This window comes from Sorex fumeus, unplaced genomic scaffold (genome assembly GCF_029834395.1).
Source record: "Sorex fumeus unplaced genomic scaffold, SorFum_2.1 ptg000226l, whole genome shotgun sequence".
NCBI classification, from domain to species: domain Eukaryota; kingdom Metazoa; phylum Chordata; class Mammalia; order Eulipotyphla; family Soricidae; genus Sorex; species Sorex fumeus.
The window spans coordinates 141,227-689,418 of NW_026606283.1; the positions used below are offsets into that span (position 1 = coordinate 141,227).

The 548,192-nt window shown below is 46.1% G+C and overlaps 5 protein-coding genes and 1 non-coding gene across 10 annotated transcripts; 2 read left to right on the plus strand and 4 right to left on the minus strand.

Annotated features, from left to right (window-relative positions):
• Nucleotides 1-400: 400 nt before the first annotated feature.
• CACYBP (calcyclin binding protein) lies at nucleotides 401-8,642 on the minus strand. The gene is made up of 6 exons (XM_056108581.1): nucleotides 8,531-8,642; nucleotides 4,633-4,852; nucleotides 3,300-3,396; nucleotides 3,099-3,198; nucleotides 2,317-2,414; nucleotides 401-813 (listed from the first exon to the last, which is right to left on the minus strand). The coding sequence occupies exons 1-6, from the start codon at nucleotides 8,549-8,551 to the stop codon at nucleotides 657-659; spliced, it is 693 nt and encodes a 230-aa protein (XP_055964556.1). The 5' UTR covers nucleotides 8,552-8,642; the 3' UTR covers nucleotides 401-656.
• A 12,017-nt stretch (nucleotides 8,643-20,659) lies between these two features.
• Nucleotides 20,660-413,743, minus strand: RABGAP1L (RAB GTPase activating protein 1 like). Of its 4 annotated transcripts, XM_056108612.1 has the most exons (26): nucleotides 413,571-413,737; nucleotides 385,012-385,182; nucleotides 382,344-382,536; nucleotides 381,221-381,431; nucleotides 379,576-379,750; nucleotides 372,049-372,206; nucleotides 370,755-370,865; nucleotides 363,331-363,397; nucleotides 360,183-360,285; nucleotides 351,274-351,440; nucleotides 336,491-336,632; nucleotides 318,236-318,329; nucleotides 317,024-317,174; nucleotides 212,866-212,979; nucleotides 191,894-191,968; nucleotides 183,146-183,271; nucleotides 178,535-178,678; nucleotides 157,466-157,507; nucleotides 114,230-114,358; nucleotides 45,043-45,135; nucleotides 36,388-36,498; nucleotides 34,861-34,965; nucleotides 31,241-31,324; nucleotides 26,921-26,992; nucleotides 22,503-22,700; nucleotides 20,660-21,200 (listed from the first exon to the last, which is right to left on the minus strand). In XM_056108612.1, exons 2-26 carry the CDS (start codon nucleotides 385,147-385,149, stop codon nucleotides 21,048-21,050), a joined length of 3,156 nt encoding a protein of 1,051 aa, XP_055964587.1. In that variant the 5' UTR covers nucleotides 385,150-385,182; nucleotides 413,571-413,737; the 3' UTR covers nucleotides 20,660-21,047. The 4 variants fall into 4 exon arrangements, with proteins under 4 accessions (XP_055964587.1, XP_055964589.1, XP_055964590.1 ...); XM_056108613.1 differs by lacking the exons at nucleotides 20,660-21,200; nucleotides 22,503-22,700; nucleotides 26,921-26,992; ... (1 more) ...; nucleotides 34,861-34,965; nucleotides 36,388-36,498 and adding an exon at nucleotides 44,630-44,906 and having other exon boundaries at nucleotides 413,571-413,743; XM_056108614.1 differs by lacking the exons at nucleotides 157,466-157,507; nucleotides 178,535-178,678; nucleotides 183,146-183,271; ... (13 more) ...; nucleotides 385,012-385,182; nucleotides 413,571-413,737 and adding an exon at nucleotides 125,831-126,023 and having other exon boundaries at nucleotides 20,887-21,200.
• GPR52 (G protein-coupled receptor 52) lies at nucleotides 284,759-285,854 on the minus strand. Its single transcript, XM_056108618.1, has one exon. The coding sequence runs from the start codon at nucleotides 285,847-285,849 to the stop codon at nucleotides 284,764-284,766; it is 1,086 nt and encodes a 361-aa protein (XP_055964593.1). The 5' UTR covers nucleotides 285,850-285,854; the 3' UTR covers nucleotides 284,759-284,763.
• Nucleotides 413,744-469,069: 55,326 nt separating the features above from the next.
• RC3H1 (ring finger and CCCH-type domains 1) lies at nucleotides 469,070-508,606 on the plus strand. Its single transcript, XM_056108611.1, has 20 exons — nucleotides 469,070-469,141; nucleotides 483,286-483,696; nucleotides 485,147-485,267; nucleotides 487,841-488,080; nucleotides 490,152-490,327; nucleotides 491,787-491,987; nucleotides 493,042-493,174; nucleotides 494,203-494,321; nucleotides 495,063-495,175; nucleotides 496,431-496,712; nucleotides 497,775-497,992; nucleotides 499,901-500,268; nucleotides 501,470-501,637; nucleotides 501,970-502,122; nucleotides 503,963-504,143; nucleotides 504,860-504,950; nucleotides 505,059-505,191; nucleotides 506,470-506,598; nucleotides 507,134-507,249; nucleotides 508,456-508,606. Exons 2-20 carry the CDS (start codon nucleotides 483,466-483,468, stop codon nucleotides 508,604-508,606), a joined length of 3,324 nt encoding a protein of 1,107 aa, XP_055964586.1. The 5' UTR covers nucleotides 469,070-469,141; nucleotides 483,286-483,465.
• TRNAT-AGU (transfer RNA threonine (anticodon AGU)) lies at nucleotides 480,539-480,612 on the minus strand. Its single transcript has one exon. It is a non-coding gene; the product is annotated as a tRNA-Thr (tRNA).
• Nucleotides 508,607-520,675: 12,069 nt separating the features above from the next.
• On the plus strand, nucleotides 520,676-537,668 carry SERPINC1 (serpin family C member 1). Of its 2 annotated transcripts, none has more exons than XM_056108617.1 (8): nucleotides 520,676-520,771; nucleotides 522,833-522,945; nucleotides 528,531-528,897; nucleotides 529,073-529,288; nucleotides 532,786-532,923; nucleotides 534,083-534,473; nucleotides 536,422-536,486; nucleotides 537,333-537,668. In XM_056108617.1, exons 2-8 carry the CDS (start codon nucleotides 522,899-522,901, stop codon nucleotides 537,507-537,509), a joined length of 1,401 nt encoding a protein of 466 aa, XP_055964592.1. In that variant the 5' UTR covers nucleotides 520,676-520,771; nucleotides 522,833-522,898; the 3' UTR covers nucleotides 537,510-537,668. The 2 variants fall into 2 exon arrangements, with proteins under 2 accessions (XP_055964592.1, XP_055964591.1); XM_056108616.1 differs by having other exon boundaries at nucleotides 520,755-520,775.
• The last annotated feature ends 10,524 nt before the right edge of the window (nucleotides 537,669-548,192 follow it).

Sequence of the window (548,192 nt, forward strand, 5' to 3'; positions counted from 1 at the left end):
CGAGGTCACTCACCGCTCACCCATTCAGAACCATTCCCTCTCCAATGCCTCCCCACATGGCAAGCTATTTCGCTGACCGTAAAATTAAAATTTTATGAAGGTAGAATCACATAATTTCATGCTTATTTTTGCGTTATGGTTCTTGGAGGCCTTGGATTTCTGACAATGTCCTAGCCATGTACAGAGACAAAATTTTCAATGTATTCACCTACTCATGGAGAAAGAAATGCTTGTGGATTAACTGAGGGCTGGGTATGTTATTTAAGCGGCTAACAGACCCACCCTGCTCTACAACACCCATCTCATTTTATGCAGGAATTCAGGTTTTATTTTTCTCTTACACTGGGAACGTGTAAAGAAAGAGCAACTTGCTAACTTAAATAAAAATACACATAGCGTGGCCTTTTCCTTAGGTAAGACTTATTTATTTACATTTCCCACAAGAATGCAGTATTATCTTTTCTTGAACAAAACCGGGGACTATGGAAACCATCTTTGTAGGAAGTTTTCAATAAGCTTATTACTTAAATAAACTCTTGAGTAGTTAAGAACAGGCTGTGAGCCGTTGGCGAACATACTGGTGCGGTTCTGCACCATCTCCTCACCGGCAATACATATACCGCGGTGCCAGAGCCCCCCAACTCGGACCCGAAGCCTCAAAACTCTGTGTCCCCTTTGGCTTGCTTCTCTCTCGACTCCACCCAGGCCTTATTGATGGTTCGCTTCATGTCGTCATCTCCGTCTTCATAGATTTTCTTCAGGACATTCATCAGGCCCTCGCTCGGGTCTGTCTCTGTGTCATAGGAGGGTTTTCTGACAGAGAAGACAAGAATGGAAGATTTCAGTTAAGTGAGATATTTTAAGAGACATTCATGCACCATTTCTAGGTAGGAGAAAAAAAAATCAGAGGAGTATTCAGATATTGAATCAACCTACACAAATCCATCCATACACACGACTGCATTGGGGCTTCAGGCCGTTTTTAGGACAATCCCACTGACCTTTCTGATCACCGTCTGTCCCAAGTATTACGTCACGACACACAGGAAGCCCATTAGAATTGAAATAGCCCTCAGGCCCAGGTGAACCAAGAGGTGAGCTGGAAGTGCCTGGACAGAGGTTCTGAGCAGAGCCAGAATCCTGCACCCAGGGGCCGAGCCTTAGGTCGCCCCACAGTGGGTGGCGGGTGGGAGCCTGCAGGGAAGGGTCTCTGAATCCATGTCCTTTAGAGGAGCAAATACTGACTCCCCCGATACAGTTCTTTTTCCCCCTTTGGGAAGAAAAGAACTCTTAGGGAGTAAAACTCACTTCTTAGGTCTGGAGCGATAGCACAGCGGTAGGGCGTTTGCCTTGCACGCAGCCAACACGGCCGACCCGAGTTCGATTCCTCCGCCCCTCTCGGAGAGCCCGGCAAGCTACCGAGAGTATTGGATATGCCAGACACAGTAACAACAAAGTCTCCAATGGAGACGTTACTGGGCCCGCTCGAGCAAATCGACGAACAATGGGAGGGCCTAACAGAATCTTCAGTGGAAACCCAAACCCCTGCAGTACGGAAACACACACACACACTCACACACAGACTGTACCCACTACCGCACTGGGCCCGCGCGCAAATCGACAAACAATGGGAGGGCCTAAGAGAGTCTTGAAATCGACGAACAATGGGAGGGAGGGCCTAACTGAAGCCACGGACGGACGGACGGACGCTCTACCCACTGTGCTATAGCTCTGGACACACACACACACACACACACACACACACGCTCTACCGACTGTGCTATAGCTCTGGGCGCACACACACACACACACACACACACACACACACACACACACACACACACACACACACACACACACACACACACGCTCTACCGACTGTGCTATAGCTCTGGGCCCACAAAAGCATCTTTAAAGCATGGACCTTAAAGCAGTCCTGACAGTAAACACACACACACACACACACACACACACACACACACACACACACACACACACACACACACACACACGCTCTACCGACTGTGCTATAGCTCTGGGCCCACAAAAGCATCTTTAAAGCATGGACCTTAAAGCAGTCCTGACAGTAAAGCCTGTCAGACGGGTACAGATATAAAGGGTCAAGGCACGCAACACAACCCTGCTTGTTCTGGGGTCACACTGGCAGTGCTCAGGGCACCAGATGGGGTTCCGGGGATCGAACCCCAGCTGGCCGTGTGCCAGGGAAGTGCCCTCCCTGCTGTACTATCTGTCCAAGAGGAAAGCAGTAGCCATCAGTGACCCCCCCAGGAACGGCGTGGAGGACGGTGCACCCACTCTTTCTCCTTGCAATCCTTCTCGACCTGAGTCAGGTATTCCCACCGCGTGTTCTCGGCTTTCTTCCTACACAAGATCAGAACTGTATCGGTCTTGACCTGAAGAGAGAAGTGGAGAAAAGCTGAAACGGGGCTGAAGAACGAGTCCTTCAAGAGACAATTATTGACTCTCATCACAAACCCCTTCTGGTCCCAGTCTTTCACGAACTGTCCCCGAGACCCCCCCGCCCCGCCCTGAAGCTGAAAACCCCAGCCACATGCTGGAGTGCTTCTGCGGTGCCCAGGGCTGCCAAGACCCGCGTGGACTGGGGTGCTCACAGAATGCCATCCTCCTGGCACCTGCAACGCAGAGGGAAAGCTCCGAGGGGCGTCTGGGGGACAGTAAGAGGCTTGGAGAATAACTGAATTAGGGAAGATACAGGTTTTTAAAAAAGACCACTTGTTTGGTAGCTGCTGAGGCCAAACCAAGTGCTTAAAATCTCTTTTTTTAGCTATCAAAATCACAGCCTCCCTTTTGCATCTTAACTCTGTGACCTGATTCCGCTGTAAGAGGAACAGGCCGAGCCGTGGCGAGGGAACAGCCAGATGCCACGACGATGAGCGTCCAGAGCCAGTGTCATTCCCTTCCTGGGAGTCACCGCGGCCCTGCCGGGCTGCCCCGCCCCCACGCGCTGGCCAAGGACCAGGAGTCCGTCGGCTGCAGCTGCCCTGCCTGGTCACTGTCACACTCAGGGCATGACCGAGCTCCGCTACGAAACCGGCCCTGGACCTAGAGCCGCTTACCTTTTTGGAACTGCCTTCCACGGAGATGGGTTTCAGGAGATTGTTCACGATCATCGAGTGGTTCTTCCCGTTCAGGTTCTTGACCAGGAGATCGAATGACCTACAACACAACCGCAAAGATGGAAGGGCGCGCACTGTGCCCCCGACGACAGCCCCTCCCCAGCAGCGGCGCTGACAGACCCGTGGTGGAGGGCAGCTCACCTGTCCGTGAAGCGCACCTGCACGCTCTCGGGGGGCACCTGGTGCACCCCAGCCAGGGTGACGTAGATCTTCACGAACTTGTCGGACTGGTCCCATCCTATGAGGGAGGCAAAGGCACACGGGGCAGAAACCCGTGAAATGGAAGCCGGTGGGAGACAAAGGGCCCGAGAGAAACGGCCACGACGCCAAGAAGTGACTACTTTGAGCGATTCCAGCCCAACTCATAGCATGGGTACGTTTTCGCCTGAGGGTAAGATGTGTGAACAGGAGCAGCTCACTTCCTGCTCTGACGGCAACGACTCGTTTTATTTCTAAACATGAGCTCTGCTTTCGCCCAGTATCTTCTAACCCGTGTTCTCTCCTCCTCCTCCTCTAAGGGCAATCCCAACCTTTCGGTTCCTCCCCTGACAAGGCCCCACAGAGATTCCATTGTTTCAGATTGGGGACCACACCTCAGGCGGGTCAGGGGGCTAGACAGGTGCCAGGGGCCAAACCCAGGTCAGCCACAAGGCAGGCAAGGGCCTCACCTGCGACCCTCTCTCCAGGCCCTTCGTCTATTAGTGCTACCATATCTACTAAATGTCACTCCCGCGCGGAGTCAAAACTAACTTTCTATGAATTATCAATAAAAATAGCATGCAACATAAAAGACACAACACACCAAGTCGAGCATGGCTCTGAGTAGCCTCTGCGTAGAAAGAAAACGCATGATACAACAGAAATCTATTATGCGCATGTTCCTCACTCAGGCCGGGAGAGTCTAGTATCCATCTAAGAGGGGTCTGGAGCATTTGTTTCTTCCGCTCTCTCACTCCATCCTCACAATCAAAGCTCCCTACATGCAGACACTGTCTGGTCTCTCCATATCCCGGGCCCACTCACGGCCACGCTCTCCTCCCCGCCTCCAGCCCTCCCCGACAGCTCCCCCCGCTCCAGCCCTGCTCCTGAATGACTTTAGAAGCATCAGTGAATTATTAAGGGGTTCTCGATGTGCTGGACACGGTCCTGGTGAGAGGCCAGCCACCCGCCCGTGTACCCAGCCGCTGGCCCAGACCGCGGTGCCATTTCTCTCTAAGCTCAGACTGGCATTCAGCAGCTGAAACACAGAACAGCGAGGTCACGCCGGGTCCGACAGGGCCTGGGCACATTCAGGGCAGGCTCCCCTTGCTCTGTGCCATCAGCGACACACCGTCCTCTTACTAAACGGGGCAAGAATGTCGTCACCCTGCTCCCTTTCCTGAAGAACAGATTCCCCCTCAAAACCCACAACACCCGATTCTCAATAAGCCTGTCGGCGGGTCCCGCAAGGCTGTACCATAATTACTGATCTTACCGTAATTACTGATCTTCACCGTGTAGCCCGTGGTCACCGGCGCCACCAGGGCCGCGGGCTTCTCACTGTTGACAGCATCTGCTTTCTTCTGTGCCTGCGGCTGTGTCTTGTTCTTGATCTCAATTTCCAGCCTGGACTTCTCCGCTGTCAGGGCATCGCGGACTCTCTTCCTGGAAGTCTTTCCCAGGAGTGTCTTCACCTCTTCCAGATCTTTCTGTAGCTGCAGAGGAAACACCGAAACAACAAGTCTCACGATGGGACGTTACTGGGCCCACTCGAGCAAATCGATGAACAATGGGAGGACCGCGACCATGACCGTGACCTACTGTGGTTTCTGGTGTTTCACCAAATCAAAGAGATTTGAATGTTTCTTCTTCCCACCCTGCCCAGGAAGTTTTCAATGTTTAATGAAAAAATGGGCTGGAGCGATAGCACAGTGGGTAGGGCGTCTGCCTTGCACGCAGCCAACATGGCCGACCCGAGTTCGATTCCTCCGCCCCTCTCGGAGAGCCCGGCAAGCTACCGAGAGTATTCGATATGCCAGACACAGTAACAACAAAGTCTCCAATGGAGACGTTACTGGGCCCGCTCGAGCAAATCGATGTCAACGGGAGGGCCTTTACCTTTATATTTCGAGTGGGCTGGAGCGATAGCACAGCGGGTAGGGCGTCTGCCTTGCACGCGGCCAACGTGGCCGACCCGAGTTCGATTCCTCCGCCCCTCTCGGAGAGCCCGGCAAGCTACCGAGAGTATCTCGCCCGCACGGCAGAGCCTGGCAAGCTCCCCGTGACGTATTCGATATGCCAGACACATAACAACAAAGTCTCCAATGGAGACGGTTACTGGGCCCGCTCGAGCAAATCGATGATCAACGGGAGGGCCTTTATTTATGTATTTTAATGAAAAAAATGCAGTGCGACACTATTTCCACAGGTGCTGGGGACCAGCCCTGGGCGAACAGGCCTGAAGCAGGGCGAGGACTGAGAGACAGAAATAGAGGATCCACAGACCCCTCCAGAGTTCCAAAGCACACAGACAGCAGTTGAGATCAGCGACATCCGTGGGCACATGGCCATCGGGGTGGAGCAGTCCTGCTCGCGTCCCTGAGGATGCCGAGGAGTCCAGCCCCGAAGGACCGGAACACTGAAGTGGCGGTTCTGCATCCTGATGACCTGTGTACAGCGCATCCCCAAGTCCACTATGACTACGGCTTCCTCTCCCTTGGCGCCAGACCTGAGGCTGCCATCGTCCCACTATCTGAGTCAGCTGCGAGACCCAATTTAAATTTTCTTGGGTTGGTTTCAATTTGGGTTCCTTCCCCTAGCCCACTGAAGTGAAAAAAAAAAAAAACAGCCAGAGCCCCTCTTCCCTTAAAAAACGGAAAAACAAAACATAACCAAGCCCAGGGACAGAACAACAGTACACAGGGGAGAGTGCCTGCCTTGCAGGCCTGTTCTCTTTCCTACTTGAGTTGATTTAAATAATCACTGTATCACTGTCTTCCCGTTGTTCACGGATTTACTCGAGCAAGCGCCAGTAGCGTCTCCACTGATCCCAGACCTGAGACTTCAGGAGCCTCTCTGTACTCGTCCTTCCCAACGCTGCTGGATTGGAGGCTCTTTCAGGGTCAGGGAAATGAGACTCGTTCTTGTTACTGTGTTTGGCATCTCGAAGACACCACGGGGAGCTTGCCAGGCTCTGCCGTGCGGGCGGGATACTCTCGGAAGCTTGCTGGGCTCTCTGAGAGTCATACATATACACACATGTGTGTATTTCCCTCTGTGGTTTGTTGTCTACTGTCTCGATTTAAATAATAAGCTTATTAAATAGTTTTCCAAAGATGGTTTTCACAGTACCCAGCCCCCCCCCCACCTGGGATCCATCCCTGGTCTCCTATATGGTCCCCCAGCCAGCTAAGTAACTGCAGAGGACTGCTGGGTGTGGCCCCAAAACAGGAAGAAAAAAATGGTGGGTGGAGCAAGAGTGACAGTATAGTGTATAGCGGGGAGGCCACGTGCCTTGCAAGTGATGGGCCTGGGACAGATCCCAGCACCCCGTAAGGCCCCTGAGCACTGCCTGGTGGTGTCCAAACTGAGTGCAGAGCCAGGAGTAAATCCCAAAGTGTGGTCCCAAGACAAAACAAAACACAAAAAGGCTACGTGTTCTACTTTGGCAGATGTTGCCCTTGTTTTACCAACAAAATACCCTTTTTTTGGGGGGGGGGCCACCCCCGGCGATGCTCAGGGTTGACTCCTGGTTCTGCACTCAGGAATTAATCCTGGTGGTGCTCGAGGGACACTATGGGATGCCAGGGATCGAACCCGGGTTGGTCGCGCGCAAGGCAAACGCCCTCCCTGCTGTACTACGACTGCGGCCCCAAGTTTTACCAACAAAATTACTTGAGATGGACAAGGTGACAATTTTGTCTTTAGGATCCTTAAACCAGAAAGTTAACAGTTACAGAAAAGTCAAAACACAGTCCAGAGTCTGACTGAACCAAGCAGCGGGCCCTAATCTGCAGTTCCCGACGTTGACCCAAGGACCTCCGGGAACCAACAAAGGCGCTCATTTTCACAACTGCCTCAAAAATCCCCAACTGATTAAAAAAATATATATATCAAAATGCCGAGTCCTGGACGAAGCCCCCTCCGCCGGGGAGCGGCTACTTTGCCATCAACTTTTTCTGTTCCCAAACATAGATGCCAACACGCAAGTTCCTTAAGAATTAAGAGATCTGTCTGAGGGGCTGGGGCGTTTGCCTTGCACGTGGCTGACATGGGTTCAATTCCCAGCATCCCATAGGGTCCCCTGAGCACCGCCAGGAGTGATTCCTGAGTGCAGAACCAGGCGTCAGCCCTGAGCATCGCCGGGTGGGAGTCCCAAAGTGCAAAAAAATAAACAAATAAAAAGCAAACTAGGGGCTGGAGTGACAGCAGTGTGGGGAGGGCGTTTGCCCAGCACGCGGCCTACCCGGGTTCGATCCCCGGCATCCCATAGGGTCCCCCGAGCCCCGCCAGGAGTGATTCCTGAGTGCAGAGCCAGGAGGAACCCCGGTGCATCGCCGGGTGTGACCCAAAAAGCAAAAAAAAAAAAAAAAAAAAAGAGATCCATTTGAAAGACAAGCGTGATGGTTGGCTTCATGCCCCGTTCATCCAGCTTAATCAACGGCTAAATAAATAGCAGTGCCCCTACATTATAAATAATAATAATAATAAAGAGACAAGCGTGATTGAGCGATTCCCGCCTGCACCCAAAATCCTTCCAGCAGGGAACCCGGGGAATGAATGGACTTAAGAGCCTTCACCCAAGCGACCCAAGGGCCTCGGGTCCCCCCTCTGCAGGACCAAGGGGGGCATCAGAGAACCCCCAGCAAGGCGGGTCTGGGAGGGGGAGGTCCTCAACCCCGACCCCTCCCCGAGATTCCCAGGGCTGGACCGTGCATGCCCGGCGCTGCCGGGGAGCCCGGGGCTTGGGCGGGGGTCTCACCCTTGGGCCCTCCGCACCGTCCCAGCCTGGCTCGGGGGTGCTGGGCCGCGCAGTGGACAGGACCGAGGACACCCACGGGGGCCCCGGGCCCACGAGGCTGGGGCGGGCGTCCGGGCTGGGGTCCTGGGGTCTCGTTGGCCGGCTCCCCGTCCCTCCCCGATATTGCATTTGCTTTTCGGTTGTGTTTATTGGGCTTTTTTTGCTGGATTTCGGGGGTGGGCGGGGCCGAACCGGACCGTTTTCCCCGCCCCCCCCCACCCCGGGGTGGGCCCCGGGGTCGCCCCCCGAGGCCGGGCGGGGCCTCCGCGGCGCCCACGCGCGAGCGAGGCCGGCCCGAGGGTCCCGGCGGGCGCCCCCCAGACCCGCGCCCCCCGCCGCCCGCGACCCCGGACCCCCGCCCCCCGCGCCTCACCTCCTCCACGACGGACGCCATGGCGGGCCGCGCCGGGGACGGGACGGGACGGGCGGGCTGGCGCCGCAGCCGGCGCGGAGCGAGGCGGCCGTGCGCACGCGCGCACGCACGCGGGGCGTCTGGAAGCTTCGCGAGCCCCCGCCGCCGGCCCCGCCCCCTGCGCCGCCGGGCCCCGCCCACCCCCGGCGCCGCCGCGCAAGTCTCGCGAGCCCAGCCGGGAGCGCGCCGCCGCCGCTGCGCAGGCGCAGGTGCACGCGCAGGCGCAGACGCGGCTCCCGCGCCCCTTGTTTAGTTTCATTTCTCCGCCCTCCCCGGAAGCGACGGAAGCCGGGCGGGGTCCGGACCGGAAGTTCGGCCATCTTTCCCGCGTGCGGGCGGGAGGAGCCGGCGCGGCCGCCCGTGCGTCCGGCCGGGAGAGGACGTGGAGGGGCGGGGGGTTGGGGGGGTTGGGGGGTCTCCCCGGCCCGTGGGAATGTCCACGGGAAAGAAACTGCCCAGTGGGCTCCTCCCGGGTGCAGGGGTCGGGGCTGGGGAGGGGGTCCGGTCAGAGGACACATCCCCCTCCCCCCCACCCTGCAAGGTGTCAATCAAGGGGCAGTCCCCAGGGCGTGGGCGGGTTTGGGGAAACGGGAAATTAATCCGGGGTGGGGTTGCTCGGCGGGATGTCCAGGGTGATGAATGATTGTGATTATAGAAATAAAATAAGGGGTCTGGAGCCATAGCACAGCGGGGAGGGCGTTGGCCTGGCACGTGGCCGACTGGGGTTCGATTCCCAGCATCCCATAGGGTCCCCCAGAGCACCGCCAGAAGTGATTTCTGAGTGCATGGGCCAGGAGTGACCTCTGTGCATTGCTGGGTGTGATCCAAAAAGCAAAAAATAAAATAAAAAATAAAAAGATAGCCCCTCCCATGGGATATGTGTGCTGAAAGTAGGTAGCACTGTTGCACTGTCTTCCCGTTGTGCATCAATTTGCTGGGGCGGGCACCGCGTCCCCATGGTGAGATTTGCTGTGACTGTTTTTGGCATCTCGGATACACCGCAGGGAGCTTGCCAGGCTCTCCGAGAGGGATGGAGGAATCAAACCTGGTTCGGCTGCGTGCAAGGCAAACGTCCTCGCCGCTGTGCTATCGCTCCAGCCCATAATATAATAAAAAGTAGATAAAAGGGTCTCGCGATATCTGTATTGCAAAGCGTGACGCTCCAAGGTAGAGAGAGAGGGAAATTGTCTGCCATGGGGGGTTGGTGGGGTGCAGGGAACATCGGTGGTGGAGAATGTGCACTGGTGGGGGTTCCATCATTGGATGACCGAAACTCAAACATGGAAGTTTTGTAACCAGCTCATGGTGATTACAAAAAAATGTTTTTTTTAAATAAAAAGATGGGCTGGAGTGATAGCACAGCGGGTAGGGCGTTTGCCTTGCACGCGGCTGATCTGGCAGACCTGGGTTCGATTCTTCTGCCTCTCTCAGAGAGCCCGGCAAGCTACCAAGCTACCGAGAGTATCCTGCCCACCCGGCAGAGCCTGGCAAGTTCCCGGTGACTATTTGGTATGCCAAACACAGTCACAACAAGTCTCACAATGGAGACATTACTGGGTAGGCTTGAGCAAATTGATGAACAATGGGAGGACAGTGACAATAAAATAAAACAGCCCTTCCTGAAACGAGGTATCAAACACTGCCTCTAGCCGGGTCTGGCCACCTCTACTCTCCCCAGACTTTTTGTCTGGGTCTTGGGCCTCCCTGATGATTTCTCTGCTTCTCCGTGCCATTGACAGTTCGCTTCTGGGTCGGGAAATCTTCCCCCCTTTACCTGAAAACCTCCAGGAGCTTCCTAAAGGCTTGGGACAAAGCCATCGCTCCTCCCCACCTGGGAACATGACATTTTTTGTCATTTATTTTGCCTGCTGGATAACTTTTCCTGCAGAGGATCACCGGTTCTGCTTCCACTTGCTTCTGCTCTTGGAAGTCACCCTAGGGAGGCCCAGCCCAGTTCTGCTGGGGTTGGATGAGAGTCACAGGACTCGCAGGGGGCACAGATGGATACGCACCGTGAGGGGCTGGCTCAGATGTGGCCCCTGCAAGTCTGCGGTGCCCGACAAGCCCCTTGAACCCAGCCGAAGTGATAGGGGTTTGGAGTGTGTCCTATGGTGGCGCATACACCATCCTGCCCCGCTTTGCTTCATAAAGTCACCGCCTGAAATGGGTCTTTGAGCACCCACCGGGATGGCCTGGTAGGGTGGGAAACACGTTTGGAGATTTGGGGGCGGGAGGGGAGAAACATTCCGACCAACCCAGCAGAGCTCAGGGGCTACTCCGGTAGGGTCAGTGCTTGGGAGAACCATATGTGATGCCGGGGATCGAACTGGGGTCTGCTGCATGCAAAGCAGGTACCTTTGCTGAATCTTGGGGCCCAGAGATATTTTAATTGTTAAAAACTGGGAAAGTACTAGGAGAGAATAGGACAGCGGATTACAGTGCACAAAGGAGCGCCCCCCTGCCCCTGCCCAAATCTTCTGGCCTCTGAAGCCAGTAATGAGTCACAATCTTGTTCATTTAGAGATGGGCACCTTTTTTGTTTTGGTTTGGTTTTTTGGTTTGTTTGTTTTTGGGGTCACACCCGGGGCTGACTCAGGGCTGACTCCTGGCTCTGCACTCAGGAATGATTCCTGGCGGTGCTCAGGAGACCCTATGGGATGCTGGGAACCGAACCCGGGTTGGCCGCGTGCAAGGCAAATGCTTACCCGCTGTGCTATCGCTCCAGCCCCCCTATATCTGTATTCTTAATATACGTAATGATGAATGTTAGCTGACCCAGGAGGCAGCTGCGGAGTAAAATCATTCTCGCAGGAGTTGACACTAGCTGCCTTACATCAAACGTTGGTTTCCTTCTGCCTAAATGGAGCCTTGAACAAGGCAGGTTGGGAGGCAGTCAGGTATCTATTATAGAAGCACTTACCGGGGCTGGAGCGATAGCACAGCGGGTAGGGCGTTTGCCTGGCACGCATCCGACCCGGGTTCGATTCCCAGCATCCCAAAGGTCCCCTGAGCACTGCCAGGAGTAATTCCTGAGTGCATGAATGAGCCAGGAGTAACCCCTGTGCATCGCTGGGTGTGACCCCAAAAGCAAAAAAAAAAAATCACTTACCACAGGACCTAAAGCGTGGCAGAGAGAACTCAGAGGTGACTGTTTTACACGTTTGCAGGCAGGAGTTCCAGTTCTGTCACTGGCGCCGCAAGGGTTCCCCCAGTCACCACCAGGTGTCGCCAAGAAAACCAAAAGTCAATAGGATTTCGGCTTTCTCCCACCTCCCTGGGGAGACAGCAGCCGACTTCGGGGTGTCTGGGTCAGTCTCCATACACGTTAGCTTCCCTTTCTTCCAGCAGGGGAAAACATCTTTCATCTTTCGCCCTGAAGTCTATAAAGCAAACGCAATTCAGCTTTTTCTCGAAAATCTCAGTGCTGGGACGAATGGAAACGTTACTTGCGCCTGCTTGAGCAAATTGATGAACAACGTGATAACAGTGATACAGTAACACTGTCAGTGTGAGTGACACAAGATGCCAAAGCCAGGATGGTATCCCCAGGGGAACCAGACAGAGAACAGCAGGACATCACCTCAGGGTGACTGTATGCGGGTTTAGTCCCTAAAATCTGGAGACAGTTTCCTTGGAAAATTGGACTCCCTAAAAAATCACCAAAAACCACCTTTCCTGAATCTTGCATATGATATACTCCAGGTAACAAGAAATTTGTGATTATTTCCAAATACACCATTTGCCATTGGAAGCTAATTTGCTTAAAGCAAGTTTGCTGTCCTAGAGCCTGCACTTGTTGGCAGTCTTTTCATGATAAGAGTAATCAAGTTTTGTTTGAGTATAGTTTCAAAAAAGGTGAAGTTGGGGCTGGAGCGATAGCACAGCGAGGCGGGCATTTGCCTTGCATGCAGCCGACCCAGGTTCAATTCCCAGAATCCCATAGGGTCCCCCGAGCACCGCCAGGAGTGATTCCTGAGTGCAGAGCCAGGAGGAACCCCTGAGCATCGCCATAAAAAAAAAGTGAAATTTGAGACTCATCAACTATAAAAGGGACATGTGACTATTTTGAAGGGAGGGGCTTCCTGAGGGTGTTAAGGGGGTCTTGGCCACTCCCAGTAATTTTTATTTTTGGCTTTTTGGGTCACACCCGGCAATGCACAGGGGTCACTTCTGGCTCTGCACTCAGGAATCACTCCTGGCAGTACTCAGGGGACCATATGGGATGCTGGGAATCGAACCCGGGTTGGCCTCGTGCAAGGCAAACGCCCTCCCTGCTGTACTATCGCTCCAGCCCCACTCCCAGTAATTCTTGGCCAATCCGGCTGGCAGTTCAGTGTGAGGCCACGGTGCTGCTTGGGTTATAGGGCTGCAGCCCCAGGCCTGAGGGCTGAATCCAGTCATGTTGGCGGCATGGTTTGGATTTTGTGTTTTAGGCTACACCCGGTGGTGCTCAGGACTCACACCGTATGAGATGCTGGAGATGGCACTTTGGTCAGCCGTGTGCAAGGCCAGGGTCCTGCCTGCTGGACTCTTGTTCTGGCCCTGCATGTGCTGTTTTCTGGCCCTCAAATATGATTTATTTTTTTCTATTTAACAACTTGGCAGGCCACCGAATGTAGCCTGCCCACGCGGCAGAGTCTGGCAAACTCCCCGTGGCGTCCCCAATATGCCAAATACCAGTAACAATGATGGGTCTCATTTTCCTGACCCTGAAAGAGCCTTGAATGTGGTACTTTTTACAATCTCAGGGCTAGGGCGAAGGAGACATTACTGGGGCCTGCTCCAGGCAATCGACAAACAGGATGATCGTGAACGTGATTGTGAACATGTAAATGGTGGGCCAGCAACTGGTGCTCACACCCAAGTGTGAGCCTCGGAGGTCCGCAAGCTGGAATTTCATAGTGGACTTGTTAGTGCAAGGCTGCCAAGTTTTGGGGGAACTGGTGCCCTACAGGGAAATGACAGAACCCGAATTCAGGGTTACCCTTGGGAGATCTGCATCCCCACTGGCCATTTCTGGCTGCCTGCAGGTCACCCAGGAGAACCCCCTATATTGAGATCAGTAGGTCTTTTTTTGTTTTTATGTTTTTGGGTCACACCCGGTGATGCACAGGGGTTCCTCCTGGCTCTGCACTCAGGAATTAACTCCTGGCGGGGCTCAGGGGACCCTATGGGATGCTGGGAATTGGACCCGGGTCGGCCACGTGCAAGGCAAACGCCCTTATTGCTGTGCTATCGCTTCAGCCCTCTCCTTTGGTTTGTTTTTGAGCCATACCCAGCGATGCTCAGGGGTTCCTCCTAGCTCTGTACTCAGGAATCATTCCTGGTGGTGCTCGGGAATCGAACCCAAGTCGGTCACATGCAAGGCAAACGCCCCACCCGCTGTGGTATGGCTCCAGCCCCCAGTAGGTCTTTTTTGAACATGACCTTATGTAAAAATTATCAGTATTTAAAGGTACCACATGGGGACTGGAGCGATAGTACAGTGGGGAGGGCATTTGCCTTGCATGCGTCTGACTGACTCGAGTGAAATCCCCAGCATCCTATATGGTCCCCCAAGCACCACCAGGAGTAATTCCTGAGTGCAGAGCCAGGAGGAATCCCTGAGCATTGCCAGGTGTGACCCAAAAAGCAATAATAATAATAATAATAATAATAATAATAATAAATATACCACATGGGTCAAACAAGATGTCTGGATTGAGGACCCCAATTTCTCCAGAGTAGTTGCTGAATTCTAAGCTGAGCCTTCCCTTTTACACAATCTGCGGACTCCCAGAACAAAATGAAAATTTGGGGGGTATAGCAAATGAGGGCCAGGAAATAGCTCAAAGGGTTTGAACATGTGCTTTACATACAGGAGGGGTCAGGTTTAATGTCCAGCACTCACTCCAGAGGGCTAGCCCTGAGTAAGGCACTGGGGTGCAGTGGAGGGCAGGAAGCAAACTGGTACCTCTGCACCCTGCCTCCACGCCCAGAAAAGCCAGCCTCTGGGGGCTAGCTGAATCTCTGGTACCCCCTACCCCATCTCTGAGAGAGCAGCAAACCCCTAATTGCATACATGGAGACGCTGGTTGTAGGATAACATTGGTTTGTTCTTTCTGCCTGCCACAGGGCGCTTAGGTTTATTGGGTTACTCCCATCACAGTGCTCCTATTCCTCAGTGTTTATTTGTAACCTCTTTCTTTGTGCTCTGCTTCCCCCAACCGGTCAATTACCTTTATCTATTAATCGGGCTCTGTTAACTTGTAAATATTGCTTTTCTCTTCTCCGTAAGTCCTTTGCATAGTTAATTCAGAGCAATGTCCTTTTTGTATAGACACAGAAGTCAGTTAATGCTTTTGTAACTTGGGAGTTAATTGGCTCCAAATAATATTCACCCCTAGTCGGCATCTATTCTCTGGATTTAAGCCTCAGTTGCCCTTAGTTCCTGGCACCCCCAAAGCAGGGTCCCGACAAGGGACTGGATGGACCCAGGGCAAGCTATGAGCTACCCTGGCATCGAAATGGGCCAAAGCTCCACAATACTTAACTATAAGAAGATGGTCATGGACAAATTCTGTCATGATCCAAAAACTAACAGCTGGATTAGGACCCTGCTAGGGTTAGGAAAGACTAATCTGGCCTGTAGTCTGAGATCTGTAGGGAGATGTCTCCAGGAGAGCCACCCTACAAGCTCAATGTATCTCTTACTGTGTCCATACAAAATAACTAATAGTAAGAAGCAGAATTAAGACGTTAAGAGGAGCAAGAGCAATAGCACAGTGGGTAGGGTGATTGATTTGCACGCGGCCGACCCAGGTTCGATTCCCAGCATCCCATTATGGTTCCCTGAGCACCACCAGGGGTAATTCCTGAGTGCAGAGCCAGGAGTAACCCCTGTGCTTCGCCGGGTGTGACCCAAAAAGCAAAAAAAAAAAAAAAAGATGTTCATTAAGATAAGTTATTGGACTAAGGAGAGGAGAAACACCCCTAAGTGGTATTTTGCCCTTGAACGGAAGAAGGGATTTCATATGCTGACTGTGGTACTGGACAGGGTATGGTGGCTACCCCCAATGTGGAAAGACGGAGAGGCTAGAGAGAATAAGGTGTGAGTCGGAGCACGGAGAGATGAGCGGGAGAGATAGGAGGAGACAGGAATCAGGGGCTTAGTGAGACTGGAACAGGCACCTAGGGAGAATGGAATAAATGGCAACTGGTCACCAATCAGCCTGGCCCTCATTTCCTCCTTCGGCTGCTGATGGCATTGGCCGTCCCGGGTGGGGAAGTGGTTCGAGATCACTCAACGCAGGTGGCAAGAGAGAGCCACAAGATTTCTCCTAGCTGCTTGGAGATCACACACCGGTTCATCTGTTGGTGGCTTGACATTTCTCCGGCATAGGGTGGCGCCAACTAATGCCTTTGTGTTTTCTCTTGCTAAGTTGGCCCGAGTCTAGAGTCAGAGAAGCTAAGTGTCCCATAAGCACGATGTTTGAGATTAAAGCTGTTATCTGTGGGGTTTTGGCACAAATGTTCCTCACAGTGCAGCAGGGACCACTCAGAAGCAACCCCATGGGGTCCGGAGCGATAGCACAGTGGGAAGGGCGTTTGCCTGGCACGCGGCTGACCTGGGTTCGATTCCCAGCATTCCATGGGGTCCCCCGAGCACTGCCAGGAGTGATTCCTAAGTGCATGAGCCAGGAGGAACCTCTGTGCATCGCCAGGTGTGACCCCAAAAGCAAATAAATAAATAAATAAATAAATAAAAAGAAGCAACATCATGAAACATCACTGGCTCACAGAACAGGCCCCGTTACCTTCCTGACTGCATCTGTTTATTTCACAAGGCTTCATTCACACAGGAAAAACGAGATACTAATCCAATTCAAGTTCAAAACAATTAGAAAAGTAAACATCTGTTGAGACAATATACAATAAATTGCACTTCTCTTAACAAGCATTACATTACATGAAAGAGTGTACTATACATAACATAGAATTACGGAAACGCCTACTTGGCCAGTGTGTACAGAGGAGAAGGGTTCTCACTGCTGTGTTGCCAGCACAGTTTGGGGGGGGGGGGGCTCATCGACTTTATTCCAGAACTAGTTCCATTCAAGAAGTCATGGGCAGAAACAAGATTAATAAAAATAAATGTGCAGATTATCTGCTACCTCCCCAGCAAAGAAAGGAGGAGTTGCAAGAAAGGAAGTCAGAAACTTGAGAAACTTTCCCCCTCGCTTGAACTCAAGCATCCTTACATTTTGCAATAATACCAAAAATAGAGAAAACGGAAGCAAAAGGCTATTGGGACATCTTGGATTCTGGGACCGACTCCAGCTTTTTTTTATTCTTGTGCTTTCACGACGCCAGCGAGTCGATGCATTTCTGTCCCTCCAATTTCTTTCATTTTATTTCCTATCTAGCTCCCCATGGCGTCTTCGATATGCCAAAAATAGTCACAACAAGTCTCACCATGGAGACGTTACTGGAGCCCGCTCGAGCAAATCGATGAACAACGGGAGAACAGTGCAACAGTGCATTTCCTATCTAATACAGCTATAGAAGTTTGCATTTTTCATGAAAAGACTGTTAGATATCCTTTAGCCACTGAATTATTTCTTAAGCTTTTCCAGAATAGCTCTAGTGCACACCCAGGGCTGGGAGGAACTGTGTTTAGAGCAGAGAGAGACTTCAATCAAAATCAGACTGACGTGGTCTTTCTGGCAGAAGCAGAGAGAGGAAAGTTTGGCACCCCAGTCTTGAACTTCCAATTCCAGATCCTTGTCACCTCTGCGACTCCAGGCATGCACCTGGGTTTCTCGAACACGGGCCCCCTTAAGAGTCTTGCTAGCGGACACACGCCAGTGTTCAGATTCGGAGGGTGTTCATTCTCTCTGGGGACTTGGAGCCCTTGCTAAAGCCATGCCATAGAATCAACCTGCTCATTAAAAGTGCTCTTTCCAGGGAGGACAAAGGTTATTTTCAGATGTTCCTTATTTTACCTTGAAATGAGTCAGTCACCTTGTTAGCAGAAGTGGGTGGACTGTCCGGCTAAAGATAAAAAGAGATGGGGCTGGAGCGATAGTACAGTGGGGAGGGCGTTTGCCTTATACGCAGCTGACCTGGGTTCAATCCCCGGCATCCCATAGGGTCCCCGGAGAACTGCCAGGAGTAATTTCCTGAGTGCAGAGCCAGGAGTAACCAACCCATGAGCATCGCCAGGTTTGAGCAAAAATTCCAAAAAGAAAAGAAAAGAAAAGAAAAAGAGAACCCCTGACTTCATTACAGTGGCTTCATTCCTTTAAGGGTCTCACTCTGACGCCCTAAACTCTATCCGTTTGGTCTTCTTACTTCAGCAAGGAAATGAAGCCACTAGTTATTAACTAGGAAATACTTTAAGAAAAATGGAAACGTTTGAGGAAAAATAAATATTGATACATGGTATGAAAGTGATTTTTTAAAAAATGAAACAGCTCAACATGCACGCAAAGACTGCTTTCCTACTTCACTCGGGAAGTTTTAAGAAAGGCCGAAAGAAATAACTTCACAGATGGGAGAGAAAAAGGTTGGATGGAAGGAAAGACAGGCCAGTGGGACCATTAGGGCTTCTGATAGACACTCACACCCAACGCTCGGGAAGTAAGAACTTCTTTGCCTTGAATTCTAATGTATCTAAATAAAACCACTTTGGCCACGGCTCAAGCTGTGGGCCTCGCAAACATATGCACTGCAAACTCAGTCGCTTTTGTTTTTAAAGAATGTATTAAGCCACCGTCTCAGAATAGAAAAGGTAATGAACTGAATCATCAGGTTAAATTTCACCCCTTAAATCATTCCGAAGAATTTAGTGAAAAGAAAAAATCGTTACTTTTCAGAATGTTGAATTTCTGGAGGACTGTTCTATACAATGAATTGTAGGAAAAGATGGAAAACTTGACTATTTCATTTCCTGGATATCTAAACTGGCTGATCTCTTTCTGAAAAAAAAAATATATATATATATATATGACTTCTCAAGCAATATATGATGAAAGAGATGTGTTTTGGAATAGTGGTATTGGTACATATGGTGACTATATTTGGTATAATCACCATAGATACCAAGTTTTGAGTTTTCTTTTTATTTTGGAGCCAGAGAGATGGTGTAGTGGGGAGGGCACTTGCCTTGCATGCAGCCAACCCAGGTTTGGTCCTCTGCTCCCAATACGGTCCCCCAAACTTGCCAGGAGTGATCCCTGAGTGCAGAGCCAGGGGTAAGCCCTGAGCACTGCTGGGTGTGGCCCCCAAAGCAAAACAAAATAAAACCTTTTCTTTTTCTCTCTCGACTTTAGCTACTGACTCAGAAGGGGAGTATTCCCTCACTGGGAATGGGACCCATACATTTGCCTGAAAAAAGAAACCGGGCAGAAAGGAAAGGTTGGCATTAATGTATTTCCAAAGAGTTAAGAGAAACTTCAAGACAGCTTGGAATGTAAGTGCCTGGGAATTTTGTTTAAAGAAAAAAAAAAGGAAGGGATTAGGAAGGCGAGGGGTCCCCACAAGCTTGCAGGCAGGCAGCCCTTGTTTCTCCTCGGTTACAGAGGGCCAGGGTGCGGGCGAGGCATTCTGGCACATGAACTGGTTTGGGGGAGATGACGGGAGCTCTGGAGAACTCAGGGAGAGTCACAGAACACAAAAGAACATTTGAATTTGACTGGCCCTTTGCACGAGGTCGCTGGTGCAAGTTTTCTTGGAACAAACGCATCCAGTACCAGCGAAGCTAACACGGTCTACTAAATGATTTCCCTTACATATTAAAGAAAAGAAATCAGATAGTAGGGTGGGGGTGGGGAGGGGAGGCATGGGATCAAACTGAGCCCAAGGCCTCACACACATGAAGGATCTGCTCAATCACCGTGTGACATCACAGCATCAATTTTCCTCACCCCGACATGGGGAATGGCCGCGTAAGAGCATATTAGTATTCCAGTTAAAAGATGTTGCACAAAAAATGAAAGCCATTAAGAAAAATATCTGATGACTGGGACAATGGGCTAAGGCTAACCAACGCCCATATCCGGTTACAGGGACCCTAACCTCCACTGCAGCACACGCTCCAGGCCACCAAGACTCCACACTGATTTCTACTGTGAATATGTCGCTTTTAATTTTGCAACATATTTCACAGATGAATTTTCTGCAGAGGATAGGTTCAGTGAAGGAAGGAGAATGACTAATGAAAGCTCCTATTCCTAACTGACAGTAGTTTGATTGGAATTAAAAAACCAAAGGCCTCCAAAATAGCTTAGAAAATGGGTCTCTCAGTTTTTGCCCTTAACAAAGGATTTCCTGCAAGGACTATTTAAACAGACAGACACGTTAAATAGAGTCGAAAAAAACATTTCCATCAACTTGTAAACAATTCTTTTAACCTTTCCATGAGATGAGTATGCCTATAAAAGTTTTACTATTTGATCAAAAAATGTTACAAACGCACTTATACCTCTCCATCAAGGAGGACACAGAATACAGTTTTAAGGAGCTACAGAAATCGGGCGAAACTGCCTAACGTTGAACTGGGATGTGAAGTGGGTCTCTGTTTCTTATTTCATCACTTCAGTGAAGTCACAGAATATTAGTGTTTTGTTTTTTTTTAGCAAATATATGTCAACAAAAAATGAAAAACACCCCCTGGTTTTGTTTTCTATGGTAGCACAGGCACTGGGCAGGGCCCCTGCGGGCTCTCTGCTTCCAGAATCCTCTGTGACACCATTCACAGGAAGTCAAATCTCTGACACTCAGGAATTCGCAATTCCTGGGTCAGGTTCTTCATGGTCTGTTAGGAGGCGAGGGCCAGTGATTCCTTCTATTCTGTGTGGGTCGGAACCTCGGTTCCTGTTCTCTAGTGTCTATTCTCACCCTCACCTCACAGAAAAGAATTCTCTTTGGGGACTGTTGAATCCCAGGGCTGTTCTCTGTGGACAGGATGGCCTCTGTCCAGGGCCTAGTTTTTCAAGAAGAACCTGACAGCAGGCTGGGCTGACCTCCACCCCCAGCCCCAGTGTGGTCTATCGGAATTAAATCCTGAAAATGAAGAGGATTCGGTTACAATCTCGGGTATCTCTTTTTTTCTTTCCCTTTTGGCTGTGATAGTTTCCTATCACTTTGGAATTGGAATGATTCTTAAGGGGCGATAAAAAAGAATTAAGGATCATTCTAAGCCCATAGTACTTAGTTCTGAAATGACTTCTTTCTAACACAACATCAGGCAGAGAAAATAATGTGCAAACACTGATGCTCTGGCAGGACCCTCCACCCGGGGACTCGAACACACACGCAACGGAAATTGGGTGCTGTGCGCACGGCCTCCGGGAAGGTCGTGGGTGGAGAGGGAGCTACTGAAATGTGCTGGCTGGCTTCGGGCCTCTGTGACCTCCTCTCAGAGGGACGCAGGGAGAGGCCTCATGGGTTTCCGTCGCTTTGATCGTTTGTGCTCTTGTGCGGGAACGGGCAGGAACTAGGTGCTCTCTTTGGGGGGCTGGCTAGCCGGCGGGGACGGTAGGGGCTGGGTGCCCGTGGCCGTTTTGATAGAGTTCAGGGTTTTGCTAAACCAAGAGTTCTTGGCCGCTTGGATTTCGTTCATGAGGGTTCCTCTCTGGTGTTCAAGTTCCTGATTAACAGAGAGAATCGGAGTTAGACAAACGTGTTTATTGTTCAACGCCCCCAATACGGCCTCTTGGGTTCTCCAGCTCCCTGGGGCCATCACTTTCCTCTCACAAGACCCAGAAAAAGGTTTGCCTAAAGTAAGAAAAACCTTTAGAGCAAAATGAGCTGTTTCTAGAACTCAGAATTCTATTTTCTCAAAACAGTGGAACAAAACTTTCTGTTGGTGGGGCTAAAGCGATAGCACAGTGGGTAGGGCAGTTGCCTTGCACACAGCCCACCCGGGTTCGATTCCCAGCATCCCACAGGGTCCCCCGAGCACCGCTAGGAGTGATCCCTGAGTGCAGAGCCAGGAGTAAGCCCTGAGCATCGCTGGGTGTGACCCGAAAAGCAATCAATCAATCAATCAATCAATCAATAAACAAACTTCCCTTTGGCCAGAGAGGGACTTGCCTTAGGAGGGAAGGGACTTAATTCCTTGTATCCCACAAAGCCAGGCACTGCATCTGGTTTGAGTACCACCAGGGTCCCCCTGAGCATCTCTGAAATGCGATTCCCCCACTCCAGCTTCCTCAAAATAATAAAAAAAAAAGGGGGGGCTGGAGCAACAGAACAGCCTGTAGGGTGCTTGAGTGGATGACCCAGGTTCAACCTCTCTGGCATCCTGCATGGTTCCCTGAGCACAGTGCCAGGAGTAAGCCCCAAGCCCTGCCAAGTGTAGCCTGAAAACAAACCAAACAATAACGATAAACACATCTTGAATTTCAAGTTTGAATTGCACCCTGAGGTAAAAACATTTATTTGGGGGAGGGGGGTTGCTCCCAAGCAGTGCTCAGGGGAGCCCTGGGCAGTCCATGGCTAACCGGCCTGGATACAATGTTGGAGCCCCACGATGTGGGGACACCTGGGCCACTCAGGTGGTGCTCAGGGGACCATGCGGTGGCAGGAATCGAACCCCCATCTTGCTAGGCATGTACCTTAACCGCTGGATTATCTCAAGTTTTAAGAGGATGGCTTCAGTTCCATTCACCTGGCAGATGGTCCCCTCCCTGCTTCCACAATAAAAAAGATAACATGTTTAGGGGCTGGAGTGATAGCACTGCGGGGAGGGCATTGGCCTTTCACGCAGTTGACCCGGGTTCGATTCCCAGCATCCCATAGGGGGCCCTGAGCACCGCCAGGAGTGATTCCTGAGTGCAGAGCCGGGAGTCAGCCCTGAGCTTCGCCGGGTGGGACCCAAGAAGCTAATAAATGAATGAATGAATGAATGAAGGACTCTCCCTGGCCAACCCTCCCTCGAGCCTCCGACCTGGATCTTGCACTTGGCCTCCACCAGCTGCAGCTTGGTCTGCGCCAGCTCCAGCTCCATCTCCCGCAACTGCTTCTTCAGCGAATCCTTCTCGTCGTCGGATTCCATCCCCCGGTCCTCCCTGCTTCCGGCGGCGGGTTTCAAAGTGCCTTCCTTGCTGAAAATGTCACTGCAGTGTTTACATGCCATCATTTTACCCTGAAATCACCGAGAGAACCGCTATCAGATTATTTCAGAACTCAAATCACTTCTGGAAAAAAAAATTTTTTTGGGGGGGGGGTCACACCTGGCGGTGCTCAGGGGTTCCTCCCAGCTCATGCACTCAGGAATCACTCCTGGTGCTGCTCGGGGGACCCTAGGGGATGCCGGGGATTGAACCCGGGTCGGCCACGTGCGAGGCCAATGCCCTCCTTGCTTTGCCATCGCTCCAGCTCCTATTTTTTTTTATTACTATTATTTTTCTGCTTTTTGGGTCACACCCGGCGATGCTCAGGGGTTCCTCCTGGCTCTGCACTCAGGAATCACTCCTGGCGGTGCTCAGGGAACCCTAAAGGATGCCGGGGATTGAACCTGGGTCGATCCCAGAAGGCAAATGTCCTTTCCTCTGTGCTCTTGCTCTGCCCAAATCACCAATGTTGATGGGTGGTATTTGGCTTTTCTCCCTCCTGGTTCTTAAATCTTTTCCTGTTTATTTTTGTTTGTTTCCTACAGGAGAAAATGATGCTCAAGAATTTTTTTTTTTGGGGGGGGGAGGTACTGTGCCTACCAGTGCTGAGGACTGAACGAACACGAGGCCCTAAGCACTGCCCCTCCCCCGCCACCAGCCCCAATGAGAGTCATTTTACGTCATCCAATAATTGCTATTTCCTCTCTGCCCCTTGTGCCCACGTTCCAGCCTCTCTCCTCAGGTGAAAATTCCTCGGCCCCACCTAGACGCTTACCCACCTGCTTTGATCAATGGCGGGGTATTCAAAGAAAAATCTGAACACCACATTCTTTTTTTTTTTTCTGCTTTTGGGTCACACCCGGCTATGCTTAGGGGGTTCCTCCTGGCTCTGCACTCAGGAATCACTCCTGGCGGTGCTCAGGAGACCCTATGGGATGCCAGGGATCGAACCCAGGTTGGCCATGTGCGAGGCCAATGCCCTCCTTGCTTTGCTATTGCTCCAGCCCCTATTTTTTTTATTACTAATATTTTTCTGCTTTTGGGGTCAGACCCAGCGATGCTCAGGGGTTACTCCTGGCTCATGCACTCAGGGAATCACTCCTGGCGGTGCTCGGGGGACCCTATGGGATGCCGGGGATTGAACCCAGTCAGTCGCGTGCAAGGCAAACATTCTACCCATTTTGCTATCCCTCCGGCCCCCCACTTCTGAAAATATTGTGCTTCTCTAAATACTGCTCGTCATCAAACGTGGATCCACATCTAAAGGTGATTCTTCTCGGTGCTGTAGCCCTCACAGTTCGAGTTGGCACAGCCAACTCCCCAAGGCAGGTCCACAGCATCACATTGTCTCTTTGAAAGCTCTTCCATAATCTTTATCTGCTGATCTACCATTTCGTCACTACTATCCAAACTGAGCCTTTACATATGATTTTGGATCATTTCCTCAATTTCACATTCAAATGTAGTAACTCATTCTAGTTTTTATTTTTATTTTTTTGCTTTTTGGGTCCCACCCGGCAATTAGCACAGGGGCTAATTCCTGCCTCTCCACTCAGGGATTACTCCTGGCGGTGCTCGGTGGACCCGCTGGGATGCTGGGAATTGAACCCGGGTTGGCTGTGTGCAAGGCTAATGCCCTACCCGCTGTGCTATCACTCCAGCCCTGAAGTAACTCACTCTTGCAGGAAAATTCTAAGTACTCATGTACAGTTTCTGTGAAAAACACAGATCTAACAGCTGTGCACATTGGTACACGCTCGTGGGCCAAAGAGATCGTACAGAGAGTAGGGCTGTGTCGTGAGTGCGTCCAACCTGGGTTCGATCCCTGGCACCCCCATAGGGTCTCTGAGCCTGCCAGGAATGACCCTGAGCACCCTCGGGTGTGGCCCACCCCCCAAAAAGAGAACATGCTCAGTATAAATCCCTGGCTTTGTTCAAGACACCAACTACAAATGATTATGGTCAGAGTTAACATACAGCAGTTAAGGCCCCGGCCTTGCACGCAACCATCCCCAGCTTTGCCACCCCGTGTGGCCCAAGTCCCTCTCTCCAAAGAGAGGATGAAAAAGGCAGGGTAGAGCCTGCTTTAAAATTGGGATCCCATAGACACAGAAAGATTGCATTCATTTGGGTAACATAAAGTAACAAACTAGGAGACTAATACCCAAGAATAGCCGAGATAAGTACCAGGAGGTTTATTCCATGGCCTGGAGGCCAGCCTCACACTCTAGGGGTAAAGGCAGCTCAGATGGAGAAGGGAGCACCCAATAAACGGTGCTGGGAGGATCCTCCCAGGATGGGAGATGTATGCTGAAAGTAGACTCTAGACCGAACATGACTGCCACCCAATGCCTCTTCTGCAAACCACAGCACCCAAAAGGAGAGAACAAAAGGGAGTACCCTGCCACAGAGGCAGGGTGAGATGGGGAGGATGGAGGGTGGGAGGGATACTGGAATTGGTGGGGGTGGAGAATGGGCACTGGTGGAGGGATGGGTACTTGATCATTGTATAACTGAAACCCAAGCACAAAAACTTGTAAGTCTACAACTGTACCTCATGGTGTTTCATTATTAAAAAAATAAATTAAAAAAAAATAGAGATCCCAGGGGCTGGAGCAATAACACAGTGGGTAGGGTGTTTTGCCTTGCACACGGTCGAGCCGGGTTCGATTCCTAGCATCCCATATGGTCCCCTGAGCACCATCAGGGGTAATTCCTGAGCGCAGAGCCAGGAGTAACCCCTGTGCATCGCTGGGTGTGACCCAAAAAGCAAAAAAAAAAGGGGGGGGGGGGATCCCAGGCTGGAGTGATAACACAACGGGTAGGGCGTTTGCCTTGCATGCAGCCAACCTGGGATCGATTCCCAGCATCCCATAGGGTCCCCCCAGCATTGCCAGGAGTGATTCCTGAGTAAAGAGCCAGGAGGAACCTCTGAGCATCGCTGGGTGTGACCCAAAAAGAAAAAAATAAAATAAAATAAATAGGTATCCCATAGTTTTATCAGACACAGGGATGAAGACAACTAAATTCTAAGCAATCTCAGGTTAATGGGTACATTTTCAATTTACAACTTGCAATTTTCCTGTTGTAAGAAATGTATCGAGAGAGCATAGAAGGACACAAGCCAACAGACCAGAGCCATGCTGCTGGACCCCGCACTGGGCTGTTTCATTCGGGGCACCCTGGAGGGGGGTGGGTGAGGCCCTTCCCCAACCCTCAGGACCCAGCCCTGGCAAACCGAAAACCTCCAGAATTCAACCACCACCACGCTCACGGCCGCTCTCCACACGCTCAGGCCATGCCTCACCCATGAGGGAACCTATTCCTGGAACATCCACCCATATGCCAAGTACCACATTTGATGGGGTTTAAAGTAGAAGGCAATCGATCTTAGAGGGAAGTATATTTTTACACACATACACACGCACGCACACACATACACACATACACACACACAAGTCTCAACCTTCAACAACATAACAACATGTTAACAGTTTCTTATAGACAGGCTTAATGGACCCTGGGTGAGACACAACAATCTTCACACTCCTCTAAGAAAACTTTTTTTGGATCAATCTCAGCAGTTTATTCATAACGAACAACACAAAATGAATTATTTTGGTTCTGCTTTGGGGCAGGGGTTGGGGTTTGGGACGGAAACATATCAAATATAGTGGTGGGAAGGTGTCATGGTGGTGGGACTTGGTGTTCGAATATTAAATATAATCAAATATTGGTAACCACTTTATAAAAAAAAAAAAAGAAAGAAATGTGTCTGTAGCACACTGACCTGTGCTGAGTACTAAGCTAAACACTAAGCCTCCTCTGACTTTCCAGATGACCTGGGGAGGTGGGGAATGTTTTCTCTGACAGAATATAAAATATAGCTTAGAGAGGTGAACAACTCGTCCCACTTAGGTACCTGGAAATGCAATGAAACGGGACGACATTCTAGTATGATAACTGTGATTTCTGTAATGTGGCCCCAAGATGCTGGGTGGACCAGCCTTACTTCTTCACGCGAGTCCGTCTGATTGAGCGTGTAGGTTTCTAGAGAATAGAGGAACTGCTTTTTCACCCAGTATCAACAGTTTTGCCACCAGGGGGCATAGCATTGAAATGGATGCTACAACTTTGTCTTTTAAATCCCTCTAAACACTTGGGTGAAGAACCAACAGGTGCTTTGAGCCCAGCTCTGATGCCCCCAGCGTCTGCCTCCCGGTCCCCACGTCACCACCCACGCCGTGCTTACCTTCACCACTTCCAGCTCCTCCTTGCTGGCCGCTTGCTGCTTCTCTAGCCTGGTGCTCAACTGGGAACAGATCTAAGGGAGAGGAAAGAGCTTGACTAGAAAAAATGCCACAGGCAAGCGTGGTTTGGCCCCTCCATCACTGGTGGGTCCCTGGTGCTGCAAGTTGCGGAGGCCATTGGCAGAGCCAGGGGACAGGCGCGGGGGGGGGGGAGGGGGGAGAGTCCACGTCCCTGACACCGGCCTTTGGCCTCAGTGCAGAGGCACTGTCTGTCCCACCGAATGGAACTGCAGAGTCTTGGGGAGTCGCTGCTCTGTGTGGGGCACTGATGCTGGGGATCTAAAGGGACAACTCTCAGCCAGGAAGTTTCTGTTTTCCCAAATCATGAACAGCTTTGTCAAGGTCAATCTCACAGCGATTCAACTCAAAAAATTCTTTACAAATAGATGAGTTATATGTATTAAAAAATTATGTATTATGACAAGAAGAGAGAAAAGTTTCTGTTTTCAACTAAAGGTAAAGGTAAAGGTAAAGGCCCTCCCGTTGATCGTCGATTTGCTCGAGCGGGCCCAGTAACGTCTCCATTGGAGACTTTGTTGTTACTGTGTCTGGCATATCCAATACTCTCGGTAGCTTGCCGGGCTCTCCGAGAGGGGCGGAGGAATCGAACTCGGGTCGGCCATGTTGGCCGCCTGCAAGGCAAACGCCCTACCAGCTGTGCTATCAACTAGGAGAATTTTCTTATGAAGAGGTAAAACCTTCAAAATGATTAGAAGAGAATAAAAACCACAGCATCGGGCTGGAGCGATAGCACAGCGGGGAGGGCATTTGCCTTGCACGCGGCCGACCCGGGTTCGATTCCCAGCATCCCATAGGGTCCCCCCAGCACTGCCAGGAATGATTCCTGAGTGCAGAGCCAGGAGGAACTCCCGAGCATCACCAGATGTGACTCAAAAAGCAAAAAATAAATAAATAAATAAAAATTAAAAAACAAAAACAAAAACAACAACAACAAAAACAAAACCCAAAAAACCAAAAACCAAAAAACAACACCACGGAATCAAGTGGCCTGGAAACAGCTTAACAGAAAGCCTGGGAGTCTGGGTGCTTCTGGGCTGTGCTCTGGTCTGTGAGAGAGCTTTGTGAGCCTCTCGACTTGACAGGGATGTGCTGGGAGTCTGCCCGGAAGTGTCCTGTTCGAGAAGGGTCTCAGATCGTGGGCCGACAGTCAGGACTCTCTTGGCAATAACATCTGGGACCACTGACTGGGGGACATGGTGCTAAGGAACAGAGAGAAGCGCAAGCTTTCAAAGCCCAAGTTCCACTCTCTTCTGAATGAAGATGTTTGCTCAGTAAAATGGAACAGAAGAGCCAGTGGACGTCAAATTTAACAGTGCATCTTGGGCTAAAAATAAAGGGTCTGTTCTGTTATCAAAACACATGAAGCGCAGATGCTGGCCCAGTCCATGTGCTGCTTGCACCCACGTGGCCGAGCACACGTGGTACCTGAGCTCACGTGTCGCCCGCATCTCCCCTCTTGAGATGGGGATTTTCATACTTTCCTGTCTGATGCTGGGGTGTGTGCAGGGCTCTCTCTGCCCTCGGAGAAGCCCGGGCTCTCTCTTGAGTGTGTTACTCTCCCCCTCCACGCCTTCGAAAACCCTCCAAATAAAATCTATTTGTTTTAAAAAGGAAAAAATAACGCATTAAAACCCCGAGTGTGTGTGTTTGGGATGGAGGTTATCAAGAGAGAGAAGGGTCAGGGCTGGAGTGATAGCACAGCATGGAGGGCGTTTGCCTGACATGTGGCTGATCCAGGTTCAATCCCCGGCATCCCATAGGGTCCCCCGAGCACCGCCAGGAGTTAATTCCTGAGCGCAGAGCCAGGAGGAACCATCGCCAGGTCTGACTGAAAAAGCAAAATAAAATAAAATAAAAATAGAGAAGGGTCTAGTATAACAATAATGGTTGGAAATGATCACCTCGGACGACAAGAACTGAGTGTTCAAAGTAGGTAAAGAGATATGCAGGATAACCTTTCAGTATCTGTATTGCCCAAAAGGTGAGAGAGAGACATAGAGAGACAGCGACAGAGACACAGAAAGACATACAGAGAGAGATGCCTGCCACAGAGACAGGCTGGGGGTGGGGGGAGTTGGGGGATGATGGGAGGGACCCCGGGGACCCTGGTGCTGGGAAATGTGCCCTGGTGGAGGGACGGGTGTTGGAACACTGTGTGACTGAAACCCGATCATGAACAGCTCTGCAATGTTCTATCTCACGGTGATTCAATTTTTAAAACTTTTTTTTAAAAATTAAAGAAATTCTAGCCTGCTCAAAAATTGTTCTAGACACCATGTCTGCTTGTTCAGTTTCCACTTTCTACAGGAGAATTTGTTTCCAAGCCTGCAAACAATCCAGCTGAACTGCCTGATGTTAAAAAACAAGCATCTTCCTGCTTTGGGCCAACCGTAAAACTACCCTTGAAATAAACCAACGCCTGAGAAATACAGTCAGTTCCGACCTACAGTTTCCGTGTAGATGATGTCTTATAATGTCACGGTCTCCAACCAGCTGGGTCCACTGCCTGTTACATTTCGTGGAGAGCTGGGGGTCACGCCTCTGAGTTTTAAAGAGACCCTTCCTAGAGGCACACAAACAAATCTCGGAACGGGGTGGCTCTCGGCAGACATGCCTCTGGACTGTGCATTAGGCCACCTTCGCCAGGCCGCCCAGTTGGGAACGGGCGCTGTCCTTTCGCCTGTTCCCTAGGAAGCCTGGTGGCTGCCAAATTCCAGAACTCATTGAAAAAGTCAGAAATGATGACACACACTGGGCCTCATGGGACAGGGGAGGAGACGGTCCTGGTCCTTCTCCTTCCCGACCCTGATGGAATCCTGGGACACCGCCCACGAACAGCCCCCAGCTACGTATTTATTTATTTTCTTTTTGGGTCACACCTGGCGATGCACAGGGGTTACTCCTGGCTCTGCACTCAGGAATCACCCCTGGTGGTGCTCAGGGGACCATATGGGATGCTGGGAATCAAACCCGGGTCGGCCATGTGCAAGGCAAACGCCCTACCCACTGTGCTATCGCTCCAGTCCTCCCCCCCCCCCCCACAGCTACTTATTAAGCTCCTTAAGGGCCACGATCCTAGAGATACACAAATAAATCTCAGAACCCAGTAACTCTTGACAGAAATCTCTCCAGACCTAATTATTAAAAATTAAAAAATTCCAAGACGATGTGGCTGCAAGCAGACACATAACATCATATGCTATTCATAACCAGCAATAGAAAACAAGTTGTCTAATGTTGCCTCTTTGGCAGGTCATTGGGGGGAAATTCCAAATAATAATGTTGGGTCTGGTGTCAAAATATTGAATGTAATCAAAGCAGAGAGAGAGAGAGAGTAATGTGGAAATTATTTGCCACACAGGCTGGGGTAGGGGTGGGAGAGGGTGTATACTGGGGTTGGTGGTGGTGGAGAATGGGCACTGGTGAAGGGATGGGTGTTTGATCATTGTATGACCGAGACTCAAACAGGAAAGCTTTGTAACTGTTCTCACGGTGATTCAATAAATTTAAAAATAACCAATAAAGGCCATCTTTACAGCACACAGCCGCAGAGAAGAAAGGCCGCTGGGAGGCTCCACAGCTCCCGGAGAATGCACCAGGTCCCCAAAAGAGCCAAGATCACCGGGAAGTCCCAGATGGGGTAGGTGCCGCATCCCGCCTCCTCCAGATGGAACCCCGGTGACCATGAGCCTCTACAAGCATAGCTCGAGAATGCGAGAACCAGGACTCTCAGTCCAAACCTCGTGGCCGCTTACGCGGCTGCGTGACATCTCCCTATATACAAAGTGATCGATGGAAAGTAAATCATCCAACGTTTCTCCCTGAAAATCAGGCTTAACTCTTATACAAACCACAACACCCAATAGGAGAGAGAGAACAAAAGGGAACGCCCTGCCACAGAGGCAGTGTGGGATGGGGGGGATGGGGGGGTGGGAGGGATACTGGGATCCGTGGTGGTGGGAAATGGTCACTGGTGGAGGGATGGGTATTCAAAATAAATTAATTAATTAATAAAATAAAATAAAACAGATCTTCCTCCCCCCCCAAAAAATAACCAATAAAAATAAATAGAGATCCCTCCTGTTCCACTATACTGACAACTGTCAGTCACCAACAGAACACCTTGCGCCATCAGACCTCTCAAGTTCACAGCCAGCACCGCCACGGAGGCAAGTCACCAGATCTGATGGCTGAGGTGGTGTCACTGTGCTAGACAGAGTGTCTGTCTGCAACCCCCTTACCTGCTTGTACTCGGCGATGATAGCTGTCGTCTTCTTGATCTCGTACTCGGCCTTCTCCAGCTGTTTCCTGAAGACTTCTTTCAGCTGGAAAGGAGCCAGCAAGAAACATGCAGGCTCAGGACGATGGGAAGCGTCTCTAAACATCATCTAAGCTCAGGTCTGCCCGACCCACAGCAAGGGTCGTCACTGTCACACTTTCCTGCCTGAAGTCGCATCCTGATGGCCGCCAAACAGAAGCCCCTCAGAGACACGGTGTATGCGCTAGACACGGCGACCCATTCTGCACCACTGACTTCAAACATGCCTAGCGACATGGGTGGTCGTTTGGGGGCTCTCTGTCCTAGAGCGGGAATCTAGCCATGGGAGCACGATGGTCTCCTGAAGAAAATGCCCCCTACTCCTCCCCTCTGGAGGAAGGTGAGAGCTTCCAAGGTCAGGAGATGCAGGGACAAAGCCAGTCACACTAGAAGCAGCTACATGGGCCCCTAATGCAGTTATCTGCTTCAGTCCCTAGAATACTAGCGCATGAAAGCTAAGCTGAAACCATGGCGACTGTTTTAAACCAAGAGCAAAAACCATGGCTGTTGTTGGTTTCAAACCATGATTATTTTTGTAGCCTGCCAGCTCTATAGATAGTTATAGTCATGTAAAAATTGATGGATTTTAACCCTAAGTGTTTTAGGCTTCGTCAGTGAATGGCCCCTTTTCCTTCTCCCAGACAAGTTTGCAGTGGTCTTATGAGTACTGCCAATCCCCTGAATTTATCTTCTTTTTTTTTCTTTTTGGGTCATACCCCATGATGCTCAGGGTTCCTCCTGGCTCTGCACTCAGGAATTACTCCTGGCGGTGCTCGGGAGACCCTGTGGATGCTGGGAATCGAACCCGGGTCGGCCACATGCTGGGCAAACGCCCTCCCCACACTGCTATCACTTCAGCCACTAGTCTGCATTTTATTTATTTTTTTGCTTTTTGGGACTCCCACCCGGCGATGCTCAGGGCTGACTCCTGGCTCTGCAGTCAAGAATCACTCCTGGCGGTGCTCGAGGGACCCTATGGGATGCTGGGGAACCGGGGTCAGCTGCGTGCAAGGCAAACGCCCTCCCCTATTGTTCCAGCACCCCTGGGTTTACCTTTAACCTTTCTCTTTGTGCTTTACAATTCCCCAAGTCAAGCTTGGTGACTTAGGTGATTCTGGACTTTGTATTTGTAGTAAATGACTCACTTTCCTATTTCCCCTGTAACTTTTCCATATTTTGCTATAGAAGAATGTTCTTTGCTTAAACACAGAAGGACCATTAATGCGGTGCTCTGAATACTTGGGAGTTGATTGACTCTGAAATATATCTACCCCTGGGCATTCGTCATAATTACTTGACTTCAGGCTTCGGTTGCCATAGTTTCTAACACCACACAGACAGGTCCCGCTGTGGGACTGGGATGGACCCGGGGCAAGCAGCAAAGCTACCCCAGCATGGAAATGGGACAGTCTAGAAAGCAGAAAAGCACGGTCTTGCTGCAAGCTGCTATGACTTAAGAGACAGGACCCCCAAGGGGAAGGAAAAGCTGAACCGGCCTGAGCACTTAGTCTGGGATTTATGGTAAAGGCCTTGCTTGCCCTCAGAGCCCAGGGAACTCGGTTTGGGGTTCTATATCTTATCTGTATCTCTTACTGTGTATCTGAATAACTGCAAGAATTAATAGGAAGCAAGCTTAATTGTTTCGTATGTACAACTAAAGGGAAAGAGAAAAAGAGAAAAGCATCTAGATGTTTCTGGGAGCCAGACCGTCTCCTTGAGTCAATCCACCCAAGAGAAAGGCCTCCACCAAAACGCTTTCCCTCTGTAAGTCACACCTACATACAGCCCCGTACCTTGAACCCCCTCAGAAGTGCTATAAGCATGCTAACAGTTCTGCCTTAAATGGGCTTTTAAAATTTTTTTTTGCTTTTTGGGTCACACCTAGGGATGCTCAGGGGTTCCTCCTGGCTCTGCACTCAGGAATCACTCCTGGCCTGGTGGTGCTCGGGGACCCTATGGGATGCTGGGAATCGAACCCAGGTCGACTACTGCATGCAAGGCAAATGCCCCCCCCAAGCTGTACTATTGCTCCAGCCCCTAAACAGGCCATTTTATCAGTCTGGTTCCGTCTCTTTGCTCCTCTCCTGGGGAGGTGGCTCTTGGTCACTGAACCCACGCGTTGCGCACCCCACCATTCTGAACTCACAAAAACGAACAATTGCGTGGCATACGCCAAAAAGGTAAAGGCAGGCATGACGAAACAAGCTCTGGGGAAAAGGAAGGAAGTTGTTCTTCCAAGTGAAGACCTAGCTGGACAGAAGCAGCCCCGGAGGACACGGCAGCGGGGGAAGACAGTCGGGTCAGGCGGCGCTGAGAGGGACGCGCTCAGCCACCAGCGCCAGCACCTGATGGTGGCGCCAAGGCCTCCCCAAGTGTATTTCTGTGTCATTCTAAGGCCCCTGCAGGCTTGAGGGACTCAGGATCAGCTGCATCTGCGCCTCACAGAGGTGCCTTGGTGACAGGACAGAAACGCACACGGCTGCCTGGCACATTCTCTGCCCACTTTCAGCCGGGATCAAGCGAAATGACCCGAGGCCAGAGAGGCGGGGTGGGCAATTCGGTGACCTGGTGGGACCCTCTGCATAGCCTGCAGTGCCCCTGGGACCCCCCAGGGCTCACTCCTGAGCATCACTGCGTGTGTCTTTACCCCAAGCCCACCCCAATAAAAGCCCAAGTTCATTAACTACCAAGAGTCATTGTATCATTTTCCCATTTTCCAAAAATCACATTAATACTTTCTATGGATTCTGGAGGGTGCTACAGGATGTCAGGGATATGTTTTCCTGGCAGGTCGCGAGGCCGTGTGTTGGTGCTTGGTGTCCTGATACCTCAAGGTCCTGAGTGGAGAGGCTGAGGATGACACCCCTGGCAGCATCTCCTCTCTCAGCCCTATGGGGTGGGTGTCCTTCACTCCAGGTGTAGGGTGCTCCAGCAGGGCAGAGCACTCAGTAATGAGCCTGGAGGGCCCAAGAGATAGCACAGTGGGGAGGGTGTTTGCCTTGCATGTGGTTGACCCGGGTTCGATCCCCAGCATCCCATAGGGTGCCCTGAGCACCGCCAGGAGTGATTCCTGAGTGCAGAGCCAGGAGTCAGCCCTGAGCACCGGCAGGTGTGACCAGAAAAGCAAAAGAAGGAAAAAACAAAGAAATGATAGGGGCTGAAGGATAGCACAGCGGGGAGGGTGTTTGCCTTGCACGTGGCTGACCCGCATCCCATAGGGTTCGATTCCCAGCATCCCATAGGGTCCCCTGAGCACTGCCAGGAGTAATTCCTGAGTGCAGAGCCAGGAGGAAACCCTGAGCATCACTGGGTGTGACTAAAAAAAAAAAGCAAAAACAAAAACAAACCAACAAACCAACCAAACAAATAAAAAGCAAAGACATGAGCCTGGCCTGTGATGCGACTCTGCCTACTGGCTGGGCTCTGAGAAAACGCAATCCTCTCCGATGGCAGAGGCAAATTCCCAGCACTGTGCTCTCCCTCTTGACACCCTCCCACAGTCTGGGGCTCGGCCTGATGACTCCCACCCTGGCTGCCCCCTACCTGGGCCGTCTCTTCCTCCTGCTTCCGCTTCTCTTCCTCTGTCTCCACCAACCTCTGCTTGGTCAGGAGCAGCTCCTTGTTCAGCACGTCTGCCTTGTCCTCCGCCTGCTCGTCAGAGCACAGGGAAGCCCCCAGGTGAGGAGAGGAAGAGGGGGTCTCCCCCTGCAAAGCCCCATCACCGCCTCTTCCTGTTTCCGGCACGGCACGCCTTGGGGACAACCCTCCCAACCAGCCCTTCGGGGTGGAACATTTCCAGAAACTGGCTCGTACTACGGAGGAGCAGCGAGGAGGGCGCTTGCCTGGCACCTGGCCAACCTGGGTTCGATCCCCGGCATCCCATAGGTTCCCTCGAGCACCGCCAGGAGTGATTCCTGAGTGCTGAGCCAGGAGTCAGCCCTGAGCATCGTCAGGTGTGGCCCCCAAACAAACCCCCCCCAAAAAAAACAAGACAAAAATTAAAAATTAGGGCCAGAGCAATAGCACTTTGCCTTGTGTGCCGCTGACCCGGGTTCAACCTCCCAGTTATCTTATAGGGTCCCCGGGGCACTAGTTCCTGAGTGCAGAGCCAGGAGTAACCCCTGAGCACTGCTGGGTGTGACCCCAAAAGCAAAAGAAAGAAAGATAGAAAGAAAGAAAGAAAGAAAGAAAGAAAGAAAGAAAAACTCCGGGACTGGGGCCGGAGCGATAGCACAGTAGGGAGGGCGTTTGCCTTACATGTGGTCGACCTGGGTTCGATCCCCAGCATCCCATAGGGTCCCCTGAGCACCGCCAGGAGTGATTCCTGAGTGCAGAGCCAGGAGTCAGCCCTGAGCATCGCCAGGTGGGACCCAAAAAGCAAAAACAACAACACTGCACTGTAGCACTGTGTTGTTCATCCATTTGCCCGAGCGGGCCCAGTAATGTCTCCATGGTGAGACTTTGTTGTGACTGTGTCTGGCATATCGAATACATCACGGGGAGCTTGCCAGGCTCTGCCGTGCGGGCGAGATACTCTCGGTAGCTTGCCGGGCTCTCTGAGAGGGGTGGAGGAATCAACTCAGGTCGGCCAAGTCGGCCGCGTGCAAGGCAAACGCCCTACCTGCTGTGCAACAACAATAAATAATAAAAAAAAAACCAACCTAACAGTTGGTTCCAGTAATCAGATTTAGGGAGTGGGCTAAGAACATGCTAAATCACGGGCAACCTCAAAAATGGCAACAGACATGACCGGGTGGGTCTTGTCAAAAGCAGATATTGGTCATGGGACCCAAAGGGAAGATTCTGCAGTCGGAACAGGCAACCCACCCCCCAAAGGAGCAGAGTGGGGGCTGCCATTGGCAACGTTCTCACAACTCACCGAGTCTCCCCATCACTGCAGTTGCCCTGAGTTTAGGGAAACTACGATGACGAGAAGGGACACAGGCCTTGACCACACCGTTGTCCAGGGCCTGCACCCGCTAGCCGGCCAGGGAGTGCCAGCCGCCCCCTCCCCGCTCCAATCCACTACCACTGTGACCTCCAAGAGGACATCGTGGCCGGACACGTCACCTGGTCCAGGTCATTCCGCAGAGCGATCTTGCTGGTGACGAGCTCATGGGCGAGGTCATCGTTCTCCTGCTCCAGCCGCATGCTGGCCTCCTGCAGCCGCCGGTTCTCCCTCTGCAGAGAAAGAGCAAGGCCCGGAACGGCGTGAGCGCGGTCACCACGGCCAGACCCCGAGAGGGAGCCCAGGGCGCCAAGCAACGGCCAGTGAGCTGTGGAGGGGGCCACGGAAGCAGGTGACAGAGGCGAGCTGCTGTCTGGAGACAACAGCGATGGAGCTGGCGGTGCGGGGTACGGCTGGCCCCCGCCCCCAACACCCTCGACTGAAGACGTGCCACAAAGCAGACGTGCCACACGGGTGAGTGGTGCTCGTGTCGTGCAGACCCTGCACACGGGCGTGGCCGTTCTCGGGCAGCTCCTGTCTGAAGCGCGAGAATAGTCCCACCCTCGGTCTCACGGGAAACTGAGGCAGAGCAGGGGTGACCCCGGCCCAGGGGACAGTTTTCCCCAGTGCTCCCGGAGTCAGGACTGAGGTTACTGGCTCTGAGAGCTCGGAATCAAGGGACTGATTCAGAACTTGGCTGACGTTTTCTTTTCTTTTTTTGTTTTTTGTTTTGTTTTGGGCCACACCCGGCGATGCCCAGGGGCTCCTCCTGGCTCTGCACTCAGGAATCACTCCTGGTGGTGCTCAGGGGACCATGGGATATTGGGGATCGAACCCGGCTCGGCCGCGTGCCAGGCCAACGCCCTCCCCGCTGTGCTATCGCTCCAGCCCCTGATGGTTTCCTTCGTTCAGTAAAAATATCTCTGCTCTTCAAATGCCCAGGCCCGTGTGAGCGGAGCCAGTTCCTTCTTGGGGTCCTGCTGCTTTGGGGACGGGGACCCAGTGGGCGTGCAGATGTTCCCATTGCTGCAGTGAGACCGGGAGACTGCACACACGCTTGCCGCGGGAACTATACTGTATTGTCGCGGAAATTCAGCAGGCTGTGGGCACCTGGGAGACGTTCAGTGTCCAGGCGAGCTGTGTTATGTGACCGTGTCCTTCTCCAGAAGCTCCCAGCGCTGGACACGGGAAGAAGAGAAACCTGTCTCTGTCTCTCTGCTTCTATCTCTGTCTCTCTGCTTCTATCTCTGTCTCTCTGCCTCTGTGTCTCTGTCTCTCCGCCTCCGTCTCTGTCTCTTGCTGCTTTCAGGGACGGGAGCCCTCGCTCCATGCCACAAGCAGGCCCCTTTGTCGGCAAACTGGAGTAGAGAGAACAATCCCCGGCCACTTCCACCCTCTCTTCTCCGTCCACGGAATCCCAGAGCACGAGAACATCCAGGCGCCAGAGAAGCAAGCTCTTGCCCCCGCGTGGGTGAGCCCACCAAGGAACTAGGAAACTCCGCTTGCTAATGTACGAAACAGGCATGAAACTGTGGGGAGGGGCTGGAGCGATAGCACAGCGGGTAGGGCGTTTGCCTTGCACGCGGCTGACCCGGGTTCGATTCCCAGCATCCCATAGGGTCCCCTGAGCACCGCCAGGGGTAATACCTGAGCTCAGAGACAGGTGTAACCCCTGTGCATTGCTGGGTGTGACCCAAAAAGCAAAAAAGCAAAAAAATCTGTGGGGATTGGGCCATTTTTGGGTGGTCTTTGTGCTATTCAAAGGTTCTCAGGTTTTCTGCAAAGGATATTTGAACAGATGGGTTTGGAAAACTGTTTTAAAAAGTTAAAAGGTAAGTTGAACTTTGTGTGTGTGTGTGTGTGTGTGTGTGTGTGTGTGTGTGTGTGTATTTTCTTTTTGGGTCCCACCTGGCGATGCTCAGGGTTACTCCTGGCTCTGCATTCAGGAATCACTCCTGGTGATGCTCAGGGGACCACATGGGATGCTGAGAATAGAACACGGGTCGGCCGTGTGCAAGGTGAACGCCCTCCCCGCTGTGCTATTGCTCCAGCCCTAAGGGTCCCAAATTCTAGCGGGAGCTGGTGTGTCCTGCCCCTTGCCCAGAAACGAGTTCCATCCTGGAGGAGTCATCACCCCCCGGGTCACGCCGAGACCCCTTTTCCTGGCTGCCCCATCCAGGATGGCCCCCACCCGGCCTCCATGCTTGAATTCACACCTCCTCCCCCTTCTCCCGAGTTCTCTCTGCAGAGTGCCAGGCTCAAGTGCTCCCACAGTCACGCTAATTCATCACAAGGGAGAACATGGTGGCCACCAGCTTTCTCGGGTGATAGCTACAGATACTCAGTACTCAGTACTGAGTTCACCTCTACCTCCTAAAGGCAAGCAGTACCATGGGAAAGGACTTGGGTCAAAGTGTTTGAAGACATACCAAGTGGGCTGGGGCATCCGAGAAGCTGTGCTACCCAGACCTAAGCCTCTCACCTGCCCCCTCAATGAACCCTAGCTTCCTTCTCTACTGAGCAAAGGCTTGTGTCATGCAGGACCAGGGGAACTCGGCCAAACTCACACTCCTCAGGACCATGGCCCTCAAAGTTTTCCTTACAGACACAGAGACGGGGACCCTAAGTGGAAGAGGGTGTCTAGAAAGCCCCCCTACACCCCTCCCGCCAGGGGCCTCCCTGCTGGCGTTTGCTTTAGCAGGAAGCTTCAGTCCAGCTCGCAAAGCAAGCAGCTGGGTGGGAGGGTCGCCCTGCCCTCCTGCTCGAACTCAGACACAGAGAAGCCAGCCACAGGCCAAAATGCAGTATCGTCCTCCAAAGCCGGGGCTTCAGGCTAACAGGACCCCTTAGCACAACCCCCAACCCACACACACACAGGGGAAAGTCCGAGAACCACTTCCCCACCCTGCCCAAGGGTTAAGACACTGGCTTGGCTCTTTTCCAGCCTTTCCAGAGGAGCAGAAGTTTCCCAAACGAATGGTCTCAAGCAAGTTTGCTTTTCTGCTAGAACGGGGTGAGAGGGTTTTGATGGGGGGCTGGAGAAATGCAGATAACTAGGTTGGGGCCATTGAGAAATTACAGTAAGGGCTGCCCAGAGAGAGGTCAGTCCTGAACCTCAGCGAGGGGGAGGGGATAGTCACTTATCCTAAGCCGGGAGAGGCAAACACTTCCCCTTCAGGCAAAGACTCCACGACATCAGCCTTAAAACTCAATGGTCACTTTGAAAAAAAAAACCCCATGGCACCCAAGTGACACACGGCCTGAACCAGAATCACGGGGAACTCCACCCGGGGAAGTGAGCTAAGTCGCTTTGGGAGGAGGATACTGCATTTTCAGAGACAGACGCAGATACACACACAGACACAGATTCAAAACTTACCTCCTCAAAAGTCACAGACTCAATCATAGCGTTCTCAATCATAGATACAACCTTTTTTTTTTTAAAAAAAAAAAAAAAAAAAGAACATCCAACGACACCGCACACCTCCTAAAACATTCAGGCGATAACAGGAACAGACACTTGTTAATGCTAGTTCAGTTTTCCTGGGACTTCTGGGACACACTGACTTCTCTCCGGGGACACACTGGGACACACTGACCTCTCTCGGGGACGGGCACTTTCCTTTCAGCAAGCCAGAGGGCATGTCTCAACTCAGGAGCACCCAGCCCCCTCCCCGCAGCGGGCTGGGTGTGGACAGCCAGCAACGCTCTGAGCTGTTTGTAGGGCATTACTAACACTGGTGCAAGGAACTTCCTTCCATGAGAGGCCAGGGGCCTGGCAGGCCAGCTCTGTTTAGGCACCAGAATAACCCCATAAAGGATGGAGAACGTCATTTGTTCCAAGACGAGGGAGCCGAGAATTAAGAACTGGCAGTCTATAGAGAAGACACAAAGTCTTGAAGTAAACAGTGACAGGGGAGGGTTGGTCTAGAAACTCAGTATTTTGGCTGTGTCGGAGGCTACAGTGTTTTTAAACCTTGGCGCAGGCTTTTTTAAAGGATCAGGAGGAAAAATTTTCTTAAAGACCCAGAACCGTTTTGCCAGCAAAGGTGTCCTCTCGTTCATACTTTCTGTCGGATACCTCTTCCGAAAGGTTCATTACTCATCATGATCTCAACCATTTCTCGACATCCAGACACAGGAAATGTTTAAACATCTACATGAAAACTTGAACAAGAAAATGTGGGTGGTTGAAATCTCTGTCTTCTTTTACACCAGATAATCAATTTTCTCTTTCTGGGGAAATTTTTGAAAATTTCAAATGTTAAAAAAAAAAAATCTTGCTGGTCCTGATTGGTGACTGGCATACCAAACTGCATTTCTTCCACAATTTTAAAAAGCTTCCGGGACCAAGGGTGTGGTTCTGCATAGCTGCCACATGATTCCATGTTTGAGGCCACAGGCCCTATCCCAGCACCAAAAACAAAAAATGCAAACACAATTTTAGCTTATTTTCCAGCACAGGGAGCAGCAAAAAATTTTTTTCTTTCTCTTTTTGGGTCACACCCGGTGATGCACAGGGGCTATTCCTGGTTAACACACTCAGGAATTACTCTGGACAGTGCTTGGGGGATCCTATGGGATGCTGGGAATCGAACCTGGGTCAGCCATGTGCCAGGCAAACGCCCTCCCTGCTGTGCTATCGCTCCAGCCCTTGTTTGTTTTGGGGCCACACCTGGTGATTCTCAGGGATCTCTCCTGGTGGGGCTCAGGCCATCCTGGGTACTCTGGGAAACCAGGCGTCCCCAGCAAACTTTCAGTCAAGGGCCATTGAGCAAATATTTTCGGCCTTGAGGCCGTGGTTAAAATAACTTAGTTCTGCCACTGTCATTGCAAAAGAGTAAAAACTTTGGTTTGCCAAATGTCTGTAAAGAAGCAAACGTGTGCGTGGCCAAGTGCCACCAAAACCTTCTACCCTGGGCCCACGAGCCAGAGTCTGCTGGACTGTGAGAAGCAAGTGGTGATGGGCAACAGAGATACGGGTGAGCAAGGTACTTAATTCGCTCAGGTACAATGCAGTGACCAGAAACATTACTCACAATCGAAGACAATTTGGGGGGAGCTAATTTTGAAGACATTAGACATCCTTAGAAACTCTTAGTGGGTGTCAAACGCGCCCTGGCGTGTTAAGTAGAACCAATCCTACAAGCACCATGGAAACCAACCGTCATCATCTCAAACCAGCTCCACCAGCTGCCACTTGCCACCACTTGCCCATTGACGGCCTGTCCATGATTCGACTCTTGCTCGTCACTAAAAACACATTGTTTCATGATGCAGTTATTTCCAGAAGCCAGCAACAGCCTTTGTTGTTATGGAAGAACAATAAAACGTAAGTCTGTTCTCTTGACTTTAGAAAAACATTTTCAGAGGTGGATTCACTTCTTGACTTCGATGGGGAAGGAAGGGTCCCAAACTGAAGGGTCAAAGGGGAACTTTCTCTTTTCCAGGTAAGAAGCTCGGCATGATTTAAACATCGTTCACATGTCACGTTACAAACAAAATGAGATCATCTGACTTACTCCATTACATATGGAAAGACGGCAATATAGCGCAAGTATGAATAAGCTTTACTGTAAGTATTTCTCTTGAATTGTTTTTACTCTAGATAGAGCTGGGTTTTAAATTCGATGTTGGGGCACCGGGTTTACAAAAATTAGTCTGTGCCAAAAGAACTCTAAACTTAGAAAAAAATCATTTTCTTCCTACTTGAATTACATTTGTGAAAAATACGTCTAACCTCAAGAAAAAAAGTTCAACATTCTAAATTTAATTATTCTGAACACGGACAAGATACTTCAATTAGAAATTACGTATATAATACTGTCTGTGTCCCAAACCCAAGAGAATTTATGCATTTCTGATTCCATCGTGGAGTTTCCCTCTAGAACAGATATTAACACAACCTTCGTTATGCTTTGGGACTTAATTAACTGTACTCGGTAAGCCTTAACCCACATTTGTGCAAGTGATTCTTTAATTAAACGAGATCAGCATATCACCTTCTAGAAGTAGGTGAAGGCTGCAATTCTCTAAAAAGGTGACTCAATAAATTACACATTGCAGACAACTAAATGTCTCCAAAAGGAAGTAATTTCTTCTTTAAACAGAAAATACTGTTTTTTGTTAATTTGGGGGGCCACCCCCTGAGGTGCTCAGGGCTCCCCCTTGTCTGGCTGAGGGACCATCAGTTGCTGGGGATCAGAACTGGACCCCACATGGGAAGCAAATGCCCTGACTAGCTTTGGAAGTATTACTATCTATCAACTGGTAAATGATGAATAAGAATTGGCTACTACTTTTTTTTTCTTTTGGGGTCACACCCGGCGATGCTCAGGGGTTCCTCCTGGCTCTGCACTCAGGAATCACTCCTACCTATGCTCAGGGGACCCTATGGGATGCTGGGAATCGAACCTGGGTTGGCCACGTGCAAGGCAAACACCCTACCCGCTGTGCTATTGCTCCAGCCCCTATAAAGGTTTTTCAAAAGACACTCTCCTGCCTTCAGGTAATTACAGTCACCTTCTTAAATCAGACAGCGAAAGGCTAAATTCATGGACGGCTGGGAACCATGCTGGCAAATGCCACTTTGAAAATGTAAGTTTTATGTGACGATGTAATTTTACCAAGTTGACCACCGGTCCGAATGCCTGATACTATTGAAAAGGTATGATGCAATTAGTGAAATAATGCATTGATACATTATAACACAATTCACAGAAATAACAAGACGGTACCTGATAGGTATAAACAAGAGGTCACAACAACCAAATTTTAAATTGTGTGTTCTCAAAACAAAACAGTTTAATTCTAGTTTGATCCCTCCTCCAAAAAAATAACTATATATATATCCATAGTTTTTTGTGTGATAAGTACTTGAAAAAAATGATCTGCACTAGGACCAGAGAAAAAGTACAATGGGTAAGACACATGCCTTGCATGCAGCTAACCCAGGTTCAATCTCTGGCACCATGTATGGTCCCTACCAGGAGTTGATCCCTGAGTGCAGACTGACTCATTTAGCCTTGAGCACCACCAGGTGTGGCTCAAAAACAAAAATGATTAACATTATTCTACATACATGCATGTTTGCTTTGACACAAAAAGACTTAAAAAAAAAAGATATCAAGTTCAATCTGTCTGATTTTAAAGGTACTTCACTTCTCTCTCTCATGAATGCTATTTTCTCAGATGTTATTCATAACAACAGCAGCCATACCAAAGATAGGGATACAAGTTATGAAAAGGGCTTCAGGGTCAGGGAGATAGGTCTGGGGGCAAGGTGCTTGCCTTGCACGCAGCTGGTTCGATCCCTGGCATCTCCTATGGCCCCAAACATCTCGGGGTATGGCTTAAAAAACAAACAAAACGGGTGGGAACTTCACTTGACATCATTAATATTTCAAGATTGCTACTGCAAACTTTATTCAAACTACATGAGTTCCGTGCTATTGGGCTATTGGGCTGGAGCGATAGCACAGCGGGTAGGGCATTCGCCTTACACGCGGCCAACATGGCCGACCCGAGTTCGATTCCTCCGCCCCTCTCGGAGAGCCCGGCAAGCTACCGAGAGTATTCGATATGCCAGACACAGTAACAACAAAGTCTCCAATGGAGACGTTACTGGGCCCGCTCGAGCAAATCGACGATCAACGGGAGGGCCTTTACCTTTTTACCTTTACATGAGTTCCGTTAAAATTAGTTTTCCTGGGAAGTGAGGGGAAATTGCTCCCCCCCCGCCTTTTTTGGGTCACACTTGGCGATGCTCAGGGGTCACTCCTGGCCCTACACTCAGGAATTACTCCTGGCCATGCTTGGGGGGACCCTATAGGATGCCAGGGATCGAATCTGGGTTGGCTGCATGCAAAGCAAATACCCTACCTGCTATGCTATCGCTCTGGCCCCGGGAAATTGCTTTTATTAAGAGAATGATAGTGGAGAAATTAGCTTCAAAAGAAAAGCAAAAACAAAATAAAGAAATTTGCTTCAAACCTTGTTTTGTGCCCATAGGGAATGAACGCAGTAGTCTGGGGGACCTCCTATTCTTTAGCTAGTTTTATTAAGGCAGAGAAGGAAGTACTAACGCTGCAGTATTATTGCGGGCAGGGCCTCGAGTAGGAAGGAAATCAGTGAAGAATGATCTGGGGGGAACAACCACAGAAGAGGACACGTCCCCTAGCACTGTGCCACGGGAATAATATCGCTAATTCCCAGCCCATCCATCTTTCTGAATGCAGTGAACTGATGACCGCTCACGAGATCACAGTACACAGGGGTCATCTGAAACTGCAGATCAGTCAAGTACCTCTGGAGACTGGTGGGAAGGAGAGTTAGGACAAACACCATCGTTGTGCTCCACAGAACTTTGCGCTTTTTTATTTTTCTTTCAGAACGAGTTTGTACTGTTAACAGGTGCCACAGACACGGGTAAGTCTGGAACATTCTTGTGCCCGTCTTGCAAAAAAAGTCCTTTTAAAAGTCTCTGGCTGGGCCTGTGGACCGCTAAAACAGTACTTTGCCTTTTTCCCGTTTTCCTCATTTTTGAAAGTAGTCGAGAGCCACTTTCGTTTTTTCCCCTCTCTGAGCGTCTGATGAAGAGTTTCAGTATAAATGCAACAGGAGTGACCTACAAATATACAAACTGGAAGAAGAGAGATATTATGGTTTACGGCTGGCCGCCGGGAGCACACACCTGAACGCTCAGCACGGACACAGGGGGACACACCAGACAAGGAGGCGCCGAGGGGGGTATAGGGGACCCGAGCCGCCCTACCCACCTTGTATCTGTCCATGGGGTCTTCCTGCTGCAGCTGACTCTCCCGCAGGGCCTGGTACTCTTTCTCATATTTCTTGAGCTTCTTGGTTGGGACCTGTAAGGGATTGGAGGGAAAGCGTCAGACAAGGAAAGACCGCCCGCTTCCCACAGGATCCCCTGAGCACCGCCAGGAGTAATTCCTGAGTGCAGAACCAGGAGGAACCCCTGTGCATCACCGGGTAGGACCCTAAAAGGAAAAAAAACAAAAAACAAAAAAACAAAAACCCAATCTATTTAACAGTGCTACTAATGTGGGCTGGAGCAATAGCACAGCGGTAGGGTGTTTGCCTTACAAGCGGCCAACATGGCCAACCCGAGTTCGATTCCTCCGCCCCTCTTGGAGAGCCCAGCAAGCTACTGAGGGTATCTCGCCCGCACGGCAGAGCCTGGCAAGCTACCCGTGACGTATTCAATAGGCCAAACACAGAAACAACAAGTCTCATGATGGAGACGTTACTGGGCCCGCTCGAGCAAATCGATGAACAACGGGAGGACCGTGACCGTGACTAATGTGGTTAATTAAACTTAAACTTCACTAGTGCATTTCACCATTATGAAAATGAAAACAACTCATTTCTAAAAATGAACTGGACAGCAAGGTCGGAGCGGTAGCCAGGGGGAGGGTTTGCCTTGCAGGCAGCCATCCTGCCGTTGCTCCCCGGCACCCCATAGGGTTCCCTGAACCCCAGCGGGAGTGACCCCTGAGTGCAGAGCCAGGACTAAGCTTGGAGCATCACCGGGTGTGCTGCAAAATCCAAAAGAAAGACAAACCAATAAGCCGGAGAGATAGTCCAGTGGGGAGGGCGTTTACCTTGCATGCAGCCGACATGGGTTCGATCCCTGGCATCCCATATGGTCTCCTGAGCACCACCAGGAGTAATTCCTGAGTGCAGAGCCAGGAGTAACCCCTGAACATCACCAGGTGTAAAGCCCCCCTCCCCACAAAAAGATAAACAAACCAAAACCAAGCAACAAATATTCTGAATAGCATTAATATGCCAGAGAGGAAAAAAGAATTTAAAGTTTGCCACTGAAAACTCAAGTATTGAATCACTGTCTAGAGGTAAGTCATCCAAACAACTTATCTATTTCTTACTAAAAAAAAAAGTCCTCTTGAAATAGAGCGGTTTTCTGATTTTTTGAAAAGGTACTTGAATCTTATGGAAACTTGGAATTCTAAAGCTATATAAGCAAAAAAAAAAAAATAACAGCATTTAGGTCACAGGATCAGGTACTAGGGCTGTGGTTTGAATATCTACTAGTGCTATTTATTGATTGTGTAATGCCTTGGTAATCAGGTTTTTTTTTTCTTTTTAGTTTTTGGGTCACACCCAGCAACACTCAGGGGTCATTCCTGGCTCTGTGCTTAGGAATCTCTCCTGGTGGTACTTGGGGGACCAGATGGGATGCGGGGGTGTAAGATAACATTGGTTTGTCCTTTCTCCCTTGCCACAGGGAGTTTAGATTTATTGGGCTACACCTGTCACAGTGCTCGCAAGTCACTCCCATTCCTCTGTGCTTATCTGTAACTTCTCTGTGCTCTCTTCCCCAACCTGTCTATCACCTTCCCCCCCCAATCAGACTCTGTTAACTTGTAAGGTCAGCTCCTTCTGAGGACACTTGACTTGTATTCTGAGTGAAATATTGCCTTTCTCCTTCTCTTATGTCCTTTTGCATAATTTAAAGTAATGTCCTTTTTGTGTAGACACAAGAAGACAGCTAATATTATGCTTTTGTAACTTGGGAGTCAATTGACTCCGAATAATATTCTCTCCCAGTCATCTGCTTTCTTGACTTCAGCCTCAGTTGCCCTCGGTTCCTAGCACCCCAAAAAGTAACAACGAAATTAGGACCCTGCTAGGATTAGGAAGACTAAACTGGCCTGAGCACTGTAGTCTGAGATCTATAGTGAGATGGTCCCAGGAGAGCAATTCTATAAGCTTAATGTGTCTATGTCCATACAAAATGACTAATATTATGAATGTTTACATGCCCCTGTGCCTGGCTGTCCTCATCGGGGTCGCTTGGAGGGGGGCGGTGGGTTGAGCTTCCCTCCCTGCCCCGAGCAGAGCCCCGGCAGCCGAAGACCTCTGGAACCAGCCACATCCATGCTGAGACCACTCTCTACACATTCGGACGAGCCTCACGCATGAAGGAACCAGCAGAGGAACCCAGGCATGTGGGACCTGGGGCTGAGATCTCCAAGCCTGCTCGGATCAGGACTTGGCTTCCTCCACCCAGATCCCCCATCTTCCAGTATGTCGGCATTACACCCACCAACTGCCCCCGGCGCCGTGTAATCCCATCAATGCATCAACGGCCAAGACCCAGAGACTATAAGACCCAGCTCCCAGAAGAGAACAGAATGCATTCGCGGCCACGATATCTTATTATCTAGTTCTTACTCTGGAGAACCCGGCAGGCTACCAAAAGTATCCTGCCCACATGGCAGAGTCTGGCAAACTCCCCGTGGCGCATTCAATATGCCAAAACCCAGTAACAATGAGTAACAATGATGGGTCTCATTCTCCTGACCCTGAAAGTGCCTCGAATGTGGCACTTTCTAAAATCTCAGGGCTAGGATGAAGGAGACGTTACTGGTGCCTGCTCCAGGAAATCGATGAACAACAGGATGACAGTGACAGTGATGTTTGCACGACTAAGGAGAGGAGAAACACACCCATATTTGCCCTTAGGCCAGTCGTCTTGTTGGCTATAAGAATCTGTCCTGGAAGAAGCGTCCCCTGGGAAAGGACCTTACATCCTCTGATTGTAAGGTGACACTATGTGTAACTGTTACCCCCAGGGGTTCCTCATGAGGAGGATTTAACTAGGCGGGAAGAGTGGGCAGGGGGAGGAAGAAGCAGGAGGAGAATGAGAAGTGAATGGAGATGAGACTGAAACAAACAGCAACTGACACCAACCAGCCTGGTCCTCCTCTACCCATTCATCGGCCTCTCCGGGGTTGGGGAAGCGGCCCGAGACCGCCGAACACGGGTGGGGAGAGATAAAGCGCCACAGCCCATTAGTAAATATACACTGGGGATTGAACCCAGGTCAGCTACATGCAAGGTAAACGCCCTACCTGCTGTGCAATAGCTTTGGCCCCAGTAAACAGGTATTTTGTGTTTGGGGGCCACACCCCACAGTGCTCAGGGCTTATTTGGGGCTCAGCACTCAGGTATAACTCCGGGCATGCTCAGGGATCACAGGGAGAGCCTAGGATCAAACCTGGGTTGGCTGTGTGCAAGGTAAGCACCCTCTCCACTGTACTATCTGCCTGACCCTTCACCTTGAGTGTCTTTATCTGTCAAATGACGAACAACTTTCTCCTTGGCTGTCAGGAGAATTAAGTGATGTAACATAGGTGAAGTGTCCAGACTAATTTTTTTTTTTTTGCTTTTTGGGTCACATCCGGCAATGTACAGGGGTTACTCCTGGCTCTGTACTCAGGAATTACTCCTGGCGGTGCTCGGGGAACCCTAGGGGATGCTGGGAATCGAACTCAGGTCGGCCGCGTGCAAGGCAAACGCCCACCCGCTGTGCTACTGCTCCAGCCCCCAGAGTAATTTCTTTAGGCATAAAAAGTTTATCTTTAAAAAGTACCTTGTAAGTGCAGAACTATGTGACCTTGGACTCTGGGCTCAACGGGACCAGCCCTCTCTGCCCCAAGAGACCCAGCCCCAGCAGCCAAACACTTCCAGAACCCAACGGCCGCCATGCTTAAGGCCGCTTCCCCACATGCTCGGGTCAACACGAGGGAACATATTCTTGGACTGCATGGCTGCAAATGTGGCCGCGCAACACATCATAATACACTTCCTACCCATTCTCCGTAAGTACCACACCACATATCATGGGGTTCAGATAGTAGGCAACAGAGCATTGAGGGAAATATATATATATACATGTGCATATATACATATTTTCATGTACATATACAAAAGCTCACATCATTCAACCTTCAACAATATGTTAGTGATATCCTAAAGAGTGTCTTAATGGCCGCTGCCAAAATAGAATGATCGTCACACTGTTTCCTAAATCAACACTTTTTTGTAAGCATTTTCAGAGGTTCTTCATAACAGACAATCACTCTCACTGTCACTGTCCTCCTGTCGTTCATTGATTTTGCTCGGGCGGGCCCAGTAACATTGTGAGACTTGTTACTGTGTTTGGCATATCGAATACGTCACGGGGAGCTTGCCAGGCTTTGCCGTGCGGGTGAGACAATACAAAATATATTATTTTGGTTGTGCTTTGGGACAGATTAGGGCTTGAGATGGAAACATCCCAAATTTGGTGGTGGGATTGGTGTTTGAATATTGTAATACTGTCCTCCCATTGTTCATCAATTTCTCGAGCGGGCCCAGTAACATCTCCATTGTGGGACTTGTTGTTACTATGTTTGGCATATTGAATACTTCACGGGGAGCTTACCAGGCTTTGCCGTGCGGGTGCAATACTCTCGGTAGCTTGCCGGGCTCTCCAAGAGGGGCAGAGGAATTGAACCTGGCTTGTCTGGGCCGACGGCTTGCAAGGGAAATGCCCTACCACTGTACTATCGCTCAAATGTAATACAATATTGTGAACTACCTTGTAAAATAAAATTTTAAAAAAAGTACCTTCTAATGAAAACAAAAATTTTCAAAGATGGCAAGTGTGCTGGTTTTGCTGAATTTCCCGAGGCAAGAATGTGTTGAAGACCCTTGAAAACCGTCATGATGCAGCCAAAGTCGCGCTGGGCCACAGACAGCCGGGAACAGACTGGCCCCCAAAACGTGGTATTTGGAAAGGACGCGAATGCACAGGAAAGAGAAAACAAAAGGCAGTCAGAGGGACCGATAGCGCACGCTGAGACATGGGTCCAGTTTGCATGTCTGGGGCCCTGGTTTGATGCTGTTGCGGGGTGAAGGGAGTCTGGGAGGCTTTGGGAGACAGGAGAGAGCTGGAATCCTCAGGAAGATGGAGATCCTGCTTAGCCCCAAGGCGGAAGGCTGGTCCCCATCTCAGGCTAATGGTCCGCACGGCCCACCCTCCTGGGTGGGCTCAGGGCTGGGCTACTCCATTCTTGTGCTCAGCTGTCCGCAGTAGCAGTTACCTGGATGTGGACTCTCTCCCTCCCTGGACAGAAGTCAGGTTGCTTTCCAGGTGGAACCGATTTGCAACCACTGCCCAATAGTGTCCTGAGAAGGTCACTCCTGCCCTTTCCTCCCAGGCCTGCAGAGGGGGGACAGAAGCCCCGCCCCCACCCCCGGGAAATCAGGAGGCAGATGCAGTATATGCGGACGCAACAGCAGCCCACTACTCTCAGCTTTGCTGGGGGCTCACACCCACCAGCTTGACTCTGCAAGCAGTTGCCAGTTGACTCGATGGGTCGCCACCCACTGGGGCTGCCCTAGAGATGAGAGAAGGGGAGTAAAGTGGCCGGCCAGAGAGGGGGCAAGCCACCCAGAGGCTCCAGCCCAAAGCTACGGGGAAGAATTTTCCAGATGGTTCTGAGATGGATCCATTTACCAATTACATACTGTATGGTGATTTTGGAGAATTTCTTTTAAAACTTTATATATTTGGGGCTGGAGCAATAGCATAGCGGGTAGGGAGTTTGCCTTGCATGCGACCAACCTGGGTTCAATTCCCAGCATTCCATATGGTCCCCCGAGCATCACCAGGGGTGATTCCTGAGTGCAGAACCAGGAGTAACCCCTGTGCATCTCCAGGTGTGACCCGAAAAGAAAAAAAGAAACCTGTGTATATACATATTCAATATGCCAGACACAGTAACAACAAAGTCTCCAATGGAGACGTTACTGGGCCCGCTCGAGCATATATATATATATATATACACATATATATATATGAAATATATATGGGGCTGGAGTGATAGCACAGCGGTAGGGCGTTTGCCTTGCATGCAGCCAACATGGCCGACCCGAGTTCGATTCCTCCGCCCCTCTCGGAGAGTCCGGCAAGAGAGCCCGGCAAGCTACCGAGAGTATCTCGCCCGCATGGCAGAGCCTGGCAAGCTCCCCGTGACGTATTCGATATGCCAAACACAGTAACAACAAAGTCTCCAATGGAGACGTTACTGGGCCCGCTTGAGCAAATCGACGATCAACGGGAGGGCCTTTTATATAAAATATATTTACTTTATTCAAGTGCACGCTTACATAAAGTTGTTTAGCACAGGGAAAAGGGCTAAGCTGCTCTTGAAGTAATAGGTCATTTCTATTCTAATAAACTGTTATTTTAATTAAAACTACGAGCTAAAGAGGTTAATTTCTTTTTCTGGTAAGAAAAAGCCCAGTATTACAGTCCCTCAAATGAAATCAGTTTTGTCCAGAAATATATATGGCTTTATATATACATAATATACGTATCACTTAAAATCACTTAACTTCCCGTTAGTCGTAGATTTGCTCAAGTGGGCGCCAGTAATGTCTCCATTTGTCCCTGTCGCGTGCTAGTGTAGCCCAATGGCATCTGTTCGCTATGGGAATATGAAGAGCCTCAAACCGATCGTTCATGGTCTTGATGAAGAAGTCTGCCCATCTGGTAGGTGGGCAGCCACGCGGTCTTTTGACATCCCGTGGAATCCAGTCAGTAACAGCTCTAGTCCAGCGGTCATCTTTAAATCTCATTACATGACCAGCCCATCTGATTTTTGACACCTTGGCAAATGAGACAGCGTCCCTGATTCTTGATCGTCGACGGATGTCGGAACTCTGGATTCTTTCTCTCATTTGAGTGAAACGTGATATTCCAAGCATAGCTCTTTCTATTCTTCTTTGGGAGACCTGAATGGCGTTCTCATCTTGTTTGCGTAGGGCCCAGGTCTCTGAGGCATATGTTAATGCAGGAAGAACAGTGGAATCAAAGAGATGTGCCCGGAGCCGGAGGTTCTTCGTCCTCTTAGCTACTTCTTTGATGTTCTTGAAGGCGTTCCAAGCCGCCCTCTTCCTCCTGCGCAGCTCGGGTGCCAGGTCATTTGTCATGTTGACTTCTCGACCTAGGTACACATAGCTGTTGCATTCGGAGATGGTCGTTCCATTGAGAGTGAATGGGGCATCAGGAACGAGGCTGTTTCTCATAAACATTGTCTTCGTGAGATTCAGCTGTAGTCCTACCTTTCCACACTCACGGTCAAAGTCGGCCAGCATTTGTGCCGCTTGGCTGATGTTTGGTGTTATTAAAACAATGTCATCAGCAAAGCGGAGGTGGTGTAATTGCCGACCATCTATCTTCACTCCCATTCCTTCCCATTCCAGTTGTCGCATGATGTTCTTGAGGGTGGCACTGAAGAGTTTCAGTGATACCATTTCAATATACATATATGAAATCTTATATATATTACGTATACGTACATGACTAGTAATGAGACTATCTTTTTAAAAAAAACATTAAGAATATAAAGCCAATCTTGTTGCTTATGTTAAGAGATGATTTCAAAGTGAATTTTTCAGAAAATGCATTAAACACCCCCATAAGCGCGTCCTCCCCATCTGGCTGAGATTCCGGGATGCTGGCTTCATCTTGTTCGGTTCCAGAACAATGTGTTGCTAGGAAACCTCCCAGGCTTATTTAACCTGTGTTGTGGGGGGGACGCGGGCGCCCACCTGTGATGGGTCCAACAGGCATGGGGGGGCAGGGAGTCGCTCTTTATGGGCTGATCGAAGGAAGCAGACGATACGAAGTTTAATACATTCTGGACAAAATGGATTTCCTTTGAGGAGCTGTAAGACTGGATTTTTTTCTTTTCTTTTCTTTTTTTTTTTTTTTTTTTTTTGCTTTTTGGGTCATACCCGGCGATGCACAGGGGTTACTCATGGCTCTGCACTCAGGAGTTACTCCTGGCGGTGCTCAGGGGACCGTATGGGATGCTGGGAATCGAACCTGGGTCAGCCACGTGCAAGGCAAACGCCCTACAGGCTGTCTTATCTCTCCAGCCCAAGACTGGATTTTTTCTTATCAGTGAAAGAAATTCGCACTGTAGCACTGTCCTCCCGTTGTTCATCGATTTGCTTTAGCAGGCCCAGTAACGTCTCCATTATGAGATTTGTTGTTACTGTGTTTGGCATATCGAATACATCACGGGGAGCTTGCCAGGCTCTCCGAGAGGGGCAGAGGAATCGAACCTGGGTCGGTCCCGTCAGCCGCGTGCAAGGCAAATGCCCTACTGCTGTGCTATCGCTCCAGCCCTGAAAGAGATTAACCTCTTTTTTTTGTTTTTTTTTGCTTTTGCTTTTTGGGTCATACCCGGTGATGCTCAGGGGTAACTCCTGGCTCTACACTCAGGAATCACTCCTGGTGGTGCTCGGGGAACCACATAGGATGCTGGGAATCGAACCCGGGTCAGCTGCGTGCAAGGCAAACACCTTCCCTGCTGTGATATGGCTCCAGCCCCGAAATTAACCTCTTTAGTTTGTAGTTTTAATTAAAAGAAGAAAAAAAGATCATCGCGAATTATTAGAATAGAAACAACATATTACTTCAAAAGCAGCCTGCCCCATCTGCCTCGTGCCGAGCAGCTTTCTGTAAGAGCACTTGAATAAAGTGCTAAGGCTCAGTGGTTAGGGCCAGAGAGAGAGCCTTGGAGGTTAGGGGCTTGTTCGCGAGTGGGTCCCCTGAGCACCCACCTTTTCTGCTACATTGTCACTGGCATCCAGTTGGGGTACTAAGTTCTTGCTAAGGATCCACTAGCATGCTTTATCAGATTCCACTTAGAAAATGTTGGACTAGAGCGATAGCACAGCGGGTAAGGCACTTGCCTTGCACGCGGCTAACCTGGGTTTGATCCCCAGCATCCCATAGGGTCCCCTGAGCACCACCAGGAGTGATCCCTGAGCACTGCCGGGTGTGGCATCAGGGGCTGGAGCTATAGCACAGTGGGGAGGGCGTTGGCCTTGCACGCAGCAGACCCAGGTTCGATCCTCAGCATCCTAGAGGTTCGATCCCCGGCATCCCACAGGGTCCCCCGAGCACCACCAGGAGTGATCCCTGAGTGCAGAGCCAGAAGCAACCCCTGAGCATTGCTGGGTGCTACCCAAAAAGAAATAATAATAACAATAATAATAATAATAATAATAAAACCAACACAAATGAATAAACCAGAGGAGGGAAATTGGGGGCTGAGGCCACCTGAAGCCCTGGGAAGGGAGGAAGGGGGGGACACAGGCCCTGAGGAAGGCAGGACCCCCAGGGGTCAACCTCAGACAGCTGCTTTCTCTTTGTCTTCCCGGAGTCAGGAGGAGGATATCATCCTTCTCCAGGCTGTGAGGAGACCAAGTATGCACAAACCGTCCCCCAGAGCTCCGGGGTCTAACGGGAGCAGAAAGACAGACAGAGAAACGCGCTCGCTCCGCCGAGGGTATTTCTGTTACCTAAATGAGAAGCGGGTGGGAGCCAATTAAAGGTGGCAGCTTTTCTGTGATGTGTTTGACAGAGCCAACAATTACCTCTGCTCTGTGGGGCAATTTCAAAAACTAGTGCGGGAGAACGAGTCTATTTGAGGCGACGCTGTCTGCTCTGCAGCTGGTGCTGGGCTAAACCCCAGCCCGGGGCGGGATGGGGGTCCGGAGAGAGTCGGGGCGCCCAGCGCCACCCGCTGCCCTCAGCGCCTCCCCCACAAGGAACAGACACCCTCGATGCCGTCAGGGAGCAGGTGGCGGAGAGAAGAGCGAAGAGGGAACTGACTCTGCAAAATGAACCGAACCCCTTCATGGGCCGGGGCCTGGGTCCACAGACAGAGGGGAGGCCCCGATGAGTTTCTGGGGGGGGGGGGGCTGAGACGGGCCAAGTCCCACATTCCCGCAGGGGCGGCTGCTCACCAGAGTGGGGCCAAGGGGTACTCACCATCCCTTTCCCTGGGAACTGTGAAAGGGGCAAGAGGAATAAAGCGCCAAGAACTGTGGGTGCTGCCCTCCCTTTCCCTCCGCGGGAACAGGAATGGAGGGCCCGAGAGGGAAGACTGCCTGAACGTCAGCTGAGCTCACCATGTTCAAGTGGGGTTCCCCTCTTAGACCCCTGCTGCAATGAGGGTCTGGGGGGAACTGTCGCCCACCAGGAAGCAGAAGCTCAGTCGCCGTTCGAGGTCGGGCCTGGATGGTCTTTCCTAATTCTGCTCCCCAGATTAATTTTACAGTTCCTGAGTCACTGTGTGGCAAAGGAAGGGGCATCGAGGAGGGGGACCAGGAGGGTGGAGGGGCCTCGATTCACGTGAAAATGCTGAGATTGCAAGACAAGAAACCACACAACGAGTGGGCAGTCCCTGGATTCAGGACAGAGTCCAGTGACCGAGTACACAGTACTGCTCCCCGGATCTTTCTGGCTCCTGACTCCTGGCTGAAGGATGCTTCCCTTTCTTTATGGTGATTGGACAGGCCAGAATGTGCTAAAGGGAACCCTGTTCTTTTTTTTTTTTCTTTTTGGGTCACACCGGCGATGCTCAGGGTTCCTCCTGGCTCTGCACCCAGGAATTACTCCTGGCGGTGCTCAGGGGACCATATGGGACACTGGGAATCAAACCCGGGTCGGCCGTGTGCAAGGCAAACGCCCTCCCCGCTGTGCTATCGCTCCAACCCCAACCCTGTTCCTTCTGATGCGAGCTATTAGAATACACGTGAGTGATAGAATTTATTCAGAGAAGCCTGTGAGGAGCTTTTCGTCTCAGGAGAAATATTTTCCCAATCAATAACCTGACACTGGGCTGGAGCGATAGCACAGCGGGTAGGGCGCTCGCCTTACAAGCGGCCAACATGGCCGACCCGAGTTCGATTCCTCCGCCCCTCTCGGAGAGCCCGGCAAGCTACCGAGAGTATTCGATATGCCAGACACAGTAACAACAAAGTCTCCAATGGAGACGTTACTGGGCCCGCTCGAGCAAATCGACGATCAACGGGAGGGCCTTTTTTTTTAAACCTGACACTAATGCCATTATCAAAGTGCACTCAAAGGCCGAAGTGGGAATGGAAAAAAATTAAAAAGCCGCCATCCTTTTTAATAAGTCCATAACCCAGTGTATTCGCTAAGGTAACTATGTTGCGCGTTTTGGAGAGTTATTCCGAACAGCTCCCTATTTCTTGGCTTCTACTCACACTGATTTCAGGAAATGTAAAGCCTGAATATTATCACATCAAATCTTCAGCAGAAATGGTGTCAGGACATTCCAGGTATTGGCCAGCAGTGACGAGACATGCAGGGCCTCGCAGGATAGGGGAGGAGCCGGTTCTTCTCCTTCCCTGCCCTGAATGAGACCCCGAGATGATGCCACTCACGAACAGCCCCCCGGCCACTTATCAAGCTCCTTAACAGCCACGATCCCAGAGACAAACAAATGAATCTCGGAACCCAGCGGCTTTTGGCAGAAATCTCTCCAGACTTAATTATTAAAATTTCAGAATTTCAAGATCGTGTGGCTGCAACAGCGGCCGTACAACATCATCACTTGATCACTTGACATCCCGTTATTCATCGATTCACTCGAGCAAGCTCCAGCAACGTCTCCATTCATCCCTGTCGCGTGCTAATGAAGCCCAACGGCAAGGAACACGAAGAGCCTCAAATCGATCGTTCAGGGTCTTGACGAAGAAGCCTGACCATCTCATAGGTGGGCGGCCACTTGATCTTTTGACGTCCCATGGAATCCAGTCGGTAATGGCTCTAGTTCAGCGGTCATCTCCAAATCTCATTACATGTCCAACCCATGTGGTTTTCGATGCCTTGGCAAATGAGACAGCGTCCCTGATTCTTGATCGTCGACAAAGGTCAGAACTTTGGATTCTTTCTCTCATTTGAGTGAAGCATGACATCATATGCTATCCATAATCAGCGACAGAAAATAAATTGGCTGATAATGTTCCCTTTTCGGCAGGTTTGAGTGCTGGGGGGGGGAAATTCCAAATAATAATGGTGGGACTCGTGTTGAAATACTGAATGTAATCAAAGTAGAGAGAGAGTCATGTGGAAATCATCTGCCACACAGGTAGGGGGAGGGGTGGGATGGGGGGGTATACAGGGGTTTTTGGTGGTGGAAAATGTGCACTGGAGAAGGGATGGGTATTTGATCACTGTATGCCCGAGACTTAACCCTGAAAGCTTTGTAATTGTTTTCATGGTGATTCAATAAATAAATTTATAAAAAAAAAAGGGAAAAAGAAATGGTGTCAGAAGCATTAACCAATGCGGTAAGGACGGCCCTTTTATATTGCGATGGCCTTTTGGGGGGGTCTACATGGTGTTTTCACCCTAGACGGTTATTCCAAAACAAGGTGTGAGGATAAATGAATGGTGCTCAGAGCAGGACAACCGGCCCACTCGGATTCTGCTGGCATGGAGAAGCAAGCACTGGGACTGATTATCACCTAGTGCAAAGTACCTGTGACCCAGACACAACCCAGACAAACCCAGCAGTTTCTAACTTCCAGACAGCTAGTATTTTTTTTGGGGGGGGGGCTCATTTATTTTGGGTCACACCTGGGGATGCTCAGGGGTTACTCCTCTCTTTGCGTTCAGGAATCACTTCCGAAGGGGCTTGGGGGACCCTGTGGGATGCCGGGGATCAAACCCAGCTTGGCCGGGTGTGGCAGGGAGGCAAACGCCCTCCCTGCTACACTATTGCTCCAGTCCCACATTTAGTATTTTAAAGAGGTGCTGCTGCTATTTTAGGATTAAATTTATAGAGGCTGGAGAGATAAGAAGAGCAGGTAGGGTGTCTGCCTTGCATGCAGCAGAACCAGGTTTGATCCCCTGCATCCTATAGGGTCCCCAGAGCACCACCAGGAGTAATTCCTGAGTGCAGAGCCAGGAGTAATTCCAGAGCATCACCGGGCATGTTGTTTTGCAAAAAGCAAAACAAACAAACAAACAAACAGAAAAACAAAACCCAAAAACCCAAACAAGATTAAATTTACAAGAAATTTAAAAGAAAACAAGGTAGTGAAGGACAGACATAAAATATCTGTACTCATTTGTGTAATATAGAAAAAAAATAGTATAAGACTAACACCCAAGGACAGTGGAAACAAGGATTAGGGCGAATGGTCCATGGCTGGAAGCCTGCAGAAAGGGCCATTATGATAATGATAGTTGGAAGGGATCGCTCTGGATGGGATATGAGTGCGGAAAGTGGGCAAAGGACCAAACATGATGGTCTCTCAGTATCTGTATGGCAAACCATAATGCCCATAAGAAGAGAGAGAGAGAGAGAGAGAGAGAGAGAGAGAGAGAGAGAGAGAGAGAGAAAGGAGAGAAGAGAGACAAAGGGAGACAGACAATGGGAGAGAGAGGAATATAGAGGGGGAGAGAGAAGAGAGAGAGAGAGAGAGAGACAGAGAGACAGAGAGAGAGAGGCAAAGAAAAGTGCCTTTCATAGAGGCATGCTGGGGGGGTGTTGGGGGTGGCGGGAGGGATATGGGAAATATTGGTGGTGGGAAATGTGAACTGGGGGAGGGATGGGTGTTGGAGCACTGTATGACTGAAACCTGACCACGAGAGCTTGTAACTGTATCAGTGATTCAATAAAAAACAATAAATAAAGAAAACAGGGTAACTCTGCTTTTACACTCTTCACCACTAACCTTTACTACACAAGGGTTATGTCACTTATCCTGTAACGGCTCATTTTAGTTGTAAACATAAATCAATCATTGAAAAAGTAACCGTGACATCTCACGACCTAAGGTGAGTCTCAGCGCCACAAATACAGGACAGATATAATAAATTCTGCAGGTTTCCAGTTCTTTGGATAGACTTTCTTTCCTCTCTTGACAAGCACATTTTTTTCTGGCAAACATAATCAAGGTAGTTTTATGAAACACTGTCTCTATAAAGTATACAGTGACTCAGGCTTATAAAAGAAGCTTCTGCACACTTCACAAGGGAAACCAAGTCTTCACTTAACTCCGGTTCCTCTTTTCTTGCTTAAAGCCATCAATTCTTTTTTTTTTCAACTTTAAGATTTTGAATGAATTTTTTTTTTATTAGTGAAACACCACGAGGTACAGTTATAGACTTACAAATTTTTGTGCTTGGGTTTCAGTTATACAATGATCAAGTACCCATTCCTCCATCAGCACCCATCCTCCACCACCACGGGTCCCAGCATCCCTCCCACCCCCCATCCCCCCATCCCCCCCTGACCATCAATTCTTTTTTGATGCTAATTTTTTTTTTTTGATGCAGTGCCCAGGACTTACTACTGGCTCTGTGCTCAGAGATCACTTATTGCAGTGTTCGGGGACCATATGTGATGCAAGGGATTGGTGGTTTTCTTTTTCTTTCTGGGTCACACCTGGCAATGCTCAGGGGTTACTACTCCTGGCTCTGCACTCAGGAATTACCCCTGGCGGTGCTCGGAGGACCCTATTGGATGCTGGGGATCAAACCCACGTCAGCCGTGTGCAAGGCCAACGCCCTACCGGCTGTGCTAGTGCTCTAGCCCCTGATGTGAGAGATTGAACTGGGGGTCTGCAGCATAAAAGACAAGCGCCGCAACCCCTGTACATCTCTCCAGACCCAAGAACACATATCTTTAAACTTGAGTGGACAAGCAATCATCTACACAAACGCCAAACGCCAACCCACATGGTCGGTCGGTCTAAGGAAGGTGGTTCCTTTTTAACTGTAACTTGTATCTAGAAAATTCCATGATGAATATAAACCCAGACATGGAGGGGAAGGCAGCGTCTTCGACCCAAGACCGGCTGGTTCCCACAGTTACTCTTTCACATAGTATTTCTTCCATTGAATTTTAGGCTCACCTAGAAAGCCACAGCAACGGATTTAAATGATTTTTTTCCAGTTAAATATATTTAATAATGCCCTCTGGTATAAGTTAAACATCATCTTTTTGCTCCCTTGAGTGACTAAGAGACCAAGTAGAAAATGGATGGCTAAGGTATATCTGTTTATTTCTAACTAAACTAGGGATATCTCTTGTGGAGAAGCTAACCAGGGTCTTTTCCAACCCTTTTTTTTCCCTTTTTGGGTCACACTCAGCAATGCACAGGTGTTACTCCTGGCTCTGCACTTAGGTATCACTCCTGGAGGTGCTCAGGGGACCCTATGGGATGCTGGGACTCAAACCTGGGTCAGCTGTGTGCAAGGCAAACGCCCTCCCCACTGTGCTATCGCTCCAGCCCCTCTTTCCCACTTTTAGGCAAAGAGAAGAACAGAACTCAGACAGGCCTGTCAATACAAAAACTCCTCCTCCCTTCATAAATATTCCGGTTAGCTGCAACAACTAATTCTGGATTGGTCTAGGTGGGTAAAACCTGTAACAGGAACTGTCGTCCGAATCTCTTTTTTGAAAAAAAGCACATGTCTTGCCAGGACAGAAGCAGGCTTTGATCTGGCTTCTGTTCAGCTCAAAAAGCCTCACAAAGAAAATCCTAGAAAGAGGCTCAGTGGCAAAGCCTGATCCATAAGACCCCAGAAGATCTGTGTTCCTTCGTCAAAGAACTCAAAAGTGGGCTTAGAACTAGGGTATTGGAATATCAATCTTGCCATTAGCTCCTGGCATTTTAATTTTTTTTTTTCTTTCTGGGTCACACCCAGAAAGCGATGCACAGGGCTGACTCCTGGCTCTGCACTCAGGAATTACTCCTGGCAGTGCTCGGGGGACTATATGAGATGCTGGGAATCAAACCCGGGTTGGCCATGTGCAAGGCAAATGCCCTACCCACTGTGTTATTGCTCCAGCCCCAGCATTTTAATTCTTTTCCCCCTCTCTCTCTCCCTTTTTGGTTTTTGGGTCACAAAAGAATCACTCCTGGCAGTGCTCAAGGCTTACTCCAGGCTCTGTGTGCAGGGATCACTCCTGGTGGTGCTCGGGGTGGGGCGGGGGGGCCCTATGGGGTGCCCGGGTCATGCCCGGGTGGGTCCCATGCAAGGGAAGCGTCCTCCCCACTGAACTATGGCTCAAGACTTTTATTCTTTTTTTGTTGTTGTTGTTTTTTGTTTTTTGGGTCACACCTGGTGATGCACAGAGGTTACTCCTGGCTCTGCACTCAGGAGTTACTCCTGGTGGTGCTCAGGGGACCATATGGGATGCTGGGAATTGAACCCGGGTCGGCCGTGTGCAAGGCAAACGCCCTACCCGCTGTGCTATCTCTCAAGCTCCCCAGGACTTTTATTCTTACAAGGTATGGCAAGAACATCCCCATCAGTTTCTCTTAGGATGATTGCAACACTCCAGAACTGGACATTGTAGGGGCTGGGGCTGGAGCAATAGCACAGCGGGGAGGGTGTTTGTCTTGCACTCTGCCAACCTGAGTTCGATTCCCAGCATCCCATAGGGTCCCCCAAGCACCGCCAGGAGTGATTCCTGAGTGCATGAGCCAGGAGTAACCCCTGTGCATCAGCGGGTGTGACCCAAAAAGCAAAAAGAAAAAAAAAGAATTGGCCAAGGTAATGTCTACTCAGCTCTGTTCCTTGCCCTCCTGGATTTCGGCTAGGCATCTGGTTACACCACAAATCAGCTCCCCAGCGTGGGACACACGGGAAGTATCAGTTTCCCATTCTCCTACTGACAGAAGCTCCAAGAGCTTCTTGGATCCCCGGGTGAAGGCGGTGAGTACACGCGGTGGGCCTTCTTGGCAACCCCCGATGGGCGGAGAAAACCACTGAATTTTATTTTCTCACGGTTTCTCACGGTCCTCCCGTTGTTCATCGATTTGCTCGAGCGGGCCCAGTAACGTCTCCATCATGAGACTTGTTTATGTGTTTGGCATATCGAATACGTCAAGGGTAGCTTGCCAGGCTCTGCCATGCGGGAGAGATAGTCTCGGTAGCTTGCCAGGCTCTCCGAGAGGGGCGGAGGAATCGAACACAATCGGCCATGTTGTCTGCCTGCAAGGCAAATGCCCTAATCCCGGCAAAGGAGAAGGGTGTCACTGCTGTTCCACATCTGTCAGCTGTGAAGCACCTGAGACAACAGCTGTCACTAGGAACTGTTTGCAGACCAGCAGTAAGAATGTTCAGAAGGGCTGGAGCGATAGCACAGCGGGGAGGGCGTTTGCCTTGCACCGGCCGACCCGGGTTCGATCCCCAGCATCCCATAGGGTCCCCCGAGCACTGCCAGGAGTGATTCCTGAGTGCAGAGCGAGAGGAAACCCTGAACATCGCTAGGTGAGATCCAAAAAGGAGAATGTCCAGTTTCAAGACTCACCAATAAATCTTGGAAGAGAGCAACATGCAGGGATGTCTCCTCACCCCGCGCCAGGCTAACTTCGTCAGGGCCTCGGAGCGGGCAGGTGTGTCCCTCCGCCTGCTCCCCCAAAAATCCCGGCAGCTGCAAACTCCAGAACCCATCGCTGCCATGCTCACGGCGGACCTTCACAGGCTGGTGTGAGCCCCCCACCCATGAGAATGAATCTGCTGAAAAACCCAGGCATGCGGGACTTGTGACTGAAATCTCCAGGCTCGCACAGAGTCGGGAATGGGTCCCTCTCCAGCTCCCCATACTTTTGGGTTCCTGGCAGTCACGCCTCTGGGCGCCATATCAATGCATTAACAGCCATGATCCAGAGACTCACAAATAAATCCCCAAAGAGAGCAACATGCTGCAGAGACGCCTCCGAACCCTAAAATCACCATCCGGTGAAAAATTTAACTTCAGCTCTAGCACCTAATTAAAATTTTAGAATTCCTGGAGCACACGGTCATGTGACATCTCATACTTTATGCAGAAGGCAACCAATGTTGATCAAATATAAACAAACAAACACTGTCTTCCCGTTGTTCATCGATTTGCTCGAGCGGGCGCAGTAACGTCCCCATTTTGAGACCTGTCCTTACTGTGTTTGGCATATTGAATACTCTCGGTAGCTTGCCGGGCTCACCGAGAGATTGATCAAATGTATATAATATAATACAATATAATATATATATATATAAGCATACAAGGCTCAATCTCTAACGTGTTAGTGATCTCTTAATCAGGGGCTTAATCGCTCCAAAGTGAGATACAATTTTCACACACTGTCCTCTAAGGAAACCTTTTGGATCATTTTTATTCGATTATTCATAACAAGCAATACAAAATAAATTATTTAGCATCTGCCTTTGGGACAGGGTTGGGTGGTGGTGGAAAATTTCAAAATAACGGTGGTAGGATTGGGGTTGAAATACTGAATTTAATAAATTATTCAGAACAACTTTATGAAGATAAAATTTTAAAAAATTAAAAAAGAATATTCAGTATCTATATTGCAAGCCATAATGCCCAAAAGGAGGGGGGGAGAGAGAGAGAGAGAGAGAGAGAGAGAGAGAGAGAGAGAGAGAGAGAGAGAAGAGAGAGAGAGAGAATAAAAGCACCTGTCATACATCTCCCCTCAAACATATGATCACCTAATCTTTGATAAAGGAGCAAGAAATGTGAAGTGGAGTAAGGAAAGTGGTCAGTCTGCGCGAACACCTTCCTCTCGAGGGGCACAGGGGGTGCTGTTCCCTTGCTTGCTGGCTCTCATGAGATTAATGAGCCAAAGCGAGAGAGGGGAGAGGGGGAAAGAGGAAGAGAGAAAGAGAGAGAGAGAGAGAGAGAGAGAGAGAGAGAGAGAGAGAGGAGAGGGAGGGAGAGAGGGAGAGTGGAAGAGAGAGGGAGAGAGGGAGAGGGAGAGGGAGAGAGGGAGGGAGAGAGGAGAGAGGGAGAGAGAGGGAGAGGGAGAGGAGGGAGGAGAGAGGGAGAGGGAGAGAGAGAGAGAGAGAGAGAGAGAGAGAGAACTGAACCACCCTGTTTTTATTGTAGTGTCTTTCCTTTGAGAAACTGTCCAAAAATAGTTTCTTTCCTTTTTTTTTTTTTTTTTTTTGCATCTTACCTGGAGCTCAGGGGTTACTCCTGGCTCTGCACTCAGGAATCACTCCCAGGAGACCATATGGGATGCCAGAGATCGAACCCGGGTTGGCCACAAGCAAGGCAAACATCCTACCCCCTGTACTATCGCTCTGCCCCCCCACCCCCCAATGAATCTTAACATGGTCACATCTTTGGATCTGTGCCTTTTTACCTCCTAAACTGCCCCTTTTAGGGAGGGTGCACAGTGCTTGGGGCTTACTCCTGGATCTGTGCTCAGGGACGACTCGTGGTGGGCTCAGGGGTGCCGGGCATCGAACCTGGGTAGGCTGCACTCAAGGTAAATGCCCTCCCCGCTGTGCTATGGCTGCATTCCACTTTCTGGGCAGTTTTTCTTTTTTTTTTTTTCCATGACACCAGTCAGTACTCTAAACTTTGCTCACACACTCATTTGAATAAACAGGCCAGAAAGAAAGAAAGGAAAAAAAAGGATTCAAATCAGATGGCAGCCTTTCCAGTCAGATGAGGGCCGCATTAGCACACGTCCTCTTCTCTGAGCCAGAGACATCCAGACAGAACAACTGACTGGCTCCCGATTCACTGGAAAGTTGCTTGCAGAGAGACTTTCCAAGACAGCACCCACAGGCCGACAGGGGCCTTGGGGCTTCAGACGAGCGTTCTTATTTTAAGATCCAAGTCACTGGCACTGGGAAAGATCCGACTGAAGTGCCACCAGTCATTCTAAGGGCTGGGGGGGGGGGGGGGGGAGGTGGCCCAAGGGCTGGAGCGCTGGCTTGGCAGACAGGGGTCCCGGGTTTGCTCCCCAGGCCTGCACTATCCCCTGGGCATGACCAGGAGTGCCCCTGAGCTCCAAGCTGGGAGCAGCCCCTGAGCACTGCTGGGTGGGGCTAAAAAAGATCATTATAAGGGGTTGGAGCGATAGCTCAGCGGGGAGGGCGTTTGCCTTGCATGCGGCTGACCCGGGTTCGATCCCTGGCATCCCATAGGGTCCCCCGAGCACCGCCAGGAGTGATTCCTGAGTGCAGAGCCAGGAGTAACCCCAATGCATTGCCGGGTGTGACCCAAAAAGCAAAATAATAATAATAATAATGGAGCGATAGCACAGCGGGTAGGGCGTTTGCCTTTCAAGTGGCCAACATGGCCGACCCGAGTTCGATTCCTCCGCCCCTCTCGGGGAGCCCGGCAAGCTACCGAGAGTATTGGATATGCCAGACACAGTAACAACAAAGTCTCCAATGGAGACGTTACTGGGCCCCGCTCGAGCAAATCGACGATCAACGGGAGGGCCTTTATCTTATCTTTATCTTAATAATAATAAACATCATTATAAGCCACAAGTAACCCCTGTGCATCGCCAGGTGTGACCCAAAAAAAGAAAAAAAAAGATTACAAAGCCATAATAAAAGAATGATCTTACCATCTGAGGCCACCTGGAAAGACTCTGGGGCATTTTGCTAAATGAAACAAGTCCAAGAAATAAATACAATATAATTTCACTTCTATGTGGTATATGTGCTTTTTTTTTTTTTTTGGTGGTGGTGGTGGGGAAGGGTCTACACCCAGTGGTGCTCAGGGCTTACTCCTGGCAGGTCCCAGGAGACCATATGGGGTGTAGGAGATCAAACCTGGGTCAGCCGCGTGCAAGGGCAAATGCCCTTCCCGCCGTACTACTGCTCCAGTCCCTACCTGTGGATTCTTTTTTTTCCCTGCTTTTTGGGTCACCACCTGCAATGCATAGGGGTTACTGGTGGCTCATGCACTCAGGACTCACTCCTGGAAGTGCTCAGGGGACCTATGGGATGCCGGGGATCAAACCCGGGTCGGCCTCATGCAAGGCAAACACCCTACCTGCTGTGCTATCACTCCAACCCCAACCTGTGGATTCTTTTAAGAAAATGAGCACGTGGGGACTGGAGCGATAACACAGCGGGTAGGTTTGCTTTGCATGCGGCCGACCTGGGTTCGATCCCCCGCATCCCATAGGGTCCCCTGAGCACCACCAGGAGTGATTCCTGAGTGCAGAGCAAGGAGTCAGCCCTGAGCATCGCTTGTGAACTGAGAACAAAATGCGGCCGTGCGCGGTGAAGGGCAGAGACAGGTGACACGTGTGAAGCATTGAGAGGCAGGTGCTTCCAGTGACAAAACAAGTCCAGGGGTGTCATGTCAAACCGGGGGGTGGTGGTTGCTGAGAATAATATTTACTGCACAGCACAATTAAGAGTTGTGAAGGGGGAAAAAACTTCAAGAGCCTTCATCACAAGGGAAAATCTTGTTAAGTCCTCAAAGATGCTGGTGAGATCCTCCCCGCACCAGGCTCTCATCCCACCCGGAAGGAAGGTGTTCAGGAGGATTTCAAGTCCGACAGGCCCTCCCCTCCCCCATCCCATCCCCCGTGCAAGGCCCAAGGGGCTGTATTCAAGTCCCGTCTCTGACCTCCCCGCAGTGGGCCCTGGACATAAGTCACTCAATCTGGGCATCAGTTCTGCCAACTTTAAAATCACTGTATCATTGTCATCCCGTTGTTCATCAAGCTACTAGAGCAGGCGCCAGTAACGTCTCCATTCGTCCCAGCCCTGAGATTTTAGCAGCCTCTCCTTACTTGTCTTTCCCAACGCTGCCATATTGGAGGCTCTCTCAGGGTCGGGGGAATGAGAGTTACTGTCACTGTGTTTGGCATACTGAATATGCCACGGGGAGCTCGCCAGGCTCTCTGAGATATATAATATAATATATATATTTCCCTCTGTGATTTGTTGCCTGCTGTCTGAACCTACTCTCTGATAGTTTTTTCACTGACCCTGTGTGTGGGGGGGGTTGAGCCCCAAGGGGCTCTCGCTTCTGGCCAACTTAAAAATAATCCTAAAAATGCACCAACCTCACAGAAGCTGCCATGAAGATGAGTTAAAAAAAAAGAATATGTAAATATATTAGAATTTAAAAGTGCTACGATATCCTTTACATTCATGTCACTATGTTTAGTAAATATTATACTATGATATAATTATAAATAAAAGGCCCTCCTGTTGATCAATTTGCTCGAGCGGGCCCAGTAACGTCTCCATTGGAGACTTTGTTGTTACTGTGTCTGGCATATCGAATACATCACAGGTGGCTTGCCAGGCTCTGCCGTGCGGGCGAGATACTCTCGGTAGCTTGCCGGGCTCTCCGAGAGGGGCGGAGGAATCGAACTCGGGTCGGCCATGTTGGCTGCGTGCAAGGCAGACGCCCTACCCGCTGTGCTATCGCTCCGGCTGGAGCAACAGCACAGCGGGTAGGGCGTCTGCCTTGCACGCAGCCAACATGATATAATTAAATATTATTAATTACATTATTAATCATACTCAATAGTAATAATTCTATGAGGACCAGGGCACTGGAAAGACTGTGCAGTAGTGAGGCGCTTGCCTTGAACGTGGCAGATGAAGGATGGGTCCCTGACACCCCCTAAGGCCCCCTGAGCAGTCAGGTGTGGCCCCCAAACCAGAACAACAGCTGAGAGAACAGGGGCACAGCTTTGCATGCGGGGGGCTCAGGTCAGACCCCTGGCACTGCACAGTCCCCAGATCACCACCTGCCAGTGACCCTCAAGCCAGATGCTAGGGTAGCCCTGAGCACCCCTAGGCGCGCCCCAGAAACACAGAGGAAAATGCATGCTATGCATGCATTGTATATCACACTCCCTTAGAGACACAGAATCTAAATCATGGAGATTATGGTCAGCCTACCAGCCTACCACAGAAGAAGTGCGGGCAACAATGACGCAGGATCCCTGGCCCAGCGTTTCTTTTCCATGTGACTATCAGTTCTCATTCATCCCTATTCTTCCTCTTACCTAATGCGAGCCAGGGTGGAGCTGGCCAGGCAACGCCCTCCTGCCCTCCTGCCCGTTCCTGCGGTCACATTTCCCTGCTGCCTGGAGCTGCTGCCAGGACCAGCATGGAGCTGGGGACCTCAGGCCCGCTGAAGCGAGCGAGCGGTGCTCACATAGCCAGGGTGTGTGTGAGTCTGTGTGTGTGTGTGTGTGTGTGTGTGTGTGTGTGTGTTTGGAGTGGTAATTTGATGCAGTGGTGTGTGTGTGTGTGTATGTGTGTGTGTGCGCGTGTGTGCGTGAGGTGGTAATTTGATGCAGTGCGTGTGTGTGGTGGTAATTTGATGCAGTGATGTGTGTGCGTGTGTGTGTGTGTGTGTGTGTGTGTGTATGTTGGTAATCTGATCCAAATAGGTCACATGCGACGATTTTTCAGCACAAATTTCCAATCATTTTAGTTTGGGGGGGCCACACCCAGTGTTGCTCAAGGCTTACCCCCCTGGCTCTGCACTCAGGCATTCCACCCCACCCCACCCCAGTGAGCTTGAAGGACCACATGGGATGCATGCAGGCAAACACCCTCCCCACTGGACTCGCTTTCTGGCCCCCCAAGTTCTAATCATTTTATGTTACATTCATCTCTGCTTATTACACAAAAATGACCAAGTCCATTAAAAGCCTGAGTAGCCTGGAGCTATCTCATATAACACTACTACGTACAATATAGCTAACATTCACCCCTGAGTGCATCAGAATTTGGCTGTCCCCTTGAAGATTGCGAAAAGGAGACGACAAGCGACATGTATTTTTGCTTTTTGGCTCACGCCGGTGATGCTCAGGGCTGACTCCCGGCTCTGCACTCAGGAGTCACTCCTGGCGGTGCTCGGGGGACCCTAGGGGATGCCGGGGATTGAACCCGGGTCGGCCGCGTTGCTAAGGCAAAAGCCCTCCCCACTGTGCTATCGCCCTGGCCCTGACAAGTGACAAATTTTTATGGGATACTATCACCACTATAGACTTGGGTGGCCTTTCAATATTTTCAACACTTTCAAACCTGCTGAGAGAACAGGAAGTGGATTTGCTATTTCCCGCCCACATTCCCTGTTCCTACCCTGCCAGTCTGGGCCCCATGTTCGGCTGTGATGGGTCAAGGCAAGGCCCTGGATCCTACCAGACCTGGTTTCTGCTCTAGGTCCAGCCCTGAGAACCATCTCGCCCCAAATGCAGCTCAGCAGTCGGCCACTAGCCTGGCATGTGTGAAGGCCCTGGGTTGGATCCCCAAACCTCAACCATAAAGAGCCAAGAGTGCTCATTGCCTGGAAATCCCTCCAGGAAGGCAAGGGGGACCTGTGTGGAAACCACCTCAGCCCTGCTCTTCTGAGAGAAAATCCATTCGGGTACATTCCACCCTCCAGTCAGCACCGACCCATCATGGGAAAAGCGGCCAGGAAGTTTGCCTTGCACACGGCCGACCTGGGTTCGATTCCTCTGTCCCTCTCGGAGAGCCCGGCAAGCTACTGAGAGTATCCGCCTGCACGGCAGACCCTGGCAAGCTCCCAGTGGCGTATTTGATATGCCAAAAACTGTAACAAGTCTCACAATGGAGACCTTACTGGTGCCCGCTTGAGCAAATCGATGAACAACGGGAGGACAGTGCTACGGTGCCACAGTAACAGGCTTGCTCTTTGTTTTCTGACTCTGTGAAGGCTTCACGTCAATGACGGATTAGATTGCATATGCAGAGGACACTGACACTTTCATTAGAAGATGCATTTCCTGTCTGTTGGGTAAGAAGGAAGCCGAGCCGCCAACTCCCAGGAGAGAAGGCCATTTGCGATAAAAGGATGTTTCTCCAGAGGCATGGAGTTCACGTAAGCGCGCGGGTGAGCTGGAGAGCACAGCGGAACTTCCGCACTGCTGACCCGAGGTCAGACTTCAGTAAGGAGAGAAATTATGCTGATCCCCTCACTGTGTGTCTATATTGTGATATACAATGCACGTGCTATGCATGCATTGTATATCACACTCCCTTAGAGACACAGAATCTAAATCATGGAATCTAAATCTGGTCAGCCTGCCAGCTTGGAGCACTTTAACAGAGAGCCGGTCCTTCCCCATGCCTCCCATTCCAATTCTAGGATGCAATCAGTGAGGAAAAATACATTTGATTTTTTTTTTCTTTTTGGGTCACACAGACGATGCTCAGGGCTGACTCCTGGCTCTGCATTCAGGGATCACTCCTGGCGGTGCTTGGGGGACCCTATGGGATGATGCCAGGGATCGAACCCGGGTCGGCTGTGTGCAAGGCAAACACCACACCCACTGTGCTATCACTCCAGCCCCCTGATTTTGGTTTTTGAGCTGCACCCGGTGGTGTTCTGGGCTTAATCCTGACTGTGCTCAGGGATCACTCCTGGGGATTTGGAGGGACCGTGAGGTGTTAGGAATCGAACCCGGGCTGGGCACATGCAAGGCAAGCTCCCAGCCCGCTGCACTATTGCTCTAGCAACCACCCTCCCACCCTCCAAACACACACACACACAACACACACACACACACACACACACATCAGAATTTTGGATTGTTGAGAATCTCTGCTTATTCTAAAGACGGATCAGATTGGGTTAGCCATACTAGCATGCCAGAAAATTTCAGTGGCAGGAGATTTCTGCTTTTATTACCTTTGGAAGGGAGAGGAAAAACAAGTGCCAATAAACTTCAGAATTCTAAGTGAAGGGAAAAAAAGGGGAATAGAGAGCTTTGGCAAGTTTAACTTACTTTCTAATCAGGTTTTACTCTATTTTCAATTAGCATGCCGTTTTCTGGTGAGAAATCTGACTATCATGGTTTGTTTTTGTTTTAAACATTTTTTTTACATTTATTTTTTGCTTTTTTGGGTCACCACCCTGATACTCAGGGATTATTCTTGGTCCTGTGCTCAGGAATTACTCCTCATGGTACTTGGGGGACCCTATAGGATGCTGGGGATCGAACCCGGGTTGGCCGCGTGCAAGGCAAACGCCCTCCCCGCTGTGCTATTGCTCCGGCTCAATTATACGGTTTTATTAATACAAACTATATGTGCTGTGGAGAAACAGTGTATCTCTGCAAGCTAACCTATATAATCTCTTACAAAGATTAAAAGCAATTTTTTAAACTCTTAGTTTGCTTCGTAAGTTGACCAATTTCTTGGCTCTCTGAAGGAAACTTAAACCAAGCAAGAACTCTGTAGTTCAGAATTCCCATTCCAAGAAAGGACAGGCATATTTAGCAATAAGTACGGATGTCTTAAGTTACAACACATCTAATGAAATGCCAGTCTGTCTTTTTCATGCCTCTTCTGAATCACCTTTCTCTCCTGGCCCAAGCACATGCAGAGACCTGAATATCAGGACGGAGGCCTGGTCAATCTCCCCCACTCCAAAAACCCTGCCAAGGCAGGACAATAATTAGGGTGCTGGTACTATTTTTGCTCTTGTGCAAGTCCTGTTTGTAAGCCGGGTGGAAGGCCTTTAAATTGAGTCTAATGGTACAATTTTATTTCATACAGAGCTGGGGCTTGGTAGTGAGTCGCTGATGTCAAAACGGCTTCTCGGATAATTCTCTTACATGTGCGGGAGCCAAGCCTAAAGCCTGATTACCAAATTTTCCAAACAGGAGAACACGTCAGGAGTAACACGGGAACACCTCCTCTGGGCTGATCAAGTTCTAACGTCATAACATCTCCTGTGCCCTCTCTCCCGCCCTCCCTGCCTACCCCAGGGGTCCTGTCGTCCAGGAGGCCTTCCTCCCCGTGGTCTTGGCTGCCCACAAGACCCCTCTCGATTTTCTCAGGATTATCCAGATAGCACAGCAGGTAGGGTGTCTGCCTTGCACGCAGCCAACATGGCCGACCCGAGTTCGATTCCTCCGCCCCTCTCGGAGAGCCCGGCAAGCTACCAAGAATATTCGATATGCCAGACACAGTAACAACAAAGTCTCCAGTGGAGACGTTACTGGGCCCGCTCAAGCAAATCGATGATCAACGGGAGGGCCTTTACTTTACTTTACTTATCCAGATCTCAAAGACACCGGCGGAGCCATCACTGCCCACCCCAGCAAGAGCCTCCAGGGAATCCCTTTTGGTTACAAGGTCACAGTTTATACCCCCACGTGCCACACCACTAGCGGGCAAGCGCTACCAGAAGCAAATAGCGGGTAGGGCGTTAGCCTTGCACGGGACTGACTGGGTCGACATGGGTTCGATTCCTCGTCCCTCTCGGAGAGCCCGGCAAGCTACCGAGAGTATCTCGCCCGCGCGGCAGAGCCTGGCAGGCTCCCCATGGCATATTCCATATGCCAAAAACAGTAATAACAAGTCTCACAATTTATTGTGAGACGTTACTGGTGCCCACTCGAGCAAATCGATGAACAACGGGAGGACAGTGCTACAGTCCTCATCAGTTGAGGATTTGTGATGCGCACCCACTTTCCTGGTTCACGCCTATATTCCCAGAGCTAAAAAGCAGCTCAACACATCGCTGCACATCAGTGAACAAAGACGTTAGCTTATTTACTTGGATATGAACATCACATGATCACTTGACATCCCGTTTCTCATTGATTTGCTTGAGCAAGTGCCAGTAATGTCTCCATTCGTCCCTGTCATGTGCTAGAGTAGCCCAATGGCGTCTGCTCGTTCTAAGAATATGAACACCCTTAAACCAATCATTCAGAGTCTTGACAAAGAAGACTGACCATCTCATAGGTGGGCGGCCATGCGATCTTTTGACGTCAGATGGGCTGGACACGTAATGAGATTTGGAAATGACCGGTGGGCTAGAGCTATTACCGACTGGATTCCACGGATATGAACATAGGTGCTAAAAAAACAATTTTTGGGGGGGAGGGTAGTTTTTGGATACCCATCCGGCGATGCTCAGGGGTTACTCTTGGATCTGTGCCTGAGGATCCCATAGGATGCCAGGGGTCAAACCCGGCTGCCGACAAGGCAAGTACCCTTCCCTCTGTACTATCTTTCTAGTCCCCAAACTCTTTTTTTTTTTTTTTAAATATTCTGGACTAGCTCTTGTTTCATTAACATCAAAATAAATATAAGTCAACAGTTCCTAGAGAACATCTTCATTAAAAACTTTTCTGGGGGACTTGAGTCATAGCACAGCTGGGAGGGAGTTTGCCTTGCATGCAGCCGAACTGGGTTCGATTCCCAGCATCCCATAGGGTCCCCCGAACACCACCAGGAGTGATTCCTGAGTGCATGAGCCAGGAGGAACCCCTGAGCGTCGCTGGGTGTAACCCAAAAAGAAAAAAAAAATCCACCCTTTTTTTTGACCTTCTCTTTAAGTTGCCCCCTATCCAATTATGAAGTACAGAAAGATCATTTCTCGATGCCTGAAACAGGGTTAAATGGAAAGAAGGAAAAACCATTAGTGTGGAAGCTGGCTGGATAATTTCCTGTTTATTAGCAAGGCTCATTTCTTAGGGGGGTGCTTCCAAGAGGACCTTAGGGGGCTCAGGGACCTCTTCCAGCTGTTCAGTGCTCTGTCTGGGAGGAGAGGCAGCTTGGGTTCTGAGTCCTGGGTCTTGCCTGGGTCAGCTCCTGAGGGCAATTGGGGGTGGGGGGACGACACTCCAGGACCTTAACCCTATATTAACCCTCCCACTCCAAGGTGAAATCATTTCGAAACGGTCAATTTATGTTTACAGGCCTGCTAACAGTCATTTTACTTCAAGATTTTGAAGACTCCATCGGAAACGCCTAATCTCTGCCTCTGATGATGCGTGTTCGGCTTGACGTAGCGGATTTTATTCTCACAGCAATCCAGAGAAGGGGCGTTAATTCACAGCCGAGGAAAGCCAAGCTCCAAATCTCTCCAAATCAGCTGGGGAGACCAGCGAGAGCCGGAGGGGAGCGGGGTAGGGGACACAGGCTCAGGGCTTCCGTCTGAGCTGTCCCGGGGCTGGGGCACTCCACACTGTGACTCACTGGTGGCAGCTCCTCTGTGGGGGACAGTCCACCTGTATGCAGGTGGCCGACCACCAGGGCAGTGAAACAGGAGGGAATACGGGGTGAAAGTGGGGGAATCAAGTGGGTGAAAAGTGACCAATTGGGGCGCCGAGCTCCATCCCGGCCTGTGCGCTGGACACACACACAAACTTCCCCTTCCGGATTGAGACAGTTCATGAGTGACTTGGAAGCAGAGGAAGAGAACGGTCGCTCCTCTCAGCACTGACAGACCCGGGAGGGAGCTTTGGCTCATGGCCTGCGCTGAGACGGATGAAACACAGCCAAAGGACGTGCATGCTAAACAGGCAGGAGACGCAAAAAACAGTTCCGATAACGGTTCTTAGACATATGGCTGAGTTGTAATTGGTTCTGTGGCGTTTGATTCTGATTGGTATCTGAAATGCAGATCCAGCGAAGATTCTGAAGGAGATGCATTTCATTGTTTTTCCCCCATCTGATTTTCTCTTGAATTGGCATACTGGGCGCAACGCCTGTGCCAACACAGTCCAGCTCTCTGCACGCTTTCCTCTCCTCACCTCGTGTCATCGCCTCAGCCCCAGCCCTTCGCGGCTCACAGCTGCCATTTTGCTCCCTGTCAACTAAGAACATCCATCCGGGGCCTGGATACACACTGTGTCAGTCTCACCAATGGTCACGTCTACCCACTGGCCAGCCAAGTGCTTTCCAGCGATAACCTAGGAGAGCTACAGCATGACAACAGTGGACACTTTTTTTTTTTTTTGCTTTTTGGGTCACACCTGGTGATGCACAAGAGTTACTCCTAGCTCATACACTCAGGAATTATTCCTGGTGGTGCTCAAGAGACCCTATGGGATGCTGGGAATCGAACCTGGGTTGGCTGTGTGCAAGGCAAACGCCATCTCCGCTGTGCTATTGCTCCAGCCCTAGAAGTGGGCACTTGCCTGACCTGACCCCATCTCTGGCACCCCAGAGGGTCCCCTGAGCACGCCAGGAGTGGTCCCTGAGCACGGACCCAGAAGTAAGCCCTGAGCACCACCAGAGTGGGGGAAGGGAACGGAGGGGGGGGAAAGAGGAGGAGGAGGAGGAAGAGGAGGCAGAGGAGGAGGAGGAGGAGGAGGAGGAGGAGGAAGAGGAGGAGGAGGAGGAAGAGGAAAAGGAAGAAGGCCAGAAGGCATTATGTTGACTCCATTACTTTCAAGGGGTTTGTTCGACACCCAGCAATGCTCAGGGACCGTATGAGGTGCCGGGGATCGAGCCCAGAGAGGTGGCAGCAAAGCTAGCGCCTCTTCCAGTGCGTCTCCACAGCCAACCCTCCCAGCCGGGTCTTTCCAATCCCCAGAGCGGGAAGCGAGTCATTCCCAGCTCACTTGTATTTTGCGTTCTTGTAAGTCCGTTGCTGCTTGTTTTCTGCCTGTGTCCCTGGACAGACTGAGGGACGTGTGACTTGGCTGCGTCACTCACATCATCGCCACGGTCCCTGCACTGTGCCCTCCCACCCCCAGACACGGTCCACTATTGCCAGATCTCTGCTGGAGGGACCAGAGCATCTAGTGAAATCCACACAGCCTGCCCCCATCCTGAGTCTCAGAGCCAAATCAGCCTGTAGCAGCTTCAGAACAAAGACATCAAATTTCCCCAGGTCTGATGTCTGGGGCCACCCCTAATCTGAGCAGCCCTCCCTGGCTTTTACTCCTTTAGGAATAGACCTTTCCGTGCCAGAGGGGAGAAAACTTGCAAGTATGTTCACTGCTAAATTCCATATTAAATTATTCCAATTGTTCCAATTAAACATTACAAATCATCCAGTGAGGGGCTGGAGCGATAGCATAGTGGGAAGGGCGTTTGCCTTGCACGCGGCCGACCCAGGTTCGATTCCTAGCATCCCATATGGTCCCCCAAGCACCGCCAGGAGTGATTCTTGAGTGCAGAGCTAGGAGGGACCCCTGAGCATCACTGGGTGTGACGCAAAAAGCGAAAAAAAAAAAAAAACCACCAAACAACAACAACAAAAAAACACCCAAACATCCAGTGATGTTGTTTTTATTCTGCTTCATTTTTTTTTCAGACAAAAATATAAGGACTAGAGAAATCAACAGGAAGGAATGAGGGAACAGGGACGGGCGGCCTCATTCTCCCAGTGAGGGGGGAGAGCTACATACCCAAAGCACAGACTCAGCAACGCCGAAAACACGAGATCTAGGCTCCAGCCACAGAACTAGGAAATGTGCCCGTCCCAGCAGTGGTGGCAGGTGAGGGACGGAAGGGAGGGAACCCGGGACACTGGTACAGGGAGCCCACACTGGGGGCAGGCTAACACCAATACTGTGCGCCTGAAACCCAGCAGTCAATAACTCTGTAAATCACAGTTCTTTGGTTAAATTTTAAAAAAAAAATTTTTTTTTGTTAATTAATTTTTTTGCTCGAGGTAAAAAAATTTGGTTAAATAAAAAAAAATTTTAAAGTCACTTCCAAGTAAGGTGCAGGTGTAAAGTAAACTTTAAAATATGTGTGTCCTCCCCCCCTCCCCCGGCTGGAGCGATAGCACAGCGGGGAGGGCGTTTACCTTGCAAGTGGCCCTCCTGGGTTAGATTCCCAGCATCCCGTATGGTCCTCTGAGCACAGCCAGGAGTAACTCCTGAGTGCAGAGCAAGGAGTAACCCCCAGTGCATTGTCGGGTGTGACCCAAAAAGCAAATAAATAAATAAAGTATGTCCCTCAAAGGACCCACCTCTGAGTCCTCCCCCCTTCTCCCCCTGGGGCAGCCGTCAAGGCCTAACTTGGACCCCCCTCTTCCAATCAGTAGGCACCTCTCCACTTCCTTCGACCCAATGACAGCAAATGTTACCCCAAATCTTCCCCCTCCCCAGTTTTTTGGCCATACCTGGTGGTGCTTAGGGGCCCATATGGAATGCCAAGGATCAAACCCAGGTCGACTGCATGCAAGGCAAATACCCTACCTACTTTTGCTCTGCTATCCCATCCCCAATCTTTTTTTTTTCTTTTTGGGTCACACTTGGCAATGCTCAGGGGTTACTCCTGGCTCATGCACTCAGGAATTAACTCCTGGTGGTGCTTGGGGAGACCATATGGGATGCTGGGAATTGGACCCTGGTCGGCCAAGTGCAAGGCAAACGCCTTCCCCACTATGCCAGCACTCCAGCCCCCATCCCCAATCTTTTAATTTTGATTTTTTAACTCAACTATGAGGTCTTTGGGAAAACACACTCCGTTTCCACCAGGCTGCACTGCAGTTAACTCATGTTAACTCATAAAAGCTTGTAACATAAAACTGGCCTCTCCTAACAGTATGTAGGAAAGCAATAATCCCCTCAGTCACTTTACGAATGAAAAAGAGGAAATAATTCAACAGGATGTAAATTAACGTTTAACCCAAAACATTCGAGCTTGCCAGGGCAAACCCTGGTGTTTGGCTTGTTCACTTTTTGAACTTTCCACCAGACACTCTGAATTTGAATACATATTCAAAGCTTCCTCTGGAATGAAGAGTGTTACTGATACTAGACAGGCACTAAAATATTGGAAGGGCTCTGGAGAAAAGACAGAGCTGCCAAAGCTATTTCCTTGCACGCAGCCGACCTGGGTTCCGTCCCTGGCACCCCATATAGTCCTCTGAGCCTGGCCAGGAGTGATCCCTGAATTACACCATAGAGCCAGGTGTAACCCCAAAGCAAATAATCTATCTAGATATATATACAAACACATACACACACACACACACTTGGTTTTGGGGCCACACCTATCAATCCTATGCTTGGTTCTGCACTCAGGGATCACTCCTGGTGCACTCAGGGGACCCTATGGGGTGCTGGGAATCCAACTGAACTCAGCTGCATGCAAGGCAAGCACCCTACCCGCCAGCCACCCCCAAATATTTGAAGGGGGAGACAGCTGCACCAAAATGCAAACTATTTTGCAAACTATTTTGCCAGTGACTAACCAAAGAAAGAATCTCATATTTCAACAGAAGTGGGGAGTGAGGGGGGAAGAGATGGTACCAGGGATAAGGTGCTTGCCTGGCATGTAGATGCCAAACAATCTACACATTTTTTGAGGGGAGTCACACCCGGCGATGCACAGGGGTTACTCCTGGCTCTGCACTCAGGAATTACTCCTGGCGGTGCTCAGGGGACCTGTGGGATGCTGGGACTCGAACCCGGGTCAGCCGCGTGCAAGGCAAACACCCTACCCGTTGTGCTATTGCTCTAGCCCCCCAGTCTACACCTTTAACTCTCTCCTGCTCTGTCTCCCAGCTCGTGAGCACACGCGCAGAAGCCCACACAGGTGCAGAGACACCCGTTCCTCAGTAAATTCTTTGGGCTAACCAAGCGGACAGGAGCTCGGGGTGACCTGGTCACTGCTGACCTCCTCCGTCCGCTCTGCCTTCTGCAAGATGCTGCTTTGCTTTCCTTTCTTCATCCCTTTGGCCAAGAAAATTCCTACAAGTTTCTGAAGACTCCACTCAGATCACTGAGAGAACCTAGACCAGACAGCCGAAGGATTTGAGACAGAATTCCTTGCATCAGTTCCCATAGGGGGTCACGGATAGTAGGAACTGGCTAACAGGAAATGCAAAGACTGTACATAACCCTGGGCTACTCTGAGTTCGGGCTGGAGCGATAGCACAGCAGTAGGGCGTTTGCCTTGCGCGCAGCAGGCCCAGCGGAGCCGGGCTCGATTTCTCCGCCCCTCTCGGAGAGCCCGGCAAGGTACTGAGGGTATCTCACCCGCAGGGCAAAGCCTGGCAAGCTCCCCGTGATGTATTCGATATGCCAAACACAGTAACAAGTCTCATGATGGAGATGTTACTGGGCCCGCTCGAGCAAATCGATGAACAGTGACAGTGACTCTGAGTTCAAGTATAGATGCAGTGTGTAGAGGCTTATGCTGGGATTGTGTGTGTATTAAGTAGAATATGAGTGTGATAGCTTGGTGTTTCTATCCTGAAAAACAAAAACACTTATAGGAGCACATTAGAGCTTTGCAGTTTTTGCTTTTCATATAATATATATATGAGCCTGGCAAGCTACCGAGAATATCTCGCCCGCACAGCAAAGCCTGGCAAGCTCCCCGTGACGTATTCGAGATGCCAGACACAGTAACAACAAGTCTCACGATGGAGACATTACTGAGACCGCTTGAACAAATCGATGAACAATGGGAGGACAGTGCTACAGTGCTACATATACACATATATGTACACACACACACACACACACACACACACACACACACACACCCCATATATATGGTCCAGCAGGTTATTTTCAACTGCATTAGCAGGACACCCAAAGCTGAATAATGAGTTTCTCTGCATCCATCAGCCAGGTTTAACAGTTATCAGCCCATACATGACTAGATCCATCCACAAGACCAACAATTTCTTTACTGGATTGTTCTGAAGCTTTGCAGACATCTGAAACTATTTCAGTGATCTATCTCGAAATCATTTATTGTGACAATCCCAAGATTAATATTTAGCAAGATAATTGAGTAATTATCTCAATATCAACAACTATTAAGTGGCCAAATTCCCCAATCTTACCCTGATTTTGTTTGTTTCTTTGCACAGCGGGTAGGGCATTCGCCTTGCACCCAGCTGGCCTGGACGGCCTAGGTTCGATTCTTCCACCCCTCTCAGAGAGGCCCGCAAGCTACCGAGAGTATCTCGCCGCACGGCAAAGCCCGGCAAGCTCCCCATGGTGTATTCGAGATGCCAAACACAGTCACAACAAGTCTCTCAATGGAGACGTTACTGGGACCGCTCGAGCAAATCGGTGAACAACGGGAGGACAGAGACAATGACAGTTTAAATCAGCTTCTGAGGGGCTGGAGTGATCGCTAAGTGCAGAGTTAGGAGTAGGCCTGTGCACTGCCAGTTGTGGTCGAAAAACAAACAAAAACCCAAAAATCAGCATCTGAACAAGGTTAGTACACTGTATGTGGCTGATAAGGAGCCCCCGTTTTAATTCTTAAATTCAGAATGGTCATTTCTCCCTGATTTTTTTTCTTTTCTTTTTGGAGCACACATGGCGATGCTCAGGGGTTCCTCCTGGCTCTGCATTCAGGAATTACTCCTGGCAGTGCTCGGGGGATCCTACGGGATGTTAGGGATCGAACCCGGGTTGGCTGAGTGCAAGGCAAAAGCCCTCCTTGCTGTACTATCACCCCCAATTTTTAAAAAATGCTTACTATTTTGGAAACACCATATTCTGGGTTTTGTTTTGCTTTGTTTTTTTGCTTTTGTTTTCTTTTGGCTTCGGGGGCCACACCTGGCAGTGCTCAGGGATCCCTGCTGGTACTGCTGTGGGCACAACATGTGGTGCCAGGGATCAATCTGGGGCCAAGTACGCGCACTTTAACCCCTGCACTCTCTTTTTCATACTACGTCTTTAAGGTTCTTATGATGTAAGATTGAAAAGCAGGTTTCTCCTGAGTGCCCGAGAACAGATGATTGGTTAAAGAAACTTTGGTACATCTACACAATGGAGCACTATGCAACTGTTAGAAAAGATGAAGTCATGAAATTTACATACAAGTGGTATGATATGGAAAGTATCATGCTAAGCAAAATGAGTCAGAAAGAGAGGGTCAGACATAGAAAGATTGCATTCATCTGGGGAACATAAAGTAACAAATTGGGAGACTAACACCCAAGAATAGCCGAGATAAGTACCAGGAGGTTCACTCCATGGCTTGGAGGCCAGCCACACATTCTAGGGGGAAAGGGAGCTCAGATAGAGAAGGGAGCACCAAGTAAAGGGTGTTGGGTGGATCCTCCCAGGATGGGAGATGCATGCTGAAAGTAGACTACAGACCAAACATGATTGCCACTCAATGCCTCTTTTGTAAACTACAACACCCAAAAGCAGAGAGAGAACAAAAGGGAATGCCCTGCCACAGAGGCAGGATGAGATGGGGGGGGGGGGGGGTTGGGGGAAAGCAGAAAGCATACTGGGATCATTGGTGGTGGAAAATGGGCACTGGTGGAGGGATGGGTACTCGATCATTGTATAACTGAAACCCAAGCACAAAAATTTGTAAGTCTACAACTGTACCTCATGCTGTTTCACTAATAAAATTAAAAAAAAAAAAAAGGAAAAGCAGGTTTCATTGAGGAAGGCAGAGGGGGCGCAGGGAGTCTTTTTATTCTGCCAAAGACTGTTTGAATAGTTACAAAATCACTTGCAAGGCATACAATACAGCAGAGAGCGGCAGACGCCAAGAAGCAGCACACGTGTACGTCCCGTCATGTACCAGAGCAAACCCACATGATTTTGTGGGCTTTCCACAGTTCCCAGCAGGGGCTGCACACTCCCATCCCTTTAGTACGGTGATACTCACACAGTGACGACAAGCTCCCCACAATAATTAGGCAAGTTGATTAAAACATACGGATCACGGATGTCTGAAACCCGTAGTCATAACAGAAGAAAAAGCAAATACTGGTGAGAACTTCAATTTTTTCTACTCCGCCAAAACATGGATGTAAAGCCCTTGGGGTACTCATTTAAGAATTTACAAATCACTGCATCACTGTCATCCCGTTGTTCATCGATTTGATCAAGGGGGCGCCAGTAATGTCTCCACTCATCCCAGCCCTGAGATTTTAGCAGCCTCTCCTTACTCATCCTTCCCAACGCTGCCGTACTGGAGGCTCTTTCAGGGTCGGGGGAATGAGACCCGTTATGGTGATTGTGTTTGGCATATTGAATACGCCACGGGCAGCTTGCCAGGCTCTGTCGTGCAGGTGGGATACTCTCGGGAGCTCGCCAGGCTCTCCGAGAGGGATGGAGGCTTTTGGGGCGACCTCTAGTCGCTCTTACAGAAATTTACAAATACAAAATCCAAATGAGCTCCTTTTCTACCAGTTCCTCTTCGCGATGAAGACAGACGCTGACAGTTATTTGCATTTTGGCCAGTCCTCAGTGCTGCCCTTAGGGCCCCGGGGTAAACCCTGTCTCCTTCCAAAGAGACTGAGTCCTTAGTAGCTCCGGCTAGCCCTGACCCAGCAACCACAGACAGGGACAGCAAGTGTGTGCAACAGGTGACACTGGCCTGGTGGCTCTCTTCTGTCCACGCTTCCTCCAAAAGCGGTCCCCTGCCTCCCTCCTCACATACTCGCAGCCTGACCCACACTGCACCACCAGCCACACGTCAGGAATTCCGGACAGGCCGGGCCCCAGAAGGGCAAAGCCCGCCACGGGGAGAATGAGCAAGGCGGCACCTACCAGAGGCCGGGGCTTGCTGATGGCCACCAGGCTGGCAAGGAGATCTTCGTCCTGAAGCTGGCTGAACACATGGGCGTCATAGGCCACCATAATGGAGATCTCTTCCATCATCTTGCCAGCTGACTTCCCCCAAGCTGCAACTCCAGGCCAACTGTCGGGGGCCAAAGAAGCCTGTGGCCACCCAGAGCCAGTACGCACCCACCTGGGGGTGAGAGACCGCAGTGGCAGCTCAGCCACTCACCCGACAGGAGACTAACAGGAGACTAAGCTGGTCCCTTATCTGTGGAGGAAGTATAGGCGGTAAACAGCTCCCGCACGCTCACCCCACGGCTGGAAACGGCTGTTTCGTTTGGGGTAATCTTCTTGAAACTTCAAAAAAGAAGTTCCCTTAAAAAAAAAAAAGAATATCCTAGAAGAAAAACAAAACTCAAAAGCACCGGTGAGGGGGGAAACTGGCTTTCTAGTACGTTCTTGGTAATGAGAAAACTCGAACGTTTTAATCTTCTTTAATATTATTTATATGGAGATTCTTCTTGGAAAAAAAATAAAAAGATTACTTATTTATTTTTCCATAACCACAGAGAATAGATGGGAACCTTTGGTTTTCCAGAGTTTTTAGAATTCCTGGTGCAGTCAGAAATTATCTCCTGAAGTATGAAAAACAGTTTCTTTTTCCCCCACTGAGTATTTCTGTTAAAAAAAAAAAGAAAAGGTGCCACAATATACAATGAAACAGGGAATTTGTTATCAGTAATAATCAATCTCCCTCTCTCCCACCGAAAAATACACAAATATTTTAAACAATTTTGAGATTTAGTTTTCTGTTGTTCATCAGAAAGCAACGTTAAAAATAATTTTAAAAAAAGCAACAGAAGGATCTCACCTCTAAACTGACTGTTTTCCCACACAGATAACACTCCTCTTCCTCTTTTTATTTTAAAACTTAGAGATTTCTCTTAATTACCCAAATCAGCAAGTAGCCATTTGCTGCGGCTGGTCCCCCAAGTTTTTTTCCTGCACCCCGTGAATGAAACTGTACCAATGAAAGCGGAATCCCCCAATACAAGCAAATTAAAAACAGGGGGAGGACAGTTTTTTAAGACTTCTCCAAACAGTCTTCCAATTAAACTGCTCTCTTTTACAGATTATAACACTCCCGTTCCCTGAGAAATATTTGTTGGAATGAGAAATCAATCTGGCAGTGTTTGTCTACAAACAAATACCAGTTGGAATGTTTAGTCCTAATTACCAATCCTGGTATTAAGATTTCTTTGATCACTTCTCAGAAAACCTCAGGATGAGGTTATCATCTATTTTCCCTTTTACCCTAAAGTATAAAGAACACAGCCACTTAACTAATGCCCTATTTCACTGAAAAAAAATTTTTTTTGAAGAATTCTGCAGTTGCTATCGCTTTCTAGATTAAACACACACACACACACACACACACACACACACACACACGGAATACCTATTGCCAGGAAACGCCAGTAGGTCTAATAGGCTTATTTGAACGGTTTCCCGTTCAAATGCAATCCTTCAAGTAAATCCTCTAGCTTAAAACAGCTTCCAACTGACCAGAGTGGAAACTGGTAAGGTACTTGACTTCCTTTTCCCCCATACAATGCAGCCTTGTTTTATATGCATTTTTTTTTTTTTTTGCTAAAAAATTCCAGCACATTTATCTTAAGGCTGACTGACTAACTGAGCAAAAATGAAGTGATTAGCAGGAGGCAAGGCAGTGGAAGGCTCCCAGCCGACAGCGCCTACCTTTTGCATTCCTGGTTAGCGTTTCAGAGGTACTTTACCAGGGGGCTGGCAGGCTCCTGCACCTGAAGGCAGTCGATTTATCTGGAAATACCATTTTCTGGTGGGGCACGCCAGCTTTCACCGTTTGCTCTGTGACGGGACTCCGGGCTGCCCCAATCAGGAGCCCGGACAAAGACACCTGTTGTGGGAGGTAGGGAACCTGCTTCCCACAATGCCTCGGGCCACTGGCGAGCGCCCAGGGGCAAACAAGAATGACAACAGTTGCCTCTGCCCCCCAGGAGAGCTTCCGTGTAACAATAGGTGATCGGCTGAGGCTAGCACACTCCCAGCCCCAGGGGAATAAGGGGGTGGGGCTGGGAGGGGGGGGGGGGGGTTGCAGAGGCTGGGTGCTGTGTATTCAGCTCACAAAACAGCCTGGCAGAAACGAATCGGGAGACTGCAAAGATAGTTTTATTTAATTAGGTGAGCAAACAGGCTGACAACTCCCGGGTCATTCTCATGCGGTGCTTTTAGAATTCCACACGGTTTCTTAGGTACACACCAGGCGCTTTTTTTTTTTAAGTTTCTGATTACTATATTTCTTCAATAGGGGTTTGAGTTTGTCGTGGGGACTAGATAATTATTAGTCCCTCTACAGTCCTAAAGCCAAGGTTTCTCCCTCAGGCGTGTGTTTCCCAGCTCGATCTGTTCCTGATTTATGTGTCACCGTTGAAATTTCCCCTTCATCACTTCCATCACTTCCCCTCCATCAAATCACTTTCAGAGTCTAGGAAGAGGGAAAGTGGTTCTTCTCTCAGGCAATTACACCCAAAGGCTTCCTTTTTTCTTTTTCTTTTTCTTTTTTTCCTTTTTGGGTCATACCCAGCGAAGCTCAGAGGTTACTCCTGGCTTTGCGCTCAGAAATTACTCCGGGCGGTGCTTGAGGGACCCTATGGGATGCCGGGGATCGAACCTGGGTCTGCCCGTGTGTGCAAAGCAAATGCCCTCCCTGCTGTGCTATGGGTCCAGCCCCTTGTATAAAGGAGCAAGCAAGGAAGAAACTAGTCCTGTGGTTTGTACGCTCGTTTCCTAAGGCATTTTCTCCCACTCAGAAATCATGGGCGCAGTAATATCTGCCGAAAGTGTAGATGGCTGGTTCATAGGCCTTTCTGTGCCCAGGACAGGGTTGTCATAGCTTTCTGGCCCTGTGGCCCTACCACAGGTTCCCACATGCACCCTGGCAGCCGCCCCCTTGCCAGACACAGTGAGAAGGGCATGGCTGGGGCACAGGGATGGTGACACCACTGCTGGCCAATGTTCGCTGGCAAAGATCTGAGCAGCAAACTGGCAGCAGAAAATTAGTGACAATCACTAGCCGGGCCCAGTTGAGGGGGGAAGTGGCTGGCCTAGGGCTGCTCAGTGACCAGCGCTGGGTCTCAGCTCCCCCCTCCTGGGCATGTAAACTGAGCCCGGATGAAACAGATAGGAGACTTTCTCGGGCAGCTCCCGAAGGATGGAAAGTGAAGGGTTCTATTTCCACCACTCAAGAGACCTACTGGGGGAGGTCGGAAGGTGGAAACGCTTCAGCCTCTATCAGATTGCGAAACCCAGGAGCAGGAATCCCAGATGGCAAGAAAACCCCCAGCTCACTCCCACCCGGGCTGCTAGGGCTCTCCCCGCAAAACACAGCCTGTACTGGGTCCCCCAAGGGCTCGCCGAGCACCAACGCTTTGGCTGATAAGAGTTGATACTTGTTAGGCTCTGTGACTCCAAGGTTCAAAAATTTCTGCTCCAAATTCAAGCTGGTGACAACTTCCAGGGGGCTGGAGAGACAGTACAGTTGGGCGTTTGTTACCAAACCAACAGCACCCAGAGGAGGATCTGAGGGCAAACTGGGAGTAAGAAACTGAAGTCAGCCCCATAAGAAACAGTTCCTGGGAAATTCAGGATTCACAGCGAGCTTGTTCTTACTTGCTGTTAGTTGGAGGGAAAAAAAGGAAAAGATTAAATCTTATGTATTTATTTATGGTTTTAATTGAATCACCGTGAGCTGCAGTTACAAAGCTTCCATGTTTGAGTTTCAGTCATACAAGGATCGAACACTCATCCCTCCACCAGGGCACATTCCCCACCACCAATGTCCCCAGTATCCCCCCCATCCCAACCCTCTCCCTGCCTCTATGGCAGATAATTTTTCTCTTGCTCTGTCTCTACACGAAAGATTAAATCTTAGTTCTCTTTCAAATCATGAAAAGCTAGCACTGTAGCACTGTCCACTCACTGTTCACTGATTTTCTCGAGCGGGCACCAGTAACGTATCCATTGTGAGACTTGTTACTGTTTTTGGCATATCGAATACATCAAGGGGAGCTTGCCAGGCTCTGCTGTGAGGGCGGGATACTCTCAGTAGCTTGCCGGCTCTCCAAGAGGGGCGGAGGAATCGAACCCAGGTCCACCGCATGCAAGGCAAACGCCCTACCCGAAAAGGTCAGTAAAGAAAACCATTATTCTTGCATCAAATTCTGGATATCAAGCTCATGATCTTTCCTAGAAATTACTCAGCAAATTCAAAACTTCAGAAAACACAGATTATTAAAAAAAAAAATCCCTAGAGTTGAACTAAGAAAAGCAAAGCGACAAGACACAAATGCCAGCTTGGCAATCACTGCGGATTGGGTATTTTACTGAACCCTTTATATTCTCACTCCCAAGAGTGATGCTGAGATTCCAGATGCCGAAAGAGCAGCTGCAATTCTAGTCATCTAGTTACCTGCCTGGTATAAAACTCTTAACTCCACAACCACACTCTATAAACAGTTTGATGAGCCCCAAACGGCCCAAGCCAGCCTGAGACTTCATGCCAACTCTAGATCTCAGTCAGGAATGGCATGGCAGAACTAGCTCATGACAGATCCCGGCCACTCTGCAAAGTCCACCCTCCACCATCAAAGGGCTTTTTGTTTGCTTTTGCTTTTTGGGTCACACCCGGTGATGCTCAGGGGTTCCTTCTGACTCTGCACTCAGGAATTACTCCTGGCAGTGCTTGGGGGACCCTATGGGATGCTGGGACTCAAACCTGGGTCGGCCACGTGCAAGGCAAATGTCCTACCCACTGTGCCATTGCTCCAACCCCTGGTTTTGTTTTGTTTTGACATTTTTGGGTCACACCCGGCAATGCTGGGGTGTTTCCCTGGCTCTGCACTCAGGAATGACTCCTGGCGGTGCTTGGTGGACCCTATGGGTAGCCGGGGATCGAACCTGGGTGTGCCGCATGCAAGGCCAATGCCCTCTCCGCTGTGCTATCGCTCCAGCCCTGCTTTTTGTTTGGAACCAAGTACCCTTCCCTGTTCCTGCTCCTTTCTACCTATGAAGGTCATTCTGTCCTTGGAGCTCCAATCTGGAAGCTACATCCTGTCAGGACATGAAGGACAATTTTCCCATTTCTTTAGGATCAAGTGCAGGAGCCAACAACACACACACACACACACACGCACACACACAGAAACTTTGACAAATGTGACAGCAAGTGAATTACAGGTATTGCAAGTGACAGCACTTATATGAGGTGGGCTACAGAGTTTGTCGTGTAAAAAGGTATGCTCTGGTAAGAAATACCACTATTGGGGCTGGAGCGATAGTACAGCGGGGAGGGCGTTTGCCTTGCACGTGGCCGACCCAGGTTCGATTCCCAGCATCTCATATGGTACCCTGAGCACCGCCAGGAATGATTCCTGAGTGCAGAGCCAGGAGTGACCCCTGAGCATCCCCAGGTGTTACCCAAAAAGGAAAATAAAAAGAAAAAAAGAAAACGAAATACCACTATTTACCCAAAAACTCTTTGCTGAGCAATTGCTAGGAAAGACTATGAGCCTAACATCTGGAATTTGATGCAGGAATAATGGTTTTCTTTATTTACCTTTCCATGATTTGAAAGTGAACTAAGATTTCACCTTTTGTGTGGAGAGAGAGAATGAGAGAAACTATGCTAGCAGCCAACGTTCAGTAGAGACCCACTTTGTCTAGACTCCTGCTTTCTCTTCATAAGAAGTCAATGAACTAGGTATTGCTGTTACCCGTTTTAGAAATGAGGTAAATGGCGTGTGAAGGGGTTTGCAGATTTCACACCGTTCTCACAGTTAGGAGCTGAGAGGATTCAAAGCAGGCGTCCCAGCTCCAACGTTTGTGCCCTTCCTCTGTCCCACATAAGGCAGTCTGCATGGCCAGCTGTCAGCTCACACTCACGCACACGCACAGATCAAAGAACTCCTTACACGCGCACCAGTAACCCTGGGGAGGAAGTAGGATGCAGTCCTTCTGCGGATAGGAATGTTTTTTGTTTGCTTGAGGACCACACCCGGCAATGTTCAGGGATTGTTCTTGACTCTGAATTCAGGAATCACACCTGGCAGTGCTCGAGGGATCATATGGGATGCTGGGGCTCGAACCCGGGTCAGCCACGTGTAAGGCAATGCCCTACCACTAGGTATGCTGTTACTACCTCTCGAGTCCCACGGACAGGAAAGTCTTGATGCAAATGATGAACTGCATGGGGACAGGCAGAGTCAAATCTTAAAAAAAAGAAAACGAGTGTGACTGGACTGTTGAACTGATGTTAGCACAGAAGGACCGATGGTTTCAGGAGTGATCCCTGAGTGCAGTTCTGAACGTGCCCGTGGAAAGTTCCAGTTATCATGGCATGCTATAGACTGTAGGACATGGCCAGTCACTGAAGACAATAGCTGCCACTAGCCTCCATTTTTGTCCATTTTGTCCACAGCCTCCATTTTTGTCCATTTTGTCCACAGCCTCCATTTTTGTCCATTTTGTCCATTTGTCCATTTTGTCCATTTTTGTCACTCGAGGGAGGAGGAACAGGAGGAAGAGGAACATGGAATGGGAGGACTGGGCTCCAGGGTTCAGAAAAGCCTGGTTCGATACTTGGGTCCACAGACTAGCGTCCGACCATGAGCACATTATACATGTTGTCTTATCTTTGATTTTTCTCATTCACAAAATGAGAAAATAGTAACAATATATTGCAGAATAATAAAGTAAATATATCCCAAAGCCCTTAACAGGCTGCTCAGCTTGAGAAATGTTTAATTTCATTGTTATCAATATTAATAAAAAGGGTATCTGGAGAGGCAAGGTTATCTTCCTCAAACTGAAAGATAGAACGTGACATCTGGGGGCTGAAAGAGGTAGCAGAGCGGAGAGGGCTCTTGCCTCGCTGTCTGCTGACTCGGGTTTGATGACAATCCCTCTACAGGGTCCTCGAACCCTCCGGAAGCAATCCCTGATGCAGCTGGCCCCAAAACCAAAACAAATGAATATAAACAAAAATTTTAAAAAAAGTGCAACCTTTAAAAATGAAGGCCTGAGGGTTGGAGCAATAGCACAGCGGGTCAGGCATTTGCCTTGCACGCAGCTAACCAGGGTTTGATTCCCGGCATCCCATAAGGGTTCCCCGAGCACCGCCAGGAGTGATCCCTGAGTGCAGAGCCAGTAAGAACCCATGAGGCATCTCCGGTACCCAAAAAGCAAATAAATAAATAAATAAATATAAATAAAAATGAAGGCCTGGAACTGAAGCAATAGCTCTGGGAGTTGGGCATTTGCCTTGTAGGCAGACAACCTGGATTTGATTCCCAGAAACCCACAGGGTCCCCTGAGCACTTTCGGGAGTGGTCTCTAAGAGCAGAGGCAGGAGTAAGCCCTGAGTATCACCCCGTGTGGCCCCCAAACCAAAAACAATAACAAGAGAGAGAGAGAGAGAGAGAGAGAGAGAGAAAAGAAGGAAGAAGGCAAGGAGAAAGAGAGGGAGAGAAATGAAGGGAGAAGGAAGGAAGGAGGGAGAGAGAGAGGGAGGGAGGGAGGTACGAAGAGAGGGGGAGGGGGGAGAGAGAGAAAGAGAGAGAGAGAGAGAGAGAGAGAGAGAGAGAGAGAGAGAGAGAGTGAGAGGTCAGAGCAGGTAAAAGGGTGATCGTGCCTGGGAGAAGTTTCCCAGAGTTGAGCAGCTCTCTCCAGTTTCCTGACTAGAATACAGAGTTTAATCAATTACCTCTTATTAAATTGAGCAATTGTGACAAGAACAGGGAACAAAGAGCACTGGGCTATACAGTGATAGTCACATTGTAACCTGATCAACAAGACACAGTTACCGTGGGCGATCATGTGAAAATACATAATCCCTCTTTATAATTGTACTCTAATCAGATTTTCCACTGTTCATTTATACCCTAGAGCCAAAATAAATATCCAGGCAAGGGCTTAGGGTGGCAGCTGTGCCTGAAGCTTAGGACAGACCGAAAATCTCTACCTCACTTCATTTCAAAGGTACATGAGTTGAGCCAGAGTGACCAGGTGATGTTTTGGATCTGCATCAGGAGTGGCGTTTTCAGTACAATGCCTCTGCTCGTTGCTAAGACCACACCATATCGTGTTTTTGTTTTTGTTTTTAATTTTTATTAGTGAAACACCATGAGGTACAGTTGTAGACTTACAAATTTTGTGCTTGGGTTTCAGTTATACAATGCTCCAGTACCCATCCCTCCACCAGTGCCCATTCTCATCATCACACCATATAGTTTTAACATCCCATTATATAGAAGAGGAAACCCTTGCCTCAGGACTTTCATTTCAGGCCACACTACTCATAAATCAGTCATGGTTAAAGCAGGCAGAAAGATGGAGGGAAGGGCTGGAGCGATTGCACAGCACGGAGGGCATTTGCCTTGCACGCAGCCAACACGGGCTTGATTCCCAGCATCCCATAGGGTCCTCCGAGCACCGCCAGGAGTGATTCCCGAGTGCATGAGCCAGGAGGAACCCCTGTGCATGGCCGGGTGAGACCCAAAAAGGAAAAACAAAAGATAGAGGCCAGATAGAAATATGGGTGTCCCTGGGCTGAAATGTGACTGAGCAAATTCCTTGGGCATTAATAACTGGTTTCTTTGATTAACATTTTACTGGTTGTAATGAGCTCGTAGATTTCTTTGTGCTCTGAAAAAACTGAGTAGTAATCTGGTCCTAATGGTAAAAATGTTTGTTGTCTTTTGTTTCTGTGGGAGAGAATGGGAGGGAAGAATCCACTAAGAGGTGGCCGGGAGGTCCAGGGGTCCCTCCCTATGGCTGGCTCCCTCCCTCCCTCCTTCCTTCCTTCCTTCCTGTTTTTTTTTTGGAGGGGGGGCAATCACACACACCTGGTGATGCTCAGGGGTTCCTCCTGGCTCTGCACTCAGGAATTGCTCCTGGTGGTGCTCAGGGGACCCTATGGGATGCCGGGGATTGAACCTGGGCTGGCCGTGTGCAAGGCAAACGCCCTGCCCGCTGGGCTATCAATCCGGCCCCTCCTGGTTTCCTGCTAACCAGACTGCAACTCAAAGCAAGGGCCCATGGCTGCAGGGCTGTGCTTGGGGGCTTTCAGCCCACAGTGCTGGGGAGCTACGAGGTGCCCAGGGGTGCCAAGGATCAGAGCGAGGTTGGCTGCAGGTGCCTGAACCCAAGGCCGATCTCTCCAGCCCTCTACTGCTGGCGTATTAATGCTTGTGTGCAAAAGTTTAATCTCCAGGAGCCGGAGAGTACACTGGGCAGAATATTTGTCTCACATGTGTCCAACCCAGCTGTGCTCCCTGGCACCACGTATGTTCCCCTGAGCACTGCCGGGGGCCACTCCTGAGCACAGAACCAGGAAGATTGGAGTCCCTGAGCAGTACCAGATATTGTCCAAAATTCCCTTTTTTTTTTTTGTGGTAAAGGCTGAAAGCTGACGTGTGAACGTGCCAAGGCCAAGTGCCAAGGCTGGAGAGATGACAGCGCCCCAGCTTGACACTCATTGGACCTGTAACCCCATTGCTGAGTTTCTTCTGGGTCAGAGGATCAAACACAAGAGGCTCTAGGCAACGGCAACAGTTTCTCCTTAACCTTCGAGTGTTTCCAGCTCCTAAAATCATGTTGTTTCCTCTAAAAAATAAGCCTCTTGGCACTAAAAGCGAATCGTGCAGGGTGGATTAGAAAAATGCCCCTTTTCAAGCGTGTCACTGACAAGGCATTGAGCAGCGGAAAGCAAATGAACTTTCCCAAGAAGAGAAACATCGTTCACACGAATCGCTGCTACGTTCTGAGGCAGTGCCAGCCGGGTAAGCTGGACCCCATGGCACTGGGGCACTGGGCTCTGGTCCTCCGCATTATCTTTTTTTCTTCCTTCTTGGGTCACACCCAGTGATGTGCAAGGGGTTACTCCTGGTGGCGCTCGGGGGACCAGATGGGATGCTGGGAATCAAACCTGGGTCGGCCGCGTGCCAGGCAAATACCCTCCCCGCTGTATTATTGCTCCAGCCCCCTTTTGCGTTATATTTGTCTTTTGCTCCAAACATTCTGAAGTAGGCAGGTGAGAAAAGGCAGGAACGGTGGCCCAAGACTCTCCGGCCACAGCTGGGGGGACCCGCTCCTCCCAGACAGTCCCCGCACGAAGGGAGAGGAGGGGAGACGCCACCAGGACCCCTAGAATCCTGCCCCACAACCAGCACTGGCCAGTTAAGTCCCACCTAATGCCCACACAACCTGCAATCACCGGACGGGACCTGCCAAGAGTTCCCAGCCCTCAACATGACCCGTGGATGCCATCCTGGTCACCCCTTCAGATCTCACAAAAAGGTCCTGAAATATGTCCGCGGGGCCCATGCCAGTCTCGGCTTCGGCATCTGCTTCCTACTGGCAAACAAACTCGCTCTCCTCTCTCTCTCCCCCCGGCCCCCTCTCAGGGTTCTCCCTCAATTGTTTGGTCAAGAGACTAAGAACCGGAAGGGACCAAGCTCCACGCCTCCCAACAAGCTAACTTCAAAGGGCAGGTAGAAGAAATCCAAAGTGAAACAACTTTCTATTAATTTGAATGGTTTATCAAGAAAGATGTGTATTTAAAATAAGTCCTTAAAACCTTTACTAGATAGAGGCTCACTTGTTACTCTGGTTTTCAAAAAAAATTACAAAAAAAGAGAGATCAGCTGATTACAAAATCAGGGGACAGCACTCAAAAAGAAAAAAGGAAAAAGCATTAACTTGGTAAGTAGACTTGAAACGGTTGAGTGACTTTCTGCATCAGTATAGCTAAGCATTCTGTGTTCTTGAAGCACCCAGTGAGACGGTACTTCGGTACTTTAATATTTTAACTTTATTTAAATGGCATTCATAAGACTCATATCTACACTTGGAGGCTTATTTTGAATATCATAAATAAATTAGATCAGGAAACCCCAATCACTAGTATGGAAAACAGGGATCTTTACAAATCTCCACTAGTATTTCCCGCCAATTCCCCATGGCAATGCTCAGGGGATACTCCTGGCTGTGCGGTCAAGAATGAGCCCTGTTTGAGACGCGAACTTTCTCGGTGTCCCAAGGAACAGAAGGAAGCTCTTAGCACTCAATGAGGCAAGACTGCAGCACCAACTAGACGGGAGAAGCTCTTGAGAGGAACAAAACGAACGAAACTGGCCATGGTGGCCAGTTCAGACTGACTATGGACTCTCAAAAAAAGCCAGAAGGGGCTGGAGCGATAGCACAGTGGGGTGGGCGTTTGCCTTGCATGCGGCTGATCTGGGTTCAATCCCTGATATCCCATAGGGTTCCCTGAGCACCGCCAAGAGAGATTCTTGAGCGCAAAGCCAGGAGTAACCCCTGAGCATCACCGGATGTGACCCCCTAAAACAAAAACAAACCAATAAAAAAGGCAGAGGAAATTTGTCCCTACCACTAAAACACAGGACTTAGGCTTATGGGAACTTGACTTCTCCACTGAAGGTAAACTGAAGACGGGCAAGATAATGTGTGAAGCAGATTTTGACACCTGTAAAGGAAACAATGAAGATCCAGCAGAGTGGATTTTACTTATGGCCTCCACAGACTCACACCACCTTGACTGGGGTCCGTATGCTGTGGCTGCAGAGTCAACCAGGCACATCCAACAAGCAGGAATACGGTTCCCACCTCCAGATCCTCAGAAACCCTACATAGACAGAACTTTTAAAGTGCCATTTCATTCTAGAAGCTGCTCACTGCTGTCTAACAAGCTGCCATATACTAACAACTGGCCCCTAACACCCTGGCAATATTCTCCCTTTGGTCTAGAATGGGCTTTGCTCAGTGTCATCTGTGGCCACACTCAAGATGGTGCTCGGAGTTCTCCATGGCCACACTCAACATGATGCGCAGAGTCCTTCAACGGCCACGCTCAAGATGGTCTCAGAGTCCTCCATAGTCACACTCAAGATGGTGCTGGGCTAGGCTCTTGCAGGCTCTGTGGGCAGAAGGCAGTCCCGCGCAGGTGGAGGCACAGGGTTCTGTCCTTGGCTCCTTGCCAGCTGGGGACTGCCCTGGCTCCTCAGAGCTGCCTGCCTGCCGTCTCTCCCTCTTCCAAGCAGCAGCCCTGCCTGGAACCCTCACACCCCCCTCAGCAGCAGCCCGAGAAAGCCCTTCTGCTTTTTAGGCTTATATGATTAGATAAGACACACAAGGATAATCCGGGATAAGCTCTGATTTTCAGGTCAACGGTGCCACACAAGATAATCCTAGGAATCATTTCTCACCACATTCACAGACTTGTGGGACTGGGGACGACATGGTGGTGGTGGTGGTGGGAGGGACTTTAAAAATGCGGCCGACCTGCAAAGTCTGCATAGAGCAAGCAGCAGTAACAGGCTGGTCATCCTCTTCCCCTTCTAGTATTTCTTAAAAGTTCTGCATCTACACACATTAGGGCTGGAGTGATAGCACAGCGGGTAGAGCGTTTGCCTTGCACACAGCTGACCCCGGTTCGATTCCTCCGTCCCTCTCAGAGAGTCCGGCAAGCTACTGAGAGTATCCCGCCCACAGGAAGAGCCTGGTAACCTCCCTGTGGCGTATTCGAGATGCCAAAAACAGTCACAACTACTCTCACCATGGAGATGTTACTGGTGCCTGCCTGAGCAAATTGATGAACAATAGGACGACAGTGTTACAGTGCTACACATCTTAATTTTTTGGCGGGAGGGAGGTGGGGGTCTCTGTGCCATGCCCAACTGTACTTAGAACTTATTCCTGACTGGGCTCAGGGATCACTATTGGTGGGGCGTGGGAGACCTTGTCTAGAGCCAGGGTGCGAAACTGGGTCAGCTGCGTGCAAAATAAACGACTGACCCGCTGTCCTAGCTCTCCAGCGCCCAGATACACACATTTTAATTTTACTGATATATTTTGGTTTGGGAGGTCACATCCAGAGATGCTCAGGGGTTACTCCTGGCTCTGCCCTCAGGAAATTACTCCTGGCATTACTCAGGGATGCTGGGATCAAACCTTGGTCAGCTGGGTTAGCTTGTGTGCAAGGCAAACCCCCTACCTGCTGCAGTAGTACTCTGGCCCCGAGACAAACAATTTTACTTATTTATTTTTTAATGTAGGAGTACTGCTATTTATTCAGCCACCGATTAGCTGATTGAATTGTGCATGAACTCCACATTACTTTTTTTTTCATTTTTTATAATTTTATTTATTGAATCGCCGTGAGAGCAGTTACAAAGCTTTCAGGTCTATGTCTCAGTCATACAATGAAATGCCCGTACCTTCACCAGTGCCCATTCTCCACCACCAAAAACCCCAGTATACCCCCATCCCACACCCTCCTCCTACCTGTGGGGCAGATGATTTCCACATTCCTCTCTCTCTACTTTGATCACATTCAATGTTTCGACACCAGACCCACCATTATTATTTGAGATTTTACCCCAACACTCAGATCTGCTGAAAAGGCAACAGTAGACAATTTGTTTCTTATTGCTGGTTATGAATAACATATGATGTTGTGTGGCTGCAGTAGTGGCTGTGCGATTTTGAAATTCCAAAATTTTAACACTTAAATCTGGAGGGATTTCTGCCAAAACCTGCTGGATTCCAAGATTTGCTCCTGAGTCTCTGGGATCATGGCAATTAAGCAGCTTGATCAGGAGCCAGAGAGGCCGTTCGTGAGCAATGACTTGGGGTCTCGTTGGGGTGGGGAGGACAGGACCAGCTCCACCTCCATCCCGTGAGGCCCAAAATGTCTCGTCACTGCAGGCCCAAACCTGACTGTCCAATGGCCTCTGGAGGATGACGGCCACCGAGCCACCAGGGGGAAGCAGGCCTAGAGGGATAACACCCTTTCCCCCTGGGGTGGCCCGGCGACAGTAACGTACTGTGGGGTCCGGACGCATTTCTGCCAAAAGCCGCTGGGTTTCGAGAGAGACACACACTTTTAAAAGCATGACGCTGGAGCGATAGCACAGCGGGTAGGGCGTCTGCCTTGCACGCAGCCGAGTTCGATTCCTCCGCCCCTCTCGGAAAGCCCGGCAAGCTACCGAGAGTATTCGATATGCCAGACACAGTAACAACAAAGTCTCCAATGGAGACGTTACTGGGCCCGCTCGAGCAAATCGATGATCAACGGGAGGGCCTTTACTTTACTTTTCCTTTACTCAGCATCCCACCTGTTACTCATGGCTTCTATTCAAGGGCTGTTGTCTGCTTTTTCTCAGGGTTAGGAGGGAAAGAGGGAAGGGACGAAGGGAGAGATCTGATCGGTCTAATCTGTCAGCAGCAGGAAGACAAACGATCCTGCCAGGTTCCCTAACAGGCTTGCTGCTGTTTGTTCCTCTCTCCACATAGCTGTGCTTTAGGCCCAGAGAAGACGACGGGGCTGGAGCGATAGCACAGCGGGGAGGGCGTTGGCCTTGCATGTGGCCAACCCAGGTTCGATTCCCGGCATCCCATAGGATCCCCCGAGCACTGCCAGGAGTGATTCCTGAGTGCAGAGCCAGGAGGAACCCCTGAGCATCACCGGGTGGGACCCAAAAAGCAAAAAAAAAAAAAAAAAGAAAAGACGATGATCAGGCTGGACTGGAGTGATAGCACAGCGGTAGGGCATTTGCCTTGCATGCAGCCAGCCTGGCCGAGTCGGGTTCGATTCCTCTGCCCCTCTCGGAGAACCCGGCAAGCTACTGAGAGTATCCTGCCCGCATGGCAAAGCCTGGCAAACTATCCATGATGTATTCAATATGCCAAACACAGTAACAACAAAGTCTCACAATGGAGATGTTACTGGGCCCGCTTGAGCAAATCGATGAACAACGGAAGGACAGATCAGGCTAGTCAAGGCATATGGGCAACGGCCACATCTGACAATGGCTTGGGAGAGGTTCCGGCAGGCCTTCTCAGAACACGGGACCAACATTAGAAATGCGGGGTTAGCGCTGAAATTTGGCAAAGCAACCCTAGTTCTGATCACCAACCTCACACAGCATCCCCCTCCCCCTCCCAGCTCTCTTTAGTTCCCAGGAAGGATTAGTTGTAGGCCAGAGATAGTCTGACATGGTTGCATTTCAAGCTTTTCTTCTTATAGCTAAATGTTATCACTCTCAAGATAAAATTTTGTTCACATGCTATATTCCAAAGGCAGGGGTCTAGCCAGCTGGAAATTCCTTTGAAAGACATATCGAATATCCCCGGCCGCTTGCCTTCCGAGGGGTCAGGGTAATTACCGTATCTCTATCTCTAAGGAACCGACACTGCGTTCACTGCAGTTAGCTGAGTGTGCAGAGGAGAAACTGGAGTTCGCTCTAAGGACGGGTTTGCCCCGCTAAGACCTACCAGACAAAAGCTTTTCTTATTCCACTTCTGACAATTTAGAACTAAATTTCACTGTGAGAGGAGGATTTTGCAGACTGACCAAGGAAACAATTCCCCAAGTGAAGGTCCTATTCCAGATTAGGAGTATACTGGATTCCGAGGAGAAACTATTGTCGCTTTAGAATTTCAACTAGGGCACAGCTGTAAACCCGCCTGACTTAACACCTACACAGAGGAAAAAAATGAGTCTGTTAGACATGAAACCCTATCACGGAAATAGTATAAAGCACGGTGCCTGAGAAAGTACTCCAGAGCAGGCTGTGTGATCTCGTGAACACGGACGTCTTTCCCCATTCACATCCTTCTCAATACATTTCAATAAAGCCAAATTTGCTTCAGCGAAACAATAAATTCTTGGGGCTGGAGCAATAGCACAGCGGGGAGGGCGTTTGCCTTGCATGCAGCCGACCCGGGTTCAATTCCCAGCATCCCATATGGTCCCCCGAGCACCGCCAGGAGTAATTCCTGAGTGAAGAGCCAGGAGTAACCCCTATGCATCGCCAGGTGTGACCCAAAAAGAAAAAACAAACAAACAAACAAAGAAACAAAAAAACAATAAATTCTTTTTTTAGTTCCCGGGCGGATGATTCACATTTTATTTATTTATTTATTTATTTTATTGGAGAGCCCAGCAAGCTACCGAGAGTATCTCACCCTCACGGCAAAGCCTGGCAAGCTCCCCATGACGTATTCGGTATGCCAAACAAGCAACAAGTGTCACAATGGAGACGTTACTGGGCCCGCTCGAGCAAATCGATGAACAATGGGAGATCAGTGACAGTGACAGGGTCACACCTGGCGATGCACAAGGGTTGCTCCTGGCTCTGCACTCAAGAATTATTCCTGGAAGTGTTTGGGGGACCCTATGGGATGCCAGGGATCGAACTTGGGTTGGCCGCATACAAAGCAAACACCCTACCCGCTATACTATCACTCTAGCCCCCTGACTCACATCATAAAGGCACATTATTGACATGATCGAAAAAAAGTTCTCTGGGGAAGCCTATGGCAGATTTCATGTGATCATCACCTCTGGCTTTGAGAAAAACACACCTCTGGCTTTGAGAAAAAACAGAGTGTACAGTTCAAGCATACAACATGCTAATTTTTTCACTCAGTTTCTCCACAAGTCAGAATGATTCCTTGCTGCTTGATTGCCATTGAACTTTTGGACTTTGTAACCTTCTAATGTATTTTATTATTTTAAACAAAAAATCTCCTTAAGCCCCAAATCCAACCAGTCCTGTCCCTGTCACCCCAATAGTCTGGAACCTCCTCACTTAGCTCTGGAACTCAGCCCTCTTAAATTCTAATTTTGGTCTGAAATCGCCCCCATCACATACACACACCCTTAGAGAACTTTATTATCTGTGCTATAGTACCTCTCAAATCTTTCTTTCTTTCTTTCTTTCTTTCTTTTCTTTCTTTGTCACACCCGGTGATGCACAGGGGTTACTCCTGGCTCATGTACTCAGGAATTACTCCTGGTGGTGCTCGGGAGACCCTATGGGATGCTGGGAATCGAACCTGGGTCGGCCACGTACAAGGCAATCACTCTAGCTCCTACTGCTCAAATATTTTTTTCCCTTTTTCTTTTCTTCCTTTTTGGGTCATACCCGGCGATGCACAGGGCTGACTCCTGGGTCTGCACTCAGGAATTATCCCTGGCGGTGCTCAGGGAACCCTATGGGATGCTAGGAATCAAACCCGGGTAGGCCATGTGTAAGGCAAACGCCCTACCTGCTGTGCTATCACTCCAGCCCCACTCTCAAATCTTAACATGCTCTTATTTCATATTAAAGATGATCATTTGAGAGAAAAAAAAAAGAAAGTTTCTATAACTCCAAAAAACACAGACAACGTGAGTTTCTGATCTAGCACATACCGTACTGCCCTCGGCTTGCAACGCAGAGCAGCTGAGCACTGATGGTGCCATAACCCAGGCATCACCTAATACTTAGCAAATAAAATGGAATTTGCATCTAACCCTCCTGCAAGGAAAGGAGTCGGGAACACTCCACCTGGCCGACTGACAAACAAACCAGGAGGAAGCACCCTCAGATTGCTTCTCACTGGCTGGCCCCTGGTCAGAGATTAAGGAGGGAATGTTCTGATTCCAACCTGCCCTCGCGAGCTATGCACGCCTCCTGACACATTTTGCAATTCTCTCCGGAGTGTTTTCTATGAGAAGTCTTTTTTTTTTTTTTTTTTTGCTTTTTGGGTCACACCCGGCAATGCACAGGGGTTACTCCTGGCTTTGCACTCAGGAATTACTCCTGGCGATGCTCAGGGGACCATATGGGATGCTGGGGACCGAACCTGGTTTGGCTACGTGCAAGGCAAACGCCCTACCCGCTGTGCTATTGCTCCAGCCCCTCTATGAGAAGTCTTACTCTAACCACACCCCCCATCCCATTTATCAGCGAGTTAGTAACATGTACTACCAGATACATCCGAGGAAAGAAAAGGTATTCAAAACCCCTTCTATTGTGTTGAATAGTGTCATTATCTTGACTTGCAATACAATTTTCAAAAATTGGATCACTGCTAATTCCAAAGTTAGAAGGTTATTCATGATTAAGTTTTACAGTATTCCAATACCAATCCCTTCACCAGTGTCCACTTTCCTCCACCCAAGTCCTCAGTTTCCCTCCTGCCCGCCAATTTGCCTCTGTGCAGGCACATTTTTCTCCCCCCCCCCCCTTGAGGCACTGTGGTTTACAATAATGTCACCAACAGCGCATCATGTTCAGCACTTTATCTCTTCCGGCACCCAGTCCTCTATCCGAGTGACCACTTCCCTGCATCAATGTCACAATCACTTGCATTTCTCGTCAACTTTAATATTTCTAAACCTCAACACTTCTAAAATTGAACTTGGAATTTTCTCCTATCTGACTATTTCTCCTATTTGACTTCCTGCTCAAATAAAGACTTCCGGACAGCTAGTAGTCAAGCCAGAGAGTTAGGAATAACCTTTCATGTCTTCCTCTAACCACCCACCCCCATCCCATTTATTAGCGAGTTAGATATTGTTTACATTCAGAATCTATCTCTTTTTTTTGGGGGGGGGGGAGGGAGGTTCCCACCTGGTGATGTGCAGGGATTACTCCTGGCTCATGCACTCAGGAATTACTCCTGGCGGTGCTCGGGGGAAATATATGGGATGCTGGGAATAAAACCCGGGTCAGCAACGTGCAAGGCAAACACCCTCCCCGCGGTGCTATTGCTCCAGCCCCAGAATCTATCTTGAACCCATGGATTCCTTCGAATTTCTTCTTCTCCAGGTCAATCCCTCTTCTCCCTCTTCTGACCTGAATTACTGGTGTACTTTTATCTTTCCTTCTACCTTCTCTGTGTTTACCTTTTCCCCATCTATTCTTTCTCATATATAAAAATCATCTTTGAAAATCCTTCAAAGAAAATCGCCGTCCAGGGGCTGGAGTGATAGCACAGCGGGTAGGGCGTTTGCCTTGCATACGGTCTACCCGGGTTCGATTCCCAGCATCCCATAGGGTCTCCTGAGCGCCGCCAGGAGTAATTCCTGAGTGCATGAGCCAGGAGGAACACCTGTGCACCGCCGGATGTGACCCAAAAAGGAAAAAAAGAAAAGAAAATCGCCGTCCAAAACTCTAATCAAGGCATCCGAGGCCCCTTGGATTCATCTTTAGCCAGTCTGCGTTTCTTTTGCTCCGTCTGAACCAACCTTTCAGTTCCCTGCAAAGGTCAAACATCTTTCTGCCTAAGGCCCTTCCTACACATTTCCTTCTCTGTGGTTTTCTTTTTTGACCGTGAAATATGTTTTCATAGAAAGGCTATGGTTGGAGCATTCGACTCCTCCACTCAAGTGCCCAGACCCGGCTCCCCTGCTCGCTCCCTCTGGGAAAAAAATGAGATGCGGGGGAGCAAAGGTGGGGGTCCTTTCTAGCCTGCAGACTGACAGTGCCTTGAAGTCCTTCTGGAGCCATGCTTGACTCCTCCACAAAGTCTGTCGAAAAGCTTCAGGTCACTAGGGACTAGCATATGCCCAAAGAACAAAATACAAGTTTCAGAGGCACTTCCTGCTCAGGCTGGCACAGAAGTTCTGGCTCCAGGGACTTTCCCTCTATTCCCAGTCCTCAGACACACGGAAGCCCGACGTTTCATGATTCCATCCTGAGGGCACAGGGGCTCTACCCTGGGGGACAGCTGCTGACACCCTGGCTACTGCTTGGTCAGAAACAAAAGATCCAGGGGCTGGAGTGACAGCACAGTGGGGAGGGCATTTGCCTTGCACGCGGCCAACCCAGGTTCAATGCCCGGCATTCCATAGGGTCCCCCGAGCACCTCCAGGAATGATTCTTGAGTGCAGAGCCAGGAGCAACCCCTGAGCATCACCGAGTGTGACCCTAAAAAGGCACTACACTGTACTGTCCTTCCGTTGTTCATCGATTTGCTCGAGCGGGCCCAGTAACGTCTCCATTGTGACAACTGTTACTGTGTTTGGCATACTGAATACGTCACGGGTGGCTTGCAGGCTTTGCTGTGCGGGCGAGATACTCTGGGTAGCTTGCCGGGCTCTCTGGGAGGGGTGGAGGAATCGAACTCGGGTTGGCGTGGTTGGCTGCGTGCAGGGCAAATGCCCTACCCACTGACCCACTGTGTTACTGCTCCAAAAAGCAAAAAAAAAAAAAAAAAAAAAGAGATCCAGACCACATTCTCTTCCTTCTCCTCAGTTGCTCGCCTCTGCCCAGCTCAGAGCAACTTCGCTGAAAAGGCCTTTTCTCTGGGAACTTTTCCGTGGGTCTTCACTCCCCAATCTAAAGTGGGACTTTAGAAGAAGAACTTTCCCTATCGTGACAAACTTTGCCTTCCCTCTGCAAGTTGCATCACAACTTCCCGTTAGACTGCGCCTTATCTGTCCCTTACATTCTCCTCTGTCTCCCGAGACAGGGATTTGTCAGCTGTGTCACTGAGCCCAAGGTAGGTCAGCTCAGGTGCACGAGAGCTCCTGAACAGTCACGAAGGCAAAGAATGGGTGGGTGCAGTTTAGTGGCATCTGCCAAGCCTAGACTCTGTAAATGACTAATAGGTTAAATAACATAAAAATATCGACTGCCCTCCCAAACCAGGCAATGGAGCTCAAGATGAATATCAAGATAAATACAAGTCAGCGAAGAGAACCGGGAAGGCACAGATTCCAGGAGGATGGGGACGAGAGTCACGTTCTGACTGTCGCGTGATAGCCGAGGCGACTTTGTGGACAAAGACCTCAAAATGCCGTGCCCAGTTCCTGCTCTTTAAAAACAGGAGTGGGGCTGGCGTGACAGCACAGCAGGTAGGGCTTTTGCCTGGCACTCGACCGACCCGGGTTTGATTCCCAGCATCCCATAGGGTTCCCTGAGCACCGGCAGGGGTAGTTCCTGAGTGCAGAGCCAGGAGGAACCCCTGAGCATTGCCGGGTGTGACTCAAAAAGAAAAAAAAACCCACATAATAAAACGGGAGTAGAATATGATGATGCTGAAGTGATGTCTCGATGATGACACTGCAGACCAACAAGGAAGCAAGGACTCAGCGGTGGCTGTCACTGTGATGCAGTTAACACTCGCCCTTGGTGCCTTCTAACAAAAACCGGCAGATGGCACAGAATGCCAAGAGGAACAGCAAGCTGCAGAGCTGGACAAGAGGTACAGATGCCCCAGCAGGAGGCGGGGTACAGAGACCTCAGGCAGGACCGATCTGGGCCGAGACTGCTGACCTAGTGGGGGGCTGGAGGGCTGCGGCCGAAGCGCCCACCCTGCAGGAGGCTCTTCAGGAGCCTGAGCTCAGGAGATCCATCAGCGGCCCTGTGGCGAGGACGTCTTTGGGCTCGGCTTCAGCCTCTGCGTGGAGAATCGTTTGGAACGTCAGCCAAGTGGGCAAGATTAAGCCGTGTGCCTTCTGACAGCAGGAAGTGTCCCTGGACACAGAGGCAAGTTCTGCCTAACGCAGCAGTTTCCCCGGCAAATGCAGGACTCTGCTCACACCACCTACCTTTCAGGGGACAAGCGAGTAGGCCGTCATGCCCTTTCTCTTATCTGCTTGCTTTTTTCCCCATTGCATTTCCCCAGACTGAGATTGTGGGATCTAATCGTGTGGACATCCCCCAGGCCTTAGAATGGGTCCATCTGAAAGGTGTAAGAGGCGGGGGTTGTAACGACATTGCACCAGGTTTATGGAGGTTTATGGCCCCATCATTGGAAAGAACTGGAGTTTGGAAAGAGAGAGATGGCTCATAGGACAGAGGCACAGGCTCTGCGTTCAGGCTTTGTGAAAACGTGTTTTGTTTGGGGGTTAGCCAATAGCCAACAATGTTCAGATATTTCTCCTCGCAGTGCTCAGGGGACTGTATGCAGTGCTCAGGATCAAACCCAGGTTGGCCGCTGGTAAGGCAAGTGCTTTATCCCTGTGCCATCTCTCTGGTCTGATAAAGTGGTGGCTTTTCTGTTGTTGTATGGAAAGTGAAACAAAGCAAAAAGAACCCAGTATCAGCTCATGGTAAAAAAAAAACTAAATATATATACACACACACATATATATATATATATATATTCAACCAAAAGTTTTTAATAAGTAAAAATATCATGTTTAAATCTGGAAAAAACCTGAGTGCCCGAGAACAGATGACTGGTTAAAGAAGCTTTGGTACATTTACACAATGGAGTACTACGTAGCTGTTAGAAAAGATGAAGTTATGAAATTTACATACAAGTGGTACTACATGGAAAGTATCATGTTAAGCGAAATGAGTCAGAAAGAGCGGGATAGACACAGAAAGATTGCATTCATCTGGGGAACATAAAGCAACAAAACGGGAGACTAACACCCAGGAAGGGCTCAGATTAGTACCAGGAATTTAGCTCCATGACTTGAAGGCCAGCCACATGTGCTAGGTGAGAAGGAAGCTCAGATAGAGAAGAGAGCACCAAATAAAGGGTGTTGTGAAGACCCTCCCAGGGTGGGAGAGACATGCTAAAAGTGGTCTATAGACCAAACATGACTGCCACTCAATGCCTCTCTGGCAAAACACAGTACCCAAAAGAAGAGAGAGAGAACAGGGAGGAATGCCCTGCCACAGCGGCAGGGTGGGACGGGGGGGTGGGGGGGAGGATGGGGGGTGGGAGGGATGCTAGGACCCGTGGTGGGGGAGGATGGGCACTGGTGGAGGGATGGGTACTTGATCATTGTATAACTGAAACCCAAGCACAAAAATTTATTAGTCTATAAGTGTACTTCATGGTGTTTCACTAATAAAAAAAAATGATAAAAAAAAAGTTCAAAAAAAAAATCATGTCTTCTTTCCAACCAAAAACTAAGCAGATGTTGCTAAGTGAAATGAGTCAGAAAGAGAGGGACAGACATAGAAAGATTGCATTCATCTGGGGAACATAAAGTAACAAACTAGGAGACTAACACCCAAGAATAGCCGAGATAAGTACCAGGAGGATTACTCCATGGCTTTGAAGCCAGTCACACATGCGAAGGGAAAAGACAGCTCAGATAGAGGAGGGAGCACCAAATAAAGGGTGTTGGGAGGATCCTCTCAGGATGGGAGAAGCACGCTGAAAGTAGACTATAGACCGAACATGATGGCCACTCGATGCCTCTTTTGAGAACCACAACACCCAATAAGAGAGAGAGAACAAAAGGGAATGCCCTGCCACAGAGGCAGGGTGGGATGGGGGGTGGGTGGGGGGGTGGGAGGGATACTGGGATCCGTGGTGGTGGGAAATGGGCACTGGTGGAGGGATGGGTACTTGGTCATTGTATAACGGAAACCCAAGCACAAAAATTTGTAAGTCTACAACTGTACCTCATGGTGTTTCACTAATAAGGTAAAGGTAAAGGCCCTCCCGTTGATCGTCGATTTGCTCGAGCGGGCCCAGTAACGTCTCCATTGGAGACTTTGTTGTTACTGTGTCTGGCATATCGAATACTCTCGGTAGCTTGCCGGTTTCACTAATAAAAATTAAAAAAAAAAACTAAGCAGATATCATTGTCACTGTCCTCCCATTGTTCATCGATTTGCTTGGACTAGTCCAGTAACATCTTCATCGTGAGACTTGTTGTGACTGTGCTTGGCATATTGAATTCGTCATGGGTAGCTTGCCAGGCTTTGCCATGCGGGCGAGATACTCTCAGTAGCTTGTCGGGCTCTCCGAGGGTACTGACACATAAATTTGCTGTGCATATAGGGGGCAGACACTCCAGTACACACTTTCCAACCCCCATGTTTCCTCACAGTCTGTTTGTGTGATCTCCAACAATGACCTCTCCATAATTCGAATGCAAGTGGTTTGGGTGCAAATTTCATCCTAATTCAATATGGTAGATGGGTCCTAATACTTTAGGACTTGGTGGGGGGGGGGGGTGTTAGCGTCCTTCTGCACAGATACAGAGAGTGGGTGACAGACTGCGGAAGGACACAGCATGCCACCCACCAGAAAGATGAGAGAGATCTGTGAAGAGAGAGACATCGGGGGGCACCTAGGATCTGGCCTGCGAGCTACCAGAAGCCCATTTCCACTGCTTAAGACACATGAATTGTGGCGTTTTGTTACTGCGGCTCTAGCAAGCTGATACGGGCATGAGGTCGAGGACAGATGTGGGGCGCATGCAATGAACACACCAGCCAGTGGGCACTGGCCGCCCCAGAGCACGAGTGAGGTACTAAGGAACAGGGACCCCCAAGGAAAATGGAACCCCTGGAAAAGAGGGAATAAATAAAGGGAAGGTTCATAAATGCACTGATGCTGTTTAAAACGAGTCACTGTGGGAAAAGCACAGTGGGGAGGGTGCTGGCCTTGCATACAGCTGAGTTCAATCCCTGGCACCTTGTATGTGGTTTCCCAGTCCCGCCAGGAAGGACCCCCGAGCACAGAGTTAGCCCCGAGCACTGCCAGGTGTGACCCCCAAACCAAACTAAAATGAGTCACTGAAACTCTCAAGGCAGAGCGAAGTCACAGAACACTGTTTTACCACCACTTCCTGTACTGTGAGATCCGCTCAAATGAGAAATAAAAGCATCTGAGAGGGCTGCTACCGCCCTTACAGGGTTCTAGGAACTACTCTGATTACACTAAGGAGTTCAGCAGCAGAGAAAGGGAAGAGGTGACATATTTCGGGTCGAGGTGCTACCTTTTCTCCCCGTCCCCCTCCTGGTACCAACAGAGACCCCGGGCCAGGAAGGATGCGGGTCCCAGCCCCACCATTTACCACTGCACAGAGCACCTTTCCCTCTGCGGGGCCATAGAACCCTACAAGCAACAGCAGAGATATGTGAATGTCACTGCATTTCAAAGTGGTGTGGCTCCTGTTACCTGGGGCGGGGAAGGGGGGTCCTTTCCCTATTTACAAGTTATCACCCCCATTTTAAAAACAGTTTTTTACAGAGGGAGGAGGGGGGAAAGGTCCAATGGTGAAATACGTAACACTGCACCGTGTAGCACTGTCCTCCCGTTGTTCATTGATTTGTTCGAGTGGGCACCAGTAATGTCTCCATTGTGAGACTTGTTTTAACTGTTTTTTGGCATATCGAATATGCCACGGGGAGCTTGCCAGGCTCTGCCATGTGGGCAGGATAGTCTCAGTAGCTTGCCAGGCTCTTTGAGCGGGACGAAGGAATCGAACCCGGGTCGGCTGCGTGCAAGGCAAACGCCTTACCCGCTGTGCTATCGCTCCGCCCCAGTGAAATACATTAAGCTGTCTAAAATCCTGCTTCTCAACAGGAAGCCATGTGAACTCCTGGGGCCTCCAGGATATGCTTAGGGAGCCCCAGTGCCAGACTGGGGGGCCAATCCATGGGAGTGAAGGACAGAGGGAAAACCATGCCAGAAGGGTGTCGCGGCCAGAGGAAGACTGAGACACGCTGGTCTAGGAAGGAAACTCAGCTGCCTGCCAGTGAAATGCTAAATGGGTCTACGAGCTGGAGAAACAAAAATATCAATAAGCAAATGTAACATTATTCTGCTTCTACTCCCAGAGAAGAGGAGGACGGCTGAAAGGGCTGCGGTTGGCGTGTTTGGCTCGCTAGCCCCTGGTCTAGCCTTCCCGATCGAATCTACTCTAAAAGTCAAAGACATATTAATTATTTATATTGCTACCTCCAGTGAGCCACAAAACGGGCACAGAGGACCAACATCGGATCTATTTCCTTATTTAAATCATGTCCCCAAACACAGACTGTGAAGCATGATTTAAATATACCCTTACTATGAATCAACTAATTGAAACAAAAACCAAAGAAATGTAGATCACATTGTAAATCATTGCGGGAAAAATTATATATTGCTTTTTTCCAGGGAAGATGAATACTAGCTTTAAATATAAATAAATATATAGGGGCCGGGGTGATAGTACAGCAGATAGGGCATTTGCCTTGCATGCAGCTGACCCAGGTTCAATCCCTGGCATCCCATATGGTACCATGAGCACTGCCAGGATTATCTCCTGAGTGCAGAGCCAGGAGTAACCCCTGAGCATTGCCAGATGTGACCCCAAAAGCAATATATATATATATATGTGTGTGTGTGTGTGTGTGTGTGTGTGTGTGTGTGTATGTAGCACTGTCCTCCCCTTGTTCATCAATTTACTCGAGCAGGCGCCAGTAACATCTCCTCCACCGGAGTCGTGTACACACACACACACACACACACACACAAACACACATATAATTTTTTAGATTTTGGACCATACCCAGCTGTGCTTAGGGCTTACTACTGGCTCTGCAGGGACCCTATGGGAGGCCTGGGATGGAACCAGGGTCAGCCGTGTGCAAGGTCAGTGCCCACCTGATGGACCATCACTCAGGTCCCTGAAATCAATTTTTATACCATTTTGTGTTTCCTTGAGATGGAGAATTTAATGATTCACATGCATTAATTCATGATATCATACTCAGGTTTCACCAACGAGGTGAAATGTCTCTATAGCTTTTTCTTTTTTTTAATTAAACGTAAAAGAACTGGCAGAAGTAGGTATAACGGAGGACTGAAATGGCAGAAGAAACTCTAAGAGGTCAGTGCAGTCCGGATCATTGGAGGCGGCCAGAAAAGCTCAATTTTCTAGTAAAATACGCCAAATACGTAGACTATGTAAAGTATATGTCTAAAGTGCGCACGCTGCGCCCCCTGGAGCTGTGCGCTGGACTGCCCGCCCCCGTTCCCCACTGCGCCAGGGCATGACCCATGTTTGATGGGTCCCTGCCTGCCACAACATGTGGCTTTTTGTTGCTGCTGTTTGTGTCTTTTGCTGTTTGGTTATGGGGAGGCCACACCCAGTGGTGCTCTGAGGCTATTCCTGGTTTTCTGTTCAGGGGGGACAGAACACAGAGGTGGGGCTCAAACCAGGTGCAGAGCAAGTGCCTTAACCCGCGTGCTCTCTCTCAGGCTGGAGAGTACAAGACGTTTGGGACAAGATCAAGTGACAGTCATTCTCCCTTGGAGGTGGGGGTGCAAACCAACGGCCCACATCTGAGGGGAACTGAGGATTGTGCTTATTTTTTTTCTGGGGGGGGTCACACCCAGCGATGCACAGGGGTTCCTCCTGGCTATGCACTCAGGAATCCCTCCTGGCGGTGCTCAGGGGACCCTATGAGATGCCAGGGATTGAACCCAGGTCGGCCGCGTGCAAGGCAAACGCCCTCCCTGCTGTGCTATCGCTCCAGCCCGGCATTGAGGATTATGAATACTCACAGAATCCTCAAAGGGAAGGAAGAGGCGACCGTTTTGATACAGCAACGACCTCCTTATCAACATGTTGTGTTAATCATCACATCTCTGCACCCTATGACGTAATCAAATTTCCCCAGCAGAAGATTATGATACTTTAAGCTAATATTTCCAGCTAGGAAAAAGTTCCACTAAAAATGAACCTTTTGGGGGCTGGAGCGATAGCACAGAGGGGAGGGTGTTTGCCTTGCACGCGGCTGACCCGAGTTAAATTCCCAGCATCCCATATGTTCCCCCGAAGGCTGACAGGAGTAATTCCTGAGTGCAGAGCCAGGAGGAATCCCTGTGCATCGCTGGGTGTGACCCAAAAAGAAAAACAAACAAACAAAAAAAACCAACCTTTGTCCACCGTGCCCAAAAGGTTTCACATTTTTATATCCATGGAGTCAACAAAAGCCTCTGTGTGGCCAACTCAGAGAAAGCCTCTTTGGGGGAGATGGCATTCTGACATAACAGGCCGAGATAAACAGCAAACAGCAGAAGAAATCAGAGGCCAAGTAAGTGTTTTTAATACAAATGTTCTTTTATAGTTTTGCTCCATTGTGAAAGGTATCTTCCAACAGTTAAAATCAAATCCAGGGTTACATATATGAAGGTCCTCAAGGGGAAAATATTACATTTCTGGATGAGTGACTTTACCACTATAAAATCATGCTCTGTACGAGGCAAGATCGAATTGTATTAATCCACTCTGGGAGAGTGGATAATTGTCCATCACAGTATAGAGATAGCTGAGTGGAGCAGAGGGCAGTTTTCTGAGGTGAGTAGTTGCCACGGCAACATCTGGTCACTGATGGCTAACTCTGCAGCGTGGGGCAGGGGACAATTGTGAAAGATGCCAGGACAGGACTTGGTTTGGGGCCAGGAGGAGCCCCTGACCCTTAGATCTCCCTTGTCCCTTCTGTCTGTGCCCATCTTTCTTTATTCCTCCGAGGATGCATTTCAGACCTTTATGGTCTGTGTAAAATGGCAATGATTACCAGCACTATTGCTGGGACAGAGACTCGAAGAGCAGAGCTGGCCATAGATGGCCAGGGTTTTGCTGCCACTGATCAACAAGTCATAGAGGGAAAAAAATACACACACACACACACATATATACACATACACACACATACATATATATGCCTCTGGGAGAGCCTGGCAAGCTACTGAGAGCATCCTGCCCGCACGGGCAGAGCCTGGCAAGCTCCCCTTGGTGTATTCTAAATGCCAAAACCAGTCACTTTAACAGGTCTCATTTCCCTGACCCTGAAAGAGCCTCCAATCGTTGGGAAAGACGAGTAAGGAGAGGCTGCTAAAATCTCAGGGCTGGGAGGAATAGAAACATTACTGGTGCCCGCTCGAGTACGAACAATGGGATGACAGGGATACAGTGAATCATCCTGGACAAACAGGAGAAAATCTGAGCATGGGTCAGTTATTTTCTTTGCAGATGAAGCACCTTTTGAAATGTTAGTTTTTGAAGAATGGGTGCTTTTTTTCCCTCCTTGGGTAGCCACCAACAAAGAGTTCAATGTCCTCCAGCACCACTGTCCCGGTCATGGAGTTAGTTCCAAGTTCTCTCCAATTCTCCCCGACTCCTTTTTCTTGCAGTACCCCGGGCCCAGCAGCCTTCCACTTCTCTTCCACTGCCGACTCCATCATCCTTCCCACCCACCCCTCTCCTCCGAGCTCATCCCTGTGACATGCTGGCCGTGTCTGCCAGCTCAGAAGTGATGGGTGGTCCAGAAACCAACCATTAAATCATTGGTACCTTGAAATGGTCCACGGTGGGAATATTCCCATGATGGGAAAGGGTGAAAACTACCAACCAGGATTTCTCATTTTTCATCCTTGCTATCCCGCCTCAATGTCCCACTGCCTGGCTGTTCCATGCTTCTGTTAGCCTCTTGTTGGCAAACTTCAACTCTGCGGCCAAAGAATGATCTGCTCATTCTCAAACTGGGATTCACGGAACAGGGCTGACTTTTATTATGGCTATCAACTCAGAATCCCCAACAAGGCGGCCGGACACTTCCTTTGCGTTTCCCCAGTTAGTCCTTGCATTCTTGAAGATGTTCTTCATGCTTTCGAAACCTCTCCTTTCACTAGATTCATGCCAGGCGAGACACCAGTGGGGAGTATGGGCAAGGGGTTGAGGTAAAGAGATGCCAAGGGGCTGGAGCGATAGCACAGGAGGGAGGGCGTTTGCCTTGCACACGGCCCACCTAGGTTGGATCCCCGGCATCCCATAGGGTCCCCAGAGCACCTCCAGGAGTGATTCCTAAGTGAGGTGCCAGGAGTAACCGTGAGCATTGGTGGGTGTTACCAAAAAGCAAAAAAAATGTGGGTCTGGGGGATTTCAGGAGAAATAGCACAATGGGCAAAGCATGTGCACTATGGACCTAGATTCACTCCCATCCAACCAACCAATCAATCAACGATGACCTCGTGATTACTAAGTGTAGAGCCAGGCATAAGCCCTGAGAAATATATGGTGTGGTCCAAAAACCAAACAAACAAAAAAGAGTGTGTCAACATTTAAAAACAATCTTTTGGGCTGGAGCTATAGTACAGCGGGTAGGGCTTACACGCAGCTGACACGGGTTCGATTCCCAGCATCCCATAGGGTCCCCCGAGCACTGCCAGGAGTAATTCCTGTGTGCAGAGCCGGGAGGAACCCCTGAACACTGCTGGATATGACCCAAAAGCAAAAAATATAAAATTAAATTAAAAAAATAAAATAAAAACAATCTTTCAACCTTCAGTTGGACACTTAAGCTCTATCCCTAGGACAAACCCCGGATACAGGACTTGCCCAGTTTCACCTGACACCCGCTCAGGACCAGGTGTGAGAAATTAGAATGCTATCCAGATATCACGGGTTTGAACATCTCCCCTTTGATGAGGCAGAAATAAAAACAAAGCAAGCCTATGATTATTTAAAAACAAAGCTCCCCAGCTGGGTGTTCCCGTTCTAATAAACCTCTTCAGCTGCCCAAGACATCCTCATTCCAGAAGGTCTATTCGTACATCTGAGCGTATTTCTTTTCACATTTCACGCTCTGCATTTCTTAGCGCCCATGTCTCTGGTTTGATAACAGTTACCTTCATCTTCTGAGGAACTTTATAGGTAATACTGGGGGCGGGGGGGGCATCTTCGTGTGCATTTCATATTGTTGCATCGTTTTCCTTTGCACTTTGCCCATACTGCTTAACTTTTCTTTTTTTCTTTTCTTTTTGGGTCTTACCTGGCGATGCTCAGGGCTGACTCCTGGCTCTACAAAGGAATCACTCCTGGCGGTACTTGGGGGACACTATGGGATGCCAGGGATCGAATCTGGGTCGGTCACATGAAAGGCAAACACCCTCCCCACTATTGCTCCAGAACCAAATTTTCTATTTGTAACTTATTAAATACTAGATCTTAATTTCTGCAACATGCCCCCAGTACACAAAACAACTCCTTCACAGTTTGGGAACAGCTAGTGGCTGAAGCTGGCCTTCACACGACAGTCACAAAATTCAGTAAGAGGCACGATGGCCACTGGGAAGGATTCTCAAGCTACAGGTAGATACAGCTCACTCTCCACAGGCTCTGATGAAGGAACAGTAACGTCTGTATGCCTTCTACTTTTGCATGTGAGGGGTCAGGGAGATGGTCTGACTGGCTAAGTGCACGCTCACTGTATACTGTCTACTTTCTCCTGCAAAAATATATGGTCCTGAAGACACGGGATCTTTGATCAGAAAACAAATTTATACACATACAAACACACACATTATATTTTTGGTTTTTGGCCCACACCTGGCAGTGTTCAGAGCTGACTCCTGGACCTACTACACTCAGGACTCACTCCTGGTAGGCTTAGGAGACTATACGGGGTGCCAGGGATTGAATTCGGGTCGGCTGTGTGCAAGGCAAATGCCCTACCCACTGTACTGTTGCTCTGGCCCCAATAAATTTATATTATTGCCATGGCTAGGGAAGAAAATATATTCCAGAAGTGTAAGAACCAAGTCCAATTAACCAAGTGAATGCTGTCTTCATTTTTTTTTTTTTTTGGCTTTTTGGATCACGCCCGGCATTGCACAGGGGTTCCTCCTGGCTCTGCACTCAGGAATCACTCCTGGCGGTGCTTGGGGGACCATATGGGATGCTGGGAATCAAATTCGGGTTGGCTGTATGCAAAGCGAATACCCTAACTGCTGTGCTATTGAACCAGCCCCTGGCTCCATTTTTTAAATTATTTATTTTTATGAAGTTGTTCATGATCAATTACATTCAACACTCCAACACCATCTCTTCACCAGTGCACCTTTTCACGACCATGATTTCCAATTTATCCCTTAAACCATTCCCCTCCCCACCCCCCACACCCCAATTATGTGTGTTTCTCCCCTTGATGCCACAGCTTTCTGAGCAGAGTTTCAACTTCAAATTGACTTAGGAAATGTGTTTTGCTTTCTTAGATACCTAATATCTGTGGGAGGGGGGCGTCTTCGCGTACATCTCATATTGCTGTATCGTTTTCCTATGCCGCTTTATCTTCCGAAGAAACGCTCAACTTTGCATTTGACCCATACCATTTGACTTCTCTATTTATAACTTACTAAACACTTGAATGTCTGCAACTTGCCCCCAGTACACAAAACAACTCCTTCACAGCCATGTACCCACAGGCGCGGGGCAGGTACGAGACCCGAGAGGCCTTCCATGCCCTCCCCCCCCACCGTGAGGGGAAAGCACAGACGTCCACTGGCCCTTCTAGCTCTGTCCCGATTACTCCGAAAACAGATGGCAAAAGCGAAGTACCACGTCTGCTGCCATGGAAACCACGAACACAGCAGCCTGCTCACAGCCCCGCCCTACCTCCAAGACAAATGTCTCTCTTCCTTTTGTTACAACTGGAACCTCGAGCCTTCCACAGGGTCCCTCCCACAGGTACGGCGACAGACACAGACCCTTCGGGCATGCAAGTGTGGGAGAGGCACGTTTGTCAGAGGCACGTTTGTCATCCAAAGACAGAATCCTCAGAAGCCAAGGAAGGATTTTAAGGGTTCTGCCACCTTCCTCTGCAGCCGAGTCTGCCTTCACCGCGGATAGAGGTTCTGGGCTCTTACCTTGATGTTGCACGCCTGCTCCATCAGTCTTCTGGCATTTTCCTCGGCCCTGTATCTCTTTGGGAGCTGGACTCTGAAAAACTTTAAAGCACCTTCAAAATCAGCCTGCAGAAGATCTTCCTTGGAGGTCTGCAAAAGAAACATCAGGGGCCATCACGACGTTGTCATTCGCCTTCCGAACACATCCATAGCAAAAAAAAAAAAAAAAAAAAAAAAGAATCTCTATTTCCCCCGGAGATGAGATTTGGGTTAGTTCCCAAATTTTTTTTTCTTTTTGGGTCAAACCTGGCAATGGACAGGGGTTACTCCTGGGTCTGGACTCAGGACCTACTCCTGGCAGTCCTCAGGGGACCATATGGGATGCTGGGAATTGAACCTGTGTTGGCTGCTTGCAAGGCAAACGCCCTACCTGCTGTGCTATGAGTCCAGCCCCTCCCAAAATTTTTTTTGGGAAGACATTTCCTGACCTCTTTCCTGGAAGTGGAAAGAAGTCATCATCGAAGCTAACAGCCACATCAGAGAATCGCCAGGCTCACGCCTTAGTTTCCATGACCTGAAGACCAGAATGGTGGGGAGTCTGGCCAAGCTAACCAAAATACAATGGTGAGGAAACAGAAATACCAGGAAAGGCTGAGGTTGGCCTGTGATGTGAGCTTGCTGGGTATTTTGAGAGTACGACTCCAAACTGGCTGCAGGCACACAGTGCAATCAAAGCACCCTGAGTCACAGAAGTGGCAGCGGAGGGGGGGTCTCGGCTTCTCACTAACAGCAGGGGCAGAGGGCAAAGGGGTGGCGAGCTCTGAGGAACGAATGATCGAGTCCTCGCAGACCTGCTTGAAAGGACAGCTCGCACAACTGACTTCTTTAACGCACAAACACTGAGGGACCAGAGACAGTACGGGGGGCGTGGTGCTTGCAGCTTTCGAGGCTGTCCATGTGGTTCGCGCTCTGGAACCCGAACAGGGTCCCCTGAGCACCACTGGGGGTGACCTGCTGCTCCCAATCATAAATACTTGGGAAGACATATATCCATACACTGTCACTGTCACCGTCCTCCCGTTGTTCATCAATTTGCTCGAGCGGGCCCAGTAATGTCTCCATTTTGAGACTTGTTACTGTGTTTGGCATATCGAAGACGTCATACACAGAGGGGAAAAAGACAGAAAGGAAATCAAATGTTTCTCTGACTTGTGGGAATCAAGTGATCAAGTGGGATTAATGGGGAATTTCATTCTGTTTTTATTCTGGGGTCACACTTGCCTGTGCTCGGGGCTTACTCTTGGCTCTGAGCTTAGGGATCACTCCTGGTGGGGCCCAGGGAACCACTATGGGTACCAGAGATCACACTTAGGGCAGCCACATGCTGTACTAGCTCCTTAACCCAGTCTTTTCATTCTTTGTTTCATTTTATATAGTAAATAGCTTGTAATTAAAAACAACAACAAAAAATCATTTCATGGACATCTATAAGTAATCTTTGGCAAACATGATAGATTCTGGGTGCGCAGAAGTAAACAAATCAGACAATTAGATATATTAAGAGCCAGTATTCAGCAGTCAAAAACTACAGTAATGAAATATTTAGATCCTGAAGGCTAGAAACCACCACAGGGGTGCAGCTCGGTGGTAGAAACCTTGCCTCATCTGTGAGAGGTCCTGGGTGTGATCCTGTATCATACACAAAAAAGCATATACATGGTTTGAGTGTGTGTGTGCGTGTGCATGTGTGTGTGTGTGTGTGTACACATATCCCCTGTCCTATCTCTCTGGTCCCATGAGTCCTACTTTCGTCTCTCCTTACAAATACAACCCTCCCTCCGCTCTGCTCCTTTAAACAGAAACACAAATTAATTCACATACCAGGCATTTTTACAAAGGATCTGATTGACCCAGATTTAGATCCACATCAGTCAGAAGCAAATAGAGGCTGAAAGACAGTCGGGAGAAAGAAAGCCTCGATGAACTCACCACTTTCTTCCCTCCTGCATCCTTAACCAAGAGGGCAGCGGGCAGAGAGCATGCCCGAGGGGAGGCGAGTACTAGCAACTCACCTTCACATGTGGTGCTGCAAACCACCACGGTGTTTGCCGACTGAAAATGTGCTCTGGGCCAGGAAGCCGCATTTCTACATTCCTGCCACCCCCCCCCCCCCCCGCCTCCCCGTTCACCCCCTTCACTTGCCGCCCCAGTTCATCAATTGCAGCACCGGTTCTGGTCCCTGCTGGGGAAACGCACTCCAGCCTGCTTCTCGTTTGTAGGGCAAAGCCGTAGCCTGCCGACTCAAAGGTGTCGCCCGTTTCAGTTTAGTGACCCTTGAGTAACAGGTGCTCCCAGACAATGAGGAGCAGTTACCTCGATTCCTAAGACGGCCCGAGGCCCGACTTCAAGTCTAGCCTCTGAGTTCCTGAGGACGAATCATGGTGTGTCTCCGGTGAAGTGCGTGCTTTGCATAGGAGAGGCCCTGGACCTGATTCCCGACATCACGTGTTCTCGGACCCGGGGCCTGGAAGTGAACCCAGGTTCCCTAGCACTGCTGAATGTGGTCCCTCTGAAAAAAAAATAGTCATCTGAGGCTGGGAGTGACAGCACAGCAGGGAGGGCGTTTGCCTTGCACGCAGCCAACCCGGGTTCGAGTCCCAGCATCCCATAGGGTCCCCCGAGCACTGCCAGGAATGATTCCTGAGTGCAGAGCCAGGAGGAACCCCTGAGCATCACTGAGTGTGACAAAAAAAATTTTAAAAAAATAGTCATCTATTCTGTGTCATTTACCCTCAGCTTGGCAGGCGTGGGCCGGTGCGTTGAGTGGCTGCCTTTGAAGGGGTCATCTGGGGAGAGACCCTGCAGGAGCCCCTGTGTGATGAAGCCCAGCGAGTGCCCTGTCACTGTCCTTTCCCATGCACCTAAGGAGTCGTGATGGTCCTAATCACACAGCTTGCCCACATTGGGGGAGTCCCTCAAATGAGGAGGAGGGTCTCAGGGCCTGCGAGCAGGAGGTAACGGGAGGAAATGTGAAGGGCCTTCTTCACTGCCCCTGCCTCCACTTCCTGAAAGAGCTCAACAAGGCAAAGGCTGGGGTGTGATAAAGCCCTTCCTTAAAGGTGGGGACATGGGGCCCAACCCGGGTTCGATTCCCAGCATCCCATAGGGCCCCCTGTGCACCGCCAGGAGTGATTCCTGAGTGCATGAGCCAGGAGGAAACCCTGTGCATTGCCAGGTGTGACCCAAAAAGAAAAAAAAATGGTGGGGACATCTTCACTTACAAGTATCTGAGGAGGAAATGAGTTCAGGGGGGAAAGACGTGTCTTTACTTAGTCAAAATAAACTCCCAGGGAGGAGAGTTTGGATACTCTGCTGCTCAAGTGTACTTCGATATTAATATTTTACTAGCTAAAAGTGTATCCTGCACTCACATACTTAATGCCGTAAAACCAGCCGTCAGAGTTGTGAGAACGTGCTGTCGTCTCAAAGACGGGAATAGAATTTCTCTGTGAATGAAAATGTGCCAGTAAAAGACATGAACCTTTCTTGCCCTTGTTCGGGAAGACACTCCGACTTCCCTTTTGGTTCTCACTCCCCCCGCCCCCAGAACTTCCTATCTTTAAGAAGCACTGGAATTGTTCCAGAGCAGCTCAAAGGCTCTGTATGCCATAGACGAATCATAAACTTGCAGGACTGACTCTCCTGTTTATAACAACAAAGATCTGTGAAATTTCTTCTTCCTATGATTGGGAAAAGAGCCTCCTGCTCTGCCAATATTTGACCACCTTGCTAAGAACTTATCAGAAAGTTGTGAAGTAGAGCATACAGTAGCAGGCACAAGGCCCTGAGTTTGACCCCCAACACCAAATGTCTCCTCAAAACACAGCCAAGATGAAACTCAGGTGCACAATTTGGGTGCGATGCCTATAAACGAGTGAGATTAAAACAAAAATAATAAGTACACAAAAAAAATTATCCTCTTCAAAAGGAGATCAGCTAATAATAAGCAGAGGCAGAAATAGGAGATACACTCTCCTCTCTGCTCTTGCATTCCCTGTTTAAAATTAATACTATAAGAAAGTCACAAGTTGTTGGATAACACTGGTTTGTCCTTCCTCCTCCCCCCCCAGAGGGAGCGTAGGTTTACTGAGTAACTCCAGTCACAGTGCTCCTGAGGCACACCCAATTCCATCAGCACTTCCAATTCTCTGTGTTTATCTTTAATTTCTCCTTTGTGTTCTGCTTCCCCTATTGGTTAATCACTAACATCCCCAAATCAGACCCAGTGACTTGTAAAGTAAAATTCTTCTGAGGACTCTGGATTTTGCATACATAAGTGAAATATTGCTTTTATCTTTCCTTTATGTCCTTTGAATAGTTTACTTTGGAGCAATGTCCTTTTTGTATAGACATGGGGAGACGGTTTAATGCTGTGCTTTTGTAATGTGGGAGTTAATTGACCAATTAATATTTACTCCTGGTCATCTGTCTTATTTACTCATCTCTTTTTAGAATTACATAATTTTCAAAAATTTTATTTATTTATTTATTTTGAATACTCCTCCCTCCACCAGTGACCATTTCCCACCACCACGGATCCCAGTATCCCTCCCACCCCCCATCCCCCCATCCCACCCTGCCTCTGTGGCAGGGCATTCCCTTTTGTTCTCTCTCTCCTATTGGGTGTTGTGGTTTGTAAAAGAATTAATATTTACTCATCTTAAGCCTCAGTTAACCTTAGTTCCTAACACCCCCAAAAGGAGGGTCCCAGTGAAGGACAAGGATGGACCCAGGGAAAGCCCCAAGCTAGCCAGGTATTGAAAAGGGACAAGCTACAAGCTATCCTGGAATCAAAAGGGACAGGCCAAACACCATAAAATGTATAATAAGTTAAGAGCATGGTCATGGACCCAAAAAGAAGTTACTGAATAAGGACCTTGCTGGGGTTAGAAAAGACTAACCTGGCCTGAGGACCATAGTCTGGGATCTATAGTGAGATGTCCCCAGGAAAAGTCACCCTTCAAACTTAAAATATCTCTTACTGTGTCCATACAAAATGACCAGAAATAGTTGGGGGTGTGGTGCCGCCTGTATCTTTGGGGCGAGTGCATCAGCAGCCTGAAGGTGCCTTCAGACTTCCTGATACCCCAAAATCGCCCTGTGCCTTTGGCCGGATCCTCAACAACTTGGGACCAAGTTACCAAGAAATTAAAGAGCCTAAAGTAAGGTATGTGGGAGCCACACCCACAAACCACCTCCAACTCAGGTATACAAGCTCATTTAAGGTAAAGGTAAAAGGTAAAGGCCCTCCCGTTGATCGTCGATTTGCTCGAGCGGGCCCAGTAACGTCTCCATTGGAGACTTTGTTGTTACTGTGTCTGGCATATCGAATACTCTCGGTAGCTTGCCGGGCTCTCCGAGAGGGGCGGAGGAATCGAACTCGGGTCGGCCATGTTGGCCGCTTGTAAGGCGAACGCCCTACCCGCTGTGCTATCGCTCCAGCCCACAAGCTCATTTATCAGCCTTATTTCAGAGATCCATTGATAAATCTTGAAAGAGGTCAAAAAGCCACAGTTAATCGCGGGCCCATGCATGGCTGAAGAGACTGTGGCAAATCGGAGGGGGGTGGGTTGGCCTAGTGCCCACCCAAGCAGAGCCCCCAGCAGCCACTTGCTCCCACAATCCAAAATCACCACCATGCTCCCAGCCTGACTCCACCGTCTCAGGACGGACCTCACCAAGATATAATTTGTTGAAAATTTGGGTATGTGGATTTTGTGACTGAAATCTCCAGGTGTTCTCAGAGCTGGGACGGGCTACCTCCCCCCACTTCCCAATACTCACGGAAGCACTGGCAGTCACCCCCGTGAACCAACTCCTGCGCCACCCTGGAAGCTCTACTACAGGCCTTGCTTCAGAGACCCCCAAATAAATCTCAAAAGAGATCAAAAGCCACAGTTAAGCTTGGACACACGCATGGCTGAACAGACTGGGGTGAATCAGAGCAGGGCGGGTTGGCCTGTCCAAGCAGGGATCCCGGCAGCCGCTTGCTTCCACAATCCAAAATCACTGCCATAACCCCGGCCTGACTCCATCGTCTCAGGATGGACTTCACCAAGATATAATCGACTGAAAATTTTGGTAGGCAGTTTTTGTGACTGAAATCTTCAGGCTTTCTTGGGGGCGGGGGGGTCAAGCTGGGCTACCTTCCCCCACCTCCCTGTACATACAGAAGCCTCGGCAGTCACATCCACACCCCAAAGCGGCCACTCAATTGAAAAGCTACTCCAGCCTTACTGTCCTGATAAAAATACCGAATGCCCTGAACAAACACCATGACCTCTTATCACCTGTATTGCAAACTCTAAGCACAGCGACAGGGCGTCTGCCTTGCACGCAGCCAACATGGCCGACCCGGGTTCGATTCCTCTGCCCCTCTCGGAGAGCCCGGCAAGCTACCGAGAGTATCTCGCCCGCACGGCAGAGCCTGGCAAGCTCCCCGTGATGTATTCGATATGCCAAACACAGTAACAGCAAAGTCTCCAATGGAGATGGTACTGGGCCCGCTCGAGCAAATGCACAAAAGGAAAAGGAGAGAGAAAGTGAGAGAGAGAGAGAGAGAGAGAGAGAGAGAGAGAGAGAGAGAGAGCAAGAAAGAAAGTGCTTCCCAAAGAAGGAGGCTGGGGGTAGGGGGTCGGAGGCTGGGGGATCGTGGTGGGGAAACAGAGGACAATGGTGGTGGGAAATGGACACTGGTGGAAGGATGGGTGCTGGATCACTGCATGACTGAAACCTAATCATGAAGAGCTTTGTAATGGTCTGTCTCATGGACATCAAATTTAAAAAATTGAAAAAAAAGTAACGTGGAGTTCATGTTCAGTTCAATCAGCTTAATCAATGGCTGAATAAATAGCAGTACTCCTACATTCAAAAAATGACTAGAAATATTATTCAGAAGTGAAGATGACTGTTTAAATGGATACTGGCTAAAGAAAGGGGAGAAAGCAAGGCACCCTTAGATGGAATTCTGCCCCGGGCGGATCTCCTAGCAGGTTGAGATTTTTTTTTTTTTAAATTACAGTTTTTATTTGGAGGTTTTATTTGGAGGGAAGGCGGGAGAGAAAGTGGGAGAGAGTGGAGAGGAACCTGCTCAAGAGAGAGCCCGGGCTTCTCCAAGGGTGGAGAGAGCCCTACACACACCCCAGCATTAGACAGGAAAGCATGAAAGTCCCCGTCTCAAGAGGGGAGATGCGGGCGATACGTGTGCTCAGGTACCACATGTGCTCGGCCATGTGGGCGCAAGCAGCACATGGGCTTGGGCAGCATATGCGCCACAGGTTGAGATTTTTACCCTTGAGTTTCTTCTAGAAGAACTTTCCCCCGAAGGAAGGACTTTGCATCTGTTCATTGTTTCTGATAGTGTAGTGCTAAATAAGACCTATGTGTAACTGCTACCCCCAACCCTTCACGGTTTCTCTACAACTGTGGTGAGACTGGTGAGACTTGAATAAACAGCAACTGATTAACAAGCAGCCTGGCAGCCCCTGGCCACAGAACTCATGAATAGCACAGCCACAGTTTGAACTTACAACAAATTAAAAAAAAAAAAACCAACTAGGACGCAATTTGACACAGTGTAATAAATTCGATCAAACTTAAACCTTAAAATGGCCACTGACGGGCTGGAGTGATAGTACAGCAGGTAGGGTGTTTGCCTTGCACGCAGCCAACCCTGGTTCGATTCCCGGCATTCCATACGGTCCCCTGAGCACTGCCAGGAGTAATTCCTGAGTTGAAGAGCCAGGAGGAACCCCTGTGCATCGCCTGGTGTGACCCAAAAAGTCCAAAAAAAATGGCCACTGATCATACAGCAGGTAGGGCATTTGCCTTGCACATGGCCGACCCAGGGTTCGATCCCTGGCATCCCATAGGGTCCCCTGAGCACCACCAGGAGTGATTCCTGTGCAGAGCCAGGAGGAACCCCCGAGCCTCACCAGGTGTGAACCCCCCCCCCTCCAAAAAAAAATTGGCCACTGAAGAACTGTTGGAGTGTTTGCCTTAAAATTCCAACCATTAGAGCCCCAGAGCTGCCAATGACCTGTGCGGTATCTATGGTGAATGTGCTGGAACTACAGCCAATACTAGTATTTGGAGATAATGATCTGTTAATAACTTCCATTATCATAGCAAGAGAAAAAAAAATCTCCAGGGGAAAAGGAGATTTCTGACACTCGCTGAAGTTTCCCTCTCCCGAAATTTCACACTCTTGCGGAGTTCAGCCTCTGCCCAGGTGCCACCGCTGACACCGTTTGACTGCTTTTCCCACTGAAAAATTCAGTGGCAGAGGATGACATCGGAAAGTGACTTTTTTAAAGTGGGAGGTGCAGGGAGTGGGTGCGAACAGTTCTAACATCACCCTGGCTGTTTCTCTCCCAAATCTCTCACTATGCTTAAAGGCAGATTAAATCTTGGAGGGCCCGCTGATAAAAAGCTTACAACTGGATTCTTCCAGGGGATTACGGGGAAAGTTCTGGCTCATTCTCCCGCCCTCGCGATTCTCACCACAAATGGCTTTTCTTCATTTGGTCATGGTGACTAAGAGAACTTCCTTTCATCTGAGAAATAATTCTGGAGGTCTGGGAATCACTTGGGAGCATGGACTTGGGGCGAGGGGGACGTTGTTTAGCTGGTGCCTAGGATACCTGGATTTCCTGCATTGATATTTTAATTTGACCAAAAAAAAACGTGTTTGTTAAGTGTTCATGGAATTTGTGCCTGGTGGTTATTTGCGCTGGATTTGTTACAGGGAAGCTGCTTTCTCCTAGGTATTCCCTTGAAAGGCAATTAGCAAAAACACCAAAAGCCCAATGTTGTGGGGAGAGGCCTCGAGTCCAGACTGTCACTCCAACAAAGGGGTGCTATACCAGCCACTGTTCACCCCTGGCCTCATAGTTCCATCATCTCTCTGCGAATCAGGGAACAGTAAATCGAGTTCAGAGGCGTTACTGTGGTCAAATTAAAATATCAATGCAGGAAATCAAATTAAAAATCAAATTAAAATATCGGTGCAGGAAATCCTAGGCCTCTGCTAAGCACTGCCTCTCTAGCCCAAGGTCCATGCTCCCAAGTGAGTCTCAGACCTCCGGAACATTCTCTTACTAAGTCTTCAGGGCTGGAGTGATAGCACAGCGGTAGGGCGTTCGCCTTACAAGCGGCCAACATGGCCGACCCGAGTTCGATTCCTCCGCCCCTCTCGGAGAGCCCGGCAAGCTACCGAGAGTATTTGATATGCCAGACACAGTAACAACAAAGTCTCCAATGGAGACATTACTGGGCCCGCTCGAGCAAATCGACGATCAACGGGAGGGCCTTTTTAAGTCTTCAGGCATTGGATTATTTTACAAAGTTAGGTTGGTTTATATGACGAAAATGCACCTGTATGCATTTAACCCACAAGCGTCTGTGTTTAAAATGTGAAACTAAAATGGCCCAGAGACACCTGAGCTTCACCTGAGCCCCGGGGCAGGTGACGGAAAGTCTACACCATCACAGAGGCAGGATTCCTCTGATGGGTGCCCGTGCCGAGCAGCCCCGACCCCCTGGCATTAGCCAGTGAAACAATACCAGTCTGGGTAATGGACTAGCCCTGGTACATGCACTGGAGAAGTAACTCAGCCATCCTGGCTAATTAAAGGGCGCTCGCTGCCCCTGACACGGAGCACATCCTATTCGCATCAAGAATTGTTGCAGTTCCAGCCAGCCCTACCCAAAGGGCCCTGGAGGAAGCTCAGCACAGATGCCTGCCTGGCATGCAGGGGAGATCTGCACGGGGATACTGGGAGAACTGGGCAACCCCCAGTGACTGCCCGCGACGTCTCCAACCTCCCCCGTCTCAACTGTGAGCACACGTCACTGTGGGTTGCATCGGAGATTTTTTTTTTTTAAAAAACTCGAGGCAGCTTAAAGTCATTCTCAACAGGGCATTTCTAAATTTGAATAGAAGAAATACTCTTCATGACGGTTCTGCACAAAACTGAAAATGCTGGGGGGTTCCCAGAGGCAGCCTGGGGGCACGAAGTTGTCTTTAAGAGCATGGAAACAGGGAATCCTGCTTTGGGGGATCCCTTCCATAATCTACGGGATCCCTTCTGTAATCTACGTGATTTCTGCCCCTCCTTTTCCTTCTCCTAAATAAAATATTTTCTGAAGTAAAGAAGAGAAATTATATGGAAATATAATAGCTGGAGAGAATTCTTCAAAGGGAAGCAGAGAATTTGTTGAAATGCATTTTAACGCTTCTTAATGTCAAAACTCCTGACTAAAATGCTTTTTCCTTCACTTAAAAAACATCTCTCTAATAGGATCATGAGTCTTCAGTTTTCTCCTTTATTAAGAAAAATGTGACTTAAGTGAAAACCAATGACCTCATGTGGGCATTAAGACATATGCGCTGAGTGCTCCACATTTTTTTCTTAAATGACAAAGGAACTGCATCTCTCAGACTGTTCCCCTCTCTGTAACTGTTTATTGGTCACTGCATCTAAGTTCATCCTGCAATGATAAATAGACTTTCTTCAGGGCCAGAAATCCCTTTAGACATGGCTTCCTAGTATGTTTACGACGATTATACAGGAAAGTCCACATGTGCTCACAAATATATACCTAAAGCCTGAGTGAGTGATTGTACTGATAACTAGAAATGGAGACGAACGATTCTGGAGGGCAAGATGCAGGAGAGAAGAGCCAAATGCAGTGAAGTAAATATTGTACTTCTGAAAAGACTCACATCTGAGAGAACCGTAATGAGGGGAACATCTCAAATGGCATCCAACTCCACTGCAGAATAGACAAAGCGAAATTCTTCTTGCCCAATTACCAAATAATGGTACAGGACTACTGCAGACCAATGACATTATAGAACAGTTGCTAGGTATACTTCCCAAACCACTGAAAAGAAACCCTGCACTGGTAATTGTGGGTATTTAATTTTAACCCTTGGTAGGAAATGAGGAAAGGTGCTTTTTCTCTTGTTCCGGAAATTAAAACACAAGCCAGCCCGACTTCCCAGATTCATAGCACTGACCCAATACCTTAAGATACACAGATTAAATATTCAAGGAGACAAATCTCTAAATTCCTACCTTAGGATTTGGGAACGGGGGGTAAATATCCTCTTAGAACAACAACAAACACCCCCCCCCCACACACACACACCCAACAAAGCAACAGTCATCAAATTGGCAATAAACTACAGAGGTTAGAAAGCATGGCACATCATCCAGATACACAGAGCCCGGTGTCCGGTGTGACATTTAACCCCTTGGAGACACGAGCAGCAGAACACTGATGTCGAATACTTGGGTATTCCGCTCCCTGGCTGCACCTGCTGGCCAGAACACCTCCCGTCCATGGCCACTAATTGGCCGCAGGCTCAAAGAACCGAGCACACCTTGGGGAGCCAAGGAAGGAGTGGCCAGGTCCAGGCTTGGACAGGGCCCAGGGCGGGCTGGTGGGGAGAAGGTGCAGGAAACAGGAGACCGCAAGCCTCTTCCAGGGACCCAAGGGACGCTCGCCGAGGGTGGCAGCCCCCCTCCAAATGAAGTGGAATGAAACCAGGCTCACCGCAAGCAGACGAGGCACAAACAGCCGATGCCCCATGCCCAGGAGTTCCAGCACCCGGCACGCATACTCATTCACCAGCTTGCTCCTTTCGTCGTGCATGTCCTGGGACTTTTTCACAGGAGGTGGGAGCTTAGCAGCTGGGGCTGGGCAGGGCACCCCTTCTTCCATGAGCAGTAGGTAGGAATCCAGACTGAGCCACGATTTGACCAAGTGCAGAGGGAGGGGAGCCGGGCTTGGGTCTGTGGTGGGAACTGTCAGCTTAGTGTCGCCCCAGGAAGAACATTTTTTTTTTTTTTGCCAACCGATATCCACAGAGCGTGCAAGCCTCAGATTCCCCTGGGAAGCAGGAAGTCAGACCCCGGTCTCCAACGGAACCGGCGCGAGTCACTGCCGGCGAGAAAATGGTCAAGAGTGATGCAGGAGAGAGTGTTCGCCTACAAGTGCAGGAACGGAAACGCGGCGACGCGGCTCAGCGGGAGCACGCCCCGGGGCCAGTGTCTGCGTGTGTGCGTGCGTGTGTGTGTGTGTGTGTGTGTGTGTGTGTGTGTGTGGTGGGGGGGGGTGCAGGGCTGTGTCTGATGGAGAAGCTGTGCGCGTGAGTAGCAGCGGGAGCAGTCGGGCAGTTGCGGAGCTGCAGGGAGAAAAAGGGATGAGCTCATTGCAATCCCTGCTTCATGACAAGCAAGGAAGACGACAACGACGGCGATGAGCCCGGCTGGTGGCTGCTGCCGCCTCTCGCTGTGAATCAGTAATGAAGGGGCAGGGAAGGGAGGAGGCGGCGGGGAGGTGAATGAGTATGCAGAAGTGTGTGTCTCGGGGGAGAATGCAGTAAGAGGAAGCCAATGGCGAGCGGGAGGGGGGACAGAGGGGCGCCCCCCCACCCCCGCCCGTCCAGCTTCAATCAGTGTTAGCCTGACAGCTTCTGCCGGGGGATGCCAAGCCTGCAGACGGCTTCTCCCGGCACATGACGCTCAGACAGACACCAAGCCCGCCTGTCAGATCCAGAGCTGACCTTTATTCACGCTTGCTTTCTAATAATAGCGCTGGATGGCACTGTTCTCCATCGATTTTGCTCGAGTGGGCACCAGTAATGTCTCACAACAATTTGTGAGACTTGTTGTGACTGTGTTTGGCATATTGAAGACGTCACGGGGAGCTTGCCAGGCTTTGCCGTGCGGGCGAGATATTCTGGGAGCTTGCCGGGCTCTCCGAGAGGAGTGGAGGAATCGAACCCGGGTCAGCCACATGCAAGGCAAACGGCCCTACCCGCTGTGCTATCGCTCCAGGCCTTTCTAATATCGAGAACAGGAATCAAAGTCTGATTTTCATCCTGCTTCGATAGAAAGTGGGCTTCCCTGGTCCTAATTAGATGACTGAAATTCCTCCAGGAGAGGTAGAGGGCAAGGTGGTACCCAGAATGACAAAAAGAGGAAGGACCCAGTATCTCAGACACGACCCATTGCCAAATTCAAGGTCTGATGCGTGCCACGGTAACTTTTTGCAAGCCTAGGATGTGCAGAAATTATTTTAACATTCTGGGAAAGTCAGCCACAACTCAAGACTTTTTTATAAAGATGAAATATGATAAAGCATAAAGGGCGCTGGAGCGATAGCACAGCGGGTAGGGCGTCCGCCTTACAAGTGGCCAACATGGCCGACCCGAGTTCGATTCCTCCGCCCCTCTCGGAGAGCCCGGCAAGCTACCGAGAGTATTCGATATGCCAGACACAGTAACAACAAAGTCTCCAATGGAGACGTTATTGGGCCCGCTCGAGCAAAAAGAAACCTACAACATTAAAATAGGAGCGTAGGGACCTGAGCGCTGTACAGGGGGTTAAAGTGCTGCCTTTCACAGGGCCAATCTGGGTGCAATCCCTGGCATCCTATATAGTTCTCTGAGCTGGCCAACTCCTGGGTGCAGAGCTAGGAGTAAGCCCTGAGCACCACTAAGAGTGGCCCCCAAACCAAAATAGACAAAAGCTGAAACATTAACTTGCTTAAATTATAGATCTAAACTCTGATTAACTCTATTAGTTCAAAACATTGTGGGGCTGGAGTGATAGCATAGTGGGTAGGGCATTTGCCTTGCACACAGCTGACCCGGGTTCAATTCCCAGCATCCCATATGGTTCCCTGAGCACCGCCAGGAGTAATTCCTGGGTGCAGAGCCAGGAGTAACCCCTGTGCATCACCGGGTGTGACCCAAAAAGCAAAAAACAAACAAACAAACAAAAAAAAAAACCAAAAAAATTGTTTGGTAACTGGTAGATCTGCTTCAAATAGCTGATAATTATCCATAATTTTAAAAATTTACAATCTTAGTGTTAAAGTATTATGTTAATTGCTCATTTCCTTGGTCTGCTGTGACCAAATAAAGGCAACAGAACAAGATGACCTCAGGGCAGTTCTTAGCCTTCTTCTACCACACCTTATGTCTGTTCAGAATCTTGTTACTATACTCTGTCGAGATCTCATCAACATGACAACGTTTCTCAATAACGAATAATGAGGCAAAGAGGTCCGGATCCAGATTTGAGTCCTGTTTCCCTATTCTGAGAAGATCTACAAATATCCCCACAGACTAAAATAAAAATATTTATCTGTGAATATGGGTTGGAGCGATAGCATAGCGGTAGGGTGTTTGCCTTGCGCGCAGCCGGCCTGGCCGAGCCGGGTTCGATTCCTCTGCCCCTCTCAGAGAGCCTGGCAAGCTACTGAGAGTATCTCGCCCACATGGCAAAGCCTGGCAAGCTCCCCATGATGTATTCAATATGCCAAACACAGTAACAACAAGTCTCATAATGGAGATGTTACTGGGTCCACTCGAGCAAATCAATGAATAATGGGAGGACCGTGACTATGATCCGTGTATATGTGATCTTGGTTAAAATCATGTTCCTTGGTTCCAAGGAAATACTGTCTCCCCAGACAGAACACTGCTTCTTGACTGTGTTTTCCCGACTTCAGAAAATAATGCTTGTTTTCATTAAACATTTCAAGTATGATTGCATAAAATATCTTCAACGACATTTAGATACTGATGTCAAGTTCTTTATTTTCAAAAATATTTTTCAAAAAATATATGATTTTAAAGTAAAAAGATAAAAAGGCATTAGAATTCAATTTTTTTGTATATATATGTATATACACACACATACACACACATATTTTTTGTGGAGTGATAGCACAGCGGGTAGGATGTGTGCCTAGCATGAGGCCAACCCCGGTTCGATTCCTCTGTCCCTCTCAGAGAGCCTGACAAGCTACCGAGAGTATCCCACCCACATGGCAGAGCCTGGCAAGCTCCCCGTGGCGTATCCGATATGCCAAAAACAGTCACGAGTCTCACAATGGAGGCATTACTGGTACCCACTTGAGCAAATCAATGAACAACGGGAGGACAGTGCTATATATACATATGCAATTTTTAGGTACGATGATTTTTAAAAAGATCAAATGGTGGGGGCTGGAGTGGGTAGGGTGTTTGCCTTGTGCACGGCCAACCTGGGTTCGATTCCCAGCATCCCATTTGGTCCCCTGAACACTGCCAGGAGTAATTCCTGTACATTGCTGTGTGTGACCCCCCCCCCCCAAAAAAAGATTAAAAGGTGTTAGAATGAGATGTGGTGTGTGTGTGTGTGTGTGTGTGTGTGTGTGTGTGTGTGTGTGTGCGTGTGCGTGTGTGTGTGTACTTACACATATGAAATGTTCAGGTCCCTAAGCTTTGGAAGAAATGTTGGTGGGTTACCTAGATCAGGGAGTTGGTTTGGCTAGAAAGGGGAGATGGTATGAAAGAAAAAGAGGCTCTGGAACTAAGGGAGGCTAGAACACAGCTGGGGGTAGCCCAAGAAACAAAAACCAATATACATAAGATTCTCTATTGCTCGCTGAGTGTTGGTTCTTTTGTCCCTGATTCTAGGCCTTCACCTATAGTTCCAAAGGCTCCAAAATATTTATTGGTTTTATCCACCAGGTGGAAGGATGGGTCATAACCAGTGGCGCTGGGAATTCAATGAGAGCCGCAGCATGCAAGGCCAAAGCCTCAGCCCCCGTAATATCAGTCCAAAGCGAGAAAATATTTGAAGACTATCATTTTCCCCCTCCAGGCCCGTGACCTTGTTGCCAGCGGGACGTCCTATGAGCTGGTTTCTGAACCACTCAAATCTGCCTCTTTCCACCCTAAAGATGTGCACTTTTGGGGGCTGGAGCGATAGTACAGTGGGGAGGGCATTTGCCTTGCACGTGGCCAACCTGGGTTCGATTCCCAGCATCCCATAGGGTCCCTGAGCACTGCCAGGGGTGAATCCTGAATGCATGAGCCAGGAGGAACCCCTGTGCATCGCCAGGTATGACCCAAAAAGAAAAAAAAAAGATGTGCACTTTTGTACAGTGTCCCTCAACCCGAGCTGGAGATTCTAGATATGAAAGCTGAATCATAAAATGGCATGTTGTCAGACACCAGGAAAAAAAAGCCTAACATTACCAGTAATGATCTCCGAGTGCAGAGACAGGAGGAAGCCCGGAGCATTGCTGGGTGTAGGCTCAAAGCCAACCCAAACAAAAACAGCAACAAAAAATTAAGAGTCTAACGCATGTATCTCAGTGATCAAAACGCTGAGGGAACAGGTATCTGACTTGCTCCTAATCACCAGACTCCGAGGCAAGGACTGGAAGCCAAGACCCCCACACCCACCATCCCCCACCCAGGGCGGCCGCTGAGAATCTCACACAGCTCCATTTCCGGTACTGCCTTTTGCTATCATTCAATTAAAATGGCCAATTTAAAATACGTTTTACAGTAAGATCTTATTAGGAAGACTTTATAGGTCTAGTTTATTCCACATGAAACTGGTCCAGAGCCATGTGGTAAGAAAGAAGCAAAGATTCTAGGTTGGGAGGAGGGATCCCCAAGTCGTGAGAAGTGTTCTTCTCAACACACTTGTGACAGTAAAGCACATCTGTCTTCTCGATTTTTTTTTCTTTTTAGGTCACACCTGGTGATACACAGGGTTGCTCCTGGCTCATACACTCAGGAATTACCCCTGGCGGTGCTCGGGGGACCCTATGGGATGCTGGGATTCAAACCCGGGTCAGCTGCGTGCAAGGCGCTGTGCTATTGCCCCAGCCCCCTTGATTTGTTTTAAGCTGAGAAATAGCCCTTGTTCATCAGAGAGGTACATTCTTGGCAGCTCAGCCCCAGTGTTCACAGAAGAGCCGCGTTCTTGAAGCCATGGCAGGCCTGAACTCGAATGCCATATGGGGTCACTCATCCTGTTCTATGAGCAGGCTGTGTACAGCTTGTATTGGCAAGCTTAGGCAGAAGGTATAAATAAATGGGAGGAGAGGTCCACTTTTTTTATGTTGAATGGATTAGATTTTCACAATGACCTATAGAATCTAGTTGATTCCTTAAGTGTCTTCAATTAGCTCAGTATTTAAAAAAAAAATTCATGCCTACGTGTTTTCTTTTTGTGAGGTCTTGCATTCACCTTGAAAAGTTCATGGTGAATCTACCTTCTTTCCTGTGGCCCAGCCCCAGTTCTGTATTAAATTTGCTATCACCGCATCTTCATGTCACACGGAATGCTAGGCGGAGCTTAACAGCTGTCACCATGAGAAATAACATTTTCAGTGGAGGAGTTATACGGGTCGCCCCTTGCGTTTTAAAATGAATTTGTGTTCACAAGATGAGTATGTCAAGACGGGCCATTCCATTTTCGTGGAAGAGCCAAACCCGTGTTTCAGAATGAAGATGGGAATGGATTTCTCACTGTGCTTTAGCCCTGCGTCCCTCTGTCCCCAACCACCCCCCCACCTTCAAATGGACTCAGCAGAATTTCAGCGGCAGGAAAAGAGTCAAAGTGGAAATAATTGTTCCTTATTTTCGTCAGAGGTGAGCTGCTTCCTCTCTACTTTGCCCGTGAGTTCAGCAGTGAGAGAGACAAGCAAGTCAGAGCTATCTGAATCTTTTCTGCTTGCCAGGCTCCTTAACCTTCTTCATCTTCATATTTCTTCTTTCATTTTTTTTAAATTTATTTATTGAATCACCGTGAGAACAGTTACAAAGCTTTCGTGTTTGAGTCTCGGTTGTACAATGATCAAACACCCATCCCTTCGCCAGTGCAACATTCTCCACCACCAAAACCCCCAGTGTACCCCCATCCCACCCCCCACCCCCACCTCCCGCCTGTGTGGCAGACAATTTCCAGACACTGTGGCAGACAATCTCTGACTCTCTCTCCCCTTTGATGGCATTCAATATTTCTACTCCAATCGCACCATTATTATTTGGAATTTTCCCCCAACACGCAGACCAGCCGAAAAGGCAACATTAGACGAATCATTTTCATTGCTGGTTATGAATAGCATATGATGTTGTGCATTCTAAAATTTTAATAATTAGGTCTGGAGAGATTTCTGGTTTTTTTGTTTTGTTTTGTTTTGTTTTGCTTTTTTTGGGTCACACCCAGCAATGCACAGGGATTACTCCTGGCTCTGCACTCAGGAGTTACTCTTGGCGGTGCTCAGGGGACAACATGGGATGCTGGGAATCGAACCCGGGTCGGCCGTGTGCAAGACAAACGCCCTCCCCACTGTGTTCTCTCTCCAGCCCCATGGAGAGATTTCTATCAAGAGCCGCTTGGTTTGTGTGTCGCTGGGATCATGGCCGTTAAGGAACTTAATAAGTAGCTGGGGGCCATTCGTGGGCAGCATCTCAGGGTCCCATCAGGGCGGGGAGGAGAAGGACTGGCTTCTTCCCTATCCCGTGAGGACCAGAGTGTGTCATCACTGCTGGCCCGTACCTGGATTTCCAATGAATTCTGGAAGATGGCGGCTGCCGGGATCCCAAGGGAACAGGCAGAGGGACAGCACCCGCTCCCATCTGGCATGGTCCGAAGAAGGTGGCTTAATGCAAAGCCCAGAGGCATTTCTGCCAAGAGCAACTCAGTTCCGAGATTCGAGATTTGTTTGTGTCTCTGGGATCATGGCCATTAAGAAGCTTAATAAGTAGCTGGGGGCCATTCATGGGCAGCACCTCAGGGTCCAGTCACGGCAGGGGAGCTCTCCTATTTATTTATTTATTTTTTTTAAAATTTATTTATTTATTTATTGAATCACCATGGTAAAGGTTACAAAGCTTTCAGGTTTAGGTCTCAGTCATGCAAATATCAAGCACATTTCCCTTTACCAAAACTTATTTTTTACCATGAAGAACCCCAATAAAACCCCACCCCCACCCCTCCCAGTCCCTGTAGGGCAGATGAATTCTAATTAACACTCTATCTGCTTTGATTAGATTCATTGTTTCAATAAAAGATTCACCACTATTATTTAGAGTTTACCCCCCCCCCCCAAATCAGACATGCTGACAAAGCATTGTGAAGTGATTTGCTTTCTACAGCTTCTCCTATTTATTCTTAACAAGAACCAACTATGCCTCACAGACTTGGGGGTGGGGGATTGGGGCCAGGGCTTACTCCTGGTGGTGCTTAGGGACCCTACATAGTACGTGGTATTGCGAACGGAACCAAGGTCAGCTGTATGCAAGGCCTTGACCACTGTCCTGTCTCTCTGGCCCAAACACTCTTGCCAACTAGTCAAGTCACCATTTATTCAGTATCTGCCAGTGTCATAAACTATGCTAAGCCTTTAATAGTATACATTACTGCATTAAATCTTATCAACCAATTATGTTCATTGTACATAGGAGGTTCAGAACAATTACGTGGCTTGCCTACAATCATGTAGCTGAGAAAGTAACCACGACTGTTGTGTTTGGATCCCTATATATCGGCTACATAAGTGTTTTAAGACTGAGTTATTTGAGGGGCTGGAGTGATAGCACAGCGGGGAGGGCATTTGCCTTGCACGCGGCCAACGCGGGTTCGATTCCCAGCATCCCATAGGGTCCCCTGAGCATACCAGGAGTGACTCCTGAGTGCAGAGCCAGGAGTAAAACCTGTGCATCGCCGGGTGTGACCCAAAAAGCAAAAAACAAACAAACAAACAAACAAACAAAAAAAAAAACTGAGTTATTTGAGCAATAAAGGAGTAAAAGATAACCAAGCAAGATCCTAGAGGCTTATCAAGTTTTGTCTCTGGGTTCTACAGAACTGGTGTCAGATAATTTTGTCATTGGCCATGATCCAGAGTCACATGTCCTTCACTCCGGGAGAGAGACCCATAACATGACCCACGCCAGAACCATGCTGCTGGACCCCGCCCCAGGCTGTTTCATTCGAGGTGCCCGGGAGGGAGGCGGGTGAGACCCCTTCCCACCCCAACGGACCCAGCCCTGGCAGCCGAAAACCTCCAGAACTCAACTGTTTCCAGGATCACGGCCACTCTCCACACACTCAGGCTGAGCCTCACCCACAAGTGAACCTATTCGTGGACCGCATGGCCACAAATGCGGCTGTGCTATCACACCACCACTCATACCTCACACCACCCATACGCCAAGAGTACCGCACCACATTTGGTAGGCTTAAAGTAGGAGGCAACCAATCTTAGAGGGAAATGTTTTTTTACAGATATATATATATATATATATATATAGAGAGAGAGAGAGAGAGAGAGCATCTCACCTGCACGGCAAAGCCTGGCAAGCTACTCATGACGTATTCGATATGCCAAACACAGTAACAAGTCTCACAATGTTACTGGGCCCGCTCGAGCAAATCGATGAACAACAGGAGGACAGAGGACAGTGACAGTGATTATATATATATATATATGTATATATATATATGTATACACACACACACACAAGGCCCAAGCTTTAACACCATATTAGTGATCTCTTATAGAAGGAGTTAATGGCTCCTGGGTAAAATAAAACAATCTTCACACTCTTTCCTCTAAGGAAATTTTCAGTGGTTTTTCATAACAAACAATACAAAATAATTTTGATTTTGCTTTGGGGCAGGGGTTGGGGTTCAGGATGGAAACATCCAAAATATGGTGGTGGGAAGGTGTCATGGTGGGAGGGATTGGTGTTCGAATATTAAATGTAATCAAACATTGTGAACTACTTTATAAAATTAAAAAAAAAGAAATTTTCCCTACAGTAATTTAAATGCTGTATTTACGTAATGATTACCAAAAATTCTTAGCTGTGCATTGAAAGGCATCCAACCAAATGTCTAGATGACCAGTTGAAATAAAAATAGTTTTGTCCAGTGTAAACAACATTTACACAGTGATTAATAATCTCATAGTCATAGTTTACTGTCGACTAATGAATTAAAGGGACCAGGTAAGAAATTACAGGGACCAGGTAAGGAGCTTACGGGGGTCAGGCAAAAACTCAATGGTCAAGTGTTTTGCAGGTATCAGGACCTGAGTTCAACCCCCACATCACAAGTTTCCTTAAGCACCCACCAGATGTAGCCCTGGAGACCCTGAGCGCCATGAGCAGGCCTGGGGGTCTTTAGCACATCCTCAGAACCTAGCATCAAACCATCTGGACCCAGGGACAGAAATCACCTGGGCCAGGCCCCCGGAACACTGTTTGGCAGCCCCCCAAGGCCTTCCCCACCCCAAAAGAGTAAGAAAACCAAAGTTATCCTCCAAAGCAGCATCTACGTCCTGGCGCTCAGTTCTGGCTTCTCTCCAGAGCTCCCAGACAGATGCAGAAATCGCCGACTTTCAGATACATGATGAAATACGGGACTGAATGAAGGCAGCTAGGAAAACTACGACAGCCATGAAAAGATGTTTCAGAGGCTAATGATGCTTCCATCTTCTTCTAAATTACGCCAACTAGAGTTTAGCACCCAGTTGCCTAATTTCATTACTAGGTAAGCAGTTTACCCTACCAGACAGTCATTTCCTTATGGAAGGAGTATGTTCTCTTCATTCACAAGTATGTCCCAGCACCACTAGATGTGCTGGGGTACTTCTATAGGAAAAACAAATTTAAATGCAACTTAGGAACTGATTGTCAGATGACTGAATCTCAAGTAACACTCACCAATGGGTTTTCTGATCACTGGCTTAAAATCTGGGAACCTAAATATTAAAAAATGTGAAAAGAAAAATGCTGAGAGAAAATGTTCTGTGGTGAGAATAAGGATGAAATTCTTACCAGCCACGTATGAGCTCCTCTCATGGGCTGTAGTAAAACCACAGCTCACACAGATAACAGGCTCACATTTTGCAAAGCCAGTTGCCTTACCTCAGCAACATCTCTGATTTCTCACTTTCCTGGAGTCTGACTATTCCCAATCCAATTTACCTTCTAGTCCTGCCAGCCGTGGTTACAAAATGATCTTGAAACCACCTTCTTTCCCTAACTGTCGATATCTTAGCCCACAATATCATGTCTTGCGTGGCCTACTGAAATAAAATGATAATTTCCACTCTTTGATTCCTATCTCAACTCTCATTCCACATACAAGAATCCCTCAATCAAAATGATATCCTGAAACTATAATCCCGATTGAATTTCTTCCTCCTCCAACTTATACTGGCTTCCCATTTAATCAAATGACAATAGGATTTTATTGTTCATCTGCCTCCAAGGATCTGGCCATATTATTTTCATCTCTCATCTGTTTACTACACTCCAGTCACACTGGCTTCCTTTCTGTTCTAAAGCAACTGTCAACGCAGGGCCTTTGCACATGCTCTTGCCTCTGATCTTCAGAGATTGGCTTCACTTATCATTCAAATCTAATATTGTTTAGATCGGAGAAAGTTTCGTGCTGCAGGCAATGACAAACTAGACAGCCCCGTATTCTTTTTCCCCCCCAATTTTTATACATTTTATTTTCATAAAGTAGTTCATTATGGATAATATTCAAACACCCACCCAACCAGGGAGCATCTTCCCACCACAATAAGGGGGAAGTGTGTGAAGGTTGTTGTATTTCATTCTAGGGCCATTGAAGCCCGTATCTGAGAGAATACAAGTCAAGTAAGTTAAAACCAAACACGTGTGTGCTGCTCTAGGTACATCAATGGGCTAGAGTGTAAGAGGCCACATGGTTGGACAGCCGCTCTACGAAATACTGCGTCACTCTCTTCCCGGAGCTTTGTTTTATAGTCTCTGAATCTTGATGAGATTGCATGGCACTGAGGGCAGCTTGTGGGTGTGACTGCCAAGCTACTGGAAGATGGGGGATCTGGGTGGAGGGGGCCTGTCCCGATCCGAGCAGGCTTGGAGATCTCAGCCACGGGTCCCGCACACCCTGTATTCTTTCTTTCATGATGTTTATCACTACTTAAGATTGTTTAATTTTCTTTAAGTATTTCTCTAGCCAAATAGAAAACAAAATGGCTAGACCCAGAGAGAAGAGAAAATTCTTGAGACGATTTCACTGGGTCGGGGAGGTGGCTGAATGGTGACGCACAAGCCTCGTGTGTGTAAGATCCTGGGTTCAACTCTCACATGACAGAAAGCAAACCAAAAAGCCTTACTGAGAAGTTCTTAGAGAACAACAAAGACTCCTAACTCAGCCTCCTCACTCATTTGTTCCTTTTTCACTTTCAAAGACATTATTATTATTATTAATTATTCCCTCTCGGAGAGCCCGCAAGCTACCGAGAGTATCTCGCCCGCACGGCAGAGCCTGGCAAGCTACCCGTGACGTACTCGATGTGCCAAACACAGTAACAAGTCTCCTGATGGAGACGTTACTGGGCCCGCTCGAGTAAACCAATGAACAACGGGAGGACCGTGATTAATTATTATTAGTATTTTTATTTTGCTTTTTGGGTCACACCCGGCAATGCTCAGGGGTTACTCCTGGCTCTGTACTCAGGAATTACTCCTGGCGGTGATCAGGGGACCCTATGGGATGCTGGGAATCGAACCTGGATCGGCCGCGTGCAAGGCAAATGCCCTACCCGCTGTGCTATTGCTCCGGCCCCCAAAAGACATTATTTTATAGGGCCCTTCCTTATCTCTTTTTTCTTATCCACCCCACCCCCACCCCCTTTCTATCTCTTTTATTATTTATTTTGGGCTTCAGGCCATACCCAGTGGTGCTCGGGGCTTTCTCCCAACTCTGAGCTCAGGGGTCACTCCTGGAGAGGCGCTGGGACTGTACGAGATGCCTGGGATCGAACCCCAGTTGGCCAAGTGCAGGACAAGTGCGCTATACACTGTACTAACTCTTCAAGCCGGAATCTCTTTCCTGCAGCAACCAGGAGTCAACTAGACGGGCCCCTGGGCCTGTACAGATTTCGTATGTGTTGCGCTCCTCTCCCTAAAGGACCCCACAGGACCTCAGCAAACAGCTGTGACTTTGCTGTGGGCTGATGCCAAACAGCAAGTGCAAAACTCAGCTCTAGACTCTTTGCGCTTCGGTCTCCGTTCCAAGACCACGGCAGTAGTTTTATTTCAATTTTATAAATAAAGGAACTGAATAAACAACATTACAGCGGCATGAGGAAAGTTTCTAAGAACATCTTAAATTATATCCTTCTTAAATGTCAACCTAGGTAATAAAAACAAAACAAAACAAAACAAAAAACCCCCAACAGACTACACCAGCTGAAGCGGCCTCGCCGGTGAAGTACAGCAAGACCGTGATGAATGTCCCCTGACATGCTTCGCCAAATGCTCCCATTAATCTGCAACCATCATAAAGACGGGCCACAGGAGAGCGCAGACGTCCCAGGGCTGAGTCAGTGCCTGGCTAACGGAGAGGCCTCTAGACTCAAGAACAAAGATACGACAACGCTGGCTATAGGCAGGTGCCCTGACCACTTTGGAACTGAATACATGCCACCTCACTGTCCACTGCTTTAGTACGGAGACTGACATAAACACCAGCAAAGACCCCAGACCAGCTCTCAGACCCAAGAGGTGGGGAGGAAGAAGTGGATTCAGTGGAGCAAAAGGCTGAGAGAAAGCATTCGAGTCCCCACATGCACACGCCCGCCCAGTGCTGCGCTGGCACTGGGTGGGTCGCAAACCTGGGCAGCGGGCAGTGCCCTGCCCTTCAGGGCGTTGCAGAGTTTACGGCAGACACAGAGCCACGACTGAGCCAGTCAGGGCGCCTGCGTGACCGGGTGGACAAAGATGCCCCATAGGTCCACTGAAGGCCAGCAGAGACCCTGAGACCAGAGTCTGCTGGGAAGGGAACACGGGAAGAAGAGGCATTTCGGCGGGACAGCACACACGTGACGAATGCAGTGAAGAGGCTGTGTTTCTTCCTCCCCCTCCAGACTCACCCGCCAGCAGAGGGCTCAGGGTTTCACAGAGAGACCGAAGCCATAAAGCTCCTGCGGCAAACCAAATGTGAGGGAAGGAGAGCCTGCCCGCTGTGGTTGCCATGGAGACCCAGCCAGGCGGGAGTCTGAGCCGCATCAGGGAGGCAGACCGCTCTTCAGGATCCGTGTGCGACTCTCCCAGGCCACGGCACTGCAGACCCCCCTGACCGGGGCAGGGCAGGCCACGGGCGGGGGCAACACCCCCTCCTAGGAACACCAGGTGCTCTGCAAGTCCCTGATGTGGAGGCGCCAGGTTTGGCGGGAAGGTGACTGTGGTTGTCATGTCTGAACGTCAGGTTAACAAACAGCAGAACCAAGCGGGACCTGAGCAGGGAGTTCCAGTGATGCGACGCTCAGCACCGAATGAGCAGGACGCAAGGGTGTGTGAGTGCCTGGGACACCGCGGCCCCTCTCATCGAACTGACAACAGCAGGGAGGGTTTTAAGAGGACCAGGACAGAGGGACGCACATGGAGGCCATCCTGATTCCGTTTTGGATCCACACCTGGCAGTGCTCAGGGACTACTCCTGGCACAGTGCTCGGGGGACTGTGCGGTTCTGGGGTTCAAATCCGAAGCAGCACCCGCGTGCCAGCACTTTTTTTTTTTAATTATTTTATACGGTAGTCCACAAACAATAGGGCTGGAGCGATAGCACAGCGGTAGGGCGTTTGTCTTGCATGCAGCCAGCCTGGCCGAGCCTGGTTCAATTCCTCCGCCCCTCTCGGAGAGCCTGGCAAACTACCGAGAGTATCTCGCCCACCTGTGACGTATTCAATATGCCAAACACAGTAACAACAAGTCTCATGATGGAGACGTTACTGGGCCCGCTCGAGCAAATCGATGAACAACGGGAGGACAGTCCACAATATTTGATGACATTTAATATTCAAATGGGCTGGAGCGGTAGCACAGCAGGAGGGTGTTTGCCTTGCACGCAGCCAACACGGCTGACCCGAGTTCGATTCCTCCGCCCCGGCAAGCTACCGAGAGTATCTCGCCGGCACGGCAGAGCCTGGCAAGCTTCCCGTGACGTATTCGATATGCCAGACACAGTAACAACAACGCTCATGACGAGACGTTACTGGGCCCACTCGAGCAAATCGATGAACAACGGGAGGACTGTGACCGTGATTAATATTCAAACACCAATCCCACCACCATAACACCTTCCCACCGCCATATTTCGTATGTTTCCATCCCAAGCTCCAATCCCTGTCCCAAAACACAACTGAAATACTATATATTTTTTGTATTGTCTGTTATGAAAAACTGCTGAGAATGCTACAAAAACGTACCATAGAGGAAAGAGTGTGAAGACTGTTCTATTTTGGCAGGGGCCATTAAGACCTTCCTCAGGATAACACTGTCACTGTCACTGTCCTCCTGTTGTTCGTCAATTTTCTCGAGTGGGCCCAGTAACGTCTCCATTGGAGACTTTGTTGTTACTGTGTCTGGTATATCGAATACATCACAGGGAGCTTGCCAGGCTTTGCTGTGCGGGCGAGATACTCTCTAGCTTGCCCGGCTCTCCAAGAGGGGCGGAGGAATCGAACTCGGTTAGGCCAGGCAAGGCAAATGCCCGACCCATTGTGCTAATCTTTCAAAATACGGAGAACTTGTTTTGCAACAGAAAGCAGGAGTCCAGCCAAGAGAAAGAGCTGTATCTGATCACTGAAACAACTCTGGAGTTCCAAATCTCTGGAAGTGGGAAGCAAGCATTGAAAACACTACAATAGGCTGGAGCGATAGTATAGCAGGTAGGGCGTTTGCCTTGCAATGTGGCCGATCTGGGTTCGATCCCCGGCATCACCTATGGTCCTCCAAGCATCGCCAGGAGTAATTCCTGAGTACAGAGTCAGGAATCAGCTCTGAGCATCACCAGGTGTGATCCACCCCCGCCCCCCCCCCCCCCACACACACACCAAAAAAAAAAAGAAAAGAAAAGAAAAGAAAAGAAAACTCCCCAGTGTTCAAAGAGGATGGACTCTCACTAAGTAACTTTAGTTCTTTTGGTTTGCTTTTTGTGTGTGTGTGCCTTTTTGGGTCACACCTGGCGATGATCAGGGGTTACTCCTGGCTCTGCATTCAGAAATCACCCCTGGCGGTGCTCAGGGGACCACATGGGATGCTGGGAACCGAACCCGGTTCGACTGCGTGCAAGGCAAATGCCCTACTCACTGTGCTATAGCTCCAGCCCCCATCACTAACTAGATGTGGCCACAAGAACTACAGGAAACCACGTCCTGGTGATGCCACGGCCCAGGGCTGCCGGATGTGCTGAGGAAATGTCTCTAGTGCCAGAGTGGGACCCGGGAAATGTGGCTGAATGTCTGATTTGGTTGCTGTCTTGCCTGCATCCCGCCTGCTCAGGAAAGGTGCTCCGACAGCAGGGACCCATCCCTGACTCTGGCACTGGGCAGGGACTGAGCAACAGTCGGGTTAGGCGCTGCCTTTCCACACCACAAAAACACACTCGGCTGTGATGAGGTGACTGAGTGATGGCTCCCCTGGGTGGGAGACCGTCCATCCCAGGGATCTTCAGTAACAAAGTGGCCTGAGATGCAGAGTCCCCTGACTGTGCTCTAAGCAACTGCCCCTTCCTTCGTACACATAGGGTTGTTTTGCTGTTGTTGTGTTTGGAGGGGGGCACGCTTGGCACGCACTCAGGAATCACTCCTGCTGGGCTCGGGGGCACCAGGGATTGCACTCGGGGCACCAGGGGCGAGGCAAGTGCCCCATCACTGGACTATCTCTCCACTTTTAATTGGACCGTGGGAGTGGCGTGATTGAACTTCAGCCAAACACAGGAGGACGACACTGCTGGAGATGATGGGGTCAAATCAAAGATGAAGAGGCTGGAGTGATAGCACAGTGGGGAGGTTGTTAGCCTTGCACGCAGCCGACCGGGGTTCAATTCCCAGCATTCCATAGGGTCCCCCGAGAACTGCCAGGAGTAGTTCCTGAGTGCATGAGCCAGAAGTAACCCCTGTGCATCGCCGGGTATGACCCCCAAAAAAACAAAACAAACAAAAAAAAGATGGAGCTGAAGTCCCCAAGTTCCCTCACAGAGCAGAACCTCAGCCTTCAGGCCCAGCTCCCTGTCTCTGGGGATATGGGAAATAAACACACTATTTCATTTCATTTCTTTTTTTTTTTTTGCCTTTTGGGTCACACCTAACGATACTCAGGGGTCACTCCTGGATCTGCACTCAGGAATCACTTGTGGCAGTGCTTGGGGAACCCTATGGGATGCCGAGGATCGAACCCGGGTCGGCTGCATGCAAGGCAAACGCCCTCCTCGCTGTGCTATATCGTTCCGGCCCCAACACACTATTTCGGCCACTTTAATCTCTGTGATTTGGCTCTCATGCCCCTCCCCCCCACGCCTCGTTCATCCTGAGTGGAAGCTTAGTTCGATGCTCTGACTAATCAAGATCACGTACAGCACACAAAATCAAAACGCCAGAGCCAAAGAAAAACACTGAAGGAACAAAAAGAGCAAGTTTCTGGGGATTTTGATTATTGCATTTTCTATAAAGGGAGCATATTTCAACCTGCACAAACCCAGCATCAAATAAAATTTTATAGGCCTCAGTCGAATTTCCTGACTGGTTATGCTATTGTGATCACCTCAATCGATTGCCACAGTGAGTCACCAACCCTGTCAGCACTTTAATGAGCAAAATTAGTCCAATTCACGCCGAAAAGCAATACCAGCTACTCTTGCAGATAGGAAGGGTCATAAAAACTTACTGGGCAGTGACAGCCTCTGACAAAAGTCTCCCGAGACTATTTCCCTATGATCTGCTCACCTGTGGTGATTGGCTGGGGAGAAACGGAGTTTGGGTAGAGAATGAGAGAGGTTTCTGGGATGACGTCATGCCTTTTAAAGGCTCTGAAGGAAGGAAGGGGGAGGCAGAACCCAGAAACCAAGTATTACTTTGGCCAATCAAGAGCAGAGCACATTTGAATTTTACAATCATTTCTAATAGTGAATTTGTTTCTATTAGCCTAAATTCAATGATGTGGTGATATAACAATGGCCTGCAGTTGGCTGGATCCTGCTTTTGTCCAATGTCTCCAGGGAAAATTTTTTTTTTTTCCTTTTTGGGTCACACCCGGAGATACACAGGGGATACTCCTGGCTCTGCACTCAGGAATTACCCCGGCGGTGCTCAGGGGGACCATATGGGATGCTGAGAATCGAACCCGAGCCGGTCGCGTGTAAGGCAAATGCCCTCCCCGCTGTGCTATTGCTCCAACCCCATCCAGGGAAAATTCTTAACTGGGATGACATTCTGGGTGTGGGGAATTGGGGTGTACCCAGAAGTGCTCAGTGCTTTGGGCTCTGTGCTCAGGGATCACTCCTGGGGGGACGTGGGGGAATCACGTGGGGTGCTGGGGATCGAACCCGACTGGCTGCGTGCAGGACAAGCACCCTAACTACCACACTATCGCTCTGGTTCCCTTTAAACCCCAGAGCCTGAGCGACAACAGTGGCGACCTCTCCTGGGAACTCAGGACGGCTGAGGACACGCACTGTCGTCTAAGTAATACTTGGTTTCCGGGTTCTGCCTCCCCCTTAAAAGGTCTGATGTTGGGGCTGGAGCAACAGCATAGCGGGTTTGCCTTGCACGCGGCCAACCCGGGTTCGATTCCCAGCATCCCGTATGGTCCCCTGAGCACCGCCAGGGGTGATTCCTGAGTGCAGAACCAGGAGTCACCCTTGTGCATTGCCGGGTGGTCATCCCTGAAACCTCTCTTGTTCTCTACCCAAACTCCATTTCACTCCAGCCAATCACCACAGGTGAGCAGATCAGAGGGAAATATTCTCCGGAGACTTTGTCAAGAGGATGTCATGCCCAGTTAAGTTTTTAACTGCCCACAACATCACAAAGAGCAGCAGGCACGTACTCCCTGTCTGTGGGATAAAGAAACTGACAATCACTGCAGGTTTTTCCAAAGCAGGACGGGGTAGATGGACTCTGATGAGAAGCGGGGCCCCTTGCTTAAGCGCAGGGCCACCGTAGAGGAGAACGAATGGTGAGCGCATTTTTTTAAAGGACGAGAGCTTGAGTGCATCGGTGCTGAGAGTACTTCATTTCCTCATAGAACTAGGATGAGAAGGACCTTGCATTTTATTATTATTCCTGGCAACTGACTCCTACTTCTCAGGGTACTTTATGTTCATATTAATTACCCGCTACTTGGAACAGAGCAAGCTGCTAGCTGCCTATCCGTCCTCCCTGGCTTTTCTGAATTGTCTCATGAAAAAGCAACTGTTCCACAGATTTATGCAACTAGATATTTGATCCTGTGAAGACATATGTTTATTTATTTATTGGCTTTTTGGGTCACACCCGGCGATGCACAGCAGTTCCTCCTGGCTCTGCGCTCAGGAATCACTCCTGGTGCCTGGGGGACAATATGAGATGCTGAGGATTGAACCCGGGTCGGCTATGTGCAAGGCAAACTCCCTCCCCGCTGTGCTATCACTCCAGCTCCATATGCTTATTTCTGAGAAAACGAGACCCTTTCATCCACCAAATGCACAGCTCAGGGGACTGTGCAGTTCTGGGGATGGAACCCTGTGCTCCTGCATGCAGAGGGTGTGCATAAAGTGTTCTCCACAGCCCTGGAATCTGCACACTTTATTTATTTATTATTTTATTATTATTATTATTTTTGCTTTTTGGGTGACACCTGGCGATGCGCAGGGGCTACTCCTGGCTCTGCGCTCAGGAATTACCCCTGGTGGTGCTCAGGGGACCATATGGGATGCTGTGAATCGAACCCCGGTCGGCCGCGTGCAAGGCCAACGCCCTCCCCGCTGTGCTATTGCTCCAGCCCCGAACCCACACATTTTAACTTCTGGAGTACCTCACACTAGTTAGAAGCCCGCACTGATGTGGTTGGTTGGTTGGTTAATGACATACAGCTGAAAACTAACCTGTCACCCGCTGAAGATGCCAACCAGACAACCAACAACCAACAGTCATACTGTCCTGGCTGGGGAGCAACTGCAGAGAAATAATCGATGTCGGCCTCAGCTGGGCAGGGCCGGAGGGGCGGCAGCGAGTCTCTGAGCTCTAGGCGGCGTTTTGCTGCCACCGTGCGGACAATGGGAGCAAAGTCCCTGCAAGGCCAAAAGAATGCTTCCGGTCGCTCTATTCTCGACGCTTCTACTTTTGTCTTCTCAACAGTATCTACAGAAGCTCTGCTCCTAATTTTACTCCATCATTATTTTCACACACCTGTCCTATCCTGTCCTGTCCTCCCGTTGTTCATCGATTTTCTCGAGCGGGCCCAGTAACGTCTCCATTGTGAGACTTGTTGTGACTGTGTTTGGCATACTGAATCCATCACGGGGAGCTTGCCAGGCTTTGCTGTTAGGGCGAGATACTCTCGGTAGCTTGCCGGGCTCCGAGAGGGGTGGAGGAATCGAACCCGGGTCGGCCATGTTGGCTGCGTGCAAGGCAAACGCCCTACCCGCTGTGCTATCGCTCCAGCCCATCTTCACGCACAGGAACAAGAATTTTTCTTCTGTTCTGGGGGGGGGGGGGGGGGGGATGAGGGTAAATACCACTGGTGCTCAGGGAATCAGGTGGTGCCAGGGATGAGCCAGGGGTTCCTGCAAAGGGCACATGTACCAGCCCTGTCACGACTCTCTGGTCGAGAAGCAAGAACTTTTAGAGGAGCTTCCCAGTGCTCAGGGGCATGGGACTGCTCCCTGCAATGCTCGGACAACTGGGCAAGGCAGCTCACTGCTCAGGCCAAGGGACACAGCAGTTCTCAGAGGCCACAAGGGTTATACCTCAGGATATTGGGGGTGGGGTGGAGGAAACGCAGCGCCAGGGATTAAATGGGGGTCCTGTAGATGGAAGGCTTGTGCCCTGACTCCTGAACTATTCTCCAGCCCCTAAACAAGTGGTGAATTTAGGAGATACAGGGGTCTCCATTCCTCCCACTTTAATGCACTTCGCTCTGCATCCCTTTAGCTCTGGTATCACTGTATCACTGTCGTCCCACTGTTGATTGATTTACTCGAGAGGGTGCCATAATGTCTCCATTCGTCCCTGCGAGCCCTGAGATTTTAGCAGCCTCTCTCCTTACTCGTCTTTCCCAACGCTGCCGTATTGGAGACTCTTTCAGGGTCAGGGGAATGAAGCCCGTTATCCCTGGTACAGGACTTAAAAGAAGCCCAGCAGTGTGAGTTTCAAAGGAAGAAGCCTGGGCATGCGGGACTCAAGTGTTCGGTGGCCGACCCACAGCAGCAGATGGACAAAGGACTGAGGAACGAAGAAACAGGGCCCCAAGCTGGTCCCTGGCTGCCCCCAGGCTGGCCAGTCATCAATTTATTTCTCTCTCCTCCCCTGCGCCCTGCGTAGTCCAATCTCTCCCCTTACAGCACAATCGTAGTTGTAGTTTTGGTCATAGTCCCAGTCATCATAGTTCTCTCATCCTAGTCTCCTCAAAGATCCCAAAGTCCTCTTCCCCTCGAACCCCTTACAGCATAGTTATATAGAAATCATGAAGTGTGTGTGTGTGGGGGGTCACATAGATGGGGTTGAACATTGTGACAACAACAGAGTGTAAAGCCACTCCTTCAGAGGAAGTTCTAGAGGATTAACTCAAGGACAAGATCTCATCCGGGTGTTCAGCACTCCAGATTACTAGCAGATCTACTCAAGGGCAGGATTCCACCCAGGGTGTATTGCTTTCTCCTTTCCTCAGCTAGTAATCCATTTAAACAATCATAGTTAATTTATTTCTTATAATATTTCTAGTTGGGCTGGAGTGATGGCACGGCGAGTAGGGCACCTGCCTTGCACACGGCCTACACAGTTGACTCGAGTTTGATTCCTCCGCCCCGCCCTCTCGGAGAGCCTGGCAAGCTACCAAGAGTATCCCACCCACACGGCAAAGCCTGGCAAGCTCTCCGCGATGTATTCGATATGCCAAACACAGTAACAACGTCTCACAATGTTACCTGGCCCACTCGAGCAAATCGATGAACAATGGGAGGACAGTGACAGTGACAATATTTCTAGTCATTTTGTATGAACAAAGTAAGAGAGCTTAAAGTTATCTCTTCCTGGGGACATCTCGCTCGCTATATATTCCAGACCACAGTTCTCAGGCCAGGTTCCTCTTTATTAATCCCAGCAGGGTCCTTATTCAGTTACTTCTTTTTGGGTCATGACAGAGTTTGTCCCATGACCATGATCTTAACTTACTAAACTTATGGTACTTAGCTTGTCCCCTTTTGATGCCAGGATTGCTCACAACTCGCCCTGGATCCATCCAGTCCTTTCATCAGGACCCTCCTTTTGGGAGTGTTAGGAAGTACATCATATTTACTTGACGTTTAAGGCAAGTAAATATGATGGATGCCCAGGAGTGAATATTATTTGGAGTCAATTAACTCCCATGTTACAAATGCACAGCATCAACTAACATCCTGTGTCTATACAAGATGGACATTGCTAAACCATGCAAATGACATGAAGGAAAGAGAAAAGCAATGTAGGATTATTAGTGCCTGATGGAGATGGGTATGCCTCAGGGGCACTCCTTTGGGAGTGACTCGATAAATGTAAGCTCCCCTTGGGAGGAGCAAGGACAACCCAATGTTACCCAAGACAGCAGGGGCAGTGGCTGGTAGATTCCAGATTGGAAATTGATCCTTCTTTCCAGAGCCAACATAAACGGAAGGGAGAGTTGTTCTTTGAAAGGTCAAAGGCATCATGAGAAAGATGCCAAACAATAATTTTATACTCTTCAAATAAAAACTCCCAAATAGTGGGATTTTTTAAAATTTTTTTCTTTTTGGGTCATACCCGGCGATGCTAAGGGGTTACTCCTGGCTCTTGCATTCAGGAATTACTCCTGGCGGTGCTCGGGGGACCAAATGGGATGCTGGGAATCGAACCTGGGTCGGCCATGTTGGCTGCGTTCAAGGCAAACGCCCTACCCGCTGTGCTATCGCTCCAGCCCCAGGAATTTTTTAATTTTTTAAAATTTTTTGGTCCTCCATTATTCCCATTCCTCCTCTGCTTCATTTGGGTGGGTGATGGGCACCTTATAAATCAGCTTTATGCTTCAAGCAACCCATGGGGACCTGGCAGGAATCAGTAGGCACACAGTGCCCACCCCAGGCTAGCGCTCTCTCTCTTTGCTCTCTTCTCTTCTCTCTCTCTCTCTCTCTCTCTCTCTCTCTCTCTCTGCTTTCTGGGTCACACCCAGCAATGCTCAAGGCTGACTCCTGGCTCTGCACTCAGCAATCACTCTTAGTGGTGCTCGGGGACCCTATGGGATGCCAGAGATGGAACCCCGGTTGGCCATGTGCAAGGCCAACGCCCTCCCTGCTGTGCTATGGCTCTGGCCCTAGCTTGCTCTTTAATCTCTGTTTTCAAGACCTTCCCAAGAATCCTCAGGAATGGTGATTCTCAGAGACCTCACTAAGCAACTAGGACCGAGGATGGGGCACACAGAGACAATAAATGAGCATTTGTGAAGGGAGTGAGGAGACGGCTGTGTCTGCGGGGGTCTGCTTCTCCACCTGCCATGTGTTCTCCTCTCCTCTCCTCAGCAACTCACTGCGCTGCTGGGAGGCTTCATCTAGTCTCCTGCTTTTTTAAATTACGTTTTCACGGAGGTATCATAGTTTCACAATTAGAGTAAAATGACTATGCGGGTCCCGGGGCTGAGATCTCCAAGCCTGCTCGGACCGGGGCCGAGCATCCTCCACCCAGATCCTCCATCTTCCAGTAGGCAGGGGTCACACCCACCAACTGGCCCCCTGGCGCTGTGTAATCCCATCAACGGCCAAGACCCAGAGACTATAAAACCCAGCTCCTGGAAGTGAGCGGCTGCATTTGCAGCCGGGCGACATCTAATTATCTCATTCTTACTTTGGACAACCTGGCAGGCTACCGGATGTAACCTGCCCGCATGGCAGAGTCTGGAAAACTCCCCGTGGCATACCCAATATGCCAAATACCAGTAACAATGATGGGTCTCATTCTCCTAACCCTGAAAGAGCCTTGAATATGGCACTTTTTAAAATCTCAGGGCTAGGGCAAAGGAGACGTTACTGGTGCCTGCTCGAGGCAATCGAGGAACAACAGGATGATCGTGATTGTGACTATCTTAATGTTCAGTGCTGCTGCATGACGCCTGTGCCCTTTATCGTTCCACTACTCTCCACCGGACCCCTTGGCCTTCTCATTTCCATCAGCCCTCAGGCTCTGTTGCCCTGGGGACTGACTAGTCCTTTCCTTTGTCCCTTTAGACTCTGGACATGAGCCAGATCGCTGGTTCTGAATGCTCAAAAGACGTGCAGTAGGTAACCTGGTGGACCCGGGAGCACCTAGGGAGTTCTGGCCAACAACGACGCTTGGTGCCCACCTAGAACTGAAGATAAAGCTGGCCTGTGCTAGAACTCAGAATTACAAAATCTTCAGAGACGACTCTGACCCGCAGTTAAGACAAAGACACCCAACTCTAAGTAAGGCCCAGGATGCCTGCCCTCTGGGTTCTGGAGCTGTCTGCTTCAGCCCAGGGGTGGGCATGTGCTGGACGGAGATCCCACTCAGGAATAATCAATTTGCATAAATTCCTCAGGACTTGAGAATGCGAAAATGAATTCCACAAGTTCCACTGCTCTAGGGACTCACAAGAAGGCGCTGACCCGGAAACAAACTGGTACCATCTCTCTGTCTCTCTCTCTCTCTCTCTCTCTCTCTCTGCAGCTCAGTGTGGGGATAAACCGTTACCGTCTCTTCATCTCTCTCTCTGTCTCTCTCTGTAGCTCAGTGTGGGGATAAACTGGTACAGTCTCTTCCCCCCCCCCCACCTGCAGCTCAATGTGGGGATAAACGGGTACTGTCTCTCTGTCTCTGTCTCTCTCTGTCTCCCTCTCTCTCTGTAGCTCAGTGTGGGGATATACTGGTACAATCTGTTTTTCTCTGTAGCTCATTGTGGAAATAAACCAGTACAGTTTCTCTCTGTAGCTTAGTGTACAGATTTTTATTTTATTATTTATTTTTTTAGAGAGGAAGAAATGAGAGGCAGATTTCTTTACTCCCTGCCAGTACCAGGAGGACTGTTACATATTAAACAAGGTGAATTTCTTCTAATATATTCCCATCATTAAGCTCGGAGCCTGGCTAATAACTGGTGCTCAAAAGTCATTTGCCGAATGAGCTGACATGAAGCCACGTTATTAGTATGCGACGTACTTCATGGGTCCTAGGAGAGCTGTTCAAGGGTGGAGGGCGAGTGGGTGAATGACACACAGATTACGAATGACAAGGTCAGGAAAGAGGATGAGGGAGAGGAGTCCACGGGGGGAGGGTCACTCTGACCCTCTGGAGGGGAGCAGAGAAGGCGGCAGAGCGCCCAGAGCATGGCTTACGGGGGTGGGGGGGATGGAGGGGTTTCTGGCCACCACAGCAGGTGAGGGGAAGGTTTTGCCGGGCACCCTGGTGAGGAAATCCAAAGCTCCCTGGCCTTTGGGTGTCCTGGCAGATTCCTGCAAAGAAGATGCAGTGACAAAAGCGAGACCTGAAGTTCAGGCTGCTGCCACAAGGTCAAGGTTTACCAATGGGCAAGGAGACAGGCCGAAGTAGAGGTTAGAGCTACACGCTCTGACAAGGAAAGGGAAATGAAGTCAGTATGAGCTTTCGGGCTCTCAGGTAACATCGCGTTCTTCCTGGAGGCCGAACACTGACCTCAAAGGAGAAGGCAAGGGCAGGCGCATTGCCGAGAGCAATGCCAACCTCGAGCAAATGTATTCCACGACCCAAACACACACGTCTTTTTTTTTTTTTGCTTTTTTTTCTTGAGGGGGGTGGTCACACTCAGCGATGCTCAGGGGTTCTTCCTGGCTCTGGACTCAGAATCACTCCTGGAGGTGCTCGGGGGACCCTATGAGATGCCGGGAGTCGAACCCGGACTAGCTGTGTGCAAGGCAAACACCCCACCCGCTGTGCTATGGCTCCAGCCCAGGGGCGTTTGCCTTACAAGCGGCCAACATGGCCGACCCGAGTTCGATTCCTCTGCCCCTCTCGGAGAGTCCGGCAAGCTACCGAGAGTATTCGATATGCCAAACACAGTAACCACAAAGTCTCCAATGGAGACGTTACTGGGCCCGCTCGAGCAAATCGACGATCAACGGGAGGGCCTTTACCTTTACCTTAAGAATAAAAAACCGTGGGGCCAGAGCGATATAAGAGCACGGAGAGCGCCTGCCTTGCATGTGGCTGACTGGGGTTAGATTCCAGGCACCCCACTCGGGCCCCAGAATCTACCAGGAGTGATCCCTGAACACAGAGTCAGGAGTAAGTCCTGAGCACTGCTGGGTGTTACAACAACAGTAACAAGAATACAGCCTGCAAAAATAACGTCAATGTGGGGCTGCAGCGACAGCACATCAGGGAGGGCGTTTGCCTTGCACATGGCCGACCCGGGTTCGATTCCCAGCATCCCAAAGGGTCCCCCGAGCACCGCCAGGAGTGATTCCTGAGTGCAGAGCCGGAGTCAGCCCTGAGCATCGCATTGTATGACCCAAAAAGCAAACAAACAAACAAAACCAAAAAATAATAATGTCAATGTCATTTGCATTGACTGTGAGAAATTTAAAAACAAAAAAAGGATCAAGTTTCTTACAGATCTAGTTTGAATGAGAGGAAGATCACAGATCACAGATCATCCTGTTATTCGTCGATTGCCTCGAGCAGGCCCTAGTAACGTCTCCTTCATCCTAGCCCTGAGATTATAGTCAAGGCTCTTTAGGAGAATGAGACCCATCATTGTTACTGGTATTTGGCATATTGGGGACGCCACGGGGAGTTTGCCAGACTCTGCCGTGTGGGCAGGCTACATTCGGTAGCCTGCCAGTTTGTCAAAGTGGGAATGACAACCAGCCGCACGGTTCCGGGAGCTGGTTTTTATAGTCTCAGAGTCTTGGCCGCTGATGGGATTACACGGCGCCAGGGGTCCAGTTGGTGGGTGAGAATGAGAGGAAGATAAATGAAAAAGAATCACAAGCTTGGGCATAAGGGAGGGTCCCTCAGGAAGAGGAGTGGGGAGCTTTGATCTTAGTGATGATCTGATCAACACTCTAAGCTGGTCAAACAGCATCCAGCAGGAAAAGGTCACATCAGGCACAAAATGACCAGTTACAGATGGAGGAGGAGAGAGCGAGACAACCTGTCACTTTTAACCACAGTTCCTATTACGACCCAAACTGCTCTCTGCCAACACAACACGCCGAGATGAACTCTGATGGAGCTCGCCGAATGCTGGGTATTATGCTACGGCCGCAGAACGTTTAGGTAACAGATAAGTCCACTTTGGGGAACTCTGTCTTTCCGACCCATGGCACTGCCAGCATCCTGAATGATGCGATGACGCCGCCTCCTAATCAATCATTCTTTCACTGACTCGTTTCTAGTTCTCAGCAGAGTGACTCTAACCCCCAAACAGTGGCCGCTCAAAGAGTCTCTTTAAAGTCATCTGAACATGGGGCAACCAGAAGGGGGGCAGGCGGGACCCCTCCCTGCCCCATCAGAGCCAGCCCTGGCAGCCAAAAACCTCCAGAACTAGCCACTGCCATGCTCACGGCTGCTCTCCACACACTCAGGCAAAGCCTCACCCATGAGTGAACCTATTCCTGGTCCTTGAGGCTTGCAAGCGGCCGACCAGGGTTCCATTCCTCCGCCCCTCTCGGAGAACCCGGCAAGCTACGGAGAGTATCTTGCCCACACGGCAAAGCCTGGAAAGCTACCCATGACATATCTGATATGCAAAACAAAAACAAAAACAAAAAAAACAGTAACAAGTCTCAGAATGGAGACATTACTGGGCCCGCTCCAGCAAATCGATGAACGGGAGGACAGTGCTACAGTGCAGTGCTATAAAGGTAAAGGTAAAGGCCCTCCCGTTGATCGTCGATTTGCTCGAGCGGGCCCAGTAACGTCTCCATTGGAGACTTTGTTGTTACTGTGTCTGGCATATCGAATACTCTCGGTAGCTTGCCGGGCTCTCCGAGAGGGGCGGAGGAATCGAACTCGGGTCGGCCATGTTGGCCGCGTGTAAGGCGAACGCCCTACCCGCTGTGCTATCGCTACAGTGCAGTGCTATATAACCACTAATATTCAAGAGTAGCATACCACACTTGATGAGATTTAAAGAAGAAGAAGGAGGCCACCAATCTTAAGAGGGAAATATATTTTTACAGATATATATATATATATAACCTTTAAGAATCTCTTATGGAAGGGCTCAATGCAGTGGCCCCTTGGGTGAAATACAACAATCTTCACACACTTTCCTCTAAGAAAACTTTTTTGGATTATTTTCAGCGGTTTATTCATAACAAACAATATAAAATAAATCATTTCGGTTCTGCTTTGGGGCAGGGGTTGGGGTTCAGAAAGGAAACATCCCAAATATGGTGGTGGGATTGGTGTTCAAATATTAAATGTAATCAAACATTGTGAACTACTTTATAAAAAATAAAATTAAAAAATAATAAAGCTATCTGAACAGGAGATATTCACCTACATGTACGCTGGCTGAAAATTTTATATATCCAGTTTGATGTTAAAAGGACAAAATCCTTGAAATAAACAGGTCTTGGCTTCCTCCATTATCACTGAGGGTGGGAGAGCAGACCGGCCGGGTGGGAGCAAATTTGATGACTTTCTCCACCTGTTAACACAATTTACGGTTCTCCTAGAAGCAACACCTGAACACTGCATGCATGCTAATGAGATGGAACATGCCAACACAGGACAGCACGTGCATGAGGAATGTCCCTTCCATGACTGAATGGTCATGCTTCCGTGTGGAGCATGTGGAAGCTAGGGAGGAGACAATGGCCAATGAAAACAAGCCCTAAGGCTCTGCCAAGGAGCGCAAGGATGAAGCAGGACAGAAGGAACTTAGGGACAATCGTAGAGGGATACTGGCCTCATGGTGGTGGCAGACGTGGTGTAGCAATATGGCACTTTATTTTATTTATTTATTTATTTGCTTTTTGGGTCACACCTGGAGATGCACAGGGGTTCCTCCTGGCTCCGCACTCTGGAATTACTCCTGGCGGTGTTCAGGGATCCATATGGGATGCTGGGAATCGAACCCGGGTCGGCCACGTGCAAGGCAAACGCCCTCCCTGCTGTGCTATCACTCCAGCCCCGCAATATGGCACTTTAATATCAATAGTTGTTGGATGTGAACCCTAAGTGTTTTAGGCTTCATCAGTGAATTGCCCAATCCCCCCTCCCAGAGAAGCTTACCGTGCTCTTGCGAGCATCCCTAATTTAGTTATCTTTAACCTTTCCTTTGTGTTTTAACTCTCATAGTCACAGCTTCCTGAGTTAGTCTTGGTTACTTATAAGCCAAAACTTTCTAGTAATTCTGGACTTTGTACTTGTAGTGTTTTGAATTTGAAGGGCTGTATATTTGTATCTGCTTTTCTATTTCCCGACAGTCTTTTTATATTTTACTATAGAGAAATGTTCTTTGGTTAAACACAAAAAGGCCGTTAATGCTGTGTTCCTATCATTTGAGAGTTGATTGACTCTGACATATATTTACTCCTGGGGATCCACAATTACTTAACTCCGGCTTCAGTTGCTGTATTTCCTAACATCCCAAAAGGGAGGTCCCGCCATGGGACTGGGATGGACCCGGGGCGAGTGGCAAAACTACTCCGGCATTGAAATGGGACAGTCTAGAAGGCATAAATGCATGGTCTTGAGGCAAGCAGTTATGACTTAAGAGACAGGACCCCCATGGGGAAGGGGGATTTAGTCTGGGATTTACGGTCAAAGCCTTGCTTGTTCTCAGAGAACCAGGAACTAAGCCCAGAGAACTAAGTGTTGGAATCTTTGTCCCTTACTGTGTTTCTTCAAACAATTGTAAGAATTGATAACAGAGACAACTAGAGGGAAAGATAAAAGCAATGTATACGTCCTTGGGAGACAGAGTGTCTTCTCGCCTTAATCTCCCCAAAAGACTTTCCTATGTTCTACCTATGTAAATGATCTATGTAAATCTCCAGAAGTTTTTTTTCCATGCAAATAATCAATCACACCTATGTTCTTACCTCAAGCCCCCTCAGATGTTCTATAAGGGTGCTGGTCGCTCTGCACTAAATGGGCCATTTTCACCATCAGGTTGTGGTCCCCTCTCTATCTGTCTGCCAGGGAGGCCTGGGGAGAACTGAGGAGGATGGGAGGTGGGAGGACAGGAGGTGGTTCTTGGCCAAGAATGCATGCACTGTTGCAGCACTCACCCGTACTTCATTTTGTGAACTCACAAATAGTAATACACTTTTCATAGTAATTGCTTGATTTGCTTGAGCGGGCCCAGTAACATCTCCATTGGAGACTTTGTTGTTACTGTGTTTGGCATATCGAATACGTCACGGGGAGCTTGCCAGGCTCTGCCGTGCGGGCGAGATACTCTCGGTAGCTTGCTGGGCTCTCCGAGAGGGGTGGAGGAATTGAACTCGGGTCAGCCATGTTGGCTGCGTGCAAGGCAAACGCCCTACCGCTGTGCTATCGCTCCAGCCTGTTCATAGTAATTAACCTTAGGTAAGTATTCGATATGCCAAATACAGTAACAAGTGTCACAATGGAGACGTTACTGGACCCGCTTGAGTAAATCGATGAAAAATGGGAAGACAGTGACAGTGAATATTAACTAATATTTGAAACATTAATATTCATGCTACTGTAAATCAAGGTCCCTAATTTTTAAATTAATTAACTATTTGGTTATGGGGCCATACCCAGAGACGCTCAAGGGTTACTCCTGCTCTGTGCTCAGGAATTACTCCTGGTGGTGCTTGGGGGACCATATGGGATGCCAGGATCGTATCTCATGCAAGGCAAGAGCCCTACCCACTGTACTATCTCTTTGGCTCTCTAAATTTTTTTTTAAAGTAATTTCCCTTTCTGCGTCCCTTCACCATGAGAAAGACACAGTAGCCCAGTCCCATGCACCACCATGTCCCACCAAGCCCCAGCTCCACTCCCACCCAAGGCCTCAGTGGTCAAGGGGAGGCTCTGATGGTATCAAGACAGTATCCTGTGGGACATACAGAAGAATCTGGGGAATCTAGAAACTGATCCTGCAGCTGAGTATCCTATGAATGGAACCAGAACAATGGCAGCCAGCACTTTTTTAGCAATACAATTTTCTGGACACTGTGGCAAGCATTTTCATGCACCAACTTATCAACTGATAGACCAATTCCACAGATTAACTCCTATGATCACAAAACTCAGAGTGTACGCACTTTGGCTCACTTGCCCAAGGCCATGTGCTAGAGCTAAAATGAGAGTTGAGGGCCATGATGGGGACCACTGTGTTCGACAGGGGACACAGGAGCCCGAAGCCCTGGGAAATAAAATCGTTCCCCTCAATAACGGTACAGCCTCTTTACAGACAAAAACAGCCTGGATGACTTTCAGTAACTCTGCAGCTAATGTCGTTCTGTTACGACACTGTTAAAGCAGCACTGATATGTTGATATAAAAATCCAACAAGGCAATTATAATTGAATTCTAAAGTGTCTTATACATTTCTAGTGATCAGAGAAAGCACTGCAAATTGAAACCAGCAGTTTCTTTTTCAGTCTGTGGTGGATTATAGAAGCTTTCTAATAATTCACTGGCATGTTTAGGTACCTCCGGGGATGTTATTATCTTAAGAAATATTTGAAGAAAATAGCTGGCATCATTTTGACAGAAAACAGTTTTCAACTTCTTCACATATCATCCAACTCGTAAGTGTGAAAAAAATCTTTATATATAACTGGAAGGTATGCTACAATGGCAAGATAAAACGGATTATAAGAAGAGCAATAACAGAGCCAGAATGTTAGTACAGTGGGGAGGGCGCTTGCCTTGCATACGGCTGACCTGGGTTCAATCGCTGGCACCCCATAAGGTCCCCCGAGCCTGCCAGCAATGAGCCCTGGACGCAGAGCCAGGAGTAAGTTCTACTGAGCAATGTCGGGTGTGAGCCAAAAACCAAAAAAATTAAAGCAATGGCACAAAATACAACTAATACGTCAAGGATAGGTGCAGGGGAAGAACCCTTGACTTAGAAGTCTGGTCTTTAGGAAATGGAATCACACTAGAGTGACAGTGCAGCAGGTAGCGTGCTGGTTTTGGACAGTGACTTGGCTTTGAGCCCCAGTACCACATGTGGCCCCCCGAGCCTCACCAGGAATGACCCTTGACCACAGTGTCAGGAGTGAGCCTGGAGCACATACTGGAAGGGGCCCCCAAACCATAAATGAAAGAAACATAAATTAAGACTCTGGATTATGCTCAGTTCCAAGGGCAGAGAGATGAGTTCGGTCATTTACAAACAGAAACAAGACTTACCTTTAGGAGAGCCAATGCCACGTGGAAGATGACGTTCAGACCCTGGAACAAAGGAACGGACAGAGGTTACAAGTCAGCACTGACAGATCATCTTAGAGCAACGTGAATAAAGTCACTAACTGCTTGTGTGGGATCGGTCTCCCCAGAGGGGTCAGGAGGTCATCTCCCCACATGCCCAGAGCAGGCCTTTCCAGTCCGTGTCACCGTGTTCTGGGGGAATGGGGGGCACGGAGCCACTGTGAGCCTTGGGAGAAACTGTCCCCAAGACAGTTCTGAAAAAAAGCTCTGATCCATCACGGTCTTTTGTCCTTTCCCTAGCAGAAGAAGCGACCCCTTCAGACCTAGAAAAAGACAGCCTGAGGGGAGCACTGTTGTGTGAGTATAGAGACAAAGACGTCTTTTCACTGCACAAACGTTTTCACTGCGAGTACAGCTGAGATCAGCCTTCACTTGGCCTGGAAACTCAACTCTCCTCTCCTCTCCTCTCCTCTCCTCCCCTTTCCCCCCTCCCTCCTCCCTCCCCTCTCCTCCTCTCCTCTTCTCTTCTCTTGGCCTCAGTGCACCACGTGCCCCTGAAACTGGGAGAAATACCCCAGGGCTGCCCTATTTTCCTTGAGAATTCAAAGTCGCAAATTCTCCATATCTCTGGCATTAACTTCATTTTCCCTTTGCTAACCTAAATCTGACTTGGTACTGATGAGAACACAGTGGGGGATTTTCTCCCAGACCCTGGACTTCCATCTTCCCATTCCACATAAATGTAACCAGGAGACTGAAAGCCACGGCGCCCCCTTCTGTGAGAGACTTACTCCAGCTGTAGGTGCTATTCGATGCTCTCGTAAAATGCTCATCATTGCCACCATTACTCAGGTCAACACACATTCAAGGCTCAGACTCTTCCAAGGACCAAGGACTCAGATCCTGAGTCCAGCAACCAACTGTTTTCTTGCCATCAATCTCTGGACCACCTGCTTGGGTCCAAGGTTTGAGAGATCATCTTTTTTTTTTCTTTTTGGGTCACATCAAGCAATGCTCAGGGGTTCCTCCTGGCTCTGCACTCAGGAATTACTCCTGGCGGTGCTCGGGGGACCCTATGGGGTGCTGGGAATCGAACCCAGGTTGGCTGTGTGCAAGGACAACACCCTACCCACTGTGCTACCATTCCAGGCCCGGGTAGAGAGATCTTCTCAAGCCCCTTATCAAATGGCAATGATGGGGGAGTCCAAAATTATGAGCTGATGTGAAAATCCGAAATTTAGCAACAAACCCAAGGGCAGTGGAAAGGGGCTGGCTTCTTACTCTGAGCAGCCCCTCAATCTATACTTAGAAAAATGAACTTTCCTCCCGGTTTTCCTCTATTCAGTGGTGATTTTTTTAAAAAAACATGTACTAATTTTAAAAATTATTTTGGTTTTGGGTCCACATCCAGCAGTGCTGAAGGCTTACTTATGGCTCTTTGCTCACTCCTGGCAGGGCTCAGGGGATCATGTGGGGTGCCGAGGACTGAATCTGGGTTGGCGGTGTGCCAGGCAAATGCCCTGCCCATTGCAACTACTGCTCAGGCCCCAGTTGTGAATTTTTTAGTTAAAAAAAAAATGCCTCTGAACACTGTCAGAGAAGACAGCTCATTGAATAAATAAATGAACCAAACCCTTCCTAGGTATTTCACACACCCTATTATGGGGGGCGGGGGGGAGAGAGAGAGAGAGAACGAGAGAGAGAACGAGAGAGCAAGAGAGCAGAGAGAAGGTAAAAAGTAGGTGTCTTCTACAGAAACCCAGAACAGCGGTGGGGCGTTTGCCTTGCGCACAGCCAGCCCAGCCGAGCTGGGTTCAATTCCTCCTTCCCTCTCGGAGAGCCCGGCAAGCTACCAAGAGTATCTCGCCCGTGTAGCAAAGCCTGGCAAGCTTCCCGTGACATATTCAATATGCCAAACACAGGAACAACAAGTCTCAAAATGGAGACATTACTGGGCCCGCTCGAGCAAATGGATGAACAACGGGAGGACAGTGTCTCACTTGAAAACACCCACAAAGAGTAGTTGATTGCTGGCAGAACGAGATGTGGGAAGAGTGTCTGCACCTCTTCCTGTAAGGTCAACCCCGGGGTTCCGGAGGGGTCCTTAAACTCCAGAGGGCCTCTGCTTCAAACTCCCGAGATCGCAGCCCGGCCCCACCTTCCCTTTAAGGTGCATCCACCAGTGATCTTCCCAAATCCAAAAACTGCTCCCAAGTGAGGCCTGGGGAGATCCTGCACGGTGACAAGGGAGCACCCCCAATGCCACACAAAGGCAGCAGAGCAGGGCCGCCAACAGAGGCACAGAACATTCTGGCTGATGAGCAGGCAGCCGGGGGCCTGGAGGGAGCAGACAGGCTGCGCCAGGGAACCCGTCAGAGGCCTTCAGGAGCCATACAAGATGGGTACTGTGTGGAGGGAAGGGACCCCCAACATCCGGCTCCTGCTGGAGGAGAGTAACATGGCCTTGCAGGGGGGAATAACACCCCGAGCGGCTTCTAAGCAGAGGGCAAGCGTCACAACCATTAGGCCCATGCGGTCACTGCCCACTCACCTAGGATCAGAGACTTTTCATCTTCTCCCCACTGAATCCTCCCAACAACTCTCTATGGCATTTATGGCACCATTGTAAAGGCAGCGTCTGAGGTTTAGAGATGCCATGCTGTTAGTAAGTGATAAAGCCAGACAAAAATAAGGCCCAGGTGTTTTTCACTAATCCCACCTCTTCAGCAAACTCAGTATGACTTTGTTTAACGATATCTATGATGAATTAAAAGGTAAAGGTAAAGGCCCTCCCGTTGATCGTCGATTTGCTCGAGCGGGCCCAGTAACGTCTCCATTGGAGACTTTGTTGTTACTGTGTCTGGCATATCGAATTGAATTAAAGATGATTATAATCTTTTTTTTTTTTGGCTTTTTGGGGCTATATCTGGTGATGCTCAGGATTTACTCCTGGTTCTGCACTAAAAAAAAAAAATCACTTATTGTATGCTTGGGAACCATCTGGGATGCCGGGGATTGAACCCAGGTAGGCTGCGTGCAAGGCAAGTGCCCTCTCTGTTGTACTATTGCTCCAGCCCTGGAATTCTCTGACACTTCTCCTATTGAGAGATGAGGGGGGTGTGTCTATACCTTTCTCTCTTCTGAGGTGCTGGGGACACACACACACACACACACACACACACACACACACACACACACACACACACCCCTCTCTGAGTGACACACTGAGGCCTGTCCTCGCTTTGTGAATCTGAGCGGATTACGCTACTGCTTTGGCCAACAGAACCGAGTTCCGCAGTAGGAACACTGTAACCCAATAGTCGGGAATATCTGACTTTTCTTCGCATATTGCAAGCACTCTGACATCGCTGAAGAACGCAGTTAAGTGGAGTAAACAGTTAAGGAAGACGCCAGGAAGACACGTTTGCTGTTTCCACTAGGGGTCAGGATTGCAACTCTGAAAATCTAAGCAGCGGCTTCAAACAAACAAACAAAAACAGAAAGGAAAAAAAAATCCAGGACCTTCACAAGACCCTTTTGTTTATAAATTAAATCCTGATATTCCGTGACTTTCATGCTCTGCAACCACAAGTATGAACACTTCTCAGGTGTTCATTTAGCAGACCAGATTATAGAGACAATTAAGAGAGTCTGTATTATGAGACAAGGCTGTCTTTGAATTCACCAGCAGTTGCCATGAGACAGGCACCAAGGTTACGGCCAAAGGGTCTAGAAGCCCTTTGGGTCTAGAAAGGATCTAGAAAGACTCGTTTACAGAGCGGGCTTATAGAATATGTCTTTTCTATAATGGGGAGTTCCCAGATATGTTACAAACTTATGTGGCGGGTGAATGTGATATTGTCACTGTCACTGTCCTCCTGTTGTTCATTTATTTTGCTCGAGCAGGCCCAGTAACGTCTCTATTGTGACAATTGTTACTGTGTTTGGCATATCAAATACGTCACGGTAGCTTGCCAGAATTTGCCATGCGGGCGAGATACTCTCGGTAGCTTGCCGGGCTCTCCGAGAGGGGCAAAGGAATCGAACTCCGGTCGACCATGTTGCCCGCTTGCAAGGCAAACACCCTACCCGCTATGCTATCGTTCCAGCCCAATGTTATATTATGATAAGAAATCATATGTCTGGCTAAAGGAACAGAAGTATTGGGGTTTTTATTTGTCCTGTTCCAGCAAGCACACCGGCGAGAGAGGCAGCAACGTCCTCCTAAATAAAGCGAGTTAGTTCTGCAGACGCTCAGCTTCCGGATCCCAGAACCAGACCCCTGGACCAGAGTGTGCATTTGAACAGATCTATGGCCAATGGACACAGATGCACATTAAACTCTGAGACCAGCTTGCTTGAGTTTCTCCCAGTTCGAAGAGTTGACAAGTGTGTAATAAATACTGTCTGACTCTTGACAAAGATTTTTTTGAAATAAGATACAAAGGACATTCACTGAACCTGAAAATAGCATTTTTTTTAATCAAAGGAAAGGCCTGCTTCGTGCTAGACTTTGGTCAAGTGTCCCTCCTTTGATCCTCCCACCATCCCCCAATGGCTACTGGTACGTCTTCTTTCAGAGGAGGAAACGGCAACACCAAGAAGTGAGCTGATGTAGACTGCACACCCTTTGAACGGAAAGGCCTGCCTCTCAACTCCCAGGCTGTGCTCACACCGCTGACCGGCCAGGGGAAAGAGTTCAGAAAAGATGCTCAGTGTAGTCACAGAAAACAAGCCAAGCGAGGTTTCATCAACCACCCAACAAACGTCAACCAGTGTCTTCAGTCTGGGCAAGAAATGTGCTGGGGGGTTGGAGCAATAGCACAGAGGGGAGGGCGATTGCCTTGCATGCGGCCAACCCGGATTCGATTCCCAGCATCCCATATGGTCCCTCAAGCACCACCAGGAGCAATTCCTGAATGCAGAGCCAGGAGTCAGCCCTGAGCATCGCCGGGTGTGACTCAAAAAGCAAAAAAGAAAAAAAAAAAAGAAATGTGCTGGTCTGAGAAGATAAGTAACATGATCAGGAAAACAATATGAAGACAGAATAAAAGGAGTATAAAATCTTGTGATCTGTATCTTAATTTTAACAACTGGAAATAAGTACAATTTTTTGAAAACAAAGTTAAATAAAAGAAAAAAACAAGAAAATCGACCACAAAGTGTCAAACTGGACACATTTCTGATTTCTTGCTATTTCATCTGCTTTTACATTTTTAAAAGACAGCCTATATTATTCTGCCCGGTGACTCAAAACATAACCTACTTCCCACGAACAGCAGATGGCACCATGCACCAATGAAAGAATGACAATAAATCATAAAGCTCAAGATGTCCAAATTGATACCTTTGTGAAAATAACTCTAAAGTTCCCACTAGCTCTTCTCCAACACTAACCTAATTTCAAATTTCATTTAGAAGATTTATGTTCTATGAAGAAGTTACTTTTATTCGACCTGCTTATCAAAAATCATGTGAAAAAATAAAAATGAGGAGCCATGGAGAGAGTACAGCAGGCAGGGCATTTGCTTTGCATGCAGCCAACCTGGGTTTGATCCCCAGCATCCTCTATGGTCCCTTGAGCATCACCAGGTGTAATTCCTGAGTGCAGAACCATGAGTATTCCCTGAGCAATTGCCTGGTGCCCACCCCCACCCCCAAATAAGTAAAAGTGAAAGAAGTATACCAACTTATAAAAAACAAAATCAAATTTTAAGTAGAGTTGACTAACTGAGGTATTACCTCTCTATAGTTCCAACATGGAAATTCTAGCTCAGCAAAAAATTCTGGAAGAAGTCAAAGGAGTCAAATGGAAAATTCAAAGTGCCCAATTAATAAACAAACAAATGTTTCTAAAAATCAAGGCCAATAAAAGAGCTGTTATGTCCTCAAGACCGATTTCAGTTGATAAAGGTAACTTGTGCTATCAACTACAGCTCTTGCAAAATGTTATTTTTTGCTATCAAACCACAGGATCATTCCTTTGATTCCAAACATTCCCCAGCCTGGCCCAGGGGCACAGTGAGCCCCGAGGGGGTGCACTGAAATCAAAGCACTGTTAGGAAAATATGGGGCCCTTCCCTTCTTCCACTCAGCACCCCCGCAGGCAAAGAGAAAACTTCAGAAGAAGTCTCATCCTCAAAAACACAAAGCACCTGCCCTGCCCGCCCCCCAGGACAGAGGAAAGAGCTCACAGACGCTGCTGTTCTATAAGAGGAGGAAAAATGAAGGCGAAAAGACAAAAATTAAAAGCAAAGTGACATGAAAGGTCACAGGTGACCGATACTTCTAATTACAAGTCTAAATTCCACTTACTCTTTCGGTACAGACAAATGTGGTACAGAAAACAGGAAAATATGTTTGCAATTCAAAAGTTAAAAAAAAGAGACTCATTTTTTTTTCTCTATAAAGTAATCCTCTTAACCTTTATATATCGAGTGTTCAGGGAAGAGAGGAATGTTTTCCACTAGTCAAAAAAAAGGTACTTCCCGGGTAAAAGACAGCAATCCTAGTTCTTAAAGACTTTGACTGGAAATCACTTTGGACCTTCAGGAGCGTGAGTTCATTTTCAGTCTAAACTACGCATAAAGAAAAGAAGAGAAACCGTTTAAGTCAATGCACTTGGCTCTTTTGGGTGGGCTTTTTTCTGATTTAATCCAATCTATTCTCCCATCTCATCTCTCCTCATTGAGCTGTGGGCATCTGTCAAAGAGGCCTGCAGCTTGAACCATGCCCGGACCAGCCAGGTCGGCTGCCATCTCCTCTGCTGAGGCTTTCAACCAAGCATCGCCAGCTCCTGTGTGGGCCATGGTCTCTATTGGTCTTCCCTGGCCTCCTTACCCCCATTCTCCAGAGCAACAATCTTCACTACGACACTCAATCCCACGCAACTCAGAGCGCGGTGGGTTGAGTTTCTCTCCCCGCCCCAGCAAAACTTCAGCAGCCAAAAATCTCCAGAACCCAACTGCGCAACCATGCTCAAGGCTGCTCTCCACAGGCTTGGATGAGCCTCACCTACGGGGGAACCTGCAGGGAAAAAAACCACGTATGTGGGACCTGTGACTGAGATCTCCAAGCTTGCTCGGATCGGGACTGGGCCTCCTCCACCCAGCTCCCAAGTTTTCCAGGAGTTTGGCAGTCACACCTACAAACTATCCCCGGTGCCATATAATCTCTCAACGGTCAAGATCCAGAGACTATGAAGTAAAGCTCCCAGATGACTGCAACACAGAATGATTTCTTACACTCTGGCCCACACTGTACCAAAAGTAGCACGCATTGTTTGGATTTAACATACATGCTTGAAATCTCTCGTACAAGGGCTTAAATGGCTCGAGGATGAAATACAACAATCTCCACACACCTCCCTCTCATGTGGGGGTGGGAAGGTGCGTGGTGGTCGGATTGGTGTGTGAAAATTATCTGTAGTAAACTATTGTGAAAACTTTATGAAAATAAAATTAAGATTAAAAAAATAAAGACTTTTTTCCCCAACATAAAATAAAATTTAATGCAATATACTTTAGCTTACAGAGCTGAGAGCTTATTTATGTAAATGAGAAGAAGCATTTTATTATATTGCATTAAAGGGTTTTATTTTCCTTGTTTATGTAGGTTAAATCATCTAGCAATCACAAATTGGCTTTTACTAATTTATTTTTTGATTATTAATTTTTTATTTATATATTTATTTTAATAAATATATATTTATTTATATATATAAATATATATAAATATATATATAAATAAATAAATAAATATATTTATATATAAATATATAAATATATATAAAATATATATAAATATATAAATATATATATAAATATATAAATATATAAATATATATATAAATATATATAAATATATAAATATATATATATAAATATATATTTATATATATTTATATATATTTATATATATTTATATATATATTTTATTTATATATATATTTGATTATTTATTTTTTGATTATTATTGTGAGACCTTCTGTAGAGTGCTACTCTACAGAAGGTCTCACAGAGGAGGCAGTCCTTTGGTTATGTTTTTAAAAGTTGGTAATGCAAAATAAAGACCTTTCGTGGCTTCTTGGTGCTCGTGGAATAAAGCTGCGGGTCTTCCTCAAGCGGCTCACTGGAGCTCGCTCCCCTCCTGCCTACTGCTCTGTGCTCTCCAAGTCCCGGCTTCTTTTTTGTTCTTCCCACCCCAAATCCTCACACATGCACTCCCGCCACCCTGACTGGGAGTTTTCCTCCTCAGATCTCAGCTTTAAATGTCACTTGCTCAGAGAGCCCAGGCTCAAACCCTCATCTAAAGCGGGTTTACTTCTTACAAAACCTTTAGGCAGCCTGTGCTTTGCCTTCAGGTCGCGTATCGCCACGCAGACACATTTCTGTCTTTGTCTTCACTGATTATGAATCGAATAATTATAATTAGTTATTAGTTATTACTAATTACTCATCTCACGGCAGAGCCTGGCAAGCTCCCCGTGGCGTATTCGATATGCCAAAATCAGTAACGATAACGGGTCTCATTCCCCTGACCCTGAAAGAGCCTCCAATATGGCACCATTGGGAAGGACGAGCTAGGAGAGGCTGCTAAAATCTCAGGGCTGGGACAAATGGAGATGCTACTGGCACCTGCTCAAGTAAATCGGTGAAGAACGTGATGACAGTGATACAGTGAATTATTCATCTGCCCTTTTGCCTGTTAGCTCCATGGATGCAAAGACCATCCACAGCATCTAGTGGGTCTAGCTCCACCTCAGGACCTATGATGCATTTTTGATTAAACCAGTGGATACTCGGAAGACTGAGACACTGGTTGGATGAGTATCTCTGGTCCCCGAGATGTTACACTGATGAACGATGATTATTTTTCTAGAGACAGAAGGCAATACCTCACTCTTCCAAACAATTCTGAAACATATGTTGCTCCCCTCCCCACCCTATCTTGGCATTCTCCTAATTTCTGTAAGTTCTACTCTGTCTCATGCTCATTAGACCATCATCCACTTTTCATCATTTACGACGCCTCTGAAAGCAGTCTCTTTGGACTTCCAAATAAACCTTTAAATAAATCTATCTTGAAAGTTCTAATTATCCTGCTAATGGAAGCAACATACGAATCTGTTCTGTGAGTTCTCTCCCAGGCTGCAATAAAATAAGCCACATCAGAGACAAGGCTCTGAAAGGGCACCTGATCTGAAAGTTTTGCATACATTGAACAGTGTGTTCCCTCACCCTCAATTCCACACAAATGCAGAACTGTTAAGATCATCGGGTGTTATAAACCACCACACGCTCTAAGTATATGCTTTCTGCAAAACAGAAAAGGCGGAAGACTTAGAAGAGAGTCTCGCGAAAGCCACAAATACACATCAGCATTCATTCTGAAGGGGTAATCGACACTGAACAATCTAACTAACTAGCTAACTAACGAACAAAGAATGGTTAGTTGACAAACAATTATTTTGTCTCATTCATCACGCCCTTATTCTGGTTTAAACTTTCACTGGCTTGGGGCTGGAGCAATAGCACAGCGGGTAGGGCGTTTGCCTTGCACGCGGCCTACCCGGGTTCGATTCCCAGCATCCCATATGGTCCCCTGAGCACTGCCAGGGGTAATTACTGAGTGCATGAGCCAGGAGTAACCCCTGTGCATCGCTGGGTGTGACCCAAAAAGAAAAAAAAACCAACTTTCACTGGCTTGCCATTTATGTAACGGGAAGATATATTTGGCTGGAGTGATTGCACAGCAAGTAGGGCGTTTACCTTGCAAGCAGCCGACCCAGTTGACCCAAGTTCAATTCCTCCGCCCCTCTCGGAGAGCCTGGCAAGTTACCGAGAGTATCTCGCCCTCATGGTAAAGCCTGGCAAGCTACCCGTGATGTATTCGATATGCCAAACACAGTAACAACAAGTCTCACAATGGTACTGTGCCTGCCTGAGCAAATCAATGATGAACAACGGGAGGACAGTGACAGTGACAGTGACAATTTACATTTACATTCCCATCTACCTTTAGCACATTTCCCAAACTGGGTTCTACCAAATCCTAGAGTCATGTGTCTGGAAGGAAAAGTCCAAGCATGTGTGCTACATTTTATCAGACAATTTTTATGCTTTACAATTAAAAATGACATTCTATCACTGTCACTGTCCTCCCATTGTTCATCGATTTGCTTGAGCGGGCACCAGTAATGTCTCCACTGTGAGACTTCTTGTTACTGTTTTTGGCATCTTGAATACGCCACAGAGAGCTTGCCAGGCTCTGCCATGCGGGCAGGATACTATCAGTAGCTTGCCGGGCTCTCTGAGAGGGACGAAAGAATCGAACCCGGGTCGGCTGTGTGGAAGGCAAATGCCCTACCCACTGTGCTATCACTTCAGCCCACCCAAAAAGCAAAATAAAATAAAATAAAATAAAATACAAATGACATTACAAGAACTACGGCTCTGCTGTGGAGCAACATGCTAAGATTCAAAAGTAAATTTTTAATCTGATGCAACTTGAAAGAAATTTTGAGTGAGGGAGATTTTGGGACACAGTTTGCCAGACACAAAACAGACTCAGCAAGTGAACTGAAAAAGACCTCATCCATTATATAACCGTGATCACCAGGGCACGGCAATAATGGAACTGAACAGTAGACAGTCTGGATGAGGAATTCCTATCTCTTACCAGCTCACCTCTGGAGCGATAGCACAGCGGTAGGGCGTTTGCCTTGCACACAGCCAGCCCAGCCAAGCCAGGTTCAATTTCTCCACCCCTCTCGGAGAGCCTGGCAAGCTACCAAGAGTATCTTGCCTGCACAGCAACGTATTTAATATGCCAAACACAGTAACAACAAGTCTCACAATGGAGACGTTATTGGGCCCGCTCGAGCAAATCGATGAATAACGGGAGGACTGTGACCGTGACCAGCTCACCTCTAATACATTAATATTTTCATCATACCTGTAGGTTAAAGTAGAGGAAATTTCCAGTTTCTGTTATTCTTGACCTACCAAATGTCAACCCTATGTAGCGGTTAGGAAAGATGAAGTCAGGAAATTGGCTTGTAAGTGGATGGACATGGAGAATATCATGCTAAGTGAAATGAGTCAAAAAGAGAGGGACAGACCTAGAAGGACTGCACTCATTTGTGGAACATAAAATAAAATAATATGAGACTGATACCCAAGGACAGTAGAGACAAGGGCCAGGAGGACTGCTCCATGGCTGGCAGCCTGCCTCATGAGCTGGGGGAGAAGACGGCTGGGATAGAGAAGGGACCACTGAGTCAGTGATGGCTGGAGGGATCGCTCGGGATGGGAGACGTGTACTGAGAGTAGACAAAGGACCCAACGTGATGGCCTCTCAGTACTGCAAACCATAATGCCCAAAAGTAGAGAGAGTGAGTATGGGAGAAATTGTCTGCTGTGGAGGCAGAGGGAGAGGTAGGATGTGTGTGGGGGGAAACTGGGGACATTAAAGGTAAAGGTAAAGGCCCTCCCGTTGATCGTCGATTTGCTCGAGCGGGCCCAGTAACGTCTCCATTGGAGACTTGTTGTTACTGTGTCTGGCATATCGAATACTCTCAGTAGCTTGCCGGGCTCTCCAAGAGGGGCGGAGGAATCGAACTCGGGTCAGCCATGTTGGCCGCTTGTAAGGCGAACGCCCTACCTGCTGTGCTATCGCTCCAGCCCGGAAAATATGCACTGGTGGCGGGATGGGTATTTAATCATTGTATGACTGAAGCTCAAACATGAAAGCTTTGTAGCTATCTCACGATGAGTCCAAAAAAAATGTTAACCCTAGTTCGGTATCAAAATCTTTTTTGTGTCTAGTTTATTCTCAGCTTCTACCACGGCGCCACCCCAACTGGAATTCTTACAAAAATATGGGTCAGTTCTCTGCCTCCAATATCAAATATTGTGACTATCTGAAATAGAGCCCATTAAGTGCTGACCTACGGCTCAGCCAGGTCAGTTTATAGCAACGGCATCGTAGCAGACAGCCCAAGCGCCGTATCTTGGAAGACTTCAGAGAGAGACACAAGCCTCCTATTAGGCGGCCATCTGTCTCAGCCTGCAGAGCACAAGAAGAGAGGTGAGGACAGCCAGTCACCTTCATGCTCCCACACCGTAATTACACAAAGTATTTGTCCAAAATATGCAATCTTTATAAGCACATTTTGGCTTGCATATAAGAGAACCATTCTAATACATCATTCATGTAAAAGTAGAATATTTCAAGTTTGCTTATTTAATAACAATTTTGAGGGGCTGGAGCGATAGCACAGCGGGTAGGGAATTGGCCTTGCACACAGCCAACCCGGGTTCGAGTCCCAGCATCACATATGTTCCCCCGAGCACCGCCAGGAGTAATTCCTGAGTGCATGAGCCAGGAGTAATTCCTGTTCATCGCTGGGTGAGACCCAAAACAAGCAAATAATAATAATAATGATAATTTTTTTTGAAATGCTTTTTTTGAGAGGAGCCACTCTAGTGGTGCTCAGGGCTTACTCCTGGCTCTGTACTCAGGGATCACTCCCCTGAGCAAATAAAGCACTTATCAGCTGTACTATCTCTCTAGCCCTGATCTTTTTTTTTTTTAATTGAATCACTGAGGGAAAAGTTACAAAGCTTTCAGGTTTAGATCTCGGTCATGCAAATATCACACATTTCCCTTTACCAATACTTATTTTTCACCACGAAGAGGCCCTGATCTTTTTTAATTGCCAAAGGAAAAAAAAAGTTTGTTTAAGGTAGGAGTACCTTATATCAATATATCAATATCAATATATCATAAGATATATTTATAAAAAAATATATATATATTTTCTTTTTTATTGAACCACCATGAGATAGTTACAAAGCTTTCACGTTTGAAAATGTTCCATACAATGATCGGCCACCCATCCCTCCACCTATTTTAAGGGATCGGGATAAAACTGGGGTGGTTGGGAGCCTGGGTTTTTTTTTTTTTTTGGCTTTTTGGGTCACACCCGGCGATGCACAGGAGTTACTCCTGGTTCATGCACTCAGGAATTACTCCTGGCGGTGCTTGGGGGACCATATGGGATGCTGGGAATCAAACCAGCATTGCTCCAGCTGGGAATCAAACTGGCTATTGCTCCAGCCCCCGGAGCCTGGTTTTTAACCCTTTTTAAGCCTTTCCTCCCCTATGCTAACACTTGGTGTAGCCCAAGGCGCTCCTCGGAACACCAGCCTCAGTACCTCCACTCTGAGCACCGTGACAGCCACCAAAAAAACTTTAATATTCTTAGCCAGAAAGGAGAAGTTTTAGAGTTGCAAGACAGGGTTGTATGCTCAGCATTACTTACTACTCCTATCATTTATCAAAACACTCACACCGTTTGTACTGAAAGAATGCAGATTCATCTTCATTCCCTCCTTGACAACTAACTGCTCGCTCTGACTCTGTCTTGCTTTCCTCGCCTAAATAAAACACCTGCTTATTTTTAACCAGAATTTGTCCTGCTGCAACACTTCTGCAAAACGAGCCAGATCTAGCCGCTGCTGCTGAGGAAGTTTGGGTCTTCAGTCATCTCGGCTCTGTTGAGCCCCCCCCCCCCCCAACCTTCCCTTAACGTCTACCAAAATAGCCTTTGGGGGGAGGGGGGAGAAAACCAACCAAGTTTTTTTACCCCTAGAACCAACACTAAAAATACAGGGAAATATCACTGGCTCTTTCCCTTTTGTTTTTCTCTGAATTAATGACCTGGGACTATTCTTTTCCTTTCCAGAATTTCCAAAGTAAGGGCTGGAGCGATAGCACAGCGGGTAGGGTGTTTGCCTTGCACACGGCCGACCCGGGTTCGATTTCTCCATCCCTCTCGCAGAGCCCGGTAAGCTACTGAGTATCCCGCCTGCATAGCAGAGCCTGGCAAACTCCCCCTGACGTATTCCAAATGCCAAAGACAGTCACAACAAGTCTTACAACAGAGACGTTACTGGTGCCTGCTCGAGCAAGTTGATGAACAACGGGAGGACAGTGCTACGGTGCTGAGAAGTGAGAACATTCCCTGTTTCATGCTTCCCACCTCACTCAACCCACCCCACCCCCAAAAAATTATATCTAGATAATCAACTACTCCATTTTGGAAATATAATTCTTTGTTGCTACTGTTAATTAACATACTAGTTAATTAACATTTCTTTAGGTCAAATGCCTAAAGTCAGTATTTTACACATTTCAGTACTTTTTTTTCTTTTGCTTTTTGGGTCACACCCAGCGATGCACAGGGCTTACTCCTGGTTCATGCACTCAGGAATTACTCCTGGCCGTGCTCGAGGGACCATATGGGATGCTGGGAATCGAACCCGGGTCGGGCCACATGCAAGGCAAATGCCCTACCCGCTGTGCTATCACTCCAGCCCCCACATTTAAGTACCCCCCAAAGTTAAACCAGCACTTCTTAGATTTCAGAACATTTTAAAACGTGGGGACTTTAGTTAACCATATTTCTGGGGTTGTGTCTTAGAGGAAGCGAGTTGCGGGTCTTACATAACTGAATGTGTAATAAACAAGTGCTGCCTAGACTCCAGAAGCTATTTTTTAAAATCGAAACAATTCAAACACTGTAAAAGTCACCCATTGAAAGTGCACAGCTCAGAAGTTGGAGAGGAGGCTAAAAGGCCAGCACCACACTGGTAAATCCCCAGACTTAAAAGGTGACAAGCTTTTAGAATGAATATGACAACTGTTTGCTGAGTGAATACATGACTACTCTTCTCAAAGTTGCAGGAAGCAGAGTTCTTCCATTTGTGGTGGGGTGGGGCACATCCAGGAATACTGGTTATAGCTTTAAAAAAATGGCCTGAAGGCATTTAATACATGGTGGTATTCAATCAGATAGTGTAGTACTGTAGGATTTTTTTTTTCATCGTTAGAACAGGAGAGGCAGGAAATACACTCTCATTTGAAGGGTCAATGATTTCCTTAAGTTTCATGAAATATCAAGTTACTATATAAAGTGGAATATATTTGATTCTCTAAAAATTGAACTATCTGGGAAGAGTCAACTTCAAATACCATCTGTCAGTTATCCTGTCAAAGCCTAAAGGGAAGACTGTTTTCCTTATGTCTTCGGAAAGGAGACAGAAGAAAAGAGCACTTTGGGAACACTGCTTCTGCTTGAGTCACGAGCGGAGACCGAATGAAACTTCTGTTAAGGCCGAGGGCTAAAATTTTGGGTTTAAGGAAGAAGTATCTCCAGGAGGTTCTATGGGGGGAGAGTGGTATGGAAGGAGATAAAGAACAAATGGGGATGCATCTCTCTCGGCATTTTTCTTTAACTTAGCTTGTGCGCAGGAAGAGGACTGCTCTGTTCTCTACGTATTAATTAATTAATTAATTAGTATTTGCTTTTTTGGGTCAGACCCAGCGATGCACAGGGGTTCCTCCTGGCTCTGCACTCAGGAATCACTCCTGCCGGTGCTCGGGGGACCCTATGGGATGCCGGGAATCAAACCGGGGTCGGCCGCGTGCAAGGCAAACACCCTCTCCGCTGTGCTAGGGCTAGGACCCCAGAACTTGATTTTTTAATTTTTTAATTATTATTATTATTATTTTGAGAGGGGTCACACTCGGCGATGCTCAGAGGTTCCTCCTGGCTCTGCACTCAGGAATCATTCACTCCTGGCGGTGCTCAGGGGACCCTATGGGATGCTGGGAACCGAACCCAGATGGCCGCGTGCAAGGCAAACGCCCTCCCCGCTGTGCTATCGCTCTAGACCCCACGTGATAAGTTAATTTAAAGTGAATTTTACTGAGGAAAGAATGAGTGTGTGAACACGGATGACCTGAGAGGATCTCCTTGACTTCGGGGTTGTCATTTCGGCGTCTGTGCTGCAGGTACAAGGCCTCTGACGCGGACAACAGGAGACCCTGTGGCAGCCTTTCACCTCGGTTCATTTGTCCCTGTTGTGTTTCCTGCCATTTTCATGCTCCCCTCCCCCCACCCCCAATAAATGCTGAGTTGTAAAAAAAAAGAAACTTAGCTAGTTAATGGAAAAAAATGAGAAACGAAGGAAAGAGCTACTATTGAGTTGGGTGGAGCAGAATGGTTTTTTTTTTTTTTGCTTTTTGGGTCCCACTGGGCAAAGCACAGGGGTTTCTCATGGCTTTGCACTCAGGAATTACTTCTGGCAGTGCTTGGGGGACCCTATGGGAAGCCAGGGACCGAACCCTGGTCAGCCACGTGCAAGACAAACTCCCTCCCCGCTGTGCTATCACTCCAGCCCCAACAGAATGGAATAGTATTCCCCACCCCCCTGCATTTTTTTCTTTTCTTTTTGGGTCACACCCAGCGATGCACAGGGGTTACTCCTGGCTCTGCACTCAGGAGTTACTCCTGGTGGTGCTCAGGGGACCATATGGGATGCTGGGAATCAAACCCGGGTCAGCCACGTGCAAGGCAAATGCCCTCCCCGCTGTGCTATCGCTCCAGTCCCTACATGAATGAATCTTATAAACATAATGATGAATGGAAAAGCTAGATGAAAAGAAGTTCATATTGTATAATTTATATTTAATTCATACAAACTTCAGAAACAATTAAAATGAAAAGACAGGAGAGTGATTATTCTTTGGTGGGGCAGGGAAGGGACAAAGACCTGGCCTGCAGATAAGTTTATTCCTGCTGATTTCCATCGCGGTGGCTGTTACAATACTGGATGCACTTTGCGAAATTTTACACTAATTTTTGGTCATTTTCTTTTATCCTGTTATACTTCAATAAAAAAAAATCCTTTAAAATGAGCTGTTGGGACTGAAGCAATAGTACAGCAGGGAGAGCATTTGCCTTGCATGCAGTTGGCCCTGGTTTGATCCCTGGCATCCCATAGGGTCCCCTGAGTACCAACAGGGATAATTCCTGAGCGCAGAGCCAGGAGAAACCCCTGAACATCGCTGTCGGGTGTGACCCAAAAGCCAAAAACAAACAAACAAACAAAAACCCCAAAATAAATAAAAAGAACTGTTTTATTTTTGGTGGGTTATCATGATCTTTGTATCATAATTATTTTTATTTTTGTTTTGTTTGGGGGCCACACCTGGCAGAACTCAGGGCTTACTGTTGGCTTTGCACTCACGTTGACTCCTGGGGGTGTTCAAAAGACCACATGTGACATAGGGGAACTAACCCTGGTGGGCCACAAGCGAGGCGACACCCTACCACTGTACTACCTCTCTGCTCCTTTGCCATAATTGTTAGTACTCTTAGTCATTTTCTTATCTTTCCACACAGAGATAAGACATAAACTATAGAAAGTTTTATTTTTAATTTTTTAAATTCATTTAAATTATTGGCTAATAACAACACTAGCGTTCCATTCACCTCAATATAAAATGTGTTTTCAAACTAGTTTCAAAACCCTCTTGGCATCCATTTTTTTACTGAAATACTAATTCAAGTTTCATAAATTCAGCTCTAATAAACACCTTTAAAAATCTACTAATACCTAGAACTTTTGCACTGTCAATGTCTGAAAGTTTTTTGCTACTAAATTAACTCCATATTCTTAACTTCATGGAAGAAGAAATCCTATCAGCACATACCTGAGGAAAATAGGCAATTAGATTAGGATAAGATTAAAGTCTCAAACTCAATGTCTTTCTTTTTCTCTGTACAATAGGACTTTTGAGAAGAAGATTCTGTAGAAGCTAGACTTTTTTTTTTGGTCTGAAGGTTGAACTTTGAAAAATGAGCACTTAGTTCTGTTGGGAATTTTCTAATCTTCCATTTGTTATTAAACCATAGCCATGAGGATTTCTATTTTCTGAAAATGGAGATTATACCAAAGCAAACACCTAGGAATGATTCTGTTATTTTTAGAGTATCTTATTACATATGAAAGTATAGCTTTGACATAAATATTAACTACAAGAAGGAAAGGGGTAAAGAGGAAACACAGACAGGCAGGAAATAGAAGTTTACCTAAAAATTTCCTTTGCAAAATAATCCTCTGACAAAGATGAGTTAGTGGAAAGAATGAAGATCCTGAAGTAACTACAATCTTGTTCCCAATAAAGTTTATTCCAAAGAGTTACTTTACTCTGTGACAGGATGTTAGCATTTACTTCTCTGGTCCCTGCAACACATGATTCCGACCCACTCCATGTTTTGAAACCCAAAGATCTTCCTCGACCAGCTACAGGATATAGGTTTGATGGAAAGGCAAGTAACACATGGAACGCACTTATTCATTTTAATGAGCATTAAGGGCTTTCAAACATTGATGACTACACTTGACAAGTGATGAGAAAGCTTATAAATTTACTTTTATTCCTGCCAGAAACATTGCTGATTTTCTTAGAAACTGACAATAGAAATTCAGTGCCTGCAAGAAAACATTTTCGGAGAAATTGTGAATTCATAAGAAATGAAAGGATCCAAGGACAGAGCTCAAAGTCAGATGTGGCGTCTTTCAGGGGGAGGGAAGTTTAGGAAGTCACACTGCAGTGAGCTAGAGAGAGGTGCCACTCTACCAAATCCAGCGTCACTGAAATGAGAAGCACAGTTTTGTCACCATTTCTTTTCTCGAGCACAGAGAACCATCCAGAAGAATATTATTCAGCCAAGAATGAGAAACAGTGCTAATAAGTATTTGTGGGCTCCTCCTATATAAAAAAAAGGCTGTTAAAATGTCATACCCCACTTCCTCATTTTTATGAGTACAATTAAACACCAAACTCAGCTCTGTATGCAATGACTAAGACCTGGGAATGCTTATCAAAACAATCTATGTTAACTTAAGATTTTAGAAGGGAACAAAATTTTTACTTTCAAAGAATAATACATTGAGGACTCATGACTGATCTGGACAATTGGGCAGAGTAGAGTTTTCACTACAGACTCTAGATTTCTTTTGTGAACACCCTAGTTTTATTTTGAATTAGGTTTTAGCTCTTAATACTGCACTTTTCTTTCTGGTTAAGTTGAATAGGTGTGTTAGTGACGAATTTATAAGTGAACTAGGAGTGCTGATTACCTTGCATGTTTTCAATCAGGTTCTTTGGGTATTTATGACATATTTGAAATTTGTGGGTTTCTGCTTTGTTTTGCTTAATATCCCCTGCACTACTTCTCTGGTCCCTAGGGAGTCAGAATTTGGAAATTTCTGGCCCTTGACAAGTCCCTCAATCCTCCTTTACCAAAGTATGGTCCAAATGCTTAACAGGCGTGTGTGCGTGAGCTACCCTCAGGGCTGTTCAAATGTCAATCAGACTATGAAGAGCAAAGCCCAGCCGGGCTCACACAGACTGAGTACAGCCATTGCAGGCTGAGAACTAACACAGGTTAAGTATCACCCAGCATCCACATTTTATCTTCTTTTTACTTCAAAAAAACTTACTTTTTTCTCCAGGCAGTCCCCACTAAAAATCTGACTTGACAGTGCTACAGTGCAACTCAAAGTATTTTACGACTTCTCCTTTAACCTGTGAATTATTTTGAAGTATGCTGTTTCACTTTGGACATATTTTTGCCCTTTTATTTCTGGTAATAATTTAAAATTTTGATTTTACCATGTTTAGAGAAGATAGTACTACTTACTTTTATTCTCCTAATTGAGTAAGATTTTTATGGTCATTTGAAAATGGAACAGGGTATAATCAGGAGGTTTGCTATATACTTTATAAAAATGTATATTCTTGGGGCCAGAGCAATAGTACAGTGGGAAAGGCATTTGCCTTGCACACAGCCAACTGAGGTTCTATTCCTGGCATCCATATGGTCCCTGAGCCTATCAGGAGTGAGAATATATTTACTCACTAACTTAATAATAAAACTGAAATTAAGAATAATCATTAAAATGCTGTAATTTCTAACAGAGAAGGCCCATTTAAATTCTATGAGCCTTTTAGGAGTAGGAACCCTGAGTGTAAATACAGGTGTAAGTCTGAGCACTGCCAGGTGTGGACCAAAACAAACAAACAAAAAAAACTCAAAAAAAGAGAGAAAACAATAGTCTTTTTGGCTATTGTTTGGCAGTACTTTATATGTATCTGTTAGAATAGCTGCTATACAGTGTTGCTCAATTTTTTATTTTCTTATTGAACTTCTGCCTAATACTCTATCCATTATTGAAAGTGTCAAAGTTTCCAGCTTTTATTGCTGAATTATCTGCATCTATTATGTGTATAATTATTAAATATTCCTGTAAATTGACTTTTCGTTATAAAACACAATAAACTTTAATGTCTATAAAGTGGGAAAATAAATAAATAAATAAAGTCTGACTTGAATTTCTAATTCATAGGGTGACTGAAACAGACTGTGGATCTGTGTGTATTGCTGGGGATGAAAATGGGGCCTCACACATTCCACAGGTGTGCTCTCTCCTGAGCTACGACCCCCGCCTGGGGATTTGCTCTTCAAGTCTGACAGCATTACCATAAAAAAAATCCTGACTCTTGGGGCCAGAGTCATAGCACAGCAGGTAGGCCTGGCCTTGCAAGCAGCCGACCCAGGTACAATCCCTGGCATCCCATAAGGTCCCCAGAACACCACCAGGAGTAATTCCTGAGTGAAGAGCCAGGAGACCCCCTGAGCATCTCCAGGTGTGACCCAAAAATCCAAAAAAAAAATCCTGACTCTCAATTTATTTAACTTTAAAGATTATTTATTTATTTATTAGCTTTTTGGGTCACACCTGGCAATGCACAAATGCACAGGGGTTACTCCTGGCTCTGCATTCAGGAATTACTCCTGGCGATGCTCGGGGGACCCTATGGGATGCTGGGAATCGAATGTGCAAGGCAAATGCCCTACCCGCTGTGCTATCGCTCCAGCCCCTTTAAAGATTCTTAATACACACAAATAAAAGCTTTTGTAAATACAATCTTTCTTTGAATGCCCTCATTTTGACCTTTTTTGCTTTGCAGGACTTGCACGTGCCCTAATATTTTCATTTCTCACCATTGTTTTCAGCCAGTCTTCATGGCCTAATGTCCTAGGAAACAAGAAGACTACAAAAACCGACCCTTGGAGGTGAGAGTGACTTCCCCTTTTGGTCAAAGGCTGGAAGTGGGGTGGCGCCCTACCTCACAGAGCAGCAGGTCGATGATGTGGAAGACCATGCAGAGCGGGAACTTGGCAGTGAAGAGGGTGAGGAACCACTGGGAGGCGTACATGTGAGCTTCCAGGTTCAGCTCGAAGAAATGGGCGTACAGGTCCGGCAGCTGCTCCTGCGAGTGAAGACGGACAAACGTCAGAGCAGACAAACACTCCCGCAGCTTTAATTCTGGCCACGGCGGTCACTCAGGACCAACTTCCTGTGATCACTTGCAGCTTCCGCCAGCATTCCCAGCACCATCTGACAGGAGATGAGGATGCGGGGGTGACCGGAAGTCAAGGAGTTGAAAAGCCTGTTCTGAACAAAAAGCAGAGATAGTCTCTGTTAGCTGGCCTGTTGGGACCGTTTGGGGAAGCCTTGCTTCAACAGGACACCTGAAGCCTCGGGACTCTACTGCCTCCAGCTCGTCACAACAGCCACCACGGCAACTAACCAGCCAGAGAAAGACCACTCAGTACCGGCCTCACCTGAGTACAGTCTGTGGCACTCAGAAAACCCCAAACAACCAAACTTTCAAAGTCTTTCCTATCTGTGTATGTATATATCACATAAGGGTCAAAGAACAGAAATTCTGAAAGCATTTGACATAGAAGGTTAAATGGTTTTTGTTTTTGTTTGTTTGCTTCTTGGGTCCCACCCAGCGATGCACAGGGGTTACTCCTGGCTCATGCACTCAGGAATTACTCCTGGCGGTGCTCGGGAGACCCTATGGGATGCTGGGAATCGAACCCTGGTCGGCCATGTGCAAGGCAAACGCCCTACCGACTGTGTTATTGCTCCAGCCCCTAAGGTTGAATCACTGTCACTATCACTATCACCCCGCTGTTCATCGATTTGCTGGAGCGGGTACCAGTAACATCTCCATTCATCCCTGTCACGTGCTAGTGTAGCCCAATGGCATATTGGGGGCTCTTTCAGGGTCAGGGGAATGAGGACTGTCATTGTTACTGTTTTGGGCATATCGGGTACGCCATGGGTAGCTTGCCAGGCTCTGCCATGTGGGCGGGATACTCTCAGTAGCTTGCCGGGCTCTCCAAGAGGGAGGGAGGCTTTTGGGGGCAGCCTCCAATCACTTTTACAGGCATATATGCGGGCAGGAGACTCTCGGTAGCCTGCTGGGTTCTCTGAGAGTGAGAAGTAGACAATAAGAGGCCGCGTGGCCGTGAATGCTCGGTTGAATGGTTTTAAAAAACACTTTTTGCTAGCTTTATTTTCTCCCACCCTCCCAGTTACATAAGAAATTGTTTTTCAAAAGCATGAGGCAAAGTACAAAGCAGTAGTATAGTTATTCCCATAATTCAAAGACAAAAATACATAAGCATTATGTATTATACATTATGTATTATACATTAGCTTTGTTTTTATAACCTTCTCCCTAACAACAACAACAAAACCCACAACATTTCTCGCACAGCTGCTCTTTGAAAAACATCCAGATGTGACCGTCCCATGTTACAAAACGGGATGTCCAAGTGGTCAGTTAACCACAGAAAATACTAACAGAAAAAGGTGGCTGGGTTTCTATAAAGACACGGTACCTAAATGGGCCATTCATCCAAGTTTATTTATTTGATTTTCAAAGCTACTTTCAAGCAACTGCTTTTAATGTGCATAGTTGGCAGGCCTTCACACAACCCTTCCCCCTCCCGTGTCCTTTTGTCACTGTGATTAGAATTCATGAGAGATTGCTCACCCCTTTATTTCTTCTTCATGTCTGCGGTCTTCTAACTTCTTATATTCCTTCCTCCTGCTAAAGCTGTCCTTTGAATTTTTTAAAAATTTTGCTATGCTTCCTTTCGATTTTATTTATTTATTTATTTTTTCCTTTCAATTTTAAAAACACAACCATAGAGTCTGGAGCGATAGCACAGCGGGTAGGGTGTTTGCCTTGCACGCAGCCGACCCGGGTTCGATTCCCAGCATCCCATAGGGTCCCCCGAGTACTGCCAGGAGTAATTCCTGAGCGCATGAGCCAGGAGTAACCCTGTGCATCGCCGGGTGTAACCCAAAAAGAAAAAAAAAAATAAAAACACAACCATATATTTGCATACTGATGGAACAGTTTGAGAAAACAAAAAAAAGATTGCTATTGCAGGATAAAAGAAAGATAACTGTGAAACAAAGTCCTTGAAATGATAGGAGATTATACTTGACAACATGGACTTTAATAAAAGAACCTCAGAATAAAAGGTTGATCTTGAAGACAGATAAACTTATGATTGTGAATTTATACAGCCTAAAGCTTCCCTTAACCTCTCAGAAAATGGTCTATTCCCTTATGGCAGTCTCCCAAGTCACCCGAGGGTCTTGTTCCCGCCTTCAAAACCTAGATCTCCTGACAGGTCAAGTCAGTGAACTCCAACCGCTACTTTCTACTCCTGCTGCCCACACCAGCTTTCTTTCTTTTTTTTTTCCTTTTGGGTCACACCCAGCAGTGCTCAGGGGTTCTTCCTGGCTCTAGTGTTTACTCACACATTTACTCCCATACACTAGAGACTCACACACACCTTCAGAGTTATCTCTCTATATAGACTCAGGAATCACAGTACTCAGGGAATGCGGGGGATCGAACCCAGGTCGGCTGAGTGCAAGGCAAATGCCCAATCCGTGGTACTATCACTTTCTTCACTATTCTCCCCACAGTATGGAGTCAACCCTTTCATGTATATCCTTCACATTTCTTTTTTTTTTCTTTTCGATTCACACCCGGTGATGCACAAGAGTTACTCCTGGCTCTGCATTCAGAAATTACTACTGGCAGTGCTTGGGGGGATCATATGGGATGCTAGGAATCGAACCCAGGTTGGCCGTATGCAAGGCAAATGCTTAACCCGCTGTGCTATTGCTGCAGGCCTATCCTTCACATTTCTCCTGGGTTCTCAATCCCTTATTATCAAGAGTCATAAAAATAAAGGTAAAGGTAAAGGCCCTCCCGTTGATCGTCGATTTGCTCGAGCGGGCCCAGTAACGTCTCCATTGGAGACTTTGTTGTTACTGTGTCTGGCATATCGAATACTCTCGGCAGCTTGCCGGGCTCTCCGAGAGGGGCGGAGGAATCGAACTCGGGTCGGCCATGTTGGCCGCTTGTAAGGCGAACGCCCTACCCGCTGTGCTATCGCTCCAGCCCCAATTTTACAATTTATTTTTTTACAATTAATTTTCAATTAATTGAAAATTACAATTAATTAATTGAGTTTACAATTAATTGATCACAGCCAGTTACGTAAAAATATGCTGCAAAAAAATCTGTAGTTGTTTAAAGTTTAGCCTCTCAGGCAGAATCTCAGACACTTGCTGACTCCTTTTTATTAGCACTAGTCAATAATTTTATCCTAGTCACAACCTTTACTTACTAGGTAAGAGTTGACATATAATATATAAGAATAAGTTTCTCACACATTTACTCACATGAACTACAGAACAGTATGTAACAATATTGTTTGAGATAAGGAGATTGTTTTGTGAAAGTTTTGGGAGTTGTTTAAATTTTATTTTATTATTGAAGTAAAATGGTTACAACAGTATTAAGAGAGTGAAAGTTTTTATTATGCCCCTATGTTACAATATTTTAGGTGTTTTAAATTCTTATTAAAATTCTCTTAACCTTCAAAGTTATCTCTCTATATAGACTCGAATGTTACTAGCACTGTAGCACTGTCCTCCCGTTGTTCATCGATTTGCTCGAGCGGGCCTAGTAATGTCTCCATTATGGCAATTGTTACTGTGTTTGGCATACTGAATACAAACAGGTAGCTTGCCAGGCTTTGCTGCGCGGGCGAGATACTCTCGGTACCTTGTTGGGCTCTCCGAGAGGGACGGAAGAATTGAACCCGACTTGGCCAGGCAGGCTGTGCACAAGGCAAACACCCTACCACTGTGCTATCACTCCAGCCATTCACTAGCACTAATTAATATAAATTTCTTCAGTATTTCTATTTATTCTGAAAATATCTTAACAAACAATACTCACTGTCACTGTCCTCCCGTTGTTCATTGATTTTCTCGAGTGGGCCCAGTAACGTCTCCATTTTTTGAGACTTGTTGTTACTGTGTTTGGCATCTCGAATATGTCACGGGGAGCTTGCCAGGCTTTGCCGTGCAGGCGAGATACTCTCAGTAGCTTGCTGGGCTCTCCGAGAGGGAAGGAGGAATCGAACCTGGCTTCTGCCGGGCTGGCTGCGTGCAAGGCAAACACCCTACCGCTGTGCTACAAACAATACTCAGCAATTCAAAAAATTTCAAAGTTTATTACTTAAAAACTGAAGACTTTATAGAGTTGGAGGGATACTACAAATGAGTCGACTGCATGCTTACTTTTGCAAGGCTCCGATCTTGATTCTTTGTACCACATGGCCAAATACCACCAAACGTAGCCTTAGAACCTCCTCCAAAAAGGGGGGAGATTCTTAAATGCCCACATAGTTAAATATTTTATAGTATTAAATCAGTGTAGACTGGTCCGAAATAAAACCACAGAATTCTATTACACACGGGCAAATCATTATTGTCTATATCAATTTCACTAAACTCGTCCAAAACTCAACACATCCCTAAGTGATAAAAGATTGCTTTTATTTACCTGCATTAGTCTCTCCAACTGATAAAACTTGCAGTGAAGATCTTCAAAGTTGTTTTTGTAGAGCTCTCTTAAACCATAGTCATACATGATTTTCACTAAAACACAGAATGCTTGTTCCTCTGGCATCTACAAGAAGACACAGACACACAGTGAACACGTCTGGGTGGCGTTTGGGCGGACTATGAGAAAAGTTGCTTTATGTTATCATTTAGTCCTATGCGTGAAAAACTGCAGCCTCTTGAGAGTGATGTACCGAGGGGCTAAACTTCCGCAGTGGCACAGGTAAAATCTGGGTCCAGAGCTTCCATTCGCCACTTTTAAGAACTTTTCCACTTCTGTGCATTTAATTCTGTCCATTATTAAGTCATTTTTTAGAAAGGTAATACGGTAACTGCTCTAAAACTCAAACTGAAGTATGGAGAGACAAAAATCTCACTCCTTCTCTCTCTGCATGTATAACCCTACTCACTGGTGTCACACTTCTTTCGCAAGATCTCAGAACTACTCAATGTCTCGTGTACCTGCCAAGTGTCCCCTTATGCAAACAAAAGAATCACACTTTAAAAATTGTTGCTTTCCTACCAAAAGAGAGCAATTTTGGGGGTGGATTTTAGGTTTTAGTAATTTTCCTGACAGAAAACTTGTTGGGTCAAAGCAGACATGCACTTTAAATCCTACAGAGAAACACTGTCCTCCCAGAGTTTTTCTGGAACTAAACCCCTCCTCCTGCAGAAAAACTATTCCCTTTTTTTCCGGTTTCCCATCAGCATTAAGTAAAGTAAAGTAAAGGCTCTCCCGTTGATCATCGATTTCCTCGAGCGGGCCCAGTAACGTCTCCATTGGAGACTTTGTTGTTACTGTGTTTGGCATATCGAATACGTCTCAGGGAGCTTGCCAGGCTCTGCCGTGCGGGCGAGATACTCTCGGTAGCTTGCCGGACTCTCGGAGAGGGGCGGAGGAATCGAACTCGGGTCGGCCATGTTGGCTGCGTGTAAGGCAAATGCCCTACCGCTGTGCTATCGCTCCTGGGCCAGTCTGAGGCCTTGTCTTCATGGCATTTGGCATTGGCACAGACAAGACAGCTTCCCAAGGCAGCCCCAACCCCTTTAAAATAAAAAAGAAATTTTTTTTTTTGCTTTTTGGGTCACACCCGGCGATGCACAAGGGTTACTCCTGGCTCTGCACTCAGGAGTTACTCCTGGTGGTGCTCAGGGGACCATATGGGATGCTGGGAATCGAACCCAGGTCAGCCGCATGCAAGGCAAACGCCCTACTGGCTGTGCTATCACTCCAGCCCCAAGAAATTTAAATTATTTTTAACAAGATGATAATTTTAATCATCTTCTTTGTCAAAAATAATAAAATTAAAATTTTTATTTAGAAAAAACTGCAAAGCTTTCATGCTTCAAATCAGTACTCACACATAATTTTATCAGTATTCACACATAATTCACACATAAAATACTTTCAAATCAGTATTCACACATACTTTTAAAAGGTAGAACGTGTGTAGGTGTCCAATAAATCTACTTGACAATATGCTAGAAAAATATTAAAAGTACTAGCACTGGAAAGACAGGATAGCTGGTAAGTCGCTAGCTTTGCATGCAGCTGACCTGGGATCGATCCTCAGCACCCCAGATGGTCCCCCAAGCCATGAGTGATCCCTGAGCACAGGACCAGGAGTAAAACCTTGAACACAGCTGTGTGACCCCACTATATATGTTATCTAAAACATTGCATATGTTATAGTAAATAAAGTACATACTTCCAATTAAATACAATTACTGTGTCTTAGTGATTACTACTGCATATTTAACTTCAAAGGCAGCTGAACACTTTAATGTTATAAGCAATGTGTGACATAAAATTCTTCTCCAACTATCAACTACGTCAGTAGATATTGCAGGACCTACTATAATAAATAATGCTACATAAAACAACATTATTGTCAAAGCATCTAGAAATTTTCAAGCACCAAGAGAAGATAATTTCTTCTTAAAAACTATTTAGGACATGGGAAAAACCTTAAAGTTCAAGATTTTTGCTTTTGAAATAATTTTATTTTTGGTCTATTTTTCTTGTTAGGCAGGTCTCATATAAATGACCATGAGAGAGGAAAAGATAGAATTCCCCAAAGAATCAAATTCCAACAATGATTAATATGGAGCTGCCAAAAAAGTGTCTGGCAGCAAAGTAGAAGCAACAGCTTATATAACTGATAAAAAATTAGTCAGTAAGACCCTAATTATGTATCTCTAGAACCTGATAAACCACTATAATGAATTCAGTTATACTGTATTCTTCTGTCAACTCATATAAGTAAAAAATGGGAAAACTATAAATTCTATTTAAATTGGTCGGTGAATGGGTTAATGAAATATTCTAACAGAATTATCACACATGAGCAATTAAAATTTATAATACACTGTGTTTTTCACTAACAGTACACTAATTGCATTAATCTTTCCTCAAGTATTTTAAAGGCATTCCTTCATTTCATTATTTTGTACAAGCCATGGAAACAGCTGTGTAATTATATTAATAGATAGTGTGTGCAAATTTTCACAGGTGCCTTTGATTTGAACACTTTGGCTATTTTGCTAATAAAGGATCTCTTGTATTTCTCTTTAAATATTACCCTGGGGCCGGAACGATAGTACAATGGGTAGGGAGCTTCCCTTGCATGTGGCCGACCTGGGTTCGATCTCCAACATCCTATTTGGTCCCCGATCACCACCAGGAGTAATTCCTGAGTGCAGATCCAGGAGTAACCAACCCCTGAGTATCAACAGGCGTGACCTACCCCTGAGTATCAACAGGTGTGATGCAAAAAGCCAATAAAATAAAATAAAGCAATAAATATCACCGTGACGTCTTAATAAATAGGAATGTACAGCACCTAAGGAGAACAACTCCTTGAACTTTGAATACAGAACTGAGGTTACAGAGGGGAGTGGAGACGAGGGATGGGGGCAAGAAGAGGTGAAGACTGGAAATGACATCAGGACAATGGTGGAGGGGCAGTAATTCTGTACGACACAAGCAGCATTCACACCGAGATACCAGAATCTACTTTAACTTGCATCTACTCTAACTGCATCTACTTTAGCAGGACCATGCATCTACTTTAACTGCTCTCGATTCCCAGAACGCAACCTTGAAGAAATCCTTGCATGTGTGTGGGGGGGTGGGGGGGGGAGGGGGGCTGGAGAGATAGTGCCACAGATACTGAGCTTGCCTTGTACGTGGCCAGCTCAGGTTCAGTCCTCGGCATCAGGAATGATGCTCAGTGCAGGTTCGGGAGTAAGCCCTGAGCACAGCTGGGTGTGGCCCAAAAATGAGCAAGTCGGGGGTATGGTGCTGCCAGCAGGTCTATCTGTACCTGTGAGGCGAGTGCATCAGCAGCCTCATGGCGCCTTCAGACTTCCAGATACCCCAAAATTGATGCTGTGCCTTTGGCCAGACCCCAAAAACATGGGGCAAAGTTTACCAAAAAAGTAAATGGCCAAAAGTTAGGTATGTGGGAAACACACCCACAAACCACCTCCGGCTCAGCTATATAATTGGAGGCAAGGCCTCTCTGGTTCCTGATTGAACTGCTTAATGGCCATGATCCCAGAGACTCAGAAACGAATCTTGGAAACCAGCGGTTTTAGGTAGAAATGCGTCCAATCCCTGCAGTAGGTTACCGGTGCTGGGCCAACCCAGGTGGGAATAGGTTTTGTGCTTTGGTCTGTTCCCCCTGGCAGCCCAGTGACCACCATCCTTCAGAGTCCACTGGACAGTCAGGTTTGGGCCCCCAGTGATGAGACACGCAGGGCCTCACAGGATGGGGGTGGAGCTGGTCCTGTCCTCCCCACCCAATGAGACCCCAAGTCATCGCCCACAAACGGCCTCTCTGGCTCCTGATCAAGCTGTTTAACGGCCATGATCCCAGAGACTCAGAAACAAATCTTGAAACCCAGTGGCCTTTGGTAGAAATGCATCTGGACCCCACAGTACGTTACTGTCGCCGGGCCACCCCAGGGGGAAAGGGTGTTTTCACTCCACCTGCTCCCCCTTGGCGGCTCAGTGGCCGTCATCCTCCAGAGGACATTGGACAGTCAGGCTTGGGCCTGCAGGGACAAAACTTGTTGGGCCTCATGGGATGGGGGTGGAGCCGGGCCTGTCCTCCCCACCCCAACGAGACCCCAAGTCATCGCCCACGAAGGGCCTCTCTGGCTCCTTACCAAGCTGCTCAACGGCCTTGATCCCAGAGACTCAGAAACGAATCTCGAAACCCAACAGCTTTTGGCAGAAATGCGGCAGGACCCCGCAGTAGGTTACTGTCGCCGGGCCACCCCAGTGGGGAAAGGGTGTTGTCCCTCCGCCTGTTTCTCCCTGGCGGCTCAGTGGCCGTCATCCTCCTGAGGCCATTGGACAGGGCCAGCAGTGACGAGACATTTTGGGCCTTACGGGATGGGGGGGGGGGGGAGCCGGGCCTTCCCTATCCTAATGAGACCCTAAGTCATCGCCCACGAACAGCCTCTCTGGCCCCTGATCAAGCTGCTTAACGGCCATGATCCCAGAGACTCAGAAATAAATCTTGAAACCCAGCGGCTTTCCGCAGAAATGTGTCTGGACCCCACAGTATGTTGCTGTCGCCAGGCCACCCCGGGGGGAAAGGGTGCTGTCCCTCCGCCTGCTTCTCCCTGGCGACTCAGTGGCCGTCATCCTCCAGAGGCCATTGGACAGTCAGGCTTGGGCCTGCAGCGACGAAACTTGTTGGGCCTCATGGGATGGGGGTGGAGCCAGGCCTGTCCTCCCCACCCCAACAAGACCCCAAGTCATCGCCTACGAACGGCCTCTCTGACTCCTGATCAAGCTGCTCAACGGCCATGATCCCAGAGACTCAGGAGCAAATCTTGAAACCCAGTGGCTTTTGGCAGAAATCCCTCCAGATTTAAGTGTTAAAATTTCAGAATTTCAAAATCACATGGCCCTACTGCAGCCACGCAACATCATATGTTATTCATAACCAGCAATAGAACACAAATTGTCTACTGTTGCTTTTTCAGCAGATCCTAGTGTTGTGGTATGGTTCTGGTGTCAAAATATTGAATGTGTTCAAAGTAGAGAGTAATGTGGAAATCATCTGCCCCACAGGTAGGGGGAAGGTGTGGGATGGGGGTATACTGAGGTTTTTGGTGGTGGAGAGTGGGCACTGGTGAAGGTACGGGTGTTTCATTGTATGACCGAGATTAGACCCGAAAACTTTGTAACTGCTCTCATGGTGATTCAATAAATAAAATTATAAAAAATGAAAAATAAATTTTAAAAAATGAGCAAGTAAGAGAAATGGTTGTTTTTGATTTGCCAGACCACTATGTCACATTTAATATGTATTGTATATGTATTTAATATGTATTTAATATGTATTTAATATGTATTGTATATGTATTTAATATGTATTGTATTCAATATGCCAAAAACAATAACAACAAAGTCTCACAATGGAGATGTTACTGGGCCCGCTCAAGCAAATCAATGAACAATGGATGACAGTGACAGTGGTCACACCCATCCAAGCTACCTCGGAGAGCCTGGCAAGCTACCGAGAGTATTCAATATGCCAAACACAGTAACACGAAGTCTCACAATGGAGACGTTACTGGGCCCGCTCGAGCAAATCGATGAACAACGAACAGGAGGACAGTTTGTTTGACAGTTTGGGTCACACCCAGCGATGCTGAGGGCTTACTCCTGGCTCTACTCTCAGTAATTACGTCTGGCGGTGCTGGGGGTCCCTATGGGATGCTGGGGGTCAAACCCGTGTCGGCCGCGTGCAAGGCAAACGCCCTCCCTGCTGTGCTATCGCTCCAGTCCCACATGATTTATTCTTGCACTCTCAGCTTTGTCTTCGTTTTGGCCCCAGGTAGCCAAGGACTTGCTGTCCCCCAAATATCTTAAACTAAAAAACGTAAGTTACCATCCGGCATGCCAGCCCTTTTCTGCGACTTACTTTCCAGAATACATTTTTCTACCTATTGCTTCATCTCTTGAGTGTTCCCCTCACTGACTTTCCTACTCAATGCTCGGCTACTCGAGGGGCCTTCCATTCTTCCTGTGTGGCTACAATCACTTCTGACCGTCAACCCCTTGCCTCATCAGTCGTATTTCTTGGCATGACTACAAGTCTTCATAATTTGGTCCCTGCCTTTCTGGCCATTTTTACGTTTTTATTATTATTATATTAGTGAAACACCATGAGGTACAGTTGTAGACTTACAATTTTTTGTGCTTGGGTTCCAGTTATACAATGATCGAGTACCCATCCCTTCACCAGTGCCCATTTTCCACACCACGGATCCCAGTATCCCTCCCACCCCCCATTCCCCCCCACCCAACCCTGCCTCTGTGGCAGGGCATTCCCTTTTGTTCTCTCTCTCCTTTTGGGTGCTGTGGCTTGCAGAAGAAACATTGAGTGGCAATCATGTTCGGTCTAGAGTCTACTTTCAGCATGCTTCTCCCATCCTGGGAGGATCCTCCCAACACCCTTTATTTGGTGCTCCCTTCTCTATCTGAGCTCCCTTTTCCCCTAGCATGTGTGGCTGGCCTCCAAGCCATGGAGCAAAATTCCTGGTACTAATCTCGGCCACTTTTGGGTGTTGGTCTCCTATCTTGTTACTTTATGTTCCCCAGATGAATGCAATCTTTCTGTGTCTATCCCGCTCTTTCTGACTCATTTCGCTTAGCATGATACTTTCCATGTAGTACCCCTTATATGTAAATTTCATGACTTCATCTTTTTTAACAGCTACATAGTACTCCATTGTGTAAATGTATCAAAGTTTCTTTAACCAGTCATCTGGGCACTCAGGTTTTTTCCAGATTCTGGCTATTGTAAACAGTGCTGCAATGAACAAACAAGTGCAGATGTCACTTCGACTATACTTTTTTGCCTCTTTGGGATATATTCCCAGGATTGCCCCTGCCTATGACTCCGAGGGGCCTGATTTCACACTGTTCCCTTTCCAGGCTGTAGCTCCTGTGTTTCCACACACTCGCACATGTTGGTCCCTGTGTGTGTGCAGGAATCTCCACTTCTTCCCGTTCCCTCTTCCTCCCCCGGCCGCAACTATTTGTGTCTTGGCAAAGTTCCCGCCTCCTTCGGAAAGTCTTTTCTGAATCTTCTGACAGAGCTGGGTTTGGCTAGTGCTCCGCTCTGTTCTTGATTGCTTTCATGTGGCATGTATGTCATTTAGTCAAAATGACAAAGATCATTTTAGGCGTGTAACAAAGAAAAGCTGGAGAGCTGGCACGAGGGTAAGGGCACAGGCCGAGCACATGTGAGGCCATGCGCTCAATCCCCGTCACTGCATCTCCCAAGCCCCACTCCCACCCCAAACACTGCCGGGTGTGGCCCCTCAAAGATGAAAAACGATAATAAGCAAGTGCCTACATTGTGTATACTCTATCTGTGCCATGAGGCCTTTTAAGAATACAAAAAAAAAAATAGAGTCCAGAGTGATAGCACAGTGGGGAGGGCGTCTGCCTTGCACACGGCTGACCTGGGTTCGAGTCCCAGCATCCCATAGGGTCCCCCGAGCGCCGCTAGGAGAGATCCCTGAGTGCTGAGCCAGGAGAAACCCCTGAGCATCTCCAGGCTTGACCTCCCCCCAAAAAAATTCCCCACAAATAATACTTTACTTCAATCTGCAATTCAATTTTGTACACCAATAACTGACAACTGACACTCTGTAAATATTGTTATATTAAGGAGAGAGAGTATACCAAGCACTGCAGCACTGTCCTCCCGTTGTTCATCGATTAGCTCGAGCGGGTCCAGTAACATCTCCATCGTGAGACTTCTTGTTACTGTGTTTGGCATATGGAATATGTCATGGGGAACTTGTCAGGCTTTGCTGTGCGGGTGAGATACTCTCGGTAGCTTGCAGGGCTCTTCAAAAGGGGTAGAGGAAGAGGAATCGAACCAGGTTGGCCGCGTGCAAGACAAACGCCCTACCCACTGTGCTATCGCTCCAGCCCAGAGTATACCAAAAAAGTCACAAAAAGGAGATTTTTCTTGCCCCATTCCTTTACGTGACCTGCTTCTGTCTGAGCAGCAAGACCAGCTCCTTTCATTCTGGAAGCGTCTCGTTATCTAAAGTCCAAATTCTCTTGTAGCCAGCAAAATGAATCCTATTGAGACTCTGTCCTGCTTCTGAAATCAGGCCTCTTACTTGATCGTCAAAGGTACGTTTTAAAAAAAAGATGATGCCATGTGTTGCGGGTGGGTAAGATAGAGAAGGGATCAGTATAACAATAATAATTGGAAATGATCACGCTGGACAAGAGCTGAGTGTTCAAAGTAGGTAAACGACAACCTTTCAGTATCTGTGTTGCAAACCATAATGGGAGTGGGGGAGAGAGAGAGAGAGACGGGGGGGGGGGGAGAGAGAGAGAGAGAGAGAGAGAGAGAGAGAGAGAAGCTCCTGCCATAGAGGCAGGCTGGGGTGGGGGTGATGGGAGGGAACCTGGGGACCCTGGTGCTGGGAAATGTACCCTGGTGGAGGGACGGGTGTTGGAACACTGCAGGACTGAAAACCAACCATGAACAAGCTTCGTAAGGGTCTATCTCACGGTGATTCAATTTTTTCTAAAAACAAAAGAAAAGAAAAACAAAGAAGATATGCCACAGGTAATCTCCATCAGTTAAATCAAAAAGGAAAATCAGGTCCACTTAGCCCACGAAACATGACTCACGTGCAGCAGCAGCACGGCAGCGAGGAAGGACTGTCCTTGGCAGTAGCCGATGTCCTCATCGTGGACGGAGTACGCCTGGACAGGGAGGAGAAGGGCAGCTGGTCAGCGCTGGCGGATCTCGGCTCAGAGTGCTCCCGGCTGTGCTCTGGAACATGCCCCTTCCCCAGCGCTGCCCCACCGCACTGTTCGGGTTTTCCGAGCACAGCGAACACTCCCCAACCCTGCCCGCTCCTCAAACAACTCTCCATGTCCCATCATCTCCATGGGACTTCTTTTTCTTTTTTTTTTTTTTAATTTTTATTAGAGAAACACCATGAGGTACAGTTGTAGACTTACAAATTTTTGGGCTTGGGTTTCAGTTATACAATGATCAAGTACCCATCCCTCCACCAGTGCCCATTCTCCACCACCACAGGTCCCAGTATCCCTCCCACCCCCACACCCCATCCCCCCCACCCCACCCAGCTTCTGTGGCAGGGCATTCCCTTTTGTTCTCTCTCTCCTTTTGGGTGCTGTGGTTTGCAAAAGAGGCATTGAGGGGCAATCATGTTCAGTCTATAGTCTACTTTCAGCATGCTTCTCCCATCCTGGGAGAATCCTCCCAACACCCTTTACTTGGTGCTCCCTTCTCTATCTGAGCTGCCTTTTCCCCTAGCGAGTACAGCTGGCCTCCAAGCCATGGAATGAACCTCCTGGTACTTATCTCGGCTATTCTTGGGTGTTAGTCTCCTATTTTGTTACTTTATGTTCCCCAGATGAATGCAATCTTTCTATGTCTGTCCCTCTCTTTCTGACTCATCTACACAATGGAGTACTATGTAGCTGTTAGAAAAGATGAAGTCATGAAGTTTACATACAAGTGGTACTACATGGACAGTATCATCCATGGGACTTCTTTCGAATTTAGTAATGAAAAGACCCTCAGAGCACCTAAGTTCAATTTTTTTCTTTTGGGTCCCACCCGGCAATGCTCAGGGGTTCCTCATGGCTCTGCACTCAGGGATCACTCCTGGCCTGGCGGTGCCGGGTGGACCCTATGGGATGTCAGGATCGAACTCCGGTCGGCCGCGTGCCAGGTCAACGCCCTCCCCGCTGTCCTAGAGCTCCAACCCCTAAGTTCCATTGGAAAGACCATTCTGGTCAGGCAAATGAGACCGTGGGAGGCGAGAACAAAGGGCTTGGGAATTGGGGGGGAGTTCTGAAGCGTAGCTCTTTGTCTAGAGGGTTACACAGAGAGGTGAGATCCTTGCCTAGTAATGGATGCGGGCCTGGCTATCAGCTCCTGGGCCGCGGCTGGGACACTCAGGGCCCAGTGCGTCAGGGACACCAGCTCCACCTGGCAGTGCTGGCGGAGGTGTATGGGGGCCGGGAATATCTCTGGACCTCAAGAGTGTGTGTGTGTGTGTGTGTGTGTGTGTGTGTGTGTGTGTGCTCACAGACACACACTACAGGAAAAAAACGCTTGTAACAGGAAGAACAGAGAAGGAACAAAAGGGGAAGAAATGGGAAACGGTTCTAATCCTGCCCTATTTGGAGCATTCCCAATCATGCTCCATCCCTTCCTTTCCTGTGAACAGGAACTCTTAGACTTGTCACTAAAAGCATGTTACACAAGTAATAAAAATATCCTAAAGGCTCTCCCTCCCCAGGAAAGATGTTTAAGTTGGCCTCTGGAACTCTGACTTGCCAACGATCAATATGTCTAGACAAATGTTAAGTCTCTTTACTTAAATGTATTTTACATTTATTAAGAACTATGCTATTTATCTTCTTTCCTGTGTGAAAAAAGAAGTTCCCAGGGGCCGGAGCGACAGCACAACGGGGAGGGTGGTTGCCTTCCACGTGGCTGGTCAGAATTCGATTCTGGCATCCCATAGGGTCCCCTGAGCACCACCAGGAATGATTCCTGAGGGCAGAGCCAGGAGGAACCCCTGAGCATCACCAGGTGTGATCCAGCAAGCAAAACAAAACAAAACAAAACAAAAAAAGGGGAGTTTTCTACACAATGAAGGTCACTCGGGTGACTGATTCAAGTCCTGGCTCTACAGACAAGTCTCCCTCGAGGAGTAGCACTGTAGCACTGTCCTCCCTTTGTTCACTGATTCTCAAGCAGGCCCAGTAACATCTCCATCGTGAGATTTTGTTGTTACTGTGTTTGGCATGTCGAATACATCATGGGTAGCTTGCCAGGCTTTGCTGTGAGGGCAAGAAACTCTCGGTAGCTTGCTGGGTTCTCCGAGAGGGGCAGAGGAATCAAAGCCGGGTCAGCCACATGGGCAGCGTGCTAGGGCCCCGCTTGTGGGGGGCCTACGCCCAAGTCCCCTAGGGGAGTAAGGAACAAAATGCAAAGCAAGAAGCATCGATTCTACTTCCTACTAACGGTGTGGGGTTAGGTTAGCAGCAAAACCAATTTTGCAGAGGCCAATTGCTAAATTAATTTTACTAACCACTAATGGAATCTGATTCACGTCAGGAAAAACACAATGTTCTAGCAAGTTCTTCCCCTTGGAGAGCTTCCAAACACCGTTTATGATGCAGTCTAAGGCTTTTCTGAGCATCCTCTGTTCAGATCGTGCCTCCCTTTGTACCTCCTGTGCTCCCAGCCCTCACAGCAATTGCTTTTCTGGCCCGATGACTGATTGGGCTGACTTCTAAAATCATCTGGACGCCATTCTGTACTGGAGGCGTAATTCCATTTGGACCAATCACACGGGAGCAATCTCTCCCTGAAGAACAAACTTAGAGTGCATATGAACAAACAAAACCCATCTGAGGGCATCAGAGAGCCAAACAAACGCAGGAATATATAAACCAGAAGGGAGAATAAGCCCATCACGATGACAAGGGGGTGACATTGGCTGAATGGCTGAGATGTGGGCAGATGTGAGCGTACGGCTACTGTCTCACTGGCTGGTGCAGCAGAGACCAGGTGAGGGAGACTGCAGCGACTAGAAGGTCAGAGTGGGGGTTCTGCGGAAAGCAATGCAGAATCCTTCTGCAAAAGTGCAGTATTCATGGCAATGCAAGGAGAAACGAAAGGACAAAAATGCAGAACTCTGCAGTAGCGGCTCAAGGCAGCCAGCCTCAATAAGGTCACAGCTAGTCAGCAGTAAGAGGCAAGATTTGAACTCAGTATCTTTGAACACAAAGCCTGAACCCTTAAAGCATTTTCTTACACAGCTGCTACGGACAGAACAGTTGTGAGGACCCCACCTCCCGCTCCCAATCTATAATCATACTGTAGCACTGTCTTCCTGTTGTTCATCGATTTGCTCGAGCGGGCCCAGTAACATTTCCATTGTGAGAGTTGTTGTGACTGTGTTTGGCATATTGAAGACGCCATGGGGAGCTTGCCAGACTTTGCCATGAGGGCGAGATACTCTTGGTAGCTTGCCGGGCTCTCCGAAAGGGGCGGAGGAATCAAACTCGGTTTGGCTGGGCTGCCCGCGTGCAAGGCAAACGCCCTACCCACTACGCTATCAATGTATGCTCCAGCCCATACATTGGATCCGAATTCACTGCATCATACCAATTAAGTGGGAAAACTAGGAGAGGAGTAGGCCATGAGAAAGAATGACCAGGAATGGGATTGGTGTCCCTACTGAAGAGACCCCAGAGGGAAAAAAGAGAGCATATGGGTTAAGGGGCTTGCCTGGCACAAGGCCAGTCCCAATACAAGCCCGGGAACTCCAAATGGTAGACCTAAACACAAAGCCAGGAGTGATTCCTGAGCACAGAGCCAGGAGTAAGTCCTCAAACACCCTCCTCGAGAACATTTTGTGTGTGTGTGTGTGTGTGTGTGTGTGTGTGCTTTTTGGGTCACACCTGGTGATGCACAGGGGTTACTCCTGGCTCTGCAGTCAGGAATTACACCCGGGGGGACCAGATGCTCAGGGGACCAGATGGGATGCTGGGAATCGAACCTGGGTTGGCCACGTGCAAGGCCTTTAAAATGCCCTACCCGCTGGAGAACATTTTTTTAAATATCAAAATAAGGAGAACTCAAAGAGCTTCCTTGCCACTTGTACGATTAGACGGCCTCCTCTGATCGAGGAAACGGGGCCTCACCAAACGCTATCTGCATCTTCAGCACAGGGAGGAAGGCTCAAGGGGCCAGCGACAGACGAAGGCAATCACGCAGACTCACTTTGTTCAGAAAGTTTCACATTTCACCCTTTTACGTCCCTGATCCACAGGAGGGTAAGAGTTGTCGACCCACTCTGATTTGTACGGGGTCCAGGGAGATGGAGGGGAAGGCTCCATATTCTCAAGAACAAATGACAAGAAACTGACTCTGCTTTAGAGCTTCACTTACAGGAAGTGCTGTTAGCAAGTCAAAGTAACACACAGTTGAACAAATGGAAACAGATTGCTTGTGAGGGAAGGGCTGAGGATTAATTGATATGACTATTAAACATCAAAAACCGCTTTATGAGGCAGATTATAAAGATCAAAGGAAGTTGGATTGTTTTTTTTAAATCCGTGACTTCTGGTTTGAGAAAGATGGGTTTTTATTTCTTTACGTAATATATTTATTAAAACTGACTATAGGCTAAACTTAGACCTTGAAAACAGACCAGTTGGCAATGCGCAATCTTGATAGCACTAACACTTATATAAAATATAAGTCTTCTTAATAAAAGAAGTATGGAAACATCAGATGTTTCCTTTGTGGATAACAGTTATCCATTGGTAGGAATGCTAACTTGGAGAGTAATTTTTTTTCCTCTGGGTAATGCGACTTTGTCTGCCAATCTCAAACACACAATAACCACTACTGCCCTTGATACTCTTAAAATGATTCCATTTGGTCGACAACCCTTGTTCTTCCCCAAATAACCTCTCACACACACAAGCCTAAAGGTTGGTTTGGAAGTAGAGAATTCCTCTGGTGTCCAAGGAATGGGCAACACACAATGCTATTTTATCAGACTGGCACATTTACAGATGAAAGCACCTCAGTCTCAGGGAGAATGAAAAGGAAATCAGAAAACATACAGGAGAGAGAGAGAGAGAGAGAGAGAGAGAGAGAGAGAGAGAGAAAGAAAAGAAAAAGAAAGGGAGAGAGGGAGAGGGAGAAGAGAAAGGGAGAAAGGGAGAGAGGGAAGGAGAGAGGGAGAAAGAGGGAAAAAGGAGAGAGCTAATATTTATATAAAATATAAGTATTCTTAATAAAAGATGTATGGAAACATCAGACTTATTCTTTGTGGATAACAGTTATCCACAAAGAGGAGAGGGAGAGGAAAGGGGAGGGGGAATGAGTGGGAGGGGGAGAAGGGGGAGAGGAAGAGGGGTGATGGGAGGAGGAAAGGGAGAGGAAGGGCGAGGGGGGAGAGAGGGGGAGAGGGAGAGGGAGGATGGGAGGAGAGGGAGGGAGGCTGCAAAGCATTGTGGACATGCAAGAACTGATCCTCCTCCCAACACAGATTCCCATCCAGCCTTCTGGCACTGCCAGAGGAAATGATGGCTTTGCCGACTTACTAGGAACTGCAGAAAGTAGTTCAGTCCACACCGTGTGTCAGGTGTTTCTCTACACCCCAGCCTAACTATTGAGCTGTCTCCCGATTTCTTCAAACATGCCCAAGAGTTCTGCTGAGCACGGGAAAAGGCAGACTTCCTCCTTGCTGGCAGAAGCTGACATCTGCGGACAGCAACTTGCCATGTACGAGACTGAAAAATGATTTCATCTATCATCTACAATGAGCTCCTGACAACAGGAGTTCAAAACAAATAAATCAGCTTCTGGATTTTTGTTCCTGGCACCCGTCCTTAAATGACTATGTCAGGGAGAGAACCAGGACCAAAACATGTAAAACATACAGACAAGCTAAAAAGAAAAATGCTCTTACGCAACCCGGGAGTAGATACCCAAGAGGGCATGTCAGAATATGCAAAATGAAAAACCGAGGGGCATTCAGGTCATGTTTAAAGACAAGATTAATATAACACTCGAGAACACAAATGGCTTGTCAAAGTTTCATTCGTTTGGGGGCCACACCCAGCAGTGCTCCAGGGACCACAAGCAGGGCCAACGACTGAACAAAATCAGTTATGGGCAAGGCAAGTGCTCTAAGCTCTGTGCTATCTCTCTGGCCCTTCAAATTAATTTTTAGCATATATTTTTAGCATTAATTTTTAGGATATATCTTTTATACAGACGCTAACATTGATCGATTAATAACTGCCACCCATTGCTCAAGGTATTTATACACATTAATTCTTACAACTCTCGAAACAACTTTGCTAGAAACTTCTCTGCTGTACAGATGAGGAAACTGAGGCAGCATAGAGTTAAGTCATTCCGGTCACCTAAGGACACACAGTTCAAACTCGGGCATCTCAGCTTCAGAGTGCAGTCTTCACTATGGTCCTCTCTGGTCTCTGGCTCTTAATGACTACCTAATGGGTATACAAGTTTAGTTATGCAACGTAAAAACAAACGTGAATTCTAAGAACAGTGAGGACTGACTGCATGTATCTTCACATATGCGCACATAAAATATTTTTAACTCACATCTTCAAATTAAGAATTAAGCTGATATCATTTCTTCTGGGGAGGGGGTGGGGAAAGCAAGACTCTTCTTATTGAAACTTTACTTAAAAAGACGTGAGGGAAGAAAATGAAGAGAATGGGGCGGGAGCGATAGCACAGCGGGGAGGGCGTTTGCCTTCCATGCGGCCGACCCGGGTTCGATCCTTGGCATCCCATAGGGTCCCCTGAGCACTGCCAGGAGTGATTCCTGAGTGCAGAGCCGGGAGGAACCCCTGAGCACCGCCAGGTGTGACCCAGGGTTCCACGCCGGCACCACAGATGGTCCCCTGAGCCCGGGTGGGGGTGATCCCTGAGCTCAGAGCCAGGAGTAAGCCCCGAGCACTGCCGGGTGTGGCCCCTAAACAAACAAAAGTAAAATAAAAAAGAGTGGCTATAATCCAGCCCTTAGGACACCGACTGACTGACACTTGTATTCTGACCCCGCGTATTTTTTGCCGTCCTCATCATTCCAGCCCATTCTCTCCGGTATGCAAGCAGTGCTGCGGGTCTGTGACTCACCTTTCCGCTGAGAGACCGCAGGCTTCACGGGAAGGAGAAAAGCTACTTCCACAGAACAGCGCCAAGCGCCACTCACTCTCACTCTCATCCTGTTATTCATCGATTTCCTCGAGCAGGCACCAGTAACATCTCCTTCGTCCTAGCTCTGAGATTTTAGAAAGTGCCACGTTCGAGGCTCTTTTAGGGTCAGGGGTCAAGGGAATGAGACCCATCATTGTTACTGGTTTTTGTCATACTGGATATGCCACGGGGAGTTTGCCAGACTCTGCCGTGCGGGCAGGATACTTTCGGTAGCCTGCTGGGTTTTCCAAAGTAAAAACTAGATAATAAGATGTCGCGCTGCCGCATTCCGGGAGCTGGATTTTAGAGTCTCTGGGTCTTGACCATTGATGGGATTACACGGTGCCAGGGGCAGTTGGTGGGTGTAACGCCTAACTACTGGAAGATGGGGGATCTGGGTGGAGGAGGCCCAGATCCATACAGGCTTGGAGAGCTCAGCCCCAGGTCCCACATGCCTGGGCTCCTCTATGCATGAGGCTTTTCCGAGCATGTTGAGAGTGGTCTCAGCATGGCTGAGACTCTAATATGTCTATTATGTTATCTCACTGGGGGTTTAAAGCGCCAAGAGCACCGAGCATTAAAGCAACGTGAAAAACGCCCCCCGACTGCTGACGAGCAGGACAAGTCATTCATTCCCCTCCCCAGCTGCCAGCACCACAAACCTGACCTTTTCCTTTTTAGTTTCAGGAGAAAAACCCACATACGAAATCCCATTGCATCCTTGCTGTGGAGTTCTGTCTCACAGACGGCCCATGGTAAGGAGGATCAGAAAGAGATCCAATTTCCCAAGAATGCCTCAGTCTGTCACTCACTGTCCTCCCGTTGTTCATCGATTTGCTCGAGCGGGCCCAGTAACGTCTCCATGGAGAGACTTGTTGTTACTGTGTTTGGCATATCGAATACATCACAGGGAGCTTGCCAGGCTCTGCCGTGCGGGCGAGATACACTCGGTAGCCTGCCGGGCTCTCCGAGAGGGGCGGAGGAATCAAACCCATGTCGGCCCCGTCGGGCCCATGCAAGGCCAACACCCTACCCGCTGTTTTATTTCTCCAGCCTCCCTTAGTCTGACCTGTTATTAACAACAACAAAAGAAGCTTTTGAAATAGAAGCGAAGGACAAACATAAGCTAGATCCTTAACACTCAGTCACTCAATTTTTCTACTTTTTCTCCCCCCATTTTTAAATAGCAAGTACCGCAGCTTAGCAGAGCAGGTAGGGCGTTTGCCTTGCATGCGGCCGACCTGGGTTCGAGTCCTCCATCCCTCTCGGAGAGCCCGGAAAGCTACTGAGAGTATCCCCCCCTAATGGCAGAGCCTGGCAAGCTCCCCATGGCATAGTCACTATGTCAAACACAGTCACAACAAGTCTCGCCATGGAGACGTGACTGGTGCCCGCTCGAGCAAATCGATGAACAACGGAAGGACAGTGCAACAGTGCTAAGTACCGTAGCTTATAAAACTGTTAATGGTATAAAGTTCCATGCACCAAACATTCCAGCATCATGCCCTTCATCACAGTGTCCACTTCCCCGCACCATCGTCCCAGGTCTCCCTACTCTATTCCACCATATATGGACCCCTGAGCATTGCCAGAGGTCACTCCTAAGCACAGAGCCAGAAAAAGCCCTGAGTACCACTCCATGGGGCCCGATGCACTGGTGCCGCCAGTGACAAACTACTTCAAGCAACAGATTCGACATTCTGAGCAGTATAAACATTCGCTTTAATTTGGCATCTTAGTACATCCTAGAAAAACTGTTGAATAAAACGAAGATGAACTTGAAAACTTTACAGCCAAGGAGAAAGATGCATCCCCTTTAAGAAGCCACAATAAGATGAACTGCCTCTTTCCAGAGAAACGGTGGGAGTGCAAAGACAGTGAAATACTATCTGAAAACTTCAGGAATCTAGAAATGAAAATATCTTTGCCAAATAAAGACAAAATGATGAGGCTCACAAATAACAAAAGATTTTTCACCAGTAGACTTTCACTAAAGAAATATTAATGACAGGGGCTGGAGAGATAGCACAGTGGGTAGGGCGTTTGCCTTGCACGTGGCCGACCCGGGTTCGATTCCCAGCATCCCATACGGTCCCCTGAGCACCGCCAGGGATAATTCCTGAGTGCAGAGCCAGGATTAACCCCTGTGCATTGCCGGGTGTGACCCAAAAAGCAAAAAAATAAATAAATAAATAAAAATAAAAAATAAAAACCTTAAAAAAAAGAAATATTAATGGCAATTCTTTTAGCAGCAGAAAAATGATGACACATGCATGTAAGCAATGCAGAAAGAAGTAACAGATAGAGGAATAAGCCTACCAATGGTTTAAAATTCAAAAGTTATCCCACACATATGTGTCTGTGTGATGGGAACTGATGCATGCAAATGACTCAAATACACAACAAAACAATATGCATAAAAATACACAAAGTGAGAGGGATTTAAGATTTTTGTATTGTCCGAGAGCATAGTATTTATTTAAGATGGTTATAATAAGACAAGAATGCGTGATTTATCTTTAGTGTAATCGACAAAACATTTTTGCAACGTGTGACTAATAGAGAGTGGCAGAGGTGGGTAGTAAGAAAAGTCTAATATCATATGAGATAAATATGGCACAAAGAGTGTATTAAAGGGGCCGGAGCAACAGTTCAGCAAGGAAAGCATCTGCCTTGCATGCGGCCACCCAGGCTCGACCCCGGCATCCCATATGAACGCCCAAACATCACCAGGAATAATTCCGGAGTACAGTGCCCTGAGCATTGCTAGGCGTGACCCCTCCCAAATAATATATTAAGTTTAAATTCCAATATCAGTACGTTCATAAAACATAATTAAGCATTGTCCACTGTCCTCCCATTGTTCATCAGTTTGCTCAAGTGGGCACCAGAGACTTGTTGTTACTACTTTTGGCATATCGAATATGCCCCGGGGAGCTTGCCAGGCCAGAGCCTGTGTGGGCGGGATACTCTCGGAAGCTTGCTGGGCTCTCCGAGAGGGATGGAGGAATTGAACCCAGGTTGGCTGCATCCAAAGCAAATGCCCTACCTGCTCCAGTCATGAAATATAATAATTATTCTCACTATCCCATTAAAAAGACAAAATCGTCGTTTTTAAATTTCCAGTTTCTAGAAATTAGAACAAAAATTTTTTTCTGGGGGAAATCAAACCACGTGGTGCTCATAGATTACTTGTGGCTCTCTGCTCAGGGATCACTTTTGGCAGGGCTTGGGGGGATCGTATAGGGTGCTGGGAATCAACTGTGTCATCTCAAGGCAAACACCTTATTCACTGTATTCTCTCTTTGGCCTCAAATTACAAATTATTTAAAGATAAATGGTAATAAACTATGCAAAGAAAAATGGGAAGATTGCCATAAAACACCACCCAGTGCTAAAACCAAACAGAGTGCAGAAACCCAACTACATGGAGAAATCTCAGAGGCACAGCAGAGTGTATACTATACTACACACTGTATCTATTAGCTTCTGGAAAATGGAAACTGATCGATAATGGCCAGGAGAAGACACATGGCTGTCCAGGGTGAGACATTGGCAGAGACTGACCAAAGGGCAAGCAAACATTTCAAATGGCAAAAAAGCATGGTATCGGAGCACAGCGGGGAGGACATTTGCGTTGCATGTGGCCGACCCGGGTTCAATCCCCAGCATGCAGGGTTCAATCCCCTGAGCACTGCCAGGAGTAATTCCTGAGTGCAGAGCCAGGAGTCAACCCTGTGCATTGCCGGATGTGACCCAAAAAGCAAAAAAAAAAAAAAACCAAAAAACAAAACAAAACAAAAAGCACGGTCTCTTCATTGCTGTGTACTTTTTTTTTATTGCAGTGTACTTTGATTATAGTTCTATAGTCATACACATTTGCTAGCATTTATCAGACTATGCATATGCATAAAACAGAGTGTATGGAATGTCAACTAAACTTCATTATAATTTTTATTTACAAAAATAGACCTTAGGTGACTTAATGCAGAACCCAGCAGCTTGGAGCAGAAAAGTGAATAGACTATGCGTTGATCCAGGCCATCAAATCTGCCGGAGGGGAAAGGGTGTTGCCCCATTCGCCCTCTCCTCTCTGGAAAGAAAGATGGCGGCCACATGGGAGCCTTGTGGACAGCAGGTATGAGCCGGGAGTGTGGGGGCGACTAAAACCTCATGGGAAGGGGGGCGTTTCGCTCCGCCCTTCACGCCCTACCGAGGCCACCGGTCCCCCCGCAAGCGGCTCTCCAGCACAGCCACACTCCAGAACACAGAAACCAATTTCTTAACTATCTGACTTTCAGTAGAAATACTTCCAGGGTCAATAGGTAAAATAGCAGAAATCCAAAACCAACATTTAATTCTTGAACCCAGCTGTAGAAAGCAAATCACTTCACAATGCTTTTTCAGCATGTCTGATTTGGGGGGGGGGGGGGGGTAAACTCTAAATAATAGTGGTGAATCTTTTATTGAAACAATGAATCTAATCAAAGCAGAAAAAAAAATAGACCTTAGGTAAGGGTCTCACGGTGATTCAATAAAAATATCCCACAGTGATTCAATAAAAAAAATGTACTAGACTTAAGAGAGAGCAAAACAGAGACAAAGAAGACAGAATGAAGAAAAGCACCCGCCATAGAGACAGGCTGGGGTGGGGAGGGGGGTGATGGGAGGGAACCTGAGGACCCTGGTTCTGGGAAATGTGCCCTGGTGGAGTGACGGGTGATGGAACACTGCATGACTGAAACCTAATCACGAACAGCTTTGTAGGGTCTATCCCGCAGCGATTCAATAAAAAAGTAAAATTTTTAAATTTAAAAAAAATGCATTTGTTAAAAATAAATAAATGCATCGGGAAAATGTAATGGACTCAAAAAATAAAATGCATCAGTTAAAAATAAATAAATAAATACACGGGGAAAATGTAATAGACTAAAAGAAAAACAAAAAACAGACCTCTGGTTGGCGATCTTTGGCTAAACTCATGAACTATTTTGGGAGTGGCAGGAGCCGAAAAATAGCTTTGCGTGATGTCACACACTTTTCTGGTACAACCAGAAGACCAGAACCCAGGCAGAACCCAGGCTGAGTATGAATCCATGAATGAATGCACGGGAAGGGGTTTGTAAAATGTAGGAGAAACTTATAAAAAGAATGAATCCCATCAGCCCCCTCATCACACAGGATATCAGTACTTCCCATTTTTATCAATGATTTGGCAGGATGCAAGGTGGGGGGTGGAGGGTGGGGGGTGGGGTGGGAATCCGACAAAATAGAGAACATTCATTGGAAAAAGCAGCGAGAAAGAAAACAGGTCAGCATAAGAGTTCGGCATAATGGGCTTGAGAACAGGTGTCCATTCTCAGCAGTTACAAAGGAAAGCCCTACGAAACCAGACTACTGATACTACCACCCAGGCCCCCAGATACTTAGAATCTAACTACAGATGTTCCAGAGCATCTGGAATTCTAACACACTGCTGCTTGAAATGAAAATAGTAAAACTTTGAAAATCTGGGGACTCCTAATGAAACTGAACCTGTCTGATGCTTTGACCCGGAAATTCTGTTCCTGGTGGAAATGGGCAGAGAACAGCGCACACCAACGTTCAGCACACCCTGGCAGCCTCCAGGCCTTCAACAACCCAATGCCTCCCAAGAATAGGACACACTAGATAGAATATTATGCGGTGGTGAAAAGAAGTACACAGGCAAAACATGAATAAATCTCAAATAACCAGGAGAGAAGAAATCACACAACAAAAATCGATCATGTGGGACTTCAGTTTTTGGTTTTGCTTCTGTTTTTGCTTCTTGGTCAAAAAAAAAGTAGTGGTGGTAGTACAGTGGGCAAGGTGCTTGCTCTACATGCAGTTCACCACATGTGGTCTCCCAAGCACCACCAGGAGTGACCCCAAAACACAGAGCCAGAAGCCCTGGGCACTACTAGGTGTGGTCTGCTCCCCCAACTCCCCAAAGAGACACAGAACAGGGCCAGAGCAATAGTACATCAGGGAGCACTTGGCTTGCATGCAGCCAACTCAGGTCTGATCCTTGGCACCACATATGGTCCCCCAACTCTCTCCAGGAGTGATCCCTGAGCTCAGGGCCAAGAGTAAGAAGAGTAAGTCCTGAATACTGCCAGATGTCCCCCATCCCACCCCAACCTACACACACACACACGCACACACACACATACACACAATCTACAAACATATACATACATACATACACACACACACACACAAGATGTAGAATGTGTGGGGGAAAAAAATAAGAGATTGGTGACTTTTTTTTTTTTTGCTTTTTGGGTCACAGCCGGTGATGCACAGGGGTTACTCCTGGCTCATGCACTCAGGAATTACTCCTGGTGGTGCTCAGGGGACCATATGGGATGCTGGGAATCAAACCTGAGTCAGCCGTGTGCAAGGCAAACGCCCTCCCTGCTGTGCTATTGCTCCAGCCCCAAGATTGGTGGCCTCTGGAGGTAATCATTCAGGAGAAACAAGGAAGGCCTTTGCTGTGCTAGGTAATATTCTGCATCTATCAATGATTACACTGAAGTAGTCACTTGGTAAAAAAAATTCACCAAGCTATATATAGTCTTTGTATTTTGAGTATTCATATTAAATGTTTGCTACAATTGGAACAATTGGAAATTACAATGGTAATTTTTACAATTAACAGCCAGATCTAAAGTGATTTTTAGAAAACTAGAAAGATGAAGGCTTAGCAGAAAAATAAAGAATCCCTGTTTTCCTGCAATCGGCAGCAAAATAAAAACCATCTTTTGTGTCACAATCAATTTTTCTATTATTTTTACAATTCCCTGGCACCTTACTGACACCTTTAAAGGCCTAGGCAGTACAGAAATTATAGTGCCTGTTCCCCCAATAATCTTTTGAAGAGGACTCAAATCTTATAGACAGGCAAAAATAAAATAACTTCTTTCTGGAATGTCGTATTTCTTTTTGGATGATGGTCTCCCAAACAGTGCTCATGGGGCCCAGTGGTGACACTTTAATGGACGCTGTTTTGGGGCCTGGGCGGCCCTGGTGGCACTTGGGAGCGTGGAGCTCGGGAAAAGTGCCTTTTTGAAAAATTCTAGATGACATCATTAAAAATCAATTAATATATATATATATATTTTTCTTTTCCTGAGCCCATAAGTGTGCCTTTGGTCTACCAAACAGTTAACTCAGATGGATGAAGGTATCGATCTCTCTATAATATAGTCGATTCCTCCTTCAACTCCCAGCAGTGGCCTCTCTTTCAGAAAGCAGCAGCTCTAATGAGAACATTAGAAAAAGCAATATGGCCCAAATTAAACTGCACACCAAGAGCCACTTAAATCTGTACCATTGTTAACAATACTGTAGCTCTACTGCGTTCATCGATACCACTGTTAACAATATTATAGCTCATTACCTGACTGACTGATCTGGGGTCTTAGGAAAACACGTGTATTACAAAGTGCTGTCCATTCAACGTGTGCTCCACGTGTGCTCCAGCAAACCCCACCACAGTAACACAACAGGAATAGTGAATACCTTCAGAGTCAAGCCACCCACTGCAGCTCAAGTACTGAGAAAGCAACTATCTATAACACAACGACTGCTACAATCTGCATTTGTGTGTCTATTTTGCTAAAAAAAAAAAGTCTTCATCACTTAGGATTACTGAACATTAAAAGGTAAAGGTAAAGGCCCTCCCGTTGATCGTCGATTTGCTCGAGCGGGCCCAGTAACGTCTCCATTGGAGACTTTGTTGTTACTGTGTCTGGCATATCGAATACGTCACGGGGAGCTTGCCAGGCCCTGCCGTGCGGGCGAGATACTCTCGGTAGCTTGCCGGGCTCTCCGAGAGGGGCGGAGGAATCGAACTCAGGTCGGCCATGTTGGCCGCTTGTAAGGCGAACGCCCTACCGCTGTGCTATCGCTCTGAACATTAGAATTGGAATAACCTTATCAGATTCCACACTTTTACTGAGAAAAAAAAATCAGAAAGTGATTTTTCCAGTGTCTTAGACGTGACGTGTTTAGGGATGGGAACGAGATCAGAACCAGATTTTATGATGTTCAGTTCTTTCAACTGAGTCATGCCGTCTCCACACCAAAATAGATTCCTCATTAGGAATTAGAAAATTATGAATTTTCTAATTCATAATGAATCTAATTATGAATTAGAAAAATGCTGAAGATACTGAGTGGCGATGCAATTTTTCTCCTTTCAACAACACTATTCTAGAATGTTTTACCGACCATACGAAAAAGGGGAGGAAGAAATGGAGAGAGCAAAGAAAGAAGGGAGAGAGGGAGGAGAATCCGAGCTCTGTCATTTTCAGAATTCCATAAATCCTACTCTCGCACTTTGGGTTCAACTTTCCACACAAAAATTTATCACAACAGAAGCATCTTTGGACCATTTCCAATTCCTCCTACTCTGAAAAAGACATTACGAGGCAACATCTAAAATTGACAGGGCCATTATAACCTGACAGCAGGTTTTTAAATCTTCCCTAAAATCTGACAGTTCGGATCATCCCATTTCGGCAGCCACAGAAACTTTTCAATAGAGTCAGACTTCTGCATCTCTGAAGCTAGAGTTGATTTCTGCACATATATTGGAACTCTTTTAACTTCTTAACTGAATTTACTGATAACTGAGAATAAAACTTCTATAATGCTCTCTACTATAATGAAGGCCAATGCAGTTAGGGAAGAAAAAAAATTTTTTTTTAAAAAAAAGCACAAATTGGTAAAGCAGTAAAATTGTCATTATTTAACTCTCATTCACTGTTTGGGGTGGGGGGGGGAATGTTGCCTGGTTCAACTCAACCCCTGTGGAAAACTGTATGGGGAGTACTCAATAAACTTAGAATTAAGCTGCCATATGACCCAACAGCTGAGGACCCCCAGCAGCTGAGAACCTCCGGAGCCAGCCACAGCCATGCTGGGACCACTCTCCACACGTCTGGACAGGTCTCATGCATGAAAGAACTGGCAGAGGAACCAGGCATGCGGGTCCCAGGGCTGAGGTCTCCAAGCCTACTCGGACTGGGACTGGGCCTTCTCCACCCAGACCCCCCATCTTCCAGTAGGCAGGTGTCACACCCACCAGCTGCCGCCAGCGCCAGGTTGGTCCCATCAACGGTCAAGATGAAGAGACTATATAACCCAGCTTCCGGAAGTGCGTGGCCGCATTCGCAGCCTCACGACATCTTATTATCTTATTTTTCCTTTAGAGAACCTGGCAGGCTACCAAAAGTATCCTGCTCGCACGGCAGAGTCTGCCAAACTTCCTGTGGTGTCCCCAATATGCCAAATACCAGTAACAATGATGGGTCTCATTCTCCTAATCCTGAAAGAGCATTGAAATGGCTCTTTTAAAATCTCAGGGCTAGGAAGAAGGAGACGTTACTGGTGCCTGCTCGAGGCAATCGACGAACAACAGGATGATCTTGATCGTGATCGATGCCCCAACAATTCCACTTTGGGTCATCTACCCCCAAGACAGAAAAAAAAAGTTTCATTTTAAAGAATAGATGAAAACCATTACTCAATGCAGCACTTAGAGCAAGAGCTAAGATATGGAATCAACATATGAATCCATCGACAGATGAACAGATTCCAGCAATGTGGTATATAAAACACAATGGGATACTAGGCAGCTGCAAGGAACCATGAAATCATGCAATTTGCTGAAACCTGGCCGGAACGGGATGATTTGCTAAGTCAAATAAGCCAGAAGAAGAAGGGCAAACGCAAGACGATCTGATTTATCTGTGGTAGACAGAATAACTGGACCAGGAAATGCAACACAGGGGTGATTCCTAGATCACCCTTGATCCCAGAGTGTAGAGAAGGAGGGAGAAAGAAGGAAAGAGTGATGAGGGAGAGGGGCAGAGCCCATATATCCAAAGCACAGTCTCAGCAATACTGAAAACAGGAGATCTAAACTACAGCCACGAAACTCGGAAATGTGCCGGTCAGGGAGGCAGGAGGGAGGGAGGGAGCATGGGCACACGGGTGGAGGGAGTAGACACTGGAGTGGGACTGGGGTTGGAGTACTGGACGCCTGACTCAACTACCAATCACTTTGCGAATCATGGTTGCTCAATTTAAATTTTTTTAAAATTTGATTTCCTCATTTAACACTGTCGCACTGTCCTCCCGTTGTTCATCGATTCGCTCGAGCGGGCCCAGGAATGTCTCCGTTGTGAGACTTTGCTGTGACTGTTTTTGGCATATCGAATACGCCACGGGGAGCTTGCCAGACTCTGTCGTGCGGGTGGGATACTCTCGGCAGCTTGCCGGGCTCTCCGAGAGGGGTGGAGGAATTGAACTCGGGTCTGCCAGGTCGGCCATGTACAAGGCAAACGCCCTACCCACTGTGCTGTCGCTCCAGCCCTTATTCATAGATTATACAACAACAACAACAAAAACCTGATATACTATGAAAATTTGGGCTCTTTTTGGTCATGTCAGAAATAACTGTACCCACAATTTTACCACTGAGTCACATCCCTGGCCAAATATAAACAGGACTGGTGTTTATTCGGCTTCCTGTAAAGTTCCAAGAATGTAAGCTCAAAGATATGCATACTGCCAATGGTGAAAGGTATGATGCTGGAAACTATTTTGGAAATAAACATCATCAAACAGGTAGACCATATGCAGTGGCCTTAAAAATCACACATAATAGATTTGGGGGATATTAGATGAAGGTCAATGAAATTCTGGATCAAACCTGATATAAAAAGTAAGGGAGATACTGGAGCGATAGTCCAGTGGGTAGGGCATTTGCCTTGCACACAGCCGACCCGGGTTCGATTCCCAGCATCCCACAGGGTCCACGAAGGACCGCCAGGAGTAATTCTGAATGCATGAGCCAGGAGTAACACCTATGCATTGCCCAGTGTGACCCAAAAAGAAAAAAGTAAAGGAAGTTAAAGTAGGAATATTTAGAATATTTTACTTTAAATTACTTATATTTTTATACTTATAATTTTCTCTCCCCCCCACCCCGAGCAGAACCCCAGCAGCTGAGGACCTCCGGAGCCAGCCACAGCCATGCTGGGACCACTCTCCACACGTCCGGACAGGCCTCATGCATGAAAGAACTGGCAGAGGAACCCAGGCATGCGGATCCCGGGACCGAGGTCTCCAAGCCTACTCAGATTGGGACTGGGCCTTCTCCATCTAGACCCTCCATCTTCCAGTAGGTAGGCGTCACACCCACCAGCTGCCACCAGCGCCAGGTTGGTCCCATCAACGGCCAAGATGCAGAGACTATAAAACCCAGCACCCGGACATCTTATTATCTTATTTTCTTTTGGAGAACCTGGCAGGCTACCAAAAGTATCCTGCCCGCATGGGAGAGTCTGGCAAACTTCCCGTGTCGTATTCAAGATGCCAAATACCAGTAACAATGATGGGTCTCATTCTCCTAATCCTGAAAGAGCACTGAAATGGCTCTTTTAAAATCTCAGGGCTGGTCTCTTGCAAAACACAGTACCCAAAAGAAGAGAGAGAGAACAAGGGGGAATACCCTGCCACAGAGGCAGGATGGGATGGGGGGGGGATGAGGGGGGGGGATGCTGGGACCCATGGGGATGGATGACGGGCACTGGTGGAGGGATGGGCACTTGATCATTGTATAACTGAAACCCAAGCACAAAATTTGTAAGCCTATAACTGTACCTCATGGTTTTTCACTAATAAAAAAAGAAAAAAAAATCTCAGGGCTGGGAAGAAGGAGACGTTACTGGTGCCTGCTTGAGGAAATCGATGAACAGGATGATTGTGATCGTACTTATAATTCATTTCATTCATTTATTCATCATCCTGTTATTCGTCGATTGCCTCGAGCAGGCCCCAGTAACGTCTCCTTCATCCTAGCCCTGAGATTATATTTAAGGCTCTTTAGGAGAATGAGACCCATCATTGTTACTGGTATTTGGCATATTGGGTATGCAATGGGGAGTTTGCCAGACTCTGCCCTGTGGGCAGGCTACATTCGATAGCCTGCAAGTTTGTCCAAAGTAGGAATGAGATAACTTATAATTGGAGCATCATATATTGGTGAGGTATCATCACCACTTGACTTTTATAAGTACTGAAGTACTAAATATCATAGTAACAACAAAGAAATTACGTCAGCTATGAGATCCATATGGCAGGACCTCAGAAAATTTTAGTGTCTCTGGCTTCTAAAACATCTGATATATTAAGTGCTGCTGTAAACAACATAAAATGACACTGTATGTGAATCTGCTCCTGACTATCCACTGTCTAATACTGGCTACTCAATAAAAAGCTAAATTCAATCATTCAAGACCTGATTATTAAAAAAAGAAAGTGGAGTTCATGCACAATTCAGTCAGCCTAATCAGTGGCTGAATAAATAGCAGTATTCCTACATTAAAAAAAAAAAAGACCTGATTAACTCACTAAGGATAGTTCTTGTCTGTCTCCATGTTACTGAAAGTCTGGTGTGCTTCATTGCTGATTAAACAGCTCTACTGGAAAGGCAGGCTAGAACAATGTACATTTGCCACCCTGCATATGGTATCTTACGTTTGAGCCTTTTGTCTCAAATATCATTGATAGTATGAGTCAACTACTGAAAATGACTTTAGAAGCTGGAGTGATAGCACAGTGGGTAGGGTGTTTGCCTTGCACGCAGCCGACCCGGGTTCAATTCCCAGCATCCCATAGGGTCCCCCGATATATTTATTTTGGAGTAATTCCTGAGTGCATGAGCCAGGAATAACCCCTGTGCATCGCCATGTGTGACCCAAAAAAAGCAAAAAAAAAAAAAAGACTTTAAAAATAACCCTGCGCTTCTGATATAACCTTGAGAAATTAATAATCTGATACCTTATCACCACCAATAGAGACAAATATTTTGCACTCAGAGCATATTTACTGGGGGGAATGGGGGGAAACTCAGCTGTTTTTTTTTAAGGGCTACAAATAAGGGAGAAAACAATTTCAAAATGAATCACAAAAACTACACAAAGATTAGAGAACTGGGGCTGGAGTGATAGCACAGTGGGTAGGGCATTTGCCTTACATGTCATCGACCCGGGTTCGATCCCCAGCATCCCATATTGTCCCCTGAGCACCTCTGGGAGTAATTCCTGAGTGCAGAGCCAGGAGTGACTCCTGTGCACTGCCAGGTGTGACCCAAAAAGCAAAAACAAAACAAAAAAACCCCCTAAAAATAAAAAAAAAAATAAAGAAAACTTTCTGGAAAGTTCTAACACTGCTATTTTCTCTTGTGTCAATGTTGAGGCTCTCATCATTTGGCAAAGTCATCAGAGTCTTTGCTACACAGCCCCAGAAAACTTTCTGTCCTTTTCTTGTAGACAACAGAGTCAAACAGGCAGCAACATCCCTCCTCACATGGACACCCAGAACATAGTCACCGGAAGTTACCTGTAGGACTGGAAACTGCAGACCTGGTGAAGCAGAGAATGGCACAGTGCACTCTGTAGCACTGTGGCACTGTTCTCCCAGTGTTCATTGATTTGCTCAAGCGGGCACCAGTAATGTCTCCATTGTAAGACTTGTTGTTACTGTTTTTGGCATACTGAATACTCCACGGGGAGCTTGCCAGGCTCTGCCGTGCGGGCGGGATACTCTCGGTAGCTTGCCAGGCTCTCCGAGAGGGGCGGAAGAATCGAACCCGGGTTGGCTGCATGCAAGGCAAACGCCCTACCTTCTGTGCTATCACTCCAGCCCGGCACAGTGCAAATAAGAAATAAAGACAGAGCAAAAAATTCTACAAATACTATGACAGGTTCCAAAAATACAGGTCTGTAAAATTCATTGGGGAAAAAAAAATGAGGTGGGGACCTACCTTGCATATCTTGTAGAGTGATTCCTGGCCATCTCCTCCAGTATCTTTAAAGTAATCGTGTGCAGGAAACGTACGATGAATATCTCTCGTAATGACACTCTCCTGGGCCGAGTCCTAAAAGAGAACCAAACAAGACCTGGCCATTAACATACAGTCTCTCTTTACTATTAAAAAAATAGACAGGTCAGGAATGTGCCTTGGCAACAGAGCACGTGTCTTGCATTTGTAAGGCCCCGGATCCACCCTTGAGAACGCAAACATGGAAAACAAATAATTGAAAATAACTCAAACGGCATCAAGTATAGCTCCTCCTCTCCAATTCCCAACTCCCGAGAGAATGCTACCCTGTTTCTCTGGCATTCTTCCAGGCACCTGGCTAGAGAGGCAGGCATCTGCACTGGAAGCAGGGAAGAGGGACAGAAGTTGTAGACGCATGGCTCTGCTCTCTGCTTTTTGAAGCACCAACAGAGCAAATTATCTGCTCCTTTCACTTGAGGGAGTAAACTTACAGGATGTTCCTTATCAATGCATTTCCCAGAGCAGCTCTTAAAATCGCAAGGTGCATCCACACATGGGTTTACTGGAGGTGTCATTTTTTTTTTTTATTTTTCAGGAAGAATCAGATCGGAGGCGTCAAATTATTACTTCTCATCTTTTCCATATCCTGGTTACTGTATTAAGTGCTGCGGGGCAACACAGGTGAGGCACACATTTGGCTGTGGTACCTAGGACCCCTGGAAGGGCCACCAGGGTGATGCTTAAGTGTGGTACCAAAGTCTCCTTGCACCCCGGCCCACATGGAAGGAATGTTTTTATGCCAACATACTCAAAGATAGATTTCTAGAGGTAGAATTACTGGGTCAAAACACTTATGCATTTCCATTTTTTATAAAAAGTACCCCTACTCCAGAGTTGTACTAATACATAATCTAACCAATGGGAAAATTCGTGTTTCTCTCCACCACCTACCCAATACTACAAATTATGTAAGTTAGACCACAGTAAACTATTTTTAAAAAGCAAAAACAGTTTCGATCTTCCTCCACTGCTAGATTAATCACCTCACTCCAGAAAATAAAAATTTCCAAATTACTGTATGAGATTGACATATACTTTAAAGATCAATCTAGGGATTTTTTCCCCTTCAAATTCAGAATCCAAAAGCTCCAAAATGAGTCAAATTCTAAATCTTATTAAAAATGATTAGTCATCACTTGGTTTTTATTTTATTCCTATAAATGTTGTTTATTTATAGGAATAAAACGCTGTTTGTTTTATCTATTTAGATATCAATAGAGTGGAATTACTTTTAGCAATCCAGGTGGAAGCAGCTTTTGTATAATTAAAAGAAGCATTAAAGACTAAAGTATTGTTTAATGTCGTCTTCATGAAATTTTTGTAACCAAGTCGGTCTGTCATGGCAGAGCCTGGCAAGCTCCTCGTGACGTCTTCGATATGCCAAACACAGTAACAACAAAGTCTCCAATGGAGACATTACTGGGCCTGCTCGAGCTAAATCAAAGAAGGATAAAAAAAGGTTTTACTGCGTGAGTTAGGTCAATGATCTCTAGTTTCCTTCTCTCCAGCTAAGGAATAGAAAGGGAACTAAGTAGCTGATTAGCGCCTTCTCTCACAGCCACTTCCATTTTAGTTACTATTATTTCATGCTGGGTGGTAATTAAATCCGATGTTATGGAGAGGAACAACCAAACTGAGACGTTCCAAATCTGCAAGCAAACACCAAATATGTTACAAACTGGTCTGTGGCAACTGATGGATTGTGGGAATGGAATGCCAAAGCTGAATAAAAACCGGGCTTTAAAAAGAGTATAGAGGGGCTGGAGTAATAGCACAGAGGGGAGGGTGTTTGCCTTGCACGCGGCCAACCTGGTTTCGATTCCCAGCATCCCATATGGTTCCCTGAGCATCACCAGGAGTGACTCCTGAGTGCAGAACCAGGAGTAACCGCTGAGCATCACCGGGTGTGACCCAAAAAGCAAAAATAAATAAATAAAAAGGGTATAGAGTCCATTCCTGAATGGCCATGATCTCAGAGGCACACAAACCAATCTGGAAACCTGGCAGCTTCTGGCAGAAATCCCTCTGGACTTAATTACTAAAATACCAGAAATCCAAGATCATATGGGGGCTGCTGTGGCTGCGTGACATCATATGCTCTTCATTATCAGCAACAGAAAACAAATCATCTAATGATGCCTTTTCGGCAGGTCTGATAGTTGGGGGGAAATCCCAAATAATAATAGTGGGTCTTCAGTCGAAAAATTGAATCTAGTCAAAGTAAAGAGAGAGTAAAGTCAAAATCATCTGCCACATAGGTGGGGATGAGATGGGATGGGGGAGGGGAATACTGGGGTTCTTGTTGGTGGAACATGTGCACTGGTGAAGGGATGGGTGTTGGATCATTGTATGACTGAGACTTAAACCTGAAAGCCTTGTAACTGTTCTCATGGTGATTCAATAAAAAATTTAAAAAATTTAAAAAACATAGTATAAAGAGGGCATTCATATAAAGGAAAATGCAGGTTCCTTTTTTTTTTCTTTTTGGGTCACACCCAGTGATGCACAGGGGTTACTGCTGGCTCTGCACTCAGGAATTACTCCTGGTGGTACTCAGAGGACCATATGGGATGCTGGGAATTGAACCCAGGTCGACTGCGTGCAAGGCAAATGCCCCACCCACTGTGCTATGGCTCCAGCTCCAAATTCAGGTTCTCAGAACACTGAAACTTGAGGCATGGTGAAGAAAGTCAACATAAGGTAATGCATGAAGCGGTATTATAAAATCTTTTTTTTCCCCTTTTGGGTCATACCCAGTGATGCACAGGGGTTACTTCTGGTTCATGCACTCAGGAATCACTCCTGGCGGTGCTCGGGGGACCAAATGGGATGCTGGGAATTGAACCCGTCTTGGCCACATGCAAGGCAAACACCCTCCCCGCTGTGCTATCGCTCCAGCCCCGGTATTATGAAATCTTACCTGACCTGGCATGGAACCTAGCTATGAGAATCTGGGCCCAGGCAGAAGCAAGTTTTTCACAGCTCAGGATTTCCCCAATAAATAAGGGTTCTCTTCCTAAACAATAAATTTCTACTTTCAAATGATTAGAAAATATTATGCGTGAGCATATTACTAATGCCACTCCTGAACTCTTTCAGGGCAAACAAATGCAGAGTGGATCACAGGATCGGTCTTTTTGCACTTTGTATGCTAAAAGAGAGAAATCGTTGGACTCCATCCCTAGAAACCGCCTACTCATTTGGCACAGCTCTGTGTTTAAATGATACAGTCTGATTCTGAGAAGGGGAAATTGATAGAAAATTACTAGAAAGCAAATCTGCATGATACTGGATCTTATGTCATTTTTTAAGGGCAAAATACAAAAAGCCACAAACATTTCCTTAGCAGATTTTCCTTTATATGATTTTTATGTACTCATGCTTTTTTCTCCTTGATTATAAAAACTCCTCAACACTGGCTTATAACATTATATGAATTTATAGTATCTATGTAAAGGCCCTCCCGTTGATCGTCGATTTGCTCGAGCGGGCCCAGTAACGTCTCCATTGGAGACTTTGTTGTTACTGTGTCTGGCATATCGAATACTTAACACCTTTATTTGATACATTATTACTACTGAAAGTTCAGTTTCCATATACCATAATCCATATATTTGATTATCTAGAGTGCTCTCAGTTGACAAGAGAACAATCTTGGGAACTCCGATCTATTTATAAACTAAAAGTATCTTGCTACAGCCTTTACTGATATCTTTCAATAGAAAAGATTGTCAAGAGGTGGATACCCTAGATTCTTTTTTTTTTTTTATTGAATCACTGTGGGAAAAGTTACAAAGCTTTCAGGTTTAAGTCTCGGTCATGCAATGATCAAACAACTTTCCCTTCACCAGTACTTATTTTTCACCACCTAGAACCCCAATATACCCCCCTCCCACCCCTCCCAGTGCCTATGAGGCAGACGAATTCTACTTAACTATCTACTTTGATTACATTCATTATTTCGACAAAAGATGCACCATTATTGTTTAGCGTTTACACCCAACAATCAGAACTGCTGAAAAGGCATTGTGAAATAATTTGTTTTCTACAGCTGGTTATGAGAACCATATGATTTTGGATTTCTGATATTTTGCTTATTAAGTGGTACCCTAGATTCTTAAAAACAGAATATTAAAATTGTGAATAGACAAAACATTGTGTTTTCTAAACCGAAGCTGGTATTAACCACCTCCCAATTACTCAAACTCTTGATAAGAGAACTGAATATATGTTAGGAATCCATAACCAATACTCCAAATTCTTTTGGGGGCGGGGAGGGGGTTGGAGCCACACCAGGTATTGCTCAGTGCTAACTCCTGGCTCTGCACTCAAGAATCACTCCTGGCAGTGCTCAGGGACAATCCGGGATACTGAGGATCAAACACGGGTGGGCCTCGTGCAAGGCAACTGCCTTACTAGTACACTGTATTATCTCTCCAGTCCTCCAAATTTTCTCTATCTCTTGCTGATCCAACAAATCTTTGAAATAGAGGGCCACCAAACCTAACGGCTTGTGTAAAGATAACTTTTCTCTTCAATATTAATTCTTTTATCTTCAGACATTCCAATTATAGCTGTCAACTTTAATAAGAAATAAAATTAACAAAGAACAAGAAAGAGACGAAATAACCAACCATCTACCTATTCTTCTATAGTTACAAGATTTCACAGGAATAAATTTTTCAGCTTTAAATAATTTCCAGGACTAGGGATGGGTACTCAATCATTGTATAATTGAAACCCAAGCACAAAAATTTGTAAGTCTACAACTGTACCTCATGGTGTTTCACTAATAAAAATTAAAAAAATAATTCTAGGACTTACAGAAACAGACATAACTTTTTTTTTCTTTTTGGGTCACACCTGACAATGCTCAGGGTTACTCCTGGCTCTACACTCAGGAATTACTCCTGGTGGTGCTCAGGGGACCCTATGGGATGCTGGGAATCGAACCCGGTCAGCCGCATGCAAGGCAAACACCCTACCCTCTGTGCTATCACTCCAGCCCCCAGATATAACTTTTTAACATAGTAAAAAACCCCTCAGAGTACAACCAACATCTAACATGAGTTTGTTTTCTTGTAAGTCTCCCCAAGTTCCAAGTTAAGCAGCACGCTGCTAGCTCCGGCCAACCATGTTCAGAATAAGACGAGGCAGAAAAGAGTTACTCTAACAGGCATCAATGTTCCCCATAGCCAGTGACTCATGCTGTCCTTTGCAGAAGATGCTTCCTCCATTCTGATTTTCAGTTCAATAAGGCAGGTTAGTGGCTTCTGGGCAAGACAAACTCATTGACTCTATTTACTGCTACTCCATGAAATACCTATAGGCGGTAGATCAGTTATTTTTTTTAAATTTACATATGTTTAAACTAAATCACAGTGAGATACATAGTTACAAAGTTGCTCCTAATTAGGTTTCAGTCACACAATGTTCCCACATCCATCACTTCATCAGTGCACTTTCCTACCACCAATGTCCGCCGTTTCCCTCCCACCTACACCCCCAGCCTGCCCCTATGACAGGCAGTTTTCTTCTCTCTCTCTCGATCTCTCTCTCTGTCTGTAAAGATCTAAATAATTCTTTAGATCTAAATGATCTAATAAAGATCAGTTCTTTAATCACAATAAACCTGTTTCCTCATTCATAAGACTGGATTATAATATCGGGTTCATAATATATAGAATAGAAGTGTGCAAAGAGTCTATTTGGTTTGGGTTTTGGTTTCTGCGCCACAGCTGGTGATGCTCAGGGGTTACTCCTGGCTCTGCCGTCACAAATCACTCCTGGCGGTGCTCAGGATATCTGGGATGCCAGAGATCAAATCCCAGTTAAGCCACATGCAAGGAAAGCATCCTACCCAATGGACCAAAGCTACCCAATGTACCAAGAATATTCTTTAAGGAAATGTATAAAAATAATCATTGCCATTCTCCCTTTAAGAATCACACTTAACTGTTTAAACTTTCTGGTGAATAGATTTTAGTTCTTAGTTCTGAATACTGTATCTGAGGTTTTTTTTAAAAATTTTTTATGTAGGAGTACTGCTATTTATTCAGCCACTGATTAGCTGAGTGTGTATCCGAGTTTTTAAAAACCATATTTTTCTTTGGTCATCGTGAACATTGTGAATACGAAACCAGCCCCCTTTGAACTTTTGGTCTAATGGTGTGTCAACATATAGACAGCCTGTCCATAACTTTTCCTAGTACGTGTATCTGTGTTCTAAATTATCCTTATTTTTATTAAATTACGAATAAGAGAAAAAGCAAACGTTTGGATAAAGTGGCATCGTAGCTACACACTGATCCCAGCTTTACAAATATTTATGCGAAAAGCAAAGGAGAACAGAAATGACTCTAGAAGGATGGAAGCAGAGACAGGTAAAACAGACGCTCAGCTTACTGAAGCGGCACTTTTTCCATTGTCACTTTAGAATTAAGCTTCAGAGAATCAGGAAAGTGTGGAAGCTGTGACGAGGGGGGTGACAAATGCCATTATCACTGCTGCTGGCCTCCCTCTGGATTGCCACCTGCCATTGTGGATCTGGCAGGCAGTGTCCTTGAGGTTATCCCTATAATACCCCACATACAAGCTGACTCAAATGAAAATGCAGATGAGAAGTGAAAGACCGGGGAGAAATTCTTAAAGAGTTTTATGAAACCCCCCCCACCATGACAGTGAAGTCCTGAATTTTAATTTACAAGCCACTAAATCAAAAGACGACTTCTAAAAATATATCGAGCTCCTATAAATAAAATCCAAGTTCCAACAGAGGTATACAGACAAAGCTTGCTGGAAATCAAGTTAGAAACCAACCCTTCGAGGTATGGAAAAGCAGTCTGATTAACTTTGGTTATGTTGACTGCATTCAATATATAGGCTTTTAATAAAAGCGTTATATTTTTGCCCATCCAGTACAATGAATATACTATCACTGTGTTCTTAATTCTCTTAATTCCCTCTTCAAAGAAAATTGTTGCTTACTTGATTATTATGAGAAAGAAATGCTTACAGCACTCAAATATCATCAGGAATTAGGAAGATGGGACTGGATGTTTTTAGTTTATTATCTTTCATGAAACAATTTCTGGGCTGTCAACAACTGGACAGATATTTTTGTGAAGGCAGCTAATTTTATATGTGACCTTAGTACCAGATGAAGTGTAGAATAATGTCCTGATAAAGCAACATCTTCACTGTAACTTGATTTGCTACATTTTCCACCACTGGGATATCGCCTTTACTTATTAATTCCTATTGCCAAATCCAAAGGATAATTTTATTTTCATCTACCATTAAATCATTTCCGCTTCACGAGTACCATGCTAATTTGCGAGGGCCATTAAAAATGTGTATGTTTCCCAAGTCTAACCAATTAGCATATTATTCAGAGCTTACAGAAAAAAACTGACCTTAGATTCTGCCTTCTATTCTGACTCCACAGGGATCTCCCTTTGGTTCTATGTTGGAGCTATAGCTACAGTAAAACATCACAAACTGGTTGGCTTACACGTTCCTGAAAGCAGATGGGTTTGCAGTGGTGGGTCTGATTTATCTGCCTTGATGTTTGCCAAAAATTCAAAGAGGCTGAGATGAAAGGAGGAAATATGAAAGTGCATTCTGGTTTTAAACAGGCTATTAAGATCATGAGCTAAAACTGTAACACAAAAAAGGTCGAATCATCTCGGTCTTCATTTCCTGAACGTGGAGGGCACTGTCTTAGCATCAGTGAAGTAATACAAGAGCAAAGAAGTAAATGTTAACTAAATCCTATTCCGGCCATCACACACACACACACACACACACACACACACACACACACACACACAGTCGAACATCTCAGATCCAAAGCCTGATACAAAGACAAAACATGCAAGCTGAATTCTGGCTTCAACTAAATGGCCATCTCTCAGGGAAAGTAGCCACAATGAGGACTAGGAGAGAGGAAAAGAGGGGGTAGAAGTGCATTTATGGGCCAGTCAACATCCATGATGGGTTCCTGCTCCTGAATACAGGGCCTGGATTGGAGTGAGAACTGCCAGAAGAGATGGACGCAGTCTTTGGGGACTAGTGGGCCAAGAGGCACGGTGGCCACAGGGATGGTCTTTACTCCCCAGAGAGCCTCTGGGTCCAGCTCAGAGCTAGAGATGACTCTAAGACAGTTACCTGGAGTTACTTTTAGACTCCGCATATACATCTATGGCATATTTGGATATGCCCTCGTTCCCAGGGTTGCTGACCATTCAATGTTCCAAAATAAGGATTCAAGTGGGACACATGAAAGTCTTAGAAATTCATATTGGAGGAGGGTGATGATAAACCCTGCACACCCATTAGAACGAGGTGGAGTAACTAAACTCCATGCTATTGTTAACTCCAGAGAGGGGTGTATTTTTACATTTGCACTACCTATTAAACTGTTAATTAGGACTCAATGAAGAAGTCTTATCAAAATAGCCCTTTAAACCATTTTTTAAAGAGCTCTAGGATGCAGAAGGTATGAAAAGGCCCTGAGCTGGATTCCTGGCCAAAAAATAAAAGTTCTGTACTTACTATCCATTCTGCACAAACCACATTCTCTCCGTTGTAATATTCTGTAGCGTCTGTACAAGGCAGTTACCGTAGCATTCTGAATGTCACCCGCACAACTTTAAAGAATGCTGAAAACAACTAATATCTGACAGGAAAGCCTATTTTCACTATTAGTTACTTTTATGTTTTTATTAACTCTGACCACGTGTAGAACTCACTGGTTGTGGGTTTGCTTTGATTTCTGTTTTGGTTTGGCTTCTGGGCTACACTCCACAGTGCCTGGGGATCATACGCAGTTCTGGGGATAAAACCAAAGTCATCTGCCTTACTATTCTCTATGGCCCCAGCCCCAACTGGTTGTTTTTATAGGGTGAGTATTTTTAATGAATTTAGAAAACAATCTACTACTACTTGCAGCAACAGAGATACTTCTATTTCAAGCCTTTGTGCTCAATTATATATTCTTGAATTAAATGACACAAAATTGGAATATACGTTCAAAATTAAACTTTCTAATTTCTGTACAGTGCAAATTCACTCAGATATTCCATAAATACTAAAAATGTCTTTCCCTCCTTTGTCTGCCCTTGACACCTGGCCATCGGTCTTCTCATTCTGATATTTTATTGACTGGTACTGTGTCTGAATATCCCCACCTAATTGCCATCTCTAGGTGAACCATGATTAGGTTATTATTTATCTGTCTTTCTTTGATACCTGAAACTTTAGTATTCACGATCATAATCATCCTGTTGTTCATCGATTGCCTTGAGCAGGAACCAGTAATGTCTCTTTCGTCCTAGCCCTGAGATTTTAAAAAGTGCCATATTCAAGGCTCTTTCAGGATTAGGAGAATGAGACCCATCACTGTTACTGCTATTTGGCACATTGGGTACGCCATGGGGAGTTTGCCAGACTCTGCTGTGAGGGCAGGTTATGCCAGGTTGTCCAAAGTAAGAATGAGATAATAAGACTTCAGTATTAAGTGCTGAATAAATCACAATAAGAATATATTGAGACAGAAACTATAAAGTTTTATCATCTTTTACTTTGTTTAAAATTCTCTCACTTTAATGAGTCAGAAGGAAAGGGACAGATACAAAATGACTGCATTCATTTGTGAGATATATAAAATATATAAATATGTATAGTAGCACTGCACTGCATTGTAGCACTGTCCTCCCATTGTTCATTGATTTGCTCAAGCGGGCCCAGTAGCGTCTACATTGTGAGACTTGTTGTTACTGTGTCTGGCATATCGAATACGTCACGGGTAGCTTGCCAGGCTTTGCCGTGCAGGTGAGATACTCTTGGTAGCTTGCTGGCTCTCCAAGAGGGGCGGAGGAATTGAACCCAGGTCGGCGGGGCCAGCTGCTTGCAAGGCAAATGCCCTACCACTGTGCTATCACTCCAGTCCTTAATTTATACATTCACGGTCACGGTCCTACCGTTATTCATCGATTTGCTCGAGCGGGCCCAGTAACATCTCCATCATGAGACTTGTTGTTACTGTGTTTGGCATATCGAATATGTCACAGGTAGCTTGCCAGGCTTTGCCGTTAGGGCGAGATACTCTCGGTAGCTTGCTGGCTCTCCAAGAGGGGCGGAGGGATTGAACCCAGGTCGGCCGGGTCGGCTGCTTGCAAGGCAAATGCCCTACCACTGTGCTATCGCTCCAGCCCTTAATTTATACATTATATATAAAACATTAACTTTTCCCAATATCCGTATCACACACCTGTAATAACACCTGATGGTATGGAAAAAAAGAGTAGAAGATAAAATTCTAAAAATGAAAGAAAGAGGTCAAAAAAAGAACAATATTAGGAGGACTGGTCAGTGGTTGTAATCAACCACAAGTGTGCATGGGGCGGAGGGTGGGTAAGATAGAGAAGGGACCAGGGTGACAATAATAGCTGGGAAGGATCATGCTGGACAAGATCGGAGGGTTCAAAGTTGGTAAGGGATATTCCTGATAACCTTTCAGTATCAATATTGAAAACCACAATGCCTAAAGGGGAGGGAGGGAGGGAGGGAGAGAGAGAGAGAGAGAGAGAGAGAAGAAAGAAGAAAGATGGGGTGGGGGGTGGGGGTAGTGACCAGAGGGAACCTGGGGACCCTGGTGCTGGGAAATGTTTACTGGTGAAGCGATGGGTGTTGGAACACTGCATGACTGAAATCCAATCATGAACTGCTTTATAATGCTTTTAAATTTTAAAAAACTTAAAAGAAAATCTCACCATAAAAAAATAAAATAAAATTCTCTCACTTTAAGGGCTAGAGTAATCATACAGCAGGGAGGGCACTTGCCTTGCACTAGTCCACCCGGGTTCAATTCCCGGCACCCCATAGGGTCCCTGGAGCCCACCAGGAGTGATTCCTGAGTGTAGAGCCAGGAGTAAACCTTGAATATCGCTGGGTGCGGCCAAACCTCCTGCCCCAATAAATCAAATTAATTCTCCCACTTCAAATTCTCTCTCTTTTGACTCAGTGGCTCTGAATACTCAAAAAGGTTTTTCTCCGGGCATTTATCCGGCACTGCTTTTTAACTTAGGCTTTGTTCTACAAATAAAAGCACTGCCATTTTCCAAAGCCTTCAATGTTTGACACCAAGTCCGTATTTAAACAGTAACTGTAATGGCCTCCACTAATTAGCTGCAGTGGGTGAGTGGCTGACAGTTTGCAGATAAATCAAGCACTGTTGGGCCAACGGGGACATTTGTCATTTCTGGCACCACTGGCACAGTCCTGGGCAGGGCCAGTCTATGCAGGAACTGTTTCACGGCCTCTAAATGACAGAAATATTTTTCTCTTTAGTCAAGTCAATGCTACTGTATTAAAATTCCCAAAGCCCTATTGTTCTTCTGTATAACATTCAAATCTCTCTACGGCAGTTTTATCCACTATCCTCAAACAAGCACTGTAGCACTGTCGTCCCGTTGTTCATCGATTTGCTCAAGCGGGCACCAGTAACGTCTCCATTGTGAGACTTGTTGTTACTGTTTTTGGCATATCGAATATGCCACGGGGAGCTTGCCAGGCCCTGCCGTGCAGGCGGGATACTCTCGGTAGCTTGCCGGGCTCTCGGAGAGGGATGAAGGAATCAAACCCAGGTCATCCACGTGCAAGGATACGTCCTACCTGCTGTGCTCTTGTTCCAGCCTTGCTATTGCTCCAGCCCTATCCTTAAACAAAGAGCAGCAAAATCCTATCCCATTCCTTCTGAATCACACCCTATTCCACAAAGTTGCTCTTTCTTCCAAGAGTCAATGTTTCTGTGCAATTTTCTGTTCCGGGTGACCCCGAATCCCACATTTTCCCCAACAGAAATCCTGTCCATAACGATTCTCTCAGATGTCCTTTTCTTACGATCCCACCTGAAAATACCCTCCTACTTCATGCTTTTATAACACCATCAAACAATTAATATTTTACCTTCACTAACTTAAAGAGTCCATAGCACAGCGGGTAGGGCCTTTGCCGTGCACTCGGCCGACCCAGGTTCGATAGATCCCCTGGCATCCCATATGGTCCCCCGAGCACAGAAGAAGTAATTCCTGAGTGCATGAGCCAGGAGTAACCCCTGAACATCGCCAGGTGTGACCCAAAAAGCAAAAAAAAAAAAAAAAGAGCTTATGGTTGTAGTAACACATCTAGTACCCTGCAGTCATAGAGGATGAACAAATACTTGTTGACTAAGTGAGAAGACCAATGCCCCACACTGCACCACAAATGGAAACTAGGTGGAGGCAAATCTTCTCGTCTTGGCAAATCTTCTCTGCCTTGTGAAATGCTGTGGATTAGTTCTATGGAGAGGGGCAGGATTATCTCTGACCACTGCCCCAGCCAAGGCCATTGTTCACAGGATGTCACCATCAAGAAAGAGAAGCCCCCAGTGTTCGATGAGATAGGGTTAAAAGAAAAAAAGCAAATTCTTTGCACAGATCATAATTAGGAGGCCATTATTTTGCTAAAGTGCTGTATGCAGAGTATGTACGCATCCGTTACAGCCACAGCATTCCTCTGGGCAGTTTTTTGGTTGGCTCTGGCTGCGATCTTGTGGTGTGTCCTTCAAAGTTAACTCTCTTGCTGACTCTGGCAGTGATCTTGTGTCAAAAAGCACGCTGGAAGCAGAGATGAGGAAGTACCAAAACATCACACCGGGAGCCTGCACAACACGGCCTGACAGCTCTAGCCAACTACAGAGCCCCAGGAGAGAAAGAGTAGGATGACGCATTCTCACCCAGCGTGGCAGGGCAAAGGACCCCTTGGCTTTGGTCAGGAGAGCTGACACCGTGTCCAATCCCTCCCTGACCCAAAGAGAAGCCAAGAAGTGACACTGGCAGGAAGAGAGCGTGATAATTCTGTGCAGAAGAACGCCTTACCCGTTAGCTTTTCCTCTGTGTTTCATAAAAGATGTGAGTGGTACAGCTACCATACGAGTTTGTACCCTGGAGGTAAATCTACTCAATGCCAAATGCTCTACTACGGAGGGTCCTGAAGTCATGTGTCCTACTGCTCTCTTTACAGGGGGAAACAGTCAGTGCCTCCTAGGAATCTACCTTCCTTAGGCCGACACACAGAAAGGACCCCATTCCCAACAGCACCAGGGGTTACCTCCACCCCTGACTCTTTCTGGACCCCACCCCTCAGCTGTCATCTCTGAGAAACACATCTCCTATGATGAGGGCTCTGGCTGTTTTTAATCAGGTGCCGTGGAGATGGGTATGCGGTGCCGGGATCAAACTTGGGGCCTCACTCACGCTGGGATATGTGGTGCTCTGGGCACTTGAGACCTATTCCAGGCTCCTTGCTCTAGAGTATTATCTGCAAGATTTAAGTGAGCCTCAGATGAAATATAGTTTGACCTATTAAACTGCATCAGATTTATATATATATGCATAATATTTATGTAGAGCATTTATAACAGAATATTACATTACCTGGATAAACATTGAATTTTTAAAACTACATTTTAAGAGAGAATCCTTTATTTTCATTTGCTGAAACTGAGAGCACAACCCAGATTCATAACAAAATACACAGAAAATCAGTGTCTACGATTCCAATTCCTGAAAGTCAATTCCACATGTAGGAAAAGTACACTGGTGAAGGGACAGGTGTTGGAACAGTATAGGACTGAAATACAATGGTGAACAACTTTGCAAATGTATCACTTTTTATTATTTATTATTTTTCAATTTAAAAATAAGTGGAAAGGGGTTGGAGCAATAGCACAGCGGGTAAGGCATTTGCCTTGCTCACGGCCAATCCAGGTTCGATTCCCAGCAACCCATAAGGTCCCCTGAGCACCGCCAGGGGTGATTCCGGAGTGCAGAGCCAGGAGTAACCCCTGTGAATCACGAGGTGTGACCCAAAAACCAAAAAAAAAAAAAAAAAAAAGGAAAAAACAAACAACATATCACTTTCTTCACATTTCAGTTACTTTGAAATCTTTGGTCCGAAGAGTACCGTATTTTATAACTAGCCACATTCAACTTCTCAAGCTAGCTGTGTTAAATTTACTTTAAAAATGAGTAATACGCTCTCTCCTCTCTGGAAAGAAAGATGGCGGCCACATGGGAGCCTTGTGGACAGCAGGCATGAGCCGGGAGTGTGGGGGCAACTAAAACCTCATGGGAAGGGGGGCGTTCCGGTCCGTCCTTCACGCCCTACCGAGGTCACCAGTTGCCCCCCACGAGCGGCTCTCCAGCACGGCCACAGCCCCAGAAGCACAAGGACTTAATGCAGAACCCAGCAGCTTGGAGCAGAAAAGTGAACGGACTATGTGTTGATCCAGGCCATCAAGTCTGCCAGAGGGGAAAGGGTATTGCCCCATTCGCCCTCTCTTCTCTGGAAAGAAGGATGGCGGCCGCATGGGAGCCTTGTGGACAGCAGGTATGAGCCGGGGGTGTGGGGGCGACTAAAACCTCATGGGAAGGGGGGCGTTCCGGTCCGTCCTTCACGCCCTACCGAGGTCACCAGTTGCCCCCCACGAGCGGCTCTCCAGCACGGCCACAGCCCCAGAAGCACAAGGACTTAATGCAGAACCCAGCAGCTTGGAGCAGAAAAGTGAACGGACTATGTGTTGATCCAGGCCATCAAGTCTGCCAGAGGGGAAAGGGTGTTGCCCCATTCGCCCTCTCTTCTCTGGAAAGAAGGATGGCGGCCGCATGGGAGCCTTGTGGACAGCAGGTATGAGCTAGGGGTGTGGGGGCGACTAAAACCTCATGGGAAGGGGGGCGTTCCGGTCCGTCCTTCACGCCCTACAGAGGCCACCAGTTGCCCCCCACTAGCGGCTCTCCAGCACGGCCAAAATCCAAAACCAACATTTAATTTACATTTAATTAACATTTAATTCTTGAACCCAGCTGTAGAAAGCAAATCACTTCACAATGCTTTTTCAGCATGTCTGATTTAGGGGGGGGGGGGGGTAAACTCTAAATAATAGTGGCGAATCTTCTATTGAAACAATGAATCTAATCAAAGCAGATAGAGTGTTAACTAGAATTCATCTGTCTCACAGGGACTGGGAGGGGTGGGGGGTGGGGTTTTATTGGGGTTCTTCATGGTAAAAAATAAGTATTGGTAAAGGGAAATATGTTTGATATTTGCATGACTGAGACCTAAACCTGAAAGCTTTGCAACCTTTCCCACAGTGATTCAATAAATAAAAGAAAAAGAAAAATATAAAAAAATAAAATAAAAAAAAATAAAAATGAGTAATAGTTAAGAGCTACAGAGGCTGCTATGAATAGAATCAGAAAGATGTGTTCTAAACTATGAGAGACTGGGGAAAATGGGGACAGCCACAGGACAACGGGCAGACACCATTATCAGGGAGAACACCAAGCCTGGGAGGCAGGGAAAAAGGAGCTGATAGGCTGGAAAACAAGATCCCATGAAGATACAGCCAGCTTCCTGCTCTGAAAAATAGAATTACGGATGCAATCTTTACCCTGCCTTGAGATTCTGTTGCTTGCCCGAGTTCTCTACACAATGAGAAGTCTCCCACAGATTATTATCAAAGTCCATCCAATTTGGGTGCTTTGTCCTTCCTTCGCTGCTCAGTCTCCATAGACAGAATAAAGACAGAGAGACTCAACCAGGAAGCGCCCTTTCAGAAAGCATAGAGTGGTGACCATAGTTAAGAAGGTAGACTATATGTCTATCTTTTTTTTCAGTCTTTTTGATTGCATTCATCTGGGGGACATTGAGTAACAAAATAGGAGATTAATACCCAAAAATAGCCGAGATCAGCACCAGGAGGATTACTCCATGGCTTAGAGGCCAGCCAGGCATGCTAGGGGAAAGGGCAGCTCAGATAGAGAAGGGAGCACCAAATAAAGGGTGTTTGGAGGATCCTCCCAGGAGGGGAGATGCATGCTGAAAGCAGGCTACGGACTGAAAATGATTGCCACTCAATGCCTCTTTTGCAGACCACAACACCCAAAAGGAGAGAGAGAACAAAAGGGAATGCCCTGCCACAGAGGCAGGGTGGGATGGGGGATGGGGGGTGGGAGGGATACTGGGACCCATGATGGTGGAAAATGGGCACTGGTGGAGGGATGGGTGTTTGACCATTGTACAATTGAAACCCAAGCACAAAAATTTGTAAATCTACAACTGTACCTCATGGTGTTTCGCTAACAAAAATTTAAAAAAAGAATGGGCACTGGTGGAGGGATGGGTACTGGATCATTGTATAACTGAAACCCAAACACAAAAATTTGTAAGTCTACAACTGTATCTCATGGTGTTTCACTAATAAAAATTAAAAAAAAAAGTAAAAGGGGGTGCGGGGCTTCATGGCCACCTAGTAAACTGTATCATCTTGAAAAAAAAGTCAAAGCCCCTAAATTTTATTTTACTTTGTTCACCTTACTCCCCCACCAAAATGGTGACACCAATTCTAATTTTCAAAATTATTTTAAGCTTACATTTTATCACAGACCGTCGTAGTGCCTGACACACAGGAAGCATCCATTCATGGGAGGTACTGTTAAGCCTGCAAATATTTTTTTTCCCTCTAGAGCACAAGGGCAAAGGGACCTGGAAGATGAGAGAGTCCTGGGGTCTGACAGTGCCTGGCAGCTATACCACATCCCAAACGTCAAAGAGAGAATCATGAGTTAATTTAAGGTTTAAATATCTTTTTTTTTTTGCTTTTTGGGTCACATCTGGCAATGCACAGGGGTTACTCCTGGCTCTGCACTCAGGAATTACTCCTGGCAGTGCTCAGGGGACCATATGGGATGCTAGGAAATCGAACTTGGGTCGGCCGCGTGCAAGGCAAATGCCCTACCCGCTGTGCTATCGCTCCAGCCCCATAAGGTTGGAGCAATAGCATAGCAGTAGGGCGTTTGCCTTGCACGCAGCCAACATGGCCGACCCGAGTTCGATTCCTTCGCCCCTCTCGGAGAGCCCAGCAAGCTACCGAGAGTATCTCGCCCACACGGCAGAGCCTGGCAAGCCACCCGTGATGTATTCGATATGCCAAACACAGTAACAACAAAATCTCCAATGGAGACGTTACTGGGCCCGCTTGAGCAAATCGATGAACAACGGGAGGGACTCTTTCTTTCCATTACATAGGGTTTAAATATCTTTATATTTAACAATATATTAAAATACAGGAAATCCATTATCATCTGGGAATGTTTTGTGAACTTGAAATCTCCACTACCGAGACAGGACAATTCCCTAATATTCAGTACAGTGGGCCATTAATTAAAAAAGGGGGAGAAAAGAAATAGCAGTTAACAGCCTCTCAGAGAATCATTTCTGAAAAATTTTGCTTCTGTCAGAAAACCACAGATGTAAGTAGAGGGAGGGTCAAAAAAATTTTAGCACCCAAACCACAGAACACATGAGAATTTCAAGGAGCTCGGATGCTTCTCACTTCCTTGGAGATGCAGCTGAACAGGAAGGCGAGCATCTGACTCACTTGGAAGGAATTTTTAGGGCAACCAAGAAATAAAGTTGTCAGAGATGGGCACTGAAATATGGATATTAGGATAAGGATACCGTGAACATAACTTGGATCAGTATGGCGGAATGAAGTCCAACTTCCTCAAATAAGAACAGGACAAGGTAGGATTGATTAGTGAGATGTTATAAAATGCTCACTGAATAGGACATACCATTTTTTTTTTCTCAGTGGTTACTTCTTTTTTTAAAAGCACTTGGGAAATACAAGAGTTAAGGTTCTGGCGAAAGGAATTTTCCTGACTTTATAAATAGACTGATATAAATCCTTTTGTGCTTAGAATTAAAGATTTACATAATTCGAGAATCCTAATGTGTATAAAACAGATGCTATAGTTTGCATTGCTATTTTGGGGTATGAAAAGAAAAACCAACCTGAATTAAAGCACATGTGATTTTTTTTTAAGCAGCCCCATAAATTAGAATTGCTTAAAGAAGAAAGTTTTAGCATTAAGACCCAAAAGCATTGGACAAAACTAGTCTGTCGGTTATAAAGTTAACTGTTCTATCTTTAAGGATACCCTCCTTTACCCCAGTAAGGAACTGTCAGTAAGGTGACAACATGGGCGTGGTGAGCTCAGTGGTTGGCGTGCATGCCTAGCACGTACCCAGCCTGGCTTCAATTCCAGGGATCACAGTCATGGTCCCCCAGACTCACTTGGTGCACTTTTGAGCCCCCGTCCCTGGCTCTGAACAAATGCCAGCATGGTCCAGTTTCACACCCTTGGGCCCTTTGATCCCACAGCCCAGCTGACTGAGGCTCATGGGGGGTGGAAGAGGCGGGTCTTCAGACTTGCTGAGAAGCACTTGTGAATTCCCCCTCAAAAAGCTTCCCGGGGTGGCTAGAGCAATCGCCCAGCGGGGAGGGCGTTTGCCTTGCACGCAGCCGACCCAGGTTCGATTCCCAGCATCCCATAGGGTCCCCTGAGCACCACTAGGAGTAATTCCTGAGTGCAGAGCTAGGAGTCAGCCCTGTGCATCGCCGGGTGTGAAGAAAAAAAAAAGCTTCCAGGGACCTCCTCGTGATTAAGCACAATCGATATTTCCCACTGTTTACACTGTGGAATGACTCTGAGGAACCTTGACATTCCTCCTGTATGTGTTGTGTGTGTGTGTGTGATATGAAGTTGTAAAATTCACATCTTAGCATCTTTTAATACATTATGAACTATAGTTGCTCTGCTATATAACACAGCCTAGATCTAATTTTAGAACCCATTCTTTCTGCCTTGAGCCTCTTCCACAGGAGCTTAGTACCTCTTGCCTAATTTTCTCCTCCTCTCTGAAGATTCTCAGCATCCTTTGCCTGCAGCTTCTCTACTGCAAAATTCTTACGTGTTCTCAGGCCCATGTAAACTGGTGGATACTAACTAAACGTACATTAACGGATTTCAAAATACTTACAATAAATTGCGATCTTTTGTGATAAAAACTTTTCATTGTAATATTAAATTCTGCTGTACGTATTTTGTATGTAACAATGTTGGGTAGGCTGTTTATATCTCAGGCTTTGCATGTTTGGTTCCCTGCATGGTACAGTCCCCGCTGGCAACACTGGGAGCATCCCCTGAGCATAACCAGGTGTGAACCCTTTCCTCCTCCCCACTAAAGTTCAAAATTAAGACCAAAAAAACCTAGTACCCTTGGCAGGATAAAGAGATAGTTTCTTAAAATTGCATCTCTATGTTCCTATTACAGCAGTTAGAGCCATCAAAACTCAAGATATAGTATGTCCAAAAATAAAACGTATCAGAGAAGATTGATGTCAAACAACCGAAGCGTTACTGGGTGGATTTAGAGGGAGATGGAGTATCAAGGCACAGTGTCACTGTCACTGTCCTCCCGTTGTTCATCAATTTGTTCAAGCAGGCCCAGTAACGTCTCCATCGTGAGACTTGTTATGACTATGTTTGGCATATTGAATATGTCATGGGGAGCTTGCCAGGCTTTGCTGTGAGGATGATACTCTTCGTAGCTTGCCGGGCTCTCCGGGCTCTCCAAGAGGGGCAGAGGAATAGCACTCGGGTCAGTCATGTTGGCTGCTTGCAAGGCAAACGCCCTACCCACTGTGCTATCGCTCCAGCCCACACAGTGGGCTCCAGCTTGCAAGGCAAATGCCCTACCCACTGTGCTATTGCTCCAGCTTACACAGTGTAAGAATAGATATTTAAGAGAAATGTTCACGAAATTAATGAAACTAAGACTATGGGAAGACAGGAATAAGGAACATATTAGTAAGGAGCCACGATGCACACAGTTCAAATCTTCATCGAGGGTCAGCCAAAAATCATAAACAGAGCATGGCAAGTAAAATGCAAACTCTTATTTCAAACTATCAAGCTGTTAAAGTATGAACTCTGTCAATGAGTACTTTATTGGTACTTTGTTAATACTCTGTTACCAGAGTATTAGTTAGTACTCTGTTAATAAGTTCATTAGCTAGTCATTGCCAAAAAATAACTTTCTTACTCAAATTGCCTCAATTTGTGATCTTCTGTGGAAAAAAGTTAAGTGAGAGTTTTAAAATCAGACAGTATGACTATGGTAGAGAAAGGGACTATAAGTCCAAGAATTATTTCAGAATTTAAAAATGTCATTGTTTTACAGTATAACTTTTTTTAATACAACGAACAGAAATATTCAGAAAGGCAAACAGGAGCCATATTCTTCTTTTATCCTTGGAAATTATTTATTTCAAAACTTCTAAGACACTGATGTTGCCTTTATTCCAGCTAAATCAAACTAAATCATCCTCTTCAACATTTAACCAAGTGTTGGAACTGAAAAAGCAGCTCAATGTGATCGGTTAATTAAGATTTCAAAGAACCTGCTGCTTCCCACAGAAGAGGCTGATTTCTCATGTATAAGTCCATTTATAACTCCAGCTCTGAGAAATGGTCCTAATAAAATTCACAGTTAAGTAGACCGTCAAATGCATACAAGCCATTAACATTTGGGCTGCCTGCTGCTAGAAAAATATTAATATTTGATGTTACAGCATTTTCATTTTATAAGACTACTTAGCATAAATCCTTTTCAGGGGCTTATGAAACGGCATTCTTTACGTGTTAAACAGATTACACCCGGGTTGTAATGGGCAGTTTTAGAATGACTTCAAAATAGCTTATAGCCACTAGGAAACAACATGTATTTATTTTCTGGTTCAATAGTAGGCTATATTTCATCCAAAAGCCACAGGAAGATCACTATTTTTAGGACAAAACCGACTTATAGAGGCCTTTGACAAAGGGGGAAAAGAGAATTTGCGGGGGAATAGTTGAGGGGGCTCACTGCAGGCATAGCACGCCCCAGCTTGAGCCCCAGCACTGCAAAGGGGGGAGAAAAAGAGAGGAGAGCTCGTGAAAGAGCAAGGGAGGGAGGAGGTGTGTTTGAGACCACAAGCGTGAGAGACGGATGTCTGCTTTCTGCAAGAGAGAAGGAAGTACACTGTTCTGTTTTTTTTGTTCTGTTTTTCTTTTTTTTTTCTTCCTCGGGTCACACCCAGCAATGCTCAGGGGTTCCTCCTGCTCTGCACTCAGGAATCACTCCTGGCGGTGCTTGGGGGACCACATGGGATGCTGGGAATCGAACCTCGGTTGGCTGCATGCAAGGCAAACGCCCTCCCCACAGTGCTATTGTTCCAGCCTCCAAGGAAGCAAATTGAAAGCAATCACCCCACTTTACTTTCTTGATTTTCTAATCAAGCAAGGCTTCTATGGTGTCACTATCTTATCTACCAGTAAGGCTTACAACGATCTGAAAATGCGCCTTCTAGCGAGGGAAACAAGAGCTCCTGAAGAGATCACCCTGCAGTCACCTGGCAGGAAAGCAGCAGGGCAATGTTAGAATCCAGACCTTGTGGTAAATGAATTTATGCATTTATTCATCTAATATTGGAGCCAGGTCTTAAGTCTTCAGAAAGTCTCAGAATATAAACAGTAGGTTACAGGAAGAAGGAAGGGTTCCAGACTGAAGAAACTGCACAGATAAAATCTACAACTGTACTTCATGGTGTCTCACTAATAAAATTTTTTTTTAAAAAAGGCATGAAAACGTGAAATTGTTCTACTGATCTACTTCCTTCTTAAGCAGTCTCTCTAAGGAGGTGGGGGTGGGGGGGTCCAAACCTGTCTGTGTTCACCACTTCCCTAGGTTGCAGCTAGGAACACTAAGGATTAAATGTGTAATTGGCAGAAGGCCATCAGTAAGGTCAACCGTGAAGGAGCAAGTGTCAAGAAAGAGTGCGGCAGTATTAAATGTCACAAACACGTCTAAGCAAGAACGAAATGGCCTCCTGCTGGTGCCCAACCAGATCATGAAGATGAGTCCTTGGACGCAGCCCTACAAGCAGGAAGCAGAACCAGGACCCCACATTGCACTAAGTGGGCGAGAGTAAGCTTGAGAGTCTGATTGATATGGAAAAGGTAAAACTGACCCTCTGTGGCCAGCAAATTCCTGTAGCACAAAGAAGCTGCTTCCCCTCTCACATATTTCAGACCTAGCTAAACTTTAGATGTGAAACATCCTTTCCTGTTTATCACAGACCCCAGGTGTAGGCAAGTTCTGATGTAACTGATGATGTTTTCAGGTGCAAGGAGGGACCCTAACCTATGCAATTGAGCATGTTTTTCTACTTGTAACTGATTATGTCTTCAATTGATCATGTTCTCGGACCACACTGCTGAATTTCATTGGTGATTCTCACCTGATGATAATAAACCAGCAAATAAAAGGAGGCTGTACCGCCTGCTCTTTTGTCATGAGACCTGAGTGAGTCTGTGATCCTCCGTGAACCATAATTTCTTTCGAGTTCCTTGTCTCAGCACCTCAGAACACCTAAATGAACTTCGTTCACTATCTGGCACCACAACGTGGGTGGTACAGGAGAAACCAAGAGGGAGAACGTTGCACTGAGCTTGCATAGCCTCTTGCATAGAAAAAAAGGGGCGGGGGGGGGCGGGGAAATGGGCAATTCTGTAACGTGGCAGCAGGATGCCTATACTGACATCCTGAACTCTGACAAAAGCAGATGGTCTGCCTTTGAAGGAACAAATCATGTGACATCCTCTTGAGAGGGTACCTAAGTATTGGTATTGGTTTACACCTAGAAATAGAGAACGGTTCAATTTGAAACTACGGAAAAGAGTAGGAAAAGAATTGCATCCTGAGCATCAGAAAGGGAATTTGATCCCTGCAGATGAATGGGGCGTGTTTGGCGTAATTAACCACTGCCCTGATTCCTTTCCAGTCCAACTCCGAGTCGGAAAAGGCTCCTCAGTTTGAGCCTGATCCTTTGTTCCCAGAAAGGATGGTGAATGTGAACGAAAAATGCACTACACGCTGGAGGGTCACTGCTCAGGGAGTGTGGGAGACATCCTCACTGCCCCCAGGACACCCTGGGAATGGGGCACTGTTTGGTAAGACATCCTGGTCTGGCAGGAGTTAGCTGAACCCTTAATTTTTAACCTGCCTAAAAATAAAAGTTTTGTGAAACAGCAGAGATAAAATCAGTTCAGGTGTTTGCTTATGCTGTTATTTAAAAGTTTAGTGAGTGCAAATGGCTTTGTGTATGTGTGTGTCTGAAAGCATGTGTACAGCGTGAAACTTAGTGTCAGGGTCTGGTGTGGAGAATTTATGATTTAAGGTAATTAAGAACTTTTTAAAATTAAGCCAAAAAGTACTATAAGAAGTCCAAAATCCACCAAGATGAATCCCTTCTGAATCTATTTTGCCGGCTCTATAGTAACAAAAGCGCTTTTTTGATCCAATTTTAACAAGCAGGAGACAGGCTAGTTAGACTGAGAAATGGGGGAATAATCCCAATTGGCCGATAGGAAATTTTTACCCTGGGATACCCTGCCCTTCCTTTCTCAGTCCATCAGTCCATCAGATTTTTCCCTGGTTCTTGAAGGGTCAGATCAATCAAGAATATATGTGTGCACGTGTACATGTGATGTTCATTGTCTTTCTACATGTGATGTTGTCCTTCTGTGTTGAGTACTCAAATGTTAAGAGTTAGGTTAAAATCAGATGTAAAAAATCCTTATACCATCACAGGTGTCAGTGATATGCAATCCAACATTTTAAAAAGTTTAGGTATTTTTGGAACTTGTTAGACAAAGATTTAAACAAAGATTACTAATCAGAATGTGGCGCCTACAGAGAAATTGATATTCTCAATCTAAAATCTCTTATTGAAAAAAAAACATTAATGGCTATTAACAGTTGAAATTAAAACTTCAGAATACAGGAAGAACTGCAGAATTAGAGCTTGAAACTAAAATGAATATTGTTAAAATATCTGGTGTAGAAAGTTCATGATTTGAAATAACTAAGGTATAAGACCTACTGAAATTAAGTCAAACGTTTTCCTCATGCTTTTTAAAAAGAAGATCCAAGTTTTTCTTATGCTACTACAATCACCTCAGCCATTGCCATTGAACTCACTTCGCTGGCCATGAGTCTGTTCCAAGCTCTGGCTAAGGAGGCATCCGCTAGGACTCCTTCTGCGGGTGAGAGGGATAGCACAAGCCCTGGAGCAATAGCACAGTGGGTAGGGCATTTGCCTTGTACGCAGCCAACATGGCCGACGCAAGTTCGATTCCTCCGCCCCTCTCTGAGAGCCCTGCAAGCTGCCGAGAGTATCTCGCCCGCATGGCAGAGCCTGGCAAGCTCCCCGTGACGTATTCGATATGCCAAACACAGTAACAACAAGTCTCATGATGGAGACATTACTGGGCCCGCTCGAGCAAATCGATGAACAACGGGATGGGGCGTGGGGTGGGGTGTGACTACAATCACGATCATTCTGTTGTTCGTCGATTGCCTCGAGCAGGCACCTTCATCCTAGCCCTGAGATTTTAAAAAGTGCCATATTCAAGGCTCTTTCAGGGTCAGGAGAATGAGACCCATCATTGTTACTGGTATTTGGCATATTGGGCACACCACGGGGAGTTTGCCAGACTCTGCCGTGTGGGCAGGTTACATTCGGTAGCCTGCCAGGCTGTCCAAAGCAAGAATGAGATAATAACATGTCTTTCCAGGAGCTGGATTTTAGTCTCTGGTTCTTAGCCATTGATGGGATTACACAGCGGGAGGGGGCGGGGCGGAGAGGGGGCAGTTGGTGGGTGTGACCCCTGCCTACCAGAAGATGGAGGATCTGCTACTAGGTCAATATAAATTATATATGTGTTTGCATCCGCATTGCATTGGGTTGTTAAAATGAGAGTTGATAGGGCTGGAGAGAGCAGAGAGGGTAGGGCGTTTGCTTTGCATGCAAGCTGACCCTGGTTCGATTCCCAGCATCCCATATGGTTCCCTGAGCACCGCCAGGAGTAACTCCTGAGTGCAGAGCCAGGAGTAACCCCTGTGCATCACCAGGTGTGACCCAAAAAGCAAAATAAATAAATAAATAATAAAATGAGAGTTGAAATATATCTAAAAACAGGTTCAAAAGGTACTGGTTTGGTTCAAAATGAGTTTCTAGAGTTATACAATTGGTTGCAAAACACCCTGTGTTTTATTTGACCTGAGACCTTTAGTAGCTAAAATTTCTAGAGCGAATTAGCAAAGAGTTACATATAATTGGTTAATGTTAGATATCAGCCTGATAGCCTGAAGCCACTGCATTGTGTCTTTGTAAAAGTTTTAAGAGAATAGGTTTTTCTGCTGAAATGCCAGACTAGCTTCAGAATTTTCTTCTCCTTCAGGAAATCTTTATGAACCTTGTAAATCTTTTGAAAATATATAAGACAAGCCATTATTGAATGGACAAAACGCTCACTTAGACATTAAACAAAAGGGGAGTATATACAGATTTATATATGAATTGCCCCAGACAGTAGTTATTCAGAGCACTGTTTACTTTAAATTTTTTGAACTGCATTGATAAACAGGTGCAGAAAAACATTGGTAATTTCAAAATAGCTCAGAAGATCACCACTAGTTACCAGGCCAGGTAGAAAGGTGGGGGCGAGGATTTGCTCTTATTTCCACAGATAAGGATCATTTTTTTTTTGGTGTTCCACCACTCAATGAATCACAACAGGTAGGTGCCTCTCCTCAAAAAACTAATTTATTGGGCTTTTTAACTAAAGGATATATCTTGGTAGGGCAGCCAAAGTAAGAACAGGACTGGCACTATTGATGTGATTTATTCCAACAAGAAATTTACCCTGCCCTGTCCTTGGCTTGTATAATGTTTGGTAGTATTTCACACATATTTCATTTAAGTCATCTATGAAGCCTAAGAAGGAGGAAGTTTCTATTTTTACAGGGCCCAAGTAGGTGTCTGGATGCCGGTGATTCTTCCTCGACCATGAGAGGAGAGTCTGTTAAGGAGAGCGCTTCGGCTGTTACTCATCCACCTCTCTCGAAGGACCAAGAGATTCCTGAGTTTGCTTATCGCAACAAAGAATCATCACAGTGATGAAGACTGAAGCGGTTGCTGATTGTGGATTTGAAGAGAGAAAAACCTGGGCCTGGTGAGATAGCACAGCGGGTAGGACATTTGCCTTGCATGCGGCCGACCCGGGTTCGATTCCCAGCATCCCATATGGTCCCCTGAGCACCGCCAGGAGTAACTCCTGAGTGCAGAGCCAGGAGTAACACTTGTGCATCACCGGGTATGACCAAAAAGCAATGAATAAATAAAGCAATGTCCTATAAAAAAATAGTTGTTTTAAAAAAAGAGAGAGAGAAAAAAACCTGGACTGTAGAATTTGTCCAGAAATGGCATGAGAACTTTGAAACATTATGTACTGCTGGACTGCAGGCCAAATTGGCTGTTGCTTAATGTGTTATTTTGCTTGGAGACTAGTTAGTCTCCGTTGACAAATGTCTTAGAACTGGAATACTACTTAATCTGCGTAAACCCTGTATATGTATAAACCCTGTACTATATAACGAGAAATAATTTCTGTGGAAAAAAAGGTTAGAAATCATTTGTTAATGGATAAAATATATCAAGAAGAAAAGAACTTTATTTTTTTCCCTTTATTTTATTTTATTTTTTTTTAAAGTTGTAGATTTACAATTTTTTGTGCTTTGGTTTCAATTATACAATGATCAGATACCCATCCCTCCACCAGTGCCCATTTTCCACCACCATGGATAATATCCCTCCCACCCCCATCCCCCCATCCCCCCTGTCTCTGTGGCAGGGCAATCCCCTGTGTTCTCTCTCTCCTTTTGGGTGTTGTGGTCTGCAAAAGAGGCATTGAGTGGCAAACATGTTCAGTCCATAGTCTACTTTCGACATGCATCTCCCCTCCTGGGAGGATCCTCCAAACATCCTTTATTTGGTGCTCCCTTCTCTATCTGAACTGCCCTTTCCTCTAGGATACCCGGCTGGCCTCTAAGTTATGGAGTAATCCTCCTGGTGCTGATCTCAGCTATTCTTGGGTATTAATCTCATACTTTGTTACTTTATATCCCCCAGATGAATGCAATCTTTCTGTGTCTATCCCTTTCTTTCTGACTCATTTCGCTTAGCATGATACTATCCATATTGTACCACTTATATGTAAATTTCATGACTTCATAAGAAAAGAACTTTAAAGTACATTTAAGGCTCACGTCCTACTCTGGGGTCTCTAGAAATTTGGCTAAAGGATTATTTGATTGGCTTGACTGTTCTCAAAACCACATTAAGGTATTGCTGGGAAGATGTGTGAAAATGGGTGTTGTCTGTAAATGGCCATTCGGTCTGATCTTCCATTTTAAACAAAGGGGGAGATGTTGGTGCCCAACCAGATCATAAAGATGAGTCACTGGACACTGCCCTGCAAGCAGGAAGCAGAACCAGGGCCCTACATTGCTCTAAGTGGGCAAGTGTACGCTCGAGTCTCATATGGAAAAGGCAAAACTAACTTTACTCTGTGGCCAGCAAATTCCTGCAGCACAAAGCAACTTCTTCCCCTTCTCACATATTTCAGACCTAGCTAAACTTTAGATCTTAAAACATCCTCTCCTATTCATCACAGACCCCAGGTGTGGGGAGGTCATGATATAATTGACAATGTTTTCAGGTGCGAGAAGGACCCTAACCTATGTAATTGAGCATGTTTTTCTACTTGTAACTGATTATGTCTTCAATTGCTCATGTTCTCCGACCATGCTGTTGAATTTCATTGGTGATTCTTCCCACGCTGTTTGAGTTTCATTGGATGTGATTATAAGAAGCCAGCAAATGAAAGGAGGCTGAAAAGCCTGCTGTTTGTCACAAGAGCTGAGCAAGTCTTGTGATCCTCTGTGAACCATAATTTGTTTCTCGGTACTTGTCTCAGCATCTCAGACCATCGCCTACAAACGTTGGTGCAACAGCCTCCCTTGAATAAAGCCAGGGAGCTGCAGAAGAGTCAGGTTTTTTATTTGTTTGTTTTTGGGGTTTTTTTTTTTTTAGTGGCATGAAGGAAGAAACAGGCAATCAATGCTACACAGCTTAAATTAAAGAAATCTTTAATGTGTGAACTAGAGAAGATTAAGGTAAAGGTAAAGGCCCTCCCGTTGATCATCGATTTGCTCGAGCGGGCCCAGTAACGTCTCCATTGGAGACTTTGTTGTTACTGTGTCTGGCATATCGAATACTCTCGGTAGCTTGCCGGGCTCTCCGAGAGGGGCGGAGGAATCGAACTCGGGTCGGCCATGTTGGCTGCGTGCAAGGCAGACGCCCTACCCGCTGTGCTATCGCTCCAGTTCTTGCTAGAACCTCCAAACAAGAGAAGATTAAAGAGTTGGAAATTACATTCTGGTTACAAAAAAAAAAAAAAAGAGGATCGAAAGGATATTCCTATGAAGTCCAAAGGAAAATGGGGAGGGTTAAGGGAGTGGGACACAAGTCAATTACCAAATGTTCTGGGGAATATTCAAATTTGGTCTAAAAGACGTTTGAGCAAAACACTAAATGAGGAAGGATGGAGAGAACCCAGAGGGGTAAAGACACATGCCGTGCATGCAGCTGACCCCAGTTCAGTCCCCAGCACCTGGGGGTCCCCTGCTTCACCAGCTGTGGCCCCAGCGGCCCCCAGAGCACCAACAGAGTGAGCTGCATAAATGCTGGCACCACAGGCCCACATCCTCTGGCCTTCACACTGAGACACCACCCAAGGGGCGCATAACCTGTGCTGATGAGCTGGCCCTCACATGCCAAAGAAAAGGGAAAGGATCCATCCCACCCTTCCGGCTGATGTTTTTCTAAGTTTCTTAGGTATAAGCAATGAGACCTGAACCTGGGGCGATTTTTATTCTGCAACGGACATGACATCCATCCGTCCCAATCCATTTTGTACTGTATCGGGAAATGTATGGCTTTCTCAATACATTTGTGTGGTGATTTGCAATTACGTGGTTAATCCGAGCATTGTCAAGAGAAAATGAGTTTAAATGGGACAATTCTTAACTATGGGACGGCGAGAAAGCCCATTCCTGGCTTCCGCCTAAGTCACAGAAAGGCTCTGGAGGATCTGCTGTAATGACCAGATAAGGCTGCTTGCAATTAGTGCTTATACGGCTGCTCAGAAACATCTTATTCCTTTCATTATTTAAAACAGCCTTTTCCTAATCTTGTTCACATTACTTTGCATAGGCAATGAAGAACATTCTAGTCGCGAGAGCAAATTTCATTTCAGGCACTATTCCTGATCCCCAAACATGTGAACTGAGCAACTTATTACTTTCAGTGCATTTATTTTTCCTTTCATAGTTTATTATGGCAGAAGACGGTAAAATAAGTTTGGCATTACGAGTGGCCATTCTCGTCATTTCTACCTACATTTCAGAAGAAGGAAGAGGGGGAAAAATGGCGAGTCAAAATCCCCCATCACCTGGGGAGACAGTAGGTGAAAGCTCTAAAGGGTGTTTTCAAACACACATAACAGGAGGTAAGGCTCCAGCGACAGGGCCCAGGCCCGGCCTATTCGTGAACTCAACACCTACTACCTTGTCTCCCAAGCATGACTCCTGGAAAAGGGAAAAGGGAAGGAAAAAGAAAAATATCCCAATGCGTTATAAAGTACCGAGCATAAGAAATGGCATTTTGTAATTAGTCTTCAACTGCAGTGCCAGGTGTCGAACCCAGGGCCTCACACAGGTAAGGCAGGCTCTCTGCTACGGAGCCCCAGCCCAAGGTCATTTTACACTAACAATTGCTTTTAACGGTGACATTTTTAAATTCATATTTAATTTCAAATAGCCCTTGACGTTAGAGGAAATGACCATAAAAGTTCTACATATACTAAAATTATTTTTAAAATAATGACAAAGTTAAATAAGCCCTTGCTTGGGACTCAAGAGGCCTTACCCACTCAGTCACTTTTAGCCCTACGGCTATGGAAAAGTCTCTCTGGATCTCTGGTTGTTTAACCACAAAATGAAGGACTTGGCCTAAACAATAGCTCCCAGTTCCAATTTGCTATAATTCTGTAAAAGGACAACAAAATGTTATGGTACTGTTTGGTTTGTAACTTAAAAGCATAATAAGCTCTTCAGCTTACTTTTGGCCTGAACTTCACTGCCAAGGTTTCTTTTCAAAGCAAGTTTCAACCAAGTACAACCACTTTTCCCATCTGTAATGTTGAAAATCAGACCTTTCAAAAAAAAAAATTAGAAAAGTAGACCTCTCTCAAAAAAAAAAAAAAAAAACCCTAAACCCAGTCCAGGAAGATGGTTAAATGTTAAGGCGCTTAGCACGTGGCTATAGCTACAACGCTCCTTTGAATCTCTGAATCACATATGGCCCCTTGCAGGGATCTAGAAGGAACCCGATCTAGGTTGCTGTACCCAGATTCCTTCTTTCATTCTCTGTACAAAACACCCCAACATTTGTCTGAGGTCAAGACAGAAACAGATAGTTATTATCAGCTTCCCCAGAGTGGACAGACCTCCCTCCTTTGTTTTCTCTACTCACTTTAGCTTCATCCAATACTACCGGAATCACCCCCAACACCAGGGCACCAGGTGTTGCTTGCTACTGATTGATAAATGCCCCATTTGGATAATATATACTAGCAGCACTCAGGGTAGGCAGCGCCATCCAGAAACAAAATGTGGTTAAACAACAACAAACTTAGGAGTATCACCTTTAAATAGAATGAGGTTATTTGGAGTCGAGTTCAGGTTCGTCTGCCTTTAGTCAGTAACATCCTTTAGAAACATGAGCCAACTCAACTCTGCGGGTCAACAGAAGGTGCCCGTGACATCTGTCGATCTCTAAGTCCCTAGGGGAAACTCTTAGCACATCTTGAAAGTGAAACAAGGTTAAATGAGGTGAGGACGCAAACTTATTAAGCTCCATAGATTCTATTTGATGGAAATTCTGGCCCTTAGGCTAAGATAAACATGCCAGCCTCTGCAGGAGCACCCAGGCAAAGATTGAGAGAGATTTCTGGCCATATCAGGACCTCCAGGAACATCAGTCCTGTCCTTGTCTTTCTAGGATGACTTGACAGTGTCTGTTCTGGTCTCTCTCTTTTCTTTTAACTTTATCATATTAAGTCTCTAATTCAGGTTTGTGCAGGTTCATGATGTTAAATTTTTTTTTTTTAATTTTTTTTAATGAATCACCGTGAGGTACAGTTTTACAGACTTACAAACTTTCATGCTTGCGTTTCAGTCACACAATGATCGAGTGCCCATTCCTCCACCAGTGCCCATTCTCCACCACCAATGTTCCCAGTACCCCTCCCACCACCACTCCCATTTCCCCCCCCCCACACACACACAGTGCCCGTTTAGTCTTTGCAGATGAACAGAGAATACTTTCCTGAGATCCCTTTTTCCCTTCTTCTGAGGTGATGAGAAAATTGCTGGGAAAAAAAACCCACAAAACTGCAAACCTTTTAACTGAGAAAAGCTAATATTAAGATAAATATATAGCACAGCGGGTAGGACGTTCGCCTTACAAGCGGCCAACATGGCCGACCCGAGTTCGATTCCTCCGCCCCTCTCGGAGAGCCCGGCAAGCTACCGAGAGTATTCGATATGCCAGACACAGTAACAACAAAGTCTCCAATGGAGACGTTACTGGGCCCGCTCGAGTATATATATTAACCTAGTGGACTTTCCTTTTCCTTCTGAATAAGGGTGTTTGAGCACGATGGCAAACTCCAGACCTCAAGGGATACGGGATGGGATAATCACTCTCAGAGGTCATGCCCACAAACTGCTTCCGGCCTCTACTTAAGCTCCTTAACCCAGAGACACACAAAAGAATCTCAGAACTGAGCCGTCTCTGCAGAGATAATTACCCCCTAATTACCTGGAATTTTGGAGTTCCAGGAGCACATGGCTGTGCGACATCTCATGCTATTCATAACAGGCAATACGAAAGAGAATATGGGGGAAATTGTCTGCCATAAAGGCAGGGGGAGGGGTGGGATGGGGGGACACTGGGGTTCTTGGTGGCGGAAGATGTGCACTGGTGGAGGGTTGGTGGATCAATCATTGTATGACTAAAACTCAAACTGGAAAGCTTTGTAACTTTATCTCATGGTGATTAAAAATAATAATAAAATAATAAAATTAACATTCTGAATAAAAAAAAGGAATATGGAGTTCAGGCTCAATTCAATAAGCTTCATCAATGGCTGAATAAATAGCAGTACTCCTACATTTAAAAAAAAGTGTTGAGGCAAAAGCACTGACTGCCCAAGTTGCTGTCGTCAACCTGCCTTTCATGACTTTTGCCATCTCTTAGTCCATCTGAGAGAGAATTCTCATTTTCTCGCACGCAGTCTGAAAAACTGGAGCTCCTGCACCGTAAGAAAGGCACGAGTGGGGGCTGGACTGATAGCACAGCGGGAAGGGTGTTCGCCTTGCAAGCAGCCAACCCAGGTTCGATTCCCAGCATCCTATATGGTCCCAGAGCACTGCCAGGAGTAACCCCTGTGCATCCCCAGGTGTGACCCACAAAGAATGTCACTGTCACTGTCCTCCCGTTGTTCATCGATTTGCTCACGTGGGCCCAGTAACGTCTCCACTGTGACAACTGTTACTGTGTTTGGCATATCGAATACATCACGGGGAGCTTGCCAGGTTTTGCCGTGCGGGCAAGATACTCTTGGTAGCTTGCCGGGCTCTCCGAGAGGGGCAGAGGAATCAAACTCGGGTTGGCCATGTTGGCTGCGTGGAGCGATAGCACAGCGGTAGGGCGTTTGCCTTGAGCGCAGCCAACCTGACCCAAAAAGAAAAAAATTAAATTAAAAAATTAAAAAAGAAAGGCACAAGATCCAGGGATATCCCTATGTAAAGCCAAGAAAGAGGCCAACTGTATATGTTAAAGGAGAGAGATCAGCTAGTAATCCAGGGAAATATTGAAAATGTTATCTCAATTATTTTAAGGGTACTTTCTCATACTAAAGAGTTTCGAGCAGTAGATGGCATTCTACGTTCTACACAGAGCTTGTCCTCTTGCTAGTTTTAGCTAAGGATTTCAGGCTGGTACAGTTATCAACACCTGTCTAAGGGCAACGCTAATTCTTCTGCACTATTTTTAGTAAAATACCTAAGCTTCTGGAATTAGTTTTAGGGATTCAAGAACAAGAGGGATTCAATTTTCAATTGTTGCACTCCAGCTGTTTTTTCAATTCTTGAGTTCTCAAGAGTTAGTACTCAACGCTGAGATCCTTACTTCAAACCTGCATAATTCTCAAATTCAGCCTAGAATAGCGATCGACTTTCTTTCAACTCAAAGTGGCTTCTTTCTTTCCCACCATTTAGCTTTCAAGATCTATGAAGGGCTGCACCACAACACACAATTCAGGATCCTACTTTGGTGCTCTCCATTGCCTTAATTGAGTACTTACAGAAACTACTTTCCCTGTGCCCTACCCACTTTGGGGAAAAAAAAATTAAGAATTTAACTTTCCTTAATTTTCTTTTTTTTCTTGTTTATTCTACATTTTTTAAATGTAGGAATACTGCTATTTATTCAGCCACTGATTAGCTGATTGAATTGGGCATGAATTCCACCTTACTTTTTTCATTTTTTTATAATTTTATTTATTGAATCACCGTGAGAGCAGTTACAAAGCTTCCGTGTTTAAGTCTTGCACATACAATGAAACACTTGTACCTTCACCAGTGCCCTTTCTCCACCCCCCAAAACCCCAGTACACCCCCATCCCACGCCCTCCCCCACCTGTGGGGTAGAGGATTTCCACATTTCTCTCTACTTTGATTACATTCAATATTTTGACACCAGATCCACCATTATTATTTGGGATTTTACCCCAACACTCAGATCTGCTGTGAAAAGGCAACAGTAGACAATTTGTTTTCTATTGCTGGTTAAGAATAACATATGATATCACATGGCTGCAGTAGTGGCCGAAAGATTTTGAAATTCCAAAATTTTAACACTTAAATCTGGAGGGATTTCTGCCAAAACCTACTGGGTTCTGAGATTTGTTCCTGTGTCTCTTGGATCATGGCTGTTAAGCAGTTTGATCAGGAGCCAGAGAGGCCGTTCATGGGAGGCGACTCGGGGTCTCATTGGGATGGGGAGGAAAGGGCCGGCTCTAGCCCCATCCCGTGAGGCCCTGTGTGTCTCGTCACTGCAGGCCCAAACCTGACTGTCCAATGGCCTCTGGTGGATGGTGGCCACCGAGCCGCCAAGGGGGAGCAGGTGGAGAGACAGCACCCTTTCCCCACCTGGAGTAGCCCAGCGATAGTAACCTACTGCATGGTCCAGACGCATTTCTGCCAAAAGCCACTGGGTTTCGAGATTTGTTTCTGAGTCTCTGGGATCATGGCCGTTAAGCAGCTTGATCAGGAACCAGAGAGGCTGTTCATGGGTCCTTAATTTTCAGTTTTAAAAAGACAGGAATAGTCCAAATAATCCACCACCCCATGAAAATAAAGCTGGCTCGTCTGTCTTCTGACAGGAACACTTGTTTGTTGGGGGGAGAGTTATCTGTTTACGAAATCACTTGTGCGGGACACCAGTGGTTTCCACTCACCTGCTAACAGAGCTGCTTTGGGTCTCTCCTCTCTTCCAGAGTTGGCTAGAACCTAACTGAAGGCCCTGAGGACAACTGTCCTATCTCTGCTGCTCCCTGCACTGGCCACTCAAGGTCAGAATTCAGGTAGCTGACAAAATGACCCAACACCTGACATAACATAACACCCACCTGTATTGTATCAGGAATCAGTCATTTATTTAATTTTTAAATCTTCACAATACAAACACGGTAGCAGGAATTTTGTGGTTATGTGGGTTTTTTCCCTCCTCCCCCATCACTCCCCAATCTGAGACAACACTATGGTTTTAAATTATTATTAATATTGGGTTGGGTTTGTTTTTTTTTTTTTTTTTTTTTTGCTTTTTGGGTCCCACGCGGCAATGCACAGGGGTTACTCCTGGCTCTACACTCAGGAATTACACCTGGTGGTGCTCAGAGGACCCTATGGGATGCTAGGAATCAAACCCGGGTTGGCCGCGTGCAAGGCAAAAGCCCTACCCGCTGTACTATCGCTCCAGCCCCTAAAATTTTTTAAATGATATCAGTTCTTCTAATTCAGCTCCTGAAATACTAACTGGAGATTCAGGAATGCTTTTAGTGTTGTTTTAAAATATGCAACTCCGGAGAGAGAGCTCAACAGACTCAGCATATATGCTGAGTACAGGTGGCCTGAATTTCATCCCGGGCACCATATGGTCCCCCAGCACTGTGTGAGGGGCTGCCGCTTGATAGCCTGGGGCCTTGTGCGAGCTGGACACGCGCTCCATCCTGTAAGCTCTCTTCCCGGCTTCTCCTTCCACCTCTAACCATCTCCTGCAAACATGCGTTACTGCTATGCATGGCAGGCAGGAGTAACCCTGAGTAATGTATTGGGGAATCGGTAAACGCAACCCCTGCTATGCTGATGAGGCTTACATTGGGCTGAGTGAGTAAATGATTTAATGTTGTGCTATTTAAGTGTGAATGGAAATTTCACATTTATAAGCTTACGTTTAAAATAGACCAGCGGTACCAGTTTGGAAGTAATATTTTTAATGGAGCATATCACTTAAAAATCTAATACATCAGTTTCACCATGAAAGACTGTAATATCCAAACTTCTTCCCTGGGGTCATAGTAATTATATTTTAAAAAGCTTTATTCTCAACAAATCTTTTTAAAAGCCCCAAAACATACAGTTTAAAAATATATCTCAACAATAAGGGTCATAAATATTTAAAACACAGCAATGTTTTAATGAGCTTTAATTAAAATTATATATAAGGTTTGGGGAAATGTGACTCTCCAAACTAAGTTTTATCATATTTGCAGGTTTTGCAAATATGAAAACTGCAGAAATAATTTCCCTTACCTTTTTTGCCTTACTAGCCTGATCAATAAAGTTGTTTTAGTTTAAGTAGACTAGTTAATGTGGCTTTTGAAATGGTTTCTTCCCTGGCACGGAGTAGTTAAAATTAGGGAGAAACCAAAATTTTTTTGGTGTTATCATTGTAAAATGTTGATATACACTCCTTTAAAAATAAGGTAAAGGTAAAGGCCCTCCCGTTGATCGTCGATTTGCTCGAGCGGGCCCAGTAACGTCTCCATTGGAGACTTTGTTACTGTGTCTGGCATATCCAATACTCGGGTTATTTACACTTTGTGGTATAATACTGAAATTTTTATCAGGGGCCAAAGAGTAAGCATGAATACATGTTTTGCAAAGAACACACGCTCTCCTCCCTGAGCACAAAGCAGGAGAAAGCCCCTGAACAATGTCAGTTCTGGCCCCAAAATAAAAATACACAAAAAAATCCTCTGTGAGGAAATAACTGCAAACAGCCAAGCTGACGGAAAAAAAAATCTTTAAAATACACGTAATCATTAAATAATATGCTACCAGAAAAATTAGTGACACTACAAAATGTTGGCAATGATTCAAGTGAAATTTGAAAGCATGAAGAATCAAAAAGCTTTTCAGGGAATCAGGATAGTACAGCGGGGAGGGATGCCCCGGGTTCAATCCCCAGCATCCCATATGGTCCCCTGAGCACCCCTAGGAGTAATTCCTGAGTGCAGAGTCAGGAGGAATCCCTGAGCATCGCCGGGTGTAACCCAAAATATTAAGTAAACTTTTTTTTTAGAAAAAGCTTTTTAGAAATTCAGGGGAAAAAATTTCTACTTTTCATGTGAAATATATGATACTCCAAATCAAATATGATACTCCAAATCTGGTGTCCCCTTCCTTTTTTTTTTTCTTTTTGGGTCACACCTGGTGATGCACAGGGGTTACTCCTGGCTCTGCACTCAGGAGTTACTCCTGGCGGTGCTCAGGGGACCCTATGGGATGCTGGGAATCGAACCCGGGTCGGCCGCGTGCAAGGCAAACGCCCTCCCCGCTGTGCTATCGCTCCAGCCCCGAGTCCCCTTCCTTTCTATTCTGAAACAACCAACAGATTAACAGCAAGAGAATGAAATGTTTTTCAAGCATCTGTTCACCGCTCCTAAAAAGTGAATACATTATATTTTCTCTATTATCAAAATCTTCATTATTCAAGTCAGACTTGTCAGTCATCACCTTTTTAAAAAAACGCAGCAACAATGAGATTAAAAGCATAGTTCAGTGGGGGGAGGGCACTTGCCACAAACACGGTCGACCTGGGTTCAATCCCTGGCACCCCAATTGGTCTCCTGAGCCTACCAGGAATAATTTCTGAGCACAGAGTCCGGAGTTGGGGGTCTGTGCCCCCTCCACAAAATAAACAAACAAACAAATAATCCAGGTCTGGTACAATAGGGGTTAAAGCACGTGTAGAAACAGGGGTTAAAGAACATGTCTTGGGGATGGAGTGATACCACAGCGGGTAGGGCATTTGCCTTGCACGTGGCCGACCCAGGTTCAATTCCCAGCATCCCATATAGTGCCCCCCGCCCCAAGCATTACCAGGAGTAATTCCTGAGTGCAGAGTCAGAAGTAACCTCTGTGCATTGCCAGGTATGTCCCAAAAAGAAAAAAAAATCACATCTTCCATGTGGCAGACCCTGGTTTGACCCCTGGGGCTGTATGGCCCATCCTTTGCTGCTCAGGAGGTGTTGATGCATCACTGGAGGTAACCTAAAGACCCCACACACTCACCCCATCCCCAGCCCCTTGCACTGAACTCTGAAGCGCCCTCCAATCCCCATCTCCTGAGCCCACTTGGGAGACCCTCACCCCGCAAAACCAGAGCTGCCAACTTTCCTCCTTTCCTTTTCAGCTGCCAGTGTTAGGTGAAAATGCTGTTTGCTCTCCTGCCGAATATCTAAACTTAATATCCTGTGGCCCAGAAAAAGCAGGGCACGAAATCTGCTTAAGTCTGCACACACAAACACTTTGCAATACTGAAATTTACAAGGCACAGAAAGCTACGAATCCAAATCAGAGATCTGTGTCGAGAAAGGGAGGCTTGTTATTTCCTTCCAGACCTGGGAGCGTGGATCATTGGAGGACTGGGGAGTCATACAGATGGGACTCTCTCCCCAAACCTTTTACCCAAGTCCGCAGATGGGAAAGAGGCGTATTTCAGGAAGATGACCTTGGAAGTCCAGAACTCAGAGTTACCAGCGCCACACAACGCCTCGGCTGCCTTCTGTCTTTTGTCCTCTCGGACCCGTCCCTGTACGCCCACCCCAGGCTGAAGAGGGGCGGCGTTAACGCTGACATAGCCCCATGTTTCTGAAATCGTATTCAGCTCCTGTGCACTTGGTTCAACCTCATAATACGAACTGTCACAGCAGTTCACTCAATTGCCACCCACATATAAGTTTATAGCCTATTTTTAATTGAAACTTCATCTAAGTCATAGAAAAACTGGCAAAACACAAAAGCTCAGCTGGAATGACATTTTTGAGATGATTTTTATGCTTTAGAGAAGCGGAGACAAAAGGTAGCATGCCACTTCAAAGAAACCTATAAATGAGGGATTTGGCCTTTCACGCTGGTCAAGAACCAACTTCAGAAGCAGCAAGATAAAATTTCAGTATCTACTCCGTGCGCTACAATTTAAAACCCTCAGCCTTAGATATATTTTCATCCTATATTGCAAAAACGGTTCAAAAACAAAAAAATATATATACAATATATAACCTGCCCTTTTCCCTATTAAAAATGAATGATTTTAAAGGTCTAGGATGAAACTGTATTGTACAAGTCAAATATTCTACCATCTACTTAAGATATATTTCTTGCTAAATGTCAGAAAATTTCCTGAAAGTGACTACAAAATAAATATTATTTTAATAGATTATCTTCCCTATCCTAAAAGATACTTTTCTCCCTCTAATCAAAGCAAATACCAGATAGATCTAAAAGTTGCCATTTGTTAATCAAATTACTTGTTTTGATGAAACTAAAAATTTAAGGGGAAAAGTGTAATTTTTTCTAGTGAAAGAATTTTTCTTAATCTACCATTTTCAGTCTGGCTCATAATTTTATGGAAGATCTGTATTTATTCTCTCCCTACCTCTCCCTCCCCTTTCTCCCTTTATCTCTCCCTCCTCAATCTTTTTCACACATTTGCAAAACAGTTTAAAAAAAAAATTTCTTTTTTAATCTCAAACTGCCCGCTAAGGAAAGTAATACAATTTCTGAAGAGAGGAACATACATTAAATTACTCGAGTGGTTTTTTTCCCTCCCTGACACTGGAATTATTCATTTGAATAAATTCTCCAAGTGCAGACTTCATCAATAATTAAAACACTGATGAAAGGATATTTTCAGAGGAAAAATGTTATGATAAAAAAAAATCCTGAGGTGAAATAAGGACAAGAATTCCAAAGAAAATACACATTATTTTAGCATTTATGAAATTTGTTAACTCGGGGTGATATTGATTTAGCAAACATTCACTGCCTATAATATTCAGACACTTTTTTTTCAAAAGAAAAATAGGAGTTCTTAAAGGTCAAAACGTTTTATTATAAAATTACATAAATTCAATTTTATTTTAAATGTGACCAATTATTCTCTAAAGCTCACAGTTATCTATTTCAATGAAAACTTGACAATTCTGAAACATGTCTATGTGCTTCTTATAAGCATTATGTACTTAGATTTTACTTTTTGCATTCTAATTACAGAATCCAAATTTGAGCCCTAGTCATTAACAATACCACAAAAGGCTAAATCTTATCGACAGTTCAACTAAGTACAGCAAATACCTTTGGGAGGGGGGCAAAAAAGGAAAAGGGAGAAAAGGCTTCATTATTTTAGGAAATAAAATACTTGATGTAACATCAAGTCACAAGGATACTAATAGAGACTGTGCTTATCAGGATGCAGTTGCAACCTTTAACTGCACTGAGACTAATCCTCCCCACAATAAGGGCTATCAGGTAGGGGCTATTATCCCATTCTACAGATGAGAAACAGCATGGCCTGGTTAGAAACCTCGCCACACCCTTGGTGCTAGAGACAGAGTGATGCCAGAACCTGGGAATGTGCTTTCATCGCCTGAACTCTTAACCATCCCGCTATTTACCAGAATACAGAACTGCACTTCAGGCAGAGGACTATGGCTTCTTATTTATTTTTAGTAAAGTCACTGTCACTGTCCTCCCACTGTTCATCGATTTGCTTGAGCGGGCACCAGTAATGTCTCCCTTTTAAGATTCGTTGTGACTGTGTTTGGCATATCGAATATGCCACGGAGAGCTTGCCAGGCTCTCCAAGAGGGATGGAGGAATCGTACCCGGGTCAGCCACGTGCAAGACAAACGCCCTTCCCACTATGCTATCGCTCCAGCCCTTTAGTAAAGTAGAATCCCAAAATAATAAAAATAGCTTTCAAATGTGGAAGTCTGCATGCAATTTCAAGTAAGACGTAACAACAAATCATACTACAACGCTTCATACTATTGCTTCGTGGTAAGGCTAATATTTACTAGTCACCAGATGGTTGGCAGCTGTCTTAAAATGATGCCTGCATCTCAGCTGGAAACGGTGACAGTTCAGTCTGCCATCTCCAACAGAAATAGGCGGGTGGGTGGTGAGTGAAGGGGCGCGGCTAAGCATCCTCCCCACAGCTCAGAGGAGCTGGGACCAAAAGCATCGCAGAGGGAGGCTTCTTGGGAAAGCTGACTTGGCGAGGCAGCCTCTGGGAGGGGCTGCAGCAAGGGCAGAGGTCAAGGGCACTGGCCATCTGGCGCTCCTCCCCCTGGTCCTGCCCTACGCCCCGATTTTCATTCCAGGTCAGTATGGTGAGCCTGGAGCACAGAGGGGCTACTGGGTGGAGGAGGCCTTGGAAACTTCTCCCCTGACTCAGTACTTTCCCATGACCCGTGATGCTCAGAGGGAGCATTCCCAAGGGGGACGCAGGGGCAGTCACTGAATGAATCTCTGCGAGATTCTTGCGTCAACCACGGGAGCCCAAACTTCCCCTCTTATCTGATTCACTTGAACATGTCTGGAAATTCCTAATGTCTTGGGGCCAGATCTACAGTACATCCTTACCACAGAGCCGACCTGGGCTGGGTCCCTGATACCCAGAGATGCTTAAACTCACGGGTCCTTCCTGGTGGTGCTTAGGGGATCATATGTGGTGCTGAGGATGGATCCCAGGTCAGTCACATGCAAAGCAAGCACCTTACCCACCTTACTGTCTCTCTGGGCACTATTAGCTTTTTTTACCCCCTTTGTGTGTGTGTGCCCGGGTTCAGCTTTTTTTTTTTTCAGTGATGCTCAGGGATTACTCATCGCTCTGCACTCAGGACTCAGGAATTGTTCCTGGCAGTGCTGAAGGAGGTCATATGGTACGCTGGGGATTGTGCCTGGATGGGACATGAGAGGGCAAGTGCCCTACCTGCTCTACTATCTTTCAGGCCCACTAAAAGCTTTTCCTATCTATGCTAAATGTACAAAGCAGAAGTCACAGAAGAGTAAAAAATTTTGAATAACTGGTTAGTTAAATAAAGCAAATAAACTCACATGCCAGATATTTTTCCATGAATTAGAATGGAAAGCTGTTTTGGCATAAATTAGGATATAACTAAGTAACCCTCTAAGTTACAATGCATTTTCACGCACGATTTTTTTTTACAGTTTTGACTAAATGATTTTTCTCTACATGATTATTTTTGTGGAATATAAATTTTGTTATCCACTATCATTAGCTTTCTACTGTGTTTCAGGTTTTCTGGTCCAAGAAGTTCTTTAATAAGTTGTTTTAGTTATTAGCTCATTATGTTACAGATAATAAAACACTTTAAAAGTCAGATGTATTAAAAAAAACAAGATAATTCATACACTACTTTCATTTTGAATACAAAATTTCTTTCAACCTGCTAACTGATAATATAAAATATATGTATCAGAGTTTGAACAAAGTCCTTTTAAGGAAACAATATAAGAAATCAAATTTGGGGCAGTTATTTTGTGATTTACATCTAAGGCAGTCAAGAAATGACTTATGAGCAAGAAAAAACTAATCACAGTTTAACAATGTATTTGATGGAACGAAATTAGTTCTGACCATAGCCCTATTTTATGCTTAATTAAAATGTAGATTGTATCTGTTACTAGAGCAGCACAACTTCACTCAACAATAAGTCCCTCACATTCCACCCTGAAGAATGAGCATGGTGAAATACACGCCTTGCTCATACATGCCTCCTCAGTCCTGGGCATTTCCATTTCTAGAGCACGAGTTCAGTTCTCGGAGTCCTAGGGATGGAGTCTTTTTATTTCGGTGATCGGCTCTTTATCCTGTTAGTAAATGAACACATCCTTGATGAGACTCCTTCCAGCAGGACTCACCGTGGGCAAATTGGCTCCAGCTATAAATAGTAAAACCTGCCATCTGCCTTTCTATTCTGGTGCTGGATGCAGCGCTGGCCCTGGGTTCACACTTCACTGGTGCCAGGCCTGATGCGGCACAGCCAGCAGCAACAGAAAATATAGTGCAAGACAGAGATAATGAGGTGAAGAGCAGAAGTGGTCCTACTATAATTAACTGCTGTTTTGATATGCACCACAATAAAGCAAACACAATGGTGCTGAGAGAGCCGCTGCTAGCCACATTTAATCTTCGTCCCACAAACGGGTTTGAAATCAAATGTTGGTGCGGTGCAGTGCTGTGACTTAACATCACGGGGGGGGGGGGGGGGGCGGGGGGGCGCGGGAGGACGCTAATTAAGATTTATTAATTAATTAAGATCCCGGAGCCTAGGCACACTTCGCTATCTCAGGTTAGCAAGAGGCCCCAGAGCCTGACTATGTATTTCCTTCCAATGGCTTTAATGAGGCGTTTACTTCCTCTAATCACCAGCATTTTTTCTGTTTGGCTTTGGAAAAATAAAACTCTTAAATGATTAAAATAAAGGCCCACTCTCCTCCACCACCCTGTAGCACCGTAATACTGTCCTCCCGCTGTTCATCGATTTGCTCGAGTGGGCACCAGTAACGTCTCCATTGTGAGACTTGCTGTGACTGTTTTTGGCATTTCGAAGACGCCATGGGGAGCTTGCCAGGCTCTGCTGTGTGGGCGGGATACTCTCGGTAGCTTGCAGGGCTCGCCAAGAGGGACGGAAGAATCGAACCCGGGTCAGCTGTGTGCAAGGCAAATGCCCTACATGCTGTGTTATCCCTCCAGCCTAGTTCTGAAAATTTACATAAATTCTGATTTCATAGACTGCCATTTCTTGACATTTCTCTCAAGACACCGAACCTTCAGTTACTAAGCTACTGGGAAATAGATACATCTGATCAATTTTGTTGTGTGGCTCTTCCTTGAGGACCACATCCAGCAGTGCTCAGGCATCACTCCTGCAAGTGCTCAGAGGACCATATATGGCGTCTCGCATGGAACCTAGAAAGGCAACATGACAAGTACCTTAACCCTGTGCTCTCTCCACATCCACATGTGACCTGTGTTAAACAGCGACTGTCTTGCAATTCCTTGTGTACTGGATTTAAATACACATGTCAATTGCTATGGTGCATATTCTTACAAGAGCAGCCCTGCTACTCATCAGCCATGACTAAAGCTTATGAGTATGACCAAAGAGACAGTTCCAGGAGGAGCCCTCACTCCGAGAGGAAACACCATTCATGCATTCGCGGTATTAGTGGTGGTGCCACATGACATTTAAAGGGTATTTAATGGCTGAGATGAGAAAAGATAGTCCAGTGCTGTGAAGCTCAATTCTGGCCACCCTTCAAAAATAGCTGGCGAGGGGAGGGAGTCATGCTAAGTGCAATAACTCAGAAGGAGAAAAACAAAGAGCAGATGATCTGGCTCGTAGGCATATAAAGAAACAGCATGGGATAAACTCACAAAAAAATCACAAATCATCCTGTTATTTGTCGGTTGCCTCAAGCAGGCCCCAGTAACGTCTCTTTCATCCTAGCCCTGAGATTATATTCAAGGCTCTTTAGGAGAATGAGATCCATCATTGTTACTGGTATTTGGCATATTGGGGACGCCACGGGGAGTTTGCCAGACTCTGCCGTGTAGGCAGGCTACATTCGGTGTAGCCTGCCAGTTTGTCCAAAGTAGGAATGAGATAATAAGATGTCACTTCCTGGAGCTGGGTTTTATTGTCTCTGAGTCTTGGCCGTTGATGGGATTACACGGCGCCAGGGGGCCAGGTGGTGGGTGTGACCCCCGCCTACTGGAAATTGGAGGATCTGGGTGGAGGATGCTCAGCCCCAATCCGAGTAGGCTTGGAGATCTCGGCCCCGGAACCCGCGTGGCTTTGTCCCTCTGCCAGTACCTTCATGTGTGCGGAGAGTGGTCTCAGCATGGTGGTGGCTGGTTCTGGAGGTCTTCGGCTGCCAAAGCCCTGGTCAGGGCGGGGAGGAAAGCTCAACTCGCTCCCCTCCAAGGGGCCCCGGCGAGGACAGCCAGGCGCGGGGGCAGGAGACTGCACTGTTCTCTTCCGGGAGCTGGTTTTTATAGTCTCTGAGTCTTGGCCGTTGATGGGATTACACGGTGCCGGGGGCCAGCTAGTCTGAAAGTAGTGAGTGGTCGCAAGGTCAACCTACAGTCAACCTGCAGCAAACTATAAACTAAACTCCTGGGATAAACTCAATGCAAACAAATTCTGAGACTCCAACCAAAGGACTGAGGTTGACAATGGGGTGGTTCAAGGGACTGACACAGCCCAGTGGGGTGTGATGGGAAGGTTTAGCACCCTGGACTTTGACGGCGGCCATATGCGGTGGCCCTATGTCTCTCCTCAGGCACAGAAACATTTCTGCTTTTGTAAACCAACGTGACTTCAATTAAACACTTTTTAAATAAAAATAATAAAAAACTCTTTCCCAGTCCTCATCTGAGATTAATGAAATCTGAATTGCAGGTGGGAGTCTTAGCACAAGTTTTCGTTGTTGTTGTTGTTTCCCTGTTTGGGAATGTTTTGTTTTGAATTTCTCTGGGTGATTTGAATGTACAGTAATTGTTGAAAAACACTGGCCTAGTGGTTATCAATACCTGATGCAAAATTATTTAAAACAAAATTAATGGCTTAACCCCCGAAACGCTGAAATGTTTTATTTAAAACTTTTACAAAGTCTCCAATGGAGACATTACTGGGCCCGCTCGAGCAAATCGACGATCAATGGGAGGGCCTTTACCTTACCTTTTACCCAGTGTTAATGTTGAATATATCAGTAATATTCTTATCTGATAAATACTAACATCAAGTATAAAGCACTATACTAATGAAATATAACATAATAAAATGTTGTCTTTGTAAATGAACAGAAGAACAAAAATGTATCTGGGAAATAAATGTGACATATCAAAGACTGAAATATTTTTGGGGACTGAAACTGCTTCATGAGAGATAAATATACTGAGATGAGTGGGCTACCATCTGGAAAATTCTACCATGACCAAATAGTATTTGTAGCAGCTTAGCTAGGTATTCACTTTCTAATATGGATGGGGAAGTTTAGCAGCTACAGCTCTGACTGACTGCCGTGATTTATTTCTACAATGTCTTTGGATACACAATTTTTCAAAACTTGCCTTCCTAAAGTACCACTAGTTCCTTAGAAGTACAGAGATATGACTTGTTCATTCCTGTTCTATAACGTTTTATCACCTGTCTTGTCACTTGCCAAAAGAGAATTTCTGGCTCTCAGAAATATAAAATTGAAAATACTACTAAGATATTCAAGGACGTAAAACTATCATGAATGATGTTATAATTTTCCCTCAAATTCATTTTATATGTACTCCAAATTTTTATCTAATCCTGCCTTCCACATTTCCCCTAAGAAATACTTAAAGTGAAGTGTTTCCCATGGATATTTACTTGCGATTAACAAAATATATTTAAAATCACAGGTTAGATTGTATTCCCATGATGCTCTACTACTACTAATATATTAATCAATAATATTTGAATGCTTCGGTATGCAATGCTTGAATAATATGCAAGAACCATCCAATAGGTTTCTTTTTGGAAGAAGTTATCTTCTCATTTTAAAGGGATTAAAACAAGTACTTGAATACAGAATGGCTTAATTCTATACATTTTATAACACCTATACCGTCTTGAAAATCACTTTTCAGAGGCCAGTAACATAGTAGAGTGGGTAGGGTGCTTGCCTTGCAGGCAGCCAACCTGGGTTTGGTCAACAGCATCCCAGATGGTCCCCTGAACATAGCCAAGAGTGATCCCTGAGCACAGAACCAGGAGTAAAAGTCTGGTTCTTCAAAGTATGAGATTAATACCCAAGAATAGCTGAGATCAGCACCAGGAGGATTACTCCATAACTTAGAGGCCAGCCGGGTATCCTAGAGGAAAGGGCAGTTCAGATAGAGAAGGGAGCACCAAATAAAGGATGTTTGCAGGATCCTCCCAGGAGGGGAGATGCATGTCGAAAGTAGACTATGGACTGAACATGTTTGCCACTCAATGCCTCTTTTGCAGACCACAACACCCAAAAGGAGAGAGAGAACACAGGGGATTGCCCTGCCACAGAGACAGGGGGGTTGGGGGGATGGGGGTGAAAGGGATATTATCCATGGTGGTGGAAAATGGGCACTGGTGGAGGGATGGGTATCTGATCATTGTATAATTGAAACCAAAGCACAAAAAATTGTAAATCTACAACTGTAAAAAAAAAATAAAATAAAATAAAGGGGAAAAAAAAGTCTGGTTCTTCACTACTCCCACTCCCACCACCAAATATCACCCGATATTTAGTAGGACTAGTTATTTAACCGTGGTAAGTTATGGTTCCTCAAGTGTAAAAGAAGATCATTATAATACCTATTTCATAAGTTGGCCAAGACTCACTGGTTGAGACCTGGATCTCCTGAGCACTGCATGGGAGCCTCCACAAACATTTAGTTGTCAGAAATAACTGTAAGTGTCATGAAACAATACAGTGAAGGATGCAGAAGGGCTCGAGAGAATGAAAAATGACGCTTCACTTTGGAGTACTTTAGCCTATGATATAACTAAACTTCCTGTATGGATTTTGCAGCCCAGAAGATTCCAAGACTAGAAATATGTTTATCATTAGAGTTTTAATAGTAGACATACAAGGAATTTCTAAAAGATGGTTCAGGGCAAGGGGGAAGACAAATCAGCTCACAGATGGATACTTGTACATAAGATCTGAATGGAGAGTAATAAAGGATAGTTAAGAAGAGCAGCAATACACAGCGATTTCCGGTTACCAGAGTCTGGCTGTTTCTTTTGGGGGGGGAGTGAGGAGTGTTGGGGCCTCACCCGGCAGTGCTCCAGGCTTACTCCTGGCTCTGTGCTAAGGGAATCCCTCCTGGCAGGCTCAGGGACCATGTGAGGTGCTGGGGATCTAACCCAGACCAGCCACATGCAAGGCAAGTGTCCCTCCCCACTGTATTATCACTTGGGCACCTCACATACCTACTTTTCTATTACCTAGAAAATTTAGAAAAGCAGAGGTTTGACGGGAGCTAGAAGATTACATATACAGATACACGGAAAGTTGAAATAAGACAAGGAGTAGCAAGAGAAATGCTACTGTCAATTTGAAATGTCAAATGAAATGTCAATTTCTAAACTATTATTTTACTATGCCACATCATGCCTTTCTGCCTTTCTCTTCCTCAGCAAGGATACCAAAAGGGGGAGTATAATGATCTCAGTAGTGTCCACTCATACTAGTGTTGATTACATAAAGATTTCTAGCCTAGGGTTCACTACTTGGAATGTAAGGCATTGAACCTAAACTAAAAGGGTATCTGAGCAGAAGCGTTTTATCATTTTTCTTCAAGCCTTAATTACCTTTCTCCAACACTATCTGAGGCTATTTTTACTCAGATCTTCTAGCCAAAGATGCTCTAATTACCTTGTCCTGAATAGACTCTGTTCATTCCTATTTATATAGTGCTCTGAACATTTAAATTTTGCCTGTAATTTTTTTAAAAAGTGGTATTATACTGTCACTCCAATTAAACTCAAATGTGTTCATTTTTCATTTCCAGAAAAAGAAATACAACTAACCCAGCCACAATACTATACACAAATAACAAAACACATTTTGTATATCAGAGTCATAGTTCTTTAACGATAATGTGCAATATTATTAGTTCCAGGATTTGAAGAAAATTAATATTCAAATTAAAAAGTGGCAATTTCCATGACATATCCTTGGTCTAGAGGTATCTCACAGATACAAAACTATGAATAACTCTTCTGTAACATTTTCCCCAGTATTCCCAGGAGAAAATAGATAACTCTCAAACAGAGAACTGGACTAAATAAATACACAATTGCAAATGACAAGCTAATTCATCAGATGTCATCGCATCTGAACCACTTTTCCTCCTGCTAAGCTGTCACTGAGCTAAGAAAGCAATTAAGATTCTTCCAAAGAGAATACTGCAGAAATAATAAGAACCTGTATAAGAACAAAAGTAAAGCTCCTACAGCAAGATGCACAATCTTATCAGTTCACACAAAAGGAGACCACAAAACAGAAGGACCGAACAGGTTTAGGAAATGCGTGTCGAGGAATACTGAATGCTCCTGCTGAAACACACCTTAGAAAGCTGCGTTCTGAACCTCTGCCTGGGTGGTGGCGTTTAGAAGGAAAAGAGAGAGAAACGGGTTCCGGGGCCTTGTTTTACAGCAAGTACTCGGGCAGATACGGCTCCCCTTCTAATTCCGTGGAAAAGGACAGTCTTTCCCACGTGCACAAACCAGATGCGAGTGCAACCAGGAGAGAGGAACGCTTTAATTTATTCAAGGTATCATCGAACTCACAAATTGCTCATGCACTCACAAACTTCAGACTTCTGAAGGATAGCTACAACAGTCTCACACAAGTGGTGAGCATTCCTTTCGTGGAAACCCAACTCCACGATTTGACGCTGCGAAGCCCTGACAAACTGAGGTTTTCTGCCTTGGAGAGCAAACTGTGAGGCAGATGGCTCTCCTTGGGGAATATTAAACGCAGCACCTAGAGATACTTAATAGCAAATCAAAATTCAATGGCATTAGATTGTCATCAGGGTGGGAGCTTCCTGATTGCCCAAGGGCATGCATCTGATTCAGCCAGGTTCTCAAGGCCTCAGAAACTGTCCTGCCGGCTTCCCCTGCTGTTCTTTTGACAAATATCACCTCCCCAGGAAGGTACCATGGCAGCAAATAGGGCTTTTTTCTTGCTGTTGTAATGTGCTTGTGTTTCATTAACATATTTATGCATCCTGGCCCTAAAATAGCTCTTTTCTTTTCCTAATCACAAATGTTCCTGTTAGTAGCACATAATAATACACTGAAGGCTGTCCCAGGTTTCAAACGCTGATTTGACACAACTAGCAAACATCAGAGGATGTGGACAGCCATCTTTCTTGGTACTTACCTGTGGATTTTGAAAAGCTGCATATGAAGTAGAGTCCCATAAAACGTTAATTTTGAGCTGGGAGATAAATATTGCTCCTGTCTTGTCTGGTCTGATTAGAGGCAGTAATCATTAATCACACAACAATGCCATTCTGGGGAGCCAGGTCAAACAGCACCGTGATTCACAAGTATGCTTAAAACTGCATGCAGATGGCACTAACGGTTACTCCTGTGTCAGAACACATGCAGAAGTGTCCTTGACTACGTTAATATTAGGTGGAAGGTTAGGGGCTAAGATTTAGGTGTGATGCCATGGGTATGATCCCCAGCATCCCCCCCCCAAAAAAAACTTAAAAGGGTGGCAACACCAAAGATTCATGTTCTCATCTTCCGATCATGAATAATTTTTAAATATTTCGCCCTCTCATTTTGGGTGCCTGTATTACAAAGAGGAGACGAGCGTTATTAGGCAGAAGAATTTGAAGCCTGGAAGATGTAAGGTCAGATAGAGTTCTCATTATCAGATCTTATTAAGATATTCTTGTCGGTAGGGATGGGGCACACCCAACAGTGCTCAGGGAGTTCTCTGGGCTTTGTGTTCCAGAATCACTCCTGGTGGACCTCAGGGGACCCTAGTGGGGGCTGAGAGTGGAACCTGGGTTAGGCACCCCTTACCTGCGTACTATCACTCCAGCCCCAAACCTGTCAATTTTCAAAAATACCAAAAGAAAATGAAAGAAAAATTGTTTCATTAATGAAACCAGTGTTTTTCTGGCTTCTGAGAAAAAGCAGAAAGTTTCTGTGCAAGGGTGTTTTTTTGTTTTGTTTTGTTTTCTGTTTTTTTTTTCTTTTCTTTTTTGGGTCACACCCGGCAATGCACAGGGGTTACTCCTGGCTCTGCACTCAGGAATCATTCTTGGTGATGCTCGGGGGACCCTATGGGATGCTGGGAATTACACCCGGGTCAGCCACGTGCAAGGTAAACACCCTACCCGCTGTGCTATTCTATGTGCAAGTTTTGAAACTACCAAGGGCACTGAATAGATGAACAGAGGCTATCAGTATCAATCACCTACGAGAGATGCCCCCAAAACAGATATTGACTACAAACTGACAGAAAAAGAAATGCATTCTTTATAAACATCCATCTTTAGCATTAACATATATCTGTATGGTATCTCGGATACCTTGTTTTATTTTGAGGCCATACTGGTGATGCTCAGGGGTTACTCCTGGCTCTGCACTCAGGACTGGTGGTGCTTAGGGAACCATATGGGATGTTGGGGATTGAATTTGGGTCAGCTGCATTCAAGGCAAGGGCCTTATCCACTCTATTATCTCTCAGGCCCCTCTGACACTTTTTTGTTCAGGCTAAATTCTGCACTTCTTAGTAATACAATGTAAGTACCCTCCAAATTCTGACGTTAACATTTTTAATTTTTAAAATGATTTCTTGTAATACTGGCAACTAAGCACAAGGCTGCCCACTGAGCCACACCCTCAGCTCCTTAAAATTTCATTTTAAAGTCATTTTGCAGGGGCCTGAAGCTGCAACTCAGTGATAAAGCTTACACCTTACATGTGTAAGACCATGTATTGAGATCCCTGGCACCAACAAATATTACCAATGCTGTAAAGACCAAAACAATCAATACCTAAGGTATTAAAATAGTATTATTAGGCTTAAAAGAAAAAAGGTAGACAATTGTCCCATCCCTCTCTACATCTAATTTTTTTTATCTTTAATTCTTTTAAGTTATTTCTATTTTTTATACCTGCTTCTTAATAATATTCACAAGCTTCAACAAAGTTCACTGTGTATTGTGTGAGTGGCAGAAGCATATGTCACTGATTTTGACAGAGCAGGGAACTGTGATTTCTTTGCGAGTCTTTTCTTCTGGAAACACCCTTTCCCCCAAGAGGAATCCCTCAGTTTCTTGACTCTGGCGACTGGTATTCTGCTTCTGTCCTCACTTCTGTCCTCATTTATATTTCTTACCTGTACTTTAAGTGCATGTTACTTATAAAAATTCACAATATCTAGAAATTACTTTGATGTATAGTATTTTACTATAAAGTGGTTCAGAGAGCTAGTACAGTGGGTCTGATTTCAGCACCCTACCTATATGTTCCCCCAAGCCCTCCAGGGCTGATTCCTCAGTGCAGAGCTATGAATAACCATCGCAAGGTATGGGCCCCCAGCAAAAAAAAATATATATGACAAACTGAAATTTGTGATGTACAGTTTTATTAACATAACTTTCATTTATTATAGTTAATATACAATACTGCATACATCTTTATTTCGATTAACAGTTTTCAAAGACCATCACAGGTGATAAACCTATCAAGTAGAACCTCAGATATAAATTTAGGTATAAAAACTTTATTATCTTTAAGATCAGTTCCATCATTACTAAAAATTCAAACTTAAGAAAAAAATGAAAATTTCCTAAGAAATCCAGAAGTTTTTTTCTCATGAGTTTCTATATGATGCTAAGTATTTTTTAATGAGTATATCCTTACCCACTCAAACTCTTTCAAGAAGTTGCATCAAATGTTTTAGAGACATACAAGAGAAAGCATCAAATGTCTTAGAGACATACAAGAGAAAATTGTTATGCTTAAAGAACATTTTACACTTTACTAAATTTTACTAACATTTTGCTAAATGTTAGTATTCAGAGCTACTCTCCCTAGAATTCTTTTAATAACCAACAATGACAGCCTACAATTGTCATTGAACAACTAAATCTTCTTATAGTGCCATATGTGCCCAACTGAAAAGCAACTAAAAAGATTTTATGAATGTATAGGGAGGAAACACCAAGTGATAAAAGTAAATGAGGTAGAAAGATCAAGCAATTTAGAAAATGGAGAATCTCAAAGGACACAAAAGCTTTGTGCTTTCCCAAATTTCGGTCCCTGCCCTAGTAAACATTAAGAAATCTAGAAGTACAATTACAACTGGAGATGTTTTTTCCTGAATTTCAATAACAGAAAATGCTCTTTTAAGGAATCAAATCATTTTCACTGTGGTCCACTCAGTAACCAACTAGTATCGTTTCCTACCTTACCTGCTAATATCTTCCAAATCATCTATGATAATTCTAGGCCCTGACAAACATTCAGCCTTTTTCATTGGAACTACACACTATTGCTCCTTTTCTCCTCACATAGTGGTCAAGCTTTGCCAAGAAATGAAACTGTGGTTAGTAATATTTACACCAGTAATATTTATGGTAAACAATGAGATAATTACAGTCACTGGAACTTAGTTAAACCTTAGTTCCTATCCTTCCTTTTTAATTGCACTTAGGACACCATTAGGTAAAACACTAAAAATTGTCAACCAATTTCTCACACTAAAAAAGCATTAGGAACTCTGCCCTCCTCATTCTGCAGCCTAAGCACGGTCCCTGGGCACACAATAATGGCTCACATCAGCCCACTACATTGTTAACTGGCTTCTATTAGAAGCCAACACTATCTGAACTGAACTGCACATAAGCAACAGGATGCAAAAATAAAATGAACACTGTGTCACTGACACAAACAACTTACATTAAGCACAGAACAGCCTAATCTCATTGGACATCTTATACTCACAGGAAAATTAGAGATCTGGATTTAATGATGCTGATACTCCAAACCCCCACATTTTATCCTTCTGATTGGGCCTCCGTACTGCCCAGAAGTTACAAGCGGTCTAAAAATTGTAATACATGAATGACTAGAGTCCTAAAACTAGAGACTGGAAATAGCTGAGGTGGGGAGAAAGCTCAAAGGTTACTGTGCTTGTTTGCATTTGGGAGGGTGAGACTCCATCCTCAACTCAGCGTGGTCCCAGATCACTGTATCACCAGGAACAACCACCCCCTAATCCCCTCCCCGCCCACCACACACAGCCAAAGCAACAAAACAAACCATAAAGTCAAAAAAATGTAACTAGAAAATTCAATCTTAGAAATCCTTCGCACAGTCCAGGAACTTACCCTGTCTTCCTTCCCTTCTCTTAAATATTAATATGAAAAATTATTTTCTGAAATCAGAACAGGAAAAAGAAGATACATGCCTTGCCTGTGATGTGGCCAACCTCAATCCCATCAGCAGCACCACATGGTCCCCTGAACTTAGCTGGGCGTGGCCTGGAGGTGTCCAGTGTGACCAGGTGACAGAGCCAACAAGCAGGTCCCACAGTATCGCATCCTCAGACCCTCCTACCGAGCCGCTGGTCCAGAGAGATGGCCAAGAATCAGAGAGAGTGGTCCCCACGTCCCTGTGTGCCACCTGGGAGGCCTTCCCTGGGTCCCCCAAATATATAACTGGTTTCCTAATAATTTTAATAAATTTCAATTTTCCTCAGGGAAAAAAACCTAATAGAATTTTGAAATAAATCAAACCTTGAAATAAGGCAGCATACTTTCAGGAATTTCATTATACCTTCACTTTATTATATAATACAATCACTATATAAAACCTCTGAGCAAGAAATCAGTGCAGAAAAGTATTCTGATGGCGATCATGGTCAGAATTACTAACAGTGCAGTATGTAACTCCCTGGCACTGACAGAGGTACTCAAGCACAGACAACAGTGGCTAGTTGGGTTTTTCAGTTCGCACATCAATAGCCAACCAACACAGGATTCTCAGAACCTTTTGCTCAAAAGGCTTCTTATAAGCAGACTTTGCTGGACTATCAGAGAAAAAAGTGAAGAGCCAGGGAATCTGTCAGAAGATGCCAGGTGAGAGAAAAGAGCATAAGGAACAGGCTCAGAGAACCAAAATCTGAGTAGCAGGAAGACTCAGGAGATAAAAGTGGGAAAACAGTACTGACATGACATAGACAGTCCCAAAACCCAACTGGAAAAGGGAGTACACGGGACAAAGAATTTACACAAAACAGTGCAGTTATGAGAGAAGGAAAAAACAAACCCAAAAAGCAGATCAATACAATTCTACTTTCTTCCAAATAGTTCCAAATTCCAGATGGGAGTTCCTTAGCTTTCCTGTGTCCTTTCCTCACACTAATAAAGTGATTCTCAAAAGGCATTAGTCAGGGGCTGGAGCGATAGCACAGTGGTGAGGGCATTTGCCTTGCACACGGTTGACCAGGGTTCGATTCCCAGCATCCCGTATGGTTCCCCGAGCACTGCTAGTTCTGAGTGCAGAGCCAGGAGGAACCCCTGTGCATTGCTGGGTATGACCCAAAAAGCTAAACAAAAAAATTAATTATGAGCGCGCATTAATACACTCTTATCTAGTGAAAGAGTCGTCTCCACAGGCCACTGTGGTACGGTCTGTGAAGAAAGAGACCCAGAATGAATGGGACAAGAGCTGAAAGCGAAGATGTTCTCCCTGCAGAAGTGGAGCAACTTAGTAAAATGAACCAAACAAGAATCGGCCAAATCTCTCCGACCTTCACTTGTGTATGTAACAGAACCTCTTCCCTTATTCTAAGCTATGGGAAAATGAGAGAAACAAGTATCTTAGCAAACCCTGACCCCTGGGTTAACAGAAACCACAGAGAAGGAGGCTGAGAGCAATCAGGGATAACAACATAGGGGGATAAGTAACTGAAAAGTAAATTGTCTAAAAACCAAGAATTGGGCCGGAGAGATGGCACAATGGGTAGTGCACTTGTGCCTTATATGCAGCTAACCCAGGTTCAATGCTAGATATCCCATATAACCCCGGAGCACTGTCAGGAGTGATTCCTGAGTGCAGAGCCAAAAGTAAGCCCTGAGCCCAACTGGGTGTGGCCCCAAACCAAAAAAAAAAAAAAAATCAATAAATAAAAGACCAAGGATTTTGGCTGCTAGGAATTCTTCCTACTAGCTAACTTCACATTTTGACTTTAACAATGAAAGTGAAATCAAAAAATGAGCTTTATTAACTTCAATCATAAAAACCTGAAGCAAAACAATCTAGTGGTTAAAATTCTGAAACCAAATATAAACGCAGGCCCAAACATCCAGCCAGAGAAGTATTTCATTTCACATGGAAACCCATAAAACCTCTAGTAAATTATAAATACTTTACAGAAATGATCTCAGAGGAACTTTCTCTTACCTAACAGCAGCAGCAATAATAATTCACCTACGGACGAGATGAACAGAGCCCAAATCTACCAACTGATTCCACAGTGCTTTAAATAGCAGCAAAACAGAAGCAATTTCTTTTCCCACCAAGACCTTATCTTAAAAGAAACAGCATCTATTGGCCCAAGGGAAAAACAGTCCATCAACACAAAAGCAGCCCAGCTGAAGGTGGTTATGGTTTTATCTGCAGGAACCCAACAACAGACATAAGCCTACTTAATTCTAGATAAATCCTTCCAAGTCTCCAACAGAGCACAGTACTATTTTCAAAAGCAAAAAAACAGATCAATCTCATTTTCTCTTTAAAAAAATTACATACACAATTAATTTTCTAAATATATGCTCTCAAAAATACTAGACTTTGATAGTGTTTTGCTTCCAATAAAATCGCTACTTGAGGCTGGAGCAACAGCAGAGCGGGTAGGGCGTTTGCCTTGCACACGGCCGACCCGGGTTCAATTCCCAGCATCCCATATGGTCCCCCGAGCACTGCCAGGAGTAATTCCTGAGTGCATGAACCAGAAGTAACCCCTGTGCATCGCTGGGTGTGACCCAAAAAGCAAAAAAAAAAAAAAATCAAAATCGCTTCTTAAAAAATAGCGGTCACCATACGACATGACAACTTCCAAGGAACATTTAAATTCAAATTTAAAGGTGAATCAGACTGCTGTCGACTAAATGACAAGTTTGGAATTTGATAAATTTCAGCCATTTATTTAAAATAAAAGTAGACTTTATTATTAAAGAATGCATACTGCCTCTAAGCTATGATTAAATGTCATACTGGGTAGGTTTATAAACTTCAACAGCAAAGAACCTGAAAACAGTATTTTGTATCTGCTTAAATCAAATACATTTTGACACATCTAGTGTTGCCTTTGTATATACAAATGTTATTTAGACAGCACTGGTCAAATACACATTCTGCCAGGCTCTGGCAATGCAGTGGGAGAGGGAAAAAAAGGCAGTCCCTGCCCTGGTGGAGTTAACAGTCTAGTGAGAATGACAAATACACAATAAACCTGAAGAGTCTAAAGCCCTGGATGGAAGTTCAAGACACTGTGGACATGCAGACAGACCTACTAAGTGCAGCAAGGGGGTGAGAGGGACCTAGAACAGAGAAGGAATTGAAGGAATTTAGAGAAACTGAAGTAGGCTGCGGGGAGTTGTAGTTAAGGGGGTTGGGAAACTGATCATGAGTTTTAGAGAAATAATGAAACCAAACAGGACTTAAAGAAGTTACTTTGTCACTAGTCCTGTGTAGTCAAAAAGCTTTACCGTGGACACACTTTGTGGACACAGGAACTGGTGGCCCGCTAAGACTAACTGGCACCAGTGTCATCTAGGAACAGCTGAACTGCTCCAAGAGAGAAGGGGTGTCACAGGACACGACGGTGAACAAGGAAATTCCCCAACTCCCCCACTAGCCAACGCCTTGGCAAGATCCCTTCTCCCCAGGAAAGGCCCCACACAGGCTGACTCAGAAGAAACCCTAGAAAACCAGTTCTGCCATGGCAGAGAAGCACTTCCGCTTCCGGCGTAGAGAGAGCCCGCGTCTCGGCCTGAGCTGTAAAATACCCCCCCACTTCCAACCCTCTCTTTCCTTCCTGATAATCTCGAAATTATTTTATTTCCCTACTCCTCTCCCCCTGAAAGTCTTTTCTGTGAGAGAAAATGACAGCACTAGAAAAAGACCTGGGCAGAATTAGAACGAACTGTCCTTCCCTGCAAAGATCCCTTCCCCGCTGTAGCCTGAAGGCCAAGGCTCCCCCCGGGAACCTAGGTGGCAGGAATAACTTCCCGCCCTGGAGGGATCAAGAACGTCCTGGGTGCTGTTAGGCGATTGCTGTGTGGAGTGGAGATGGGGGGGGGGGGCCTCCCCCTTCTGTGGGCTTTCATCTGTCCTCAGCCTCCGAAGGCACTGGGTGGCCCAGCGGGTGGAGGAAGGTTGCAGACTCCCCTCTCAAGGCACCTGCGGATGTGAAGGCGATCTGGCTGCGACATTTGTCACCCCATTGATCGCCAGGGTTGATTCGGCTGATCTGGCTGGCAAGGCGGGTGTCCCCTTCCTCCCTCACCGCTCCATGTGTGTCCCTCCCGAAGCTGCGCGCTCGCTAGGTCAAAGAGGACGGCCTTCCCCGAATAGAGACGGACCGGTCTTCGGTCAAGGGTATACGAGTAGCTGCGCTCCCCTGCTAGAACCTCCAAACAAGCAAGACTGAACCATTCAACTGAAACTTTAAAGAACACCAAGGCCTACTCAAAGGGAAAGAGGTAAGACGCTCCAGTAGGAAAAGGCCCATTTACACAGAGTAAGTGAGAAAACTGACAAATTCCCGGCACACAATCACATTTTGTGGGTTTGTTTAAAGATCCTGTACATTTTTCTCCCCAGTGCTGACTCTGTGTTAAGAGCTATTAATACTGAGAATTGAAAGGTGCAGTGCTTAGGTTATCAAGCACTGTCAGTGTCCTCCCTTTGTTTATCGATTTGCTCGAGCAGGCATCAGTAATGTCTCCATTGTGAGACTTGTTGTGACTGTGTTTGGCATCTCAAAGACGCCATGGGGAGCTTGCCAGGCTCTGCCATGCAGGCAGGATACTCTCGGTGGCTTGCTGGGCTCTCCGAGAGGGGCGGAGGTTGGCCACGTGCAAGGCAAATGCCCTACCCACTGTGCTATCGCTTCAGCCCTCGGTTATCAATAGAGTCACTCCATGGGGCTGGAGCAATAGCACAGCGGGTAGGGCATTTGCCCCGCACGCGGCCAACCTGGGTTTGATTCCCAGCATCCCATATGGTTCCCTGAGCACTGCCAGGGGTAATTCCTGAGTACAGAGCCAGGAGGAACCCCTGTGCATCCTCGGGTGTGACCCAAAAAGAAAAAAAAAAAAGAAAAGAAAGTCACTCCATATGTACTGTAATCCACATCCTTATTCTAGAGATGACTACCTGAGAGGCTAATTTGCACTAGACATTTGTCTTTGTTAGTTTTTGTTTTTCCCTTTGCCACCAGGCAGAACTTATCTCTGGTTCACATTCTCTCTATGAATATAAAATACTTTGTGTCAGGCTTAACCTTTAAAAACAACACATTAGTAATCTCTTCTAGGAGGGCTTAATGTCTCCAGGGTGAGATACAACAATCTTCACACATGTTCCTCTAAGGAAACTTTTTGGGATCATTTTTAGTAGATTATTCATAATAAGCAATACAAAATAAATTATTTCGGTTCTGCTCTGGGGGTAAGGTGTGGAGGTCAGGGTGGAAACATCGAAATAAGGTGGTGGGAAGGTGTAATGGTGGTGGGTTGGTGTTCGAATATTAAATGGAATAAATTACTGTGAACAACTTTATAAAATAAAATAAAATTAAAAAATAATATAAAAAATAATATAACACTGGACTAGAGCTGTTACCCACTGGATTCCACGGGACATCAAAAGAACGCCGGGCCACCCATCTATGAGTTGGTCAGATTTGTCAAAACCCTGAATGAACGGTTTGAGGCTCTTCATGTTCCTGGAGTGAGAAGACGCCATTGGGCTACACTAGCACGCAACAGGGACGAGTGGAGACTTTATTGGCGCCCGCTTGAGCAAATCGATGAGCAAATCGATGAGCAAATCGATGAGCAACAGGAGGACAAGTGATACAAGAAAATAAAATAGATTGCATTAAAAATATTTTGTGTCAAAGATACCCCTTTTCACATAGCACACACTGCATACTGGGTCATGATGGTTTTCTAAACTGTTTCTACTTAAGACCCTGAAATTCTCAAGAGCAAGACAGACCTCAGAAAGGTGCAATGGCAGTGGAGGGGTACAGTGGCAGTGAACAAAACCATCCAGAGATAGTATGAGGAAATCTGTTCCAGAGGTGAGAGGAGCAGAAAGGGTTTGATGTAATCACACCTCAGTAATCTCACATTTCTGTTCAGGGCTGGCCTTGTTTATAATCTGCTTTAATTCATTTCACACCATAATTCCTTTTGGGGTACAGTTCTGATTACTTAAAAATTCTAAATTGCAAAACCATATGCAAATTGGTAAATAAATGAGATAATAAATTTAAGCACAGAATGGATTTATCCTAAACAAAGCTCTAAATCACTTTGGATAACATTACAGTTTGCTAAACACTGGCTTCTGGTACGATTATTTAAAGCCTGAAACCTCTGTACAACGCTTTTGTTTTTGTACAGAGTCAATTAGGTATTCTATGAATACCACCTACATCCTTAAAACAGAAAAAAGACATGAGCAGATGAATAGGTAGCTGTAAATTATGAGAGTTGCCCATTTAAAAAATTAACTTAGAATGAAATACTTGTGGAATTCTTCTCAAACTACAATGATGAACAACTTACTTGTTATCTGAAATTCGAGCTCTTGCTTTTGCTTCCAGACATGAGTTACTGTTAATGACAGGGTGTAACACATAGGATGTTCTAACACCATCCTCTCCTCTTGAGGGACTCCCAACCTACTGCTACCAGAATGGTCAACTCAGGTTTGGGGCTTTTTTGGTAAGGGGTCGGTTTGCCAGTGGTGTTCAAGGGTTACTACTCCTGGTTCTAAAGTCAGGAATTACTCCTAGCAGGGCTCAGGGGATGGAATATGGAATGATGAGGGGGTCGCAATCTACTTTAATTCAATTCACACTTTAATTACTTTTTGGGAATTACATGCCAGGCGAGTGCCCTCCCCCTGTAGTATCACCCTGGCCCCTAAGCTCAATTTTATTGACCAGTTTTCAGGCTCTGAAGACAAACTAACTGCCTTTGGCTATTGCTCCCTTACTTTCTATCCCATGGATGACAGAGACCATTCTCTATCCATCCCTCTCAGCTTCTTTCAGCAGGATACTCTCCAAGTCACCCTAACTTCCTTAACTTGAGGGACAACTGTAACATACCTGGGAACTAACTAGTCTTGTGACATTCTGTAAGTATGAGGAGTTAGGGTTAGGGTCATGTGGCATATATTGTAATATTATAATTATATTATAATTCCTAGGATATATTCCCAGAAAAAAGTGCAAACACCCTGATTAGGATGTTGGAGGGAAGCTTTAATGCAGCCATCCACTCAGCAACACTTAAGGTACCTACTCACCCACTTCCAATTATCCAAGGAAGAGTCTTTAAGGCTAATAGGGAGTCAATGAAGCTATGATCTTCACTAGTGACATATTACATTAAATTATGCGCCCTCTGCCTGAGGCAATGAGACAGAAGAGAGAAAATGTGCAGACCGGGCCACTGCTCCTCACTAACCAATACTGCACTGGCATTCTAGCCAGCGCCTTTCAGAAAGGAATTTTTTCATTGTATCCTGCCCCCGCGCCTCGCTCTCCTCACCAGGGCCCCTGGGAGGGGGGCGGGTTGAGTTTCCCTCCCCGTCCTGAGCAGAGCCCCGGCAGCTGAAGACCTTCAGAAACAGCCACAGCCATGCTGAAGACCAATCTCTACACGCTCGGATGAGCCTCACGCATGAAGGAACCAGCCGAAGAACCCAGGTGTGCGGGACCCGGGGCTGAAATCTCCAAGCCTGCTCAGATCGGGACTGGGCCTCCTCTACCCAGATCCCCCATCTTCCAGTAGCTTGGCGTTACTCCCACCAACTGCCCCCGGCGCTGTGTTATCCCAACAAAAGCCAAGACCCAGGGACTGGAAAACCCAGCTCCCAGAAGTGCGCGGCCTCTTACTGTCTAGTTCTCACTCTTGGATACCCTACAGGCTACCGAGTGTATCCTGCCCACATGGCAGAGTCTGGCAAGCTCCCCATGGAGTATTCGATATGCCAAAACCCAGTAACAATGATGGGTCTCATTCCCCTGACCCTGAAGGAGCCTCCAATGTGGCACTTGCTAAAATCTCAGGGCTAGGACAAATGGAGACATTATTGATGCCTGCTCTAGGAAATCGATAAACAACAGGACAGTGGTACAGGGCTATCTTCAGCTTTAAAGAGCAGTCATAGTTGGAAATGATCGTACTGGAGACAAGGACAGAGTTTTGAAAGTAGGTAAAGGGATATACATGATAACCTTTTAGTATCCATATTGCAAATCACAGTGCAGAGAGAGAGAGAGAGAGAGAGAGAGAGAGAGAGAAAGTACATGTCATAGACACAGAAACAGAAAGCTGAGAAGGGGGTGATGGGAGGGAACCTGGGGACACTGGTTGGTGCTGGGAAAAGTACACTGGTGGAGGGATGGGTGTTGGAACACTGTATGACTGAAACTTAATCATGAACAGCTTTGTAAGGGTCTATCTCACAGTGATTCAATTAAAAAAAATTTTTTTAAAAAGCATTCATTACACAAAGAACCATGAAATGCCATATCAATTTCCCACATTAAAGTACTATTTCTCAGCCAGAATCTGGAAAAAACCTGAGTGCCCAAGAACAGATGACTGGTTAAAGAAACTTTGGTACATTTACACAATGGAGTACTATGTAGCTGTTAGAAAAGATGAAGTCATGAAATTTACATACGAGTAGTACTACATGGAAAGTATCATGTTAAGCAAAATGACTCAGAAAGAAAGGGATAGACACAGAAAGATTGCTTTCATCTGGGGAACATATAGTAACAAAATAGGAGACCAACACCCAAAAGTGGCCGAGATTAGTACCAGGAATTTTACTCCATGGCTTGGAGGCCAACCACACATGCTAGGGGAAAAGGGAGCTCAGATAGAGAAGGGAGCACCAAATAAAGGGTGTTGGGAGGATCCTCCCAGGATGAGAGAAGCATGCTGAAAGTAGACTATAGACCATACATAGACTATAGACCATGATTGTCACCCATTGCCTCTTTTGCAAACCACAGCACCCAAAAGGAGAGAGAGAACAAAAGGGAATGCCCTGCCACAGAGGCAGGGTGGGATGGGGGGGGTGGGGGGGGTGGGAGGGATACTGGGATCCGTGGTGGTGGGAAATGGGCACTGGTGGAGGGATGGGTATTTGATCATTGTACAATTGAAACCCAAGCACAAAAATGTGTAAGTCTGCAACTCTACCTCATGATGTCTCACTATTAAAAATTAAAAAATAAATTAATTAATTAAAAAATTTTTTAAAAAATAAAGTATTATTTCTCCCCCATTTCAGGATCATTAGAACAAAGTTTGAAAAGAATGCTAAAGTCAGCAAGTATCAGAGAATGCTCAAATTGCTACCACTTCTTTGTTCACTTTGAATCAACACTAAATTCAAAACAAACTATATCCAATTTTCTATGCTAGAAACAAGATTTGTAAGCATAAATGTTTAGAAGTTAAAAATTAAAGTTCAAGTTTAAACAATCAAATTACCAAAGAAGTTCAAGTTAAACAATCCTAATTACTATATGTAAACATACTAATAAATAAGAAGTGTTCTAATATGCTTAGAAGCAGAATGCAAGTTATTTGCTTATGAACAGAATACTTTTAGGCTGCAATATCGTTTGTTCAGACAAACAGTCTGGCTGTAGTTCACACATACAGATGAGAAGCTGAGTTTATGAACGCAAGCAAACCTAGAATAGCTTTTGCATTTTATCTGGCATCCAAACAATAGTTTTAATAGGTTTTGGGAAGAGCACCTGGGAATGCTCAGGGCTTCCTCCTGGCTCTGAGCTCAGGGATCACTCCTGGAAGCAACCATATGGAGTGCAGGGAACAGAATCCAGGTCTTCTGCATGCACAGAAAGCACCTTATTCGCTGTCCTACCTCTCTGAACCACACGCAATTTTTTATGATGGCGGGGGGGGGGGGGGGGGGAGGCAATGGGTCACATCCAACACTCGGCTGTGCTCAGGGCCTACTTCTGACTCTGTGCTCAGGGGTCACTACTACTCTTGGAATTTGGTAGATGTACCTCGTAGATAAGTTATCTCTTAGTTTCTGCTACATCCCAAATTTCAAGAGGACCCGTGTTATCAAAAATAACCAAAATATCTTTGTGGACACCTTTTGCTTGATCACGAATAACCAATTCGATCTAAGAGGATGCTCTCTGCTCCTTGGGGCTGATGTTCAGAAGGACACATGGTGACCTGGGGCTGAAAAGCTCTTCTAGGCCTAGGTAAATGCTTCTCAAAACGGCTTGCTCTTCCTTAAAATAAAGGGGATTGTGTCAGATGCCTTGAAGCTTTGTGGGCCATTCTGCTGAAGACAGAGATAGATTCTGCTTTGGAGTTCATGGAGGATTTCAGCAATGAAAACACTCAGGTAAGAGAAAAGACTAATTATCTTGTCAAATCCTTCCTCTCAGATATCATGAACACCGCAAATCCCTCATTAACGAAGTATAATTCCTAATAGTGCCAAAGTTCATTTTCTTGTTTTAATTTGTGTTTCTAGTGGTACTCAAACAATAACAAAATATCTGCAAAAGTTGCACACAACGGCTATTTAAAAATACACAGTCTGGGGCTGGAGAGATAGCACAGCGGGTAGGGGGTTTGCCTTGCATGTGGCCAACACGGGATCGATTCCCAGCATCCCATATGGTCCCCTGAGCACCGCCAGGAGTAATTCCTGAGTGCAGAGCCAGGAATAACCCCTGTGCATTGCCAGGTGTGACCCAAAAAGCAAAACAAAAAAAAAACACAGTCTCGGGGGCTGGAGCAATAGCACAGCCAGTAGGGCGTTTGCCTTCCACGCGACCAACCCGGGTTTGATTCTGAGCATCCCCTGAGCACTGACAGGATTAATTCCTGAGTGCAAAGCCAGGAGTAACCCCTGTGCATCATCACCGGATGTGACCCAAAAAGGCAAAAAGAAAAAAACCAGTCTTTAAAAATATTAAGGAATTCACAATTTTTTTGTTTGCCTTTAATATCCACTGATAAAAGTGCACATTATCAGAAAAAAGTTTTAGAAACTTGGGGGTCAGAGAAATAGTACATGTGACAGAGCATGTGCCTAGCATGTATGAGACCCTGCGTTTGATCTCAAAGCACCAATCTGCTCCCTCAGCATCACCAGGCAGAGACTTGGGGACCCCAGGGCACAGCAGTACGGGGTCAGAGACAGAAAGATCAGGCCCACAACTCTGAATGGCTGTATTTCTAATTTTTTCAAATATTTGCTTTCATTTACATTTTTATCAACATGTATCTAAGGAGTCTGGAGACAGTACAGAAGCTGGGGCACATGCCTAGCACACATGACACATACACAGCAGCACGGTCCTGTGTTTGCAGGAGACAGTGTGCCCCAAACAGACACGGAGCAACCACAGTCGAACCGCACTGGTCGCCAGATGAAGTCAAGCCAAGAGGGGTGAAAAGACCAGCTTGATGGCCACGCAGACAGTGAGGAGAACTCCGACACGGCAGAACTAACAGAATGCAGACAGAACCCGAAGATTCACCATCATTGGAATATTTTCAGGCCCTGGGTTTCATTGCTCAAAATCCACTCAGAAGGGCTCTTGAACCCTGATCAGATTCAGAACGATTACTTTCACCTGGTGACCACAGAGTTCCTATCTAGACCTGATTGCAAAGTGGCTGAAATGACAAATCGATATCAAGGAATCAAATTTTTTTCCCTCGGTATTGGCTATGAAATAAGTCATGGGGTTAGCTACCTCTGGATGGACACAGGAAAAAAAGGGTTAACAGAAAGGGTGATTTCTCCTTTTTTTTTTAAATTTTATTTTTGCTTTTCGGGTCACACTCAGAGATGCTCAGGGGTTCCTTTGTAACTGTCCATATTTCACTTTTTTAGAGAAAACTGGAATAGGAAAAGCTAGATATATATGATTAAAGAAAAGACACAAACCCAGATTAAGTGAACTCCATTTCAAAATACTTGGCAAAGTATTCCCAAGAATGGATGGGCCTTCTGCAAAAAATATGTAAAGAGAACAATAAAGCAGAGATAGGCAATGCATCCAAAAAGACACACTCTGTAAGAATCATTTAAAAATGACACTCAATCAGCTATCTGGCATCAAAAGAACTGCACTGAAATAAAAACCCCAAAGATTGTTATCTTTGATCTTCTTAAAAATCTCGACTGAAAGATATTCTTTAAGATCTTATAAGTCACAAAATTTAAATCATGAAGATTCAGTTGGGTATTTTTTTCCCAAATTGCAATTCACATCGTTGTCAGAGTCGCTGCCAATTCCCCCTCTCAAAACTACACAACTGTTAGGGGTTACAACAATAATGATTAGAGAAAAACATTTTATCAAGTACATGGCATTTTAGCTATTTAGTCATTTGGAAATCTGGAAAGTAGAAAATTAGTAAATATTTTGCAATTAGTAACAATTATGAAAAGGAAAGATAAATGTTATTATCACAATTATACAACCAACACTGTTATTTAGAAACAAAATCAACACAAGTGGTAAGGTGAATTACCAACAAGCAGTCTACAGCTATCACACCGGGTCCTAGCTTGACAAAAAGGCCTTCAAGGTTATTGCGATGAGGATAAAAGGACCTGAATGACTTTCTTTGGTGACAACTCCAGGAAAGCTATCACACAAACAACCTATAACAATTAAACTTTTACACACAGCCGAATACATGTCCACACAACAGTGACCAGAAAAGAACTGACAAAGCAGGTGTGAGGCTGCCCTGCCTATTCCTACACAACTGACCCTTGGTTGGTATCTGGGAACTCGGGTGACTCAGGGCTTCCTAATCTGAGACCAACCTTCCCCTGAGTGATATGGGTGAAAGGGCCCAGGGATGGCTCAGTTGCAAAAAGCACCTTCCCTGCAAACACGGGGTTGAGTTCAACCCTCAATGCTGGCAACACATACAGAGAACGGCCTTTGCAGCTTGGTGCTGCCATAGAACGTCACTCTCCAGCCAACCACATCCAGGTGAGTTGTAAGCATTGAAACGGAAGAGTCTGGCAACACACACACACACACACACACACACACACACACAGCAAGGGGAAAAGTGGGCACAGAGGTCAGGAATGTGTTACAAACACTGAAGGAACCCACAGCAACCTCCTACCAAGTACAGCTAGGACGTGTGTGACCCCGAGTTACTGCAGCAGCAGGGATGCGCAGATGGCGGGGAGACATGGGTGGCTCACCGTGAAACAGCACTGGCCACTTTCCTCCAGAGAGCTGAGGAACTGGCTTTGTGCCGACACGACCCGTCCTAGTGGAAATCGTGAGCACTGTGTCTCAACTGAGCTTCCCTGACATACAACGCCTCACACGCGGCAATGGGTGTCGGGTTGTCACCACTCACTGGAGGAATGAAGTGGTATGTGACTTCCTTCAAGAGGACTCTGAAAAGTGCCTGCCCATTTCCCTTCGATAATGCTGCTTCAGTAAACCTTAGCCAAGACGGTCTTTAAAAAAAATGCAGTGAACAGGAGATTTAGTTCCATTCAACACAACAAATACATGACTAACGGGTTAGAGAGCACTGAGCCCTCGGCTCAGCAGAGCCCCGGGAAGCCACTCCACACGGAGCACTCATGAGGCAGAGAGCTGGGAGAGACAGGACTAGAACAGAAGGTGAGAACTCCCAGCAGCCCGAGACCGAGGATTCTGATATCTTTCCCCAACTTGCGACTCACTTGTAGGAAACACAGCAAGCCAGAAACGCCTCACATTAGCTGGTTCGATTTGGATCTAAATTTCTGGACACTGCCGGTTCAGAAACCTTTCACGGCGGCCCAGTTGTTTACCACGTCAGGGTTGTGGTTGCAGGGTCCTGACCCAGAGTTTAAGAAGCAAGGCCTTAGATGTTCTCTTTAAGCAAGTGTTGACTTGTCCACTGGGTAAATCCACGTGCTTACAAGGACTCCACTCGCCACTGTAGAAACTCCATGATGGGTCTGCAGCTCAGAAAAAATCTTACCGAAACCCCATCTAGGGTTCTTATCCCTGGGAAGCGCAAGTTTTGATGACTTTCCATTCCAAACCACCCACCTCAAACGTTTCCTCTGAGAAAATATCCTACCACACCATGAGAGCCAGTAAGGATATCCATCGACATGAGAGGCATGAAACTAGAATGTGGGAAGCGTGCTAAACCTTTCTCAAACTCCAGCTTTGTGCACACACAAGACAATAAGGCGTTACCGAAGTTAGCACCAACAGAGAGAGCCAGACCAGCAGTGCCAAAATTCAGTGGTTTAAAAATAACCCACAGTCTTGGGCCAGAGACGAAGAACAGGAGGTAAGGCCTCGCATGCACAGCTGCAGCTGTGACCTGAAGCCACGCTGTTTACAACTGCCACAACAACCGTGGGAAGTGTGCAAATACGGTCAGGATCTGCATGGGAGCCCGACTAGGGAATCAAGCCTAGCCCTCCCTCTTCTCGGAAATAACATGCATCTTCTGCCCCTTTTTTACGGCCCGTTTCTCCATCTCTGTAACCTAGAAACTTGTGTCACAACAGCACTATTCTCTTAAGAGTATGCCAGCACTCCTGTGAGTGTATTCTCCATAAAACTGCTTGCTCTATGCCTTAAGTGCCCTCTATACTCTAATAAACCTTTTCCTAGGCTTTATTTCTCTGACATTCTTGAATTCTTTCCTGTAGAGGTCAAATAAAGCTGATCTCTGTGTCTGGGTCTAGTGATTTTGGGTCTTCCCTACTCAAGTTTTGCTCTGCATGCTACACACAGAAATTGTCACTTTTTTTTTTTTGCAGGGTGTGGGGGGCCACACTCGGCTGTGTTCAGAGATTTCTCCTGGCTCCATGCTCAGGGGTCACTCCTGGTGGGGTTCTCAGGAAACACAGGCAGTGACAGGGACTGAACCCAGTTGGCTGTGAAAAAAACAAGCACCCTGCCTGCTGTACTATCTCTCTGCAACATAATCATCTTCATCACTTATTGATCTCTTTTTTTTTTTCACATGTAATGATTAGCTTCTGGGTCAGAGACAGAGGAAAGGTCTTTAAGATAGTAACAACTAGAGTAAGGAAGACGGCACGGAGTCCTGGGTTGGGCCCTGGCATCACATGGCCCTCCACACCAAACGAGAAAGGAGCCTCCAGTACAACTGGGTCTGGGCTGAAAACAAACAGAAACAGCAGCAATGACAGCACCAACCTCACTTTTCTAAACTCATATGATAAATGACGGATGTGCAGAGAATCATTCATTTTTGTACCCTCCCAGCTTAAGTTTCAGTAAAGAAGAACATTAAAATGCAAACAAATGGCCAACCATTTCTAAAGTCCTTTTTCCACTAGCAAATTGAGAAGAAGATGCTTAGTCCTCATTAATATACTCCAAACGGGGGGCAGGAGAGTCTCAAAAGCGTCCCTGACTGTCTCATCCTACCAGCTGTTTGCTGGGAGGTCTTTAAATCTCAAATGTTCTCATGAATAATTATTCCTGGGAAATGAGCTTTCAAAAATAAAACTTTCTATATTTACAAATATCTAGTTTTAAGTCAAGAGCTGCCTTGAAACAAATGTGAAAAGTGCTATTTTAGAAGACTAATACACAACAGATTAAATCGTTTACAAAATATCATTTTCTTGATGCCCGGAAAACAGCTCAAGTGTCAAGAGCACATGCTTAGCATGTTCAAGGCCCAACTGGGCATGGCCCCTCCCCAGACACACACACACACATACACCCAACCCAACACAGAGGGGCCAGCCACTGAACCAGCCGCTCAGAAGGAGGAGGCCTCCATGTTTACAAATGTAATTTGGGGCCAGAGAGAGTTTCCAGGTTCAGGGGTTCGGACAGCCTGGGTTCGATCTCTGAACGTGTATATGATCCCACAAGCACCACCAGGGTTAGTCCTGAGCATAGAACAGGAGTAAGTTCTGGCCACTGTTACACAATAAACTGGCAAACTTGGGATTTTCAGATTGCTGTTTTGCAAAACAGATTTGTAAGAATCAAAGGAAAAGACATAACAAGATAATAATAATAAAATAATTGAAGCAGAAGATTTCGGTAACAAAAAAGAAAGCTCAAAAAGGTGAAGTTTGAAGGACTGGGTTGCGAGTCAGGTATAGCAGTATAGCAAAAGTTACACATGGAGGCCAACTCAAGGCCAACAAGTCGTAAGAAAAATCACTTTTCTCCTCTAGTTTCCTCATCTCTAAAATAGAAATAAGACCAGTCCCTGTTGTAATGAGTATCCAGTGTTTCATGTAAAATTTAACACGGTTCCTGCACCTATTCTGAGGAAAAGTCCAATAAAAATAAATATAGTTTCAGATTTTCTGCACAGAAACTCTACTGGTTTTTTTTTCTAACTGCATTTTTACTCCACACCAAGGGAACTAGAATCTGATGAGCAAATATACATAATGTTCAAGGTTCTACTTGTGACGACTGAAAAGCTGGCAATGTTACGTTCCCTCAAATTTTGTTTTCCCTTGCACTAGTCTAAAATTAAAAGCCACATTTAAATTTAACAAAGATGTCACTAGTGAACAGGAGACAGGACAGAATCTAAACAATTCAAACCACAGAAGTGTAAAAGAATTCAATTGTGGTTCCCCAACAACTCTTAATCTACTATTCTCATTAAAGTGAAGCAAAGTCTCATTGTGACATATAGAATACTATTTTATTTTTCATTGAAATCTATCTTACATGTTTAAAAATACACAAGGGTTCAAAATAACTTCAATAAAATGGTAACATTTCTATTAAAGGACCTCTAAAGTCAAACCCCCAGTGTGCAAACATGGTGGGCTCCCAATGTGAAGTCATAGGCACATTTCATTAAATGCATTTCATGAAACAAATCAAAAATGCTGAGAAGGAAAATACTCAGTAATATGATATAAACTTTAAAATACCTGTCAGGCAAGAAATTTATGGTAAAAAAAAAAGTAAGATTCAGATGTTTTACTGTTTATACCTGCTTCAATCTTCAAAATGCCATTTTGCTACATTTCAACCTCTGAAAATTTAAACAACTTCATGTAGCACACTAAAAAATAAGTTAATTTGATCTCTGAAGCTGAAAACATCATTACAAAAGAAAATACTGACAGCCGTTACCTGTGTTCGATTAGTATATTATTTTCTCAGCAGCACTAAGAATGCAGCTTGTTCTAATATAAATACCTAAATAACAACTACACAAAAGTATTTTTTTCTTAAAAGAAGTTTCTGTATACTTTTACCAATGTTGGTAATTTAAGCAACACTGATCTATATATAATACTAAGAAAACATTAGGCACAGATACATACTTTACATTTTTGTTGTAAAAAATACAGTATATGCAAATGCATATCACACAAATGATTAGTGGGCATTAACAGAAAGCTTTGTAGACCTACCACAAAAAGGGTAATAATATTTCACTTAAAAAAAAAAAAGACATATCAAGTAGCTTTAAGGGTGACACTTCTGGGTAAGTATACTGCAATTATACTGGAAAAATCTGAGGATTTTCTTCAAGAAAACAAAGCTTTAAAATGGGGGAGAGGGTGGGAGGGGAAAACACCACTTTGGACACAGGAGCTAATTTTAAATAAATCTGAACAAAAAATTTTTCAAAAATCATTACAAATATTTAATACACTCTCCCTAACAGGCTATAGATTGCCTTGTTGGAAGGAATAAATTATTAATGTTATGATTGCTCTATAAAGTCAATTCTGTAATCAGCTAAGATACTTCTAGATGAAGGTACCAGGGAAAAGCAATCAAGAAAAATGAAAAGAAAAAATAAATAAATAAATAAAAAGCAGGAAGCCGTTAGGAAGAGGGGAGAAAAAAAAAACACATGGATCATTTTACCTAGAAGACACAAAATTACTGCTTCTTTTTGTTCGTAGCAGAAAATGTATGCTGTGCATGATATAAAAAACATAACCAACATACCGTGTGGCAGGGACGGAACTACAAGGCTTACTAAGCAGACTCCAGAGAGACTGGACATTCATGGATTACAGTTCAGTGTATTTCATGCCCACCTTGATGCAAAAAGTAGACATGAAATACACTCATATACTCTGTGTATTAGTATATTTACTCTGCCACATACAATGTATATAGCAGTTTTCTATAAAGGGCAACTGATGTAAGGATCAACTTCCAAAAACACAAAGAGAGTTAGGGCAGTAGAGACAGAGAGAAGAGACACAGACATAGGAGAGAATTCAGCCAGAGAGAGACAAAGAGAGCCCCGAGGGCCTTTGCTCATTGTCCTGGGGAAAATCTGAGATAACGTCTGCATCCTCAGCGCTGAATTTTCCCCTTTACTGGACTTTTATACTCACACGCTGTAATTATCTCATGAGTTTACTCTCTACACACCCCTTAAGTTTCTTTTGTTTTCCATGAAAAGGGCAAAGGTGTGGGTGAGGGGGGAGAGAAATCTTCAGTCCCTTCAGCTCATAGTCAAGTCTTCAAGGAAGTATTGGTGTAGTGGCAAATTTCCAGATGCATCGAGGATCCGATCCAAACTCGTGGTCAGGTGACACTGGGTGTACTGTGTGAGTCTCTTCAAATGGAGCAGGAATTAGCCCGCTTCCGAGGCTTTGGGTCTCGTGCTTCCCGATCTCTCAGACACATACATGACGAGCACATGGTCTCTGACAGTCTTCGGAGACCGAGCCGGAAAACGCTGTTGGAAAGGCTGTAGATCACACAGTTACAGAAACTGTTGCTGATAGCAAGCCAGGTGGTCAGGAAGGACAGTGCAGGGTTGTCCAAGACCCGCGAGCTTTCTAGGAGAAAATAAATGATATAGGGGAGCCAGAGCATGTAAAAAACACTAGTGATTCTAAATAGGACCATGGCGTAGCGACGGTCGGGGCTGTGGCCAGTCTCACCGGAGGCGTCCACCTCGTGGCTGGGGAATCGGGCCCTCCGGTCATTTATCTCTTTGGTGTGCTGCCGGCAGATCTTGAAAATGTGGAAGTAAGTGAAGCAGACCACAAAGGCAGCGGGCGCATAAAGTAAACAAACAATGAAGCCCGTGAAGTAGGCACTGGTGAGCCATGAGGTGGCACACCACTCAAAAACGTCACCATGGTAACCAGGTTTCCCCCAGCCGAAAAAGGCAGGCAAGAAGATGAGGCAGGAGTAGATCCAGATTAAAACAATGCAGATCCTCAGGCGGCAAGGGGTGACCAGTTGGTTGTAGGAGAGGGGCTTGGTGATGGCGAGGTAGCGGTCCACGCTGATGCAAGCAAGACATGCCATGGAAACGCTTTTCAGGACGGAGATGATATATCCGAACACCTGGCAGGTGAGAGACTCGTGGATTCCGGTGGAGTAGTGGAGCAGGGACAGGGTGGGAACCAGGCAGCTGACTCCGACAAAGAGATCGGCGTAGGCCATGGTCTGGATGAAGTAGCTGGTGGTGTAGTGGTGCAGGAGCGGCGCACAGTGGAAGACGAAGATGACCGTCAAATTCCCGGCGATGATCAAAAAAGTCAGCAAGACAATGACGACCGTCTCAAAGATGCAGACGTCCACCGCGCTGTAGTGGCCGAATCCCAGCGGGCAGGCGTGATGCTCGGACACATTCACGGGGCCACTGCTCGTGTTCAGGGGCTTCCATTCGGCCCAGCTGGTGTCGTTCATGGCTTGGGGTGAGGGAGCCTGCAGCCTTGGCTACGGCACACCAGCGGCCTGCCCAGCATCTGTCACGCTGCACACGAGGGTCTCAAGAGGGGCCTCGGGAGGCCGCGGGGACGCGTCTGTCACAGATGAGCATCCCAGAGAGTACTCAAGTCTCTTCATCGCCTCCGTGCAGCCGTGACACAACTCAGCTTTGGGGAGGCGGGGGTGCCATGGGGGGAGGCGAAGGGAGACGGGAAAAGTCAGCTTAGCTTCCTCCAGAGTTCTGAGACAACTTTTTTTTTTTGCAGAGACAAGGCACTTCTAGATAAAATGGATTTTTTACCTTGCACTAGGAAAACTTAAATCTGTAAAAAGAGAAAAAAAATCAATTGCCAAGGGAAGGAAAAGCTCCTGTGGGCTGTGTTTTCTCCTCAGAAAGGAAGTTTCTTAGGAGTCAACTAGAAACAAATGAGAAAAAGAAAATGTCAAATTGTCTCAGGCGTTCCACTTCATCTAGCACGAGACGTGGATTCGCACTCCGGAATTTATAGCATCATAATAGATTGGACTGGAAAGCTAAGGAAAGAGTTCATTGTTCAAGGGCTCATCTTTGGGCTCAGGTAAGGGTTGATGCTGGTGGGGCAACTTTATGATGAATTTCTCTTTCAGATTTAAAAAGCTACAAGCCCTTATCAAGGCGTATTCCCAAAGACTCAATTTTATATGGACACAAAGGAGTAGAAGAGAGGTAACCAAATCACAAAGCCTAACTCTACTGTGAAAGATGCAAGGGGTTAACACCTAATAAAAATAAGACAAACTTTTATTCTGCATGCATTTTTAAGTTACAGTTTTAACTTACAGTCCATGCAAGTTATTGGTTATACTGCCAAAGTAATTTATACCTTTTTGCTTTTTAGAGAAAGATATTTTGACAGAAATGAGACTATCTTTCATTATCTGATATGCCACCTTCCTTATAGTAGTAGATGATTATTCATAGATACAAATCAAGCTTACTTCTCATATTTGTAGCCACACACTTATTTTACATATACATGTAAATTTATGTGATAGAGAACAGAAACTTTCCTACATACTCGGAGCAATTTATTTGACCACAAAGCTGCCAACATTTATTACTTAGGTACTTATAGAGGCTTCATATTCTATGTTTTACTTTTTTCTATTTTCATAATCTAACACATTAAATCATTTCAAAATAAATCTTCCAAACATGAAACATTACCTTGCTTGCTATATTAGCAGTTATGGTATAGCCATATGTTAAGAAAATGCTTCTTCTATTTCTGCAGTCTATTTTGAGCAAGTACTCAATTAATATGGGGGCCATTTGGTAGATTATAAGATGCTCTTGTTTTGAAATACCTCTCAGGAAACATAAGGAGTTTAAATCCTTAGAGTTTGGAACACTGAAAGGCTGGCAAGATAGAATCCATCCCAAAGGCTTCCAAGGTCATTCTGATAGCAGGTTCACATTTGTCAAAAGGTCTTTCTCAAAGCACAAGCATTTCAATGAGCCTCTTGTCAGTCTTTGCTGTCATACCTTTTGGAGAAGTGACATGCGTGTGGAGAAGTGACATGCGTGTGGAAGCAAAGCTTTCCCCTCGGGAACAATGCAGCAGCTTAACAGAAAGCATTCTTCGGAAAGTTACTCATTCTCTGGTGCACCACCAAGTCATTCGGGGAAGTCCCTCTTCGTTTATAACAGCCACAGGATTTTCTTCCTCGGACGCTCCGAGTTCCATTTATCACAGACTAGTTTCTCCTGGTCCAGGAATAGGCGAAGCTTCTCACCTACGTTCCCTCTCATCAGCTGCCTGATTCCGAAGTCCGCCTCACAGTGCTGCAGACACGAGCATGCTGGCGGCATATTCCTCACATTCTCTCAGTCTCACTGCCTCCACCTGAGTCGGAGCCCTGCTGCTGCTCCTCCTTTCCTCCTCCTGGGCTGATGCAGAACTCACCATCAGAAAGGTGACTCGGTCCTCCTGCCCCAATCAACGGCACAGCCAATGGCTACTGCAGCTGAAACTGTCACTAGGTAACAGTTGCCAGGCACAAGCAGGCTTATAGACTTCCTCAGCAGGCTCAGATCAAGAGTGACAAAAGGAGACAATGGAACTGACCGAGCCTCACCACATAGTAATGGCACCTATGAACTTCTACTGATGTGCTCCTTGGACCATTTATAAAGATTCTTTCCAGTGGACAGGATGGGGGGACAAAAAAACCAATGACCGCGATACACCTTTAAGCCCGGTAAAGAAACAACCACCAGATACCCTAACACTAAAAAGTCAGCAGTAATCTAATGCCTCTTGGCAGAAAAAACTTATTAATTATTAAAATCAGCTATGTCTTCATGAACGCAGGCGACAAAGTTATTATTTTTCACTTCCCTAAATTACAGTTATAGCCGTGCACATGCCCTGCACGTGGAGAGCCTGGGTCCATCCCCGGCATCACAAAAGAATCATAGTTAAGTTCTGATCAATAGAACATTAAGTCTTTATTAATCTCTCCAATCACTTTCACACTGAAATCGCTGAATTTTACGTTTTCACTGAACAACAAAATATTGGCACTAATGCCTTCTATAATGAAACCCACCATGATTTTACCATCTATTATAGACTTTATTGAATAGTTAAATATGATCTCAGAAAGGAAGATGATAGAAATAAGTAGAATTGATTGGCTACTCCACTTTTTATTTTGTTGTGACAAAGTCAAAGATACTTGTCATCCAGGGTTTGAGCTACCCATATACAAGTGAGAAGAAAGTAAGTGAGGTGCCTTAATTTCATGGAGGTTAAAAATACTTCCGGGGACTAGGAATAGGCTGCCAAGTAGTGGGGCACAAGCCTGGCATGTTCAAGGTCCCGAGTTCTATCCCTGTCACTACAATGCCCCCTGGGCATCACTGCTATATTCCTGGTGGTCCCAAGGAACCTGAGTGGGGCCCATGCACTGAACCAACAGGCCCACAACACCAGCCAGACCATTTCTGGGAAAGGCCCTATTTAAAAGTTTTTCTGTTTCACTTACTGTAGACAAACATTCACTATGGGATGAGCACTCTTCTTTCTGTTGATGTGAAATGAATTTATAACTTATTTCATAATTAAATCAGAAAGATTAAGATGAAAATAAAATAACATTAGTTGAGCACATTCTATGTACAACGCATTATGCTTTGTGCTTTATGTTTCTTTATGAAATCTTAAAGCTCCTTTGGCACATGTATCATAATTATCATGTTCCAAGAAATGTAGTGGATACTAACAGAGATAAGAATGATTTGTTTTGTTTACTATTACAGTCATGACAAAATCAGATTGTAATTCTTAACACTATATTGATGAAACACTGCTTCTCTCTCGTCCACTGATGGCTGTCAAACAACAAATGTCTCCGAAGAATTACTTTTAATTTCTTAAAAGTGACTGGGGAGTGAATGACTATACCCTATACAATGCGGGAGCATTAGTAGTTCTAGAGATCAAAGCCAGAACTTCTGAATGCGAAACAGGCATAAGCTGTTGAGTCATCTCCCTGGCCCCATAAAAGTGATTTCTTTTTTGAAATAAAATTTTCATTTTGGGGTTTCTTGAGCCACATCTAGGAGTAAGCCCTGAGCACTGCTCGCTCTACACTCAGAGATCAACCCTGGTGAGGTTCAGGGGGACACATGTGGTCCCAGAGATCAAATCAGGACTGACTGTATGCAGGTCCTACCCCTGGACTATCTCTCTGGTCCCAAAAGTGATTGCTAAGGAAAAAAAAAATCCAAGTCTCTCTTCCATGTTGAACTGCCTTTCAGAAGAACCATGTTATTGCTAAACATCTTTGGCAGCTTTGGTGAAATACAGAATGCAAGCATTTTGTATTACTAGAAAAAAATACAAAATAAATTAGAATAATAATCTTGTAAAGCATACTAACAGGTACTCATCAAAATGGGTTTGAAAGTAAATATTTAAATATTTTTACAAAATGCTAGAAAACCCTATTTTACAAGGACGCATTTTAACTTTTAAGCGTGAAATCAAGTAAGGCTAGATTTAATGTTTTCTTTTTAGTATATATTAAATACTCTCGGAGTATATATTAAATACTCTCAGAGAGCCCGGCAAGCTACCGAGAGTATCGTGCCCACAAGGCAAAGCCTGGCAAGCTACCCGTGACGTATTCAATATGCCAAAAACAGTAACAAGTCTTACAATGGAGACTACTGGTGCCCGCTCGAGCAAATCGATGAACGGGAGGACAGTGCTATACAGTGCTATATATTAAATATTCAAATTAAATGTTGCATTCAATAAAAACATTCCTGGTTACAGGTTTCATATTCTGTATTTAAAAACAGTTAAGTACTAAGCTTTCCTACAGAACTACTAAAAAGAAATATGGCCTGAGTACTCAAAATTACCTCAATTGATCCAGATCTTTCTTTTGAGGGGAGGGCGGCTGTGCTGAAATTTAGACCCCAGCCTCACACAGGCAAAGGCTCCACCCCCTGATCCCAAGCCCTAAGGCAAAGATCCAAACAAATCATTTGAAGTACTTAAATTGTAATATTCCTAAATACCAGGGGAAGAAAATTTCATCTAGGGAAATTCAAATAATTTATCACTTTAGTTTCATACATTCATTTCCAGAAAATAATCACTGGCAGAGAATCTAAGATTACTGTAAAATTCCATATCTAAGAATACTGTAAAATTGCACATGCTTTCAAAGGTATGATAATAAGACTGGATTTAAGAAGCAGTCTTTGACAGAACAAGTTTCTTTCCTTCTACAACTTAAAACAAAAAGTTCCAGTAGTTTTAGATAATTTCCTTCTCATCAGCCCTTTATTTTTATTTTTTTCTAATTTTTCCTGAGGTGCTTACAACAGGAACAAATTTATAATGTGAAGCTGTCATAACAAAGGAACATTAATATCACACATCTACATGGTTCATTAGATTAAGCACTGTGATTTTATAATAGGTATAATCGGTATAAAAATGAGCCCATTTTTCAGGGATCATTAGCTGTTTTATTATCAACATTCTCAGTGCAATGAGAACCGCTCTACCAGCCCCCCCTCCTTCCACCTGACAAATGATAGTCAGGAAATAACATATGTCATTCAAACAATTCAACAGAATCAATTCAACAGAATCAAGGCAGCAAGACAGCAAAAAGGACATTAGTCAACAATAATAAAAAGGAAAAACAGTAACGATCAACTGTCACTGTCACTGTCACTGTCTTCCCATTGTTCATCGATTTGCTTGAGCGGGCACCAGTACGTCTCACAACAAATTGCGAGACCTGTTGTTACTGCTTTTGGCATATCAAATACATCACAGGTAGCTTGCCAGCTTTTGCCGTGCGGGCGAGATACTCTTGGTAGCTTGCTGGGCTCTCCAAGAGGGGCGAAGGAATCGAACCTGGGATGGCTGCACGCGAGGCAAACGCCCTACCCGCTGTGCTAAGAACAACTAAATAACCAATATAACATCTGAATATAGATACATAGAGTATAGAGTCTGAATAGACTTCAAGATTACAAATGCATAGCTACTAGAAGGAAAAAATTCTATACGATCTTTGTGAGGCAGTGCAAAGATTTCTGGGACCAGAGAGATAGTGCAAGATGTAAGACACTTGTCATTTCTCAGCACAGTCAGGGACAGCCCCTGAGCACCACGAAGTGTAAACCAAAGAGAAAAAAAAAAGATTTCTTATGATTTAAGATACAAAAAGCATTTACCATAAGCAAAAAAACTAGTATTTTTACATCTAAAATCAAAATCCTTGGGCTGGAGCAATAGCACAGCGGGTAGGGCGTTTGTCTTGCACGCGGCTGACCCGGGTTCGATTCCCAGCATCCCATATGGTCCCCTGAGCACCGTCAGGAGTAATTCCTGAGTGCAGAGCCAGGAGTAACCCCTGTGCATAGCCGGGTGTGACCGAAAGAGCAAAATCCTTTTTCAAAAGATATGAAAATCAGAAAGCAACAGGCTGGAGAGGTATAGTACAGCGGGGAGGGTGTTTGCCTTGCAGGCGGGCCGACCCAGCTTCAATCCCCTGTGCCAGATACAGAATCCCAAGTCCTACCAGGATGCCCCCTGAGGTCAGAGCCAGAAGTAAGACCTGGACATCATGACAAATTACTTTAACCAGGAAACAAGGCAAAATATAGCTTCAAAATGCATGTATCTAACATATGTAACTCATTCCTATAATAAAAATACAAGTAATCAGATTTTTGTAAAGAGGCAATGGTAGAACAGCTACTTCACACTGGAAGACATGCAAGTGGCGATTAGGAAAATGATAATGTGTTCTATCAGCGTTCTACCCAGGAAAGGAAAAGTAAAGCCACCGTGAGTTACCACTTAAATTAAAATTAAAACACTGTTAAAATTAATTCTTGATCAGGATACAGAAAAACAGAAACTCAGACTGCTGCAGATCATCTAAAATGGCTTAACACTGTAACACTTGGGTTTTTTTTTTAAATTAAATCTACAGCCCATAAACTCCATCCAAACAGAAACAAGATAGATAATAACTATTATCAGATAGATAATATCTATTTAATATCTATTATAGTTTATCCAAAATAGATAAACACACAAAAGACTTATACAAAATGCACATGGCTCCTTTATTTTTTTAAAGAATTCTCTGTGTGTGGTTTATGTGATACTATGATTCACATCCAAGGCTTCACATCTGAGGCATGTGCTCTACCGCCAAGTCATATACCTGGCCCCAAAAACTAATTTCAAGGCAAATGGAAACATTCTGTATTTTGATATCTGCATGTTACATTCATGTATACATATCAAAAAATAATTTTTTTGAGGGGGAGGATGCAGGGGAATCTAAGAGTCTTTACATAAAAGCATGGGTAAAGGCCCTCCCGTTGATCGTCGATTTGCTCGAGCGGGCCCAGTAACGTCTCCATTGGAGACTTTGTTGTTACTGTGTCTGGCATATCAAATACTCTCGGTAGCTTGCCGGGCTCCCCGAGAGGTAGGGCGTTCGCCTTACAAGCGGCCAACATGGCCGACCCGAGTTCGAATCTATATACCTGGTCCTCAAAAAGTAACCTTTAAAATCTGTGTGTTTGGCCTACACAGAAGTTATCCTGAAGAGAATGATGATGAAGTTTTGTTTGCATATGGTAAGTGTTCTCTTTCTGGTAGAATTACAGGCCTAAATCACTTGAGTAAACAAACATAAGGCGCTACCAGGAAACCATATATATTGGAGTTCACACACACACAGACACACACAGAATCCTACAAAGCAATGTCCAGTCAAGAATGAAAGCTACTGAAGCGCATAATGGCACAGACACGAGTGGACAGAATAAGAACATCCAGCCCGTACCTACTTCACACTCTCTCCATCAGTATACCTGACTCATGGCGCGGTGTTTGTACTCGCAGGCACAACAGCCCAGATGCAAGTGAGACACTGAGTGAGAAAAGATTTATTAAATGCCAGTTACATAACACTGTGAGTCTGCCCTAGCTAACAGATCGACTGGTTGAGAAAGCAAAATCTTTGAGGGATTCCATTATCTTTAGTGGACCTCAAAGGAAAATGGAGAAAGATCTAATTTAGGATAGGATTAACTCCTGGTGAGGGAGATGCAAAAACATCAAATATAGAAATAAAATTAACTAATAAAAACAGTAGAAAAGCAGTAAGATAAAACGTGTGCAATGATGTCTTTCTTTCCATTTTCCCCATTATATTTTTATCTTTAATAAACATTTACCAAGTCTGAATATCAGATAAATGGCTTAGAAAAGTGATGTATTTACAAGTGAGAGAGAGTTCATCTGCTACAGTGACTTCATCATTCATTCTCTAGTATGTGTCTCAGTTTCCATCTAGAATATGGAAATAACACCAGTCTTTTAAAATTGACTATGAAAATTAGAAATTAAAAATAAGCTAAAAAGCAGCTGCTCACTTTTAGTTTACTGATATAAAGGTAAGCATATTCTTTTAATATCAATAGGCTTTTTATAGAACCATTTCTCCTAAACTGTTTCTTACAGAAAACCTGAGATTAGGAAATTACTAATAGTATTTTCACTTTTCTACTAAACAGCCACCCCCTCAAAATCCTCTTTTAAAGTATTATTTGTTATTTATTGTACAGATTTATTTCATATTATTCATTATGATTTGTTATACTTTTTTTTCATTGTACTTCCTTGAACTAACTGAAATATACTGAAATTGTGTATTGTACATTTGAAAGTAGGCTTTCACGTACCCAAATTCTTTCCCATCCCCAGAGAGAACTTTTAAAAGTTATTAAAAGAAATGCTTTCCAAATTTAAAAAAATGTGTTCTGGTTTTGTTTGGTTATTTGGAGGTTTTTTGCCTTTTTTTTTTTTTTTTTTTTGGTGTGGTGTGGTGGAAGGTATGGCATTAGAAGTTCTCAGGAAACATAACCAGTACCAGGGATCAACTGGGGCTGGCTGCATGCAAGGTCAGTCCCTTATTAACCTGGATATTATCTTCTCCAGCCCCCAAAAAGTGCATTCTGAAAAAAGTATAATTTTTGAACTTGACCATGCCTATGGGCTGGAGATAGCATAGCGGGTAAGGCTTTTGCCTTGCGTGCAGCCAGCCCAGCTGAGCCGGGTTCAATTCCTCCACCCCTCTTGGAGAGCCCGGCAAGCTACTGAGAGTATCTCGCCCGCACGGCAAAGCCTGGCAAGCTATTCGTGACGTATTCGAGATGCCAAACACAGTAACAAGTCTCACAATGGAGACATTACTGGGCGCCCTCGAGCAAATCGATGAGCAACGGGAGGACAGTGACCATGCCTCTAAGGACATATATGTGGTTAGCAACCCAATGCTATCTCATGATACAATCCATCCATTATGACCACTGAAGACAGATTAAGATAGAAAGGTAGATAGCTGTTTAATTAAACTTCTTCAATTTATTATCAAGCAAGCTAGATTATTTTCATGGCAAATACAGATTATAGTAGTATTTACATACTACTTCCTCTTCTAATTTGCGATCTTTACTTTTCTAGAGATTTAAATATCAGAAACTAAGTTTATAAAAAAAATTTTGAAAGATTACATAGAAGTAAAGTAAAGTAAATAATCTATAGCTCAGGATTGAGCTATAGATTATTCCTAGATAAAGTGAGGAAGTAACTTCTTTAGTATGGCAAAAGAGGTAACAAATACACTTAGAAATACCAGTGGGGCTGGAAAGTTAGTACACCAGGTAGGGTGTTTGCCCTGCATATAGCCGACCCGGGCTCAACCCCCAGCATCCCATGAGTACTGTCAGTGGTCCAAACCCCACACCCTCAAAAAAGAAAAAAAAAACCCACAGGAGAAAAGGAAATTCAAATTTTTCTTTCATCTTCCATGTAAGAGGTACATATCATGTTCTTCTTTTAATAACCGTCATATCTGTCAATTAAGTTCTTGAATAAGATTTTCATACAATGAAATCCCATAAAATATTACCTCACAGAAATAGTTCACTATGGCCACTTCCTTCTAACTTTGTACAGTTAAAGAGGGAAAACTTGAAGCTTAAAACATTTCCTGCAAAGATCTATTAAAACTGTTGAAAATAAAATAACACAATTACGTTTTAAACAATTGGCTCACATTATGTGAAAATATGTTTCAAATTCATTTTTTAATTAAGAGAGTTTTTTCCTTGTGAAAGAAATTTGCTATTTTTTAAAGATATCTTATTGTTATGGCAACTCAGGGCTAAAAATAATAAAAGAAATATCAAAGTTGTTATAGCAACTGGAATTTTAAAAAGCCATGAAGTGTAAAATAATCAAACCTTTACGTGGCACAAAAATGCAACATCTATGACTCAGTTTTCAAAAGAAAATGAAATACTCATGTCTTTACAAGTTGTCTCTAGAATCCAAATTTTAAAATAAAAATAAAAACAGGGGGCCAGAGAACTAGTACAGAGAATAGGGTACCCATTTTACACACGGCCAACCCAGGTTCAATCCCTGGCACCACATGTGCTGATCACTCAATAAACACTCATTCAGTTTGTGTAAAAACTGGATTTTTTGGTCTTAATGTCTTGCCTCTGTTCTAGAAATTTTTTTTGGGTGGGGGGGAACACATATGGTGATGCTCAGGGTTTACTCCTGGTTCTGGGCTCAGGAATTACGCTTGGCAGGACTCAGAGAAGTATATAGGGTGCCAAGAATTAAACCCAGATCTTTACATGCAGGGCAGGTGCTCTACCCACCAGACTACTGCTCTCGTCCCTTAGAAATTTTTATAGATAGAAAAGATCTATATGTTGCCAAATGCTTTGTTAAGATTTATCTGATTGGTAGGACTGTAGCACTGTTCAACAATTTGCCCAAGGGGGCACCAGTAATGTCTCCATTGTGAGACTTCTTGTTACCGTTTTTGGCATATCGAATATGTCACAGGGAGCTTGCCAGACTTTGCCGTGAGGGCGAGATACTCTCAGTAACTTGCCGGGCTCTCCAAGAGGGGCGGAGGAATTGAACCCGGGATGGCTGCGTGCAAGGCAAATGCCCTACCTGCTGTGCTATTTAATCAAAATTTTAGTGAAGCCTATGCTAGGTATATGTAAGGTTCTAGGATTTTTTTTTTCTCATAAAAGCCACAGCCTGTGACAACTAAACTAGGTCAACAGCACCAGAAAGTGAAGTGCAAAGAAAAAATTACAACAAGATTGGCAGGAGAAAATACATTACGATCTATTAGCACAGTCCTTAAAAACTTTAAACCAAAGAGTAACGATTTTTTTTTTCACTGACACAGCCAGGTGAAGAAATTAAAACTTGAGGGGCCAGAGTAATAATATAGTGGGGTGGGCATTTGCTTGCACCCAGCTGATCCGGGTTTGATCCTCAGCATCCCATATGGTCCCCTGAGCACCGCCATGAGTAATTCCTGAGTGCAGAGCCAGGAGTAACCCCTGAACATCACTGGGTGTGACCCAGAAAGACAAAAACGAAAGAAAGAAAGAAAGAAAGAAAGAAAGAAAGAAAGAAAGAAAGAAAGAAGAAAAAGAAATTACAACTTTGTACTCTTTGAATTAGGAAAATCAAGCTACATCTTTAGTTCTTTTTTGTTTCTTTCAAATATCAATGACTGAGATTCTAGTACCAAGTGCATATGGTGCTAGCACTGACAGCCTGAAGAACACTGCACAGGAAGAAGACCCCCATTCATGTGTTTCCAATAGCTTCTGCATATATTTTTTCTTACTGGGCCACACCCAGCAGTGCTCAGGATTTATTCCTGGCTCTATGCTTAGGAATAACTCCTGTCAGGGCTTGGGGGACCCTATGAGGTACATGCAAGGCAAGTACCCTCCCCACTGTACTCTTGCTCTAGGCCACTGCTGCTTTATTAACAACTCATCCATCTCCTTTTGAGCATGTTTCCCTAAAAACACGGCTTGGTTTTAAACCAGCTCTTCAACATGAGAACCTGAGACGGGGCATGGTGGGAGGGAGAGCAGTATGCCCTAACAGAGCCTGATGCCCACAGGGGCGCCGGAGTTTGAAAACTCTGCAGAGAGAGAAGGGTTCCCCAACCCGGAGTCTTGTATTCTTTTCCCTACATTATTACTCAGTAAAGAGGGCACGTGGTGACCAGAACCACACAGGACCAACGTTCAATTTGGCACAGCACTTTCACCCCAAAGACCTCAGAAAACTTCACAAATAGACATTACATTTATTACTTGTAAAATAACCATTTACAAAGGTACTAGATAGCTGACTCAAGGTCACAAAAAATATGATGGAAAAAAATGTTAATAGAATGAAATAAAATGAAAATCTTCCAACAGTCAAACCAGGAGAGATGTACCGATCAAAAGATTATTAAGAGTCTGTTGCAGGAACCCAGATGTAACCCAGATGTAACAGTTTAGTCAACCAACATAGGCTTGACTATATTTGACCATGTTCTTCACTAGGGTACAAGTCCCTCTGAAAATTCTTTTTATTACTGTTATACTCCATGGTAAGCACAGTGCCTGGCATATAACAGAAGGTAATAATATTTGTTTAATAAATCAACTCATCTCCTGCTGAATCTGAACACAAAGGAATATTTTATAAAGCTAGAGCCTAGTCTAGAATAAACAGCAGGATTCTCTTAAAATATTAAAGAAAAAAAAGCTGGGTGGCTAAATTCATCCAGAATATAAAGCTCTTAAGAGAGATAAAAATAATATATTTTCTCATCCTTGGGTCATGTTATGGCCGAGTGAGGAAAATGAGAAACCAAACGAAATGACCTACATCTACCCATACAACTTTATTTTTTGCTAGACTCAAAGATAAGTGGCTAAAGTGATTAGCTAGCATGAGGAACATCCCAGAACATTGAACCTATGACAGAAATCACTTTTAAGAGACAGAAATGGAGAAACAAAAGAATAAACCTGTTGAGCTATTTTCGAGACTGGACTAAAAGTGGAATAAAATGCTACCAAACTAGCAGACCCTGGTTAAGAATTCCCTATTAAGAAGCATTTAGGATGAGAAGAAAATGTGATAAATAATTAAGTAATAATTGAGAACTCTGGAGCCAGAGCAATAGGACAGCAGGGAGGGCATCTGCCTTGCACGTAGCCAACCGGGGTTTGATCCCCGGCATCCCATAGGGTCCCCTGAGCACCACCAGGAGTGATTCCTGAGTACAGAGCCAGGAGGAATCCCTGAGCATCGCCAGGTGTGACCAAAAAAAAAAGCCATATATAGAAGACCCTATGAGAGAGAGAGAGAGAGAGAGCGCTGATCAGCAATCATTCAGTGCGGATAATTTTGGCAAACTAAGCAGCATCATGCAAAGGTGCCTACAAACTCCTAAGCAGGGTGTGGACTTTAAACAAAGGCACTGTCCCAGAGGCTGATGTTCCTGTGAAGCTAGCCTGGCCATCCCCAGGAAGCCACTCCAAGCCAGCAGGGCTCTCTCTGGGTGCTCTCAGGGTTCCACAACCCAGGCTGGAGCCTGCTTCCTGGGGCTCATCCCAAGGCTCGACCAGCCTCAGGTTTTCCCATTACTCATCTCATCTCAGAGGTAAAAAGTCAGTGACACACGCGGTATAAGGCAGGTGATTTATAGAAAAAAAATTTTTCAGTGGTAACTATTTTTTGGGGGGCTGAACCCATAGCACAGCGGATAGGGTGTTTGCCTTGCACGCAGCCAACCCGGGTTCGATTCCTCTCCCTCTCGGAGAGCCCGGCAAGCTACCGAGAGTATCCTGCCTGCAGAGCAGAGCCTGGCAAGCTACATATTCGATATACCAAAACAGTAACAACAAGTCTCACAATTTGTTGTGAGACATTACTGGTGCCTTCTCAAGCAAATCGATGAACAATGGGAGGACAGTGCTACAGTGCTACTATTTTCTGAAAAAATGTAATTTTGTTCAGAGAAAAATATGCCTATCTATAATGTCATAGAATTGAGTTCTTTCCATACCAAGAACTGATTTAAAAATCAAAACACTAATACCAAGTAATTTATAATCCACATTTATGCCAAATGCTCATAGAATTTTATCTAATACTCTATATTCTGTAGCACAGCGGGTAGGGCGTTCGCCTTACACGCAGCCAACATGGCCGACCCGAGTTCGATTCCACCACCCCTCTCGGAGAGCCCGGCAAGCTACCGAGAGTGTTTGATATGCCAGACACAGTAACAACAAAGTCTCCAATGGAGACGTTACTGGGCCCGCTCGAGCAAATCGACGATCAACGGGAGGGCCTTTACCTTTTTTACTCTATATTCTAAAAATGTTTTTAAGGTAACTGAGATAATGCAATGTCTTGCTTTTTTCTTTTATGATATATGAAGTCATTTCCAAGTATTGCATTTTGAATATAAAAAATTTTGAAAGTCCTCTAAAGAAGACATTTTATTAAGAAATTTTAGAAACTTTAAAAGTTTTAGTAATTTCCATGTAGCTCTTAGAAAAGATGAAGTCATAAAATTTACATATAAGTGGTACAATATGGAAAGTATCATGCTAAGTGAAATGAGTCAGAAGGAGAGGGATAGACATAGAAAAGACTGCATTCATCTGGGGGATATAAAGTAACAAAATATGAGATTAATACCCAAGAAGAGCTGAGATCAACACCAGGAGGATTACTCCATAGCTTAGAGGCCAGCCGGGTATTCTAGGGGAAAGGGCATTTCAGATAGAGAAGGGAGCACCAAATAAAGGGTGTTTGGAGGATCCTCCCAGGAGGGGAGATGCATGTTGAAAGTAGACTATGGACTGAACATGTTTGCCACTCAATGCCTCTTTTGCAGACCACAACACCCAAAAGGAGAGAGAGAACACAGGGGATTGCCCTGCCACAGAGACAGGGGGGATGGGGGGATGGGGGTGGGAGGGATATTATCCATGGTGGTGGAAAATGGGCACTGGTGGAGGGATGGGTATTTTATCATTGTATGACCGAAACCCAAGCACAAAGATTTGTAAATCTACAACTGTACCTCATGGTGTTTCACTAATAAAAAAAAAAAAGAAAAAAGTTTTAGTAATTTCCAGGAAACTATTTTTATAATAACCCTATAACATTCTATATTTCTAAATTTGATAGCCCTTAATCACTTAATCACTTAACTTCCCGTTAGTCGTCGATTTGCTCGAGCGGGCGCCAGTAACGTCTCCATTTGTCCCTGTCGCGTGCTAGTGTAGCCCAATGGCATCTGTTCGCTCCGGGAACATGGAGGGCCTCAAACCGATCGTTCATGATCTTGACAAAGAAGTCTGACCATCTGGTAGGTGGGCGGTCTCTTGACATCCCGTGGAATCCAATCAGTAACAGCTCTAGTCCAACGGTCGTCTTTAAATCTCATTACGTGACCAGCCCATCTGATTTTCGACACCTTGGCAAATGAGACAGCGTCCCTGATCCTTGATCGTCGACGGATGTCAGAACTCCGGATTCGTTCTCTCATTTGAGTGAAACGTGATATTCCAAGCATAGCTCTTTCTATTCTTCTTTGGGAGACCTGAATGGCGTTCTCATCCTGTTTGCGTAGGGCCCAGGTCTCTGAGGCATATGTTAATGCAGGAAGAACAGTGGAATCAAAGAGATGTGCCCGGAGCCGGAGGTTCTTCGTCCTCTTAGCTATTTCTTCGACGTTCTTGAAGGCGTTCCAAGCCGCTCTCTTCCTCCTGCGCAGCTCGGGTGCCAGGTCATTTGTCATGTTGACCATTATCTCAGTAACTACAACTGGTCTCATTCACCTGACCATTGATAGCCCTACTTGTTTAAATTCTTCCATACGTAAATGTTATGTAAGCACCAAAAGATGGCTGTAAAAAGGAATTCTACTTCTAGTAATGGGGTAGGATGACATGTTCCTTAATAACTCCTTTTATAAGGGTACCGCCCAAGCTGAATGTCATTATGGGACTATTTATAATTTAGAGCTTACTGTCAAGATGATTTTATGCCCTGACATGGCACTGAGTAGGCTACAAACAGCTGTATGTTTCAAAGGGAAACAAAATTATTGGTGGTGCTTGAGAGCAAAAGTATTAAATAGGAAAGATCTTTTACAGAACCTTCATGAGAATGGTGATTACTAAGCTGTTAAAATATTCGGTAAAATAATAAGGAACCCAAAAAAATTGTATTCTAAGAAAACTTCTTTCCTCTAAGTAGATAACATTTAATCATATTAAACTAATGTGCATACTTTCAATAAAATAAATGTACAAGACTACTCCAATTAAAATGTTGTCTATGCCCAAAACAGATATTTTAAAAGTGTTGTGAAATTTTAGAGAAATCATTTGTCCACAATGGGCTTGATTCAACATGGAGAATTAAAAAGGGAAATGTTAGTTATTAACAATATTACAATGTATACTGTATTTGTGAAAAATGTAAGATTAAATCTCTCCATTAATAAAGAGAGGACAATTAGACTAGGGTTTCAGTTTTGTTCTTTTTAAAAAAAAATCTATTAGAATATAAAAAAGTAGGTTTCATTTATTTTTTCTTTACATTTTTGGGAATTTTCATGGGCAATTAAGTCCATGAAAAGTTCTGAACTGCTGAAAATATGTTGTAGACAAATCTACTGGAAATGAGAGAAGAAAGTTCTAGCTCATTTATGCATTGATGACAGGGAGAAAATCACTTAGCTTCTCCCATTCCCAAAAGCCTCATCTTTCTCATTTATCAGAGAAGATACATATCGCTGAAGTATGCAAAACTATGGCAACACTGAATTTTTTTCAATTCTAGAGTCCTAAAACTTTTATATTTATATGTGATGATTAAGAATATTATATAGTTTCTGTTCTGTAGATCTAATAGAGAAAACTAGCAATAATAACATACTACAGTATCAGTCCAAATACCATTTGTAGGTTATACTAGTCAAATCCCATTTAAAGAAAATACTCTACTAAGTTCCAATGAAAAATGATCAAATAAGATTACCAATACTATAGTTTATGATCTACGTATCCCAAACAATAGTCCATATAAAGGACATCAAGAAAAGAAAAAAGAAAAAGTCCACTATTTGCACTGACGAATGAGGATAACTAACCCATACTGTTGTAAATGTGATTAGAATTCTATTGGTGGCTTAAAATTTCAGTTGAAAAAACCTGGATTCCAAGTGCACACTACAATTTTATAACAAAAATACCAGTAAAGTCTCAGTGATAGAACACAACTGTGTGCCATAAATGATGCTACATCTGGGTCAATAAAGTGTGCAGAAGGTCTGAATTCACCCATTTTCACTTGTTAGTTGTAATAAGACACTTCCCAAAGTGTGCGATTTCAAAAAGATTACCACATGGAATATGAGCCTTTTGTCTCCCAAGGAGAGAAAGAAAAACTGTCCAATTTTCTTTCAAAATATGGTTATTATTTATTAAAATTATGATTGAGTGAACTTTGAAATTTATCTGATAAAGCTTTTTGACGACTCAATGCAGTGAATAATTTTATCAGTATTAAAAAGCATTTAATAACTAAAATAGAAAAATGACTTGGACTTGAGGGAAGAAGTGAAGGTTAAATTTGCATTTCACAAAATTTAAATGCCAGGATGTGAATGGAAAAGCAGCAATAAACCATGAGCCAGTGTGCCACGTATCCTGAGGGCATGAAGTCTGAGAACAAGGCACATAAAGGTTATTTCTCTCACACCATAAGTACACACGCCCTTACTATAGGCAAACAATACCACTTTACAACTTCTCTTGGGTACCAGATAAGGGTGGGGGGGACTTATGTTCTCAGTAGGCCATACTGCAAACATATTTCTTCATTAATCTTTTTCTTGAAAGCCTACTGTATACTATATTTTTAAAAACTCCTTTGGATTTGGTCAAAGAAACCTGATCTTAAAAGCTGAAATGACTTTCCTTTTGGAATAAGGAGGTTTCTCTCATCATCTGCCTCCAGCCTACACATCCCCCCAAAAGTACTTTATTCTAGTTCAGAAAAAATATTAATTCCAAACAGATGCCACATATAAATCAAAAGTAAAATGAACACTCTGGCTACCTTCTGCGCTTAAATTACCTACAGAAGTTGCCCCAAAATTAGATTCGAGGAGTTGGCAAAAGACAGAATACAGCTCTTAGAGAATTAATACTCTACCCTAGAGAGGTAAGGTGAGAAGGGAAGAAGAATGGAGGTGGTAAAGATACGAAAGAGACCTTCAGAAGAGCCCAGAATGGTTACAGAGGGCTGAAGAGATAGAACACCGGGTAGAATAACTGTCCTGCACATGGCCAAACTGGGTTCAACTGTTGGCATCTCATATGATAGAGCCTGACAGAAATGACTCTAGAGTGGAAAGCAAGGGGGAACTCTGAGCACTGCTGGGTGTGTCGCCAAAAGAACAAAACAAAATGGCTCTAGAAAATAGTATTAAATATGAATATCTTTAATGAATTTTCCTCCCACAAAAATCACTTTGCATTTACATAGTTCCTTTGATCCACAAGACTTTGATATTTTTTCATGAGTTGATTTCTAATTCAAAGTACAAGCAATTCAGAAACAGGACTTCATATTTAGGTAGTAAAAAATGCCATTTTTACTCACTGCATATTTTTCAGAAGGAAATTTTTTAAGTATCCAAAAGACATCAGGAAATATTGCCAATAAGATTAGAATGTTTTATGCAACGAAGTATTAATTGCTTCCAACAAGGTTCTATTCACTCTAATGATGATATGGAAAAAAGTGAGCTATCAAGGGTACCTTCTACTTCGCTGTAGCTACCGACAGGCAAGCAAAGACCAATGAGCAATACAGAAAAGAAACAGAATACGGTCGAGCTTTAGACCTTGTCATTGTTATGTACGTGTGCCTTGTAACTAAATTCTTACACCTTTGAGTTTAGAACCTGACAAAAAAGAGTACTACAATAATTCCTTGACAACAATTTGGGGGGGAAGTACAAAGTACTTTCTCAGACTATGATGGCAGACATTCATCATCGGCAAAATTCTCCTTCTTAAAGAGCTCCCTCCCTCAAATTATAGCCTTCAGATCCAATGAAACCTAATCCAGAAAGGAAAAATTTAAAGTCATCCATAAATCTTTCTGAGCATTAATAACTATACTACATGTCTTGAATGCTGAGAGTTGCTGAAAAAGTACTCACACATATTGAATGCCTGTAACAAATCATCATCTTTGCAAACCACAGAGTTTATATAAAGCGTAAGGGGAAAATTGGAAAAGAATTTTAAATGGCAAAAATAAATTATAAATTAAAAGAATAAAAAGTACTCCCGTAAATTAGTAACAATCGAATATTCTCTAATTCAACAATTTAGATTAATTAAGTAGTATATTTGAGATTCGTTAGTATGTCTATGTCAATAACCAAATATATTATGAACAATGACTAAAATCATTTTGTTATTAAGAGTGATTCCTAAGAAGGAATTTTCAGTATGTATCACTAATTTCTGTGTCAAAGGCACTGGTCAGGATTTCCAAGAGGGCCACTGGTCACAACAGCTTTCTAGCTACATTGTCAATGATTTCCAAAGAGAAAAAATTGCCCTCCACTAATCTTAAACTCTCTGTTAAATTACTAGCCTCCATGATATTATATTTAAAATTAATTAAAGGGCTTTTCTTTTCTCTCGATATAACCCAACTAACCCAAAATGATGGAATAAGAAACAACTCTGTTGCCTGGGAAATACTCAAAATATCCAATTTTTTAAATGTAAATTTATGAAAATTAGTCCGTTAAATGTCCGTTTTTATCAGGGCAAATCTGACAGAAATCCTTGAATTACCTCTTTCCACAGGACCTTGAGCAGTCTGAGAACGCTGCAAGAAACTGAGCGCAAAGCAGCTAAGTCTACAGTTTCTGTGAAACAGCCTGAGCAAGCAGTTGATGAGCAGTTTCCTTTTTAATTGCAGGTGCTTCCTTATTAATTAGTCCCAGATCACTTCATGCAAGCCTCCACCGGGCCACTGGGACAATGATTCTCCTCATGGCATCACCTATGAATCAGCCTTTCCCTAGGAGCAAGTGCGATCTACTTCTCTTTATAGGAGAATGGACCTTGGCACACTGAAATGAGTCAGAAAAATTATAGCCAGCATTGAGAGAAATGTCATCAGTCCCACAAGGAAAAAAAAAAGTTTATGCAGATTATCGAGGGGAATTTTTTTCAATACCTGACTGCAGGAACTGGTATTAATTACTAAGAAAATACTGATTTTTTTTAAAACAGCATATAATAAGAACACTTTAACTTTTGATTGAAAGAGCATCTATATGATTAAGTGAGGCACAAATTCTGGAAAAACAGCTGCTATGATCCCCGCACATCCTTGAGTTCTGAAACTCTTCAGAGTAAAGACTGGAGTGAGGTCCTTGAAAATCAGGAAAGAAAGTGTACAGAAACATAAATGTAATGATTTGGATGAAGAGATGGTCCCTTACTCTGAACATCTAAATATCAACTAGACAGAAAAATTACATAAGCTTTCAATTAAAACTTGCTATCATATTTTTCCAAACAAGTACAGAAAATTGAAAGAGTTCAATGGAATTGTTCCTGTCACATCATTTTTGCAGGTATAAAGGTAGAATCTTCATGAAGCTGTCTTCAAAAACTTAGTCATCTATTAAAAGATTAGGTAGTTTGCACAAACATGTCAGAGATCAGCGTTTTAAAGGGTAGAAGTGATTGAATTAATCTGACATTAGTACCAAGCAGTGTTCTCTTACAGAATAAAGTATGCATACTCATAATATTCAAATGTAGGAATAAAAAAAAGTTTTGAACAACTTTTACCTAGTCTATTCATCATTCATTGGGAATAATAGTGCATGCTAAAAAAATTGAATTATCTTGTGTGCTTAATAGAAGCATTACTGATAAAATTATGAATTCAAGAAAAGATTAAATTTAAACGAAGAAATTAGATAATTATAATAAGTCATTGTGGCATAACATTTCTCCTAAAACTGAAATACTAAATTAAATAGAATACTTAGTTCGAAACACTCAACTAAATCAAAATCCAGTATAAGGAATGAAGTTTTAAGGTCTGAGAAAACATCTGTATTATGAATACTATCCCCAAGATGATTATCTAGTATCTTCTTGAAGAAAACTGAGAAATCTAACCCCCCAAAAAATTTTTTTCTAAGTCTTTTACTAGCCTTGAATTTACTTCAAGGTGTTTGTCATACCATTTATTATTTTTTTATTTAGTAGAAAATTGAGCAGAAACTAGAAAATTGGTTTGAAATACAGATATACATATACACACATAAATATATATGCATAGGTCATATTTTGGTGTATATAAACACGTATATATATGCCACGTAATGAGGTTTACAGACAACCGCTGGACTAGAGCCATTACTGATTGGATTCCACGAGACATCAAAAGATCACGTGGACGCCCACCTATAAGATGGTCAGACTTCTTCGTCAAGACCCTAAATGATCAGTTTGAGGCTCTACATGTTCCTAAAACGAACAGATACCATTGGGCTACGCTAGCACGCAACCGGGATGAATGGAGACGTTACTGGCACCCGCTCGAATAAATCGATGAATAACGGGGATTAAGTGATTAAGTGATTAAGTGATATATGCCATAGTTTTAAAAAAATACTGTATCTTACAACAAAGATTTAATGAAATGTGACTAAAAATGAGACTTCAATTCATTTGCTCTGATCTATGTCATTTGTTTTGTTACTGGGCCACACCCAATGGTGCTCAGGGCTTACTCCTGGTTCTGTGCTCAGGTGACCATACACGGTTCTGGGAATTGAACCCAGGTCAGTTGCATGCGAGGCAAGCACCCTACCTGCTGTACTGTCTCTTCAGCTCCCTGGTCTATAATTTAAAGCATTCTGCATATATATACATATATATATTTCAGAGCCTGGGATGCAGCTCAGCAGTAAAGTCGAGACCCTGGCTGAAATACCCAGAACTATAAAAACAAAAACAAAAATCACTCTTTCTGGGGGAAATCTCAAACCTCAGAAGGTCCAGGGGCCCTTTCCAGCAATTCTCAGCCAACTGGGCTGGCAGGCCAACATGAGGGCCAGAGAATCTGGTGCTGCTTGTGCCAAAAGATGCCAGGGCTGACCTGTGGTACCCAGTGCTGCTCAGGGCTCTCCAGAGCCCCCAGAAGCTGCTTGCTTCCACAATCCAAAATCACTGCCATACCTCTGGCCTGTCTCCACCGTCTCAGGACGGACCTCACCAAGATATAATCTGTTGAAAATTCTGGTATGCGGGGGGCGGGGGTTTTGTGATTGAAATCTCCAGGCTTTCTTGGAGTTGGGATTGGCTACCTCCCCCCCCAACTTCCCAATACTCATGGAAGCACTGCCCCCCCCCCACAAACCAACTCCAGTACCACCCTGTAAGCTCTCCTACTGGCCTTGCTTCAGAGACCCATAAATAAATGTCAAAAGAGATCAAAAGCCACAGCTAATCTCAGATGCTGCACATGGCTGAACAGACCAGTGTAAATCAGAGTGGGGAGGGTTGGTCTGTGCCCACCCAAGCAGAGCCCCTGGCAGCCACTTGCTTCCACAATCCAAAATCACCACCATATCCCCAGCCTGACTCCATGGACTCCAAGACATAACCTGCTGAAAATTTTGGTATGTGGGTTTTGTGACTGCTATCTCCAGGCTTTCTCTGGGTTAGGATGGGCTACCGCCACCACCTCCCTGTGCTTCCGGAAGCCTTGGCATTCACATCCACACCCAAAGTGGTCACCCAATTGAAAAGCTACCCCAGCCTCACCGTCCCAATAAAAATTCCAAATGCCTGAACAAACACCATGACCTCTTAGCACCTGTATTGCAAACCACAATGCTAGAGAGGAAAAGGAGAAAGAGGGAAAGAAGGAAAGTGCCTCCCATAGAGGGAGGCTGGGGGTGGGGGGGGTGAGGGGTGGGGGATGGTAATGGGGATACTGGGGACATTGGTAGTGGGAAATGTGCACTAGTGGAGGGATGAGTGCCGGATCACTGAATGACTGAAACCCAATTATGAACAGCTTTGTAATGGTCTATCTCATGGATATCCAGTTTTTAAAAACTTTTTAAAAAAACCTTAATTCAGCTTGAGTATTCTTTACTCTCCTTTGATAGCCTTATTAAATTTTGTTCATTTAGAAAACTATCATTTTTAAGGCTACATCAGTAGTGTACCACCAGTTCAAGAGGTTTTATAGCTACCAGTGATAAATACCAACCTGGAATAAATCCGTTCTCTCAACAACAACAACAAAATTAATTTCCTATAACTAGACAAAATGATGACAGCACAAAGTAGCAGTAAGTAAGCAATTCCCTGCCTCCCAATGAAATCTAGTGTTAAGTGTTATTTAACTCATACTTGGAATTTTTTTTTAAGGGCTGGAGCGATAGCACAGCGGTAGGGCATTTGCCCTGCACGCAGCCAACATGGCCGACCCGAGTTCGATTCCTCCGCCCCTCTCGGAGAGCCCAGCAAGCTACCGAGAGTATCTCGCCCGCACGGCAGAGCCTGGCAAGCTCCCCATGACGTATTCGATATGCCAGACACAGTAACAACAAAGTCTCCAATGGAGACGTTACTGGGCCCACTCGAGCAAATCGATGATCAACGGGAGGGCCTTTACTACTTTTATAGTAAAAAAAAAAAAAGCAAAGTTTTACCTGGTTAAGTGACATACTGTGTTTTGTGAAAACTAAATTAATAATAAAAACTAAATTAATAATAAAACTAATAATAAAACTAATAATAATAGTGAAAACTAAATTAATAATAAAAACTGATACCACAGTTAGATTTCTCAATTAAATGTTCACTAAGTTATACAAGAAGGACAAAATTTAAACATTTCCTCCCGTGAATGTCCAGTAATTTTAACTACAGTACATTCCACCAAAATAGAATAAAAATTTTTCTTTGGTGACATGTTTTATAAAAAGCCATCTGCCAAATAACACCCCGAAGAACAGAGAGAAGACGAACTTGAGTCTGAGCAATGTCAGCAACCTGACAAGAACAAACAGTGAAGTTCTAACTAGCTGTGCGATGCTCAAGCAAGCAGGCAACTAAGCAAGTCCTTAAAGAAGACTGCTCCTGTGACTGTTTTTGATTCCTTCCAAAAAAGAATCGGTAGCCAACTACCACTGTCATGGTTGCAACCCTCCCTTTGTGCTCGACAGGGTACTAGCCCGTGCTCACTGTCGTTCATGAAACAGCCTTCTACGCAAATTTCTATCACCAAGTATCTGGCCAATCAATAGTATTTTTTCAGCTTACTGGTTTTTTTTAATTATTATTAGTACACATTTAAACCCTACCACAGAGACTTGAAACAAAAATGTAATGTTTGTATGTGGTGCTAGGGGTTGACGCTAGGCATGGGCATGCCTTACTACTGAACCAATCCCCGGCCTCTCAACTCTTCTCCAATGACGCCACTTCAACATAACATCTTCTGAGGTTTTCCATTCCATATTATTATCTTTTCTACCAGAACTGACTTGCAATCCACTCCTCCCATTTAACCAGGAGATAAGTGTTAGTCCGTGGATGGCCCAGTCTGGGCCAGTGTGGGGGGAGGAAAAAGCATGCTGAAGCTCCCTAAGATTCCAAAGGAAATCACTAGCCAACAGCTGACTCACCTCCTAAGCTAAACTGCACCATTTCTCTGTTCTGCTTAGGCAGCTTCTTTTCTGGGAAGGCTTCCCCAGATCACCTGAACAGTCACCATCTCATTTGCATTCCAAAACCACTGAGTGATGCCTACTATAGCTGTGTCCTCACATACTTGCTATCTCAGTCAGAAGGTCTGGGTTCCCCATAGCTGTGGCCACTAGGAGCACACTCTTCATCTGCCACGCTCTAGAAACCACCAAGAGCCTATCAAAAATGTTCAATCAAGAGTTACTGTATGAATTAGTAAATTAATAAGTAAATGAGATTAATGCCTGACTGGCAGTCTTGATTACATCAGTCATTAGGAATCAATTTTTTTAGAAAATGTTATTTATCTCTCTGATGCACCTGAATATGCATAATCACTAAAATAATTCATATAGTCACGACAAGATTAGGATTCAACTATTCATTGATATTTACCAGTCAGAAACAAACTTAAAAAACCCAGAATATACAAATCTGACACTTCATATCTAAAAATTTTTTCTCAACCCCATCAACTGTTATGCATATCATATGCCCCTGTGAAAATTACATTAGTATAAATTTTCTCACACATTTAAAGCAGAAATAGATTAGGACACCAATATCCATTATTATTATATCATTTCATAGTGTAATATTATGTTGGCAGAAGTAAACCTTGAACGCTTATTATGTGCCAGATATAATTTCAGTTAACAACAATCTCAGTGGGTACTATATATTATCCCTGTTTTTAGGAAAAAGATGAAGGTCAGAATGATAGTACAGGAAGTAGGGTGCTTGCCTTGCATGCAGCCAACCTGGGTTCAATCCCCAGCATCCCATAGGGTCCCCTGAGCACCGTCAGGAGTGAATCCTAAGTGCTGAGCCAGGAGTAAACCCTAAGCATTACTGGGTGTGACTCAAAAAGATAATAATAATAAAAATAAGGTAAGGTAAAGGTAAAGGCCCTCTTGTTGTTCATCGATTTGCTCGAGCGGGCCCAGTAACGTCTCCATTGGAGATTTTGTTGTTACTGTGTCTGGCATATCAAATACGTCACGGGGAGCTTGCCAGGCTCTGCCGTGCGGGCGAGATACTCTCGGTAGCTTGCCGGGCTCTCCGAGAGGGGCGGAGGAATCGAACTTGGGCCGGCCATGTTGGCTGCGTGCAAGGCAAACGCCCTACCGCTGTGCTATCGCTCCAGCCCAATAATAAAAATAATAATAATAATTTGAGAAGATAAAAATTTCAGTTTAAAAAATTGGGGTTATGCCATTAGATCACAAATATGAGCACTGTAGCACTGTCCTTCTGTTGTTCATCGAGTTGCTCAAGCAGGCCCAGTAACATCTCCATTGTGAGACTTGTTGTGACTGTGTTTGGCATATTGAATATGACACGGATAGCTTGCCAGGCTTTGCCGTGTGGCCGAGATACTCTCGGTAGCTTGCCGGGTTCCCCAGAGATACTCTCGGTAGCTTGCTGGGCTCCCCAGAGATACTCTCGGTAGCTTGCCGGGCTCCCCAAGAGGGGCGGAGGAATTGAACCCAGCTCAGCCCGGCCGGCCGCTTGCAAGGTGCTTACCTAGCCTCTGTGCTATCACTCCAAATTAAGAGATGATGAAAATCCAATCCAAGTAATTCTCAGACTAGCACTTAAATCCTTTAAAAAGAAGTAGTGGAAGCAAGAAAGATAGCTCAGTGGGGTGGAATCACATGCCTAGAAGTACCAGGCCCTGGATCTGATCTCCAGCACGCCATGCCAACACTACTCATCACCACCCAGTGTGACTCTGGTGGACCCCAGCAATACCAGGCAGGAGTAATTCCACACCAGTAGAGCCAGTCATGAACCATCAAGCCCAGACCATCAGCCAAGTTTCTCAGGGAGTGACCTGGGAACACTGGTCACCACCCAAAATACAGAAATAAAGAATTTGTGTGTGTGTGTATGTGTGTGTGTGTGTGTGTGTGTGTGTGTGTGTGTGTGTGTGTGTGTGAAGATATAGATACACTTCTTGAAGGTTAAGATTCATTCGGAAAATGCAATCTTTCAAGTGGTGTGGGAAAGGGTTCATGATGACATTATTTCTGAAAAGTTAACAATCAAAGTTCATTTTGACTTTTAATCAAATAGAAGGATTTGTTATCAATTAAATCACTCCTTAAAAAGCACAGGGCTGTGGGACCCGTGACTGAGATCTCCAAGCCCAAGTGGGACTGGGCCTCCTTCCACCATTTCCCAAGTCACACTCACAAACTGCACCATATAATCTCATCAACAGCCAAGATCCAGAGACTCAGAAATAAATCTCCTGGAAGAGAGCAACATAGGCCTCACCCATGAGTGAATCTGCTCTATAATCATAATTCTAAATTTTAGAATTCCTGGAGCTTGTGGCTGCATTTGCAGCCTCTCATACTCTATACCATTTCTGTACCAAGAGTAGCACACATTTGATTGGGTTTAACAAATATGTCTGTGATCTCTTCTTCAAGGGCTTAATGGCTCCAGGATGAAATAAAACAATCTTCACACACTTTCCTCTTTTGGGGGTGGGAAGGTGCAATGGTGGTGGGATTGGTGTTTGAATATTAAATATAATGAATCACTGTGAATAACTGTATAAAATTAAATTAAATTTAAAAAGCACAGGAGAATAGTCTAATATTACATAGATGGTGATGCAAGTTTAATCTGATGGTATAGATTTGCAATGAAATTATATAAAGCAGTAATCTAAAGACTTGACAAAAGATATCACACATGCCAAGTAATTACTGAAAAAACACACAAGGTTCTGTAAAGTTCTACAAAATTCAAGTTCCCTTAAAATAAAAACTCTCTATACCAAACGACTCACAACATGTGAGTATGTGATGACTATCCACGGTTCCTTGAGCCAATAATTAAAATTGAGTTCTCAGGGTAGAAGCCCCAATGTCTCCTTGTTTCTGTAGGAGTGACAGCCATAGATGTAACAGTTCCTCTGACAGGGTCCCCCTGTCTGACCAAACTCATGATCATATGAATCTGGTCTCAAGATTTTCACTCTTTTTAAACCTCTAGCACTTTATAGTCATTTCCTACCAGTCAGAAATATTAAGAAGACCAGAGTATAATTTCTCATTTTGTAATCCCAGCACTCCTTCTGTTCAATACTATACTCCTGCCTTGACCTACTAAGTCCAGGGTGACATAATTTACATGCCCCACCATCCGTTGAAAAGTCTCTAAGCCAGTCATTCTTCCTAGGCAGTCATTTCTACTGATGCCCTGGCAAAAACAACAGAGGCTAATACAAGCAGGACCTGCTGCTCAAACGAACCCACTGCTGTAGCTCTCCAACAAGGTAAGTCCTTGGGGGGAAAAAGGTGCTTCATACTTGACTAGTGTTAAGTACATCCTAACATAGTGTAAAGATTTATTTTAGAAAGTGGAGAAAATCAGAATAAGTAAATGCCTATATGAATAAAACAACAAATGACTTTGGATCCTTCCTAAGAAGAACAAAAGCAAATTGCACTTATTACCCAGTTTATGTCAGATCCTATGCCAGGCATGGTATATCTGTAAGGAATAAAATAGCTATGGTCCATTGTCCACTAGCATCTGGAGTCTCCTGAGGAAATATTACTGTGATAGCCCTGCCTCGGAAGCAATGACTGGTAAGTGGCATAACGAAGTTAGCAAATCAAATATAGGTAGAGGGTCTCTTTGATATCAGGTGCCATGAATTCTATACATATAGAGGTTTTAAGCTACGCCTCCTGAGTCTGTAGTACTGTAAACCAATAAGCAATGACTAACTTTTAAAGTGTCACTGAGCATAAACTTTTAACATATGTGCACTTTCCATTAATTGTATTATATACAGTGTTATTATGCTAATACACACATTGTAAAAGTAAAATGCAAATGAAATGTTAGAAAGGAGAACAAAGGAATAGACAAAACCAAAAGAAAACAAATCTTAGAACTGAGGTTGCCAGAGGAAGGGCGAAGAGAGACTGAAAAGGTGTAGAGGACAGTGATGGAGGGAGATTTGTATTTTTGCTGACAGGTGTGATGTCATTAAGTATTTTGAAGGGACATGAAATGTACTCATAATAAATATACAGCCTTATAAATCAAAATTACCTCAATAAGCATTTTTAGTTGTGTATAATTTTCCTATTGAAATAAATTTTACGGAACATAAAATTCACTGTTTTGAAGTATAATTCAGTACTGTTTAGTATTTCACAAGGTCATGCAACTATCGTCACTAATTTCAGAACACTGACATCACCCCAAAAAGAAACAACAAAATGTCAGCAGTTACTCCCAGTTCCTAGCCCATTTCCAGCCTACTCTCTGTCTCTAAGGATTTACTGTTCTGAACATTTCATATATAGAATCCTACATAATGTGTCCTTAGTTTTTAACATTTGTTTAGCAGCTCATGAGATCACTTGAAAACTTGTTTGCAATCAGTTTCCTGATTCATGATTGTAATCATTCTATATACAAACACGTCTCACACAGACCCAAGTAGAGAGGCCTTACTTTCGTATTCACAGCCATCAATTATTTTGTTGAAATTTGACTGGAAACTACCCATTTTCTCAAAGTATGCTTATATCAGCTATTATATTTTTTAATAACTGGTCCCAAATTCTCTGCAACTTTTTTTTTCCCTTTATTTTATTTTATTTTTTTTAAAGTTGTAGATTTACAATTTTTTGTGCTTTGGTTTCAATTATACAATGATCAGATACCCATCCCTCCACCAGTGCCCATTTTCCACCACCATGGATAATATCCCTCCCACCCCCATCCCCCCATCCCCCCGTCTCTGTGGCAGGGCAATCCCCTGTGTTCTCTCTCTCCTTTTGGGTGTTGTGGTCTGCAAAAGAGGCATTGAGTGGCAAATATGTTCAGTCCATAGTCTACTTTCGACACTCTGCAACTTTTTATCCAAGTTTTAAATAGACTGAAATGTCTGACACTGGACCGTTAAGATTTAAAGAATTTTTTTTTAATAACACATGCATGTGTTTAGTGACAAAAATCATGTTTAAAGTGACAACTATTCCAAAAGTCCTCCTGCATGTCATCCATTTGTTTCCAAAAGCAATACCTTTGTCATCCATTATCAGAACATTATTATATATTACTGGATTCTATCCAAAAGGATACAGTCGTGTTTATTTTTTAATATCTTTACATTTACTGTCCTATGACCGTGATCTTTTTGCTGAGCCAGCAATAGAATCAGGTTTGTGCGCCTTTGTGGGACGAGAACTCCCCACGGATTGAGTCGTTCTCCTGTGCCAAACACGTATCTTTTTTTTTTTCTTTTTTATTAGTGAAACACCATGAGGTACAGTTGTAGATTTACAAATTTTTGTGCTTGGATCTCGGTCATACCACGATCAAATACCCATCCCTCCACCAGTGCCCATTTTCCACCACCAGGATAATATCCCTCCCCCCTATCCTCCCATTCCCCCCTCCCCCCCGCCACTGTGGCAGGGCATTCCCCCCTGTTCTCTCTCTCCTCCTGGGCGCTGTGATCAGCCAAAGAGGCATTGAGAAACACGTATCTTTTTATAGTACTCCTCCCTCTCTACGGGAATTAAGTATACTTTGTCTAGTACCTGCCAGAAAATGGCAATGTTCTTAAAGTGAATATGAGTGTGGTACCACTATTACGGTTCCAAAAACTCAAGGCACACCTGAGGTCACTCCAAAGGGTCAAGTGCCATGGGTCAAAGAATCTAGTGAGATATCAACACCACAGCACAGAAACTATCAGTGTAGTTTAAAAGCCTTTTGTGTATGCAACTGAAAAATGCAAATAAAACTTGCTCATTTCAGGCCTCAATTTAAAAAATGTGAATTTTCATCAATGAATCATCATGAAAAACTGTAAAGATTTTTTTTAAAACTGAATTTAGCAGTGACTAAATATACTGAGTACTCAGAAAATATTTGTAGGAAAAGGCAAAGGAGGAAGGAAGAGAAAGGGGGGGTTGGGGAGATAAAAGTGATATATATCTGGGGCCCAATCAAAAATACAGCAGGTAGGGTGCTTTGCCTTGCATGCAGCTGACCCAGGTTCGATCTTTGGCATCCCATATGGTCCCCTAAGCCCTACCATGAGTGAGTCCTGAGAGCAGAGCCAGGAGTAATCCCTGAGCACTGCTGATTATGACCCGGAAACAAAATCAAAACCCCAAAAAAGTGATATGTCTTGAACAAAGTCTGTCACCAAAAACCTCTTTTGATATGGTTTTGTTAGTAACGTGGTTTTTTTTACATCTATGACTTAAGAATAGATAAAGAAGGGAGAAACTGACATGTAAGAAACCTGGGAAAGAGGATTTCCTTTCCTATGTCCTACAATTAGCTGTTTGGGTCTAAGCAAAAGAACCAACTCCTGACTCAGAGACTCCTGACAGAGTAAGATCCTGGCAGTTGCACATCACAGAAGTGTAAGGGGGACTTTCCATTTCAGGGCTCCTGAAGGAGTCAGATCCTGACAGCTGTACATCATGCAAGGGTAAGGAGTACAGAGGCAAAGGGGGGCCTTTCCACTTCAAGCAAATCTCATGAAAGTACAATTATACTGGGCACAAGCATATGAATCTCATACAAGATTGAGAGTCAGAAAATCTTTGAAAAATAAACATCTTCTGCCTTGGAGAATAGTTATATTAAGTTATTTGAAAGAACAAAATGAAAGCCAAGGGAAAAGGAAGCGGAGATGACCTCAGGTGCTGCTCCCCACAATGCAACAAGTGTACAACACAAAAGGCAGATTCACTCACTGCAGGGCAGTCATACCATTTTTGGTTTTTAAAAGAAATCCAAAGTATTTATGATGTGCTGCAGAAAACTGAGTTTAAAATGTTGTCCCATAAAAATATGAAAAGCAATTCCTACCTTTGTGATGAGAAGTCGGTATTTATCCAGCATTGCCTGGTTGTCATGGCAATTTGCTAATAACTGCCACACCTCTGCCCTCAATGCTTCAGGGACCCCACTCCTCACCAGAGTGGAGAGCCCTTTTGGTCGTGCGCTAAGATTATTTTGCCTGAGGAAACAAAAAAATAAGCCATAGTCCCTTAACTCTTGCTATTATGGACAGTATACATATATATATTTAAACATTTTTTATTGGAATCACTATGAGATAGACCATTACAAAGCTGTTCATGATTGAATTTCAGTCATATGGTATTCCAACACCTATCCCTCCACCAGTATATTTCCCAGAATACGGACAGTATATTAAGTAAGTAAGTAAAGTAAGTAAAGGCCCTCCCGTTGATCGTCGATTTGCTCGAGCGGGCCCAGTAACGTCTCCATTGGAGACTTTGTTGTTACTGTGTCTGGCATATCGAATACTCTCGGTAGCTTGCCGGGCTCTCCGAGAGGGGCGGAGGAATCGAACTCGGGTCGGCCCTGTTGGCTGCGTGCAAGGCGAACGCAGAGGGTAGGGCGTCCATGATTCAGAGGTTCACAAATGAATCTTGCAAGAGAGCAGTACACCGCAGAGAAGCCTCTGGACCCCAAATATTTTTAAAAATAATTAGAATTCCAGGAGTGTGTGGTCACTTTTGCACCCGCATGACATCTCATACTATTTATAAGAAGCAATACAAAATAAATTCTTTATCATGTGCCTTGGGTGGTGGTGGGAAAATTTGAAATAATGGTGGTGGGAAGGAGTAATGGTGGTGAGATTAGTGTTGAAATGTTGAATGTAAACAATTATTGTGAACAACTTTATTAAAATAAAATTTTAAAACTAAACAAAATAAGAGGCTGAGTTTATAATCAATCATGAAATAAGAAAATTCTATACCCTTTTTTATCAGTAACAAACTTAGGGACTACTTGAATGAATTTTTATCTGAGGGGGTCAGTAAAACAAAACTGACTATTCTGAACAACTTTATATCTGAATAAACTAATAAATACATCTTCCAGACATAAGTATAATAAGAGTATACTGGTTAAAAGACATAATGAATAGCCATAAAATTTTTTAGTATATTAAAATACTTATGCAGGTACATATAGGATAAGCTTAATAAAACTAATCAGAAAATATGTTAACAAAAATGTTTAATAAGCAAAATGTAAGTTTACCATCTTCCTAGCAATTCTCCCCAAGAATACAGGATCTTCTCAGGACAATCCTTAGACACATCTCCTGTGCCGCTTGAGAGCTCATTATCACTTTCTGAAGAAACAAAAACAAAACCAGCACTGTATTACGCTATTTAGATTATAGAGCAAGAAAAATGACTAGTATTAAATACAACAAATGACATTATTTCATTACAATCACCGTGAGGGAAAAAAAAAGTAAAAACATAAACTAGACAGGATAAAAGAATAAAGTGAGACTCTGAAGACCAAAGAACAGAACACGAAGAGGTACAAGCAGTAAATGATAAAGCACAGAGAAGAGAAAATGGAACCATACATGTAAAAGGGTAGCTTGGGTTTTGAAAAAGCAACTATAAACCATTCTACAAAGGTTTAAGAGGGGAGGAGGCAAGATGGACAAATTATAAAAAGCTAGAATACCTTCTGGGTGAGCAATTTTGACATCACAAGAGTCATTACTCTCTAGCATTATTACATCACAAGATTTATGTCAGGCATTTCTCTCTAGCTGACCAAGTGTTCCCCCTCTAGGATATTCTATTAAGCCGTACATATTATAATCATCTGTTTCCCTCCACATCTTTCCTCATCACACTCCTGACTTTCTTGGCCATGAGGCCTTTTTGGAAGTTATTGTTGCAGAGTCCACTGCTTGTGATACTTTGCGGGGGGCCACCCAGCACCATATATCAAACCCAAGGCCCCACATACAAGGTATGTGTTCTACCACATGAGTTACATCCCAGCCCAGAGAGTTTTATTTTTATGCTCCCAGTGCCTAGATTAATACTTAGATATGAAGAGTTAAATGTTTCATAAATAGTTGGAGTAGAAGTATATATAAGTAAGAGGAGAAAGAAAATTTCTTAACAACTATAATACAAATGAATGCTTTAAAATCCGTGACTGTTAGTCTATGAGCCTCTGTGTGCATATCTGGGTAATTGGGAACCAGATTCATTCAGTCATTCACAACACATGAAGCCTGGAGCCAAAGTGCCTGAGTGGATACCTAGTTCCACCATTCACTGGCTCTAATTACTTCCTGGCCAAGTAACTTCTGTGTTATTGCTGCCAGTTTCTAAAGCAGGAATAATAATGGCATCGATTTTATGAAGTACTTGTAGGAATTAAAATTGCTATGCATAAAGTAAATATAAAATCAGGGCAAATTAGCACAAAAATCTCATTTTTTCTATTCAACAGAAGTACTAATAAAGTTAAAAGCTGGAAAGCAAGCACATGTAAACTATGACTACTGAGGATTTTCAGAGATTTTTCCATTTTATTCTTTTCAAATACATCCTTGCTGAAAATAATGCAGGCAAGCTCAAGTTATAAATTCTGTTAGATACACTGGAAAGAAAAAAACAAAACTTCGTTAATCATGCAAAACTTAATGGAGGATGGTCTGTAAACGTGTCATGATACCTGTCACTTAGAATAGAAGTGTACAACCATTTGCAAAAGTGATTTAGTTGTTTAGTAATAAACAGCATCATTTTGAACATAAAAACAATAACCACAATACTTGAATATAATCTTTCATTTCTTACACGTGAAAGTTACAATGTATGTGTTCTATATGATATTCAAATATAAATCATAAAAGGTCACCCTTCAATTATGAGATGTTATAGTATTTCCCACTGTCAAAATATGATTTATTATGAGAGAAGATTCAAGACCACAAACTGTACGATTTCCCTCCAAGTAAATCATCACTGTCATTCTAAATCTAATTACAGGTATCTTATGTATAATTCCTGAGGTTGCTAAGCCTAAGTGATTAATAAAAATGAATCACTAATCACTGAAACCTGTCAACCATACTCAAGAGAACCAGGGCAGCAAATATACCTTACGTGAAGGACAATTAGCAACATTATATTGCTTCTTATTCATAAGTACATTCTTGTGTGTGTGCTACATTTTACTATTTTCTGGAATACTAATGACAACTACAATCTATTTATAATTTGTATTTTACATTTCAGCTTTTGAAAATGCATTTTAACTTTCTGCCCATTTTTCTTTCACTTAAATCACTTTTCTATGTATTTCTTTTCCATGTATTTCTTTGACACGGATATGTCACTGTCACTGTCACTGTCCTCCCATTGTTCATCGATTTGCTCGAGCGGGCCCAGTAACGTCTCCATTATGAGACTTGTTACTGTGTTTGGCATATCGAATAGGGATATGTGCCTAGCACAAACTCCGAAAGAAAAAAGGAGTTCAGCATAAACCATATTGCTAGTTCAAAGAGATACATACAGGCTGAGACTCCTGTATCAGTTAGGGAATGGCTGGTACTCTCCTGAAATCTAAGTTTCCCGAAATCACCCAAGATTCCAACCTTGAAAGCAAACTCTTCTCTGAGTCTGAAGCCTGCTATGCTATTTTCTGCTCACTAATGTACACACCACCTAACGTCCATTAACAGATTTTTAAAACAAAAATATGCTGTTCTTGTCTGAAAGTACCATTTCAAATATATTTCCATTCATTAAACAAATATTTACTTAACACTTGCCACACACAAGCAATGTAAACTCGAAAAAAAGAATTAAATACCATCTGCCCCTCAAGAAAGCACACTCTAGAAGGTGAGAGAAATGAATAAAAAAAAACATAGTTATAAGAAAGTCTTTTATAGTGGTGTGTTCTAAGTACCAACAAAAGTGGTCAAACTCTTTCGGCATCTGTATCACAAGCCATGATGACTAAAGTGAGAGAGAGAGAGAGAGAAAGAGAGAGAGAAAGAAAAGAGGTGGCTGCCATGGAGGTAGGCTGGGGTGGGGAGTGGCTTGACGAGTGGGAAGAAACTAGGGACACTGGTGCTGGGAAATTACACTGATAGAGGGATGGGCGCTGGAACACTGCATGACTGAAACACAATCACAAACAATTCTGTAAGGCTCTATCTCACACTGATTCAATAAAAAAAATGAAAATAAAAGTAATGAAATGAATAGTGGTCAAACTGCTTCTATGTACAAGGGAAGACTTCTGGGTGGTGGTGAAGGGGAGACGGGGAATTACCGAGGAGGGAGAGAAAGGATTCAATTTAGCTAGCACCTAGCTTGACATGGATAAGGAAAACTAAGGCAGCTAACAGTTGAGTCCTGAGCTGAAAACTGATTAGAAAAAGGTAGTTACGTAAAGTTCTGAAGAAATTAACTTGCAAATACAACACTGTCAATAGCTCTGAAAAACAGCCATCTGAGAGAATGCTTTATAAGTACCTCATCTACAGAAAGAAATCAATAAATTATAGTATGTCTTCTTAATATATTGAGAAACATTATTAAGAGAGCTACCCGTGACATATTCGATATGCCAAACACAGTAACGAGTCTCAAAATGGAGACGTTACTGGGCCCGCTCGAGCAAATCGATGAACAACGGGAGGACAGTGTTTGTTAGATATAAGAAATCTATACACAGTTCCTGCCTTTAAGGAATCCATAGTATAGTAGAAAATATGAAATGGATATGCAAACAGAGCAAAATAGTTCCTACTTCCTAGAAGTAGGAGGTCAAAGGTTGTAGTGGGGTTCCAGATAAAGATACCTCAGATCAGAACACCTAAGCTAAAGAAACCCACAACAAATTTAAAACTAAGCTTTAATGTTCTCCAAAAGCAAGACAAAGAAGAAATGAGCAAAGGATTGCATATACAACACTTACTAATAAAATGTTTAGAAAGTATCTCACTGAGATATTTCTTTTCCTATGCTAGATGAGCAATTTATCTCATAAGTCTTTACATGAGATATCCTGGGTTTGATCCCTGGTAGGACATATGGTCCCCTGAGTTCTTCCAGGAGTAACCCCTGAGCTCAAGCAAGGTATGGCCAAAAACAAACAAAATCCTTTAGAGTAAAATTAATCAGAATGAGAGGGACAGAACCAGAACAATCTCTCCACATGTGAGATGTAGAGAAACCACTACTTACACTACCCAGCCGTCGCCACACTTCAGGATGCTTTCCGGACACATCATAAGACACTAAATACCCATCTTCCGGAATTGTCGTACCGTATTTGATAGGGTTCAAATATGGTAACACCTTCAAGGGTGATTAGAGTTCGCCCCAAAAGCCTCTATCCCTCTCGGAAAGACTGGCAAGCTACCGAGAGTATTCTGCCCGCACGGAAGAGCCTGGCAAGCTATCCGTTGTGTATTCGATATTCGATAGAGAAACCAAGTAGGGAAATAACAAATGCCCAAAGGTAAGAGAAACTGAGAACTAGTTTCAGTGGGAAGCTTACCAGGGGAAGGAAAGAGTAGGGGAAGGAAGGGAGGACAATGGTGGAGGGAGATGCTGGAATGTGTTATGCATAAAACCCTATCATTAACAGCACTGTAAATCACAGCACCTTAAATTAAAATTTTTTTAAATATTCAACAGAGGCCTGAGAAATGGTGCATTGGGTAGGGCGTTGGCCTTACACACAGCCAACCTGGGTTCAATCTCCAGCATCCCATATAGTCCCCCGAGCACCGTGAGGTGCAACTCGTGAGTGCAGAGCCAGGTGTAGCCCCTGAGCATCAACAGGTATGACCCAAAAAGCAAACTTAATAATAATGATAATAATAAATATGTTCATCAGAGATCTTCTTTGGGAATGATCTTTTTTTTAATGTAGGAGTACTGCTATTTATACAGTCACTGATTAGCTGATTGAATTGGGCATGAACACCATCTTACCTTTTTTTCCCCATAATTTTATTTATTTATTTATTTTTCTTCTTATATTTATTTATTGAATCTCTGTGGGAAAAGTTACTAAGCTTTCCGGTTTAAGTCTCGGTCATACAATGATCAAACACCTTTCCCTTCACCAGTACTCATTTTTCACCACCAAGAACCCCGATATACCCCCCTGCCACCCCTCCCAATGCCTGTGAGGCAGGTGATTTCTACTTAACTCTTCTCTACATTGATTACATTCATCATTTCGACGAAAGATGCACCATTATTGTTTAGAATTTCCCCCACCCCCCAACAATCAGAATTGCTGAAAAGGCATTGTGAAATACTTTGTTTTCTATAGCTGGTTATGAGAATCATATAATGTCACACGGCTGCGATTTTCGATTTCTGCAAAGAGCCAGATAATTACGAGATTGGTTTCTGTGCGTCTGGTGTTATGGCTGTGCCAGAGAGCCGCTCTGTGGGGCAACTCGTGACCTCGGTAGGGCGTGAAGGATGAGCCGGTACCGCCCCCCTTTTTGGGAATGATCTTTGGTACTGGATTATTGAAGACCTCTCTTCAAATGGTATCCCAACTCTAACCACTGGAATTTAATCTATCTTTTTCTAAGTATCAGTACCTCGTAAGTATCAGTACCTCTGTTATCTTGTAATTATTTTATGCATGCCTCTTTCCATCCCTAGTTACAAGACAGAACAGGATCTGATCATAAGTATTTAATGCCATGTCTTCTTTATTACAGACACAATCTAATTAATGTTTTAAAAAGGTGGATAAAAGTAATCTGAAAAGGAAGGGTAAGCAGAAGAGAGCAAAGCTTGTGAATGGTAGAAACAGTAAGAATTTCTAGCCCAAAAGAGTCATAAAGGTTATGCAGAAAGAAGCAATTACAAAGACTATTAAGCAGGTTATAAAAGGGCAATTCTAAAATGACATGAAAAATCAAATACCCTTATTTATCTGATCTAATATTTGCTTGGGGATTTACAAGGAGACAGGACAAATTAAAGTTCTAATAATTAAAGTCAAATTTCAATTTTTTAAATGCTACTTAAAAAATTTTAATGTGCTTAAATGGGTACGACTTGTAATTTTATTTAATAATTTGCCTATCTCTATTTACAGTATAATAAAAACATTAACAGTACTTTATTTGTAGTTCTGCTGACATACATTTCACAAACATTTACTCCAGTCCAGAGATTCAAGGCAGTAAGATATTTTTAGCACCAAGTTTTCAGAAAGTTCAGCTTTCTTCCTGCAGTTATAACAGATCTGAGCCACTCAATTCCCACTGCCATTTTCAAATCATTAGAACATCACATCCCTACTTGACAGGATCCATAATTTCCCCAACTAAAAAAATTAAGCTCTTCCCTTCTAGATACTAACTGCTGCTAAAGAGAATTACTTCATTAATCTTCTCGCAAAGTTACTACACTTCCAGTCTTGCTTCAGCTAAAGAAGTCAACTGCTCACAGAAAGCAACGAATAGGATTTTTTTCTTGTTTTTTTTTGGGGGGGGGGGGGGAAGGGGACACCACACTTAGTGGTGCTCAGGGCTTCCTCAGGTTTACTCTGTGCTCAGGATCACTTCTGAAGGTATTGGGTTGACCATATGTGGTGCCAGGGATTGAATCAGAGTTGCCACATGCAAGGCACATGTTTTCCTACTCCCTGTAAGAAGTACCTTTCTGGCCTATACAGAAAGTAATATTGATGAGCTCCCATTTGACCCAGTGATACCACTTCTTGGAATATACTCTAGAGGCCCAAAAATGGCAGAAATACCATCTGCACTCCTATGTTCATGGCAGGACTATTCACAATAGTCAGAATCTAGAAACAACCTGAGTGCCCAAGAACAGACAAATGGATAAAGAAACTATGGCATATTTACACAATGGAACACTATGCAACTGTGAAGAGAAATGAAGTCATGAAATTTGCCTAAAATGGATGGATATGGAGAGTACCATACTCAGTGAAATGAGTCAGAATAAGAGGGACAGATACAGAATACATTCATTTGTGGTATATTTTAAGAAAATAGTAGAAGACTAAATACCCAAGGCCAGGGAAAACCAGTAGGAGGACCGACCAATGGTTGGAATCTACCACAGGTGTGTGTGGGGGGGGGGGGGGCGGACGATAGGTAAGATATAGAAGGTGCTCCTAGGATAATAATAGTTGGAAATGATTATGCCAGACAAGAACTGAGGGTGACATGTAGGTAAAGGGACATACATGATAAATGTGTGATTTGGGTAAACCATAATGCCCAAGAGAACAGGGGGAGGGGGGAGAGGGGGGGAGAGAGAGAGAGAGAGAGAGAGAGAGAAAGTGCCTGCCATAGAGGGGGGAGAGGGAGTAATGGCAGGGAAACTGGGGACACTAGTGCTGGGAAATGTGCACTGGTGGAGGGATAAGTGTTGAAACACTGTATAAATAAAACCTAATCATGTGCAGCTTTATAAGGGTCTATCTCACAGTTGACTCAATTTTAAAAATCTATTAAAAATAATAAAAAATTAAATTTAAAAAGCAGTATTGAAGTCACCAGGGGCCTAACTTCTGGTCTGACTCTGTTGCTTAATCTCAGGGACTCAGTTTCCAGAACTACAAATGAGATAGTTCAGTAAACCAAGTCCAACTAGCATTTGAGTACAATCTGCGTGCAAATACATAATGTCTAGGTTAAAGAGGTGTTGCTGGGTTCTCAAATTTAAATATTTTAATGACAGATGTTACCAAAAATCTCTTCAATGTGATAGACTGTATTAAAAGTACCCAACAAATACCACTTTCCTCCTTAGGGTCTTCCTCAGATATCTGCTTCCCCAAGCTTGCCAACAGACACGCACACTGAGGTCACAACTGCTGTAGCAATTTCAGGCCAACAGTATCAGCGTCCCTCTACCAAAATCATTGGGTTTCCTTCCTACCCCCAACCCTCCCTCCAAAAATACTAACAATTTAATATGATTTCAAGTAATTGTTCTAAAGAAAATTCAGAGCAAGAATAACAAAAATGGTATGACCTTGGGGCTAGAGCAATAGCATAGTGGGTAGGACGTTTGCCTTGTATGCAGCCGACGCGGGTTTGATTTCCAGCATCCCATATGGTCCCCCAAGCACCGCCAGGAGTAATTCCTGAGTGCAGAGCCAGGAGTAACCCCTGAGCATCACTGGGTGTGACCCAAAAGGGAAAAAAAAAAGGTATAACCTAGTATTTGGGCAGAAGGTATAATAAGAAAGAGGACAAGTATCAGATTACCTCACTCATATCTGATAATTAAGAAACAATGCAAAAAAAAGAGGAAGTGTTCAACAAAACAAACAGTGGGACTCTACAGAACTGTGATCACCAAGGAAAGGAGGGGAGTGGGCTCCAAGCATCCAATGCTCCATGTTGGACTGATAGAAACTTTGGTGGTGGGCACCGAGTGGTGACACTGTACCGTGAAATATGAACTCTCTTTGTAAACCTATGCTAAATTCAATTAAAAAAATTTTTTACATGGGTCAGCACCACAGATAGGAAGTGCAGTCCCCAGTGAACACTTGTATGAGCACCCCAGTGACCAGATGGTGTGTGAGCACCCACCTAAAGAGTGCAGTTCCTGGCATGCACCAAACGAAAGGAGTACTGCCCTCGTTAAGCACCACAGCTATGTGAGGGAGCACTAAAAATGACACGCAACACACAATGAACTTAACTCAGAGCACCCCATAACTGCAATAACAACAATGAAGAGAAGAGAGGGATGACAGTAAATAAGCATTATTAAACACTAACAATTACTTAAATTAAGGGGGAAACTTTTAGATAGCATCTTAACCAATCAAAGTAGAAAAAAATGAAAATTACATAAAAGTAAAGACTCCATCCAAGAATTAAACTTACATAACACCACTTGAATCTGGTCTTTTACAAGTGTTTCAAAGGAAATCACATTGTACTTGCCATCTGTTGTCTACAAATAGTTTCTTCTGGTAACTGTTCATGTCATCAGTAATTAACTAGCAGTGTGAGGTTAATAAATAGAAAAGTTTGAAATCCAGAAGAAGCAAAACCAAGTACACCTCAAGTTTCAATAGCAATTTAGAACGTATAGAGTCTGTAAAGGTGATAGGTTATTTAAAAATAATGCTGAAATGCTGCAATGATAGACTTAACTTTTGCTAAGATTCCTAGCATTCAAATTAATGCTCCTTAACACACTTCATTTTTGCAATGGCATTTGAAAAATATGCAGATACCTTAATTCATTTTACTTTAGATCTTTCCCAGAAAATTAAGCGTAATTTTAGTCCTTTTAAATCTGTATCCCATTTTAGTTAAATTACAGACTAAGGCAAGACAATTTAGAGAGACTTGAACTTCCACTTTTGCTTTGACAGGCAAATTGTTTAAAATAATTAAATAAAAGAATACTCCAATTCCCCGCAGCAGGAAAACATTTCTATGCCACCTCCAGCTCTAACTTTTGATGTTCACGATGACAGAAATGTCAATTACAGAACTAATAATAAGGTGTATTGAAAATGTATGAAATGCCTGATCTATAAAAGAAACTATTTCAACTCTGATCTTCATGGTTTTTTTTAATATAGGTTATAGCAAATAAATCTTCAAAAGACAAGATGACATCTCGAATATTGAAAAACTGTTAACAGAATTGAAATTTAATACGAAGGAAAATATGATGACTTGGTCTTACTTAGACAGAGGTGAGAGTGCAGAATTTTAAATTTTATGTATGTTTTCTTATTTTCAAGCACAATTCCAGAAATGTCACTTTTCTGGCCTTTATTAGTACTGAATCATTTTCAAGCATTATAAAGGAAAATAATTCACTTATTACTTCAATATCTGGTATTGCTTTTATCTCATTCACTTACTATTCTACATATTCACATTTTTTTCTGAGCAGACAAGATCTCATTGAGAAGGTGATGTCTGAGGAAAGACTGGAGAGGAGGAAAAAAAGCATGTAGGATTTTGGGAGGACAGAACTTGGGGGAACTTGGCAGAAAAAGAACTGCAAAAGGGAAAAAACACGGAACCTGTAAGGCAAAAAGTCAGAAGAAATTAAAGCAATGAATATTTAAAAAAAATCTGAGAGCTAAGGGTCTCAGAACAAACTTATGTGGTTAAGAAATTGAAGAAACTGGGGCTGGACAATAGTACAGTGGGTCAGTGGGTAGGGTGTTTGCCTTGCACGCTGCCGACCCAGGTTCAATCCCCAGCATCCCAAATGTCCCATATGGTCCCCCAAGCACCGCCAGGAGTATTTCCTGAGCGCAAAGCCAGAAGTTACCCCTGAGCATCGCTGGATGTGATCCAAAAAAGGAAAGAAAAAATCACAAAAAAAAAAAGAAAGAAATTGAAGAAACTAAATGAACTAAGAGGCCACCATAGAACTTCAAGGGAAGAAGCAATGTGACCTGACAGATTCCAAAAGGATGGCTGATTTACAGCAGACTAAAGGTGTAGGAACAAGGGCAGAAGGCAGAAGGCCGGTGAGGAGGAGACACGATATCCCAGGCTGGAGCTTAGGAGTTGCCACTGCTGCCGGGGGTGGGGGGGGACCTGAAGGTTTGGCTGTGGAGAATCAGGCTGCAATAAACTTCCTGGAACACAGATTTTCTCCATATAATAGAGAGGAAAGAAGAAAAAACTTTCAGGAGACAGAATTCTGGAAATAAGCCTCTATTCATAGGCATGGAAGAATGTTGGCCTCCGGGCCAACATGGGTGAGTAACTAGTCCTCTCTGATCTCTCCTGCGTGTACATCTTGTACATGAACACAGTCTTCTGGGCCCGGCGCCAGAGATAGGAAGGTCGGGAAAAGACCCACTCATTCCTTAGAGCTCCTTGCTAAAATTCTCGCCAATTGGCAGCTTTCCTGAGCAAGAGTTACAAAACCTCCGGCTATTTGCAACACTGGTCTTCCCACACTGTCTCTTTTACCACAGAAATGACTACTGTTCCCAACAACGGGCCAGAAACGTGGCTTTTTTTACATTTGCTCCGAACCAAGTGAACCCCTTTCCGCAAGCAAAGCAATTATTTTTCACAGCATGTTTCGCCACAGTAAAATTGCAAGTTACTAAGCCAGGGGGGTAATGTGTAATGAGAGCACCCTCAAGGGCTAAAGCACCACAGACTGCTCTGGCCCAAGAGTAAGGGTCTTTTGAAACAGTGACCAAAATACAAAGACAGCCTACAGAATGGGAAAGGATATTCGCCAAATACACATCTGATAAGGGGTTGATAACAAGGATATACAAGGCACTAGTTGAGCTCCACAAGAAGAAAACACCCAACCCCATCAAAAAATGGGGCGAGGAAATGAACAGAAACTTTCGCAAAGAAGAAATCCGAATGGCAAAAAGACACATGAGAAAATGCTCTTCATCACTAACCATCAGGGAGATGCAGATCAAAACAACAAAGAGATATCATTTCACACCACAGAGACTGGCTGAGTAGACAGACTATAGACCAAACATGATTGCCACTCAATGCCTCTCTTGCAAGCCACAGGACCCAAAAGGAGAGCGAGAGAACAAAAGGGAATGCACTGACACAGAGGCAGGGTGGGATGGGGAGGGGGGGCGGGGGGGGGATGCTGGGACCCGTGGTGGTGGAGGATGGGCACTGGTGGAGGGATGGGTACTCGATCATTGTATAACTGAAACCCAAGCACAAAAATTTGTAAGTCTATAACTGTACCTCATGGTGTTTCACTAATTAAAAAAAAAAAGAGTAAGGGTTTTTTAGTAAATGAATCTCCTTTTTTTTTTTTCGGTCACACCTGGCAGTACTCAGGAGTTACTCCTAGCTTTGCACTCAGTAATTATTCCTGATGGTGCTCGGGGGACCATATGGGATGCTGGGAATCGAACCCGGGTCGGCCACATGCAAGGCAAACACCCTACCCACTGTTGCTCCAGACCCAGAATCTACATTTTTTTAAAAAACGATTTTGATTACTTTCTCAAGTACAACTGAACTGGCTGTTTAATAATTATATCAAGTTTTTTTTTAAATGTAAGAGTACTGCTATTTATTCAGCCACTAGCTTAGCTGATTGAATTGTGCATGAACTCGACCTTACTTTTTTTCCATTTTTTATAATTTTATTTATTGAATCACCATGAGAGCCGTTACAAAGCTTTCGGGTGTAAGTCTCGGTCATACAATGAAACACCCGTACCTTCACCAGTGCCCATTCTCCACCCCCAACAACCCCAGTATCCCCCCATCCCACACCCTCCCCCTATCTGTGGGGCAGATGATTTCCACATTACTCTCTCTCTCTACTTTGATCACAATCAATATTTCGACACGAGACCCACCATTATTATTTGGGATTTTACCCCAACACTCAGATCTGCTGAAAAGGCAACAGTAGACAATTTGTTTTCTATTGCTGGTTATGAAGAACATGGTGTTGCGAGGCTGCAGTAGTGGCCGCGCGATTTTGGAATTCTGAAGTTTTAACAATTAAATCTGCAGGGATTTCTGCCAACCTGCTGGGTTCCGAGATTTGTTCCTGAGTCTCTGGGATCATGGCCGTTAAGCAGCTTGATCAGGAGCCAGAAAGAGTCATTCATGGGAGGCGACTCGGGGTCTCATTGGGATGGGGAGGAAAGGGCTGGCTCCACCCCCATCCTGTGAGGCCCCGCGTGCCTCATCACTGTACATCAAGTTTTATTGCAGCTCTTTTGTAAGAGGATTTGCCAAGCTCCTGACTCAGATACTGTGATTTACAATAAAACAGAGGCTGGGAAAGGTAAGCTTGACATCTCACCACACCATCAGTATCATTCACACCATCCTACTGACCCCCTTTGCACTCTCCACATTAGGTAAAGGCTCTCCCGTTGATCGTCGATTTGCTCGAGCAGGCCCAGTAACGTCCCCATTGGAGACTTTGTTGTTACTGTATCTGGCATATCGAATACTCTCGGTAGCTTGCCAGGCTCTCCGAGAGGGGCGGAGGAATCGAACCCGGGTCGGCCATGTTGGCCGCTTGTAAGGCGAACGCCCTACCCGCTGTGCTATTGTTACTTGCCTGAGCAGCTACTAAAAAGCTTCATACAGGAAAGATTGAAATAGTTTTAAGCATACAAACTACCACTATGCTAAAATTACTATTTTCTTTTGACTATTAGCATGCTCTGTTATAGCGGTCACTCAGATGGGCTTGAGCTGAGTAAGCCTCTCCGAGGAAAAAGCATTTGCAAAGACACAAAAGCACATGAGAGAGCTATGTGGCTGTGTGCGGAGTGGGGGAATCCTATTTTTAATTTCTGTTTTCCAGCTACACATAAATACAAATCTTTCCCCTTAACAATGACATCTCAAGGATCTGGAGCGATAGCACAGCAATAACACAGCATTTGCCTTGCACGCGGCCAACCCAGGTTCGATTCCCAACATCCCATATGGTCCCCTGAGCCCTGCCAGGAGTGATTCCTGCGTGCAGAGCCAGGAGTAACCCCTGTGCATCGCCAGGTGTAACCCAAAAAGAAAAAAAAAATAGACATCTCAGTCAGATTAAATCTAAATTTCCAGTTCAATTTCTTCCTCACCCATCACACCGCTACTTGACAGGGGAGGAATACCTGAAGTGCTCAGGGGACCAGGCAGTACAAAGGATTAAATCAGGGTGAGTCGCATGCAATGAAAGAGTCTTAACCCCCATCTGATAACTCTGGACCCTCAAATTTCTTGAAGGGTTAGAATTCTATTCTTCCTTCCTCTCAGTCTCAACCATCAATCCACCACAAAGGCATCCTTCCAAACGGTATTAAAATCATCCTCCTAGAAATTCAGTGATGCCCTAGATTTACTAAACCTCATGCGATATTTTGCTCCTATCCTACTCAGTGAGTCTCCTGTTCCATGTCAATCCCGTGCTGCCCTCCCTTCTTTTAAAGCTTAAAGCATCTCTCACATTTCCCCGCAAGGAAATGTCAGTCATTTTTACTACTTAATGCTGATGACTCTCAAATAGCTGTATCTAGCTTTGCTCTAACTACATCAAAACAACTCTGGCATAAATGGCTTAAATGTAAAGTAAAACTTGAGCCCAACTTAACTCTTTGCTCAGGTTTAAAAGTGATGGCCTTACCAGGCTAACTTATAAGAACTTCTGGCAGTATTTGTAGGTATCGTGCTGACTTAGGGGCAGAGCCATAGCATAGTGGGTAGAGCATTTGCCTTGCACTCAGCCCACCTGGGTTCGATTCCTCCGCCCCTCTCAATCCTGGCAAGCTACTGAGAGTATCTTGCCCGCACGGCAAAACCGGGCAAGCTCCCCGGCATATTCGATATGCCAAAAACAGTAACAACAAGTCTCACAATGGAGATGTTACTGGTGCCCGCTCGAGCAAATCGATGAACAACAGGAGGACAGTGCTACAGTGCTACAGTGCTGATTTACAACAAGCCAAAACTAGACATTTGGCTTTTCCATTTACCAGTTTCCTAGTATTGCTGCTTTCTATAGTTTAATAGCACAACTTTTAAATCTCTTCAATCCTAAAGTAATTATCGCTGGATCATAAAATACCTTTCCAACTTTTCTCTAAGGAAATTTTTTGGAGTATTTCAGCAGTTTATTCCTAGCAAACAATACAAAATAAATTATTTTGGTTCTGCTTTGGGACAGGAGTTGGAAACATCCAAACTGTGGTGGTGGGAAGGTTTAATGGTGGTGGGACTGGTGTTTGAATATTAAATGTAATCAAACATTGGGAACTACTTTATAAAAATAAAATGATTTTTAAAAAAATACCTTTCTAGGGGCTGGAGTGATGGCACAGACCTTGCATGCGGCCGACCCGGGTTCGATTCCCAGCATCCCATAGGGTCCCCTGAGCACCACCAGGAGTAATTCCTGAATGCAAAGTCAGGAGTAACCCCTGTGTATCACCGGGTGTGACCCAAAAAAAATTTTATATATATATATATGTATATATATATATACCTTTCTAAACCTTGAATGCCACTGAGAAATATGCCAAACATGATAAAAAGAAAATAAACCAAAGGAGTGCTTGTATGTTTAAAAGGCTACTCTTAAATATACGCTCACTAAGATCCTAACAGATCTTTTTATAATCTGTTTTTAAAGTAGTGTATGAGCTTCTAAGGTAACTCCTATATTCTCTAGCATTCTGATATTATATCCAAATATTCTATTACTTTTGCCTCAATTAGAACATTACTTGGGTTGGACGTGATTTCAACAGTTTCCTCAGAAGACGAGTACAGAATATAATGGTCTCTCACAAGGGGACCAAGGGCTAAACTATAATCAATGGGCTCTATGGAAGTAGTGCTGTATGCCTCCAAAGCTAGGTCATAAAAAGCACTGCAGCTTCCACCTCAGTCTTTGAGATTGCCCTCTGGGAAAAGCTAGCAATTATACCATAACGATAACACAGCAGCCACTCTAGAAAGGTCTAGAAGCAAGGTTTCTTGCCAGCATTATTATTTTAACAACCGTATGAATAAGTCCCCCAGAGACATCCCCAAATTTTCAGTCATCTCCAATGAAGTCTCCAGTTGATTACATCCCAAGCTAGTACCTGACTCATAATATGAAAGTGCTAATCAGAATTACCAAGACGAGTCACTCCCTAAATCCTGGCCCACAGAGCTCATGAGAGTTTGTTTTTTTCTATTAAAGCCAGAAGAAAACCACTGACACCTACTTCCAACCACACATAAAATTTTAAACAGCGGGCTAGAACGATAGCACAGTGTGTAGGGGGTTTGCCTTGTACGCAACTGACCCAGGTTCAATTGCTGGCATCCCATATAGTCCCCCGAGTATCACCAGGGGTAATTCCTGAGTGCAGAGCCAGGAGTAAGCTCTGTGCATCGCTGGGTGTGACCCCCCCCCAAAAAAAAAGAAGAAGAAAATGAAAGACAATGGCAGAAGGTGAAGCTATTTCAAGACACTGAATACTTTTATCTGTATATAGGAAAATCTTATAAACCAGTAAGAAGACAAATATACCAATTTTGTTTTGGTATGGTGATTACACCCAGCAGTGCTCAGGGCTTTCTCCTGGCTCTGTGTTCAGGAAACCATATGCGGACCTGGAGAGATAGCACATCAGGTAGGGCATTTGCCTTGCATGGGGCCGACCCGGGTTCAATTCCCAGCATCCCATATGGTCCCCCAAGCACATCCAGGAGTAATTCCTGAGTGCATGAGCCATGAATAAACCTTGAGCATCACCGGGTGTGACCCAGAAAGAAAAAAAACAAAAAGGAAACCATATGCAAGGCCAGGAATCAAAGTAGGTTCACCCACTTTCAGGGAAAGTGCCTTCCCCAATGTACTATCTCTCCAGCTCCCACATAATTCAATTTTAAAATAGACTTTAAAACGTGAATAGACTTGTCCAAAAAGATATGCAAAAAGACTATCATAAAAAGATGCACAACATCATTAGTCATTAAGGAAGTGCGAATTAACCAGATTATATTAACTATTAAACCTAAGATTTGTTATCTGGGAAAGGAATTTATTTGGCACTCAGGGCTTACTCCTGGCTCTGTGCTTGGGAATCAATCCTGGTGATGCTCAGGGATCTAACTAGGGTTCACTGCATGCAAGGCTTACCCCTTGTATTCTTTCAGTTCAGCTCTAAAGCCTGTCATTTTTAAAATCAGCATTGCTAAAAGCTACTGGGCCAGAGCAATAGCACAGTGGATAGGGCGTTTGCCCTGCACACAGTCAACTGGGTTTGATCCCAGGCATCCCATATGATACCGAGACCACCAGAAGTGATACCTGAGCACAGAGCTAGGAGTAGACCCTGAGCACCACTGGGTGCGGCCCCCACAAAGGCATTAGAAGAATATGGAATGGGACTGGAGCAATAGTGCAGCAGGTAGGGCATTTGCCTTGAACACAGCCAACCTGGGTTCAATCCCCAGCATGCCAGAGGATCCCCTGAGCACCACCAGGATTAGTTTCTGAGCAGAGAGCCAGGAGTAACCCCTGCGCACTGACAGGTGTGACCCAAAAAGAAAAAAGGAAAAAAAAACAGAGAACAACTAACTTATACATGATCGATAAAAATGGAAAATGGTAAAACTACTTTGAAAAGCAACTTGGAGGCTCTTATAAAATTAAACATACACATAACATAAACATAAGATCCAGTCATTTTACTCCTGGGTATTTATTCAAATAAAATTAAAGATTTATATTCAAGCATTCAGATAAAAACTCAAGATTCATTAACAAGTTACTAGACAGATAAAATTGTAGTATATCTTTATAATAGGTTACTACTCAGCATTTAAAAGGAACCAATTACATATACACCATATAAATCTCAATAGTATTATATTTGTGAATAATGCCATTATGAAACATTATGTAGCATGTAATTCATTTTATGTGAAACTGTAGAAAAAAATTATAGTTACAAAACTGTAGATCAGGGTCTAGAGTGATAGCACAGCGGGGAGGGCATTTGCCTTGCACACGGCCAACCCGAGTTTGATTCCCAGAATCCCATAGGGACCCCCGAGCACCACCAGGAGTAATTCCTGAGTGCATGAGCCAGGAGTAAACCCTATGCATCGCCAGATGTGACCCAAAAAGCAAAAAATAAAATAAAATTGAAAAAAAAATGTAGATCAGTAATTACCAAGGACTACAGGTGAGAGAAAAGAATGAACTGTAAAAGGGGTATTCAGGAAGCTTTATAATGATTTAAAAAGATGCATTCAGGGACTGGAGTGATAATACAGTGGGGAGGGTGTTTACCTTGCATGCGGCCGACCTGAATTTGATCCCCAGCATCCCATAGGGTCCCCCAGCACCGCCAGGAGTAATTCCTGAGTGCAGAGCCAGGAGTAACCCCTGAGCATCACTGGGTGTGACCCAAAAAGAAAAAAAAAGATGCATCCATTTGCCAAAATTTAATGAACTATGTACATTTAAGGGGGCAGAGAGAGACAGCAGGAGGCAAGGCACTTGCCTTGCACATAGCTGACACGGGTTCAATCTCTAGCACCGCATACCTAGAGCCCCATCAGGAGTGATCCCTGAGCAAAGAGCCAGGAGTAAGCCTCAAGTACCTTTGAAATGCCCCTCACCCCCAAAAAACATTATCTTGAAAGAACTTAAAAGTTTTCATTTCAATACCTAAAATTAAGTAAAAAAAAAAAAAACTCAGTGCAGCTATCCGATTTAAATGTCTACATAAGTAGCACAGAATACTATGGAACCAAGGAACCAAGCAAACCAAATGATGTTCTGCAAATGATCAAGCAAAAGGCAGCTGAAGAATTGGCAGACTAGGAAAAACCAGAGTTTCCCCACCAGCCAGGCACAAATGTGCATACACACACACACACACACACACACACACACACACACACACACACACACTTGGTGAACAGCAAGTTAAGCAACTACACAAAAAGAGGAACATGAATTAGATTTTTTTCCTTACCCTCCTCCACTTCATCCTCCTGGGGTGACAATGGACCCCCTGCACTCGTAGGAGTGACCGGTTCCTCCTTTTCAGACTCTCGCTGGAGACTCACCACCTCATATATGGCGTCTCCAGCACTGGTGTGGCCTTTTCCCTCAGACTGAAAAATAGAAATGTGTGTTTTAACATAAACATGTTCAGAGACAGAAGGAGGTGCTTCATCTTAGGAAAGGCTGAGAGGGTGTGTTTCAAGAGCTCACTAAAACGGGCTGAAATGTGGCACAGAATGTCCGACCCATGGCGTGACTGGGCTCAGAGAACGGAGTTTGCCTGGTTCTATCTCTGACATTCTAAATTATTGTTCTTATATTAATTTAACTCAATGAAACCTAGTCATTTTTCAAAAAATTGATTCCTTTTGACCAGAATAACCTGAGACACCCAATGTCCTAGAGCACACTGACAAAAACAGGTGATCCTAGATTCTTAGAACTACTTGTGGCTAAAGTCAGCGGAAAGGCAGGTCAATGAATTCAAGGCAGTAGATTTTACCGCATAAAAAGTCAAGGTTTTACCGCATAAAAAGTCCACATCCTTAGGGCTGAAGTGATAGTACATCAGGTGGGGCACTTGCCTTGCATGCGGCCCACCCAGGTTCAATCCCCAGCACCCCATCCAGCCCCTTGAGCCCTATCAGAGGGATCCCTACAGAGCCAGAAATCAGCCCTGAGCATTGCAGGGTGTGGCCCAAAATTAAATTTTAAAAAAAAGTTCAGATATTTTATGGTCTTTACTGCAAGTAAAAATAAGGCAACCACCAATAAGCCAATCTAGCATGGCCCAACTAAACTGGCCTCTGCCTGCCTGGCCAGGCTCATCTCCCACTCAAATCTGCTTTTGCATTTCAGCCACTCTGACCTGGTTCAGCAAACTGAACCTTTAAATTCCTCCCTAACTCCACATCTGTCTCTCTGCCGACACCGTTTCTCCTCCTACTCTTTGCTAACTCCCATCCTTCTTAGAGCCTTACTTCAAATGACACTTCGACAAGGGATGACACCCCCTCACTAGACTAAATTCTCTCTGGTTTTGAATCTCATCCTATCTTGTCCTCCTCCACTCACCCCATTTATTTTTATTTATTTTTATATTTAATGGCCCATAGGACACGTAAGGGTAGGGACCATGCTGACTTTTAATTTAAAAGATATATGGTCTCTGGCACACAGTCAGCACTCAATAAATGTCAGTAAAATGAGTGGCTAGACCAACTGGAAAACATACAGATTTTGCAGTCAAATATATCTGAGGTCTGAGTCTAGATTCCACCACTAATCAGATCTGTGGTCCTGGACAAATTAAGTCAGCTGAGTCATGGAGCTATATTAAAAAAATGAAAATTTTAACAACCCAAAATTGCTGAGCAAATTAACTACTATAACTCTGACATTTACCAAGTGCCTAGAACAAATTTAGTAGTAGCAGCGGTGGTGGCGGTAGTAACAGCAGAATGAGTTTACCATCCTAGGCTCAAAATACAAATAATAGTATAGGCATATACAGAGACAAAATTATCTCTAAACATTTACCTGGATTGTAACCTATCTAAATTACTATGAAAAGCATTTAATTATTTCCAATTTTCAAGAATTCTGAACCATAAGTAGATTTCATTTTTAAATCACTTGGCAAATTACAAAAGTTAATACTGCCCACAGCACCAAAAACAAGAAGGAAAGTTAAATGGTTACACTTAAAGATTTTTTACTGAATTTCTACTATTTAAAAGTGATCTCAAATCCTTGCAGAAATACTGAAACAATCACAAAGAAATAGTAAAATTATCCAAAATATGGCATAAGAGAAATTTAAATAAGAAAAAGCATAAAATAAGCAATAAAATGGAAGAACTAAATTTAAGCATGTAAAAAATCCAAGTGGCTTAATAATACCAATAAAAGATATTTTTAGAACTGAAATTACCAACCAGAGCAGGGAGGGGCATTTTACAGATAATGGGCAAGGATATTGGCACTCTGGTGACAAGTGAGGCATGGCCACACTGCAACTCCAAAGTCCTATTTACTTTTCCAAATCATCTTCACCTCAATAAAGAGAAATGCCCAAACTAGAATTATTTTAACCAAATTTTTTTAAAAACCAAAATTTTAGTGGCATGCACATTTAAACTGTGTAAGGAGATGAAAGTTATGAATGTGTATATATCTAGAGCAGTAACTATTAGTCAATAATCTTCTGTCTTTGAAAAAAATCTAGGAAAATAACGACAAACTAAACATAAAGTGAGCAGAAGGATGGAACTAATGGTAAAAGACAGCATAAATCAATAAAATTGGGTAGGAAAAATTTAAAGAGCAATGAAGCCAAAAGGCAGTTCTTTGAAAACATCAATATATTAATAAACCTCTCACTACATTGTCAAAAAAAGAAAAGAAATGTAGCAATGCCAGGAACAAAAGAGTGGACATCTTGGCAGCTCCCAAACCATCAAAAGAATAATAACGAAATACTGCAAGTTCTATTAACTGAGTCACTTAAAATAGACCAACACCTAAAATATACAAAATGTCCTCCACCCAAGAAGAAATACTTAACCTGGAAAATTCTCTCCTGAAAAATTGAATGTGAAATTTAAATCCTTCTGGAAATTAAAGAAAATAAACCTCTCATCACCGAAACATATTCTCAGTCATTGACCACTTTTAAAATAATTTTCTGAGGGGGGCGGAGCAATAGCACAGAGAAGAGGGCGTCTGCCTTGCATGCAGCCCACCTGGGTTCGATCCCCAGTATTCCATATGGTCCCCTGAGGACCGCCAGGATTCATTCCTGAGTGCAGATCCAGGAGTAACCCCTGAGCATCACCGACTGTGACCCAAAAAGCCAAAATAAAATAAAATAAAGTAATTTTCTGAGCTTAGGATATGAATTTCCAACAGTCTAATCAACCTACGAAAAGAGTCACAGGAACATAAACTTCAATGTATCTGCAGTTCCTCTAGTTTTCTTCGGTCTCTCAACTCATCTCCCTAAAACATTCTATCCCAGTGAAGGTATAAATTACCACCAAGTCACCTGCAAGTAATCCTAGTTTCCCTGTTTTCACTCCACTTCACTTTATAACCAACACCACATTTAATTTTTACTTCCCTGGTGCCTCTCAAATTCATTTTTTCTACTCTCTCCACTGCCATGGTCTTTCTGCCGGACATTGTCATTTATCTTGGTCACAATAACTTCTTGCTTCCTGATTTACTGCCTCTGGAACCAACCATCCTTCTTAATGCTGTCAGAGTAACCTTGTTCAATGACAGACCGCGTGTCATTCACAGCCGAAAATCCTCCCCAACAGGAGAGGACAAAGCCTCTAAATTCTGAAGCAGAGCAATGGCCTTCCCATCCAAAGCATCACCAAGGCGGCCACTGATGAGGCAGCAACACCTTACTGCCTAAAGATTATGAACATGGACTGCACTGGAGCTTCACAAAAGTTACTCAACTACTGTCTCCGGAAAACCCTTCTCTGCCTTGTCACACTTCAAAAGTCTGCCCTTTTCTACCAGGGTAATTCATTTTTCATCTGTTCACATTAGCCTGAAGACAAAAAGGACTCTGGGGGGTGGGGGGGTGGGAGGGATATTGGGATCTGTGGTGGTGGGAAATGGGCACTGGTGGAGGGATGGGTATTTGATCATTGTATAATTGAAACCCAAGCACAAAAATGTGTAAGCCTGCAACTGTACCTCATGATGTCTCACTATTAAATTTTTTTTTGCTTTTTTTTTTCACTGTTTTAGGGAGATGAGCGATGCTCAGAGGTTATTCCTGGCTCTGCACTCAGGAATTACTCCTGGCAGTGCTTGGGGGACCATATGGGATGCCGGGGATTGAACCCAGGTCGGCTGCGTGCAAGGCAAACGCCCTACCCACTGTGCTATCACTCCGGCCCCTTATTAAAAAAAATTTTAATAAAAAAATACAGATCAGATAGAAAAAACAAATAGCCAACATTAACAATAATAGTCAGCATTTACTGGGCACTTGCCAAATGACAAGCACTGTTCTAAAGGAAATTGCATGAATTAATATTTTTCATCATGACTACCACAAAAGAATGTATTCTTACTGTGAAAGAATAGAAAACATAAATATAGTGGCCTTCTTTCATTGCCTGAAACTGTTCCATAGACATAAATGGCAAAATGAGCATCTTCTGTTTACAATATTTGGGTTTTGTGCCCATTTTTTCAAATGGGGTAAAAATGCTATTACTAAACTTGGGGCTAGAGTGATAGTCCAGCAGGGAGGGTGTTTGCCTTGCACGTGGCCGACCCTGGTTCGATTCCCAGCATCCCATATGGTACTCTGAGCACCGCCAGGAGTGACTCCTGAGTGCAGAGTCAGGAATAAACCCTGAACATCACCAGGTGTGACCTAAAAAGCAAAAAATAAAAAATAAAATAAAATAAATTTAGTAATAGCAAGTGCCTTTCAACCATTCCTAAGTTTGAGTTAATGAGAAGAGTTTCAGAAAGTCACTAAAGTGAGGAGTGCAGGTGGCAAGAAGTATCAACCATAAGATTAAGGGAAGGGAACTTTCTTTCCTATCATGTAACACCCAGGGAGAGGAAAGAGGTTGGCAGATTTCATCACCGATAGCCAATGACATAATTAACTGGTATTGGGCCAGAGCAATAGTACAGCAGTTAAGGCACTTGCCTTTCATACAGCTGATCCGGGATCAATCCCCCAGCACCCCATAAGGTCCCTGAGCCCCACCAGAGTGATCCCTGAACATCTATCCAGGAATAAGTCCTAAGCACCTGCCAGGTATGGGCTCAAAAGAAAATACTCGAAATATAAAGTAAAGTAAAGGCCCTCCTGTTGTTCATCGATTTGCTCGAGCGGGCCCAGTAACGTCTCCATTGGAGACTTTGTTGTTACTGTGTCTGGCATATCGAATACGTCACGGGGAGCTTGCCAGGCTCTGCCGTGCCGGCGAGATACTCTCGGCAGCTTGCCGGGCTCTCCGAGAGGGACGGAGGAATCGAACTCGGGTCGGCCATGTTGGCTGCGTGCAGGGCAAACGCCCTGCCGCCGTGCTATCGCTCCAGCCCACTCGAAATATAAAGGTAAAGGTAAAGGCCCTCCCGTTGATCGTCGATTTGCTCGAGCGGGCCCAGTAACGTCTCCATTGGAGACTTTGTTGTTACTGTGTCTGGCATATCGAATACTCTCGGTAGCTTGCCGGGCTCTCCGAGAGGGGCGGAGGAATCGAACTCGGGTCGGCCATGTTGGCCGCGTGCAAGGCAAACGCCCTACCCGCTGTGCTATTGCTCCGGCCATAATATAAACCAGTTTATATGCACATATAAAATCAAAGTAAAAGCACCCTCAGAGCCAGAGCGATAGTACAGCGGGTAGGCATTTGCCTTGCACAGAGCACTCCCTGGTTCAATCCCTGGCTTCCATATGGCTCCCTGAAGCACCTCAGTGCATAGCAAGGAGTAACCCCTGAACTTGCCCAAAGAGCAAACAATAAATTAATTTTAAAATTTTTAATTAAAAATAAAAATACACTGGAGAAGCTCAGAGCTTCCTGGTCAGCACAAGATGCGGGGAGGAAGGCACACTAGATGGGCCACAGAAAGTCAATGTCTCTTTCCTCCATATCCACCCACCCTGTGTATCTTTTGTGTGGCCGCTATGAATTTTATCTTTCAAAATAATCTGTGATCTGAGTTGTTTTTCTGAGTTCTGTCACGGTCATGGTCCTCCCGTTGTTCATCGATTTGCTCGAGCGGGCCTAGTAACGTCTCTATCATGAGACTTGTTACTGTGTTTGGCATCTCGAATACGTCACGGGGAGCTTGCCAAGCTCTGCCGTGCGCGCGAAATACTCTCGGTAGCTTGCCGGGCTCTCCGAGAGGGGCGGAGGAATCGAACTCGGGTCGGCCATGTTGGCCGCGTGCAAGGCAAACGCCCTACCGCTGTGCTATCGCTCCAGCCCCTGTCTGCTTAATTTTTCTGCCCAGGCCAAAATCATTCCTCCTAGGGGTGTGTGTTGCACCAAGCGGGAGGAGGGAGGGTTGGTAGAGTGTTTCCTGTTCAGCCTTTAACTAAAGTAAAGTAAAGGCCCTCCCGTTGATCATCAATTTGCTCGAGCGGGCCCAGTAACGTCTCCATTGGAGACTTTGTTGTTACTGTGTCTGGCATATCGAATACGTCACGGGGAGCTTGCCAGGCTCTGCCGTGCGGGCGGGATACTCTCGGTAGCTTGCCGGGCTCTCCGAGAGGGGCGGAGGAATCGAACTCGGGTCGGCCATGTTGGCCGCGTGCAAGGCAAACGCCCTACCCGCTGTGCTATCGCTTGGGCTGTGAACCATTTTATTAAATTATCAAACCTGAGAAGGAGGGTAGTAAAAGCCTGATTTATAGCTGGCTGATCAGAAGCACAGGTGACAACTTGAACTTGCAATTGGTGACTGAGTTTGGGAAAGAGGTATGGTCATGTGGGGCTGTATCTTTACCCTGTGGAACCTGTGCTGACCCTGGGCAGCTGGTGTCATAACTGAATCAGAGGACATCTAGCTGGTATCAGTGGAAGAACTGATCGGTCTGAAAAAGACCCAAAGATCTGGTACCCTAGGTGTAGTGACAAGAAAAAGAAGTAAAGGAGAATTTTCTTGTAGCAACTCTAAAGCCATGATTAAAATCACCAGGTCAGAGATGAAGAGCTATTATTGCCTATGACTAAACATGTAGGGCTGGAGTGATAGCACAGCGGTAGGGCGTTCGCCTTACAAGCGGCCATCATGGCCGACCCGAGTTCGATTCCTCCGCCCCTCTCGGAGAGCTCGGCAAGCTACCGAGAGTATTCGATATGCCAGACACAGTAACAACAAAGTCTCCAAAGGAGACGTTACTGGGCCCGCTCGAGCAAATCGACGATCAACGGGAGGGCCTTTACCTTTACCTTTTTAAACATGTAGAAGAGGGGTTTCCAACTGTTTTTCAGCTGTGAGTTTACACCTGCGGATCAGTGAAAATAGCAGACTTATTTCATGGACTAGCAGGCAGAGATAAATTCTTATTTATAAATTCTTATTTATGGCCGACCCAAGTTCAATTCCTCCGCCCCTCTCAGAGAGCCCGGCAAGCCACCGAGAGTACCTCGCCCGCATGGCAAAGCCTGCAAGCTACCCGTGACATATTCGATATGCTAAACACAGAAACAGCTGTCACAATGGAGACATTACTGGGCCCGCTCGAGCAAAACCGATGAACAACAGGAGGACAGTGACAGTGACTAAGACTATTTCTAACAATATGTATAATAGTGCTGCTATATGAGTCAGGTGTACCATATATTAAGCATCAATAACCTTATCGTGGTCTGGCAGGAAATTTCCACAGCCAGCCACCAGTTGGCAAACTAGCAATTGAAAATCACTGACATAGGAAGTCTAACCTGGAATACAACCCCAGAAGTCTGATTTCAACTCAGGATGGGAGGTGTGATTCCTGAGTATCATTTCTGCTCTTTGCTTACATTCTGCCACTGCATGCATCATCTAGCATAATATTTTGGCCACTATATTCTTCACTCTAAAGACAGAAAATACATATATTACTCGCTCCTGTATTCCCAACATAATTGCCTATCACACTGCTGTAGGCAATTACATTAAATAAACAAAATAAAGCACAGGAAATCACTTCTATAATAAATACTGGTATCTCAAGAAAACTAAAATAAGTGACACTAAAGTGAGGTAAGAGGATAGAGACCTGTAACATCAAGGAGAAATGGCCTCTTGATTTCTTTATCTTGACGCCTAATTAAACCAAGCTTAAGAAAAAAATCTTATTAAACTCATTAACAATGAGGACAAAGGATTACCCTCAACAAGAAAGACAGCCAAGATTATTAAGGTTCACTTGCTAGAGATCCTGGCATTTTAGCAGTTAGCAAAGCTTTAAGGCAATGCAATCTTTCCCTAATAGCATAGCAGTTAATGTTCATTACTATTAGAAAGACTTTTGGAGCAGGAATATTCAGGATAAGCCATCTTTGAATGATCCCAGAAGGGTCGAGAACTCTCCACAGATGAGCATCATTTGTTGGTTTTATTTTATTTTATTTTGGTTTTTTGGTTTAAAAAATATATATATTGAGGTAGCACTGCACTGTAGCACTGTCCTCCCGTTGTTCATCGATTTGCTCGATCCGGCACCCGTAACGTCTCACAACAAATTGTGAGACTTATTGTGACTGTTTTTGGCATATTGAATATGTCACAGGGAGCTGGCAAGGCTTTGCCCTGAGGGTAACATACTCTTGGTAGCTTGCCAGGCTCTCCGAGAGGGGCAGAGGAATCGAACCCGGGTAGGCTGTGTACAAGGCAAACACCCTACCCACTGTGCTATCGCTCCAGCCCATATACTGAGATACCAGGATTTATTATACTGTTGATTATCCTTTTCAAGCAAACATCATTCCAACACCACACCCATCCCCAGAATGCCCTCTTCCCTCCACCAGTATCCCAAGGGTTCCTCCCAACTACCCTTCCTCCCATGAAAGCTCAGTTCTATGGGGGAAAAAATCTCTAGTTCTGAAAATTTGAGCCATCTGTTGTTCTTTTACTATGTCTTTATATCCCACATGAGAGACTTTTCATTTTAATTTATTGTGGAGGTGGTGACACATATAAATGAATAAAGCTAAGCTGAAATTCCACAAAATTGTAAATCATTGATAGTTGAAAGAACTTTTTCTTAACACTATATGTCTTTTTATAAGTATGTAACATTTTTTAACTTAATAGTTTGAGTAAGTCTATGCTAGATCAGCATCATTTGACATTGAATTTCAGCAGAGTACTTTCAACTTTTTAAATGTTACAATCTTTATATTTTCCTTATAAACCCTTTAGATAATAAATGTGTAATGTAATTAGCAATGTTGGAAGTCAAAGATGGTACAAGAAAAGATAAGTGAAATAAAACAAAATTGACCCAAATTCATATAGGAAATTTTTAAGGGAGAATTTAAAATTCCTATAAACCTTTCATAAGGATAAGCTTTAGAATAAAATTGCTTAGTTTTAATTCCTATTGCAGCACCTAATAACCTGCCCACATCTAACTCATTAACTGCAATATGGGGTTAATGATGGTATCTATACCTAAATAAATTTCTAATGAGGGTTAGAAGAGTTCAACTATCTAAAGTGCTTGCGACACTGAAAAACATAATAAACTTTGTTAATAGCTGCTATTGCTTATATCAATAGTTACAGAAGCTGCTCCCTTCAAGAATGAAGAAATCTTTAACATACAAAGGACTGAGTAGAGATCGTATTTAAAAAACCATACTGCTACTTAGAGCAACTGACAACTGTAGCTTCAGATCAGGCATTTCTTACAAGCAAGCACCTGATGAACACTCACCCTCACCCAGAAAGACTACCCTTCTCTGAGCGTACCCCGAACTCTGAGCATCTGCATTTGACATGCCTGACTTCTCCGTCAGGCCTCAGGTCAAATGGCCCCGCTCCAGGAAAGTTCTCCAACCCCCCATTTGTTTTAACATCTCTCTGCTCCCCTGTGAGTGAAAAATAAGAGAAATGAAAATGACATTTTACCCTGGAAGGATACAGATTAGAAATAAGTCAAGCTTTCATACATCACCATGGCCTCCAGATAAATTCCTATTATATCAGAGATCAGGAAAACTGGCAAGAAGAAGGAAAAAAAAAAAGACAAGGAACCCCCTATAAATTACTGTTGCCCCAGAGACTTACCTGATCCCATCTGGGCACAGGATTAGCTCTGGGCTCATTCAATAAATCCAATACTCTTAGAATGAAAGAAATCTAGGTGTCTCAGACAAAACCACTCTAAACTGAAACTAACCCAATTCTCTCTTGATTTCTTTAATACAAGGAATGGCCTAACCCCGATTTCCCCAGGTATCCTTGAACTGCGTCAGATATTCACCAAACTCCTTCTTTCTACCAAGGTTGTTTAGACTAACATCTCCAGATTGTTAGCTACCGCCAGAAATTGACGCAATTTCTGAAGTTAAGGATAGTAGCTCATCTGGTCTAAAAGCAGAAGGGTCTGATTTACGATACGGAATTGTGAATAGCTCCTTGAAGCACGCAGGACACCTACCCCATACTTCACAGTACTAACAGCACAGTACAAGCACAGTAAATGTGATGGGAAAGGTTCACAAGAAACCCATCAAACTTAATGGCCCAATCAGCACCAACCAGCTCAGGAAATCCTCAATGACTTCAGTAACACTATGTGAGATGTAACAATGATCACAAATTGACTTTCATTTATCCTGATGATTCCACGTGCCATCCTGTTGTATCAAGCAATATGAAGTAATTTACTTTGTGCCTGCTAAGGGGACAGACTTGGAGTGTGGGTCAGAAACGGGGGACACTGGTGGAAGAAAGGTCACACCAATGGAGGGACTCATGTTAGAACACCAAATGCTCAATGTCTGAAACAACTGTATTATGAACTTTGTAAATCATGATGTTTAAATTAAAATATAAGTAGAGATGAAACTGCAATCTCAACTCTTGGTCATCAGCCATATGAACCTTACTGGTCCTTTTAACTTCGCTAGATTTTAATTATTTTCATTTTTAGTATTTTTTCTCAGGGAAGATATAGCTTCATATAGGGACCAGTCAACATTACATTTTTCTGTTTTTCACACTTTTTCTTGAACACAAATTATATCATTAAGCTATGTTCAAGAAACCATTTAAGGGGCTGGAGCAACAGATCAGCGGGTAGGGCGTCTGCCTTGCACACAGCCGACCCAGGTTCGATTCTCATATGGTCCCCGAAGCACTGTCAGGAGTAATTCCTGAGTGCATGAGTCAGGAGTAACCCCTGTGCATCTCCGGGTGTGAAAAGAAAAAAGAAAAAAAGAAGAAACCATTTAAATCAGTCTCACATTTTTAGTAGCTGATATTATACTTAATATAACTTTCCTTTACTCATTTGAAATGAGTACAGTACTTGAACACTTTATTACTAAGAGTTTGGCCAAAGTGTACTTACCGATCACACAACTTCAGCAGTTTGTAAAATATGAGAGTAACAGTAAAAAAGATTCACACTAATAATGAAAGCATGCTGTTTGCTGGAACATGGATGGAACTGGGGGTGTCGTGCTGAGTGAAGTAACCCCGAGGGAGAAGCAGAAACACTGGATGACCTCACTTCTCTGCAGTGGTTAGGGAAACACACCAAGGATACAGAGAGTATCTACTGATAACACTCACTGATAACCTAAGTACCAGAGCACACACTGAGCACCAGATTAGTGGGGGGGAAGATGGACCGGAAGTGACTCAGAGGCATAGGGTGGGGTCAGGGGAACGTGGGCACTTTGGTGGTGGTGAGGTGAGGTAACTGTGGACATCAAGACCACAAATGTCAGCACTATTACTAACACATAATCTAAACTGTAATAAAACTGTTTTAATTCATGTTAATATTATGGGAAGATAAAGAACGCTCTGATTTAAGGGGAAGGTCCCTGCCACCCTACCCCCCCAGCCACCAGGAAACCCAGCAGCCCCTGTCCATACCTGCCATCTTGCCAGCAGAGAAAGGGCCCCGAGTTGCATCTCCAAGAACCTTCCCAGGGAGACTGGTCCACGCTGAGAAGTCTGCACCCTTCTAAGAATAGGGGCGGGCAGGTTCCCCTTTCTGCCCGCAGCAACACCCAACGCTGACATAAAAAACGGCCCAGCTCCACAGCTGCACCTCATCATACTGCCAAGCCACCAAATCATTCCAGGTCTGTAGTTCCTGAAGCCCGTGGCATCATGGGCCTCCATTTCACAGTACCATCAATGTGGCAGGGTCAGAGCAGTCAGATGGACACCGCCAGGTCCGATAAGCAGTAACAAGGGCTCAGCTAGCACCAACCAGCACAGGAGATTCTCAGACAATGGCTTTAACAGCATCACTGTGAGATCACAATGATCACTAACTGACTCTTATCTAAGTTTTCATAATTCCATTTGCCTTTGTGTTGTAACAAACAAGATGAGGTAAATTTGCTGGTGCCTGCAAGGGACCTACAAGGTTGGTGGGGTAGCTGGGAAACTGGGACAGAAGGGCACATTGGTGGTAGGACTGGTGTTGGAACATTTAATGCCTGGAACAACTATATTATGAACACCTTGGTAAATCACAGTGTTTTAATTAAAAAATGCTTTTAATAAAAATGAAAGTTAAGAGGGTATGGTGCCACCAGCAGGTCAACCTGTACCTGCAGGGCAAGTGCATCAGCAGCCTGATTGGTGCCTTCAGGCTTTCTGATACCCCAAAATTGCCTCCGTGCCTTCAGCCACACCCCAACAACTTGGGGCCAAGCTTACCAAAAAATTAAATGGTCAAAAGTTAGGTATGTGGAAACCATGCCCACAAACCACCTCCAGCTCAGCTATACAAGCTATTTTCCTGGCCTTATTTCAGAGAACCACAAATAAAACTCAAAAGAGATCAAAAGCCGCAGCTAATCTCAGACCCGAGCATGACTGAACGGACCTACCCTGGCCTGACTCCACCATCTCGGGACAAACCTCACCAAGATATAATCTGCTAAAAACTTGGATATACGGGTTTTGTGACTGAAATCTCCAAGCTTTCTCGGGGTCGGGATGGGCTACCTCCTCCCACCTCCCTGTGCTTCTGGAAGCCTCGGCAGTCACATCCACACCCAAAGCAGCCACCCAACTGAAAAGCTACTCCAGCCTTACTGTCCCTCTAAAAATACTGAATGTCCTGAACAAACATCATGATCTCCTAGCACCTGTATTGCAAACCATAATGCACAAAAGAAAAAGGAGAGAGAGAGAGCAAGAAGGAAAGTGCCTCCCACTGAGGGAGGTTGGGGATGGGGGTGGAGCGTTGGAGGATGGTGGTGGGGAAACAGGGGACTATTAGTGAGAAACGTACACTGGTGGAGGGATGGGTGCTGGAACACTGCATGACTGAAACCCAATTATGAACAGCTGTGCAACGGTCTATATCACGAATATTCAATTAAAAATATTTTTTTAAAAAAGTAATGTGGAGTTCATGCCCAATTTAATCAACTTAATCAACGGCTGAATAAACAGCAGTACTCCTACATTAAACAAAATAAATAAATAAACAAAATAAATAAAATTTAAGGGGGAAAGCTATTTTCCTGTATTAAAAAAATAAATAAAATTTAAGGGAAAAATCTATTTTCATCAGGTCTCAAGGAGAAAGAATTCACATAACCATAATAATATACTGTCACTAGAATGACAACCACTTTCTGTATTCCTTTATTCAATCTTACGCAACTGTGAATAATCTTTTGGCTCAAATGATAAATGAATCCTAATACTCATAAGAATTAACCTATAAAAAGTAAAAACGGGGAGAGAGGAAGAAATAGTATCTAATAATAATATATAAAAAGGCGCTTGAGACTAAAATTTTGATTTTGTTCACATTATTTCATTAGAATATTAAAAAATAAAATAAACTACAGTCTACCAAGTAATAAAATCTATGTCACTCACAGCTCTGATAACTTTTTGAAAGCCATAATTTCAAAGCATCTAGTGCTGAAATCTGAGCCATAAGTTTTTTAATATGAAAATCAAAAAGTGATTTCAATTTCAATTTTTTCTCACTATGCAGATGCCAGTTTTACCACGATATATTTCACTTATTACAGTATATGAAGCAGTTTTTAAGCTTGAAAGGCTAGAAATTTCTGAGCAGCATGACAAGGACTTCCAATATTTAAATAATTTCACAAAACTGACACTAATAGAATTCTAGTAATTTTTCATGGCTACCTTCCTCTTTACTGACTAGGACGACTGCCAATTTGGGGCTATCATAGAAATCTTACTTTCATTAACTGAATTGTTTTGATTCTGTTTTTTGGCCACATCTGGCAATCATTAGGGCTTATCCCTGGCTCTGTGCTCAGAGATCACTCATGGTGCGTGATACATGGTTCCAAGACCAAACCCAGGTCAGTCACATACAAGGCAAGCACCCTAAACACTGTTCTATTTCTCCAGTCCCAATTTCATGCATTTAATATTAAAATATTTTCATAATATTACCAATAAGTAGAAATACTTATACAGCATTAGAGACGGAATTAAGTTATGACAATTAGGTAATATTTGGAAACATTTTTGTTATAACTTTATTAATAGCATACGGTATTTTGGGGTCTTATCTTTTTGGTTTTAAATAACAGCATATTAAAGGAAGAAAGTTGTTTTAGCTAAAAAGACATTTCTAGGGGCTGGAGCAATAGCACAGTGGATAGGGCGTTTGCCTTGCACAAGGCCAACCTGGGTTCGATTCCCAGCATCCCATATGGTCCCCCCAAGCAACACCAAGAGTAATTCCTGAGTGGAGAGCCAGGAGTAACCCCTGTTCATTGCTGGGTGTGACCCAAAAAGCAAAAAATAAATAAATAAATAAATAAATAAAAAGACATTTCTAGAAAGTATATTAAAACTTTAAAGACACATCACTGTATGGGGATTTGGGGTTGTGGGTTGTTTTTTCCAGCTACATAAAGATTTTTCAAATTCTGTTCTGCTTAACTACTATTTATTTCAATCAATTTTTGGCTTTTTATTATTATATAAGACATTACTGTGTTGACATTTAAAGTCAGAGAGAAAAAAAAAATATATATATATAAAACATGAAGATGGTCCTACCTGTTTCAACCTCATGAAGAAAGTCTCTGTGAAAGTCTTCCGGCTGTAATACCAAAATCGCTCATTTGCAGGGTACACTCGAACCAGCGTCTCCAGAAGGAAGCGGACAGGCTCGACCACCTCCGTAACAACCATGTCCACTGCCACCGTCATGTACACTCGTTTATCTGCAGGAAGAGTGGTCCGTGTTTTACAGGTGCTCAGGGCTGACCCATGGCTCTGTTCTCAGGAATCACTCCCAGCACTCCTGGGAAGCACGCGGTGCCAGAGATCCAGCCCAGGCCTCCCGTATATCTATGCACTCAACCCATTATGCCAGTTCTCCAGCACCTATTTCTTTGGTTTTTTGTTTGTTTTTGTTTTTTGGGTCACACCTGGTGATGCTCAGGGGTCACTCCTGGCTCTGAACTCAGGAATCATTCCTGGCGGTGCTCAGGGGACAATATGGAATGCTGGGAATTGAACCCGGGTTGGCCACGTGCCAGGCAAATGCCCTACCCACTTGTGCTATTGCTCCAGACCCCCTATTTCTTGATAATTTAAGAGAAAAAGATTCCGAGCTTATAAATTAAAAGGCAAAGTTCTCCACAACCATGTTACCTTTTAAGTCTCATTTTTGTTATTTGTTTTTGTGCCACTCCTGATGGTACTCAGGGGTTACTCCTGGCTCTGCACTAAGGAATAATTTCTGGCAAACTCGGGGGACCATATGGGATGCCAGGGATCAAACCCAGGTTGGTCACGTGAAAGGCAAGTGCCCTGCCTGCTATACTATCTCTCCAACCCATAAGTTTAATTTTAAATGATTTACTCTCATTTTTATTAAATGATAATGATAATGATGTGTTCTAATGATGTTTCTCATTAGCCATGGTTAAGTGTCTAACTCTCCTTTGACAGCTTTAATTTTCCATCTTAAAATCAGTGTTTTTATATAAAAAAGATTAAAATTTCAGGTATCGGGGCTGGAGCAATAGTACAGCGAGTAGGGCATTTGCCTTGCATGCAGCCAAACCAAGTTTGATCCCCAGCATCCCATATAATCCCCTGAACACCGCCAGGAGTACCCTGAGTATCCTGAGTATCGCCAGGTGTGACCCAAAGAGCCAAAAAATAATTAAATAAAATGTCAGATATCTTTTGTGTTATGGGGGAGGGAGGACCACACAGAGCAGTGCTCAGGGATCACTCTTGTCGGTACTCAGGGAACTAAATGCAATGCTAGAATCAAACTGGGTTGGTCACATGTAAAGCAAGCAATTCAGCCTCTGTATTATTTCTCTGGCCCCATGACAGTGTTTTTTAAAAACATTATGAAACATTTATACAGATCAACGATACTCTGGTACAACATTCAACAAAAACTTTATTACATTTGTACTTGTTTATTACAGAACATTCAAACATTCAGTCAATTCAGGCAAAAGAAGACCTTACCGTGTTTCCAGGAATAACACAGAGAGGTGAGAGATAACATGACAAAAGAAGACACATGATGGATCTCACAATTTGGCAATAAAAAGGCCAAAAACATTTTCTCCCTTGGCTTCAACTAAAAATTCACCTTGAGGATCAAAGAAATGGTAGAGGGGGTAAGGCACTTGGCTTGCACACAGCAGGTCCCAGTTAGATCCCCAGTATGGCATGTCTCCGAGCAGAACCGAGAGTGTTCCCTGAGCACAGAGCCAGGAGTACTAAGCATAAATGAGTGTGGCCCATAAAAAACAAAAACCAGAAATAAATGGAGAGAGAGTGCAGCAGGTAAGAGCATGCCTTGCACCCAGCTAACTTGGGTTCTATCCCTGGCAGCTCACAGGGTCCCCTGAGCCCAACAGAAGTGATCTCTGAGCACAACCAGATGCAGTCCAAAATTAATAATAATAATAAAATAAAACTTTAATTAATTCTGAGTAGATTTCAAGAACGCCATTTAAAAATTTTAGAAATTGGGCTGGAGCAATAGCACGGCGAGGAGGGCATCTGCCTTGTATGTGGCCGACCCGGGTTCAATTCCCAGCATCCCATAGGATCCCCTGAGCACCAGTAGGAGTAATTCCTGAGTGCATGAGCCAGGAGTAACCCCTGTGCATCACCAGATGTGACCCAAAAAGCAAAATAATAATAATAATAATAATAATAAAATAAAAATTTTAGAAGTTAATGTTTTATATGGTATGTGAAATGAATCTAAAATATTTTAATCAGGAGATGGAGCCCTGCATGCAGCTGACCCACGTTCAATCTCCATTATCCCATGTCCCCGAGCATCACCAGGAGGGACTCCTGAGTATAGAGCCAGGAGTAACCCCTGAGCACTGAAAGGTGTAGCCCAACAAAATAAAAAAAAGTAAAATAAAATAGTTCAATTAAAACATTGTAAAAAGTATGTTTATTTTAATAAAATGCAAAATTTTAACTCTATTATCTTTCTTTTTGGAGCCTAATGTGCACTAAAACAAAACTGGCGCCAGGAGAACAGAAGGGCCCACCTGGAGTGGGGTCTCTCTCCACCTCCTCCCATTTGGTCCTGGACCCCAAGTGTCCCCTTGCCCCTCCAAGCACCTCCTGCTCCCCCTCCCCCAGCACAGAGCTGAAAGTAGTCTCTGAGCACTGCCAAGTGTAGCCCAGACCCCAGTTTATTCTAAAATAAAAATAAACTACAAGGCATTAAAAACATTAAAATTCTCTTTATGACTTATTATTTAAATTTCCTTTCTTTTTATTCTTCAAATTACCAACGGGCTTATTTTCTTCATTTTCGTGTTTTCACTCTGACTATAAGCAAAAAGTGTACAGGCTGATAGCCACAAGCCATTCTCCAGAAATAACAAACTGTGGGTGTATAAAAATCTTATAGCCAATATATAAATAGCTGAATTTTATATAATTGTCATTTTATCCCTTATTAGCCTTCATTTTAAAACAGCCTGATGTGTGATCAAATGCGATTAGGGATACTCTCATTAAACAAAATTTGAGAATAAATATTATAAATGTTTGTTGTTTATGAATTTCCATTTTAGTATTCACTAGTGCTCTGTCTTTAACCAAGTCTACTGTGAGTACAAACTAAACACAAAACTAAAGCTCAAACAAATCATTATTTTCTCAATATAAATTACTGATTAAATCAGTGTAAAGACTCAGATAGAGAAGGGAACACCAAATAAAGGGTGTCGGGAGGATCCTCCCAGGATGGGAGAAGCATGCTGAAAGTAGACTCTAGACCAAACATGATTGCCACTCAATGCCTCTTTTGCAAACCACAACACCCAAAAGGAGAGAAAGAAATGGAATGCTCTGCCACAGAGGTGGGATGGGATGGGAGGGATGGGAGCTGAGAGGGATACTGGGATCAGTGGTGGTGGAGAATGGGCACTGGTGGAGGAATGGGTACTCGATCATTGTATAACTGAAACCCAAGCACAAAAACCTGTAAGTCTACAACTGTACCTCATGGTGTTTCACTAATAAAAATTAAAATAAATAAATTTGTGTAAAGAATATAGATCACAGATCATAACTTGTTGAGATCTCAATAGCCGGCCTGAGATTTTGACCAAATCCCCTGCCCCTGAAAGAAAGAGCCAGCCCTGTTTACAGGGGTCCAGGGGCTTTGCTCCGGCACCCCACACACATAGGCACTCTGGTTGAAGATGAGGGATGTAATAGTTACCATCTGCCTGAGCTAATACACCTGGCCCTGAGAGCGGGAGATGTAAATCATTAACTAACATCTGTACTGAGCCTGACAAGGTAAACGTGATACACGTGGATTGCCCCTAAAATGGATGTATAAAAACCCTCGTGTACGAGCTAATAAACGGATTGCTAATTGACCACCAGTTTCCCCTCTCCACGTGGTTCTTTCTCGATGGCGGCGGAAGTCCGCGGGTGCGTGGAGGGCCAGGGCAGAGGCTTCTCCCCTTCCCACTCCCTCTCCTATAGGGAGTAAGTTCGGCGACCGGGGGAACAGACTCCAGTGTGCGGGGGTCGACTGGCCAGGACCCCGACATCTGGCGCCCTGAAGGGGGACAGCGCGGACGTCGCTGGAGCAAGGTGCGACCCCCTGATCACCTCAAATCCATGCAGTAAAATAGGCAACCACATCGGAGATACCCTGCTGGCAATTCAGGCAGGAGAATGAGCAGGCGCTCAAACTCTGCCCCTTCTGATAGTAAGGCAGAACTATCAGAAGAGTCCTCCTTGAGTCAGGATGTTTCGTCAGTTCCCACTTTTGTTTTTGCTTCTCCCCCGGCCTATGGAGTGCCTAGCAACTATCCTGTTTTTGGCATCTTGCCTCATTCTTGCTGTGTGTTTTTTTTTTTTTCGACCTCTGTGTTCTTTCTTCTGCCTCGGTGGTCTTTTAGCGGAACCATCATCTATCCTGACCTTCTCAACCCCACTAAATATCATGGGCAATTCCATTCAGAAGATGCCTCACCCAGGTCTGAAAGCTTTACGTTATCTGCTAAAAAGCCAAGGGCTAGAATTTTCTGAGAGTAGAGCATCTAAGATTTGGAGCGCTACCCTTGACGTGGCTACTTGGGTCACTACTGAGGACCTCTTCTCGTGGGACACCTGGAACCAGGTAGAAAACCTTGTTGTAGAATGGGCCAAAAAGACAGGCAAGGGGCCCCGCCAGGTTTGTATGGGGCAGTGGCAGCCTTAAAGGCACGCTTCCAGGAGGAGAGAGAGTGTCTCTCCTGGTACTAGGCAGGCAGCCGTTTCAGGGTCGCCCTTCACCGATCAGGATATAGAGAATGGAATAGCTGAGATTTTGGGGGGAGACAGACCTGAATCCTCTCGCCCCTCGCCCCACTGCCCCTCCAGAAGAAGCTTCGGCTCCCTTTTTTGACCTGAGACTGGGGAAGGGTTACTAGAGGTCTTTCTGGGCTCGAAGAGTCAATCTCAATCTGGGGGGTGGGGCCCGACCTGCAGTTTGGTATCCTTGGGAACCTGGGGACTTGAAAGAGTCAAAAAAAAAAAAGGCAGTGACTGAGGATGGGCCCAACTCCCCATGGGCTGACACCATCCTCCAGGGGCCGGCCCATCAGACCTGCACCACTGCAGACTGGAGAGCCCTTTGTCAGGCAGTGCTCCCAGCACCCAGATGGGGCGCTTTCTTTAAGGAAGCGTGCCACACACAGAGGTCTCCAGCAGGCTACTATTCCGGACCCTTATCAAGATCAGGTTCGGTGCCCTAGTGTTATCAGTCTGGTGAAGGCTTGAGGAGGGTGCCACTGACGACCCCCCAGGTGGAATGCAATAAAAGATAAGGGGAAGACCTCCCAACCTTTGCTGACAGGGTCCAAAAGAGCATCAAGCGTAAGTTTCCCCCCAAGGCAGCTGAGAGATCATTTTATCAAGCTGTTGGTGTGAGACGGCATGACGACAGAGCGTGGGCATGAAAAACAGCTCCATGGGTAACTGGATGTGTACTACCCAAGATTTAGGGTCCCCTACACAGCAGACCCTGATGCTAGCCACAGCCTTACAGAATCAGAAAAAATCGCTCCACAGGGCAATGGAGAGGCCCAGATCCACTCATTAGCTCTGGTCGAGGCTTTGGGTGTGCATTCCTATTTCTGAATCCCAACCTATCTGGGTGCCCACAGGGGCCCTCAAATATCTAGATCCTGACAACACCCAGGGGTGTGATGATGCCCTTGAGGAGGATATCCCTTCTGTTTAATTTCTAGATGGCAGTCCCCTTCTGGATCATGACACTCCTTGCAGTCGCTGTGGATGCCACTGGACACCAGCTGTACAACCTCATCTGGGAACTCAGTCGAGCAGGGAGAAACAGATTGGTAGTCTCAATCACGGAACAACATCCGGTTGGGACCTGGTTCCCGATGATCAAATAGAGCATGAGTGGGATATGTCGCTATGGATATCAAGGTCCAGGATCTTATGTGGGGATCCAAAGGCATTTTTATGTGTGCCTAGGAACAAGAAACTATGGGAAATGTGGAGATATATCAGATTACTTTTGTAAGAGATGGAACTGGACTTATTATTGTTGCAGCAAGGGGAGGTTGTGTGCCGCATTAGGGAAGGAGTGTTGCTTTTATGCTTACCACACTTGTGTCTGCCTTGGCTGGGTCATTCATTTTACTACTGCTGGAGCAATAGCACAGCCGGTAGGGCGTTCGCCTTACAAGCGGCCAACATGGCCGACCTGAGTTCGATTCCTCCGCCCCTCTCGGAGAGCCTGGCAAGCTACCAAGAGTATTCGATATGCCAGACACAGTAACAACAAAGTCTCCAATGGAGACGTTACTGGGCCCGCTCGAGCAAATCGACGATCAACGGGAGGGCCTTTACCTTTACCTTTTACTTTTAACACTTGGGCCATGTATCGTAAATCACCTTGTTCAGATGATAAAAACCCGATTTGGGGCCATGGTGATGTTCGGCCATGTAGTAGACAAACTTGCAGACCCTCGACCAGGAGATGCGGCCTGGGTGCGTGTAGCCATGGAAGGAGTGCGAGAAAGTGTAATATAGCTGCCACACAGGGAGAGACATTGGGTTGGAGAGCCAGAGACGGCTAAGACCTCAGAGGAGGCAACCTAAAACAGGCCTGCCCCCGAAGGCCCCAGTGTGAGGCTGCCGGGTGGCCCTCGGCAGATGGCTCTTACATAAAACAAAAAGGCGGAGATGTTGGGGTCTCAGTAGCCGGCCTGAGACTTTGACCAAATCCCCTGCCCCTGAAAGAAAGAGCCAGCCCTGTTTATAGGGGACCAGGGGCTTGCTCCAGCACTTCACACACGTAGGCACTCTGGTTGACAATGAGGGATGTAATAGTTACCATATGCCTGAGCTAATACACCTGGCCCTGAGAGTGGGAGATGTGAATTATTAACATCTGTATTGAGCCTGACAAGGTAAATGTGATAAACGTGGATTGCCGCCTGAAATATACGTATAAAAACCCCTGTGTGAAAGCTAATAAGTGGACTGCTGATTGACTAACAGCTTTCCCCCCTCTGTGTGGTTCTTTCTCGGTGGTGGCGGGAGTCCGTGGGTGCATGGAGGGCCAGGGTGGAGGATTCTCCCCTTCCCACTCCCTCCTATAGGGAATAAGTCTGGCGACCAGGGGATCATACTCCAGTGTGCCAGGGCCCCAACAATAGCTCATGCTGAATTTTATTTTATTTTTTTATTTTGTTTTATATATATATTTACTTTTTGGGTCATACCCAGCGATACACAGGGGTCTTTCCTGACTCATGCACTCAGGAATTAGTCCTGACAGTGCTCAGGGGGACCCTATGGGATGCTGGGAATCGAAATCGGGTCAGGCACATGCAAGGCATATGCCCTACCCACTGTGCTATCGCTCCAGCCACTCATGCAGAATTTTAAATTTTATTCAAAACAAGACCCAGAGACTATAAAACCCAGCTCCGGAAGAGAACAACGCAGAGTCTCCTGCCTCCACACCTGGCTGTCCTCACCGGGGCCCCTTGGAGAAGGGTGGGTTGAGTTTCCCTCCCCACCTCAAGCAGAGCCCCGGCAGCTGAAGACCTCCGGTTCCAGCCACAGCCATGCTTAAGACATCTTATTATCTAGTTCTTACTCTGGAGAACCCTGCAGGGTACCAAAAGTATCCTGCCCACACAGCAAAGTCTGGCAAACTCTCCATGGCGTATTCAATATGCCAAAAATCAGTAACAATGATGGTTCTCATTCTCCTGACTGTGAAAGAGCCTCGAATATGGCACATTCTAAAATCTCAGGGCTAGGACAAAGGAGACGTTACTGGTGCCTGCTCGAGGAAATTGAACAACAGGATGACAGTGACAGTGATTCAAAACAAGTGAAGGAGTCAAAAACAAAGGCAATCAATTCATACCTGTGTAGAAAAATTAACCACTAGGAAAAAAATGTGTCTCCATTTAGCAAGTCTAAGCAACATAAAACATGTTAAAGTTAAAAAGTAAAATACTCCCACAACCCACAACCCGCCCCCCAGCGCCATCTTTACAGCACACAGCAAAGAAGAAAAACCTCTGGGAGGCTCCACAGCTCCCGGAGAATGCTCCAGGTCCCAAACAGAGCAGAGATCACCGGGAAGTCCCAGATGGGGTAGGTGCCACATCCCGCCTTCTCCAGATGGAACCCTGGTGACCATGAGCCTCCATAAGCATAGCTCAGTAACCAGGACTTTTATTCCAAACCACGCAGCCACTTATGCGGCCGCATGACATCTCCTTATATACAAAGTGATCAATGGAAAGTAAATCATCCAAGGTTTCTCCCTGAAAATCAGGCTTAACTCTTACAAACCACAACACCCAACAGGAGAGAGAGAACAAAAGGGAATGCCCTGCCACAGAGGCAGGGTGGGATGGGGGGGATACTGGGATCCGTGGTGATGGGAAATGGTTACTGGTGGAGGGATGGGTATTCAAAATAAATAAATAAAATTTTTTTAAAAGTAAAATATTAGGGAAATGTATTTTCTATGAATAAATCCTTAACATACACAAAATGCCAATAATTAAACTGATTGAAAAATTTAAAAATAATATAAGAAAAATTAGTTTTTCAAAAGTATATGCAAAATTCCAGAATTTATCTTCCTCATTTCTTTCATATCTCTGCATCAGTGTTCTCCAAATAAAACATTTCTATACAATGACATGAAACACAACGCATAAAGGTTTTATACAGCTAGCAAAATTAATTCACTTATCTTCTGAGGGGATTCTTTTGAGTAGGAGGTTTTTCCCCACACAAGCTTGAACTATAAAAAGAATTTCTAATTCTTAGGAATAACTTCATTTTTAAAAAAATTACTCCTGGCGGTGCTTAAATTTTTTTTAATCATGGCAAAACAACACTGTCCATAATATCAGTATTAAAGCAAATGATAAGGAATACTTAAGAAAATTCACCTTTTGGGGTTTCTTCATTAAGGGCCAGAAATATTGGTACATTAGGGTTCCACATGCCAGTGATAACATAAGCTCTCCCGTCATAGCTCTTGCCCATGGATTCCTGCAAAAATCCAAACAGAAATCACTGAGAATAGATATCAAAAAAGAGAACTGCCACTTTTTAATATAAACATCTTATTTTAAGCAATTACATTTATTAAAATTTGGCTTTATAATCATAATTTTCTTTGCAATTCTTTGTAAATATTTTCACCCTGTAGGCTTTTGTAAAGCATTCTTTCCTTCATCAGCTTTTTCAGTTTCTAGAGACATGTACCTCTTGATAAAGGACATATTCTGTTATATGATGAATCACAAAAACATTAGTATGGTTATGAAGCTATATTTAACTTGATCTTAGACTGGCTATCCAAAATTAATAAGCAGTATTTCCCATAGTCTGCATTATAATGTAATGAGTTTGTTAAATAGCCCAATAGCTATATATTAAAAACTGCATGAAGATGAGAAATCTGTATAAAAAAAAGTCGCAACTGTTGGTAACTGCAAATACAATTCATTTCCCCTATTTGACCAATTCTTTGTTGTATAGGTATGCTCTTTGGGGGTAAGAGGGTGTGGGTCAGACCCAGAAGTGCTCAAGGATCACTCCTGGGAGGGCTCAGGAGACACTATGAGGTGCTGGGGATAGAAGCCTCCTGTTCCTATCTGATATCACTTTTCTTTCCAGGAGTTTCCATGCTGGTTAGCTCTTTGATTTCAATATGAACCTCTTCCTAAAGGTGGAGGCATACACTATAAATGAGATACACACACTAAGGGATCTCAGAAGTTCATGCCAGATCTGCAATTCTACCATTTGAACTTTAGGGAAAAGGTCAATTATTTCTCACATTCTGAAAGAGCATCAGAATCTAAAGTCTGTAAATTTTTTTTTTGCCTTTTTTTGGATCATACCCAGCAATGCACAGAGGTTACCCCTGGCTCATGCACTCAGGAATTACTCCTGGCGGTGCTCAGGAGACCATATGGGATGCTGGGAATCAAACCCGGGTCAGCCGCGTACAAGGCAAACACCCTACCCGCTGTGCTATCGCTCCAGTCCCTAAAGTCTGTAAATTTTTTATGTTTTTTTTTTAAATGTTCCTTGTGGCATATTCAGGGTTCCCAAATGCAATGCCTTGCTTTGGTTAACACTGAAAGCAAAAAAGATGCTCTACTGGTATGTAATCAAGAAGAGTAAGAAAGCTGGAGTAAGAGCTAATTTGCTTCTTTTTTTTTTTTTAATTTTATTAGTGAAACACCATGTGGTACAGTTGTTGACCTTACAAGTTTTTGTGCTTGGGTTTCAGTTATTCAATGATCGAACACCCATCCCTCCACCAGTGCCCATTCTCCACCACCAATGATCCCAGTATCCCTCCCACCCCCCCCACCCCTCCCCCATCCCAACCCACCTCTGTGGTAGGGCATTCCCTTTTGTTCTCTCTCTCCTTTCGGTTGCTGAGGTTTGCAAAAGAGGCATTGAGTGGCAAACATGTTCGGTCTATAGTCTACTTTCAAGCATGCATCTCCCATCCTGGGAGGATCCTCCCAACACCCTTTACTTGGTGTTCCCTTCTCTCTCTGACCTGCCCTTTCCCCTAACATGTGCGGCTGGCCTCCAAGCCATGGAATGAACCTCCTGCTACTTATCTTGGCTGTTCTTGGGTGTTTGTCTCCTATTTTGTTACTTTATATTCCCTAGATGAATGCAACCTTTCTATGTCTGTCCCTCTCTTTCTGGTTCATTTCACTTAGCATGATACTTTCCATGTAGTACCATTTGTATGTGAATTTCATGACTTCGTCTTTTCTAACAGCTGCATAGTACTCCATTGTATAGATGTACCAAAGTTTCTTTAACCAGTTTTCTGTTCTTGGGCACTCGGGTTTTTTCCAGATTTTGGCTACTGTGAATAGTGCAGCAATGAACATAGAAATGCAGAGTCAATGTAACTGGTAATCCTTCCTTACAGTGCTTCCTCATACATTTCCATGATTCACTCTAAGTTTGTAGGCGCATTTATGCTCTTACAGAGTATAAGTATTGTTGTTATACTACTGTTGTTACAATACTGCTGTTACACTACTTTTGTGACATAGTTTAAAGTGTGTTTCCATAACAAGACAATGATCCCACAGATGGTAAAAGTGGTGTTAATTTCTACCTTACCTAGAATGCTAGCTCTTCACACCATATTTAGCACACAATTGGGTGCTCAAATTGGCTGAAAGAGACATCTAATGTTATATAAAGAAGAGTCATATAATGTTACTGATGACATAAACATAAAGTTGTCATACATATTTATAATATTAAAATAATACTTGCAAAGCACATCTAGAAAATAGTGCCTGTTTTTGCTAGTTAAAAAAAAAATAGGTCAGAAAAGCTATATTTAACTCTGAGAAGACTATTTCCTATAACATTTCCAAATCACAAAATACATATTTTCATTTGAAATATTAGAACATATTTGTTTCAAAGTTGAAATGTATTGGTATTTTACATCAAAAATTGGCATTTTTATATTAGCTATATACTGGAAGGTATTCCTTAAATAAACACATTTGCACAAAAAATGTACTTTGCTAAAGACAAGCAAGCAAGGAAAAAATATGCAGAAAGGAAAATGCTTGAAAGGAAACAAAGACAAACATCACAGAAGTACTCAAATTATTAACAGTGCATTAAAATAAATGAAAGGCACCATATCCACTTTGGATATATTTATTAGTATCATGTGCTTGCTATTTTTTGTTCAAAGGGAAGACATCCTCCTTAGAGACCAAAGAAACAAACAGATGAACATTGAAAAACACTATTCTTTTATTTGCTTTCAACTCACATGATTTTTATTTTAATTTTTAAATTTTATTTTCATAAAGTTGTTTACATTGTTTACATACAACATCACATACGATTTTTGGTGTAAATATTCTTAACTTTCTTCCTCATAAGTAATTTTATTTGGGTTTGACATTATTATCATATAACTATAGAGACAATTTGAGAAAATTACAAAACTTTAAAATAAAAAATACTTAAAACATAAAATAACTTTCATCTATATTTGATTAAGGTACTTAAGAGTATTCTTACCATATCCAGTAAATGCATGTCACTGTTCTTCACATTTCGCCCCGGGCTTAATAACATTCCAAAACATCTGAAAATATTAAAAGCAAAGAGGATAAGGTATCAAATATGTAAGAAGCCCAGTGAACAAAAATTCTTTTGTTGTAACTATGCAGCCCAACTTTTACTGCTTTACAAGTTTGTGGTTCATTTAAAGAAATACCACAAATAGTTAAGACAGAAAATAAAATCAAATTGAAATGTTATCTAAATTCCCAAATCTTTATTTTAAATGTAAAAGGCTACCAACAATCAGATACTATAATTAAAATGGTCAAAAATTATTGACCGAAATAAAATTGACCAAGAAACAGTAACTGCTGTACAATCTCTCCGGCCCCACAACTTTAAATACTCTTAATTTTCCTATATTAAACTACTGCAAAAGGGAGCCTTGGAAATGTAGGTCTTCCCTCAGTGCTAACACATATCACCTTATTTTGATTGACTTTGATGTACTTCTCTTATTCTGGGTTTAATAATTAAAAACCCTGCCACAAGTCAACAGGTTACCAACACCAATCTTAGAGAAAGTATCTCTTAATGAAAGTGAAAGTTATCATCTTTAAAACTCAAAGGTTTCTTCCAGCATTAAACCTGCATAAATTTTTTCTATCAAACTGGATTAGTCATTTCCAAAATTATACTTCATTAAAGTACATCAAGCTTCCTACGGAGATGAGCAAGGCCTATTAGGAATAACATGTTAGTAATTAGATAGATATTATTAGTACCATAAACACCTAATGTGAATATTAAGTGTTTCACCAGGGAGTTCAAAGCATTCGGCTTTCTCTTATTAACTCTATAAATAAGGTAGCAGGCAAATTACTACCAATCCTATCTTCTCAAGCAATTCACAGTCTAGTAGAGGAGGAAAAGAAGTAAACAGGCAATTACAATCTGACATGGTCAAGTTCTATGAAAGGTGTTGGTAACAGGAAACATAACCAACATTAGTTATAGTGTAGTAAATAGAGCTGACGACCCAAAATTTGAAATCAAACCTCCTGACAATAAGATCAGAATAATTACTATATGAAAGCAGCTATTTAAGCCAGACACTGTATTTGCACTCATATTTCAAAACAACCTTCGGGGCCGGAGCGATAGCACAGCAGGTAGGGTGTTTGCCTTGCATGCGGCCGACCTGGGTTCGATCCCCGGCATCCCATATGGTCCCCCAAGCACCGCCAGGAGTAATTCCTGAGTGCAGAGCCAGGAATAACCCCTGAGCATCGCTGGGTGTGACCCAAAAAGCAAAACAAAACAAAAAAACAAAAACAACCTTCACACAACAAAGGATAAAACTGCTTTCAGGAAACAGAACTGATTTATCCAGAGCCATGGCACGATCAAGTTCTAGAAAAGTTCCGTTTTTCTTATTTCCTGAGTTGCTACTGGAAACAGATTCAAAGAGCTTTCAACACCAAGTCAGCATCCATACAAACACCAAAAACAGCATATCTAGCGTTGCTTTAGAAAAGGGACTCCCGAAGCAGGTGGCACTGCCCCAGGGGGGAACAGAAGGTGGAGAGCAGGAGAACACTCCATGCTTGAATCCGCCTCCAATACTACCCCTTACCATTTATGTGTGGTGACTCTTTTAAATGGTTCTTCCTACCTCGTCCCTTCAGAGGAAAAATCAAACATCATTTTTAAAAACCACAGCTGCCATTATGACAAAATAATATCTAAGTCACTTAATTGTGACATAATTATATCATATACCTAAGCACTTAAGACCTTTCTTTCTCTTTCCCAAATAAAATTCAAACAAAATAATCAACAGTTTTTGAGAAGAATAGCATGATATTCCAGATTCAAATTCTCATGTTGACTCTGATTAGCTATTTCTAGGAAATTACCATTTTTCACTCCCCACCCTCAAAAACATGCATAACTCTGCAAGATTTCTTACTTTAGTATAAAAAAGAAATATATGTTAGTATATATGTTAGTATATATTCATTAGCACATTGATTCTAGCACTACACTTTGTACTAAGCCACATTCAAGTGTAAGATATGTAGGCTAACATTGGTTTGTCCTTTCCGCCTTGCCACTGGGAGATTAGGTTTATTGGATTACTCTCATCACAGTGCTCCCATTCCTCTGTGTTTACTTGTAACTTCTTTGGGCTCTGTTGACTTGAAAACATTGTTTTTCTCTTCTCCTTAACTCCTTTGCATAGTTCATTCAGAGCAATGTTCTTTTTTTTTTTTTCTAATTTTTATGGGCACAAGAGGACAGTTAATGCTATGCTTTTGTAACATGCAAGTTAATTGACTCCAAATAATATTACCTCCGGGGCATCTGTTCTCTCGACCTAAGCCTCAGTTGCCCTTCCTAGAACTCCAAAAGCAGGGTCCCGAAGACTGACTGGATGGACCCAGAGCAAGCTATGAGCTATGTGCTACCCGGGCATCGAAATGGGCCTGGCGAAAGCACCATAATACTTAACTATAAGTTAAGAGCTTGGTCATGGACAAATTCTGTCATGATCCAAAAAGCTATAACTAGATTCGGACCCCGCTAGGGTTAGGAATGATTAATCCAGCCTGAGCACTGTAGTCTGAGTCTGTAGCGAGATGTCCCCAGGGAGTCACCCTACAAGCTTCAATGTATCTCTTACAGTGTCCATACAAAATAACTAATATTAGTAGAATTAAGATATTAATTAAGATGTTAATTAAATTATTGGACTAAGGAGAGCAGAAAAACACCCTAAATGTATTTTGCCCGTGAGCAAAGAAAACGCTTTCTTCACTCAAAAGGAGAGAGATAACAAAAGGGAATGCCCTGCCACAGAGGTAGGGTGGGATGGGGTGAAGGGGGGTGGGAGGGATACTGGGACTGGTGGTGGTAGAGAATGGGCACTGGTGGAGGGATGGGTATTCGATCATTGTATAACTGAAACCCAAGCACAAAAATTTGTAAGTCTACAACTGTACCTCATGGTGTCTCACTAATAAAAAATTTTTTTAAAAAAGGCTTTCTTATGTTGACTTTGCTAGGAACAGCAGAACAGCGTATGGTGTCTACTCCCAGTGGTGGGGACTTGGAGAGAGACCAGGACAGCAAGACGGAGCATGGAGAGACTAGCACGGCAGACAGAGGTAGGCGAAGAATGCAGGAGAAGGCACGTGGAGAGGCGAGTGACGCGGCTGCGAGATGGAATGCAGAGAAATGAGCAGGAGAGACAGGAGGAGACGGGAATGAGAGGCAGAGTGAGACTAGAGCAGGCAGTCTGGAACAGGCATGTGGGGGAAAGGGAATAAATGGCAACTGATCATCAACCGGCTTGGCCCTTGTTTCCACCTTCATCTGCCCATGCCCACATCAGCATGTTAAGCACTTGGGCTAGAAATGGGTATAAGGGACAAATGGATATATGCGAGTAATCATTAAGCAGCTATTAACTCTCCATGCACTGTGACAGTTAAAAGGTTATCTAGAATGAAATAACCTGTTTTATTTTTTTCAACAGAAATGTATCAGAAACACCTCAGGGACTAGATACTAATTCAGTCAGATACGAATTCAGTTGGGATCTAATAGGAGAAAGAATGCTATTAGGGGACAGAGATAGTACAGCAGGTTCTATGAAGGCTTAATAGAATTTGCACTTGCCCTTGAAAACGTGCGACCAGGTTTGATCCCTGGCATCCCCTATGACCCCCTGAGCTCACCAGGCATTATACCTAAGCACAGCTGGGTGTGGTCCAAAAGTCACTCCCCCCCCAAAAAAAAAAATTTTAAATGTCTATCCATTTGAACAGAGGAAGTTTACTATCAAGTAGTATTAACTGTATTAGGAGATTAACCATAAAGAGAATTCTAAAGAATATCCCAGAGACCAGTTACCCCAAGGAGGAGAACGTCAAGGAAAAACAAATTTGGTAGGGTGGGGGTTCTATCCCTAAAGACAGTACGCAGATTTCATTCATGAAGGTACAGCATACTAAAAAGCCTACCTCAGGGTTCTCCAGCACCTGTCCTGCACAGTGGTGGGTACATTTAGCACAGTGAAAACCAAGGCAGTGGATTAGTCGACGCTTCTGTGATGGAAGACCACTGGCCACATCAGCAGGAAACCCGTAGGTGCAAAATCAGAGAGTCGGCTGACTGGCAGGATGCCGTGAAGCCCCCACATGTCTGTGTTCAAAGGGCAGCAGGAAGATTTCAGTGGATGCAGGCTGAGCCCACAGAGAACTCTATGCACTGGGTGCCCAGCTAGGGAACAGCACCATTACACAGACAACCCAGGATCTTGCAGGTAGGGCCAGAATTGGGCGAAAAGTCCTTCCTGCAGTGTCTCTCTGACACCCTCTACTGACATAATGTAAAACTAAAAAAATGATGAACAGTTCCACTAATGCAGATCAGAGAGGAAGAAAGGAGATCTGGAATCAAGAGGTAATTAATAACTGGCATGGGGTACGGTTTAAATACCCCAATCTCTTCCAAGAAGTCATGTTTATCAGAGACCCATAAATCAAAGAAATAATAAAATTAATATATTATGATTTACAAAAGTGTTGCTGAAGAACTCCAGTTATAGTTCTTTAGATTATACCTATGTCAATTTCCCAGTTTGACATTGTCATTTAAGAAGTGACCACTGGAGCTGAGGCGATAGTACATTTATCGGGCATTTGCACTGCATGCAACCGACCTGGGTTCGATCCCCGGTGTCCCATATGGTCCCCCAAGCACCGCCAGGAGTAATTCCTGAGTGCAGAGCCAGGAGGAACCCCTGCGCATCTCTGGGTGTGACCCAAAAAGCAAAAAAAAAAGAGTTTTTTTTTAAAAAAAAAGAATAAGAAGTGACCACTGGCTAAGTATCCAGCACTCTGCACTATTCTAACTTTCAGGACCAGAGCAATAGTAAAACGGGGAGGGCATTTGCCTTGCATGCGGCCAGTCTGGGTTCAATCCCCTATATCCCATAAGGTCCCCCAAGCACCCAGGAGTAATTCCTGAGCCAAGAGTAACCCCTGAGCACCACCAGGTGTGACCAAAAAATACAAAAAAAATACTCTTGTTTGTAACTATCTCACAGTGAGTCAATAAAAAAAAATTAAAAAATTAAAAAATACTCCAGGCTGGAGCAATAGTACAGCAGGTAGGGTGTTTGCCTTGCACGCGGCCGACCAGGGTTCAATCCCCAGCATCCCGTATGGTCCCCTGAGCATTGCCAGGAATAATTCCTGAGTGCAGAGCCAGGAGTAACTCCTGTGCATCGCCAGGTGTGACCCAAAAAGCAAAAATTAAAAATATATTTTTTTTAAAAAACTCACTTTTGGTGCATCTATAAATTTTTTAATTTAACTTAAAAAGCACCAGGACAATTGTATGATGTTTGACTGAAAGTTTTGTCACTGTATCTCATGGTGATTCAACAGGGAAAAAAAATCATAATGGACACGCATAAATAATAAATAAATAAATAAAAGCACCAAGACATCTAGTATAGGTTAACATATGAAACTATGTACGTGGGCTAGAGCGATAGCAAAGTGGACAGGGCATTTGTCTTGCACGCGGCCACTCCGGGTTCGATTCCCAACATCCCATATGGTCCCCCAAGCACCGTCAGGAGTAATTCATGAGCACATGAGCCAGAAGCACATTGGCCGGAGTGACCCCAAAAAGTAAAAAAAACAACAAAAAAAAAAAGACACTATGTCTATGTATGCTGTGTAGCTGTAAGAAAAGGTGAAAAACTAGGCACTCTGTTACCGTGTAGCTGGAACTACAAGGTACCATGTTAAGGGAAGTCTGAAGGAGAGAGAAATAGCAGATGATCTCACTGACCTGTGGAACAGAGAGACAAAACAAGGGAAGAGGCAGTATCTACACCATGACAAACCCCGGCCTTGGACTACGAGACTCTAACTGCCAAGCAATCAGAGAAGTGGGAGGGAAAATGAGGCCTGGCACTTATCACTTCAACTTCTCATTACATGGTTACGAGTCAATACATTAAGAATCAAAGCAAAATTTACTACAGGAAAAGGGCACATTTCTGACTCACTCTACAAGTAATCAGTCTGTTCTAGTACTACGTGCTACATGCACTTCCTCCAAGTTCCTTCCCTCTGCTACTGATGCAATGACTGGATTCACATACTCTGGGGCTGTGGTGTTTGCACCTAGCCACAGTGCTCCCTGGAATCTTCCCACCTGTTCTCAGTACTCATACGTCTCAGTTTCAGGTCCCACCTAGAGTTGTACACTTCAGCTGGTGCTTGTATACATCTTACTAAGTGAGACGCTGTACACTTGGCTCAGGTTCCTGGGGTCCTAGACATTGTCCCATGTTACTCAGTTAAGATATAGTAGATATGTTTATTACATTATCTACTACTTTGCTCTGCTTCTGTATCAGTGCTACACTCCAATCACACAGGAACAGAACAATTTGATAGGCACAGAACACTGAAGCCAAAGATCTCTTCCAAACTAACCTCGAGAAGGCCTAATTACCGCTGGTAGAAGACTACCCTTGTTACGGAATTTACCTAGGTTCATTTTCTAAATGTCCTGAGTCATTTTATAATGAGCCTAGCACAGCAGTAGGGCGTTTGCCTTACAAGCGGCCAACATGGCCGACCCGAGTTCGATTCCTCTGCCCCTCTCGGAGAGCCCGGCAAGCTACCGAGAGTATCTCGCCCGCACAGCAAAGCCTGGCAAGCTACTCGTGACGTATTCAATATGCCAAACACAGTAACAACAAGTATCACGATGGAGACATTACTGGGCCCGCTGGAGCAAAATCAATGAAAAACGGGAGGACAGTGACAGTGACTTTTATGTGTGTTGGAAAACTTACATATTTAAAATATTTTTTAAATGATGAATTTTCTGTCAAAAGATAAGCCAAAATGAAGGAATGAGGTTTTTTTCATACCAATGAACGTTTGTGAGCAACGTGAAATAGGCAGAGGTGTTACGGATTCTCTTGACAAGACTGCCACCTATTGGAGTGCCCTAAATTCCATTCTTCACACATGATGATTCAAACATATTACATAGGGTCTGCACAAGGGATGTCCCTGGTGCCACATGGCCTCCTGAGTATTGTTCTATGTATCCCCAGAGCACTGGCAAAGTGGCCATGGTGACCCCAAGCACTACAGGATCTGCGAGCACTACATCTGAAGTCCCTTGCACTGAACTTCCAGCCTGAGATTTTCAATGAACCAGTTTCATGTAACCTCTGAATCAAAGAAAGCATTACGGGACACATTCTCTGCCAATGGCAAAACAGAAGTATGGTGAAAAGTCATCAAGAGTAATACAACTGCAATCCAATAGTGCTTCTCTCCAAAAATGCAATGAACACTACAAGTTTTGGCAGAATCTAGAAGCAAGTTGCTTACCGTTCAATAGCTAATTCTTTGTTGGAAAGTTGTTGCACTGTAATCACAACCTTCTTCTCTATTCCTTGTTTTAATTTGAAATAAAACTTATCTCTATCTTTAGGCACAGGACTGAAAGATAAAAGAAGTTATAACACAGTTATAAATATAACACAATGACTGTTTGATTCTAGATCCATGGATGTAGTTCAAAAGGAAAGTACATAGACGTCATGCTTAGTGTGATGTGCTGGTTCAATCCCAGAAGAAGAAAAAAAATAATTCCAATATTAAACCAAATCAATGAAATATTTAAGCAGTAACACCCTTATCAAATTCACCTTGTCAGAGTAACAGATTACAAAATTAAAATCAGAACAGAATTGTAATTAACTTTTAAACTATATTTGATAAGACATTTTATCTCTAACCAATGTTAAACCCAACATTTTTCAGTGATAGCAAAATACTTCCAACATCCGGGGCCAGAGAGACAGTACAGCAGGTAGGGAACATGCCTTGCACATGTTCAACCAGGTGCAATCCCCACACCCCTGGCGGGACTTGGGTAATGTCTGAGTGCAGAGGCAGGAGTCAGCCCTGAGCACAGCCACATATGTACTCCCCCCAAAAAATTAATACATATTTTTAAACTTTATTTATTTGGGTTACACCCGGCGATGCTCAGGGGTCACTCCTGGCTCTGCATTCAGGAATTACTCCTGGCGTTGCTCAGGAGACCATATGGAATGCTGGGGATGAGACCTGGATCGGTCGAGTGCAAGACAAATGCCCTACCCACCCTACTATCTCTCCGGCCCCAAGACTGTCATATTTGGGGCAACATAGATAGTATAAGGGGTTTAAGGCACTTGCTGTGCCCACCCCAGCAGTTAAATTTCAACACCATACACCTGAGGTCCCCCAAGCATCACCAAGTATTATTCTGAACTCAGAGACAGGAATAAATACTGCGCACCCTGGGTGTGGCCCAAACCTGCCCCACTTCACACTCCACGTAAAGAAAATAAAACTTTGTCACGTTTCTGGTTTAGCTGGTATGATCATGAAAACTTTTAACATAGTAAAACATAAAAAAAGGCAAAAGAAAATAAGCTTACTACTAAGCATTTAGACTTTGTAATTACTGAAGCATCCAAATAAATATAAACAGAAGATGGACATAGATCTGAAAAGATTAAATGTGAGACATTCTTAAGAGATGACTTGAAACAACAGTGTCTAAAATACTGACTGTCTTATCTACAAAAGAATACCTTGAATACCATTTCTCATTACTTTCAAATAACTTTACCTAAAGTTCCCTTTTCCATCATCTTCTTTAACCTCCAAGGAGACACTGAAGGTAAACACGTCACTGTCAGGAGTAGGAATAACGGAGTCTTTAACATCAGATAATTTTCTTGAAGAACGTTTGAACGCTGTAGAGAAACTATATAAAATTCTGCTTACCTGAAAGTAAAAATGAAAAATAAAATTAGGCAAAGGGTTTTACCTTTCTTCCTGGTTCTTTAACTTGTACATTTCAAAGGTCACAATGTTACCTAGCAGATCAAGTATATAGAGTTAATCATACATTGTAGTTTATTATAGGTACATAGATTATACTACATAATTCTTTCAATTCTGGCATTTAAACATGACAATGAGCTGAACTATTTAGGTTCACAAGCCAAAAAAACTGGTTCTATCACTATTTTTTAAGCCTGAAAAAAAAAAGTGGGGTAAATTAATACTAAAATAATTACTAGAAAAATACTAACATCTAAACTTCCCAATAAAGATATACAAAACTGTGGGGTTTTTTTTTCCTGCTTCTTAAGTCACACCCAGTGATGCACAAGGGTTACTCCTGGTTCTGCACTCAAGAATTACTCTTGGCAGTGCTCAGGGGACCCTATTGGATGCTGGGAACCAAACCCGGGTTGGCTGCATGCAAGGCAAACGTCCTACCCGCTGTGCTATCGCTCCAGCCCCACAAAACTGTTTAACTCCAATCCTCAACTCTCTTTTTAAGTTTCCTAGAGTGGGGACTCTGGCTGTGGGAAATGTACGCGGGTGAAGTGAAGGATGTTAGAACACTGTATGAGTGAGACTTGACCATGAACAACTTTGAAACTGCATATCTCACAGTGATTCAATTAAAACAATTAGAAAAGAGAAAAACATAAAAATAATAAAAGTTTCCTAGCTTCACTGAGCTCAATACTGAAGGGGATGGGAGTAAGCAACTATCAATTTTAGAAAAACACATACAGCGTTCCGGCCCGTCCTTCACGTCCTACCAAGGTCACCACTTGCCCCCCCCACCCCCCACGAGCGGCTCTCCGGCACGGCCACGGTCCCAGAAGCACAGAAACCAATCTCTTAATTATCTGACTCTCAGTAGAAATACTTCCAGGGTTAATAAATAAAATAGCAGAAATCCAAAACCACGCGGCCGCGATAGTGGCCCGCGACATTATTTAATTCTTGAACCCAGCTGTAGAAAGCAAATCCTTTCACAATGCTTTTTCAGCATGGCTGATTTGGGGGGGGGCGGGGGGGCTAAAGTCTAAATAATAATGGTGCAACTTTTATCGAAACAATGAAGCTAGTCAAAGTAGATAGAGTGTTAACTAGAATTCATCTGCCCCACAGGCATTGGGGGGGTGGAGGGGGTTTACTGGGGTTCTTCGTGGTGAAAAAAAAGTATTGGTAAAGGGAAATGTGATTGATATTTGCATGACCGAGACCTAAACCTGAAAGCTTTGTAACTTTTCCCACAGCGATTCAATAAATAAATAAATAAATAAAAAGAAAAACACATACATGGCAACAAGATTTAAACAGATCCCAATATTCAACATTGACATGGTTTAAATATGTTGCAGGACTCCCAGAATAAACGAATGCAGAAATGATCTTCTCATTCTAGACATTGAACAACACCGGTGACTACTTTTTTTTTCTGGTCTTTGGGGCACACCCAGTGATGCTCAGGGGTTACTGGTTCTCTCAGACAACCCATAGATTGAGCACTGAAATAAAAGAACTTGGGAAATATCCTATTTTTAGTTACTCCAGATTCAGAAAAAATGAATTCAAAATATTCAGATATTAACCTAGGACAGCAGCAGAATTACATGTAAAAATAAAAAAAAACCTATAATATACTAAAGCCAATCCATAGTAACTTTTTCCCCCGCTCTTTATTTCAATTCCTTTACGTTGGCACTATCAGCAAGTCTACGCTGATACCAAGGGCTGAGTTCTAATGGGATACAATGAAGTGGGGAGAAGGGATCAAACTATACCTCCATTTTTGGGGAGAGAAACACATAAACCCCAATGATAGCACTCAAACGGCATTTGATACTGACCATATCTTATAAATTATCTTTCATGAAATAAAAATGATTTATGAATTACTGAATTTGAAAAAGCTAAAAATGGTGATCCAGGGATTAATAATGTGAATAGTTATAGAAACAGTAATTCTAGATTTCTATAGTTATTGGAACAAGCTGGTGAACAAATGACATTATGAAAATTAAACTTTAAGACACTACTGCTAGCAATTCTCACTCTCCCCTCACTCCCTCCCCCGTCTCTCTTTCTCTCTCTCTTATACACACCACACACACACACACACACACACACACACACACATACATAAATAACCAAGAACAGACATTTTGTTTGCAAATGGTAAGGTTTATTATCAACACAATTTTCCTCCAGAAAGTAGTAACTACAAGAAACATAAGTTAACAGAAAATTATAGACCTGTTTAAGTGTGTTGCTGATAGTGTCATTATAGCTTCTGCCGTTTTGGAATAGAAAGAAAAGCACATGCAATTATGTGGAAAGGAGATATACAAACGTTTCACTCTGGTGGAATTCTGAATGACTTTTCTCTTTATTTTAATACATTTCAAATTCCAAATATTACATATACAAAAACCAAACTGAAATGGATTAAAGCTCTTAATAAGTGGGAGTAAGCTCAAACTAAAGTTTCTCATGGAAGATCAAAAGTAAAATTAAAAAAAAATACCAATGGAATGAAAGAGAGTATTTGGGAAGCTTATATTTGATAAATATAAGCAATGTATTTAAAAATCATGTATGTCAACAGCAAAAGAAAAAAGACCATTTCTATATATTGTTATTGTATAACAATATATTAAATATTAAATATAATATTTATTTAAATATTATTAAATATAATATTTAATATATTGTTATAGAATGACAATATAGAAATGGCTTTTCTATATTGTTAAATATTAAATATATTAACAATATATTTCTATATTGTTATTATAACCATGTAATTAGGAAAACCATACAATTTATCATCCAGACCTAAGGGGAACATAAGAGCATGGTCTAAAATTTTATATTATGGACATATATAAAAAATAGAAATACTAAGTGATCCAGCTATCCCACTGCTGGACATTTATAATAATAAAATATTTAGTTCCAAGACAGAGAAATATGCACATTCATGTTCATTTCAGCATTATTCACAAAAGTCAAAAGTTGAAAATTTTCTAAGTGTCCACTAACGACAAGTGGATAAAGATATGATAATTGCAGCCATGCTACTTACTACTCCTGCTTGAAAAGATATCCTCTAGTCTTTAATTGACAAACTTCAGATCCAGAAAGTCTACAAACAATGAGAAACAAATTAGCATTGTTATAAAGTATACACATTGGCAGTAAAACTGTCACCTTTCCCAGAACTATGTGCCCATCAGAAGATGCCCAAACACTAAAAACTAGTCCTTTCACCAAAGAACAAGAAACTTCTAGAAACCAGACAAGTAGTACATGCAACTAAAAAATTTCAGATTAACTAAAAGGATCATTCTTTTGAATATGAAGATATCAGACATCTTAAGGAAGGCATAATTGATGAAAAACACAAAGGCAGTTTGGAATAGAAGCCTAACTTAAAGGTAAAAATTCATATTTGCTTTTTATAGTATTTAACGTGAAATTTTTACTGAAAACTACATGGGTCTTCAGAGTTAAAGACTACCATCTGAAAACTATTTCTATATTGTTATTATAACCATGTAATTAGGAAAACCATACAATTTATCATCCAGACCTAAGGGGAACATAAGAGCATGGTCTAAAATTTTACATTATGCCATGGAAATGTTAAGAATACCACTTAAGTACTCAGCACTGGTATAAACTTCCTACTTATATTAGGTTACACTTCATATAGAAATTATTTCTTACAGTAAAATTTAATTAAAAATATATTTCTTCTTTAATCAATGGGTTTTAAAATCAATGCCTCATAATGTACAAATCTAAAAATGTACTCAACGAAAGTGAAATAATACAGAGACATCATTTTCTGATAGCCTGCAAAGTGCCAAATATCCTCTAAAAATATAAAGCTATTATTATGCCCCTAAAACAGTTCGGCCAAGAATTTCCCAGTTTTGTCCAATAGTCTCAGAAATAACAAACCCCGCCCCCAATCATGTAAATCTATAGACGCTGCAATAATTCAAAGGGAAGGCTTCATACCGTCAGTTTTTGAAAATTCTGGCAGCCAAGTCTCTCAATTTTCTTCTGCAGAGGATTTCGACTTCTCTATTCAGTAGGTTCTCCGATTCTTGAAAGTTTATTTTCTTGGTGTTGAATGTCAGTGATTCAGAAACCCCTTAGGTGTGTTAATGTGACCACCAACGTAAAATGCCAGGCCTCTCCCACCTGCCGCCTCCCCACCTCTGTAAGGATCAGAAACAGATCCCCGCGTTCACAAACACACATATTCTTTCCATTCTGTTCACTGCCTCCTCTGTGCCGGCACACTTACATCATTCACTCTGCCATCACTAAGATTTGATACCTGAAGCAAATATACAACTCAGAAATAATACTCAGACACCCATAAGCCACCTCCTGCTGGTGCCAGATAATCTCACGATCAGCCACTGTCCAGATCGCATAGTTGCTTCTCCCAGAAGGGGGCATAACATGAGGCCCCCATAACCATGCCACAGACTCCGCACCAGGCTGTTTCACACAGGGTGCCCCAGAGGGGAGCAGGTGAGAGCCCTCCCCGCCCCAAGGGACCCAGCTCCAGCAGCCAAAAACCTCTACAACCTAACTCTGCCAACTCAAGGCCGCTACCCACAAACTTGGGCTGAGCCACACATATGAGTAAACATATTCCTGGACCCCACGTAATAAGACACTCCCTACCTATTCTCCATAATTACCATACCACATTTGATGGGGTCCAGACAGAGGGCAACAAATCTTAGAAGGAAATATATATATATATGCATATATACATATTTTCAGATATATACCAAAGCTCACATCAACCAAACTTTAACAACATGTTAGTGACATCCCATAGAATGTCTTAATGACTCCTGCCAAAATAGAATAATCTTCACACTGTTTCCTATAAGAATACTTTTTTGTAAGCATATTCAGCAGTTCTTCATAACAAGACAATCACTGTCACTGTCCTCCCGTTGTTCATCAATATGCTCGAGCAGGCCCAGTAATGTCTCCATTTTGAGACTTGTTGTTACTGTGTTTTGGCATATTGAATACGTCACGGGGAGCTTGCCAGGCTTTGCCATGCGGGCGAGATACTCTCGGTAGCTTGCCAGGCAATATGAAATATATTGTTTCAGTTGTGTTTTGGAACAGGGATAGGGGCTTGGGATGGAAAATCCCGAATTTGGTGGTGGGAAGGTGTCATGGTGGTGGGATTGGTGTTTGAATATTAAATGTAATCAAATATTGTGAACTAACTTATAAATTAAAAATTTTTAAAAAAAAGAAAGAACACTCAGATATAAAAACCCAAATCAGAAAACACAAATTCCTTACAGAGGCCTGGGTCCTGGCAGCAAATTTTTGTGCCTACAATTTAAACTGTGATGTCAGTGGCATGTTAGTTTTAGTGTAAATAAAATTAATTACCATAGTAGAAGTATTAACATGAACCTCCATGTACTTAGTGGATCAAACCCAGAAGTCTACAATTCTTTGAGTTTCCATGCGTTGGTGGTATAGTGGCTAGCATAACTGCCTTTCATGTTGCCGCCAGAAATAAAGTCTCAGAACTCTGGTTACTAAAACAGTCTGTTTGTTTAGCAGTAAATAGAAAATTGGGGGCATTCTCGGCTGACAATTTATAGTTCTAAATAAATATACCTGAAACCTTGTTCATCCAATCCATTTATCATCTTTAAAATGGATTAAGTACTAAAGCTCTAATATTACAAAAACAAAAATAAAAACAGGCTTCCTAAGCAGTGTCCAAGAACTGAAAGAGCAAGTCCCAGCCAACTCACTCAGTCAGGCTGGAAAGTTCAACACTGGGAGCCTAATGATGCAACAGTGCTCGTGTCCTCAGAGTCTCTGGGGCTGGGACTACACCTGGTTGCAGAGAGGGCTATGAACCCAAAGATTTATTTTGCTTTGGTTTTGGGTTTTGGTGGTTATTTTAATATTGTCTGACAATGTATAGTTCTAAATAAATATACCTAGTACAGCGACAAATGCAGGCTTAAGTAGTCTACAACATATAACCAATCCACTGAGTAACTCCTATTCCACGCCTTAAGGAGTTATTCAGCTTAAGAGGAGTTAATAGGAGTTACTCAGTTAATAGGAGTTACTCAGTTAACAGGACTTAACAGCTTAAGGTATTTTACTGCAGGTTTTCACAAGTCACAACAAAATACCTTAAGTTACAAAATGAAATCTTAGGAACTTGGGTCCTTGTAGGTGCAAAGCATGAGCCCTGGATCCCTGAGCTCTCTTCTCCAGCCCAATGTAACATTTTAAATTTTGAGAATTGGATACAAAAATGGCAGGGATTTTCCCCATGTATTAACAGTGCTTTGATTATTATCAAACCCCATGATTGTGTCTGACTGTGAACTGCATCCTAGTTTAAGAATAAAGCCCCAGTTACCAACTGCTAAGGGAATCTTCCTGATATCTCAAAGCACTCAGTGGATACACTCATGGTATGTGTATTTTAGTTAGGCCCATTTTACAGAGCAAAAGCCAGGATCTGAGACTACTTTAAAAACCATGGAGATGTATATAACAATTTTAGTATAACACCTAAGTGAAAGTACAATGCAGCTTTCAGATTTAAGTTCACCAGAGAAACAGGTATTGTTATAGGTACTGTTTCAAGTCCCATGAACCAATCTACTTGGACAAAATGAGAATTTAAAAAAAAAAAATACCTTTCTTCACCTTGGCAACTTGCTTCTATGGTGGGGTAGGAGGAGAGCTGATGAAAAGGGATTTTTCCAATTATCATCTACTAAATTTGGAACTCCGCACCTACAAGATCACTTTAGTGCACAGAACTATCCACTTCAACTTTCCATATTTAATTATAAAGGTAAAGGCCCTCCCGTTGTTCATCGATTTGCTGGAGCGGGCCCAGTAACGTCTCCATTGGAGACTTTGTTGTTACTGTGTCTGGCATATCGAATACGTCTCGGGGAGCTTGCCAGGCTCTGCCGTGCGGGCGAGATACTCTCAGTAGCTTGCCGGGCTCTCCGAGAGAGGCGGAGGAATAGAACTCGGGTCAGCCATGTTGGCTGCGTGCAAGGCAAACACCCTACCGCTGTGCTTTCGCTCCATCCCATATACTAAAAATTTAATTATATATCATTACAAATGTAAACTTATTTAGAAATGTACCCCAAATAGTTTACTGGTATATACCAAACACATTTATATGACAATGAGGTTAGGGTTCAAATATATAACCCTAATTCAGCTTTAGCAAACTGTGACAATCTATGATACTTACTGCCTCTCTAATTTCACAGGAGAAAACATGTATCTGAAATTCTTCTGACCCATGCGAACTCTCTGTAAATGAAAAGCAATTGCTCTCCGACGTCCCATCATGTCCACGGGCACAGAAAACCACCTTATAGATTGGAAAAGATGCTATCTCCTTATTTCTAGATTGGTCTATAATTCTGCAAGACAGTGATGAAAAATGAGATAAAGTATAGCCACAGAAAAACAGAGTCAAATTATTCTACTATACCAATATAGAAAAACAATTATCTAAGGATCACAAAAATAATGATGCAGGAAAACAATCTTCAAACTCTTACTTTGTACATATTTTCATGCATACAAAGATACACATGCAAATTCTTCATCTTCTTTGACAATTACTTCATTGTTATATTTCCTATGAATGAAATCATTTACTCCCAAAGCCTGAAAATGCCTACTAATGCTATGTCTGGTAAAAATCTATGTCACCCATTTTTTCATCCTTAAATACTCATCCTATAACAGTAATCTTGTACTACTATTATGGAAAAAGAACTTCCAGTACAAAATAGCACAGACCTTCTCTACAAGGTATACTTCAATTAAAGTGCACCTGAAATATGCAAGTTCTAAGTCACTGTTCAATAGAGACCTCTCTTATTTGCAAGGCAAATTTGCGATCTCTCTTATTAAAGCAGGAAAAAAACAGAGGTAGTTTCAAAGATAAACTCAACATAATTTCAGAGTAAAAGAGTCTGTGGGATCCAAAAGCGGGTAATTCTGAGCTTTCCTATACAAATCTTAAGCCCTGGATTTATCTAAAAGCTTTAGATCCTTTAGAATTTTAAACTATAAAAATGAGGTGTAGCTTCTAAGAACAGATGCAAGGGAAAACATCAAGTCTTTGTCAAGGTGTGTCACATTTTGAAACGAAACAGTAAGAGTTATTTGACCTTTTTTGGAGATGTTACATAAGCAATCTACAAAATGCATCCATGGAAAGAGACTTTATACATTCTTATTAATAATAAGGTGAAGGCAGATTTAAATACCTTTAGGCTAGAAAAATACAAATTGCTAATATTTTTACAACTGTATTTCCATATTATAAGCATAAGTTTTCAAATTCCCTAGTGAATAAGGAAGACAGCTCCAAGCTTAAAGATGCTCACTTTGCCTGTATGAGCTGGGAGAGAAGGCAGCTGGGATGGAGAAGGGGTCACTGAGTCAGTGATGGTTGGAGGGATTGCTCGGGATGGGAGATGTGTGCTGAGAGTAGACAAAGGACCCAACGTGACGGCCTCTCGGTGTCTGTATTGCAAACCATAATGCCCAAAAGTAGAGAGAGAGTTTGGGAGAGATTGTTTGTCATGGAGGCAGCAGGAGGGTTGGGATGGGGGTTTCTGGGGACATTGGTGGTGGAAAATGTGCACTGGTAGAGGGATGGGTGTTCCATCACTGTATGACTGAAACTCAAACATGAAATCTTTGTAACTGTATTTCATGGTGATTCAATTAAAAAAAAAAGATGTTCACTTTGTATGTATGTCAACAGGGTAAAAGTGAATTTAGCTAAGTCCTAGGTCTGATTTATGATACAACATACCCACTACCCAAAAAACATGATACATATCTAAGATTTAAAAAAAAGAATCAGAGCTTACCTCACTGAGCCTTCTGGAACATTTGGCACATAGAGAGTAACAGGAAAAGGGGACTGACTGGAAGATTTCATAGTTGCCATTGCACGTAAAGCCTCCACTTCATTACGTGGAGAAGAAATCTTCATACAGCCCAAGTAGATCAGTTTGTTAAACAAAACACTATCTTCTTCAGGCAATCCACTTGGAGAAGATGGTCTGGGTGTAGAAATTTCTAAGAAATTAAAGCATTCAATATTAAGTTGATGCAAAATCCCACAGACAATGAAAAATTACAAACAAAATTTAGGTCTCTGTGTTTTTATTCCTTTAATGTTTATTCTAAATATAAATTCAGAGTTCTAGAATCAGTCATTTCATTTCTTGAAGTGTTATCTTAAGTTTTCTGCAAAGATATGTACCTATATATGTGTTGTGTAGAGACCATTCACAGCTCAAATGATCAAATTCGGAGCCCTGTATATGTTATGTATTCTACCTCTCAACCTGTCTATCCCCAGTCCTGTACTTATTTAATACAGTAAAAGTTACACTAAGAAAATATATATGTATATTTCACATACCACACATAAAAACCAAAATGAGGCCAGAGCCATAGAACAGAAGGTAAGGCATTTGTCTTGCATGTAGCCAGCACCAAATATGGTCCCCTGAACCCCACAAGGAGTGACCCTTGAGCACAGAGCCAAGAGTAAGCCCTGAGCACAGTCAGGTATATACCAAGCAACAAAACAAACACACACACACATAATAAAATTCCAAGGATAAAGCAAAGCACTGTCAATAATCTCTCATAATCTTTGTAATATTTGATATTTTATTTATTAATTACATACTGATTTACTCATTCATTGTCAGCAAGTACTTCAAGGTCTACTGCATGCCAAATAATACGGGGGATAAGATGAGGATCAAGACATAGTGTCTGTTCTCAGAACACTGGACTAGCTTAACAAGTAGAGAGACAGAACAAAAACAAAGCAAAGTGGAACTCCCAACTAGAGAAGAAAAGCTGGCCTGCATGTTACAAAAAAAAAAAAAAAAAAGCTAGTAGGCTTTTTAATTTTCATCTAGAAAATTTCCCTACCACTTTAATTCCATTTCTCTTCTGGTTTGAATACAGTACCTGTATTTGACGGATCCAAATATAACTGAAGAGATGGCTTATTAGCTTGACTGGCTGAAACATCTCCAAATGAATAGTCTGAAATCTCACTGGAACTTTGATAATCACCAAGAGGACTGCTCTGCCCCTTCTCGGAATCTCTCAGTATCTCCTCCATGGCTTTTTCCAACTGTTCATCACCATTAGAAACTATCTGCATACAAAGCAAGAAAATTTTCTTTCAATCCTGGTTCTAGAGTTTTATTTAGTGAAAACATTTTGTATCTAGAAAAAATAAAAAGAGCCTAAATATTTCAATTTATCCGGTGACTATTATAAGTTTATGTCATTGTACCTAATTTCAAAGATATGAATCCTTTTTTTTTTTTTTTGGCTTTTTGGGTCACATCCCACAATGCTCAGGGGTTACTCCAGCCTCTGCGGCTCTACTCTCAGGAATCACTACTGGCGGTGCTTGGGGGACCATATGGGATGCTGGGAATTGAACCCAGGTTGGCCGCATTCAAGGCAAACGCCCTACCTGCTGTGCTATTGCTCCAGCCCAAGATATAAATTCTAAATTTAGAAAAAAAAATCTAAGGGATGAAGTGATAGTACAGCGGGTAGGGCATTTGCCTTGCAAGCGGTCGACCCGGGTTTGATCCCAGGCATCCCATATCGTCCCCCAAGCACCGCCAGGAGTAATTCCTGAGTGCAAAGCCAGGAGTAACCCCTGAGCATCGCTGGGTGTGACCCAAAAAGCAAAATAAATAAATAAATAAATAAATATTTTAAAAAATAAAAAAAATCTAAATTAGATGACTATTAGTTTGAGAAACGTGCTTCAGAGAACATCTACTCAGTTTCCAACTACACCTATTCCCTAAAATGTTGTCCATAGAGATCTCCATTTGCAGTGGAGGATTTGGACCACATTTGACAGTGCCATGGGCTACTCCTGACTTTGATTTCAGGAGTCAGTCCTGTAAGTGCTCAGGGGACCACAGAGGAAAGTAGGAATTGAAACAGGATAGGCAATCTGCAGGCAAACACCTTAACCCCTGTACTATGTCTCCAGTCTTCCTTTTATTTTTTTTTTTCTGTGGGGGAGAGTGGTACAGGGAGGACAGGGGTTGATTTTTGCTTTTGTTTTGATGCTACACCTAGCTGTCACTGTCACTGTCACTGTCCTCCCGTTGTTCATCGATTTGCTCGAGCAGGCCCATTGGAGACTTTGTTATTACTGTGTTTGGCATATCGAATACATCCGGTAGCTTGCCAGGCTCTGCCGTGTGGGCTAGATACTCTTGGTAGCTTGCCGGGCTCTCCGAGAGGGGCGGAGGAATCGAACTCGGGTCGGCCATGTTGGCTGCATGCAAGGCCTACCATTGTGCTATCGCTCCAGCCCACCTAGCTATGTTCAAGAATTACTTCTGGCTCTATGACCATAGGTCATTCTGGGCTCTGTGCTCAGTGGACCATGTGAGAGCAAACCTACATTGGTTATATAGTAGGTAAAAGCCGTACCCACTGCCCTCTCTCCAGCCCCTCTATTATTTAGGAGCAAATTCTGAAAATCATGTCATCTTAAACTTATGTTTTTTTAAAAAAATCACAAATTTAAATAGAAATTTCTCCAATTTATAAGCTAACTGGTCATAGCTATTGTTATTAATTTCAATATTGTTATTCTTTTCATATTTGCTCTCCAGGAGTCAGAGAAATACCACAATGGGCAAGCTATTTGTAAGTGTCTGACCCCACTTTAATCCCCGGCATCCCATATGGTCAACCAAGCACTGCTAGCAGTAATTCCTGAGCACAGAATCAGAAGTAACTCCTAAGCACCACAAAGTATGGCCCAAAAAGAAAAACAAAAAATTTTTTTTTGCTTTCTAGATAAAACCAAGTTAAATTCTAATTTCCTGGCATATAAGTTAACATACCTTGTTCACTTTTTGCAAGTTAGACACAAAGTTAAATAACATCTTTGCAAATAAAGTTATCTTAAGCATATTAATATTAATTTTAAATCATTGATAATTTTTATAAAACCATTCTCCAAACAATAAGATAGGTATTTAATAATTTGAGGTTTTTATTAAACATCAAATATGAAGCTGTTTTGATAAATTTTTCTATACTTATTCCTAAAGGGTAGCTATGTAATTCTCATACTATATACTGGGTTTTCTTGGTTCTTAGGAAAAATATAAAGAATAAAAACTCATGCTTCTCAGAAAAGCCTTATCTGCAAAAACTACAAGATATATTACTCAGACAGGTCTAATGTTAAATCACATACCAAGAGTCTTACAAGCCAATTTAAAACAATAACTGCAAAGACTAGTAAAAGCAAAATACAGTTCTTTACATAACTTGTAAAATCCAGCTGTCAGACAATAAATACAGAAATTACATATGTCATATCTAATCACATAGTCTAAATCAACAATTACCCTTCCCACTTACATTCCTTCTTTCTAAAATTCTAGAAAGAATTGAAAGATAATGAGAAACAAGACTTTAAAAAATACATGAACCAAATAACTAGCCTCTGGATAAATTACTGATTTCTAGTCTCAAGATCAACACTCGAGGGAGGGTGGAAAACACTTTGGATTTTACAACATCTGTTTCATTGAGTAAAAAAAAAAAAGTAAAAACATATTCGTAGAATACTAAATACCTTTAGCTGAGGTTTTTCGTCATATTTTGTAGTAGTTTCATCTGCGTGCTGAGGAACCAAAACAAATTCTTCACTGTTCAGTGTAGCCACAGAATCCGATGACCCACTAACCTTCTGTAATGAAGCTCTGACCTCCATTTCACTTCTGCAAACTTTTCTTCCCACATCCACCTGGACAAAAAAAACACAGGAATTTAAAATAAACCATTGAATAAAAACATGATCTAATAAGCACCCGGGAAATTCTCCATATTTAAGAATTGTTCATGTGAAGAATTCTACCGGCTAGACAATTATCTCAAAACTGGAGAGGCTAAGTTCTTAGACTAGGCCACATACTGGAAATGTACTCTCTTCACCTGAGTTTCCAGACTAAAAGAAACTTATTGTTCCCTGGAAAACACAAGCCCACTATTTCTCAGCTGAACTGATTTGCTACTGTTTGACTCATTTCTTGAAGAAATAATGTTTTGATCTTTATTAATGAATAATGAAGTACAACACTAGAAATATATAAAACCTTATGCAAGTATTGGCCAAAATCACTTTAAATTATTTACAAACATTTATCAAGGCTAACTACTGTGCCTTATATTCTGTGTCACAAGTTCATTAATACAGAATTCAAGGTCAGAGAGTTAGTACAGGGATTAAGGGACTTCTTGGCATGCAGTCAATCCCAGTTTGATTCCCAGCACCGCATACGGATCCCCAAACACCAGAAGTGATCCCTGAGTCAAAGTTAGGAACAAGTCCTGAGCTCTATAGACTATGGCCCTCAAAACAAAAATTTTTTATTGGTTACATAAATATAGCTAGCCAGCCAAATGTGAGTCAACATCCTAAGCTATTCATCTTTTCTTGTAGACTTACTACCATGGGGACCATGTGTTAACCTTACCTTTATGTATCAAACATTATTTTAGAAATTAAATGTAGAATAATTGTGCTTTCTAGATAGATCTCTAAACCACAAGAACTCACAACTGGGGCTGGAGCAGTAGCACAGCAGTAGGGTATTTGCCTTGCACACGGAGATCCAGGTTTGATTCCCAGTATCCAATATGGTCCCCTGAGCACTGCCAGGAGTAATTCCTGAGTGCAGAGCCAGGAGTAACCCTTGTGCATCGCCAGGTGTGACCCAAAAACCAAAAAAAAAAAGAACTCACCACTGTCACTTCCAGATCTTCAAATTCACACAACTCATTTTAATCAACCATGTACACTACCAAAAAGACACTGTATCAGCCCTGGGGTTCCTAAATAAATTAGGGGGGCAGACTCTCTGCTCTCCTGGAGCACACATCTAGCGAGGAAAAAAGATCATTCCAGGCCGAGATTAGTACCAGGAATTTTACTCCATGGCTTGGAGGCCAGCCACACATGCTAAGGGAAAAGGGAGCTCAGATAGAGAAGGGAGCACCAAATAAATGATGTTGGGAGGATCCTCCCAGGATGGGAGAAGCATGCTGAAAGTAGACTACAGACCAAACATGATGGTCACCCATTGCCTCTTTTGCAAACCACAACACCCAATAGGAGAGAGAGAACAAAAGGGAATGCCCTCCCACAGAAGCAGGGTGGGATAGGGGGGATGGGGGGTGGGAGGGATACTGGGATCCGTGGTGGTGGGAAATGGGCACTGATGGAGGAATGGGTATTTGATCATTGCATAATTGAAACCCAAGCACAAAAATTTGTAAGTCTACAACTGTACCTCATGATGTCTCGCTAATAAAAATTAAAAAAATAAATAAAAATTTAAAAAAATAAAAGATCATTCCAAATCTTGCTCTAAAGGCTATGAAGAAAATAAAACGGGTTGATGTCCAGTGATGACAAAGAAAGATGTTTTGATCTTTATTAATGAATAATGAAGTAGTAGGAAAGGGAAATATTACAGCTGAAACCTAAACGACTAATAACTATATCAAACTGCTTAGTGACTGATCACAGAGGATATATGATAGATAAGACAAAGAGGCCAGGGCTAAAAATAAATAAATAAAATTACAGGATTGGAGCTGGAGTGATAGTATAGTGGGTAGAGCATTCACCTTGCTCGTGGCAACCTGGGTTCTATCCCCCGGCACCCCATATGATCACCCAAGCAAGCACTGCCAGGAGTAATTCCTGAGTGCAGAGCCAGGATCACCAGGTGTGGTCCAAAACACAAAACAAAACAAACAAAACAAAACAATACACATATACATAAAATAGGATCTTGGAAACCACGGTAAATCTATAGGTTCATGCCTGAAATATTCTTCTCTTTTCAAATTCTTCTCTTTGTTCACTGCTTCATATAAACATGGCTGTAATATCTCATTTCACCATTAGGTGACACTAATATAATTACACTTGGTCAAAAAAGAAAAAAAATTAATTTCAGCTATTTATTTTCAGTTTCAACTTACTTTATACAAGATTCCTTCCCAACTGGGTAAAGAGGGCTGCATGAATCCCTAAACACAAGACACCACCCCGCCCAGTCTTTGTGACCCTTTCAGTAGCCACTGCCCTTTCTGTGGCCAGTCTTTCCATTCCAAATCCTTTTCGGTTACCACCACTTTGAGATGTCTCCTAGACATCTAAATGTTGCAAATTTCCCAGGGGAAGGTCCTTCTTCAGGGTAAGGAAAAGGGCATTTGCCTTACAAGCGGCCAACATGGCCGACCCGAGTTCGATTCCTCCGCCCCTCTCGGAGAGCCCGGCAAGCTACCGAGAGTATCCCACCCACACAGCAGAGCCTGGCAAGCTACCCGTGACATATTCAATATGCCAAACACAGTAACAACAAGTCTCATGATGGAGACGTTACTGGGCCCTCTCGAGCAAATAGATGAACAACGGGAGGACTGTGGACCGTGAAAAAGGAGGGAAAATTTTTAAAAAATAGAAAATAAAAACAAATGCATGTTAGGTACAAGAAATTCACTTTAAATACACAGTCTCAAACAGATGAACAGTCAAAGGATGGGCAAACACGTGCTGAGCTAACATGGATCAAAAGAGTGCTAGGAGGCCAGAAGCACTGAGCCCTAACCCAGTCTTTCTCAACTGGATTAAAAGTCACCACCAAGATGCCAACACAGCACTTTTTTCTCCCACAGACCTTCACACCAAACTTCCTGAAGAAAAGGGACTGGTAACTACCAAAAGTCATTAAGTGATAGGGCTGAGTATGTATAACTCCCTACATAAACTCCAAATTCTAACTTCAAAAACCAAGGTGAGAGAGATGTGTATTCGGGGAACCACTGGTTATCCCATTTCTATATCCTGGTTTCCCCTTTAATAAAATTGATGTCAAACCAGCAAGAGGTGAAAAGATGAGAAATTAGTGACAGAAGCAAGAGAAAGACGATGAGAAATTGTCTTGACTCTCAAAATAACCCTAGAAAATGGTGGGCTTACTTTGTGAAGAGAGCTCATGGACAGGATCTTTCCGGATCTGAACCATTAAAGGGAATCTGGGTTAATACAGTTCACAGATGCAGGCATCATTTTACAGCTTGGAAAAAAGCAATCCTTTGCCATTATTTGATAAAGTTGTAAATGGAAGGGAGAAAAGAACCTATCTTCACTTTAAAAGCTCTATCAAAAACTTTGTGTGGGAGAAGAGACAATTATAAAACCATGTCCTGGAGCCAGAGAGACAGTACAGCCTTGCACCCGGCATTCCACGTGATCGTCCTCCAAGCCAGCCAGCAGTGATCTGTAAGGAGTAAGTCCTGAGCATCACTGGATGTCGCCCAAATAAACAAAAACAAAAAGAATTACACAGCAAGTAAACAAGATAGTTCAACATTCAAAAAACTAACCAGTGTGACAAGACATACCAGTAAGTTAAAGAAAAATCATAATTATGTCAACAGTTGCAGATAATGCATTTGATTAAATCCAATATCCACTCAGAGTTAAAAAAAAAAAAAAGCAAACCATCAATTGATGTACCTCCAAATTTGTATCTACAAAAACCTTCAACTAACCTAACTCTGGGGATGCACACTTTACTAAGACTGAAAACAATGCAAAGATGCCCTTCTCTCACCATTCTGGTTCAACATCACACACAGAAACTCTTCACAAAATACGCAAAGGAGAGGCTGAGAGATAATATTACAGTTAGGGTGCATGAATAAAATATACTCGACTAGCGCACACATTTACGGCCTCACAACATCTCATACTCTATACCACTTAAGCACCAAGAGTAGCACACCACACATCTGATGGAGTGTGAAGTAGAAGGCAACCGATCTTATCCTGATCAAAAAAAATTAGCACACAAAGGCTCAACCTGTAACAACATGTTAGTAGTCTCTTATACAAGAAGGGTTTAATGGCTCCAGGGTGAGATACAACAATCTTCACACACTTTCCTCTAAGGAAACTCTTGTGGATCATTTTTTAGCTGGTTAATTGTAACAAGCAATACAAAATAAATTCTTCAGGACCTGCTTCAGGAGCAGGCCTGGGTGGTGGTAGGAAAATTAAAATAATGGTGGTGGGAGGGTGTAATGGTGGTGGGATTGGTGCTGGAACACTGAATGTATAAATATTGTTATAACTTATAAAAATAAAATTTAGTTTTAAAAAATTTTAGTTAAAAAAGACATATACTCCACTCAGGTTTAATTCCCAGAACCACATGGTCCCTGAGCATCAATGAACGCAGTCCTGAGGCCCCCCGCGCCACTACCACCAGGATGGCCTGGGTACCCTGTACCTGAGGCCTGAGCAGCCTGGTGTCCTCCGGCCCTTGCACTAAACTACCAGCCCTGCCACCCAAGAATTGGTGGTAGGGCCTCCGAACTTCCTGAGCATTACTTGGGTATTCCTCCTCCCCGCCCCCACACCAAAAAAAAAAGATATATAATTAGAGAACTAGAGAACACTGATAAAAAAAAAAACTAAATCAAATCTAAGAGGAAAGATACATGATGGGAGAATTATTTTTTTTTTTTGGTCACACCCGATGATGCCTAGGGGTTACTCCTGGCTCTGTACTCAAGAATTATTCCTGGCAATGCTCAGAGGATCCTATGGAATGCGAGGATCAAACCCGGGTCAGCCTCAAGAAGGCAAGCATCCTACCCACTGTACTACTGCTCCAGTCCCCAGAGAGAAAAATTTAATACCATTAAGGTATCAGTATTTAATACTGTTAAGGTATCAATATTTAATCCAAGTATTCCCAACTTGAATACTTGGATTCAACAACAAAAAGAAATTTTTTCTGATAATAAATGACCTTTGTCTGTCCCACAAGGCCTGTTTTTGATTCACCAACACATTCACAGCACATAATATGGGCTCAACAAATACCTAGTTAATAACCAAGTAAATTCTCTTGGATATATGAATTCTCAACTTGTTTATTCTTAAGAGTCTCATACCATGTGCTACGAAGAAATCTTATTCCAGCAGCTAATTCAAAATATAATTTACTAAAGGTGCTATTAAGCAGCAGTGTGCTGAATAAAATGCCACTGTCTCTTTGTGTATAGCAATCTGCTGTTACTTCAGATCAAAAGAAACAGCAGTAGGAAAATTTGCAGAGGCATGTTAAATAATGAGTTCACATACCTCCATTTCAACTCAACATGAACATGTAAAACACAATAATGCAGAAGAACAAGACTGCTTTTAAAAGCGCTAAGTCAAAGGCTGCCCTATTATAATACAAAAAAATAGAATTTAAAATATGATTAAAGATCTTCATGTCTCTAGGAGTACAAAAAACATACTGGGAACTGAAGTCTGCACATAAAGTTTTTTTTTTCAGGATATTTTTTAAAGCCATATAAGAATAATGGCCAAAAACTAATCAATACTATAATTCCTTTGCTCTTTAACATAAATTCATTAAACTCTTTTTATTAAAATGAATCACTTAAGCATACAGCAATACCCAATAACTATACAATTCTACCAAGAGAAACAGCTTTTAATTCTCATTTTAATAGATTTTTGTCAAATGAGCAATATTCTATATAAATAAGCACTTCACTTAGATATCTATAATGCAATTTTCACAAAAACTAGAAACAGTATCTTAACATTCTACCTTAACCGAAAGTTATCTTCTTCCAAAAATCTCCAAACACATTCAAAGAAATAAAATTTTGGTGCACAAAGTCCAATTTCTTTTTGTGCCAAATGTGGTTAGCCTGTTTCATGCTTTTAGATTATGTGTCACAGGAATCTGGAACTAAAATAGAAAATGGGAAATATGCATATGAGTCAAAACTGTCTACGTTGGATTAGGTCAGGAGAATCAATAAACACAGTAGAACTAGTATAAAGGTTGTAATAGAAAATATTCTTAATTTACAGGGGAAAAGAACTGACAGTGTTAACTAAGTCATTTATTAACCACAGAACATTTACCAATTCTGTGCTTTAAAGAACTGAGCCAGTCCTGTGAAAAATTACAATGACCCCTGTTTACTAAATATTCCATCCACTGTTCTAGTTCTCAAAACCACACCAATATTACATAGATAAGTATGTCAGAACACCCTGATTCCTAAGTACAAAAGGACATTATTAATTAACCTGATTCTAGTAGACATATATTTTCATTCGCTCAACAATAATTATCAACCCTACATTCAAAACACATGGCCTTTCTGGAAACGTCAACCCCATGGCCAAATAGATCTAAAGATGGACAATGGAGCTAGATCATTAACCAAATTTCCAAGATTTCATCACTATACCTCTTCTTTATAGTGAAAACTCTTTCGCCTTAAAACTGTTGGCTTATGAAAGACAGCACACAGTGGGAAAAAAATTAAAAACTGAATATTCTAAATACATAAAAGATTCTTAACTGAGTCCTGTGCTCTGAGGCATTCCTAAGGCCTAGCTCTGTTTCTGTCCTCAATCACGGTTAATCTGCTGTTCCATTAAGTGTCTGAATTTTCCCTGCAATAAACTTTTGCATGTGCTATTTAAATCGAGTTTCTGTCATATAAAATCTAGTAATGTAATTAGATGGTAGTAAAAAGAAATACAAGATATAAATAGACAGCATATGGCAATATGTGAAGAAAGATTATCTGGGAAACTGTCAACTTTTCAAATGAATAAAGTGACTGGGATGAAAGAAAAAGAAGAGCTACTAAACCAGTTAAAGGGGGGTGGTAGGCAAGATGGTTTGAGGAAATAAAAGAATGCTTTATAACTAAAGTAAGTCATCACAGGACAAGGAGGAATTTTAATTACAGTTATGAAGACCTCAGGGTGCATTTCAGTAACAGTGCCTGCACTGCGTGTGTGACGCACTGAATTCAATCCCCAGCAAGCCTCCTCACTAACCTGTGTGATTCCCATAATACCCCTATGTTCCTTGGTGCTGGAATCAAGTGTCTGAACCCAGTGTATCACACGTCGAGCTCAATGAGCAACATAGCCAAGTCCCTCATCCCTGCACAGTACGAGCATGTGCGGAAGTACCACTCAGAAGAAAAGTTAGTTGCTGAAAAATCAAGTACTCAAGAACTGACAACACAGAAAATGGAATTTAATTGATACAGTTAATTTACACATACTTTAACATTCGAAACAAATAGTTTCACTGTAGTATAGTTGAACATTTGTATATTTGTAACATATTTGAACATTTAATGCAGTATATTTGTAGTATACACTACAGTTTGTTCAAATATACTACAGTTTCAGTATTTTCAAGAATACACCTTAGAGCAGAATATAGAATATACCATAGAATAGAAATGTAAAGGTAAAGGTAAAGGCCCTCCCGTTGATCGTCGATTTGCTCGAGCGGGCCCAGTAACGTCTCCATTGGAGACTTTGTTGTTACTGTGTCTGGCATATCCAATACTCTCGGTAGCTTGCCGGGCTCTCCGAGAGGGGCGGAGGAATCGAACTCGGGTCGGCCATGTTGGCCGCTTGTAAGGCGAACGCCCTACCCGCTGTGCTATTGCTCCAGAATAGAAATATACACTAAAAAAGAATAAACTCTAGAATACACCAGAAAAATAAAACTTTCAGCATAGAGACTTTAGGATAAGTTCTTTGACAAAAATATTATAAAACTGAGTATCTGTTACATTTTCCATCAAGTGGAGGGAATCCAAATTGCTCATTTATTCCACACCATTTCCCCAGACTTGACAGAATGATCCGTGTGGTGCAATGCTGCCTCCCCAGTAGGATTTAACATATGGACACTAATGTAAAAGGGCCCTCCCGTTGATCATCGATTTGCTCGAGCGGGCCCAGTAACGTCTCCATTGGAGACTTTGTTGTTACTGTGTCTGGCATATCGAATACTCTCGGTAGCTTGCCGGGCTCTCCGAGAGAGGCGGAGGAATCGAACTCGGGTTGGCCATGTTGGCTGCATGCAAGGCAAACGCCCTACCGCTGTGCTATCGCTCCAGCCCTAATGTGTATGAGTAATTATCCTAGAGAGCAGGACAGAGGAGCCTAAAGAAGGTCTTAAATGGCAAGGAAAGGGCTGGGAATAATTCCTTTTTTTTTTTTCAGTCATTTATATATGGGGCCATACCCAGCAATGTTCAGGGGTTACTCCTGGCACTGCATTCAGAAATCACTCCTGGTGGTGCTTAGAGGACCATATAGGATTAACACGGATTGAACCTGGGTCAGCCATGTGCAAGGCAAATACCCAACCCCTTGCACTATCGCTCTGGCCCTGGGGTGGGAATAATTCTAAAAGAAAAGTGAAAAAATTTTTACTTTACTAGAAGAGATAAAAACCTGAAGAGGCATACTTTATGGTGAGATAATTACATTTCAGTTTGGAACAAAAATAACAAGAAACAGAAGGATATCACGTAGAGTATTTTTCAGGGAGTCAGTTACTAGATACAACCAGCTGTTTGAGACAAAAAAAGGCTATACAATATAGGCAAAACTATACTCCATACCTACCATAGTTCACTACATGTGTTGAGAAATTTGGATCTCTTATAAAAATCCTACCGAAACGATTCAAATTAAAAGGTAAGCTTCCTCAGAAATAAATTCTTGAAGAGATCTATGACAGTTTATAAAATGTTGAATAACAGTATTGTGAAATTTAAGATAAAAATACTATCACTTGGGGCTGGAGTGATAGCACAGCGGGTAGGGCGTTTGCCTTGCATGCAGTCAACTTGGGTTCGATTCCCAGTATCCCATAGGGTCCCTAAGCACTGCAAGGAGTGATTCCTGAGTGCAAAGCCACGAGTAACCCCTGAGTATCGCCAGGTGTGACCCGAAAAGCAAAAAAAAATAAAAATAAAAATACTATCACTTTAGCATATATATATATATATATATATATATATATATGGGGTCAGGGGTATTGTTCAGTGGTAAAGTATATACTCGCATGCAGGAGATCTTTGTTTGATCCCCCAGCAAATAAAATCAAAAATAAGAACTCATAGGGACCAAGAACATACATGACTTGGAGGGGTATAAGCACATGCTTTGCATGCAGAAGCCTAGGTATGATCCCCAGCACATTACGTTTCCCCAACATGGCATGAGAAGAGATCCCCAAACACTGAGTCAACAGGAGAATCCTGGGCACTGCCAAGTGTAGCCACCAAAGAGACTGTACCAAAACTACAAATCAAAGAAACAGTCCCAGAAACTAGCTCTCTGCCTTAGATGCACCACATATGGTCGTCTGAGCACTGTCAAGGGTCACTTCTGAGCACAGAACCAGGAATTCCACTGCGTTTGCTGCCTCGCCCAAAAAGGAAAAGGCAAGCAAATGCTCATAACTTAGTCCATGTAGAAATTATAAACATTTAAGCTGTTATTAAATTTTATTCTTATGAAAAAGATTCTTTGACTTTATTATAGACTAAGTACTCAATTTAGATAGTCATCAGAGTCAGAAATACCTAGAAAATTGAATCGCATTTCCAACCCAAGGAAATACTGACCTGAATTATGGGCATCAGGCCTATAATAATTACTATTTACTAAGTATCTATGTATTTACAGTGTCGACAAAACTCTACAAGTAATTATTATCCTCACTTTATAGACACAAAACCAGGAAATAGCAGAGATAAAACTCAAATTAAGAAAACTGCAGAGATCCTGTTGTGTTTTCTACCATCCTCTGGATACCACAAAAGAAAAAGTACTCAATAAGATACTGAACATACAACGAAACAATTCATTTAAAATAAATATAGAGGGAAACTCAAGTATAGAGGGGTCAAGGGCGGTGGCTCTGTCAGGGGCGCATGTCTTTATAAAGAGACCTTCGTTCAACCCTCATCCCCACGACTCTCATGGAGGTCCCCAGCTCCACCAGTCAAGGCATTGATCTGCTGGACCCAGAAGGCCAAGGGTCACAGGGAATGGCCACCACACTCCTAAAGCACTCTTTGGGAGGCAAAATTAATAGTATAGGATGTGGATCCTAGTTTAAAACTAAATATTTCTGTGCCAGAGAGATAGCACAATGAGTAAGGCCCTGGCTTTCCATATGACCAACATGGATTCAGTCCCCTACACTACATATGGTCTTCCTTGCCCACCCTACAAGTGGTCCCTGAACACAGAACCAGGAAAAAGCCTTAGCAATGCCAACTGTGGCAAAAAATAAAAATAATAATGATAATAATAATAAAACTAAAGAGCTGTATAAATTGCTAAGCATGTTTTCTAGCAGCCAAACTTCAAATATAAAAATGTGTACCAAGAGCTTCAAATTCCAAGCAGGTACATGCACATAAAATGTTCTGCCTGAATTCTCACCTGAACCTTAAGATTTGGTATAGATACTGAGTCTTATTTTGTTGTTGTTGTTGTTGCTGTTGTTGTTGTTTTGGAACCATAACCAGCAATGCTTGGGGGTTAAATCCTGGCTTTGTGTTTAGGAATTACTCCTTGCGGTGCGATGGGATGCCAGGGATTGAACTTGGGCTGCGAACACCCTAATTGGCTGTACTATTTTTCCAGCCAAGTTTTACTTATTCTTAAGATGGGAAGACAAATTCTAGTTCGGCCAAAGTATTTTTATATTACTACACTACTGAAAGATAAACATAAGTTATTTTCTTGTACTCTAGCTAAAGTGATAGCTTAAATAATAGTGAAATAAATGTTTATACCATAAGAAGAAACATAGCAAAGGTTTTAAATACAAAATAAAAATTATTCCTAATGGACATAATTAAACCCAAATTGTTAATCGTACCTTATACAAAGAAATTCCTTCTTGCATACTGATGTTTACACTTGGGAGTTTAATTCTAAACCAACTCCCAGTTACAAAGTGAGAAGTCAAAGGTTTTCCTTACCCTTAAATTCTCCACTTATTTTTTTAAGCACAGCCAAATCTTACTTGTTCTACTTTTTCCCAAATGGGAAGGCAGGAAATTCTCACCTACCTGTGAACAAAAGAATTAAAATTTAAATATTTTACATAAAAATTACAACATTTAAAGTTCTCTAGATGGGAAAGTGGTTCCATTAAAATCAGAAACCAGAAAAGCCAACTGTACTTCATTTTTTTCCAAACATCAACAAATTATTTTCCTAGTCAAAGACCCCTTTCAGCATCGTAAATTCTATGTCCCTCACTTTACTTTTTATGTGGGCTATTTAATTTATACTGTAGCACTGTCCTCCCGTTGTTCATCAATTTGCTTGAGTGGGTCCAGTAACGTCTCCATTGTGAGAGTTGTTGTTACTGTGTTTGGCATATCGAATACGTCACGGGGAGCTTGCCAGGCTTTGCCGTGCAGGTGAGATACTCTGGTAGCTTGCCGGGCTCTCTGAGAGGGGCGGAGGAATTGAACCCGGCTCAGCTTGGCTGGCTGCACGCAAGGCAAGAGCCCTACCCATTGTGCTATCACTCCAGCCCTTAATTTATACATTATATATAAAATATTAACTCTTTCCAATATCCATATCACACACCTGTAATAACACCTGATGGTATGAAAAAATAGTAGAAGATAAAATTCTAAAAACGAAAGAAAGAGGTCCTTTGCAACTTGTCATGGTCTTGTCAAAATATGTCATACTTCTGTAAGCCAAAAACATATTTCACTGTGCTCAGTCAAGAGAGATGAAAATAAACAGTTGGTGAAATACAGAAATGAAACTCATATTTGATATTCAGAAATCAAAGCCAAGTGCTAACTGAAGTAAATTCTAATTGATTATGTTTTCAATATAGCTACCCAATTATTACATATTTTACTTTAGCAGGAACAAACTGTCACCATCTTCTATGTATGACAGAAAGAGAACATCCCAAACCCAGGTCACAAAGAAATGCATTTACTATGTTGTAGAAGCTTGCTGGTGCCCTGACAATTAAGAAAAGGAGCAACGAGAGAGTGAGGCTCTCTGAGTCACTGGCCAAGGCCCCCCCAATGGATCAACACTGCATTCTATGAAAGTATGTTTGGGATCAGGAAGATGGTTCAAAGTGCCAGAGAATGTACACTGCAGGCGAGAATGTGTGTGTGCGTGTGTGTGGGGGGGGGGGGGGGGGGGGGCGGAAGGATTTGATTCCTGGCATTGCAATTTCATCACAGCTCATTTTTTCCATCTCCTGACAGTGCTACATACAGTAGATTTGCCTCTATTTTTTTAATAAGCAAAACAGCTAAATTTTCTAAGTGACATGGCTTTAGAGGAAGATCAGGGGTCCTCCCAAGCAGTGCTCACAAGGAACCAGGTGGTTCCAGGAATCAAACACATGTCTAGCATGTGCCTCAACCTCTAAATTATCTCCCAGTTCCTATGTGGTCAGATTTTTTAAAGGACACTTATAGTTGACATATAAAATGTGTGTAAGAAATTTGTAACTAAATTCATTGCATAGTCCTTGACTACATCTTGATTTGAACCAGCAGTTTTAAAAAGGGGGGTTGGAGTGACAGTACAGTGGGGAGGCCATTTGCCTTGCACATGGCTGACCTAGATTCAATCCCTGAGCACCATCAAAAGTAATTCCTGAGCACAGAGCCAGGAACAACACCTGAGCATACCTGGGTGTGACCCAAAAAGCCAAAAGATGAATAAATAAGAGCCGAACTGTGTCCCTCCAAAATGCACATGTGGAAACTACTCATTAATTACTTCAAGGGTAATTGCCTCACTTGTCTTGCTTGTGACCAATCCCAGTTTGACCACAAGTGACTCCTGAAAAGATCCAGAAGTAACCCCAAAACAGAAGCCAGACTATTTGAAGGTGGAGCCTTTAAAGAGATGACCAAAATACAGAAATTAGATAGGCCCTAGCCTAATCCAGTGTATCCTCCAAAGAGGATTCTTGATAATGGGGGTGATAATGGAGCAAATATTTTGAGAATGCACCAGGTGGGGAGCACCTTTTATATACCAGAACTTATTTTACTTCCAAACTCTCATCTGTGAGGTATTATCTGTATTATTTTACAGATGTATGAGCCCAGAACTAAAAGTACTTGCCCTCTAAGGTACATCCATCAGATGCGGAGTTCCTTCCTCCCTCTCATTAAGAAATAAATCAATTAACAGTTCTATAATTAAAAGGACAATATGATGGCAGTTAGAGGCACAGTCACCAATATAAGTGAACAGAATCTGAAAGTCCTAAGTGATGAAAAAGAAACTACAATCTTTAAATGTTCTCTGAAGTCACATAACAATTATAAGCTTGAGAGGGGGGGTTTTAAGATTTTCAGGCTGGTCATCTAATTCAAGATTTGCCAGCATTTTTATATACTGTAAAATATAAAGATTTATATAGTACCAATTTTTAAAGATTTTCATAATAATATTAATGATAGATCCAACAGAACTCTAATAATTTGTACATTCACCTTTTTTTTTTTTTGCTTTTTGGGTCACACCCAGTAATGCTCAGGGGTTACTCCTGGCTCTGCACTCAGAAATCACTCCTGGCGGTTCTTGGGGGACCCTACGGGATGCCGGGGATCAAACCTGGGTCGGCCGCGTGCAAGGCAAACGCCCTCCCCGCTGTGCTATCCCTCCAGCCCCTGTACATTCACTTAAAAATATTATTTCAGGGCCAGAGAGATAGTACCAGATAGACCTGAGAAGTTAAGGCTTTGCACAAAGCCAACCCAGGCTGGATCCCTGACACTACATAAGATCCCCTGAGCATCACCAGGAGTGAATTCTGAGCACAAAATCAGGACTAAAACCCTTAGCACCCTTAGCACTGCTTGTAGTGGCCCAAGTACAAAGTATTTATATTTAGAAAGAACTGTGTTAAGAAACTGAGCCAGGCCTTCTACACATTCATTAGCCTATTGAAGCTACAGAAAATTCTTTTTTTTTTCTTTTTGGGTCACACCTGGCAATGCACAGGGGTTACTCCTGGCTCTTCACTCAGGAATTATTCCTGGCAGTACTCGGGGGACCCTAAGCTGGGAATCGAACCCTGATCGGCCGCATGCAAGGCAAACGCCCTACCTGCTGTGCTATTGCTCCAGCCCCACTACAGAAAATTCTATACTTATAAAACTTACTATACATATACATAAGATCCATCACCAGTAACACCAGAATTTACAATAATTTCCTTAAGGCAACACAGAGCCAAGATTCAATCCTAGGGTAATTCAATTTCAGTTTCAATTGACCAATTTCAATTAACCAACACAACTTTCCCTCTTGAAAAACAGAAATTCAAAGCAGAAACAAAGTTACAAAGCAACTTGGGAAGAAAACAGGATACTCTGCAAGCACACATGAGAGATCTCCAGCAGAGCACATTCTCAGAGCAGGTTTTCAGATCAGACAGATGCTGAGACCACAAACCGGCTAGAACAGAAAGACACCTGGTCCACACTCTAAAAATACCCAAATGGTCAAGAACCCCAATTCTGATCTCTTACATAAGGCAAATAATTTTTTGCCAAGACTATACAGCAAAAGTAGTGCTGGGCCAGAGAGGTAAAGTTCAAAAGGCTAGTGCACACGCTTTGCGTGCAGGTGGCTTGGGTCGGCCCAAACCACTGTCCTGTCCCCCAAGCACTGCCAGGAGCAACCTCTGAGCACAAAGCTGGAAGCCCCAAAACAGAAAAAGTGCTGTGCTTAGTCTTTAGTCCATAAAGTCTGAGACTTATGGGCATCACAGACAGGAAGAAAATTAAACATAACAAATTTAGAAATGAAACATTCTGAATAATTTGACAAGGAAGCATCATATTATTCATCTACCAAACTGGTTTCTCTGTTAGATGACTCTTAAAACCATATCTGGTATCTTCAAATAGTGAACTGTTATTTCATTGTTTGTGAAATCAAATGCAACAGGAGAAACCAGTTTTATCAAAACTATTTGGCATTGCTGATGAGAAATATAAAATGCATGTCAGAAAAAGAAAACCTTAAAAGATACCTGCATAACTCACTTATTAAAAAAAGTTTATAGACTAAGGGGACTGGAATGATAGTACAAGTATAAGGCATTTGCTTTGCATACAACCAATGCAGGTTCAATCCCCAGCACCCCACAGAGACCCCCAAGTCCACCAGGAGTGATCCTTGAGTGCAAAGTCGGGAATAACTCCTGAGCATCACTGGGTGTGGCTCAAAAACAAGTATATAGATTCACTAGTATTGGCAAATGGGTGGCCCTGGGCTCTGAATAATACAATTTCCCATTAAGTTTACCAGAATTTTTAATATTGGATTCCATAATATTGATAAGAATGAGTAGGGGAAAAAATATTAAATTGAACGACAAGTCAGGACCAACTTGATAGTGAATTACCCCAAACAGGACACCAACATCAGGGCAAATATAAGACAGTGATTTAAAAAGGACAGGATAAAATTGCAAATCTCTTTCTTATTTAAGAAGTACAGTATGTTAAAATGGAAATAAAGAGAGTGCCAGGAAATCTCTCTACCTCAATCTATTATCAGAATAATTTAAATCTTCACTGATCTAACAACCTAAGAATCGTGTTATGTGTGTGTGTAAATTTGCCGGAAGAGTCTCTGCATATATCCGAAATGTGTGTACTAAGCTGCTCAGAACACAGCTATTACAAGCATTCAGTGTTTCAACATCAATCCCACCATTGGAGTGATAGTCCCTCTACCATGTCCCCTCCTAACCTACCCCACCATGTCCCCACCATGTCCCCCACCACCTAACGCCCTAGGTAGACATAAATTTATGTTTTATTGCTTGTTACAACTAAATGCTTAATGAAATCATTTAAAAATATTACAAAAATACAGTAAAATAAAATTTGTGAAAATTGTTCTATCTCATATTGGGGTCATTAAGTTCTTACATTATTTACTAAGCTGTTTGTTGTTAGTTGAGCCTTCTGTGTTACTGTTTTTGTTTATTGAGCTTCCTTGACTTCAATGTTACTTTCCCATCGAATTTGCTGTGCTCCTACTGGGATGTCAGTAGTGTATATATTTGACTTACAGAACAAAGTTATGCAGGGATAAAAAGTGGCTGACTCAGCAGAGCACATGTTCTACCTGCTGGAGGAATGGTTCAATCCCAGGCATGACACTGGTACCCCAATGAGCACTGAGCAGGAAGTAGTCCCTGAACATTACTGAGTGTAACCATAAGGTGAAAAAGAAAAAGTGATTTATAGTGTTAAAAATAAAAGATATGGGGGTTCTGAAGCAATAGTACAGTGGGTAAGGTAGGATGTTTGCCTTCTTGCATGCAGAAGACCTGCGTCCAATCCCTGGCATCCCGTATGGTCCCACACACACCACCAGGAGTGATTACTGAGTGCAAAGTCATGAGTAAGTCCTGAGCATCACCAAGTGTATGCCAGAAACAAAAAAATAAAAGATTTTTTAATCAGGTATAGTACATAAAATAATTTTATGCCAAATCGATTTTGAATCCCTGGTATCAGTCATGACTCCCCAAGCACCAACAGGGATCATCACTACACACAGAGCCAGGAATAACCCCTGAGCACCACTGGGTATGACCCAAGAACTGCCCAAAAAATTGTGGAAATAAAATAAATGAATGTGATCTAATGGCAAATCACTAAAATAACAAAATCACTGTAAAACAATCTAAAAACCATATTGCCTGCCAGTATTATTACAAGTTCCTTTCAAGAGTCAAATTTTTAGTAAAGTAGTATAATATATTCAAAATGTTACAACAAAGTTAACTTACGACAGTGGGGAGAAGGAGGAAGAAAATTGTTTAGAAATAAACTTACTACAGGGGCTGGAGAGGTAGTACAGTGAGTAAGGTACTTGCTTTGCACACAGTCAGCCTGGGTTCAATCCCCAGTACCTCATAGGATTCCCCAAGCAATGCCTGGAGTACAGAGCTAAGAGCAATCCCTGAGCATTTTAGTATGGCCCCAAAAAAATATTTTTTAAAAAACTTATTATTCAAGGAAATACCTAAGAAATTATTCAAGGAAATGCCTACAACCAGTAACAACCATCCACGTTTATGAAATACTTTCAGCAGAAGGTCTCAAAATAAGGAATACCATGAAGTACAGAATAATCCTTATTACCTATCAAACAGTCTGACTCCGTGCCAGACTGTTTTCACTCGGGGCGCCCCAGGGGGCAGGGGGCGAGGGGGGGCAAGAGCCCACCCTGCCCCAAGGGACCCAGCCCCGGCAGCCAACCTCCACTACCCAACTGCCACCACACTTCAGGCCGCTTTCTGGACACAATACATCATAAGACACTTCCTACCCATTTTTTCATAATTACCACCCATGTTTGATGGAGTTCAGACAGGAGGCAACAAATCATAGAGAAATATATATGTACTTATATAAGTATATATATTACAGATATATTTTATATAAATATATATATGTGCCTTTAGGAGGGCCTGGCAAGCTACTAAGAGTATCCCGCCCACACAGGCAGAGCCTGGCAAGCTCCCTGTGGCGTATTAGATATGCCAAAACCAGTAACTGTAACAGGTCTCATTCCCTTGACCCTGAAAGAGACTCCAATCATTGTTAAAGACGAGTAAGGAGAGGCTGCTAAAATCTACGGGCTGGGACGAGTAGAGATGTTACTGGCGCCTGCTCGAGTAAATCGACGAACAACGGGATGACAGTGATACCTATCAAAAACTAGTGTTACATAGTTTTCTGATAGCTCAAAGCTCTAAACACAGCTTTGCATGCAGGACACCCGAGCTTCATCTCCAGCACTCATGCCCCCACCCCAGTACCAGAGGTAGTGACACCCAAGCATAGACAGAGCCAGGAGCAGCCAAAAAACAAACAAAAAAATTTAATTATTTACTTGAAGAAATAATTTTTTTCACACCCTGTAGTGGAAATGTGACTTTAAAGTCTGAATTTTGCTTACTTCTGATAATGAAAAGAGAAAATACATGTGTGTGTATGGAGTTGGAGACTGAGAAAATTTTGAGTGATATTAAATGAATTCTGCAGTTGCATTCACTTGCTTGTTTTCACTTTGGGGTCACACCCGGGAATGCTCAGGGTTTATTTCTAGCTCTGTGTTCAGTAATCACTCCTGAGAGTGACTGTGGTACTGGGGATGGGTATCAAAACTTACAAAACAATATTCTCCAGCCCAGCTGCCTTTTAAAATGAGTCCATTTCCTGTAAATAAGGCATATAGAAAACCCATTTCAGTTTACATTACTTTCATGTTTGCGAACATTTCACAAGACTTCAAAGAACCAGACTATTTTTTTTCATTTCTTCTATAGACTATATTTTATCACAAATTCCAATACTAGTTGTGTGTGTTTCTATGAGCATGCATACACAAGTGTGCAGACATACATCTATGTGGGCATATGTATCTTTCTTTAAATGATTGCATAGTTTAGGTTACAGAAAGCAACATCACTCTGTACCATTTTTAAATGATGATTAAAGGGCGGGAGAGAGTACAGCAGTTAAAGTGTTTGCCCTGTACATAGCCGACCTGGGATCGACTCCTGGCATCATCCCACATGGTCCCCAAGGATCCTCAGGAGTGACCCCGGAGCAGAGAACCAGAAGTAAGCCCTGAGCATCGGCAAGGATGGCCCCCAAATAAAATGAAAGTGATGGTAGAAAATTTGGAAAGACTCTAATAAGCTCAATTTGGGAAGCCTGGCATGAATCAGGAATAAAAACCTGTATCAACATTAGCTACTCCATCCAACTGGAGATGAGGGAGGGATCTGAGACTGGCTACTTCTGAACTTTTATGTTATTTTGGGAGTCATGTCTTGTGGAGCAGTTCATCTGAAACTGCTAAAAACTTCTGAAATGTCAGAACAATGTAGCTCAATATCACAAAATTTATTAAATGAGGAACATTGTAGTAAAGACAATTCATTTACATTGGCACCAAGCCTTATTCCAAAAATTCTTGGGTCAGCCACAAAGAAGAAGCCAAACTTTGTACCAAACAGCTATTTACTATAGCAACTTCATTACCAAGAATACCAAAATATTCCCCACACTTCAGTAATGAGCTATTAAACATTCTCTGTTTGTGTTGTTTCCTAGACAACAGTCTAAAAGGACTTTCACCTTAATAAAACTGATGGGTTCTCTAAGTAAAGCTTCTTCAAACTAATTTTATATCATTGAACTAGAAGCAGTGTGAACCTGACAACAAATCTTGAAAATTACCATCAGTGCTTTATCTTGATTAACGAATACAATTTACTGCTATTTATCCCCTCTCTCTCTCTCTCTCTCTCTCTCTCTCTCTCTCTCTCTCACACACACACACACACACACACACACACACACACACACAGAGTTTCCCTATACAATAAGGCCAAATGCAAATGTCCAGGACTTCAAACCATCACATAGGTAACCAAAGAAAATGCCAAAATCCAAGGAGCTTCTTTGAGCAAAGCATCTATCAGTTCCTCATAACTAGCTGTGGTATGAAATGCCCTGTCTTTGGAAAGCTAGTTAGTTGGCAACGGACAATGCATACTGCTTTTCTGTCTTTCTATCCTGCCTCCAAAAATAAAGATCCATCACCATTCAGAAATCATATTTCAGAAGGTGTTTTGAGAAGATGTTCAAAGCCGCTTTCTCTTCTACTACTGCCAATTTAATTCTTTTTGGTGAAACTAAAAGATGATGGCATCACCTTACAAAGAAAATATTTCCCCTTTCCAATGGTTTTAGGACCAGTCAGTTCTAGGGCTTTTCCCTAACACTAATAATTTTTCCCTTTAGCTTTTACTCAGAGGCTACTAAGAAATGCTCCCTGGGTCATAACAGTGAGGAGCACAACTTTTAAAGCTTATTTAATGTTAAAAAAAAAAAAAGTTCTACATGGCTCCAAAGACAAAAATTAAAGACAAACTAAAAAAGAAAAAAAAGGAAAACATATTTGAGGCTTTTCACCATCTGGTGACTGAATTTCTTCCCCTACCTTTGATGGTTCTGGCCCCTGGCCCAGAAAGACCTTTCTCTCCAAGCTCTGTCCTATTTCCACAAGTCCAAATCCTACCCAGTCTTCAAAGCCTGGTTTAAACGTCATCTCCTCTACCCTTACAACTAAAAGTAATCTCTCCCCTCACAAAACTGCCTTATCTTTATCTCTTTACCACACAATGCTTTCAGCCTTACATTATCTTTGTTTCCATATTTAATCCCCCACAGAAACCTAAAGGCGTGAGGATATAGATTCCAGCCACAGTAATCTCTATTCAAACTGCTTTAATACAATACATTTTGCACTAATGAGCTGTTTAACTAAAATACATGAATGGTTTGGGTTAGGAGAAAATAAAAATCCTCTAAAAACTCCAGACTGGCACTTGGTTTTGTTAACAACTAGCTATAAGATCTTGAACTTCCTTATTAAAATAAGATTTTTCCTTATTCTCATCTGCAAAGACTGAACTAAATCCTAGTTTCTTAAACTGCAGGCCACAATCCCATATGGGTTTCCTAACTTTTATTAAAATTGCTTTGAAGTAAAATATCGCCGATAAAGCATAAATGTATCTTTATCTACCTTACATACCTTCTTACAGGAATTTCTTGGGCAAAAAGATGTCATGAGTGGAAGTAGTTTAGGAAGCCCCTGAACTAAACCAGTTTGTATTAACTATATGCTGTTATCCACTAGCTAGTTATAAAATTAGTACTCTGCACTTATTTTTTTAATGACATAAAATAGAAATTATTAAAGCATGTAATAGGCAGGGGTGTGCTATAAATGTTTAGCAAATGCATGAAAATGCCGCAGCCCTGAATCGTACCATTTGCGGATTTTCCTGTAAATATTCCTACCATGGCTAACTTTAAACTGCCAACATGATTATCACAGATCTAGTTGGGAAGACACAAGCGAACTTGCTCCGAGAGACAAATAAATAAATAAATAATATAAGCCAGCTATAAGGTCCTGAAAAAAATTAAGTATTGTTTTGTTAAACTCTTCTATCAATTTAGTGTATGTGTAAAGTGTATTTCTTCGGAGGAATAGTCCAGATGTTTAAATTGCATGCTTTGCACATGGCCAACACCAGTTCAATCCCTGGCACCACCTGGTCCCCAAAGAGTCACAGGGTTTAGCCATGGGGCCACAAAGCAAAGGCTGGAGTGGCCCAGGTAATTCCTGGTCACAGGATCCGAGTAGCACCACATCCTCAATCCTTGCACTATTGGCTTAGAATTGCTGGATCCCCTGAGCACTGCTTGTAAAGGGCCACCACCTCCAAAAAAATGTATTTCTTATTTTAAGTCTGGCTAGAGCGATAGCACAGCGGTAGAGCATTTGCCTTGCATGCAGCCAACATGGCCGACCCGAGTTCTATTCCTCCGCCCCTCTCGGAGAGCCCGGCAAGCTGCCGAGAGTATCTCGCCCGCAAGGCAGAGCCTGGCAAGCCACCTGTGATGTATTCGATATGCCAAACACAGTAACAACAAAATCTCCAATGGAGATGTTACTGGGCCCGCTCGAGCAAATCAATGAACAACGGGAGGGCCTTTACCTTTACCTTTACCTTTACCTATTTTAAGTCACTGTCAAAACCATTTAACAATGCTCAGCTAAACAATTTTAATTCTTTCATACAAACCACACAATCCAATAAATCATACTCTTGATCACATATACGACCTTTGTACCTCTAAACAGTCTAAAATATCCACTCTTCTTCAAAAGTGAGGGGAGAGATGTCTTTGAAATAACCAGAAAATAAATTACAGGGAGTGGAATTTGGGGGACTAAAGTCCTTAGCATTCATTCAACCACACATTTGTGGTGCATTCTTACTAAGGGCTAAGTAACCAAAGGGCTAGTGGAAGTGGGGGGGAAAACCCATGATAGAAAAAAAAAATCCTATCCTTTTTTGCAACAATGTATAACTAAAACTCAATCAGGAACAACATTGTCAACATTGTAACATATATCTCACAGCTGACTCAATTGAAACTTTTTAAGTAAAAATTTAAAAATTTCAATCCAAGTAAGTAAATGATTATTTGTGCCCTACTCCCTACTCCAGAGAACCTGGGTACAGAGAAATATGATGTCACAAAGCATGAAAATGTATATATACTACTTAACGTTGTATGCATTGATTGATGATGCATAGCCAAAATTTCCGTTATAATGCAATATAAATTCAATTTTTTTAAAAAAGGCCATCCCTGATGCTTCCCACTCAATTCTCTAGTATACGTTCACTTTTTCATTGTTTTTGTTTGGGCAATGCTCAAGAGTTACTCCTGGATCTACACTCAGGAATCACTCCTGGTGGGTTCAGGTGACCATATGGTGTGCCAGGGATCAAACCCAGGTTGGCTGCATGCAAGAGAAGCACCTGAACTCTTGTACTATCAGTTCAGGCCCAAAGCCCACATTTTTTATGGTTTGGTTTTGCAGGACTGGGTGTTTGGTCACACCCAGGTGCTCAGGGGTTAGTCTCAGATAATGCTCAGGGGGACCACGTGGTGCCAGGGAATGAACTCAGACCTCCTGCATGCAAAGCATATACTCAGCCTACTGAACTTTCCCTGGGTCCCTCAGCCTGCATGTCTTAATGAAGCATCTATAACTGTGAATTTCTTACTAGAATTAAGTTCCTGTCCTAGACCAGAAATATACAGAACTTGTAGAATTTAGGACTAGTAAAAGAAAAAACTAGCAGAGAATATTTATTAGATTTGAGGTTATGGGGCGGGGCAGAGAGGAGAAATCAGTCTTTATTGAAAATTTTTCTTTTTTCTTATTTCAACCTAAACTGAGTAAAAGGAGGGGCAATGTCTTTAATATATTTTTGGCTACACTGTCTATCACAACAACATAGTCGAACCAGATTTTTCCTGAGTGTTAATAAAGCACTGCATTTTCTATTTTTAAAGCTATTTAGAAAACAGACTCAGTATCAAACACACAAATCATCCTAGCTGAAATCTAACTTCTCCAAATCAACTGTATGTGCACCTAGAAGTTTCCCAGAAAAAAATCCCCCGGACTTACACCAAAAAGATACCAAAAGAGGACAAAAAGAAACCATAAGCATGAGCTTGCTATACTCAAACAATTCTGGCATTCTATTTGTTGAATGAGTTCAATATGAAATATAAACTATGAAAGGAGAATGTGGAGGTACAAGTTCTGCTTAATTCCATCAAGTCTCCCTTATTTAGGATTGATAATGTTCGTGCACTTATACCCAATTTCAACTTACTGACCATAACATGAAAATCATGTCTCACTCTAAAAAGACATGCGTCAACATGCAATGTATCTTAAGTGGTGGTTGGGAAAATTGGAGACATGGAGGAGGGAAGGTATAATGATGGTGGGATTGGCGTTGGAATATTAAATGCCTATAACAAATCATCATGAACTTTGTAAACCATAGTGCCTATATAAAGTGCAAGAGGGAAACTGGAAAAAAATTAGGGATAAAAAAAACAAGCAATCTTTCTCCAAGCTCACTATAAAAACTCTTCAGGGCTACAAATGTAACTCAGCAGTACAGCGCTTGCTTTTCATGCCTGAGATCCTGGGTTTGATCACCCACATACCACAAAAAAAAATGCAACGCCCTCTTCTTAAAAAGTAGCTGTTCTACAGACTCAACAAGACTGAAAACAGGAGATCTCAGCTGCAACCACTGAAACTTTGTAATGTGCCTGTTGACAGGGTGGGAATTGGGGTGGGGAAAAAACATGACAACACTGGTGGAGGGAAGTTGACATTCGTGGTAGAACTGGTGTTGAAATATCATATGCCTAAAACTCAATGACCAATATTCTCTCTAAATCATAGTTCTTAAAAAAAATTGAAATTGGCTGTTTTACCATTAAAAACAGGTTTAAAGTTAACAATTATTTTCTATGTCTGTGCTGTGGCGCAAATGCTCCTAAATTAACAAATGTCTTAGTAGTCTGCATAGTATCAGAAGTTAAAATAGCCCGAGGAGCTGACTTTTTTTTATAATATAAGATATACATACTCACAGGTAACCAGATATGCCATAGGTTACAGTTCTGTTTCATCTTTCAAACTCCCATCCCTGCACCACTTCAAGACACTGGTAGGGGCCAAATACATAGTACAGTGGGTAGGGTACTTGCCTTGCATGCTGCTGATCTAGGTTCAATCACCAGGACCACATACAGTCCCATGAACCTGCCAGGAGTGGTCCCTGAGCACAGAGCCAGAAATAAGCCTGAGCACAGACAAGCGTAACCCAAAAAAAAGACATTGGTACCAAGAGTGCAATTCTACAACCTTCATATAAGAAATTTTTACCACCTAGTTACCCTCGCTTCATAATCAATCTACAAGAAGCCTATCTTCTATGTCGCGGTCACGGTCCTCCCGTTATTCATCGATTTGCTCGAGCGGGCCCAGTAACATCTCCATCGTGAGACTTGTTACTGTGTTTGGCATATTGAATACTTCACGGGTAGCTTGCCAGGCTTTGCTGTGCGGGCGAGATACTCTCGGTAGCTTGCCAGGCTCTCCGAGAGGGGCGGAGGAATAGAACTGGGGTTCGCCATATTGGCCACTTGCAAAGCAAACGCCTTACCCACTGTACTATCGCTCCAGCCTATCTTCTATGTATTTATCAAAAGTCTTTTGTTTTGGGAGTGACAGAGCTCAGGGCTTCCTCCTGGTTCGGTGCTCAGAGATCATAATCAGTCCTGGAGGGCTCAGAAGAACCATATGGGATACCAGGGATCAAACCTGGGTCAGCTTCATGCAAAGCAAACGCCCTATCTGCTGTTCTATCACCCTGGCCCCAGAATTCTTTACTACAAACCAAAAGAAAGGATAAAAGGACTTGAAAGTTTTCATTCTGAATCATCTAAATTTGAATAAATATACAGTTAACTGAACAAAGCCAAATGTGCATTACAACAAAGCAAAAAGGTTTTAAGTACAAAAATTTTTAGAAGTCATTTAGAAATAATGAGCTGATAAACATGAAAACAGGTTTCATAAGTTTTCATAAGTTCCAAGTTGTTTTTAAATTAAATTAAAAAATAATAGCTACCAGAGCAAAAGATGTGAGTCACAAAACTATTATTAAGGAACAAAATTTCACTGCATTCATTTGCGGTATATAAAAATATATATATAGTATGAGACTAGTATCCATGACCAGGGAAAACAGGGGTTAGGAAGACTGGTCAATGGTTGGAATCAACCACAAGAGTGTGTGGGGTGGAGGGTAGGTAAGACAGAGAAGAGACCAGTATGATGATAATAGCAGCTGGGAATGATCACGCTGGACAAGAACTTAGTGTTAAAAGTAGGCAAAGTGATATTTTTAATAATATTTCAGTATTCACATTGCAAACCACAATGCCCAAAAGGAGGAGGGCAGTGAGAACAGGAGCAGGGACAGAGACGGAGAGAAGGAAAACACCTGCCATAGAGGCAGGCAGAGGGTGGAAGGGGACCTGGGGACATTGGTGCTGGGAAATGTATACTGATGGGGAGATGGGTGTTGGAATATTGAATGACTTAAACCTAATCATGAATAGTTTTGTTAGGGTCTGTCTCACAGTGCTTCCATAAAAAATGTAAATTTTTTTAAAAATAAAATTAAAAAAAATTTTAAAAAATACCACATCTACAATGTATAAATATTCCTATCAACTATAACTCAGGGATTTAAAAAAAAGAAGAAGAAGAAAGACTTCAGTCAGCCCTTTTTATGTTGGTCAGTGCATTTACTACATGCTCAAAAGCACTGGACTTCCTAGAGCACAACATTCCCAACTTTCTAGAATACAATGCAATACAATTCGTTCACTTGTGATAAGCACGTTCCCACTACAGCCACTTCTCCCCACAATTCTCCATCAGCCGCCTCAGAACACATCTTGAACTAGCTGATACGGACAACGGTCCAAGTCTTCACTCCTCAAGCAACTCAACATTTAATCCGATTTTCTTTCCTGCCCAAAGCAGACCGGCTTCTTCCTCCTTTGCAATCTCCCCGTGGGGGCGGCGTTGGCGTTGCAGGGATGCTATTGTCATCACGAATCACACCCAGGCCACTTTCCCAAGGAGACGGAGACGCATCCCCTTCCAGTTTGCACCCAAGCAAGCTCCAAGTCTCCTGACCTCGGAAACAACTGAGTTCGGCTGCAGCAGGGGGGCGTCACAGAAGCCAAACGCAAAGCACCCCGCTGAGGAGGAGAAAAAAAGAAAAAACACCCAGGAGGGCTCGCTGGGAATTGCACCCTCCAGCGCTAGAACCCGACCCCGTGCATCAGAGAGAAGCGTCGATCCCAAAACTCCCGGAAACCTTGCGGGTCGCCCGAAGTAACAGGCCTGCAAAACAGTTTGCAGTCGGGCTGCGCTGACACCCTGTGCCGGGCCAGCAAAACTTCAAGCGAGCAAGGGAGCTAGGGAGCGGGCGCTGCGGCCGGGTTTGACGTTTCCCTCCCGGGCAGGAAACGCATTGGTGACCACCAACTCCAAACGCACAGTTCCTCAGATGCCTCAAGGCGGGTGTGCGGCATCAGCACCCCGCCCCGAGCTGGAGGCTCCTGGCTCGGAAACGTGGACTCCGGGATTGGGGGGCTGAGAGGATTAAAGGGCTGAGGAGTTGGGGGCTGAAGGGATTGAGGTGCTGAGGGGATTGGGGGCTGAATAAAATTGGGGGACTGAGGGGATGGGGCTGGAGAAATTGAGGGACTGAGGGGATTGAGGGGCTGAGAAGTTAGGGGCTGAGGGGATTGGGGGGCTGAGGAGTTGGGGGCTGAAGGGATTGGGGGCTGAAGAAGTTGAGGGGCTGAGGGGATTGGGGGGCTGAGGAGTTGGGGGCCTGAGGGAATTGGGGGGCTGAAGGGGTTGAGGTGCTGAGGGGATTGGGGGGGCTGAAGAAGTTGGGCTGAGGGGATGGGGAGGTTGAAGAAGTTAAGGGGCTGAGGGAATTGAGGGGTTGAGGAGTTGGGGGCCTGAGGGAACTGGGGGGCAGAAGGAGTTGAGAGGCTGAGGAAATTAAGGAGCTGAGGAGTTGGGGGGCTGAGGAGATTGGGGGGCTGAGGGAATTGGGGAGCTGAGGGGATTGGGGGGCTGAAGGAGTTGGGGGTCTGAGGGAGTTGGGGGCTGAGGGGATGGGGGGCTGAGGAGTTGGGGGGCTGAGGGGATGGGGGGCTGAAGAAGTCAAGAGGCTGAGGAGTGGCTGAAGAAGTTGAACTGAGGGAACTGAGGGGCTGAGGAGTTGGGGGGCTGAGGAGATTAAAGAGCTGAGGAGTTGGGGGGCTGAGGAGATTGGGGGCTGAGGGAATTGGGGAGTTGAGGGGATTGGGGGGCTGACGGAGTTGGGGGTCTGAGGAGTTGGGGGCTGAGGGAATTGGGGGGTGAAGAACTCGAGAGGCTGAGGAGACTGAGGGGCTAAGGAGTTGGGGGGCTGAGGAGTGGCTGAAGAAGTTGAGCTGAGGGAACTGAGGGGCTGAGGAGTTGGGGGGCTGAGGGCTTGTGGGATGGCGACACTCGCTCCGCCGCGCGCAGTGCCCGGTGTCAAAGTTGACGGTCCACGGCGGGGGGGCCCCCACCGAGGAGCCCCGCCCCCACCCCCACCCCGACGCCCCCGGGACGGCGACACCGCCACTGCCACCACAGACACGGTCCCGCAGGAAGCCCGACGCGCGGCGGCGTGGGGCCCGGGGGGGGGGGTCCCAGGACATCCGCCGCCCACACCCCCAAAACCGGCAATGTCAGGAGGGCACGGCGAGGGCCCGGCACCCCGAGGTCTCCTCCGCTGAGGAGACCTGACGGGGGGCGCTGCAGCCCCCGGCGCGGCCCTGACAGACCCGGAGGCGTCCCGGACCGTCCCCCTCTCCTCACCTCCCGGGACTCCGGGACGCCACCCGGGAGCCAACACCCTCGGGGGGCCCCCGCACCCCGTCTCCTCAGGTCTCCTCAGGTCCCCTCAGGTAAGAAGCCGACCGGCCGCCCCCAGAGGCGCGACCCGGACAGACCCGAAGGCGCCCGCGTTCCCCCGCCTCACCTCCCGCTCCGGGACCCCCGGGGGGCTCCACCCGGGAGCCAACACTCCCCGGGCCCGGCCCGCGTCTCTCGGGGGGGGCCGCCGGCCGCCCAGGCAGGCCGCCCTCGCTCACCTCCTCCGGCTCCGCCGACAGAGCCCCGTAACTCCGCCGAGCGCCCCGCGCGCCTCCGCGGGCCCGTCCCGTCCCGTTCGCTCGTCGGCGGCGGCCGCCGGAGCCCGGGAGGGCGGAGGGAGGGAGCGAGCGGGGAGGGGACGCGGCCGCCCGGCAGGAAGAGGCGAGGAGGGGGCGGGGCCGCGAACAGGCGGCGCGGGAGCGCGCACGTCGGGGCCCCTCGGTGCTGCGTGCGCGCTCCCGAGCGCCGCTTCCTCGGCGGCGGCGGCGGCGGCGGCGCGCACGCGCGTTCCCTACGGGCCCGCGGGGCAAAGACCTGAGCTCCCCGGTGCTGGGAGTTGGAGAGCCCCGACACCGCACCCCCAAGGTGTAAGCAGGTCCGCCGAAACGGGAGCTCTGGTGCATGCTCACTTTCTTACTAAGATCTGACTTCAGAGAGATTTGGGGGGTCCCCAGGGGACCCCTAAATCGAATTCATCTCTCTTCCTTCCTTTGGATTCCAGGGGGGACCCCTAAATCGAATTTCTCTCTCGTACTTCCTTTGGGTCATCAGTTTGGAAAGACAGACTGCATAGACATGAAAGAAACCAACTTTCTTTTTGGGGGGGAATCACACCTGGCGATGCTCAGGGGTTCCTCCTGGCTCTGCACTCAGGAATTAGGGGAGCATCCCCTGGCGATGCTCAGGGGACCCTATGGGATGCTGGGAATCGAACCCGGGTCAGCCGCGTGCAAGGTAAACGCCCTCCCCGCTGTGCCCGAACCCCAGTTTTCTTGCTGCAAATGTTATACCTCTCCCCGTGGATCTCTACAGCCAGAAATGAACAGTAAATTTTCCATATTTTAGTCAGCACGTTTTTGGTTGTTATTGTTTTTTGGGTTTTTTCCAATTTCATAATAGTCTTTTTTTTTTAAACTCTAAAAAAAATTCATTGTATTTAGGTAGCTGTTGTTTGACACTTTGTTCAAACACATTGTATTTAGGTAGCTGTTGTTTGACACTTTGTTTCCCTCTGTTCCTCCTTAATACCCTTGCGTACTCATTTCCTCACCTGGACCCAGAAGCTTACCCTGAAAATAATGTCCAAATGTCCCTCTCTGCCAAGTTCTTTTTTTCTTTTCCCCTTTGTTCATTTCAAGGTTTCTAGATGATGAGACATATCAAAACTCTCACAACTGCTTCACGTTTCCCCTAGCTACGGGGCTTGTTCCCAGAAGGTTCTTTATTAACCCTTATTACAACAGATCCCAAGAGTCTATTTAGCTCTGGGCCTGACTCACTCACACTGCCAGGCATGGTGTTTCATAAAGTTGATGTTTGTATAACGCACATGCCATCTGTTGACTTGGGCCAGAGAGCTGTCTTAATGAACTGCACACGTGCTATCTTAATGAACTGCACACATACGGGAGACCCAGTTTAAATCCCCCACACCACGATTCCCAGAGCACCTCCAAGTGTGGCCCAGAACCAGGAGGAAATTGCTAGAGAAGAAAGCTATTTATGGGGCTGGAGAGGTAGTATACAGCTGGTAGGGTTCTTGCCTTACACACAGCTGACGTGGGTTGGACCCATGGCATCCCCTATGGGCCCTGCACAACCAGGAATAATTCCTGAATGCCGAGCCTGGTGTAATCCCTGAGCATCACTGGGTGTGTCCCCAAAAACAAAACCAAAAAAATCGTTTCTGTCTTGATATGTTCTAACTAGATAGAAGTGTTTTGACAAAAGGGATAACACTGATAATTTTCTGTACTCAGAAATTTGGCCAAAAGAGAGGTTTTTTTTTCTTTTTGAGTTACACCCGACGGTGCACAGGGATTACTCCTGGCTTTGCACTCAGGAATTACTTCTGGTGGTACTCGGGGGACCACGTGGGATGCTGGGAGTCGAACCGAGGTTGGCTGCGTGCAAGGCAAACGCCCTACCCACTGTACTATCGCTCCAGGCCCCAGAAAGCCCCCCAGTTCCATCTTAATGCCTTTGGAAGCAATTCCAATGGTTGTGCTGGTTGTTACCATCCTTTCACTAAAGTGGAATGTAACAAGCATATCTCTATTATAGGATCCATTCCTATGCCAACTGGCTACAAGGAAAAGAAAAACTATCCAGTGGTAACATGTCACACCTCTAATCATTCTCTTGAACTGAACTATTCCCCACAACTATTCCCTACCCTCGAACCAAGATAAGAGGAGTCACGGGAGAACCTTGATAAGAGACAAGTCACAAGAGAACCTCGATAAGAGACAGCAAGGTGGTTTAGTACAAATTCATCCTCGCCCCAGGAATGAGATTCTGAGTATGTGCCAAGGACTCAAGACCAAAGAACAGTGCAAGCTTCAAGCTCCCCTCACCACTTCCTGTGTGTTAAGCATAACCCTTGCAGAAAGTTCTCACTTTGGTCAACAGGCTGCTATTAAATAATCCAGTGTGATTCTTTTTTTTTAAATATATATATATCATTTATAGGCACTTAATAATGCTATGCCATGAAAAAGTTATTTCTTTCCGCCACCCCCCCATTTTATTTAAATACCATGGTTGTGAGAGAGAGAGAGAGAGAGAGAGAGAGAGCGAGAGAGAAGTGCCTGCCATAGATCTAAGTTGGGGAATAATCTCAAATAACAATGGTGGGGTTGATGTTGAAATATAGAATGTAATCAAAGTAGAGGGGGGGACGAGCGTTAGAGCAGCAAGGAGGGCGTTTGCCTTGCACGCGCCCGACCTGGATTCCATCCCTGGCATCCCAGATGGTCCCCCAAGCCCCACCCCGAGTTAATTCCTGAGTGCCTGAGTGCAGAGCCAGGAGTAACCCCTGAGCGTCACTGGGTGTGACCCAAAAATAGGAAAAAACAAAAACAAAACAAAGTAGAGAGAGAGTAATGTGGATATCATCTGCCATACAGGTAGGGGGAAGGTGTGGGGTGAGGGGGGGTATACTGGGGTTGTTGGTGGTGGGAAATAGGCGTTGTTGACGGGAGAGGTGTTTCATTGTTGTATGACCAAGTCTTACACCCGAAAGTTTTGTAACTGCTCTCACGATGATTCAATAAATAATTTTTTTAAAAAAAAGTGCCTGCCATAGAGGCAGGCAGGGAGTGGGGGTGATGGGAGGGAACCTGGGGACCCTGGTGCTGGGAAATGTGCCCTGGTGGAGGGACGGGTGTTGGAGCACTGTAGGACTGAAACCTGATCATGAACAGCTTTGGAAGGGTCTATCTCACAGTGATTCAATAAAAAAAAACTTTTAAAAATTAAATTTAGGGGTTGGAGTGATAGCACAGTAGGTAGGGCATTTGCCTTGCATGCAGCTAACCCGGGTTCGATTCCCAGCATCCCATATGGTCCCCTGAGCTACCGCCGGGAGTAATTCCTGAGTGCAGAGCCAGGAGCAACCCCTGTGCATCGCCAGGTGTGACCCAAAAAGCCAAAAAAAAATTAAATTTAAAATAAATAAATAAACACCATGGTTTACAGAGTTGTTCGTGATTATTTGTTCCAGGCATTCAATATTCCAACCCTAATCCCACCATCACTGTTGCCTTCCTTCCACCCTTCTCTCCATTTTCCCAACCACCCCTCATATGTGCCCCTGTCGCAGGCCCACAGTAGTTGATTTTATATTGCAAAAGCCATTTCAAGGGAAACTTTACTTTCCCACGGTGTCAACCCCCATATGAGTTTTTCCTCATACTGGGTTTTGTGATTTTTTTAACTTTTTTTGTATTTTATATTTCTATTTTTGTATTTAAGAAATTTAAAATTTTTAAATTTTTTTCTTAAAGAGCCATGATTTACAAAGTTACTGAGGGGCTGGAGTGATAGTAAAGTGGGTAAGGCATTTTCCTTCCACGCGGTCGGCCCGGGTTCGATTCCCGGCATCCCATATTGTCCCCCGAGCACTGCCAGGAGTAATTCCTGAGTGCAGAGCCAGGAGTAACCCCTGAGCATTGCCCAGTGTGACCCAAAAAGAATACATTTTTTTCTTAAAGAGCCATGATTTACAAAGTTACTGAGGGGCTGGAGCGATAGAACAGTGGGTAAGGCGTTTTTTGCCATGATTTACAAAGTTACTGATAATTGCCTTTTAGGCCTACAGCAATTCAACATCAATCCCTACACCAGTGTCAACTCCCCTCCACCTCTGTCCCCAGATTCCCCCCGCCCTAGCCCGCACTCCACCCCTGTCTGTCAACTTGATGGGCATATTACAACATTTCAGTGGTTGCCACTTAAATCTCATTCCGTTCTGCTGAGTCTGTGTGTTGGATATATGTCTCTACTGTTCACGCATGTCACCGGGATAACTGAAACCCTGATGTCTGCTCACCCATTACTTCTCGTTCTCGTCTTCCCCCCTTGCTTTCTTTCAGTCTCTGTCTCTTTTTGGTCACATTTTGTTTGGCCTGCAAGATGCTAATTAACACCAGTAGCGATAACCAGGGCTGAGGAGACAGTGCAGGTGGAACCCAGCCTGAGGTTGGACCCTGGTACCACATGACCCCTAGAATACCACTTCGTGTGGCCCAAACAGTACCACCTCCTGGGGATCTGGTCTTGGAACAACAAACCTGGTTCCCTGAATAACTCCGGAGCGGGCTCCCAAGTCACTAAGCCCGTTTCAGCAGTCTAACTCTTGAGAGAGAGAGAGAGAGAGAGAAAGTGACTGTCATAGAGGCAGGCAGGGGGTGGAGGAAGTGGGAGGGAAACTGGGGACATTGGTGGTGGGAAATGTGACCTGGTGAAGGGACAGGTGTTGGAACATATGACTGAAACCAAATCATGAACAATTTTGTAACTTTGTGTGTCACAGTGATTCAATTTTTATTTTTTGTTTATTTATTTATCTATTTTTTTGCTTTTTGGGTCACACCTGGCGATGTACAGGGGTTATTCCTCATTCTGCACTCAGGAGTTACTCCCAGCGGTGCTCCAGGGACCATATATAGTATGCTAGGAATCGAACCCGGGTCGGCCGCATGTAAGGCAAACGCCCTACACGCTGTGCTATCTCTCCAGCCCCAGTGATTCAATTTTTAAAATAATTTTTTAATTTTAACTTTTTTTTTCCACTCACAACTAGCAAATAGGTCTTAAAAATCCCTGTTTTAGGGGCTAGAGCAATAGCACAGCAGGTGGGCATTTGCCTTGTACACGGCCGACCCATGTTCGATTCCCAGCACCCCATATGGTCCCCTGAGCACTGCCAGGGATAATTCCTGAGCTCAGAGCCAGGAGTAACCCCTGTGCATCGCTGGGTGTGACCCAAAAAGAAAAAAGGAAAAAAGAAAAAGAAATAAAATCTGAAAAGAAAATCCCTCTTTTCAAAAAAATAAAAACCACCAAGTTTAGCTTTAGTTTGATGTTTAGAAAGGAATCCTGTGGTGGTGGGCGTGAAGGTCGTGAACTGCTTCTGGTACTCACTTTCTCCTGGTACCAGCTGTCATCCTGGCTGGGGTGGGGACAGGGAGGGACCGAGAAAAGGGAACAGAAAGAGCCCACGGTGCCTGGTGCCAGCTGAGGAGACCCTGTGTTCTCTCGGCAGCCGTCCAAGGCAGACTTTCTGCTGGGAACTTTGGTGGTTTCCTGAGCGCCTTGGTCTGTGACACAAAGTCTCCTGTTGTACATGTCCTGGAGCCTGTCAGTGCTCTGCTCTCCGAACTCCACACAGTTCCTGCAGTTAGAACCCAACTGTGGGGCTGGAGCAATAGGACAGCGGGGAGGGTGTTTGCCTTGCACACGGCGGACCCAGGTTCAATTCCCAGCATCCCATATGGTCCCCCGAGCACCGTCAGGAGTAATTCCTGAGTGCAGAGCCAGGATGAACCCCTGAGCATCACAGGATGTGACCCAAAAAAGAAAGAAAAAAAAAAGAACCCAGCTGGGGGCTCAGGTTCTTGGGCGGAAGGTCACTGGCAACTGATAGCCAACACCAGAGGGAGGCAGAGACAGATACACCCCACCAGCAAAGCCATATCTTTCTGGATCTCTAAATGTTTTTGTCTTCCCTTTTTTTGTTTTTGGACCACACCTGGTGGTGCTCAGTCCTGACTCCTGGCTCCATCCCCTATGGGATGCTGAGGATCGAACCCAGATTGGCCAAGTGGATAGCAAGTACCTGACCTGCTGTTGTACAATTACTCTGGCCCCACTAGAGAGAATTCTAATCTTTTTCTTCTTCCCTCCCACTAACCCACACTGGTTTTTTACTTTTTTTTTTTTTTGGCTTTGCTCAAAATACACTAGACGTTTATAGGACCTTGGAATTTTTTGGGGGGGTGGTGGTGTTCGGTCACACCCGGTGATCACAGGGGTTATTCCTGGCTTTGCACTCAGGAATTACTCATGGCGGTGCTCTGGGGACCATATGGGATGCTGGCAATTGAACCCGGGTCGGCAGCATGCAAGGCAAATGCCCTACCCACTGTGTTATTGCTCCAGCCCCCCTTGGAATGTTTTTGATTTTGATTTTGGCCAAACCCAGTGGTGCCTAACGGTTACTCCTGCCCTTGCAGGAGTCTCTCCTGACAAGGCTCAGAGGACTATGTGGGGCACCGGGGATTGAACCCAGGTTAGTTGCATGCAAGGCAGCGTCCTACCTGCTGTACTAATCGCTCTGGTCCTGAGATATCTAAATGTTCTGGGGGTGGAGTCAGGCTTTCCTCTGCCCACCCTCTCCCCCTGGACACTCTGAGGAACCTACACATGTGGCCAGAGGTGAGGGTCAGCCCCCTTCCTGTTCCAGCCCAGTGAGGTGTACACAGACAGAGAGAAAGGCTTTCTGCTGTCTGAAAGGAAAACCTGGTATTCGTAAGAACCACCTAACCCAGTGGAAACTTCACACCTAGCATGCTGGAATACTTTAGTCAAGGTTTCCTGAGCCACCCACAAGAACTTTCTACAGCTTAGGGATGCAGTGCTTCGGGATGTATTCTCAAATACTGTTCCACCTGGAGGGAAACAAGCTATCTCCCCATTCCTTATGCTTTAGAAAATCCTCTCTTTCCTAATCTTTTTTTTTTAATTGAGTCACTGCAAGATACATAGTTGCAAAGCTGTTTATAGTTAGGTTTCAGTCATACAATGTTTCAACATCCATCCCTCCACCAGTGCACCTTTCCCACCACCATCAGCGACCTCCATAGCAGGCATCTTCCTTTCTTCCTTCCTTCCTTCCTTCCTTCCTTCCTTCCTTTCTTTCTTTCTTTCTGTCTGTCTGTCTGTCTTTCTGTCTGTCTGTCTTTCTTTCTTTCTCTTTTTGGGTCACACCTGGTAATGCACAGGGGTTACTCCTGGCTTTGCACTCAGTAATTACTCCTGGCAGTGCTTAGGGGACCATATGGGGATGCTGGGAATCGAACCCGGGTCAGCCATGTGCAAGGCAAACGCCCTAGCTACTGTACTATTGCTCCAGCCCCGCACTTTTCCTTCTTTCTTTCTCTCTCTTGCTTTACTTTTGGGCGTTATGATTTGCAATACAGGTACTGAGAGGTAATCATCTTTGTCCCTTTACCTCCTTTCAGCATGCAGTTCATATCCAGAGTGATCATTTCCAGCTATCGTTGTCACAGTGGTCCCTTCTCTATCCCGACTGCCTTCTCCCACAGCCCTTGAAACCAGCTTTCAACTGTCAACCAATCCTCCTGACCTTTGTTTCTACTGCCCTTGGGTATGAGATACACGATCACGATCATCCTGTTGTTCGTAGATTGCCTGGAGCAGACACCAGTAACGTCTCCTTCGTCCCAGTCCTGAGATTCTAAAAAGTGCCACATTCAAGGCTCTTTTAGGGTTAGGAGAATGAGACCCATCATTGTTACTGGTATTTGGCATATTGGGTACGCTACGGGGAGTTTGTCAGACTCTGCCGTGTGGGCAGGTTACATTCGGTAGCCTGCCAGGTTGTCCAAAGGTTAGATATAGTATGCGACTAATACCCAAGGTCAGTAGAAAAATCTTCTATTTTCAAAGCTGGAGTAATAGCACAGTGGGTAGGGCATTTGCCTTGCATGTGGCCGACCCGGGTTCAATTCCCAGCATCCCATTTAGTCCCCCGAGCACCACCAGGAGTGATTCCTGAATGCATGAGCCAGAAGGAACCCCTGTGCATCGCCAGGTATGACCCAAAAAGCAAAGAAAAAAATTCTATTTTCTAAACAAAATCCTCTATTTTCTAACAGAAAGGAAATGAACTGATGAGAACCACAAACTAGTTCAAGCACTTGTAAAGTATGGTCTGTTTGCTGGTCAGTTTTCTCAGTAGATTCTTTGAATTCCTACGTCCTTTTCCTGCTACCATTGTGGTGACCTTCAGACCCTAGCAACCTTCTGATGCAAAACCTGAATTCATCTCAGTAAGAAAGTCTTTCAGAGGGGCTGGAGCAATAATACAGCAGGTAGGGCGTCTTCTTTGCATGCGGCTAACCTGAGTTCGATTCCCAGAATCCCATATGTCCCCCGAGCACTGCCAGGAGTAATTCTTGAGTTCAGAGCCAGGAGGAACCCCTGTGCATCGCTGGGTATGACCCAAGAAGAAAACAAAACAAAACAAAAAGTCCTTCAGAATACAAATTTGGCTTCTCCCTTTAGAAACAGGGGCCTGGGGCTGGAGCAATAGCACAGTGGATAGGGCATTTGCCTTGCACACGGCTGACCCGGGTTCGATTCCCAGCATCCCATATAGTCCCCTGAGCACTGCCAGGAATAATTCCTGAGTGCATAGCCAGAAGTACCCCTGTGCATTTCCAGGTGTGACCCAAAAAGCAAAAAAAAAAAAAAAAGTAGAAATAGAAACAGGGGCCTAAGTGATAGTATGGCAGGTAGGGCGCTTGCCTTGCATGCAGCCATCCTGGGTTTGATCCCCAGCATGCCATAGGTTCCCCTAAGCACTGCCAGGAATGATCCTTGAGTGCAGGGCCAGGAGTAACCTCTGAGCATTGAGCAGGTACGACCTAAAAATAAATAAATCACTGTCACTGTCCTCCCATTGTTCATCGATTTGCTCGAGCGGCCCCAGTAACATCTCCATTGTGAGACTTGTTACTGTTTTTGGCATCTCGAATACGCCATGGGTAGCTTGCCAGGCTCTGCCGTGTGGGCGGGATACTCTTGGTAGCTTGCCGGGATCTCCGAGAGGGATGGAGGAATCGAACCTGGGTCGGCCACGTGCCAGGCAAACGCCCTACCCGCTGTGCTATCGCTCCAGCCCATGTGGGGTGGGAAGAACAGAAACCCAAAAGAAGATCATGTTCAGGGCAAAGGAGAGAGTTCAGTGGGCAGTAGTGCATGCAGCAGCACCCGAGGTTGGGAGCATCCTGTCCTAGAGCGACCAGAACCACAAGCACATCCCCCTGATTACTCAGGCTTCTGCATGCCCGGGTACATCCCTTTCTCCTGCTGCCCTCCCGTTCCCACAAACCGGTGCTTTTCATGAGCCAACGCGCCAGCAGACGCTCTGGCAGTCACCTGACGGCTGCTGAAAACAGAACCTCAAACGTGCACCTTCAGCAGAAACATGTCACCTTGCTCTCTGCAGGTCAGGAGTCTGCGGCCACCCCTGCAGGCCTGAGGCAGAAGGAGCAGGCGGTTCCTGCCGGAGTTTCTGAGGCAGGGTGTGCGTCCCCCAAGATGTCCAGCTTCCCTTACCTGTACCACCTTGCTCCATTCTCTGTGTCAGTAGCACAGCGCCAGGGTCCAAGAGATCTGGATCTTAGTGGAGGCTGCTCCAACAGGCCCTGGCCACTCTCTTAAGCTCCTTGCAGTTACACGAGACACCCCTGAGTCATTGTACTTCGATGACTTTAATTTCATCGCACCTGCAAGCCACAGATAATGGGGGCCCACGATTTGGTCCAACTCTCTTCTAGATGTTTCTGTGAATGCTAACAATGATGCAGTTCTCAGGGAACTGCACCATGGGGGAGGGACAGGGTCAAATGATACAGATGCTAACAATGATGCAGTTCCCAGGGAATGGCACCATGACAGGAGGACAGGGGTCAAATGACAAGAAAAATCAAAACAGTTGCTGGGCACTCTGAATGCCCATTGGAAGTTTGAGGCCCACCTACAATGCCTACCTCTTTCCCCATGAGAATATTCTAGATGAAAACAGGAAAGCGAAGTTGGGAGTGAGACTGGGGGTGCTCAGATATGTAGAACATGCAGGAGAGAGAAGCGGAATGTGGGCTACAGTTTCACGGAGCCATAGGACAGCAGGGAAGGCATATGCCTTGCACGTTTCTGACCCAAGTTTGATCCCTGGCTCCCCAGAGGTTCCCCCTGAGTGCAGAGCCAGGAGTCAGCCCTGAGCACAGCTAGATGTGCCCCCCCAAACAGAAACAAAACAAAACAAAAGAGGGAAGGGCAGAAAAAAGAAAGGGGGATGGGGAAAAGCAGTCTCTGGCCTGACAGAGATTTATCTCCCTAAGCTCCAGATCACAGCAAGTCTCAAAAAGGAGAGAACAGGGACTGGAGCCATAGCACAGCAGGCAGGGTGTTTGCCTTGCACGCGGCCGACCCTGGTTCAATTACCAGCATCCCATAGGGTCCCCCGGCACCGCCAGTAGTAATTCCTAAATGCAGAGCCAGGAGTAACCCCTGAGCATCACCGGGTGTGACCAAAAAAGCAAAGAGAGAGAGAGAGAGAGAGAGAGAGAGCAGGACCTATCATCCTTCGCTCTCCCCACATATTCCAAAGGTGGATGTTCTAAAGAGGGGGAGAAAAGGCCACAGAGAGAGCCTTCTAGAAGCCCACAGAGTGACAGGGAAGCAAGGACAACTAAGAAGAAACATTCCCCTGGGAGAAGACATGGGAACTACATTTTAGACTAATAGCATTTTTTATTCTAGTTTCTGATTTTGGGGGTAACATCTGTGATGCTCAGGGCTGACTCCTGGCCCTGAGCTCGGGGATCACTCCAGGCAGTGCTCGAGGGACGATGCCGGGGATGGATACGGGGGATTGATCCTGGGTGGGCTCCAGCCCTAATAGCATTTTTTAAAAAAATAGAATGGTTAACAAAACCAAGAGAAGTCTTGGGGGGGGGGGCTGGAGGAGTAGCACAGTAGATAGAGCGTTTGCCTTGCATGCAGCCGATCCTGGTTCGATTCCCAGCATCTCATATGGTCCCCCAAGCACCGCCAGGAGTAATTCCTGAGTGCAGAGCCAGGAGTCAACCCTGAGCATTGCCAGGTGTGACTCCCTCCCCCGCAAAAAAAAAAGTCTTAGTGGGCAGACTTTTGGGAATGAAAGCATAGGTAAGTATCTTCCAACACACACACACACAGGCATGCACACACTCACACAGAGCATATGGCCTCGTATCTAATTTGGCCACAGCACAGAATCTCTGAAATTGGGACTCTCAGGGAAAAAAAAAAAGGAAGCATATGGTCACTCTAAACATAGGCTGCAACACGGGAGAAGGCTCCAAGGAATGAGAGGAGCGAGCCAAAGGAAGGGTGACGGAGTGACCGTCTCAGGGTGACAACACGGCGAGTGTCCAATGTCATCAGCATCCACTGCAGAGAGTTAAAAATAGAATCACGATGTAGGAACCACACCATCCCCTGAAGTGGCTCTTGCCCGCCTGCTCACTCCCGGTCACCAGCCGGTCCTTTAGAGGTGGCGGATGTCGGGTTTTAAGGTAATGAGAGACTCGAGGGAGGGTCAGCAAAAGAACAAGAAGAAAGTTGTTGGAAGATGCGCAGCAAATTCTGCTGTAGAGACCCTAATTGCACTGACCCGAAACTCCCACTGTGACACTAGTTTATGTCACTAGTTGTGTGTTGCTTACACAGGAGAAAAAGGCCAGCTCATTTTAAAAAGCAGTGCAAAAATAAACAAACAAAAAAAATTGGGGCTGGAGCAATAGCACAGCAGGTAGGGCGTTTGCCTCACACATGACCGACCCATGTTCGATTCCCAGCAACACATATGGTCCCCTGAGCACCGCCAGGGGTGATTCCTGAGTTCAGAGGCAGGAGTAACCCCTGTGCATTGCCGGGTGTGACCCCAAAAAACAAAAACAAAACAAAACAATAAAAAGCAGTGCAACCTTTTGGGGTTTTTTTTTTTTTTTTTTTTTTTTTTTGCTTTTTGGGTCCCACCTGGAGATGTTCAGGGATTCCTCCTGGCTCTGCACTCAGGAATTACTCCTGGAAGTGCTCAGGGGACCCTATGGGATGCCGGGGATCGAACCCGGTTGGCCACGTGCAAGGCAAATGCCCTACCTGATGTGCTATCACTCCAGACCCTGTGACCAGGTTTAACAGATGCTTAAGAACACAATGCTGGCCAATTCTCTGATCAAAGGATCAAGTGGCTTCTTTGATTTATAAAAAAAGCTTGAAAAGTCAAATTAATAGTGACTGGAAATAGAGCTCAGAATAGAAAGCATATACTTCCCACTATGAGGTCCTTATTTGGTTTTGGGGGGGGGGGTTGACTGGGGTTTTGTTTTGTTTTGTTTTTTTGTCATTTTGAGTCATGCCCGGCGATGCTCAGTGGTTCCTCCTGGCTCTGCACTCAGGAATCACTCCTGGAGGTGCTCAGGGAACCCTATGGAATGCCGGGGATCGAGCAAGAGTCAGCTGCATGCAAGATAAATGCCCTACCCGCTGTGCTATGGCTCCAGCCCAGAGGTCCTTATTTGGTCTCCTGAACCCACAAAAAAAAAGCCTCTTCAGATTAACAGACTATCACTGCAACTACGATGATTGTTTGGACACATAATTTGTGCTTGTTACAAGCTTCCCAGCTGTGAAATGCACATAAAATCTCATTCTTGGGTTTTAAAAAAATGTAAGCCCTCTGATGTTTGTTTATCATAGCAAAAAGTTTTGTTCTGAGTCCATTATTTGCCCAGGAAAAAACATTTTTCTCTTTTGATTTTAATATTTCTGGAGGAGATAAGTAATTACACAAAGGTTTTAAAGTTTGCCAAGGAGAAATGGATTTTAATGCAAACCTTTTATCTAGGACCAACTTGAAGCCCAGTAATGGACAGCCTATTCTAAAGAAATGGACACAGTTCTTTTTTTTTGTTTTGTTTTGTTTTTCTCTTTGGGTCACATCTGGCGATGCACAGGAGTTACTCCTGGCTCTGCACTCAGGAACAACTCCTGGTGGTGCTCAGGGGACCTTATGGGATGCTGGGAATCAAACTTGTGTCAGAGGCGTTCAAGGCAAACGCCCTTCCCGCTGTACTATCGCTCCAGCCCCTGAACACAATTCTTTACTCTTCACTTCCATTTATGGAGTCAAGTGATTGGAACGAAGGAATTCAGGTTGGTTAGTTTCACATACATTTATCTCAATGGTTCATTTCCCTTATAGGATGACCTTGGGCAAAGCCATTAAGACTTTCTTGTTCTAAAGGGGAATGCCCTGCCACAGAGGCAGGGTGGGATGGAGGGGGGTAGGAGGGATACTGGGATCATTGGTGGTGGAGAATGGGCTCTGGTGGGGGGATGGGTACTCAATCATTGTATAATTGAAACCCAAGCACAAAAATTTATAAGTCTACAACTGTACCTCATTGTGTTTCACTAATAAAAATTAAAAATAGGGGCTGGAACAGTAGCACAGCGGGTAGGGCATTTGCCTTGCACGCAGCCAACATGACCGACACAGGTTCAATTCCCAGCATCCCATAGGGTCCCCCAAGCACCACCAGGAGCAATTCCTGAGTGCATGAGCCAGGAGTAACCCCTGAGCATCTCCGGGTGTGACCCAAAAAGCAAAAAAAAAAAAATTAAAAATAAATAAATAAAAATAGTCTTTAAAAAAAGACTTTCTTGTTCTGCCTTCATATACTAAACTATAACTGGGAATGCTTGTAATTAATCAGAAATACCATTTTTATTTATTGGAATTTTATTATTACCAATTTACCATTTTATTAAAGCAAAAAGCAAGGAATAAGTCTCTTCATCCTGACTCTCATGGTGTAATTGTAAGATTTCACCGTGTCACTTAAGTTCTCTTGATTCACATTTCTCCAATCCATAAATTATAATACTTGCATGATCTATTAAATTATAGATGGAAAAGCATTTTTTAAATTGTAAAATAGCAAATGCAAAATGCTACAGATGAATCGCATCTTCTCACATTTAATGCCAAACACTAGAGTTGCTTCCTTTGATTTTTATCTAGAAAATATGTCTCCGAAAAACTATTTTGAATCATTCTAGTTGGGCCAGAGAGATAGGACAATGGTTAAGGCCATTTTTGCCTTGCATATGGCCAACCCAAATTCAATCCCGTTACCTGATATGGTCCCCCAAACCCTACCTCAGGAGTGATCCCTGAGTGCAGAACTAGGAGTCAGCCCTGAGTATCCCCCAGGTTTGACCATCCCTGGCATCCCATTATGGGCTTTTGAACAACAGCAAGCCTGATCCTGAGCCCAGAGCCAGGCATCAACCATGAGCACTGCAAGGGATGGCTCCCCAAAAAACAAAAATTATTGAGGTTGGGGCTGGAGCAACAGCACAGTAGGTAGGGCATTTGCCTTGCACATGGCTGACCTGGGTTCGATTCCCAGCATCCCATAGGGTCCCCCAAGCACTGCCAGGAGTAATTCCTGAGTGTAGAGCCAGGAGTCAGCCCTGAGCATCGCTGGGTGTGACCCAAAAAGCAAAAAAAAAAAAAATTATCGAAGTTAACAAGTTTGATGTTATCTTCTGATGCTGCCTCTGTGTGTGTGTGTGTGTGTGTGTGTGTGTGTGTGTGCATGCATGTACACATAACATGCCCCTGCATCCTGGGACTAGAACCCAGGCTCTCATACTTCTCAGCATGCTCGCTGATGAGTTATAACCCCTTCCCCTTTCTGGCAGATTTTTTGGGGGGAATCGGGGTGGAGTTGGATCAACAACCAGCAGTGCCCAGGGCCTACTCTTGACAGTGCCCAAGGGAGACATAAGCAGTACCAGGAACCAAACCAGGGTCAGTGATATGCAAGGCAAGAGCCTTAACCCCTGTAATATCTCTCTAACCCCTGTTGGAGAATATTTTAATGGTAGTTATTAATGTGGTTTTCCTGAACTTATTGTTTTCTGGTTCGATTCCTCTGCCCTCTCGGAGAGCCCGGCAAGCTACTGAGAGTATCTCGCCCGTACGGGAAAGCCTGGCAAGCAGGGCTGGAGAGATAGCACAGTGGGTGGGGCGCTTGCCTTGCATGCGGCCAACCCGGGTTCGATTCCCAGCATCCCATATGGTCCCCTGAGCACCACCAAGAGTGACTCCTGATTGCAGAGCCAGGAGGAACCCCTGTGCATCGCCAGGTGTGACCCAAAAAGCAAAAACAACAACAACAACAAAAAAAAAAAGCCTGGCAAGCTCCCCCGTGACATATTTGATATGCCAAAACAGTAACAACTGTCACTGTCCTCCCGTTGTTCATCGATTTGCTTGAGCGGGCCCAGTAATATTGTGAGACTTGTTACTGTGTTTGGCATATCGAATACATCACCGGGAGCTTGCCAGGCTTTGCCGTGCAGGCGAGATACTCTCGGTAGCTTGCCAGGCTCTCCGAGAGGGACGGAGGAATCGAACTCAGGTCGGCCATGTTGGGTGCGTGCAAGGCAAACGCCCTACCGCTGTGCATCCCATATGGTCCCCTGAGCATCGCCAGGAGTAACTCCTGAGTGCAGAGCCAGGAGTAACCCCTGTGCATCGCCAGGTGTGACCCAAAAAGCAAAATAAATAAATAAATAAAAATGATTTAAAAAAAAAAAAAGGTTTCCACAGAAGAAAGTGTGTGGGGATTGTTGTAACTCACTCTGGAGTCTTTGAGCCCTCATGTAAGTGATTACTAACATGTTGTTACAAAGGCTGCAGTGATAGCACAGCGGGGAGGGCGTTTGCCTTGCATGCAGCCAACTCAGGTTCGATTCCCAGCATCCCATAGGGTCCACCGAGCACCGCCAGGAGTGATTCCTGAGTACATGAACCAGGAGTAACTCCTGTGCATCGCTGGGTGGGACCCAAAAAGCAAAAAAGAGAAAAAAAATGTTGTTACAGGTTGAGCCTTGTGTAATTCCAGCCGTTCTAGCTCTGTCCCTGGAACTCAACACCATTCTTTCAAAATTCTTCTGAAGTTTGGGGTTGTGAATCTTTTTTCCTGAAGTTTGGGGGTTGTGAACCTTTTTTCTTTTCAAGTCTAATAAGTTGAATATAAACTTTCATATGGGGGTGGAGAGGTCGATAGTACAGGGGTTATGGCACTTGCCTGGCATGCAGTCAACCCCAGTTCAATCCTTGGCATTGCACAAGGTCCCCTGAATAGTACCCAGAGATAACTCCTAAGCACAGAACCCAGAATAATCCCTAAGCACTGCTGGGGGTGACCCAAAACAAAAACAAAAAAAATTAAATAATCCATAAGGTAGGACCAAAGAGATAGTACAGCAGGGAGGGTGTTTGCCTTGCATGCAGCCAACCCGAGTTCAATCCCCGGCATCCCATACTGTACCCAGAGCACCACCAGGAGTGATCCCTGAGCACAGAGCCAGCAATAACCCCTGAGCATCTCTGGGTATGATTCAAACACACACACACACACACACACACACACAATCCATAAGGAGATAATAACCAGTATATGAAATAGAACACAGTTGAATTCTTTTTCTTATAATAATCACTCCTTATTCGCAATACAGACCATAAATGCCATTTATAATGAGATGGAACAAATGGAGAAGAGCATCCATTGAGAGAGATTGGCTCCACAAACCTACCGCATCTACTTTGTGAAAGCACCAAGTGCCTAAGGGCCAGAAGAGTTTTCACGTGGCCCCTCTGAAGAGGCCCCTTTGTTGCCTGATCTCCAGTCCTTTAAATAGTCTCTGGATAATCTCATATTGCCTCTCGGAAGCTGTGAGGTTAGAGATGAAAATTTTCCAGCGTGAGGGTAGCATGTGATTCAGGAAAATGCCAGAAGCCCAACATCAGTGTCCAGGATGCTTATACTGACAGCTTCATCTTTGGGGCCTTTCAGGAAGAAAAGAAATAATTTTTTTAAAAAAAGATTGCAAGCCCACTCTTTTACAAAAATTATTTTTAAAGGTCAGCTTTCGGTTACTCAGAATTAGCCCTTTGGGACTCAGAGTCCCTGGGGTCACTGGGGTCACTGGGGTCTGTGTTTTTTCCATCCATTCTGGGCTATTGCCTTGAGGATTTTACAAGAGGACCCATCGCTGTCACTGGGAGATGTTTTCAAGCCTCTGATGATCCTTCTATGCATTTTTTAAAAAATTTTATTAGTGAGACATCATGAGGTACAGTTGTAGACTTACAAATTTTGTGCTTGGGTTTCAATTATACAATGATCAAGTACCCATCCCTCCACCAGTGCCCACTTCCCACCACGGATCCCAGTATCCCTCCCACCCCCATCCCCCCTATCCCCCCTTCTGTGCATTTTTGATGTGGACATTTCTGGATGCTATAGAGCGACAGCAATAAAAAAGTTTAAAAAGGGGGGGCTGGAAAGATAGCACAGTGGGTAGGGCGTTTGCCTTGTATGCGGCCGACCCGGGTTCGATTCCCAGCATCCCATAGGGTCCCCCGAGCACCACCAGGAGTAATTCCTGAGTGCAGAGCCAAGAGGAACCCCTGTGCATCGCCAGGTGTGACCCAAAGAGCAAAAAAAAAAAAGTTTTCAGAATTTTTTAAAAAAAGAAAAAATATCTGTCATGAGAGAGAGAGAGAGAGAGAAGAAAAGCACCTGCCATAGAGGCAGGCAGGGCGTGGGGGCTGGCGGATGATGGAGAGAACCTGGAGACACTGGTGCTGGGAAACATTTCAGTGGTGGAGGGATGGGTGTTGGAATACTGTATGAATGAAATCCAGTCATGAATGGCTTTGTAATGCTCTACCCCATAGTGATTCAATAAAAAAAAAAAGTTAAAAAAAAAAAGAAAAAAGAAAGCTCAGCCTTCGATGTCTGAACCCAAATAGAAGTCCTTTCTATTATTTTTCTTTTTGCTTTTTGGGTCCTACCCGGCGATGCACAGGGGTTACCCTGGCTCTGCACTCAGGAGTTACTCCTGGCGGTGCTCAGGGGACCCTATGGGATGCTGGGAATCGAACCTGGGTCGGCTGCGTGCAAGGCAAATGCCCTACCCGCTGTGCTATCTCTCCAGCCCCAGAAGTTCTTTCTATTTGAGAGTCGCCTTTCAACAAAGAGAAGGCGGCTGTTCCCCCATGGGATCTGCCTTCCACTTATCAACACCTCAGTTGAGACTCACTGTCCAGGTTTATGGGTCTCAAGTGGGGACCTGCCTCCTGTCTCTTTCCTCACACCTCTGCGGAGAGTGTTGGTCATAGAAGTTGGAGTGAGGGCAAAGGATCTAATTCAGAAGAGGATTGGGGTTGGCACTGCCATTTCGCTGGATGGCACCCCCCAGACTCTTCTCTCAAGAATGCAATGGAATTTCAGGAAGAGCTGTTTGTGTGAGCGTGCCACCGCCATCCGCTCACCTATTGAAAGCTGTCTGGCTTGCTTCCAAGTTCTGGCAACGATGAATAAAGCTACCAGAAATGTGTGTACAGGCTTTTGTGTGGCTCTAAGTTATTGGGGGTTTTTTTTAAACTTTTTTCTAAAATTTTTATTTTTTTTAATTGATTCACCGTGAGGTACAGTAACAAAGCTTTCGTGTTTGACCTTTGATCATTCAGTCATCAAACACCCATCCCTTCACCAGTGCACATTTTCCACCACCAAAATCCCCAGTATAGGGGCTAGAGCAACAGCACAGTGGGTAGGGCGTTTGCCTTGCATGCGGCCGACCTGGGTTCGATTCCCAGCATCCCATAGGGTCCCCTAAGCACCGCCAGGAGTGACTCCTGAGTGCAGAGCCAGGAGGAACCCCTGTGCATTCCCGGGTGTGACCCAAAAAGCACACACACAAAAAAGAATCCCCAGTATCCCCCTCCCCATATCCATTCCATATCTCCTTCTCCCTGTGTGACAGACAATTTGCACAATTCTCTCTCTCTCTCTCTCTCTCTCTCTCTCTCTCTCTCTCTCTCTCTCCCTCTACTTTAGTCACCTTCGATATTTCGAGACCAGTCCCACCACCCCTCATACCTGCCGAAAAGGCAATGTTAGGCCATGTGTTTTGTATTGCTTGTTATGGATACAATATAATGTTGGAATTCTAAAGTTTTAATAATTAGGGTCTGAAGAGATCGCTGCAGTAAGTTGCTTGGGTTCGATATTCATTTGTGTGTCTCTGGATCAAGGCCGTGTGGGAGCTTAAGTAGGAGGTGGCCGGATGTGGCGTCATCTCGGTGTCCCATGGGGTGGGGGCGGGAGGAAGGAGAAGGGCCGACTCCTCCCCTGTCCCATGAGGTCTGGCGTCTGCCGCCACCACCACTCGTACTTGGAGCTTGTCACTGACTTCTAGAAAACATGGTGGCCGCCGGGGGTCCTAGAGGGCAGGTGGAGGGATGGCACCTGCCCCCATCTAGAGTAGACCAGCGGAAACGGTCTGTTGCAAAATTCGGGGCCATCTCTGCAGCAAGTTGCCTGGGTCCGAGGTTTGTTTGTGTGTCTTGGCTCTAAGGTTTTGGGTTTTTTTTTTTTTTTGGCTTTTTGGGTCACACCTGGCAATGCACAGGGGTCACTCCTGGCTCTGCACTGAGGAATTAATCCTGGCGGTAGCTCAGGGGACCCTATGGGATGCTGGGAATCGAACCCAGGTCAGCCGCGTGCAAGGCAAACAGCCTACCCGCTGTGCTATCACTCCAGCCCCATCTGGCTAAAGACCTAGGGCAGTTGATCTGGATTTGATGCCGAGAGTACACTTAGCTTTTATTTCCACCCCCGCCCTTGGATTTTGGACCACACCCCGCGATGCTCAGGACTGACTCCTGACTCTGCACTCAGGGATCACTCCTGCTGGCGCTTTTGGGAGCATACAGGATGCTGGGAACTGAACCCAGGGTCGGCTACATGGAAGGCAAGTCCCCGCCCCTTTGTGCTATCCCTCTGGACCCAGATGATGTTTAGCTTTGAAGAGCACTTTGCAGTCTCACTAGAAATTAACGAGAGGACTGAGGAGATGTCCAGAAAGACAGAGTATGTTTGCAAGTGGGGAGCTTGAGTTCAATCCTCAACACGAACTTCATAGTCCTTGTGAATACCACAAAGTGTGACCCAAAAAAGGCAAAAAGAGAGAGAAAGAAGGAGAGGAAAGAAATAAATGTAGTTCCTGGGCTGGAGCGATAGTACAGCGGGGAGGGCGTTTGCCTTGCATGTGGCGGACCCTGGTTTGATTCCCGGCATCCCATATGGTTCCCTGAACATCCCAGGAGTAAAGCCGAGTGCAGAGCCAGGAGGAATCACTGTGCATTGCCAGGTATGACCCAAAAGGAAAAAAAGAAAGAAAGAAAGAAAGAAAGAAAGAAAGAAAGAAAGAAAGAAAGAAGAAATGTAGTTCCACATCCTTGCTAGCATTTGGTGTTGTCATGTTTTGAGGGATATTTTTCCTTCGTGGATTTGTTTCCTGATTTGTTTTCTTTAGTTGTTGTCACCTAGATTTTTCTCCTGTGCTGTTTCTAGCACTTGGACAATGTGACACTTCACCTCTGTGCCTTGCTAATTGCTAATGATTTTCCTGAGGAGGCAAAAAAAGGCCCCCCGTTGGGTCAATAGGACACTGTGGGGGCTGAGGTGGCACTGCTTCCCCTGGGAGAGCTCTGGGGGACAGTGGGAGACATTCTCCACATGGGGACAACTCCAAGAAGGATGTAGCACTGTAGCACTGTCCTCCCGTTGTTCATCGATTTGCTTGAGCGGGCACCAGTAACGTCTCCATTGTGAGACTTGTTGTTACTGTTTTTGGCATATGGAATACGTCAGGGGGGAGCTTTCCAGGCTCTGCCATGCGGGCGGGATACTCTCAGTTAGCTTGCTGGGCTCTCCGAGAGGGATAAGGTAAAGGTAAAGGCCCTCCCGTTGATCGTCGATTTGCTCGAGCGGGCCCAGTAACGTCTCCATTGGAGACTTTGTTGTTACTGTGTCTGGCATATCGAATACTCTCGGTAGCTTGCCGGGCTCTCCGAGAGGGGTGGAGGAATCAAACCCGGAATCGAACCCGGGTTGGCCGCATGCAAGGCAAACGCCCTACCCACCCTACCCGCTGTGCTATTGCTCCAGCCCAAGAAGGACACCTGATAAAATTCTCAGTGAGCCCTATGCTCCCCACCTACCTCCAGGAAGCAGTCAGTTCTCAGGGAACCAGGCCATCTTAGGGGCCAGAGCGGGGGTGCAGACATGCAGGATGAGGTCCCTGCTCTAAACAGAGTGTCCCAGAGTGAGTGACATTGTGTGCAATGTAGCAACCATCCAAGGGGAAGGTAGGAGTCTGGGGGCATATAGAGTTGAGGGGGAAATTTCCAGGGGCCAGAGCGATAGCACAGCAGGAAGGGCTTTTTCCTTGCATGCAGCCAACCCAGGTTCAATCCCCAGCATCCCATAGGGTCCCCCAAGCACCGCCAGGAGTGATTCCTGAGTGCAGAGCCAGAAGGAACCCTTGAGCATCACTAGCCCCCTCCAAAAAAGAAATGAGATTGAGGGGCTGGAGTGATAGCACAACAGAAAGGGCATTTGCCTTGCATGCGGTCAACCTGGGTTCAATCCCCAGCATCCCATAGGGTCCCTCAAGCACCACCAGGAGTGATTCCTGAGTGCAGAGCCATGAGTCAACCCTAAGCATCACTGGTGTGATCCAAAAAGAATTAAAAAAAGGAAGAAAAATTTCCAGGGGAAATAGTGATTTTTTTTTTCTGGAAAGGAGAGAGTAGCTGAATAAGTTTGGGAGCCTCTGCTCCACTTTGGATTAATCTTTTTTTATTTTTTTTTTTTTTTTTTGCTTTTTGGGTCACACCCGGCGATGAACAGAGGTTACTCCTGGTTCATGCACTCAGGAATTACTCCTGGTGGTGCTTGGGGGACCCTATGCGATGCTGGGAATTGAACCTAGGTCAGCTGCGTGCAAGGCAAACACACTACCCGCTGTGCTATTGCTCCAGCCCCTGGATCAATCTTTAAGACACTTTTTCTCTCCAAGAGCCAAAGACGTGGAAATGGAGTTAGCCCTCCACTGCCGAACCGCATGGTCTGGGTGCCAAGTGCTTAATTCCTACCCTGTGACCTAGGGCACTACTAGTTTAGCAGTTTTAATAATGAAGGTGGTGCCCGAGCGTCAGAGTCATGAGCATTCGATGGAGTTGACAAGGAGGAACCTCCTCCAGCAGAAAGGGCAGGATCAGCGGTTAGGGGAAGAAAACAAGATGAGAGGCTGGAGCGATAGTACAGCAGGGAGGGCGTTTGCCTCGCAGCGGTTGAGCCAGGTTCAATTCCCAGCATCCCACAGGGTCCCCTGAGCACTGCCAGGCGTAATTCCTGAGTTCAGAGCCAGAAGGAACCCCTGAGCATCCCTGGGTGTGACCCAAAAAGCAGAAAACAAACAAAAAAAAAGAAAGAAAACAAGATGAGAAGCAGTGGTTTGAGGACTCAGTCCCATCTATGAAGCTGTTTTGTTTTGGCTTTTTGAGTCATACCAGGTGTTTGCCTGGCACTCAGCCGACCTGGGTTCGATTCCTCTTTCTTTCTAGGAGAGCCCAGCAAGCTCCCGAGAATATCCCGCTCGCATGGCAGAGCCTGGCAAGCTCCCTGTGCCGTATTCGAGATGCCAAAAATAGTACCAACAAGTCTCACCATGAAGACATTACTGGTGACCACTTGAGCAAATCAATGAACAACGGGAGGACAGTGCTACAGTGCCACAGTGCTACCCGGCGATGCTCAAGGCTTACTCTGACTCTGCATTCAGGAATTACTCCTATAGCATCAGATGGACCCTATGGGGTGCCGGGGATCAAACCCGGGTCAACCACATGGAAGGCAAACCCCCTTCCTGCTGTGCTATCTCTCCAGCCTTTTGGTATCAGTCTTCTCCTTGTGTTCTGTTTGGGGCCGTGTCTAAGGCTCTCCTGTCTCTACTCACTCACGTGTCATGGAAACACGCTGTAACACTGAAAGAGAGAGAAACAGGGGCTGGAGCGATAGCACAGCGGGGAGGGCATTTGCCTTACACGCGGCAGACCCAGGTTTGATCCCCAGCATCCCATAGGGTCCCATAGGAGCACCGCTGGGAGTGATTCTTGAGTGCAGAGCCAGGAGTCAGCCCTAAGCATCGCTAGGAGGGACCCAAAACCAAAACAAGTTTTTGGATTATCAGGTCCAGATCAGTAGTACAGTGGGGAGGGCGTTTGCCTTGCACGCAGCCGACCTGGGTTTGATCCCCAGCATCCCATAGGGTCCCCTGAGCACTGCCAGGAGTGATTCCTGAGTGCAGAGCCAGGAGGAACCCCGAGTGCATTGCCTGGTGTGACCCAAAAAGAAAGAGAGAGAGAGAGAGAGAGAGAGAGAGAGAGAGAGAGATGAATCATCCTTGAACCCAGCTCCCCCTCACCTGCCACTCCGTTTCTCCACGCTTGCCAGCAGCAAGCTCTTGAAAGTGATGCCCGCATCCCCCGCTAAGCCCTTTCCATGTTTTCTCTGAAACCTAATACCTCGGGGTTTGCCCCTCATCATTCAACTCAAATGGTCTGTGAAGATCAACAAGAAGAACCTCTTGTTGTGGCCACTGGCTCGGTTGCAGCAGCAGAAGGGCGGGCGTCACTCCCGCTTCGCTGAGTCCCATCTCACCCTCCGCTCACCTCTGCTCCTTCTTCTCCACTAGATCCACAGCGGAAATGACGAGTCAGGAATTGGGGGGGTGGGAAGGGGAGGCTGGCCCTGGCCCCGCGCTCCTGTCCTATCCACCTTCACTTTTTTAAATTTTTATTTATTTAGTTTGCTTTTGGGGGTCACACCTGGCTATGCTCAGGGGTTCCTCCTGGCTCTGCACTCAGGACTCACTCCTGGCGGTGCTCTTGGGACCCTATGGGATGCCGGGGATCGAACCCATGTCGGCCGCGTGCAAGGCCAATGCCCTCCCCGCTGTGCTATCGCTCCAGCCCCCCAGCTTTCGTTTCTTTAGGGGCTGGCAGGGCTGTGGTAGGGGTGAGGGTGTAGGGGTGGGACTCCCAGTAGGACGCTGTGTGCTGCCAAGGTCCTGAACGGGGGCAGGGTGGGGGTTGAGGGGTGTCAGCCATGTGCCCACCAAACGCTCTGACCCCTGTGCCCTTGTGCACCCCCTCAATTCCCCCCCCCCCCAACTGGATGCTTTTTCTCCTTGTCTTTTTATTCTTTTTGGTGATGCTCAGGGGTTACTCCTGGCTCATGCACTCAGGAATCACTCTTGGCGGTGCTCGGGGGACCCTATGGGATGCTGGGAATCGAACCCGGGTCGGCCACATGCAAGGCCAACAACAAACACCCTCCCTGCTGTGCTATCGCTCCAGCCCCGCCTTCACTCTCTTGGTGAGCAAAGGAACACATCAAATCTTGTGTATTCATTAGATTTCCCCCCACTTTTTGGGGGTTTTTGGGCTACATCCACAATGCTCAGGGTTTTCGGCTCAGTAATTCCTGGCTCGGCACTCAGGAATTCCTCCTGACAGGCTTGGGAACCGTTTGGGTGTCGGGGGTTGAACCCAGAGAGTCACAAGTAAGACAAGTGCCAGCCGTGCTGGATTATTGCTCCGGCCTCCCATTACAATTTTGAAGGCCAAGAAAAACCTGGTTTTGGTTTTGGTTTTGATTTTTGCATGTGATTCACCACAGCTGCAAAGTTGTGAAGTCGCTCAGGATTGGGTTTTAGTGGTACAATGTTGCAACATCTGTCTCTTCACCAGGGTACATTTTGCACCACCAATATCCATGATTTCCTTCCCTCTACCAGGCTGCCTTCCACAGCCTCCAGAACTTTCCTTCTCTCTCTCTCTCTCTCTCTCTCTCTCTCTCTCTCTCTCTCTCTCTCTCTCTCTCGGCATTGTGGTTTGCAATACAGGTACTGAAAGCTTATCATGTCTATCTATCCTTTTACCTCCTTTTAGGGCTCAGTTTTTGTTCAGAGTGATCGTTTCCAACCACCAAGAAAAGCTTTTGGGGGGGTGGAGTGATAGCACAGCAGGGAGGGCGTTTGCCTTGCATGCGCCGATCCAGGTTCGATTCCCAGCATCCCATAGAGTCCCCCGAGCACTGCCAGGAGTGATTCCTGAGTGCAGAGCCAGGAGGAACCCCTGTGCGACACCGGGTGTGACCCAAAAAGCCAAACAACAACAAAACTTTGAAAGCGTGACTGCTCGTTACGGACGTGGGAGCCTCATTTTTACTCAGATCTGTCTTACAAAATTCCCAGTTCTGACTTGGAGTGATAGGACAGCAGGTAGCACCTTGCTTGGCACGCGGCCCACGGTGTCTCCGAACCCCAGGACCCCATTGGGTCCCCTGAGCCTGGCCAGGAGTGACCCCTGAGTTCAAAGACCGGAGTAAGCCCCGGGCACTACTGGGTGTGGGTACTGCTGGGTATGGCCTAAACAAAAACATTCCAAGATCTTCTAAACTTCCAGTGTAATTTGAGCAAAGCCAAAAATAACAGTGAGGGTTAGGGAGAGAGAAAAAAAGGTTAGAATTCACTCTGCAGGCCAGAATTACAGCAGGGAGGGCATTGGCCTTGCACTTGACCGAGCTGGGTTTGATCCCCGGCACCCCATAGGATCCCCTGAGCACCACCAGGAGTGATACCTGAGTGCAGAGCTAGGAGTCAGCCCTGAGCATCACCAGATGTGGCCCAAAAACAAAAATGAAAAGGATTCACTCTTGTTGTCAAAGTCCAAGACAAGGAAATGGGTGTAGAATCATTGCAGTGGTTGCTTTCATTGTATATGAATTGAAAATTATAGAGACCAATGGATTTTGCAGATCCCCGGGATTTCTTGGTTTTTGTGTTTTTGTGGGTTTTTTGTTTGTTTATTTGTTGGTTTGTTTGTTTTGCTTTTTGGGTGGGCTGGAGTGATAGCACAGTGGGTAGGGCGTTTACCCTGCATGCGCCCGCCCGACCTGGGTTCTATTCCTCCATCCCTCTCAGAGTGCCCGGCAAGAGTATCCCACCCACACAGTAGAGCCTGGCAAGCTCCCCATGGCGTATTTGATATGCCAAACACAGTAACAACACGTCTCACCATGGAGACGTTACTGGTGCCCACTTGAGCAAATTGATGAACAACGGAACGACAGTGCAGTGCGACAGTGCTTTGTTGCTTTAGATTTATTTATACTAATATTCATCAGACTAAAATTTTATTTGAATGCCTTTTATTAAAAAAAAAGAGTGATATATTAGTTGTCACCTAAGCAACACTAGAATAAACCGAAGCACATCTAAATTAATTCACTATTGGGCAATTAATGTCTGGATATCACGTTAGATGCTTCGAAGTAAAGAGTTTGTTGAGAAGTCATGACGAAATTAAGGTCAGCTTTCCTGTGAAGGTCCAAGTCTCAGAGGAAATTAACCGTTTTAATCTGACTCAGTAGAGGGCGCTAGGAAATCAGTAATCATTTTGAACTCGGTGGCCAAAGTATTCATGAAAACAGTATTTTGGAACCTCTTAGCCTTGATTTTAAGAAACACATCACGCATCCCAGTACTGGATGGAGCCACGAACCAACAAAGAGATTTGAAAGAGAAAAGATGAACCCTGGGAAGATTATCAAGCTCTCATGGGCAAAGGACTCCTAAGTTTTTTTTCTTCTGGGGTCACACTCGGGGATGCACAGGGGTTACTCCTGGCTCATGCACTCAGAAATCACTCCTGGCCAATGCTCAGGGGACCATATAGGATGCTGGGAATCGAACCTGGGGCGGCTGTATACAAGGCAAACGCCCTACCCGCTGTGCTATCGCTCCAGCCCCGGACTCCTAACTTTTTTCTTTTTTTTTAATTTTTGTTAGTGAGACACCATGAGGTACAGTTGTAGACTTACAAATTTTTGGGCTAGGGTTTCAGTTATACAATGATCAAGTACCCATCCCTCCACCAGTGCCCATTTCCCAGCACCACGGATCCCAGTATCCCTCCCACCCCCCTTCCCCCCCATCCCACCCTGCCTCTGTGGCAGGGCATTCCCTTTTGTTATCTCTCTCCTATTGGGTGTTGTGGTTTGCAAAAGAGGCAATGAGTGGCAATCATGTTTGGTCTAGAGTCTACTTAGAGTTTTATTGTTTGTTTTTTGTTTTCATTGAATCACTGTGAGATAGACCCTTATGAAGCTGTTCATGGTCAGGTTTCAGTCACACAGTGTTCCAACACCCGTCCCTCCACCAGGGCACATTTCCCAGCACCAGAGTCCCCAGGTTCCCTCCCATCATCTCCTTCCCTCCCCCTCTATAGCAGGCACCTTTCTTTTCTCTCTCTCTCTCTCTCTCTCTCTCTCTCTCTCTCTCTCTCTCCTCAGCATTATGGTTTGCAATACAAATACTGAAAGGTCATGAGGAATATCCCTTTACCTACTTTGAACCCTCAGCTCTTGTCCAGCGTGACCCTTCCCAGCTATTATTGTCATCCTGGTCCCTTCTCTATCTGACCCGCCCTCCGCCCCACACACACTTGTGGTTGATTCCAACCACTGAACAAGGACTCTTAACTTTGCTTAAATCATTAACCTAGTTGAGGTTTAAGTCCTGTGTCTGGAGGTGAGAATGTCACTTCCTGCAACTATGTGTGTGTGTGTGTGTGTGTGTGCGCGCGCGCGCGCGCGCGCAATCAGGTGTAACTTGGGCATGAACCTGGTATACAATGATTTCACCGCTAATAGGATCTTTCCAACCTCAGTTCCCCCCAACCCTTGCTACACCAGCTAGGCAAGAAAACACACAATAATGCATGGAATGCTTCTTAGATTCCATGAGACCTTCCGAGCTATACTCCCTCTGCCTGGAGGGAGAAAAAAGTCACATGCTCCTGACCATTGGCTGTCCTGAGGACTCTGGGAAAGGGTGGGTGGGGTTTGACTCTAAATTAACTTACCCATCAGTCCTAGCTGGGACTTTGGACTCAAGCAATGACAATGCAAAGTTTGTTGCTGATTAATTTTATGACTATAATTCTGCAAGCCTGTTTCCACTTTTAAAACAGGGATAATATCCTCACCATATCATATTGTTGATAAAATAAAAAGTCAGTGTGCCGGGGGGGGGGGGGGGGCTGGAGCGATAGCACAGCAGGGAAGGCATTTGCCTTGCATGTGGCTGACCTGGGTTCGATTGCCAGCATCCCATATGGTCCTCTGAGCAACGCCAGGAGTGATTCCTGAGTACAGAGTCAGGAGTAACCCCTGTGCATCGCCCCGGGTGTGATCCAAAAAGCAAAAAAAAAAAAAAAAAGTGTGTGGGATAAATACCTAGCAAATGGTCTAGCACTGGATAAATGACAATAATATTAAACTTGGGGTTGCGAGACCATGATGCTTGGTTTTTATGACCTTTCTCTCATCTTCCCATAAATGCACCTTCTAGCATGTGTGTACATATATTTATGTTTGGGGACCACATCTGTAGCAGAGCTCAGGGCTAACTCCTGGCTCTGTGCTCAGGGAACTATATGGGATGCTGGGGATTTAATCCAGGTCAATTGTGTGCAAGGCAAACACCCTACCTGCTGTAGGGTGCTCCAGTCCTATATTTAATAAAATCAATCAAGTTTAAAAATGGGGGGACTTGGTGCTGGAGTGATAATATAGCAGGTAGGGCGTTTGCCTTGCACGCGGCCAACCTGGGTTTGATCCCAGGCATCCTATATGGTCTCCCGAGCACAGTCAGGAGTAATTTCTGAGTGCAGAGCCAGAACTAACCCCTAAGCATAACTGGGGTGTGACCCAAAAAGCAAATTAAAAAAGGGGGGAAGACCTCCCAAACAGTGCTTGGGGGTCCTGGGGGTCACTCCTGGTGATTTTCTCGGCCAACTGGGCCTGCAGTTCATCACTAGGGTGAGTGTGTGCAGCTAATCTCTGTGGTAGCGAAGGGAATGCCCCACCAAGGCTTCCCAGAGGACACTCGGGACCTCTAGGGCCACACTGGGTACAGAGAGAGATGAGGTGATGGGGTTTGAACCAGACTAGAACAGGCCAAAACCTAAGACCTCTCCCAAGATAAAATCAGTGAAAATCCGACTTCCGGGACTCCACGAGACTTTCAAGATACCCCGGTTATTGTCAAAACAAGGGTCTTGGGATTCAAAGAAGGAGACAACCAACCTTAGAGGGAAATATTATATTACTTCGGTTCTGCTTTGGGGCAGGGATTGGGGTTTGGGATGGAAACACCTGAAATAAGGTGGTGGGAAGGTGTCATGGTGGTGGAATTGGTGTTTGAATATTAAATGTAATCAAATATTGTGAACTACTTTATAAAATAAAAAAATAAAATAAATAAATTAAATAAAACAAAAAATTCTTATTTAGAAAAACAAAAGGAGAGGGTCTAGGATTTCCTGTCCAGTTCTGCCTTCATGGTGATAATATTGAATTCAGAGGGGCCAGGGTGCCAAATGTTGTCATTTGGTGACAGGTCTCTTTGGCTCTTTATTCTGCCGTTCTATCTAATTTGGCATAAATATGAAATTCCCTGATTCAAGGAAGCTAGAAGATGGGTTCTTAGGGAAGAAAAGGGTATGAGAGGGGCTGGAGCCATAGTACAGCGGGTAGGGAGTTTGCCTTGTACACAGCCAACCCAGGTTTGATTCCCAGCATCCCATATGGTCCCCTGAGCACCGCCAGGAGTAATTCCTGAGTGCAAAGCCAGGAATAACCCCTAAGCCTCACCTGGTGGGACCCAAAAAGAAAAAAAAAGGGGGGCATGAGATCAGTTGTCCTGAGCCATGCCATTTGGTCTCTATTCTTTTTTTGGGCGGGGGAGGTGTGAAGGGCACACCCAACAGTGCTCAGGGCTGACTCCTGGTTTTGTGTTCGGGAATGCCTCATGGCAGACTCGGGAACCCTAGGGGATACCAGGGTTCGAACCTAGGTCAGCCGCCCACCCCAGGCACACGCCCTTCCCACTCCGGCCCCCGATTTCCATTCTGAAGTTCTCCCTCGGTGAGTCATCTCAGATTCTCCCCTGCCAATCGTTCCCATACTGCGGGTGCTATTTTGGTCTTCTCTTTGTGATCAAGAGCAGCCTCTGTGGTGCTCGCGAAGATTCTATTGATCTTCCCCTCGATAGCCTCGGCCTGTTCCCCATTGACGCGGAAACGTACAGGCCACAGGGGGTGGCAGCAATGCGTGGATGAGTCACTCGGCAGCGCCCTTTCTCTGCCTTGACATTAAATCAAAGTCACAGCTAACAAGAACTGCCCAAGCCCTTGACCTAGGGGCAGCCAAGATCATTCTAATTAGCTCTGCCTTGTCTTTGGCAGGTGTCGCTTGGATAAACTGAGAAGTCGTTATTTAGGCAATTATTCTCTCGCTGAAATTCCATCCCGAGGTTTTAGTTCCACGAAAAATGCTGCTGTTCCTGCTTAAAACTGTTTGACTAGGTTGTTTATACATGAACTGGGCTGTGCCAAGCCGAGACTTCTCCATCAGAGCGGCGTTTCGCTGGTTCTTTGGATGATTCATGGGCTCTTCGCGCACAAAAAATTATAGATCCTAGGTTGTTGTAAGAAATAATTAGTGTTTTCTGCGTGCTTTATGATCCTCAGATGAAAGGCACTGCGGAAATGCAGAGTGTCGGCGTAAAATAATCCTGCTGGTCTGCATTGTGGAGAACGCCGGGGGCCCTTTGGAATGAAAGGTGGAATATTAACTTCAACTTAGGGTTATTGCTGTTTGCGGAAGCTCCGGAGAGAAAAGAAGGAAAGGAAGGAGAGAAAGAGAGAAAGAAGAAAGGAAGAAAGGAAAAAAGGAAGAGAGGAAGAAAGAAAGAAAGAAAGAAGGAAGGAAGGAAGGAAGGAAGGAAGGAAGGAAGGAAGGAGAAAAGAGAAAAAGAAGAAAGGAAGGAGGGAAGGAAGGAAAGAGAAAAGAAAGAGAAATAAAGGGCAAAGGAGAGACAGAAAGGAAGAAAGAAAGAAAGAAAGAAAGAAAGAAAGGAAAAAAGGAAGAGAGGAAGAAGGAAAGAAAGAAAGAAAGAAAGAAAGAAAGAAGGAAGGAAGGAAGGAGAAAAGAGAAAAGAAGAAAGGAAGGAGGGAAGGAAGGAAAGAGAAAAGAAAGAGAAATAAAGGGCAAAGGAGAGACAGAAGGGGAGGAAGAAAGAAAGAAAGAAAGAAAGAAAGAAAGAAAGAAAGAAAGAAAGAAAAAGAAAGAGAAAAGAAAGAAGAAAGGAAGGAGGGAAGGAAGGAAAGAGAAAGGAAAAAGAAATAAAGGACAAAGGAGAGGAAGGAGAGAAACAAAAAGAAAAAGAAAGAAAGAAAGAAGAAAGGAAAGAAGGAAAGAAAGAAGAAAGGAAGGAGGGAGGGAAGGAAGAAAAGAGAAAGGAAAAAGAAATAAAGGACAAAGGAGAGAGAGAAAGAAAATAGAGGGGCTGGAGCAATAGCACAGCAGGGAGGGCGTTTGCCTTGCACGTGGCCAACTTGGGTTCGATTCCCAGCATCCCATATGGTCCCCTGAGCACCGACAGGGATAATTCCTGAGTGCAGAGCCAGGAGTAACCCCTGTGCATTGCCGAGTGTGACCCAAAAAGCAAAAAAAAAAAATAATAAATTAAAAATTAAAAAAAAGACAGGGGCTGGAGCGATAGCACAGCGGGTAGGGCGTTTGCCTTGCACGCAACCAACATGGCCGACCCAGGTTCGATTCCCAGCATCCCATATGGTCCCCCGAGCACCGCCAGGAGTAATTCCTGAGTGCATAAGCCAGGAGGAACCCCTGAGCATCGTCAGGTGTGACCCAAAAAGCAAAAAAAAATAATAATAAAATAAAAAATAAAAAAAGACAAAGGAAAGAGAGGAAGAAATAAAGAAAGAGAGAAAGAAAGAGAGAAAGGGAGAAAAAGAAGAAAAGAAAGAAGAAAGGAAGGAGGGAGGGAAGGAAGGAAAGAGAAAGAAAAAATAAAGGGCAAAGGAAGGAAGGAAGGAAGGAAGGAAGGAAGGAAGGAAGGAAGGAAGGAGAACGAAAAAAATAGAGGAAGGAAGGAAGAAAGAAAGAGAGAGAGAGGGAGAGGGAGGGAGGGAGGGAAGGGGGGAAGGAGGGAAGGAGGGAAGGAGGGAGGGAGGGAGGGGAAAGGAAAGGAAAGCATACTTTTCATATGTCATTAAATCTTCTTTAAAGGGGCCTGAGAGATGGAACTGGGTAAGGCACAGGCCTTGCACCAGCTAGTCCTGGTTCAATCCCAGGCACCATCTGATCTCCTGGGCATTTGCCGGGGCAGCCTTGGAGGGGCCCCCACACTTCCAGATGGTGCTGAGAATTGCAACTAGGGACCCCCATTCCCAGGTCTCCTATACACCACTTTGGAATTTCATTCCTCAGGAAAAAAAGGGGGGGTGGTTATGGTTAGTGTTCAAAGCAAGCACGTGCAAATAACAGCCAAGATCTTGATTCTTGAGACCCTTCCCCCAGAGAGAGGGTTGCTTTAAAAAATTACCTGCAGGGACTGGAGTGATAGCACGGCGGGTAGGGTGTTTTCCTTCTACCCGGCCGACCCAAGTTCGATTCCCAGCATCCCATAGGGTCCCCTGAGCATCGCCAGGAGTAATTCCTGAGTGCAGAACCAGGAGTGACCCCTGTGCATTGCCTGGTGTGGCCCAAAAAAGCAAAAAAAAAAAAATTATCAGCAACATTTGATCTTATTTTACTGTTCATGGTTTAAGACAGTGAAAACAATTCAAAGAAAGGGAAGAAACGAGAACGGGATGAAAACCTGGGTGAATACAGACATTGGGGGGTCAGCGAAAAGGCTTAGTAGCAGGACCAGCTAGAACCTTGCTGTTATGAGGTCCTGGGTTCAATCCCTGGCACCACAATTCCTCCTTCCTCCTCCTCCCTCTCCTTCTCTCTTCTCCTTCTTCTTCTTCCTCTTTCTCCTCTTCCTCTTCCTCTTCTTTTCTTCCTCCTTCTCCTTCCTCCTCTTCTTTTTTATTTTGGTTCCCACCCAGCGATGCTCAGGAGTTCCTCCTGGCTCTGCACTCAGGAATTACTCCTGGCGGTGCTGGGGGGACCCTATGGGATGCCGGGGATCGAACCTGGGCCAGCAACATGCAAGGCAAACGTCCTCCCCGAAGTGCTATCGCTCCAACCCCATCCTTCCTCCTCTTCTTTCTCCTCTTCCTCCTCCTCTTCTTTCTCCTCTTCCTCCTCCTCTTCTTTCTACTCTTTCTCCTTCCTCCTCTTCCTCTTCCTTTTCTCTTCCTCTTTCCCTCCTCCTCCTTCTCCTCCTTCTGCTCTCCCTCTCCCTCTCCTTTTTCCTCTTCTCCTCCTTCCCACCTCCTCCCTTCCTTCTTCTTTTCATCCTCTTCTTCCTCCTCTTCCTCTTTCTCTTCTCCTCCTTCTCTTCTCCTCCTCCTTCTCCTCTTTATCCTCTTTCTCCTTCTCCTTCTCCTTCTCCTTCTCCTTCTCCTTCTCCATCTCCTTCTCCTCCTTTTGCATTTTCACCCCACCTCAGCAGTGCTCAGGACTCATTCCTAACTCTTTGCTTCTGGCAGGACTCAGGGTCCTCTTTTTTTTTTTCTTTTTGGGTCATACCCAGCGATGCACAGGGGTTACTCCTGACTCTGCACTCAGAAATCACTTCTGTCGGTGCTCAGGGAACCCTATGGGATGCCAGGGATTGATCCCGGGTCAGCTGTGTGCAAGGCAAGTGCCCTCCCCACTGTGCTGTCTCGTTAGCCCCTCCACCAATGTCTTGTGAGTTTGATCAGTATGAACTGTTTAAGACCCCTAGCATGAAATTGGGGAGCTACTCCAAAGCGAGAGAGCACCTGCTTTGCAGGAGTCTTGAGTTCCGCTGCCATTGTCTCTGAGCACCAAACCAGGAGTCGCTCTTGAGCATCCCTGGTTGGACACCAAAACTATGAAACCCAACCTGAAAACTGGGTCACAGTGAAATTACAGTGGGGAGGGCGTTTGCTTTGCATGTGCCAACCCAGGATTCCCAGCATCCCGTAAGGACCCCCAAGCACCACCAGGAGTAATTCCTGAGTGCAGAGCCCGTGGTCAGCCCTGGCCACTGCCGGATATGGCCCCCGGTGGAGGGAAATAAAAACAAAACCTGGGAGTGGGGATCTGGCAGGGGCTATGGTGGAGTACCTGCCTTGCATGCACGAGGCCCTGAGTTCGATTCCTGGCCCTGCAGGACCCCTGAGCACTGCCGCTGTGAGAACCCTGAGCACAAAGCTAAGAAGGTTTCCCATGCACTGTTGCATAAATCCCAAGAGCAGATCAAATCCTCATCATTTCTGGGCAATTGACAAAATCCAGCTTATTAAAAAAAAAAAAGTGGAGCTGGAGCGATAGCACAGCAGGGAGGGCGTTTGCCTGGCACACGGCCAACCGGGGTTCGATCCCCGGCATCCCATAGGGTCCCCTGAGCACCGCCAGGAGTGATTCCTGAGTGCAGAGCCAAGAGTTAGTCCTGAACATCGCCAGGTGTGACCCAAAAAGAAAAAAAAAAAGAGGGCTGTCAGCAACTAAGCCGAAAGTACCCAGACTGCCACTCTCGTTCCCAAGAACCACACACTGCCTGAGGCAATATTGGCCACGCTCTGAAGCCCTAGAGCTTAGGGTCAGGCTTGGGAGTCAGCCGAGGTTCGTTCGAATCATGACAGATGATTGACTGCGGTGTCGCAAGCAAGTGGCCAACTGTTTCTGCAGCTGAACTTCCTCCTCAGAACTGGCGGTGGCTGCTCCCCGGGCATTGAAGAGCCTTTTTTTCCTCCCTTAAATTTTTATTAGTGAAACACCATGGGGTACAGTTGTAGACTTACAAATTTTTGTGCTTGGGTTTCAGTGATACAATGATCGGGCACCCATCCCTCCACCAGTGCCCATCCTCCACCACCAATGATCCTAGTAGCCCTCCCACCCCCCCACCCTCCCATCCCACCCTGCTTCTGTGGCAGGGCATTCCCTTTTGTTCTCTCTCTCCTTTTGGGCGCTGTGGTTTGCAAAAGAGGCATTGGGTGGCAATCATGACCGAAGAGCCTTTTAACACCCTCCACAGTCCCGGCTGACGGCAAGCAAGCACTGATCACGAGGCAGGTGAGAAAGCTCCTCGGAGCTGTAGGCCACTGGCTCACTTGGGATTGTCTCTATTTTCATCTGTTTCTTCGGACCAGAACTTTGTTTTTCCCAGAGCCCCTGTAGCACTGTAGTACTGTCCACTGCAGCACCGTCCTCCCATTGTTCATCGATTTGCTCGAGCGGGCACCAGTAACGTCTCCATGGTGAGACTTGTTGTTACTGTGTCTGGCATATCGAGTACGCCATGGGGAGCTTGCCAGACTCTTCCGTGCGGGCGGGGGTACTCTCAGTAGCTTGCCAGGCTCTCCGAGAGGGATGGAAGAATCGAACCCGGGTCGGCCGTGTGCAAGGCAAATGCCCTACCCACTGGGCTATTGCTCCAGTTCCAGCTCCAGTTCTCCTTCCCAGAGCCATGAACAGAAATTCCTTCAAAACAGAAAGAGCCGGGAGCTAGAGCAATAGCCCAGCAGGTAGGGCGTTTGCCTTGCACGCAGCCAACCCAGGTTCGATTCCCAGCATCCCATAGGATCCCCTGAGCACTGCCAGGGGTAATTCCTGAGCGCAGAGCCAGGAGGAACCCCTGTGCATTGCCGGGTGTGACCCAAAAAGCAAAAAAAAAAAAAAAAAAAAACAGAAAGAGCCAGAGGTGACCTAGAGACAGTGATGGGGGGGGGGGGGGGTGGACACAGATACTGTAGGGGGCTCGTAGCAATTCTGCTACCTCAGCACCAGAACTTCCCTCCCTCTCGGCTCCCAGCTGAGCCGTTTGCTTTCGTGGCTGTGGAGGCAGCCCAGGAGCAAGGAAAGGGTCGGAGGAGTAGGGAGAATCTGAGCTTCCGTCTCTGACTAATCTCCAACAAGCAGGTGGGTCTGTCAGCTCAGAGTGGATGTGAGTGAATAAAGCAGTCCAGACTAGACTTCTTAGGGCTGGAGCAATAGCGCAGCGGGGAGGGCGTTTGCCTTGCGTGCAGCCGACCCTGGTTCAATTCCTAGCATCCCAGAGGGTCCCCTGAGCACTGCCAGGAGTACTTCCTGAGTGCAGAGCCAGGAGGAACCCCTGAGCATTGCTGGGTGTGACCCCCCCCCCGAAAAAAAAGACTAGGCTTCTTTGCATGTCAACAAACAAACAGGCCCAACTTCCAGAGATTCTGTAACCTCACAAATTAATAAAAAAGTAAAAGTACAAAGGATGGCATCTTTGAGACTGCAAAGGCCTTCAGGATTTGCAAATCCACAGGGATGCCTCTTCACTTGGATGATTCAGGCCTCATGAGTCAGGAGTTTACGGCAGAATCGCAAGGTAGGGTTTTGATGATTCAAACTTTGGTGAAGCACTTACTGATTTATTTGTCATTACCCAGAGTGCCAAAGACAGTGCTTTTATTTCTCTATTGTGATGTTGCTATGATTTTATTTATTTATTTATTTGCTTTTTGGGTCACACCCGGCGATGCACAGGGGTTCCTCCTGGCTCTGCACTCAGGAATCACTCCTGGCGGTGCTCAGGGGACCCTATGGGATGCTGGGAATCGAACCCAGGCCGGCCGAGTGCAAGGCAAATGCCCTATCTGCTGTGCTATCACTCCAGCCCCTGTTGATTTTAAGAGAGATTTTTTTGTTGGTCAGAATTTTTCAATAGTGCAGTATATGTTATAATGAAGAAATAGGCACAGTTAAAAAATAATGATACAGGCGCCAGAGAGATAGCACTGGCGCCTTTATCATTATAAGATAAGGCACTTGTCTTACGTATGGTCAGCCCTGTACCAAGACCCTCAGGTTTGCATGGTCCCCTGCAAACACCGAGAGGAGCAACCCTGGGTACAGAGCTGAACAGTGTTGCCAACCCGAACCCCAAAATAAGAGAGGGAGGGAAGGAGAGAGGGAGGGAAGGAAGGAAGGAAGGAAGGAAGGAAGGAAGGAAGGAAGGAAGGAAGGGGAAGAAGGAAGGAAGGAGAGCAGAGGAAGGAAGGAAGAAAGAAGGAAAGGAGGGAAGGAGGGAAGAAAGAAGGAAAGGAAGGAAGGAAGGAAGGAAGGAAGGAAGGAAGGAAGGAAGAAGAAAGGAAAGGAAGGAAGGAAGGAAGGAAGGAAGGAAGGAAGGAAGGAAGGAAGGGGAAGAAGGAAGGAAGGAGAGCAGAGCAAGGAAGGAAGAAAGAAGGAAAGGAAGGAAGGAGGGAAGAAGGAAGGAAAGGAAGGAAGGAAGGAAGGAAGGAAGGAAGGGAGGGAGGGAGGGAGGGGAAGAAGGAAGGAAGGAAGGAAGGAAGGAAGGAAGGAAGGAGGACGGAAGAAGGACGGAAAGAAAGGGAGGAAGGAAGGAAGGATGGAAGGAAGGAAGGGAAAGAAGAAAGGAAGGAGAGCAGAGGAAGGAGGGAAGAAGGAAAGAAAGGAAGGAAGAAAAGGAAGGTAAGAGGAAAGAAAGAAGGAAGGAAGGAAGGAAGGAAGGAAGGAAGGAAGGAAGGAAGGAAGGAAGAAGAAAGAAAAGAAGGAAGTAGAGGAGAGGAAGGAGGGAAGAAGGAAGAAGAAGGAAGGAAGGAAGGAAGGAAGGAAGGAAGGAAGGAAGGAAGGAAGGAAAATTAGAAAAGGTTATATGAAATAGGGGATGCTTAAAACAAAACAAAAAGTCATGTCCTTTTGCCTCCAGTGCTTTCTTCATTCTAAAATTAGAAATTTTTCCGAGCAAAATTTACCACTTACCTTTTTAGCCTTTCAGAATTCATGGTGCTCTTAAAATAGGGCTGCCAGACTTAGCAAATGAGAAACCCTTTGGGAAGGAAAGGCCCTGCGGGGAGATTCCTGAATGTAAGATAATGTCCTGCAAGCGCCAGGCCACGGGTTGGGCACCCAGCACTGCCCACATGTGACCTGCGGCGCCGCTCTCTGGGATATCTGCACCACAGTAAAGCTCACAGTTCCCGGGAGCAGAGACCCAAGCATGCTTTCAACCACTTCTGAGCACCACAACAAGAGTGAAGCAACCGCATCTTGCAACAACACCAGCAAAAGAAGGGAAAGGCAGGCGGAAGTAATTTGTCATGTCTTGTACTTTGGTCGTCCAACTTGTGATTTTATTTATTTATTTTTTCTTTTTGGGTCACACCCAGCGATGCACAGGGTTACTCCTGGCTCTGCACTCAGGAATTACCCCCGGTGGTGCTCAAGGGACCCTACGGGATGCTGGGAATCGAACCCGGGTCGGCTGCGTGCAAGGCAAATGCCTTACCCGCTGTGCTATCGCTCCAGCCCCATGATTTTATTATTATTATTATAATTATTATTATTATTATTATAGGGCTGGAGCGACAGCACAGCGGGTAGGGCTTTTGCCTTGCATGCAGCCAACATAGCCTACCTGAGTTTGATTCCTCTGCCCCTCTCGGAGAGCCTGGCAAGCTTCCGAGAGTATCTCGCCCACACGGCAAAGCCTGGCAAGCTACCCGTGATGTGTTCGACATGCCAAACACAGTAACAAGTCTCCGAGTCTCCAGTGGAGACATTACTGGACCCGCTCGAGAAAAATTGATGAACAACGGGGAGGACAGTGACAGTGACATTAATATTATTATTGTTATTCACTGTATCACTGTATTACTGTATTATTGTATTGTCATCCCATTGTTCATCGATTTCCTGGAGCAGGCACCAGTAACGTCTCCATTCATCCTCGTTCTGAGATTTTAGCAAGTGCCACATTGGAGGCTCTTTCAGGGTCGTCAGGGGAATGAGACCCATCATTGCTACTGGGTTTTGGCATATCGAATACGCCACAGGGAGCTTGCCAGGCTCTGCCAGCAGGCAGGACACTCTCGGTAGCCTGCCATGTTCTCCAAGAGCGAGAACTGGACAATAAGAGGTCTATTTTTATTTTTTATTTATTTTATTATTATTAATTATTAGGAGGAGGAGGAGCGATAGCACAGTGGGTAGGGCGTTTGCCCTGCACGCAGCCGACCCGGGTTTGATTGCTCCATCCCTCTTGGAGAGCCTGGCAAGCTACCGAGAGTATCCCGCCCGCACTGCACAGCCTGGCAAGCTTCCCGTGGCATATTCGAGATGCCAAACACAGTCACAACAAGTCTCACAATGGAGATGTTACTGGTGCCCGCTCGAGCAAATCGATGAATAATGGGAGGACAGTGCTATAGTGCTACGTTAGTAGTAGTTTAGGTTTGGAGGCCCCACCCCGCAATACTCAGGGATTACCCCTAGCTCTGTGCTGAAGAATTACTCTGAGGAAGCTCGAGGTACTATATGGGGTGCCTGGGATCAAACCTGTCGGCTGCATGCAAGGCAAGCGCCCTATGGCTGTACTATTGCTCCAGCCCCATCAGTTGGCGATGATTTAGTTAAAGTGTTCCAACTTCCCTGCATAACTAGGAGTCTGGGGGAGAGGCTGGCCCAGATAGGCTATGAATTCCTTGTTGTGATGGTTCAGGATAGAGCGGAGGCCAGTGCATTCTGCTCTGTGGCTTCACTGTGTTCGTGGAGAATATCTGAGCCTCACTCTGTATTGCAGAAACAGGGTGAGATGTGTTTGCAGAAAAGGTCACAGGTCAATACTAGTTGGAAATGGTCACTCTGGATGAGAAGTGAGTGTTGAAAGTAGATATAGTAGGGATATCCATGATAACCTTTCAGTGTCTGTATTGCAAACCATAGTGCCCTAAAGGAAAGAAAGGAGGGAGGGAGGGAAGGAGGGAGGGGGAGAGGGAAAGAGGGAGGGAGAGAGTGAGAAGGAGAGAGGTAGAGGGAGAGGAGGGGGGAGAGAGAGGGGAGAGAAGGAGAGAGAGATAGAGGGAACTGGAAAGAGGGAGAGACAGACAGAGGGAAAGGGAAAGAGGGAGAGAGAAAGGGAGGGAGAGAGAGACAGGAGGGAGAAAGAGGGAGGGAGAGAGAGAGGACTGTTTGTGATAGAGGCAGCTAGCGGGAGCAGGAGAGAAACTGGGAACATCGATGGTGGGAAGTGTGCACTGATGAAGGGATGGGTGTTGGAACATTACGTAACTGAAACCCAATCATGAACAACCTTGTAACTGTGTATCTCACTGTGACTCAATAAAAACAAAAATTTTTAAAAAGTCATAAGTGAACACCTTAACTGTTAGTAGCTAAAACAGTTTTGCAAGATTTTTTTTTTTGCGTCACACCCAGCGATGCTCAGGGGTTCCTCCTGGCTCTGCACTCAGGAATCACTCCTGGCAGTGCTTGGGGGACCCTATGGATGCCGGGGATCGAACCCTGGTTGGTCACATGCAAGGCAAATCCCCTACCCGCTGTACTATCATTCCGGTTCCCTGCAAGAATTTTTAAAAAGAATCCTTGTTTTGTTCTCATATAACTGAAGCATGGTTTGGATAGTGCCAGATAAAAGGCTTGATGAGGCAAAGAATTTCTTGTTTGCCAAAGAATTCTGGGAAAAGTATGCACGCAAAGCATTTGCATGTGCAATAACTTTAGTTGAGTGACATTTAATTGGAGTCTTTCCCCACAAGAAAGCTGTGCAATATTAATTTGGGTTTTTTGTTTGTTTGCTTGTAGTTTTTTTTTGGTTTGTTTTGTTTTGGGACCACACCTGACAGTGCTCAGAGTTTACTCCTGGCTTTGCACTCAGGGATCACTCCTGGCAGGCCCAAGATTTTGCTTGCGTGTGTGTGTATGTGTGTGTGTGTGTGTGTGTGTGTGTGTGGTACACACCCAGCTGTGCTCAAGGCTTATTCCTGGCTCTGTGTTCAAGGATTACTTCTGGCTCCTGCTAGTGCTCAGGGGACCCTCTGGGGTGCTGGGGATCAAACCCAGATCAACTGTATGCAAGGCAAGCACCCTGCCTACTGCACTCTCTCTCCAGGCCACCAATGGAGATACTAACCATTCTTGGCAGAACAATAGCACTGTAGCACTGTCCTCCCCTTGTTCATCGATTTGGTTGAGCGGGCACCAATAACGTCTCCATTGTGAGACTTGTTACTATTTTTGGTATATCGAATATACACAGATAGTTGGTCAGGCTTTGTCATGTGGGCGGGATACTTTTGGTAGCTTCCTGGGCTCTCCAAGTGCAAGGCAAATGCCCTGCCACTATGCTATCGCTCCGGCCCGGTAGAATAATAAATATATATATTTATATATCAAAATATATATGAAATATATAAAATATATTTTCTATATAAATATATATTTTGATATGTATATCTGAAGCTTAAGAGGAGTGTTTGCGGGAGACTAATCAATGAACAGAGTTAAGAGAAGAAAGCAAGAAAGTCCAGCCATCTTAACGTCAAGGGAAATGGACACAGATGCCCAAGAAGCTTAGGGTCACTAAAGTCAACAGTCCCAAAATAAAAATCCAAAGAGAGAAAAGCTGGGTATGTCCATTAACAGAGTTGAGTACGAGTCTGTAGGAATGGGAAAAATGGAATATTGTTTTCATCCTTCTGCATCTTTGTCCTTATATATCTTTGTCCTTATATATCTTGTATATATATATATATATATATATATGTCCTTATATATCTCAAAGCCAAGTAAGGCAGGACTTACTGGGAAAGCACTGAGTGACTCAGCTTTGAAGATAAAGATGATGAGGGGGTCTGGGGCTTGAGGATAGCACAGCGGGGAGGGCATCTGCTTTGCATGCGGCTGACCCAGGTTCGATCCCCGGCATCCCATAGGGTCCTCTGAGCACCACCAGGAGTGAGCACAGAGCCAGGAGTCAGCCCTGAGCATTACTGGGTGTGACACAAAACACCAAAAAAAATTGACAAGGGGGTCTGAGGGATGCTGAAGAAACAAGAGTGAGGACAGATAAGGGCATCCTTGTCATGGTCAATAAATGCTACAATGTAGGCTTGAATGGTGGTGGGAAAATTCAAAATAATGGTAGTGGGAAGGTGTCATGGTGGTGGGATTGGTGTTGAAATATTGAATGTAATCAATGTGAACAACCTTATGAAAATAAAATTGTTTAAAAAATTATAAATAAATAAATGCTAAGATTCTCTAAATATACCCTCTTTCTCCCTCTTCCTCTTTCCTCTTTCTCTCTCCCTCCCTCTTTCTCCCTCCTTCTCTCTCTCTCTCTCTCTCTCTCTCACACACCCCAAATTCACAAATAGAGAATCACAGAAAGTCCCCAAAGAGGGCTGGAGCAATAGCACAGCGGGTAGGGTGTTTGCCTTGCATGCAGCCGACCCGGGTTCGATTCCCAGCATCCCATAGGGTCCCTCCGAGCACCGCTAGGGGTAATTCCTAAGCACAGAGCCAGGAGTAACCCCTGTGCATAGCTGGGTGTGACCCAAAAAGCAAAAAAAAAAGAAGGTCCCCAAAGAATACAGCAGGGAGAGCTCCTACCTTGCATGCAGCCAACCAGGATTGGATCCCCGGCAACCCATGTATGTATGGTTCCCCTGAGCACTGCCAGGAATGATCCTTGAGCCCAGAATCAGGAGTAAACTCAGAGAACTGCCAGGCGAGACCCCCCAAAACTAAAAAAAAAATCCTAAAAGTAGCATGTTGAGTAGCCAAACAATGATACTCTATCTGTGTTCTCTCCTTGAGGACGTGATATGTTATAAAAGAATCTTACCCCTCCGAACACCACTAATACCACAGTCGGAGGGAGAGATTACTAAATCACTCACATGTTATTATTCTTACAAAGCTACTATTCCCCAATGATAACAGGAAACATTTCCCTTTGTTCCAGGTTAAATAGTCGCAATTTTTATAAGGCAGCAATCATAAAGCACCTGTTAAATCAGAGACAAATTTAGACACTGAGTTTTGAGCAAAGGATTGCAATTAAGATTGTTTGCTTGGGGGCCACCCCTAGAGGTGCTCCTGGCTGTGACTCCAAAAAGCTCCTGCCTGGAATTATAATTACGGTAGACAAATTTGGCCATAGGAAAAAGCAGGGATCCCGTTTTTAAAGGACGCCTTCAAAGTTCTTTTTTTTTTCTTTTTTTGGGTCACACCCAGTGATACTCAAGGTTGACTCCTGGCTCTGCACTCAGGAACTACTCCTGGTGGTGCTCAGGGAACCCCATGGGATACTGGGGATTGAACTTGGGTCGGCTGCATGCAAGGCAAATACCCTTCCCACTGTACTATTGCTCTGGCACCTAAAGCTAATATTTTTAAAACGTAGACAAGTGAATAATGCCAGTGCAAGCACAAATTAAAAACAACACAGGGGACTGGGGTGATAGCACAGCGGGTAGAGTGTTTACCTTGCACGTGGCCGACCCAGGTTCGATTCCCTGTTTCCCTCAGGGTCCCCTGAGCACCGCCAGGAGTAATTCCTGAGTGCAGAGCCAGGAGTGACCCAAAAAGCAAAAAATAAATAAAAAATAAAAACAACACAAACCAAAAACATAAGACAACAGAGGGCCCAGAGGTGGGTCACTTGCCTTGCAGGGTCTTGACCAGGCTTCAGTCCCCAGCATCCCACTGGGTCCTCCAGAAATTGCCAGGAGTGATTCCTGAGCACTGCCATGTGTGGCCCTAAGCCAAAATAAATAAATTCATAAGATATAAGATGCAAATGGGGGCCGGAGCGATAACACAGCGGGGAGGGTGTTGGCCTTCCATGCAGCCGACCCAGGTTCGATCCCCGGCATCCCCTAGGGTCCCCCGAGCACCGCCAGGAGTGATCCCTGAGTGCAGAGCCAGAAGGAGCCCCTGAGCATCGCAGGGTGGGACCCAAAAAGCCAAAAAAAAAAAGATGCAAATGGACACTTCTTTAAAGAAGATATGCAGACGGTTCTCACGGAATAAAATCAATAGCGTAGGAGCTAGAGCGATAGCACAGCGGGGAGTGCGTTTGCCTTGCATGCAGCTGACCCAGGTTCGATTTCCAGCATCCCATATGGTCCCCCGAGCACTGCCAGGAGTGACTCCTGAGAGCAGAGCCAAGAGGAACCTCTGAGCATCGCCAAGTGTGACCCAAAAAGGAAAAAATAAATAAATAGCATTGATAATTAGTGAGTGCCCATGGGAAGGGTGAGGTGTTGCCTCACACCCAGGAGAACCGCCTGGGTGGGAAGACTGGAAACACGCGTTGGTGAGGAGGTGGAGAAAAAGAGACTCCAGGGCTGGTGACGGGAAGGGAATCAGATGGAGCCCGGGTGGGAAATGGTTTCAAGCTTCCCTGAAAAAAAGGAAATGGAAATTCCATATGACCCAACAATGCCACTTCTGGCATTTTTCTGAAGGATACAGAAGCGCTGACAGGAAAAGCGATTTAGTCCCATGTTTTCCAGTAGCTCCGTCACTGTGGCCACTTCCCAGAGTCGGTGTGAACGGATGAAGCAGCATTCACCGAGAGACTCATGTCTGCTCTTTGAAAGCATGAAATGGTGGGGCCAGAGTGATAACACAGCGGGGAGGGTGTTTGCTTTGCACGCAGCCAACCTGGGTTCGATCCCCTGCATCCCTTAGGGTCCCCTGAGCACCACCAGGAGTGATTCCTGAGCACAGAGCCAGGAGTCAGTCCTGAGCAATGGCTGAGTGCTGAGTGTGTCTCCAAAACAAAGTAAAACAAACGGGATGAACCTCACCCCAGAGTGGACCAGCAGGAAAACCCAGATATGTGGGAACCCATGACTGAGATCTCCAAGTCCGCTCGGATCGGGACTGAGCCTCCTCCCCCCAGGTCCCCAGTTTTTCCAGTAGCTTGTCAGCCACACCCACAAACTGTCCCCAGCGCCATGTAATCTCATCAACGACCAGGATCCAGAGACTATAAAGTAAAGGTACCGGAAGAGAGTGACACAGAAATTCCTGGACATTATATTCTATCCATAACAAGCAATACAAAACAAATTGTCTAGCACTGCCTTTTGGCAGGTTTGAGTGGTGGTGAGACTAGTGTTGAGAAATCGAATGTAACCAAAGTAGAGAGAGAGTATGGGGGATATTGTCTGTCACACAGGCAGGGGAAGGGTTGGAACTGGGTGTGTGGGGGGGTGGGCGTGAGGTAAGGGGGAAATATTGGGGATATTGGTGGTTTGGAAAATGTGCACTGGTGAAGGGATGGATGTTTGATGATTGTACGAACGAAACTCAAACATGAAAGCTTTGTAACTGTATCTAATGGTGAATCCAAAAAAGGGGGGGGGGAAATAATGAATTAATAAAGTGAAATTAACATTCTGAATAAAAAAAAGTAATGTGGAGTTCATGGTCAATTCACTCAGCTTAATCAATGGCTGAATAAATAGCAGTACTCCTACGTTATCACGGTCATGGTTCTCCCGTTGTTCATCAATTTGCTCGAGCAGGCCCAGTAATGTCTCCATCGTGAGACTTGTTTTTACTGTGTTTGGCATATTGAATACTTCACAGGGAGCTTGCCAAGATTTGCCGTGCGGGCGAGATACTCTCCGTAGCTTGCTGGGCTCTCCGAGAGGGGCGGAGGAATCGAACCCAGCTCGGCCAGGTCGGCTGCGCGCAAGGCAAACGCCCTACTGCTATGCTATTGCTCCAGCCTGCTCCTACATTATATATATATGTATATGTATATATATACATATATATAAAGTAAAAAAACCAAAAAAAGATGAAATTGTACCTTTGGGGACAGAATGAAGGAAACAGATGGTTATGAGAGAAGAGGGAAGGGAAGGAGAGAGAGAGAGACAGACAGAGAGAGAGAGAGAGAGAGAGAGAGACAGACAGAGACAGACAGAGACAAAGAGACAGAGAGAAGAAAAGCACCTGCCATAGAGGCAGGGGGTGGGGGGTGGGGGTGATGGGAAGGAACCTGGGACCCCTGGTGCTGGGAAATGTGCCCAGGTGGAGGGACGGGTGTTGAAACTCTGTATGACTGAAACCTATTCATGAACAGCTTTGGAAGGGTCTATCTCACAGTGATTCAATTAAAAAAAAAAGTTTTTTTTAAAGAAAGGTGGTTATACTAAATGAAGTAAAGAAGATGTAGAAGATAATAAATTGTTGGATGGTTTCACTTTTGTGTGGAATGCAAGTAGCTAATACAAATAAACTAGCAATAAATAATAAAAAGAAGTCTTAGGTTTAGTGAAAATCTTGAAAATCCCCAGAGTGGGGAGAGGGGAAGGAACGAATAAAGGGTCTTTGGTGCTAAAGGTGAATCTGGATCTTTGGTGTTAAAGGTGGTGACAACTGGGGCTGGAGCGATAGCACAGCAGGGAGAGCATTTGCCTTGCACCCGGAGGACCTAGGTTCGATTCCCAGCATCCCATATGGTCCCCTGAGCACCGCCAGGGGTAATTCCTGAGTGCAGAGCCAGGTATGACCCCTGTGCATTGCCAGGTGTGACCCCCCCCCCTCCCAGAAAAGATGGTGACAACCATACACAGTAAGAACCTGGGGAGACAGGTCAAAGGTTGGAGTGCACGCTTCCACTTCCGGTGTGGGAGCTCAGGCCTGGTCCCTGTCACTGCATGGCTCCCTGAGCATGGTTGGCGGTAGCCCCCAATTATGGTTTGGTATGCCCCCAAAAGATCATCATAAATAAAAATAATCATAATTTTTAAATCATAGGGCTGGAGCGATAGCGCAGCAGGTAGGGTGTTTGCCTTGCATGCAGCCGACCCGGGTTCAATTCCCAGCATCCCGTATGGTCCCCCGAGCACCGGCAGTGATAATTCCTGAGTGCAGAGCCAGGAGGAACCCCTGTGCATCGCTGGGGATGACCCCCAAAAGGAAAATAAATAAAGGAATTTTTAAAAAATCATAAAAATAAATAAAAACCAAAATATCATAAAATAAAAATATACATGCTAAGAAATTTGAAACAAAACTTCTGAATTCTTGACTGTAAGTGCTAATAAAGCATGACTTGGAAAAGAAATACAAAGTATCTCTTCAGTGCTTTCATATAAAAAATAAAATAAGGGGCTGGAGCGATAACATAGCAGGTAGGCCGTTTGCCTTGCATGCAACCAACCCGGGTTTGATTCCCAGCATCCCATAGGGTCCCCCGAGCACCACCAGGAGTAATTCCTTAGTGCATGAGCCAGGAGTAACCCCTGTGCATCGCTGGGTGTGATCCAAAAAGAAAAAATTATTGGGCTGGAGTGATAGCACGGCGGTAGGGCGTTTGCCTTGCATGCAGCCAGCCTGGCCGAGCCAGGTTCAATTCCTCCGCCCCTCTCAGAGAGCCTGGCAAGCTACCGAGAGTATTCAGTATGCCAAATACAGTAACAAGAAGCCTCACAATGGAGACGTTACTGGGCCCGCTCGAGCAAATTAATTAAAAAAATAATAAAATAAAGTAAAAGGAGGCCTTTAAAAATGATGTTTCATCCAGAATATGGTGATGGGAAAGTGTAATGGTGGTGGGATTGGTGTTCGAATATTAAATGTAATCAAATATTGTGAACTACTTTATAAAAATTTAAAAAATTTTAAAAATAATAAAAACGCCATTTCTTATAGCCTTTAGTTGAAAGTGGGAAACACTCTCCCAGGGGACCTGGTTCTCCACCCTTGCTGGGTCCTGAATGCGTTCTCGTGTTCCTTTTACTTTATCAGATATCATAAACCCAGAGCATTAGGAAAATCTTCCTGTCTCTGGACCAGCTTCCCACTTGGTCTGGTATAATCATCTGTTTACACAGCAATTACTCATATGGACTTGCTGATAAATATTATGTCTGTGCTGTTATTTGGTGATTCCAGATTACTAATTCCTTGGAAGGCGGGAGCCCTGTCTGCTAAAATGTTGAACCCCAAACATCAGTCACTACATGCCAAGCTTTGAATGCTACCTTTGAATAAAATAATAAAAATATACTTTCCTAGGACTAGGAGTGATAGCACAGCAGGGAGGGCATTTGCCTTGCATGCATCTGACCCGGGTTCGATCCTCGGCATCCCATAGGGTCCCCGAGCACCACCAGGAGTGATTCCTGAGTGCAGAGCCAGGAGTCACTCCTGTGCATGACTGGATATAACCCAAAAAGCGCGCACACACACACACACACACACACACACACACACACACATAAACTCACACTTTCCCTGTAGTACTGTAGAACTGTATCACTGTCCTCCCATTCCCTAGCTCTGAGAAATAAAATCTCTCCTCTTAAAAGACAGGGTTGACCAACAGCAGTGAGGGTGGGATGGGGGACAGGAGCCAGATCCAGTCCACCAATCACCTCTTTGCTTTTTTTACATAAAGTTTTATTAGCACACAGCCCTGCTCATTTGTTTACAAACTGTCTGGAGCTATTTTTTCCTTGATGACAGAACCCAGTAGTTGTGGCAGAGGTCAGGAAGCCTGCTGAGCTGAAATTAGTTACTATCTGGCTGTTTATTTAGAAAGCTTGGGTGGTTCTTAACACACGCGATAAGCTAGAGTCATCAGCAGAATCCCCAGAGACAGAACAGGAGCCGGAGCAATTTATGCATCCCCAGAAGGGAGACTTAGCAATGCCACTTAGTACCTGGTACGATTTCAGTACTCTCACTCATTGACGGTTCCACTGAGATGCAGCATTGTCCGAGGTCATCTCCATACCTTTTCCCATTTTTCATCTCCAGGAAACCATCTTAGGTACATTTTAGTGTTTTGGGGATCATACTTGGTGCTCAGGTACTACTCCCAGCGGTGCTCAGGGGATCAAACCTGGTCTTCTGCACCCAAAAGCTCCCTCTAAAATATATATATATATATATATATATTGCTAAATCACTCTGCAGAGCCTGGCAAGCTCCCCGTGGTGGATTCAATATGCCCAAAACAGTCACCATAACGGGTCTCATTCCCCCGACCCTGAGAGAGCCTCCAATATGGCAGCGTTGGGAAAGACGAGTAAGGAGAGGCTACTAAAATCTCAGGGCTGGGATGGATGGAGACATTACTCAAGTAAATCGATGAACAACAAGATGACAGTGATACAGTGATACAGTGATTGCTAAATCACCATCACATGAAGTTATCCATGATCGGGTTTCAGTCATAGAGTGTTCCAACACCCATCCCTACACCAGTGTACGTTTCCCACCACTAAGTTCCCCAATTTTCTTACTCCACTCCCACTCCAGTTTGTCTCTGGCAGAGAGTTTTCTTTTCTCCGTCTCTGTCTCTCTGTCTGTCTCTGTCTCTGTCTCTGTCTCTCTCTCTCTTTCTCCCCCTCTCTCCCTCCTCCCCCCAGCCTTTCTTTTTTTTCTTCTTTTCTTTTTTTGCTTTTTTTGGGGGGGGGGCTGGAGTGATAGCACAGCGGTAGGGCGTTTGCCTAAAAAAGTGGCCAACATGGCCGACCCGAGTTCGATTCCTCCGCCCCTCTCGGAGAGCCCGGCAAGCTACCGAGAGTATTCGATATGCCAGACACAGTAACAACAAAGTCTCCAGTGGAGACGTTACTGGGCCCGCTCGAGCAAATCGACGATCAACAGGAGGGCCTTTACCTTTACCTTTACCTTTTTGGGTCACACCCGGCATTACATAGGGGTTGCTCCTGGCTCTGCACTCAGGAATCACTCCTGGCGGTGCTCAGGGGACCATATGGGATGCTGGGGATCGAACCTGGGTCAGCCACGTGCAAGGCAAATGCCCCACCCACTGTGCTATGGCTCCAGCCCCGCCCCCCCCCAGCCTTTCAGTCAGTATGGTTTGTGGTTTAGGTGCTGTAAAGTTATCATGTCTACCATTTACCTACTTTCAGCACTCGGTTCTTGTCCAGAGTGATCATTTCCAGCTGTCATTGCCATGGGGGTCCCTTCTCTATCCTCAGCAAAGCCCCTAACCACCACCCCCACTCACCTCAGGTAAATTTCATAATTTTTATTTTACAGTAAAGGAAGTGGAAACCGCCGAGCTTAACCTGCACACACTCCCACGCTAGTTAAGTAACGCTGTGAGGTTTGTGCTGGGAACTTCTGCCTGTCCCAGACTCACGATAAGTTATTGGCTGGAAAGAGACTGGGGTGTTGAGTACAGTAGACTTGGGTGGGAACCCGGCACTCCGTGGACCCGTGAGCATTTGCCAGGAGCAGCCATTGAGCACAGAGTTGAGAGTAGGCCCTGAGCACAGCTGAGTGAGCCTCTCACCCAAAAAATTTTTTAAAAAATTGGAGGATGGCTCTCTCTCACCCCCGAGACGTGCTTTTATCTCTGAGAGAGCTGAGAATCTCTCCTGCAGTTAACTTGCTGGCCTACGCATATTTCATAATCATTCTGAGGCAAGAAGGCTGATACAACTTTTTCAAATTTTTGGTTTTCACTTTTGGCCCACATCCAGTGATGCTCAGGGGTTACTCCTGGCTTTGCACCCAGGATTCACTCCTGGTGGGTTCAGGGGACCCTGTGGGCTGCCGGGGACCGAACCCAAGTTGGCTGCATGCAAGGCAAGCGCTTCACCTGCTGTAACTATCACTCTAGGCCCCCCCACCCCTAGGCTGGTATAGCTTTGAGAAAACACTGGAACATTCAGATAAGACTTCATTTCTACCCGGAGGATAATAAAAGGGAAATAAATGTATTGAGTAACCTGGAGTTGCACTTTCATTTTCCACGAGCTGTCTGCCATAGGACATTTTCCTAATTGGTTTGTGACCTGTCTCTCGGGGACAGGGGTCATCTTTCTTCCCAGACCGCTGACAATATGACAAAGAACTGGTAAGACACCCCCTAAGTACAACCTTAGGCAGTGTTCAGGGGAGCCCATGGGATGCTGGGGGTCAAACCCAGGCCCTACCTGGTGTACTATCTCTTCAGCCTATTATTGCTGCAGTTAGTGTAGCCTGGGATCTCTCTATCTCTCTGTCCCTTTCTCAAACACACACAATTTTACGAGTTCAGATATTTATATACCTTTATAATTTAAATTTCAACACATATCTCACTTAATCTTATTTCACTTAGGAAGTAGGGATGGAAGTCTCCTCTTCATCTTGCTTGGTTGTATCTTCCAAAATCTGGTTGTGGGGTTTTTTTTAGCTATCCATGACATGCCAAACTTAATATTGCCCTAAGTGTCCAGGACTGTCCCCAGCTTGAGGTCAGGGGTTACTCCCAGTAGTGAATAAGGGACGATGTGCCACTGGAAATCGAACTCAGGGCCTCACATTTGCAAGGTAAATGCTTTGATCCCTGAGCCACATTCTCAGTCCTGTAGTTTGATAATTAAGTGGGAACTTACGGGGCTGGAGCGATAGCACAGTGGGGAGGGTGTTTGCCTTGCACGCGGCTGACCCGGGTTCGATCCCCAGCATCCCATAGGGTCCCCCGAGCGATGCCAGGAGTGATTCCTGAGCATCGCTGGGTGTGGGTCCCAAACAACAAAACCAAACCAAAAAATAAAACATAAAAGACACACATCTTCCCCTTGGTGGTGGACTTGAAGCTTCCAGAATTCTGAGCCAAGTCCTGTTGGACCAGTCAGCGGAACCACCAGTCAGTGGAACTGATGATGTCAGCACTAGCAAACTACTCAAAAATAAAAACCAAAACCTTGAGTATTCTAAGTTTTGCCTAAGGGAAAGTGAGAATTTGTTTTCTCTTTTTTTCTTCTTCCTTCCCTCCCTCCCTCCCTCCCTCCCACCCTCCCTCCCTCCCTTCCTCCCTATTGTCTTGGTTGCTTTGGGGCCACACCCTGTGATGCTCAGGGATTCTTCCTGGCTCTGCAATCAGGAATCACTGCTGGCAGTGTTCAGGGGACCCTATGGGATGCTGGGGGTCAAACCCAGGCCCTACCTGCTGTTCTATCTCTTCAGTCTATTATTGCTGCAGTTGTGTAACCTGGGCTCTCTGTCTCTCTGTCTCTTTCTCAAACCAACAATTTTACAAGTTCAGATATTTATATAACTTTATAATTTAAATTTCAACACATATCTCACTTAATCTTATTTCTGCTAATCCCAACACCCTAAAAACAGACTTATTAGATAATAGAGCAAAAAACATTGAAACAGCAAAATTTGGGAAAAAAACTAATGAAATACACCTGCTAGAATACTTGAGCTGTTCATGTGGGGGTAAAATACAGAATCTCTATTTCATTCCTGCAAATAACCATATTATCTTTCTTCTAAAGAGAGTCAGTTTGGGAGCTGGAGTGATAGCACAGCAGGTAGGGCGTTTGCCTTGCATGAGGCCAGTTCAGGTTCAATTCCCAGCATCCCATATGGTCCCCTGAGCACTGCCAGGAGTAATTCCTGAGTACTGAGTCAGGAGTATCCCCTGTGCCTGTCGGGTGTGACCCAAAAAGCAAAAATAAAATAAAATAAAAAATAGTTTCAAGAGACATGATTCTCTGTATTGTGTATATCAGCCTCACTAGTTGAAAGCATACAAACCATCACATAGATTATAAACATGGATTATAAACACTCGCTTTCTTCAAAGCTGTTCTTCTCATTGGTCAAATGTTCCTATATAATTCTCTCATTAAAATGTATCTTGAGGGGCTGGAGCGATAGCACAGCGGGTAGGGCGTTTGCCTTGCACGCGGCCGACCCGGGTTCAATTCCCAGCATCCCATATGGTCCCCCGAGCACCACCAGGAGTAATTCCTGAGTGCATGAACCAGGAGTAACTCCTGTGCATCGCCGAGTGTGACCCAAAAAGAAAAAAAAAAAAGTATCTTGAAGAGCCCCTCTATTAAAAAAAAAGTCTTAAAAATAAATAAATAAAAATAAAGGCCCTCCCGTTGATCGTCGATTTGCTCGAGCAGGCCCAGTAACGTCTCCATTGGAGACTTTGTTGTTACTGTGTTTGGCATATCGAATACTCTCGGTAGCTTGCCGGGCTCTCCGAGAGGGGCGGAGGAATCGAACTCGGGTCGGCCATGTTGGCCGCTTGTAAGGCGAACACCCTATCCACTGTGCTATCGCTCGGAGAGCCCGGCAAGCTACCGAGAGTATTCGATATGCCAAACACAGTAACAACAAAGTCTCCAATGGAGACGTTACTGGGCCCGCTCGAGCAAATCGATGATCAACGGGAGGGCCTTTACTTTACTTAAACTGATATATAAAAGATATATTGATTTTTTAAAAATAACTTTCTTCTCAAAGAATTCTGAAGGGAATTTACCACAGAGATACAACTATTAATAGTTGGAAGAAATTTTCTTATCTAGATTGCTTGTCATGGAAGTCGGGTTACTTGCTTCTCCCAAACAGGGAAGCTTCCTTAGCAATAGTCACTAAAACCTACTGTTATGGAAGGTTCCCTAGGAGTAAGGAGGGACGAGGAAAAGCAGGAGGCCTAATCTGTTTTTGTCTTTTCTAGCAGGACCACCCAACCCTGCTTGGTCTGAGCAGAGAAAGGTTGATCCAAGGGGTAGCTTGGAGATTAGCATGCACCAACCACCCTCTGCGGTGGCAAGAAACTCGTTCTTTGCCAGGCTTCAGTTACTAATTTAGTGGGCGGAAGAGAGTGTTACAGATTGAGCCAACTTCAAAGTGCTCAAGTCCGATCAATACAAAGACATCAATAGGTCTTCTCTAAAGAAGTCGCCGGGTACCGCTCAAAAGAAGGCGTCCCTGTTCAGAATTTAGGAAGCTTGTGTGTGAAGTGTTATTTATCAATCATACGGAGATGATTGATAAACAGTGCTTGCATGCATCCAGTTCAAAGGCAGAGGCTTCTCGGAACATAATCCTTTTCTTGGTGCTGGTGATGTCTGCATGATGCATGCGTTTTTGCACGCATGTATGAGGTATGCAGTGAATAAAGGGCAGGGAAAACAGCGTTGCCAACCCCTTGGCCAATGCCTGCAGCTAAAAGAGGTGGAAAGCTCAAAGGAGCGGTGAGCAGGCTGGCTGAGGCCCCTCTCCTGGCTGGGAAGCCTGGGTTTTCTTTTGCAACGAGGCTGGAATAACGAGGCGACAAATCTTTCTATTTCTCCTCCTCGCTGAAGAGCTAAACGGGTCTCCCCCGGGTCTCGCCAGTGACTCCCTGAACTCAGCTGGTATCTTTGGCATCACCGAGGATCAGCTTCCCATGAGTCACTGGCTCACCTTTGCAGGAGCGGGCTCTTCCCTTGGCCTGTCCACTCGCAGATGGCTCTCTCTCCGGGTCCCCTCCCGCCCCCCACCCCGGCCTGGAGAGAGACTCTGCAGGGGCGCGGAGCACGGCCTTGGCTCCTTGGGGTACCGCGGCTGGATGCTGGGGGGTGACGGCTGCGTGCAACCCAGGACCTGGGGAAGCCGAGGAACAAACCCAGCGCGGGGGGCCCGGGGGACGGGGGGATGTGCCCAAAGGAAGCGGCAGGAAGGAAGCCAGAGCTCAGCAGGCCACGGGAGGTAATGCGCGCGGTCCGCTGGGAAACGCCGGGACATCTCCAAGTGTCACCCTTCCCGACCTGGCCGCTGGCCCGCCGGGAGGGCGCCGGCGGGGGAAGGCCGGGAGGAGGACGGCTGGACCAGTTCTGCGGCTCAGGGCGTGGGGGCGAGCCCGGGAGGCCGGGAGGCCAGGAGCGTCGCCAGCCTCCCGGCGGGCGTTGGTGGCCGGTGACTCAGAGCTTTGAGTCGCGCCCGCCGCTCGCCCCGCCCACCCGCCGCTCGCCACGCCCTTCCCAGGCGCTCAGCACGCTCACCTAATTCTAGCCCCGCCCACTCTTCGCTCGCCTCGCCCAGCCGCCCCAGCACTCGCCCCGCCCACCTACCTCTCGCCCCGCCCACCCGCGGCTCGCCTCGCCCTGCCGCCCTGCCGCCCCAGCGCTCGCCCCGCACACCACCAGCCGCTAGCCACGCCCACCCAATTCTAGCCCCGCCCACTCCTCTCTCGTCTCGCCCTTCCCCCGCACTCGCCCCGCCCATCACTCGCCTCTCGCCCCGCCCACCTACCTCTCGCCCCGCCCATTCGCCTCTCGCTTCGCCCTTTCCCAGCACTCGCCCCGCACACCCCCCGCCTCTCGCCCCGCCCACCTACCTCTCGCCCCGCCCCCCACCGCTCGCCTTGCCCTGCCGCCCCAGCGCTCGCCCCGCCCACCCGCCTCTCGCCTCGCCCTGCCCCAAGCACTCGCCCCGCCCACACACCTCTCGCCCCGCCCCCCGCCGCTCGCCTCGCCCTTTCCCAGCACTCGCCCCGCCTACCCGCCCGCCGTCGCCCCGCCCCCGAGGGGGCGGAGCCTCCCTCTCCTCCGCCCCAGTCTCCGGGGCGGGCCGGCGCCCGAGAAAGAGGAAGGGGGACCCGGACAACGAGCGCCGGGGCGGCGGGCGGCGGGGCGGCGGCGGCGGCGGCGGCGGAGGAGGAAGGAGAGGCGGCCGAGCACCAAGATGGCCCCTGCTGCAGGAGCAGCCTCGGCAGCAGCAGGTGGGAGGCCGGAGGCGGCGGCGGCGGCGGCAGCGGCGGTGGCGCTGGCCGTGGCCCGGCGGCCGGGGACCGAGCCCGAAGCGGCGGCGGCGGCGGCAGCGGCGGCGGCGGCGGCGGCGGCGGCGGCGGCGGGCGCGGGGCCGCGGAGCTGAGAGGAGCTGCTGCTCGCACGGCGGTGAGCGGCCCGGGCGCGGCCGGGAACAATGGGGGCGGCTCGGGCCTGGCTCGCGCGGGGCCGCGGCGGGGCGCCCGGGCGGGGGCGGGGGCGGCGGGGCGCCGGGGGGGGCGGCGGCGGCGGGGGGCGAGCTCGGGGCCCGCGGCGGGCCCCGGTGCAGCCCCGGGGCCTGCTGGCGGGCGTTTGCAGATCTTTAAAAAAAAAACTGTTCTATTTTTAGCCGCGCGGCGGGGACCGGGTTGACCCGGTGGTTCCGGCCCCGCGACCCCGGCCCGGGCGGCCCCCCCGCGGCGCGGGTGTCACCCGGCCCCATCCCAGAATAGTCGGTTGCTCTGGAAACAAAAGCCCCCCCCCCCCCCCCCCCCCCCCCGGTCGCCGCCGCTCGCCGCTCGCCGCTCGCCGCTCGCCGCGCTGGTGAGAACTTTTCTGGGCCGCGCGAGCAGCTCGGAATCGCTCCTGCGCCGCGGGACCCGGGGTGGGGGGCTGGGGGGGTGGGGGCGCCAGGTGCGACCCCCGCGGGGGCCGCCAACGCTCCTTGGCTCTGCAAAGCTCAGGCCTCTCCGCCTTGACTTACTTTGGAGTTCCAAATGTGCTTTTTTTTTTTCTAACGCATGTTTGCATGCAGTACCCCCAGCCCAGTGCGCTACGCCCGTTGGTTTTGCAATGCAAGGCACCCAGGGCTTAGTTAACGCGATATGCCCATTGCTTTTTTTTTTCCCTCCTCTTCCTTCTTTCCATCCGATTATGTCCATCGCTTTATTTTCTTTTTTTGTTTGTTTGTTTGTTTTGGGTCCCACCCCGGCGATGCTCAGGGAAGGGGTTCTCCTGGCTCTGCGGCTCAGGAATCACTCCTGGCGGTGCTGGGGGGAACCCTATGGGATGTCCGGGGGATCGAACCCGGGTCGACCCCGGGGCAGCCGCGTGCAAGGCGAACGCCCTCCCCGCTGTGCTATCGCTCTGGCCCCCGCCGGTCCATGACTTTTTTTTTTCTTTATATATATATATATAAATAAACTTTTCCATCATTAGAGACCACTAACTGCCCGTTGGATTTTGAGGGTTAGGGCGTCCCGGGAGGCTCCTCCTTCCACATATTATTATATATTTGCCAGTCTTGAAACTTCAGTCTAAATATAAAATTTCTAGGCGTTTTCCACGCCTACCGGCCAGTACGGGGGTTGTGGGGGGCTGTTTGATTTCCACTTATTTCATTGTGAGTTTTCCCTACCTAGGTGTGCAAATTTTTAATGTAAATCTGGGTGCAGCCGGGAAGAGTGAGCGTTCAGTGCCAGGGTTCTTGTCTGCTCTGTCTGAAGAGGAAGATGGGTTTGTGCAGAGAAAATGTCTTTTTTTTTTTTTTTTGGTTTCTCACCCATTTTTCAGGGTCAAGTGTCTGTAAGCGCTGGCTTGTGTTCAGGGTACACAGGTCTGTTGAGTTGTTACTTCCAGCCACGGTTGCTACAGTAAATTGAGTAGCAACTGAATAAAGACTGGGGTCCCCGCTGTCACATTTTATTCAGGTTTGAGGTCTGATGGAGGAAGATAAATAATACCTTTCGTTTGATAACTGGCATAAAAAATGTTGCCAATAGTTTGATTTATTTTATTTATTTTTGCTTTTTGGATCCCACCTGGCGATGCTCAGGGGTTTCTCCTGGCTCATGTATTCGGGAATCACTGCTGGCGGTGTTTGGGGGACCCTATGGGATGCCGGGGATCGAACCCGGATCGGCCACGTGCCAGGCAAACGCCCTACCCACTGTGCTACACTCCAGCCCCAGTTTGATTTCTTTTAAGGGGTGAGGGAAAAAAAGGTTTTCACCTGGCTTCTGCTGGGGTGAATTTTCTGGGGATAAGTGTTCTCGAAAGACACCCTTTATTTTTTTAAAAGTGTTCAGATTCAAGATTTTGTAAAGGCTGAATTTTGTTAGGCTAGGACAGAATTCTCCTAACATCCATTTTGGGATTGTACTTAAATTTTTATCGGTGGTCCTAAACCTTTTACGTTAGGATTTTATATATTGTAATTGGTTACTGTGCTTTATTGCAGAAAAAAAAAATTCCCGTGAGTCAAGGATTGATTTCTCATACATAATATTTTTTCGCCTGAAAGCAAAGATTGTTTAAATGAAGTTTTTGTGTTTGAAATTGGATATTGACCAACCAGCTCGTGGGTTGGGTCTAAGTCCTTATTTCTGTTTTCATTTCTGTGAAAACTATTGTAATATGTACTCCCCCTCATTAGTATATTGTTACTATCTGTGTTCTAATTATTTCAGTTCACATTTTATCACATAATATATGAGTGCCCTAACAGGCATTGGGATTTGTGTTTTCTTGCAATATTAAAAATTGATATCTTTGATTCATTTGAAAAGATTGAAAATTGTTTTCACATGCTTAAGTGAGTAAAACTATCTCATTTAATCCTCCTGGTGATGATGTCATATTGGTGATTTCACGTGAATAATCTGAGACCAGGGAAGCTAAATAACTAGTAAAAATGCCACATAACGAATAGGTCAAAGAGCTTACTGGAACCTGGGTCACATGACAATGGAATGGTGCTTTCTCACTGAAGCCCCGCCTTCATAGACAGATGCCTGGCTTTGGCTCTGAACGATGTTTGGTAATAATGCATTTGCAGTGAGTCCTGTTGGGCTTTCAATTACCATTGTTTGTGCCCTATCAAATACTCACTTTTAAGTTCCTGAGGTATTTATTTACTGAGTGTGGAATAAATATTTATTTTTTTTAAATTTTGGGCCACACCCGGCAGTACTCAGGGCTAACTGCGCTTCTGCACTCAGGACTCATCGTGGCGGTGCTCAGGGGACTTTTATGGGTGCCAGGGACCAAACCCAGGTTGGCCCTGTGCAAGGCAAGCGCCTTGCCCACCATTGGACAATCACTTCTGCCCCAACAAGAAATACTTTTTTTTCTTTCCGCAGCTCTGAATGCTATAAATACAGAAACTCCTAGCAGAGAAGCAAGACAGTTGTGTGACATTGCTTTCATTTTTTTCTGTGGCTCTTGATTTGTCATGTCAGTAGCTACTAAATTGTACCTGACAGGTACTTTGAAATACTTCAAAGGATTCAAAGAAATTTAAGACTGACTTCAGTAACAATACAAATACATTCGGTGACGCTAAGTTTGGTGCTTGAACACGTGAGATGCTTGGCAACTTTTTCTCTTCACGGTTTTGTTTATTTTATTTTGTTATCAGGCCCTACATCAGTTCTAATTTTACGGCATTTTTTGATCTTCGCACTTGGGCCTTGAGGTGAATGGGATGTTATGGGTCTGCTCTGGCGTGCCTTGACAGTGGTTTTTAGTCAGCAGAGTGACGAATAAGCTGATGAATGATCCTGGTTTGGTCAACACCTTGGAGCAAGCTGTTCTTTGGCAGGAATCACTGACCTGGTTTAGCTTTGGGTCTGTCAGTGCTCGGGAGTTCAGGTATTCTTTGGGGTTGGGTTTAAGTGGATTTCAGTTCTCCAGCTCTTCTGCTTCAAAGTGGATCTCGGGCTCGTCTGGGGAAGATCTTTCCCTTTAATCCTGGCATCTAGGTGGGGTCTGGGAAAAAGCCCGAAGGTCATGACAGAGATTCCTTTTGTCAGGCGTTTACAGAAAGGAGGTTTTTTCACGCCAAACTTGTTTCATTGGATCTTGACATTTTCTTGGTCGATAGTGTTGTGAAGTTTTGCTAATCGGGAGTAATGTTGCCCAAGATAACGTTAGTATATTTTTAGCCATTATTGGTTGCGCCTGTGCCTGTTTACTGCTTATATAATCTTGTTTACTTTTTAATGTAATATTAGTATTTGTACCTGATACTTGATATATGATATTTATCTCTATATGTAATATTTTACTTATGTAACAATGCTTGTCACTTCTTATCGAACTCGCACTGCTTTCCTGTTTGGTTGAATGTAGGGAAGGGAATTCTAGTAAAATCTGGATTCGCCATATGTACACTGTTAAGTGGACTGCAAATTTGCTTTGGTGTAGAGGAATAAATGTTTTAATGTTGATTCTTATTTCCTCTGATACGATTTGCACTTGTATGCTAGGACACTGTGCTTGAATTTGCCAAGCATGTTAGCAATGTGTGAGGCTGAAGTCAGTACATGCCTGACTGATTATTATTGTGGCTCCTTGATAATAATTTAACTTAGAATACATTTTGTCTAAAACTGCTCGCAAAGGCATGTGAGCATGGTAGTAGTGCTTTTGAAGAAATTCTGAGGTTAGTTTTATCTAAAATTGACCTTTATTTTCTTAACCTAAATTTTTTTTGAGGTAGGATTCAAGTAAGATAAAATTCGCCATTTTACAGTGTATTTCATAATATTTAGCAACTACCCCCCCTCTTTAAAGGTCCAAAACATTTTTGTTTTGTTTGGGGGCCACGCCCAGTCGTGCTCAGGGCTTTCTCCTGGCTCTGTGCTCAGGTATCACTCCTGGTGGGCTCGACAGACTGTTTGGGGGTGCCCAGGGATTGAACATGCAAAGCAAACACTCACCTTGCTATTGTTCTGGCCCCTCAAGACTTTTCTATTTTCTTTTTTTTTTTTTCTTTTTGGGTCACACCCGGTGATGCACAGGGGCTCCTCCTGGCTCATGCACTCAGGGATTATTCCTGGTGGTGCTCGGGGGACCTGATGGGATACCAGGAATCGAACCCAGGTCGGCCACGTGCAAGGCCAACGCCCTCCCCGCTGTGCTATTGCTCCAGCCCCGGCCCCTCAAGTCTTTTAGTTGAATCTGGCCCGATAGAACTTACCTATTAAGCAGTTACTTTATCCCTCCCTTTCACCTCCTGCTACCCTCCGGTAACTGTTTTCTGCTTTCTATCCTGTGGGTTTGATATAAAATTATTTGGAGCCAAGATTGAGGAAGAATAGAATGCACCGTTGAGATGGCCGAAAATGCCTTGGGATCTGCCGGCTAGGGATGGAACACCGCCTCATTCTTGACGTGCTTCCTCTTGGGATAGCAGGCATGCTGCCTGGGACACAGTGCAAGAAAAGTTAGAGCCACGGCACTTTGCAATTTCAGTTTTGATCACTACGAATCCCTGCGTGATTGCAGCCCTTTGAGTCTGACGTGTTGTACTTAACTATGTGCGTTTTAGGTTCCTCTGTGTACTTTCATGGCTTAATAGCTCATTTATTTTTATTGCTAAGTAGTACTCCATTGTTTTTGAGTAAGCATAAATCTTGTTTTTGGCCTGGGGGCCACAGCCAGCAGGCTCCGTTCTCAGGGATCACTCCAGGGGAAGCTGGGGGGTGGGGGGAAGAAGGGACATTGGAGGGCTGGAGCAATAGCACAGCGGGGAGGGCGTTTGCCTTGCACACGGCCAACCCACATTCGATTCCCAGCATCCCTTATGGTCCCCCGAGCACCACCAGGAGTAACCCCTGTCTATAGCCAGGTGTGACCCAAAAAGCAAAAAAAAAAAAAAAAAAAAAAAGGACAAGGGGCGCAGAGGATTAAACCCAGGTCAGCCGTGTGCAAGGCAAGCACCTCACCCACTGGGCTGTCTCCAGCCCTCAGTTTACATTTAATTTTATTTTTTTTATTTATTTTTGGCTCTTTGGGTCACACCCGGCAATGCTCAGGGGTTACTCCTGGCTCTGCGCTCACAAACTACTCCTGGAGGTGCTCAGGGAACCATGTGGGGCACTGGGGTCGGCTACATGCAAGGCAAATGCCTTACTCACTGTACTATCACTCCAGCCCCTATTTTTATATTATTATTATTATTATTATTATCATCATCCCGGCGATGCACAGGGGTTCCTCCTGGCTCTGCACTCAGGAATCACTCCTGATGGGGCTCAGGGGACCCTTTGGGAAGCCGGGGATCGAACCGGGTCGGCCACATGCAAAGCAAATGACTTTCCCGCTGTGCTATTGCTCCGGCCCCTCAACTTACATTTTAATAAAATTTAAAATTTCAGTTTCCCTGTCCCACCAGCCGCATTTCAGGGGCTCCGTAGCGGGGGCTTCCCTGTTGGCGAACAGCGACAGGCGCGTCTCTGGCCCCTCCTGAGAGCGTTGACGACCAGCGTCCCCAGATCAGTTCTCAGGGCACTTCCCTCTGGATTTGTGCGGAGGCTCAGTGGGCACCCCTGGGCCCCGGCACCCTCAGGATTTGAACTGAGCGTAGCTGGTTCTGAGTTTTCTGTTGGGCGGGTCCAGTCGGGATTCTGCTTGATGCCTGTGCGTGGTGGCCGATAGCATCACGTTGGCTCCCGCGTGGACACGAGTCCTCCCTGTGTTCACATTTCCCGAGCTCGGAAGTGGAGAGCACCAGGAGTTGCTGTGCCCCTCTCTGGGCTCTTTCGGTCTTTGGGGGGGAGGGGAGGAGGGGCATCCTCTGGAGGTCAGCCTGGCAGGACCACCCGACGGCCCGCTGCCCGGGGGACACCTGGGCTGGAGTAGGGCTTTATGGGGGTGTGGTGGCAGAGGTCATATCTAGGCCTTGTTCTGTTTGGGGGCCATACGGAGTAGAGCTTTTATGGGGGTGCAGTGTCAGGGGTCATTTCCAGGCCTTGTTCTGCTCGGGGGTCATACAGAGTAGGGCTTTATGGGGGTGCAGTGTCAGGTCATTTCCAGGCCTTGTTCTGCTCGGGGGTCATACAGAATAGGGCTTTATGGGGGTGCCATGTCAGTGGCCATATCTAGGCCTTGTGTTTGGGGGTCATACGGAGTAGGGCTTAATGGGGGTGCGGTGTCGGGTCTTATCCAGGCCTTGTTCTGTTGGGCGGGCCATATGGAGTAGGGCTTTATGGGGGTGCAGTGTCAGGGGTCATGTCTAGGCCTTGTTGTGTTTGGGGGTCATACGGAGTAGGGGTTTATGGGGGTGCGGTGTCAGGCGTCATATCCAGGCCTTGTTCTGTTGGGGGGGGCCATATGGAGTAGGGCTTTATGGGGGCATGGTGTCGGGTCATTTCCAGGCCTTGTTTGGGGGCCATACCTGGCAGTGCTCAGGGGTTACCCCAGGGCTCGGGGGTGCCATATGGGATGCCAGGCATTGAGCGCAGGTCAGCAGTGTGAAAAGGAGGTGCCCAGCCCGCTGTCTGAAGGCCCCCCACCTCGTTTTCCAAGTTCCCACACTGAGCGCGGACCGCGGTTGGCCGCTGAGATGCCTGCTCAGACAGGGGGCCACTTCTGTAGACACGACACGAACGCATCGTCGTCCTTCCCATTTAAGTACTGTACTTAAAGAAATTCCTAGGCTTTCGCCTTCATTTCTGAAATGCCTTCCCTGTAATTACTGCTCTTAAAACCCATGCTTTATATGTCAATTTTCACGTTAATTACCCCATCGATAGCAATTTTTGAGCTGTTTGGATTAGAGCTGTCGTCCTTTGCTTTAATCTAGCCTCTTAACTTCATTGGAAAATGTAAGAAAAAATAAATGTAAGGTTTTGCACATATTTAGAAAAATTGAGTTCTGGGTTTCTTTGGATTCACTTATTCGAGTCAATTTTTTTTTTTTAAACTGGCTTCAGGGGTCTTGGGTCCATTTGTTTGGGGGGCGGGGACGAGCTGTGCTGGGGAGGCAAGTGGTACTGTCCTGGGACCCAGCAGAGAGCATCTCACCGGAGTTATACCCGGAGGGGCCTGGACCCAGCTCGGCCACACCCGGCGATGCTCAGGGCTTATTCCTGGCTCTGCACTCAGGAATCACTCCCGGTGGTGCTGGGGAGGACCCTATGAGATGCTGGGAATCGAACCTGGGTCGGCCGCATGCAAGGTAAACGCCCTCCCTGCTGTGCTGTCGCTCCAGCCCCCACTATGAGAGATTTCAGGTTTGGATCCCCACCCCGCTTTTTTTTTTCTTATTTCTAAAATATTTCGTATGTTAGGGCACCTAAGCTTTACAGCAAACTTGAGAGGAAGGTCAGATGTCCCATCTAGTCCCTGTTCCCTCATGGGCACGGCATCTGTCAAAGTGATGAGTACATTTGTCACGGTTGGTAAACTTGGACCGTTGGCATTACACTTCAGATCAGGGCGTCCTGGTGGTGCGTGTTCTGTGGTTTGGGACAAGTGGCCTGTGACATAGATTCTTCTTCACGCTCTGCTGCCTTTGCTCATCTCTGTCAGATCAGAGTGTCTTGTAGTTGGGATCTAGTAGTAAGTAGGGTTTTGAGTACCAGTTTCCTTCTCTCTGGTTTTTTGGGCCACCCCCAGGGATTAATCCTGGCTCTGTGCTCAGGATTCATTCCTGGTGTTGCTGGCGGGTGTACACGGGAGGGGGGTGGGACCAGGCTAGGCTGTGGGCAAGGGAAGCTTCCAGCTCTTATGCTGTTAGCTCCAGACCCAGGAAATGTCTAAACTTTTTGTTGTTGTTTTGTTTTTGTTATTGTTTTTTTTTTGTTTGTTTTTTGATTTTTGCTTTCTGGGTCACACCTAGAGAATCACAGGGGTCACTCCTGGCTCTGCACTCAGGAATCACTCCTGGCGGTGCTCTGGGGACCACATGGGATGCCGGGGATCGAACCTGGGTTGGCCATGTGCAAGGTAAACGTCCTACCCATTATGCTGTTCCTCCAACCCTTAAACTTTTTTTTTTTAAATCCTGTCCCAAGAATTTATTTGCTCGTTTATATAAATGTTAGCTTTTTAAATTACATCCAGAATGTTATGTACAATACAAGGTTATAGTTCCATCCACATACTTTGGGAAGAGATCATCTTAAGGCCAAAGTTGGTTCTTCTTTCCTGAAGATATTAATTACTATGGGAAATCCGTGGGCTGTCTCAAATCTTCGAGTGTATTTCACCTGGAAGTTAATTTTCTGCTGAGAATTCTAACAGTGGTATTAGGGTTAGCCTTCGTTTATTTTTCTTGTCTTTTTTGTTTCCTGTTGTCAGTTTCATTTTTGTCAAGAGAGAGAAATATTTCCTCTTCTCGGAGGCAGTCCTGCGTGTTGGTTGCTATGGAAATGTCCCAGAGAACGGAAAATCCAGTTAAGGTCAAGAATAATGAGTTAAGCTCCTCTCAGGGGGCAGAGTGGGAAGAAATCCAAGATTTTTTTCCTCATGGACAATAACCTTTTGTTTGATATAGTTCCTTCCGGGGCAATATATGCTTTAAACTCATTCAAGGATCTAAGTTTTGATACCAGTTTCACAACTTATCTTCGGACAGTTGAATTTTGCAGAAATTTTCTAGCAGATAGGCGTAAATCATGGTCCAGAGCAGAGAGTTGATGAACTGTATTTTTTTTTTTTGAGAGAGAGAGGGGTGTTTGGGGGGTTTATTCAATGGTACCCAGATGTCATTGCTGGACCATGGCTGCATGCAAGCCAAGTGACTTAAACCCCCTGGACTATCTCTCTGATTCACTACTTGATAAGCTTTGTTTGAATCTGTGATGGCAAAAGTTCATTTAATAGTGTATATGTGTGTGTGTGTGTGTGTTTGTGTGTGAGAATAAGGGTGGTTTGGCCTCACCCAGCTGTATTCTGTCTCAGGGATTGCTCCTGATGGGGGGGGGGGTCATGTGTCACCAGGGGTTGCAGTGTGCCAGTTGTGTGCAAAGCAACAGCCTTGCTCTCTGGACTGTCTCTCTGGCCCCCACAGTCCCGATTTCAGATTATTTTCATTTAAAATGAACTACACTTTTTTTTTTTCTTTTTGGATGACACCTGACGATGCTCGGGGCTGACTCCTGTGACTCCTGGCTCTGCACTCAGGAATTACTCCTGGCGGTGCTCAGGGGACCCTATAGGACACCAGGGATTGAACTTGGGTCGGCCGCGCATGCAAGGCAAACGCCCTCCCCGCTGTGCTATCGTTCCAACCCCTAAATCTGTAAGCGTTAGGCTGGCCTGTGTTTGAATCATCCTGCCACTTTACTAGCTTAGAATTTTGGGGTACTTTTCTGTACTTTGATCTCTCTATCTTTCAAATGTTCCTAGAACGAGCAGATGCCATTGGGCTACGCTAGCACGCAACAGGGACGATCGGAGACGTTACTGGTGCCTGCTCAAGCAAATCGATGAGTAACGGGTTATCACGTGATCTTTCACGTGAAGATGATAACTGCATTATAGTGTTGCTAAGTAGATATGCCAGAGATAGCCCTGAGTGTGCTGGTGCCCGTTTGGTGTTTAATGAACATATTGTGGTTTAGATCTGTGGTGGTAGCCGTTGGAAGAAGACGCACATCAGGAAACACCTACCTGAGTTTTCACAGAGGCTGTTAGGCATCTTGTCATCTTAATTTTGACTATCATAGCTCATGGGCAGTGGCTTTTGTCAGAGTTTAACCTGGAGGCTCGTTGCGTGTTATATTTGCTGCCACGAGGCAGCAATTAATACTTGTAACTTTGAGAACTGCCAGCTAGTCATTTAGCTGGTGAAATGAATCAGTGGGAATGAATGAATGAAGGAAAGAATGAATCAGCTTCCCACCTGCCCCCATTTTGGGGGTCACGTGCACCTGTGCTCCTGGGTCTTTCCTGGCTGGGCACATCTCCGTGGAGGCCGTATTGCTCTACTTACGTTTATAGTGTGTCGAAATACCATCCTTATCCTGATAAAATCTTACTAATTTTATTTTTAGAAAGGGTGTAATAGGGGCTAGAGAGAGAGCACAGCGGGTAAAACTCATGCCTGCACATGGATGACCCCGGTTTGATCCCCGGCATCCCTTATCCCTGAGCATCACCAGGTGTGGCCCAAAAAACAAAAAAAGAAGAAAAGCTCTAAGAAAAGTGAGACAGTTAATTAATTATAAAAATGCATGAATTTTTAAAAAATTTTTATTAGTGAAGCACCATGGGGTATAGTTGTAGACTTAGAAATTTTGGTGCTTGGATTTCAGTTATACAGTGATCGAATACCCATCCCTCTGGTGATGGTGTGCCCATTCTCCACCACCACTGATCCCAGTAACCCTCCCACCACCCAAAAATGTATGAATTTTTTAAATGATGGTTTTTAACCAGAATTTACAAATTGGTGTAAATTGCTAGATCACCAGATATTAGATCATCTGTATAAATAGTTCTAACCTCTGGTCTGAAAAACTCATGTAACCAAATTTTAAAATTCTTTTACATGTTTTCTGTGAAAGTAAAGTAAAGTAAAGGCCCTCCCTTTGATCATCGATTTGCTCAAGCGGGCCCAGTAACGTCTCCATTGGAGACTTTGTTGTTACTGTGTCTGGCATCTCGAATCCGTCACGGGGAGCTTGCCAGGCTCTGCCGTGCGGGCGAGATACTCTCGGTAGCTTGCCGGGCTCTCCGAGAGGGGCGGAGGAATCGAACTCGGGTCGGCCATGTTGGCTGCGTGCAAGGCAGACGCCCTACCCGCTGTGCTATCGCTCCAGCCCCAAATGAAAAGCACTCCGTTGGTATGAAATAAGGCACTGCTGGGATTCGAACCCAGGATCTCCTGTTTACTAGACAGGCGCTTTAACCAACTAAGCCACGGCGCCAAAGACTCTTCTCATTAGAAAACTAAAATTCTCGTTGGGCTGGAGTGTTAGCACAGCGGTAGGGCGTTTACCTTGCATGTAGCCGGCCCAGCCAAGCCAGGTTCAATTCCTGTGCCCCTCTCAGAGAGCCCGGCAAACTACCGAGAGTATCTCAGCCCGTGCGGCAAAGCCTGGCAAGCTACCTGTGACGTATTCGATATGCCAAACACAGTAACAACAAGTCTCACGATGGAGACATTACTGGGCCCGCTTGAGCAAATCGATGAACAACGGGAGGACAGTGACCGTGACCCAAATTCTGGTTCTCCGAGGTCTAGGAATATTTAGTTATCACGTATATTTCTATGTTACCAATTTGTGTGTGTGTGCGCGCGCACGTGTGTGTGTGAGAAAGAGAAGCAAGATCATTTTTTTGAAACTTATTTAGAAAGATGTGAAGGGAGAGAAAGAAAAGTACCTGTAGGCTTTTCCAGAGTGGAAGTAGTCAAAAACATTGAGACAAGCCATCGATTTCTAGGGCCTTGGAGAGCAAGCCGTCTATGAAATCACTGACGCATTTGCATCAGGACTTTAAATTGATAGGAAACTCAGGTATTGCTCTCATCAGTATCAGTGATCGGTGGGGCTTTTAAAGTAAAGAATACTCATCGTTCATCCCGTCTCTCATTAAGAAAGTTCCAGTAGAGGGGCCTGGAGTGATAGCACAGCGGGTGGGGCGTTTGCCTTGCACGTGGCCAACCAGGTTCAGGTTCGATTCCCAGCATCCCATCTGGTCCCCTGAGCACCGCCAGGAGTGATTCCTGAGTGCAAAGCCAGGAGGAACCCCTGTGCATCGCCGGTGTGACCCAAAAAGCCAAAAAAAAGAAAAAGAAAGTTCCAGTAGAATTATTCCTAATGGCCTAGGTTTATGCTGTCCCTCAATACACGCTTTTGTTCCATTTTGTTGTTTTTGGGTTTTTTTTTCTTTTTTTTGCTTTTTGGGGTCACATCTGGCAATGCGCAGGGATTACTCCTGGCTCTGTACTCAGGAGTTACTCCTGGCGGTGCTCAGGGGACCATATGGGATGCTGGGACTCGAACCTGGGTCGGCCGCGTGCAAGGCAAGCGCCCTCCCCGCTGTTCTGTCTCTCCAGCCCCGTTTTTGGGTATTTCTTAAACCTATTTGATTTCTTTATTTTTCAGGTAACATTGGTTTACAACGCAGTTCTAGTTTTTGTGTGTACTGGTTTAATTTAATTTTGCTTCAAATTAATGTTGCTGTGCTAGGCCACTGCTAAATTAACACTGTCCCTCCGTGACCCATTGGGTCCTCTTCTACCCACCGTGCCTATGTTAATGACAGTATTTAGGAGGTCTTTGGGGGATTATTTTGCTGACAGTACCTCATTCTGAGGAAGTTTAAAGAATCGGGAGGTTCTAGGTATTTTAGTCATTTTATTTCTTGTGTTTATACTTAGCTGAAGGAATGTTTGTGTATTGCATTGAGAACATATGTCCTGTGTAGTTTAGATAAGTCTCGTAGTTGGGGTTACGTGTAAACAATTGTCTTAGAGAAGCTTGGGGAATGTTTGGGAAGATGACTTTGGAGAAAGATGTTTATAAGAATGAGGAAATGGGCGTCCCTTTAAAATCTAATAGCTATAATTAAGTTACACGTTGCATCTCTTTAGAAAAAAATCTTTAGAGGGCTGGAGTGGTAGCACAGCAGATCGGGCGCTTGCATCAGATGCAGCCAACTCAGGTCCTGTCCCCAGCATCCCATATGGTCCCCTGAGCACCGCTGAGTGTGCCTCCCCCCCCACAAAAAAAAAGTCTTTAAAGGCTTGGGGGCCTTGCACCTGTGAAGTCTTAGGTTCAATCCCCACCCCCACCCCCTGGAGTTCTTTATGATTTTGTAATTCCTGAAATAGAACCATAAAAGACAAATCAGGCTTTCAAAGACACTCTTTTCTTGATCTCTCCAGCTCATCTTTGTGGTCAAATGGTGTTTTTAGTTTTAGTCAGGACAGGATATTTTCTGTATGTTTATTCTTGGAGAATTTCTTCTTAACAAGCCTATCAGAAACACAATTTAGCCTATTTCTAAGTTTGTTTGTTTGTTTTTTTAAATAAAACACTGTTCAAGTTTATGACCCTAAGACCCAAAAAGTGAAAATGAAAATAAAATGAGATGAGACCAAATAGGTAGGGGTTTTTTTTGGGGGGGGTGGGTTTTTTGTTTGTTTGGGGGCCATACCTGCCGTACACGGGACTTAACTCCTGGTTCTGGGCTCTTTGATCACTCCTGGTGGGACTCAGAATCCTTGGGGTGCGAGGGAACAAACACAGTTGACGTGTGCCCGGCAGGCATCCTTCCCACTGGCCTGTCAAGTCAGCCCCAGTTCCGTAAAAGTACAAAGAGGTCGGGGCTGGAGCAATAGCACAGTGGGGAGGGCATTGGCCTCGCATGCGGCTGACCCGGGTTCAATCCCCGGCATCCCATAGGGTCCCCCAAGCACCACCAGGAGTGATCCCTGAGTGCAGAGTCAGGAGTCAGCCCTGAGCATCACTGGGTGTGACCCAAAAAGCAAAAATAAATAAATAAAGTACAAAGAGGTCGGCTGCAGTGATGCAGATGTGGCACAGAACTTCACTGAAGACTCATTTTCTTTTCCTTTCTATTTTGTTTTCCAGGTTATATTTCACACTATGTGCTGACTGTATCTACAGAAGATATTTAAAACAAAAAAAAAGATAAACTTTTTTCAAAGATTTTGATTCCAGTGGAATCTTTGCTTAAGCGTGTGTGTGTGTGTGTGTGTGTGTGTGTGTGTGTGTGTGTGTGTGTGTGTGTGAACCGAGACTCCAGACGCGATGCCGGTGCAAGCCCCGCAATGGACGGATTTCCTCTCCTGCCCCATCTGCACCCAGACTTTCGACGAAACCATCCGGAAGCCCATCAGTCTGGGCTGTGGCCATACTGTGTGCAAAATGTGCCTGAATAAACTGCACCGCAAGGCGTGTCCATTTGACCAGACCACTATCAACACGGACATCGAGTTCCTCCCCGTGAACTCAGCACTGCTGCAACTCGTCGGGGCTCAGGTATGGGGGGGCCCTGGGGACTGACCCCTTCACGTCTCTGGGCTGGTTCCACGGTCGCTTGAAATCCATTGCACTGCACATTGGGGAACACCTGCTGCAGTTTACAGCGATGAAGTTCTCTTCGGTACTGTGCCAGTCCGGGATTCCTAGTAGAAGATGAATTGTGAAACTGGTTCTCGGTTCTGTTTTAGTTAATAGTAACCACTTATTCTGATAGTCCAACTTTATCAGCGGCTTTAGCTATTCAGGTATCTTTAGAAACCCGACAGGTAAGTCACAGGGACATCTTCCTAGCCAGGAAAATAGCGCTCATTAAGCCATTGTGTTTTGGTGCCAGAGCGATAGCACAGCAGGGAGGGTGTTTGCCTTGCAACGCGGCCAACCCAGGTTCAATCCTCGGCATCCCCATAGGGTCCCCCCCAACACCGCCAGGAGTGATTCCTGAGAGCAGAACCAGGAGGAACCCCTGAGCATTGGCTGGGTTGGGTCCCCAAACCAAACAAACAAAAAAATCCAGTGTGCTTAATATTTAAACTGGAGCTGCTTCAGACAGTTTTCCTTAATAGACTGTAACTGAATCACAGGGCAAAAGGGGGGAAGGAATCCTGAAGAGCGAGGCCTTGGGGAAACACGTATTTCCAATCAGGTGAATGTCTCCAAGTACTGACCTATAAAAATTAACCTGGTAATTCCCAAGGTAACACATGGGAAGTATTTGGGTTTTGGGGTTTTTTTTTTTTTGCTTTTTGGGTCACACCCGGCAATGTACAGGGGTTACTCCTGGCTCTGCACTCAGGAGCTACTCCTGGCGGTGCTCAGGGGACCATATGGGATGCTGGGAATCGAACCCGGGCGGACCACGTGCAAGGCAAACGCCCTACCCGCTGTGCTGTTGCTCCAGCCCCCAACACATGGGAAGTTTTATATTAATGTTCTCAAATTAGAGATTGGTAGGTTCCAAAAAAGTCAAGGAAGCCAGGCGGGATTTTTTTTTTGTTTGTTTGTTTGTTTTTTGCTTTTTTGGGTCACACCCAGCGATGCACAGAGGTTACTCCTGGCTCATGCACTCATGAATTACTTCTGGCGTTGCTCGGGGAACCCTATGGTATGCTGGGAATCAAATCCGGGCGGCCGCCTGCAAGGCAACGCCCTACCCACTGTGCTCTCGCTCTAGCCCCGGAAGCCAGGTTTTTAAGAGCTCATTATTTAAGATTCACTTAACTCCTCACTAAACCAATGCAGCTCGTGTGAGTAGGCGGAAGCTTCCTACTTGTTTGTCATAAGTCATTTCTGAATAGATATTCTGGGACTGGGGACTGGCGGTGGGGTACGGGGGTTCAAGTGCATGCCAGGCATGTGACCGGACCCAGTTTGATCCCTGGCATGGCGTATGGTCCCTGAATGCCAGCAGGAGTGATCCGTGAGCAACACACCTTTGTCCTGATTGCAGGTCCCCGAGCAGCAGCCCATTACTCTGTGTAGTGGGATCGAAGATACAAAGCATTATGAGGAAGCCCGGAAATGTGTGGAAGAATTGGCGTTGTACCTGAAACCACTCAGCAGTGCCAGAGGTAAATCTGGCCTCATTATCCATGCTCATCTAAACGTTTATCATAAATGCTGTGTTTCCATAGTAGGTGTATGATACTGAGATTCATTTATCGTATGATAAGCCGATTGGTACTGCATAGCTCTGTTTATAAACCACGTCAAATTCACGATCACGATCATCCTGTTGTTCGTCGATTGCCTCAAGCAGGCACCAGTAACGTCTCCTTCGTCCTAGCCCTGAGATTCTAAAGTGTCACGTTCAAGGCTCTTTCAGGGTCAGGAGAATGAGACCCATCATTGTTGCTGGTGTTTGGCATATTGGGTATCCATGGGGAGTTTGCCAGACTCTGCCGTGTGGGCAGGTTACATTCGGGAGCCTGCCAGGTTGTCGAATGCAAGAATGAGATAATAAGATAATAAGACGTCAAGTTAGGTCCTGAGTTTTGGAGTCTATGTGATGGTGGATGCAATGGTTTAATAAAGTTTTAGGAATGGGGATGGAACTCGGTAGTAGAACTTTTTTGCCTTCCAGGTGTGAGGTCCTAGGTTCGATCCCTAGTGCTACAAAAAAGAGAGGGCGAAAGTAAATTGCTCAGTTAAATATAGATAGCCTAGTCGTATTGGAAGGATGCTCTATCAATTTTTTTTTCCCTTTCGGGTCACACCCAGTGATGCTCAGGGGTTATTCCTGGCTCTGCACTCAGGAATTACTCCTGGCGGTGCTCGAGGGACCATATGGGATGCTGAGAATCGAACCCGGGTCAGCCGTGTGCCAGGCAAACACCCTACCTGCTGTGCTATCACTCCAGCCCCATGCTCCATCATTTGACAGCTTTGAAATGTGTCATCTTCTATCTGTCTCAGACAGCATGCTGTCAGAGATACAATAAAGTTGTCATTTATGGGACCAGGGAGAGAGTATAGCAGGTAGGGTGCCTGCCTTATACACAGCCCACCTGAGTTCGATCCCCAGCACCCATGTGGACCCCAAGTCCACCAGGAGTGATTCTTGAGCACAGAGTCAGGAGTCAGCCCTGAGCATCGCTGGGTATGCCACCCACCAAAAAATTTTTTCATCGTGATGTTTCACTAGGAAAGTGAGGCTAACCACTATCAAAAATAATATGCCAGGACTGTAATAATCTCTAAATTTGGATTTTAAACTGCTTATTAATACTACATGTCTCCTTTTCTCTGTTTTTGCATGATTGAAACTCAGTGGGTCTTTTTTTGGGTTTTTTTTTTTTTTTTTTGCTTTTTGGGTCACACTTAGCCATGCTCAGGGCTGACTCCTGGCTCTGCACTCAGGAATCACTCCTGGCGGTGCTTGGGGGACCCTAGGGGATGCTGGGAATCGATCCTTGGTCGGCCGCGTGCAAGGCAAACGCCCTCCCCGCTGGGCTATCTCTCCAGCCCCAACACGTAGTGTATTTAATATCGCGATGAATGTTCCATTTGCATGTCATAGGCTTGAGGAATATAGTTTAGTGGTAGAGTACATGCTTTGCATGTGATAGGTCCAATGAGGCACCACCAAAATAAATTGCTTGAGACCTGGAGAGACAGTACAGCGGGCAAGTCTCTGGCTTTGCACTCTGCCAACCGGGGCTCATTCCCAGCACCCCAGATGTGGTCCCCCAAGCCCACCAGGACTAATTCCTCAGCACAGAGCCAGGAGTAAGCCCTGAACAACGCCAGAGCCAGGAGTAAGCCCTGAACATCGCCAGAACATACTTCAAAACAAGGTAAAGGTAAAGGCCCTCCCGTTGATCGTCAATTTGCTCGAGCGGGCCCAGTAACGTCTCCATTGGAGACTTTGTTGTTACTGTGTCTGGCATATCGAATACGTCACGGGGAGCTTGCCAGGCTCTGCCGTGCGGGCGAGATCCTCTCGGTAGCTTGCCGGGCTCTCCGAGAGGGGCGGAGGAATCGAACTCGGGTCAGCCATGTTGGCTGCGTGCAAGGCAAACGCCCTACCGCTGTGCTATCGCTCCAGACAAAATATATCGCTCCAGACAAAATATATTACTGGAGGCAACAACTTTTGTACACTTTCCAAATGCAGCCTGGCCTTCCTTTGTACCGGGTTTTCTTCCCTTTTTTGGGGGTGCTCGGGCGGCCCCACGAGTGATTTTTGGCCAAGAGGCCAACAGGAGGCAGAGGATGCTGTGCGTTCTGGGCCCCATGGTGGCAGAGAGGCTGCAGGGCTGACCCGGCTGTGCTCGGGGGATCATGTGGTGCTGAAAAGCAAGTGGAGGGGCTGGAGTGATAGCACAGTGGGTGGGCGTTTGCCTTGCACGCCGCCGACCTGGGTTTGATCACCAGCGTCCCATAGGGTCCCCCGCGCACCACCAGGAGTAACTCCTGAGTGCATGAGCCAGGAGGAACCGCTGTGCATCACCGGGTGTGACCCAAAAAGCCAAAAAAAAAGCAAATGGAGTCCGGGCGCGTCTGGGCACCCACATGGGCCCTGTGCTCTGTCAGCCGGCCTCCAGGTCATCACTAGCCGCAGTGGCCGTGCCAGCCCTGGTTAGCAGGAACCCCTCCTGCTCTCTGCAGCATGAACCTTCTCACTCTCCTTTGTCTCTCCCAGGAGTGGGTCTGAATAGCAGCACTCAGAGCGTCCTGAGTCGCCCGATGCAGAGGAAGCTGGTGACTCTGGTCCACTGCCAGCTGGTGGAGGAGGAAGGCAGGATCCGGGCCATGCGGGCCGCCCGGTCCCTCGGGGAGCGGACAGTCACGGAGCTCATCCTCCAGCACCAGAACCCCCAGCAGCTCTCCTCCAACCTGTGGGCCGCGGTCAGGGCCAGAGGCTGCCAGTTTCTCGGACCAGGTATTCATTCAAGTCACGCCGGATAGACCAAAGGCATTTGGGGGCGCAAGTGATGGACAAAGGCGGGGTCTTCCCGGGCTCCAGACACCAGCTCATAGCCCAGCGTACTTCATTCAGACTCTTTCCTGCTCATGAAATGTGATAGGAAATTGACCCCAAGGTGACTCGGAAGAACGGTTTCTGAAAAGCACAGCTACAAGTGTCTTGTTACTACATTACCCATTAATTCTTTTATTTTTGCTTTTTTTCTTTTTTGTGGGGGGGGCGTCACAACGGCATCGCACAGGGATTTCTCCTGGCTCTGCACTCAGGAATTACCCCTGGCGGTGCTCAGGGGACCCTATGGGATGCTGGGAATCGAACCCGGGTTGGCTGCATGCAAGGCAAACGCCCTATCTGCAGTGCTATTGCTCCAACCCCAATTCTTTTATTTTGTAATTTCATTTTTATTTTATTTTATTTGCTTCTTGGGTCCCACCCGGCGATGCACAGGGGCTACTCCTGGCTCGGCACTCAGGAATTAACTCCTGGTAGTGCTTGGGGGACCCTATGGGATGCTGGGACTTGAACGCAGGTCGGCCACATGCAAGCAAAAGCCCTCCCCGTTGTGCTATTGCTCCAGCCCCCTATTTTATTTTTATAAAGTTGTTCTCAATAGTTCATTGCAGATAATAATCACACAACAATCCCAACCACCGTGCACCTTCCCACCCCCATCGAGGAAAGTGCGTGAAGATAGTTGTATTTCATCCTGGAGCCATTTAAGCCCTTGTGTAAGAGGTTACAACGTGTATGTTAAACCCAAACATATGTGTGCTGCTCTTGTGTGCTACTCTACATCAGTGGACTGGAGTATAAGAGATTGCGCGGCCTCATTTGCGGCCATGTGCTCCAGGCCATTCTGTGTCATTCTCTTCTGGAAGCTGTATCTCATAGTCTCTGGATCTTGGCCATTGATGAGATTACATGGCACCAGAGGAAGTTTGTGGGTATGACTGCCAAGCTCCTGGAAAACTGGGGAGATGGGGGGAAGGAGGCCCAGTCCTGTTCCAGGTGAGCTTGGAGATCTCAGTCACGGGTTCCCGCATACCTGGGTTTTCCTACCGGTTCCGAACCTCTTGGGTGAGGCTCATCGGAGCCTGTGGAGAGCGGCCTTGAGTAAGGCTGTGGCTGGGTTCTGGAGGTTTTCGGCTGTCGGGGTTCTGCTGGGGTGGGGAGGGAAACTCACCCACCCCTTGCCTGTTCTTTCTTTCTTTCTTTCTTTCTTTCTTTCTTTCTTTCTTTCTTTCTTTCTTTCTTTCTTTCTTCCTTCCTTACTTCCTTCCTTTCTTTTTAATTTTTATTAGTGAACACCATGAGGGACAGTTGTAGACTTACAAATTTTTTGCTTGGGTTTCAGTTATACAATGTTTGGGTACCCATCCCTCCACCAGTGGCCATTCTCCACCACCACTAATCCCAGTATCCCTCCCACCCCCCAAACCCCTGTCCCACTCTACCTCTGTGGCAGGGCATTCCCTTTTGTTCTCTCTCTCCTTTTGGGTGCTGTGGTTTGCAAAAGAGGCGTTGAGTGGCAGTCATATTCGGTCTAGAGTCTACTTTCAGCATGCATCTCCCATCCTGGGAGGATCCTCCCAACACCCTTTATTTGGTGCTCCCTTCTCCCTCTGAGCTGCCTTTTCCCCTAGCATGTGCAGCTGGCCTCCAAGCCATGGAGTGAACCTCCTGGTACTTATCTCGGCTGTTCTTGGGTGTTAGTCTCTTATTTTGTTACTTTATATTCCCCAGATAAATGCAGTCTTTCTATGTCTGTCCCTCTCTTTCTGATTCATTTCACTTAGCATGATACTTTCCATGTAGTACCACTTGTATGTAAATTTCATGACTTCATCTTTTCTAACAGCTGCATAGTGCTCCATTGTGTAGATGTTCCAAAGTTTCTTTAACCAGTCATCTGTTCTCGTGGTCCGTTAATTCTTAAGTGGTCCTTGCAGATAGCACCAGATCTGCCCTTTTCAGCAAAGGGGTTCTCTTCTTCACATCATGACTTTTTGTCTTCTCCGCCTTCTAGCAATGCAGGAGGAAGCTTTGAAGCTGGTTCTGCTGGCCCTTGAAGATGGCTCTGCTTTGTCAAGAAAAGTTTTGGTTCTCTTTGTGGTGCAAAGGTTGGAACCCCGGTTTCCTCAGGCCTCTAAGACCAGCATTGGGCACGTTGTCCAACTCCTCTACAGAGCCTCGTGCTTCAAGGTAGGAACTGCTGATGTTTCATTGTGCTGGGTGGCTTTGGCCTGTGAGCGGTACTCAGTGAATTGACTGGAGATATCTTCTTGGAGGATTTCAGCAGCTTCATTTTCTATTTGAAAAGTTAATGATACCCTGCTGGGGGAAGAGGCAGCTCAGATAGAGAAGAGAACACCAATTAAAGGGTGTTTGGAGGACTCGCCCTGGATGCGAGATGAGGTAGCCTATAGACCGAACACGATGGCTACTCGGTGCCTCTATTGCAAACCATGACACCCTAAGGAAACGAGTGAGCAAAAGGGAATGCCCTGCCACAGAGGCGGGATGGGGTGAGGGGGATAGGGTGGGGGGTGGGGTGGTGGAGAATGGGCTCTGGTGGAGGGTTGGGTACTCGGTCATTGTATCATTGAAATCCAAGCACGAAAGTTTGTAAGTCTACAACTGTACCTCTTGGTGTTTCACTAATTAAAAAAAAAAGGTAATGATGCCCTATTATAGTAATTCCTAATGTGTCGAATTTTGTTTTGTTTTTGTTTCTGGTTTTGGCCATGTGCAAGGCACGCGCCCTATCCACTACACTGTCTGTCCCCATCAGTATGTTGGATTTTATGTTACGTATTGAGCTACAATGCCTATAGATTTTTGTTACTCAAGAGATTAATAGTTCTGAGCATTTCTGGATATAGACCCCTTCCCCCACCACCAAATGAGCACTTTAATGCACTTTTTTTTTTTCTTTTTGGGTTACAACGGGTGATGCTCAGGGGTTACTCCTGGCTCTGCACTCAGGACTTAGTCCTGGTGGTGCTCGGGGAACCCTATGGGATGCTGGGAATCAAACCCGGGTCAGCCATGTGCAAGGCAAATACCCTATCCACTGTACTACCGCCCCGGCCCTTTAATACACTTTAGATCACGTGTTTTTGTTAAAAATCTATTCAGTCCTTGGGTTTCTTTCCAACATGCTCTTTCAGGTCATTCTGTAGACCTAGCCAGAAGATTTTGACATCTGTAGGGGGAAAAAAAAACAGGGGCATGTTTCATTGTAATCTTGATACTGCTTCGTGTAGTGTATATATATATTCACGTATTATTGCAAAAATAGCTAAAGCACAGTGGGTAGGCGTTTGCCTTGCATGCGGCTGACCCGGGTTCGATTCCTCCACCCCTCTCAGAGAGCCCGGCAAGCTACTGAGAGTATCTTGCCCACAGGACAAAGCCTGAGGTATTCAGTATGCTAGAAACAGTAACAAGAAGTCTCACAATTTGTTGTGAGATGTTACTGGTGCCCACTGTAGCAAATTGATGAACAATGAGAGGACAGTGCTACAGTGCTGATGTTGCAAAAAAAAAAAATCAACGTTGGTCCCATCAAGTGTAACATTGGTCCTCTCAAGCGTCAGCATCAGCCCAGTTTTGTCTCCTACCCTGACTCACTTCATGGTCTTCTTGTGTGTTGCTTTAGGTCACCAAGCGTGACGAAGACTCTTCCCTGATGCAGCTGAAGGAAGAGTTTCGAACCTACGACGCGCTGCGGCGAGAGCACGACTCGCAGATTGTGCAGATCGCCATGGAAGCGGGTTTGCGCATCGCCCCTGACCAGTGGTCCTCCCTCCTCTACGGGGACCAGTCCCACAAGTCTCACATGCAGTCCATCATCGACAAGGTGGGCACCGGTGCCAGCACGCAGCACAGTTCTGCCAGACGCTTAGAAGTTGGTTTCGGGCCGGAGCATTAGCACAGCGGGGAGGACATTGGCCTTGCATGTGGCCGACGTGGGTTCGATTCCCGGCATCCCATGTGGTCCCCCGAGCACCGCCAGGAGTGATTCCTGAGTGCAGAGCTGGGAGTCAGCCCTGAGCATCACCGGCTGTGACCCAAAAAGGGAGGAAAAAAAAAGTCTATTAAACAAAAAGAACAAGAAAGAAAAATTGTATTCTCAGTAGCTGAGTATCGTGTCCTAAGTATGATACTCATAGACAGCCGTCAGTTCCTGTAAAGATTTGATTCTTCGTCACAGCGATTTTTTTTTTCATCCGTTGCATTCTCCTGTTTGAGTGTCTCTGGCTCTATTTTACTCTCGCTTTTCCTTTTATTATACTCTTGAGTTTCTGTGTGTGTGGGGGGGCGGTTGTTTGTTTGTTTGTTTGTTTCCTTTTTGTTTTTTAAAGAAGACCTCGGCTTGCTCTTGTAAGATTCTATAAGGAGATTGGTCTTCTTGTATGAGCTTACTTGGATAATAGGTATATTTTCTGTAGTAATTTTTTTGGGTTTTTGGCTTTTGAAATCTCTCCGGGATCTCTCCTGGTGGGGCTAGAGGCACCATCTGGAGTGCCAGGGATCGAACCCTGGCCGATCGTGTGCAAGTGCCCTACCCGCTGTACTCCAACCCCTATATTAATCTTCTGAATTTATTTAACACCCAGAGCGGACCCAAAAGTAACAAATAGGGGCTGGAGCCATAGCCCAGTGGGAAGGGCGTTTGCCTTGTATGCGACCAACCCAGGTTTGATCCCCAGCATCCCACAGGGTCCCTGAGCACCACCAGGAGTGATTCCTGAGTGCAGAGCCAGGAGGAACCCCTGTGCATCGCCGGGTGTGATCCAAAAAGGAAAAAACAAAAACGTTTCTTAAACTTCAAAAATGACTGTGGTGTATACATGATCTTCATCTTCGAAGCAGGCTCTGGACCCCGGGTGAGTGTTACGTCTCTGTCTCAGTTGCAGACCCCGGCCTCCTTCGCACAGAGCGTGCAGGAACTGACCATTGCCCTGCAGCGGACTGGAGACCCGGCGAACTTGAATCGCCTGCGACCCCACTTGGAGCTTTTGGCCAACATCGACCCTAGTCCGGGTAAGCCCAGGAGAAACGAAGCCTTGATTTCCTTAAGTCCCTCTAGAATTTCTCATCAGAGTTGTTCCAGATGCGCCCTGAGTTCTCAGGTTGGTTTAGTTATTCTTTTGCTCTTTGGGCCACACCTACTAATACTCAGAGGTTCCTCCTCACTCTGCAGTGCTCACGGCTCACTCCTGGCATGGCTCAGGGAACCGTGTGGGATGCCGGGATTGGGCCCAGTTCATCCCTGTGCAAGGCAAGGTCCCTAACCCTGTACTACCTTTCTGGCCTGTCAGTTCCCTTTTGTGTTTTTTTTTTGCTACGTTTTGTGTTGCTTCTTGGGGCACACCCAGCAATGCTCAAGAGTTGCTCCTGGCTCTACACTCAGAAGTTATTCCTGGCATCACTGGGGGATGCTGGGGATCAAAACTGGGTTGGCCGCATGCAAGGCAAACGCCCTCCCGCCTGTACTATTGCCCCGGCCCTGGCCCTCCGTTCCCTTTGTTGTTGTTTTGTTTTGTTTTTTGTTTTGTCACACCCAACAATGCACAGGGGTTACTCCTGGCTCATGCACTCAGGAATTACTCCTGGCGCCGCTTGGGGGACCCTGTGGGATGCTGGGAATTGAACTGGGGTCGGCTGCATGCAAGGCAAATGCCCTCCCCACTGTGCTATCGCTCCAGCCCCGCCTCCCTACCCTTTGGAAGGTGTCCCCTTGTCTTTTCACGAATAGCGAATCGTATCTCTCTTTCCTCTATCTCACTGGTCACCAAAGCCAGAGTGACCCTCAGTGATGCCCTCTGACAAAAGTGCCCCCGTATTTCCATCACTCCTTACAAAACCCCAGTTGTGTCCCGTGGCCTCCAGAGGCCTCCCGTGACTTGTTTTTCACGAGGTGCTCCCACCTCCACAAAATACCGCCTAGGAGAGCCAGAGAGCCGTGTGGAACCTGACTCCATCCCCCTGGATGCCACCTGACAGCCGAAGTGCTTCCGGGCCGGCGTCTTCCTTCCTGACGGTTGCTCTCTCTCTGGTTTCTTGCATAGACGCTCCTCCCCCTTCTTGGGAGCAGCTGGAAAACGGGCTGGTTGCCGTGCGCACCGTGGTCCACGGGCTGGTGGATTACATCCAGAACCACAGCAAGAAAGGAGCGGACCAGCAGCAGGTACCACAGTGCGCCATGGCCACTGATCGCATCGGGGTGTGATTATTGCGAGGGGCTTTCTGACGACAGAACTGTTAGGCTGGTTCAGCCGAAGCATCACCAGTCATCCTTTTCATAGGCCTGTTTTAGACTTTCCGTGTTCCTATTCTATACGTCTTTGGGTCGCATAAAAATTCTTCAACAAATGTAGAAGTTGAAGAAGGCCTCATGTAGGCTCAGTGTTACCTACGGTGGGTGGCGTGGCTCCCTGGGGTGCTAGAGCAATCCTAGTGGGGGCAGTAGCTGCCTCAGGTGCAGTTGTGGGTGCATTTCATACATAGAAATCGACTTACAAGTAAGCAGTCTGCATAGAAAGTCGGTTTCTGGGGGAGCACTGAGTGTTATTTGTTGGTTGGTTTGGGGGCCACACCTGGCAGTGCCTCCGGACCTACTCCTGCCTCTGTACTCGGCAATCACTTCTGGTGGCTGGGGGGACCCAGTGGGATGCTGGGGATCGAACCCGGGCAGCTGTGTGTAAGGCAAATGCCCTACACACTGCACTATCACTCTGGCTCCTTTTTTTCCCCTTACTTTTGTTTTTTTATCTGAGAAAGTGTTCCGTATGCAAAAAAAAAAAGTTTAGGAACCTCTGATCTAGGTGCCCAAGATCCTAAAATGGCAGCGCAGAATTCACAGGGTGTGTGTGTGTGTGTGTGTGTGTGTGTGTGTGTGTGTTAATGATGAACTTTGCCTTTGCTCTAGCCTCCACAGCACAGCAAGTACAAGACGTACATGTGTCGGGATATGAAGCAGCGAGGAGGGTGCCCCCGTGGGGCCAGCTGCACCTTTGCACACTCTCAGGAGGAGCTGGAGAAGTGAGTGACGGTCGCCGGACTCACCCTCTGAGAGCTACCAGAGAATCCGTGGCCTGCGGGGGGAGCTCATCCAGCAGTGTTTGTGGGTGGCGGTTGCTCCCAGCGACCCACAGGCCACCATGGGCTATGGCCAACCCTGGTCTAACCCCTAGGACAACATCTGGCCCTTTAGCACCATCAGGAGTGATGGGTGCCCTCGGCACAGCCCGTGTGACCCCCCAAAAAATCAAAACAAAAACTGATTTTATTTTTTAATTAGACTCTGATTTATAATATTCTTAATGGTAATATTGCAGTAAGGTAAGGTAAGGTAAAGGCCCTCCCGTTGATCATCGATTTGCTCGAGCAGGCCCAGTAACGTCTCCATTGGAGACTTTGTTGTTACTGTGTCTGGCATATCGAATACTCTCGGTAGCTTGCCGGGCTCTCCGAGAGGGGCGGAGGAATCGAACTCGGGTCGGCCATGTTGGCCGCTTGTAAGGCGAACGCCCTACCCGCTGTGCTATTGCTCCAGCCCAAATATTACAGTATTTTAGAAAAAAAAATATATTTGTATATATGTACACCTCAACACAATAGCTAAAATATGTTGTTGATGTGTAGAATTTCAAGAAAATTCTAGAAAAATAATTTGCTTGAGAACTGGGAGCCATAATACAGGGGTCGGGGCGTTTGCCTCGCATGTGGCTGACATGGGTTCGATCCCCGGCATCCCCTAGGGCCCCCTGAGCACCACCAGGAGTGATTCCTGAGCACAGAGCCAGGAGTCAGCCCTGAGCATCGCTGGATGTGACGCAGAAACAACCTTCCATTAAAAAGAAAGAAAAGATCGTGCTCAGAATCTTTCCCAACACACATTTTATTGGGGGGAAGGGGCAGCACCCCGTGATGCTCAGGGCTTCCTCCTGGCTCTGCACTCAGGAATTAGTCCTGGGCTGGAGCAGTAGTACAGCAGGTAGGGTGTTTGCCTTGCACACGGCCAACCCAGGTTCGATCCCCAGCATCCCATAGGATCACCCGAGCACCGCCAGGAGTGGTTCCTGAGTTCAGAGCCAGGAGTCAGCCCTGAGCATTGCCAGATGGGACCCAAAAAGCAAAAAATAAAATAAGAATTAGTCCTGCTGCTGCTCTGGGATGCTGGATCAAGCCATAGTCGGCCGCATGTGAGGCGGACACCCTCCCCGCCGTGCTGTGGCCCGGACCCTGTTTGTTTCCTGGCCTTGCCTCTGTGACGTTGGCTCTGCTCCCCGTACAGATTTCGGAAAATGAACAAGCGCCTGGTGCCCAGAAGGCCCCTGAGTGCCTCCCTAGGCCAGCTGAATGAGGTGGGCCTCCCCGCCGCCGCTCTGCTGCCCGAGGAAGGCGCCGTGGACCTGCCCGGCAGGAAGACCCCTGCGCTGCCCAACGGGATTGTGGCGGCGGGGACCACCGTGGCGAAGCTGATTCCCCGGGGGACGGAGCCCGGCTACGACGCCAGCCTGAAGCCGGGCAAGATGGAGCATCTGAGCAGCAGCGCACCCGGCTCCCCGCCCGACTTGTACGTCCCGCGCGCACCCCACTTCCCCTCCAGCACATTAGGGTGTTGGCGCCCAGGGCTGTGGCCTGGCAGGTGTCCTTCCCCATGGGGCCCTCTGAGGACAGAGCCAGGAGTCAGCCCTGAGCACTGCTGGGTAGCACTGTCGCACTGTCCTCCTGTTGTTCGTCGATTTGCTCGAGCGGGCACCAGTAGCGTCTCCATGGTGAGACTTGTTCCTGTGTTTGGCATCTCGAATACTCCACGGGGAGCTTGCCAGGCTCTGCCATGCAGGTGGGATACTCTCGGGAGCTGGCCAGACTCTCCGAGAGGGGCAGAGGAATCGAACCCAGGTCAGCCACGTGCAAGGCAAATACCTTACCCACTGTGCTATCACTCCGGCACTGCTGGGTATGGCCAAGAAATACAAAACAAAACAGAAAGTTAAATTTATTAAGAAAATGGTGGGGGGGGTGTTGTGCACCTGGAGCAATACTACAATGGGGAGGGCGTTGGCCTTGCACGCGATCAACCCGGGTTCGATCCCCAGCATCCCATATGGTCCCTGAGCACCGCCAGGAGTGATTCCTGAGTGCAGAGCCAGGAGGAACCCCTGAGCATCGCCGGGTGGGACCCAAAAAAGAAAAAAAGAAAATGGGGGGGGGGGAAATGCTAGTTTTGTTTCTTAAATGTTTGAGAGGGGACTTTATTTTTTCTGTAGGAGTGGTTTTTCTTAGAAACAATCAGTGTAGGGGAAATAAGGAAGTTTTCAGAGAGACACTGTTAAACACATTTCCCAGATCATGGAACAATTCTTTTAACTTGAAACATTCTTTTCTTTTTTTAATCGAATCACCCTGAGCTGCAGTTACAAAGTGTTCCTGTTTGAGTTTCAGTCATACAGTGAATTTCAGTCATACCCGTCCCTCCACCAGGGCACATTCCCTATCACCAAGGTTCCCAGTGTCCCTCCCTCTCCGCAACCCCCTCACCCCCCTATCCCATGAAGCTCCCCTGTGCCCTGTGTGCACGCTTAGGACCACTAGGTGCCGCCTTAAAGTTGATTTTGCAAATCTCTGCTGCTAGGCTCGATGCTGCCCCGAAGAGCATTTCTGCCTTACCTGTGAACCCGCACCCGGTGCCTCCAAGGGGGCCCGGAGACCTGCCCTCTCTGCCTGTCACCAAACCACCCCAGATGGTGTCTCGAGGGTCTCCACTCTACCCAGCGCAGCAGGCGGACGTGTATTATCCGGATCCCCGAGGGACGGCCGCGCCCCCCTTTGAGCCAGCACCGTACCAGCCAGGTGATGACCTCGTTTGGAACAGCCTCGTCAAGACAAGCTTTTATTGTTTTTTTTGCATTTTTTTAATTAATGCACTTTTATTTATTTTTTAAATACTTGGGGGAAACTGAGATTTTAATGATGCACTGAGTAGGATGGAATAAATGAAGTTACAGGAAGCCAAAAAACAAAGACAAAACAAAACAAAAAAGCAAATTGCCCCCTGCTAAGGCTTGTTACCCTGGGGCTGGAGAGATAGCACAGCGGGTAGGGCGTTTGCCTTGCACGCGGCCGACCCGGGTTCGATTTCCAGCATCCCATATGGTCCCCTGAGCACTGCCAGGAGTGACTTTTGAGTGCAGAGCCAGGAATAACTCCCGTGCATCTCCGGGTGTGACCCAAAAAGCAAAAAAATTAAAAAAAAAAAAGACTTGTTATCCATTAAATATGCTCACAGATTGTGGAAGTAGCAAATCACCCAGCTAAACCATGGGAATTTGCTGAGTCAGACAATGTTTCTTTTCCCTCACCAGAACTTTCCTCGGCGTGGAAGGAAAGAGTATCAGTGGATAGGTTGAATCTAGAGGGCTATGTTAAAGGTGTTCTGAGGCTGGGGTGTATCGAACACATGTGTCGCATGTGGGAGGCCTAAGTGTAATCCCCAACACTGTATGACCCCTGAGCACTGCCAGGAGTGGCCCCCCTTTTTTTCCCCAAAGTGTTTTTTGTTTCTTTGTTTTTAACAAATTGCTTTTTTCCCCCCTTTCCCAGTCTTAGTTTTGAATTACAAATACCTTCTCTGAGCTCAAAAGAATCAAAGTAGAGAGCGCCACCAGTATCGCTCAAGTCTGATCCGAGCTGATCTGGACGTTCCTTTGATTCACCAGAGCAGGAAGCGGCAACTCGAGGCGACCTCCCCTCGGTTTGGTGGGGGGGTGGGCGGCGCAGTAATGAGCATGGTGGAGAGGCTTAGGTACTTGATTGAGGAAGAGGCGCGGTAACTGTGTATCAAAACGCTGGGTAAAACTTGGCTCCTAAACTATGATAATTTTTTTTTCTTTTTGGGTCCCACCCAGCGATGCTCATGGGGTTCCTCCTGGCTCTGCACTCAAGAGTCACTCCTGGCGGTGCTCGGGGGACCCTAGGGGATGCTGGGGATCGAACCCGGGTCGGCCGCGTGCAAGGCAAACGCCCTCCCTGTTGTGCTATCGCTCCGGCCCTAAACCATGATGATTTAAAAATATTAAAATATGGCACCGCCAGGAGTCATTTCTGGGTGCAGAACCGGGAGTAACTGCTGAGCACCGCTGGGTGTGACCCAAAAAAGCAAAAAGGAAAAAAAAAAATAGAACTCTGCAGTAGCTACAAGAGCCGCACCCACAGAATGGATCTTTTGCGTGCCAGGTTCTGTTTGAACTTTGGTGTTGGTTGGTTGGTTGGTTTTGGTTGCCAGTGTATTCTATCAAAGCTCTCCAGAAAATCTAAAACAATGACGAGAATCAAACTAGGTAGGTGGGTTTTTTCCGGTAACGTCTAAGGATATTTTCCCTGGTTTTTTTTTTTTTTTTTTTTTTTTTTTTTTTTTTTTTTTTGGCGTCACACCTGGCGATGCACAGAGGTTCTTCCTGGCTCTGCACTCAGGAGTTACTCCTGGTGGTGCTCAGGGGACCCTGTGGGATGCTGGGGATCGAACCCGGGTCGGCTGCATGCAAGGCAAACGCCCGCCCCGCTGTGCTGTCTCTCCAGCCCCCTCTCCCGTGTTATTTTATTTTTTTATTTTTCGCTAAGCTGACCCCGTAAGCAGAAGGGAGTGAACAGACTGTTCGTTCCTCCATGCTGAAGCTCCCTTCTGGGTGGCCCTTCGTGGGAAAGGAAGGCCCCCCGAAACCGGCGTGGGCAGGCTCACGGGCGTCTCGTCTCTCCCTCCAGGCATGTACTACCCGCCGCCGCCACCCTGCGTCTCCCGCTTCGTGCGTCCGCCTCCCACCACCGCTGAGCCTGCGCCCCCCTACCTGGAGCATTACCCGCCCTACCTGCAAGAGCGCGTGGTGAGCTCGCAGTACGGCGCCCAGCCGCAGCAGTACCCGCCCATGTACCCGCCGCACTACGACGGCCGCCGGCTCTACCCGCCCCCGTCGTACGGGCGCGAGGAGGTCTTCCGGGAGAGCCCCGTGCCCCTCGACATCCCGCCGGCCGCCGTCCCACCCTACGTGCCCGAGCCCCGGGAGCGCTACCCGCAGATGGACGCTTACTACCCCGTGTCTCCGCACCCCGCGCAGCTCCGGCCCTACGTGCGGGTATGGCCCTTCCCAACATCAGGACCGTTTGTAGCACTTGGTTTTGTTCTTTCTTTGTAATGGGATGGGGGCGGGGGGGCAGACCCAGGAGACCCAGCATTGCTTAGTGGCTATTCCAGGCTCCCATTGCAGTCAAATTACCACTGGCAGTGCTGGAGTCGGGTGGGGAGGACGCACAGTCCAGGGGTCCAATCTAGGCCTCTTGCAGCCGGGGCAATACCACATCCAGGTGGGCATTGGCCTTGCACACAGCTGACCTGGGTTCCAAACCCGGAATCCCCTAGGGTCCCCCGAGCACCACCAGGAGTGATCCCTGTGTGCATGCATGAGCCAGGAGTAACTGCCTGAACATTGCTGGGTGTGACCCAAAAAGCCCCCCCCCAAAAACAAAACAAAAAAAAAAACAAATCTAGGCCTCTTTACTTGCTAAGATGACCTTCAGCCTACTGGGCTATCTCCTTGCCCCTCTCAGTGACTTTTTTTTTCTCTTTCACCTTTTTGCAATGATAATTATCCTTTGACCGAGTCTTTTAAGAGGAAGTTGTCTTTTTTGTTGTTTTTTTAAAATATGATTTGGATAATGGTTTTGTTTTGGAGGCTACACCCGCAGTGCTCAGGTGTTACTCTTGGTTCTGAGCTCAGGAATTAATTTGTGGTGGAGCTCGGGGGACCATATGGGATGTCGGGAATTGAACCCAGGTCTGAGGTGTTCGGGTAAGCACACCCTTCACATACACACACGCGCAGACACACCCATCCCTGCTGCACTGTCTGCTGTGGCCGGGGTTTGTTTCGTTTTAGTCTTAAAGGTCCCCTGGGCTGGAGCGATAGCACAGCGTGGAGGGCCACGGGTTCCTCCTGGCTCTGCACTCAGGAATTTTTGGGTCACATCACCAGGTGTGACCCAAAAAGCAAAAAAAAAAAAAAAGGAAAGGTCCCCCACCCCTGAAGAAATTGACACTTCTTAATTTCTGAGTTTTAGGTGTTTTTATTAACATTTTTAGATCTATTTGGAAATGGTGATCTCTGGCCGAAAAAATTTATCTTTGGCGCTGTGGGAAATCGTGAGACTTTGGTGGTCCGCTTTGTTTGATTGTCTGGATATTTGTAGATGCTAATTAAGATGGGCAGACCAGCTGCTGCATCGGGACCGCGCCGGGTGCGATTGCGGTTTAGTTTTCGCGCTTCCTCCCCTTCCCAGGAGTCTCCTTACGGCCGGTTTCCTCCGCCGCCGCAGCCACACCCCAGCCTGGACGAACTGCACCGGCGCCGGAAGGAGATCATGGCCCAGCTGGAGGAGAGGAAGGTCATCTCCCCGCCGCCCTTCGCGCCCTCGCCCACCCTGCCGCCCGCCTTCCATCAGGAAGAGGTCAGCGCGGAATTTCGGCCTCATTTACCCCTTTTTCCCTCCTCGGTACTTGCTTGTCTCATGACTAGGTCCTCTTTGCCTGCTCCCAAAGCTATGACGACATCTCTCCCTCTCCCTCTCTCTTGCTCTCTTCTCTTCCCTTCCCTTCCCTCTCCCTCTCCCTCTCCCTCTCCCTCTCCCTTTCTCTCTTCTCTCTCCTTCTCTCCCTCTCCCTCTACCTCTCCCTCTCTTTTCTCTTCTCTCTCTCTCTCTCTCCCTCTCTCGCTGTCGCTCTCGCTCGCTCTCTCTCGGTACTCACGGGGCCACTTCCTGTTTGGTTTCCCCATCTGCAGTTTCTGGATGAAGACTTGAAGGTGGCGGGCAAGTACAAGGGGAATGACTACAGCCAGTACTCGCCCTGGTCCTGCGACACCATCGGCTCCTACATAGGCACCAAAGACGCAAAGCCCAAGGACGCGGTGGCGTCGGGGAGCGTGGAAATGATGGTAAGTGGGGGAGTCGCGCCGGGTTGTCGCATCGAGGGACCAGAGCGCCCATTCGTGAGCGAGCAGACATCGGGACTTCTCAGGGGATGTGTGTGTTTGGAGCCATGCCCGGCGGTGCTCAGGGCTGACTTCTGGCTCCGTGCTCAGGAATCACTGCTGGCGGGCTCAGCGGGCCCAAGGGACACCGGGACTCTGACCCAGTTCGGTGGCTTGCAAGGCAAATGCCCTCCCCAACCCTCCCTTTGGCTGGCCCCAAGCATTCGTGACTTCCTGGTCTCAGAATTTGAAACCAGAGTTTGTTCTGTGCCATTTAATTCTGTTTAAACTGTACTCTCGGGTAATATGAACAACAATCAACAATCTTTTTTTTTCTTTTTGGGTCACACCCGGCTATGCACAGGGGTTACTCCTGGCTCTGCACTCAGGAATTGCTCCTGGCGGGGGACCCTATGGGATGCTAGGAATCGAACCTGGGTCCTGTTTGCATGTAAGGCAAATGCCCTCCCCACTGTGCTATCGCTCCAGCCTGGAATAGCAGTCTTTTAATACACAAAGAAAGCACATATTTCTGTATACCCAATAGCTGTGTAGAATCAAAATGCAGTGTAATTAGGAGGTTGGGTTTCTCCCCCCCCCCCCCAAAAAAAAGAATGGCCCTTATATCTGAAGTTTTATTTTTTTGTTTTTTTTTGTTTTTGGATCATACCCGGCGATGCACAGGGGCTACTCCTGCCTCATGCACTCAGGAATTACTCCTGGCAGTGCTCAGGGGACCATATGGAATGCTGGGAATCGAACCCAGGTCAGCCACGTGCAAGGCAAATGCCCTCCTGCTGTGCTATTGCTCTAGCCCCTATTTGAAGTTTTAAACAACAGAATTGAATCTAGTGATCAAAATAGTATTTGAATCCGGGTTGTAGCAGCTTAGCTTCAAGTGATTTGTCTGATATACTGAAATATAGTCACGCCTTTGGGGGCAGGGGTCCTGGGTTTTTGTTTTTGTTTTTTGAATGAAAATGTTACACCAGTGTGTAAGTGTATATCCATTTGACAAGCTTATGTTGTCCCTTTTAAATATAACAGTGTTAGAATAACACAGTGTTGCCGGAGCGATAGTTCAGTAGGTCCGGGGCTTGCCTTTCGCGCAGCTGACCCGGCTCCAATCCAGCATTGAGTTCCCTGAGCACCACCAGTGTGGCCCAGAAACTGACTATCAGCACGAGAATAATGAATACGTTTCCTGTACTAAGGGTTACTGTTTGTCACGACACACCAACATTATATGAAAGATAGTGGGGAGTGAGTACAGAGATTGAAGCAATGCTTTTATCAGCTATCCAAAGGTCATGAATTACTTCGGTGTTCGGACACAGAGCATTGTATTAGGATTTCATATTTTTGGCTTGGGGGCTGGAGCGATAGCACAGCAGGGTAGGGCGTTTGCCTGGCACGCGGCCAACCCAGGTTCAGTTCCTCCACCCTTCTCGGAGAGCCTGGCAAGCTACTGAGAGTATCCTGCCCGCAAGGCAGAGCCTGGCAAGCTCCCTGTGGCGTATTCGATATGCCAAACACAGTAACAAGTCTCACAATGGAGACGTTACTGGTGCCCGCTCAAGCAAATCGATGAACAAAGGGATGACAGTGACCGTGGTTTGGGGGGGGGGACTTACCTAACAGTGCCCAGGGGCTGTTCACAACTCAAGAGTGACCCCTGCTGATACTGGGACCCCGGGTGTTCTCTCTGCCCTGGAGCCTTGATGTGAATCTTCCTAGAGAGAGAAAGAGAGGAGGTTGGGGGCGCAGTTCCCAGGCGGGCTTCTCCTCATGGTCCTCTGTACAGAACGTCGAGAGCAAAGGAATGAGAGACCCGAGGCTGGATCTTCAGAGAAGAGCCGCGGAAGCCAGCGATGACGACCTCATTCCGTTCGGGGACCGGCCCACAGTCTCGCGCTTTGGCGCCATATCCCGGACGTCCAAAACGCTCTACCAGGGAGCTCCCCCAAAGTCGTTGAACCTGCCAGGTAAGGGCCTGGCACCGGCCCGCGCGTCATTTAGCGCTTGTGCGTTTCAGCATTTTCCAAAGCATGGAATCTGTCATTTCTTCTGGCCTTGGGGCCACACCCAGTGATGCTCAGAAGTTACTCTTGGTAACCAAAAGGGTTTGGGACCAAAAGGGTTTTGTTTGTTTGTTTGTTTAATTTTAATTTCAAAAGAAAAATGGCTTTTTGTGTATGGGTCACATCTGGTAATGCTCAGATCAGGGGTTACTCCTGATTTCACACTCAAGAATTACTCCTCGCAGTGCTTGGGCACCATATGGGATGCCGGGGATCGAACCTGGGGCTGCCGAGTGCAGGGCAAACATCCAGCCTCTGTACGATCGCTCCTGTCCTGTAAAATGACTTAATATTTCCGTAGAGGTTAAAAAACAAACACCGGGAGCTGGAGCAATAGCACAGCAGGGAGGGCATTTGCCTGGCACGCGGCCGACCCAGCTTTGATCCCCGGCATCCCATAGGGTCCCCCGAGCACCGCCTGGAGTGATCGATTCCTGAGTGCAGAGCCAGGAGCAACCCCTGAGCATCGCGGGGTGGGACCCAAAAAGCAAAAAAAAAAAAAAACACTGGTGACCCATTCTCACTGGGGTTGCCCGCCCTTTGAGTAAGTTATGTGAACACGACTACACGACTGTGGGTCCCTTGTGCGGCCCCTCACGGCGGCGACTCTTCCCCTGCAGATTACAGTCCGTATGGAGCCCACGGAGGCTGGGGGCCGTCCCCATACTCCCCACACCCGAGCATGCCTTCTCAGGGACACTTCAGCGAGAGGTACGCACCCGGCTTCTCCCTCCGCACACCCTTGGCACTGCGGCACCGTCTGTCCTTCCTGGGTTTCTGGACTGTTCCATGCTTCTCTCCCCCCTCCCCGCACCACAGGGAGAGGATTTCCATGTCGGAAGTGGCCAGTCACGGGAAACCCCTCCCGTCTGCGGAGAGGGAACGACTTCGCCTGGAACTGCAGCAGCTCAACCACCAGATCAGCCAACAGACCCAACTCCGCGGATTGGAGGTAGTGCACAAGATTATGAACACACACACACACACACACACACACACACACACACACACACACACACCCGTCCCCAACCCTGCCACAGTTCCAGTCACTGGAGACTTCTCAGAACCAGTTTTAAAAGAAGACCCCTAGGGGCTGGAGTGATAGCACAACGGGTAGGGTGTTTGCCTTGCATGCGGCCGACCCGAGTTCGATTCCCAGCATCCCATATGGTCCCCAGAGCACCACCAGGAGTAATTCCTGAGCCCATGAGCCAGGAGTAACCCCTGGCCATCGCTGGGTGTGACCCAAAAAAGCAAAATAAATAATAAGTTGTTTAAAAAAATAATAAATTTTTTTAAAAAAATAAAGAAGACCCCTAGAAAGTTGTATTCTGGGGGCTGGAACAATAGCACAGTGGGGTGGGCGTCTGCCTTGCATGCAGCCGACCCAGGTTCGATCCCCGGCATCCCATAGAGTCCCTTGAGCACTGCCAGGAGTGATTCCTGAGTGCATGAGCCAGGAGGAACCCCTGAGCATCGCCGGGTGTGACCCAAAAAGCCAAAAAAAAGAGAAAGTTTTATTCCTTTTTCTTAGACATTAGTCTAAGGGACCATTTGTCTAGAATTTCATCACTTGGAGTTTATGGAACGCGAAGAGACTTTCTATTATCTGAGAGTTGAAAACAGGTTCTCCAGGGGTCCGAGCGATAGTACAGTGAATACGGCACTTGCCTCGCACACGGCTGACCTGACTCAAGCCCTAGTACTCTATGGTCCTCTGGCCCACCGGGAGTGACTTGTGAGCACAGAGCCAGGAGTAAGCCCTGAGCACCTCGGGCTGTGACCCAAAAAAGCCAGCAACAAACAAATCAGGTTATCAAAAATTTCCCAGCAGCTGGGGCTGGAGCGACAGCATAGCGGGAAGGGTGTTTGCCTCAGGTTTGATTCCTCCACTCCTCTCGGAGAGCCTGGCCAGCTACCGAGAGGATCCCACCCGCATAGCAAACCCTGGCAAGCTCCCCGGGGCGTATTCGAGGTGCCAAACACAGTCACAACAAGTCTCACCATGAAGACGTTACTAGTGCCCGCTGGAGCAAATCGATGAACAATGGGAGGACAGTGCTACAGGGCTAATTAACCTGACACTGAAACAAAGACCACCTCCGATGGCCACTTTGTGTCCGCCTCACTCCTGAGTGACGACACAGGCTGCCGTCTGGCCCCAGGTCCTTCTGCCGGCAGTGTGCGCCTGGCTGTGTACTAGGCCCTTGGTAACACGCTCCCGTTGCAGAGGGATGCGAGTGCCCTGGCCGGCCAGCCACCGCCCAAGTGGCCCGCGATGGTGTCCAGCGAGCAGCTGAGCCTGGAACTGCATCAGGTGGAGAGGGAGATCGGGAAGAGGACGCGGGAACTGAGCATGGTAAGCACTGCAGCGGGGAGGGAAGGAAAGGGGAGGGAAGGAGAGGGCAGAATGAAGGCTGCTTGGCTTCTTTTGATTTATTGGGGGTCTGGAGGGGCCACCCACACCCAGCAGTGCTCCAGAGCTAGTCCTTGCTTCATTGTCCACCTACAGGAGTGGACAGTGACCTTTCCTCTGGCTTCATTATCTGTGTAGATCTGTCTGTCGTCTGCCACTTGCACCAGCTGGTCTGATCCTTTGTCAAAATTCAGTATGGTTTTAGGGGCTGGAGTGATAGCACAGCGGGGAGGGCGTTTGCCTTGCACGTGGCCAACCCGGGTTTGATCCCCGGCATCCCATAGGGTCCCCCGAACACCACCAGGAGTAATTCCTGAGTGCAGAGCCAGGAGGAACCCCTGTGAATCGTCGGGTGTGACCCAAAAAGAAAAAAAAATTCATTTTTTTACATCTGGCATTGGAACCGTCTGCCCTTTATTTTCCTCTCATGATAACTGTTAATGAAAGATAATTGAGTTTATTTCCTTTCCTTTCAAAGGAGAACCAGTGTTCTCTAGACATGAAAAGCAAATTGAATACGAGTAAGCAAGCGGAAAACGGACAGCCAGAATCCCAAAACAAAGTGCCGGCTGAGGACCTGCCATTGACCTTCAGGTAAAGAGACATTTTCACAGTCTTGTTATCCATCATCACAGTAATAAATCATTTGATTTTTTTTAAAAAACAGTATACAGGGGCTGGAGCAATAGCGCAGCGGGTAGGGCATTTGTCTTGCATGCAGCCGACCCAGGTTCTATTCCCAGCATCCCAGAGGGTCCCCCGAGCACCACCAGGAGTTCCTGAGTGCAGAACCAGGAGTCACCCCTGTGCATCACCGGGTGTGACCCAAAAAGCAAAAAACAATAATAATAATAATATACATTAAGAGAATGTAAACAGGGCAGAGTCTGGCAAACTCCCCGTGGCGTCCCCAATATGCCAAATACCAGTAACAATGATGGGTCTCATTCTCCTAAAGAGCCTTGAATATAATCTCAGGGCTAGGATGAAGGAGACGTTACTGGGGCCTGCTCGAGGCAATCGACGAATAACAGGATGATGAAATGAAATGAAATGAAAATTAAGAGAATAATATTTTGATCAAAATTTAGGAGTTACAAAGTTATTAGAACAGAATCAAGGTTGAATGAACTGATCATACTTAACAAATGAAGCTCTTTATGATTCTTCCTTGTTCTTTGGGTGTTATTTATTTATTTATTTATTTATTTATTTATTTATTTTGGCCTCCACCTAATGGTGTTCAGGGGCTACTCCCTGCTCTGTGCTCTGGTCCTGGTCCTGGTCCTGGTGGTATTTGGGTGCCATGCCGTGCGGGGGATCAGACTCAGACCTCTCACATACCAGACATGCAAAGCTTTCTCTTCCTGGCTCTTCTTCCCTTCGTCTCTAGTGACTTTGGTCTAGGGGTGACGCCTGGCCGTGCGCAGGGGCCCTCTGCAGTTCAGGAGCTGAGTTGTGGTAGGTCACTTGCAAGGTGACCCCTCTCTACTCTCTGGGCCTCTTCCTGGATTTCTGGATGCGTTCTACTAAATAACCCTTTTTATACATTTATTTTGTAATCTCTCAATAATTCCAATTTGTAGGGCTGGAGCTATAGCACGGCAGGGAGGGCATTGGCCTTGCACGCGGCCAACCCGGGTTCGATTCCCAGCATCCCATAGAGTCCCCAAGCATCGCCAGGAGTGATTCCTGAGTGCAGAGCCAGTTGGAACCCCTGTGCTTCGCCAGGTAGGACCCAAAAGGCCAAAAAAAAAAAAACCAGAAAAGTCCAACTTGTGTTGTTTCTGCTGCTGACAGTGATGTGGCGAATGGATCAGCCTTGACACCGGAGAACGTCAGCCTCCTGGCGAGCAAGACCAGCTCTCTGGCCCTGACCGAGGACCCCGAGGGAGGCGGGGACAGCGGCGACGCCCAGAGACCGGGGGCCACGTCCAGTGCAGCTCCCTGAGGCTTAGGACGCCTGTCCCCGCGCGCTTCTCAGCGGTTTGTGAGCCCCAGGGGGGGGCCGAGAACAGGAAACTTTTCCACTTTTTCTCTGAGAGGCCGGAGAAATGCAGGAAAAGCCGCCACAGCGATGTGCACGGACGCCACGAGGAATCCAGAGCCTGCACATCCTTCACACTAATGCATTTTTTTAATTTAAAGAAAAAAAAGAAAATTAGCAGTATCTGCAAGCAATTCAGATTAAATTTGTTTTTGTTCTGTGAATGAACTTTATTTTAATAACTTTGGACGCCTTGGATCCAGGGCTTTAAAAAAAAAAGAAGAAGATATTATATATACACTCTGTTTGATTAATTGTATGATCTTAATGAAGTAGGTTCTTCCTGTATTTCGGTATTATTACATACCCAGTGTATATTTCCTCCCCCGAGTCCTGTCTGACTCTCAATCCTTTAGACAAAAACAGATGAAACAGCACTGGCTTTTCAGAGAATTCTTTGGTGCTTAAGGACCAAGGACAGTAACAGACCGACCTTTCAGATGTGCAGCAATCCCCTTATCGAGGTCACTAGCCTCATGAGATTGTCCTCATGTGACCCTAAAATGGAATATTTTCAACTTTTTGGAGAGACGATTACCAAGTGATTTGTGAACGCTCTCGTTTTCCCCAATGTGAATTCTTCTAGCCTCTTCCTGGAAGCAGAAAAGTTGGGCGGATACTGACAGATTGTTTTTAGGTAAATGGAGATTGATTTTGAAGGCGAAGTTGATTTGTTAGTGCTGAAAATACATGATTGGTGTATTACCCATCCTGCATCCTGATGGTTGGAAATTGGGAGCTCGGATTTTCCAAATGAAACTTTTGTAAAAATCACAGAGTGATCCAGACCCAGAGAAACCAACCGTTTCAAAACAGGAGACTTGGGCTGGAATTTAAAATGAACGAAGTCATGCGATCTCATTGATTATTTTCATTTTGCTCTCAAGGCCGAAAAGAAAATTTCTCTCTATTGGACCCGTTGGGCCAAAAAAAAAAACACCTAGTTTCTAAATTGATTGCTTGTTGCTGTTCCAAATCGTTAGTCCAGGTATATAAGTACCTAGGAATCAGTTTTCATCCGCCTGTTTTCACGCTGTTGAAAACTTGCTTCCAGCAGCATGTCGGAATCGGAGAATCACTTACATTTGGTTCTGCTGCACCGTATACTGAAGTCACATGTCTCTGCAGACGAGAAAAAAGATGTAGTGGGGGACTGTTGGATCATTCCCTTCTTCCCCGGCCTGTTTTTCTCTTCTGAATTCCCCCTTTCTGAATTCTACTACTAAAACAGAAAGCACTGGTTATGTAATAAGTTACTGCATTGCTTTTGGTTGGGTATAAAAGCAAAGAGTTTTGTGTTTTCTCGTTTCTGATTTTCTTGCCCCTTAACTCCTGCTGAGGTGGTAATCACCTCAGTCTCAGCGCTCTGTCCATCATACTGTTAACGGAAACAAATGGGGGTGGGGGGGTGGGGGTACAGTCCTGGCATTGCCTACCAGTAGGAGAGTCCAAACCGAACACTCTTTTGAGTAGCGATTATTTAATTTGCCCAGTCAAGGCTTCGTGTTTATATACTATTTCACATTGAATTTGATTATGCCCTACAGACCTGGCTGGTCAAGGATTTGATATACACATATTGGCTTGGGATTCGAGCTTTCTTTTTTATTTAAATAAAAATTTATATATATATTATATATATACAGATATACGTAGCTATATCTGTATATATATTAGTATGCTTTAAGGATTTTTTCGCATGAGCGCAGCTGTTGCGATAAAATGATTGATTGGGAGACAAAAGCACTGAATGGCAATGAGGCTTTATTTTTTTTTTTCAGTTGATACCCACATTTTTTTTTCCGTCCCACTTCACTTGCTTTTCTGCCTTTAATTTTATTTTTATTTATTTTTATTTATATATTTTTTTGGCTTGAGGACCCCCTTACGTTTATCCTTTAAGTGTTTATTTTGTTTCGGGAGAAGGAGAGAGACTTTCATATGTCTTACAGAGTTCCAATTTTTTATTTCTCTCTAGAACCGTGCAAGGCGATATTCTTCTGTAGGCAGATTTGGGCAGATCTTAGTTCTCCTTTGAAAACGTTAGATAATTCCTAAATTTGAGACACAGTTTGTTCCATTTCCACTTCAAAATTATTTGGGCATCGGGAGAGAGCTGATGAGTATTTTAAGTCCAAAATCAAAGTAGAATTCCATGTTGCAGATCTCTTGAAAGCCCTGATCACTCAAGTTGTTTTCCTCGTCTCCTCTAAATTTTCTAAATTTCTAAGTTTTCCTCTAAATTTCCTCGTTTCACTCTCTTTTGGCAGTGCCAGCCAGGCAGAAACGGGGTTCCTTTTTGCGGTGCCCCATTGTTAGTTGAACTCAGAAACGCACTCTTTTGACTTAATAACTTTTTTTTCCCACTCTAAAAAAATCGCAGTTTCCATTTGTGGGGAGAACGCTTTAGCGTTTCTTCTAAAAATAACGCTTTTGCTTTACACTGAATTCAAAAGCAAGACTTAACCCATCTCAAATGAACATGAGCGATTTCAAGAGGATGAAGGGTAGGGACCCTTAGTCCTATCTTCACTCTGGCTTGAATCAGCAAACGAGGGTTTTATTCTGGCTCGGTGAGGGTCTCATGGAGAATAAGACGTCGGGATACTGAGATTCGACGTTCTGGCTTCTGAGGTGTTTTGCCTTACTAGCTAGAGATGGCCGCAAAGCAAGCAGAGTGAATCCTCTGTTGTTTGGTTTTTTTTTTTAAATAGTATTTTTATTTTTGGGGGGCTGGAGAGATAACACAGCGGGTAGGGTGTTTGCCTTGCCTGCGGCTGACCCGGTTCGATTCCCAGCATCCCATAGGGTCCCCCGAGCCAGGAGGAACCCCTGTGCATCACCAGGTGTGACCCAAAAAACAAATAAATACATAAATAAATAGTATTTTTTTACTGAATCATCACATCTACAAGAGATATTTGAGGCCATTTACAGAGGCGAAGGGGAACCAAACGTCCATCCCCTGTGACTTGTCTAATGAATCCCAAAAATATTCAATACAGTGTAGGGTTCCAGTGCCATTATTCAAATGTGACACTGTCTCTAATACCGGCTACCGCGTTAGCTCGGATGATCCTTCCTTCTCCCATGTTACTTCCCTTGCCTGCTTGCTTTTCATGTATTTATTCTTTTGCCTTAAAGACATAAAAATGGCTGTGACTCTCATTTGCCATCTTAACGTGTGGAACTCCGTTCAACTTTCCCATAGGCCTTCAGAGGTAGAGCTCAAAAAAAACTTTTTTTTTTTAACCCCCTTCCTTTTCTGTCTTGCAAATTCCCCCCTAGACTTCACCCCACCCCCCTGCGACTCCCAATCTGCAACAGTGATTTTGCTGCCTCAAAACAGAGCATTCAAATGAATTCGCTTAGCCAATAACTTCTGTGAAGTTGCCTTAATGGTGTTATTACTCAGTGATGCACAAATGTGGTATTTGCCCTACTGGTAGGCAAACGAAGGTCTGGTTCAAATTGGTAACCTGCTGTTTTCTTGGAAAAGAGCCAAAGACTTGCGCCTTTCTCTGTTCGATTTGGGGAGGGGAGGGGAGGGGAGGGGGTGGGGGAATCGGAGCCATTTTGATCGTTAAACCTTTTTTTCGTATTTGTGAGTTAATGTACTGTGTAGATAGGTTTATCCTCAAGTTAACTGTTCCAAGTTAGCTGGCCTTATAAAATGTAAAAGTAATGAAAATTCCTTATTTTTCTCTAAACTAGTGAATGTCATCCTTTACTGTATTCTGTATAAGTAGTCACTTGACCCTCCCCTTTGAGATGTATTGTGGGCTGGGGGGGGTTATTATTATTATTATTTGGTTGTCATTTTGTTTTATCTTGACCTAAAGGATAATCTGTTGTCACTCCTGTCAAATCTTGAGGCTGAGTAAAAGAATTCATGGGCAGGCGACTGGTGAGAAATAACTACTAGTCCTTATATTAGATTATATTCAGAACTGGAAAAATCCGATTTTTCTTTTTTCACTAAAAGAGTATTTAGATGCTATTCATATGCATGTGGTGATGGATGGAGGTCTTACCATCTTTTTTCACTTTTTTTTTTTGCTCACTTTAAAGGATTACATAAAAGTTTCCTATTAAAAAGTTTTCTATATTAAATATATTGAAAAGGTGCCACCTGATTTATAACTTCATTAAAAAGAAAGTTCCAGTTACTTTTGAGGAGAAATTCATAACCTACCTGGAAATTAACTGCAATGTTTATTTAGATTTGTGCCCTAAAAGAGTTTGACCATTTTGTTTGTGTGTGTTTAACTGTTTAACTTAGGTGATACATTGCTAAGAATCTCTTTCCTGAAAAGTGAGAAATTACTAATCTACCTGGAAATTAACTGCAATGTTTTGTACCCTAAAAGAGTTTGACCATTTTGGTGTGTGTGTGTGTGTGTGTGTGTGTGTGTGTGTGTGTGTGTGTGTAACTATTTAACTTAGGTGATACATTGCTAAGAATCTCTTTCCTGAAAAGTGCTTGTTCTTTGGAAGAAATACTAGGCAGAGTTACTAAAGTCAAGTCTCCTTTTCAACATCGGAGATTGAACCAGCAAATGGGCCTGTGTTGGCATTTGCCCCGAGGTCTTGTGATGGTCACATTTGTATTTCCAGTTTTGGTTTGAACAGCCAGGATTCCTATATCAGGTGATTTTCAGCTCAGCTTTTATGAACCTATCCTATTGACACAACTTACTGGGAGTTGTAGGTCAATTACAATCTTTTTTTTTTCTTTTTTTGACTTTCCTGAACCTCTTGGGGAAAAATTATTATTTTTTTTGGTAAAAGGTACTTTTGATTGTAGGAAGAAACAGCTTAAGATTTTGTTCAGGCTTGTTTTTCTTGACCAGTGAAGATATTTTCTCACATTATTGATTCACATTGCTCCATAATTGACTATGATGTTAATAAAGAATGGGAAACTATCCCCATAATAATTGCATTCCAGTAGGTGGATTTTCAGTACTGCACTGAACAAAAAAATGGTGAAGAGCCCAAAATCCTGTTGGGTGACGGATTTGACCTCACCACTGGAATGCTTGTTTTCAGAGTTTTCAGCCAAATACTGAATTTCCTCAAAGCTGTATCTCTCAGCTAAAAGAGTAATATTTTCTGTTTTCTAAAACAAACCAAAACAGAAGAGGCACAGTAGCCCAAAGGAGAAACTTTAACCTCAAGGCAATGAGATAATGTCCAAAAATGTGTGTTTCGCCACATAGAATCCAGTGACGTTGTTGCCCTAACGTTTATTCTAAACTGGTTCAAGGTTCTGTTATGGTCTCACTCTGCCTGTCTGTTCTCTTTTGCTTTTGGCTCTTAAGTAGACCGAGCTCATGAAGTCTTTAGTTTCCATCCTACACTCGGTCATCCTGTGACTGGGGGCCCTGACCCCACCCCAGCTGGGGTGCAAAAGAGTTCAAAATAGATGAAGACAAATTAGTGGATGCTTGTTTGTTGGCTGGATTTCCCCGTCATGTCTCCACTGAATAGGAATCCACCTGAGAGATTCCAGGGAAATCAGCGTTTTAAGCTTTTTTTCATCCGTTTTTACATCTTCTGTTCAACTGAAACGTGAGTGGCTTGGTCCCAGGTGTCCCTGGATAAACACCGACCGCATTATCTTCTTCCCATTGAAACTCTCCTTTTCCAACCTTCTGGTACTGAAAAGGATTTGGAAGACTTTTTGGTTTTTAATTTCCTTTTTATCCCTTGATTCATGGGCCTTGCCATCTTTACAGTGAGTCTGTGCCTTTGGGGAAGAAAAGTCAGTCAACAAAACCTTCCACCCACTTAAGCATTTTCCAGTTGTGAGATTCCTCTTGGTCTGTGGTTGTACCCCCAAACCCACATTCCATGCTCCCTTTTTTCTTGACTTTGGACAGTTTGCTCCTTAGGGTTCATAGTCTCCTGAGACACTCTGCCGCCTTTCAGGACGGGTTTTAATTTGTTTTCTTTGTGTATTTTTTTTTTAAGAACTTCTTAACATTGATGTGTAGTTGCTTGGGATAGGGCTTTTGTAGTCTGCCAAATGTATTGATTGTCTGTGATTGTGCCCTGTGGAGGTCTGTCTAACAAAAATAATCTAGGTTAATAAAGGAGCCCATGAGATTTGAGTCATGAAACTGCTTCATTGCAGTTGGGGGAACAGCAAACGTGTGTCTCTTATTCCGCGTTTACTTGCGTTCCTATTGTTTCCTTATTTCAACGTCCCATTTCTAACCCGCCTTCACCAGTTCTATTCAAAAGTAAAAATAATGAGCCTCACAGTGATAGCTTGCTTTTAAAATTGCTAATGTTTATGAAATCTTATTTCTAATTGTCTAAAACTTCAAAAAATATTGACAGTAAACTAGGAAGAGGGTTGGAATTTCACAAGCTGTGAATAATTCCTTAGCATCTGGTAAACAGTAAAATCTTATTTGAAGACTTTGTCTCTTGATGGTTGGGAATAAGGGGGGGGGGACTCTTTAAAATGGAGTATTCTTTCCTTAGCTGACCCAGGTTCAATCCCTGGGGTCCCTTATTGTCCCTTGAGCACCACCAGGAGTAATTCCTGAGTGTAAAGTCAGCCCTGAGCACTACCTGTGTGGCCCTAGAACAAACAAGCAAACAACCAAAAAAATAATAAAATAACATGTGCTTCTCAATTTAAAAGGAGGGTAAAAACTCTGTTCCTATTTGCAAGTAGTCTTTAAACAAGTGAGGCTGGGAAAAAATACATAGTAAGAAGAGTTTAGGGCCACTAACGTGTGCTTCTATGAATGAGTTCAGATTTCTCTAATTACAGGTTTGTTCGGTTTTTTTTTAGAAGATTAGGGCCATCTTTTTCGATTTCATAGTATTTATGTGTATGTTGTTTCTATCAAAGACGCCACATTTTATTGACATGTTATTTCCTTTTGTCATCTTGGAAACTGACTCTGCCTTGTGTTGCTCCTCATTCGTGTTTAAAGCTCCCAAGAGTTGCAGATAAAAGGATTATTTAACAAGAAGGAGGTGGTTCACCTTTCGGTTTGTAAATAAAGTGTCTACAAGGTCTTTATCTGCTTTCTGTCAGCATTTATATTAAATGATAAATTAATGAAGAGAAACATGTGGTCTGGGTTTTTTCCTCCATAGTGGATCCGTGCCGTCTTATTCTCAGACCTTTTATTTATTTATTTATTTTTTTGGGAGGTCACAACCGGTGATGCATAGGGGTTACTCCTGGCTCTGCACTCAGGAGTCACTCCTGGCAGTGCTCGGGGGACCATATGGGATGCTGGGAATCAAACCCAGGTCAGCCACATGCAAGGCAAACGCCCTACCCACTCTGCTTCATCCCCTCTCAGACCTCTTAATGGAGCTTTTCTATTTTTTTAGGTGAAAAATAGAGAAGAAGGGGCTGGAGCAATAGCACAGCGAGTGGGGTGTTTGCCTTGCATGCGGCCGACCCGGGTTCAATTCCCAGCATCCCATATGGTCCCCTGGGCACTGCCAGGACTGATTCCTGAGTGAAGAGCCAGGAGTAACCCCTGTGCTTCACTGGGTGTGACCCAAAAAAGCAAAAAACAAAAAAAAATAGAGAAGTAGATGGATCAGGAGAGTTAGCAGCGGGAAAGGCATTAGCCTTGGACACAGCCGGCCCAGGTTCGATCCCCCAACACTGCTCTTGGTCCCCTGAGCACCCCTGGGTGTGACCCAAAAGTTAACGACAACCAAAAAAATAGTAGATAATGTGTAAAAAACCACACTCATTAGCAAATTTTGAAGTAATACAACCAAAGTCCACTGCAATCCAAATTCCTTTCTTCAGTATAGTAACACCCGGTAAAACACTGGGTGTGACCCGAAAAGCAAAAAAAAAAAAAAGATAATTCCACCACTGCCATGAAATTTGAAAAAAAAAAATCTTCATTTATAACCAAGTTGTTCTTACCAGACTCAACAAAAACTTTTTTTTTTTTTTTTTTTTTGCTTTTTTGGGTCACACCTGGTGATGCACAGGAGTTACTCCTGGTTCATGCACTCAGGAATCACTCCTGGTGGTGCTCAGGGGACCCTATGGGATGCTGGGAATCGAACCCGGGTCGGCCGCGTGCAAGGCAAACAAACGCCCTACCCACTGTGCTATTGCTCCAGCCCCTTAATAAAAATTCTTGTTGGTATTATCCACTACCCACTTTGTATCAGATTTCCCTAATTCTGTATAGAAGTCTATATACACTAGGCTGTTGGAATCCGGATCCAAACAAAGTCTACGGATGTTGGATTTAGTTGATGAATCTCTTAAGGTTTCCCTGCACCACCTCCCCACTTTTATTTTGGTGCTGGACAACAAACCCAGAGTCTTATGCATGGCAAGAAAGTACTCTACACTGAGGGGGCTGGAGCAATAGCACAGCGGGTAGGACGTTTGCCTTGCACGCGGGCAACCCGGGTTCGATTCCCAGCATCCCATAGGGTCCCCTGAGCCCTGCCAGGGGTGATTCCTGAGTGCAGAGCCAGGAGTAACCCCTGTGCATCGCCAGGTGTGACCCAAAAAGCAAATAAATAAAGTACTCTACACTGAGAAAAGCCAACCTGGGTGGGTGTTTTACTCTCTCTTTGCAAGGAACAACAAACAGCTAAGGATTTTAGCATAATTAGGAAAAGTCAGTGAGAACAGTAAAGTAAAAACATTTTGCATCAGAAAAATGCCCAAAACTAGTTCATGGTATTTTAGCATAAAGCCAAGTCTTGGTTTTGAAAGAAAACATAAAACCCAAAACTTGGGGTGTTAGCCGTTGAAGACCAGCTTAGGGTCTCAGAACCATCATCTTTTGTTTTGCTTTTTGGGTCACACCCAGCAATGCTCAGGGGTCACTCCTGGCTCTGCACTCAGCCATTACTCCTGGCGGGGCTTGGGGGACCCTATGGGAACTCGGATCGGCCAGGTGCAAGGCAAGCGCCGCTCCAGCCCCCAGTGGTGGAATTATCTTTAAAACAACCTTTTAAAAAAAAAAAAAACACCTTTAAAATATGGGGCTGGAGTGATAGTACCGCAGGGAGGGTGTTTGCCTTGCACACGGCTGACCCAGGTTTGATTCCCAGCATCCCATATGGTCCCCCGATCACCGCCAGGAGCAATTCCTGAGTGGATGAGCCAGGAGGAGCCCCTGAGCATCGCTGGGTGTGACCCAAAAAGCAAAAAATAATAATTCCATTTGGGGGCCAGAGAGATCATACAGTGCATAGAGCCTTGCATGTGGCCAGCCCTGCAACCCCATCCCAGGTTTGCGGGGGAAAAAATAATCCATTTTTAGGGAAACCTAGTCATTTCCATTCACCATCACATTCATGCTCCCCCAAACCTGCGTTTCTGTGACAGGCTAAGCCCCCTCTGACGTTGCTGCCCCTGACTGCCCCATATCAGCATCTCACTCCGTTTTAGGGTGGCTTTTTTTTTTTTCTTTTTTCTCTTTTTATTTATTTTTTTTATTGAATCTCCGTGAGCTAAAGTTACAAAGCTTTTATGGTTGAGTTTCAGTCATACAGTGATAGAACACCCATCCCTCCCCCAGGGCACATTCTCCACCATCAAGTCCCCAGTGTTCCCCCCTCCATCCCACCCCTCCCCCTGCCTCCATGGCTGACAGTTTCCCCCAGACTCTTCTTTTGGGCATGATGGTCTAATAGAGGTACTGAGAGGCCGTCATCACATTTGGTCCTTTATTTATTTATTTATTTTTGCCTTTTGGGTCACACCTGGCAATGCACTGGGGTTAGTCCTGGCTCGTGCACTCAGGAATCATTCCTGGCGTTGCTCGTTGGGGGGGCCCTATGGGATGCTGGGAACCGAACCCGGGTCAGCCGCGTGCAAGGCAAACGCCCTCCCCGCTGTGCTATTGCTCCAGCCACTACCCCCACTTTGGTCCTTCATCTACTTCCAGCACACGTCTCCCATCCCAAGTGATCCCTCCAACCATCATTGCCTTTGGCCACACCCAGTGTTCCTCGGGACTTTCTCCAGGCAGTGGGCTCAGGAATCTGGTCTGGTGGTGGGTGCCGGGAAGGGAATCAAACCCGGGCCGACTGGCTGCTGTGCTCTCTCCCCACTGTGTTTCCTTCCTGAATCCTCTGAGCTGGACCCCAGCCTGGGCCCTGCCTCTGCCTGTGACCCCCAGACCAAGCTGCACCCCTGAAACAGGTTCCTAACGCTGTTCTGACTGGTCAGCCTGTCCCTTCTCTGCATCGGTCACTTGGTCCTCAAGCCAGCGTTTATTAAAGGCACCGAGACACATTCATTCCTGGACCTCACTTCCGCCCCAGCCTTCAAGTGAGCTTGGTCCTGTTTGCTCCATCAGAGTTAGATAAAGCTCCAGGCATCTTCCCCGACAGGAAGGGACTGATGGCCGTCCTGAGCCTTGGGCTTGAGTCTCTCACTCTCACTGTCCTCTGTCCTCCCGTTGTTCATCGATTTGCTCGAGTGGGCGCCAGTAACGTCTCCATGGTGAGACTTGTTGTGACTGTGTTTGGCATATCCAATACATCACGGGGAGCTTGCCAGGCTCTGCCGTGCGGGCGAGATACTCTTGGTATCTTGCTGGGCTTTCCAAGAGGCGCAGAGGAATCGAACCCGGGTCGGCCGGGTCGGCCACGTGCAGGGCTTGAGTCTAAGTTTGGTTTTTGTTTTTAGTTTGGGGGTCACACCTGGCGGTGCTCAGGGCTGACTCCTGGCTCTGTGCTCAGGAATCACTCCTGGCAGGGCTCAGGGACCCTAAGGGATGCCGGGATCGAACCCCCGTTGGCTGCATGCAAGACCAACACCTTCCAGCTGGTCCTCTTTAGGCTTATTGTCTTTCTTATCCTGCTCACCCTATCTTTCCCAGAAGTTTCTCTCACCCCCTCTGTCTCTGCTCTTTCTCTTCTTCTCTCTCTATCATGCTCCCTCTCCATCTGCGATTCCCTGAAGAAATGTGGAAGCTCGATCATTGTATAACTGAAACCCAAGCATGAAAGTTTGTAAGTCTACAGCTATACCTCATGGTGTTTCACTAATAATAATAATAATAATAGCACTGTAGCTCTGTCCTCCCATTGTTCATCGATTTGCTCGAGCGGGCCCAGTAACGTCTCCATTGGAGACTTTGTTGTTACTGTGTCTGGCATATCGGATACTCTTGGGAGCTTGCCGGGCTCTCCGAGAGGGGCGGAGGAATCGAACTCGGGTCGGCCATGTTGGCTGCGTGCAAGGCAGACGCCCTACCGCTGTGCTATCACTCCAACCCTATAATAATAAATTAAAAAAAAAAAAGGAAATGTGGAGGCGATTTTCCTGTGCAGTTCTCTCCTGCTCAACATCTGAACTATCCCCTGCTTCTGCTCATGCGAGACGGGTCGATTCCCTGGAGCAATTAGTCTATTCTTTTCTTTTTTTTTAATCTTTTTGGGTCACACCAGCGATGCACAGGGGTTCCTCCTGGCTCTGCACTCAGAAATCACTCCTGGCGGTGCTCAGGGGACCCTATGGGATGCTGGGAATCGAACCTGGGTCGGCCGCGTGCCAGGCAAACGCCCTCCCCACTGGGCTATCACTCCAGCTCCCGTTAGTCTTTTCAAGTTACTCTTTGATCAGTTTTACTGGTGGGGGGGAGGGTTTGGAAGCAGTGGAGGGTATCAGGAACTATTTCCAGTTGTTCAGGAGTGATCCCTGAAAGCACTGGGGGTGGGGGGTAGGCTGGTGACTTCCGCCCCATGCGATTATCTGGTAGTACAAGTAATGCTATCAAGGAGAAAACTTGATCGTTTCCACCTTCTGTTGGAGAGGAATGTCCAAACTATTTTTCCCAGTTGTAAGTCAGCAATTTACTTGGAATCTGGGTTTCTTCAAACACAAATATTTATCGAGTCCCGGGCACATTCATGACCCAGTGCTGCGTGCACTGGCGATGTTCAATAAATATTTGTGGCTTTGATTTTGGCCTCCCTGGAAGCAACACTGAACTTTATAACAGTTGGGAGAGTGGGGAGGCGTTCTCACGACGCGCTCGGAACCGAGTCTACTTGGAAGTTCCCGAGAGAGAATCCAAGTTCCCTTTGGAGCATGTCGGTGTCAGACTCATAACCGCCTGACAAACTGGGAATCCCGAGACGGTGGGACCCGGTGTGTGTGTGTGTGTGTGTGTGTGTGTGTGTGTGTGTGTGTGTATGCAGAGCCTTGGCAGTTCCTGCGGGCAGGTGAAGTTCTGAGTTACTCAGTGACACAGGGGAGAGCCAGTATTTGTTCCTGTGAAGGACTTATTTTGTGGACCTACAGAAGAGAACCGCCCAGAAGACGAGGCCAAGGCCAGTCCTGGTGGGGTCACCCGCACGGCCCAGTCACCCCCAAGACTAGAGGCGGCCTGGAGACCGGCAGGAAGTGGCTAGCACACGCTGGCGCCCGCCGTGCAATTTGCAGTGTTCATTTAACTGCATTGAGTGTGAGCCACCAGTAGTTCACCCAACATTGATGTATTAAGCACTACTGAGGGCTCTTTTTACATATATTTTTGGGTTGGAGGCCACACTCGGCATTGCTCAGGGGCTACTCTTGGCTCTGTGCTCAGGGGTCATCCTGGCAGTGCTCAGGGGGCCCTATGGCATAGGAGGATCGAACCCGGGTCGGCCACATGCAAGGGCAGTGCCCTCCCTGCTGTGCTGTCGCCCGGCCCCACACTGAGGTTCTTAGATGTTCTGTTTTCTTGGGCCTCAACCCTCCCTGGCCCAGCGGCCCCCCACAGGGACCCCCTTGTGACACATGCGGCTAAGAGCCCAGAGCTGGCACGTCCTCTCTGGCTGCTGTTTCTTTGAAGGTCCTTAAGTGCTTCCCCCAAACTGGGGCTCGAACCCAGGATCTCACACCCAGAGCAAGTGTCCAACCACTGAGTGGCAGCTCTGGACCCACTGTGACCGCAATCCCGGACTCTTTCCCCAGAGAGAGAGAGAGAGAGAGAGAGAGAGAGAGAGGGAGAGAGAGAGGGAGGCCAGAGGGGGGATGGGGATTTAGGCTCCTGCTTTGCACCCATTCCCTGACACATGGGAAAGACCCCCAGTGGGAGGAAGGAAAGAGGGAGGGAGGGACGGAGGGAGGGAAGGAAGGAAGGAAGGAAGGAAGGAAGGAAGGAAGGAGGAGCAGGAGGAGGGAAGAAGGAAGGAAGGAAGGAAGGAAGGAAGGAAGGAAGGAAGGGAAGGGAAGGGAGGAGGGAAGAAGGAAGGAAGGAAGGAAAGGGAAGGAAGGAGGGAAGAGGGAAGGAAGAAGGGAAGAAGGAAGGAAGGAAGGAAGGGAGGGAGGGAAGGAAGGAAGGAAGGAAGGAAGGAGGGAGGGAAGGAAGGAAGGAAGGAAGGAAGAGAAGGGAGGAGGGAAGAAGGAAGGAAGGAAAGGAAGGAAAGGGAAGGAAGGAGGGAAGAAGGAAGGAAAGGGAAGGAAGGAAGGGAAGGAAGAAGGAAAGAAGGAGGGAAGAAGGAAGGTAGGAAGGGAGGGAGGAAGGGAGGGAAGGAAGGAAGGAGGGAGGGAGGGAGGGAAGGAAGGATGGAAGAAGAAAGGAAGGAAGGATGGGAAGGAAGGAAGGAAGGAAGAAGAAAGGAAGGAAGGATGGGAAGGAAGGAAGGAAGGAAGGAAGGAAGGAAGGAAGGAAGAAGGGAAGAAGGAGGGAAGAAGGAAGGAAGGAAGAAGGAAGGGAGGGAGGGAGGGAGGAAGGGAAGGAAGGAAGGAAGGAGGGAAGGAAGGAAGGAAGAAGAAAGGAAGGAAGGATGGGAAGGAAGAAAGGAAGTAAGGAAGGAGAGGGAAAGAAAGAGGGAGGGAGGAGAGGCAGCTGCTCAGAGATAGTAGAATGCTAGAAGGTTCCAGACATTCAGCTGGGCTAGGGTGGTGCCTATTGTCTAAGTGTCCAAGGCGTGGATCCCGCCAGGCAAGCGTGACCCACTGGGCCGGCGCTCGAGTCCTCCTTCCACAGGAGGATGAAGAGGGATGAAGAGGACAGTGCTGGGATGAAGGCCGGGCCCTGCTCTCTCGGGCACTTCCCGAACTTTAACTCTTCTCTGCTAAGCAAACAGCCCTGGGCCCCACTCTTTGCTTAACCCCGGGGCTGGTCATCAGCCTTTGACCCCCACCCCCATCCCCCACCCCAGTTTCTGGAACCTCAGTCAGTTTGCCGCGGACCGTCCACTCTCTCGCCCTGCGGAGTACCAGGAGCCATGACTTCCGGCGGGCTGGGGGGCCAGACCAGGGCTTCTGCGGCCAGGTAAGAGTGGGCGGCCGTCGGGGGGACCAGAAGCATGACCCAACTCCTTGGCCAAGCCTGAGCCCCCCCATAAGCCCCCCCAGTATCTCCTGCGCCTTCTCAGCCCCTCTTGAGGGAGGCCGTTCCCTCTGCCTCACTTCAGGTTCTTGGGCCCAGCAACCAAGTAAGGGGTGCCCCCCATTGGAAAAATGCCCAGTGCCGGCCTCCGGGGAGACCCCCGTTCCCAGGCCTGCCCCGTGTCTGAGGGGAGAGGGTTGAACCCAGGTTTCTCGCAGCCCCAGACCACCTCAGGCGTCCAGAGACCCGCTGTTGCCTGGCCCCCTCCCTCCACCCCACTGTCCCTTTCTTCTGTGGGTGCTGGGGGTCTCTAAAACTAGACGTGGGACTTTGGCTTGCTTTTTTTTTTTTTTTTTTTGCTTTTTGGGTCCCACCCGGCGATGCTCAGGGGTTCCTCCTGGCTCTGCACTCAGGAATCCCTCCTGGCGTTACTCGGGGGACCCTATGGGATGCTGGGAATCGAATCCGGGTCTGCCGCATGCAAGGCAAACACCCTCCCCGCTGTGCTATCATTCCAGCCCCTGGTTCGCTTTTTCTTTTCCCTTAAAAATTTTTTTTCTTGGGGCTGGAGCGATAGTACAGCGGGGAAGGGCGTTTGCCATGCATACGGCTGACCTGGGTTTGATCCCCAGCATCCCCTAGGGTCCCCCGAGCACCGCCAGGAGAGATTCCTGAGTGCAGAGCCAGGAGTCAGCCCTGAGCATCGCTGGGTGGGACCCAAAAAGCAAAAAAAAGGAAACTCGGTACTGAAAAGGGGTGGGGGGTGGGGGGTGGGGCTAAGTTAGGGAAGGAACATTAGGACGGAGTCACAGAGGAAGGAGGAAAACTGGACACGGTCGAGGTGTTGGGACAGTGAACGCCTGAAACTCAATCATGAATGTCTTTGTCGCTCTGTAATTCAATAAAAGTTTTTTTTCTTCTCTCTTTCCTTTTGGGCATTATGGTTTGCATTACAGACCCTGAAAGGTTATCCTGTCTATCCCCTTATGTCCTTTCAGTGCTCGGTTGTTCAGATTGATCATTTTCAACTATTGCTGCCAGAGTGTCCCCTCTCGATCCTAACTGTCCCCAGCCCCACACACCCATTGACCAATCCTCCTGGGCCCTGTTTTCCCAGGCTTCAGTTATTAGTACTGATAGCACAGCAGATAGGGCTTTTGCTTTGCATGCGGCCAACCCGGGTTCGATTGCTCCATCCCTCTCGGAGAGCCCGGCAAGCTACGGAGAGTATCCCGCCCTCACAGCAGAGCCTGGCAAGCTCCCCGTGGTGTATTCAATGTGCCCAAAACAGTCACAACAAGTCTCACCATGGAGATGCTACTGGTGCCCGCTCAAGCAAATTGATGAACGGGAAGGACAGTGCTACAGTGGACAGTACTACTTTTTAAAAATTAAAAAAAAATTAAATATAAGCCTATAACTGTACCTCATGGTGTTTCACTAATTAAAAAAGAAAAAAAATTTAAATATATTAAAGAAAATTTTTTTTCTTTTTGGGTCACACCCAGCAATGCTCAGGGGTTCCTCCTGGCTCTGCACTCAGGAATCTCTCCTGGCGGTGCTTGGGAGACCCTAGGGGTTGCCAGGGATCGAACCCTGGTCAGCCACATGCAATTGAAACGCCCTCCCCACTGTGCTATTGCTCCGGCCCTTCTGAGCAGCTTATATAGGGTTTGGTTACATAACAGCATTTTTCTAGGAACCAACAATATGTTTCCAATTCTGGTCAGTCTGATCCATGACTCCAGGGACCAACACTATGTTTCCAATTCATTTTTTTTCTTTTCGGGTCACACCCAGCAATGCCCAGGGGTTACTCCAGCCTTCGAACTCAGGAATCCCTCCTGGCGGTGCTCAGGGGACAATATGGGATGTTGGGAATCGAACCTGGGTCAGCTTCGTGCCAGGCCAACACCCTCCCCGTTGTGCTATCACGCAGACCCCCCACCGAGTTTCCTTTTGAAGACTAGTTTGGCTTTCCAAACTTCACAGAGCTCTGGGGCCCAAGGGCTATGGCCAGAGTTCTCTCCCTCCCTCTTCACCTCTGTTTCTCCCTTGCCACTACTGTTCCCCCGTCCCACCCCACACACACACCATCCCCACACCACCCCCTGGCCCCCCCCTCACCCCTCAAATCCCAGCCCCACCTCCCTGCATCTGTTCCTGAGAATCTACAGGCTCAGGTCAGCCCTGCCCTTTCCCCTCCATCCAGCTCCCCTCCCCCCACCCCTGCCCCACTGATGGTCCCCTTGACTCTATTATATGGTGGTCTGTCCTCTGGGGAAGGGGCAGGTGGAGGAGCCTCGAGGGACCCCGTTGGGACGCCCCTTCAGTCTGCACAGAGACCTCCAGAAATGGCGCCAGGGCACTGGAGCGATAGCACAGCGGGGAGGGCGTTTGCCTTGCACGTGGCCGACCCGGGCTCGATCCCCAGCATCCCATAGGGTCCCCCAAGCACCGCCAGGAGTGATTCCTGAGTGCAGAGCCAGAAATAACCCCTGAGCATCGCTGGGTGTGATCCAAAATAAGCAAAAAAAAAAAAAAAATGGCGCCGGCCTGGGTCTCTAACTTTGTTTCATCAGCTCCTTGGTTTTTTTTTCCTTTTGGGGCTGCATCTGGCAGTGCTCAGGGGTTGTTACTCCTGCTCTGAAATCACCAGGGAGGTGCTAGGGTGACCATATGGGGTGCTGCAGGTCAATTCTCGGGGGGGTGTGTAAGGCCAACACCTACCTACTGTACTAGGGGGCATTCCTGACTCTGCTCAGGGGTTACTCCTGGCTCTTTGCTCGGGGACCATCCTGACAGGGTGCTGGGAATTGAATCCCAGTCAACTGCATCCAAGGCAAGGACCTACCCCTGGTACTGTTGCTCTGCCCCAAAAGTATAAAATGTCTTTTTTTGTGTGTTTTTGTTGGTGCCATTTTAGTTTTTTGGTTTTTGTGGGGGTTTTTTCCTTTTTTTTTTTTGCTTTTGGGGTCCCACTCGGCGATGCACAGGGGTTCCTCCTGGCTCTGCACTCAGGAATCACTCCTGGCGGTGCTCACGGGACCCTATGGGATGCTGGGAATCGAACCCGGGTCAGCCGTGTGCAAGGCAAACGCCCTCCCCACTGTGCCATCGCTCCAGCCTCTGTTTTAGTTTTTGAGTCATACCCAGTGGTGCTCAGGGCTGACTCCTGGCTCTGCACTCAGGGATCACTCCTGGTGGGGCTCAGGAAGCCATATGGGATGCCAGAGATCGAACCCGGATCGGCCAGGTGCAAGGCCAGCGCCCTCCCCACTGCATTATAGCTCTGGCTCCTGCTTCTAATTTACCGGGCGCCTGATCTCCTTGTTTGAAAAGTGAGGTTGGTTTCAATTCTCTTTAGTGAACCCTGGGCAGAAGCTATTAAAGCTTCCAAGCAACAAAAACGTCCTGCAGGGGCCTGGACTCAGGCCAGGGAAAAAGCAAAAATAATAATAATAATAATAATAATAATAATAGAATTAATAGAATTGGGGCTAGGGGCTGGAGCGATAGTACAGCGGGGAGGGCGTCTGCCTTGCATGCAGCCAACCCAGGTTCGATCCCCGGCATCCCATAGGGTCCCCCGGGCATCACCAGGAATGATTCCTGAGTGCAGAGCCAGGAGGAACCCCTGACTATTGCCACGTGGGACCCAAAGGCAAAAAAAACGAAATAAAATAGAGTTGCGGCTTGTCTGGGTCCTAGTATGGGCTGTCACAGGGTGAGGGGTGGGGGGAAGGAAACTGGCCGGTCAGTCAAGTGTCTGGAATCAGTGACCAGGGGCTAGAACCAGATTGAGTTCCCCCCCCCAGGGTTTTTTTTTTGTATGTTTGTTTGGTTATTTTATTTTTATTATTTTATTATTATTTTGGGGCTGGAGCGATAGCACAGCGGTAGGGCATTCGCCTTACAAGCAGCCAACATGGTCGACCCGAGTTCGATTCCTCCATCCCTCTCGGAGAGCCCGGCAAGCTACCGAGAGGATCTCGCCGGCACAGCAGAGCCTGGCAAGCTCCCCGTGACGTATTCGATATGCCAGACACAGTAACAACAAAGTCTCCAATGGAGACGTTACTGGGCCCGCTCGAGCAAATCGACGATCAACGGGAGGGCCTTTACCTTTTATTATTATTTTATTTTTTTCTTTTTGGGGGGGTCACACCCAGCGATGCTCAGGGGTTCCTCCTGGCTCTGCACTCAGGAATCACTCCTGGCGGTGCTCGCGGGACCCTATGGGATGCTGGGGATCGAACCTGGGTTGGCCACGTGCCCGGGTAAACACCCTACCTGCTATACTATCGCTCTGGCCCCTATAAGGGGCTTTCTATAAGGTCCGCCAGGCTCAATTTCTTGGGAAAGGAAGAATATCAACTATTCTTCCAGAACTTGGGTGGGCGACCATGGTAGAAACTTCTTACTATTTTCTCCCCACTTTTTTGTTTGATTAGTTGGGAACCATACTGGCTCTGTGCTCAGAAATCACTCCTGGCAGTGCTCGGGAGACCCTATGGGATGTTGGAAATCGAACCCGGGTCAACTGCGTGCAAGGCAAACGCCCCCCCCCCCCCCGCTGTACTGTTGCTTCAGCCCCCACCCCCAGCTGTTTCTATTGACTGTTGACTTAACTGCAATCTAACAGTGCTTGGGACCACCGAGGCAGGAACTGGCCTGATCTGGGCCCCGCAGCCCTTAGCCAAGGTTTCAGCCCCGTTCTGTTTGTTGTTTTTATTTTGGGCACCACACCCCATGATGCTCAGGGGTTACTCTGTGCTCAGGAATCACTCCTGGCAGTGCCGGGGGTCCCTTTGGGATGCTAGGGATCAAACCCGGGTCGGCCATGTGCAAGGCAAATGCCCTGCCTGCTGGAATACCTCTGTGGCCAGTGACCCTATTTTGTTTTTTTTTTTTTGGTTTTGGGGTCACACCCGGCGATGCACAGGGGTTACTCCTGGCTCTGCAATCAGAAATCACTCTTGGCGGTGCTTGGGGGACCCTATGGGATGCTGGGAATCGAACCCGGGTCGGCCGCATACAAGGTAAACGTCCTCCTCGCGGTGCTATTGCTCCAGCCCCTGACCATGTTTTGGCCACACTCTCTCTCTCTCTCTCTCTCTCTCTCTCTCTCTCTCTCTCTCTCTCTCTCTCTCTTTCACTGGGCTGCAGAAAAACTTGAACACAGGGCTGGAGCGATAGGACAGTTAGAAGGGTGTTTGCCTTGCATCGCGGCCGACCCAGGTTCGATTCCCAGCATCGCATCGGGTCTCCTGAGCACCACCAGGAGTAATTCCTGAGTGCAGAGCCAGGAGGAACCCCTGAGCATCGCCGGGTGTGATCGCAAAAAAAAAAAAAAAAACTTGAACATCTGCAGAAGGACCCTGGAAACACACAGGGCTTAGCCACGGCTCTGGTACTGACGGTTCCCGTTCAGTCCCCAGCACCGCTGGGGTCCCCCAAGCCACCCCCGCCCCGAGTATCCCAGGCTGGGGTCCCCGTCTGGCACACTCTGCTCTCTGCCCGTCCAGGTGGGGCTGTCTTCTCTGGCTGCTCCTGGGCTGCTGGGGCCGCGTGCATGGCCACTGGACACCGGTGGAGGACATCTGCACGGCCAAGCCACGGGACCTCCCGGTGGACCCCATGTGCATCTACCGCTCCCCGGACAAGAAAGGGTTGGAGGAGGACAGCCAGCAAAAGCGGCTCCCCGAGGCCACCAACCGGCGCGTGTGGGAACTGTCCCGGGCCAATTCCCGCTTTGCCACCACCTTCTACCAGCACCTGGCCGACTCCAAAAACGACAACGACAACATTTTCCTGTCACCCCTAAGCATCTCTACGGCATTTGCCATGACCAAGCTGGGAGCCTGCGACAACACGCTCAAACAGCTGATGGAGGTGCCGCCCTTAAGCCCTTCCCGGGGTCCCCCTGTGGATTCTCTTCCGGCTTCCCCAGACCCACGCGGGAGGGGGGTGATGCTTGGGGGACCCCCCGGCAGTGCTGGGATTGACCCGGAGCCGTTGGCACCACGGCTAAGCCCTGCCTGTGCTGTTTCTTGGGGCCCTCCTGCAGGTGTTCAAGTTTGACACCATCTCAGAGAAGACCTCGGACCAGATCCACTTCTTCTTCGCCAAACTCAATTGCCGCCTATATCGCAAAGCCAACAAGTCCTCAGAGCTGGTGGCGGCCAACCGGCTCTTCGGGGAAAAGTCCCTGGCCTTCAACGAGACCTACCAGGACATCAGTGAGGTCGTGTACGGGGCCAAGCTCCAGCCACTGGACTTCAAGGTGAGCTCCTCTGAGGGGCTGGAGCGAAAGCACAGTGGGGAGGGTGTTTGCCAACCCAGGTTTGATCCCCAGCATCCCATAGGGTCCCCGGAGCACCACCAGGAGTGATTCCTGAGTGCAGAGCCAGGAGGAACCCCTGAGCATCGCCGGGTGTGTGACCCAAAAAAAGTCAAAAGAAGAAGAAAGAAAAATAGGGGCTGGAGTGATAGTACAGCAGGTAGGGCGTCTGCCTTGTGTGCAGCCAACCCCGGTTCGATTCCCAGCATCCCATAGGGTCCCCTGAGCACCGCCAGGAGTAATTCCTGAGTGCAGAGCCAGGAGGAACCCCTGAGCATTGCCGGGTGTGGCCCAAAAAGAGAACAAAGTTTAAAAAAAAAGTGAGCCCCTCCAGGCCATCAGAGCGAGGCCCGTGGGATCCCAAGAGCACCCTGCACCCAGAAGGCGGGATGTCCCTAGAGTCAGGAACCCTGGGCTGCTGTGGCCTTAGCCCTCACTTGGCTGCGGTTTCCATTGGCTCACAAGTCTCAGGTCCTTACAGCAGGACTCGGATGCAAGATTTGCTGGCCCCGGTGTGCAAAGGCCGGAGGATTCTGATTCATTTAGGCAGTAGATGATGTTCTGAAAAAGTTGTAGAAATCATAGTAATTCTTTTTTTCTTTTTGGATCAACCCCAGCGATGCTCAGGGGTTATTCCTGGGGACCCTATGGGATGCCGGGGACTGAACCTGGGTCTGCCGTGTGCGAGACAAATGCTCTCCCCTCTGTGCTATCACTCATGATCACGATCATCCTATTGTTCGTCGATTGCCTCGAGCAGGCACCAGTAACGTCTCCTTCGTCCCAGCCCTGAGATTTTAAAACATGCCATATTCAAGGCTCTTTCAGGGTTAGGAGAATGAGACCCATCATTGTTACTGGTATTTGGCATATTGGGGACGCCACGGGGTGTTTGCCAGACTCTGCCGTGTGGGCAGGTTACATTCGGTAGCCTGCCAGGTTGTCCAAAGTAAGAATGAGATAATAAGGTGTCGCGTGGCCTCGAATGCGGCCACGCACTTCCGGGAGCTGGGTTTTGTAGTCTCTGGGGCTTGGCCGTTGATGGGAGTACACGGCGCCAGGGGGTCGGTTGGTGGGTGTGACCCCTGCCTACTGGAAGATGGAGGATCTGGGTGGAGGATGCTCAGCCCCGATCCGAGCAGGCTTGGAGATCTCAGCCCCAGGACCCGCATGCCTTTGTTCCTCTGCCAGTACCTTCATGCGTGTGGAGAGTGGTCTCAGTATGGTGGTGGCTGGTTCTGGAGATCTTCGGCTGCTGGAGCTCTGCTCGGGGTGGGGAGGGAAACTCAACCTGCTCCCCTCCAAGGGGCTCCGGTGAGGACAGCCAGGCGCGGGGGCAGGAGACTTAGCGCTGTTCTCTTCCCGGAGCTGGGTTTTATAGTCTCTGGGTCTTGGCTGTTAATGGGATCACACTCTGGCCCAGTAATTCCTTACTCTTCATTGTCCACACTCAAAGGTGTCCTGAGGGGCTAGGGAAATGGCGAGGGGGTAGGGCACTAGCCTTGTGTGTGGTCCATTGGGTTCAATCACTGGCACCCTAGATGGTCCCCTGAGTACTACCAGACATGCATGAGTGTGGACCAAAGAAATAAAAAAAAATTAATTTTTTAAAAAAGAAAGTGATATCCTGAAGACAGGAAGGGCCAGTTCTTCTGGACCCTTAAACTCAATTTTTTTTGTTTGGTTTTTTGGATCCCTCCCTTGCTTGGGGCTGACTCCTGGCTCTCTGCTCAGGGATCACTCCTGACAGTGCTCAGGGAACCATAAGGGATGCCGAGAGTTGAACCCAGGTCAGCCCCAGGCAAGGCGAGCAACATGCCTGCTGTGCTCTCTCTCTGGCCCCTTAAAGCTCAGTTTTTGCCTTGATTTGTTTTAGGAGCCCCTGTGGTGCTCGGGGGCTCCGCCTGGCTCCTACCCCATCAGGTACAGACAGAGACAGAGACAAGGAAAAGGGACGAAATAGGAGAAGTAGGACTGGAGCGATAGCACAGTGGGGAGGGTGTTTGCCTTGCACGTGGCTGACCCAGGTTCGTTTCCCAGCATCCATAGGGTCCCCTGAGCACTGCCAGGAGCGATTCCTGAGTGCAGAGCCAGGAGGAACCCCCGTGCATCGCCGGGTATGACGCAAAAAAAAAAAGATATAGAAGAAGTTTTTTGGGGTGTGCTTGTCAGCCCCGTCAAGGTGGGGAGGAGCCTCACTTGGGAGACAATAAGCAGGATTTTAAGTTGTCTTGGGCAAGAAAGGGATCAGAGACCATCGGGACCAGAGTGCTTGGTGGCCTTGTGTTGTGGCCTTGTGTTGCCTGTCGGGGTGATGAGAGGAAGTTTAAAGGCAGCATGGTGGCTTCCTGTCCTGGTGGGCCATCAGCCCTGTCCTCCGTGCTGGGGGCAGGGTCATCTCTGATTTGGGGAATTCTGTCTTGTCAGCTGGCCGCCATTTGGTCTGAGCAAACCTCAGTTTCCTCTTTGTGTTCATATTTCTATGTCTTCCTTTCTGGTCCCTTCTTCTGTGCTCTTTCTCTTTCTTTTTTGGCTTTTTGGGTCACACCCGGCGATACTCAGGGGTTCCTCCTGGCTCTGCACTCAGGAATCACTCCTGGCGGTGCTCGGGGGAACATATGGGATGCTGGGAATCGAACCCGGGTGAGCTGCATGCAGGGCAAACACCCTACCTGCTGTGCTATTGCTCCGGCCCCTCTTTCTCATATTTTTTTGGGGAGGGCCACACCCGGCGATGCTCAGGGGTTCCTCCTGGCTCTGCACTCAGGAATCACTCCTGGCGGTGCTCAGGGGACCCTATGGGATGCTGGGAATCGAACCCGGGTCGACTGTGTGCAAGGCAAACACCCTCCCCGCTGTGCTATCGCTCCAGCCCCTCCTTCTCTTTCTTTTGTTTCCCTTCATGTAGTCAGCATTCGCGAGGTCTGGGTGGTGGCGTGGCCAGACCCTGGTGGGTTTTAGCTTTCCTAACCACGTCAGCAGCAAGGCCTAAACAGCAGGTGGGAAAGAAACAAAATACAGGGGCCGGAGCGGTAGCATAGTGGGGAAGGCGTTTACCTTGCACGTGGCCGACCCAGGTTCGATTCCCAGCATCCCATATGGTCCCCCGAGCACCGCCAGGAGTGATTCCTGAGTGCAGAGCCAGGAGTCAGCCTTGAGCATCGCCGGGTGTGACCCAAAAAGAAAAACAAAAACAAACAAATAAAAAAAAGAAACAAAATACAAGCTGGAGGGGCCTGTGACCAGAGCACAGCGTGGAGGGCATTTGCCTTGCATGCGGCCGACCTGGGTTCCATCCCCGGCATCCCAGAGGGTTCCCGGAGCCATGCCAGGAGTGAGCCCTGAGCACAGCCAGGCCTGGTCCCCCAAGTCAATCAGTGAAGCCAGGAAGCAGAACCGCTGTGAGGGACCCACGCAGACGGGTAGCTTTGTCTCCCCAGGAAAACGCCAAGCAGGCCAGGGTGATCATTAATGACTGGATCTCCAACAAGACGGAGGGGCGGATCACGGACGTCATCCCGCCAGACGGCGTCAGCGATCTCACGGTGCTGGTGCTGGTCAACACCATTTACTTTAAGGTACGTTGCAGAGTCCCGAGACACCCCTAGTGACCACAGCTGGCCACCCGGGGAAATGTTCCGAGACCCCATGAGAAATGGTTTATGCGTGGTCTGGGTAGCCTCTTCCTGAGGGTCTGGAACCATCAGGGCACTGGCCACGGGGCTGACACACCCAGAGTGGCCTAGCCCAGAAGTGGCTGGAGGCTTCCGGCACAGTGCTCGCCCTCACACTCCCAGCACAGTGCTCGCCCTCACACTCCCCAATGCGTCCAACTCCAAGGAGGGCCTGGCGTGCTCACATTTTTCCACTCATTCATGCCACTCCCTCAGGGACCTGGGACAAAATGACCAAGTCAGGTCCTCTGTGGGGTTGGGGCGGGGGGGACTTTTCTCCACCCTCGGGGCAGTGCAAATGTTCGAGCCTCAACCTCTCCACCTCCAGCCCCTAGACTCAGCAGAGGGCCTGAGAGCTGCTGGCTTTGTCTAGACTCAAGAGTCCTGGGGCTGGGATGATAGCACAGCGGGGAGGGCATCCACCTTGCACGTGGCCGACCCGGTTTCGATCCCCGACATCCCACAGAGTCCTGAGCCCCGCCAAGAGTGATTCCTGAGTGCAGAGCCAGGAGCGGCCCCTGGGCATCACTGGGTGTGACCCAAAAAGCCAAAATAAATAAATAAACAAGAGTCCTAAAGACTGTGGGGGAGAGACAGCACAGCGGGAGGCACTTACCTTGCACACAGCCAACCTGGGTTCAACCCCCGATAGGGTCCCTGAGCCCCACCAGGAGTGATTCCTGAGTGCAGAGCCAGGAGGAACCCCTGAGCCTCTCTGGGTGGAAGCCGAAAAGAAGAAAAGCTGACAGCTGGGGTCAGAGCCATAGCACAGTGGGGCGGATGGTGGCATCACCTGTGGCCCCCCAGGTTCCATCCAGGCATCCCATAGGGTCCACTGAGCTAGGAGTCAGCCCCAAGCACTGCCGGATTTAGTCCCCCCCCCCGCCCCAAACAAAACACACACAGTTGTTTCCACCGATTGGGGGCAGGGGGCACATAAAGCCACAGGCCCCCAAAGCTGATGCCAGTTCTGAGGTTTGACTGGCCTGGCCCGCTTCCTCCTGCCTGGACCTTGGCTCTCACCGGCTGTCCAGGCGTCCCGCTGACCAGCCCCTGCCCGCAGGGCCTGTGGAAATCCCGGTTCAGCGCCGAGAACACGCGGCGGGAGCTCTTCCACCGGGCGGACGGGCAGACCTGCAGCGTGTCCATGATGTACCAGGAGGGCAAGTTCCGCTACCGGCGCGTGGCCGAGGGCACACAGGTGCTGGAGCTGCCCTTCAAGGGCGACGACATCACCATGGTGCTCGTCCTGCCCAAGCCCGAGAAGAGCCTGGCCAGGGTGGAGCGGGAGCTCAGCCCCGAGCTGCTGCAGGAGTGGCTGGATGCCGTGGACGAGACGCTGCTCACCGTGCACCTGCCCCGCTTCCGCATCGAGGACAGCTTCAGTGTCAAGGAGCAGCTGCAGGACATGGGGCTGGTAGACCTCTTCAGCCCCGACAGCTCCAGGCTCCCTGGTGAGAGGGGGGACTCTCCTCTTGTACACGAGGGCTTGTACACGGGGGCTTGTACATGGGGATTGTACATGAGGGCTTGTACAAGGGGGCTTGTACACAGTGGCTTGTACATGAGGGCTTGTACATGGCTTGTACATGCGAACTTGTACATGGAGGCTTGTACATGGAGGATTTTACATGGGGGCTTGTACGGGGGTTTGTACACAGTGGCTTGTACAGAGGGGCTTGTACATAGGGGCTTGTACACGGGGGATTGTACATGAGGGCTTGTACACAAGAGGCCAAGCGACAGCACAGCGACATGGCTTGTACACAGGGGCTTGTACATGAGGGCCTGTACACAGGGGCTTGTACACAGTGGCTTGTACATGAGGGCTTGTACATGGCTTGTACACGAGGGCTTGTACATGGGGATTGTACATGAGGGCTTGTACACGGGGGCCTGTACACAGTGGCTTGTACATGAGGGCTTGTACATGGCTTATACATGCGGACTTGTACATGGAGGCTTGTACACAGGGGCTTGTACAGGGGCGCTTGTACATGGGAGCTTGTACACGGGGGCTTGTACACAGAGGTTTGTACACGAGGCTTTGTACACAGGGTCTTGTACATGGGGGCTTATACACGGGGGCTTGTACATGGAGGCTTGTACATGGGGACTTGTACACGGGGCTTGTACATGGGGGATTGTACATGAGGGCTTGTACATGAGAGACCAACGGACAGCACAGCGGGGACAGTGCGGGCCTTGCACACAGCCCACCTGGGTTCTGTCCCCAGTGCTCTAGGCCCTGCCAAGTGAGGCCCCAATCCGAAAGAAACAAGGGGCTGGGGGGAGTTGGCCTGGCATGTGGCTGACCCAGGTGGAACCCCTGGCACCCCAGTAGGGTCCCCGGAGCCCTGCCAGGAGTGATCCCTGAGCACAAAGCCAGGGGTCAGCCCTGAGCATCTCCAGGTGTGACCCCTGAATCAAAATGTTATTGTTTTTGTTTTTGGGGTCATACACAGTGATGGTCAGGGCTGACACCTGACTCAGGAATTACCCCTGGTGATGCTCGAGGGACCCTATGGGATGCGGGGGATCGAACCCAGGTCAGCACATGCAAAGCGAACACCCTCCCCACTGTGCTATTGCTCCAGGCCCTGAATCAAATTTTTAAAAAGTATTTTTTTTACATTGAAATATTTAATTTACGAGGAGCTGGAACGATAGTACAACAGGTAAGGCATTTACCTTGCACATGGCCGACCCGGGTTTGATTTCCAGCATCTCATATGGTCCCCTGAGCACCGCCACGAGTAATTCCTGAGTGCAGAGCCAGGAGTAATCTCTGTGCATCATCGGGTGTGACCACCCCCTCACCCCCCAAAAAAAGCAAAAAAAAATCCAATTTACTTAACAATATTGTTTATTTCTGCTGTGCCTGGGATTGGACTGTGTGTGTGTGTGTGTGTGTGTGCACGCGCAGGGAGTAAGAGTGGGGTAAGGCACTTACACAAACAAGGCCAGCACTCTACTACTAAGTTCACTGAATTACCATTTTGGTCCTAAAATAGCTCTTAGAAATAAAAATTGGGGAGCAGGGGCCAGAACTGTAGCACAGCGGGGAGGGTGTTGGCCTTGCACGCGGTCGACCTGGGTTGGATTCCCAGCATCCTATAGGGTCCCCTGAGCACTGCCAGGAGAAATTCCTGAGCGCAGAACCAGGAGGAACCCCTGAGCATCACCGGGTGCGATCCCAAAAAAAGCAAAAAAAAAAAAAAAGGGGTGGGGGTACTGAGAGATAGCACCAAGCTCTCACCTGGCTCCCAGTCGAGCGGGTTCAGTCCTGGGCACTGCTCCCTCAAGCACCCTCGGGGTGACCCCTGAGCACTACTAGGAGTGATGCAAAACCAGAACAAGACCCTCGGCCCCCACTTCACAGAACCCCCTCTGGCCTTCTAGGAATTGTCTCCGGCGGCCGCACTGACCTCTACGTGTCCGACGCGTACCACAAGGCGTTTCTCGAGGTGAGGCCCCGCCCCACTGCTCCTTGTCTCCGCTGCTTCCCACTGAGGTGGTGCCGGGTGATTCTTCCCCTCCACGCCTCATCTGATCTGTGACTTCGGGGTTCCTGTCCCATGGGTCCTTTGGGTATAGCCCAGTGGAGGTTGGCTCCATGGGATACAATATCTGGTGTCCCTCCGATCCCAGTCTGCTGTCCTGGCTCCCAGGAGGCCCCCCATGAGAGTGCCCGTCCTGAAGTCCCCTTGGGGAGGGTCTCTTCATTCCTCCCACAGCCGCTGCCAGCGCAGCTCAGGCAAGAAAAGACATGATGGGGGCTGGAGCGATAGCCCAGCAGGGAGGGCGCTGGCCTTGCACGCGGCCGACCCGGGTTCGATCCCCGGCATCCCAGAGGGTCCCCTGAGCACTGCCAGGAGTGATTCCTGAGTGCAGAGCCAGGAGTCAGCCCTGAGCATCGCCACATCGCCAGGTGTGACCCAAAAAGAAAAAAGACACAGATGGGCGTGAACAAAGGAGAAGTAGGGAAGGGCCTAGGGGCATGCGGCCAAGAACCAGGCTAGAGCCTTGCGTCCCGCTGAACATTAGAATCCCCAGCACTGTGGAGGGTCCCCCAGGCACTGGCAGGAGTGACCCCCTCCCCCTGAGCACCAGCCAACTCTGATGAACAAAGTCGCCTTATTTATTTATTCTTTTTGGGCCACACCCGGCAGCACTCAGGAGTCACTCCTGGCGGTGCTCGGGGGACCCTATGGGATGCCAGGTCAGCCGCGTGCCAGGCAAATAAATGCCCTCCCCGCTGTGCTATCGCTCCAGCCCCACGAGGGGCGGTCTTGATGCCCGTCTCCCCGCAGGTGAACGAGGAAGGCAGCGAAGCCGCCGCCAGCACGGTCATCACTATCGCCGGCCGCTCGCTGAACCCCAACCGGGTGACCTTCAAGGCCAACAGGCCCTTCCTTGTGCTCATCAGGGAAGTGGCTCTCAACACCATCGTCTTCATGGGCAGGGTCGCCAACCCCTGCGTGGACTGATGTGTTCTCTGTTGCCTCCTCCAATGTCATGTGTGAACAGAAGTCAAAATAAACTCAGGCGCGCCCGCCTTCGTACGAAAGGACCGGGTCACCGGCCGGGAGGACGCGGGAAAGAGAATTCTTAGACGCTCTTGGGCATTTGGTAAAATGATGCTTTCAGTTTTGTTGCCGTTTTTTTTTTGTGTGTGTGTGTGTCCCGCCCCCCCTCCCCGCCAGTGTATACACATGAGAGTGAAGAAAGTGAGAGAGGGGCTGGCCTTGCACGTGGCCGACCCGAGTTTGATTCCCAGCATCCCATAGGGTCCCCTGAGCACCGCCAGGAGTGATTCCTGAGTGCAGGGCCAGGAGTCAGCCCTGAGCATCGCTGGAGTGACCCAAAAAGACCAAAAAAAAAAGGGAGAGAGAGAGAGAGAAAGGAAAGAGAGGAAAGAAAAAAAGAAAGAGAGAATGAAAGAAAAGAAAAAAGAAAAAAGAGAAAAAGAAAGAAAGAAAGAAAGAAAGAAAGAAAGAAAGAAAGAAAGAAAGAAAGAAAGAGAGGGGCTGGAGCAATAGCACAGCGGGTAGGGCGTTTGCCTTGCATGTGGCCAACCCGGGTTTGATCCCCAGCATCCCATAGGGTCCCCCAAGCACCGCCAGGAGTGATTCCTGAGTGCAGAGCCAGGAGGAACCCCTGAGCATCGCTGGGTGTGACCCAAAAAGCAAAGAGAGAAAAAAGAAAGTGAGAATTTATGCTTCATCTTGAAAGATGGTCCAGTGGGGCATGTAGGAACCCCCGAGTTCTCCATCCCTGTCCCTTCATGTCCCCCCATCCCCATCCCCAAACACTGCTGGTGTGTCCTCCCCACCAAGAAAATAACAAGGCACCCCAACAGGCAGGGGAAAGCCCCATCACCCCTCATGTTACGAACACCCCAAATTTCCCCACGAATTCACCCCCCTACGAACAGCGAAGACGGACTCAGGTCTGAGTATTAAACCATTTATTCTCAAACCACTCACATGCATAATGTTCTTTTACACAGTGTTAAAATAAAGCGGAGGATGTCTTTTTTTATACAAACAAGAATTTCAAGTATACATTAATAGACTTTTTTTTTGTTTTTCTCAGGTGACTAACCGGGGTTTGCTAAGATTTCATTCACATTGTTCTTAAAGCTGTTCGACGAGGAAGCTTTTGCTAAACAGTTTTAAATATGTTTTCTATAAACCCTTCTCTTCACTCTTGGTCGGGGCTCTCACCCCCCTGCCCCGTCTCTCACCCATCCCCTAGCCCTCCCCCACCCCCCATGCTAGTCGGGGCTCTGGGCTCTGAGACATGCAACCCCCAAGAACTACTGGCTTGTTTTCAGGGGATGGAGAGACCCACCGGGCGGGCGGAGAGAGGCGAGAGCCTGTGAAATGACAAGGGCAGGAATCCCACGCTCAGCGGGGCACCAGCGCCTGCTCTTAGAAACTCAGAAATTCAGTGTTTTCACCTGACTTCATCATACAAAAAAAAAAAAAAAAACCACCTCGGCCCCCCTCCCCTGGCCCGTGCCAAGGAACCTAGAAGCTTCTGACAGTTTGGTAGAAACCCGAACTGGCTCTGATCCCCGCTGAAACTTCCCAAGTCCCTGGCGACAGCCTGTACTTTGGTTCCTTGGATGTCGGGTCTCGCGTTGTTTAATTTTCTCCCTCCGGGCCGGGGTTTTTAATGATGGAACCTGGTTCATTTCACAGGACCCAGCGAGTCCTTCTCCCTCCTTTTTCTCCTCCTGAACTTCACCCTGGCCTTCGCGTGGGCCAGGAACAGCCACTTCTCCTTAGGAATTAAAGTGCATTTTTTTCTTTTTTTTTCTCTTTTTTTCTTTTCTTCAGTAAAAGATGGGGGTGTGGGGGGGTAGGCGGGAAATGTGGTTTACACTTAAGTGATGATTAAAAAGAGGTGATGGGCAGGGTGAGGGAGAGAAAATCCTATTCCTATATATATATAGGTATTTATAATTAAGGTCATAATAAAAAGATACTCTCGGGGTATCAGAGGAACAGACCCAGCCCGGAGGAACCCCAAGGGGGCAAGAGCGCTTTCCTGGCCCCTGGGTACCCAGGAGGAATCTGATGAATGGAGAAGTTGCTTTAGATAAAAAACACAAACCTCCAAAACAATTTTTTCCCAAAGGGGTTGGGGGAAACGTTAAAAACTCTCTCATTCCCTTTCAGGGGTACCGACGCTTTAGAAAGTGATTGTCTGTTTTTTACTATGAATCCTTAGCAAATTGTCGGGTTAAAAAAATGTTCAGAAAGCTTTCGGGGCCCTCCGACAAAGGAGGCTTCATCACTGCTGGGGGCGGGGAACCCATGGCGGATGGAGGAAAATGATGCTTTTCTCAGAACCTCTTTTTTTTCTCCTCCCCCCACGGCTTTCTTTTGAAACGCTTGCTTTCCTGGGGGGTGGGGGGGGCGATGCCAGGGTTTCCCAAAGAGAAGGAAAAAATGCTACATGATCAGCTGGATGGAGTGTCAGGCATGGGAGGAGGAAGGGGCAGTGGGGAACTGATTTCTGGGCTGAGTCTAGTGCAATCTGCTTTTTTCACAGTGGCCAGTGGGAAGGCATGAGGCCAGGGCCAGGCCGAGGGGGGAAGACGGCTGCCCCCCTCCACGCACCGGCCGTGGAAGCACCATAGAAGACAGTGAGCAGATTGTTTTTCAGACTGACCGTGTGCAGAGAACCCAGTCTCAACCCCAGTGACCTGGTGTCCCCCCTTCCTGCGCCCTCCTAAGTGCTCTTCTGCAGTCTCCCGTACCCGCACTCATGCTGACATGGCGCAGGCTGGGAGGGTTCCCCGGGGACAAGCCGCCGCTTGGTGGCAGCCTCGCCCCTCCGCCAGGACACGGACCCATTGCTTCTGCCCGCACCGCTGAGGCAGGGAGAGGTGGAGGGGCGGGGTGCCCAGCACCTGTTGAGTGTTGAGCCGGGCCAGAAAGGGGGTTTCACAGAGGTTTGTCTGCAGGCCGGGAGGACCCGCTGACTTCACAGTGCTGACCAAGAAGGCCACGGAGGGGGTGGGGGAGAACCAGCGCTGAGGACGCCCCCCTCCCGCCCCCTCCAGTCCCGGCCCCCCACCTTCCGTTCCAGTGCGGCGAGCTGCGCTAAGTCCGACTGGGTTTCACAGTACTGTAGAATGTTCTCTCTGGATGCTCTCGGGTCCTACAGAAAAGCTATCGCTTCTCGACTCCTCCCGGTCCGGGGAACCCCTGGAACATTCTAAGGCATCAGAGGCATTTTTCACCAGCTGGTGAGGAAACCAACAGGCAGCCCTCCCGAGGGGAGTTCGGTTTCCTAGCCGGGTGCTGATGCAGGTCCCACTCACTAAGTCATCCTGCCCTCATATTTACTTATTTTTTTCCTTTTTTTTTTTTTTGCTCCTCCTACACACCAACGATTTCAAATGCAAATGCTCAACTCTGTAGGCTAAGTGTGTGTGTGTGTGTGTGTGTGTGTGGGGGGGGGGGTTGTCCCAACCATGATCCGACGCTCTCAGAAGACAAAGTGCTCTAAGTTTACCCAGGACACACAGTAGCTTTCTGGAAATTAGGAATCAGGTGGCAGCTAGTTGCTCCTGGTTCTTGGTACCATCTGGTCCCTGCCAGGGATCGAGCCCAGGTCCTCTGTATGCAAAGCATGTGCTCCCTTGCTCTGAGCTCTCTCCCTGGTCCTTAGTGCTCACTTTTTTCTCCTTCTTTTTTTTTTTGGGGGGGGCACACCCGGCTGTGCTCAGGACTTACTCCTGGCTCTGCGCTCAGGAATCACTCTTGGCAGGCTTGGGGGACCCTATGGGATGCCGAGGATCGAACCCGGGTGACCCACGTGCAAGAAAAATCACCTTCCCTTCCCCGTTATCTACATGTGTGAGAAGAACGAGAGATCTAGAATCTGGATTGGAAATTACCGTCTGGGATGTTCACGGACAAAGATGCTAACACGGGCTCTTTCACGTTCAGGGATACCGAAGACGCTTTAGTGAGTGCATTTTCAGTCACGTGGAACCCGTGGAACCCAGAGAAGGGAAGTCACTAGCCACTTCAAAGAAGACAGCCGGAGGGACAAAGAATTTCAAGTAGCACCCCAGGGGAAGCGCCTTCTTTTTCTCCATTAGCAAAGCTGCCGGCTTAGGTGAGAGCAGAAAACCCCCCGGCGCAGGACTCTCCTTAATCAACTCAAGTGCTCTATTTGCCACCGGCAGAGCTGAGGCAACAGACAAGAGGGTTCTTCACAAGGCAGCCCTGGGAAGTTCTGGCTTTGCTTGCCAATCCTTGGCGTCTCGGGGTCAGCTGTGTAACTGGGGTCCAACGATGGGACGACAGAAGAAAGCGAAAGGACCAGGCGAGGTCCAAGAGAGCGACTGGACCTTGGAATCAGCCGAGGGGGCCGAGCTACACAGTGGACTGTGAAATGAGAACATCTGGAGGCCCCCTGGGGTCCTAGCGCACAGTCAGACAGGCAAGGACCAGTCGCCTTCACCCGAACCGGGGGAAGAGAGAGGTTCCAGGCTTCTTACCCGATTCCTAGCTGTCCCCTGCCTTGGGGACAATTCCTCACCTTCTGGTTTGTTTCATCATTACAGGTTTTTTGGGGGGTGGCGGGGTACATCCATTGGTGCTAGGGGCTACCCCTGGCTCTATGCTCCGGTGCTGCGGACTGATCAGACAATGAAGTGCCTAGAACCCCTGCTTATCTCCCCAACCTGTGGCTCGCTTCATTTTGCAGTCAATCAGGTAGGCTCGTCATGAACTGTGACACCGAGTGATGTAGGTGGGGCCAGACAGTCAAGCCCAAGGCCCAGGGTGAGGTCTCGGCGCAAATGTCACCTAAGCCGGAGGGAGAATATCCCTAAGCAGGGGCACCTTCCTGAGTGTCGGACAGGCCGACAGCTGGTCCGCAGCGAGTGGCCTCCCCGCGGCTGACCGCCTTGGGCTGCGGGTTCCACCCTGGAGCGGGACCACAGCTTTCCTGACCCGTCCGAAACTTCACATTATCTATGACGCATGTGCCCTATGAGGTCCCGAGAAACAGTGACGGCTAATACCGGCGACTCCCGTTTAGACACGACAATCAGCCAGGCCGCAGGACAAGAAAGCGAGAAGGTCACTGCACTCCTTACTGAGTCAACGGCCCTTCCTCACGATGCCTGCGCGGTTGCCACCTGGCTCAGCTGAGTGAACGAGGCCCCAGACAGCAAGTCAGTGGACTGCCAGCTGGGTTTTAAGAGGGGTCAGCCTGGTGACACGCGGCTGTGGGGACAGACATTCCCCAGCTCTGACATGCTCCAGCAAGGCTACCTCGAACACATCCACCACAGGAGCAGCTGTTTCTGCAGCGACTGGAAGCAACGCGGGGCATCCCGAGGACATGTCAAGACACTGGCAGAGGGGCTGGAGCAACAGCACAGCGGGGAGGGCATTGGCCTGGCACGCGGCCGACCCGGGTTAGATTCCCAGCATCCCACTCAAACACTGCCAGAAGTAATTCCTGAGTGTATGAGCCAGGAGGAACCCCTGCGCATCACCGGGTGTGACCCCCCCAAAAAAAAAGAAAGAAAAAAAGATGGAGGCTGGAGCAATAGCACAGCAGGTAGGGCGTTTGCCTTGCACGCAGCTGACCTGGGTTCGATCCCCGGCATCCCATAGGGTCCCCTGAGCACCGCCAGGACTAACTCCTGGGTGCAGAGCCAGGAGTAACCCCTGTGCATTGCCAGGTGTAACCCAGAAAGCAAAAAAATAAATAATTAAAGAAACTGGCAGAAAAACGCGTCACCAGAAAAAAACGGGCTGATCATCCAGTTCTCCAAAACTGGGAGAGCAAACGGCAACTGGAGACAGAGAATGTGGATTTCAAGCAAAATGTTCACATTTGAAGGATGGGGGTTGGGGGGAAACAGCTTTCAGAACAAACAGAGGGGCTGCGGGGGGCACAACAGAATAGCGGGAAAGTGCTCAGAATAGCTGGCCTACACGCGGTGGGCCTGGGTTCAATCCCTGCCACAGCCCGGAGTAAGCCCTGAGCACAGAAGCAGCCATGAGCACAGCCGGAAGTGCCCCCTCAAAACTCAAAACCAAACAGACGCCGCTTCCTCTAGAGGCTCCCACCGAGGACAAGGCAGAGGATGAAAGTACTAACCCTGGGGCTGGAGCGACAGCACAGCGGGGAGGGTGTTGGTCTTGCACGTGGGCGACCCGGGTTCGATTCCCAGTGTCCCATAGGGTCTCCCGAGCACCGCCAGGAGTGATTCCTGAGTGCAGAGCCAGGAGGAACCCCTGTGCATCGCTGGATGGGACCCAAAAGCAAAAAAAAAAAAAAGAAAAGAAAGAAAAGAAAAAGAAAGAAAGAAAAAAGAAAGTACTAACCCGAAACATGGCCTCTCGGGTCTGGCTCCCAAAACCACATCACATTCGGTCTTCAGCCAAGTGCTTCAAGGTAGAGGGGCTGAGTGTGTGTCAGGAGATTCGGGAGGGAAGGGGGTGGCTTGTGTGTGTGTGTGTGGGGGGGGGTTATTGGGGACAGACCAAAGGACTCAGAGGACACAGGGCAGTGTTGGAATCCGCTCAGCCTGTAGCGGGAGGTAGAGTATTCGACACTGACCGTTCAACTTCACCACACACCCTTTCTCGCAAACACACACCAAGTCACAGGCTGGCAACTCAGCACCACCACTGGCCCTCGCTGTGCCCGTGTGCCCGCGGCTGTTTCCCATGTCTGCTTTACACTATATCCCCACACACCCAGGGCACACACAAGCCAAGTTTGCTATTTTGATTTTTGTTTTTGTTTTTGGGTCATACCCAGCGATGCACAGGGGTAGTTACTCCTGGCTTTGCACTCAGGAATTACTCCTGGTGGTGGTCGGGGAGCATATGGGATGCCGGGAATCGAACCCGGATCAGCCACGTGCAAGCCCAATGCTCTACCTGCTGTACTATCACTCCAGCCCCAAGTTTGCTATTTTGAGGTCCCTCCATCCAGCACGTTTCTAAACATACATTTCACTTTTAACACCTACATCGTTGCCTTGTAAAACACAGTTGCACTATGCGGGCGCAATGCATGACAGCAGAGAGAGAGAGAGAGAAAGTGCAAGAATCATTTTCTCTGCCAAGACATAAAGCCACAAAAACACCCTCCTAGCCTGCTAAACCGAGACTTTGATTTTTTTCAGAATCAATGATACAGATAACAAAATATTTCTATGCTACCAAAGGTCTAGTGGCTGAGTCCATATGTTTAAAAACACACATTCGTGAGAAAAAAGATGTTAAGAAAGCGGTCAACCCCCCCACAAGAGTGTGAGAGTGTGTGTGTGTGTGTGTGTGTGTGTGTGTGTGTGTGTGTGTGTGTATAGGAGACCATTCTGTGTTCAATACTTGCACATACACAATTTTCAGTTATACTGTTTTCTTTTTTCCTTTTGGGTCCCACCCAGCGATGCTCAGGGCTGACTCCCGGCTCTGCACTCAGGAATCACTCCTGGCAGTGCTCGGGATACCCTATGGGATGCCGGGAATTGAACTGGGGTCAGCCGTGTGGCTAGGCAAACGCACTCCCCGCTGTGCTATCGCTCCGGCCCCTATTCATTTAATTTTGCCTCCAATCATTCCACCTCATTAATCTGGGTGCCGAAGTGCCTGGGACAGTTCATCCCTGATTATCCAACCGCCAAACCCAGTTTTCTTTCCTCCTTATTGCAGAGGGTTCTAATCTTAAGCCCTGGGTCCTGAGCACCGCCTTCCTTTCTCTCTGCAGTTCCTAGGAGCCAGACCTTTGGGCACCATGGTTGGGGATGGCTCGCAAGAAGATCTCAACACTCACTCCCCAGGGATACCCTCACACGAGGAGTGGAAGGGGAACCCCAAAACTTCTCTGAGCACGTGGGCTGGTCATTTCTCCTCAAGGTGGGATCTTAACGTATTTGAAGCCAGCCAGTGTATTTCAATGAAACAACCTCAATCTGACAAACTCAGCTCCAAATCCGGCAATGATGTTATTTAGACGAAAGGCTGGCAGCATATTGCTGACTCAGACGATGGGCTCCCCCATAGGACAGACAGGAAATGGGACAGACCCACGCATCTCTGCCACATCCCCGTGCTAGACGTGGACCATGGTGGCCGAAGAGGGAGGATGAGGATGGAGAGGGGAATACTGGTGCTGGTCCAAGAACCGGACAGGGCCAAGCCACGGCATAGCGGGGAGGGTGCTGGCCTTGCACGTGGCAGATCCACCCCATAGGGTCTCCAGAGCCCCCCCAGGAGTGATTCCTGAGTACAGAGCCAGGAGTCAGCCCTGAGCCCCAAACAAAGAATGGGATCAATCTGGTTACTCAACAGACTCCTATGGAAAGAAAATCTCCGTATCATGGGCCTTTCCACCCAATTGATTGCTTGTTTATTTTTTGGGGGGGCTCACTCCTGGCAGTGCTCAGGGCTTACTCTTGGCTCTGTGCTCAGGGATCACACGCCAGGCAGCAGATGGGCTCACTACGAGGCAGGTTAGTGCCTTACAGAAACTTCCGCACCCTAGTTAAGTGCTACTCAGTCAAAGTTCTTTTGTTTTGGGGGCCACACCCGGCAGTGCTCAGGGCTCAGTCCTGGCTCTGCATGGAGGGATCATTCCTGGTGGTGCTCGGGGGACCATATGGAGTGCCGGGGACAGAACCCAGGTTGGCTGCATCCAAGGCCTCTGCGCTATGTCTCCAGCCCCCGTTGTTCAAGTTCTTGAGGAATCTTCTAGTTCAGCACCTGCCTTATGGCTTCACAGAGACACGACATCAACCACAAAGAGGCAAACAAACGCACCAACTTTGACTTGTCTGAACGTTGCCTTGGGCCACACAGGGAGCCACAGAGTTAGAACCCAACTCTCTGCATCAGCTTCACCCCGAATGCCCTGGCAACACGAACGGATGGAACTCTGAAGCCAAGCTGGAAGCAGCGACATCCTCCTCTTCGAAGGAACTGCTTTTGTCATCTTCACCTTTCCCATTCCCCCCCCCCCCCCCCACTCCCACATCTGGCCTAACCTTTCCGAACCCAGAGCACAGACATTCACAAAGCCAGCGTCTGATCCATAGCGGAACTCCAAGACAGCAAAAACGACAGGGAGGAAGGCCCAAGAAGAAACCCCAGACATCTGTTTCTAAAAACATTCACCAATAAATAAATAAATATCTAAAGTAAAGTCATGTCTGGGTACTTGTAGCTCTGCAAATCACGGGAGGTACAATGAAGGAACGACTTCTAGAACAGAGAAAAGGAAGTTGTTTCTAAGATAGAAAAGCAGTATTCTGGGTAAGAAAAGACTTATTCGGGGCTGGTGAGAATACAGGCATCCAGGGGTGGTTATTTCTATTTCACTGGGTCACATCAGGGGCAATGGAGAGTCACTCCCAATAGCGCTTCCTGGGCCGTATGACGCAGGGGTTGAACCCAGCCCTCCACGTGCGAAGCAGGTACTCACCACTTGGGCTCTCTGTCTGGCTCCTGGGGAATTATTTTTTTTTTCTTTTTGGGTCATACCCAGCGATGCACAGGGGTTCCTCCTGGCTCTACACTCAGGAATCACTCCTGGCGGTGCTCGGGGGACCCAATGAATCCAACCCGGGTCGGCCTCGTGCAAGGCCAACGCCCTCCCCGCTGTGCTATTGCTCCAGCCCCATGGGGAATTATTATTTTTAAGGATTATTTTGTTATAGGGCAATAGTACAGTGAGCAGGGCATAAGAGTAAGCCCTGAGCATTGCTAGGAGTGGCCCCAAAAAATAAAAAAAAAAACCTTATAGCACAGCGGGTAAGGCGTTTGCCTTGCATGTAGCCAACATGGCCGACCCAGGTTCGATTCCTCCGCCCCTCTCGGAGAGCCTGGCAGCTACTGAGAGTATCTCACCCACATGGCAAAGCCTGGCAAGCTCCCCTGACGTATTTGAGATGCCAAACACAGTAACAAGTCTTACAATGTTACTGGGCCCGCTCGAGCAAATTGATGAACAATGGGAGGACAGGGACAGTGACAGTGACTCCTTTAAGGTGAGGACAAAATCTGAAGCCTGTCTACATGTTTAAGCAACCCGAAACAATCAGATGGAACACAAGGAGATTGAAGAGAAACAGATGTAGAAAAGTTGGCCAGAGGTCAAGAGCTGATTCAAAGGGCTGGGGCGCGGGTTCTGCATGTTCGCTCTGGGTTGGCTCTTTGGCACATTTTTGCTCAGGGGGCTCTATGGGGTGCCGGGGATTGAACCCAGGTCGGCTGCGTGCAAGGCCACCACCCTCCCTGCGGTGCTATCTTGCTTTTACCACAAACAGGTGGTCCCAGGAATTCTGTTTGGGGGGTTACTTCGCCCGTTGCAACTCATCAGTTGCAGGAATTCGCTAAGGGGCATCCTTCAAAACTTCTTCTATATCTCTGTAACCAAAAGAACATCAATATTCTGTTTCCCCTGTGGCAGCACCAGGACCGAGCCTGTTTTTGAAGTCAATAAAGACGCATCTGTCATTTTTGGAAAATCAATAAGGAAGGCATCTGAGGGGAAAAAAAAAACAAAGTCTGTTGAATAGGAAAAAAACAGATGAGCATCCAGGAATCCAGCTCTTTCGAGAAGTAAATGCCCTTCTTTCGTCCATAATATGGTCAGAGCATTGTTCCTTTAATTTA

Bases quoted from the DNA above. Each gene is read 5' to 3' on its own strand.
- CACYBP (XM_056108581.1), bottom strand. From the start codon at position 8,551: ATGGCGTCCGTCGTGGAGGAG. The intron at 4,853-8,530 runs GTGAGGCGCGGG...TTTCCTCTGCAG, and splicing joins TGGCGTCCGTCGTGGAGGAG to CTACAGAAAGATCTGGAAGA. The intron at 3,397-4,632 runs GTAAGATCAGTA...CCTCCCTCATAG, and splicing joins GGTGAAGATCAGTAATTACG to GATGGGACCAGTCCGACAAG.
- GPR52 (XM_056108618.1), bottom strand. From the start codon at position 285,849: ATGAACGACACCAGCTGGGCCGAATGGAAGCCCCTGAACACGAGCAGT.
- RABGAP1L (XM_056108612.1), bottom strand. From the start codon at position 385,149: ATGGAGGTCAGAGCTTCATTACAGAAGGTTAGTGGGTCATCGGATTCT. The intron at 212,980-317,023 runs GTAGGAATTGCT...GTTCTCTTTTAG, and splicing joins ACCGACTTCTCATCACAAAG to GACTCGGCCCAGGAGAGTGT. The intron at 31,325-34,860 runs GTAGGGGGCAGC...GCTCCTTTCCAG, and splicing joins AGGAGGAAGAGACGGCCCAG to CTGAAAGAAGTCTTCAGGAA.
- RC3H1 (XM_056108611.1), top strand. From the start codon at position 483,466: ATGCCGGTGCAAGCCCCGCAATGGACGGATTTCCTCTCCTGCCCCATC. The intron at 504,144-504,859 runs GTAAGGGCCTGG...CTTCCCCTGCAG, and splicing joins AAAGTCGTTGAACCTGCCAG to ATTACAGTCCGTATGGAGCC. The intron at 506,599-507,133 runs GTAAGCACTGCA...TTCCTTTCAAAG, and splicing joins GGACGCGGGAACTGAGCATG to GAGAACCAGTGTTCTCTAGA.
- SERPINC1 (XM_056108616.1), top strand. The intron at 528,898-529,072 runs GTGCCGCCCTTA...GCCCTCCTGCAG, and splicing joins CGCTCAAACAGCTGATGGAG to GTGTTCAAGTTTGACACCAT. The intron at 534,474-536,421 runs GTGAGAGGGGGG...CTGGCCTTCTAG, and splicing joins CGACAGCTCCAGGCTCCCTG to GAATTGTCTCCGGCGGCCGC.